At 40.7% G+C, this 520,615-nt stretch overlaps 25 protein-coding genes, 5 long non-coding RNA genes and 1 other non-coding gene across 47 annotated transcripts; 19 read left to right on the top strand and 12 right to left on the bottom strand.

Annotated features, from left to right (window-relative positions):
* The first annotated feature begins 25,069 nt into the window (after positions 1 to 25,069).
* On the top strand, positions 25,070 to 108,255 carry LOC108893744 (protocadherin-16). Its single transcript, XM_018692061.2, has 29 exons — positions 25,070 to 25,855; positions 39,306 to 40,151; positions 40,277 to 40,474; positions 40,713 to 41,486; positions 86,084 to 86,272; positions 88,061 to 88,292; positions 89,095 to 89,331; positions 90,232 to 91,293; positions 91,512 to 91,699; positions 91,781 to 91,877; positions 92,008 to 92,165; positions 94,290 to 94,730; positions 94,858 to 95,153; positions 95,265 to 95,380; positions 97,527 to 97,766; positions 98,373 to 98,498; positions 98,659 to 98,868; positions 99,429 to 99,685; positions 99,838 to 100,044; positions 100,157 to 100,553; positions 100,670 to 100,783; positions 100,918 to 101,129; positions 101,241 to 101,392; positions 101,914 to 102,044; positions 102,165 to 102,451; positions 103,116 to 103,257; positions 103,404 to 103,575; positions 103,663 to 104,072; positions 104,169 to 108,255. Exons 2-29 carry the CDS (start codon positions 39,324 to 39,326, stop codon positions 106,214 to 106,216), a joined length of 9,921 nt encoding a protein of 3,306 aa, XP_018547577.1. The 5' UTR covers positions 25,070 to 25,855; positions 39,306 to 39,323; the 3' UTR covers positions 106,217 to 108,255.
* A 7,703-nt stretch (positions 108,256 to 115,958) lies between these two features.
* LOC127143679 (uncharacterized) lies at positions 115,959 to 138,488 on the top strand. Its single transcript, XR_007815251.1, has 3 exons — positions 115,959 to 116,044; positions 118,063 to 118,159; positions 138,379 to 138,488. It is a non-coding gene; the product is annotated as an uncharacterized LOC127143679 (long non-coding RNA).
* Positions 138,489 to 140,425: 1,937 nt separating this feature from the next.
* On the top strand, positions 140,426 to 156,287 carry arfip2b (ADP-ribosylation factor interacting protein 2b). Of its 6 annotated transcripts, none has more exons than XM_018691514.2 (10): positions 140,426 to 140,749; positions 143,839 to 143,949; positions 147,066 to 147,098; positions 148,748 to 148,856; positions 149,894 to 149,950; positions 151,659 to 151,774; positions 152,007 to 152,228; positions 152,430 to 152,587; positions 153,163 to 153,337; positions 153,457 to 156,287. In XM_018691514.2, exons 2-10 carry the CDS (start codon positions 143,851 to 143,853, stop codon positions 153,610 to 153,612), a joined length of 1,125 nt encoding a protein of 374 aa, XP_018547030.1. In that variant the 5' UTR covers positions 140,426 to 140,749; positions 143,839 to 143,850; the 3' UTR covers positions 153,613 to 156,287. The 6 variants fall into 6 exon arrangements, with proteins under 6 accessions (XP_018547030.1, XP_018547028.1, XP_018547032.1 ...); XM_018691512.2 differs by having other exon boundaries at positions 147,066 to 147,122; XM_018691516.2 differs by lacking the exon at positions 147,066 to 147,098.
* Positions 156,288 to 156,391: 104 nt separating this feature from the next.
* Positions 156,392 to 163,210, top strand: fhdc3 (FH2 domain containing 3). The gene is made up of 12 exons (XM_018691502.2): positions 156,392 to 156,815; positions 157,758 to 158,311; positions 158,625 to 158,686; positions 159,924 to 160,026; positions 160,220 to 160,305; positions 160,455 to 160,555; positions 160,685 to 160,755; positions 160,882 to 160,989; positions 161,116 to 161,186; positions 161,294 to 161,411; positions 161,549 to 161,713; positions 161,909 to 163,210. Exons 2-12 carry the CDS (start codon positions 157,817 to 157,819, stop codon positions 162,971 to 162,973), a joined length of 2,445 nt encoding a protein of 814 aa, XP_018547018.1. The 5' UTR covers positions 156,392 to 156,815; positions 157,758 to 157,816; the 3' UTR covers positions 162,974 to 163,210.
* Positions 163,211 to 165,510: 2,300 nt separating this feature from the next.
* On the bottom strand, positions 165,511 to 165,582 carry trnaw-cca (transfer RNA tryptophan (anticodon CCA)). Its single transcript has one exon. It is a non-coding gene; the product is annotated as a tRNA-Trp (tRNA).
* Positions 165,583 to 178,537: 12,955 nt separating this feature from the next.
* trim3b (tripartite motif containing 3b) lies at positions 178,538 to 195,834 on the top strand. 3 transcript variants are annotated; one of them, XM_051078445.1, is made up of 17 exons: positions 178,538 to 178,809; positions 182,329 to 182,504; positions 184,869 to 184,998; positions 185,564 to 185,674; positions 185,834 to 185,985; positions 186,252 to 186,432; positions 186,607 to 186,708; positions 186,879 to 186,977; positions 187,219 to 187,371; positions 187,591 to 187,969; positions 188,629 to 188,732; positions 188,843 to 189,010; positions 189,159 to 189,327; positions 189,996 to 190,037; positions 190,729 to 190,799; positions 190,972 to 191,112; positions 191,201 to 191,344. In XM_051078445.1, the coding sequence occupies exons 2-17, from the start codon at positions 182,359 to 182,361 to the stop codon at positions 191,282 to 191,284; spliced, it is 2,232 nt and encodes a 743-aa protein (XP_050934402.1). In that variant the 5' UTR covers positions 178,538 to 178,809; positions 182,329 to 182,358; the 3' UTR covers positions 191,285 to 191,344. The 3 variants fall into 3 exon arrangements, with proteins under 3 accessions (XP_050934402.1, XP_050934401.1, XP_018547023.1); XM_018691507.2 differs by lacking the exon at positions 191,201 to 191,344 and adding an exon at positions 193,544 to 195,834 and having other exon boundaries at positions 178,543 to 178,809; XM_051078444.1 differs by lacking the exons at positions 189,996 to 190,037; positions 191,201 to 191,344 and adding an exon at positions 193,544 to 195,834 and having other exon boundaries at positions 178,542 to 178,809.
* Positions 195,835 to 197,665: 1,831 nt separating this feature from the next.
* On the bottom strand, positions 197,666 to 205,170 carry trim47 (tripartite motif containing 47). Its single transcript, XM_018691511.2, has 8 exons — positions 204,911 to 205,170; positions 204,329 to 204,540; positions 202,310 to 202,355; positions 202,074 to 202,169; positions 201,520 to 201,744; positions 201,129 to 201,151; positions 200,918 to 201,039; positions 197,666 to 200,170 (listed from the first exon to the last, which is right to left on the bottom strand). The coding sequence occupies exons 1-8, from the start codon at positions 205,091 to 205,093 to the stop codon at positions 199,641 to 199,643; spliced, it is 1,437 nt and encodes a 478-aa protein (XP_018547027.1). The 5' UTR covers positions 205,094 to 205,170; the 3' UTR covers positions 197,666 to 199,640.
* Positions 205,171 to 206,451: 1,281 nt separating this feature from the next.
* Positions 206,452 to 264,194, bottom strand: frem2a (FRAS1 related extracellular matrix 2a). The gene is made up of 24 exons (XM_018692539.2): positions 258,882 to 264,194; positions 256,111 to 256,200; positions 243,043 to 243,189; positions 233,431 to 233,661; positions 229,517 to 229,642; positions 227,938 to 228,189; positions 221,985 to 222,134; positions 221,663 to 221,872; positions 220,759 to 220,956; positions 220,212 to 220,376; positions 219,757 to 219,939; positions 218,447 to 218,577; positions 217,842 to 218,000; positions 216,706 to 217,009; positions 215,566 to 215,697; positions 214,839 to 215,170; positions 211,598 to 211,790; positions 211,349 to 211,474; positions 211,102 to 211,229; positions 210,854 to 210,988; positions 210,617 to 210,743; positions 209,906 to 210,093; positions 209,628 to 209,774; positions 206,452 to 209,335 (listed from the first exon to the last, which is right to left on the bottom strand). Exons 1-24 carry the CDS (start codon positions 263,854 to 263,856, stop codon positions 208,787 to 208,789), a joined length of 9,378 nt encoding a protein of 3,125 aa, XP_018548055.1. The 5' UTR covers positions 263,857 to 264,194; the 3' UTR covers positions 206,452 to 208,786.
* A 10,909-nt stretch (positions 264,195 to 275,103) lies between these two features.
* ufm1 (ubiquitin-fold modifier 1) lies at positions 275,104 to 285,002 on the bottom strand. The gene is made up of 6 exons (XM_018692350.2): positions 284,910 to 285,002; positions 284,751 to 284,807; positions 282,208 to 282,265; positions 280,547 to 280,586; positions 278,853 to 278,885; positions 275,104 to 276,049 (listed from the first exon to the last, which is right to left on the bottom strand). Coding segments are annotated over exons 1-6 (264 nt in total). The 5' UTR covers positions 284,912 to 285,002; the 3' UTR covers positions 275,104 to 275,975.
* Positions 285,003 to 285,175: 173 nt separating this feature from the next.
* Positions 285,176 to 345,048, top strand: LOC108893986 (short transient receptor potential channel 4). 2 transcript variants are annotated; one of them, XM_018692504.1, is made up of 16 exons: positions 285,176 to 285,261; positions 286,293 to 286,471; positions 322,907 to 323,136; positions 324,067 to 324,285; positions 328,087 to 328,227; positions 328,832 to 329,008; positions 329,601 to 329,801; positions 336,993 to 337,338; positions 338,256 to 338,395; positions 338,483 to 338,683; positions 338,796 to 338,917; positions 339,195 to 339,390; positions 339,498 to 339,692; positions 340,330 to 340,371; positions 340,756 to 340,845; positions 341,306 to 345,048. In XM_018692504.1, exons 3-16 carry the CDS (start codon positions 322,978 to 322,980, stop codon positions 342,017 to 342,019), a joined length of 2,943 nt encoding a protein of 980 aa, XP_018548020.1. In that variant the 5' UTR covers positions 285,176 to 285,261; positions 286,293 to 286,471; positions 322,907 to 322,977; the 3' UTR covers positions 342,020 to 345,048. The 2 variants fall into 2 exon arrangements, with proteins under 2 accessions (XP_018548020.1, XP_018548018.1); XM_018692502.2 differs by lacking the exons at positions 285,176 to 285,261; positions 286,293 to 286,471 and adding an exon at positions 318,077 to 318,901.
* Positions 345,049 to 345,329: 281 nt separating this feature from the next.
* Positions 345,330 to 345,816, top strand: LOC108893290 (uncharacterized). Its single transcript, XR_001962643.1, has 3 exons — positions 345,330 to 345,436; positions 345,599 to 345,628; positions 345,719 to 345,816. It is a non-coding gene; the product is annotated as an uncharacterized LOC108893290 (long non-coding RNA).
* A 1,364-nt stretch (positions 345,817 to 347,180) lies between these two features.
* Positions 347,181 to 365,145, top strand: LOC108893938 (periostin). 3 transcript variants are annotated; one of them, XM_018692420.2, is made up of 23 exons: positions 347,181 to 347,411; positions 348,105 to 348,203; positions 353,015 to 353,079; positions 353,224 to 353,381; positions 353,491 to 353,655; positions 353,753 to 353,899; positions 354,027 to 354,168; positions 355,441 to 355,653; positions 355,754 to 355,888; positions 356,114 to 356,262; positions 356,728 to 356,864; positions 357,991 to 358,121; positions 358,267 to 358,397; positions 359,516 to 359,618; positions 359,719 to 359,786; positions 359,891 to 359,936; positions 360,025 to 360,057; positions 361,676 to 361,933; positions 362,051 to 362,080; positions 363,723 to 363,767; positions 363,993 to 364,079; positions 364,191 to 364,226; positions 364,536 to 365,145. In XM_018692420.2, exons 1-23 carry the CDS (start codon positions 347,293 to 347,295, stop codon positions 364,586 to 364,588), a joined length of 2,550 nt encoding a protein of 849 aa, XP_018547936.1. In that variant the 5' UTR covers positions 347,181 to 347,292; the 3' UTR covers positions 364,589 to 365,145. The 3 variants fall into 3 exon arrangements, with proteins under 3 accessions (XP_018547936.1, XP_018547935.1, XP_018547937.1); XM_018692419.2 differs by having other exon boundaries at positions 347,182 to 347,411; positions 361,673 to 361,933; XM_018692421.2 differs by lacking the exon at positions 363,723 to 363,767 and having other exon boundaries at positions 347,182 to 347,411; positions 361,673 to 361,933.
* An 8,417-nt stretch (positions 365,146 to 373,562) lies between these two features.
* Positions 373,563 to 378,022, bottom strand: ugt5d1 (UDP glucuronosyltransferase 5 family, polypeptide D1). 2 transcript variants are annotated; one of them, XM_051078686.1, is made up of 6 exons: positions 377,867 to 378,011; positions 377,574 to 377,711; positions 376,409 to 376,583; positions 375,963 to 376,261; positions 375,158 to 375,871; positions 373,563 to 374,619 (listed from the first exon to the last, which is right to left on the bottom strand). In XM_051078686.1, exons 3-6 carry the CDS (start codon positions 376,410 to 376,412, stop codon positions 374,035 to 374,037), a joined length of 1,602 nt encoding a protein of 533 aa, XP_050934643.1. In that variant the 5' UTR covers positions 376,413 to 376,583; positions 377,574 to 377,711; positions 377,867 to 378,011; the 3' UTR covers positions 373,563 to 374,034. The 2 variants fall into 2 exon arrangements, with proteins under 2 accessions (XP_050934643.1, XP_018548022.1); XM_018692506.2 differs by lacking the exon at positions 377,574 to 377,711 and having other exon boundaries at positions 377,867 to 378,022.
* A 408-nt stretch (positions 378,023 to 378,430) lies between these two features.
* On the top strand, positions 378,431 to 407,359 carry LOC108893989 (uncharacterized). Its single transcript, XR_001962743.2, has 5 exons — positions 378,431 to 378,671; positions 378,748 to 378,794; positions 382,018 to 382,134; positions 404,117 to 404,263; positions 404,443 to 407,359. It is a non-coding gene; the product is annotated as an uncharacterized LOC108893989 (long non-coding RNA).
* Positions 407,360 to 408,343: 984 nt separating this feature from the next.
* On the top strand, positions 408,344 to 421,082 carry supt20 (SPT20 homolog, SAGA complex component). Of its 3 annotated transcripts, none has more exons than XM_018692315.2 (24): positions 408,344 to 408,482; positions 408,980 to 409,075; positions 409,255 to 409,290; positions 409,429 to 409,554; positions 410,213 to 410,339; positions 410,437 to 410,540; positions 410,869 to 410,985; positions 411,177 to 411,230; positions 411,462 to 411,601; positions 411,804 to 411,960; positions 412,200 to 412,256; positions 412,397 to 412,474; positions 413,166 to 413,335; positions 413,433 to 413,465; positions 413,576 to 413,687; positions 413,809 to 413,914; positions 414,436 to 414,591; positions 415,172 to 415,484; positions 415,572 to 415,684; positions 416,352 to 416,407; positions 417,056 to 417,166; positions 417,966 to 418,056; positions 418,773 to 418,861; positions 420,262 to 421,082. In XM_018692315.2, exons 2-24 carry the CDS (start codon positions 409,073 to 409,075, stop codon positions 420,406 to 420,408), a joined length of 2,496 nt encoding a protein of 831 aa, XP_018547831.1. In that variant the 5' UTR covers positions 408,344 to 408,482; positions 408,980 to 409,072; the 3' UTR covers positions 420,409 to 421,082. The 3 variants fall into 3 exon arrangements, with proteins under 3 accessions (XP_018547831.1, XP_018547830.1, XP_018547832.1); XM_018692314.2 differs by having other exon boundaries at positions 415,569 to 415,684; XM_018692316.2 differs by lacking the exon at positions 418,773 to 418,861 and having other exon boundaries at positions 415,569 to 415,684.
* A 139-nt stretch (positions 421,083 to 421,221) lies between these two features.
* exosc8 (exosome component 8) lies at positions 421,222 to 424,260 on the bottom strand. Its single transcript, XM_018692317.2, has 11 exons — positions 424,151 to 424,260; positions 423,717 to 423,753; positions 423,540 to 423,603; positions 423,371 to 423,444; positions 423,227 to 423,272; positions 422,965 to 423,070; positions 422,815 to 422,860; positions 422,627 to 422,723; positions 422,311 to 422,431; positions 422,114 to 422,220; positions 421,222 to 421,437 (listed from the first exon to the last, which is right to left on the bottom strand). The coding sequence occupies exons 1-11, from the start codon at positions 424,165 to 424,167 to the stop codon at positions 421,319 to 421,321; spliced, it is 834 nt and encodes a 277-aa protein (XP_018547833.1). The 5' UTR covers positions 424,168 to 424,260; the 3' UTR covers positions 421,222 to 421,318.
* A 391-nt stretch (positions 424,261 to 424,651) lies between these two features.
* alg5 (ALG5 dolichyl-phosphate beta-glucosyltransferase) lies at positions 424,652 to 429,567 on the top strand. The gene is made up of 10 exons (XM_018691990.2): positions 424,652 to 424,983; positions 425,718 to 425,886; positions 426,182 to 426,228; positions 426,496 to 426,564; positions 426,708 to 426,800; positions 426,911 to 427,024; positions 427,128 to 427,187; positions 427,273 to 427,424; positions 428,401 to 428,486; positions 428,931 to 429,567. The coding sequence occupies exons 1-10, from the start codon at positions 424,921 to 424,923 to the stop codon at positions 429,044 to 429,046; spliced, it is 969 nt and encodes a 322-aa protein (XP_018547506.1). The 5' UTR covers positions 424,652 to 424,920; the 3' UTR covers positions 429,047 to 429,567.
* A 127-nt stretch (positions 429,568 to 429,694) lies between these two features.
* smad9 (SMAD family member 9) lies at positions 429,695 to 439,998 on the top strand. 3 transcript variants are annotated; one of them, XM_051078821.1, is made up of 8 exons: positions 429,695 to 430,202; positions 435,461 to 436,023; positions 436,659 to 436,874; positions 437,146 to 437,409; positions 437,538 to 437,648; positions 437,798 to 438,019; positions 438,797 to 439,053; positions 439,358 to 439,998. In XM_051078821.1, exons 2-8 carry the CDS (start codon positions 435,828 to 435,830, stop codon positions 439,499 to 439,501), a joined length of 1,410 nt encoding a protein of 469 aa, XP_050934778.1. In that variant the 5' UTR covers positions 429,695 to 430,202; positions 435,461 to 435,827; the 3' UTR covers positions 439,502 to 439,998. The 3 variants fall into 3 exon arrangements, with proteins under 3 accessions (XP_050934778.1, XP_018547505.1, XP_050934779.1); XM_018691989.2 differs by lacking the exon at positions 429,695 to 430,202 and adding an exon at positions 433,419 to 433,565; XM_051078822.1 differs by lacking the exon at positions 429,695 to 430,202 and adding an exon at positions 433,431 to 433,565 and having other exon boundaries at positions 435,516 to 436,023.
* A 12-nt stretch (positions 439,999 to 440,010) lies between these two features.
* On the bottom strand, positions 440,011 to 442,937 carry rfxap (regulatory factor X-associated protein). The gene is made up of 4 exons (XM_018691987.2): positions 442,849 to 442,937; positions 442,190 to 442,754; positions 441,752 to 441,862; positions 440,011 to 441,531 (listed from the first exon to the last, which is right to left on the bottom strand). The coding sequence occupies exons 2-4, from the start codon at positions 442,616 to 442,618 to the stop codon at positions 441,421 to 441,423; spliced, it is 651 nt and encodes a 216-aa protein (XP_018547503.1). The 5' UTR covers positions 442,619 to 442,754; positions 442,849 to 442,937; the 3' UTR covers positions 440,011 to 441,420.
* Positions 442,938 to 443,130: 193 nt separating this feature from the next.
* On the top strand, positions 443,131 to 446,857 carry LOC108893717 (uncharacterized). Its single transcript, XR_001962712.2, has 5 exons — positions 443,131 to 443,630; positions 444,877 to 444,940; positions 445,668 to 445,729; positions 445,818 to 445,850; positions 446,412 to 446,857. It is a non-coding gene; the product is annotated as an uncharacterized LOC108893717 (long non-coding RNA).
* LOC108893718 (uncharacterized) lies at positions 446,099 to 450,180 on the bottom strand. The gene is made up of 4 exons (XR_001962713.2): positions 449,503 to 450,180; positions 448,310 to 448,372; positions 447,302 to 447,366; positions 446,099 to 446,452 (listed from the first exon to the last, which is right to left on the bottom strand). It is a non-coding gene; the product is annotated as an uncharacterized LOC108893718 (long non-coding RNA).
* A 1,124-nt stretch (positions 450,181 to 451,304) lies between these two features.
* bicdl2l (bicaudal-D-related protein 2-like) lies at positions 451,305 to 456,767 on the top strand. Its single transcript, XM_018692395.2, has 6 exons — positions 451,305 to 452,067; positions 452,770 to 452,889; positions 452,978 to 453,136; positions 454,059 to 454,144; positions 454,287 to 454,407; positions 455,783 to 456,767. The coding sequence occupies exons 1-6, from the start codon at positions 451,537 to 451,539 to the stop codon at positions 456,122 to 456,124; spliced, it is 1,359 nt and encodes a 452-aa protein (XP_018547911.1). The 5' UTR covers positions 451,305 to 451,536; the 3' UTR covers positions 456,125 to 456,767.
* Positions 456,768 to 456,983: 216 nt separating this feature from the next.
* Positions 456,984 to 464,003, bottom strand: abhd11 (abhydrolase domain containing 11). Its single transcript, XM_018692397.2, has 6 exons — positions 463,750 to 464,003; positions 461,720 to 461,855; positions 461,151 to 461,324; positions 460,742 to 460,912; positions 460,157 to 460,341; positions 456,984 to 459,060 (listed from the first exon to the last, which is right to left on the bottom strand). The coding sequence occupies exons 1-6, from the start codon at positions 463,851 to 463,853 to the stop codon at positions 458,925 to 458,927; spliced, it is 906 nt and encodes a 301-aa protein (XP_018547913.1). The 5' UTR covers positions 463,854 to 464,003; the 3' UTR covers positions 456,984 to 458,924.
* Positions 464,004 to 471,182: 7,179 nt separating this feature from the next.
* On the bottom strand, positions 471,183 to 477,052 carry LOC108894059 (claudin-3). Its single transcript, XM_018692623.2, has 2 exons — positions 476,275 to 477,052; positions 471,183 to 473,014 (listed from the first exon to the last, which is right to left on the bottom strand). The coding sequence occupies exons 1-2, from the start codon at positions 476,763 to 476,765 to the stop codon at positions 472,363 to 472,365; spliced, it is 1,143 nt and encodes a 380-aa protein (XP_018548139.2). The 5' UTR covers positions 476,766 to 477,052; the 3' UTR covers positions 471,183 to 472,362.
* Positions 477,053 to 482,630: 5,578 nt separating this feature from the next.
* LOC108894066 (claudin-4) lies at positions 482,631 to 485,859 on the top strand. Its single transcript, XM_018692179.2, has 2 exons — positions 482,631 to 483,352; positions 485,073 to 485,859. Exons 1-2 carry the CDS (start codon positions 482,877 to 482,879, stop codon positions 485,716 to 485,718), a joined length of 1,122 nt encoding a protein of 373 aa, XP_018547695.2. The 5' UTR covers positions 482,631 to 482,876; the 3' UTR covers positions 485,719 to 485,859.
* A 1,519-nt stretch (positions 485,860 to 487,378) lies between these two features.
* On the bottom strand, positions 487,379 to 488,537 carry cldn29 (claudin 29). Its single transcript, XM_018692182.2, has one exon. The coding sequence runs from the start codon at positions 488,465 to 488,467 to the stop codon at positions 487,835 to 487,837; it is 633 nt and encodes a 210-aa protein (XP_018547698.1). The 5' UTR covers positions 488,468 to 488,537; the 3' UTR covers positions 487,379 to 487,834.
* Positions 488,538 to 490,187: 1,650 nt separating this feature from the next.
* LOC108893807 (claudin-like protein ZF-A89) lies at positions 490,188 to 493,587 on the top strand. The gene is given in 2 exon segments (XM_018692181.2): positions 490,188 to 490,710; positions 492,567 to 493,587. Coding segments are annotated over 2 exon segments (1,089 nt in total). The 5' UTR covers positions 490,188 to 490,225; the 3' UTR covers positions 493,171 to 493,587.
* Positions 493,588 to 493,905: 318 nt separating this feature from the next.
* On the top strand, positions 493,906 to 497,595 carry LOC108893256 (claudin-4-like). The gene is made up of 3 exons (XM_018691138.2): positions 493,906 to 494,323; positions 494,624 to 494,866; positions 495,867 to 497,595. Exons 1-3 carry the CDS (start codon positions 494,189 to 494,191, stop codon positions 496,479 to 496,481), a joined length of 993 nt encoding a protein of 330 aa, XP_018546654.1. The 5' UTR covers positions 493,906 to 494,188; the 3' UTR covers positions 496,482 to 497,595.
* Positions 497,596 to 497,903: 308 nt separating this feature from the next.
* LOC108893651 (claudin-18) lies at positions 497,904 to 503,047 on the top strand. Its single transcript, XM_018691848.2, has 2 exons — positions 497,904 to 498,511; positions 501,362 to 503,047. Exons 1-2 carry the CDS (start codon positions 498,033 to 498,035, stop codon positions 502,314 to 502,316), a joined length of 1,434 nt encoding a protein of 477 aa, XP_018547364.2. The 5' UTR covers positions 497,904 to 498,032; the 3' UTR covers positions 502,317 to 503,047.
* A 2,155-nt stretch (positions 503,048 to 505,202) lies between these two features.
* nf2b (NF2, moesin-ezrin-radixin like (MERLIN) tumor suppressor b) lies at positions 505,203 to 516,030 on the bottom strand. The gene is made up of 17 exons (XM_018691847.2): positions 515,661 to 516,030; positions 515,296 to 515,411; positions 514,142 to 514,267; positions 513,545 to 513,667; positions 513,265 to 513,348; positions 512,359 to 512,427; positions 512,121 to 512,203; positions 511,914 to 511,989; positions 511,652 to 511,789; positions 511,287 to 511,361; positions 511,078 to 511,191; positions 510,842 to 510,964; positions 510,375 to 510,592; positions 509,206 to 509,308; positions 508,361 to 508,491; positions 508,101 to 508,269; positions 505,203 to 507,346 (listed from the first exon to the last, which is right to left on the bottom strand). Exons 2-17 carry the CDS (start codon positions 515,383 to 515,385, stop codon positions 507,299 to 507,301), a joined length of 1,770 nt encoding a protein of 589 aa, XP_018547363.1. The 5' UTR covers positions 515,386 to 515,411; positions 515,661 to 516,030; the 3' UTR covers positions 505,203 to 507,298.
* A 200-nt stretch (positions 516,031 to 516,230) lies between these two features.
* On the top strand, positions 516,231 to 519,556 carry mettl27 (methyltransferase like 27). Of its 2 annotated transcripts, none has more exons than XM_018691849.2 (6): positions 516,231 to 516,477; positions 517,271 to 517,401; positions 517,721 to 517,849; positions 518,291 to 518,426; positions 518,764 to 518,892; positions 519,029 to 519,556. In XM_018691849.2, exons 2-6 carry the CDS (start codon positions 517,282 to 517,284, stop codon positions 519,235 to 519,237), a joined length of 723 nt encoding a protein of 240 aa, XP_018547365.1. In that variant the 5' UTR covers positions 516,231 to 516,477; positions 517,271 to 517,281; the 3' UTR covers positions 519,238 to 519,556. The 2 variants fall into 2 exon arrangements, with proteins under 2 accessions (XP_018547365.1, XP_018547367.1); XM_018691851.2 differs by having other exon boundaries at positions 516,248 to 516,477; positions 518,797 to 518,892.
* The last annotated feature ends 1,059 nt before the right edge of the window (positions 519,557 to 520,615 follow it).

Here is a 520,615-nt window from a genome sequence, read left to right as displayed (position 1 = left end):
GGGACTATTGATGACTACATTCAACCATAGCAAACATTATTATGTTGCCAGTGCAGCTACAGTTTTATTCAATGGTCTGATAACCAGTTAAGAATTGTCTCCAGATAATGTTGTGGTTCCCAGTACAAGAAAAGGGTCATTTCTGAGCAGAATATAAATTGCCTAGTGCAACTAATGGTCCTGGAAATTATATTGGTGACCAATTAATGTTGATTAAAGTCAATCTGGAATAAATGTCTGCCTCTGTTTCCACTAATACATGCTCTTAACACTTCAGCACAGAGTTGTTTTATTTGATTTTCCTGTACTGAATTTTCCAAAGTTCCCACCTCCTGTCTTTGTCCTCTACATAGAGGCTTTGTGAATGTGAGTGTATGCATGCATGTGAACCCATTTTTCGAGACTTGCTGTGAGAAAAGTGAGATTCAAGGATAGTGTGTAAGCATGCAAACAATGTGTGTCGTATGGATGATGAATGGACATCTGAAATACTGGCGGGGATCCCATCAGATTGCATGGCTGCTTAGTTACTGGACCAGTGGGTTAGTGTGGAAACAGAGAAGCATGTAAACGATGCCTGCCACCACAAAAGATGTATGGGATGGCGGCAGTGCTGTACAATTCCCCCATGTGAGTCTGCACTGAACATGCCACATAAAATGAGATTAGACCTACACATGATGCATCACAGGGTATAGTTATCATCTCAACTTTAAATTGGGTTGTTTATTGCTGAGATGTTTTGTCTGCACGTGGATTCTATCTGTTAAATCATGTTGAGAGATTTAAGAGACTTTGGAGGATTGGAAACCTTCATGAGAATGGAATAAGGCAGCCATTTGCTCTGTAAAAGGCAAAAAAGCAAGACAAACAACTTAGATATGCTTGCTTAAGATGAGGACCATGTTGGTTCAGTGTGAAAACATGTGGCAGACTTTCTTGCACCTAAGAGAAATAAAATCTTGTTGCTTTTGAACATCATTGAAGTAGGAACATGCCAGTGAAAGTGTGTGTAATTTCCTTTTTCCCCCTTTTTTTAAAATTTACACATGGCATGTCAGTTTGAATTGGCTTCATGCACGGAAACCCAAATGACGTCTGATCATAATGTACAGTTATTTGATTTCCATCCTCAAGTCTTGAGAACCGTGACTGCAGCTTGATTGTAAGGTAACATTGACACTGTGTCTGAATTAAGCTCGGCGCTGGAGGTTACTCCGGGGATCATCTGAGGTTGGGCCCGCTTGGCACCAAACATGAGGTTTCTGGTTAAATTAGAGATGGAGGTGTGGTGAGCGGTGACGATAGTTTGCAAAGCGAGGAGACGGTTTTCCCAGGGGGTGAGGAGCTCAAAGGGAGGAGACAGTCGTGGTGGTGGCTCATGTGTGTGTCTGGCACACATGGGGTCGATGAGGATTAAAGGGAAGTTTGACAGATTATGGTTGAGCGAGGAGGCAGGGGGATCGAGGGTCTTTGGTTTCTGGTTTCCAAACTGGCTGAATCAGCAATACAATCATCTGCACCACACCACATCACATCACCAATAGTCTAATCTCTGATGTTGATCCAGTAAGTTGCTAACAGACCTCTCTTTATCTCAACCTTTTTTACAATATAAAAACCCATTTGAGGTGGTTTGTGTGACTCAAGCTGAGGGCGGATATGGCGGGGCTTCCCAGTCTGGAGTGATTAGATCATCAGAGGACAATTTGATCACACCAGGATCCACTACATATCTATATTCATTTTCAGTTTTCATACAATAAACAGACCCAATAGCACAAGGAATTAACTACACTATAAGACTGACAGTTAAAATGAACGTGGGTTGATTTTGATATGTAAGCAAATCATTTCCTCCTCTCTCTCTTTTTTTTTTTTTTTACCCAGGAGAGATTTTGCGTGCCATAGAAAAAATGCCTCTTAGGTGTTTTCTACACTTCAGTTTCTTTTACACATGGAAACTGCCTGATACAGATACATTTATACACAAGAACACTTCCCTAAAATGCTCTTTGACAGCAGTTTAGGTAGAGGAACACTGCATTTTTCCAGGCAGGTTATGAACTTCATTGTTGCGTGTCTGCTTCGCTGCACTCCTAATAAGCCAGGGGTTTACAGTTTACAATATCACAACAAGGAATGTACTAGTACTGGCACTGGTGTTTTCCAGTGTTTGTGTGTGTGTATGCATCATACAATAAACTTACAATCCCGGAGAGACACTCCTCCACCCCCTTTTTGCTTCTACAAAGGTCAGACACTGCTGTGTTGGTTTTCTCCTGCTGGCAGGCCTGCCATGTGCTGTGGGTGATGTGTGCGTTTTTTTCCTGAAGCTCTGAATACTGCTCCCCACATGCTATCTGGGTGTAGGTTTGTGTTGTCAGCTGTGTGATCTCGATTGTGTGTGCTCAGCAGGATGTTTGTCAGAGGTCCTGGAGATCTGGATTTCCAACTTTCTCTACGTTTCTGTTCTATGTTTGTCCCCCACTTTTATCACTGAGATCACACACATTTCCCTACCTGTTTCAGTCCCATCTGGATCGCATGTCTTCATGCGGTTATCCACTCCTTCCACAGATGTCTTTAACCAGTCCTAACTGCCAATAATGTCTATTCCCCTCCTACCTCCTTCCTCCACATCCTATTTATTTTCTCTCAACCACTTCACTTAAAGGAATCGACTGGCTTTTTATAATCTGCTTCAAATATAGATCTGCAACTGCCATTATTGGCACATGCCTCAACCACAGACCCCTCTCTTCTCCTCCTTTGCCATCTTCATCCGCCCTACCAGCCGTGCTTCAGACTACAGAAGTGGTTTCACAGTGAAATCTCCACCTCCCACACCCTGCGCAACTACTGTATGTGTCTCCTGCCACCGTCCTCACACACTCAGGCACATAAATGCAACCTCAGCCAAATGCCACTGTTATTATTTAGCTGCTTCATCCCCCTCTGAAGTGCTATCGCAATACACAGCATCACTTTCAGAGGGGTGTGGTGGCACAAACTGAAATGATAAGGGATCAAGAAGGATTCAGAGTCAAGAAGTGGATTTAAAACTACAGGATCAAAAGCTGCTATAGACTGATGAGATCACTGTATCATATATTTTTTTAAAATATTGATCTACTATTGCAGCCAAATGATCACACTATTGGAATTATGTCCTTAACACAACACACTGCTGCCTTTCATGACCATGAGCAGTCATTTACCAAGGTGAGTTATACTGATTATCATCCTGCCTCCACTTAGGGGGATGTTGGCTGAAGGTTGTTGTGTGATGGCGCCATCCCGCTGAGACCAGAATGATTACAGTTTAGTATGTGAAAGCTCATTTGTGCAAGAGCTAGTGTTCCCGTCTTTAGCTTCATTGGCTGCTTGTGAGCTAGAGTCTTAGAGAATGGCAACCCCCCACATTTCTGGAGCAGTGGCAAAGAAAAGGTCACTGTGACAATCAATACTCTGCTCTGTGTTCGCATGGTTCTGCTTCAGTGCATCAGACTAATCAGCTGGCTGCCTGGATTGGAAGAAAACGTCAGGACCTGATAATCAGAGGGGAATAGAAAGAAGAACGCTTGACTAACAGTGATATATGGGCAAAATTCATTGTGGACATTAGTGATCCTGCTGACACTGTTATTGCCATTATTGTGCCTGTCATCATTTCTTTGCAGTTGTCATTATATCATCACTACTAACAAGCTCAGAGTCTTCTTTGGTTTCCAGTGTCTTCTCTCTGGTCTCAGTTTTCCCTATGAGGATTTTATTGTCTCCTTGGGTATATTAACAGCCACGTGTGTCTTAAGTGGGCTCACACTAATTGCATTTGGTCGCTGAGTGCTCTTAAACACACACACAGACACGAGCACATAAACTGACTAAGAGGTATCTCTGGTCAAATCAGAAGCTCTCCAGTTTCAGTCTAACATTACAGGAACCACAGAGCCAGTAGACCTTCTTCTGTTTGCCACACTGGCAAACGGTAAGCCGGCGCACTGTAGAGTGATGTGAGCGCTCACAGTCACATCTGTATTTATCAGATTTTCTGTGACCCAACCCATGCCTCTGTTCTTTGCAATGAGCTCATTTTTATAGCCTGCAGTTGGCTATGTCTGGTTTTCACTGGTCTATTAATAGACATTTTCATTTCAGTTTGCATTAGCATGGTCTCTGCAGCACTCACAAGCATCAGGTTTCTGATTATGGCCTGGGAGTGGAAACTGTCTGCAAAAAAGTTCAAAATCAATGTAAGCAGCACAAGATATGTCAAACTATTTTCTTACAGACATCCAGAAATTCAATTGCACAGTCTCAGAACACATACATGGAAAAAATAATCCTACTTCAAAATGTAAATCTATATTTTTGTTATTAGGGCTCTCAGCCCCAAGCCCATTGGTTCCCACTAAAGATGTGGTCACAAGTATTTAGTTTCATGTCGTTAAGCTAAATAATTTTTTAGCAAATATCAAGCATTTCTATCAAGCTCAGTTTTGTGTCAAAACTTCCTCAACCAACAATCTCTGGCTGGAAACCCCCCTGTCGCTGACCCTTTAAATATTATTGTTTTGCTTTCATTTGTCTCAATTAGCAAATCCCTCGATGTTCAACAGTGGAGTCAAATGATACATCTGGACCAAGTTTTAATGAAGGCAGTTATATGAGATGGATTGTATTTTGTCTATCAGGCCTCTGCCATGAACCTAAACACAAGAGAGGAAGTCTCCATCACATTCGGTACAGTAGTACAGTAGTAGTAGATGAGTTGGGGTTGGGATGGAGGGGATACCGGGATATTATTGTGAATTTATTGTCCATGCAGTCCCATGGGCTTCCTCCCTCTCCCTCTCCTCCTTCCTTTCCCTCCAACAGTGAGAGATTTCTTGGAGGGAAATATGCAACGTCCTTGAGCTTTTCTTATTTCTGACTGTCATCTCCAGTAGGAAAGCACTGTGACAGAATCCTCCTGGAGTGTGTAAAGCATTGTAGCGGAGGCATTTGCAGAAACAGAAACTCCAGCAGGGAAAGTTTCAGGACACAGATAGTATCCCAAGGGCTGTTCTGCCCCTTTTAGAGGTCTCTTCTACCAGCTGTTAAGACTTATTTGTGTCTACTGGAACACTGCTAACATCTGTCCCGCGTCTGCCAGTGATTGATGTCAACCATGTGAATGATATCAGCAAAATCAACAACGCATACGAACATGAACATATGCATTTGTAGTACAGGGAACATATGCGCTCTTGTATATGACAACATATGCAGACAACCAGACATGTGCACACGATAGCTTTATTGGCTGTTACACACTTCAAGCTCTTATTTTGGCATATTTGCAATATTTGCAGCCTGAATTCCTGAAAATCTGTGTGTAATATCTACATTTTGCACACATTAACAGTGAGTAAGAATGCTCTGTCTTCACAAGGATCATTTAAAGGAAGAATGGTGACAAATGTTTGTTGTGTAATACATTATAAGCCTGGTGAAAAGCAAAGTTGCTGTGGTTGGTGGTGTGGGAACGTATTAAACATTTGCCAGTTTTTCCAATTTTACCCAAGACAAAAGCAAAGACTCTCAAATTTCTACTTGCTTCAAAAAATGTTTTACTGTTTTACGTGCATAAACAAACATGTAACCTTAATCCTAAACTTAAATAAAGTTGTTCAAGTTGCCTAATCACACTCTGCCACATAATTATTTTACTAGCAGTAATATAATCACTCGCTATTGACACAGCTATTCTCACCATTTTGGCTATTTCCTCCTCTGATATGTCTGGATCTGGACTGGTCTCCAGTTCATTCAGGATGTCATTCTGCTCCCGCTGGATGTATATATAGCGCTCAGTTTGTCTGGATGATACCAAACTAAAGAGATGACAGCTGGCGTTTCACTGAGAGGAAACCACTGGACAAATACCAATCTATGTCAGTCTTCCAGCTCTAAGTATGGTCAGAGAACCGTTTCAAGAATACGCTCTCAGACCACTGACACACACACAACACACACTCTGACACAGACATACATTCCTGCCTTACCAACAGTGAAATGTCCGGCTACCCTGAACAAGTGTGGACCACTATTTCAAGTCATTCTGAAAAACAAAACAAAAAATGTATTTTGTGTGGCGCCGAATCCCAACATACATAAACTCAAGGCACTTTAGAGAATGAGGTTGAATGAATACAATACAGAGAAACCTAACAGTTCCACCAGCGAGGAAGCACTTGACGTCAGTGGAGAGGAAAAACTCCCTTTTAACAGGAAGAAACTTCTAACAGAACCAGTCTTAGTGTGGGTGGCCAATACATACATATGTATTCTTTTTAAACAAAAAAACTGTGTTCAAGGCGACATGTTACTTCAGCATGTAGTCTGTTAAAGAGCTCCCACAAAGTCTAACAGCCTGCCTGGGGCTACAAGCCATTCACACTATGGAGTGTTTAAGTGAGTCATTTTATTTCCCTGCTCCAGCCTGCAGAGGCAGTGCTGAGTATGAACTTTGACACTCAAACACCTGCAAGTCTCCATTGAATAAAATTAAAATAACTTCATCAGAGGATTTTAGACACAATTATAGCATGATTTAAGGCATGACCATTAATGGACCTCTAAAATGCCCTCAGTTGGCTCACTCACAGCTTCACTACTTGTAAGCTTGCATGCAAACACGTACGCTCAGACTTTTCTGCAGCCTTCCTCAGTCGTTCCCATAGCCTTCAGTGTTGTAGCTGAAGACATTTTATTTCTTTTCTTTCCCTACAAGAAAAAAATTGGAGTTCTGTGTGCTTTTGACTTCCCTGCACCTGGAAATGTACAAACTCTGCCAAGATGTTTCCTGGATTTCAGCTGTTACATGCTAACTGCCACACTAGGGGGTAAAACCAGCTGCTTTAAACAGGAATTGAATCCTTTTCTTCCACCGTTCTCATTGATAAAATGGACATGACCTCTCTGGATAAAGTCAAGAGACTTTAATCATACACTAAATGTTAAAAAAAAAAGTAATAAATGCATGGGACCTGACCTTTTTTGGACTAACTGTTATTGTTTCAAACAGTCGTTTGGGGTTTCCTCCAATTACAGTGAAATATTTTGCCCGAAAAGAAGCTGGCTGCTTGTCAGTTTTAGACTTTACATGTGTTGCCATTTTAAAAAGTGAACTTATGTGACCCAAATTATCTGGCTGTGGACTCTATTATCTTACCACTACCAGATGCAGTTTTTGAGATACAGCTTGCACAGCGCTGACTGTGATGTTTAGCAGTGATGCAGAGAGGGACGCTTAACCTTCATTTGACCTTATTGATTATCCCTTAATCAGCCTGGCTCACTCATATTCACTGTTTAGTGTTGCTGTGCAGTAAAACAGGAAACAGAGATGGGTAATAAAATGCAGAATGCTGACATTTCAGCTAAACATGCAACACATTTAAGAGGAGAGAAATTCCATGTGAACACTGACCAGCACTTTTAATCATTCAATCTCTACATCGTGCCAATTCTTCAAGGGAGGGGAAGGTCAGTTGAGCTGTGATAGAAAAGAAAATGGTTTTACGTCGCTGGTTTTTCCATTCCCTCTGCTGCACAATGGTTATGGTTTCCTAAAACCAGCACTCCCAATCGTAAAAAAATTTTTAAAAAATCCCATGAAGTTTTCAGAGCCAAGCACCTTCTAGTCTCCAAGCCAGATCTACAGATGGACCACAACGCTATTGTTCTCTGTGATTTATGGGCAATATGTCATCAATAGCCCTGCTGAAATATTTCCTTCCACTTAGGGACTGTGCCTGGGTGACCTCTCTAACTGAGCTCAAGAAATGTCCACTAATCAGTGCTAAACATCTGGAGTCGAATGCAAATATTCCTTTAGTTTTTACCTTAAAGGAATTGTTTCATGTTTTGGTTAATATGCTTGTTGCCTTTTGTTGAAAGATGGATGAGAATGTAAGTAGCACTCTATTTATATTATATTTGTCCTTTAACCATAAAGCTGGATGCACAAGATGGTTAGCTTAGCAGAAAAGCAACAAAGGGGAAGATCCATTCTGGCTGTATCCAAAGGTATAAAAATCTAACCTACTAGCACCTATAATGCTAATTTATTAACATTGTATATTGTGTTGGTTTATTCTGTACAAAAACAAAATTTATTCAAATTTTCCAATCTCCATGCTTAGCCAGCTTAAGTCCAGCTTCGTAATGAAAAGATAAATATGAGAGTGTATAGCTTTAATACTATCTGAGTGAATTAAATATGGCAGTTAAAAACATTTTCCATTATCTCTATCTGTTGTGCATTGGTTTGTACTGTGTGCGTATGGATGTGACTTTGTAAGTGGGTGTTTATAAATGAGGTTTTGTGAATGGACGTGACCTTTGAAATACTCCAGGGAATAAGTTTAGCAGGCAGCAAGAGTTTTAAACAGTAGTCGAGCTTTGATGAGGTCTGCTACTGCCCTCTGTATTTTAAGAAGAAGAAGAGGAAGAAAAAAAAAACCTGTGCTGAGCAGCCAACCAGCTCCAAGCACACAACCCAAACACAGATTTTGTAAATTATAGCCTGCACATAGAGCTCTTTAAAAAGCGAACACTTTCTCTGATGCCGTTCAATGGAAAGCAGGCCACATGCCTACGCACATATGCATATGTGCAGAGGTCTACTGAGGTCAACAGCGTTGGTATAGGATGTCCTGTTGATGTCACTCTAAGGATGAGGATGGTGTTAAAGGAGGGAAGACACAGCTGGAGCGGCTAAGTGACACTTTGATCCTGATGTGTTTGTTGGAAACCCCTGGCAACACAAAAGTTACTCTTCACAAATGTCTCTCCAATGTCTTTATTACATTACAGTTTAAGGAGAAGTTGGAACTTTATGATGGCAAACAAATGAGAATAAAGGCAGCGTTTATTAAATGTCAGATTTCCTCAGTGCTCTCTCTGCAGTTCTAACAAAGGTAAGATGTGTCTTTAATCAGTTCAGATTGAAAACTCTGAAGTAAAATGAGTGAAAACTAAAAGCATAATAATTGCCTGAAACTGTGCCTTGATATACGGCCTAAAACCCAATGGAGCTTTTGTTGAGATAAGAAGTCCTTGATCCACTGACAAAGAAACGTTGACTCTGTGACTCTCTGACTTCACAGGGACCCCTGCTCGCTCCAACAATTCTCTTGTGTACTCCAATATGTTAGAAAACAGAAAACCAAAGCCTTGTGTTTTCCCTGATCATGTTTATTTAATTGTGTTGTAAATGGCTGTGAGCATGGATACTGGAATTGCTGCTAATTCAAACAGCCCCACCTATCTCCATATGGTGTCTGTATCTGGGCCATGAAGTTAGTTGCAGAGGATGAGCCTTTCCAGACTCCTTTAGTCCTGCACAAAATAAGGAAGTCATACAATTAGGTGTAGAAGAGAGAAGAAAAGAGAGGGAGAGTCTGTCAACATGCACCTCTAACTACTCCATGGATCAATATACTGAAATGTTATTAGGCTATACAAAGTTGGAACAATGCTTTTAATTGATCCTACTTTCCCAGCAAACTAGAGTCTGATTTAACAGTAACTGAGGAGGAGAAGTATCTGGAAGATTTGTGTGTGTTTTGGGATTGGGCTGGGATGTTTCCATATTTATATATGTTTCCGTATGTCAGACCAAATCACTTGGAAAGGCTACCTTGCAGGTGACACATAAAGCACTTTTAAACACAAATTCATCAGTCAACATAATTCTCTCCATAAATTTTTATGTAAAATTATCGTGAACAAAATGGGGCCGCAGCGGAGATGATTTGCAGCTTCTGTCCCACAACAGTGGCCGTTTACTGTGAGAGTTTCTAAAAATTATGACCACATTTTCCATAAACTGCTTCCTTTCTCAAAGAGCAGCTTTATTTCTTCTAGTTGACAGTTTTCATCTTTGCTTTACTGAAGAAGATAAACACGTTGGATAAACACTGAGATTTTGCTGAAGGCCTTTTGAAATCTTCCCATCTGCCAACGTAAGAAAGTATTGCTCTGTTTGCACTTGGAGAGCTCAGTCCTTCGCTTGATTTAAATCCTAAACTAAACCAGGAGGTTTACTAAATTCTCACCTGAAGGCACAAAATTTGACTCTACAGTAATTATAAAAGCGTTTAAAAAGTAAATCAGAATGTTTTGTTGACGTTAAAATTGGGCGACAAAGCTCTTGAATGTTTTTCTGTTTGAAATGACTCATGACGGTGCCTTCTTGATTCAGTGCAGCTTCGGAGACTTAGAGAAAAGATGGAGAAAACGTGAAGAAGTGGAGAAAAAACAGGAGTTTGAAAAGGGTAAGCAGGGACACAAGAGTTAGGTAACATAGAAAAACAGGGTGGGTCTGCGTGCAGAGGCCAGACAGCTAAAGAGGACAAGAATCTGAAGATGATACTGTCACTTAAATGAAAACCACCTGCAAATTACTAAAGCAATGGAATCTTCCCCTGTAGCCTGGGACTGATCACAGTGTCCTCAAGGGGGGGGCGTTACATTTTATCCACAGAATTAGCTCCAAATTACACTGTCTCACACTAACAGATAGATACACAGCAGAAATGAGAGGCTACATCCAAATAAAACTGCCACATATTAACATTCACATGCACACACACACATACAAAATGCAGGCACAGTAAACACAAGCAACGTGGTGTCGTTTGGTACATTACATTAGGATCTCTGGACTCACTGTTCACTTGCCTCCTATCAAGTACAATCTAAAAATCTTGTGGGCTCATTCCCCCACCCTCTCTGATCTCCCATTGCACCACAGTTAAAAATCACCCCTGGGGAACCGCCACATCAGAGGACGACATACCCTCAGCATTAGCCAGAGCTGAACAATGCTGGCATGTTCGGCGGTGTGACAGATGGACAGAATGAAAGAAAGAACAAGAGAAGCCACAAGCCATGTGAAGGAGCTCGTAAAAAACACAGCCCCCTGGCATCTTTATTGGGCCTCAATCATCACAGTGGCTAAATAAAAAGTATGGATGCCTGGTAAATCTTCACAGGGAATCCGTGGCACTCAGGGAAGTGTTTCATATTATTTAAATCCATAATATGGGCATAGTACAGAGTGAAATATTATTGCATTAACCTATTAGTATGAACAAGAACTGTGTTCTGTGTTCAGTGTCAAGAGTTTCTTTTATGGGCCCACTGAACACCTGGAGCACACAGTGAGGTGCCCCGACAGTCATCAAAGTAGTTTTAAGTGTGCGCCTATGGCAGCAGATCTAATGGTGTACAAATGAGAGGGCCTGTTAAGCTTCCTCTAACACCTTCAACCCCACATGGCACCCATATTTCCCTTCACACACATTCATGCGCACACAGAAAGAGTGCTTAGCGTAGCACAATAAGCTCATAACTATCAAAGCCCTCCATTTTTCAAACTCTTTCCTGTCTTTGTTGTCAGACCCACCCCAGCTCTCTGATGTTGAGGAAATTAAGGCTGCACTGGGCTTCTAAGGACGTAAGTTTGATACTTATGAGGCTCAATGAATTTTGAAGCCTGACACCCAAAGTTAAGATTGAGAGAAGCTACCAGTGCAGTTGGTGATGTAGCGGGGTGGTGGTGCAGCATCCTGTGCAGCTTGTGTGTCTGTGTTTTTGGTGCTTGGAGCATCACAACCAATCCAATTTCTGATGTGATTTGAAGCCCGATCAGTCCAAGATCTTGAGCTTGGTTTTCAGTGAAGGTTGCTTTCAAGTGTCAACATCCCACTTCATTCTGAAAGTTAATAAAGGAGACTTGAACATTGCATTTGATTTAGTCTAAAAAAAGCAGACAGAGTTTCTTTTGTTAATCCTGATATTAGATTTTATTCTGGAAGCTGATCAGTAAAAAAATGAAACAAACTCTGTGCATGACCTGCAGAGACTTAATCCATTGACTCCTCCGATACCCACCGATTGCTGCTGAGATAGAGCAAGAGCCAGATTCTTTCTCTTTGGCATGATTTACATTTCATCTGCATACTCTCTGAGTTTACCAGCACTCTGAATCTTTTGTCTCCTAAATGAGCTTTGACATGCCATGATATGAAGTTGAGAGCAAAATAGCCCACTTAATATATCCATCATGTAGTAGAATTTCATCACAACTTAGGGGAACATTCCACGTGAAAGTAGAAAAAGATGTGAGTCTTTTTCAATTGTTATTGTTTAAGTATTCTGCTGATGTGGCGAGATGTGTCCTATTTTGTTGCTGTGGTTGACAGGAAGCATCTGACAAAAGACGTGGCAATGTCAAGGAATACGTGCTGAGGTTTCGCCACTGAGCTTTTTTTTGCTTGTGTGTCTAAGCATGTTTTCATAGTTTATTTTCCTGATTTTCTGAAAGATGGTGCACATGCTATCTAAATCTTTCCATGCTGTGTGTATGCATATCTGGCTGACACATACTGTGCGCGTACGCCAATCTCTCAGCGGTCTGCCATTTGATGGGAGTCACATTTAATAAATACGTGATGGAGCGCTTAAGACCGGAGGGATTCTGACAGAGTTTTCATATTCTAATTCATTAAAGGTGCTAATTGTTGGGTTGAGCTGACTTTCATGACAGTTACGACCGCAAGCTCTGCAATGAATTCAACTTTGGGAAGACTTGGGACAAGTTTGTGGGTCTCCAACACATATGTGTGAGCTTGAGAATAAACATTTATGGCTATGTCAACTTGTCATTACACCCAACTGATTAATAGTCAATGAGGAAGAAGTCATCAGTTAGACATCCACAAATGGAGGTGATTAAGTGTGAGGGTGAAATTTAGAAAAAAGTTTATGTCTTTACTCAGCTCTTTAATGCTCTGTGCCATATAAAACCACCCTGTTCTCCACCTCATGCTTTTAAACAAACACGCACACAAATACACACTTCTCCAGCTGCCACCGCTCTCAGACCGTCACGTCTAATCTTAATCTAACTCTGTTTATTATTCCTTACAGGCAACTTCCACCCTCTCCATGGAAACGCTCAGTATCCCTGGCAATTTGCTGTCTAATCCATAGTCAGATTGCACCAAAATAGCCCTGTGTGCGGTGATTACAGAGCTCAGAAATCAGTGGTCACTATGATGTGGACAGCCGGTGGGTATCCTAAGCGGTGCAGCAGATTTTCTGGTCGCGGTTGCACACACACCACCTTGCTTTTCCATTTAGGGCTATCTGTGTGTGTGCAGAGAATGATGGGAAACACAGTGACCACTCTGTCCTCATGTAAGCCCTGCGCCCAACTGCCTCTATGGGCATGGGCATGTGCATGTGTACAGCGTGTTTGAGTGCAAGTGAGTGAAAGCTGCACTAGTTAAATAATAACCGCCTAATGCACGGAAAATTTGGGAATAAAACAGTGGTTGCCTGGACGAGAGACGAACACTACCCCCCACTCCTTTGCCACAACCTCAATATCCCCCCAAATCCCTGCACCCCCTCACCCGACACACTTCACCAACATGAAACACACTCCCTCTGCAAGGCACAGTGATATTTCAGAAGGAAGCATTAAGTTGTGCCTCTGAGGTAACCTCAGAAAGAAAAGCAGCAATTAGTTTGAGAATGGAGGGGAGCGGCAGAGAGGGAGAAGACGTCGAGAGCAAAACAAAATAAAAAAAGGAGAAGCGTGTGAGCTGAAGGCCACGTGGGTTGTAAAACAAATGTCAGCAGCCTCGAGCATCCAGGTTCACAGATTTCTCTCACTCTGACTGATTTTGAAAACCAGAGACCAGGCAAAATGAAGTAATGATGATGTCACCCTCGTACTCAAAGGTGCCTGGCAGCTCACTGTCTGCCTGATAGGCACCATTACTGCATCACAGGGACCGGGGAAATGAAGACTGCCTCATTAAGTTTCATGGAAAGGACTGAGGAATGGGTGGATTTCTCCCAGAGCACTCAAAATAAACAAAATGTGGTAGTTTTCTCACAATGTAAGCACACAAAGACACACACCCAGAGACACAGGCAAATGAAGCACAGCTCTACAGAGCCTTAGAGGATTGCATTTTACAAAATTAGCACTTTGTCTTTTTTCTATCAACTTCATATTGCGTGCCATCCGAGCTGGCAGCTTCACCCCCTTGTGCTCAGTAGTCACGGTGTAAGGTTATGCTGAACCCTCCACTAATCAAACACCATATAACCAAGCATTAGCATGCATTGTAGTGATATAAACAGATAAAGAACACACAGAGGTGGAACTAAAACCATTCTCCTTGTCCTACAACGCAAATTTGATCAAAGGGTTGTCCTGCCAAGACGTCAGAGCGATCTTTTAAAGCACTATTTTACTTTTGCTCAGCCATGTAACCACATGTATTATGTTCCAAACTCATCTGGAAGTAGGCATGCTGGGAAAAAAATGAAAAATTAGCTGCCAGTGTTGGCCTTCTTGTACATTCATAGTGATCTCACTCATTTACTCTTATTTAAATGAAATATTGTAAAAATAAATATGCAGACCATGTTTTTTTTTCAGGCTATGGTTGTAAAGAAATATTTGGAGCGTTGAAAACATCTATACTACAAGTTGGAAAGTTCACAGCTTTATGTTGTGGCCTGCTTGTTCATGAACTCATGGAGGTATGCATGCTGAAGAAACAAACATTCAATAAAAGAGAAATACGGCTGTAAATTGGAGAATACCTCCCTTGTGGTAGGTAATCACTGGTAGCTCATACAGTGGTCTTTGTAAAGCCAAAGGCCTCCTTCCAAGAAACACCTCACCACGCTGTCAGCTCCAAGCGCCGTACCTGGACCTTGAATCGTGCAAAAGTAGTGTTTATGATTTCCTCACCAGTCAAAATGGTTTACAGAGAGTATTTAACAAATGTCATACACACATCCAAAGTTTCTCTCGGTCTGTTTTGAATCAAAGCCACCGGGACCATACAGTTGTTGGTGGAAAAATGCTCGCAACTTGGCCGAGATCTGCAGTGCTCTTTTTGTCTCTGTGAATTGAAGCGTACAGTAATTGAATAAATATGTCATATAGAAAGGGTGTTTAGATGGCAGACAAGCCACTGTAAATATTTGGGTCTCACCGGCTGCCAAGCTGCCAGGGGACAAGAAAGTTAAATCATCTGGGGACAGACTCTCTGGTCAAAATCTGACCTGAGCTCAGTGTGGTCTGGTGTGACTACATTAAAACTGATGTAAAGCGCCATTAATCATTATTAGGGTGTTCATTACTGCATGTGCTATAGTCTTTGCTATCATTTATTCTCTCCCTATAATGGTCAATGCACAAGAGAAAAAAAAAATAAAATAAGAAAATAAGGACAATTAGTTTGAAATCAAGCTTAGTCAGTCAGTTTTGAGAAGAAACACGACTGTCATTAGAAATTTGAAAAACACACAAACACCACATCATCAATGGCTCCTGTCTGTCTCCAGCTCTTATCAGTGTGGAGTCTAGACTTAACCTTATTTACTATGTTTACTATGCACCCAGGACTGTCTAAACGTGTTTACAAAATTCCCCCTCTCTCTCTCACTATGTGTGTGTGTGTGTCTTTTATGAACCATTTAGTTAAGGGAGACTGTGGATGATGCGGTCTATGTGGTCCAGGTCACATGTCGATCGACACGCACAGGTCACATCTCTACATGGGCAGAGAAGTATTTGATGAAGCAGAGAAGAGAACCCTCCACCCGACCCATACCCCCTGTGTGGTGGTCGACACGCCTCGAATGCTCCGAAGTAGATCTAATAGAGACACTCTGCAGTGCTGAGGGGGTTTCAGAACCAAAAGTAAATCACTCTCAGCTTGTTATTTAGACCTTTGGAACAGTCTTTTATTTTGTCCTTCTCCTTTCCCTCCTCACGCAAACTCTGTTAATGGCTGCAACAGTTGAGAGAGCAGACAGGCCATTCTGTAACAGAGGTCCAGTCCAAAACAGATAAAATATGTTTTTGAACTGGCATCCAGTGATCAGTTCTCATGAAAATTTACAATACTCATGTACAGAACCTAAGCTGCACCGGTTTACCCTGTTTTTTTTCTTAAACTGTGGCCTTAACTTAACTCCACTGTTGCTCTCAATCTTTCTTCAAGTCTCTGTATACTTTTTGTCATTTTGCCAAACTAGCCCAAACATCCTTACGAACAAATATGAGCTTTGTTGGAGACTTTCCATCCCCTGGCCCTAATCCCTCTAAAAGCTCAGACAGCCCTTTCATAATGTAAACATATTGTGACCTGTGCTGTGTGTGGCAGGGGTTGGGAAACCAGCGTTACCTTATCTTGATTATTGTCTTTCTGTAGCAGGCAATTTATTGGAAAAGAAATCCTAAACTCTTCCAAAAAAACAAACAATCAAACAGTCAAAGCAGTGGGAGAAGACTGGACTCGACATAAATCACACTCTAGGAAGGACGAAGAAAATTCTCCAGCTTCTGCCCTGGCTCCAGCCACAGACAGCTGTGAGAGTTACAAAGCCGATTTTGGAGTTTTTCTTGTCCATTTTCCAGACTCAAAGTGGCCTTAAGTTCCTGCTCTCTGATTCCAGGAAGATAAGCAAAGTTTTCAGAACACTGTATCATAAAACTTTGAATATAATCTATCAACTCCTTTTGTCTCAGTGTAAATGTATACCCTCAGTTTTATTGAAAAAAAAAAAAAACAGATTGTGTTTAAAGGATAGATTTGTGCTTTGTATGTTAAAACCAGACTCTGTTGAGTTTTAGTCAATGTATCAGAAGTATTCGATCTTTTTGGATAAGAAACTGCACAAATTCAAATAGGCTGTGCTCATTTATTTCTTGATATTTAGGGATTTAATGTGTTACATGCTTTCAGTACTTTCTGGGAAAGAGTGCTGGATTTGTTACTTCTGCTTTTGAGAATTAAAAGTGGGTTCAGTGTGTTAGCTGCAGACTTACAAAGGGCACCATTTATCTAGAATCGAGATAATTATAATCCTGCCTGCATTCAAGCAAAGTTGGGCGACAATAATTACAGTTGAATCACTGATGGTGATGAATAATTATAGGAATAATAAAGTCAGGGTAAACACCTGTTTTGCAGAAAAGCCATTCGATCATTATGCTGCACTATGATCCAATATGACGTACAAACTGTCAAAATGGGAGCAGGCAGGGTCACAGCGGTTGTGTGATGAGTATGTGACAAGACGCTGAACAATATGGCATCCGTCGCAGGATGTGCTCCTGTTCCGCTGGAGTCAAAAGTCAAAGCCTTGTTATCTTCACAGGACAACACCTCTATGCAACAATAAACAGGAAGCAGCTGATCCAGGGGACCAATGTGAGGGATGGCCACCACCCCCACCCCCCCCAACCCAAACGCACTTGACCTTCTCATCTTCCTCTTCCTCTGAGGCCTCTGACACAACATTTTACAGGCTGAGCCAAGGTTAAGATGTCCCGTAACACACGCACCACACACGTACATACATAAACAAAAGAATAAGAGTTGTCACATAAATTTTTTATTTTGGGGGACAATAACAAAAGAGTGTGTGTGTGTGTATCATGTTTGTTCATCCGGTTTGGATCATTAACCCTTAGCATGCAAAGAAGATCAGATTAGTTCAAAATGTGCAGTGCAACAAAGCAAAATAACACCCTTTTTCATCTCTCTTTTTCAGGCCCCCTCCCACACATTGTTATGTTATCAATCTGTCATTTACTCTAAATATGGAAACACAGGCAGTCTGTGTGGCACATTAGTGGCACGGTGTCATAACAGTGCAACACGGCGACACATCTGGCTCACAACACCTACTAAATCTGTCCCCATCTCTGCTGCTTTATGTGTGTGCTGAGTGAGCGAGCGTGGTGTGCAGAGGTGAGACTCACTCTTTCCCACGATGCCTTGCATCAGGAGGCCGGGGGTAGGGAAGGAAGCAGAGGGGATGGAATGCTGAATGGCACACGCACGCACACACACACACACACACTACAGTCACACTACAGTCACATTCAGGAACCTCCTGTGCCCATAGTCCAGAAGCTGACCAGTAGATGGGCTTATACAGGAAGTTCTCAGCTTTGGCTACTTCCTGTTTGCTAGACGCCTGTATTAGAAGCACATTGTTAGGTAGAGAAGCCTTTTAGCAGCTATTCACTGAGTGTAATGAACCAGTATGAGAATACTGTAGAGTACAGTGAGTATTCTATAGCTTTTTACACAATTTTAGTAACGGTGACATTTCTCTTTTTACCATGATATACTGATCAACCACAACATTAAAACCCAAAACCTAATATTGTGCCGAAGCTGACCAGTAGATGGGCTAATACAGGAAGTAGATCTCCCTCATGATGCCAAAACAGCTCTGACCCATCAGGGCATGAACAGGGGACCTCCTGAGGTGTCCTGTGGTGTCTGGCACTGGGGTGGGGCCTCCGTGGATCTTGGGTGTTGCGGTGCATCCCACAGATGCTCAATCAGATTGGGATCTGGGGAGATTGGAGGCCGGGTAAGAACTCTTCCCTTTTTTTTTTTGACGTGGCAGGGCACAATGTCCTGCTGGGGGAGGCTGCTGGGGAGTGCTGTTGCCATGGGGGTGGGGTGCTTGGTCTGCGACAATGTTAAGGTGGGTGGTACTTGTCAAGTAACATCCAGATGAATGGCAGCAGGATGTTGTATTTGTAATGAGTTTTAGTATTGTAGCTGATCACTGACCTTGATCAACACTGACAAAACTGTTTGCTATAAGCACACAGCACTGTGGAGTTGATATAGCTGATCATACATGCAGGAGGTTTTGTAATTTCATCAGTGGAACACAGAAAATCAGCACAAAAACTGTTTTGCTATTACAAGTAGAACAAATATGTGGAAAAAGAGTCATGTTAGTTCATTCTTATCGACCCGTTAAGCCCACGTTTCATTGTCGCCAAGGTTTTACAGCCAGCAGCTAAATAGTTTTTTCGCAGCCTAAACAGTCTTGGTTGCTTGAGGCCATCTTGATTTAGTGTATCTGCCTGCTTAGTGCATTTGCTTTGTAACAATAAAACACTCTGATAGAGGGAGGAAGAAGGAGGCAGGGAGGTGTCACGGAGAGTTAAATTAGTGAGGCGAGGAGTGGTGTGACAAGAATACAGAAGAGGAGGATGCGGTCTGCAGGTACTGTGTTGATGTGATGTCCGGGTCACACACGGAAAGAGATCTGGATAATGACGAGAAGAGAAGAAAAGGAGATTTGTAAAAGGTGTCATTATAAACAAAAAAAAAGAGTTGTAAGTGAAGGGATGCACAGTGATCGCAGCCAAAAACACATTTTGGATCATAGATTACACATGCTGATATTTAAACCAGCTGCCATTGCCTCGGAAATGATGTCCTTAAAGATGGTCCCTGTGGCGAAATTAAGATTTGTGAGTCTTCTGCAAGAGCCAGTGGGATAACCAACAAGAAACAGAGAGAATGCCGGAAGCCCAGGATAACACCTTGTAAGTTATATTCACAAGAGAGATATGAGAGAAGTGTAGTGCAATGATATTCCCAACAGCATGAGAGAACCTCAGATGGATTGCAACCCATAAATTTCCTCTATCATACAAAACCTGGAAGCTCGTCAGAGGAACTGTTTAATCTCACATAAAGATACACAGAGAGTAAGGGGCATCACAACTGCAGCAAAAAACCTGCACTGCTGTTTTCCTGTTTTCACTCTTTACCTCAAGATCATTGCTTGATAAGAAAAAAAGTTATGACCTTCATGCTTGAACGTTTAAGATAAGTTTCTCGGCAAATGCTCTGCTAATGCTGGGAGGCCTTGCTCAGGAGAGGCTTGCCAAGTGGAAGTAGGCCAGCTTCTGATGTAGAGGCTCTGAAGTTATAACAGTTCAGTCAGAGAAAGACAAGTTTTAACATTTCTCTCAACTCTAAGCACATTATGGAGATGACGTAATTCAAGATAAGGCTGAAATATGAAGCTCAGAATTAGAGGAAATCTCAGCCGAGTGAAAAGAGGATTTAATGATGGATTTCGGAAAGTACTGTATCTTATATAGCAGGTATTTTAAGGGTGAGTAGCTGCCACGATGATATCATGACTTGAAACATTTTATTTCAGACATAATTTCCATATGGATGTGAGACATTTTGTGTGACTTCATTCTGCAAAGTTCTAGGGAAGCAATATTGCTCTGAGCTGCTAATAACAATGCCCCTTTCCTGATCTGTCATCCCCTGCCTTTTTTATCCTCACAGTCTCTTCCTAAAATAGTCCAAAAGCTGCACATGTCCACACAAACAATGCACATGTAAAAAATCACTGAAACGGCTAAAAAGGTCTGGAGGAAACCGCACATAACCAACAGGAAAGGTGATGCCAACACCCAACAAAAGGAAGGAAAACTTTTTTTCTTCTGTTGGCAAAACAAAATAACTTCTCCCATAGATTCACATCCAATACATCTTATTCCTATATACTTAAGTATTGGTCCCCTTTTTAGTGACATCTGCAGAAATGCACAATGTAGTAGCTTTGAAAGAACAGCCAAAGTCATTGAGCCAGTGTATGGTTGCATGGTAGGGAGATTGGCCTCAGAGTAAAGTAAGCTATAATAATCTCCCTAAGAATACCCTGCAGGCACAGATGAAGACAAATACAAGTCTATTTGTTACCAATGGCAAAGGAAGAAATAGGAGAAAGAGAAAAAACAGGCAATGCCCACTACCATGTTGTAGTGTGCTGGAGAGTTTTGTTTAGTTTTTCATTAGGAGCCCCACTTTTCCTCCTGGGGTCCATAAAACTGACTTTACATAGTCACAATGCAACTGTTAGCAAAGATAAACAGGACGAAGACTAGAACACATACACAGACAAGACAAGCTCCTAACAATTCAATAATCAGAATATTTTTCATGTCAGTGTCCCAACACATTTCAAATAGTAATAGAATCTGTTTCACACTGGTATTCAAAACAAGGAAACAGTCAATTACTCCAGTTATTCCAACTCATTAACTCATGCTACGGTCCTTTTACTTTAGTATTTAGTATGATAATCAAAAAATACATTGAATGAATTCCTTTCACTCCAGTAGTCAGTGCAATAGGACTGGTGATTGATAAACCTCAGAGAGCATGAAAAAACCAAAACCAACAATGCACTAGTCCATCTCTGAATACTTTCTGACTTCCCCACCCTGCCTGTGGCACTCAGCCCAAGCCCATTTGTTCCAGCTGAAAATGCCAGTGTTTAAAAATGAATCACAAATATGAAAGAACATGTGACATGTTCGGCAGTGTGGCTCAGTGATGTGTTTTTAGTAGTTTCTGGGCAACAGTGGAGGTCATTGTCACAGAGAAGTGATATCAGGCTATGGGTACACAGGGAACATTTATTAGTGGGAAAAAGTTGTTATCTGTTTTGTTTTTTTCACTGGATTTGTTTAAATGATGAAAGAAAAAGTCATAAACTAGACTTTCCATTTAAAAATTAACTGTGAATATAAGGTAACAAGCTGCCTTTGCCCACAAGAGTCACTGAGCTATTTTTTAAGAAACCCTAATTAATGACATGCAGTGATATTTTGGCCATGGGAAAGGAAGGTATGATTAAGCCACTGCTCTTTCCTTTCTTGGCAGAGAGAGTCACTGAGTGGAGCTGTGACCTCATCTCATCCTGTCGCACAGGAAAGGTGGATCAGATAGCGGGGGCCGACACCTGCATGGACACAGGGTCAAACTGCGCACATGGCTGACAGAGAGAGAGAGAGAGCGAGTTAAGTGACAGAAATAAGAAAGTGGATGTATGCACAGCACTGTATGATGTGGACTTGTGTGTCAGGAAAGGGACTGGATCCAAAGTGATGAAGTGATAACAGTTGAATGAAATAATACATAGTGGAAGTAGACACATTAAGCCCCTTTATGGATGGAGCTGCCAGGACACACGGAACTAGGATATTGTGTTGCCTGCCAGTCAAGGAATTGTTGCAGACACATTTTCCAGAGGATTCTGCTCAGAGAAGACGTTATAGTTATGTTACAGTATTCAACAGCTCCTCTTTTTTTTTAAAAGTGATGAAATCTAAAAATTAGTTTCAGTCCACTGCTCATGCAAACATGTCAATTTGGTTAATTTACTGCTTTGATTCACATCAGAGGCATCACATTCCTGCGGATAACTGTGTATGTGTGTGTGTTTGTATAGGAGAAAGAGAGAGGAGCCCAGCCAATGAGTCCAATCTGTACAGCCAATATAGACAGGCCCCTCCATTAGCTCCCAACGATGCATTTCCAAATGACCTTGCAGCAACAAGTTGTTAGTTAACCACCATGTCAGGCTGATTTCTTTGTTGTGTTCATGGTGACCATAAGCAGGGTCAGATCCAAGATGCAGAATATAAGACGATCATCTAGAGGCCAGATTAAGTCATTTCTAGATGTTCTCTGGGGATTTACAGCTCTGAGACTGCTGGTTTAATCAGTCTCGTTATGAATGTATGGAGTTGGAATAAATATATGGCTTATCTATGACTTGACAGTACATAAATCTTAGAGGTGTGCTAAAGGTTTGAAATGTGGACCAGGGTTATCATGGTCAGGCTGTGGATTTTGAGGTTAGAGGGAGGAAACGACAAACAGGATAGACACAGCTGCCAAATAAATCCTTTGATGGTGCTTCATGTTCATGATATACTGTTTGTATGTGTACATTTGAGTGTATGTGTGTGTATACGTGTGTGTTTGTATTAGAGAGAGAGCGAGACAGTGAGACATTTTGCATTTATGAATGTGTGCGGCAGCGATATAAATCTCCTCCATCGTGGGGAGCCCCACCAAAAGTGTCACTCCTCAGCCATCTGTTTCTGGTTAAAGCTGTGTAATTGCAACTCTGCGGCAAGTTTTGACACAACAAGTTCGATGCCGAATAAATTCACTCGCAAACACAAACATGTGCAACACATTTACACACACACAACCACACACGTGGACAAACGGTCACTCTCCAAGGACAAGGACACAGATGAAATTTGAGACATAAAGCCACACAAGGACTCTGGGGGCAGGAAAAGATTCATTTTTTGTTTTCCTATCTATTTTTCATTCACTCATTTTGGTTCTAGTGACTGTTGAGGCAAAGATATTTTCCAAACCTTAGAAGATTTGTGTTCATCTTAAATTTGACACAGGTTTTTAAGCTGTCAAGTCTTTTCCTACCAACCAGGCCTTTTAGCAAATATTTCCAGAGGCATGTACAATACAGTCCTCATAAATCACAGCCAGTAGGGGCAAGACACAATCAACCAGTGGATCATTCTCTATCTTGACCATAAATCGCATCTTTTCATGTTAACCCTTTGGTATGTTATCTTTGAAATGTATGCATATCTGGGGCCTTGGGTTCAGTCAGGAGGTGAGACACAAAGGGTGGGAACAGGAGCTGGATTTCACATTGTATCAAGTGGAACTCTTTTTAAAATGCATGCACTCATCCTGAAGAATAAGTTAAACTTGCTATGATGACAACAAAGAGCAGCATTATAATGAATAAGAACCTTGAATGCTGTTGAGAACTGTGTTCTTGGCAGAAATTTAAACAGAACCAGTGACAATGATGTCTTTATGTCTTCAAATAGATGAAAGGATGAAATAATAACGATAGTAGATTGGTTAAAGTGGAAAAAATGGAGACTAAACTTAAATTGCTATTCTCCACTACAACTGACCCCAATGTAACCTAGTTTATGACAAAACCAAGCATGTTCTCAGTAATGAAAGGGATTTCAATTATAGTTGAGCTACACAAAAATCTGCTCAGCAACATAAAAGGTAATAGTTATTAGTTATTTTATGTTAGCCTTTTCAATTTCAGGGAAGCAGTAACTGCCTGTCAGTCCTCCTTATCCTGCTTGTTGCTCCCCTGGGATTTGATGTTATACTTTGTTAGTTTTAAGAGCTAGCCCCTGACACTAATACTGCCATGACTGGTGGTTCAATCCCCAAGTGACCACTGTCACAATACAGGGAAACAGGGACACTATGATGTTTGTTTTTCATAGATAATTACTGTCTGCAGTAAAGAAAATCTAAATGCCAAATGGATCTCCTGTAGAGTTAAATGAGCCTGAGTCCATTGTGTCTGGTCACACTGTCACAGTCAGTGTGGGTGAATGTGTACACTTACAGGTAAAAGTGCAAATGTACCATTTCCCATCAGTGACTGCAGCACACACACTCACTGGGCACGAAGAGAGTAATGGATTAATCGCTGTCCTTTTTCACCATCACCCCCCTCACCCCTGCCTGTGTTCACACCATCTCTCCCTCCTCCACCTCTCCTCCCCCGCTCTGCCGCGATGCAGGTGGATGCTTGACCTAAAAATCTGGGGTGATGCATGACTCCCGTCTTGCTGATGCTAGCAGTCCAAAGGGTGTGTGTGTGTGTGTGTGTGTGTGTGTGTGAGTGTGTGTGTGTTTGAACCTCTGCCCAGCCTCCATTGCTGCTCCCTCTCTGAGGTTATATAGACTTAAGCTTTTACATCCAGACATTTATGATCTCATTGTAATCGAATACCTTGAATGCAACTTCAATACTAAGGTTACTTTAAACTACTCTAATATGCCTGTATTTCACATAAAAGCTGTCAATACATCATGACAACAAATCACCTATGGAAAAAAAGAAGAATTAGATGAGAATTAGAGGCTTGTGTTGTGAAATGTTCAGTTCACATTTTTCACTGTGTTATTCATCTCACACAATTGTGGCCATTTTCATACTAATTTCATGAAAGAGTATTTCATATGCTTTGATTATGTTGTTATGTCCAGATCTTTGTAAAAATCCATAGGAACAAAAAACAATACACACAAATTTTATGCTTAGAATTAGGATATGGGATTTTTTTTTTTAAGTAAATATAAAAGTATGAGATAAAATACTAAATTCCTTAAATGTTTACGGGGACTTTAGTGCTTCAGTGGGAAATGTGTGTGTGTCCTTCTACATCATATCATAGCTTTAAGAGTCCACGCTGAAGGAGAGAAATTATGTCGTTAATGAGTCACATATATGCATAATGTGCCATGCTGAGCTAAACTCCTCTTTGATCGCGCTCCTTTGTCTCAAAGTCTACTTCCACTGAACGGAGCTGGGGGGCACCAAAGTCTGTTCTCCGATCTCCTCCACTCCGCTCACTGCCTACTGTATTAGCCTCTCCTCTGTCCCCCCTCTTTTGTGTAGCTACCCGAATAAATTAGCAACCCAAGTCGGCGAAGGGGAGGAGGAGGAGGAGGAGGGTATGGAGAAGAGTAAGGGGGGCTGGGCCTTGTGACGGAGGAGTCGGCTTTCAGTCGGTGAGGTGCACGGTGCCCTGAAGCGGCTCTGGTTTAGCACATACACACACACACACAGTGTCTGAGTGACTGGATGCTGAGAGAAGGAAAGAGAGGAGAGAAAACGTTTAAGATCAGCGAGAGGCAGGGCAGAGCGCTGCGGGGCTACAGACGGATCCTTTCTCCCGCAGACTGCAAAGACACCGTAGAGCTTCCCCCAGCTGATCCAGACGCGCTCACCTGACACGGGAACGAAGACGCCAAAAGACCCCTCACTGAAGGAGTAACCCAACCAACCGGTCTACCGGATCAGAAAATCTGTGGAATTGGCTCAACTGTCATTTTTGTGGATATTATGTAAAAAAAAAAAAAAAAAAAACCTAAAAGACCCCTTGTCCAGCTGGCCAGCACGGCTCCATTCAAGATTTTGTCCTGGTGGATTGTCTGACGTTGAGAGAAGGGGGAATTGGAAAAACCGTTTGCATACTAATCAGGTTTTGGAGGGGGGGATATCTAGAGCGCACATCCAGAGCAGCGGAGTGGGTCAGATGAATGTAAGTGACAGCTCCTTTATTCTCATCCTCTTGTGTGTTCACGTTCACTGGTGCATCTGATCAGTAAAGCATTAACGTACGGAAACGAGCTCTTGTGAGGTGGAAGCTTCTGGGTTCTTCACATGGAGGGGTGCACCCTGCATCTGCACCTTGCATGCATGAGCTGGTAGCTGGTCAGGCTACTGTGGTACGAAGGGGGGAGAGAACATACTAGCGGGACTACAATAGTATTAGAAGATCAGTGTATCACGGCGATGCATATTGATTATTGATTACCATTCACACCCCAGCCAGCTAAACAGCCAGGTTGGATAAAGAGAAAAGAGTGGGCTCCCATTCAGATGACACGCTAAACATGAAAGGGATGTGAGTGTAACAGGCCAGAATATAGGCTTATTATGTCTTATGGAACTATTTAATAACAGTGAGTCAGTGATTTCTTCCCCAGGGTTGGCAACTTAGAGCAAATACACTTTGTTTTGGAGGGAGGACAGAACCACTTAATGGGAAACACCATGAAGTGCACGAAGTGGGCCAGCACATTTTGAACTATTTCCTGGAGAGACCAACTGATGTGACAGCACCAGGTTTTAGAGTGAGTGCAAGGCATCACTAAGCAGTGAAAATCTAAAGTGCTTTTTCCTTTGAGCAAGGCACTCAGGCCACTGGCTACAGCCGGGTCTGCTCTGCTGGTGGTTTAGGTTTCCTCTTTTCTGTGTGATTGAGAAAACAGAACAAGAAGATCGCAGAGGGACTATCTCAGTAGAAAGACTCTAAAATACCTTAAACATATAAAAACAAGACGTCCAAGAGGATTTAGGTAGTTATGTATGCAGCAAATAGATTGTGACACAGCTATATAGTTTTCTAACATGAGTCGTATTTATAGCAGCGAGTTCTGTCTGTATATGTTTACATGGCCAAAAGCTAAAAATGGGAACCCAGGGGCATTTTTAAGCACCTCACCACAATAGTTATTCTAGTCGTATCTGGTGTCTGCTGGCGTCCGCAGCTCCTGGTTTTCTGCTGTAAGGAGGGATACGGATCTTTGCATTATTACACTATCCACTTACATGGTCCCGTGTGCTCCACTGGCCTCAGCCTCAGCCTTTTGGTCTGCATACAACCAGTAAGAGTTTGGTTTCTCTCAGAGTGATGAGGCGTGCAGCAAGACATTCTCTAACTGGAACCATATGGATATCTTTTGGTGCGCCTGCAACCGAGCGGAGCTTATGTTTGTACAAACAACTTATAATTGCTCACATCAGCTGCTTATAGGAACAGGTTCTCCTTTACAGGAGCAGGACTGGAGCAATCCCAAGTTGTTTCATGCAGCAATTAAGACATTTTCTCATATTTAGATATTTAGTCATATCTTGGTTTGATTTATGAAGTCATGATGCAAATTTTTAGAGGATAAAAAAAGTGGAATTCCAGTTGATTGAGCCAAGACTGGAACTTCATCTGATCTTGGGATGGTTTGGTTGGAGTGTGGCAACAGAGGTGTCCACCATGACCTCTGACCTCCCAGTGAAAGATGTCTTCATTCATCTTCATTTAATTGTCAATAAGGACTGCAATGATAAATGTTACTATTGCCATTTCTACTCGAGTTTTTACCATTGTCAGTAACAAGCAAGTCAAGGCAGAGAGGACTATTCACTGAGTTCAGTGTCAAGTCATTTTGTCAGGCTTATCAACAAAGTAAACAGTGTGCTGTTTACCTTGCACTTCATGTGTCTCTGTGCAGCTGAATGTGTGAGCATGATACCGACTCTGCCAGGGTCAGGGGCTTTATTCCCATCAGGGCCTCACTCAAAACACATGCACTTCTTAGGGCAGCAGCATCTGCTGAATGACTTTATATTGCAGTTTTTGGGGGGAGGTGACTGAACAGCACTCATCACCCTCCAACCCCGACTCCCTCCTTTGTATATCGGCTTATTTGCTGTGTATGTTGGCAGCAACGTGGCATCAGATTTGGCTCGGTCTTTGCATCTCATTTTTGAATCATGATAACTTACACCAGAATGAAGATATAGATAATCTTAAATCTCTGCTTTAAGCCTCCATCAATTTTGTGTTTTCTCAACATGAAATATAATATCACCATCCACAGTCTTAAGGGACTTTTTTTAGTTTATTCTAATGGTATTTCGGTAGGGAATGTCCAAGTCAATGTTTTATTCCTTTGCAAATCTCAAGCAATCTTGGGAGCTTACTTTAAACTTTGTAGATACACAGCGTAATCAAATTGCGCATTCGCCACCCACATTGACACTGAAATTCTGCTTGTAGTGTATACACTGTTGTCCTCATTGTGGCTTCCACAAAACCCACATAAGAGAGAAAATTTGTCTTTTTCACTCAATTATGTGCATGATTTTATCCTCTGCCTTCTCACAAAGTCATATGTCTGACTCTGAATTGTTAATTGTGAACACAAAGGCACTACAAGTAAAATATGGAGTAGAGGCTTTTGTGTAATATCTGCTTCACCTCATCAACTCAGATCATGGAGCGCTGCCAACAGAGAACGAGGGTGAGGGGGAAAAAACAGAAAGCATCTTCCCACCCAAATGTTGCAGCTCAAACAAAAATCTCTCTAATTGTATCCCAGGACTGTTTTTTCCTGGGTTTTGTTTCTCGTGCATGGGAAATCAGCATCTGAGTACAAATATCGGAAAGTGACTCAGAGACTCCCTCTCACTCTCTCTCTCTCACACACTCACATACACATACAAGTGTATACACAACATACAGTCCTGCACAAGCCTAACCTCACCTCACTCGATTATATTCCTAATGTGACCTGTACCAACCAAAGGGTAAACACCTTAAAAATAAGAGAGGCAGACCATTTTTCCTTAAAAGTATAGAAATACAATGCACATGGATTGAATAGTTTGCAACTAAAAAACTGAAGTAACATAAATAAGATTGTTTTCCTCTTCCCTGACTCCACAAGTAGCCAGTGGAAATATTTACCCTAGCTCCATCCCTCACTCACTGCACGCTGTTTGTGTCTGGGATCTGTGTTGGTGTTTTTATTTACCCCTCAGACCACCATCTTAGACACAACACAAACCAAATACTCAGTCTTTAGGGGATTTCATTTTATTGTAGTTTATAAGTCAGCATGTAAATCACAACCAGTGCTATGGTGCAGCCGTGCGTGACGGGGGGTAGCTTCGGTTTCCTGGAGAGCCACTTGTATTTACATCATCCATCCACAGGAAGGCCAGGCGGTTATTAATAGCGTCAGTAGTAAAGTCGGAAAATAAGATTCCCATTGATAAGGAATCCCCCTTTTGCCGATTGCTCCGCATTTCATTAACTCAACCCTGAGGGCCTCTCGGTTGCCATGACAGCTACAATCACCAAGTCTGCCATCTTACTGTGATTATACTCGTGAAATTTAATTACACCATTGTAAAATATGAGTTGTGTGTGTGCGTACATGTGGGGGAAGTGGCACCTAAAATCACCCTGGAGTTAAAATGCAGCTGTATCAGGTTGGATTCAGTGACATAATGTATGTAGCAGAGCTTTAAGTGTAATGGTGCATCAGCGGAATCGTTTCACTAGGTATAAAATATTAAACAAAGATAAAAGCATCAGGTTGTAATTTCACAATTTCATCTTGGCTGGCCAGACATAACAAAAATCAATCACTTGTTTCTAAGCAGTCACCATTCTTGCTTGCTTTCATTCAGGAACCACATGAGGAAATAATGTTTGAATCATGAGGTACAGGTTCAATGTGTGGTCATAGAAACGTGTTTCTAGCAAAACCCTGATACATAATCCAAAGTAATACCTCATCTTTTAGCTTGGGCTGAAGCTCATTTTCTGACAGTGTACTCTAGTCTTTCCCTTGGGGTAATACAGATCTTAACTTCCTAAGTACATCTATCTGCTGCTCTGGAGAAGATATTACTGTAAGATTGACTCACCCAATCAAAGAAAATGACTGGACTGTCCTGTCAGATGCTGAGTGATTGACTGGCTGGAGCTTTGTGTCGGTGCAATTCCATTTTTGTTTGTTCTGAGGCCCAATTCTGAAGTAACTGCATTGTTATTCATAGTCTTTATCCAGACAACAGGGATCCTGTTAGTGTAATGATCAGGTCAGCTGAGTGGGAAGGACTATAGACACTGGCCAAATTTAAAAAAAGACATCTTCTAAGTGCATGACAGTAGGTACTGCCCGCAAGGCTATGGGGAGACTGCTCTTCAAAAATACCTAGTTTCAAATGGCTCTACAGTGCTACAATGTAATCTTCAAATTTGACAACAAATGTTGATCCAAACTGTCCTGTGCATAGCCAGACCAGGCCTTTAGCTTGCTTGTGATTAAGAACTGGGATAATGATGGCTGGGAATGGGTTGTTATATTCCTGGAGGAAGCTGCAGATGGAAGTCCTCTAAAGCCTGGTGTTGTCTCGAGTTTCCCCATCCTGTGCTTCTCCGCCGTGGGCTGGACCTGTGACACTCGCTCCCGGGTGCCAAAGTGTGGCTAGATCGTTGGAACTCTGGGTTTCTCGTTATTGCAGTAGATGGATGGAAGAAGTGTGTCTGTTTCTCTGCATGCATGTGTGTAGGCGAGCAAATGTGTGGCCTTAGGATTTATCTGTGTAGTTCACAGAGATATGTCACCAGGGCTGCAACTAATGACAATTTTCAACAGCGATCAATCTCTGTTATTGTTTTGACTAATAGATTAACCACTTATTTTTATTATAAAATGTCAAGAACCAATGAAAAATGCTCCCAAACCCAGTCCAAACATATTCCATGTACAGTCATATAAATAACAGTAAGTCTTCATATTTGCAAAGCTAGAACCAGCAGGTGTTTGCCATTTTGACTGGCACAGGCGTGTGCACCATATATGCTCATGTTTCTGAATGAAGTGATGTATTAATTTCATTACTCCAGTGAAGAGATAAATGTGGGAATGCCTCTGAGCAAAGATGAATGAAATGTGGTAACTGCTGCCCATCTGGGCACTTGATGGATGAGAAGTGTCTGAGCTCTGAAGGCGAGCAGGCCGAGCAGAGGAAGGAAGAGAGAGCCTGTCTGTGTAGCGTCTCATGTGTTTTTAATGAAGTAAGTGAGATGATCTGAGCTTCTGGTAACTTCAAACACTCACACAGAGCTGAGAGCTGCATGTAGGGCACCGCGGCTCAGGTAGAGCAACGTGTTATGCAAGTTAAGGGATTCAGAGACTGGATGTGTGTGGGTGGTGTGAGACAAAATGAGGGAAAGAAAAAGTTGGCAAGAGGAAAGTTTTTCTTCTTGATAACTCAGAGACTGAAAGGAGTGACCTTCACTCATATCTAAAGACGTTATTCTCAGGGAATCAAAGCTCTGTTAATCAGTTCAGAAGTAAATTTTTTATCTGGAGCCTCAAGCCCATCTATCACATCTCTCACATCAGTCTTTTTATCATGATTCCATTTGATCTTTATTAACCGACGAGTATTGACGTCTGTTTAACTCTGTAGAACAAATTAAAACAAAGACAGACAGACTTAATTCCCAGGCTTACCACAAGAAATATAACGGCGTAACACGATACAAAGGCATTCTCTTAGAGAACAGCTGTCGGCGCGCCGCTAACCCTGGAGTTGATGGAGAATTTAATAACTAATAAGCCAAGTCACTGTCCTTACATTCAGAGCTGAAGATGAGTAATTGCAGATTTTTGATCACTTCTCAAATCCATCAGCCAAAGAAAGACCAAAGTCCCAGTCTCTCCCAGTGAAATTAAGCCTGTAGTGTTTCTCTCAGGAAGATGCTGACCTCTTTTCACCCTAAGAGACTTGTTCTGTTCGCTGGCAAACTCTTCAACAACACATTTTAACACTTTGATTAATATTTATGTTTTTTTCTGTAAAAATAACACGACCTGATACGACTTTGTGCCTGGTTTGCTGTTAGGGCCATGTTGCTGTTATTTCATTGGGTGGAATGCAAAGAGATTAAAGTGTGTGCTTGCCTGTGTGTGTGTTAGTTAAAGTACAGGATGGATCTTTGGTTTCTTCTCTCCTGACCCTGTTTTGACTATCAGCTGAGTGTTTTGTCTTTGAACTTTTCCTCTTTTCCTCATCATTGATGAATGCTCTGACTCTTCTAGATCCTGTGTGTGTGTGTGTGTGTGTGTGCGCCTGTTGTGTAGTGATCAGATGTGGGGACTCACCTCACACTTAGGAACACTTCCTGTCCCCACAAAGTTGAATGTTTAAAATTTTAGAGTTTTAGGTGTGGAGTTATGACTGGGTTAAGGTCAGGGTAAAGGTTGGAGTTTAGTATTTAAGGTTAGAATAACCCTCCAGGGAATTAATGTGAGGCAATACACTGGGCTTACAAGTGTCTATACTACAAACTCATGCAGAAATCAAACAAGTAATTAGGTAAATATTGCTATTGAGATTTAAATTAATAATTTAATCATACTTATAAAGTTGATTATAATTGCAGTATAATGAACTCTAGAGTGGTTGGTGATTATTTGCCTTTGATTTGCATCACATTAACATCTGAATATAGCAAGCTCACCATAACTGATAAATGACCATAACTGTTAAGCATGCAACATGTTTTAGAACAATATGAGACCAACTGGACCCATTAAGTGCTTGTTTGTTTGTTTGTGCATTTTAATGTTTTCCACATGTAAGACTGACAGAAATATTTCCCGATGTTAAATTGCTTCCAGTTAATGTTCTGGTTTTTGCTGCAGAGGATTGCATGGATGTTCTTCTCAGATAGAGCACAAAATAAAATCATGAATAGAGAAATACTTGGTCTGAGCCACCATAAGGGTATTTATCTCAGTTTCACCCGTGAGGTAATAATGTTTGACAGAGAGGCATGGACATGGTTCAGCTCGACAACCTGCCCTTGTGGGATATTAAACATGCCCTGATGGGGAGGGGCGATGAGTGATGGAAGATGGCAGCTGCTGCTTCACCTTCAGGGATATTTCACCACTCCATCCCTTTTTTTCCTTCTGTTTTTTTGACTCTGATAGCCCTCCACCTTTAGTTTTTTTTATTACCTCACTATTTCTTGTCCTCATTTTCTTTGAATTCCACCCACTTTCTCCATGTTTCTCTTGAAAACATTTGTTCCTACACACACACACACGCAAACACACACGGTTATCAGAGAAACAAAACGCTCTTCACATCCACTTGGCAGCATGGCCTTGGAGGTTAAGAGGTCAGTGAATCACCTCCGGCTGTGTTTTCACTTGCCCTCTGATGTTCCAGAGGGTACATTATTTATGTTCATGTGTCAACACTCACTCACACCAAGTTTAACTTCTTTGTGTTTCTGTCTCTTGCCACTGTATCAATGTTTTGTTTTTTAAAAGGAAACCAGAATCAAACTTTTCTCCTGCATCTCTAGTTCCTCCTCTTCCTCTGCTCTTCCATCTCTCACTGTATTGTTCTCTGTCTCCTTCTGGCCTGTCGGGCAGTGAAATCTAGGACGTTTTGTCACAGGGGACTTGGTGCAGTTTGTAAGTGTGCGTGACTGTATTCCAGCTTGACATCCACTGTGTGGGTAAATAAACAAATCTGAGTCATAACACCAGCTTTGAATTGTCATGCTGCTGCAAAGTTTCAGAGTCTTATGCAGTTGTTTTTCCCCAGCTAATATCCCCATGGATTCAAGTAAGAAAGTTAGGAGAGAGATGCAAAAAATTGTGTTACATTCCTTTCATACAGTTCTGTCACAGAACTATACTGAAATGAGACTCGTGATAACTTTAAGCACTCGTGACTTGTAATAGTGCCACACTGCAGAATACATTAGTCAAATATAGCTCAATACTCAGATGAATTAAAATGCACAACAAGCTCTTGGAACCTGCTGGTGGTTTTCCTGCATGGCAGGAATAGGAAGTGACATACCAAAAATGATTTTACTGAGTAATATCTTAAATACCACTGACCCTAAAATGAGGACACATACTGTACAAGTAGGACTGGGCTTTTATGACTGAGAATAAAACAAACCTTAAACAACAAGTCAGCACTTGAACCTCATTTTCATTGCATCATTTCACATCCAAATGAGAGTGTGGAGCCAAACCATGAAAAAATATCTCACTTTCCAGATACCTTTGGATTGGAGCAAAAATCGCTCACATGCAATCAGCATTAACTTTATTGATCAGGGCTAGTGTCTTTTTGATTCTCCTCTGCAGAATAGAACAAGAGCTGTAATATGAAAGCAAAGTGTGGACTTGAGCTTCAGACTTTTGGTCTCAGTAGGCTCCTGGCACGGAGGCTCGCGCTCACTGTGAGCGATGACGTGGTCCCCCCCCCCTCCTGCTCTTCCTCTTCCCGCACCCTCTGCAGCCTCACTGATGTCACTGACATGGACGTTTATAGGAAATAGGTAATAAAATAAAACTCCAGAGCAGCATTTCATGGACAGAATTAAAAACAAGAGCTTTCACAGAGTTGAGGTAAACTGGGAAAAATGTTACAGCTTTGTTCCTCTTTAGAAGAGTTTAAAATGGTATGGTTCTGAATTAAATCAGAGAAAATAAAGGAGATATTTAAATATTCAAGTAATGATCATCCTCTTTTTCGGCCTGCCTTTTCATGTATTTGTGGCTCAGATTAACAACTCAGCAGCCGAGGAAGCGGTCCTCACTTCGTCATAATTAATTCAAACTCACTTATTTACTCTACCAGTCTCCACAACCCAGATAGGTTGGGTTTCCCGGGTTGTGAGAGCTTTTACGGCTGCAGGGTGACACAGTCATGAACTCTCTCTACATGTAGTAGTATTAATATTGATTGTGCTTTGGTGCAGCACATGCATGTATATTTCAGTGTGTATGTAAGTGTCCAGACAGTGGCCGTCTGGCTGTCTGAAGTGGATCAGGGCCGATTCTGTTTGAATGGAGTCAGTTAAGGAAACTGAAATTGATATCCATCTTTAGTGTAGACTCTTGTATGGGTGAAAAAGTAAAAGAGAAGCTGAGGAAACAGATGTATATGTGCATAGATGGGGACTCAAATATACACACATGGTCACTGTGTTGGTGACAGCTGTTGGTGACGTCTATATCCAGAGCTCCGGGGAAAGGCAACTCAAGTGGAGACAGGGGTCATAGTTGTCGTCCCCCTGAACGCACACAACCCAAACGACATGAAAACTGAGATGCTAAGCATTCCTCCGTTCTTTAACCCCCACCACACTCTCCTCCCTCCCTCCCTCTTCTCACAAAGCTTTTTTACCACTTGCAAACCACTGCAGCCTGTGTCACCACAACCTGCCCTAACCTTTCATTCTCAGTCATTTAAAGATTTGACATCGCTCCAGCCACTCTGTAATTGTACACTTGCTGAGAACGGTCGTAAAAATGACTTTTTTCACACTTTTCTGTGGCACCAAAACTGGTATGTTAACATCATATAGAGCACAGGCGTGACATAGACTGCAGCAAAGCTTTCACAAGATGTGAAAATTCCTCCAGAAATCTTGATTTTTTGCAGTTGGGGTTTTGAATATGCAAATGCAACGTTGCATCCAATGTCTGTCTTTGTGGTAGGCATATTTCTGGTGTTAACTTTGGTATTTCATTTTGACAACCTTACCCTTTATTATTTATTATTCTCCCCTGTCAGAATTTAGTGTCAATCACAGAGTCTGGCCAGTGTTTGCTCTGTTGGGTGACACAGAAGCAGTGGCAAGGCTGAATGAGTGGCTGCCAAATATGTACAGGCTTTGCCAAACCTCTCAACTGCAGAGGAACTAGCTGAATACAACCTTGTGCTGTTCCATCAAAACACAAGAAACCTAGCTCAGATAGAGGCGGTATGGAGTGGCCTTTTTTTTTTTTTTACTTGGAACTTTGTCACTTTGGGTCCTGTTTAGCTTGGCCACGGGTAGCTATGGCGTGCCCAGTTAGATCTGCTAAATCCATTAGAGGGGATGGACTGAAGGGGAGGTGGGAGGAGGGGACGGGGGAGATAGGGAGGCCTTTCAAGAATTGGCACCGCATGAGGAAAAGCTGTTCCTCACAACTGAGATACGACAGCAAAAAAACACACTCACACACATACTCTACTACTTTAAATGGTACATCCTATAGAAAACACTATGGTTTTCTATTATATGGTAACAGTACTTAAGAGTCGAGGCCCATGTATTTGAGGCTTTGAGGCTTGTGCACAGCAGAGGCAGATTATGGGGGTGCAATGCCAGATATAATGTGGCTGAGACTGCATGGAGCCCTCTGGGTCTGTCCTGCCTGTCAGTGTGGTCGCACAGAGATGATGTCACGTTTTGCATGCACATGTGTTGTGTTGTGCAGGGGTGCAAAGACACAGACATATTAAAATCCATAGAAGCAGAGAGACGAGTTGAAGCTGTTGTATTATACTTATCCCCTCTGCATTTTGCATTTTTAGGTGAAATTAGATACACTCTTGATTCAGTTAAACTACTCGGAACATAATTCATCATCATTAGCAGAGTGTTATAAAGAGAGCCACTAGAGGGAGTGAATCAGGTGGTTGTCTTTTACTCCACTGACCATCTGTTAAAGCCAGTATCCTTTCAGCATGAGCTACATTTTAGCCCCTGCTCTCTCTCCATTTCTCATCAGCTTGTGTTTTCCAGGACAAACACAAGTGTATTACAGCACACGTCAAAAGGGAGATGATGTCATGGGCCGACTACTCATTGACAGTGACAGATCGCAGCCGTGAGATCTGTTCATCAATATAACCTTTCACTGACACTCAGCTAAAGCAATGAGGGAGAGAGGACGAAAAAAAAAGACACATATGCACTCACACACTTTGGAATACACCCTTTCTAACTTTATTTTTCAATCATAAGGTTCACCTACGCAGCTCAGTGGTCCCTAAAGACAATAAGGCCTTCAAGCCAAATCAAACTGTAATCACGCCTCAGAATGTTACTTTTTCTATTGTGTCCTAAATCCACTCTTTCCATCTCTCTGCTTTGTTCTTTTTTTGTTCTCCCTTGTGTTGTCAATGTCTGCATTATGGCTCTGTACTCTGGCTTCATTTAGTCAGAACGGGGTCTCCAAAGGGCCTTGCTCTGACTCTGAATTTCCCTTTCAGCAGTATAGAAGGGCTTCTTTTTTATCATCTCACCCCCTAATTATCTCTACCAGACCTCTTCTTTTTAACTTCTCCCCCTCTTTTCTCATTTTTCCTCCAGCTCTGTTCACCACAGTCCCATAGACAAACACTCACAACTACTTTGGCACACAGCAAACACAACAAAAGAAGGGTGTGTACGCAGCCTGCGCTCAGTCTTAGCTCTGCTTCCTTCTTTGTGTAGGAGTGCAGCAACTGTCCAGAGCAGCCGTCTGGACCAGATGTAGAGGTCAGTGACTATACCAGAGGGCCCAGTATCCGTGTCCCTCTCTCTGTCCCAGCGGAGCTATAGACTTTATTAATCTCTCCTCCTCAGAGGCCCTGTAAACTACCGCAGGAGGCCAGGGTCAGTAAAAAGACCGGTGGATTGGATGATTACAGTAGGATTCCTTGGATATAAAATAATGTTTTTTTATTGACTTTGTGTTATGTACACTCTAAAAAGTCTTTCATGAGCCTTGTAAATCTAAAATTAATAATGGTGGTATTTGCTCAGTAGAACCAACGCATGTGAACAAGTGCTATCTAGTGGCAAGAAAATTTTCATCTTATTATTATATACCGGTAGTAGTCAGTTTTTCCATCAGTCTGCAAGAAGAAGGTCAGTCTATGATCTTCAATTCAACGTATGTGCACATGTTGCAGCCGGCAGCAGACTGGCTTTCTCTCTAGAGATGGAAGACATTCCTAAGGTTAACTGTCCAGATTATACATGCACTGTGGGAGTGATTGTCTGGGTGAATATGGCTGACCAGCAAGGGCCAACACCCTCCACTGACAATTAACCTCCTCTCTGCTACTGGCTTTTTGCCTGCATCACACATTTATATATTTTTTTGATAATTTGTCCCAAACATTAACTAATAGAAGCAGGATGTATTCACATACCACAGACATTGGATATGAATGCTCAGATCAATGTAGAAGATTGGTGTAAAGCAGCATCCTGCTGCTCTCAAAGTGTGATGAATGAGTTATGTCAGGGCTGGATGGTTCTCCTCATTGCAGGATGTTTTGAAGAGTTATACGCTCCATAAATCTCCTCCTTATAAATACTAGAGGAACATGCATAAACAATTGGTCTCATTTTGAACATAATGTAAATATTTGTAGACCTCATCAAGGGGTAAAATGTGCATCTATCTCGTGAGAGTTTAGTGCAGCCCTACAGGTTAACCTTGCCAGAACAGTTATGAGTGTATTTTCAGAATTTTATGGTAGTGTGCGAAAGTATGTGTGTCAAACCTGGGTCAAATACCATTTGCAAATAATTATTGGTGTTTGTTTTAACTTGCTGGAAGCACCAGATGGTGGTTTTGCTGCAGAATAACTCAAACAGTGTCAGGTGAATTTCAGATTGCCTTTTAAACTCTTGTGATCTTGCCATGCGATGAAGCATATCTGAGTGGCACACCAGGTTAAAGCAAACATCAACAATTTTTGGCATGAAGAATTTGACCCCGGACTGATGCACGAATTTGTGGACAGTTACAGAGTGTGTATCTGTTCATGATTAGATTCAACCTATGACTGATAAGATTGATTTAGCATTAGGATGAGGAGGATATTATCTTTATGGATTTCAGCATGATTTAGAGTTTGGGGAACATAGAGGCTAAGCTTACAGTCTTAAATGACTGCTTTTCCCCATGAAAGCAGCTATATACTTACTTTCCCATGCATTCCATTCATTTGTGAGTGTGTATGTGTGACAGCATTTGCTGTCTTGATCTGTGTTGGGTATAAAAATCTTACAAAGGATCTTCATGCTCATTTCAGTGTCTTTAATGTGTTTTCCCTCGAGATTTCAGTGTGTGACCACTCTGGACACTTTAAAATGTTCTCACCCAGTGAATATAATTTGTTATCCTTCAGATAAATATAGTTTATGATTCTGTCTTCAGTGTGGTTCAAGCCAATGTGGATCCTGGACAGTCTGAGATTTCCATTTTCATGCTTTTTCAGATCTTTTCTGATCCAGCTGAGGAGCTCTCTCCAAAATGTTATGTATATCCATTTTATGGGGAAAAAGCTGAAATTCATCAGGCAGTGTCTCTAATATAAGTTCTGGATTGTAAAAGTGTTAGCACATTGTCATGCAAGGATTTAAGATACAGGCTCCACCTAAAAAAAAAAAGGACAATTTGTTTTCATTTTGTGCTAACAGATCGAGTGACTTTTCAAGATGTTTTCAGGGAGAGAATGAAAAAAGTGGTTCAATTGCTCAATTCATATGTAATAAAACAGACCTCTTGTCCTTTCTCTTTCCCTCCTTTTCTTTCTACCAGGTGTAGCAGGACCCAGCCATGCCGGTAACAAGTAAAGGGTCAAGACGGAGGGCTTGGGTCAGTGGACCCTGCGTGTGTTCAAGTCCCTGGCGGCGAACGCCACTCTTCTATTTCTGCATCGTCCTTGTCCTTATTCAGTCTACAACTGTCCTTGGAGCACTGGAGCTCCAGCTGGATGAAGAGCAGCCCGCGGGGACCATTGTTGGGGATATCAGTGCCGGGTTACCGCCTGGTGTAACTGCTAGTTTTTACTTCATCTCAGACCATGAAGGCACAGGCGTCGGCAGCGATCTCAACATTGACGAAACCACGGGCATCATCACGACCGCACGCCGCCTGGACCGTGAGGAGAGGGACCACTATAGCTTCATCGCTGTAACAATGACGGGACTCACTATCGAGGTGTCAGTCACTGTCAATGACATCAATGACCACGCACCTGTGTTCCCCAAAAAGAAAGCTGTACTTAAGATCCCTGAGCACACAGAATTGGGGACAAGGTTTTCCCTGGAGCCTGCGACTGATGCAGACAAGGACCAGTTGACTACCCAAGGCTACGCTATAAGAGAGGGCAATGTGGGCCAGGCCTTCAGACTGGAGACCAAGAGAGCTGCAAACAAGGTGCTGTATCTGGACCTGATGGTCAATGGACTGCTGGACAGGGAGAAACGCTCATCGTACAACCTCGTCCTGGAGGCCTTTGATGGGGGCTCACCTAGAAGGATGGGATCCATGAGCCTGGAGGTGATCGTGACTGACATCAACGATCATGCGCCGGTCTTCAATCAGAGCAGATACCACGCTATTATCTCTGAAAGTCTTCCACAAGGAAGTAGCATCCTACAGGTTAGCCAAACATTTCTCAGTATTTGTGTAGTTTCTCATTACTTTAAATAATAGCTCCTGCCTCTGTAAATACAGATTCACTACGGTAATTTTAATTTCAGTGTTTGACCTCCCTGTCTTTGTAGGTGTTTGCAACAGATGAGGATGAGGGCGATAATGGTCTGGTGCTTTATGAAATCAACCGGCGTCAGAGTGACCCTGACCGCTACTTTGTCATGGATATGAAATCAGGGGTCATCACTTTAAATAGACCCCTAGATTATGAGCTAAAGAGGGTCCATGAACTGGTGGTCCAGGCCAGGGATAACGCCAGCCACCCTGAGGTAATTGCATCATGGCTACAGCCTTATTATTACAGTGCATTAAGCACAATGTGCAGTGCTTTTAATGATGATGCGTAATATATTGCTATGTAAAGCATGTAATCCTTAAGGTTCATTGTTTTCCCTTCTTTTGTGCTAATGAGCTGAATGAGAAAATAATGACATGTCATGGTAGTCCTGCAGTATAAAGTGACACAAATTAACATAACATGAATCACGCACCATTGTGTTTTTCCAGGTGACCAATGCGTTTGTGACCATCCATGTCCGTGACTACAATGACAACCAGCCCACCATGACCATCATCTTCCTCAGTGAGGACGGCTCTCCAAGGATCTCAGAAGGAGCCCAACCGGGCCAGTACGTAGCTCGAATATCTGTCACCGATCCAGACTATGGAGAGTACGCCAACGTGAATGTGTCCCTCGAGGGGGGTGATGGGAAGTTTGCTCTTACAACCAAGGACAGCATCATTTACCTGATATATGTAGACCAAGTCTTGGATAGAGAGGAACGGGATTCATATGACCTCAGGGTGATGGCCACTGACTCTGGCACGCCTCCCCTCAGGGCAGAGTCATCTTTCACCATCCAGGTGACTGATGTCAATGACAACCCCCCTCTGTTTGACCAGCAGGCCTACAGACAAACCATTCCCGAAGTTGTGTATCCTGGATCCTTTGTTCTTCAGGTCACCGCCAGGGACAAGGACCAGGGCCCCAATGGGGACGTTCGATATAGCCTCCTCAAGGGCAAAAACTCTCATTCTGATTGGTTTTCCATTGACCCAGTGACGGGGATCATTACCACTGCAGCCGCTCTGGATTTCGAATCAGAGCCAGCCCCTAGTGTGACTGTTGTTGCAATGGATAACGGCCGCCCGTCGCTGTCATCCACAGCAAAGGTGGACATTGTGCTGCAGGATGTTAACGATAACACACCTGTGTTCTCCAGCAGCTTCTACAATGCCTCGATCAAGGAGAACACCCCAGCTGGGACCTGCTTCTTAGAGGTAAGAAAAACCCAGAAAAAGTTTACTCTCTCCTCTCAGTCTTCTTTTATCTTCCTCTTTTTCTCCATCTCCGTCGTACTCGTCTTTATTTTGTAATGGAACTGTCGTTTTTAATTCTCATGGTGCTCAATCTTGCTGCGTGTTGGCCACAACACTATTGTCCTACTTATGCAGCCAAAACCAAGTATTCACCGTCTCCCTTGTGCGCTCATCTCTTTATTCACTCTCTCTTTTCACTCACACCCTCCCCTTAAGCCCTCTCTGATTACTCCCCTGGCAAAAGCCTGATTTATACATCAATATAAATGAGTCTGGAAATCAAAGTCATGTCTGAAATGAAAAGCAGTCTCAAAGTCCTATTTCATAAAAGGATGGTGCACTTGGAAGCGCTGACGCATTGTGATGTGATTCATAAAAAACTGAGCTGTAAGAGGAGAAAAGCAGTCATTCAGTGTGTTCATTTAGAAGGGAAAAGATTATAAAAGGTAGGAGAAAAAAGAAACAGAGAGAGATAGAGAGAGAGAGGCAGGGAGTGAGACTTCACCTGCATTCCTGAAGCTGCTGTGAGGAGATTTACTCTATGCTGGTATGTCCTCTCTCTCACCTCGTGAGGTTGCCATGGTAACCCAGCCAGCAGCGTAGGGTGAGCCCTCGGTATCTCGCGGCAGCTTGGCCGTCTCGCTTTTATCTTGATTCTTGCAGCTCTCATATATGAGGAGGACCTCTTCTGAGAAATGAAAAAAGGATGACTGGCTGTTTGTCTTGCAGCAAAGTCTCAACTTGGCATCATGCTCCGTTTAGACCAACTGTTTTTACAGGTTTGGTTTTACACCTCAGCTGTGAGGCGGGCGAGCTGAGAGAGCAGCGTTTCTGTTTCTAAGCATTTTTAAGAAAACCTTCTGCCTAAACTTAAAAGTGCAGTCTTCCTAATAAAAGGCTTTGGACCCCTAATCATGCCAACCAAACTGGAATTAGATAAATAGTTGAATTTCACATTCTTGCAGGTTCATTTAACATGCATTTGGAAAAGATGGCTGGCTGGTATTCTGTGGAAACTGGCATATGGGCCTGCTCCTTAGGGAAGATGATAGACGAGAGAAGTAAGAGAATGCAGTGAAAAGTAGTGATGTGAGATGCAAATGAAATAAAAACGATGAAGAGAGCTTGATTGAGCTGTGGAAGGAGCAAAAAAAGAAGAAAAGGGAGGCTCTAACATGATTTATTATTTCTTCTCTATAGATACAGCCTGTCCATTGCTGAATTATTGAACCCTGTAATTTGCTCCTAATTAGGCTGCTCTTTTGAATTATTACATCCCTCAACCAACTAAATAACCCCCCTGGACTTCGATTCCAGTTGTTGCAACAGTTGTAATCAAATGTTAGTCGTTTTTCTAATCCTAGCCAGCAGTTATTCTGGCACTAGGTGCAGGCGTAATCCCATGCCAGACATCACGGGTGGTTTTCCAGTATGTCAGAGTGAGTGAATAAGGCTTGATTTGCTCATTCCGGCACGTTCCTCGCAACGAGTCAAGATTCTCCAGGCGAGAGTCTCCCCACAGGCCCTGCGATTTGCAGGATAATGGTGGTTGGAGTAAACTTTTTTGGGGGGTTAATGGTGTACGTGGCCTCTCAGATAGGACACACACTTACACACACACACAGATATTATGTTAGGCCTGACATCATAGCCTAATGGATGTCATTCCAGATTTGCTCTGTATTTTCTCCACTTGCCTGCCAACCGACTGTCGAGATCACAGAGCATTTGGTATTTTTACTCTGTCAAGATAGTGACAAAGTGAAGAATTGGGTCAGCTGGTCCAGTAAGCCCAGTTTACATTTTTGTGTGACGCTATTTGGCACCGACGACTTGGTTGTGAGCTTTTGTCACGTTCCGAACAGAGTCGAGACGAAGAATGTTCTCAGAATTGTACTAATATTTACAATAGATAACAATCGCATTTGGGTTTTGGAATTATTACACTGGCCTGGCTGGCTGATTAGGATTTTGGACACTTTGTGTAAAATTGGAGGAAAATCAGCAAATGTTTAATATCTAAACAAGGAAATGTGTTATCAGAAGAACTGTATGAAGGAATGGGACATATACGCACACAAGGTAGGAGGTAATTATTCTCTCTTTTCTACCAAAAGCAGCCTTAGTCAAGTTCCAGGTTTTGCCTGTTCCTGTCTCCCTCTTTTCTTTCTCTTGCATTCATGTCTGTTTTTCTTCCATTTCTGTTTCTCTTTCTCTGTATCTTTCTCATCATGTCTCTCTCTCACCCTCCACTCACACATACAGTACACACACATATACATGCAGTGATAGTGTGTAGGAAGCTTCTTATCAGTTTGCCCGCTATAGTAATCTGTAATGTGCTGAACTGTTTATGTAGCCGCGACACAAAGGGGTTATTTATTTCTTGGTTTCCCTGCTTTCCTCTTCCCCCGCTTCCTTAAAGTATTTCCCAGGCAGGAGAGGTTATAGTGCCACTGTTTGTGCGTATGTGTGTGCACATCCATCTGATTCAAGTTCATATCCTGAGAAGGTAGAGGTCATGAGAACAGCGTGAATTGTGGCCGAATGAAAAGTGACAAGCATATTTAGAGTGGATCATGTTATTTGCTTGTAAAAACTCTTATTAGCATGTAAAGGTTGCTGAAATCTTCTGCTCGGAGTGGGGCCTGTCTGAATGAGTACTAATACCTCTGAGTTCGTGTAATTACTTTCAGATCTCTTGCTCCTTTTCTTGGGTATAATCTGTATTTTCAGAGTCTAAGCGTCTTTTCCTTTTCCTGTGTGGTTTGTGCCTTGCAGAGTTTCTGTCAAATCCAATGACATGCTCACTTCCAGCATGACCTGACCGCTGGGAAGCTACTGCTGATCTCACAAGCAGTGACATCCATGCTCTTGCCAGTCCTCAAATGCAGCACCAATACACATCGACAGATGAGATGCAAACTAGAAAAAAATCAGTTTGAGTAAAGGTAGAAAAAACAGAAGGGAAAAGTCTACATGTCTGCTTATACACACATGTACATGCCTGTATGTCATACTGTACATCTGTGTATGTGCACTTGTGTACACTGTCGAAGCCAAGAACTCACTTTGAGCAGGTGATGCATCTCCCCTGTGATGTTCAGCATGTGGTTTCCTGGTCAAGCCTGTTAAACAACACTCAATCATCTCGACAGACACGCAGATGTGCTCAGCTGGGAGATACACAAAGAGGTGGAGAACGGCTCGCTGGCATTGCAGCACAACAGTATAATAGTGATGCAATGTGCATTGGTAGAGTGCAGTTTGATACAGTGCTTTAAAAATTTTGATAATCAAAAAAGAAATAAGGGCGGGAGTTAAGTTGAAACATGAGTAAAGCCTGGAAGCTATGTTACAGGCCTGTATTTCTTTACACAGTACAAAATACTGGACAGAACGACATACATCCTAGCTAACATTGGGGATAAGATTGCTTAAGCTTGTTCTGAGAGAGGAACCATTAAACCAGTGGGTTTCTCCCCACAAGAACATGAATGTGGCACAGATTACAAAATAGCCTGCAAATGACGTTGACATTCTGACCTGAGACTGAGTGCAAGAGTGGTATCGGGAATATTCAGAATAGAAACTGAGCCATGCGGTTGAACCATGAAGAATTTAACATTTTGACGCTGATTGTTACTGAAAGTCTTCCAGCAGAAAGAGATGAAAACCAGAGAATAGATGCAGCCCATTCTTTTTAATCTGTGTGCAAATACTCAACTTTACACTTTCAAAATGCGTGCAGTATGCATATGCCAGAGTCCAATTTTTGCAAGTAGGAGATATGCCAATCCTTCCCATGTCCATGTGATGCATTTCAGATGACATGTGACTTTTTTTCATTTTATAAGATGATTCTTGGCTTATTAGGAGGAGGCAGGCTTTGGGTGGATAACTTTGGGACTTTTGGCATAAAGTAATTGCACGAACAGCAGGAGAGCACAGTTTGAGTTTAAGTGCTGTTAAACAGTATTTTGTTATTTCAACCCAAGCCACTTTCCCTAATCCTGAACAAGTGGTTTTTGTGCCTAAACCTAACCATTGGCATATGAACTGCAAGCAATTTGAAATAGCAAAGTTGTGTTATTTGTGCGCAGATTACACCAAGCTGCTGGTCAAGGGGAAATGTTTACCTGATGGTGGTGATTTCAATCCAGTCTCACCAGTTAAATGTGGTGAAATCATGATTCAGCTACTGAGCAGGCCTTGCTGGTAAAAAAAAAAAGAAGAAGAGAAAATCACACATGAACACGTGAGTGTGAGTGTGGTGTGCAGGTGACTGAAATAGAACAAAAACATATAGGTTTCTTTTGACAGGTGGAGTTAGTCCTCCTGAACTTCCCACAAAACCACTTAGATAAACAAAGCACGTCTGTCTGTCAGAGCAATCAGCCCCTTTTTGGTGTGAAGTTCAAAGCTGGGGACCCCGTGGCTAAAGCCTATACGGCTCTATAAGGAAAGACTAATCATATTTAAAACACACACCACATGCGTGCACATTGAGACTAATCACATTTGATAAACCAAATAGAGCCAGAGACATATGGTGACGCACTGAAAGCAGGAAGGTGTTCAGTTTAAGCTTCCTGTAACTCAGGACCAGGTTCCTGCTGGTGTTGCGCTGAATCCGCCCCCCGTGGAAACCAGAGCCAGACCAAACCACAGCTTCCACTTGGAGCTTGCACGCTCCCCTCCAGCCCAGACTCACAACACACACACTCTAGTTTTTATTAAGCTTGAAAATGTGTGTGTGTGTGAGGGAATTAAATTTATTGTCCGCTTGATGTCTTCGCTCCTGCTTGTTCTCGTACGGTAGCAACTGTGCTTTAATATGGCACTGCTCTGTTGAAACTTTGTCTTGCATGTTTTAATTAATCTGTCAGTATGTTTAATTTGCTAGGATCAATAGCTGAGTGGGTGCTGCAGGTCGGAACGATCACTGTCACCACATGCCTCAGTTGCATCTAACAGGTGACTAGCAATGACAAATGGCCGGGTTCACACACAAACAGACACCAGCGAGATCGAAAATTCGGTGAATCGCTTCATGCTGTTAACAGCTGGCCCCTGTTCTGACACGCTTACTCTCTCTCTCGTTGTTGTGTATTACCGTCCCTTTCCCCCTTCTCGCTCTCACCGACCCACACATCTCTCAGCTGCCAGCAATGTTGACAGAATGTGTGTGACGAGGGATCTGGATGGTGTGTCTGCTATGTGAACTATTCTCATAACATCCATCAACACTCTGTGTGAATTCATCACCTGTTTGCTACTGGAGGCTCCGGTGCCATGAACGAAATCCATCTCAGTTTCACGCCCAAGCCCTAAACTTTCTAGATAATGAGATGGGCTTTATTTGTTAACATCATGGCAGTAATGTCTTTTTTAAAAGAGCAGAGCATTTACACTCATGCAAGTGCTTCAGGCTATAATACAAAGGTTTTCATTGGTTGAACCCCTATTTTTTGCAATGCACACAACATTGCTTGTCAGTCCATTGCTTTAGTCCAGACTACATTCATTGTGCCTACAGAATAAAGCCTACTGACTCTGGAGATCCTCTGACTTTTCCTTTAGTGCCACCATGATGTTAACCATTTCTGAGTCTTAAGTGAAATGTCTCAATAAGTTTTGGATGGATTGCCAGGAAATTTAATGCTGCACATCCATGCCCCAGATGAAGGATGCATTGTAATAACTCTGGCAATATAATGACTTTTCATATAGTGACATTGGGTCATCGGGTCAAAGTTTTTGTTTTTTTTGTTTCCAATACCTGTGAACCAGGTGCTCCTATATCTGACTGAGTAGCCTCTCGAAGCGTGCTTGCTGCCCCCTGTGGTTGAGGGCATTATTATTACATGCTGCTACATGCAGTAGCCACAGGTTTGCCAGATCTGTCAAGACTGAAACTATACTATCTATAGTATTTTAAACTTTTTTTTGGTGGAGGCACCACTTCAGAGCCCAGATTCTCTGCTGATCCTGACAATATCTCTTTCTGTTGGAATATTTTCAGCAGCAATCAGCTTCAAAATGTTAAACTCTTATCAGACAGGTTTCTCTTTGCATTTTTCAGCTCTTTGGTGGCTGTTGGGTTGTGGCCCGGGTCTGGGTAATTCGTTCCTTTTTCTTTCCTTTTCCCTCAGAAGCAGTAGTTTGGTTCCATATCACTAGCTGCTGGCATATGCTGTGTTTTAAACCTATCAGAGTGTTCATTCATGTGTGATCTGACTGGCTGATGCCTCTGTGGAGAGGATGGCCTCACGCCTCATTAAGCCCAATACTCTGTACCATATGGCAGTGAGGGGTTTTCTTCTTTCACTCTCTTTCTGTCTGTCTCTCTTCAGTATGACTGGTTTCTATTCCATTTCTTCATCTCATCTGTTAGTGAGTATCTTGCGCTCCATTCTTTTTTCCCCCCTTTAGTTTTCACCTCATGTATCATGGGCTTTTACCCTTATGGCTGCTTTGCTGGTCTTGGCAACCTTATCTTTTCCTCTGCTATTTTAAAGGAATCAATCTCCCATCAGTTAGTGAGACTATCAAGTATGGAAAGTATTTCTGTCTTTATAGAGTGGAGTGTGTTGTTGTTGCACTGTTCCAAGCATCAGAGCTCTATAAACTTGAAAACATGCATAAATTTAACGATAATAAGTTTTATTTATAGAGGAATACCCAATGATACAAACAGTCCTAAAAAGGGGAGTTTTGGTTAATTTTTTGAACATAGATTGGTGCAGTCACAAATGTTTGGAGAGAGAGTTCCAGGGATACAGGGCGACTATGGACAAAGCCCAGTCACTCCATGTCTGGTACTTGGTCCTGGATGGTGGAGAGAAGAGGGGGCCTGGTTATGGAGGACTTTGTGAGTGAGGAAAAGAACCTTGAACCTTGAATCTGTCGTGGTCCAGGGAGCCAGTTGAGGTTCCTAAGGACAGGGGTGATATGGTCATGGGAGCGGGAGTGAGTGAGCAAGCAGGGAACAGGGAGTTCTAGATGTGCTGGAGTTCATTAAGGACTTTGGATGATGTGTCATACTGAAATCTATTGCGGTAGTCGAGCCTGGATGTGATGAAAGCATGGATCAGTGTTTCACCAGCGGGGAAGGAGAGTTATGGGTGGAGTCCAGTTATGTGTTTTATAGGGAAAAGGGCAGTTCTGGTAATTTGATTAACAAGATGTTCAAAAGAAAGGTTGCTATCCATTGCATATGAGTTTTTCACAGCTGAAGTCCAGAAAGGTGGCTTTTGCTTTTGATTTTATTCTCTGTCCCATATGCAGGGCCACAGAGGAGTTATCTAAATGTATTCACGCATCACTGACATACTAAATAGTTAGGCTGCAACTGACGATTACTTTCATTATTGATCAATACTTTAGTATCATAAATATCTAGTATTATAAAATGTCATAAAATTGTGAACAGCCCAAGGTGATGTCTTCAAATGATTACTTTTTAAAACCATCAGTGGATTGAGAAAATATACTTAATTCACAATGATATAAAACAAAGTAAAGCATTCTCAACACAATTAATCAATTATCAAACAGTTTCAGGACTACCGTAGATCAAACCAAGAAACACGACTGGGCTCCTCTTGTACATCTGAGCACATCAGCAGATTTATCTATTCGCTGACGGATGAATATATGGATGATGTGTATAGAAAAGACACTGGTGATTTGCAGAGCTTGTCTTTGGTGCACAGGGTTTCTTCCAACATCCTGAAGCTGACAAGGTGGACACATCCAACTTCAGCGAGAACACAGATGAGATAGCTCCTCTGGTCTGTGGAACACACAGATATGAAAAAGCTGCAGGCACAGGATCCTCCATACAGAGACACAGACAAGAGCGTAATCATACGCATGCATTCACACTTTTTCTATCTGTCTCTTCGGTCCTGCCTATCTCTCTGTTCCAGCTCTCCTGATGCTGCTTTTTGCATTGTGTCTCTTTTCAAACCTATCTACCGCCCAGACGTCCTCTCTATCTCTGTCTGGGCCTCCATTTATTCACTGTCTCATGTCTTATTGCTTAAATCCTCTTATTTCCTGCACCACAGTTAGAGAGTGAAAGGAACAAACCCACAGGTATATACACACACACAAAAAATGCACATACACACCACACATGAGCGGCAGGTGATCCTGAGGGCTCTCCACAGTTCATTAGGTCACACTAACCTAATTTCATGACACACAGAGTTAAGTTGGTGTAAATTAGTATGCTTCCTGTGTTTCTCTAGATATGTGTTTGCTTTGGGAGAGGGTTCTGCAGTTTGGGACAGCAGGTGGTCAACAAGTTAGGGGTGAAGGGTGGTACTAGAGCTTGTTTCCCAGTGTATCAGGTTCTGTCATTTTGGCTTTTACTCAGAGCTAAATGTTAGGTTTGAAGTCACAGTTGGATGCGACTGAAACGTTTCTCTCTGAGGGCTGAGTTTTGTGTAGTGTCCTGAAATATATGAATGATTGAAGTCATTTAATTCATTTTTCATCGTTGTCTTTTATTTTTCAATACTCTAGGGCATGACTTTCAGTTGTTGTTAGTGTGTCTGTGTGTGTGGGTGTTGTGGCAAGCAGCAGCCTCGGAGCTGTTATCTGGCTGACTCTGCTCCTCTGGTGTTGTGTCTGTGTCCCAGCTCGCTCCACACTATTTATTTTCCTCTCAGGGGTCAAAGACAGTGCAGCTACAGATATTTGTTTTCTCAAATGAATCATTCATTTAATCATCTCACTTGTCCTCTTCCTTCTCCTTCTCACCTCAGGAACTCGAACGTGGAGAGATGCTGGGAGAAGCAGGGAGACAGGGGGCAGAGAGGGACATGCATTAGTGTTCCAGATCTAGTGTTGCATTTATCATGCCAAAAGACACAATATTAAACAATACCGCTGGTCTCGCCTGGTCTATGTGAGATCACAGAAATGGCGCTGACCAAATAAAAAGCATTTTATATTCAATGTGGTCCACATCATGTCTCTCACTTTCTTTACATCTCCCAGATGCATTTCTGTCATGTGCGCACCTCATATTGTCTTTTCTTTGGATTTCAGCTTTTACAAGGATAGTTCTCACCATGAGATGTCTATTAAAGGTTAGACCAACATCAGAAAGAAAGTTTCCACTCCCATATAGTGGAATCTTTTACGAGAAAATCTCTTACTACTTCCCACCTGCCCACACTAACCTCTGCTTCTCTCCTTTTTTTCTAACTCCTTTTTGATCGCTCTCTAGAGTCCCTGAGTTGTACATGGGCTGAAAAGGGGCATCATGCTGTACATATGCATATTCTGCCCTATACACATTTGTTGATAGATGACACCAAATGTACAGTAGGTATTTAATTTCACATAAATGCATGCACAGAGGAGAAAAGAAGCACAGGATGAAACCATGGAGAATGGGGTTTTGGGATAAAAACCACAGAAAAGTCGGAGACTTATTTTCACTGTGGGCCTCGGTGCATGTGACTGTGCATGTGTGTTTGTGGTTGCTGGCTGTGGTCTGTCAGACAGGGTTGGAAGGACTACGGGAGTGGAAATAACTGTGCTGTTTGCATGGGCAACTTGCTGTGATTTGTCTCGATGAACTGTACAAATCTCGAACCGCGAGGGTGGCGGAACGGGAACGAATGAAGGAGCGATGACAATGAATGGAGAGGTGATCAGAAAGAGAGGGGGGTGAAAAGGGGTTGGAACAGAAAATCAATAGGCTCAAGAAAAATTGATTCACTGAGTTTGGTTATTAAGTTTTTCTCCATCATAAACTCCCGACTTTTTCCCCTCAGCAGAAGCAGTTCCATCCTCAGACATACTCTGGAGATTCCTCTGCACTGTAGCCTGGACTCAGTGAACCCGTACATGCAGGACAAGCAGAATATTAATTTAATAAGCAGTTTTGAGATGAAATTTTCCTTTAAACTCACAACCAGCTCATTGTGTGTTGGACTTTTTTTTTTTTAAGCTATCACTGTGTTTATTGCTGTCTCGTATATGCTTTCTCGAAATTTATACCTATCGTGCCAAGGTCTAATTTATCAGTCATTTCAGCACCAAATAGCTTTTATTTCCTTTTGAATGAACACTCGCTGTAACATTTGTAAGGCTCCACTGACATTAACACTAATAATATACCTATAAATACACTTTGCCATTCATCAATAATGGCTTTGATTATTTCTCTAAGCTCTCGAGTTTAAACAGTCTTGACAAGCCGTACTGGTTTCATTCTCTGGCCATTCAAGATTTTGCTTCAAGCCACTTTCAGCTACTTCAGGGTGGTCTATCCTTTTCTGACCAACCATACTGTAACTTGTTATTAAGAAAAAGAGATTCTTCATCTCTCCTGTCACCGTGCCTTACGGTATTCCCACCCTGCAATTTGGACAAAGCTCCTAAGTAAGGACTACGACACAAAGTTTTTAAAAAATTTTACAGGGGCATGTCTTGCAGTCAGATCTTGTATAAGGTGTTTGTTTTGGAGTCATGTAAGGACTCCAAGATGAATCTTTCTGACATGAAACAGTAGTCGCTATGTGTTGTTTTAACCTCACACTGAGTACATTTACAGGCATTTGGCCTGGGTGATAGGTGTTGGCTGAGACTAGGTAAATCATCAGATTTGGCCTGTGTTCTGTCTCACTGTTGTAAGTGATTTAACTTTTAGAGTAAGGATGTGTCAGATTTAATGTCAATTTAGGAGAACCAACATTTCTGGTGCATGTGGCCCAAATTCAGCTCTGTGGTTTTGGATCAGATTTACTGCGGCCAAACACACCCTGGTGTGCAGTTTAGGAAGTTCTTTATACTGCTTGGAATAAATCTCTTGGTTTTGAAATAACATGTCCATCTCGCAGAATTTAGCTGTAAAAGTGCTACTAGATGATGTTCTCAAGCCAAAGTGCACATCAGGCGAGAGGGAAAAAAGCAGGTGTACATTACTGTAAACAGAAAACACTCTGCTCAGACTTGTGACAGAGACACATCTCTGCAATCAAAAACTCCACAAGCTGTCACTGCTTGAAGATCTTCCTCTGTTCCTACCAAAGGGGATCAAAGGAACTGACAACAGGAAAAGTAGCGGGGAGTTGCGCGAGCCATCGGTAAATGTCAGCATCTGGTGTCCTCGCTGCTGTCGCTCACAGCTTTCACATCATGGCTCAGCAGACCGGGGCTGTTGCGGCGAGCAGGAGCAGTTGGTTGGTTGGAAGATTAAAAGAGATGAATTTTTTATTGAATCTGATATCCTACTCATTCATTTTCCAGCAGAGAGAATGAAGAATGATTTCAGTTCCTGGCCATGTTGTAATAAAGGAAGTGCAAGGAGGGGATTTGCCTCAGTCATTCCTCTCAGCCACCTGATAAACCTCACTTCTATATAGATGTAGACACAGATATTGATACAAATGAATTCACAAATTTAAGGCAGATCACTGTTGATGCACCTAAAACAACACTTATGAAACAGTGTACATACATACAATGCAATGAATAGATAATGCATCTGTGGGCATAAAATACCTTCTCAAACATTATGTGGAGGATCTGAGTGGGATTGCTAAAGTTTTTGATCATGGTCCACAGGTGATGCAAATGTTGTATCTTGTGTTTGAGTGGAAACAGTGAACACAGACTGTCTCTAATTGTACAAACCATTCCTCTAAGAAGAAGTGTCTGCCTCGATATCTACATGAGCTCTGTATCTCTAGTAGAGGCAGACACTGATGTCTTGGCCAGCGTCCAACTCTCTGCAGGGGAATAACAATTTAGAAAGCTGGAAGTGCTTTCTAAAATGCTTTCTAGACATACATATATGTGTATTCAGACACACACATACACATTTATGCATACTCATGCATAGACTGCATACCTTAAACCCCACAGACACATCCACATTGGTACACCCAGAACACTGGTGGGATGTTGAGATTATTTTGTGCCCTGCTCCGGGGGATGATTATAGAAGAGCTGCTTGATTGCACGAATCTTGGAGTGCCGGATCTGCCGCTCTAATACCGGATACAAGGTCTAATGTGAATCCATCGAAGGGTATTTTCTCCTTGCAACTCTTTTGTTTCTTATCTAAAGAATGGTTCTTTTCAAGTCATGCAGATGGAGAAAGTGAGATCACAGTCAGTGCAGAACAGATGATACTGCTTACTCTGAGTGATGTGTAATGCACTGTACACTATATTGTGTACTGTACGTTGTAATGAAGCGTGCAGTGGTGGTAAAAGTCTGATCTCGACTGATCAAATCATAGCTGTTTGGTACCTTACCATATACCGTGATTGTAATAAGTGCATTTAGTTTTAAGGAGATCGCTATGCATATGGGAGATTAAGAAACAAATTTAGGTTAGTGAGAAAAAAACCTATACATGTCCATATATCAAAGCTGAACATGTTACAGTGCTACATATATATATATATATATATATTAGATATTGTAATATGATTAATTAGGGAGTAAAAGGAGTAACAGCTCATATTAAAATCACTGAATATTGACTGGTGCTACAGCAGACAGAGGAAGTGAGGTCAGTGTGCCAAGATGCAGTTGAAGTGAGAAACAGCCAGTTTACATAGGGTTAGACCAAATGTGCATAATCATATTCAAAAACCACAGAAGATGTTTGAAGTTAATGGTGTAAAATGTGCAAGGAATTTAACGCTCTTGCTTGAACACCTTAATATTTCATAATGAAGAGCTGATGGTGCTGAATATATGGATGATTTATAGTAAAGAGATGAAGAGCTCCGGACTCAGCACATTTTAAACAGCGAGTGAGGGTACAACATAAAAAACGGAGAGGCAGTGATGAAAAGGATGGCTGCTTGTGGTGTGAAAGCCTGAATGTGGGATGCAGCAGAGGTGCTGATGGTTACCATGACAATGAGAGACGTAGACGGAGGACAGGGGAGGAGGTGGGGCCGAACCAATTCATCACCACTTACTCTTGTGTGTGTAAGCGTGTGCGTTTTGTGTGCATGACTTCACCTCTATCTGTCTGAGTACGCCCTTGAAACAGGCTATTTTGTCTCTTGCACACCTTGCTTGCACACACATTTGTTACCCAAAAAAAAAAAGAAAAGAAAAGTAGAGCAGTGCAGTGGAGACTTGGTTGAGAAGCAGACTGGTTGTGGGCAGACCAGCTGTGCAGCTCATCTAATACAGAATTTTCCAGTGAGAGAGAATAAGAGTGAAAGAAGACAAATAGTTCTTTTCTGTCTTCTTTGTCTGTAAGCAGCCTGCCATTCTCTCCATTGTTTACAAGACATTATCTTCTACAACATGCAGACTGAGAGTGGTATCACAAAATGCCACAAGGCTACACTAGAAATGCTATTGATTAGATGATAATGGCTGCAATGAGGGGACTCTATCTGTCTCTGCAAATTAGAACAACCAAATGAGCGCAGATTGGACTGTGTGTGTGTGTGTGTAAGGGAGGAATCTTCCTTCCAAAGGTATTTTTCTTTGCTGTCAGAGGGGAGAGTGGGGTCATGTTATTGTAACTGGGCACAGAGAGGAGCAGGCAGACAGTCCTCACATGAACACTCACCTACTTGAAGGATGACGACCATTACTTCATACAGATAGCACGTATGTGTGTGTGTGTGTGTGTATGCATGTGGTGTGGTGGAGTCGCGTTGGGGAGCGTGATGGTTTTTTCGAAGGGTTGGAGCCATCGCTCAGTGGTAACCATGGTAACCGGACTCTCAGGACCACAGGGAGGGAAAAGGGAGGAGGAGGTGGGAAAGGGGGTGGGGGGGTGGGGGTAGACAAGGGGAATTATGGGGAGCGGGTCTGGCGTCTGTATCTTATGATAAGCGATGATGGAAATCTGGGCCTCACTGAGCCAAAATGGAAAACGTTTTGGTTTTATTGGCCAAATGACAAGATTTAAAGCAAATTAGAATCAAAAATTAAAGCAGACTTCACAAGGACCAACTTAAAAATGTATCCAAATGAGAGAAATTACATTCACGAGTGTGAAATTATACAGAAAACTACAGCATACAGTCTGAATTGATGCTGGCTGGGTCATGTGTAACATACATAAAGATAAGGCAGTCACTCCAGATTAGTTTTTGCTAAGCAAAAACATTTGCTCAGAACTCTGCATAGAATTGCATGCAATTGTTATAGAAAAAGTTTAATTTCTTTTTAACAGTTCCCATAGTTCCCTTTAAGTGGGCTAAAGAAGTTGATTCTTTAGGCCAGAAAAACCTATAAACTTATTTATTTACCTCCTAGGTGGCAGGCTTTAATCCTGCATGGCTCTCCTTGTGAAGGAAATGTGCTATGTTTTGTGTGCATGTGTCTGCGATTTGCTTGTGTAGTATAATTTCATGCACATTTGCGAGACAGATAATGTGTGTGTGTGTACGTGCGGAAGCGCTCAGCTCGCTTTTCCAACACCTAAAGTGTGACTTAATGTGAGGTTAACGATCCTCAGCCAGCTGAAAAGAAACACCATGTGCGCATTTTATTTGCATCACCTTTACTGTAAATCCCTGTGGTCTGCTGCTGCTTTGAGGTAAACTGAGGTAATGCTAAAGCTGGCTTTTTAACCCTGCTTTCCACGACTGTAAATACTCCACGCATGAGCCAGATTGACTGGCACAGCAGTAGGTTCGGCCTAGTGGTTTGAATTAACAGGAAAGTAAATTCCCGTTTAAGTTTATTCTGCTCTTGCCTACTTTTACTCATGGCTTCTTTTCTCTTCCTGCTTATCTAAACCGACGGTTCAGGTTTGCTCCAGCTTTCTGGGCTTCTGCATCCACAATACTTCCCCTTCTGTCTCTCTCAGTTCAGTGGAGACTCCTGACGAGCACACACACTTACACAATATACACAGCCTCCAACTGTGGCTCTAAATGGAGCTCTTTGTTTTCTTAATTGTCAAATTAAACATGTCACTCTATTTGAATGGGACACACATATGCCAGCTGCCAGCTCGCCAATGGAGAAATGGGGGGTTTAGCTCTTATTCATTAAAGGCACGAGCCCCCTTCCCCCCTAAAAAACGACTTGAACATGCTTGTAAAATCTCCCTCCCTCTCTCACACACACATGTGCATGCACACACACAATGAGGAGAGGATGAAGAAAGGTCGGTGCAATCTTTTGTCTGTCACAGAGTGAGGCTGGATGGACGACCCCCCTCATCTGGTAACAATCACCTCACAAGCTGCCTCAGTCTCTTCTGTGTATGTGTGTGTGTAATCATGTGCAGTACTCCTGTAGATGTTAGGACAAGCATGTGTGTGTGTCTGTGTGTTTACTTGTGTGTTTCTAATTCCCGAGTGCCACTGGAGACCCCATTCATCCCGGCCCTGTCTGTGAAATATGAAGGGAAAGGAGGGGAGAGACCTGCTTCCAAAATGGAAAACTACAACATGGAATAGAGCGGGCACTTTCTTTCTTTCTTTTTTTTCCCCAAGGGTGATTATTCTTTTATATTTATTTGCCCAGCAGACGTCCTGTTCTCGGTCCAATCTCGCATCCTCCATTTTACACATTAGTCTGGCCTTTCCTCCAGCTGCCTCTCTTTCACAGTGGAGTGGATGTGAACCCTGTCGCGTTGTCCAGGCCGCCCCGCAGCGCAGCACAATGCACACCTATATTTCACGCCGTGGGAGCAATTCTCCTGCTTGTTCCTTGATGAATGCTGCGAGATGTTTTGTAGAAGAAGGATCATTTAGCTTAATTAATGTCCTCCTGCTGCACGGCCCCGAAGACACATAATTAAGGCCTAGAATTCAGAGCCGTCTTTATTGGTTTAAGATTCAAAAGAGCGAGGACTTGAACCTTGGCTTGAGGTCCAATCAGTGGCTCATTTTCTGAAGCAGGTGTAGGTTCTCCATTGGAACAGTTTCTGTGGCGAGTTAAAGAAAATCTTGAGCTAAAATAAGGAAAATAAATCATAGAATCTGGCAATGGTAATTTGTCAATGAGCGACTGAGTTTAAGCCATATCCTTCAGTTGGATTTACATTTATTCTAAAAACAAAACAGGTTCTCCTATTTTTGGACTAAAGCTTTTTATTTTCCTAACCGCCCGTTTTCACATCATCTCTTTTTGGTTTCAGTCATGGCTCCAATACCACTCAGCCAGTGCACTGTGTAATAAAGTGATTTGGCTGCTTCTTCCCTCTACCATTTCATCCAGTTGATTTAGAGGACTATAGTCAGGTCCACATTTTCACAAGGTTAGGTTTGATGAATAAGACTTCTTCTGGCGCAGCTCTCTGGGCGTATGAGAGTGAATGTAAGTTTGTGTGTGTGTGTGTGTGTGTGTGTGTGTGAGCTTTGCCTCCCTCCTTCGCTTCTTCTTCCTACTTACATCAGCGAGGTATGATATACACCAGAGAATATTTGGCTGAAATCCTAAATGAGATACACATTGAATCGCCAGGGTAACTGATAAATACTTTGAATCTCTTCGGGGGGAGTGTGTAAAAAGAGGATGCTGGATAAAAGATAAAATCCCGATCCACTCGGAGTAGAAAATCTTAAGTTTGAGGTTTTTAAATATTCAACCAGGATTTAAAAAAAAAAAAAAAAAGCCGACTACACACAAAGGAAAAGAAAGAGAAGAGGATTGAGAGACGAAAATGAGGCGGACAGGCGTGCAGGTGGACTGGCAAACAGGCTCATATTCGGCTATACACACAATTTCATGCTCTTTCCGTCTGAATATCTTGGTATACAGGGTTAATGCAATGCTGGTGGTCTGCGTGGAGGTAGCGTGCTGAGTGTTCCATTAATCCTGCTATGTTGCACATTGCCCACTCCAACATACACACACACATATACACGTGCGCACACACAAAGTGAACATCCAACAGAGATCTACAGCCAAGATAGAGGAGAGCTGTGGCAATTACACACTTAATAAATCAGTCATTCACTCATTTTTGTACGTATGTGCTCACTGTTCACCCTCCCCCCTCTACCTCAGTGCTGCTGACCTTTACACACACATTCATATACTTGCAGATGCACATATGCTGGCTCTCAAATATAGACTTGTATAATCATGTTCATTCAGAGGTCACCTTGGCTAGAGTGCACGCATATTAAAAACACATACACACACTCATTTCATGGCTGACAGCTGGCTTATGAAGTGACTTAACTGTGGTACCAAAAATGCCATGGTTCAGACTTCGTAGGTCGTCCCCAGGCCGAAACAGGCTCTGTTTGGATTCCACTGTTGGGTGGAGGAATAGAGGACTCGGTATCGGGAGACCTGGATCAGGGGCATAAACACACTGCCTGGTTAAGCCATCAGTCTCTCCCACTTTTGGAAACCTACAGTAGAGGAGGGGTGGGGCTCTTGTGTCCTATACACTAAGCCGGGGGTTGGGCTCAGCCTGGCAAAACAGGATGACTGTGTCAGATGTACTGGGGTTTCTCAGGTGTGAGACACAAAGGTACATTTACCTCCCGACTCATTTGACAGAATTACAGCTGACAGCTCCGTCCTCGAGGCGTAGCCGCAACTTCCACCAACTTCATATTCATGGTGAACAAACAGGGTCACGTATTTGAAAAGAAATATGCAAAAGAATGGAAAGCAAAGTTTTGACTGACGCGCAGGAGTTGCCAGCTTTAATGTCAACCCAAATTAATTTTTTTTTAATTTTTTTTTTTTTAAGTAAATGCTGATATCAGATAGTTCAGGTTCAGGTTCTGAAGTGTGGAAAACATTTGCAAGTTACAACTAGCAAGCTCGGTACAAGATATACAGTAAACAGAGGGAAACAGATGGGATTCAGTCATGTGCCACTGAGAATCACATGTATACAGTAGTTAATTATCCCAGTTAAACACTAGTGGGATTAGTTTCTCTGTTTACGAAGTAGTTAATTGCGAATTTTGCTTGTTCTCTTTTCATTCATCACAGTGAAAGTGGCTTATTGGGTGTATATGCAAAAACAGTTGTTCAGGCTTTTGCACTTTTTGGCCCATTGTCTATACTGTATACAACAAAAATGACTTTTTAAAGGTTTTTTAGGGTGTGATGGCTCAAATTTTGATGGTACAAAGAGTGATTTTCTTATTGTCTCACATTTTTCATGTTGCTTTACAGCTGTTTCTTTTCTAATTATTGTGTTAAGAAAAGAGTGTTTTGGTTACAAGTGCATCAAATGGCCTGTTATTCCAACTGCTGCAATTACTGTACACCAAAACTGGAAGTTTGGGAACCAGGTGTAGAAGTAATAGTACTGAGACCACCACAAAAACAACAGTTTGTTTTTTCTTATGTACCGTGTCACTGTTCTGACCAGGGACTGTTATTTTATTCCTCATTTTATTATGGACCCCTTAGTGGCCCCTTGTGGTGTCTGGACCCTGGTTTATCTAATGCTACCTTGAGGAGACATTTGAGCCAGGAGTCAGGTTTGGTTAGCCAGCAGACCACAGAGCCAGGACAGGGGTAATGTGAGATGCAGACTATAGCAGACCTATGGAAACAGGGAGACGTCCGTTTATAGTCCAGCTATAGAGATTTAATCTGTACTATTAAGCTGGCCGGCGGCGTTCCTCTGCTGCTCCTCTCTTATGGGAATTTTCAAAGAGAACTATTACTGTGATTTACTGTGGACAGGTTTCAAATAGTCCACACACTTGGTCTGCGTCTGTGGGTCTGTTCTTTATCCTTGCTTTGCTCCTCTCCCTCGGTTCGCCTGTCTTATTGTACCTGCGCACTGAGCCAGACGTACGCATGCCTGAGTACAATACTGAAACCATCATATACAGTATGTGGTGTGTTTATACATGCAGTAAACCTCAGAGTCTCTGTGTTCACACATGGGTCTGTGTAGTATTTCCCCACAGGGTTTCTGAGGTTAGGGTCAGAATCTCATGTAACCCACCACTCCCTGTTTTTCAGTGGCCCCCTTGACCTCACTCCAATGTCCTGATCAATTACAGCTACTATAATCACATGAGGCACCTCCCCTCTTCCTCAGCCCCCCTCCTCCACCTCCCTTTCTCACTCCGTCTCCTCAGACCGATTTGGTCATGGTAAAGTTGGCCGTGTAGCACAATTGCTCGCCTAATTTCTTTGTGATGAAGGACCTGGACAGGACTGTAGCTGAATTTTGGCTGCATATCAGCTAAGGGTGCTGCATATCTGTAGTGGCACCGGTTTTGCAATATCTGTATTTAACTATTCTGCTAATTATTTCCACACATGACCTCCATTTTTCCACTCGTCATGATTTGAATTAGTCATTTTCTGTCCATCAGTGGTTTATTTTTTCAATGAAAAGAAATTCCTTTTAAGTCAAAAACTAATTTGTGATAAGTAGCTGAATAGTTTGGCCATCTTTGCCCCATTTTCTCCTTTGCTATTTCACTTGCACACTTGGAAGCAATCACACACGCGGCCACGCTAACAGTCCCACATGTTCCATCACTCGGTGTTACTGTTCATGTATTGAATGGTGGGAAAAAGTGAATTATCAACAATGATCTCAGCAGTGTAGCACTGTATTCTCCATCTGGCATACAGTTTAATACTGACCGCCCCCAGGGTGAGTCAGCTGTGAGGAAATTAGTCTAATTATTGGTCTGAATTTGCCGCAACTAACTGCTGCAATGACCCGGAGGACAAAAGAGGGGACCAGGACGAGAAGAGGACTTTGATCAGGTTTTGGGATGGTAGAAAACTTAAGCGTGACAGTCCTCACAAATTAATATTCCCCCATTTTCTTTGGTCTTTGTTCCACCCTTCATGTCAATCCATTTGTCTGTCCGTCTCATCCTCTCAATCTTCTCTCCCTTAAGGGATAGATTTAGCAGATGTATGTAAATATCCACATGTGTGTCTGGTTTATCCATCTCTGTGATTGGGTTAAGTCCTGGGCCGGGGGCAGACTCTGGGCTGAGAGCTGGGTCTGAGGCCTGCTGCTCGCGTGAGGTGGTGAGTTGGGACCCTAAGCCATCTGTCAGCCCCGTCTCCCTCACATAACATACACACACAGATGCAAAAGGAGAGCGAGGGCGACTCGAACCTTGAGACAAAGCTTGTGTTACATAACGCTACCTTGCATTTACAGGAAAAAAGACTCGAGTTTGGTCTTTTTCTTGGATTGAAACATCACACGGTAATTTATGAGCTGATTATGTTTCATGGCCATAATGCCTGTGTAAACTCATTTTGTAGAGGATGTCATGCATTGGCATCAGTAAAATCTTTACTCTTTTAGGTCCTAGATGTAGGTTTAATGTAGAGATGAACGTGCATGTACACTGATGGCTGCTCTTGTGTGTTAATAAGAGGAAAAACAACACTTAAGAGTAAAAAAAAAAAAAAAAAGCACAAATGGTAAAAGAAATTCACAACTAGAACAGAGACTTGATAATTTGGATATGCTTTGAGAAGATGAACGTGCTTGTGTTTCATGTGACCCTGCTGGAGGTCATCACAGTGTCACACAGGTTAAGAAGCTTGCAGCAAAGGTCGTAAATTGGGAAATGGGGAATGCAGTTATGGTTAAAGAAATACTCTGGTTTATTATAACTTAATTATTGTCACAGTTGTATTGCTCACAGTAATTTTCTTTTAAAAATAAGTTTAGGAAACTTGGTTGATTGTTGATAACCTGTCATAACCAATAGAAATGAAATGATGACTGATATTAAGAAGAATTAAACCAGAATTTTCCTCCAAATAGTCAATTTTCAATCTTCTCATCTCCCACTGCCCAGCTTCCTGTTGAGCCGATATCAGTTTCCTTTGTCATAAACACAGCCTATCATGTTGCGCCTGTCATAAAGGTTGAGGCCCAACTTCCAGTCACCCCCAGTTGTCATTTAACACCCTCAGTAACCTGAGGTCACTAGTAACCTGAAGTACATACATGTACTGTGTGTGTGCAGCGCATACAGTAGGTATATGAGTAAGTCTGTTTGGGTTTGAGTTCATTTTGTGTATACAGATTCAAGTAAATCATGTGGAGCCGGAGCTGAGAGGAGTGTTTGTAAGTGTGTGGGAGGGTCAAGCAGGAGTGGTTAAAGGTAATCTCTCATGTCAGTCTGGGCTGTGTAATGGTTTATATGTAAACAAATATACATAATCTCCTTGAGTATGTTTGTGTGTGTTTCTGTGTGTAGTCGTGTGAGGACAGACAACTTAACATATGATTGCCCATAAGAAAGACAAGTGTTACTGATGAAATGGTGAAAGTAAAATACAATTTATCGACTTATCAGGATACCAATCACTTACCAACTTAAAGATCAATGTAAACTGGTGGAGAAAGAATTTTAGTGCTAAATTACTCTGACATTTACAGTCTCTCTTCCCTGTCTCTTTTTTCTCTCTTCATACAAACACTGGTGTAGAGTGACTGATAGGATACTCTATAATGCTGACTGGCTCTCTAGGGTTACCCTCTCCCCTTCACACACACACACTCACAATCCCTCCTGCATCCCGTGAGGTTGAGTTTCACTCTGTTGCTTCAATATTTTATGCCTCTTATAGCGCCAGTGCCTAAAACATTTACAGGCCTATTGATCATGTGTATGAAGGGTCAGTTTAGGAGACCGCCCTCCCAAAAAGCAGATGCAAGGCCTCAAAGTGCCGACCCTGGATGTTTATACTAAGTCTCCTCTTGCTGTGGCATCTGCCTGCGTTATTCACAGGGCATGTACATCACAGTGCGCAGTTCTAACCTTGGCAGTCAAGTGCCAGGATAATTCCCCATCTCTCTGAAGTGAACCACTCTGGAAATCGTTACCTGGAACGTGCCCTTGCTTCAAAGATTTCACTTGCTCCGAAAATGTGATGACAAGTCAACCTGTTCAGTTTCTCCTGGCTCTGATTGGAGGAGGCAAACTTTTGGTGTTTGAAGAGAGAGTTTTCTGGCAAGAAAGCTGCGCATCCTTGTTGTGCCCTGAGGGATTTATAGCTCAGAAAGAACCAGAGCTCAGTCTTTACCTGGGCAGGACTGTTTGTTCCAAAATGGTAAATCAAAGTCGTGTTGCATTTCTGTTTTTCATTTTCACTTGCAAGCCCCATGCTGAGGGAGGCTCTTTTGATTTGTAAGTTTCAAAACTGCACAGGATCAGTCCTCAAACAACCTTGTCGTTCTTTTGAATAAATGACCGAGGAGTCTAAGAATATAGCATGGTGAGAGAAGCTGTTGCATATTGTGCTGTGCCTTATCAACAGAACAATCAAATCATTTTCCCAAGAGGATCTGGAGCTCATAGGGAGGAAGTGGTTTCAAACAAATACCAGCCTTTGTTTATGTTGTCTACTACAACTGCACTTTCTTAGGATAATAAAACCAAAAGAGAGAAGGGAAAAATACCAGCATTGATTGAGAAAGAAAGATTCATTCACACACTGTGAAGATGGCCCCCCGTGGAGCCTTTGTGCATTCATAATAATACTGAAATACATGTTTATAGGAGTACAAAATTCACTGTTTGCATCGCAGTCATTTAATCACTGTTTGGATGTGTTTTCAATTGTGAGAATAGAGTTGAATCATGACTCATTCGATCTTTGTTTAAGCCCTTGTGGTACCTAAGTGAAACAAAAACAAATAACGAAGGAAATTAAATATATTTGCTAGTAGTATCTGACCCAGTTCTCTCCCATGGCTTTTGTGAGGGAATGGTTTCTCTGTGTGACTATCATGTTGCCATAGTAACAAACAAGGAGACGGCCACATCAGGGGGTCTCCTCTACCATCTCTAAGTTGATTTTCACTGTAATTGAAATATCGATTTTAACACAATTAGTCTCATTACATTATGAGACCATAACTGTAAGCAAGCACACACGCACCAACACTCACAGTGACACATATTAACCCTGTATTCTCCTTTTCAAACCAGTCAAACTCGCAGGCAGCTGTTTGATTAAGGCTAGATGAGTAATCCAGATGTGTTCTCCTGTGACTCGGCTCCCATAATGAACCAATGAAAGGTCCATTTCGTCTCAGCCTCTGTCTGCAAAGCTTTTCTTCTTTATTATTTCACAGGGCTTTGGTCATGGCTGGTTGAGATTGGTTTTCGTACCTAATCCCCGACGCCTCCTACGGTCCAGCTGTCACCGCCGGGCGCTCACTTACATGCATACATTTATCCAATTGCACACATGTGAGCATACATTCTCTCACACACAGTTTGTCTGTCGCTGTGGGCAGCATGCAAAAATCCAATGTAATCATGATTTGATTGACAAGCATCCTTTTTGTCCTTGTCCATAATGAGGTTTGCCTGGTGAATAGGAACGGCAGATGTTTTAGTAGTAGAGCCAAAGAGAACACACTCAATGCTGATAAACACCGGCTCGCTTGAAGCCATTTGGAGACTCCACCATGTGTACGCCAATTACCCAGTATCTTCTACATGTCTGTCTTTTTGTCTGTGTGAGAGAATTTGGGATGTTGATAAGGAGTTAAAGCGTAGCCTAGATGTGTAAATCAATGCTGTGTGACAGAGACTTGGATATAAGAGAAAAAAACACTTCTGTCACCAATCCTTTTATGTGTCACAAGAGGGATGGGAGGAGGGAGGGTTGTGTTGAAGAGCAGAGTGGAGGGATGTGCGTGTTTCTCCCGAGGCGATACTGTAAAAAGGTTTAATTGAATCTGTCGAGGAGAGGTGTGAAATGCGTGTCAGCAAACTGTAGCGATTGTTGAGTCAGACCAGAATAACCGCCCAGGTTGTCATCCTGAATCTGGAGGTTTTTAAATAGTGAACAAAGACATAATTGTTTGTCTGCATGTGTACTTCGAAGAATTAAATGTTTAAAAATTGCAGTTTGTCAGCAGACCTGCTCATCACCAGTTTGCTTCACAGTCACTGTTTACTGATTACTGATTCACTGATTAATATTTATTGTCCAGACACAGATAATTAAAAATAACAAACAAACTTTAAAAAAACTTTTCTAATAGCACTACAGTAGATAACTTGGTTATTCTTTAGTCATACTTTTTTTTTCAGACTTCATCAGAGCTTCATAGTGCTTTGACTTGTGTCACTGTGGTGATAAACTAATTGTTGTCATTGTTATGTTAAGTTATGACCTCAGTCTTTCCACTCTATTACATTACAAAGCTTGAGGAATGTTAGTCAAAAGCTCTGTTGTAGGTGTTGGCCTGCCATTTTAAAAAAGTTTTCTTTAGTCAAATTCATCTCAAGGCAGCTACAGACTTAGTAGAAGTATATTCAAATGTAAAAGATGAAGTTGGAAGAAGTTAATTAGAGGAAATAGCTTAATGTTGAGAGAGTGTGTGAAGGCGTGTGTGTTTTTTTATGCTCAGTGTCTCCATGCTTTCTTGTGTGATCTCTGTGTAGAGGTCCAGTTCCTGAGCATATCGTCCCGAGCAGAACTTCCGTTTGTGGTCCCAACAATAGTGGAAACTTCCTGGTTTATCGCATCATTTCCTGTCTTGGTTCTAATACCGTCTCACTCTGCAGTGTCTGGTCCAAGAGCCTGGAAATCCACCTTAACCTAGCAAGTACTCAAAGACAGGGTAAAAGTTGAGGGATCAGGCGAAGCTAATTTAATTTCAAAAATGAAATTAGTGATTTTATACTCCATAAATCATTTGTTTTATTTCCTCAGTAAACTGCAGGAAAACATGAACTCATGTCCTTGTTCCCATTAAACTAAGCCCTAGGAACATATCTGGTCATTTTCATGGAGTTAGCTTACCATAAAATTCAAATGTTACACTTACTCTGCAACAATTTGTGCTGTATCTTACATTTAAATGGTGTGTAGCAGTGTCGAATTGTGTTGTAACTCACTGATTTGGGTCAGCTATTTATGGCAAACGGATAAATAGGGAGAAGATGAAATAAAATTTCCAATACTTATCATACATACTAACCCCTGCAAGCTGCGAAATATATGCTTGAATACCTGAAAGTGTACATTTGGATTCATCTACACACACGACACAAGAGCGACTGATGTAATATTCTCACTCCACTCATGTCTGTGCTGTAACAGTTATCTCTGAGGTTATCTCTGACCAAAAAAGGTTTCTGTGATGTGTGATGTGCTTGCTTATGTATGTATGTGTGTGTAGAAGTGCTTTCACAGGGATTATCAGCCATCTTCATGTATTCTTGTGGAACAAAGCCACTGCTCGGGTGGTCTGGTGTACCTAGAAGAACGTGTCAGTTCTCTGGTCCAATTCTTTACAGCTCCTCTGTCTCTCATCTATGGTTTTATTTCAAAGCCCATGTTAGGCAAGCATTCAGTAATACTCAGCAATGACAAAACCATGGCGCTCCACTTAGCTGCGTTTCATCATTGTTGAATTAAGTCATGCCAGTAAGGCTGAATCCCTCTTTAGGTTTTCACTGGGAAGTCACCTGATATACCTGGCCCCAAGCCTTGTTTATAGCAGCTGCAGTGTGCGATGAAGCCTGCGCAGACTAGCCATGTGCTGCGGGACATGATGCAGACGGGTCAGAGTAGGACAACCCCTAACTAACACAACGCTGACAAGTTAATCTAGTCTCTGCCCTTCATCCAACGCTCACTACCATGCCAGGGATTTGGAAAGTACTGAACTCAGGGGTAATGACAAGGACTTATACACATTAAAACTTGAGCTGGAATGTTGCTCGCCTCTGACTTTATTTTTGTCATACATTTCATCCTGCCTGAGGACGCCGTCTAATGAAAACATTGTTGTAGTGCCATCTAGCAGTGATGCACTGATTGCGTGTAATCTTCCATCATATGTAATCATAAAGTTTGGCATAATGTAAGTGTAGAATTTATTTAGAACACTTGGCTTGATCGTGTATCAAGTGAAGGGCTTAGTACCAAAATGGATCATACAGTATGACAAAAGATACATGTGAATTAAATGGAATTACATTTATATTTTACTACGAAGCAGAACAGTTTAGTGAGTAAAGGCTCTCTTGACTGTAAGAGTTACATTACCAGGCTTCAATGTAAATGTGAAATTCAGCCAAATACATGATTTACATTCTGTTGTTGCAATGATTGTGGATAGAGAAGTTAATATCTGCACCACCTGTCTGCCAAAGAGAAAACTGGACCATCAAGACATGAATTGAGGAAGACTCCTTGTGTGTCCACTAGCACTGAAATAATGACTCATAGTGTGCTCATAGTTTCTGTTAGAGAAAATTTCATTTTGCTTCCACTTGTGGAAAATTTTTCCTCATATTCCAGTAACACCAGTGCAGTCATGGTGTCAGTGCAATTGTTCCATTATTCACACTAATATTAATATGTTTGTCAGCCAGGATATCAGTGTTTTCAAATGGTGGATAACTTATCTTGGAATTGAGGTTTTATATTCTTCTGTACAGGACAGTGCTGTTTAGTTCTGTGTAAATGTCCCATCTTATGTGATGGCCCAATCAGAAACAATGATGATGATGAGTAGGCAAAGTAATCAAGTGCATCTGGGTGTGTGTGTGTGTGTGTGTGTGTGTGTGTGTGTGTGTGTGACTCCACTCAGCCTTTCTTCTTTCTTTGTTTTCTGAACCTGACACTGCTCGCTCTGCTGTTCTGGCGAAACACTGAGTGAGGAGGGAAACCTAGTATCCACTGATGGAGCCAGTTCGTTAGTGGAAGGTGCACTGCAGCTGGTGTTCTGCTGTCGTAAGCCTAAATATGAGTTTTCAAAATGCATTATGCTGATGGAAAGATCGGATTTTACCTCACTGGTTTGTACAGGAATTATTCTGATGTGTTTAAGATTGCAGATGTCCATTTTAGAACTCTGTGTGTGGCTTTGTGATTGTGTTTACTCTTACTCTACATACTGTAGCCTGAATCAGTTTGTATCTTTTTGCTCATGGCAGTCGTGCTGTGTGTGCACAGGCCTGTGCCCACGTGTGGTGTCTGTGCAGCTCTGTGCCAGTATGTGCCATAGTGAGAGCTGGAGATTAGCGAGAGCGCCGAAGCAGTGAATCAGTGAAGCAGTGTGTTACAGCAACGCCTGAGTTTACTGCCCCCTAGCCTTCTGTCATCAGCCACACCTAGTGGAGAACAAAGGGAGCGGAGACTGGCACCGACTGGAGTACGGAGAGAATGAGGGAGGAGGAGAGTGGGAAGCAAAAGACAAGAGGAAAAACAGAGATTAAGAACTCTGGAGATAAAAAGACCTGGAAGGGGAAGGAGTGTGAAAGGAATGAAGGCTTAACAGGCTTTTTCCTGGTTTTAAGGGGTTCTTTGGCAGCTCTTTTGTCCGTTAGGGCCAGATGATATCACATGCAAATTTTCATATTAGCTTTGGCTTCAGTTGCACTAGTGTTGTGTGCTTCATAAAGGTAAATCTAAGACTTTTCACAACCTTGTTAATGTCATGTAGATTAAAGTATAATACCAGTGTCATCATGAAAATGAAATAAAAAGCTCAAATGATTCAAGGCCTTTTCTTTTTCTCAGATCCAACGAACAGGCTTCCAAAATAATGTGCTTGAAAAGCCATGAGCTATCAACTGTAATAGTAGTTAGACAGAGGCTACTGCAGAATGTTGGTCTAACCAGCATTTTGTGAAGAAGACATTCAAATTAAAGCTGAAATTTGTGGAAAATCCTGAACAAATCTGAACATTTCCATCTGCTCATCACTAAAAATCCATTGTTTACAGTATGTGTGTTTTCTCTTTTTGGAACAGAAGGGGTTGGAGCCAGTTTTAGCTTGCGGTCCACTTTCAAACCACATCACCATCTCCACTTTCAGAGCTGGTTGCCGTTCAGAAACATAACATATTTAGATGTTTATTAAGATAAAAGCACACGCAACAGTTCACAAAAAACACTCTTGCATGTTTCTAAGAGGACACTGACTCTGAAGATGATTTCTTTGAGTGTCATATTAGTCAAACTTACTTATCATTTGGGTTACCCTCCAGTGATGCAGTGCCACCGCTGCTGAATGAATGTACAGCAGAGGACACACAGTGCACCCTAAAGTTACTGAAGTAAAATAAAAAATCAACCACAAATATTTTGGGTTCTCTTCCTCGGTCAAAACCAAAATGAGTGTAGACTGAAGAAAAAACACATCCAGAAATGAATGCGACACACCCTGTCTGTGAAGTAACGGACAGTAAACTGTGACCAAAACTGCAAACAGGAAAAAGAAACGCAGATCAAAAAAAATTACATACCTGAAATGCAGAGGCATGTACGAGGATGGAGCGATGGAACGATGCAACCGTATCAGATAAAAGAAAAGAGAAAAAGGAAAATAAATCATTGCAGTTAAACGGGCAGTCACCCCAGGGTTTCCAGGATTTACTTTCAGCAAAGAATATTGCACATGTTGCATTAAAAGCTCAAGCCAGTGGGGACAAATTGTCAATACAGCTGTGTCAGGAGACAGGAGGGGTAAAGACAGAGAGAGGCCATGAAGATGAGACTGAGGGACATGGATCAAAAAAGGGACAGAAAGAGGAGAGGAGGAAGTGGTACGAGGAAGCTATAGAATTATAAAAAGGAAGCAGGATTTAAGGGAAATAGCCGGTCATTGCAGAGATGGGCCAACACAGGGGAACCTGGGGAGCATTTTGGTTGGCCCCAACACACAAGGCACCATTGTGCATCTATGGCTTGCTAACTGGGTTTGACAGGGCTGTTTTGACTGGCCCCTCTGGGAGCAATGTGTTTAAGATAGAAATTTACAGGGGCATGTTGTTTCTACATCGTCCAAGAAGCTGCAATCGCTCTCCTTTCATGCTTCACTCGTAAGAGACACAGGAGGGATATTTACCCTTTTGTCTCACAGAGGCATATCTCTGCATGCTAGAGGTTTGCTACCGAGTGGAACGTCCGGTCTACATTGATGTTCTGCTGCTGAAACAAGTACTTTTTGTTGTTTTTGCCACTATATATAAAAAAAAGCTAAATTACAGTGTATGATGTCAAAACAGAGGCAATGCACATACATTCTAATGCAAGTTTCAGTATGCATATGAGTTAGTGCTTGTGTGTGTGTGTGTGTGTGTGTGTGTATGTGTGGGTTAAGGCAAGCAATGTGCAGAGTCAACACAGTGTCTGTAATGAAAGAGAAAACCAATAAGACTTTAAAGACAACAGGCACCTCCTTTTCCTCTCCCTCCTCCAAGCTTTGCATCCCTCTTCTCCTCCGTCGTTCTCATCCCTCTATCCCGGTTTCCTCTCTGCTGCTGTATTTTGTCCCACTTTTTCTTTTTGCAGTTGTATCAGTTGTCCCTCTGTAACTCTCCCCTGTAAGTGCTGAGCTGAGCTAAATCTGACCCCCGGTGATGGTGGAGCTTTGCTGGCTAAGGTACGATACCGCTATCTGAGCCGGGGGTCTGGGGGGAGTTTTTGGGGGTGAGAAAAACATCATCATGTGGATGCCTCTTGGAGGTCAAGTAAATACATTAAAGGGTAAGCAAACAGAGAGGAAGCGTGGGCAGAAGCTGTTTTTGGCAGCCGTGCACTAAAGTGGGGGTGGGGAAAGAGGGGTGGCAGAGGGATGCAAATCTGTCATAGCAGGTGCATAATGAAAGAAATGGTGAATGCTCTGTGTTTTGGGGGTGTAGTTTTTAACTCAATAGTATGGGTAAGCTACTTTGACTTCCTTAAAATACTGTTCACTGTATCTTTAGATCTCTGCCCTCCCTTCATCTTGCACTCTGCCCCTGTTCTCCTCCCATTTCTGAAACCCAAATCCACTCAAATGTGGCTTTGATCTGAGTAATAATCTATGCCACCCCCAGTCCACTCCTCTCCCAGGCGGCCTTTGTGTGACCAGCCATGTGATAGTTGGGACTCCATCATTTCCCATTACAGTGTGGCTTAGTACATCTTAGTCAGCGCCTCCTACCTTGAACCCCTTGGCTTACTGTGTTGGAGGTCTGTTTACCCCGTGACTTTAAGCTAATCTCCCCTCTAACTCCCAGCTAAACCTTGCAACCTTCATTTGCCTGTCCTCCCCTCCTTTATGGGGGGAAAAATGATGTGAAAATCAGTGACCGACATTTGAAGAAGATTCAAACAAGTAGAATTCCTATTCTCTCTCATACACACTTAAAATAAAACCAGAAATACGATACTATTTTATCATCATCTTTATTGGGCAAAGTGTTAATTCTCCTCTGCTCCCTTTAGCTTTCCGTCTATACCCTCTGCTTTGTCTTTCTTAACCCTCTTTCCCATCTCCAACACACCACATTAGCACTGTTCCCGCTCCTCCTCAGTAGGCTCTTTTCCTCATACACAATTCTTATCCTAACAATTTCCACTCCTCCCCAGCACATACTATACCCGACACTGGACGTCACCACCTCATCTCTCAGCATCATACCCATTAGTGTAATCTCTCTTTCATCCCCTTAACTCCTGTCTTCTGTTAACACCTCCTTCTTTCTTACTGCGTGGGATGGAAATGACAGGTGCGTTATGATCTACACAGCAGAGCGCAGCTGATCATGTCCATTGAGATGTGGACTGGAAGTAGCATCCCTGTTGTTGCTGGCAGCTTTCCCCCTGTTTTTCATTCTGCCAGAGACATTGTAAAGTCTGTCCAACTTTCACCATTTTCTCCTTTTTTTTTTTTTTTTTTTTTTTTTTTTTTGGGAGTGCGACGACGACATCTCTCCCGTGGATGTAAATTAGCTAAAACTTTCTGCACGACAAATGAGGTAATCAGTGCTGCGTTCATTCCCCCCCTTTTGCTGTAATCACGTCAGAGATGCCACAGTAATGATTCAGCAGAGTGAATGAAAGCAGCAGAGATACAGATAGCAGGAAAGATGGAGTGATGAAGATAGAGAAGGCCCCTCAATTAATCAGTCACTGGAGTCTCATTAATTCTTTTCTTTGAAGCCAAAGTCTCTCCATTCAGCTTTAAATTAATCTTTATTCCCACTTATCTCTGCTTCTTCGCCTCTGTTTAAGCAATTAAGATTTTCAGTTTCCCAAGATTCAGATAAAGCAACTGTCTAAGTATTCAGCATTCTCGTGAATACCTGTGGTGTGCTGTAAGAGTTTTTTATTGGAGACAATAGAGTAATCTGTGGCTCGGGCCCTGTCTGCCCAGTTCACGTCTGCAGTGTTTGTGTTTGAACTTACTACTGTGCTGTACAGTGCTTGCAGCGGGTCTTTGTGTTGAGAAGTCATTTCCCAGCGATCTGACTGATGAAGTGCGGACGTGCAGCTGATTTAAGACTTCTTTCAGCACGTCTGGAGGTGTGCAACACTAACCCCCCCTCTCCCTCTTCTTTTTTTTTCACTCGCATCCTCTCTTTCCCCTTTTCTTCATCCCTGCCTGATTCGCTCCCTGCAGGAGTTGGCTGTGTCTCTGACCCCAGGGCTGCATCATGCATAGCCAACCTGTTTTTCTTGGAAATTCCACTTGGCTGAGCTAACCGTGGAGGATGGGATGATACTGGTGGGGGGGGGGGAGTACGCACATGTGTTGTGCTTGTATACCTCTGTGCACATGAATGTATCTTTAATAGATGCTCTACATCACTGACAACCTGGTTCATCAAGTGTGTTTTTGGTGGGGGTTTTATATGAGACCTCCAGCGTTCACTTTAATCTGGTAAGTTCCCTGCTGGTCTGCTGAGCCATCACTGTCTACACTGACTGTGTTTTTGTTAGAACCAAAATCAGAGGGACAGAGAAACAAATGAGAGAGAAAGTCGCCGACCCAAAAGAACAATTAACTTTAATCCTCTCTCTCGAGAAACTGATGAGAGCAGATGAAAAGCGTGAGGACCGAATGGAGGAAAAAAACAACAGAGAAAGACAAAGATGATTTAAGCAGCTAAAGTAGCTTGAGACAGAACAGTTTATCCTGAGAAAAACTTGGCTGCCTCTTCTGAGCATTGCCAAAATTCTGGGGATCAGGCTTTGGTCCTGCATGAACTCCTATTTAACAGGTGCTTTAGGAATCAGGCCTGTGTTTCCCAGCACTTCCTCATATTCACCTCATATGTGCAGAGTCAGGAAATTAATTTAATGAGGATAAGCTAGTTTTTCACCCCCTTAGGCTGTGTATGAATATGTAATCGCAGTGTCTAATATCCTTCCCCCACACATACACATGGAGGCTTCTTGTGTCTCTGTTGGTCAATTAAATGTGTGTGTGTGTGTGTGTGTGTGTGTTAAGAGTAGAAATAGATTTAGCTACTGAACCTTCAGCAGGATAAAGTTAATCAATATTACTCATTAAGATGTAATAGCTTTGACTGCAATCGGACCATTCAGCAGTTTGTGTGACAGTATGAGTGCCTAGGGTGCACGAGTGTGTGTCTTGTGTGGGTTAATGAGAATTATGCGTTTTAACAGTACCTATCAGCCTTTTAATTGTCGACACGCCTCGTGCATAGCAGCTGGAGTTTTTGACCTTTGGGGCCTTGCATGGGACCCAAATAGTTTAACCTTCTCAACATCAAATTTGCTAACTGTGTTAAGTTTCATTTCGTCGTCGACCCTGATGCTAATGAGTGTTAGCACGCACAGAGGAACCTCTTTATGTTTCTCTCAACAGTCACTGACTGAGTGACCCATCTCTGACTCTGGCTGTGGTTCAGGCCCCGGTCAATCAGAGGCTAATTCATTTATCATAGCTGCCTGTTTCTCTTAACTGCACAATCAGCTTAGCTGCATTGTCAGTCTAAGGTCTAATATTAGCAGCCGTTAAGTTCTGCTGCTCGTAGTTTGACCCTTATCGTCCACATGACTACAGAAATGCACAAGGTCAAGGTTATGTACAGTGATGTACTGTAAATTAGCTCAAACAGAAATGTTCAGATATGCACCTGTAATGCGCATGAGTTTTGGTTTTACAACATTACTAGAAACTGGCAGAGATCTTGTCCACCATTAACAGATGTCTGCATTCAGTCAGACTACAAACATCTGTAGGAAAGCAACAGTACTGTGGGATCAACAGCAGCAGGCAGAAACATCTTCAAAACATGTCAGAGAAACATTTGGTTCAGACTTAGTAGTGGCTGCAGCTAAAGAACATCCGGTTATATCCCACAGCATTGCCCAAAAAGCTGATCATTCGCTGATGGTTTCCAGGAGTGTGTTTAAGAGAGCTGAGAACGAGTGTCTTGCTTTTAGCAGTTGGTGACAACTTGTTATTTTTCATTTTATCCTAGGCGATGTTTTGAGAGGCTGTTGAAAGGTTGGTGAAGTTTCTCATATCATAGATGGTAATTTAATGTTAATATGAATGCCAGCAATTTTTTTTCCTGTAAAGTTGCCAACCAATTTAATTGTCTTATTTAAATATCCTTTATTAGTGCTTTATGTGTATGAAGTCCATTAAATCAACTGCAAGTTCAGTTTGTATGAAAATCAGTGTATTTGGGCCAAAATGGGGGATTGATGATTGCATGGGGGCACATATGTCTATATTGCTGTGTGCATATGTGAGACAGGCACAGAAAGATACACAGGTCATATACAGGCTTGTTAGTGTTTTTCCACTTTTCCCTGACCTGTGTTTCACTTTTGTCGGATAGGCTGACTTTTATACCGCTATACACAGTGTATATTCTCTCAGGAGAAGTGACTACTTTGATACACAGACACTGAAGGATTACAGATCCACATTGTTAGATGTTCTGCTTGACTATTTGAAGTGTGCAGGCTCGGTATAAAACTGTGCACTAACACAAATGCAAACACACACAAGGATCCTTGGTTTGGAGTCGCGGCTGAGTAACCCAACACCAGATGTAAGCTCAAAACTCAGGGGGTGCTCCTGCTATCTTTTACTATTATCACCTCCCTGAGGTGGAGGTCGCTAACTGCCTGACCTCAGGAAGAATGAGGGAAAGAGAGAGCGACATGGAGAAACTACAGACATAAATGAGGGAAGAAAGCAGAGACACAAGCGAGAGAAAACGCACATACACACAGCTGGTTAAATCTGCTCTGTGTGTTGATCTGCCATTCTTCAAAAGACAAGTGAAATTAACCCTGCTGTCACATCACACGGGGTTTTGATCACAAACCTCTTCTTTCGTTTCCTTTTTCTGGGTGAAAAAAGTATGAGAATAGATTTCCTATAATCAGGGCTGCCACACTTTTTTTCCTTTTGTACAAAGCTAACAGGTGCTCCCTCTTGTTTTTGTCAGTGACACATTCATTCATGGGTGACCTGTTACACACACACACACACACACACACACTCATCCCTCAGGGTCAAGGAAAGAGAGGCGCAGCTGGATGTTTGGCTCACCTTTGACCCTCAAGACTCACACTGATGTGATCACACATATGCAGACACACACATGCCACACACGTGTGCACAGACACACAGTTTGCAGCGACCCTCATCCCTGAAACTAATATTGTCAGATGACTATTGGCTCTTTGTGTGACCATTTCTGGAGGGCAAAAAAAGGTGGTTTAGTCTGTCCCCAGTAAAGCCGAGCTTACCTACAATGATAAACACACTCTGCTTTATTAGTGTGAACCTCCCACATAGCTGTGTGTTGGTTTACAGATCGAGAAATGAAATGACACTGAAACATAAATGTTTATCTGGGGAAAATCAGGCTTCAGCTAGCCTGGAAGCCTGTATACATCTCTGCTCCACAGAGGGGGACTTGGTTTCAATCAGATTTACTTTATAAACCCGTGATTTAGTTTGAATTGGAAACATGTCAGGGCAGAATCCTTTAACTCAAGTTTGGCTAGATTTATTGTATTCTTAGCCCCTGGGCAGAGATAATAATAGATAAATAATGTAATAAGTCATACATACATACAACATACGGCCATGCCCTAACTGAGGCAGTGCCGTAGGCGTTAAGATACAAGGAATCATTGTGGCAGTGACAAATGATTTTTGGAGTTTACCCCCGTGTTTGCATGAGGTCAGCCATTTTTATCTGCCATGTTTGAAGCTTTTCTTGGAGAGTTGGAAGTGGCGGCGAAACGTTTCTGTGGTTTTTTCAATGAGTCATGTTTGGGTTCTCCTCTCAAACAAGTCTGCACCTCACGAGAAACAAGACAATTTGTTTTAGAGTGACCACAATCGATTGATACATGCAAAAATTCCCAAGTTGGTTTGAAGTTTTATCAACTGCGTAAATTTTCAAAATAGGCCTGGGCAGAGTGTTTGAAAATCACAATGTTTTCAAAATAGGTATATTGTATGCAAAGTTCACATTAAACATAATAAAAGATTAATCATGTTTATTGCAACAAAATGTGTTCCAGTATTCCAGTTTGACATCAGATAAAACTCAATCAAAACTAAATCTAATTTATTTCTACTTTACTAACTAATTTTATTTTATTCTATCACATATATCTATCTTTTCTATCTATTTTTTAAAATTGTGGTTTACTTTGAATCATTGATTTGGTTAGAAAAAATAGTAAAACAATATGAACATATCATCAAAATATGAGTCAGTAAATGAAAGTATTGATTTATTGCCAAGTTCTAATGTCTGAATGGTTTTAGTCCCTCACCATTGTGACACATCCAAAATTCAGCATTATTTGGCTGGAGTCTGGTGTTAATTAACTTACCCCCCATCATTGTCCATAGCGTCAGAGCTCACTGTCGACACGGCGACTGACGAGACCATGATGAAACTGTCCCATGGCCTCGGGGATCACGTCCAGGAAGCACGACTAAATAGGTGGAGGGCTACAGAGGCTTAGAGACACTATTTTGGTTTAGTGGAGCGAAGCCGTGCAATCAGAAGGGATAAGCCTGAACCTTTGTGTAGCATGTTTAGAAAGTTTTGTGTGTATCTCTATTTGTGTATCAACTTGAACCATATTATTGAGAGGGCAGGAGTTTTCCCATTGGCCCCAGATTAGAAAAGTTTGTCTAAACATTTCAAACTAATATAGTGATGGTGGTAATAATGTTTATGTTAAGACTGTAAAACATCAGCTTTATCAGGAAAAACTCACCCACAGAATGTAAATATGGAGATAACAGATGGTCTTCTTAGCAGCACATATCTGATTTACTACCAGTTCAAAGATTTAACAGAACATCTTGCCTTCCCTTTGATAAGATTTTGAAGACTTGCTGATGGCAGAACCAAATTTAGAATATTTTAGCTTTGCGTAGGAAGCTGGCATTGACTCTCTCCGCTCCTTCAGCAGCTGTCTCCATGATAGATGTGTTTAAATCGCACCTATTGATTTCCTCTTTTCAGTGCTTTTTGCTCTCACAGATGGACTGATCAATATCCATAATCAGAAGTGCTCTCTGTGTCTGCTCATGACACAACATTTGCCAATCTGCAAAGTCCGCAGATGTTCCATAGAGTAGATGATGGAGTTTATTCTTGTTCTTCAGCATGAACCATCGTCTAGCTTCCTGTCTTTCCACGCAGACATGCTTTGAACATAAAACACAAATTGGAAACAATAACCGTCAACAAGATGCTAACCCTCAAATTCCGAGTGCCCACTCCCTATGATATACTTTAACGTTGGTCAAAGAGTCCCACACACTCCTCAAAGAGAAAATAAGAATCCTGTGGTGTCTCAGTGGAGGAAAAAAACAAAACAGATTCCACACTCCCTCCATCTCTTTGTCATGTTTTTATTGGATAAACCACTAAAATGCCCAAAATTTATATATACACACACACATGTCTGCTCTCATTCTTGGAGAAATGCTGCAGCAGAAACACAGATGCATCCTCCTAAAACACACACTGCTGTTTTAGCTCGTTAGAGGATTTGAAATTACCCTGAGTGGTGTCCCCAAGGCAACCGTGGGACACTCGCTCTCAATCATTCATCCTCTCATTCATCCAAAAACCCAGCAGCTCAGACAGTCCTAGACAACACCCCCCCCACCCCCCTTGTCTGAGGTCCAACTCCACTCCATCTTTGTGCTCTCTCCTTAATTACTGTTTTCTCTTCATCTCAGGAGCAAAATTACAACTGGAAGACAATAAGTGATAATCATCGCTCACTTTATATTACAGACCTCACTGTGTAAATCAAAGATGATGGGCCTAGAAAAAACTTTTCTGTCATGCGTTGTGCTCTCTCTTGTAGCAGCCTTTGCTTCACTTTTGCAGTGTTTTGACATTTTCAAAGTACAGAAAACAGAACTGTTGCACTGCTCATCAACAATGTAACAGCGTTGAGCCTCATTAAGCTCACAAATGTCTGAATTTGATTGCTGACCAAGGATCACTTACAGGGGCACAGCGTTGATTTCCTTAATTATGCTTTAAAAAAAACACAACTCTGCCTTTGCCTGAGCTGATGTTGAAGAGTCATGAAATTTGTCCGCCATGTTGCTTCTATTAATGCAGATTTAATGACCGCAATTTTGAATATATAGTGACAATTTTTATTCCTCTCTGTGGGTGGTGAACGTGCACGCTCATCCCTCAGCTTTGACATTTGACCTCAGGTTCCTCATTAGCTTCCCCGTTATCAGATAGCGACAGTAAAATCTCTGGTATTTTGCAGATATGCAGGTCTGTAGCTAGCAGCTGCCGCTCCAGCCAGAGCGAAGTCTCGCTGAGGCCTCGGACACAGACAGGGTTTAAATGGCTATAAATATTTAACAGTAAGTAAAAAATAGGGCTGATTTCCGCACTGATTAGGCCAGCTGTCAGTCACGGCCCACGGGATTCACTTTGAAAAGAATCTTTAAAGTGGGGACAGGGAGGCACCGACGCATACAGGCAGTAGACAGACACACACAGACACAACCGCACACTGGGGTTAAGAGTTGCCACATTGCAGGGCTTTGCACAAGATAGGATCACTGCCATCTAAATCCCCCACGTCTCTTATCACTCCTCAGAGTCCAGTAAGGTGATGTCATCCCTCATTGTGCTCCTCTATCCCTCTGTCCATCCCTGTAACCAGCTTTTAATCTCCGGCTGACCTCACTTTTAACCTCCATTCATAGTCAGCTCCCTCTCCTTTCTTTCTCTACCTGTTTTTAGGAAAGAGATGACAACTCGTTCTTGATCTACAGAGCTACTGGTGACAGTCTTGGTGTAATAGCTGAGTTGTAGTGCTGGAGAGTTCTAGTTTGGAACAAAATCACTGCTTTTATAGCTCTGTAAAGTGAATTCTTTTGAGTATCAACATAGTTCATGCTTGGTCTTTGGAAAGCAGGCCACAGAACTTGTGTTGATGTTAGGCGTAATCTTGATTCCACTTGACTTAGATTTGACCTCTTACTGACTTTGTTTTTTTGGTGTTGTCTTCACTACTAGATTATAGCAGAGTCCTAACGCTGTGGTGCATCAGTCCCATTTTTAGTTATGCTTTATTTCATCAAAGCAACATGCACGCTGTTCGGCTTGCTGCTGTGGGACTGGTGAAGCAAGTTGCCTGCAATCACAGTATCAGATTCATCTTTTGTTTGTTGCTAAGGCTTGAGTATAAGCAGGCACGGGGAGTGACAGCACATTGTTAAACCAACGTGGGTAAAACCATGCCTTGTGTTCTTTAACATGAGATGCAACCCAAAGATAAACTTCCTAACACACACCACATGTCTGCATGTTGAACCCCATGGGCTAAAGCTGTAACTCTATGATATAGTTTACTATTTAGCTTTGATTGTGGAGCATCTACAAATGTTCCCTGCCGTGTGTGTACGAGTGGCCAGCTATGCACATTTGTGTGAGACAGAAACAGAAAGAGAGTTCTAGTGGCCATCATCCCTTATTACGTTCATTAATAATATTAGCATTCTTTCTTCCAAATATAGAAGTCAGTCTCTCTCGCTCCGTCTCTTTCACCTCCCTCTCCTTCTCTTCCCTTCAGTGGTTTGATGTTCCTAATCATTTCCAGCCGTGAACTCCACATGAAAGACAACAAGCACTTGCCATAATAGGGTGCTGAAAGAACGAGCGAGGGAGAGGACAGAGAAGAGGGGAGACGCTAAAAAAGAAAAGGGGAGGTCAAGGGAGGAACGGAGATCGAATAAGAAGTGTTCCCATTTCAAGGTCTCGTGTTATCATTAGCCCTGCCTTTTGTTCCTTTGCCAAGCCCCCCTTCGTTCCCTCTCCCACCTTCCCCTCCCTTCTCTCCCTTCCTGCCATATATCTTAATTGTACCCATAGTGCCTCAACTCATTGGCAACAGTGAGGCAGAAATTGATTTGGAGACTTGAGAATGCCTAATATGAGGAATGCAACTCACTGGAGGAGGAAGGAATGTGTCAGTGGAAAAAGAGGAACAAAGTTAAATGAACGTTTTAGCTCTATACAACACCCCCAACACTAGTTATTACTTTTAAATCCAGACTCCGGTTTCAGTTTGTTGTAAATAACTTCAACTTGTGAGCAATCATCCAACAATGATGCATTCAGTTCACAAGCATCAGGTCTCTCATGCACTTTTATGGTCATCGCTGCTGCTTTAAAGGATAATTCAGGTTTATTACAGTTTCTGCCATTAGCCCTGCCTTTTTGTAAGTCAGTAGCAGCTCATGGTAAACAATGAACCAGGTTTAAATCACGCTTTCTAGATTTGCCAAACCTAAAACAGAAAATGAGGGCAAAGAGTACAAAAAATCATGATTTCAAAAAGGAAAGATCTGATCAAAGCGTTGGTAAACATGACTAAGATTCAGACTAAGTGTTCAGTATAATTTAAAATAGCACTAAACAATGGCAAAAACTACAATAAGTTGATTTGCATTAATACAGGCTTCTTCTTGGCCTATTTGTCCTCAGAGATGATGATTCCTTTATAAACACTCAGGCCTGGCCACAGTCAAGAAGGAGGAAATAGATTAGACCGGTATAACTCTTTGTGTTTTACAGGTTTTACTATGAAAGCCTATAGAATATCTCCCTCTCTTTCACGAGGAGCCATAAAAGTCCTGAACTGCGGCAGAACTGCAGCTGCCTCTGAGAAGCTGCGCGCAGACTCCCTCTGACACTAACTGATGTTTTACAGAGACAAACTGCAGAGAACAGCAGGATCCATCTGGACCAGCGCCCACATCTGGAGGAGATGAGTATAGAGGAGAGGAAAGGAGGGCAGAGATGCAGTACAGCAAAAGGATAAAGCCATGAGTGTAATGAAAAAGAGAGAGTAGAAAGAAAAGAGGTAAAAAATAATAATAAACAAGGATAAAATAGTATGGCGTAGTAAAAGCAAATAAAAGCTGAACAGCTGATGGTATACCTGTATCTCTTGAGGCACATGTATGCCAGATGTTGGCAGTACAATAAATTCAGGCCCACTGGTGTCATTAGACAATACCTGCTAATCTGCACAGACAGGAGACCACTCCTTCTGTGCAGCAGTAAATACCACTGACAGATGAGTGTGGGTGATGTGTGTGAGTGTTGAGTATCGGATAGGAAAGGGTTAGGTGTGTCTGAGATCCAAGTAGACCCTCTTAAAGATATCCTCTCTATCTGAAAGGACTGAGAAAGCCTAAGTGGAAAGGTAGAGAGAGAAAAAGACACAGAGAGAGAGAGAGAGAGTGTGTTTGCGAGGCAAATGAGTGATGAGGTCTGGATCTTTGCTAATGCTCCAGTGAGTGATCACTCCTCTTCTGTCCTGGCCAGGGACGAATGGCTCTCTATGGACGAAAAACTCCAGGCCTGAGTCCTGGCCGAATCCGATACTCGGCACGCTCTTCCTGACTGTTTTTCACATAGTCCTTACCAGGCTGACGTGTGCTGTGAGAGACTTTGTGAGGCTATGTCTTTTAACAGATATATAGTGGTTGGTCAGTGAACTAAACTGTGTGTAAATCATGGTACTGTATGAAAATCTTAAACTGAAGGCATGCCAGATCAATTTATGTTTCATGTATTACAGGTTCAGATGGCTGGCAGATGCTTGACTGAAGCAGTAGATTTTAAAAGTCGGTTTGTGTTTTGATGATTTTTCCACTGATAAAAGCTCTGCAAAGGCCAGTGCACAATATCAAAGTTCAAAAGGACACACAGCTGGTGCTTCAGATTTTACATAACAGACATGATTGTCAACTTTAAATGTATGGTCAGTTGTCATTAATATACAAGGGAAGAAACTTTTGAGCCGTGTTCTTGTGCTGAATGCACATGGCTCTTTGCTCACAGCATCACTGCTTGCAGAGCTTTTACTAGTTTTAATGCCCGCATTGGTTACAACAAACTGATATGGATATGACCTCACTTTTCAGAGGTACAGCTGATTGCACTGGAAAAAATTAACTGGACACAGTAACCTTAATCACCTTGTTACCCTGGTCTGCTCCATGCCATGCTTACTAAATGTTTTTTCCACACTTCTAAATTTAGTGGCGTCAGGTGAGATATCAGTGTTCTCATAGAAAAGAACCAAATTGGTGGTTTTTGCAAGTTTTTAGCCCATTAACCATAAATTGTGTGTACTTAGCATTACTGCAGACCATTTTCTGAAGTGAACCTTGCTCCAGACATTTGCCACCTTCCATGCAGCCATTAGTTTCAGTTCACTCCAATAATACATATAATATTGACCACGATAGGGATAAGAATTTCTTTTTATTCTCTGCAGCTCATATCTGTAAAATGCTGCGTCATCCAAGATAACTTACAATGGGTAATGAGGCACTTAAGAGGTTCAATACCTTGCTCAAGAGCATTACAAAACATGGGGATCAAACTTTTGACCTTTCACTTAAGAACAGACCTTTGAACAACCAGACCACCCTGCCATTGCCCTCATCCAAAAAATCTGTGTAAATGTGGGAGAGTCATATGATGTTATAGCCACAAATATCACTGAGACAAGCACTATGCAAGCATATACTTAAGAACAAGAGAGATTTAGATGTTGACAGGTATGGGCAGCTGTCTGTGTTTGTGTTGCTATGTAGTTGTATGTTTATCATGGCGGGACACCTCCAGAGAGCACGATGAGGAATAGGTGTGCAGCGCTGGGGGTTGGCTGGCTGGTCATGGATCAGAGAACAGGCTCCGGCGTGGGAGGAATTCCTCTCTGGCAAACACCCTCGCCTGGCCTACCAGATCTTTTGATTTAAGAAGACATTTTAAATGCGTATGTGTTTACTAGACTACCTTGTTGGCTTTAAAACTGTGCTACTTTTTTTGTTTGAGAAGTGCTGTAAAGGCAGAACAGGGCAACAAACTGGAAGAAGACTTTTTGGTATTGAATCGGCTTGTCAGCTTAATCCAACCTGCTGGCCTGTGTAGTGTAAGCTTAACATTGGTGCTGTGCTGTCAGATGGATTGACAGGAGGGAAATGTACTGATGACAGAGTTGATCCTTACAAGCTCCTGTCTTTTCAGGAGGGTTGATGTGATTTTCTTCTGTTCTGCTACACATTTCAAACTGTTTTGTGGTTTGACAAAACTGTCAGCCGTGCAGCTTTGTCTGTCTCTGTTTCGTCCTTCTGTATTTTTTCTCCTCCGTTTCACTTTGCCATTTCAAGTCTGGAACCACATAACCACTGTGCGGTGTGTGTAGTATAATGCAGCAGAAAAAACTCAAATCATTACATCTTTTATTTTATAGCTCCCAAGGTTTCCATGAAAGTGTGCTTGCATAGACCTTTTTTCTCACTGTAGTACCTCCTTGTGTTTGTATTGCATATGTTTTCCAGCATGAAGAATCCATACCATACTGTTGTGGGTTTTTAAATTTTAAAGTGTGTGGAGAATCAACGTCCTGTTCTTGGTCCTAGCCTCTATATGCAAGCCCTGTCCAGTCTAAGCCTCCATTCAAAAATGACCTACAAGTGCATTCATGTATTTCTGTATGTCTTTCACGGTAGAACAACCTTTCCCTCACCTTTGTTCATGATCTACAGATTGTTGTGGTGATGAAGTCACCCTATGACCAGGTGGGCGGTCATGGGTGTTTAAACCCCTTTAATTAGATTTAGTGCAAAAGATGGGGTCATCATATATGCAAGTGTGAGAGAGCATATATGTGTTCATCCAGTTCTCATCACCACAGGTGGCTAATCCATCACAGACAGTCAGAATGATATGAGGAACACCCAGACATGAGCCCTAGATCCCAAAGATAGTGTCAGTCTCAACACTGTACTCGATAGGAAATCCCAGCAATGATCTAAAACCCCCAGCTGTATATGCTGACCAAAGGAAGAGGTACAGTTTGACCTCTCCAAAACCACAACCGTCTAGCCATGGACATACTGCGGCTCAAAACCCCACAAGGTCCTGTTCTAATATTCCCATTTTAATATCCTATAGGAGTAACTGTCTGTCTATAGCCAGTAGGTAAGTGTAATGGTGAAGACATGTGTTGGTGGGACGGAAGGAAGGTTGTTGCCGGATGTCTGCTGTGGTGGTCTTGTGCTCTGTGGGGTTCAGGGCCAGGGCAAGTTCACATGTAGGATTCAGACGCATGATGAAATCATTTAACAAGAAGCATAGATGAGAGAAATGTGTCTTTTATTTCTGTCTTTTTCAATTTGAACCCTTTTTTAAGAAGTTGATTTGTGTGGAAAATACTACAAATATTCTTCCTTGCTCAGAAAATGTTCATCCATATTTGCACAAAAATAAAATGTCTTTTGTCATGGTTTAATTAAACACTTACTGTTGCCTTATGAGAGATGACTATATGACAGAGAGGGGGTGATATCATGAAGCCTCCTGGATCTTGGCTCGCCTTCAAGGCTTAGAGATCTGAGGGCGAATGCTACTTTGAACAAGCACCATAAATGCCACCAAACAATGTTATGGACCAGTGTAAAACTTCAGTCAGAGGCAGAATCCCAGATCACAGAGGACATTTCCTTTTTGTGTTTTGCAAGGAAATCTTTGTTGTATTATGGGATTTTGGAGTGTTTTAATAGATTTGGTTGGAGCATACCATGTATATTTGTGTGGGTGTGTTTTGTGTGTGTGTGTGCAGGAGAAAGAAATGGGTCGAATATTAGAGCAGGACCTCTGTCTGTTGTGTGTCTTTGTGTAAACAGTTTGAAGTCAGTTGAAGGAGGAAAAATGATGTAATGGTTAATGTCCCTCTCCCAGTAAGTCAGCCTGTATCTTATTTGAATATGAGTTGAAAACCAGTTCATGTCACTTGACCTTCCAACATTCATTTAAGTGCCTCTGTTGACCTCTGAACCAAACTCATGAGCTCTGTCAACACTGTCTGCTCCTCTCCTCTCTTTTACTGTAGGTTTCTTTTCAGTTCCCTCGCTCTGTATCCATGGATACACCCCACCACCTGTTCCTGTGCCAGTTTTCCAAACACACCACAGGGGAGATCTATCCATATTCTTGCACACCATATACCTGATCTAAAAAGTGAATTGCTCTCACAGATGCTTGTTTTTTTTCATAGTACTCTGGAAATCATAACAAGTAGTGCTATGGTGTGTGATATTTGGACAAGTGCAGATGTATGTGCTCATGAGGTGACTGTATTATGGGACATTACTGTGATAACAGAAAGGCCCTTAGCTCGTATATAATAATTATGACACATGTAGGTTTTCTTTCACGCAGATTTTGGGACCTGCTCACTGTGTTGGTGTGACGCTATTTGAAATTTCTATATCTCACAGGCTGTTTGATACTACTGGACCATCCATGACTTACCTCATGTCTCTTTCCCCTCAGGTGTCAGCCACAGATGAGGATCGTGGTTCGTTTGGTACCATATCCTACACTCTGGGCTCGGGCTCTGGAGCCGTGGTACCAACACACTTCACCCTGGACAAGGAGACAGGCCAGCTGTGCACCAGCACGGCTCTAGACCGGGATGAAGGATTGGACAAGTTTGACTTGACTGTTACTGCAATGGATGGAGTAAGAACACTTTTACCCTAAACTGTAAAGATTGTAGTGATTAGTAATTCTAATCTCTGTAACCTTTTAATATTCCCGTACAAATCAATCCGTAAAGAATAGTTCATCATTTTGAGAAATTTGTTTTGCCCTTTTGCCAAGAGTTATATGAAATGATCAGTGCCACTCTGTATGATAAATATGATGCAATAGCCAGAAGACTAGCTACAAAGACTGTAAGCATGAAAAAACAGCTAGGCCAGCAAAGGTAACAGTGCTCGTCCATAAAACCCAAGTAAAAATGCTTTTGTATTTGGGTTTTGTACAGATTAAACTAGCAAGATATGACATGTTAAGTTAGATTTCAGTACCTTCTGAGAGAGCCAGGCCAGCTGTTTCCCTCTGTTTCCAGTCTTCATGCTAAGCTAAGCTAAGCGACAGCTGGTGGTAGCTCCGTATTTATTGTACAGACATGTATCAGTCTTCTCTTGGCCACAAAGCAAATAAGAGCATTTCCCTCAAAAAATCATGAATTTAACCATTGCATCTTTTGTGCAATCAAAGCCTAATTAATTGTGAGTGAAATAAATGTCCAAAGGATACCAAAACTACACAAAAATCAAAGCATTAGTTCTTTGTGCTACTCTTGTAACTGAACATATTGCCAACTGAGTGTGTAGTGTTCCATCTGATCAAAGCTTCAGGCTGAAAGCAAATTAAAGACGTGTACAGCTGCAGGAAAATAAATCTGATCAAAGACACATTCAGAACATGTTTGAAGAAGACAGCATCCTGTCCCATACCCAGTGTCTTCAAAAAATGACAGGAGAGCCGCAAAACAGCATGGCAAAGCAATCAGAGGAAAACAGATGGAGTTCAGGGAGGAAAACAGTAAAGAAGTAGGGAAACAGATCCATTTTGACAGTGTATTTAAATTAATTTAAATTAAATATGTTGCCTTACCTGACCACATTTACGCTATCTTTGTTCTAGGACCATCCCAATAGACCCATGCACACTTACAGCATCAGTTAATCACAATGGATGCACTTAAATAGGTAGTGGAGGTGCAATAAAGCATTCATTCTCTTGTGGATAGTAGGGTTACATGAAGAAACAGATACATAGCCATTGCTATGCATGTATCATTATTAGACATAGTAGAGGTAGTGTTCTCATTTTCTTTATTTACCTCTGCTCAGGTAAAGGTTCTATAATTTACCACCCAGCCCCCACAATGCATCTTCCCTAGAAGAATGCGCTAGGGTGCACCAGCTCTATCCAGCTGGTGTCTGTTCCCTTCGTCTTGACTATCCCTGTTTTTAATGGCCCTGTAAAACTAAGCCCACAGCTACAGTGTAATGAGTGCAAACTATTCGACTCGCTGACAAATGCATACAGCGGTTGGCTGGCTCCATATTTCAGGGATCTGCTACAGAGAACTCATCTCTCTGTCTTCCTCTACAGCTGCTTTGTCTTTACAGTGTGACATAAATCTATTGTCACAGTTGCATGACATGAAAGTCCTGGACTGTCACCAAGGGATAGAAAACAAATTGAATGTTGTCTTTAGGGATATACTGTGGAGGAAGGGAGGAAGGATGTGATTTAAGAAAAATATCCATTCTTCTGATTTAGTCTCCCTTTATCTCAATAGACCAGTCAGTAAACGTCCATGATATAATTTCAGCATTGGTGCCAGTTCATGTAACCTTGTGTACTCTGCTGACATACAAACATATATATATATAATTTAACACAAAACTCTTTTATCAAATCTAGCTCATACAAAATGTGTCTCTTTTCCAGGGTGGTCTGAGCTCAGTAGCCCGTGTGCAGGTCTCAGTGGTGGACATTAATGACAACCGGCCCACCTTTTATCCAGTCCTCTACACAGTCAGTCTCAGTACCCATAGCGCCCCGGGAACCTCCGTTGTCAAGGTAACAGCCAATGACCCTGATGCTGGGGAAAATGGCAGGGTGACCTACCGCACAGTACCTGGAGGAGGCTCCACGTTCTTCACCCTCAACAAGGACACAGGTGTGTGTGTGTGTGTAGTATGTCATATATGGATGAGCTATTCTGCCCTACAAAGGCAAAACATAGTTTGTAGCCTACACACATTTGGTCAAAATTGTGTTAACGCTACAATCTACTTACCATAAAAAATATGCCATAGAAATGTGTCATCGTGAAAACCAGAAAACAGTTAAAAACCCACCTGCTGTTCAGCTAGTTAAGGCTAGCTGATGACACAGCTAGCTTTAACAAAACCCAATTAACCACATCTTTCATATTTCATGCAATTAAAAAATGAATTTTGCTGCATCCTAGTAAGCGAGTTTGTTATACCACATAAATAACACAGAAGATTAGGTCTTAAATAATACTGTAGAGAAAAAAGTGACAAAACTAGTTCTTCTAAATGCCCTCTAGCTAAATGCTAACTAGCTTAACTTAGCGTAGTAGCCTCTAACAAGAGTGGAAATCATGTGTGTTTAAATAGGAATACTTGAATTAAAGTGAAATACTTTAATTCATGCAATTCATCATTTATTTATAACACTAGCTTATTACAAATGAACAAGAGAGCTGAAGAAGAAACAAGAACGCATTTTGTTTGTAGTCTACTGTGTTTTAATGCATCAGGCACAAAGTGCAGTATCAAAATGTGTTTCAGATTTTCTGTAAGGTTTTATAGTCTGTATCTAAAGCCTTCAAACTTCAAATCCTTTCTCGGTAGTCAGTGCTCTCTTCCTTTTTTGAGCAGTACTGTGTCCACTTTGGAGTGTTTAAAATCAGTGGATATAGAGTAATTTTTCTTCTCTTTCTTCCTCTTCAGGTGTGATTTCCCTCTCTCGCTCGCTTCATGGCAAAGCGAACACAGTTATCTCCATAGTGATATCAGCTGAGGATGGTGGTGGTCTGACGGCTCCAGTCAATGCCAGGGTGAACGTGAGCGTGGTGGGAGGCTCAGTGGCGTCTCCCGTGTTTGAACAGGCGCAGTATTTCTTCACTGTGGCCGAGGACGTTCTCAGGGGGACAGCGGTGGGAGTAGTCCGTGCTGCTACCAAGACAGGTGAGGACCTGTATACTCATGTCCTCCGATGAAGTATTTTTTTCTCTTTACTGTATGTCTGTACTGTGTCTGTTCAGCTTTTAGTCATTGCAGCCTTGCTTTCATCAGTTTACTTCACATACCTCACCAATAGTAACCTGTTTTATCTGACGTAACTGTCTCCATCTCCCCGACAAGTGCCAGGACAGAAATGCACTAATGGGCTTGAGAGTGCATGATGCCTTACCTGTCTATCCAGCAGTTGTACAAATACGCAAGCAACAAGAGCATGCACTCCATTAAGAGCTCACATCCATCACACAGCATGTGCTTTACTGGGGATTATTTTCACTGTGGCTAGACTTTTATTTTTCTCCCACTATTAATGATGGAGAAATGGATTTGGACGGGGCTATAATTCTGAGTGGGAGTCAGAATGAAGTGTTCTCAGTGGTGCAGTGGACAGAAGCGCACTTATATATGTCTGTGTAGCCGTAGTAGGCTTTCAGTGAATCCAGACCTTTACCCACTTTGAGTGAACCCAGTCCTTCATTAACACTTACATGAGATATGAGCTGAAACAAACACACCTCATCCCTGTCTACTAAGTGGATGTGGATCTGTCTAGAATTTTTTATGTGCTGGGTATGTATTCACTTACCTAAAGTGGAATGGAAAGTCAGGTCTCTATAAATTCTTTCAGTACCTTTTTGTGAACTTTTAGTTGATTAGTCATTTTTAACAGTTACTTTAGTCATTAATCAAGCAAAAATACTGAAGATTTGCTGCTTCCAGCTTCTCGAATTTACTGGATTACTGTTTTATATCACTCTTAAGTTTAATACCTAGCATTCTGGAGATGTCACACTGGGCTCAGGGAAATTGTGACATGCTTTTTTTTTACTGTTGTCTTCCATTCAGGTGGTGCTGCTAAAGATATCTTCTACTCCATCTCTTCCGGAGACCCTGATGGTTTCTTCACAGTGGACAGTGCTTCTGGCACAATTCGCACAGCCCTTCCTTTGGATCATGAGACCTGCTCCAATCTTGACCTGGAAATCCAGGCACGCTCCGGCTCTCCTCCAGCTTATGGGACCAGCCGCGTACGAATAACCATTTCAGATGTCAATGACAACGCCCCCACCTTCCTTCCCTCATCATCAGAGTCCCTCCTTTTACCCGAAATCACCAAAATGGGGACTGTCATCTACCGCATTCAGGCCACAGACAAGGATTCTGGTCATAATGGTCAGCTCAGCTTCGACCTGGTCTCTGCTGGGGCTGCAGGCAGCAGTGGCCAGAGGACGTTTGGAGTTGACCGGGGAAGCGGGGAGGTACGTCTGATTGGGAGTCTGTCGTACGAAAACGTCCCACGCTATGACCTTCAGGTGGTTGCCAAGGATGGTGGAGCACCTCAGCTTAGTTCCACTTTCACCCTTGTGGTCCACATCCAAGCACAAGATGCACAAGGCCCCAACTTTGACACCCTGACCTACAGAGTGGAACTACGTGAAAACACACCCCTTAACACACGTTTCCTCCAGGTACGAGCACTCAACAGAGAGGCCTCTGGGAATGGTGGGAGCTCCTCCTCTTCCTCTTCCTCCTCTATTTCCTACCGCCTTAGGCCTGATGGTGATGCTGCCGGTTTTGGCATCATGCCAGATAGTGGTTGGCTTTTTGTCCGTAGCTCTCTGGACCGAGAGGTCAAAGACATGTACCTGCTGACTGTCCTGGCCACCTCGGGCCCAGGAGGGACGGGGAGAACTGGCAGTGCCACAGTCAGGGTGACCGTGACCGATGAGAATGACAATTCGCCCAGACTGAGCCAGGAGAGGGTGTTCCTGGCTGTCAGAGAGAACCTACTGGCTGGGACAGGCTTTGGAAGGGTGTCTGCGACAGACAGAGATGCGGGACTAAATGCTCGACTCACCTATAGGCTGCTGCACACTGACAGACACTTTCAGATCAACTCACAAACAGGTATAAACACCATGACTTAGCTTTAAGAGCACCAGTGTTACACTGGATAAATGTAATTAATGTAGTCACTCCATAAGCAGCACTAATACCAGCACGATTTCCCTTGAAGAATTAATGATTTGCCATTTGGCAATTACATTAACATGGTAATTGATTCTTTAGCTATTGCAAGTAATCCAGGCTAAAGCCTTTGCTCAATTTGTGTTCTTTTTCTTTAGGCGAGATCAGCACCCGTGTTGCCCTGGACAGAGAGCAGCAATCAAGTTACCAGCTCGTTGTGGTTGTACAGGATGGGGGTACGCCCCCTCGCAGCGCTACTGGCACAGCCCATATCACCGTGCTGGATGAAAATGATCACGCCCCAAGCTTCACTCATGCCAGGCCGGACAGAGAGCTGCTGCTTCAGGTCAGTATGAAGGGACATTAGGGACATTCTATGATGTCTGAACAACAGTTCACTGTGAATAACAATTGTTCTTCATTGTAGGTGATGGAGGGGCTTCCATCTGGGACAGTCTTGGGGACAGTGACAGCTAAAGACCCAGATGAGGGAGAGAATGGGACTGTGTACTATTCTTTATCAGGTGAGAGTTATATTTTAATCATTTCCTTCAACATACACATTACTATCCAAATCTTAAATTATGCTTATTTGGTGTTTCATCATCTTTACTCCTACTGAGCTGATATCTATATCTGTTGCATCACCTGAAGGCTCCAGAGTAGAGCGCTTCTCCCTTAATCCAACCAATGGCGAGCTGAGAACCGCTTCCCCTCTGAGATGGGCAGAGCGAGCCGAATATGCCTTCACTGTGACTGCTGCTGACCACGGCACACCAGGCCTCAGCTCCACCTGCCAGCTACGGATACAGGTAAACATAATCTATGCATTTTCCATCCTACAGCCACATGCACAAACACCTGCAGGTTTGTTGCAACATTCCAAAGGCACCCAGAAATTTTAAACAAAGGCCAATTAGATGACCAAGCCAAAAACTGTCACATCTACACATGACCTCAGTCCTTTTGCATTCCTTGCTACGAGTAATTTCCTCAAACTGTGCACAAAATGAACAGTATAACTGTCAAAGGAATTGGAAAAGGAGGTAAATATGAGAAGGAGAGAAACTGAACCCGGGCCTGTACAAACAAAATCATCTATCCAATCTAGTGTGTGTTTCCTGCTCAAAAGGTTAGTAGGGTAACCAAAACCCAAGGTGAGAAACCCCGAGCTGCAGGAGGGAGCTGGTCTTGACTGAATTATTGTTCTGAACTTTTTGTAGGAGGGTCAATCCCGCATATCAACATACAATATCAGGAATTCAACTGCAGGAAAGAAAATGGTCTGCCAGAGAAGGGTGGTGGTTTACTTGACTGTGGAGTTTTTAACTCAGTGTTTTTATGTGATGTGATTTCAAAAAGGAGAAGGATGCTAATTACAGCGGGAGTGCTTGCCTTAGATTTTTGCTTTGCGCCCACTTGTGCGACACTGAGATTAGACAGAGGGGAAACAGGCACCTCGGAATCAAATGCTCCCAGATGAGATTTGATGATAGCCAGCTGCATCGAATCACACAAAGAGAAAGGGAATACACCACCATACAGTAGCAGGCAGCGATACATACACGCATCCAGACACACTCACTCTAACGGCACATTCAAAAACACTCATAAGGTAACATTTCCAGATAATGATTTTGAGATAACGTTTCAAATAGCTGTGGGTGAAATCAGACACAGGGATATTGTTGTACACCACAAGTACAACAGTACACACGCTAGCTAGCTTGTATAGAATAATGCATCGGGGAGAGCCAAGGAAAAGTACAAGCAGTAGAGTACAGTTTCTCGCACTGTCCAGGAAAACAACACATTCAAATGAAATTACTTTAAATAAATTCAAGACTCTCTCCACCTGATGTCCTGTCATCTTGTGTGTAAATGTTTGCAGACGAAACATGCCACAAAAATTAGATGCGCTCAATTGTTGCTGAATTTTACTGGAATTTCAAAATCACTGCTCCATTTTGTTTTGTGGTGGATTGTGGCTTGTTTGCTGCATCACTACAATGAAACACAGAGGAAAAAGCAGAATAGGAACCAATAGCATCAACATGTGGTTTGTAACACATTTTAGCTGCAAATGTACACACTTAGGGTCAGTCTTTTAAGTCAGCACATGAGGATAAATTATGCACATTACCCACACCACTTCCCTCTTCTTCCAGGTTTATACTTGCTATTCATGCTCCATAAAGACACCAAAAAGATGCAATTCATTGCAAGAGATCTTAGTAACCAAAGCAAAGGATACTGTGTGTATGGATTTTTTTGATGATGAAACCAGAGCTTGTTAAAAACTGCATATGTTTGCTGTCTTTAGAGTTCTTTGATCTGTCCCAGAACAAGATCGAACCCTGAAACCGTTGCTGAAAGTGGCGAAAGCCCCCTGGCACATATTTAGTTTCCCATCTGACCAGACTGCTGCATATGGAGGCCGCACTTATTGCTCTGAATATTTACAGTTCTCCCTCCCATCACACCCTTCATTATTTTGTCACAGATCGCAAATCCCGACTCTCATCTCAAAGCCAGAATGCCGCGGTGTCAAGATATTTACTGGAAGAAATGAACATAATGTCTCCATGCACAATGAGAATGCCTGTGGGGGTTATTATAATAATAACAACAAAACAGTCACAGACTACATCCCAAGGATATGTTTAGGGATGGGCTCGGGTGAGAGCCGTATAGCTGCATTGTCTGCAGAATACCAAAGGAAATAAGATCCAGAAACTTTCACAGCACAGCACTCGCCTTGACACTTCTCTCCTGCATTTGGTTGAATTAATAATAGTATGTAGACAGAAATGTTTTCACTTGCGTTTTTTCACTCTGTTTTGGGAGAGATACATAGATGATAAAGAAAATCATTTCCAAGTCACTTCATTGTGTTCAAGTGCAAAAAATTCTGACCATAATTTCTTTTCCCCCAGGTTCTCAGCTCCTCCAGGTCCAACCCCAAGCCCAACATGCTCTCAATGACCCTGAACACAGTCGAAGGAGCTGCTCCAGGCTCCATCATTGGCTCCGTGCGCCCTCATGACAAGCATGAATCTGCTATTTTGGAAGGCCAGGTGACCTACCTGGTAGTCGGGGGGACAGACCGGGATGGGACTTTCATGGTGGACCGTTTAAAGGGCGACGTGTATCTGGTACGCGAGCTGGACTATGAGAGGGGGTCGAGGTACACTCTGCAAATTGAGGTGTCTGACTTCTCCCAAGTGTTTCCCAGCAGCTACCATGTGCAGCTGGATATCAATGTGCAGGATAGCAATGACCACACCCCACAGTTCACAGAGGACCCTGTTACCATTGTAATCCCAGAGAACATAGAGCCAGGGGCTTCCATATATACCTTCCAGGCTGTGGATCAGGTGGGAAACTGAAACTGTTTATCTTCTTTAGAAGTTATAATGTTTACCAGTGACTGATTCCCATCATCAATTCTTAGAACAAAATAAGGCCACAGCTTCACTAATTCATGTGCTTTCTCTTTTATAGGATGGGAGCGGACCCAACAGTGAGCTGCATTACTCCATTGAGCACTACTGGCCTGACACACCTGACCTCCTGACCCTTGACCCCTCCAGTGGAGTCCTGACCCTTGGACAGAAGTTAGATCGCGAATCCACACCCTCCCTCTACCTTGTGGTGCGGGCCACAGATCAGGCGGTGGACGCCTCTCAGAGACGCTGGGGTTCAGTTACTGCCCGTGTGTTTGTGACAGACGAAAATGACAACGCTCCCGTCTTCAGCTCTCCATCTGCAGTCAGTGTCATGGAGGACCAGCCTGTGGGGTGAGTGGCATGTTTAAGTGTTGTCTGTTTTTGCTATCCTCAATACCTGCCATTATCAAGTGGCTGATTGTTTGTGATAATCTGACATTTTGTTTGTACCTTTATTGACAGGTTTGTGATTTTATATGTGATGGCTCGAGATGAAGATGAAGGAGAAAATGGCCGGGTGTCATACAGAATCCAGACAGGCAACAGTGCTGGTCGCTTTAGTCTGAACCCCAACACTGGTAAGCTTTTTAAGGGTTCAACACAACCTCTAAAAATAATGTTGAAATCATATAACAGGAGACTGGGGATTTCCCATGAATATCCAATTTACACTCCATCATGGGATAATTAGAGTAAAATTCACCACATCATTTCTTGCATTTGCAATCCTGTTGTGAATGATTTAACACAGTAGGACTAGTATGTGTCCCCTTTTCTGTGGGATTTCATGATTGATAGATAATCAGCGTCCCACCCATGGAAGACCCCTGGATGAACAAAACTTTCCAGAAGATCGTAATTATCCGCTGAAGTGCTGCGTCTACAGGGTCTCAACTGCTAAAACACTCATAACCCTCATAATCCTCTTTACTAGACGATCTTTCAATGCTGTAGAGCAATATTTCACTTGAATAATGCTTTGGTGTTCTTTTCTTGATGGATTTGTTCATGGGAACAGATCTTTATTTGGGCTAGGGACGCGGATGGCCTTTGATATCTTATATATGTGTATGTGAAATCTCTTCATCATTGGAGCTGGGGTGGTGTGGGCGTGCTCAGCTCTGGCTGAGATGGGATTAGGAACCATAAAACAGACATTTAATGCAGCTTCCAGATGGAAGAAAGTCTTTACTTCATTACTGTCAAGTGTCTGGTGCATTAGCAGGGCTTGATTTCACTTCTGGTTTGTTTCTCAGACTGTGTGGTGTTAAAGCTTATGGTTAATAATAGCTGTAATAGCAGATTAGCTTTATATTCCGAAGACATTTACCAAACTGCCTGGCAAATGTGTGTGTGGGGGGGGTATCATTAGACTGATTACTCCTTATGAATTATATGTCTGCTCTGCCAATATTAACTTCCTGTTATTTCACATTACAGTTGCTTTACTGTTTTATCAGCCACTTGAAGGCTTATTATTCCTATGTCTCCTCATTTCTTCTCAAGTAGCTCCAAAAGTAGATAAAACATTTCAGTTCTGCTGTTTGAGAACATTGCATATATTCTTTATAAGCTTGTTCAAGCTATCATTAAGACTCTTGTCAGACTTAAAACTCAGTCCCTGTGCACCATTTTCATGGATGTCGCACTGCATTGATTAAAAAAATCCCGTCTTATGCATGATAATATGCACATAAAATTTAATGTGATTTTGAGCAAAGCTACTCCAGAGAGCACCTTTACTCTATGACTGATTGTGTATCAGTAACACTAAATTGACTACAGAGGCGGATGAAATAGTGCAGTCAGTGTTTTGCATCTGTTTGAGTTTTGCTAAAACATGGAAGCTAGCAGAACTTCACAGAAACATCAGAGCCACAACCTCACAGACCAGTCAACACACGATGTATGTGTTTGGCATATTGTGGTATTAGCACATTACACACATTTCTCAGGCACAGCGTGCCAGCTAAAGTTGTACACTGCTGTGAGCAACAGTACACACACATTTCATATTTCCTCTCATGCTGGCTGACCCTCCTTGTAGTCTGGGTGATGACAAGGGTGTGGGGTATAGACATTAAAGGTAGTAGAGTAACTGAAGCCAGAGTTTGAGCAGTGGAGGTCTGATTCACAGACTCTATCTGAACCAACTTGATTTACATAAAATACACACACCAGCTAATGCCTTGCAGATTTAAAGGATAGCAGATACTGTAACATTGTACAGAGAAACGGAAAATAGCAATAACCTAATTGTGGGGGAGGTTATAGGTTGATTTGAGTTGGCAGCTATGTAGTTCCAGGTTGTAGTCTGGATACTGCATGTGTTTGCTTACACTCCTGTGTTTGTCCATTGCATTAATCATACATGCTAACTGATAAAGCTCTGCAGACTCACATGTGAATGCATGTTCAAAGTGCCAGAGATGAATAGCTGGCATGAAGTAACTCTTGCTCACTGTGGAAACTCTCATAAAGCAAAGCTGTAAAGGGTTAGGGTTAGTGTTTTTGTTTTTACTAGTCCTTGAGGCATACAAATACTGCCTCTCTCAGGTACTCAAAATTATATGTTTACACAAACGATCTAAACACATTTAGACACAAACACACCTACACACACATTTCAAGACCAAAAGAATTCAAATGAGAATAGAGTTTTTAAATGAAGTAATCAAGGAAAGTTCTTATCTGCTGCTCACTGAATGTTTATGTCTTTTGCAGGCTCTCTCTCCATCCTCAAAACCTTAGACCGGGAAGAGCAGGAAGTCTTCAATCTTACCATTGTTGCAGAGGATCATGGGATACCTCAGCTATCCACCTCTCAGGTGCTGTGTGTGCAGGTGATTGATGTGAATGATGAAGCTCCGGTGTTCCAACGAGCAGAGTTTGAGACCCAGGTGATGGAAAACCAAGGACCAGGAACGACAGTGTTGACGGTGACTGCCACTGACAGGGATCAAGGTTGGTTTAAATGTGTTATTTTATATATATAAAGACTAAGTAGAGTCAGTGACCAGGAATCAGGGACATATTGTGGGTACCACAACACCCCAAGAGAATGGCTCAGGAAAAATGAACCGTAAACATATTTTACTCAGATTTTCTGCTTCATAATTCCATAAAATGCTAAAGTCTGTAGACTCCAGGAACACATTTGTTTTATGAATTTTGGATTATTCCAAGAAGGAATGATGTAGGACAAGATTGAGACAGGAAAGCATTAAAAGAAGAAATTCAAAATTTAATCATGACTTAAAGAGTACAGCTGATATACTGGTACAGTACATATGCCTCCAGGAGGAACGCCAGAGTACTAAACAAGAGAGAGACATAAATGGTTTTGAGAAACCACATGATTTTAAAACAAACCACAAGCTCATGCTAATGAAAATGTGTGGTTACAATCATCGTCCAGAGCCTTGTATTTCTGGAGCTTTCATTAGGAGTTTCTAACAGCTCTATGCAGCTTTGGATTCATCACTTCCTTATTACACTGCTTATTTTCGTAATTGCTTGTTTTGTAATGTGCCTTTTATTTTTTTTGGTCTGTCTTGTGTTTTAATATAGGCTCTAATGGCCAAGTGACGTATGGGGGTGTGACAGAGGAAGGCTTCATCATCAACCCTGTGACAGGAGTCATCACCACCACTAAGGAACTGGACACAGAGAAACAGGATCACTACACTCTCACTGGTACTAAAATATCTGTTGTCTTACCCAACACTTTTTGACATGGTCTATACAAATGGAGCTGAAGCTCATTTATATCCACAGAGCACCACAAGTGCATGAATTTAAACTTTTGTGTGGGATCCAGCATTTCATCAGCTTAACAATTTCCAACTCTTATCAGTGTATGCCAGGGACGGAGGGCTGCCTCCTAACTTTGCCAAGGCTGTGGTTCGTGTGGAGGTGCAGGATGTGAACGACAACGCTCCGGTCTTTGCAAAGCTATGGTATGGACTGGAGGTGCCAGAGAACCAGGCCCCTGTAGAGCTTTGCTTTCTCAAGGCCACAGACCCTGACTCAGGTCCTGGTGGAGAGCTGGAGTACAGGATTACTGGTGAGAAACAGTGTTGTGTGTCTATCCCAACTATTAGAATGTGATTCAGTTTACCACAATTACTCTAATTGCTGTTTCCGGGCGTGACTTCTGTGAAAATAACAATATCTTGTGAAAAACAGTAAATTTTTCTCATTTTTGGTGTTTTTCAGGCTGAACATGGTCACGTTTATATTTATAGATCGTTGACTGATTACTGCAGTTGACACATTTTTGGTGATATCTGAAGTTTTACTCAGAGTGTGCAGGATTTTCACTTAGTAGAGATGGGATACATGCAGCATTTGGACTAATGTATTGCTTTTTAACTGGGCTCTTTTCCTCCCATATAAAAGATCAGATCTGCACACAGCTAATCTAGGCTCACTCCTGACATGCTTCTGTCTTATTTCAAATATAGTGCATTCCATACAAACTGGAATACACTCAAACTTTAACTTAGGTGCAGATGGCACAGATGTTCTCCATTTTTGTCTCTTTTTTTAACACTCGTTCCCTATAAAACTCTTGAATTTTTAAAGATTTTTGTTTCTTCTGTAACATGAACTCCTTCCATGCAGCGGGAGACCCTCATGGAGATTTCCAACTTGGCACCAGCACAGGAGCCCTGTCTACCTCGCGCACCCTAGACAGGGAGACGAGGGCAGAGTATACTCTGGAGGTAGTGGCCACAGACCGGGGCAGCCCTGCCCTCAGCACTACTGTCACAGTGCAAGTCAAAGTGCTGGATGTCAATGACAACAGCCCCATCTTCAGCAGAAGTAGCTACTCTGTGGAAGTGTCAGAGGACGCTGCAGAGGGCACACAAGTTTTGGAGGTAAGCAGAAATGGGAATTAAGATGATTAGAGAATCAGAATACAATGCTTTAATAAAACATCTCACTGTCATACATTATATTTAGCTTTAGTAGCAAAGGTGTTCATGTGTCAGTAATACTAATTTAATCATATTTATTTGTCTATCTCCAGGTGACAGCCATAGATGCTGATGATGACCTGAATGGGAAGGTTCTGTATTTCCTTAGCCGAGAGACACACGGAGCTTTTACTGTGGATGAGAACACTGGTCGTATCACCACAGCAGCACCTCTGGACAGGGAAAAAATTGCATCATACAGCTTCCAGGTGTTTGCTGTTGACCTTTCACCTGCTGCACCAAGGAACAGCTCTGCTCAGGTAAATGAGGTTGATGAAAAAAGCCTTGAATTTAGGATACATGAGTATTTTTATGCTCATTGCATTAGCAATACATTTTCTACTTTACCCACATATGACCTCTTTCCTCTAGGTGACAGTCACCATCCTGGATGTCAACGACAACACTCCCTTCTTCATTCAAGATCCGCTGGTCATTGAAGTGTCCAGCAGGCGTTCCCAGCGGGTTCTAGCCACAATGAAGGCCGAGGACAAGGACTTTGGAGCCAACGGTTCTGTGTTTTACCGTTTCGCTATGCCGGTGAGGGGATTTAGCATCAACTCCCTGACTGGGGAGATCCAGGCAACTGAGCCACTGGGAGATCTGACCCAGGCTCAGAGGACATTGATTGTGGAGGCCATGGACCAAGGGAGCCCAGCTCAGTCTGCACAGGGTGTGGTGGTGATTTACGTGAAGGAGGTGGAGTACAGTGGCATTCGCTTCTCTAGGAATGCCAGAGATGTCAGCATACAGGAGAATGCTGCAAAAGGTTGGACATGAATGCATTCTTATTAGGGATCAGTTCATTTGTGGTTTTACACCCTTCACGATCTCTCTGCTGCCACAGTTAAAGAATATTTTCTCTGTTTATCTTCCAAAATCCAGGCACAGCTGTGGCTCAGGCTCAGGCTCAACACCCAGATGGCACACGTAAGGGTATCAGCTACAGCCTCTTCAGTGGGAACAGAAAGCAGGCCTTCAGCATCAGCTCCTCAACAGGTATAACTCACAATAAAAGTGTCTTTTTAAATAATAGACAGTGGATGTGGATTTGAAAAAATTGTACACACAACCATAAAATTATGACGACCTCCTGATCCTCCTTTTCCACTCCCATCTTCTCTTTCCTCCAGGTGAAATCTTGGTGCAAAGCTCCAAGGGTCTGGACTTTGAGGACACCCCCAGACTCCGTCTAGTCGTGAAAGCTGAAACCGTGTCCTCCACATCATTTATGGCTATTAACTTGATCCTGCAGGATGTTAATGACAACCTTCCTCGCTTTCAACTGCAGAATTATGTAGCCTACATGAGAGAGGCACAGGGATATGAAATGCCAATCATACAGGTACTTGAAAATGTAAAAACTGCACAGTAAAAAATATAATGTCAGACTGCTACTTGGTCTACCAGAGTACTCATTCTACCCTTTTCATTCCTCCCCTCCACCTTTTCCCAGGTGGTTGCTGAGGATGTGGATCAGGGCCAAAATGGTCAGGTGACCTATTCCATCCAGTCATCAGGCATGAGCGGCCTGTTCAAGATTGACCCGATGACAGGAAGCATCACCACAGCAGCCATCATGGACCGTGAGATCTTTACCCAGACCAAGTGAGAACAGACCTGTGGTTGAATAAACCAAGAACCATTCTATGTGCTCATTCTGAGGATGGATATATATTTTGCCAGTAATAACTGTCGCTGCATAGTGATGTACAGAAAAGGTCCATTCTATTTACACACAGGAAACATGTATAGAGGGAAAAAATTAGGCTTAGCATGTCATGAATCATACGTATTCACTCAACTAGTTTGTTTAGATAGCTGGTGAGGAGGTTGACATAGTCTGCCGAAGATATAAGCCATGCCAGATGTATCAAAGCTGCAATTTCAAACTCTGTAAATCAACTCCTGATGACTGTAGCTTTTCATAACTTTTTCTATGTTTCATAACAATGTAAGAATGTGTAACCAAAGGTAAAAATGTAAAATTAAGTACATACACACACTTTGATATTCCCTTTGCATTTTCTCTATCATCACCATCGTTAAAATTAAACTTTTAGGACTTCACATGTAATAAGAAACATAAGGAGGCTTTTTGGAAAACCTTTTTTTTTGCCCACCCACAGGCTAGTGGTTACAGCAACTGATAGAGGGAGTCCAAGACTGGCTGGTTCGGCCACATTGACTGTGATCATTATTGACCAGAATGACAACAGTCCCACTATTCCCTTGCCTCAGGAAGTCCGCATTCCAGAGAGTAAGTACTCAGCAAACTCTGTGCAGGCCTAAGGATGTGTAGTTGTGCATCATTGCTGTGCAGAATGGTAAATTGAATGCAACTAACCAGTTTTATGCTATTTCTTTCCCTGTCTATCAGATACGTTGATTGGCACAGAGATCACTCTTGTGACAGGTAATGATGTCGACTCCAGTCCTGCTCTCTCCTACTCCCTACATCTAGACCCAACAGCCTTAGGCAAGTTTGGGATTCACCGATACAGTGGAGGCGTGTCACTCACTGCCCCTCTGGACTTTGAGGAGAAGACATGGTACACCGTTACTGTCAGAGCCACAGACAGCCAGCACCAAACTGAGGCTAACATTACAATACTGGTGGAGGATATTAATGACAATGCACCTGCATTCACCCATGATCTTTACCAGGTAGGTGGACTTATAAATCAAACTAATGTTCTGTTTTCTTATGCAAGTACTTTGATTACATTCAGGGTGTATGTTAACAGACTGATTAACATCCTCCCCTGTTCCTAGTAAGTGTTTTGTCTGTGTATTTTTCTTTTAAAGTACATCATACAGTGTAGAGAGAAATCTGATGTGTTCACTGCATACCACTTGCTATCTGAGGAAATCCAAAGAGTATACTGTACATGTCTTAAAGTTTCTGATGTGTTCATGACTTATAAAACTTGATAGGGAGTTAAATTCACTTCAGAAACAGTTTCTACTTCATCAAGATGGAGAAAATTGCAGTGGTAGACATGTACGCACACTGTAAAAAACACACATGTGCATTCCCAACGTGCCTGCAGTGGGGGTGATAAAAGTTAACTGCCTAATACTGACTGGGGAAAGGTTGCAGAGATGAGCCTGTATAATATTTACTACTCTGTTGCAGGAAATGACCTCAACATGAACATAAGTTCGGGGAAAACAGGAACTACAATATAAAATGCAAAGTTTACAGCTTGGTGACCTCCTCACTATGAGTTCAGGAATTTTATTACAGTATTTATGTTTGCAGTTGTTTTTTTTTTTAAATTTTTTGCATAGATGCTTAAGTGTTGTTTTTCATCTTTTTGCACTCTAGGTAACTCTGCCAGAGCACACACCACCAGGAAGTGCGGTTGTCACAGTAACTGCAACTGATAGGGACTCTGGAGAGAACGGAAAGATCACCTACAGAGTGATGTCATCAACCCAGGAGGGTTTCTATATTGACCCCAACAACGGTAAACAACCTTTTGGCTCCCCTCCTCATGTTTTTTGGTTCACTAAATAAGTTTGCAGTTTTAATTGAAAGCAATATGTAATTCATTACATTTTGAAAGTAAAATAAAAGCTCATCTGACTTTCTCTCCTTGCCATCCATATCCAGGAACCCTGTTCATCAGTCACAGAGCTGAGTTTGACCCTGAACGTCCATCAGTCAGTATTGTCATTGAAGCTCGTGATGGAGGCTCGCCAGTGCTCTCGTCCCTGACTACAGTGCAGGTTCAAATCTCTGACGTCAATGACAACGCTCCTGTGTTCCATCAGTCTGAGTACAGGTCAGTCTACATTCATTACATGCTGGATGTTTTATGGTGTCACCTTCATCAGCTGTTCTTACATATATAGTATTCTTCTGTCTGCAGGGCTACAGTTGCTGAGGACACCATTCCAGGGTCAACAGTATTGACTTTTGAGGCCTTTGACAGCGACCTCTCTCGAGAAAACTGTGGCTTTGACTTTGCTATTGCCAATGGAAATGAAGGAAATGCGTTCCAGATCGAAAGCAGTGTGCGCTTCCTGGAGGGGCGGGGCTTTCAAACTGTTGGGACTCTGCTGTTGGCTGAGGGGCTCGACTTTGAAACCCAGCCACTTTACAACCTCACTGTGGTAGTGTCAGACCGCGGCGTGCCCCAGAGGAGCTCTAGTGTTGCTGCGGTGATAACCATTGGTGATGTGAATGATAACCCTCCAGTGTTCAGCAGAGCAGAATATACAGTGTCACTAAGTGAGGGAGCTACTGCTGGGACTGAGATCATACGACTGACTGCTACAGGTTTGAAAAAGTCTTCTCTTTCCTCCCTCTTTTTTGCTGTCCCTTCCTGACTTTCTCTTTCAGTGAATTTATTGTACTCTGTTGTCTTTTTTTCAGATCCTGACTCAACTCCCAATGCTGAGGTCCAGTATACTATCAGCTCTGGTGATGAGGTGAACTTATTTACCATGGACCAGTGGACTGGAGCTTTGAGGCTTCAGCGAGCACTCGATCGTGAGCACCAGTCCACACATGTTGTCATCATCCAGGCTACAGATGGACAGGGACACTTCGCGCTGGCTCCAGTCATTGTCGAGGTCAAAGACATTAATGACAATCATCCATTCTTCCCCGTGGAAGTCCTGACAGCAAGTATCAAAGAAAACCAACCAGCAAACTCAGCTGTGACTGTTCTCCATGCCATAGATCATGACACAGGGGTTTTTGGCCAGCTAAAGTACTACATGGTTGAACGGCCCAGGGTGGGAAAAGACAGCTTCACGGTGGACCAGAACTCAGGAGAAATCAGAAGCAAAATGCCCTTTGACTTTGAGAAGGTTAACTCCTTTAACTTTGTAGCAATTGCAGTGGATTCAGGCAACCACTCAGCCACTGTGACTGTGCAAGTGTTTGTCACTGGTGAGGATGAGTATGACCCAGTCTTCACATCCTCTGATTTCAACTTTGAAGTTCCAGAGGGAGCCAAGAAAGGTCAGAGCATCGGTCAGGTTCAAGCAAATGATGAGGATGGAGGGGTGGATGGTATTGTTCTCTATTCTCTTCCTGCCGCCTCTCCATACTTTGATGTAAACAAAACCACTGGGGCGATTTTCCTCAAGCTGGACAGCTCAAGCAGCAGTAGTAGTGGTGGGTCAGGACGTGGCAAAAGGGAAACCAGGCTGATGACTCTTGAAGTGAAAGCACACAGTCCTCTGGATACATCTCGCACCTCTACAGCCCAGGTCTCCATCGATGTCACAAATACCAACTTTGGCCTGGCTCCTGACGTCAACATTCTGTTGATTAGCATCATTGCCGTGTCCCTTGGTTTCATCATATTGCTTGTGATCATGGCCGTGGTGGTGTTCCTAGTCAAGTCACGCAGGAGAAAGAAAGGGCAGGATACAGGAAACAGAACCGCTGCCTCAGGAACTGCTCTGCAGAAACTAGATGAATGCAACTCAGGACCTGGAGGAGAAAGGATATACCATCAGGCCTTGCCAGGCTATGCTGGAGATCAGGGTGGTGCTGGTGGAGGTCCCTACACTAGAGGGGGCTCTCTGGATCCCTCTCACTCCAGTGGAAGAGGATCAGCTGAGGCAGCGGAGGATGATGAGATTAGGATGATAAACGAGTACCCCCGTGTCGCCTCCATCACCTCATCCATGCAGGAGCACATCTCGGCCAGAGGACCAGACTCTGGAATACAGCAGGACGCTGACCAGCTCTCTGATATCTCCTGTGAACCCGCAGCTTTGGAGGGCAGCACCTGGTTCAAAGGAAAGAAACTTGGAGGCAGTCTCAGTGGGACCTTGCTCTCTGGACAGCTCCCAGTCTACAGGGACGAGGGAGGTGGGTACCTGGGAGTAGGCCGTGGCCTCAATATTTCCCTGCCCAAGGATTATGCCTTCCCCGAGGACGGTAAACCTTCAGTGGATGGTTCCCTCACAGCTATCGTTGCCAGTGATGAGGAGCTCCGTGGAAGCTATAACTGGGATTACCTGCTTAACTGGTGCCCACAGTTCCAGCCTCTGGCCAACGTCTTCACAGAGATTGCCAGGCTGAAAGATGAAACTGCTCAGCAGAGCCAGAACCCTCGCCAACCCTTCCAGCCCAAGCCCAAAATGGATCCCAAACCTAGAATTGATCCTCCACCACTCATCACATCAGTGGCCCACCCAGGGGCCATGTCAGTCCCACCTAAGGTCCCTGTGATTGGAAGGACATTCCCACATTTGGCCTCACTCCGTAGGTCCCCTATCAGTCATGAGGGATCCATTTCATCAGCAGCAATGTCCCCCAGCTTCTCCCCATCTCTGTCCCCTCTGGCAGCTCGATCTCCAGCTGTTTCTCCCTTTGGAGTTACCCAAGGGCCCTCAGCATCAATGATCAGCACCAGGGAGCCCTCGCTGGACCAGAGTCCTGATCACGAGATGAGAATATGATGGAAAAATTAGAAAACTATTTAAGGAAGGACTTTAAGAGAGACAACCTGAACAAAGCCTGAGAGAGCATCCCTCTGGCTGTTCTATTCCATGGAACTTAAAGCAAGCAATGGTGTCAGTTGTACTGTCATTCTCAGAAATCATTGTTTTCGTCAGAAGAATGATGGTTTCACAAATGTCCAGTGTTCAAATGTCTGACCATATGGATTCTGGACAATAAACACACCCATAAAACATACTTAACTTTCTCCTGGTAGAATATTTGCATTCTTTGAAATACTTCCATTGGTCGGCAGTGTTACAGGAACACACAAAAGTGGAACATGTGCCTGGGTTGACAGGACCAGCCCACCCTTCCACAGTGACGCAGGTCTCCACAAACTGATAAGAGGTAAACTGACCTCTTCTTGGGAATGTGAGTTTACCATGCCCTGCCCCTGCAGTTGGAGATCCCTTAGTGTGTAGATAGATAAATGTGTAGTTTTCATGTTACCTCGCTGGCTGGCCAGAGAGTTAAGGACCTTGTTCCTCTCTTTGTGTCTGTGGACATTTTTACACTCCAGTATTAAACTCATCTAGTGGCTGCTTTTAAAATGGCTGCTGGACATGTGTGTGAATCCCATGGACAGACAAACGGCGTGTGTTCACTAAGAAACTGATTCATTGAGTTGCCAATGCATCACACAGTGGAAGAGCGACGGTGATTGTTGTTTTTCTCACCAATTCAGATGACACTTCTTTTAATTTTACTTTTATTTTTATATATTTTTATATGAAATTATGATTTCCAGAAATGCCATTATTCCGCATCGAGAGGTTATTGTTTTTGTGTATTTGCATATATGTATATTTGTATGTATGCAGGCTACATTATGTACTGTATGTGTCTCCTAGGTTTTTAGAGACTCTTGTGACAGTTTTGTTGTGAGTGAGAGGGAGACTTTTGTGTTTTTAGCATTATTTATATGAAAAGAAGACTTGCTGCCCCATTTCGACAGTAGGAAACCGAACGCAGCTCACACTATACAGTGTTGTTACCTTAAGACTTTTTCTTTTTTTTTTTTTGTCAAATTGTAGATCATTCAAAATCCAAAACAACAACTGGATGAAAACCTGTGTACCAATCTAAATGCCTGGTTCTCGAGCAGTTCAGCACTCTTGTTGTTGTGTGCAGTTATGCACAACAACTGATCCCCTTTGTTTTTCAGGGACAGGTCAATTTTGCTGATCACCTCTGTGTCTTTAAAAAAAAAGTGCTTCCTAAAGTCAATTACATCAGTCATTAATTTTAATGCATTTTACTGTGAAGTTGTTCATCTCAGCACAACGGAAATAACATGCAACGAACAGGCTGGGATTCTCGTCAAAGAAAAGTGGCATAACTTGGACAAATGTAGCACATGAGCCAGACAAGTGGGAAGCAGAAGCCTGAATGCATGAGCCCTGATGAATGTACAAGGATTTAGCAACCAGTACAGTATTTATTTCCATTTTAACTCTCTGTTCTGTGCATTTTATTTCCGTGATCCACACATCAAGACTGTCACCGACATGATGAGGTGTTTTCAGGTTCCATGTGTTTAACTCATCATCTGCACCTTCTCTCTTTTTTCCCATCATTCAGATCCAGTTTTAGTAATCTGCTAGTGTAGCAAGAGGCAAAAGGCTTTATGAATGTCTTTTTCATTCTTCCATGTGTACTTATGCTTCTGGCCTGTTTTTAATCTTTTTTGGGGTAATTGCAGATTGGATGTCCTCTTGTTTTCAAGAGATGACTTCTACCTCTGTTCTTTGTTCAACATAACCCTACAAATCGCCTCATGCAAAGCTGGCAGTGGTTCAGCTAAAAGCTACACAACTCCCGCACATGTTCTCAACTCATAATCATGCTGTCTCAGAAACATTTCTGTATTGGAGGACCTCCATTTGGAGTTCAGTTTGAGATGAATGCCAGTGACTGATCAGTGGAGCAATGGCAGAAAAAAGCTGTACATGTATTTAAAGCAAATAATAAATTCCTACTGATCTCTTTTGACAAACTGGAGTCAGACTTCATCTTTTTTTCAGAATTCAAACTAGGCTTTGAGGGAAGAACTGAAAAGTAATTTAAGTTTAACACAGTTCCAGTTATCTGGGCTGTGAGGGGGTAACTTTGAAGAGTTAAATCCAGCTATTTATGAGAAGACTGCTACCAAAGGGGGGGGCAGACTTGCCTTTGGGCAGAATCACAGCACAGCACAGCACAGACTGTATGAGGACAGCAGGCCAGGAGACCAGTATGGTCACCATCTGGTTTTGAAGAGCAGTAGATATTCACCTGACTGTAACTGAACAGTAGCCCATGGCTGCAAGGTGCTGGAAACCAAGACAGACAAAACAGTTTAACGTGAAATTGAAAAGACACAATAAAAATGCTGAAACCCAGAATCTGATGTTTGCAAACTGACAGTAAAATGAGTTGTATATAGAATCTAAAAACAATGACATAGGCCTATTTGATGACTAATAATGCAGGATTATACAACATTATATAACATTATATGTACACTGAACCCCAGTCTTGACAAAATGTGTATAGCTTGGTATCACATATACAGTTAATTGTACTTCTGAATTCAGATTTCTCATCCTGAAAAACTACCTCCTGTATTTGTTTCTCACTAACAAGTATCTAGGGTAAGGGATGAGACGATATAAGATTTTCATCGCGATAAAAAAAGACACTCACAGTAAGTTTTGAGTCGTGAGTTTCCGTCATCGGGATAATTGTGAATGGGAATAATCGTTAAAATCCTCTCAAGTGACTTAAAAAGCTGTCTAGCTTGCTCACATACAGTCCTGTGTTGATTGATTTTGAATTGCCACAAGGGGGAGCCTGCATCCTCCAGTGATTACAAAATGCGAAGTCTGTCATCATGGCGGAACGTCCGGTTTGCCCGTTGTATCCCCGCAAAACAAAGTTAAGTCGGATGTGTGGAAATACTATGGATTACAAAACTAAGAACTCCAGGTAAAATTAACTAACGTTACTGTCAGTTACCTAACGTAGCAAGTGTTGGTTCACTAACGCTGACGTTTATCTAAATGTTTGTTACGTTATGATGTTAACATGGCGTCGCTAACGTTACCTGGCTAGCTAACGTTAGCTATGTAGCTTAACAGCAAATAGCTATTCTGTCTCAGACCATAGACTGTATAGCTACTGTATACGGAGAACTGACTGCAATTTACTACAGTTTTTCCTCTAACGTTAACCGCAACATTAATTTGGCCACAGCCCATGAGAAACAGTTAAAATAAATTATTATTTATTTTATTTATATATTGATATTTTGAGTATAAAGTTGCTATTTTTATTTATTTTCCTTTACTTTTGCAGGGGAACATCATGATTTATAATTACCATCACTGAGAAGGATAATCACACAAAAAAATTTAGTCGTATCTATGAAGCAATACAAATATTTGTTTCTTACCAAAGTGTAATGTATAGGGATTTCAATGTGTTTTTGAGCATATTTTTCATGATTGTTGCAATAATATCGTTAATTGCAATTATTTTGGCCAGGATAATCGTGAAATGAAATTTTCATATGGTCCCATGCCTACCTTGGATGAAGTTATAGGAAATATATTTTTCTATCATAAGATACAGTAAAAGTCAGCCTTTTGTATCTGAGAAATCTGAGACCTAGCCAATATCCAGTCAACAGTAGATTCAGTTCTTCCAGCTCATATAAAGGCATATGATGTTGATATAGCTGAATAATTACAAAATGTTTATTTCATATGGAGCACAGACATGTTTGCGTAGCTGCTGGGGATTTCTGCCTCATTTGGTCATCACACAGAACTGTGCAGTGCTTCTCTGTTATTGTTATGTACAGAAGGAGCTGAACATAGATTTTGACAAGGTGTAAGAGAAAGAGCCAGAGACAGAAGCTCCTGTGGTAAATGTGAGCCACGCAAGACTTCTTGTGAAATGAGAGGTGATGATGAATTGCACATTTGAAATGCAAACCATATTTGAATGTTGACATGATTGCGTTATTTATATAGTGAATGATTACTTACATTGCTTGTCGGCCGGGGTACAACTGTACAGTTCATGGAATGATTAGACATGCATGTACATTCATTCGGTATTATACAATTATATTTCATCTGGCGAATTTAAAAACATAATAACTAAACTATAGTCTTGCCTGTGAGGGAATCAAAAAAAAAAAAAGCTTGCTGCCTTCATTTACGCCTTCACCTCAACACAGCTGTGTTTACAGCCTGCTGTCCCAAGACTGCTTTTGTAACCCACTCTTTCACTAACTTCACACAGCTCCAAATAATCACAAGCACACACATGCACATGCACACACTTACTTAGAGGCTGTTACACAGTCACACACATGCCCCACAACAGTCTCCCCAGCTGACTTTGGCCCTGATCCAGCTCCTACAGGCACATAGTTGGCAGGTTTGTTAGTCGCAAAATCTGGTCTGAAGCAGAAGTCTGTCCCATGAAGACTTACAGAGGATGTGAGCCAAATACAGTATGAAAATCTTGATACAGTACGATATTTGTGTATGTGCGTGTTTTGTGTAGTATATATGAGAGATTTTAATATTTCTGATTTTGTCTGTGCTTTACCCACTGGTTGGAAGTGGGCATGGTTTTAACAACATTTGAATCACAATCTGATGACAAGTGTAGGGTCATTTGCTTATGTTACCAGGACACATTTCTGATTAATTAATTAGCTGAATTAGTGAGTATTACGCTTCTTTTTAAAAAAAATTAATGTAAATGTTCGTAGGTACTTAATTAGTCATGAATGTGCAATATTATAGAAAAATACTTATGATTTGGAACCAAGTTTAAAGGGGCTTTAATAGGCTCAACATCTTTTATGAGGGTGTTGAGACCTCTGATAATATTACTATAAAATGTGAAATTTGGTGCAAATCTGGAATCAGATAGATTTACAGAATTGTTAAGTTTTAAGTGGTCTATAAAGACATTTTGCCTAAACAGAGATACTACTGTATACCATCAATCTGTCACTCAATATGTAGTGTTCACTGCTCAATTAGATGAGAGGTTTACTCTTACACCAGCACATAAGTAGCCCATGAGTTACATTTTAGTGGAGTACAAGATTTTCAATGTGACTTTAAATAGGTAAGAAAGCATCACTTTCATCGACAGCTTTTGGAATTTGTTTAATAGCCAGAAAAGTCATCTCAAGAGTTTGGAACAGAAGTGAAGGCTTTGGAGAAACACAATTACGTACACTGATAAATCTTATTCTCCTCAAATGTCAGCAAACTCTGTTAAAGACTGTGTTTTCTTTCCTGTGGGTCTGGGTAATCTGCAGCTGTGCTCTCTGGGAATCAGGCCTGTAAACATCACATTAAACTTGGCCCACGCTGTAGTTAGTATCCAGGTGCTCTTATATTCCGACTTTGATCACTTCAACTTTATTAGATGATGAATCAGAGCGCGTGCATAAATGTACAGTTACTACAAAACAAAATATGCAGGCTGCTCTCAAGTATGAAGTATTGTGCGTGGTATACTAGAGACAGTATTCATGAATGTAGGTCACTGCTCAGAAAGGGAGAGCAAAAGAGAAAAATGGGGAAAAAAAGAACGAAACATGAACAGCCACAATCTTTATTGTAACTTTTAACCAATGTTGAGGTACTGCAGGGATTTTTTGACCTGCTATTTGTCAGAGGAGGAGTAAAGTGAAGACATATTAATGAAAAAACTGTTGCTAAAATAAGTTCCAAATGTGATGTCTGTTGCGCAAGCGTAGCAATATTGTGTGTTTGATGTTATTTTGAAAGAAAAATCTGCAAACATCAGAAAAACATGAATCAATTTTCCAAGAGGATTCTCATCTTAATGCTTAAATTGAATTCACTCTGATGAAATACTAATGAAACAAAACTTTAAACTAAAGTCTGTTTTCGTTTTAAGTCTACTAGAACTTAATATAAACTAATTTCTATCCTCTAAAAAGTAAAGGACGTTAATTATGCTGATGGTAAGCTGCACTGATCATAGCAGTAGATTTCATTCCACCACAAGAATAGTTTGCATATGCGTAGCCCCCTTCTTTCTCTGTCTTACCCACAATCTTATTAATCGCACATCTAGAAAAAGTAAAAACTGAATAAATCTGGCATGCCTGAGGATATGGCCAATACTACTAGGGCCTTGTTTTCTCATAACTGTCAAAGCACATGTTTAGTGACCAAATATTTTAAGGGGAACTCCACTGCTTTACACAGGAAATTCAGTTTACTTGTCACTAGGATTATATGCAACACCAGTTGTAGAGGTATAATGTCTTCTGTGGCTCTGGAGGAATCTTCCAAAGCCTAAAGAAATATTATGTAATGTTAAATATTATGTTATCCCTGCTTGGACCTGAGATGTAAAAGTTTTGAGAGGGTGGGCATTTAGGAGGAAATATAGGATTCAGTTTCATTGTTGCTTGCCCAGTGCTAAGGATAAAAGTTATCATATCTCTGCCTCTGCTGTAATATGTATTCAGTGGGAAATCTAAAGTTAATTTAGTTTCTATTGACAAAGATCTCAGAAGCTTGTTCATCACTTTGCATTTCACTTTATTTGAGTCAACAATGTGATATTCCCATTATGGTTAGTTAAGAATATTTCAATTCTAAAATCTATTCATAGTGTCCTATTCACCCGGAAATCTCTTTGAACAGATTCCCAGAACTACAAACAAGACCTGTAGACGTTGGCTAAAGTAACTTCTGCTCCAAGGTCAGCAGGGCCCCAGTGAATCTGTTCCCCCTCTCTGGTATCTCAATCCCAGGAAATTACCATGAACACATACATCCTTACACAGTGACATTCAAAGGCTCACATCAGTACCTCTGGTGCCAAGATCCAGTTTCATGCTGTTTATCAGTTGTTATCTCTGCTGGCAAAGGAAAAGCTTCTCACTGCTTTCCATCGCTGGGTTGTTAGGGAGACGTGCACATGTGTGTGTAGAGTGTGTGATGTTGGTGCACAAGTTGATTTCCTGTTTGTGGTCTGTTTGCACATTGATACCATCATGTGGTCAAATTCTTAATATCAGTTTTGTTAAAAACAGCCTTGATTTACAGTTGATCACTGTTTCATTAACCCAAAGTGTTGCAGAGTTCTTTCCATCCACACTGCAAAGGCAAACTGTACATTTACCAAACTTAATGCAACTTAAACCAGTACAGAGTTAATATCTGCCTCCCTTTTGTGCACTGCCACTTGCGTGACTCACAGGATTCATGGAGGAAAAACAGTCACCGGGGCTCTTTGGCTCGTGGCCTTTGGATTGCTATTTTTAGTGAGCTTTCACTTTTTTTTCTGTGGCATCAAGCGGAGAAAAAATGACAGGAAAAAGGAGCCAGCTGAGTCAGAGTGAGCCTGGTTCTCATTTGTGCTGACCTTGTGTTACAGGACTCCTTCACTAGTGTCACTCACACTCTACACTGCAGGAGGGAGGAGGGAGGAGAGCGAGATGGAAGGGAGCACAGTAGAGATGTCAAGGGAGGCTGTCAAGGAAAAACAAAACGTAATTTAGCTCTGAACTTATCTGGACAATAAAATTGAGTCACATTCAATGTTAGAGAGCCAAAATAGCAGGTCGGTGTTTGAACTCTGCTATACAATGTTAGTTAGTGAGAACATAGAAGAATTGAAAGGAATAATTCCACCGAGAGTTTGGTGCGGTTTTAGCCTCTCTAATTGATATTTTGATGGAGTATTTAATGTACGCTGTTTGTACATTGTTTAAAAATAGGATCATTACGTTTTTCAGATTTAAAAAAAAAGTTCTTGGGATTGCAGCACAGAGCAAATCCGTCAGAAAACCAAAGTATAAATCTGTCTAAAATATAGCTCCTGGATGTTTCCGTGTGAGCGTGCAGGTGTCAAATACCCTGGTAAGAGCCCAAACATTTCAGTTTATGATCAGTCAATCAATCTGTTGGCTTTCAGAGGGATCGAAGTACCTCAGGCAAAACGTGAATTATGAGTTATGTCACATTGTTCCAAAAGCTCTTTACAAATGTACAAATGTTACAGCTATGTTGAGTCTCTGTAGCACTGGCATTAATGTTTGGAGCAGTATTTAGTTGCTTATAAATTGAACTTTCCATTCATATGATGATCAAATTAGTTTGGCCATCATCTTGCATGGTAGCTTGCTGCACTATGTTTATGAAAATCTGTATAAACGCAGGTTGTTTACTGTGATGATTTTCCCCTATGAGACTTTTTTTGTGGCAGTTACTTTCCTTGCTGTGTCAGTTATGGTTGTGCTCCCTGTCCTTGTGTGTTTTTCCCTCCAGTGTTTCATCCCCTCACCTGTTCCCAGTCACACCTGCACCTCATTCCATAATCAACCAGGACTCTCTCTCTCTCTCTCTCTCTCTCTCTCTCTCTCTCTCTATATATATATATATATATATATATATATATATATATATATATATATATATATGAATGCCCTTTCTTTGTTCCTTTGTCAGTCCATGTGTTCTGTTTCCTTGTGCTTCTGCTGTTAGGATTTTCCTGTGGGTTTTCCTAGTGTCTCTGACTCCTGACCCCCTGCGTGTGTTTTTGCCTACCAGTGTTCCTGCCATCTCACTCATCTGCTTGTAAGCCTGCTCCTTTTGTTATTCAATTATCATCATAAAATCTTTCTGCCTTTGTGTATGTCTGCATTTGGGTCCTGAAATCCTGAACCATTTTCAGTGAACAGTTTCACAGTTTCATGTGACAATTGGATTTACTCACAATAAGTTTTGATTTTGTGGGGCATTTATTTAGTCAGCCTGTAATGCTGGGGAAATAATAACAAACATTACGGTATCATTACAGTAACATGCATATGCTCTTTCACATATCTGCTATGTTCTCCTCAGGAATACCTTTAGTCTCTCTCGAAATGAAATGAAAAAGGACAATGAGTTTATTAAGATAAATTTGAGAACAATTTCTTATACAAGATGACAAGATAATTACTTTGTGGACTTGCACTAATGAACCTAATTAAATTATCAGCTATCACAGCCACTCAGCTTCCATGGTCTACTGATAATCTGACTTTTATTGCTTTCTTTCATCGCTAGCTTTTTAAATAGTCTTGTGTGCTGAGGAAAGTTTCCTTATTTTACAGTTAAAAATCAAGACTGTAAATGGAAATTCTTCTGGGTTTTCCACCTAATGTGTGAAATAAATGGAGCAACAAAACCAAGTACATGATCAGACAGCAGAACCCCCAAACAGATTTCACTTTTGACATCACAATCCTTCGTAGTCGCCTTCCATTGCCTTTACTGATTGTGAAGAATGAAGAGCTGTAACCCATTTAATCATGATCTCATGCTCTGAGGCTGAATGGGCCATTCAGCCCTGCACAGGTTGTGGTGCCGCCAGCCAACACATTATAGGGTGGGGTGCCTTTCTAGTTAGTAATTCTTTATGCATGAATTACGGGCTATGGTTACTAAGATGGGGTTCAAAGGTCATGTGGATGGCACCCAGTTGGAAAGTACAGAGGAAAAGGGAGGGACACTGAGTTAGTGTTGGCCGAGATTATTCAATCATCCCTGCTCTGCAAAACTCCTAATGGACTCCATACCTTTCTCTCCCTCATCTCTTCACTTTATTCACTCTTGTTTCTCTCTCTCTCTCTTCAACTTCACATTTCTACAGTAGGCAACTGCAGCAGGAGAGCTGGTCCTGGTCCGACTGCCTGTCAGCCTCTTAGTCAGTGAGGATTGTCAGAATGTCAGCAGCAGCTTAGTGTGAGTTCACAGTAAGGCTCAGAGTCCTTACTTGCCTTTTGTCTTTTATTTGATGGATGTTTTGTCTTCAGTTCCTTCTATGTCCATGTGTCAATTATGAAACCTCTCTATCTACTTTTCCTCTATCCATCCCACTGTCGCAATAACCATCCCCCTCTCCCGCTCTCTCCCGGCCTCAGCTCCTCCTCTGCCCTCTATATTTGTGTCCGAGATGTGAGCCAAAGGTCTGACAGAGATACTGAACTTAAGAAAACACTCTTGGCCCTCTATCAGGAAGGTTAAACCAACACCATAGGCAATGAAGGAAAGCGACAGGACAACAAAACCACTTCTTTTCAGTCCTGCAAACAAGAAAAGAGCTACACCAAGCCTTTAAAAGGGAAAAATTGACTGTGGTAGAGGCGAAATATGTTTCACATTACAAGCCATTATGCTGATTTATGATTGATAGATTGATAGACTGTGAGTTGAGCTTTTTCTTAAATGGAAAAATTCAATCTATAATGCTGCACCGAGCATTTTCAGCATTTTAAAACACCACAGTTGCCCATTTATTTCCCCAATGGCTCTCTGCGTATCACGTGTACGTGTTTTTCTGCCGTGTGTGGAGCGTATCCCAAAGCTCTGTAAGGAGGTGTAGGTCGCTGACCCCTCACTGTCAAGGAAACATTAGGCATTATCCGCTGCAGATTTTTCAAATAAAAACAATAACGGCGAGCTTAACTTGTGGGGTTACGACTGGCATTCCAACCAGATTATTTTTCTGCTACTCACTCCTGAGCAAAATCTCACGCATGTAAACCTTTGTAATAGATTCAATAAGAGCAGAACAAATCAGTGGGGACACCCGATCTCAGAGCATCCACTTATTGTTTTGCATTTTGGCCATACAGAGTGAAAACAACTGCAGAAAGTACTTGTTTTCCAAAGTCACAGAGTTCTCTGCAAGTTTTTTTAAAATTAATTTCCCATTTTATTCTCATCTCCCATGTTATCTGACAAGAATTTACTCAGAGAGACTCTAGCCGTACATAATTAGTTTCCAGTAGTGAACCAGCTTAAATTATTGTTTTGTGGAAACCTCTGTTCACTCAACTCTATTATGATTCTTCTCTAATTGTTTGACTTACTGTAAACAGCTTCTGTCGTTCTGAATATTTCAATTTTTTTGCCTGGCCGGGATGTGCCCGTCAGTCTCTCTGGGAGACTAGGAGAAGTGCAGCTGTTTTATGGCTTGGATAACAGTGCAAAGTGCTCAGATACAGAAGCAGTCAAAAGTTAGATAAACCAGAGACATAGCCAGTAGTTCACCCTGTTATCATCATAATTCATAAGTATAATAAATATTCCTTGATAACAGGCCATAATGTGCAGTAGGCAGTTATACAGCTACGCATGGTGCAATCACTGTATTGTTCTTATTTCTATTATTCTCCAATCCTTCAAAAACAGACCAGTCAGTGTTGCCATGGAGATGCTGCTTCACATCAAACTGCATGAATCTTGAAACTAGTGTATGTTTATGATGATTTGCTTTCAGATTTACTTTAAAAATTAAAGCTGTAACTTGCTCGGGTCTCTGTTGGAGCTGATGTTTTCTCTCATTCACTTTATTTTCTATACTCTGTCTCTCTTTCTCCCCATGTCTCCTGTGAATTACATTCATATGCAGCTATTCTGCAGCTGCTATTTGCATCCAGTGGCAGTTTCAGTGTCAGTGCAGAAAGTCGTGTGATGTTCATACAATGAAAAGTGAGAGAGTTTGGTAATCTGGGAGTACATTTTACAATACATTTCTTCATTTTGACTTCAGCAATAAATGAAACCAGGTCATTTGGAATGGATTAAAACTGAACAGATATGCAGTAATTACAGTTCAAACTGGTATCACACTGCTGACAAGTGTCTTTGTGATATGTAAACATGTAGAAATTTAACATCTTTTTCATATAACAAACTGAGAAACTGTTAATTTGACACACTTTACAGACTCCAAACTTTCTCTCCTTCCCTATCAGCAAACCCCCTGTGGCTGACTTGAAGAGAACCACTTCATCTCTGTGTCTTCAACATGGACGAGTCTTTGCTTCAGATGAGTCTGCCCGAAGTGGAGAGGTAAAACAGGGAATTAGGGAGTATTTACAGTAAGAGGGAGATCAGTTGCATGCGGCTTTTTGGCCAAGAAAAGACGTGGATCAGGCTTATCATTGAGACAAGCCAACTGCTTGTCATTTCAGCTTAAAGCGTTGGACTGCTTAAGTACTCTAGGCACAGAAAATTTTGCTCAACACTTTGTTTAGATTAAGTTGGAGAGGAAAAGTATTGCTAAGCAGCGTGGCTTATATCCACACTGTTCTCACTTTAATAAATTGACTCCACCTCTAGTGGGATCTTTGACACACACATTTACAAGCAGCAGCATCACGCTTCTTTGCAGAATGAGTCGACAATTGGGAAGACTGGTACTGATACAAAATGTACAAAATTTTACTTTTCTGTAAGTTGAATATTATGTTATTATTTAGTTATTATTTATTAGTTTTGTACACATTATATTGCACTATTCAAACCTACATAAATTATAATCACTGTGATGGCTTATCTTTCTAAAGTATATAACAAACACACAGCATTCAACACAATTAAAAATGAAAATAACTGAAATTAAAAGAACAACTTTTTTTCCCATGAATCACATTTGGCAGTATGTTTTACTAATATCATTGCTCACCCCAGTGGATTGGTCAGTATTAAACCAATCGCAGGTATTGGAAGTCTTAATAAGCGTTTTTAAACTGGCTAATAATTGCTCATTTCTAAATGTGCTATTGTTTTTACACGATTCCCTGATGTGACTTGCTATGTTGGCGGCATCTGTGGAACTGCTGACAGTTCAATCAGTCGTTTTGGACTTTCCACTTGGAAGGCTGGTCCACAATCCAGTAAATAGATGTGGCTACAATTCAACTGGACAAAACCCAGGCGAGGTCTGGTAATATCAAAGTACACAGTTGTTGAACACATGTCATCGTAGTTTTGATGCAGGTAAGACTAAAGGTACTGAAATGTGGCACCATCTTTGATAAAAATCAGCAGGGAAATGGAGTGGTCCAGGATGCTCATTATATAATAAATCATTACTGTAAATGACAGCTACAGGTTTCTTTGAAAATACTGAGTCACTGCAGCTGCCAGTAGTAGTAGTAGCTGAGTCAGGATGCTGTGGCTCCTGTGTTTGATTATAAGTGTCTCAGGGCTCCACATGTCTCCCAGGGTGTCTCTCACAGGCTTTTTCTGTGAGGAAAATAAGAAAAAAAGGACAATCTGTTTTGGCCCGCATGAGTAATGAAACCACATTTCTCCTCTCTTGCACGGAAAGGAGCGAGAGAGGGAGGGATTGCGGCACTGCAGGAACATAAAATCATATAAATTAGCAAGATCTGGGTTTTGCTACTTCCAAAAATTTTGTTTTCTGGCTGATAAAAACCTGGATTACTTTCACTGATTTATAACAGCGCTACAATTCGCATGGTGCTTATTCCGCAGCCATTTGTGTTTTTGAAAGGTCAGAAGATCTGAATGGATTGTCCCCAGTCTAAGTGGGTGGCGTTGCTGCAGATAAAACGAGTCACTTTTGAATGAGGTTGTTTTTGTTTTACTGTTATAATGAATGGCTGGACTCTGGAAGAATTGGTTTGGTTTCTTAACCGATGACAGCTGCCGACCACATAATAGAGATATCAGGCATAGTGAGCTGTGAATGATGAAGATTTATTGGGGCGCTGTGGATATCTGTGAGGTGTCCCCTGTGGCTCCCACATTTCCTGTCATGTCCAGAGACTAGACTCCCTTCCTAACCTCAGCATGAGAGTTCACACTCATCACTGCCACCTCCCCTACTGTGTCCTCTCCTGCTAACTCTCCTTTACTTCCCCTCTCCCCAGACTCTTATAGAGATTTAGACAGATGCATCAGGGTATTGCACCTTTCCAAAGCTCTTTTCTATCATACTTACAGTGCTCTGCCATTGTGAATTATATCTGGGGTGGAAAAACACAGGCTTAAACACTTGTTGATTGAGGAAAAACAAGCGTCGGGCCGAGCCTGGCGGCAGAGGAGGAGGGAAAGAATGTAGCGATAGATGTGATGGCATTTTTGTTACTTTGCTGCTGGTGTCTGATCCATCATTATCTCCTTCAGTCACTTGACACTGGTTGGTTCCTTCTCACCCATATTTAATTTTTAAGTCTTTACACAGTGAAACATGGCACTGGTCAGTGCTTCGTGGTTTGTATTCCAGTCCTGTCAGGATGAAAGATGGCTGCTCAGCAACTCTTTCCCCTGGAAAGACAGGGGAGATTTGGATGTGGGCTTTGTTGGCTAAATCATTAACGGTAAAGCATAAACATGACTTAGTGCCATAGGGAGTGGATACACAAAGCACAGAGGTCTATGTATCTGTTTTATACTTGATTAAACCATTTTGTAGGTCACCCTGACATGAAGAAAACTGGAAGAATATCTGTATTTACTCAGCTGACGAGCTAAATTCTAACTTGTACGAGGGGAGAAAAAAACATTCTTGAGAGCCCATTTCTTTCTCTGTAAGACTCCACCCAGTATTTTACTTAAGGATTTATCCAGGATATTGATATATTGTCATAGTCCTGTGCTTGGGTCAAGTGCAAGCTATGAGAATTTTAAAATCATAAAAACCTGACAGGTAGTAAAAAAGACTTCACAAATAACTTTTGCAGATTAAAATGGTCTGGTGTTAGTTGTTTTCTATGGGAACAAGTTGGCTCGTGTTCAGATTTGTCCAGACGAAGTTATGAAAATCCAAAGTGTTCGACAGAAGAGAAAGATTACGAACTGAAACATCTGCTCCTGAGCTGTGAGTTTTGAATCTTCTTTAGTTCACCATGGAAGGAGTGATCTGCCCTATATTCCACTGAAAAGTGAAGTCACATCATGTTCCTGTAAATGAATTGTCATGCCCAAGTCAGGACACTGTTTGTCTTTTGTATCGTTTAGTGTTCCCAGCTTTGGAAGGACATTCAATTTTCTTTGTGAGATTTGTGACTCTGTTAAGCGGCATTCAGAACGCCAACACTCAGCACATGCGGGTGCCATTTGTAGATATACTGTACTATTAAATGCAGAACACTATCTCCCCTCATATTTCAGAAGGACTGCAGGAAGGATTTTTGACAGGAGGCTAGTGTTAAACCTCCATCCGCCTCCTTCTCTCGCTTCTCTTGGCTCCTGCTGTGTCAGTTGTCCAGGTTGTAAAGGATACGGTTTGCGGTTGTACATAGCTCAGATGAACTGAATTCCTGGCAGCGTGGCATGTCACTCGGAGGAACAGTGAGATGTCAAGGCCAGAGAGCCATGAGGGAAGGAGGGAGAGGGAGGAGGGAAAAAATAGCCCATGAGATTGTGTGTTGGAATAAGATGGATGAGGTGAGAATTCCATTTCATTAGAGAAGCTGGTCAGAGTGAACCAGTTTTTTCTTTCCTTTTTTTTTTTTTCACATACAACGATTTTCTGCTTACTATGAATTCTTTTCCACATCTACAGGTGATAAATAGATGTAAAGTGGCTGTGTTTCACCATCAGCCATTGATATTCACATCCAGCCCACTTTTGGATATAGACTGCCTAAATTAAAAGAATTGTATTAATTTTGATCTTTGGACCCTGATATCTGCTGGATATGTAAATAGGCAACTGTTTGCAAAGTTCGTCATATTAATTGAGAACTCGATAATGTGTCTGTATGGTTTTCACAGCTTGTTTCCACTGCCCCAAATGGCCAAACTAAGTTATTGCTGGGTTAAGTTTGACGTACTGTACATTTTGTGTTTATACACATGTATCAGAAATGTATTCCTCTTCTACTTGTAGCCTATCTTGAGTTTGCTGTGGTCATATACCCCACACAAATTCACTGACTTATACGACCATGTAGGTCACTTGTCCCTACCCTCAGATAAGACCCCTAGGAGTGTACCAGTGGCAAGCGAATTGAACAATAGTTGTCATGGTAACAGTAATAAAAACCCAGTTAAAGTTTGAACACTCATCTTTTGGTTAGATTTATAGGCCCAAAAACTACTTGGTTAGGTTTATGAAAAAGGTCACAGTTTGTGTTAAAATAAGTACTTCCTTGAGGTTAGTCGTCATGGTTACAGTAATAAACATGTGGTTATGGTTGTGGAACAGTCATGGATCAAAGAAATCCATCCATCCAACCTAATCTCCTCCTAACATAGACTTTGTCACTCTTTATATCACACCTGAAGTCCTCCTATGTTCCCATCATAATTACTACAGCCACCAGAGGTCACCTGACAGTGAAACTGCTTCTATAGATAACCACTTGGCTTGTTTTTTTACAAGACAGTCTCACTCTACAAGTCATTAATGCGCCCAGATACAACTGAATATAATTTGTGTACAAGTATAGACATTCAATCAAAGTCGTATATTTAAGATGAACAAAAAAGTCCTGTACTATGGCAGGAAAGTAGTTTAAAGTATTCAAGTAATAGTTAAATTTTAATATTTAAACATAGCATACATGCAGTTTGGCTCAAATATCTGGCTCAAATATCTGAATGACTGGTCCAGATCTCCCCCGTGCTAACAAGCCACCTCCTCTACTCCACTTTTTAAAATGGCAGAGGAGAAGAGAACAGCCAAAACCAAGGCTGGCATCACACGCTTTAATTCTGGCCCTTGACATGGAAAAAATAAATGAGGGTGGAGGACAATGTAATCCTCAGAGCAGCAAACTCCTGGGTCCAGACTGTGAAAAATGCATACCGTGAGGTTGATGCTTAAACTAAATCCAAGTCGGCCGACCTCATGAATGGTATAGTGTGTGAAAAGAGAGTCATTGAGTATGAATCCAGACACACAGCAGCAGAAATCCTTTATATTTTTGCTGTTGTTTTTCATTGAACTAATAAACGAATGGGAGACAAAAGAAAAGCTTGTGCCATTAGTCACTGGCTAAAAATAAATCTTACACAAGCACAACTCTAAGTGATGGAGAAGGTGACCAAAACAGTGCTTCTCTAGAGAGTACAGCTAGAGATTTTGAAAACAGCTTAATAATTTTCTAGACTGTGTTTGTGTCTGCCTGTGCGTGCATGTCTATCTATACAATGCACATATAGTAAATGTGTTTCAAAGAGCCAAACTGTAGCACTATAAGTCATGGCCCAGCCTGTGTGTGTTTGGAGAACTTACCAGGCGTTGATTGCAACTTTATTTACATTTGGCTATAAATACATATAAGGATCTTTTTACAGTCAAATTAAAACTGAAGGCAGGTTCTGAGACACCCACACACTCATCACTCGCAGGCCTGTTGAATGAACGAGTGTAGCTCGCCTGTCAGATGGAGGATGCAGATGGAGGACATATAGATACTTGTTGTCTGCGCTCTGCGAGCTGAGATCACGCTATCGGCTTGCACACTTTGTGCAGCTTGATGCCAGAGCACATTGTGCATTTACACGAAGATAAATACTATGGTTGGTTATTTGCCTGACTTTTCTTCTCGGGGTCACATTACAGATGTGTATGTTGCAAACATCATTCTTGTCATCTGAAGGGGAAAGAAAGATAAAGTGCCTCACCATTGTGAGCCGTTACTAAGTTATTGTGCGCCAGTTCGGCAACTGTCAACTGACCCCTCATGAACCTCACACGGCATTGTTTAGCTGGAGTGCTCAGCCAGACATCTTATTGTTTTTGCTTTTGGGGTTTCTCTCACGCTCACCCTGTCACTGCGGACTGTCTTTCCAGTACTCAGCTGACCTCACACAGCCAGCTCAGGCTCGGTTATGGGGCTTTACGCTCCCTGCACGTCTTTGTACACATAGCAGAGAACGCTCAGATGTCTGTGTACAAGTGCGCATATCTACATTCATAAGCACAGGCAGGATTTGTATGTATGTTCCTATCTGTGGCTGAAAAACCTCTTGTTGAAGGCCCAGTACACAGGTTGAAGAAAACTGGAATGGGCTCAGAAACAGCGAGCAGAGCACACTCTAGTCCAAGACTTCAAGTGGAAACTATTCCAGACTGAAGTCCCATCTGCTTTCACTTTAGAGTCTGAGTCCTAAACTAAATAAAGATCCCTCCTGAACACTTTTATTGCCCTTCTCTTTCTATCCATCCTTCTTTCTTGTCCTAGTCTTTTCTCCGTATCACCATCCACAGCATAGATTTTCTTTATTGTTACTTTGTTTGAGCTTCAGAGAGTTGACTTGAATATAGACAGGCTACATATACTCCCCTCTTGCTCTCTGGTTGCGAATAAAACTGTCCTGTGGTGTTACGAGTCAAAATGTCCCCAGTAAAGGCCAGATCTGATCCTCCTCATATGCAACACTTGGGTTTGTTTTTTATTTGTGTATCGGAATAATTTTTACCTTCCTCTCATCTCGGATGTTGTCTCTGTCTTTTTATTGTTAAAGGCAAATATGTCTCTTTTTTTTATTTTTTGGAATTAAGTATAACTTGATTGTTGCCCAAATGGGTCACTGGTAGTGATCAACCCCCAGAGAATGGCAGCTCCCCTTGGCTTTTTTGAGTTTTATAGTGAGTTTCAGCTCACTGTTGTCAACTTTACTGTTTTAGTTCACTCTCACTGCTCTCATACTTTGTTGTTTTCAGCTGAAGCAGGCAGCTGTTTTCAGTGAAAAAGCTCTAAAAACCCAGTGTACACCACCTACTCTGCACCAACAGACATAGTCAGTGACTATCTGGTTATCATAGTGGAGCATTTAGAAGCTAAACAGCCAGATATTTCCCTCCAGGTTTGGCAGATGCCAAAAACAGAAAGTGAATGTTGGAGTTATACTCACCAGGTGGCCAGAAACATGACTCCAAATAAATGATGTTGTTGCTCTGTGATTGATAGATGTGTAAATAGGCAAGTTTTTGCTAAGATGTTAACCATATTAACTTAAAAGGTGATGATAATTCAGAAACATAAGTCAATGTTTCTGTTGACCCCAAGTGGCCAAAGAATCGGGTTTATCAAAAACGGAAAAAGTAATTTTGTTCAAAAATTCTGTCACATTTGTTGAATCTTTTTTTTTTTTGCCTTGCTGCCATTTCTGTCTTGCTGAAAGAATTACCATACTAGTGATTAAATAATCATCAAATATATAAAAGTCAGTACTCATGCATGTGGGTTTTACATTTGTAGTCTTGGCCACCTGCTCTGTCTTCTTACTGAACACTTATTGATAAATGGGATATGGGAAAAAGAGGGAGCAGTAAAGGAATACACTAACAGACAGATGCCAAAAAACAACTGAATGCTTAGTCTTCTATGCTTACGATATTTGAGTCATAGGGAACAAAGCAAACTTATTTTCCAAAGGCAAAGATTTACAATCCCCTCATTTAAGTGCCTTGAAGATCATCATTTGATTAAGTGAAGTACGATTCTCATTCCTGTTTCTGAGTTTGTCATAGAAATGCTTGTCTCTGAGGCCAAGGCGACATTTATCAAAGACATCTTTGTTTTTTAACTTTGTGCTCTTCCCAGCAGCGCAAACAACCACAGAGTAGCACAGCAGCATTTAATATTCCAATCAATTTAACAAACAGAATTGTTGAGTGTAGTCTGTTCTCACAGAGTCCCACCATAATGAATGGTTACCACACTAAACCGAGGCAGTCCGACTGAGTCAACACCACAACTTTGAGTCCTATTAAATTCTCACTGGGGTAAAAAAGCGCTGCAGCTCCAGTTCTGCTGGAGGTAGACCAAGAGCCGTTTGAATCCATGTTTAAGTGTCTGTGTGTTCAACATCGGCCGAGGGAGCTCCTGCACAGTGAATTATGTCCATCTGCTAATGTCTTTCCCGCATGCTGCCTTCCCCTGCCTCTCCCTGCATGGTATGGTTTGGATTGTCACACTCTGCAGCCAATGCAATCACTAGGCTAACTCCCAGGCATGCGCTGCAGCCCGTAGCCAACGGAGGCCATGTTTTTGTTTGTCTAAACAAACACTCTTCATTTTTGATGTTAGGTTTGTTTGAGTTTCAAATAACATACACCAGAGGGGGGGATTGGAGTTGTTGGGCACCGAACAAAGACTTCTTCATCCATACAAATAATTCATAAAATGAATGAAACACTCTTTAAGTCCGCGCAGATCCAGAGAGGCATCTGCTGAACAAAGAGATGATGATGAATCTGTGGCCGACCGCATATCCCAGAGAGACATTTACTGTATATTTATGGGGACGTAATTCTGTTTACTGACATGCAGTCTAACAGGCTGTCTCAGGCTTGGTATCTCAGGTCAGTGGAGGGCAGGCTGTTTCTACAGAGTATCTACCTACTGGCTGGGTCAAATGTGACCTCATACTTCTGACTGACTGAATGCACTGCCCTCCCATCTATCTAATTCTCCCCATGGGACTCTACCCAGCCACACAGGGAGCATGAATAAGTCATGAACTACAGCCATCTTTTTGTCTGAGGTGATGCTCCTCTCTCTCTTTGCCATCCCTGTCTTTCTCTCTGCTTCTTGCTTATTTATATTCAGTAAGAGAGCCTCTCTTCATTAAAGCGAACCTAGCCTGCGCCTTTTTGCTTTAGAACCTCTTTTAAGAGATGCACACTTGCCCTTCTCCTTCCCTCTCCTCTACTCCTCCTTTGGGTCCTCTTGTGGTGAAGAGGGCAATTTATTCATCTATTGATTTACTTGTTTGTATGTTAGCCCCATGCGAGAGAAGGATGATTTCTCTGTGGGATTCTCAGTTGGCTGCAGTGAGCCCAGATTTAGCCAACCAAGTCAGATCAAATAAAAGATAAGCCTCCGCTGAAAAACACACAGGCATTTAGAATGAAGTGACAAATGATGAGCATGAATCAATAATAACAAGCAGAGAAGAAGGTGAAAGATTTGTTGGCTTGTTTTTGTTCCAGTTGTATGTTCCATTGAACTGTCCGTTCCTTCTTGCTTGTTAGTTATTGTTTTATATTTTAGTCTGGGTCTTAGGCTGACCCCCCCCCCCGAACAAGATCTGGATGGTGCGGGTATAGAGGTCAAAGGTCAAAATATAAAGTGCTTAAGAGGGGTGAGAAAGGCTTCAACAATGATTGACTATGAGAGAAAAGAAAACAAACTAGAGTGGCAACCTGATGCTCCATGGAACTAATTTATGTAAAAATGTGCAGAGAGTCAGAAAAAAGCATTCACCACCTTAAAGTTCAGAATGCAGCATGACTGAAAAGAAGAAATACTGCCACACTATATCACATACCAGGAAAGGCCTCACACACCTGACTTTTCCTATCACATATGTTACCTCCATTTTGCAGGATAGTTTTTGTTTTCTTATTTTTTTACTCGTCTTGGCAAAAAGCAAATATCAGGACTGTGGAGAGTTTGTTAGATCAGTGTTGGCTCTAACATGCCTGTGTCATCTCTGAAACCATTAGTACATTTTGTCAAAGTTATAACAGATGCACAGTGCCATCTGAACTCCTGTCATTCAGCAGATCAAATTTTGCATATAATGACAAGCAGCAAAACACAATTTCAGTAAATTCAGTAGAATTTTAGAAAAAGCAAGAAAATATGGCAGGAAGAGATGAGAATGGCATAAGCAATCATGCAGACAGGCAGTAGTAAATCAGGGTTATAGTAAAACATGTGGCCTGTGCTTCTGGTGTGTGGTATGGGTGTGTGTATGTGCACTTGTGTGAACGCAAATGTAAGCTGGTCACAAATCTGCCCATCCTCAAATACTTTCATAGCAAAAAAGAAGACTCGGAGGCAACATGTGCATCTATTTTAGGTGGAAATTCTTTTGCCAAGTGTGACTCACAACAAGACTCAAAACACAACCTGCTTTTCAGATTTATGACATTAACTCAGCTGGGAAAATGAAAACTTGCACTGGCTGTTATTTGTATATCAAAAATGTTGTCTCTGTAACTAACAAATACGTCACTTAGTGTCTGTGCTTGCACTCCCAGATGATGCATTTATCAAACTCCAAAGGCAGGATTCAAAGAAATGAAAAAGATCACCAAAGTTCCCAGCTCAGAAATATCAGCTGATGGGTATTAACGTGAGGAAAGCCCCGAGATGCTCTGCAAGAAGCATGCATCCTGTCATTTAACAAGAAACATGACAGCACTCACAGACAAAAGGCTTGTCTACTGATAAAACTTTTCCACAGTTCACGGCCACTGGTCAAACACGTAATCGTATATATATTTCTCTTTTGGCCATTTGTACGAATGAGAAGAGGAGGGAGAGAGGGAGAGAGAGAGAGAGAGAGACAGGGTTTGAAAAGAAGACATTAAAGTTTACTTTGTACATCCTGGTTATAATTTAGGAAAAAAAAAACCTCTCTGCGATGGCTCAACACTGGATGTTAAACCCAGTTGAGCTTCAGGCAGTCAAAGGTATTAAACTCATTCCTAAGCTTCCACAGATGGATGTACAATAGTAAGACCCCTTTCTGGTTTACCCTAGATATACTGTACATACTCTTAGAGTAGGTGGATGTGACTGGGGGGACAATAAACATTGAGGCGAATATATTTCTCAGCTGTGAAGTACAGATGTCTCAGAAGCATCAGCAGCAATTGCAGGGCTAAGATGAGCAGCTTTCACAGTAAGCCACAATGAAAGGCTCTGAGACGCCAGGATGAGCCGTGCTATAAGCTGCACTCACCCAGAATAAAGTTGAGGCTGTTTTCTTGAACTTTCTTCTTCTCTGCTAGGATCAGGATTTGTAGGAGAATGCAGGGATCACTCTTCTTTTCTGATTAGTTTTGATTGGTTTAATCTCTGCAGTTGATCCAACGAACATACAATCTCTAGGGGGTTTCAGAGGATGCACAGGGAGAGGGAGAAATTCCAAAGTCACAAAATCACAAGCGAAGGTTGCTAATTATGGGTATTTGTGATCAGCTGCAAACGAGAGAGAAAAACTTATGAAAGGGCAACTCTGAAATCAACACTGGTTTGATCAGCTGTGCGTGAGTGTAATCCTGGCCTGAGCACAGTGAAAAAAAATCACTTGGAAGAGTTACTTTGGTGTCTTTTCCTTCTCTAAATCTTCTAACCCCAGTTCACAGGTTTTCATAAACTCTCTAGACACATGGAGATTTAGTCCAGCCAGCAGCACAGGAGAGAGAAATTGCACCATGACCATATAAGGACATTATTTCTTCTGATCTACAATCTCAAATGCAGCTCTCTTTGTGTGTATGTGTTTTTGTGTGTGTATGTACTTTGTAAGCACCACTTTGAGTTTTGAGACCTTGAGAGTGAGGATATTTTTGGAAAGTGAGGACATTTTTGCCTGACATACTTTTTTCTTCATGGGTCAGGTTTGGGTCTAAGACGAGTTAAGGTTAGAAAAAGAATTTTGTTTTCATTCAGGTCAGGTTGAGGGTCGGGGTTAGGTATTGTGATGGTTAATGTGACGATCCACTTTAGAGTTTGGGGCTCAGGAATGCAATATGCCAGTGAGTGTCTTTACAAATGTTGGTCAGAGGGTATTTTGTGATGCGTTGATTGTACCCTTTGAGCCACTTAACAGATTTCTGATAGTGAGAGTGAGATAAAAAGAGAAAGAGATGGAGAGTGAGATTATTCATGGAGCTGGCTGTTGTGCTTGTTTCAAATAAGCTCTATCCAAGCAATATGTTTCACCATGTATACCTAATAAAATATCAACTTTATTTCCATTTTTCTGACTTTCCTGACGATTTGTGATATCATGTAGCTGTCCCAAATAAAACATTGGGGTAAATCCTCAGTGTCTGCCTTAGTGCCCAAGAAGGAATCAATGAAAACCGACAGTGAGCTATAACTTCTCCATTTTACAATGTCACATGTGGTGCTCTCAATCCAAACATCATGTCAGAATCGTGCTGTAATGTTCCAAAAATGCAACCATTTCTCATCCGCTAGAAGCTTTTCTGGATTCTCTCTGCACGCTGGTTTCTTAAAGGAGTCCGGGGATAAAAACATGGAATGGATTTGGAGGGAATACAAGAATGAGAAGTCGAGAAAGTGTAAAATCTGCAAGTGGGAGAGAAAGCAGGTGGGCCGAGCGCTCATTTCTGACCTGTAAAACTTTCTTCAGGATAATGGCGGCACGCTGTGCCAAACCTGACTCACTTTCACTTCATGCTGAGCGAGCGAAAGGTCACCAATGTGCTCACCCTGAAATTCATCCAGGGAGGGAGATTCAAACTGATGCAGGCACGGTGACATAGATACGGAGGACGACATTTTGGAGGTGGAGGATCTCTGGAATGCAGGGTCAGTTTTTGTGACCTATCAGTCTGTGCTTTGTTGGGCCTTCTATTTTAATAGATTTGACAAGTAAGTTCATTTTGATGAGAGGTCTTATCCACGGGAGAGAAGCTTAGGATGTGGCTGTTTGGGTGGCTGTGGCCCCCTGCATAACTAAATCCTTATAAGCTCTATATAAATGAACTTCCTTGAGGAATTCACTTCCAGATGAGCTTGTGTACATCCTCCAGTTTCTTTAAAACAAATGCAAGGTCTTGCTGAGGTCTCACTATCCCATTGCGGGTATCTGATTGAGTTTCTATATGGTGTTGCACCACTTCCTCCAAATACCGGTATATTGTATTTGTAGTTTTTGGCCAGTGAAGTATCAGTGAGTGATTTTCTTCTTTTAAGATGGGTGATTTTAAAACACACAGCATCCTGTGTCTGCAGATGAACGCCAGCGCAGTCAGTTTCTCTCTTTGCAGTTTAAAGCCAGAGGTCAACAACTGGCTTTTACTTTCCATATTGTCATCTCCAAGATGTCGTAGCTGAAGTTAGGAGGAGGAACAGCAGAGGACGAAAAATGATGAAAATGAGGAAATCAGGGAAGGAGGGGAGAGATTATTTGCTTTTTTTTTCACAGAAGGGGAGATGGTCTTGTCATTTTAAAGGGTTTCGAGGGGATGTTTGCTCACCCTCTTAATGGCTTAAAAGGACTGGAGGCATCTATCTTTCTCTCTTCACGTTTCGGGGGGTGGGGGGGCCCAAGAGGAATGGACCAATTCTAGTCTGTGACCGATTGCATGAGCTCCGACAGATATGCCCCGGCACACATGGAAAAATACCATTATTAAAGTAAATATCACGATGGAATTTCCATTACTTTGACCATCAAGCAGGGGCTATACTCCATATTAGTAAAATCCCATGAAACCAGTTTACATTTTAATGCAGTCATCAGAGGGAGTATGGGTTTTTTGGTTTTTATAGAACTTAGCAAAACATATTTCAGTACTTGGCCTTTAGAACTACTTGTAGATAAACAATATATTCTTCTCTGTGAGTGTAGAAACTGTATTTTAATACAGCTACTTTACATTTATTTCTTGTGATTTTCCTTACATGTACACATAGATGAAAACTGCACACATGAAACTTCATTGCTGGTAAGACAGGAATGTCCGTGAGCATGTGTTGTGAGAGTGTGTGACAGAAATGCTGAAACAAGAGAAAAAATAGATAGAAATAGATAATAAAATAGATGCGGGGAGACCGTGCAAGAGCGCACTCATAAATCATCATCTAAATCATTTACGCTAGCCGCCACCGAGCATGATGAGTGACAGCAGTCTGTCTGCCAGGCCTCGTCACGTGGAGCCTGGCACTGGGGTTGACAGCCCGGTTTGAAACATGAGGACCAAATGGACCTGGGAATCTCTGGGGGGTGAGGGGGGAGCTGGATAGAATCTTTCTGCACCTCCATGTCCTGCACATCTGGCCTACTGCACTGCTGTTACGGCTGGGGGTACAGATGAGAGCTGAGAGAGGTGAGGGGAGGGTTAAACTGTGTGTTCTTGGGGTAAGAGATGATGTCTCACACATTATGGAGCCAGGCAGCTGTTCTGCGGTTTCGTGTTTTTTTTTTTCTTTTTTTTCTGTGCAGCTTTTCTAAAGACTTAATAAATTTGTGAAGATTTAGTTGCACATAATGTGTGGTTCATTCTGTCTGTCTGAGGAAAAGTAGGATTCCCAGTCATTATTTATGTATATATGCATCTATGCAGTCGTATCCTTGCTTGTTAATAGTTGTATCCTTGCCTGTAATCACATCGGGCCTGTCAGTGGTCTGTTTGACATAAACGTGGATATTATTCTTTAAGACAAATGCTCCAGCGAGGCTTGTATTGTGCTGTTCCCTGATAAACAGACACATTCTTGGCATCATGGGCACATTATTTAATGCAGCTTTGGATTTGACATTAAATGGCCACAGTGTATGAAGGAGTATGTCTTTTTGACTGCTTCTACAGGGGTAAATATTGACTTTACATTTGGTTGCCACCCCTTGTCCTTGCCAAATAATTGTGTACAATGTGTAATTAGTCGTCATCGTGATATAGCATCAGAGCTTCTCCCACTGGTGGTGAGGTCATGTATATTAATACGTCTTTGGTGTTTGAATGTATTCACACAGAACTCTGAGACCTAAAACCTCAAGTACCTACCTCATCTTTACCATTGTTCATCTGCTCCATTTCTGTCTTACACTGTTTTCTCTTTTTTCCCCTCTGCAAGCATCTCCCAACAGTTCCAGCTGACCAGCGTAATGGAAAGCTCCACACCAAACCAGACTGGGCTCGGTGCAGTACAGTCAGCTTAATGGGTCTCATAAGGCTGAATAATATAAGTGTCACCGAGCAGCTCAGACAGAAACCACAGACAAAACCAATTGGGTCAGTATCTGAGTGCATGCATTGAGGATCAAATCAGAAAAGAGATGTTGGTTCTGTGTTCAGAGGTGTAAAATTTATAGAAATATTTACTAATACATTCCTAATTTTCAGTCACCAATGAGGGAAGCATATGTGATGCTAGTCTGGGTAGCACTCTCATAACATGGCATCAACAGTAAAACGTGTTTTTAAAACAAAGCACAGCAAGGAATGTCTGTGAAAAAAAGGTGTTTCCTCTTTCATTGTTAGCGGTCGACTGGATGTGACTGCCTCATAAACCCAGTGAGATGCTTGGTGTTTCTGTGGCGGCCTGTTTGATTACAGTCCATTTCCCCTCTCCCACAGCCCCACCAGGTGGCTGCCCAGCTCCTCCTCTGTGGTCCAGCTGAGCTCAAACCTCCTGAAGGCGCTGAGGGTAGTTCAGGGGCTTTTGGGCTCACTGCAAAAATTATGGGTTCGTCAGAACTGTTTCAAAGAACACACAGACATACCCGAGAGATCAAAGACATGCCTTTAAGCTCCTCGATTTGAAAGAGGATTCCTCAGATATACACAATATGTTGGAGGTCCGCTAAGTTCCTAAACACTACATTGAAATATTGGTTTGAACAGAATTCCCAGATTCAAGTTTTCGAATGATCTTTTTCAACTGCTTTTGTTGATTAAACGGTGCACGTGTGCAGAAATGCAGATTATGCACATTTCTTTCAGAAGCCTCATTTTGTGATTATCCCTTGCTCATGTAAAAATTAATCACAACCAGGTATTCATATTTTTCTACGCTTGGAATATCAATTTAGATCCATTCATGCTTCGAATCTAATATACTATATAGTATATAGTATTTAATATACTGTATGCATGTCGGTTGTGATACAAAGCTAGTCTCAGTGGAGATGATTCTGGCATGAGCTCACTAATCCCGTAGGTATGACTGTCGAGGACAAATCACCTTAACAGTCTCTTAAGATGTCACCACAGGAAAAATAAAGTTTAAGAAAAGAATCTTTACACTCATTAACCACTGATTAACTACAGGTGGTGAAAATGTTTAGGAGATAGCTCTTGTATATTTTTATTTCATATGCATTTCTCTCTCCTTTCATGATTAGGCCTATGGAACCCCTGCTTCCTGGCTGGATTAGTGTGTTTGCTTTGATGTGGCTTGTGCCCTGCTTAGTGTGTGTGTGTGGGCAGGCCTCTCAGTCCTGTGTGTGTGTGTGTGTGTGTGTGTGTGTGTGTGTGGCAGGGTTGAGGTGAGGGGGTACATGCAAGCCCCCTTTTTACTCAGGCAGTGTTTAGATGTAGTGCGTGACCCTGAGTGCACCATAAACCAGAAGATTCAGGAACAAATACAGCTGTAAAACACCAATCTTGGCAACTAAGGCAAACACTTCTGATCACAGCTCGCTCATTTGGCCACATCTGTGTGTGTGTGTGTGTGTGTGTGTGAGTGAGTGCGAGTGCGTGCCCCATTATGCGAATGCATGTACATTGTGTGGTTTTTAACAAGCTGTGGTGTGTTCTGCCAAGTACAGGTAGCTGATTTCAAAAACAAAATAAACTCAGGAAGCATTAATAACATCTCTGGCACACATAGGAACATTGCATGCTTCCAACATTGCAAAAGTCTCCATATGAATTACTAATTCTTCAGTGGGAGAGACAAACTACAGCAATAACATGTGCAAAACACATCAATAATAATACTTATCACGTTTAATGTATCAGTCTTGATAAGAAACATTATTAACGGGCTGCCAGTTGACGTTTAAAAGTAAAATACAACTTTGGGTCTGGGCCTGAGGGCTGTGCTAATGGCTGCTAAGTGCTGGATGATATACTTAAGTATTAACTGTAAACGGTTAATACTACAGTAATTTGAGTACTAGAAGTGGATAATTAAGTGAAGTTAGACTAGTTAAAGTTGTTTGGCACTCCAAGTTGTGTTGTTTTTCATCAGTAATAGCTTGAAGGAGCAATTTGTATGTTTTGTTATTGCTACGTAGCCAATGTTAGCGTTGACAGCTGGTTATTTACCAGTCAGTTAGAAACATGACTTTGGCATTGAACTACTTTCCTTTTCTCACCAAGAGCTGTTTTGTTTCTAATTTTGTCACTTCTTCTTCTCTTCTACTAAAGTAAGCACAGTAACCACTGTCCCATCATTTTCCAATTTCAGAGCGTGTTTTCTAATCTCATGTATTGTAAACGCAACGATGGCTGAAGGTCTTGGCAATCATCACCTGCTCCTGGCAAGAAACCATGTTTGGTGGTAGAAAAAAACTTATAAAAAAAACCCTTTAAGACTGAGGAACAGCATTTATCCTAAAATGTAGAAACGTAGACAAAAGCAATCAACAAAAGTTCATTCCTAACCCTGCAACAGTGGATTGACCAAAAAAACAACAAAAAAAAAACAAACTCAAGATCCACTTTCTAGCTTTAATTGCCACAGCTTCCTGGCTATCCTCAGTGGATGGAGATTGCATAGGTTGTCATGGAGATAAAGCTCATTTCTCATTCAGAGGTCATGTGATGACAACTGAGCTCCTGCATCTTCATGACACCTGAGGATACTCCATCTGCTGAGGAAGACCATGTGATGTGGTTGAAAGCTCTGGACAAAACTGGAACGTGAACCTCAAGTTCAGATTTGTTTTTGAAGTATTTGTCAACTATGGTTAAACTATATTTATCCAAGAATCAAATGGGAAAATCAACACAATATGGGAGGTAATTCTGCTGGAAGCCTTTTTTTTTAACTGTTAGTGTTGGAATCAAAATGCTGTCACTTATCAAAGGAAACACAGGGAAAGGATTTACACTTCTACTGGGCTTCGAAAGCTCCTGAGCTAATATTATAGCTCACACAACACACACGCTTTACGAAAACAGCAGCACGACACCCTGCGAGGAAAAAGAAAAACCTTGAATGGCAATGACCTGCAATATTTACCCATGGTGACTCCTGAATGGCTCACTCACAGCTACAGAGGGCCCCGCACACCTCCGGGCAGAGGCCGATGTTTTTGTTGCTCCTGATGCAGAACAGATGAGAGTGACTTTTTTGGAAATTTTTGGGGGTTGCCGTTGAGGATTGGAAGGCCTTGCTTTCAGTAGCTTTATGGTCAGTCAAAATATTTTAACACTGATATGACTTTAAAATACATATGAGAAAAGCGCATGTGTGTTCACTTCACAGGGATTTGTCTACATTAGTGAAGTATCTCGGTGGTGTACAGCTTCGGTGTTAAACAACCACTGTGAGGTCAGACGCTCTTTGTTTGAAAAGAGGGTGGGGTGTCTCTCTACAGTGTAAACACTTCAAACAGGACATCAGTCTATTAGCAGCATTTCTGATTAGCTGATGAACAAAAGCAATCAAGGCCGGTGTGGTCTCTTTGGAGGATATACATCTGTGTCATTCTGCTCAGGGGCCCGGTTGTGATTGGCATGTTCATTAAGTGCCCTGTTTACAATGAGCTGAGAAGCCCACATGTGAAGTCAGCAGATGATTTCAAGTGGCTCTGGAGGGGCTGTTAGTCATCCAGTAGATTGTGAAAATGGTCATAAAAGCTGCTGCAGTCATCATGATGCAGCTACATATTTTTTTTCCCTCACACAGATGATATCCAAGCTGATTAAAGCTTCATCAGCTTTTGAACTGAGTTGGATGCTGAGATGTTTGTCTGCAGACACTTTACATGCTCTTTGTAAACATGATTCCTATTTGGCTGCATTTTAAGTTTGGGGTTTGGTGCCATCATGAGGGCATATCAGGTATAAAACCGACCAAAGATGTTTTATATTCAATATTTAGTGATTGTGTTGCAGAAATGATGGGAGATTGTAGACTAAATGTCTGCTGCACTGATAGATTTCAAATGTTCTGATCAGTTAAAAATGTGGAATGCATTGATTTCAAATTTGTTATGTTCAGGATTAGTGGAGAAATTGTCTTCACATGTGATTAATATTATTTGCATGGGACTTTTCCTAAATTTGTGTGAGTCTTCATATGAGTCAACAGGTGAGTCTGCACGCTAATGACTGACTAAGGAATAACATCCTCTGATTCCAGTAACTGGCCGTTCTGTGGCCAAACTCACGATCGGTGCGGTCGCTGACTAAACCCGAGATCAAAAACTTTCCCTGTAACTTTCTACAACCATTGACATTTAACAGAAAATATGTGCTTACCCCCTCTGTGCTTTACAATGCTTACTCTGCATTTTCCGCAGCAGCAATGAGTGACCACTCACAACTGTGTGTGTGTGTGTGGTTCTCTACAAACACTTTATGTTCATGTTAACCTTTAAGTGTTAATGCTCGTTACAAATAGGCACAGTTTCCTGTGACTTTACAGCAAGTGAGTTTAATTGATGTTTTTATTCTACATGAATATGCAATAAAATTCCTCCATATGAATCATAAAAGCAAAAGCACAGAAACTAAAAAGCAGCAATGAATTATGGTCTTTGATTTGAAGTTACAGCAGTGGAGTTTTTGGTAAAAGGAAAAATTTGAATATAAGCCTCTTACCATCCTGTTGGAGGGGTGAAATTCAGCAGTTTTTCATGTTTTTCCTCTTTATATTCTCTTTAATTTTTTTTGGCTAAATCTTTTTTTTTCATGATATGCACAACAAATATGGTGATTAATGTGTTGTCATCTCTCCTCTTACATGGATGGAATTAATGACACTGTAGCATAAGAAGAATCAATAAACACACTCAGTCCAGTAAATCAAGAATCACTACACTGTAAAAATGAATCATCAACATAATTAGAAGAAAGTGATGGTCACTGGCCAATCTGGAGTGGGAGCATGATGGCTGTAGGCTATAATTTGGGTGGACAGCACTGTACACACACATCTGCAGTAGCAGCAGCTGTGGCGAATTATGTTACATGTGATTATACTGTTCGCAAGTCTGCAAGCTGTAAAACATCTTTGTTGTTTCTAAGTTATTTAGGATAGAGAAGAAGAAGAAATTGCACAAAACAAAACACCACACCATGTTCACTGGGACAGGTAGTGACTCAGACTGGCATAAAAAAAACACACCAACAGCTGGAAAACTCACTTTGTATTCGAGCGCACTCCCATTAGTAAAATGTTCCCATATGGAATTTCACACCCCTTCCAAAAAAAGACCTAGAGAGTTTCTTTTGGCCGCACAGTTCTCCCAGTTTCCCATCTATTCATTAATAAAAACATTCACTGTTTCCCTCTATTTCACTTTCCACCTCCTTCCTCAGACTCTGATTGACTGCAGAAGCTGTTTGAAACTCCTCAGTCTGTCAGGGTTTGCAGGATATCGTCCATCACTGTTAACACTGTTCATTCATAGCTGACATACTTGAGTGCAAGAAGTACATGCTGCATGTGCCTGTGTTTTGCTCAAACATTTACTGTTCGTTTCACGTGTTGTATTCTCTTGGTCACACAACACAGTTATGTATCTGTGATCATTGGTTTTATCCCTCAGCTTCTGTGAAATGAAAAAATGGAGACGCTGGATTCACTGTGGGACAGACAGCAGCTGACATCACTTTTTTTCCTCTTCAGGATGGCCTCAGACCAACACTTACCCACAGAGGGCAGCACTATGTCCACGTTGCACTTTTGACGCAGCCTGAAGTTTGGACATAAGGAAGAGTTCCACACAACTGATGGAGATGACAAGTAAGCAACTGAGAATCTCAGTAGGGACAATTAGGGATAAAAAAAAAACAACAGACTTTCCAAGTGAATACAATATTTACAGGAGTCCTGAGTCTGCCTGTTTCATTAGAGCTTCACCAAAGTTAAGTCTAAGTAAAGTTAAATAATAATATGTAATACATGAAAGAGTGAGGGCATTTCTCTTGCATACTTCCACTACACTGGCTGTTCCATTGTATCAAGCCACTGTATATTAATGACAAGCTGACTGTTTGAGTGTTGGCCCGTTTACATGTTTGTTCCCATACAATAGGTATTCTCCTCTTCACACAACTAATTCTCCTTTGTCTGTGAGGTGGAGATAGTCTGGCTCTTTTCTGCTACAACAGACATGTAGGCCTGTTCCAGAAATCTGCTGACAGCCCAGAGGGCCAGAGCTCCTAAGTGGCAGTTTTGTATATCAAAAAATCATTTGGACTGAAAATCTCTGACTACACTTAACTATTTTAAAAGATTTCTTTCAGACAAGCTGTATGGTTTAGTGCAGGTCATTATGATCCAGTTGTGAATTTACAGTTGCATCCACAGGGGGCAGGGTTTCATGGACTAATGGAGTTTGTACCCGACCCTTGGATCCACAGTGGTCATAAGCACCAGCTTTTTTTGGGACACAATTATTGTTAATGTACAACCACAAGCAGCTTGCTGAAACCTGCACACGCTACCTGCAAGATGCTGCCAAAGATGGGTTATAGCCGAATAAAAGAAAAGTTAAGAATTCTCACTCTGCACCTATTTCCAGGCACAGTTCGGTGTCTGATGCGTCTGATGGGGAAATATTCTCAAAATCTGCCAATTATATATTTTGTTAAAAGCATCACTAGTTTGAAATTACTGAAGGTAGAATGTATACTTCATGTATATTACATTCATCGCAGTAAAGATTTAAGGAAACTGTTACAGTGAATTCTACACTATGTTTGAAACTGGTTTGTGAACTTAGTGGAACTGGTTTCAAACATAATATTTGTAGACTGTGCCTCATCAATTATCCCTCACCACAGAAATCACAGTGCGAAGGCAGAGCATCCGAACTATTCTGTAAAGACTGTATTGACATTATATCCTGTAAATCCACTTAGCACAATGGGCTAAATGAACTATAAAGTATTTGAAAGGAATGTGAGATAATACATAAAATAGGTTTAAAGGTTATAGGTTTCCAGGCCTTTTATGTTGGCCTTGAAAACAAAGCACCTGTATAAAGAACTTCCTGGTGTATGATTAGCCTTTGTGTATCTCCTTTTACATAGTACATGCTGGAGTTTTTCCAGATGTGACATTTACCTGTTAAGCCGCCACCCTGCTCTGCAATGTGGAAACTATGATAAGCATCTCCCATGTCTGTAGGCCTTCAAATTGGCCTTAATTATGCACCATCATCTCTGGCCTCTTCACACACACATACATGCAGTGCACACAGACCCCTTATTAGTGTTTGTGGAAATTAATTTATTAAGCTGTGAAATCATTATTCCAACCCAAGCCAAAAATGTGATTTTTTTTTTTTTTTTTTTTTTTTTTCATTTTTGCAAATGTAGCATATGTGGTTGTATAATGTTACTATGTGACTATGGGTAGTAGGCCAAATAAGTTTGATCAATTCCAATCCCTACGCAATATTGATGTAAACATTTTGACATCTCCTAATTAATTTAAAGAGTTAGTTCATTAAGCCACTGGAAAAAAAACAACTTAAAAGACTGATGTCAGATTATGTACTATATCAGCTATATTATAAAAGTAATACAGATACATTTCTAAAGATATAAAACCACTAGCTGCTCTGCAATAGTGAAGGTTAGCGCAGTAATACCATGACTGGTTTTGCCTTTGTAAGAGGAGTGATCCCTCTTTTCTCAATAGTCGATCTTTGAGTGGGAGCGCGTCTGCAAAATGAATCCTACGGTGTCGTCAGTTCCGTAAAGCGTTCCTCCTGGCTTCAGTTAAAAAAAGGGTAGAGGATTATTTACGAGGGGTCCCAAGACAAACGCAGCGAGAACAAGACTTTACCTTCTTATGTCATTTGAATATTTTTAAATAAGAGCGCTGCATTGTTTCCCGCAGGCAGTTTTTCTTTCTCCTTGGACTGGAAAAAGACACACCAGTTTCCTCTAAGCCGCGCATGAGCTGGGATGTACTGGTGTTAGCCTGTTATTAGCTTACTCGCTAGCTTCCCGAACAGCTCCGTATTAACGACGGGACCAAGCACACCGTAAGTCAGACCGTTTCTAATCGACGATATTGCTTTTTTTGTCTGGGGGATTTGAGATTGTTAATGTTTACCACCGCTAAGCAGGCGGCTCTGTGCACAGTGAACTCACTTGTTTACCATTTAAACCAGCTTCTTCTGAACAGCTGCATGTGTGAAGTGTGAGGAAGGCCTTTTTTTCTCGAGACCAAATTCATTTCCAGCCTGAAAAGCTGCTGCAATGTATTGCACATTCGTAACAAATAGCGATTTGACCTGATAATTGTTTTACCGCCTGAACAAACCCCCACTGTGTTGGACAGATTGAACCCACCGGAGGCTAAGCTAGCGTTACCTGATGGAGAATAACCATACACCTGTGCTGATGCACCTGTTCAGGCTCCCAGCCGTGTGTGGCAGGGTGTCCGAAAACGCTCATTCTTTACATAAGAAATTAAACATCAGTAATTTATTAGGATTGTTTTAATTGTGCAATTAATTTAAAATTAAACGTTTAAGTGTCGTACTCTAACAGTAAGCCATGACTCACATTATTTTTATGAAACGAAATAATGATAATGGTAAAGTGTATTGTCTCTGATGTATCCCGTTTTATGTTGCTAAATGGCTATCTTAAGTTCTTCTGTAAGCTACCAGGTATTAATAATAGACAGTCAATGACAAATATCCAAGTTCATGCCAGAGCTCGCCCTTATGTCACTTCACATTGATTCAGCCTGACTTGACCTAGAGACAAAACTGCAGTGGATTGAGGCTCTTATTACAGTAGCTAGGTCAGCGCCTATTCCAGATGCAGATGTTACACAAAGCAGCAAAAGCTAGGTGCTTAGTTTGTACAAATAAACAAACAACATAGACTATGAGCTCCTTGGTCCCCTCCTCACTCACTACCAACATGTATACCATTCATCTGTTGTATGTGGTGGTGTGTAATATGTATTGCTGTATTGGTCTGTAGTAATATGAGAAGTGTTTCCTGTTGTCCATGTATATATTGTGCTAAAACAATTTCCACTGGCCTTGGTTGTGCAGATAATAAATGATCCATCTATCTTTTGATCTATGAAGATCTATGAAGTCTCATAAAACCTATAGTCTGATAAAATAGCTTTGCTAAGTGTCTCATATTGTAATGTAGAATCTCTGATCAATAAGCAGACTTCTTTCCAGAATATAACACTACATGTCAAGTCAGTTTGGATGAATATGAACACCTGATATGAAGAAGATGTCAAGCAATTTATTTTTATCCCAAAGCTTTGATACAGATGCAGTAAGCTGTCTTAGATGTGTGTTTTTGTGTGTTTAATTTTGTTGGGCAAGAGAAGCATGTCTGTCTTGTGATGTCTAAAGTCAACAGAGATGTGTCATTCCTCAGGAAATGGGACTGGGCATGGCAAAGTGTGCATTTATAATGGAAAAAAACCTACTTAGGTGAGGTCAGAGCAAGTGTAAACAAGCCTTACTCATACCAATAAGCCCTCAATCAACATCTGTGATATTGGTGCCGGCAAGTGATCAAACTGCCATTAACCTGCCATATAGATATGATTAGGTTGCTGTCAACCTTGTGGTAGCAAGGGCACCAAGCTGTTTTTGTCTTAGTCATTTATCACACACTTGTTATTACAGGTATGCTGCATAGAAATCCTGTATATCCTGCTTTGCACAATGGCCTTAAATTAGCTATAAAGTATTTCATTGGCATGTGAGATTGCACATCAGATAGGTTTAAAAGAATAATATGCACTAGTTTTGTTTCAGGAAGGTCTGTTATCAGCATTTACCAATCAATTCAAAACAGAATATTCATAATTACATTGTGACACATCTGTAGATGACTGCATTTGTTTATGTGTCTAATAATCAGTAACTGGAAGTAAAGCACCAGTTTGTTACTGATGCATTTATGTCTGTGAGCTCCCAGACTGCCCACCACTCTGTTTTGTTTCCCCACAAGCAGTGGAGTGAACTGGTGCAAAGCCTGTACATACTGTTCAGCTGAGAGTCAGCCCAAGTCCTGTCTGAATAAGTGCAATGGTTTGATCTCTCACTGTCTACAATGGATCAGGGAACAAACTTTATTAACCAGTTGTCTCAGTTCTTTGATTCATCTTTCAGCTGTCACTTATATACATGTGCAAGCATATTACATTTTACTATAGCAGCTCATTGTTCTCCATCTGTAATTATATGAGAAAATCAGCATACTTTACCTACATCAGCAGGCCTCTTCTGTTGGCCTAAAGAACAAAAAGGGCTGCAAAACACTCACAGCTGCATAAAAAATTACCTGCTGCACTGTTAGCTTTTGTGTATCTCTCTTTTTGTAGAGCTACTGTACACACTGGACTTTTTTTCCCCAGGTGGAACCTTTACCTGTTAAACCACCACCCTGCTCTGCAATGTGGAAACCACGATAAGCATCTCCCACATTTTTAAGCCTTCAGATTGGCCTTGATTTTGCACTATCATCTGTGGCCTTGTCACACATACAGTACACTCCAACCGACCCTTGATTAACTTTTGTGTGAGTGAATTCATTAAGCTGTGAATTCATTACTCATTCCAAATCCATAAATATGAGCTATATTACTGCTTGTACTGCATTTTTGCAAATGTTATTATGTATATGTGGCTGTTCAACTTGAATGTATGATTATGTTTAGCAAGCCAAATCAGACTGAGTAGACAATATTGATGCAAACATTTTGTTGTCTTCCCTCTAGTTGAGGTTTTTAGGGAGTGGGTGCTGCTAACATACGGCTCTTTTAATTGAGTGGCCACTTCAACAAGACAGCTCATTGTAGCGGCGGCTCCTGTGCATGGGGGCTTTTATAGGTGTGTTGTTTTTATGCTGAGCGGTAGCCTTGCTCTTTGAAAACCACCTCCTCGCTTGTTTGTGGCAATTATATTCCCATCCGCCTAATGATTTGGCTGTTTTGACTACACTCTTTGGTCTCTCCTCTTCAAAGCAGCATTAAAGCCACACTGCTTTTCCATCCCTGCCTTTTTCGTGTTATTTACATACAGTAGTTTGTTTTATCCACACTTTTTATCTCTCTCTCTCTCCCTCTCCCCTTTTCTCTCAGAAATAGTGCATTATGACAGACAGCATTATGAGTAAAGCTGCCACAATGGAGATTCCTATCAACAGTAATGGTGACACAGGGACACTACCAGAGGACGACAGCCTTGAACAGGTGGGTCATAGCTACTGTGTCAGTTGAGTGAGTGTTAACATTTTGAGACCACCCTGCGTAGTTGTTATTTGGCTATTTAAAGCAATTACACAAGGAAGCAAATGTGCAAACTGTTTGTGTTTACCTACTTGAGATCCAAGGCCAACAAAAGATAATTTGCATACTCAAACTGCAGCAGAGCGGTCATCCCAGTAATTTATCTCATTTTTTACCATGGAAAAGAAAAGCTTTAAAAACTGCCCTTTTGCAGGTGTTTCTCGCCTGAAAGTGTTCCTCCAGCAGTGATGATGTAATGTTATATATTAGTTTATAGTTATAATTATTATTATTATTTTTTTAAGCTATTATTAGTTTTAAGGATTTGTTTATTGTCAGCTTTAGTGTAAATTTAACCAGATTATAAAATCTTCTAACTTTCAGTTCTTTCATCAGGCACCCAAATACTTTAGTTTTTCCTCCTTAGGGAATTCTAACAATAGCCATCAATTTATACTAATGAGAGCACCTGAAGAAAATCAAACCTAAGCCAGCCAGTTGTTTGAAGCTGACAGAATGGTTATGGCTATTGTTCTCAGCTATCACAAGATTAGCAAAGTGAGCTGACTCTTTTCATACCATTCACAACCTAGTACTATGCTGTGGTAAAATGTACAATAGAATTTAGGACTCATTCTTCTTGGTAAACACAGTTCTCAGTCCTGAGCACTGGCTGCATGAACGTGACCAGTCTCTTACTAGTTATTATCTCACTATGTCTTAATGTACCTGTGTTCAGCTGAGCAGAATGATCATTCTGAAGCTATATCTCAGTCTGTTGCAGTGAACTCAAGTGTTGTTCTTTGCTTGGATTTAACCTTTATTGTATTATGTATCGCCTGTCATACACTGCTACAGGTCCTTGTGTTCTTTAGCTTGCTAAGCTGTGACTGTGGAAAGAGATCTACTGGGAAATCAGGTGTTGGAGTCCAGATGTCTCCTTGGGAACCATTTGTTCCCATTAACAGCTTGTGTGGCCTCCTGTTTGGGGTTGAAGATACGTCTCCTGGGTATTTAGTTAAACTGAACTGAAGGTGTTGAATTGAAATGCTAAACTCTCTCTTGTAGTAGTTGTTGCTACCAGGTAGGAAGTGTTTATTTACAGAAGGAATAAGCACTTGTGGGCCTCATTTGAAGGCAAAAGACGCTATGCTCCAGCACAGGGTTTGAGCGCAAACATTTTTGTCTCCACCCTTTTCAGGAGTGTCTTAGTCAGAGCCGGTTAGAGTCAAACAACAGTGGAGTTGCAGAGTAAGTAACGTAGAACAAAGATGTTCGTTCTCCTGCATCCCAGGGCACACCTTGTTAGACAAACAGGCTGAAGATCCTGGTGGAAGCTCTGGCAGTTATATTTGTTATTTGCTCACCAAACTATGTGTAGCTCCACTTACGTAGTGAAAGAAAACCCTCCCTTTTTCACTAAGCTTACATAGTGAAGCAAGTATTCAACCATTTGGTGTGACTACTTCAGTTTAATGTGTTCATGTATGTGTTTAGCTTCACTGTTTAGTGCTGGATATTAACCAGTTGTCATAGCAACTCTGCAATTAATGTGAAACTGGCTGTGCTTTGTCCTTGGGTGAAAGCCCTGTGAAATCAGATTGATATCTGCTGTGCAGCACTCAGTTTGAAGCTGCAGCTGTTTGTGTTGCTCATGCACAAAGAGATGAAGATTGACAAGTTTAGGAAGAGCAGAAGTCTGGTCTCAGATGCTTGCTTGTGTCAGAGCATGGATGGTGGCTGGCAGCTTGACAGTGACAGATAAGATTGACTGCCAGCAGTGTTCTGCCAAAAGCATCACATGTATGGTGTCTATTCAGGAATTCAGCAGCATTTTAAGGTGTTAATACTGTTATACTCAATTTCTCACAGGTGATTACTTGTGCAATCAATTTACAGCTATTGCAGTTGTATTGTTATAATTGCAAAGTGTCTCAGTTATTTTCAACAAGTAGTTTAGTGGTTTGTGGTACTTTAAAGCAAAGCCTCTGCAATCCAGCGTATTTATCACGCTATAACATTCTGTTTTTGGTACAACATGTACAAAAACAGGCAAAGCATTTTCATAAACCCACCAAACCCCCCTGTTATATGACAACCAGATTATTTTATGATGACTTAAGGTAGCTGTAGTTTCCTTCGCCTTAGAGAACAGGCATTGTGTCAACAAAGTGTCCAGGGAGGGATCAGTGTCTGCGTCAATATTCTCCCACATTGAACAGATGCCACAACAGGAGGCAGATCTCTAAAAGAAGACATACACAGACTGAATGAAGGCGAATAGTGTAATAATATAAACAGGATTTGTCCTTCTTTTTAACATGTTTTTTGGTTGTTGGTTCAGTGTTTGTGTGGTTAAAAGATCCATCTTTTCATGAAGCTAAATGTTGAAACCATCATTGTAGGCTGCAGAAGTTGGCACTGTTGCTTTGATGAAGGCCAGTTGGCTGCTCCTGACATGACCCAATTTAAACTGGTAAAATAAAGAGTTCTCTGTCCTGGCAATCAAAGTGTGCTACCTGGACTTTGGGCACTCAATTTTAGTGATTGTGTGGATGTTTGTGTGTGTACACAGTTTCTTCTTTCTTGATTTTTTTTCACCTTTAATGTTAATGTCACTTTGAATGTCTGTAATTGTCTTGTAAATGAATATATTACTTTTTACAGTGTTGAATCAGAATCAGTATTTTCTTTGTTCAGACAGTGATGGAATAATATCATGGCAAAGCCGTGGTAACCAAGCAAATTATGTGCCCAGTGGACACGATGATCCACTTAAACTTTTGACAGATACCAGCTAAATGATGAATCCTGACCTGCTGTGATATCAGTCATCACTGCTCTCCATCTTACATCCCTGCTGTCTGTGAACATTACAATAATTTTTCTGAGATTTCTTTTACATCGTTCTATCTTGTTTCATGATTTCAGTCATGGATTTTTCTTTTTGTCTCCTTTTCTTTTTTTTTATTTGTTTCTCTTTTTTTTGTTGTGTTGTTCTTGTTGTGTTTGTTGATTCCCCCCCTACCCCACTCCCCGACCCCCTTCCCCGACCCCCTTCCTCCTCCATCTTTGTGCAGGCTGCAAAGCTGCAGTGGAGCTTAGATGAGAAGGTAGGGAGCTCCAGAGGCACCAGGGTGAGCAAGGCCATTCGTGTATTTGTGTGTGTGTATGTGTGTCTGCGTTAATGTTGGTGTGTGCAGCTCTGCTCAGTGGTTTGACTCTGCGTGGCATTAAATTGCCTCGCATCACTACAATGGTTTAATTCGCAAAATGTAAGATATTTCATTTTTATGGCAAACCACTGTGCAGCTTGAACTGTGCTGCCTGTTAACTCGGCTCCCACTAACTGTAGCTGGAAGGAGTCTCTCAAACTAGACATGCTTTGAGAGATATCCCTCAAAATGACTGGTGTTAACAAAGTAGCTAACACTTACAACATAAAAGTCTGTCTCCATTTGACTAGACTCAAAACTATCTAGCTTGTATTGTCTTGGGTGATCTAATATAGCCTAGATTCTGTGTGGGTGTGTGTTCACTTGGGTGACATGAGTGTGATGCCTTTAATTTTTTAGCGGGTGTTGGTTGACAAAACAAAACACGGTGGCTTACTAATAATCATAGTGTCATACTAATGCTGTAATGTTCATGTGATTTGGCCTCTCTTGTTCTGTTTTGATGCGTCAGTTGATGTTTCAGTTATAATAAGAAATGTAGTTGTTGTGCCAAGAAAGTCAAGTGAGGGTTCACCATTAGGTCTGTCTCAAGAAACAGATAAGGCCCTGAAGCAGAGAAAAGAATGAGGATAGCTTTCATCATGCTTGTTTTCCTCTTTGAGTGCTGGATTTTTACTTCCTTTTATCAAACATACTCTTTGTGCTTGTTTACAAGGAGGAAATAGCTACCTTCCCTCTAAAGGATTCCTCTGTAGATTCCTTTTCACAATCTTACTGTAGAGGTTTCCAAGGTTTCAGGAAGTATCCTATATATTTTTCTACCTTTTCATTTTCAGATGAATGATATGGGTCTTGAAGAGTTTGTAGCAAATGAAATAAGAGGCCCGCTTGCTCTAGCATGAGTAAAATTTAAACCTGTTTGTTGTAGGAACCAAGGCTCACATATGTTTTGCCAAAGTGAGAAATCTGTTGTTTTTTTTCACTAGCTGATACACAAGCAAGAAGGCAGACAAAAGAAAACAGCGAGTTTGATTAAAGAAAACACACAAGATGGATCATGTGGCTCGTAATACAGTCCCCCCTCATGATCCCAGAGCTACGCCGAAGCCTGTGATGGTGATTATTTTTGGAAGGAGAGAATAGTTTGCTTGAGCATTTCCTGCTGCATAGATCATTGAAGTCACTGCTCGGTCTGTCACAGCTGTGGTATATAAGTCTCCCTGCTTGCTCTCAGCAGCATCGCGGCAGGAGATTCAGCTCAAATCCTTAGTTAGGTTAATTATTGACTGTGCACTTTAGTGGTGCGCTCTCTGTCTTTCACACACTTAATAGTTTTCCCTGCTGGCTTCCGGATAAGTAATTGAAGTTAGACAACGCCTGAAGCTTGTGTGTACTGACTAACCTCCCTAACATAGCAGTGTTTGTCCCCCTCTAGTGAATAAGCCTTTAACTTACATTGTCTACACTGTCTGAATGTAACACTCAAGTCATAATCGCTTGTTTACATATCTCCACCCCAACCCATCCAAAACCCTTTCCTTTGTTCTTCTTTTTTTATTTTTTATTTCGCCGTTTAAACTTTGCAGGACCTACAGCAGGTGATGGTATCGGGTCCCAATCTAAATGAGACTAGCATTGTATCAGGGGGGTATGGAGGAACAGCGGAGGGTATCATCCCCACCAGCTCAATCAAAGGTAGAGTCCTACTTCACTCTTTGTCACTCATTCCTGACATCTTTTCAGTCTCCTCTCATCCTGTGCTTTATCTCTGACTTGGCTGTCTTCCTGTGAATTTATTCAGAGGATCATGTAGTGTTTGATTTCTCGGACCTCCCATCGGTCTTCCCATGAGATCATGCTGCAATTAATTTGCAGTAATTGGTGGTCAATTAGCGTTGATTCATCACCAGCATAGGCCTCCACTCTATCTGAAAATATGCCTCTGTGGTCTGTATTACTCAGATTACATGGCTCAGTGTGCAGCTGTGGGATAAAGCAGGATGGTACAGTGAATGATGAGATACTGTACATAGTGTCATAGTGCTCTAATAGTGATGTGTTGACTGGCTATAAACCCAAACTACATGTCAAAAAAAGATGAATTTTTATGATAACTACTTGAAAACTGACAGTAATCACCAAACTTGATGGAAATACCATATTAATATTTTCAAAACCCTTTAAATATGTTAGTCATCTGCCACTGCATTAAGATCAGGCAGCCCCCTCTCATTTTTCTTCAGTGGAGCTTGGTAATGACATAGAAGGCTCCTGTAAGAAAACACAGGCTTGTGCAGTAAAAGAAGGTGGCTCATTTTTTTGTGTTGACCAATCAGATATGTGCAAAGTGCACATTCCTTGTGGATTAGTTTTGTTTGTGCTGTTCACTTAGCAACTGTCGCAACCAAAGATAAAATTATTTAGCCATGATAACTTTTCAGAGTTTTCTGTGTGATGAATCCTCAAACTCTAGGATCTGTTACTGGCTTTTCTTTTAATTGTCTCACTGATAATGGAACCAGCTCTCCCCCACTACTAATAAACTTCATCATGAATGATAAACAGATCGGATACATTGTGTGATGCTGTATGTCTGCTGAGGGATTAACAAAAGTTTCTTGTCCAAGGCATTGACTTCAGCAGTGCATCTGTACACACAGATTCAGAGGGAATTAAAAACACTATCTTTCCTATTATTGATACTAATATTTGTCCCACTCTCTCTCTCTCAGGCCCTGCTGTGCGCTACAATGCAGAGTTTAACAAAAGGATCCCAGTTACAGGATTAGGTGGCTTCTTAGACCCAATTATTAACAATGGAGAGCTTATTTCCAAAATGCGATAGAACTATTTTTAGCAGTGTTGGATGTTAAGTCTGGAATATCCACTGTAAATTATCTGTAAACTACAATACACAAACTGTGACTAATGGACTAGCATTTCTTACATGATGATATCTCATTTTGGAAAGACGTTCTCTATGCACAGTGTGTCTTTTTTTTTTTTTTTTTTTTTTTAAGATTGCTACGATTCAGCTTCTCTGTCACTTTAAATCAAATTTTTCTGTTTTTTAGAGAGACGGGCTGTATACTTACTTCTGCCTGCTGCTCCTTTTCTTGTACATAATGTGGCTTTTTTCTGTCACAGGATTTTATTAACAAATTATTCCTCTATTTCCTGGTTGGTTTCTCTTGCGGTCATAAACTCACCCTTCAACTCACCCTTTTATATACTCTTCAACAGAGTATATAAATAAGTTGATCTCTGAACTTCCCTGTCATAGAACAGAAACCATTTTCATCTGTATTTGTATTAATACCTTGAATATCAATGGCAAAATATATTATTGTGAGAACTTTTAGTTTTTCAGAGCCTCCCATTTCTCTCATATTGATTTTTTAAATTCAGTTTGATAAAAGGCTGATCCAGTTTATTTAGTGTCACATTATTTAGCACTGCTGCAGTTCACACTTCCCCAGTCTTTACCATCGCTCATTTGTCTGCATTGTTCACTGATTGTCATGCACTAAACGCTGTCTTTTCATCTTTGTACTTGTCTGTCTTTGTCCTCCACCTCCTTTTCACAATTCCCTCCTACATGTTCCTCATCCTCCTCTTCTCCCCTTTGTTATCTTATTTTTCTGTCTTTTCTGCATCTCCCTGCTCCTCCCCACAAACTTCCTCCTGCGTTATCACTCCATTTGTGGCACACTTTGCTCAACCTCAATAATTACTTCTTGATTAAACCCTAAATATCATTTTAAATCCCGATCCTGAAAAAAAAAAAAAAAACATCCCCATAATTTGAAATGCAATTCCTACTCCCACACCCTCCCCTAATTCATACCCCCCCCGAACCATTCCTTCATCCATACCTTCCCCTTTTGACTACCCATTCACTGTCACAGACCTACGTACGAAGGCCAGGCGAAGTAGCATTCCCCCAAGCAGTTCTGTCATCTGCCATATAACAAGCCAATCACATGACTACCAAGGTACTGGAGAGGAAAACAAGGGTGGAGTTAAATACACAACAACATTCAACAGGCTTTTACATTAATTGACCAGATTGCCATTTTAGCAGTGTCCCAAAATATCCCTGCAGTCTGTGGTATTTTCTCTTTTTTTTTTTAACCTCCATTCAATAAAAGGAATTTGGTATCTACGATTCCAGTATTTCATGTTTCCAGTTTAATTCTCTGCATATTCCTGCTACTCACTCATTAACTCCATTTCGCTCCTGTGCATGTTTTACAGCGGTTTACGGGTTAGTGGTGATGGACATGGGTCGCAAGATAGCAGACAGATTTCAGAAAGCACCCTTAGTTTTGTCTTTGCTGAATGCAGCACAGTTTTCGTGCATTTTAAGTAGTTAAGGATTCTCTTTTTGGTCTATTCTTTGCTAATCTTGATCTACCTGAACGTGTTTGCTTGCTTGTATTTGTTGTTTACCATGTTCTTGTCTTTTTTTTTTTACATTTGGGTCTTCTTTCTCAGGTTCCAACATGCACCACAGCAGCAGCAGCTCGTCAGTGACAGCAGAAGAGATGACCCGCGGTGTGGCTGTGGAAAAACTAGAAACAATGAAGAAGTGGGGTCTCAACACTTACAAGGTATCAGTGATGTTGACTAACAAGTAAAACTGGGAAAAGATCATAAAGAGCTTGGTGGTTTTTATTTTTGTCTGTGCCTAGGGATCTTCTTGATCAAATAGTTTTCAGTTTACTGCGTTTCTAACCCAGATTCCCTCCTCCTCGCGTCTTTATGAATTATGTAAGTCACATCAAGGAACTGCCTTGTGTTACCTATGTGTGTTTGTGTGTGTGTCTTTTTCATTGTTGCTAGTGTACAAAGCAAATGATCTCAGAGCGTTTCGGTCGGGGTTCCCGGACTGTGGACCTGGAGCTGGAGGCCCAGATCGAGGTGTTGAGAGACACTAAGAGGAAATATGAGAATGTGCTGCGACTGGCCAGAGCACTGACCAACCACTTCTATAACATGGTGCAGACACAGCATGCGCTGGGTGATACCTTTGCTGACCTCAGTCAGAAATCTCCAGAGCTACGGGTGAGGCCTCAGAATTTATTTAGGTAGTTTTTATGTCACCTGTCTTAGCTTTTAGCAGCTTCTAAGTTTAATATCACTAGGTGAAGAGGGCGTATTGGTGAGCTACGTTATTGCCAGTATACATGTCCTAGCTTTATTGTGACAACATTTAAAAGCTTTAATACCATTTGTGTTCTGTTTTGTGTGTTCATTCCTGCACAGGATGAGTTTGGCTACAATGCAGAGACTCAGAAGCTGCTCTGTAAGAACGGGGAGACTCTACTTGGTGCCATTAACTTCTTTGTGTCCAGCATCAACACACTAGTCAACAAGACCATGGAGGACACCTTGATGACAATCAAGATGTATGAAAATGCAAGGTAAAGACAAGCATAATATTAGTTACTCTTTTCATCTAAGAGACTGGATTGAAGCCCTTTTTGTGGAAGATAAGTAAAGAGATTCAGACAAAACATGAACACAGAAACATTGATAGTGTCCTGTATCAAATGTCTGCGTTAAAACAATGTGACTGCATGAAGGTGATGAGACATCATCACCTGAATCTGCAGCTACACTCTGCTTTCCAGAGTTTTATAGAGTTTCAGCTCGTTTTTAGCTGGTCGATTTTTCAGCTAAAAAGCTCTAAAAACCTAAACAAGTTCACTCTATCAAGGTGATAGAAGGTGATGATGACAGTATTGTGCTCACAACTTGCTTCTACCTCCCTCTAGTGGCCAAAAAAAAGCTATTTCAGGTTTAATTTAAGTTTTTTTTTCGATTAGAATTAACAAGAATAAATCATATTAACATAAACCTCTCAAAACAAATATATGGACTAAGAATTATATTTATTAGTGTAAGAACCAGACAGAGTTTAGAGTTTCTTTTGGATCTTTGAATTGGATCCTATTTTTCTTGAAAACTATGTTGTCTCCTTTACTTTTCTTTATAGACTGGAGTTTGATGCCTACCGGTCAGACCTGGAGGAACTGAGTATGGGTCCGAGGGACGCTGTTGCCATGGCACGTATAGATGCTGCTCAGCAGCAATACCAAGTGCATAAGGACAAGTATGAACGTCTCCGTTCAGATGTCACCATTAAACTCAAGTTCCTGGAGGAGAATAAGGTTAGTGAAAGCCAGAGTTAAAAAAAAAAAAGTCGACATCCAGGTTGACTTGAAGTTTTCTCTTTGTTATAAAATACACACAAACTAAACTCCTAACCCCCCTTGTCTCTTTCTCTCAGGTGAAGGTGATGCATAAGCAGCTCCTGCTCTTTCATAATGCCATCTCAGCGTACTTTGCTGGCAACCAGCAGCAGCTGGAGCAAACGCTGAAGCAGTTCAACATAAAGTTGAGGCCTCCAGGGGCTGACAAGCCCTCCTGGTTAGAGGAGCAATGAGAGGGCCTGCTAGACCTCCTGCAGCCTCCTTCTTGACCACCTCCACCTGTTACCTGTTTAAACCCCCAACTTACAGAGGACCACTACAGAGGGAAACACTTACAGATAATTGGGTGGGTGAAGATATAAGACAAGCGTGTGGCTGGATGATTGGACAGATGAAGGACGATTAGACAGATGGATAGCAGGGTATTATTGATGAATGGGCTGAATGAAGCAAGAAACAACGTGGCCAGTTTCATGAACAGTCAGGGGGCTATTAGTGCCTCTCCTCTCAACTTCCCTTTTTTCACTCTAACCTTCTCCTTGTGCTTTGTTCCCAGAGAAACTGTTCATCTCCCCCTTCCCTTTCTCCCATTTAACTGAACCCCCTTCTATCTCAATACTGTTTTGCTGTGTGCGCTTGTGTTAGTCATTTTTATGGCCATTATTGTACTCCTTAAGTGCTCCCAGTGCTCTGAGTTAAGGTTAAACCCCACACCATCGTAGTAACAGAGACAGATGAATAAAGGAAAAATGGTTAAAAAAAACCACTGAAGCAAATTCAGACAATACACTACATCAAAACTCTTCCAAACCTTATCACTCTCCTAGTGTGCCTCCTTACATACGAGCTGATGTACTAAGTTCAGAAAAAAAATGTCAAACTATACATGAAGGGGATTTGTATGGTACACTGGAAAGGAATGTGCAGACATGTCAAATCAATGTACATTTCAAATTAAGTACTGTTTCGCTTTTGAAATAAGTGTTATACAGTTGTTTGTAGCTTATAAAAAAAGATAATGCCGTGTTTAGTTTTAGCGTTTGTTTAATTTGAATATCATGTCTTTATTTTATAATTATTGCAGTTCTAGTCAGCTGTATGTCTTATGCTTCAGAGCAAAAGACAGATATACTGTTAGGGCAATGTGTGCTGGTGTTTTAGACTGCAACTGCTGCAGTGCTTAGTCTGCAATTATCAGATATGCTACAGATTTCAATTGTAACCCGAAAATTCTGTGACTTCAAGTCATATATGCAACAATCATTTAAGGACCACTGCCACAGCTTCCCAAAGTTCTACTGGTTTGGGTCTTCACTAGTTATGTTTTATTTACCCAAAGAGAATTGAGAGAGATGTATATTGGATGATGAACCTTGCTATGTTTTCATTAGTTTGTACAGTCTCTCCATGGACTGAGGAGGATTTGAGGAACCAATGTAAGATGAGTATGTCCGTCTGGTAAGATCCAACAAACTTGAATGGATTCAATCCGTTATTTGATTGTCTAACAGATTATATTTAAAAAGGAATTCATTACATTTTGTTTGTTTTCATATCGATGCATGATTCATTGAAATATGTTTTTTGTTGAAAGTTTGTCTCTTTGAGGTTAACATCTATTTTGATATCTTTCAGTCATCCTAAAGCAAAATATATTTGTTGATGGTTACCTTTCTTCACACTGAAGATTACTGTATCTGACTGATATTACTAATTCTAATGTGTCAACATTAAATCTTTTAAGTTAGCAGTTAATGATCGGGAAAACACTAATGATTCATTTGTTTTATGCTGCTGTAAGTAAAACATTGTCTTAGTATAATGGAAGTAAACAATCATGAATTGTTGACAGTTAAGAGAAAGCATTGCCACAAAATATTGGCACAGCACAACAAATGTAACATTGAGTTTCTTAAGCATCACTGTATTTATTATGTTCATTGTATGTTTTAATCTGTTGTAATCAAAACATTGTACTCTGGAACCTCTGGTTTGTGCAAATTACTCAAGTTGTAAGTATTTCAGGCTAACCAAATCTGCAATTGATATACTCCAAAACAAAAACAAAAAATTCTAGACTAACTCATAGAAATGTATTTAATTTCCAAGTGTCAAAGTGACTCTGCGAAGTCAAATGAAGATAATCCAGTACAATGAATGTTTAACCATGCTGCATTTAACTCTAGAAACAGTCGGGAGAGCTCTATGAAACCTCCATCAGTTACAGTTAGTCCTTAGCTTCTTGTCTCCTCTGTATTTGCATGGCAGACAGCGATCCAAAGTATAGGTGCAAATATGTGTGAACGCACTGATGCTCTACTCTCGGCCTTCTGCGTGCTCTATCGCATGGACTGGCACAATGCCGGGCTTCTGGGTTTACTTTCAATGCTGCACTCGAAAGAACAGTTATGAAAGGAAGTGGGTTTGATTTTTGATGAAAAGCAAATATCAAGATTTTTTTTGGCTTGTCTTTTCTGAATTCTTACGTGTCAATGTGTCAACTGGGTATATTTTATTCTGGCTGAAAAAATAACTCAGTAAGACCTCAGCCTCACTCATGGCTAAGATTGCAGTTTCACTGGCCAACTCCTGGTCTGTTTGACCACCACACAGCAATATTAACAAAATGTGACTCCTCTTTTTCCAAACCTGCCCCTTTGAAATTCCTCCCCCTAGCACCAAGATGAAGATTTATAAGATGAGATATTTTATTTGTGTACAATCAATATTTTGTAGGCTGAGCTGGTGTATTGTACTGTACGAATGATTGCACGTAATGGTATTTAAGACGATAAATGAAGTTGTGTCATGGGTTGATGTGATACTCTGCCTTCATTCCTTACTCAGACCTGAAAAGTCCCAACCCCATCCCAAGGGAACAAAATTAAAAGTACACATTTTCAAATGAGCCGGCTGTATTTTCTGTCTGTTGTCTAATTTGTGTTGTACTGTAGGCTATAGTGAAAACACTGAAATCTCTTTTATCAAACTTCTCTCATGTAATTAAATTCTCCTGTTTGATAATGGCAACAACTGGAACCCTAACAGAAGTTCTCCATCCAATATTACTAATAGTTTTTGAATAAGCAGACATTTCACACAGTGTAGTTGTGTTGTTAAATTTGTACATATATAAATATATATCTAGTTCTTTGCCTTTATTTCTATCTATAGCAATAAAAGACATGGTAGCATTTGTATTCACATATATTCATACAACGCTACTCTCAATTTTACCTGAACTTATCCAGAATACCCATGTTTTTTCTTACCTCTCCCCAAAAGGGCGTTCCCGTACCTGTAAAGCTGAGTTTGATTGGTGGAGGCCTGTTCTGCACCTGTGACTGCTGTTTGTGAGGCAGGCTGACTACAGCAGTCTGTAGAAGCACGAGGCGACACCGGAGTGAGGATTTGACAGCTACAATTGAAAAACACGGTGAGTCAAATTAATGAGTAACTGTGCTTTTGTAACAGCTCGGAGTCTATTAAAACGCCATAGTACGTTTTATTGTGTATTTGTTAAGTCAGGAACATGTTTTGTTGTTTTCCAAGGATGTGATTGTATGTCAAGAACTGACAGCGAAATTGTCGCAACGAAAATGTCAAATTAACGATTGCTCGTTTGTCGGAAAAGGCACAGACATATTCTAACAACTTTGAGTATATTTTCAGAGTCTTCTGTGTCAACTTTAATATTCGGCATAAGAATATTCCACCAAATAGGGTGTTTTTAAGTATAATCACATTTAATTGCAGTTGGTTTGCCTGTTAAAACAGCTACCCTCCACGACAATAAACAGCGCAGCAAACGGTGTAAGACTCAATTTTAGAGTAACGCTGAAATGTGTGAGTATGTTGTTTGCTGGATGGCATCTGTGCCGAATACACCACTAGGCTCTAATAAGCAAAATAAGGTATAATTCAGTTTATGCAAGGCATTGTCCTGTGCTGTGAAGAGGGAAGCATTAAATAGTGAGATTTTCTCAATGACGTTCCGTGTTATACACTAAAGAACAACAAGGGGAGGGAATATAAATATGGAGCAAATGTTATTCTATTGTATAGAAGAAAAGGGGAAGGCAAAACAACAAAATGTCTTTCTGTGAGTGTGGTGAGTAAAGAAGTGGTGGCACAGTACTGACAAACTTCAGCATTTGCCATTTTTGACAGGTCACTCAATGTTGCTAAAATGCAATAGCCTCCACAGTGAAAAATATGACTCTTATTAACAATGAGAAAACTTTGCATTTGGAACAGATTGTTCCTGATGATTTTATAAAGAATAAATAGAATATCAGAGCACATAGTTTCATGTTCCACACTAATCACATTGTTTGTCAAAAACAGCAATTTATGGATTTATACTGTATTTCCTCAGATCTGAGTGGCCAGCAGTGGGATACTTCCATCCATCATCTTTGGATTTGAGAGATTCAGATGGAGGGAGTGCTGATTTTAAAATCTGCATCTCCTCCCAACTGTTCCTCTCAGGGCTTGTCTCCTCCTTTGCCTCTGGATGCTCAGGAAGATTCAGATCTCCAAGCATCCTCTGGTGGGTCTTCCCCCACCATGTGTGTTACGACTGCACCACCACCACCACCTCCTCCTCCTCCTCCTCCTCCTCCTCCTCCTCCTCCTCTTCCTCTTCCTCCTCCCCCCCCTCCTCCTCTTCTGACCGCCGCTCCTTTTGGCTCTCGTAATGTCCAGAGAAGATCCATGAAAAAACTGAACTGGGACACCATCCCCAGCCAGCGTGTCCTGGGAAAACTGAATGTTTGGACATCGAAGCGGCCTCAGAGGGACCTGGTGCTGGATATTCGGAGCATGGAGGAGCTGTTTAGTCACGTAGACAAACGGCCGTCGCTACGCAGTTCAAGGGTCATGGGTCTGAAGAAGTGTGACGGCATGGACCTGTTTCCGCAGGAGCCTCAGGTAAACTGGGGTTGCACTTCAGTCACATCTGGAACTTAGTTAGATAAAACAATAGCTGATTTCCAGAAACTGATGTCGTTTTTATGGACATGTAACCTCAAACAAAAGTCACATGCTAGGGAAGTAATGAACGCACAAATAGGAAGTGATTTTTAAAAGTTCCATACCAATTATATCATCAGTGAGGAACTGCTAAAGTAAAACAGTGTTCAGGAGTGTTTTTGCTTCCTCAAAGACAATGAGAATTACAATATTGAGTATGGACTTGTTTCATCAAAACAGTATGAATGCTTTTTGTTGCTTTTCTCTTCAGGTCACAATCCTTGACTCTAAAAAGAGCATGAATATTGGAATCTTCCTGAGACATTTCAAGAGGTAAGGTCAAAGCTGAAGTAAAATCTAAAAGAGGGAATGATATTGCAAATAAATCTCTAAAAATGAGTATGATCCATGCTATAGAGCAACCTACTGCATGGAGAAGAAAACACATAACAAGAACTAAGTGGACTCCAGTAGTCAGAGCAAGGTGCTTTCGTGTCAAACACAGAGGCAAAAATACGGATCTTGATGCGTGAACCACTTCCACTTTGCTAATCATTACCCAACCGACAGGCTCTTTATCTCAGTGGAACATATTCAAATACATGGAAATGCCCTTTTAAGCATCATTTGAGAGCATTTAGTAGCAACACATTTATTTTGACAATTATGACTCATTTACCACTGTTGTCATTGGGTTTACTTTCCACAGCTACTTCTTTCCAAGTAGTTGAGTCAGTGGCTTTGTGCTCACTGGAGCCCCAAGGGCAATGATGGGCTCTGTGTGGAGAGATTTTAGTGCCTAAATCAAACGGGATCTTTTCATCTAGTTTCAAGTTCAGTAGAAAGTTTCACATTCTGCACTGATAAATTGCCTCTTCAGCGCTGGAGCCAGTTTCTGCGTCTGACACTTATCAAGATGATGTCACTCTCAGTCCAAAGTTCACTCAGCTGTCACTTTGAATACCAAATGCACTCAGTGTGTGTCAGCAGCTACCTCCTGCAATAATGTTGCTTTAGCACCTTAGTCAAATCCAAATTGCGTCAGCCTCTGTGTGTAAGTGATGAAAGTGCTCTTGATGAGGTATTTGAAGTCATATGCTGGACACTGTGTGAATTGTTTTATGTAAAGTGTGATGTGCTGATTGATGTCAACAGGCATTCCAAGGAGTAGATGAGCACATTTATTTTTTCAGCTCCACAAATGTGCATGTCAAAAATGAAATCTGTAACTTAGCAGAAGATCTGAATGTAGGCTGCTGACTAAGAGCTTGCAATAAGCTACTAAATTAATATTACTATTTTCGTGGCATCTATATCATGCAGCCAGTGGTCTAAACTGTGGTCTGCAATGCAAAAGCCACATGAAATACAAAACTAAAACAGAGCATGATGCTCACTGTAATTAATAACCTCAAGCAGGTTTTAAATCTGAATGAATGAAATGAATAGAAACCAGCAGCAGCCTGGGAGGTAGGGAAGCAAATCATGTGATTTAGCAGGACTTATAGTGTCTGATAAGTTATGGTGAGTTATGGCATCTTTTATTGTTGTCTTTTGTCTCCATCTGCAGGCCAGTGACAGAAATGGTACAGGACATTTGTCAGGGGAACTGGCTCAGATTTGGAACAGGCAAACTAAAAGAGCTTTGTAAACTGCTACCAGAGGAAAATGAGGTAATAACAGCTCGACTCTTCTCATCTTTCTGCTTTGGTTGTTTATGCATGAAGTAAGCCTAAAGAACATGTAAATACCTTGGAATAAGAAATACTGTAAGACCAGGTATTATCCTGTGACATATTTAGAATTCATTCATTCATAGGGAATAATAACAAAAATGCATCACTGGTTGTTGCATCAAACTCACAGGTGAAGCAGCTGCTGTCCTTCAGTGGGAACCTCTCTGTGTTACCTGAGGCCGACCAGTTCATGGTGCAGCTGGTCAAAGTGCCGGGGTGAGACTGGAGTTTTCTAGATAGATTTTTTTTTTGGTAACTCAAACATTTATGAAATATTCAAAAATATTTGATTGCCTCTTAGTTAAAGAATTGTTCTTTTCCTGATCAGTAATGGTGCAGTAATCAGCAGTTTTCTTTGGCTTTAGCTACGAAGAACGCCTGAAAACGATGGTGCTGAGAGAGGAATTCTTTCCTCTTATGGAGGAGGTGAAGAACTGTGTTGCTGTCATGACCAAAGCAGCTAATGGTAAGATTTCACACACTTCCACCAAAGCTCCTGACAATATTAACTTGGTCTATTTTACACCATCTAGCTTCCATTTGATGTTTATATTAAGGTTCTTTGTCTCCATCTCATTTTCCTCTCTCCTCTTAGAGCTGTTGGACTGTGATGACCTCCACTCAGTCATTCGGCTGGTATTAAAAGCTGGGAATTACATGAACGCTGTTGGTATTTTTCTTTTCTTTTCAATTATGTTTTTATTTCCTACACTAATGCACTTAAGTTTGAAGACCTTTTACTCAGAATTTATTATACTGATGAATGGACACTTCAAATGACTTATTATTCAGGGTGGTTACAGTGCCAATGCCATTGGCTTCAGGATGACCTCTCTGCTCAAGCTGGCAGACACCAAGGCCAACAAGCCTGGCATGAACCTCATGCACTATGTTGCCAAGGTGAGGAATGCTGGGATGGACAGATGCTCACAGAAGAAAGTATTTGTGAAATTACAAAAAAGCATTCTGTCAATTCACTGAACAGTTATGTAACTGACTGTCTCCTCCTTTGTCTTCCACCCACAGCAAGCAGAGGACATTGATACTGAGTTGCTGACTTTTCCCAGCCAGCTTGAACACATCGGGATGGCAGCAAGGTGGCTATCTTTAATTTACTGATAATCTCTTTGGTCATTTAACAGTCAATTCAAATATTGTCACACATATTTCAATTAAAAACTAAAAATGTTACTCAATACCACAGAATTTGTAAAGAGGAGGTGGTCACAGACTTCGAGAGAGAGGTGAAGAAGATCAAGGAAGTGAAACTGTACAGCAGCAGACAGTCCGGCCTCTTACAACAGATGGAAACGTTCCTCATAGTAAGGTTTTCCCTTGTTGATTGACCTTAATTGTGCAAAAGCACCAAGATGTAGAACAACAGCACAAACCGAGCTTGTGAATATTTTCTTGCTTTGGATCCCTCATCTTTATACACTTTTATGTTTTACATTTTCAGCGGGCTGATGCCAAGCTGGCCGACATAGAAGCATCTCTCCAGGAGCTAAATTCTCTGAGCAATGCTGTTGCTGAGTACTTCTGTGAAGACCCAGCTACCTTCAAACTGGAAGAGTGCTGCTCCATCTTTAATTCATTTTGCAAGCGGTTTGATACAGCTGTACGGGTAAGAATAGAAAGAATTTATGGAATATACTGCGTCACTGGGAAAAATTTGTGTTTAAGGGATGCTCTCTAAGCATTATGAGCATTCCCAAGTTTTAAAGGAACCTTTAATTGTTGACTACTTTGACAAGCTCTGTCCTACCGTCCCTTTTTGTGAAATCTTCCTTGAATATATCCTCTTTGTACCTGGCTGTAGGAGAACCGAGAGCGAGAGGCAGCAGAGCAGAGGCGCAAGCGGAAGGAGAGCATGCGCATTGCAGCCAAACGACACTCCACAGTGTCGGGCCCAGGACCCGAGCCTGACCGGGACTCGTCCAGCTTGGAGTCAGCCTTACACAGCTTTCTGTCCACCGTTCCAGAGGGATTAGCCAGATGCAGGAGGAGCCTGTTGACCCCAATCGAAGGATCCCCCAGTGACCACGGCTCTCAGACTGCTCCATCAGCAGAAAAAAATGAGTCTTCGCCCTGTTCTACACAGGAGAGGCCTGACAAGAAACAAGCCAAACTGCAGACCGAGGATGAACAACCAGAAAACAAAGAGGAAGCTGAGAGGATGCGTGAGATAAGTCGGAAGGTATTTCGCTACCAAAACAGCAGAAGTAGCCTCGATGGGGACAGAGTTTCAGGCACTCCTCGCCGCTCAGAGAGAGCGCAAGACACTCCAGCTACTCCAAGCACCCCTCGGCCTAGAACCAGAGACTACTTCTTTGCCAACAACAATGGGGATGTGGGCTCTCCGTGGACAATCCTGAGCCCCTTTACCTGTTCCCAAAGAAACATCCCACATCGGAACAGACAAGCACACCAACAAAGACTTTCTACAACATCTGGTGGAGAAGACCTTGATGATGGAGTCTGGGAGAGTGATGAAGGCAATCATCCTCCCAATCTTGCCAACCGGGACAGTCTAACATCTCCATCTGGTGGTTCTGCGTCTCTTCCCGAGTGCACCCATCAGAGACCTCTGTCGCAGGGTCCTCCACCAATCCTCAGATCTGCTTCCATGGATGAAACTAGGCGATCTCCTGCTTCTGCCTTTCGGCTGGGAGACTTGTTCCAAAGGTCATACTCCTCTAGCTCAAGGACAGAAAATATGGGAGAAGAAGTCCCCGGAGTGTTTCCATTGCATCGCAGGAAGGCAAGGAATCACGTAGAGGGGCAAGTGAGCAGCTCTGGGTTGATATCCTTCTTCAGGCGCATTGGAGGCAGAAGTAAACCTGGTGATGTGGAAGAACAAAACTTCAAAGGCTCTAATAGTTGATTAAAAATTTTATTTAGAGACAGAAACCAAGCTTTGTCATTTTTTGTGTTTTAAATTGTTAAAATTAGTTTGTCTTTTTTTTTCACTGTCATGGTTTTACCCAAGGCAACTAAGGACTTGCTTTGAACTGTGAAGGCTTTGATTTTTGGAAGTCAAACCACGTTCAAAAATCCTAAGATATTTCTTTCTTTTTTTGTCTTTTTGTCCACAATAAAGGATAACATTCTACCTTTTTAATTACTTATATATGGAATATGCCCATAACGTAACCTTACATTTACTGTTATCTGCTGATGTTCAGGTTGAAATGTCTCCTCATCAACCCTTGTCATGAAATCCTTGGAAATCTGACTGGTGCAATGTCTCCTTAGTGACGCCTGCTCAGTTTCCAGTACTTGCCTTTCACTTCATCTATTATTTCTTCTCTCTGTCAGTCTGGCCTGAAGGCAGTTGTTCAGGTAGCAAAGAAGTTTGGCTTCTGACCTTGAGGCTTTCAGCACTGTAAGTATGTACACTGAGACAACCACAAAGACACATCCAGATTTGTAATTTACACCATAGGTGTAGGGACAAGTGCAGAAATGACAAGAAAATCTACTTTGAATAGGACACATTGTTGTTGATGAACCCACACTGGGTATTTCCAGCCCCCCCTTGGCTTCTAGATGGTCTGTCCACCACCACTGTGCCACCCTGGTGTCTCTGCTCGGGCAGTGGCTGAGATTTTGGACAGAAAGAGACATTTTGTTGTGTTACTTGGGCAACAGGGTTTGCTCATACCCATTTCATTTGAGCTCTTGCAGTGTAATAATACTCTCTTGAACAAGCTGTTCAATACAGGCTCCTTTCTGACTGTTCTGTTGTCCTCCCACATCCAACCCTCCCACTGGCGCATATTCAATGGGGACATTTGCAGTCGCCTGGCATTTCAAATCAGGGGGCAGAATGAACAGAATAGAAGAAGGAATTTGGGAAGTATAAGGGCAGGTTTTTAAGAAATGGAGCGACTACAAGACAATGAAGAATAAGCCTTTTCTCTTAGCTATATGTGGTTGCTCAAAGCAAGGCCTTGCAGACAACCACAGATAACAGTCTAGTACTTGGAGTGCTACGTTAGCGGCCACTGACCCGCTTGATGTCAAATGAGAGCTCAGGAGTACAATCAAGCCATTGTGGTATTATGTTGAGTGCTGCAGAGGACCATCTCATGTGAGTCAGCTCCTGAGGACATGAGGTGACCCGTTGTCCCCGCCAAGTTACACTCTCACCAGGGCTGTCCTAATCTACCGTGTACTCTGTGTGTGTGTGTGTGTGTGTGTGTGTTTGTGTAAGTGAAAGATGAGAAACTGGCATGAATAGAGAGGAGAAAAGGGGGTGGTGTGGGGGGGGGGGGGGGACTTGGACCAAATGACACAGAGGGAGTGAGACTTGCAAGTTGTATTGTGAGGGAGCATTTAAGCAGAGAAGAGCATGTGAGAGGACAGAGGAGGCCAGTATCTTAAAGACACAGAGAAAACACAAAAGGGAGACTGTACAGGACTTGGAGATGAAAAGGAACAAAGTGAAGCCTGAATAGTGACAATCTTGGATATTTTTTTAATGTGGGAACTGGCAACTGGACCAAAAAGGTACATTAATATTGAACACGTTTTCTCAAGGATGCATGAAATCAGTTCAGCTATGAAATATGTTTTATCAAGTAAAAGCATTGCTCTAAGTGATATACTTGCATGTTTTTACCTGTGCTTTTCCATCTACCTTTAACATGGAGGCCCAGAGCATAAAGCACTGAAGCAAACAGTCTTTTAGAAAAAGTCTTGTTTAAAAAAGTCCCTCCAAAATGAAATTCTCTGCTCTTTATTAACGTGACAAAAGATAACACTGCGCCACATCTGTGGTGGTTGCTTGTGCTGTAAAAGTTAATCCACCATAGCAGCTATGGGCATCAGACTGTTTACGAGTGTTGTAATCAGATTTGAGGTTGGAGAAGAAAAACCGTGAAGAATCCACTCGTGATGCGCTGAGATGTGTTTCCAGAGTTTCATTTTAAATCACATTGTAGGTTTTCAGCTCAGCCTACATTTTAACTTTATTAAAGTGTACACTCCTGTGAGGGGAATGTGAATGTTGACCTATAGACTACTCAGTGGGAGACACTGTCAGACATGATTCCTCAAACTGTGTGTGTGAGACTTTTTTTTTTTTTTAAGGTTTCACTGAACTATTGATTTGAACTTGCATTGATAGGTATTGGTTAAGTATATCTATCTATGCTCCTGTGAATGAATAATTACATTTCTAGGAATTGTAAATAAAAATGAGTGATCTGTGGTTTAAGGAAAAGGGCAAACCTTAATGTAATATGGACTATAATTTTAAAATTTAAGATATTGGTGTTCACAGCTGAGACGTGATACTGTAAATACACCAGACAGGTCGCTTTCACACGTTATTTTCTTATATAGTCAGTTCTGCATCACTGTATTATAAATTTCGCTTTTGTGGATAAATTCCAAATTTTCAGTTTTAGAAAGAAATGACCCCGACGTGATTTGAACACGCAACCTTCTGATCTGGAGTCAGACGCGCTACCGTTGCGCCACGAGGTCATCTGAAGAAGACAGAAGGGACCACTGATGATGTAGCGGCTTTGGTTATTTCTGTCCGTTTTCCGTGTAGTCCCGGATGTATGCATGTGCATGAAATGTTTGTCTTTTCCGTCGTCAGCTTTTGCGCGCACCAACCGTTTCTTTGTGTTTCTCGTCGCTGTCGCCTTATTTGGCTTTTACGCGCGGCTCCGTCTTAATTTTCACAGTAAAGAAGAGCAAGAGGTGAGAACACGGCGCTGCTTTGTCATTTTATCTGCACGGTATTTAAGTTTATATGTCCCTTAAGTCCCATCCAGTAAAACGTTTAGTGTTGTAGGTGAGTTTGTCCTCAACCAGCCACTAGATGGTGCAATTCAACAGAGATTTTTACACAGAGCAAAGAGCCATGGAGGCCCTCAAAAACTAATACTTTGTCCTCCAAAGATGTGAGTAAGTTAAGTAATAAGTTCAATTTCAACTAAAGTGATGTCATTTAAAGAAGAGTGTGTGACCTGTTTGTAGACAATTCAAGAGGACCTGACTGTAAATGAATCTGTGATAATGTGAAAAAACAAAAGATATTCCCTGCACATGTTATATATCCATGTTCTCAATTTGTAATTCAGTTGATTTAGGTTTGACAGGTCTGTGTGTTAATTCCAGCTTTTGTCTGTTTAGGAAAGAAGAGGAGCATCTGGAGAATCTAGGGCGTTTACCTGCTAACCTTCATTAGTGACCAGCCTGTTCATAGCAAAATGGATGGGTAAGTGCACACATCAGATGTAAAAGTCTGCGGTGTTTGTTTGCACACATTTTGCATTGTCTGTAGTTCCACCCTGGCTATATAAAATGGTAAAGATGAAGCTGAGTACCCTCTCTAACTGTTCCAGCACTCTGTAGCTCCCTCGCAGTCACAGGGTTGTTGTCATCGAGGTAACATAAAACAGTCATTATATTCATCAGTCACCTTTAAATAGGGTTGATGTTATTGTCCCTCCTGCCCCTGCTGTAGCTGATGTGATTAGGATGCATGCTGTTCTCTGTCTGCACTGATGAGATGGATTTAAACGTCAGGGAGTTGGAGCAGTTCGGGCCACACTGATTGGCCAGATTGGTGAACGTATAATATGAGAATGCTGTGTTATCATCCAGTTGTCTTTGTTTCATTGCTTCTATCGCACCAAAACCAGATTTCCTTTCTCTCAATCAGAATTATCCAGCAGATATTCATGGTATCTGGACAGTGAGGTGGAGGCATGAGGTTCAGTCTGATTTTTTACACATCTCTTAGACTATTTTGCAGGAAATCAGCTATTTGCTGTTGTTCCCAGAGTAATGCTTGTGCTTTATGGCCTGTGGTTGATTTGGTTAAGTTAGCTTGAGGCTAATTTATTTTTCACCCATCAGCAAGGTGTGTGCCTGTCAGTCTGCGTTTGTTTTGTTACTGGACAACACAAAGAAGATGTCACAGTTTCTATTCTTACTGTCAGGAAACAGAATAATAATACATCCAGCTCATACAGCCTCCCCCACACGCCTTGCTGCTGCTGCAGCAGCCAAAGCTCCATCACTGCTTGATTCTTAAGCGACTCTCCCACAACTAATACCCATCTGACCACATTCACAAGGGCTTAGCCCAATTTAAAAATCTATCTAAGATACAATCTACCAGTTAGTTGAAAGTCTGTCCTCAACACAGCTAATGAAAGATTTTTGAGCAGAGATTTTGTGACAAAAGGCATTCTGTTACCTTCACTGTAGCTGAGCAGGGACATATGATTATTAAAACTTTTTACCACCTCTTTAAAGAGGTAAACATTCATGTTTTAGTTTAGTTTTGTCTAGACGTCATATTTCTGCTTACCATTTTCCCAAAAGCATGCTAGATTAAGAAACTTATTCCTTACCTTCCAGATCCCCACTGTTTTCCAGTCATTTCAGTATGATAATCAACCTAGACAGACTTCCTTAAAACAGATATCACCATTAATACTGTGCTGTATATGTTTTTTCTTCTTAATGTCAAAGTGCATTAGATCTGGAGCCACTGTTTGTCATCTAGTTTTCAGATTAATGAATGCATTGACACAAAGCTAACTCTCAAATCCTGGTCCTGAATGTTTTATCAAATATGATTTGAATAGTCAATGTAAAACCTTCGCTAATTTCAAATTCTCTGCATATCAATTTTTATACCATTCACTGACAGTAGTGTCTGTCTGTGTGTTAGGAGGTCACTCGGATAACTTGGGGTATGTTTTAGAAAATGGTTATTGATTAAAACCACCTTTTCATTACAATAGTATCCCCACAGTGTGCTTCTGAATGCAGACCATGTAGATTCTGTATGGGCTGTAATCACAATGAGCATGAGAGGATCTGTTTTTCACACATTGGACATACTGTTGTATGTTTAAATATATAATATTATATTTGATGATTAATCTTCTTGCAGTATTTCCCATGCAGTTTCTTGGAGACATAGGAAATGAATAGACCTTTTCTCTCCTGTCAAAAAATAGTTTGTCTACTTGCTGAGTCAAAAGCTTGTCTATACCTGGAGGGTTTTCTAGACCTGCGCGGAGACCAGCTTTTATGATTTGCAGGTCAGGGATGAGAAGCTAACTGGACTGTTTCAAAGAGAGGGAGAGAGAGAGAGAGAGAGAGAGAGAGAGAGAGAGAGAGAGAGAGAGAGAGAGGAGAGGAGAGAGAGGAGAGAGAGAGAGAGGGAGAGAGAGAGAGAGAGGAGAGAGAGGAGAGAGAGGAGAGAGAGAGAGAGAGAGAGAGAGAGAGAGAGAGAGAGAGAGAGGAGAGAGAGAGAGAGAGGAGAGAGAGAGAGAGAGGAGAGAGAGAGGAGAGAGAAGGAGAGAGAGAGGGAGAGAGAGAGAGGGAGAGAGAGAGAGAGGGAGAGAGAGAGAGAGAGAGAAGGAGAGAGAAGCAGCCATCTGCGTGTTCTGCTGCACTGGATGCAGTCTCCATGGCAACATGGTGCTCCCGCAGCAAAATCCTGGGAAGATGGTTTGGTCGCCCCCACCACCACCACCTTCCCTTGCGCATGCACACAAGTGCTCCACACACACTTGAGACGAGGACGGTGCTCATGCCTCCACTGCCCATACACACACATACACACACAGATCCTTTAAACTCCATTACCACAGTTTTCCTGACAGTATATTTCACATCTCTACCACCATATGTTCTCCACAGCTGTAGTTATTAGACAAAAACAATAATCATATTGTCAGTTATCCTTGGGAAGAACTTGAAGTCCCTAAACATCCATTTACTTTCTCAATTCAGTCTCTGTCACTCAGTTCTCACTCTCTCTATCTGCCTTTTATATACCACTCCATCAACAACGGCATCGCCCCTTTTAAAGCTGAGCTCCACATTTGTCATTCTTTCCAGCCATGAATTCCCAGCAGGATTTGGTCATTTATCTCTCTTGTTCCTCGCCCTGCACCTCCACTCTGTTTGTGAGGAGGGTAGTAAAACAGTGACAGACTGGGCTGCCTTTTCTTTTTATCACTTCTCTCATATGAAGCATTGCCAGTTTTCAGTTTGATAGTTTGAGCATTTCACATTATCCTGACACACAGAATAAAAAAAGAGAGAGAGACAAGATAGGTGAGGGAGAGTGAGGGTAGCAGTTGAAAAAATGCTGTCTCTTTGTTGCCATATCCCCTCCGCTCTGCTCATGTCTCACACCATTGGACAATCCAGCCCCCTCCCATTTTCACACCAGCCAGTCAGCTTGTACAATCTCTCTGTATCTCTTGCCTCCTAAGCGCCTCTCTCTCCCTCTCCCTCTCCCTCTCTCTCTCGCTCTCCCTCCCTCAGTCACTTTCCCTCCCGCTAGCACACACATACATGCAGTTAAAGCCAGATCCTGATCACACACATACACACACACGCCCTGTTCCTGCCTGCCTCGCTAGACTCCCTGCATGAGGTGCTTTTCGCCTTGGCGATGTCTGGTTTTGTGGACAGATATCGCTCCCACTGGAGGAGAGCGCACTGAAACTTCCTTGTACCTCTCTTCTTTCATCTGTCAGGAATCTGCTGTAAGTAAATCTTTTCGCCACGACACTCGCTCTCATCCTTGCTCTTTCATGCCATCCCCACTACAGTACGTGCCAGCACTCATTCCTTCATCCTCCACTATTTCCATCCCACACCTTTCTCTCCTTGGTTAGCGAGGGTGCAAGCCTTCCCTCCTCTCATGTCTTCCCCTCCCTCTCTCTCCACTCCATCACTCTCTCCTGTTTCACCTCCCTCCCAGTGGTGGACGCATACACCCTATGTTGTCTGTATGCAAAATAATGCTGCAGGCCATTTGCTGGCCTCTGATGGGTTTGTGCTGTGCAGCATAACCTGAAAATATTTCCTGCTTGTGTATGTGAGGCCCCCTCTGTGAGGCTGACCTGACCGTGATAATAGATGAGCGGAGAGATGAGCTGCAGTTGTCTGTGCTGGATAGGTGGTTTGGTGATATTTTAATGTGACTGCAGACTCAAAACATAAATTTGAGGCTTGATGCAGTGTGTATTTAAAAAGCAGCGAGTTTGTATAGAGGATGTAATAATGCAGAGAAGATCTTGTTTTACTGAAGAAATTTAAATGTTAAACATTTTTTTTAAATACAAAAGGATGCACCAGTTTGATATTATTCACTACAATCTATATTATAAATTGTGCTATTTCTCACCATCACAGTCAGGTGACAACCTTGTGTCACCATGTTTTGTGATTTTTACAGTTTCAGATTACATGCATTAAGTAGATTTAGCAAACTCTTCAGAACTATTTGGATTATAATCATGCGTTGACATCAAGCTTAAAAAAGTGTCAGTAAAATGGATTTCAGCCCCTCACTTTGGTCTCATTATATCTGTTCTACTTGATGATGCTGGAAGCAGAACCTCACTTTGTCCTTAAGCATATGCTTCGAATGGAAGTCTAACAAGACAAGACACTGAGGGACTCGGTAGATGACCACAACAGAGGTGTGCTCTCTTGTACGTGCAAGTGTAGAAAGGCTGGGATGTTGGACAAGGACGTTTTTTAAAGGGTTGAAATGGTGATCCAGGGGCACCTCTGGTCGCTGTGGGGGAAGTGGAGGCTGGAATGTCCAGCTGGCATGGGAGGAATGTCACCGGAGCTGCATGGGAGGGGTGAGAGCTGAGAGGCGAGGAGGGATGCAAACTCAACGGTGAAAATACGCTGAATGATTAACTGAGTGGTTGCCAGTACTGTAACTACCGGATTTTCTGCCCCATTTCTGTCACAACTGTCAAATGCGCCCTCTGATGTGTTAATGTTGACGTGTTGATGCTGATATTGTCAGAGAGATGTCCTGGGGCTTAGATTATGAGCTCACTTGATGCAAATGCTGAACCAGGTATCCTTTAACAAACAGTGTAGCTTTCCATAAAAGGAAAGATGTGCAGCCATTTTTGTATTCTATTTATACATTAGAGTAGTTGAAATCATTACTCTTGCATCCAGCTGGCTTCTCTTGTCATGAGTCTTGATATACACACATACTGGATACTATACCTTTCTGTAAATTACTGAGAAATAATTGTCTGTACTTGGCCCCTCATACCTTACAGTTGCATCTAGCACCACGACAAGTGATAACCCTGTTAGTTGTGACAGTTGTAACCTGTGTGTGTGTGTTTCTGTGTGTATAAGTGTGTGTTAAAGGTGTGCTTCTCTAAGGTGATTCCGTTGCCATGGGAAACAGCAACAGATATCTCTCTCCCACTCCGCGCGGTCAAGCAAATGTTTATGCAAGTCCAAGTTTATGTAAATGTGCTTCTTTATGCTGCTTTGATATGAACCCATCAGAGAGGAGGAAAGGTCCTGATGCAAACTTGTACTTTGGCACAGAATCAAAGAAGTACAGCAAAAACTCATTAATTTTAAGTTTTAACTTTGTGAAGTCTGAGGAAGAGAAATGTTGTGAGCAAAGTCTTAAAGCTGGAGGGTTTCCTCTGAGAGATGTAACAACTTTAGCAGGGGAGTTCTGTAAGAATCTGGTCAGGTTAATTGTTGTTACCCTCTGCTGTAAAAACTGTGATGGCTAATATAGCTTTAATGACATTTTTATTTTAGTTTAGTTTTTTCCTGAAGTTAAAACTTCTGACAGCATGCAAGACTCAGCCATCACTTTGTCTGATGGATTATAGTCATGTGGAAGTGACATATGTTATTAGTGGGTTGTTTGCTCTATGCTGTGGTATCAGTGTCTATGTGCAATATATTTTATAGCACAACTTTTACCACAGACAATGTGTGCACTTTTATGTTAATTTTATGCCTCACTTGAATACACACTTTTTTCCTTTGGGACAAAAAATATGATGACTGTTAGTGAGTGGCATCAGAGTGAGTTCATGTTCTGGATGTGGGTATTTAGGTTTTCCAAAGCATATTCAACCGTATTTAGTTTGTACTGTTGGGGGGGGGGGGATGTGGTGAAAGCTTAGTGACTGAGCTGAGAGATGCACTCATGTCATGTGGGATATATTTAGACAGTTCCCCCAGGGGGTCTCAGTAATAGCACTGACCATATTATGCCTTTTCTTGAGCATTTCATATAACGTCAGTATATAAAACTGCAACAAATCCTTGTACCCTGTTTGTTACATTTCTAAATTCAGTCAAACATCAAACAAGAGATGGTTCCTTTTTTCAGAGTGATTTGACATTTACAACAACTATACATTTCAATACAATGCACCAAAAAGGACTAGATGCACACTTCTTATCCTTGTTACAAGCTCTGATTTCAGGGGCAAAAGAAGACGATGTTCAGCATAACAATTAGCATTGTATAGCACCGGCATTTTCGTGTTTCTAACAGTAGAAAGGAAAGGCTGTTGTTCTATATAAATACAACTGGAGGATAGATTAGTTACAGTCACTGATGTGTTAAAACAATGCTACTGATGCTCCTGTGGTCACTGTCCTGATAGTAATCCTTGAACCAGTCATGTGTTGGTTCATTACTTCTTGAAGGACAGACAGCCTCCCAGATATAGGCACTGTACGGTATGCATGCCAAGTGCTCGGTTTCTGTATATAAACAAATAATAATAACCATGAAACTGAATTCTCCCTGCTGAATACCACTCTGTCCAGCTGTGTGTTTAAGGCTAAAGCACAACATGAACGCAGTGCATTGAGAAGTACACAGGCAAATAAGGTTAGATGAACAAAAAGCTTGTAATTTAGCCATTTACTGTGGATTAATGATTTTGTAGTGCATTAGTGTCTGAATGCTATTCTGGGGTCAAATTAAAACCATAATACTGCTTGTAATCAGCTTTAATCAAACCTCTGTACTTGAAAATCACAAACACACCCCTTCACCGTTTTGTAAGTGCAGCCCCTCTTAACTAAATTCTGTCTGTGTACGGCAAAGTCCTGATGTCCTTGTTGTCCGTATGCTCTTTTTTTTCCACCAACATGCTTCTGTGGTAATGATGTGCCGGCTAGAGTTGTGTGCACCTGCGTGTCTGCGTGTGTTCATGTGTGCTGAAGTGCGAGCCGTGAGTTAATATGTTGATACAGGCGGTTCCTGTGACACATTCCTGCCCAGCTTGGCTCAGATCAGGCAAGCTGATAATTTTAGCTGTGCTTATGTCAGTCAGGCCCGCTGCCTGCAGGACAGTGAGGAGAAGGTTAGGTACCACTCCTTGACATTCGTCATCCAGTACATCATCATTCCCAGAGGACTATACATGATAAATGTGTGTGTTGTAATGTGTTAGTCAGCAGATAGGCCTCCCTTTTTTTCTGCCCTGCTGTCGTAGCAGCAGTCTGGTGTTTCACTGACTGCAAGGCAAACAGCAGTGAACTTGGCATCACAAAAGTGTGGACAATCCGATGAAAAAAAAAACATTTGTGAAGGCTTTGTTATTCAGTTTGTGTTGAGATGGTGTCAGAGAGGTGTTATTTTGTCCAACAGACAAAATCCTGGCTCTCCTGGTTCATGTGCAGAGGTTGACAGACTTGCAAATCGTAAATCCGCTGACCTATCAGCATGACAAATAAATGATGGAATTTCTAATCCCCTTAAGTAAATGAATTTCCACCCCGTTAGGACCCACAGGATTTTTTGTGGTGTCTGTTTAAAATGAGCAGCACCGGGGGGAAAAAAGCAAAGCTAGCAGACTTTCACAATGTGGTGCAACTATTCTGCTACTTATAACCAGAGAGTAAGAAAAACCAAAACTCCAGGTCATGTTACATAAAAAATAGATTTTATCTCTGACATCTTTTGCCGTGTTTGGCTCTGGTGTGTGTGTTTCTGCAATATGAAAGACATGGGAGCAAAATGCCCATGGCTAAGTGATTTTTTTCCCTCTGTTGTGATTGGTGTGCTTGTTTTCTGGATATTTGGCTCTTACATAAACCACATTTTGACCTTTTTTTTTCTAAAGGCTAAAAGCACCTCGAGTGATGACAAACATCTAAACTTCCCACACAACCAAACAGATAAACACTCTCACAAAGACATAGAAGGTCTGTTAAACTTCAACCCACCTGAAACATAACTGTGGTTCTGTTGAGCCATGTGACATGGAACTAACTGTTTATGTTAATATATGTTTAGCTCAGGGCGTCTATTCCCTCAGTTATTTAAAGAAACAAATTATTTCAGGATCAGCTCCTCTACCCCGTGGCACATGCTCTGCTTTCAGTGAAACAATTCTCTCTGCTGGGAGAGGAGAGGGAGAGGTTCGAGTAGAGGAAGAAAGGGGATGAAGAATATTTGAATATGCACTTTAAAATGTGGATTCTACTCTGTTTATTTCTCCTAATTACACTGATCTTCCACAGGCTTTTAACTGGCCACACAAACTCTGCTAATGTTCAGTGTAAAACACATGCAAGGATAATTAATGTCAATGTCAAGTGAGTTTGTTTGATATTCATAATTCAGTTCAAATTAGACCAGAGAGAAACTGCCTTTTTTTCCCCCCAGTTTTGGTCTGATATGAAAAGACAGGGATGTGATAGTATGTGATAGAGTGTGTGCACACACTGACTCTGCATCGTGTACTCCACGAGATGTAACGGAGCCTGTATCTCTCTGTATCTGAGCTGCTCTTGTATCTATATCTCAAGGCTCAGTGGAGTTGAGCTGCTGTTCTGATGTTTGCCTTGATGTTATTCATGTCAAGAGTCTCTTGATAAAGTTCGTTTTGCAACAGAGTGAATATGAGCGGAGATGTGATGCTTTTATGACTGCGGCGGTTGCAGTCACAGAAACTAATGTTGTTTTCGGTTAATTTCAGTGGTGTGAAGACTGGAATTGGCTCAACGAGTTTTATTATTTACTATTACACTATGTTCTTTGGGACACTTTCTTTGTACATTTTCATACTACTACATTTATTCGAAGGCTGTAGCTACTAATTACTTTGCAGGTTTTGCATGCAAAATATGATGTGATGTTCAAACTCAACAGTAATGTACAGCATGTACTGATACTTTGGCCAGGGCTACAATCACAAAAGATGCCTGCTCAGATACCATGTGCAGGTGTGAGAGTCTAACAATAAAAAGAATGTGAGTTATGTCTGTACACTTTCAGGACTTTGTGGAATTGTGGACTTTTAAGGGAACTTTTATTTTTGAATGATATTGACACTTGAGCGGGTGCTTTTTGCCTCCAGTGGTATGTTTTGCATGGATATTTGTGCGAAGTGTGTGAGCACTCGGCATACAATTCACGCTCACGCACCTGCTTTCCCTCAGGCCAGCTGTGGTGTAAAGACAGCTGGGTGGCTGCCACAGCATTTGAAAAGAAACGTCAGTAAAAAATTTTTCAACCCATCAATCAGTCTGTGATTTGTATGTACAGTAGACCTGTTTGTTTACTATGAGTTGCCAGTAACAAGCCTCCTACCTACAATAGTGTATGCACCAATGTCTTTATAGCCCTGTTGTGTGTGTATGATGCGTATGGGGTATTTGCATATTTATACAGAAAAGCAGAGACACTGCACACATGCTGATAATTCTCTTCTAAAGCATCAGCATAAGCATACATGAATGAATGTGAGTGTGCTCACAAATAAAAATCATATGTCTAATATGCACTACATGAATTGGAGAGTTATGGCACCGGGAACAGGGTTGTGTAAATGTTTAGCATGCGGATCCTTCTTGAGTGTTTCTGAGTCATTATTATGCTGGTCATCCGAGGATCCCTGCTCTTTTTCACAGCGTGTGCGCAGCGAGGAGCACGTGCCTGCCAGTGGTGTGAAGGGGATGAGAAGTGATAGCTCTATATATAGAAGTATATGTATGTGGAGGCTTAAGACTGGACTGTGCAGGAGAACGGGGGCTCACGAGCATACTAACGAGGGTTATACAGGCTGGTCCATGCACGCCATGTATTAGCTGTGGGTGTGTATGCTTATATTTATATCTTTATGAGGACCAGATTCAGGTTTAAACTGCTTGAGTGAGGTGTGTGTGTGTGTGTTTTTGTATGTGATTGGTGTAATGTGAGCAGCTAAGGAGGAAAGGGGGAGGTGGGCTATAGTGTGACTCAGACTGAAACAGCTGACTGTGTATATGTGTGTGTGAGAGAGAGAGAGAGGGGGAGGAAGGAATGGTGTCAGGCCTGGAGTTGTCAGGCTCTAACACCATTGTGGTAGCCTCAAGATCTCAGGATCATGCTCTGTTACACAAGAGCCTTCTCGATATGCTGTGTGTGTATGTGTGTGTGAATGTACTGTATATACAGTATCTGGGTGTCCCCTCTTCCTCTTCCTTTTTCTTGACTCCTTTTCCCAATCTTCTCATCCTCCCCCTTCCACATCTGCCTGAGTTGACTTTTTTGGTCATCATGAGGTTTCAGAGCAGCACAGCAGAGAGAGGCAGAGGGACACAACACTGTGTATGGAGAGCTCAAGCAAAAAAAAAACAAGGCATCAGGTGTGTAGCACTGAGTGTGGGCACATTATTGTCTGCGAGCTAGCACAGCAGCACCCTTAACCCCTGTTACTCGCTCTCTCTCTTACAGAAACTTTTCTTGTCACACGCATCTGTCACTATATGTGACTTCCACACATTGCTGAATAAAACAATTCTAACACCAGAGCACCTCAAAAAATCAAAGTACTGTACAACTGAAAAGCTATGTGATTCTGTGAAAGTATAATTCTTTATTCACTGCCTGAAGTGGGTGTGGATTTTCATGTTGGATTCCCTGAGGAACATCGCTATCATTACTGTTACTGTTCTGCCTCTTACTGACCCTGGGGCAGAACTGTTTCTTTTGGTTGTTGTTATTGCACAAGGCACAGAGTTAACTGCTGCAGCGTGTTTGTTTCTACCATTCAGCTCACAATTAAGTTCTCTCAAAGCCTTATATGAACTATATGTTTAGACAAAAACTGCAGTATTCATGAAGAGCTGTAAACCTTTTAACGTTTGACAATATGTGATGAAACACTTACAAATACTTCTTATTTCTATAGCCTTTTTGTGCATCCTCCCAGTCTATTATGTGTACTAGTTTCGGGAGACTCATTGTGGGTGCCACTGGTGGTTCACCTTCCTCCGGTTTAATAACTGCAGGAGTCGTATATTCAGATAAAACTGTTGTTTCAGCAGAAAGCGCAGCACTAAACCAATGATGCTGTCGAGTGCTGCACCGCAGAGATGACAGCAGTCTTTTTCCAAAAATGCTGCCCACGCTGGAGTGATGCATCTGGTGTACTGGTCATGTCAGATACCCTCTCTCTAATTACTTACTGAGGAGCATGAAAGCAAGACGTCCTATTAGATTGTTCTATCCAGCGGAGTTGATTGAGCCTCAGCTGTTGTAACTACTGTCAAGTCCAGCAAGCATTTGACTCATTTGTTTAAAGTTATAAAATCAGTCGTTCCTGCTAAAATCAATGCAAGTTCTTAATAGGCTGCAGCTACATAAAAACATGTCAAACAGTGCCACAGTAATCTGTATGGGGGAGTCAATAAACTTGCTGCAGACGGCTACTGATGTGTCATTCCCGGAGTGGCATTTTCATCCTCTTATCCTTTACTTCCTGTTAAACCCACCACAGCAGTCTGGCCTGTGAGTTTAGGCTGATGGGATTTTGGAAAGGTGTGCGCGTGGGCGTGGATGGAGGAAGCGGAGCCAGAAAGCGAGGGAGGACAGACGACTGGACTCAATCTGCACAGATTAACTGTAGATTGATGTTTTTGTTCAGAAAATCGTCACCTCTTGCTCCAGATTAAACCCTGACCACTTCATAAGGACAGGACGTTTAAGAGATTGGGAACAAAAATTATCCAGTGACAAGACATTTTACTTGAAATTCAGAATGATGATCCCCTTTTCAGCATTAAGGGTTTTTCTTAATCCCTGCATATGTGTAATTTGATACTATAATGCTAGACTTAGAGGCATGTGTTCCAAATTCTCATTTTAAGGTTTTAGAAAGGTGACATCATAAATTATATAACTCTGTGTTGTGTTTGGCTGCCCGGCGTGTGTGTGCATGTGTGTACTTGGCTGGGTAAATGATGACATATTTCTTCAGTAACTGGAGGCCAGATGATCCAAATGTTTTAGATGAGCGTTGCCTGTCAACTGCTGTTTCTGAGCAAGCTGCAGCCAAGACCCGAACCTGCTCCCGGGCCAGATCATCATAGTTTTTCAGAGCGCACAGCATTTCACAAATTAAATAATTACGCAGCAGATTAAGGCATTATGTACAATGTGCTCCTGGAGTCAAGTTGTTGCATTTCCAGCCTTGACAGTTGGACTTTCCCTCTTCTACTTCTTGTCTGTTTCAATCTCTACCTCTCTCTCCCTCTGGCCAGCATGAATTTTTGGCCTATGATGCAACCCCACTCCGCAGTTTAAGTTTCCCAGCCAATCAGAGCACGGCAGAAGGAGGGTATCCAGTCAGCTCGTGCTTGTAAACAGCACTGACGGTAGGAGGGACTTTCAATTTGCAGTCCCACCCTCTGTTTTCGTCCCTGCTCAGCCCTTTTCCAGCATGTGTGTGTGTTGTGTTGGAAAAGGGAAAAACGATAGAAGGAAAAGGGAAAAGGAAGAGTGGTCAGCAGGGTTGAAGTGTTGAAGGCAGAGACGAGAGGGGAAGTGGGTCTGAGTCAGGGCGTGTGCTGATTTCTTCAATGTTACACTGACTTAACAACATAGCTGCCATGGAACCTTCTAGACTGATCTACTCCACTCTACTGACAGTAGGTAGCCTTTCAACTCTGTGCATATTTGTCCTCATTTTGATGTGTGCACGTATGACTTTACATTATCAGCTCAGTTATCACCAGAGTAAACTGTGTGAGTTTGCTCAAGCTGTCAGCATGTATTCATTGGTGCTGTACAGGTGCATGACAGTGAGCAGGGAGCAGATGTGCTGATACTTTTACTGTTTTCACTCCCTTCTCTATTAAACTCTGTCCTTTTCCACTGCCCTGCTGTTGAACTGGGAAGATGACGTTTAATTTCCCATCTTGCTTCCTCCACATTTCTCCCTGCTTCATTTCCACGTGTGTTTTATAAGAGATACACATGAGCTGTTAGGATCCTATTGTACAGTGAAGCAACAGTAGAGGTTTTCAGCTGAATCAGACAAAGAAAGTGAGAGAAAGAATACTATTACTTTGTATCCTGTTAAGCCAGCAGTGAATGGACGCATTGTGTATTAACTCCGCGGGTGTTAGCTTGTTGTCACACACAAACCTGCTGCAGCCTTGCACTTTAACACACACACATAAACAGTTAGCTACACATGCGAATACTGTAATCCTGACAGTTGGGGGAATTACTCAGGCTAAGGTCACCAACAACATTACCGCTGTTATTACAGCATGTATAATTGCTTGGGAGAATTACAACACATTTCATTTTGATGGTATTAGCTGACAGTTCCCTGCAGGATGTGTCCTCTCGTACATCATTTTTGAAGCTTCCTGCTGTCTTGCCTGGGCTTGGCTTTATCCCACCCTGCTGGCTTCAAGTGCAGAATCTAAATTCTCAATCTGCACGTCTTCACTTACTTTTCTAACTTGCTGATCCTGTCAGTTAAACTGGTCATGGTTACTTCAAAGCTTCAAAACTAAGCATTGTGTTGTATTTAAGAGTTTAAGCGGGCATGGATGAAGCTGGGACCACGGTCTGCTGAATACATACACTGTACATAAAACATATGATGCTGGGCAAGAGTATCCACTCATGCATGCATGACTCTCATGTGTGTCTGTTGCTGCATGTATGCGTTTTACATTTCAGTCAACCTGATAGTAAAGCTGGAGCATAAGAGTAAAAGTCCCATGCCTTTCATGAATCAGTTAAACTGCAAGTTCAAAAGAAGTGTTAAATTAGGTTTAAGGGTTTGAATTTCCATTTTCCGTGACTGACACTAAGCAGATGGTTTTAGCATTTGTGCTGCTCTTTTTTTTTATTCTAGTGTGAAGAATTCTTATTTGTGATTTATTCTGATTGCAAATCTTATTTTACTGAGGCCACCCCCCCCCAAAAAAAGAAATGTCTTTTCAAATACAACAAGCAGTAAACAAATGGACACCAGCCACATCACTTTCCAGCAGTCCTAAGACCCCTGGTCTTATTTTAGTCTCACTGTCATTGCTTCCTCGCCTACCCTCTAATACACAGATCTAAATTTAGACAGTCGTCATTACAGAATGATGATATTAGTATCAGTGTGTTCTTGTACAGAGGGAGAATGGCAGAGGAGTGTGAGAACTTCACTGAAGTATACAGTGCATCCTGTGGTTGATCCCCGTTTCTATCAAGAGACATTCAAGCTTCTTTTCATCAGAGTACGACCACAGACAACCAGATACTCTTCAAGTGCCAGTTTTAAGCGCAGGATTTATACAGAACAATGCACATTTAGATTCAGACAGAACATAAGCTACTTAACCACTAATCATTTACATCAGACATCCTGTTTGTCCTCAACTGGAGTGTGAATGTGACACGTCATTCTCATGGTTGACAGCTTAAGACGTGACCTGTACCCTTCCAGTGTACAGACTGTGTGTCATTGGATCCTCTTTGCAAAGACTGGAAAGATACTGCCTAGCTTCTACCCACCCTGATTGTGTGTGTGTGTTGTGTGTGTGTGTATGAACTGTATGTGTGTGTGCAGCAGACAACAACTAACAATAGGACATGAGCAGAGATGGGACATAGGGGATTGAGTGTCGCATTAGATCCAGAAGTGACAGATGTGCAGACAGGGAGAGAGTCTGGTGGGGGATGATGATTATCAGTGTGTGTTATATGTGTTTTTGTGCATATGTTTGTACGTCCTTGTCACTGTTTGTATAAGTGTTTGTCTTTGTAAATTACATCTTAAGACCAGGCATGTTTGTTTGTTTGTTACACATGCTATTCACTCATTCCTGCATTTGTATGAACATATGTGTGCATGTCTGTGTCTGAAATATGAATAATACATGTGTTGACCTACTGAGAAAATGTAGTTGGACTACATTACTGGAGCCAGTTAGTAACGGAGAGATAAAAATGGCGTGCACTGTATTCATTAAATGTGCCAATTTAAGCCTTAGGTCGGGTCAAGTGAAACTGTTTTTGGACAGATACATGCTGTCATGGCCCTCTGTCACTTTCCTCACAAGAAAAATAATAATTGCTGCAAATGGCATGTGAACATTTTGAAAGGATGATTTTGCATAGTTAAAACCTAATCTCTCCATTTCCTTTACACACATAGATGCACACAAGCAATAGGAACATGCTGCGGTAGCATCTTTAACTTACCCCTGTAGTTGTTACGCCATATGTGTTGGGGCTTGCGCCGATGAATGTGAAAGTGGGCCACGTTGGCGTTGAGACGGCACTGGTGTGTGTGTTGCTGGGCAGAATATTCATACCTTGCAGCTGTAGCTCTATAATGGATGAGAGTCACAGAGTTTTGCTACTATTAATAATGAATAAAGATGCAGTTTGAATTAGTGCCAGCATGAAAAAATTTGGTAACATTTGATACACATACTAAACAATTTCATGCACCGGCATAATTATGTTTAAAGGCAACGTAATCCATTATCCAAACTTAAGCAGCAGTGAGCATAGCCACCAAAATTAAAATACAGGATTATAACCCACTGTCACTCACAAATTGATACACAGGTCTTTTAATACACAACAACAACGAAATAGAACAGCTAGTGTGTGTGCATGTGAAGTTAAAAGTGGATGCAACTGTCACAACAGGTCTAGTGCGTCACCAGTGTGTATTTTTAGTATGCTTTTGTATGCACGTGTGACCAGGAAACCCTGTTGTAATGTATTATTGTGGATTTGTAATAAAAAGCTGCTCTTTCACCACAGACTTCACTTATTGTTTAGTTACAAAGCCTTTAGTTTCCTTTCTTTTCCTGATTTGGTGTTAACTGAGATGTTCATCAAAGCCAGACACAGTCATTCTGGTTTGTCTACATCTGCTCCGGTCTGTACACTTCAGGACTGGTACATGTCTCTATTTCACACAGATCTCTTTCAGCTGGAATTTGTCTGGTATTAACCTAGAAATAACGCTATAACAATGGACACGTTTTTATACTAATCAAGGAATTAAACAGCTTTACTAAGTTTGGTTCCTGGTACCTCCTGTGGGAAGTTCACAGAGCATTAGCGTCTCCTGAAAGTGACACTCGTCAGAAAAGCTTTTACAGGCAAATACTTATGCATTTATCTTTGTTTCTCTGCAGGCTAACTGCTGTCATTGTCCGCAGCTGTAAATGTCCTCTGCCATGGCAAAGCGTGAAGCTGGGAGCACCAGCCCTGTGGTGCGTCAGATAGACAAGCAGTTCCTGGTCTGCAGCATCTGTCTGGATCACTACTGCAACCCCAAGGTCCTGCCCTGTCTGCACACCTTCTGTGAAAGGTAGCTAACGTTTATTCTCTCTCTCTTTCAATGAACACTGGCTAAGGTCCTAATTACTTACACCTCCCTCAAGCTAAACCTGTCACAAACCCAAGTCTCTGCTCACTGCTGTTCACGCCGTCTGCTACATGTAGCTTTTTCAGGCCAAGTGAAGAAGGTGGAAGAAAACTTTTTTTTTTTTTTTTTTTTACTGTGGCCATTTCTCTGCCAGTCCTTATCCTCCCATCCTATTACTGAAGAATTCCTGTCATATTTACATGTCCCCTAACAGAGGACCCTCATCTATTACAAATCCCTACCCACAATTAAACAGCTCAGAGCACTTCTCCTCACAGACTCCACTGGCATTCCTTAGCATCAGGGACCGCCAAAGACTGTGGTCTGACAAAAAGCCCCATTGTTGGGAGACACATTTACAGTACTTCAATTTGCAGCTCCTCAGAAAGACGACACCCCCCTCAGGCGATACTAACTGGGGCCCTTTCGTGAGGAGGCCTTTGGAAAGCTCGCTGCGGGTCAGGGTGGGAGGATGGAGAGTGAAGAGAGGGGCATGTTGTTAGGTACAGAGGATAACCGGGATTATGTTTCAAACTGGTTTACTTTACTTAAACCTATGATCAAACAAATATTTATGGAATAGTTTTGTATAGCCAAAGTATGGGATAAATCCTTTTTCCAAGCAGTGTGAGGGGCATTTACCCACCAGAGGGCAAGTTTAATCCCCGGTTTAACTGGATTGCATGTGATGTGAAGCCCTGCTGAGGTGAACAGATTTTTGTCTGGAACTATACATGATGTAGCCAGACAGATGTTTTAATACTGGATGGCTTGATGTAGTTTTAGGGGGTTTTAGGGCTGAGCTCACAACCCCTACTGGGTTTATTCTGTTTGGTATCACTTTTATTTTTGCTCCATTTTCCCCTTCTTGTGAGTATCTGTCATTAAACATGTAAAGTTACAGTACAATTGCTTTGCCATCTATAATTATGTGTTCACTATTTAGAGATCAGGATCAATTCGCCTTGGGTTATTCTACTGTGTCAAGTCATACCAAAATGATAAATGATATCCTCCTACAATAGGGGCATGTAGCTACTTGTACTCGTACTCATGACTGTAGGTTTTTACTTAACAAGGTGCACCAGCTCTACAAAAAAAAAAAAAAAAAGTCAATTGATCAGGCAATTGACTCAATTCAACTCAACTTGCTGCTTTTCTCTGTTTTATATAATTTTGAATAAAAAAATATATATTTATTACTTATTGGACAAAACATGCTATTAAAAAATGGAGAAATTTTAAAGGACATTTTCTAATGTTTTATAAACCAACATGTACTCAGGTAACTGCAATTTGACAGCTTAACTGATGATGAAAATAGCTGTTAGTTGTGGCCTCATCCCAGACCTTTTCACTACATAAATGTTTGAACTACCGGCTGTGTGTCACTTATCCAGGCTGCAGAGCTTTATGGTGCTGTTCACACAGCAATAGGAAGGTAGATAAGTGTTTTCAAACGCTTATGACTGCAGTTGACCAAAGCATGGTTGATATAAGCCCATGTGGTATCATAAATTAAACAGGAAGGTGTTAGTATGCAGCCCAGGCAGCTGCTAGACATCCTTGTGTACAACTGCAGAGACTTATCCTCGATACTGACCTCAGGTTTCTTGCAGCATTAACCACAGAATTTGTGAAAAAAAAACAAAAAACAGTCGTACATCATGTGCTGGATGGCAGGCTGCAGGACAGGAATGCGGTGTAATCTGCATATTGCAGCTGAATTTTGCTGACTGCAGGTTTGGCTTTGGCTTGAAGGTATCTGATGTTAAATAGATCGCCTCCTAAGGGCAACTGAACCTGAACATCCTCAGCATTTAGGGGCTGATGGGATGGAAGTGTGACTGCTGCCAGGATGAAGGCCCGGCCAGAATCCAACACCTTCTTGCACACACACAGACACACACATGCAAAAAGTTAAACATAATTATGTGTCACACAAGCCCATATTCTCCCTAATGTCTTCTGTCTCTTTGTATCTCTGTTAGGCAGATTGGTTTACCAGGAATTCACTTACTTAAAGACAAAGTGTGGCTGTTTTCTCCTGAGGCTGTGGGTTCTGGGTATTGACTCAGATTCACACTTTGCCTCTATTTGTTGTGACAGGAACACCACTTAGGCACTGTCTCTCAATTACGGTGATAAGGTGACAGCTCTGTCTCTAGTGTTTTCCTCTCATTCTCTCTCTGCTATATTGGTAAATTGACTGTGACTAATAATTACACACAGAACAATGGAAAAGAATTGCTCAGTACATTTTGCACTCTAACTCAAGCTTTCTTTGTTTGTTGACTCCCTCCTCAGTTGTCTCCAGAACTACATTCCCCCAGAGTCTCTGACGCTCTCGTGTCCAGTGTGTCGGCAGACGTCCATCTTGCCGGAGAAAGGAGTTTGTGCTCTACAGAACAACTTCTTCATCACAAATCTCATGGAGGTTTGACTCGTAATCTCTCTTTTTTTTTTTTTTTTGCTTCAAGCCACACACGTGTGTGTTAGCCCAACAGGATTTTCAAGTTCATTACATGGAACAAAGGAAAAAATGCGAATGAAACCAATTGTGAGATAAACAACAAAGCAAAGAATATTAAGACAGTATACAATTACAGACAGTACTCAAAGAAATGAGGCAGAGTGTTTGTGTGTGCTGCCAATGCTGTTTTTGTAAGAACCACTCCTTGTGTTGAACAGAGGGAGGACATTTTTATAGACTGAGGTCATTCTGGACAGTCCTTACTTCCTCGAGGGGCTCTCTTTAGCTTTTGTTTGTCCTCACTTCAGTTCTGGCTGGGGACTTTGTTGCATGTCCTCTCTCTCTCTCCACTTGTTTCCTGTCACCTGTCAACTGTCTACTGTCAAATAAAGGAAAAAATGCCTCCTAAAAATACTAAACAATGCCACAGCCCACACAGCACATTAGAACACAGATCAGTATCTTACAAGTCTACTGAAACTTGCTCATTAAAAAACAACATAATGAATTTAAAAATGTTGTTGACCAGGTCCTTCAACGAGACCCAGAGTGCTCGCGGCCGGAGGCCTGCAGTGTCCTGGAGTCGGTCAGTGCTGCAGCTGCAGGAAAGCCCCTCTGCTGCCCCAACCATGAGGGAAAGGTGAAGCTTAAGCTCAGTCATCACCTCACCAAAAATCACTTCTTTTGTTTTTAAGTATAATGTAAAACAACCTGAACTGAACTTAAATTGCCCTGCCTACCTGCAATGCCCAGCAAGAGTCAGTGAGCTTTTTTTAACCCAGTTTGTCTCCCTCTGCAGGTGATGGAGTTCTACTGCGAGTCATGTGAGACAGCCATGTGTCTGGACTGCACAGAGGGCGAGCACCGCGAGCATGTGACTGTTCCTCTGCGGGACGTCGTGGAGCAGCACAAGGCTGCACTGAAGACACAGCTGGATGCAATACACAGCAGGTGGGGAGCTGATACCTCGATAAAGCTTTCAGAGTACATCCTTCACATCAGGTGTTTAGAGGCTTAAGCATTTGGCCCAGATTTGGCATCTGCCATCAACTCTGCTGTGCTGTGCCTGGGATGTCAAAAGTTGGTACTGACTACAGTGACACAAAACCATGTTCATCAGATTTTATTTTAAGTTTTCATTTAATTTTAGAAAGGATTTATCATATAATCATATCTACAATATCTGAAGGAAAATTTCACGTTGTGTGATCTTGCAGGCTCCCTCAGCTAACAGCAGCCATCGAGCTGGTGACTGAGATCTCTCGCCAGCTGAATGAAAGGAAGAACGAGGCGGTAGCAGACATTACCAGTACGTTTGAAGAGCTGGAGCGGGCGCTGCATCAGCGCAAGACGGCCCTCATCACAGACCTGGAGAACATCTGCAGCACCAAACAGAAGGTCAGTATGTTCTGCACATACACATATACAGTCACACATACTTGCATCATTGTACACTCATAGTCACATAACCTGTCACATCTCTCAACTCATATTTTACTCTAACCTGTTCTTCTCATCCTCTCACTCTTTTTTGTCCCCCTTAATCCGTGTTGTCCACTTACCTGAGTGCAGGTCCTGCAGGCCCAGCTTTCATCTCTCCTGCAGGGGAAGGAACACATCCAGAGCAGTTGCAGCTTTACAGAGCAGGCTCTCAGCCACGGGAGTGCTACTGAGGTGGGCTGGCTGGCAGCTTGTAATTTGTACAAGCAAGCTAACAAATAGTCTACAACCCACATGGGAGTTAGCTATCAAATTTGAGCAGTGTAACAGGATGTGAGCTCTTGCAAAATAATCAAATATGTTTGTATTACTTAGAACACAGTTTGTGTTTCTTGTGAGTGTAGGTGCTGCTGGTTCAGAAGCAGATGAGTGAGCGGGTAACAGCGCTGGCCCGACACGACTTCCCAGAGAGACCACATCAGAATGCACACCTGGACTGTCAGGTATCAACTGCTGCTTATTCTGATTCAATTTCTCTCCTCTTGATTTTAATTACTGTGCTCTGACTGATCTTCCCACAGGGTTATATCATGCAATTTTAAGCAGTGGTTCAGTCTATAAGTCTGGTGTGGGGGTAGAGTACTTACAGGGGCAGGTTTTCTTTTCTTGTAAAATATAAACATACGAACAGAAAGAGATTCTTCAGTGGAAAATATTGTGCATTTTATGTGCTGTCTGCTCCAGGTGGAGACTGAAGGTCTGCGACGCTCCATCCAAAACCTGGGTGTTCTCCTCACCACAGCAGCTGTAGCTCACACCTCTGTCGCCACAGGAGAGGGCCTCCGCCACGCAGCGACCGGGCAGCACCACACCGTTACAGTGACAACAAAAGACAAAGTAATGCCCTCAAGTTGTTTTCTTTAGTCACTTGTGTGGATATTTTATAGTTTACTTTTTCATTTTAATTCACTTTTCAGGCCATTTTTCTCCTGTCAGTTATTTTATTGTAGCAAGCTTGTGAAGTGTCTGTAGTAAATGTTGCCATTGATGCTGCAACCATGTGCATACTGCAACAAGAGATTTTTTGTTCTGAAATTTAATCAATGACCTCTGCAGGATGGGGAGCTGGTGCGGACAGGAAATGCTGTTTTAAAAGCAGAGATAGTGTCTGCTGACGGGAGCCGGGCCGCAGAGACAGAGATAACGGACAATAAGAACGGAACATATGAGGTGGGCTACACGTTACGCTCTGAAGGAGAGTACTCCTTTTCTCTGTTGCTGTACGGCCAGCCGATACGCGGCAGTCCGTTCCGCCTGCGGGCAGTGAAGCCGTCGGACGTGCCACAATCTCCAGATGACGTGAAGAGGAGGGTGAAGTCTCCCAGCGGAACAGGGGGCCACATACGGCAGAAAGCAGTGCGACGGCCTTCCAGCATGTACAGCACCACCAAGAAGAAGGAGAACCCTATTGAAGATGAGCTAATCTACAGAGTGGGTAAGGCAGATGAGCATGGGTCATGTAGATTTATGTCATAACAAGAAAACACAAAATTTCCTTTGTTAAAAGGAAATTTCCTTCCATTAATTGCAGATCAAGAATGTAAAATTGCCACAAACTAGTTTCTAAACCATAAAACAAGTTTCTAGATTGACATCTTCTATCCCCGGAAGCTACTGTTTCCAATTAGTGCCAGTAGACTTGCTGAGACCTGACAGAAGAAGTGACATCCAGAGAAACACACTGCATTCACAAGCTATGTTGTCAGATAAACGCAGAAAACAAACAAGCAAACATGGATGTTGTGAAAAGGATTATAAGAATTTGGTGGTTGCTTACTTGCATTATAAATGTTGACTCAGGTTTTTGAGTAGTATCAGAGTATCCCTGCCATGCAAAGATAATGTAGCCTACCTTCCTCAAATAAATTAAAGTGTAATATTCTCACTGTGATGGAGCATCTGGCTCAAGCAGGTCTTTATGAGCTAAAAATCAAGTTATACTTTGCAAAATGTTCAACATCAATGTACAGTGTAAGCATTTTTTACTCCAAAACCACTGGTAAGAGCCCTTGAGGAAACACGTCACACACTGAGACCGAGGTAAAAATATCAAACGGCACATTTACTGAGTGTGTAATTATTTTTTTTTGTCAGGTTCCCGGGGCAGAGAGAAAGGGGAGTTCACCAATCTGCAGGGAATCTCAGCCTCTAGCAACGGCAGAGTGGTGGTGGCTGACAGCAACAACCAGTGCATACAGGTGAGACACACACGCAGAGGAAGATACATGTTAAGTGCACATATTTATTTGTGGTTATGAACAATAGGAAAATACATGTTGCTCACGCTCTGTGATGAAACTGGATACAGGTATTCTCCAATGACGGCCAGTTCAAGATGCGATTTGGAGTCAGGGGTCGGTCTCCGGGGCAACTGCAAAGACCAACAGGTGTCACCGTGGACATGAACGGTGACATTGTGGTGGCTGACTATGACAATCGATGGGTCAGCATCTTCTCCTCTGATGGCAAGTTTAAGGTGAGATCTGAGCTTACACTGACTAAGCATCGTTAAAGACACAGTATGCCTCTTTTGAGGTTTATTCGTGCATGATGTCCACTGAAAAATAAAAAGAAATTTCTAAAGGTTAAGCTGCTAAAATCCTCTTTGTCCTCCTGTCTGGCAGAATAAGATTGGTGCAGGCCGGCTCATGGGTCCTAAAGGTGTGGCTGTGGATAAGAACGGACACATCATCACTGTGGACAACAAGGCCTGCTGTGTCTTCATCTTTCAATCCAATGGGAAGCTTGTCACTAAGTTTGGAGGCAGGGGGACGTCTGACAGGCAGTTTGCAGGTGAGAGGGAAGCTTAATATGACGAAACAGGGAACTCACAAGCAAGGCCTTCTCCTTCAGTGATGCTATTTATCATTAATGCAGCTGTTGCCACCAGCTTTTTAAGTAAATCTGTCAGGTTAATGTATTTGATATAATATATGACAACAGAAAATATTATATAGATACTATATGTATTGTATGTACTATTTTGGATTTTGGAACATGTTTTGCAACTTGCATTTCTCCTCTGTTCAAGATTAAAACACTAACTAACTAAAGAGCAACTTAAAATGTCAGCTAGGGGGCAGCAAACATTTAGAGCTGCTTTCTCCCATGACTATTATAATGAGATATTAGCTGTGACTATCTGGGCACAACAAGCACGATGAATATCCAGAAGACTGGGGGCATTTTTGAGACTCCACTTAATTCTTTGGTTACACTCTCACTGCCAGATTGTGTTTTTACTGTATTAGATAGATGTTACATTGCATGTTACATTCTGTTTAAATATGTAAGCCTATATATACTTGCAGACAAAGCCCCAGACGACACAATGACTCCCCTGCTCCCCCCACAAACTGCCTGTGCTGACCGCCCTACTCTATTTTCTTCTTTGCTTATCCTTTATCTCTGACTACCTATTTTTTCTTTCTTTCTGTTCTTCCTCCTGTTTTCCAATTCAGAAAAACTTGGCCCAAACTTAAATAAATCTGGCTCAGTGTTCAGTAAGTACTAAGTGTGGCCTTGCTGCAACCTTAATCCCACAGTGCAGTGCCCTCTGTCTAACCCAACTCCCTGATTATGTGTCTCACCTCTTGCAAACTCAAGACTGTGTTGACAAATTGTTGAATCAAGCTGTGCCTGTACAATGATGATCAAACATGCAAGTACATGCCATTGTAATAATCACTTACTATTACAATAATGAACATTTTGTCACATGCATTGTGTTTTTTGTGTACATGACTATGAAAAGATCAATGTGAATGATTTTTCACTGCTCTGACTCCAATGCCATGAAACTAACAATGGTCCCTGTTTGCTAAAAGACAATCAGAGCTACAGAAATCAGCAAATATGTTTTCACTTCACATAAATACCTACCCATGATACATTTTTTGTAACTCTGTAAGTACAGTTTTTACATTCAGGAAAAAAACAGGAAAACAACTGTGCAATTCAACTTAAAGCATCTAATGCATGAAAAAATGCCAGCAGAATACTCCAGGCAAATCAAAACAACTAACTATTTGATTAAGCTAGGTAACATAATTGCAGCTGTAGGCACTATTAGTTAACATTTATTTAAAGAGCCTACTAACAGTAAAGGGAACAGTCCAAACTACATGAATCATTCACAAATGAGTTTTAACTACTGCAAACTCAGCAGTAATTTGCTTTTCTCTCTTCATCCAGGTCCACACTTTGTTGCAGTTAACAACAAGAATGAAATTATTGTGACCGATTTTCACAATCACTCTGTGAAGGTAAATGCTAAATTCAAAAGAAAAAATGTTCTCAGAGGTTTTTGAAAACCTAATGTTGTGGTCTTCACTTTCATTCATTTAGACACATGTACATTTTCTACATAGTTAAGTGATAATATGTATCAAAGTACACATGTAAACATGTTGTGTTTTTACTGACTTCCTGCTGCAGGTGTACAGTGCAGATGGAGAGTTCTTGTTCAAGTTTGGCTCTCATGGTGAAGGCAATGGCCAGTTCAATGCTCCCACTGGTGTGGCTGTTGATGCCAATGGAAACATCATTGTTGCTGACTGGGGTAACAGCAGAATACAGGTGAGACAGCCTTTATCAGCGTATGTACTCAGTCTGTTATCAATGTCATAACTTGAGGTGTGACAGTTAACTGCCATCTATGTTACAGCACCTTGAAACCTGCAGATGCAAGTATCTGAGTGTCCGTGGCTGGAGGCATTATGTTTTCGAGTTATCAAGCCCAATCTTGTAAATGCACTACACAAATGACTGTAAAAGAATCCATTCTGAGAACTACATTATTAAATTATTGATGATACAGCCATCCTCTGCCTATTGCTTTGAGACAGCAGTCTATCAGCTTACTGCTCTGAAACAGAGAGATTTGTGCAATGGTGTGACACTAACCACCTTGTGCTAAATGTGAGGAAGACTGAGAAGATGAACTGTGGCAATTATAATATCTTCTCCAAACAATTCATGAGCAGTCTATTATCAGACAGGCACAGAAATTAGTGTCTTATCAACTCATTCTCCACCCAGAGTTCCAGCTTTTACCTTCTAGTAAGTAAGTACCTTCTAGAAGTTTTGGTTTGATCCTCAGGGCAACATTGAAAATTCTGAAGCTATAGCTCAGCTGTAGCTCTCAGGGTAATGTGGCTTTAATAGTTTTTGAGATTGAGGGTTCAATCCTGACTCTATTTTGAAAGCTGATGTCCAAAGGGGAGACTAAAAAGCTCTCAGAAAAAAACAGCCTCAAATGACTGTTGTCTAGTAGCTCAAGCTGTTACACTTCATAAGTTTTACAGGTTGTCGGTTCAATCCTCAGCCAGCTTGTTGAAGTTTATAATCCAACAACAAAATGGCAGACTCAAAAGCTTTCAGAAATTGATCTCACATATCTTTGACCTAATAGCTCAATATCTTTAAGTGCTGCATAGAGCTGCTCTGAATTTTTGAGGCTGAGAGTTCAATCCTCAGGAGATGCAGTAAGTTCTGAAGCCCAGGACCCAGAGTAAACACTCAAAGGCATAAAGAAAGAGGATTCAAATGATAGCATGGGCTATTAAAACACTACTTTGCAGTTTTGAAGATGTGAGTTCAACCCTTATGAAACCCAATTTGTTTTTGAGGGCTGGTGTACAAAGGAGAGACTGAAAAGCCTTAAGGAAGAAAGCTCAACAGTCTAACCAAATGGCTCAACCTGGTAAAAGTATGACTGAGAGTCCTGAGATCGCTGGTTTGATTCCCATGAGGCTCACTTATATATTTTGGAAGATGGTGTGCAATGCAAAGACTTAAAAGTGCACTCTGAGAGAACTTACCAATGCGAAGGGTGCTTGATGGCGGAGTGGTTTCATTTGTGGTCGCAAGGTTGTGCTGGTCCTGGAGCGGCTGGTTCAAATCCGTTGTTGGTACTTGGAGTATGGTGTAGTAGGAAAGGGGGGGACAGGGTAGGGGCAGTAGGATAGGGAGAAGGGGGTTGAGGCAGAGTGTCTCCCCCCGGGACCTCCAGAGATTTCTGAAATAGGGGAGTAGAGATGTCTGGGTTGACCGAAGATCAAGATCAAATATTACTAAGTCAGAGGCAACCAGACGACTACCATCGATATGACAATCTAAAGCAAATTCAGTTGTCCTTGACTTAGCACTTCTAGATACACCGTGACCCAGATACCAAAATAAATTCGTTTCAACCAGATTCTTACTGCACCATATTTTAATTATGCCCCGACACAAGTGTTTTACTTAATTCTTCCATCACTGACGAACTAGAAGCAGGTGTAGCTAAGCTAGGTTTGGCTATGACGTTAGCTTAGCTTAAGCATAAAAATTAGCTGACAGTTAACAATGAAAAAGCGGCACTCATACACTAAAAACACAGAAAAGTAATGAATGTATTGATAATTTAAGCGGTAATTACCAAATGTTTGCTCCATGTGCTCCAGTCCTCAGTAGCTCCGCGTGGAAGGGCCGACTGGCAAACAAGAAATCCTACTTACGACCGGATATATACAGACTTTTGGGTGAGTGGGGAGGGTTGGTGGGGCATACTCTTCTTTGCAAGTTACATGGGGATCAGATAAGATCCACAGCAAGATGTTTGCATGTAGCATGTGTTGGTTAAGATTTAAAAAACATAATTTAATCGCCGATTTAAAGCACAACACAGCACATGAATCACGAAGCTGACATCCGGACGGACATGACAACACCCCTCCCCGCTTTTGATTTTAAACATTAATCATGATAACCCTCCCATGATTTGATGGTATAGAGTTGGGTTGTCAGTGACAACCAAGACGCAGTCCCGCGTGACGTGACGTGATGAGCGCGGCGGCGTTCCAAATCTTGCGCTACTTTCGTTCTGTTACGTCGTTCGCAGAGGATTGAACCAACAACCTCAACACTCTGAAGGTGGCTTCCAACATCCAGAGCCACCATGCTGACCATACCTTTGCTAACACTAGTTTGTTGTAACACTGAAAACCTTTGTGTTTTTCTGTTTCAGGTGTTTGACAGTACAGGTTCCTTCTTATCCTACATTAACACCTCAGCAGACCCACTGTATGGTCCCCAGGGCCTTGCCCTAACCTCAGATGGACACGTGGCTGTCGCTGACTCCGGGAACCACTGCTTTAAGGTTTACAGATATTTGCAGTAAGCTGAGGGAAGACACCACCGACACAACTCCTGTTCAGACCACTTAATGTCCCGTACTGCTTGTGGACACAGAGCTGCAATATGCCCGATACACTTAAAGGACAAATGAATTTCCTTTTCATTTTGTTTGTGCATTCTTAAGATCTAATATTCAGAGCTGAAAACAAAGAAATCCAAGAAAAATGTTTACCCAAGATCCAAACAGACAAACAAACAAACAAGTGTAATTAAAATGTTTTTAAAGACAAAACAAGCCGAATATGAGAAGGAAAATCTCAAAAAACCTTCTTGGTAGAACAAATGTTGAACGGTTTGACTGATCACTCATGGTTTGTCTACCTTACATTGTCAAAACATTTAGTGCTCTTAACCAAATGAGGGGAAATGAACTGGAAGTGAACCTCTGGAACAAGGCGTTTCAGCTCTGTGTCTTACAAGCATGACCTCACCAGTAGATAGCCTGACAGACTAAAGTTGGTGATACACTGCAATTTTTTGGGCAATGCAGATGGGCAACACTCCCAGCAACCAGCAAACTAAATTGAGACACAGAAGCAGAAGTCAACTGCCTGTTTCCTGGTGAGAAGATGATGCTTTGTGATTGAAGTAACAATGCTCAGGCCTTTTTTTCTTGAACACTGTTGCATGTCAGTGTGCTCCAAAAAATTACCCTGTGGTCACTGCCTTACAATTTCTCTCATCAATAAACACAACAGGATACATACAGACAGGAATGTGTTGTTTAAATAATTGTTTTTACTCTCAATCTGCACCTTATCACACTGACAAGATCCCTGCACATGAATATATATTTTTTGTTACATATATGCAAGTTTTTTGTTTTGTTTTGTTTTGGTACCCAAAGACAAGCATCAAGAAGCACAACAGTTAATAAAACAAAGGGGTTTTTTGGACACAACATCTGAACCAGCTCCACTTAAGCATCAAGTCCGGTCCCCTCTAGCTAGTCTCTCTATTCTATTAACCAAAACAAATGTCTTATATCTGACCCCACTAGTTCTTGCACTTTTGTGTATTCATATCTACAACCTAATGTAGTTGTACATACGCATATTTAGGTGTATATATGGATTTGGTGTCCATGTTATTTCGCTATATAACCTACTTATTCCAGCTCTTTATGAATCAATGATTTCAACACTGGAGTATATACAAATACAGTAGAAGGTCATGCCAAGTAGTAGCCAACTGAATGACTTGCAAACATCAATGGAACAGTTGTTGTATACACATTATTTGCTGTATTTTATTTTTTCAAAGGACTTAATTTATTTTTAATTTTCTTTTCTACATAATTTGTTCTACAAATTATTTTTCTAATTGGTGCATTTGAACTGTCTCCTCTTTGCCAAACATTGTTGTACATAGGCCTTGTCACTTGTAGCACTGAAGCTGTTCTCTCTTTTGCCTCCTCCCGAGCTCACATCCAGTTAAAACAGTTAAAACTTTTCCTTCTGCCAAAACGTATTGTCGTAAGTTGTTGTTGAACATTGCACAAAAATACAAATATTCTAAGAGTTATATAGTTTGCAAGAGTAATATATGCCTCTGTGTATAGTTATCATTTAACATAATCAGAAAGTGTACTGTATATTCCAATCATATTCTTGTTGTAGCTGACAAGCGCCTTTACCATGAGTTTTCCAGTAGTTGCATTTAATTTGCTTTGTAGTTTCAGCATTTTGAAGGTTTTCTGTGTGACTCCTAGAGAAATACAACACCAGCTGACACGCAGTGACAGAAAGATTTTCACCTGTGTTTTACAATTAAATTGTCTCCCCCTGATTACTCATCTGTAATATCATTCTGTCTCCATATGCATTTCTCATTTATTTGATTACCTCTCTGTTCTGACAGATTCTGACTTCCTCCCTCCATTAATTTAACTCCTGTGTTACTTTTTTTTTTTTTTTTTTACTGGTATGTCTTCTTTCACCTGTAAAGGTCACTGAGCTTCTCTTGTGTGTGTGAAATAAAGGAAGCACATATAAATTAAACACTACATCAGCCATCTTGTGTAGCCTACTGTATACTACAAGAGGCCAGTCTTACAAGAAGTAATCACTATGTAATCATGGCAAAGGTATGATTGTAAATATTAAATAATAACACTACAAACTGTTGTGCAAATGGCCTGTTTTGTATAACCAGATTTCAATTAATGACAATAGAATTAATGAAGGTTTAAGAGTGATATATTTTTTTAGGAGGGGGAGGGAAAAATCTATAAATTTGTTGGCAGATTAGAAATCAGCAGACAGTGTCTCCTCTTGTCAAGGCTAGCACCTAAATATTCAACTGCCTTCTAAAGGAGATTGGACTCCTCAAGCCTTTTTCCTTAAAATCGTCTGCCCTCTAGTGGCTATCTGAAAAATTGTCAAATTAGCTGCAAACATGACAAGTTACATGCTGTAGAAAATGGCAAGAAAAGTAATGGGAACTAGATTAAATCAGACTGTTATGCTGCATACTTTAAAAACGTTTCTCCTAAAATGTCATATATACAGAAGCCCTGAGAGGCCTGGCCACAAAAAACATTTCCACCTGTTCTTAAGTCAAATGTGGGAGAGAAAACACTCGTCTCTTAGGGCTTCTATTCAAAGATGAATGGACATTTCAACTTACTTGATTATATTGGTATTTTTGTAGGAAAAATGTCAAAATCACAATCTGATTTCAACATTTTTCAATCTGTAAACTGAATGAGTACTATTTATAATCTGTGGCACAAAGTCACAGAAACAGCCATTAAAATTTGTGCTGACAATACACTCAGCTGTTTGGGTCCTCTGTGGAGGAAGAGCCCAGGCGTTGCAGTGGAAACCAAGTTATCCCCTACAGTGTGGTTAACACCAGCATCATGTGGCATGTAAACAGAGTTTTAATCACCCTTATACGTAGACAAAAAATTTACATTCAAATTTACTTTCTGAGAGATTATACAACAAACTTTAGACGGAAATACTACCAGCTTCCTTAATAGAAAACAGTTGGGAAATAGCCACAGACAGTGAATAATTATCTTTCACCTGCAGTTATTGGTCAGTAAACTTAACTCTGAATAAACTGCTGCAAGATCCAGCTGACCCAACTTTCAGTGTCACGGTTTCATCACAGCTGTCAGGAAAAGGTTTACCAGCAATGCCTTTCAGTCAAGTGTAAAGTACCACCTCTGATTCTTGTTAATGAATTTGTAATCATGGTCAACTATCCATATGGCTCTTCATTGAAACCACATCTCTGTAAAGAGACAGGAAGAGTCACTACTGAGTCATTACCAAAAACAGGAGGAGATGAAGAGAACTCAGTTTTCTCACCTCCTCCTTAAATGTTCTAGCAGTATGAAAACTGACTCAACAACACCAAACTGTCCTGGAGGGTTAAATTAGGATGTTGGACCAGAATAGCAAAGATGAGGGTGAGAAAACAGGGAACCACGGCCCTTTTGAGAAACCTCTTGCTCTAGGCAGCAGTGTTGCCACTGCAGCCAGTTGTGGTATTTCTGACAGATTTCTGGTATAGTTTTGGGTGTAAAGAAAATAAACCTCACCACGAACTTGTGCATATCAAAGTTCAAGAATTTGGTTGGTGAATTTTAGAAGAAAATGGTCAAACAGCTTCAATACTTTGATACTGCAAAATGCCAAAACAGAGACCAAATGTTTTCCTAGTTTAAACGTTGAGGTTCTTTGAGAAGACTAATTTCAGTAATTCTAAGTGCTGAATCTCACAGAACTGGCTGACAGTGTCCTGATAACAGAAATAACTAATTTAGCAGAGCCACTATGGGAAAACATTAATTTTTAAAACAATATTACAGGCCAGTCATACATTTTAATGTACCCGTAACTAATATGCTGGCTGTCTCATGAAAAGATGGGTAATAACACTGAGCAATGTGGGTACAGTGAGTGAGAGAGTAAAGGTTTTAAAGAAAATTCAATTCAAGTCCTTTTTTTTCCCTCTTTTAATCTTAATGTAAACTCTGAGAGACAGTAAGCACATTAATAGCAGGTGAAAGGGCCACAAACAGGGATTACCAAGATTATCTCTTTTATGTCACATTTATCAAGATGGCCCCAAGAGGCCAATAAGATGAATACATTAATGAGATTCAGTAATGAAATGTATGTATAAGCATTAAATGACGTACACCATATTAGACAAAACATTTATCAGCAAATACTCTAAAGTTAAAGAGCACAGAGTTTTGCAGTTCTAACACAAGCGTTTTAGACGTCAGGAAAAAAAACCCTGAAAAATGGAGTATCTTGAGATTGACTCAAATATTATAACTGATCACGTTGTTAACTGTTTCCACTGTGCTCCTCAATAAGATCATTTGAAAAAGAAGGAAAGAAAACTCACTGTACAACCCTGTAAGATGGCAAATATCCCACTTGTAGGTCCATAGCACTGTGGGAAACAGCACAAGCAAAAATAAAAATCCATTAAGTATCTTCTCAAACAATAAAATGTTTAAATCATAAGTTCATGAAGGAAAATATTTATAGAATCGTCCAGATACATGTATTTGCACATTCAAAATTGATTAAAAGGGTACCAACTGAAAATAAAATGGACAAAAGTCACATTGGACAGAGCTGGATAATAGACCTAAAAACGTTAGGACCAACTCAACAACTAGCAAGTAATGATCTAAAGCAGAATATAATTAAATAAATGCTGTTGTAAAAAGCAAAACAAAAAACATGTAAGAACATGTAATAAAACATTCATTCAGCATTTCATAGGTTTTCATTGTAGCCAAGTCCAGCGGACTCTTAACAGTGTCCTGACAGTAATGGAATGTCTTTTGCAATAAAACTCATCTACAGGCTCACCCATTAACGTATTCAGAGATATTCATTAATGATAAAATTTATAATTCATCATTTGACTCTTTGAAAACTATTTGTTTCGACTAACACCTGCTCATTTTCAGGCAGACTAATAAAATGTATTTTGGATTTTAAAAAAATCTCCCAACAAAAGGTAAACATTCCATCAGTATCAGTGCTCACAAAAATAAGCTGCAAAATGCGACTCAGAGCAATATACAGAGAAAAAAGTCCAAAAAAAAAGTCAACAATGCAAGGAATAAAAACAAAAAACAAAGATGATTCTAAAAGGCTGATGATAAAATTATTATCTGTACTTATGTTAACATCCACAAAAACAAACAACCTGAGCCAAAAGTTCCTGGAAGTCTAATCATAGTCTGAGAGCCGACATCCCAGTACAAGCTGGCCAGTTTGAGTCAAATAATTCTGATAACTATCAGCACTCACTGACTGTTCTTCAGTCCAGAATTAATGAGGGAGTTAACTGTCAACAACTATCAATGTGATACAGTAACTATGTCATATTTCCTTCAAGTTCTACCCAACAAGGCGAGAGCGCTGACCTTGCCTAACAAAAACGTATCTAATTTGAGTTAATGTACAGTATTATAGCATAGCAGTTGCTAATAGGATAAGAGCTGTATATGCTCTAATCAACAAGAGCATCTGAGGCATCTGTATCCCAGCAGACACAGTGATATAGACAGCAAAGCACCTCTCCAAACACCCTGACACAGTAGTCAGGGGGTATAAGCCTACAGTGTGTGTCTATGTTGAAAAATACCAAATGTCAAACTTTCAACCTCAAAATATGAGAGAAATGAAGGTCTTCATTACAAGCAAAGTGTAATGAGACACCTGGTAATTCTTATTCAGTGTAATCTGTTTTTTGTTTTTAAACATCAGTAAGACCAACAAGTAACAGCTCAAATGCATACAACACATGGCTCCAAGAGTCAACATCACCCTGTCACTCCAGCATGGTCTATGTGACAAAACCTCGCTAACAGCAAATCTGAACACACTGGCATACATGAGTTCAGTCTTAGACAGCTAAATTAAACACTCATTGCAGCTCTCTCAGTAATAGTGGCATATCTGCAGCCTGCTGCCTGGATCATTTTTCCCTGGGCTGAAGAAAGGGTAGACAGGCTCTTCAAAGCAGGTGTCAAACATGTAAAGTCTCTTCATTGTGACGGCATCATAGAAACTAAGACGGCCGTTGTCATAGTCCAGATACACGCCAACCCGAGGAGAGTTCCAGTAGTCAGCGACTGGGATGCGCCCGTCCTCCCCGTTGGCGTACAGTCGGTCCTGCAGGCACAGACTCCAATAGCCTGCAGAGGGAGTGAGGCTGACGAAGCCCTTCCTGTTGCTGCACTCGGTGGTGACTCCCAGGTACCACACACCTTTGTCCTTCACATCCACTTCCCAGTAGTGTTGGCCACTAGCGTACTGGGCTGTGGCAAGGACGCCACAGAACCGGTTGAAGCGGGCTGGCAGGTCGGGCTCCTGGTTACGGACACGGCCCTCCTCCACTTTGGTGTCAAAGTCTGAGATAAGCAGGTTTGGGTGAGCAGTGTCTGGATCTAAGGTGAGATTCTGAGGCACTGCACAGAGAGACATAGTAAGAGATTAATTCATCCTGCTCCTACACTGGGCTGAAACTGGCAGTACATTTGGAAAAAAGAAAAAAAAAAAATCCAATTGGACATTTTGTCCAAGAAAACTGGAAGATTTGCAAACCAGAAAGAACTGCATTTGGTGTTCATTGCTACAGCGCGAGCACGCTGACTAGCCAACTTTGTCAAAATTTCACACTGCCTCCAAGTACAATGACATTTCCAACTAGCATCATGTGATAGTTACACTCTGAATAGACTTCCTTCCTCTATGTTTTTAGTTTACTTAAACGGCTGAATTATTCCTAGTATAACCAACAGCTGTACTAAAACTGCCATTCAAAGAATATACTACAATCTACATGTAAATGTGCTTACCACTAAAAATGTAGTACGGAATATACATTATGCAATATGCACAATAACCAGCTGACATCGGGTGGGAGGTGGGGTTCACCCTGGACACTTCACACTTTTCTCACAAGGCACATTCACACTGACATAGAGCTGCCAATTAACCTGCATGTTTATGGACTGTGGGAAGAAACTGAACATACAAACTCCACACTGGATCTTTCTGTGATGGGACAGTGTTAACCACTGCACCACCATGTTGCACACAACAAAATACATTTAGATAAATACACTGAAGTAATTTTTGTGTATACTGTCAGTCAGTCTATAGCAACATCTGCCTGGGTTTAATGTATGTCTCTGTGCATACAGTAAACTCACTGGTATGCAGCACATGCATCATCTTCTTCCACATGATAAGCTGGAAGGGACCTGAGAAGTCTGTAAATTCAGAAGGACAATTAACTGGCTCCAGAGATGTGAAAGGCTTGCAATGGATGACTCTGTGGGAAAACAAGAAATAAAATGATTATATGAAGAAATTTATGGAATTTTTATAGGTTCATATTAAAAAAAACTGTAAGCTACTTACTCATTGAATGTTTCAGCGAGGCTCTGTAGGAAAGAAAAAACACACATTTTGATTAACATTAAACACACCTGATATTGATCTCATAGTGGAAGAGAGTTTGTTCACATACATCAGTGTTTAATTTAACATGTAATTCAAACACTTTAACATGTTTTTGAATTGTTGGTTCGCGCAGAGTTTGGAAAAAAAAAATATAAACATGCTCCCCTCCACCATTTCAGGAATACGTTTGCACAAATAAATAAATTCAACGCAGTACCTCTGGTATATAACCCTAATAGCACACTGACAGAATCTGTTATTCATCTCTGATGTGAAGCGCTCGCAGACACGTGGTGATTTAAGAATTTAACTACCTGTGTGAATTTGGCAGCTGATAAGTTAGACTGACCTCAAAGCTTGTTTTCCCGCTGATGTGGCTGTGGATCTCAGCTATAGCTTTGTCCACAGCTGCTGCCTCCGTCTCCACAGTCTTCAAGTTGTCATCTATGACGGCCATGGTGGCCACCTCCTCAGCATCCAGGCTCTCAAGCAGGGAGTCCCTCTCATCCAGCAAGAACTGTACCAAAGCACCGACATCTGCCTCAATCTTCTCTTTGAGTCTCTGTTTCTTCAACTGGGGGACAGAGAGGTTCAGAGGATTAGGATGAAGGATTTGATGATGAGAAGTGCTAGTGGTGTATATGTTCACTGTTAAGTGTAATGTTTCATTGCAGTGTGTGCAATTTTTTTTCCTCCATCAAGCACTTCATGACTAATAATTACACCTCCAAGCTGGTTTGCACTTTTGCATTTCAGTTAACTGATGAAATAGGGTGAAACCGTGAAGTTAGAGAAAGTTGAAATCTTGAAAAATTCCTGAATCAAACATATACTGCAAGCTTGGCCCACAAATATATAAATGTCACCAGCAAAAAATGAGCTTAAAAATGGTTCATTCCTTACCCGCACTTCACTTTTGGTGCGCTCATCAGCTGCTATAACTTTTACACATTGAGACTTCTGCCAGTTGAGCTCCATCAGCCTCAGCTTCAACTCCATCTGTAACAAACAAGAACATCAAGACACATGCACACAGAAAAACAGGACATAATGTATCATATTGTGACAGGCTAAGAACAAAAGGTACAAATATTTAGATGTGGTGAATAAGATGATCGCTGATCTCTTTGTCAACTTACCTTCATATCATTCACAACTTCTGGCACTGGTGCCACCTCATGGTGTCTGAAACAACAACAAAGCCAAGCAGTTAGTGGTTTCCAGAGCAATTTGTATCACTCCCAAAACACCTGAGGTTCCCTGCTTTCTTGTTAACCAACAGTCACCCTAGGTATATCCTTGAACTCTAGTAAACGGTGGTGAGTGCATTTTACTCCTCATGAAACACTTGAAAAGCAGATTCTATTATTTACCTATATATTTATCTGTTTGTACTCTCCTTAATCACTGCCTCTGTGGGTGCAATGCTATGTTTGCTAGCGTCTTACCAGCTTCACCTCCTGATCAGTTTAGTTAGATTTATTTGTCAGTGACCATGTGTGAAAAACATCAATCTCATACAAGGACAAAAGAGCAAATTTCCATCTGCAGTCCCTAGGCAGGTAGATGCAACACTAATATTTTTAAAACGTGAAACCAGTGACAGTATGTGAATTGCACACGCATGCATGTGCATCCTTATGCACAATATTTAGAGAGAAAAAGAAGAAAACCCACATGTAAAAACATTGCTCTATAGCACAGGTAGTGGTCAAGAGAAGCATTTTAACAAACTGTGGGTGTATGCTATAGGAACATAATGTATTTCTCTTCTATCTATGTTGAAAAGATGTGAATACACATCACCCATGTGACCTGCAGCTTAGCCATTAATTCAACCTTGACAAACTTTCAACAGCCCTGACAATTACTAAAACTCCAACAATGAAGATAGTAATGTTATGTTCATGCTAAAGCTATGGCTTGGTGGGGGGACAACATCAGGAACAATGTGTATGTTCCAGCATTCGGTAGATCTATACTTAGACCTGAGAAATAAACAATTTCAGGTGTCAGAAGTCTGATTACTGTCAAACACTGGGAATATCTGCAGTTCATACTTTGACACGGGTAGCATCAGGCAGTGTTTCCACATGAAACTTACAAGCAAGCCCTAAAAAGCAACAGTTCATTGTAGGTCACTAGAATAGCTGTAGAATCCATCTGGTCCAATTCCCAATGGTAGCTGGCATAACAACCAATGTCATTAAGATATCATGGATGGAGACTCTGGGCTGGGGAGGGAACAGTCTTAACACAGGGGCCCTTCAGCTCAGAGACAGACTGTCCTCCCTTGAGATTCCTTAGAGAACATGACTTGGGTTAAGTTAATTCATTGTTTAAGATACTGGTACTCAATAGAGTCTTCACATGTGTACAGATAGGCAAGTGTTTATACTGGATTTAAATACACCCTGCAAGGAGGATGACCTTCAGAATATCTTTTCTCCTCAATGCATAAAGCTTAAATACGGGTTTCTGCTTAAGACATCTGGGTCTCCTGAAACTTCTTACAGTGGTTCAAAAGCTTTTTGTCACAACTGTGAGAAATGATTTGGCTTGGATTGAGGTATCTTACTCTCATTTAACTGTGGGACTTTACATGACAAACACACACCACAGATACAGATTATTACTTTGTTTGGCAGGGGTAAGGGAGAACCCGAATTACTGACTAATAAATATGTTTTTTTATTAGTAACATTTTTCACTTATCTTATGTCTCAAAATCTGAGCGGTTTGTTGTTGCTTAGAAATCTGTGTATGGATAAGTATTCATTTGATCAATATAACCGGAGAGAGAAACTGCGTTTCAAATATTTCACTGTCTCCATTGTTACTATCAAACAATAGGATTATGTGCAGCTCATAGTACATGTAAATGCAGCTAACATGTGCCATGTCATTGGTTTGGGCATTAAGTTGCTTATATGTACTTGTACAGATTCATCTAACTGGCATGGTCTACAATGGCAACCCAACCTGAGCTGAAAAAAAATCTCAGTGACTAAAAATTAGTCACAACTAATCTCGTCCCGATTCATAAGAAAGTGACAGTGATTAATTTGCAAGACACCAATATCTTTTTAAGATATTAGTTTACCATATGGGGGAATAGCTCTATAATTTTCAGAGACAGGTGTGAGAATATGACCAACCTGTGCGCTCTAGATTCCCTGCACACTACACAGATAGGCCTTTTATCGGTCTGGCAATACAGTTTCAGCTCTTCTCCGTGTTGGTCACACTTTCCATCTACTTTAACAGGCTTGGAGGGCGTAGGACAAGAGCCCAGACACTCCAGATCGTCTAGTTTGGCCACCAGGTTCTGCACAAGGTAGTTTTTAGTGAAGCTCCTCTTGTTAAACACCTGAAAGAACAAAGAGAGCAACTGAGAAAGACGTAGAAATATGCTTTTAACCAACCACAAAGTCAGCATTAATTTAACAGCGCGTGTTCATTTATTCTGCGTGATAGAATACAACTAAAACACAAAGTTTGTTCATTGTTGTTGGTTAACTTACCTGCTGATAAATTGTAGCTAGCTAAATCTAGTAAGCTAGCTAGCTATCATAGCAACGAAACGCAATACGTAGCTAATGTTATTTTTCAAGCACCACACGCCGGACACTCAGATTTCGATGATAAAAAAAAACTTGGAACTAATAATGTTACAACTGTAACAACATAATCTGTGAAGAAAGCACGGTGGAAAATGCGAATAACATGTATTAACTTACCGTTCTGCATTGAGGGCACTGATATCCGTAGTCTCCGCCATTTTCATCCCAGTGCATGCAGATGCAAAACCGACAGAAATTATGTCCGCATTTCAGTATAACGGGGTCTTTGAAGAAATCCAAACAAATCGCACATGTGAGCTCTTTCCTCAGGTCGTCTCCAGCTGCTCCGGCAGTTGCCATGTTTACAAGCCAACAGCAGTACAACACTGCCACTGCAGGAAGTGGAACAGGGAGGAGGGAGGGAAACGGGCATATTTGTGGTGCGTCATTTTCCGTCTTAACCAATCAGATTCCTCCTCCTCTCTCTCGCACTTTCACTCTCTGGCAAGAGAAAGCACAGTTTAGATGAAGTAAACCTGCATGTATGTTTAAATTTGGCTCAAATTATGGTCAGATCTCCATCTAAATCTCATTAGTTAGGAAACACAATCTATTTTAACAATTGTTCACACAAATTATCGTATTGTTTTTGTCCATATTGAAAGCATTAACCAAAATTCACAGTGTAGGCTGAAAATAGAAGCCTGTGAAGCCTTAGCCTAATTACATCAACAGTAACGAGCTGTCGTTAGGAGTTAGCAAACCCAGAGTCCAGTCACAGAAACCAAAGTGGAAATGAGGTTTAGAGCGACTGTGATTTCTAAACATCTCATATCATATCAAGAATCATCTGCTTGCACAAAAAAGAGATCTCAGAGGATAAAGTATTGTTGATATACATAAAGTTGGAAAGTATTACAAAGTCATCTAGAAGAGTTTAGATATTAATTAGATCACATACAGATAAATTGTCTACAAATGGAGATGATTTAATTCTTTGGCTATTCTCCCTAGAAGTAGGCTCCCATCTTAGACGACTCCAAAGGCACTTTGTAGATGCTCAGTGGGGTAAAAAAGAAACCCTGAGTAACAGCTAAAGGCTTACAAGAATCATTAGAGCCCTGTGTTCATGAGCCTGTAATATGCAAGTCATGGAGCATGCTGTGGACTTATGAAACTAAAGTTAAATTGTTAGGAACCAGAATATTGATGCTTGAAGAACATTATATCACCAATACTTTTGTGCTTTTACTGACATAACATTTTGAAAGCACGACTTTTACTATTTCTATAATGCTGTATTACTACTTTTACATAAGATCTAGACCTCCTCCACCACTGGTCGAGGTCAAGCCTAAAGTCTTAGCCAACCAAGTCAGGTCATCAAATGCTTGAGGACAATTTGCAAATCAGCAGCATGTTTTCCAGGTCTCTGAATGCTGACCCTTAAAATGTAAATACTGTTCTCTATAGCAGAGACCAATTTTGCCTGTTGCCTGCCTGTGCATTATTTTAATTTGTCCAAGAATATACCAGGTGAACACAAGAGATATTAATGTTTTTGCTTCCCAGTCTCCAGTCTTTAGTGAGTAATGTGTTAAGTATTCCAAATAAGCCTAAAAACAGTGATGTCCAGTCAAATCTTAAGTCTGGTATGGGTCCATATTTCAAGTCTCAACTCTAGCGCTCAGGATAAATACAGATTAAATCAACCAACCTACCAGTAAGCAACAATATTTATTCTTAAATACATATACATAAAAACCCATTCATAAAAAGACACAAAGTGAATATCAAGTTTGACTGTTTGTGCTAAAATTATCATATACATGTCATATACACTGGCTGTGGGTTATACATTACATTGCATAGCTTGGATTGGCATGTGAGGGATGTGACTCAAAAAGTGCATTTGATGTCAGATATGGTGTTATTTCCAAATTTTATCAGGGCCAAAAAAAAAAAAATAAAAAATCACACCCGGGTTTCTGCAGACTATTAGCTGTATTAACACTCACATCCCTCACTGATTCACACTTATTTCCGACTGATGTTCAACACATCAGCTAACCCTGATAAATATTGGAAATAAGTACACAATGATGACTCACAACACCATAATAAGACAAATATTTAGGAACACTGATCTCAGCATGTTGTATATCCATAGCAGAGTAAGACACAGGTTTAACAACACATGTAAACAAGAAGTTTCACCAGTGATATCAACAAAATAATGAGTTAGCAGATTATATTAAACGTCCTAAACGTAACATTTTTCATGGTGACATACTGATCTGTAAGCAGCTATTTTGTTTGCATCCTTTGTTCAAAAACATGAGTCAGAACACTGAAATCCCACACAGCACTAGTGACAAAAATAAAAGCTTACAGGAACATAATGTGAGAAGAACAGGGGTCAAATCATTGGATATGGATATAGTATTTGCATGTTCACAGCACCACACTTATTAGCAGTGTAACACAGAAGTGGAAAGTGGCTCCGTAGAGATTCTCTTCAGTCGGCGGTAGTAAATTGTGTTACAACACACAGTCCATTCTCTGTAAAATAAATAACTCCTGAGATGAGTGTCTTTATACATCTGTACCTTAACCAGTGTTATTTTAAAAGAAATGAAAACATTATGCCCAAAGTATTTTGAATAAATATGGCACACAGTGGAGAAACAACACTGCCCGGATGGATAGCAGTAAACATTGTGGTAACAGAGGCAGTGATGAACTGTAAATGAATGAAAGAGTACATAATTGAGTTTATAAAAATACACACAATATGAGAAAAAAAAAAAAAAACAGTGTGAACAACCCAATTCAGCAGCAACGGAAACGATACAATAATACATCCAGGAAAACATTCCTCATCATATGGTAAATAAAGAATAGTAGAGACAGTGAATGAATAAAATGTTCAGCTGGTTAATACACATAAATCCCAACAGCAGTGATTTTCATCTCTAGTAGTCTGATAAGAGAGCTACGCAGTTTTAGTTTGCAGATAAGAAACAAGTGGTGGCAGCTTGTGTTTATGTTTTTCATTACACACTGTGCAATCCAGAATGACTGTCCCAGCAAATATGTTAGGCCAAAATTGTACGCCTAAAGGCACAGCTCAGCCCAGAATGAATATTAATCTACTCATGCAGCACAGTTTTAAATGTTTTGTGGCCAAACATTTAGACCATGGGTTCAATATTTATAGTAAGTCCAATATCTATCTTTCAGTCCTCAGTACTTTCCTAAATGATATAATCCTTTGGCAATGGATGAATTTAAGAACAACTTTGAGGACAGTTAAGTGAGATTATTTTGTAAATACTGGACTGGCAATCATAAGATACTAAATACTTAGAAAATGATACACAATATGTGTGCAGAAACCTTTTGCTTAATTTGTAGAAAAGATGGTCTTGTTGTTACCATTAATATTTTAGGAGAGACACAGAGGTACCAAGGCTTACAAACTTCAGTGAAGTTTTGTCTGACACAAGGGCAGGTCGAGTGTTCTTTCTGAGATGAACTTCTCCTTTCAGTATGAACATTGACATCATCTAGTGCCCTTTACCCGAGGTACACCCGCAGCCCTAAATCTCTGACTGAGAGTCTGCGTGACACTAGGTTTATTAGAAAAGTGCTCTCTGTGACTGGGACTGTCCTGAAGGGATAGAGCTGCTTCAGGCACTTTGACACCATAAAGCCAGTAAGAGAGAATGGAAATACCATGCTACCAGCAGCACAAGTTGGAATGTTAAGTGAAGACAGTGTATAGGACTGTTGTGCTGTTTTTGTTGCAGTGATCAAGGTGTGTGATGGATCCAATACTGTAGAAATCCTCCCACTTACAGGCACACATACACACCCGATAACGCATATCATCAATCTCAGATTTTTGGTGTTATCAAAGTAATTCAATACCAGTTAAAAATGTAAAAAAAAAAAGAAGGAAAGAAAGAAAGCAAGCAAGAAAGAAAATCCAAAGTTTTATAAAAGCTCCCACATACTCCCCATCCCTTTGTCCATCCATGCATCCATTGCTCAGACCTCTGAGCTGTTGTGGCAGTCTTGCATCCTCACCACCAACATGGGCTCTGTGCTGACAGACCCTCTCACCACCTCCTGCACCCCCTCCCTCCATCCCTCCTTAACATCCTTCTGTCTGGACCTCAGCACAAGCACGACGGTGACAACGATGAGGACAGTCAGCAGCAGCCCCACCAGCGCACCCACCACAGTCACCAGACCCTCCTCTTCCTCCTCCGCGTTCAGCTCGCTAGGTTCCAGCCCATCTGCAAACACCTCACTCGATCCCCCTGCCCGCCGCTTGGTGCGGTCCAAAGCAATGTGCATGATGTTGGTACCACGGTTGTTTTCCGCTCCAATGTCCTCAGCGACCTCTGGGACTTCATCACCGGCCGACCTCCTGGAGCGATGACCATTGCCATTTGATGGGGCTAAGTTGAAATTGTTGCTTGTGGAAACAAAGGAGTGGTACTCTAGGCTGCGCTTTCCAATGCCTCTGTTAGCATTCTCTTTGGAGCGGACTGTGTAGATGGTGTGAATGTACCACTCACGGCCTGCAGCAACCTGAGGACAATACAAAATAATACAGAGAATCTTAGAATTATGTTCAATTTGCAAAATGACTGAAATTTGTTCAAAATGAGCCCATCTTGCAAAATTAATCATCAAGAGTAATGTTTGATAAGATGGGTCCTGCTGGTGCAAAATTGTCTGATTACACTTTCAATTTCTGTGCACTTCACCAGCCTTGAACTTAAGTTTTATACACTGAAGGGCAAAGTAGCTTACTACTCAAGCTGCTGGTTCACAATAAAAATAAGTCACTGGCTTTGAGGAGCAGTAAAATATGGGATACCTGGAACATGGCTGTAGAGTCCAGTCTGAAGCCATCAGACCCTGGCTGTCTGACAAGAGGCAGAGCTGATGGATCATCCACTGCCAGCACAGCTTTAAAACTGACATCACCAAAAACACGTGCCTGAGTCTCTGGCTGAGCTTTGTCCTGATGAGGCACATTGGATTGAGGAGGAAAAAAAGGAAGTAGGGAAATTATTTTTGTGTTGATTGTAAAATATTCTTTTGTATTCCTCTGTGTACTGAAACTGCAAAATTAAAAACCTGACATATACTCACAATAATCTTGAATCTATAAAGCAGTGATGGAGAATCAGCCAGGCAGCCAAATTCAAACTTGGTGGGATTGTACTTTGGCACGTATCCATCAGCACCAGTGCAGAGGAACACCTTCTCTATGCTACAGAAGAAAGAGTCTCCTAGGTTCTGTACAGGGTCCACCATCACACGGCCATAGATTGTATCACCTGAAATAAGGGATGAATCATATTTAGAAATAAAGAATACTGGTGGTTTTGCATGTTTTAATCAAAGAGCTACAAATCCATATACATTACTGCCAACCAACGCATCCCCAGTATTACATTGTTATTTTTTAAGATTTATTTTCTACCTGGTTTTAGTTCATGTCAAGCAGCCAGTAATCAATATAGTGATTAAACAAAAATGACCAAATTCTGTTTGTCTTTTCAGGTCTTACAGGTTTGGATTTCAGTCCACATATCTGTGAAATTGAATGCTTTTAAGCCCAAATCTCAGATGTCAGTTCCTTTCAATAGCATGTGACAATCTAACTGTGGCTGATATATTGGTCACTGTGCTGGTGTAAACTCCTGAAAGCTCTCTGAAAGGTAGAAAACGACACATTGCAAAATTGCAAAATTCTACTCCGAGATAATGGGATAAAAACATCTACAATTACCAGGATAGTTCTAGTAATCTTCACTGCACGGATGATGAAGTCTTTAGAGCTTGCAAAAGGATACTTACCCTCAGAAAAGGCTACGTCGCTCTCTTGACCGAAACCCATGGAGCCATCGGAGAGCCACAGACTCCTCTTGGACAACAAGAACATCTGGGTGTTCAAACTGAATTCCACTGCAACCGGGTCACTAACCTGAAGAAGGATGGAGAGGGTTAGCATGGGATAGCATAACATAAAGAAAATCCTCCTGAAACAAAGAATACCACTTTTGGATCTCAAAGTCTAGATGAAGAGTGCCTTACTTGCTGGAATCTGATGTCTAGGTCGAAGGTCACTGGTTCTCTGGGACTACAAACAGGTGGAACAGTATACTCCATATTCTGGGCTGTTGTACAGGGGATCAGCTTCACCGTGTAGGTCCCAGAGTAGTCTCTCACCTGTATGGCACAGAAAGGATATACACCAAGCATCAGCCTGTTTCTTTCCTTCTAGCTGGATGTTTCAGGTTGTGCACCAGGACTCGATAAAAATTTTATGCATTCATACTTACAGCAAAGTCAGAGGTGAATGCCCACTGCTGGACTGGCTGGTTGTAGGTGGGCTCACTCCTCACTAAGGTGAGGTTAAAGGTCAGGCCAGGGTGGTCCACACTCATCACCATGGATGACATGGAGGTTGCTTAGTAACAGATAATGAGAGGAGGAGAACTTAATAGTGGCAGACTGATTTACAATTGATAAAATCAAATGTGATGCGTAGTAAGTTAATCACATCAGCAATTTATCTGTCTGTCTCACCAGCTCTTTTTATTCTGCCTCCAGAATGAGACTCCACAAACAGACCCCTGAAACGAGCCTTGGTGCGGAAGTTTACTACCAAACGCCCCTGGTCATTGATACGCATGCTGGTCGGATACAATGCACCTGGAATAAAATACAAATACATATAAACATACTTAATTCTACATAAACTGCTCTTTTTTTCATGTGGCTGATACAGAGTCCAGAAACACAAACTATAGTGTTCTCACTGTCTTGGGATCTCACCCTGTAGTTCAGCCTGTGGGGGGCTGCCGATGCCGTCCTTCCAGAGAATGGCTGTGTCGTATACAAAGGTGAGGCGCAGCTCAGACTGCAGGTCAAAGTGTTGCCAGCCACCGGTTCCCACGGGGGAGTGGAAAACATACGACACATAGAGAGGTACACGCAGGGTCACGTAGGACTGGACTAGGTTCAGCACCTGTAAAGATATTTCCACCAGTGATCAGTGATGTACATGCTTTCAAAATGTCTTGGAAAACAAGCAAATCTAGTAAATACAACCATCCCTGAACATGTGTTTTGCTTCATCCTGAATCAAAAACATTTACAATTTTAGACTCATAATATTCTCAGGGAGTAAAATGCATTATTGACTGTGTAGGAAGTTCTCCTTCTTTAGGTCTTTATGTGGTATTAAGCAGTGTTTCCACTGGTCACTCAGCAGTAAACCCTAAAAGAAATAATTCAATGTTTGTCTCAAGGATAGCTGTGAAGACACTGATAGAGCCAAGCTGGCCCAGTACCCAAAAGCAGTTGCCATATCAACCAAGATGGTAAAGATATGATAAACCGAGCCTCCGGCCAAGGAAGCAAACATAACACAGGGGCCCTTCAGCTCCAGCTCTTCAGACTGTCTGCTCTTGAAAAAGTATTCCAAAAAATATACAACATGACTTTGGTGAATATGATTTATTGTTTAGGATGTAGTACCCAATGAAATCATACTACAAGGAGGACAACCTTCAGAATTACTGCTTAAGACATCTGGGTCTCTTGACTTCACACACATTAACAAGGCACACTGTTTATTAATTTGATATTATGACTGAAGCTACAAAGTAGAAATCCTCAGTAGGTACTATGTGGTTGTATTATCAGTTTAAATTAAGGGTGACTTTGGGTCGATCTGCTATAATAAGCACGGAGAAGATGTAACAGTTGAGCACACTGTTCTCCTCCACGAGGTGCTTGAACTCTTCCACTCCTACTCAGACGCACAAAAGTCTTCCTCCGTTGCACACAGTGGGCAGTGATGTGGGTTTGTATTGTTGTTTTCTATCTTGGTTTTCTTTTTTTTCCCCAAGTATTTAAAAACTTGATATTTCATTTGGACATAATTGGAGCATAAGCTCTAAAATATGATTGTAATTACACATACTTTGGAAAACAATCTAATCACATTAACTTTGATTTGAAAAAAACTGCTACAGATCTACCCAACATCTTTCTCAAAAAAAAAAAAAAAAAAAACTCAAAATGTTAACATGAAATTTAAGGTGTATTTACATCAAGTTGGCCACTAGATGTCTCTGCTCACCAGCATTATTTCAACAATTTTGCATGACTTGAAAGATTCGACCTATGTGCCTACACGAGTTTGACAAACCTGGAAATTGTCTTAGAAACCAACTGAAATTGCACTATTATTATTTTTGTTTGACTTGAAGTGAAAACATGTGTCAATTTGCATAGTCTATTACCAAAGTGAGAACTGGGCAGGAGATTAACTGGCAATTTGACAGCAAGCAATTTGACAGAAGATGTTTTCAGTACAAAAAAATCCCCTTTTGCCCTCCCTCCTCCGATCAACCCTTTTGCCCTCCCTCCTCCGATCAACCATTCTTCGAGACTTGAGTACATCTATAGTAACATCCAATCTTATTTCTAAAACAACATTTCTAACATAACAAAGTATCACTATAGTAAGAGACTGATATCTTCGCAAACAGAGAATCTCCACCAAAGACCTGTAATTCATTACCCAGTCTGCCCTGTATACACCACGGTATCTATAAAGTCTCAGTAGAGTAAGTTATAGCATCACTGAATCAGGAGCCAAATGAGAAATTAAATGACCATAAATTGAGAGACAAACTACTTCAGCCCTAGGGTTTCATATAGAAGCTGTTCACCTTGAGATTATAAATTACAATAGCTTTTTTTCAACTGTCCTGAAACATCATCATACTTTACTTTTCTTGTGTGTTCAAGCTTTGAAATATTGAAATGCATGTACTCCCAGGACAAAGAAAACAATTCAACTTATTATAGCCAAAATCTAATGTTTTTTTAAACATAATTTTTGTTTCGTTCTTCAGAGATAACTGAATTATCTAACTCTTTCTCTGCTCTTTGATTTGTGCACCCCAGTGGAGCTGGGTCTGCTTCTTTTTTCTTCTTTTGGCACTCTGGGAAAAAAAGCCCTTATCCAAGTGACAGTGTGACAGTGATCTCCCTTAATGAAGTGGACTTGTGGTCTTGTGGATGACGGGCATCATGTGTAACTATGTGTGCTAGCTGTTCTTGCTGTGAGTGACTGGGGACAAGTAAATTAATTTCTTATTTTTTCTCTATCTCCCTCTCTCTGGCACACGCACAAACCCACACATGCACTCAGCAGTCTGATCAGCAACGCCAAGCTCGCAGATCAAAGGCTGGTGGAACACAAAAGAGCAGCAGGACATGAGCAGGGGAGCAGGGGTCTGTTTCCTAATGCACAATAACAACAAGAAGCAGGAGAATACTGCAGCTCTGAACAGCATACAACACAGACAGCAATTGCAACATCTGCTGCAGTGATGCAACAGCAGCAAGCAGCTATTGGAAGTTTGTTTGGGTGTAATTGACAGCGAACAATAACGCCAAGATTTCACAGCAATGTCTGACTTTTCCGTTCAACTCTACTGCGATACCAGCAAGTCAGTAAAAGAAAAACTGAGCAAAGTTGCCTGATAGGTAAGTAAAATCTACACCCTTAACCTTGACAGGATGTTGGCGCACTCAAGATATCCACTACTCAGATTATGTTTTTTTTTCCCCTTCATGATTTCACAGATTTCCTGTGAGTCTAAGCCTTAATGCTCCATGTTGATAACAGTTTTAAGCATTAGGGGAAGTAACTGACAGGCTGCCAATACTTTGTTTGAGTGTGCATATTTCTGTGTATATATGTGTGCATGCACACTAAAAGTTGCCAATCACATGGTGGGATACAAGTTGGCAAACACACACACACACAAAGATGCACTGAATGAGCCGCAGGCAAACAGATACGGTGCCGTTCTGTCTGCATGTCCCTCTCACTCAGACGGCTGTAAATAAACTGAACATACAGACAAAAACACACACAGGTGGACACATACACACATAAAGGCTAACAGTCTAACAGATGTACATACAAACCCTAGATTGGAATTTTTACATTGTGGACATATGCACACAGAAACGCACAAAAACACACACGCACCTGTCCATCAGTCCCTATGGTGCCTCCGCAATCAGTGAGCAGCTCAGACATATGGTAGTAGCTGGTGAACTCCCAGAGACAGGCTTCCAGGTTGAGGTTTCTGTAGAAGCGCAGCGTGCTGTTCCCCCGCAGGGAGCTGCTGAACTGATAGGGCGCTGGGTCTCCCATGCTCTCGGGGCTGCGCGTCGAAGCAGTGATGAAGCCGTAACCAGTGGTGACCTCATTGTAGTCGAGCAAGTTGGAGCAGCGGTGGTTTCCGACGCGGGTTCCGTCGGGACTGAGAGTCAGGTCAAAGTTCATGAGAGGTCGAGTGGAGATTACTGGAAGCATGCCTGCGAGGCAGAGAGAGACGATGTGATCCTGAGCGCGTCCAACTATGTTTGGTATGTGAACTGAGAGAAATGATTATTTCAAAAACTCAGAGGAAAGAAATAGTCGAGAGAAGAAGGGGAGAAGAGTAATGAAAAGAAAAGCAGGGGAGCCACAGAAAAAAAGGAAGAAGGAAACCTGGAGGAGACGAGGCAGAAGGAAACTGATTAAAAATCAAGGAGGGAATGTTAAGTAGCGGGTGTGCTGGAGGGTTTTTGACAGTGGGGTTCGATGCAACCTTGCAAGATCTATATTCTGGCTGTCACGCTCCTGAGGATCCCTAGACGTGAATATTACACACACTACATTACACTTCACTTCATCTGTGGTACGAGTCCTGCCTCCAGCTCCTACCTACCATCTATGTGAGGCATGGTGACAGTCACTTTGATGAGGTTGGGATGTTTCGGGTCGTCTGCTCCAGTGTAGCGTAGCTTGGCAGAGAAAGGCTCGGCGCCAACAGTCCCCATCTTGCGTGGTTGACACATACCTTTATATGACAGAGTAGAAGAGAAGAGAGATTCTGAACACAAGGACAGACTGACGCACTTTGGAGGATGAACTGAATGGCTACAATTGTATCTACAGCTGATTACTTATGAAAAATAAATCCATGTTTTACTGAGTCAAGTAGTCATTTCCATATTTCTAAGAATACTTTGCGACGCTGTGTCTGTCTGTTCTACAAGATATTTATCACTTTTTAGTTTGCTAAATGATCACTCTAGGTCCATTAACTCAAGTACTGTACTTAAGTTCAAAAATATGAGATACTTGAGTATTTCCATTATGCCACATTATACCTCTACTCTTACATTTCAGAGTGAAATGCTGAATTTTTTACTCCACTACATTCATTTGACAGCTTTAGTTACTTTAGGTGATGGCATAGACAATCATACAAATTAGCTCCACCCTGACCAACGACAACAGTAAATGTCTACTTATGCATTAATGCATCAGAAAGTCAAAAGGCCGCAGTAAATCCTACACATCTGTCTAGCTCCATGCATTATTTCCAGAGAAACTGTGGAAAATGTCTAAATAACAAACAAACAAACCAACAAACAAACTCTAATAAGACAGGAAAATGATAATTAATCCTCTAACACTCGTTAGTTTTGCTGATACTTATGTGTTTCAATCTAGTAACATTTTAATGCAGGCATCTCCACTGAATACATCTCCACCACTGTTTATCATTTAATTCAGGAGTCTTCAATAGCTGAAAAACAAAGTGATAGCAACAACATGGGACCAAAAAGCTGCATTGTCAATTCTTGTTTCGCAGGTGTATCTCTCCTTAATGAGTTTGTTATGCAGCTGTACTCTACAGTGGGTGCTGTTCTTTAAAATGCTCTATTCCTGAACATTCATGATGCTTAGAGAGAACAAAGCCCTTTTGGTTATCCTTGCAACATGGGTCCAAATCCCTGTTTAATTCCCTCAAACTGGCAACATAAGACATAGAGACGGATGTTCATTGTTCTGTCCTCACCTTCCTCCTGGCTGATAGTGACAATGGGGCTGCTGAGCTCTAAACCTTCATCCCCATTAGAATTAACAGCCCTAGCAGCACACTGGACTCTGGAGCCTGCCTGGAAGTAGACTGAGTCCAGAGTGATCATCTTGGAGGAGGTAAAGAAGGTGTCAAAGTCCACCTCCCTCATGGGACTGGTGACGCCATCGGGGCCAGCTGGGGCGCTGATGAGCCAGCGGTAGCGGGTCAAGGTGTTGTTGATGTGCTCACTGACACAGATAGAGCCCGTCTTGTCGTAGTCTGGGTATTTTGTGTTGCAGGCCTGGGGGATGGATAAGCAACGTAGCAGGAGTGGGCGGGTGGGCAGGGACAACAGAGAGAGATGGGAAAGATACAGCAGATGCCGGAGGACAAAAGGAGAGAGAGGCACAGAATACAGACGAGTAAGTGACTGTTGCCAAGGAAATCCAGATGTTTCACTGTGCTATGTTTTCATATTTGAGTTCTTAAAAGTAGCTTTTTTATAATTAGAAAGAAAGAGATATGAGAAGGTGGTGCAAGCTTTGAAGTGTTTCTGTGGATATCCTTTTAAGACTGTCGACACTGTGCCTCCTCATGCTGCACTCAACACTTCAATTTTGACAAGACTACTTCATTTTGTCCTCCCAGGGAACCTCCTACGCAGCTGACCACAACACAGTGAAACAAACACACACAAACACATACAGAGCCACACATACTCTAGCAGTCACCTGAGAAGCAAATGACTTAACACATCAGGAAAATCCATTTAAGTGTCTCACTGAGCCTGTATTCAAGAGTGGAAGTGATTCTCCTGTGTATTATAGCACGAGGCCTGTGGCCTACTAAACTGTGTAATGTGTCTTTTGAGGACAGACTGGCAAACTCTGGAAGGACAGTTTAACTTTGGTCGAAGAAAAATATGGGCCCTGAGGGATAACAGTGTGCCCTTCACTCCCAAAGGATGTGGGTCCTGATTAGGTCCTGCTGCCCCATTACACAAAAAGCCAAAAACATGCTCTAAAGTTACAGTTTACCAGGTGTACTGCTCTTCAAGAGCCAGCAATTCAATTCAAATCCAAAGATGTCCAAAAGCTGCTTCTGTCCCTGAAAATGTTCTTAGTTTGACTCACCGTCACACAGATGACGGGGTAGCCGGCTGGTGGGTGGAGGTTGTCTGGTGTCCTGGCGACATTGTCGTAATGAATCAGAGACACCACATGAGGCAAGGAAGGGAAGGTGACATCAGCCATGCTGTTGGTCTCCTCGATGTAAACTATCACTTTGGTTACCTGTTCCAGAAAAAGAGATTCAAGACTAATGAGAACTACTTGACACCATGAATCACTATCAGTAGGATGACTGGGATCTGGATGTGTTTTCAATCTCACAGTCATGGTTGATTCTTGGCTTTTACTTTCTCATTTCTCTCTCTGCCTCTTTTCCTCTGATCCCTGCTCTGTTTTTCTTAGATAATCTATTATTTATTGTGAAATGTTTTCATCACTCTTTTGGCTGCAACTACAGTTAAGTGCTGCTGTTGTCTGGGCTGGGACACCCTTGTAAAAGATCTCCCTGATCTCAGGGGAACTGACCTGAATAAATATGGGTCAAATCATAAAAAAAGTAAAAGTTTTTTTTATCTCTTTACTTTTTCATCAAGCTGAAATTCCATAACTGTCTGTTTGGATTTTGTGTGATTGTTGTGTGGTGGTTAAGGCATGAATGCATTCCTGACCTGAATTTCAGCCACCATGTTTTCATCAGGCTTCAGGTGGAGAGTAAAGGCTTCCCTCATCTCTCTGACCCCGTCGAATAACACCTCCACCTCCACCATGTGTTCCTTTTCCCCCTGTTTGAACTCGATGTCTGGGCACACACAAACAGACACACACACGAACACCAGAGAAAAAGCAGTTTGGGATGTAGCTCATTAACTGCATACAAAACACACAATACAGCCCAAACAGATCATCATTAAGAGCAATGCATTCATTCTGATAAAATAGTCAGGTGACATCAAGGGCAAGTTTCTCTCTTTCTTCCTGTGCTTAGTTTTACACAAAAAAATGAAAAGCCCCACAGTTAAGCCCAATTGATGTTTTATTGCTTCAGAGGAATATATCACTTTGCTAAAAACCATTGCAGGTTTCTATTTGCATAGTGCCAAAGGTGGTCCATCTCCTTGCGAGGTAAGTAATAGAGCTTTGCATTAGAAATGTGCTGCACTGAGAAAATATTGTAGAAAATGAGAAATTCAACGCTGAATGATTCAAAACTGCTGGGAGATTTGCACTACTTGAACGGTGGGTAGGCAGGTATGATTTGAATAGACTGAATGTATTCACATAAATATTTCAAGCCTTGATTAAGCTATGAAAGGTTCACTGAACTGAAAGCTGAGTGGATAGAGAAGAAGATTTCACCCTGCTGACAAAGCATGAAGAATACAAATTCAATTAAAAATTACATGACCCTCCGCTGGACTATTGAAGAAATAACCTTTTCCCATTTGGGATGAAATTAGAAATCAATGACCCACGCCCAAATAAATCCCTACACCCATATTCATTAGCTTAACATCCATATAGGGAGCCTTGTTTCACACTTGTCAAAACTTCTCTTACAAGCTGCTGGAAATGCATAATGGCCAGTAAGAACAAAAGTAATGCATCTTGCAACGTTTTTGACCATTAGCGGTGCAGCATCATCAAATTATTTGCATCATAAAGCACTAACATGCCAATAAAAGAGAAGAAGAAGAAGACAGCAAGCCAATGTTTAACAAGGGCTACAGCTGTGTTTTTTGTACAAATCACCTTGACTTTTGCAAACATGCTGGTATTTTTGGACGCATTCCCTGGTTTCAGCTCTTTCCTGATCAGTTAGTAAATTCTTTAAAAAAATCTAATGCTGTTTATCTGCAACTTGATTTAAAATGCCTGCTCTGTCTTAGCCCTTTTCTATCCAATTTGAGCTTTTTAATATCGTAATGTCACACTATAGTTTTAAGCCTGAGAGCCATAAGACAATGTGCGTAAAGTTTACCTTGAGACACGGGGTAGTAATCCTCTCCTGAGACAGCTGACCCGTCTTTGGTGTGAACACGGACCACTGACACCTTTGATGTGTCACCCACTCGCACCACAGGGACCCTCACAGTTGCCACGGCACCTGCCTCTTTCGGTTCACTAACACTGAACTTGGTTTCCAAGAAGCGGATGATGGGTTCTAAGGTGCACAGTAAAGGACAAAGATATAATAAGATGCTAACACATTGTTTGATTATACAGGTTAACCTAATTACAACTGCTTTAATTATCACCGCTAATGACAATTATATGTTCAGGCGTCCTCTCCATTTACCATATGTTTCATATTTGTCAGCCAAACCTCTTCAACTATCCCGTTAAATAAAAGACTTGATTAACTACTTTTTACTTTACTATATATTTAATTTCTGACTTTCCTCCACCACCGACTCCCCTCTGCATCTCACTTACTGTCAGCTGTATCCTTGATTTTCACCAGGGTCTCATTCAGAGCCCCCACTGATGCACCAAACTGTGAGTTGCTCTTTGGGTTGCCTAGGACCAACCGCAGCTCCTCTCCTTCCTCGTACAGCGTGTCATCAACCAGTGACAGAATACAGGGCTTCTCCGCCTCGCCTAAAATATACAGCAAGATGGTGATGACGGGACATGTCAAAAACATTGAAATGGAAAAAAGGATAAGATTTTTTTTTTTTCTTTTTACAACATACAACATGTAACTATCCTCCGGTTTTCTCTGTTCTTCTAGAGTTTTTGGAAGCTGTTAAAATATATTTAGCAAATAAATAAATAAAAAATATAGACTGTGACAGCACAGTAGATAAGGTGTGGAGCATAGTAAAACTTGCAAACCCTTGCACAGCACTGTTGATTTAGCAAAAAAACTGTGACAAAAAATGGAAATGCAGCTGTTTATTAAATTAAAAGGGTGTAAAATTCTTGAGGCAAGATATTAAAAAAAAGGAAAGGAAACGCGCAGTGTACTTTTCTGATATACCTGGTAAGAATGTGATAATAGAAGCATCTGTGTTGGGCCGTTCATCAAAGTCAGAGGCGACCTGTGCAGAGCCCTGACGTGTGTAACAGCGAACAGTGGATTTGTGTCTGATGTCGCCACTTCGGTACACTGTCGCTGTGATCTGACCATCACTCTCCTCTCCAGTGTACAACGGCTCACGGAACTGGACCTTTGGCACTGTCAGTCAACAGGATAGATCATCACATGTGACAAAGGCAGCAATAATGTCCTCCACACTGTCTGGGCTGAATTTAAGTGACTGAGTTGATTTTAAAAAGCAAATCAAATAACATACCTGCCACAACAAGGTTTTTTTCTGACTGAACATAGGTTATGAATGTTGTGAAATTATGAAAACAGTAAAGTTTGACAAAATTACTGCTGTGTTTACAAAAGCAGCTAAACATGAGGTTGAAGAAGTTGTAATGACAAGCTTGAAAAAACATGGTTCTGAGACATTAGTACATTCTGAGTCTTTTATATATTTTTTTCAATACTTGGGGTAGTTACTTTCACTAATATCAGTTAACTTTGTTCATATAGCACATTTGAGATGAAAATATGCAATTAAAAAGAATCTACAGTCTGACTGAGGGCTCTGTGTAGCTGTACTTTGGCGCTCAGATGCTAGTGTCAATATGCTAACATGCTTAGTGTCTGAATTTTGCATTGTCACTGCCCAATCTGTACCAGAAACCCAGTTTATTCTACACATATGCAAACTGGGACTACTTACCGACACTGGAACTCTAACCCTAATCCTAACTCTTGCACATGTGTAGAACAAACACACACCCCCAGAGAGACGCTATTAGGATGGCTATAAAACAATTCATACTAGAGCTGAGACAGACTCTACGTAACAGAAAATCAAATCACGTACAGTCAGACACTGAGTCATTGATGAAGACTGTGGCCTTCTCAGGTTCTCCCAGGATGCCTTGCACTGGCATACGTAAGACCAGCTCAAACCTCTCTGTCCCCTCCAGCTCTGGTTGTCCAAGGTCGTCCAGGATGGTGACCCTGAACGTCTGCATGCTGACACCCGGGGCAAAATCCAGGTTACGACTGATGCCCACGTAGTCAATACCGGCTGGAGATAAGGGCAGAGAGGAGGATAAGATTAGACAAAATGTAAATGATAAGAAGTTGAGTAAACATAGAGAGTGCAGAGAGATGGTCTCATTGGTAAATTATGATCTTACCCTCTGCAGAGACGGGCTCGGCTTTGCGAGAGCGGACAGTGACTGTGCCGGTCTTGGACAGATCAGTTCCCGTCCTCCACACTTTGACCTCCACATATCCATCGCTCTCATCCACGTGGTACTCTAACTCTCCAAAGTAAAACACTGGGGCTGGGGAGCGAAGAAAGAAATACCTTTTTACTGGCCTTCAACTTCACACGACTGCAACTTTGTTACTTTACTTTTTGTTCAGTGTTTTCTTATGCATACACCTGCGGTAACATTAGACCTGTTAGCAGCCACCCACAGTCTGACATGATTCATTTGTAAAGCCAGCAGCTGAACACAGAGGTCAAACAGCGACAGCCCATTAGTCTGAAGTTAAACTGCAGGGGAGCCTGACCTTTCAACCTTTCTTGGCCTCTCATCCAACCTCATTGTTATCATCCTTCTGACAAAAACCGCTAAGTACTTTCAACAAAAAAGATGAAGTTAGCACAGAAAAACAAGGCTTATGTGTGTGTGTGTGTGTGTGTGTGTGTGTTCATATGTGTGTGTGTGTGTGTGTGTTTCTTTCTCTGAATGTGGTATAGTGAGATGGTGAGACAGAGAGAAAGCGGCCCCCTAGACTGCTCAAAGGCTTGTTTGAACTGGCATTGTTTCCTGAGGCAGCAAAGTGGAGGCAGTCCAATGTGTATTTGACAGCTTCATCTCTCACAAACCTCCCTGTCAAGTCCAAAAAACTGACAGAATAAAAGTTCTTCTCTCCGTTTTGAGCTGCCACTCTCTCTCACCCAGATCCTTTCTTACATTCTGGCATATAATCCAAAAATAGCACGTGTATTATCATTTTTTTGTGTCATGATCAAACACTTCAGCAGTCCAGAGGGTTTTTTCTTCCTGAATATTATTTAACTGATGTATGAACTTTCATATTTTATTTATATACTTTAACTGGGCCAGATAACAAAAGCTATGCATAGTGTATTTGATGAAGGGACAGAGACAAAATACTGAAGATACATTTTAACTCTCAACTTGACAATATCCAGTGAATATCACACATCAAATGCAGCCTTTCCATCTAAAGACTTGTTTCCTCAGTGCATCTGTCTCTCTCATATCTTTTCCTCCTACACAGTCAGCTTCACCTATATTTACACAGTGGCAGAGTAAAAGGCAAATTACAGATTGTGTAGGAGGTTTAAAAACATCTGACCACATACACAGGTAAACAGCGTGGGGGCCAGTAAAGGTGTTGCTTTTGGCTGATTATACTGTTTCATTAATGCTTCAGAAATAACACCGGAAACATGTTGCATATCTGTAAATACTATATGTAACCAATCTGGCACACATTCTTTTGACGCTCAGAAAGGAAACTTCTGCTCGAGCGCTAATACACATGCCTGCGTTCACACATGTCCCAACTACTCCCGGGACGACAAATACTTGACACATTGAGGGGGAGTTGAGTGATGACTGATGAGTGAGAACTGCATCCTCTCTTCCCTCCGGGGCCACGCCTGTGGTTTAGCACTCTGGAGCATGTGTGAGGGCTGGGGAAGGTGTAAAGCCAAATTGTGATAATTACTGTGTGTGGGTGTCTCTAGCTATTTGTGTGTCACTGCACCTTTAAATACAGTTTACAGAGCATTCTCAGCTTTCCTCTAAAGAAGGGCTTCTGCCTTTGGAGGGTGGTGACTAATAAGACCTTACAAATGTGTCTGTAAATATAACCCTGGAACCTCTGGGGATTTTATTGATGTTATACACTTCTCAGTGGTGCATGGGGTTAAAATTCATACATGTGAGGGATCATGCAATGATTAAGAAGGCAGGTAAAAAAAAATCACCATCAATCGTCAGTTTTGAGATTTTGGGCTAGACCTCTCTCAGAAAACATCCAAAATACACATTTAGGTGTTTGTTTTACTACACTTTGTCTATCTGCATCTGTAGATCTAAATAACAGTATATATTTTTAAAGGCCATTTTCTTAAAATTACTTTTTTCTCAAACTGAGCCCGAAATCTCCACTTCAATAGCACCTACATACACCCAACTTTCCAATTTTATTCCCACTGATATTCAGGTTTTCACAGGGGTGTTTGTTCATATATCATTCATAACCTGATTTATTTAACATTTTATTCCTAAAACATGGTGAAAATAGATTTTTATGGTTGTATGGCTTATTTTTATGGCAATATTTTCTGATTCATGGCGTGATAAAAAAGAGATATCCAAAATCCCCTCTGTAAAAACCTTTGACTCTAATATGTCAACAAAATAAAACAAGAATTTTGAACCTGGCTGTATCCAAAGTTCAGACTTTTGTCCTGGATTTTTTTTTATTTCTGATTATGCCTCATTTGCATATTTAAACATAAGTTTTCAGAAAACCTGTGATACAAAAATTATTATCATAATGTAAGAAAATAGCTGAGGAAGTTTCATGGTAATATCTATTAGTTATTTATTCATCTGTGCCGTCTGGACAGTTCTAACGTTTCAGGCTTTTAAAAACTTGGAAAATGAAACAAAACTCATTCCTTTTTTTCTTTTCATTTTAAAAATCAGTTTCATCAGTTTCAGAGAGAAAATGAAGGAATTGTGGAAGAAGGGGCTAGCCACAATTTGCTGCCCTGTATGCTAATCAAGGTGAACAATGGCATGAATGTAAAAATTATGTTATTGTAAGAATGGAATGTTGCTCTGTAATGACGATAGGTGAAACAAAATTGCTCTAATTCTAAGTCTGCTACAATCTACCACCTTAAAGTGGAAAATAGCCCTAGTATTTATTTATAGCAAGAGCATAACGTACAAACATTTGATCAATTCTGCTGCTTCGGGAGTGTGATCAACAGAAAAGCTGCCCTAATACTGAAATGAAGGACTGGGTTTCCAAGAAACACTCTTGGCTAATCTACAATTCTACAAACTCAGCTGTGGCCATATGTATCCGACTGAGAGAGCCTGAGTGTCCTCTCTCCTTGGCAGGGTACAAGGAGATGACAACACTCACTTTGAGTCAGTGTGCGCAGCCATGCGGAGCGTGACACTCAGGGAGACAGGTACTGTAGAGTTTAATCTGATAAAGTACTAAATCTAGCAGACACCCCTGGGCCTTTTTTTCAGCTAAAGTGAGAGAAAGGCTGCATGTGTGAGAGAGCAGAGAGAGAGAGAGAGAGAGAGAGAGAGAGAGAGAGAGAGAGAGAAAGTGGTGGTGGAGAAATAGATGGAAGGAGAACAGCAGACTGAACTTGACTTTGACCTGGGGGAAGGAAAAATGGGGCTAGAGAGAGCACCAGCAGTCACACTTAGAGTTGTTCAAGTGCTTTTTCTCACCACTTATCTTCGATGCAGAACTTCTAATGTTAACCTGGCGTGTGCAGGCATAGACACATACAAACACACACACGCAGAGTCGACGCAGGCAGCCATGTACACAAGTAAACACGGAGCGCTGTAGCTCTTGTTTCCTTGGCGAGCTGAGGCTGAGCAAAAGCGAAGGAGGCTGCGGTTTGACTGCTTGGGTGCAGGTATTAGAGCAGTGGCAGACGGTGTATTATCCTCTGGGAGGCTAAAAATGACACATCATCTCTCGCCGGAGTTGGGCTTTCACAAACACATTTCCATTCCTTTGAACTCAGCACCACGACTGAAGTCTTCTGACAATTTACTAACAATCAGACAGTGTGTCATGCTTTCTTGTTAACTAGCCCCCTGATGCCTCCGCACACACATATTCAATTTGGCACAATTGTTTGTATCCCTAAATGAGTTTCTAGTTGTAAGTCCTCATTGTTTTATTTATCCCAGTCTGCAGTCTGGCAATACCATGACAGGTCCTCTCTGACACTATTCTCTCTGATACTAACAGTGCCTGACAAAATGAAGGCGCTAACAAAGAGAAAGAGTGAGAGTTTTCTGAAAGGAAAACAGTCCTCAATAAATTTTTAGGCTGAGGAAACTGTAGTAATATGTTACATTATGCAATGCAAAATTCTGGTGTCTGTCTATTTAAAGCATGATTTAAACCCTGATGAAGAACCTGTGAGGTCAAAATGACATGGAATTTTAACCAATATGTCTAAGTAAAGGATTTTAAAATAACTCCTCTCCTTGCTCTGCCTCAGAACTGCCTGAAGAACATTTCCTTTTCATTCCTCTATACTTACAGTATTTAAGATGACAGCTAAATGTAGAAGCTAATTTCTTGCTCCAGAACATGGTGAATAATAAGGTCAGAGTCTACTTAACAAAGTAAGAGAACACTTGAACAGAAAGGATGAACAAGTATAATCAGGGCATATTCGTGTTTATACATCTGAAGCATTGTAGCCGGTGAGGAGAAGACATTTATACTTTGCTGAGTTAGATGTAACTCAATTAGACTTACTTATTCATCTGCTGATCAGAGTTCATCTTAAAATATTGGCTAGCACTGTGGTGCTGTGAGTCTTACTTGGACTAACAGTTTCCATTGGTCTAGTTAGATGCCAGATCAATAGACAAGCTTCTAAACCTTTTACATTGACAGCCACAGTTTGCATTAGGACAGGAGAAACTTTCCTCACACTATCTATGTGGCTTTGATGATGTAAAATCAAACCCTTCGCTTCATTGCTGGTATTTGACCCAAATTTCTTACGCCACTGCTCCGTCATGTCTAGTAGGAAAGTATGGCTTTTACTGTAACAATCTATAGCATGGCATTTAACAAAAAACCTTGAGGAGAGATATTCAATCTCTCTGAGTCTATAAAGTAAATCAATGCAGAATAGTGAGATGGTGGAGAGCGCCTGTAGATTGGAATAGGTATTTCCCAACAGGCTTGTCTGTCCCAAGATAAATCTCCTCCACATTTCTCTGCCTTTCAGAAGATGTAATCTGCTTTGTCCATACGATGCTGTAACACGAAAGCAGACCAGGGACATGTGTGATAATGTAGTCCCACCGGACTCCTGTGTGAGTCTCGACTGTAATTAAAAACAGTCTGAATGACAGTGAGATGGGAGTTTTAATCCACCTGTCTCCTGCAGGTGCAGGGTCTGTGTCAGGGTCTTTTCAGAACTCTTATCCTGCGTGTCTCAACACCCAGTTAGTTTGTAAACAGACTTAATTGAGAGAATCTCTGTCATATAAAGGCGCTGGCGAAGATCCAAAAAACCAGAACTTCTAGCGCTGCAAATTCAAACCCACAAACTGTGTTTATATGCAACTGTGCATCTACATATATGCATGTGTTGTTTAATCTTAATGGACAACTTCTGTATTGCCTTATTTTCCCATGCCATAATGGGCACTGGTCTGAATTAAAGTACGTCTGCTAAAGTGTTTGTTTTTGCCACTGACAGGCTCGGGTTGTTATTATATGTGTGTGACAACATAATGGATAGGTTTCCTACAGAGATAGACCTTTTGAGTTGTTTAATGAGAAAACGTCGCTATACATCACTACCAGACTCCATTGACAAAAACTGTTATTTTACCTCACAGAACACAGGGGTTCCTGGACCACTACTGCCTCGATCGGTTGGTTTGTTTGTGTTTTCGTGAGGTACTTTTATTCATGTCAAGGATGCACCGATTCCAAGGATTTTTGTCTCTATCAATCATTTACACCCAGAAACAGGGCCCGGGTTAAAAAAATACCACAGTTATCCTTTAAACCCAGACACATACACACTCTGAGCAGAAATAAATTGAATCTTCTCAGCCTCTCTTTGGAGACAAAATGCCTTTTGCAAAGTTCACTACGACCTCTCATCCGTGTGATTTGAGTACATCACATTCGAAGGGAAAAAGTGTTTAACCAGAGTTACCAGAACTGCAAAGTTTTCTTTATAAGGTTATTCTAACATTCACAGTAAGATCATTGGAAATAGAAACACGTTGGAAATAGGTCTAACTAATGACCTACTGACTGACAGACACACACATTATCACAATCAGCATGACTTACCATCATCCATGTCTTCCAAGATGTTGACTTTGGTGGTAGGGTAGTGTGTCCCCAGACGTCCCCCGACAGGCAGCGACAGTGTGACATTGAAGCTCTCTTCCCCCTCATACAGAGAGTCATCGATGATCATCACACGACACTGCTTCTCCTTCTCACCCTTGTCGAAGCGAAGGATGCTGCCATGCTCCTCCGGGCGGGAGATGTAGTCGGAGTAAGAAAGGACGGTGGTGGGAATTGTTCCCGAGGCAGATCCTTCAGAGGGATGAAGGGCGAGGAGAGGAGAGGAGGGGAGGAAGGAAGGGTTAAAAATGCCCCACTTTTAAAACATCTAAATGATTTAAGTTACATAATTAAAACATAGTGTTATTGTAACTGGAGCCCTCAGTACATGTAATAGTTTTTCAAATAGCATCTCTTATCTTATTTTAGGAATACTGAGTGATCAGCTTCAGACACATTTTATTCTATCATGGATTCACTGCATTTGAAGTAGTAATTTTCATATACATATTCATATTTAGCTGAATTTGATGTGAAAATTGTTGTGATGAAGTTTAGAAAGGTCATGGGGGTTGAGTACATCAAAATATGCAGGCAGACTTTGTGACAATCAGTAATAAGATGCATTTTTCCCTTTCAGTTAAATAAAATTCAGGCTGTTGTAAGTAGCCACCATGACTTGTGGAAGTTTGACCTTTAATTGCAGCACGCCAATCAGGTCAGTCAGTATATTAGCTTTAATATCAGAACAGAATAGGAACAGACCATGCCCACAGGTTTTCTCAAAATGAAACCGGTGGTGTTGCCTCTAAAGCCTTTTGACATTTAACAATAGCACCTTCATTAGTCTAACCAGTGAATGCATTATTGCTTAATGTTCATCTATTTCTCTGGATTTAAACGCATGAGGTGGACATACAGGCTGTAACTTTTTACACATTCTCACCCAAACCTGCAAATTAGTAATTGAAAGTCTTTTGAATTATCACAGTGGAGCTGCTGTGGAGTCTGTATGGAAGCACGCCATTGATCTGAATATATTGCTGTAAAAAAACTTGGAAAGGGCACTGGTTAACAGCTAATGTGATACTACTGAGCTTATGCTGCTACTTTTCATTTGTGAAAATGCAAATGTGGTGTGAACTGCCTCTCTCCCAGTGCACTGTTTTACTCACACTCCACCACTTAAATTGATATATTAACATTATATTATAACAATATATATAATGGCATTAAGTGGATCTAAACGGACTCTTCACAGATGTGAACAGAAAGGTAAGCTAACCAGGAAAGAGAAAAAAATGAAAGCTGTTATCATTCTCAAATAAACTGAAAGGTCTTTTAAATGCTTAAATTCCCTTAACAACAATTAAATCTGAGTTACGGCGTATTTGCATCAGTAATGTTTGCATATACATCGATTAAAATGGATTATGTTCACTTGTCCATCTATACCTCAAACACTTTAATTATGTATGTGAATATATGTGAGTCAGCCATTGAGCCAGCAGACAGGCAGGCAGACAAGGTAGGCTGAGGGTAAATGGGTTAGATGAGGTGAAAAAAGGCCAGTCCATACCCTGCTGTGTGTAGCAGACCACCATGAGCTCCTGGCTGATGTCTCCACTGCGGTGCACCGGGATGAAAAGCTCTCCAACATCTTCCTCCACTGAGTGGATCTGTTCAGGGAAGAATACAGTCGACTCTGTTTTGGAAGAGAGGAGGGAATAAGTGTGGGGAGTCAGATGGGAAAAAAGAAAAGGGTAATGATATGTATAACAATCAGCACAAAAAGTCCTCAGTACATTAGGCCGTCAAGGACTGGTGCAGGCTTTTGTTCTGGCTCTGCATTAGTGAGCCGCAGCTGACATTTTTTTTTCACGGATCTATTGAAGTGGTGGTCCTGCAGTGTGCTTATTCATATTCAAAAATAACTCTCCATCACAGTTTTCAGTTTGATGCAACCAGAGGTGCTCTTCAAAGAGACCCCTCCGGAAGTTTTTCTCACTACCTAGTGTGTCGCAGACAATTACACATGCAAGCCTCTCAGTTCATCCCACAGAGCGAATCAGCTGGGAGTTTCACACATCGACTGCTCTATACACAGAGGGGTCAGCCAAACCATCTCTCTTATTTTCCCTCTCTCTTTCCCCACTCCTCTCTCCATCTCTGAGAGGAGTTTGTGATTGAGAGAGAGACTTAGAGCCAGTGAAAGCATCATCTATCACAGCAAAGAACTTACTGGCATTATAGAAACAATAAATGTTGGAGCTATTTTCCACACAGACGCACGGGGACCAATAAAAATACAGAGTGGACTGAGCTTTGGCTCGTCCCAGATCTTCTTGTGAGCCCACCCCCCACACTCTCTTGTGTGAGAGAATGAATGAGTGAATGAGTAATGGGAACTATCAAGACACTTGTGGCTTGTTTGTGCAAAAAAAAAAACTTTAAAACTTGAAACTTTTGCATTAAAAGGCAAACGCTGCAACGTGAAAAATCTAGAAAAAAACAAACAAACAAAAGAAGAACAGATTTGAGTGTTTGATTCAACACCTAGCGTAAAAAGAGATCAAAACCTGACATGACTCTTAGGGGATGAAGTCATCAACATAAGACAATCTTGTGCACTGCAGGGGGTCAAACATTTCTCCTCTCTTATGGTAACTCTCTAAATCGTTCTCTCTGCTCTCAATCTTCTCTCCTCTCCACCATATCTCCTTTCTGTCTGTGCCCACAATTTGTCACTCCCCGGGGGGTACAGGGGCTCATAGCAGGGGATTAGGGTCCACTACTTACCTATTCTACACACACACACACACACTACACCCTGGTTTTCCCTCTCTCTCTCTCTCACTCCCTCACCACACTTAGACTGCACACCTCCTCTCCTCACAGTTCTTTCACATTTCACCTCACACTTCGTTCTTCTACTGCCCTTAAATCCACTCTAGATGTAGAAAAGCAAATTTTCAGGCAAGTGGGTCAAGTTCACGTCCTGGAGGAAAAAACTTTTTAAAAATTAATGAGGAGAAAAAACACACATGTTTTTACAGAGGGTGTTAAAATAGTTAAAATAGTGCACCTGATCCTGTTATTGTCGTTCCAAAAAAACAACACAACACATATCTCTTATTTCTACGCCTAGAGCTTCTCCATTATTGATAATTTCATGAATATTCTATGGATGTAAGAATATGTTGTTTCTACAGTTGGGTGTTGTTGTGATAGGTGCACAGTTTACTCATTACCAGTTTATGGTAATGGTGGTTATGCCCATCGGCTAAATACCTAAAATGTAACTGTAGGTGTAAAACAAATGAACCTCTAGAGGCCTAAAGTCGATACCGCTATGTACGTAAACAAAGCATAAAACCGTGTCACAGCAGCCTCACAAGGTGCAGTTCCTCGTTTTCTATGCCCTACATTAGTCAACAGATTTTACATCCTAACTGAGACAAAGCTCCCATCATTACAGAGGAACCGACTGCAGCTGCCCTCGTGGTGCCACACAGGAGTATTACAGCAGAGAGAGCAGTTCTTCATCATTTAGTGGGATGACCTTGATGTAAAACGCAGTGGAGTAACAGCTCTACTGATATATAGTGTCCTCGCTGTAGAGGAAGCAAGAAAGATATCACTGACAATGGCAAGATGCTACTGCTGCTTGCAGCAAACAGTCTAACAGCAGGCTACCACCTTCATCTTTAGTCAGCACTGTGCATGAATTATAAACACTATGAAAGAAAGCCATAAAGTTTTGGAGGAGGAAAGCCGGGCTGTCACACCCTGTAATTAAAAAAAGTTTGTTATTGCTGCAGCGCTGAGAGTGGGTGTACCATTGGCAAGCTCACTCCTCGTTATTAATCAAAGTTGCAACAGGCCAATACAGAAGAGTGGTGGAGAGTATGAATTCTTACAACTGAAAGAAAACGATATAGAAGAGCTCCAGGCATTTGTGCGCACAAACAAAAGACTCCATGCTGTTAGAACAAACTCTGCTTGTTATGGTCTCCTTAATTTTGGACCACTTTTGGTTAAATCTTAGCGATCCACTATCCTCCTATAAAGCTGATATTAGCCTGGCTGACTTGTCCTCTAGGGAGGCCTAACCAGAGGACCAGACAAAGCCAGTTTTCATCATTAGAGAAAGAAGCTGGAGAACAGCTAACGCCACAGGCATAGCTAAAGCTTCACTGGCCCATTAGAGTACAGAGTGGCACATCTCTGTCACATTAGACAATCCCCAGAGATGACAGGAAACAAACCAGCCCCTGCCCTCCACACACACCATAATTAACCCACAGGGGAGGGTAGATTGAAGAGGATGAATGTGAGGGGGCAGAGAGAGAGATATAGAGAGAGAGAGATCAAGATGTGGTGAAGAGAGAGAACAAGAAGATAAATGAGAGAGAGGGAGAGAGAGAGTGATGATGGCAGCTGTTGTGTGTCACCAAAATGGAAGCTTCAGTGTTTCCATCTTTGTTGCACATCTATTATTACTTAAAAGTTGTATTGAGGAGAGGAGTAATGCATACAGAAAACTTAATGTAAAAGCTTCAGAAGAGTAAATCTAGCCTTGATGGAGCACAGCAGCCAGGTTGTCGCACTACTCAATATTCCATTAACATTTCAATTTGCAGGCAAAGACACAAAGAAAAAGGACAGTGAAAATGGCAGGGAGAAAGACTTACATTTGTGTGTGTGTGTGTGTGTTAGTGTGAGACAATTTCTGCACACAACCATTAAAGCTTGACCAATGTTTGCACATAAACAGCAATGCAAGTACTTTAGAAGAGAGGTATCCATTGGTAATCTCTGACTAGGCTTGATGATAATAGTCAAAAACATAAACACATCAGTCTAATTATGCTGTTACTTGTATCATCAGGTTTTAAGAAGTACAAATTCTGCTGACAAAAAGATAAACATCACAACAAATCTCTTCTAGCTGTTGTCAAAAGTATATCTCCCCTCCTTGCCTGAGGGCAGATTTGACATGACACTATATCTACAGTAGGCAATGTTTATATTGCCAATTCTTTATTCTGTGTGCCGAGCTGACTGATGCCTCACACAACGAATGTGATATATGGTAAAGGGTTGTGTACTTTTCGTTGCTTTGTAGCAGGAATACCTGAGTGGCAGCTGGGATTCTGCTTGGTAGTGTGCATTATAAATGTCAGAATCTTCAGTGTGTCTGCACACACATCTGTCTGTTCAGGTGGGCAAAACAAACACCTCTGCTTTGGGTATATTTTATTAACTTGTGTTTTCAATCTTGCATATTGTCTGTCCATAGAGGCTGCGCTTGATTTTCATTTTTAATGATGGAACAGGGGGCAGAAAACTGAAAATATGTGTTTGTGGTGTAAAACAGAAGCAATAAATATAGACTACATCTCAGTTCTTTATAATCTCTTTGTTTTAGTCAAGCTGCCAATCAAGTTTAATAAATGAACCTGCACAGAAATCTGCATGAGCAGTACTGACCGTCATTAGGATCCAGGATCTCCACTGTCGCTGTGGCAGGGAACTCCATCACTGCCATCACCGGCTCTGACAGCAAAATCTGGAAGGTCTCTGCCTGTTCGTACTTCCCGTCAGTCAGGATTCGGACCCGCCATGTGGCTCTAGTCTGTCCCGGGTTGAACTGGACCTGTCGCTGGGACTTACCCTTGAAATCCTCCTCCTTCTTAGCGCTGCCATCCTGGGTGCCAATGCCTGAGAGATACAGACAGGTGAGGAAAAAATTAATAAATAAAAAAGACAAGAAGCAGTGGATACAAAGCAAAGAAAACGTCCACAATAAGGTGACAGGCAGGAGAGAGAAACAGATGAAAAACAGATTAGACATTCGCACCCTTTAATGTTGTTCAGAGGGTGGTGTGAAAATGAGCGGTGCGTCTATTTTTTTTCACTGATCATTTACAGAGCCTCAGAAATGTGTGAAATGAATTTGTGACTGAAGTGTTTAAATAAGTATATTCACCACTGAGATGGATTAACTACCATTGCTGTTTCCCAAGTGTTAGGTATCCATGTGAATGTGTGTGTCGCCTTCTTTTCTTTTCAAATGTCTGTTATTTCATTACAATGAGTCTTTCATGAGATTCCGCTTTACAGAGATCCATCTGACATTCACGTTCAATCGATACATCCTCTTCAAAGCCGGAGAGCTCACCGGTACCACTGGGTTCCAGATAAAACACACATCAAGGAAACCCCTGGTGGCATAAGACATACAATAATGTATAACATTTGGAAATATGCTGTTCATATCCCTTTGTCTACATTCATAGTGCCTTGTGAGAACAAAGTGAGCAGGTCCATGCCAGGTTGATGCATGTGTCTGTAAATAAAAAGGATGTGTTTTCTTTTTTTTCAGACACTCAAAAGCCAGCACAAACAGAGAATAAAGGAAGGTGACAATCACATGCAGATGAGACTGGATACATTAGATTGTGTACACACAGTAGGATCTGAGAGGTGAGTATTGTATGCAAATTTTGAGCTGAGAAAAAATGCCGGAAAACAAACTTTTACACAGTCGCTCTCACTGATGTTACTGTACCTGTGAGGACCTTAACAATAAACCCCAAAAATGGCTAGGAATATCATTATCAACACCTAAGATTTTATAAGTGGTTTTTGATGTTAAGCTTTGCATTTGTGGGTTTATTCTATTGCCAGTTTTATTTTGCTCAAGAGTATGTGGCCAAATAAGCTGCAGAGTGAATGGAGTAAATGGGTGGGGTTTGACCATGACAAATGCTTTATCAATTGTCCAGCAATTGCTTCTCTTGTGACTCACTATTTCAGACTGGTTTCTACAACCGCAGCACTTAGAGAAGGCCACAGAAACCAGTTTTTGCACCAATGGTCACCTCAGCCAACCACAATGCAATGCTGGACCGTCTCACATTTGACCTGAGCATCGAATCAAATAGAGAAAACCTGCTGGTTCTCTGCTTTTTCTCAACAAGAAAACTGAATGATGCTGCTGTTTCCTTCTGCAGCTGCACTAATACAACACACAATAATCTCTGAGGGCTGTTGAAAGTCTTTCTTTAAAATCTAAGACACGACTAATGGGGGTTCAGTCAGGACAACTCAAGGTTCACTTGATCAATTGCTGAGCTTTCCCATCAGCTTAACCTGGATCAAGTTTTCTGAGGTTAGAGTTATAGAAAGCTGGTTGGTACAAATACATGCATCAGAAGTGTGAATTAACAACATTTCACCATGAAATCGCTGCATACTTAATCAAAACTGATTTTAAGTAGAGTATCAATGTGTACTCAGGCAAATAAATGCTAAATAGACTTAAATTAGCACTTTTCTAATCTACTGACCACTCAAAGGGCTTTGCAGGGTATGCAGCCATTCACACACACATTCATAGGCACAGCACCTGGAGCAGTTAGGGGTTCTGATTACTTTACCTTCTGATTACTAGACGACATGACTAAGAACACATCCAAATTCTAATTCAAAGAATTCCTCCTCTTGAAAACAGTACATTTTGTGGAAATCTGCCAAAGGAGTTTGATATTTCTTTTGCAGAGATGACAATTTCTTTGTGGTTTAGGAGGCCCGTGACTATAAACAGCTAATTTCAGGGTAGTTTGTGCAGAGGTTGTTTTCTTTGGACCAGAGTTTGGTTGCACAGATAGTTTTAGTTTTTTTTAAGCAGCACAAAAAATAAAGCACCACCAAATGATTTCAGTCCTGGTTGATTGGGTACCTCTGTGGTTACTGGTGGTAATGGCATGCATCACATGATGCCTTGAGCAGTTACTCTGTCAGAAATGCACCATGTCTATCTGTTTGCACCACAGAACAAACTGTGAGCTGAGAAGATTCTTCAAATCAGCCTTGTTATAAGACTGAAGAAGAGAGTCAACAATGTTGTGTGGCATGTTAATACTGAAGTCATGATTGGCTGTCATCTTCATTATGAGGAATGTGTGCCTGTATTGGGTTAGGTCCTCTGCTTGGGAAATGATCCGCAGCAGGCATGGATCATTTCCTGTGGATCCCTTGTGCATGATTTGAATCCCATGCCAGAAAATCAGACTCCGCAACTAACAATGAAGACTACTTCTTTTTCATCATCTGCCTCTGCTGTCATTTACTTAGGAATGCTATTAAAACTATTTTACTGATCTAAGACCAATATTAAAAACATCGTAATAATGGGCAATAATCTCTTTCTGACACAACATCATTCCAGGTAACAAACCAGGGTCATTTGGTCTAACAGACATATTTAAGTAGAAATGAAAAAAAATACACGTACAGTGACCTACATGTATAAGAATATGTGCTCAAACTAAATTTACTTGTATTTTAAATTCATTTCCTTTCCTTACAAAAACTTTTTGCAGACAAATGTGTACAACCTGGTGGTTGGATATTGGCAAAGTATAAAGATGTGAAATTATTATAAATTAGTTACTTAAATAGAGTCTTTTAATATTTTTTCTAATTATTGTTGCTCTTAATAACAGAGAGAAAGGCAAATACATTGAATGTCTATTTCAGAAAAAATAGGGTTGAAAAGTGTCCTTGTAACAGCTGGTTCCTGTCTTATCTTTCTATCCTGACGATCAGTTGCTCCACATCAAATAATAAAACACATACACAAAATCCAGCCAACAGGGGAGAGGAAGTGTTGATCTTTAAAGGGTGGAGCCTCATTGTGCCACCTTTACTGGACTCCCTGGAGGGCAGAGACACGCCTTGCCTGGGGTTGCAGGGGGGTTCCTTCTCAGCAGGTAGAAATATACCCACCCAAGGGCTTTTGATCTCTATGGTGCTGTTCCTCAGTGCTGTGTCGCCGTAGCACACATGCACATACACAAACTCACAAAGAGTTGCTCCCAAACACACACAAATTCTGTTTATAGCTGCAAACTTTTCTTCCTTTTGTTCTGTACTATAGTTTATTTCACCATTGAAAGCAAATACTGCAGTAAGCTGAGTTTTGGCTGAATGTAAAATATACTATTCATCATAAAATTTATGATTGCAGGTACCTTCATGCTCATTATACCATAAAGGTCATTTCACATCGAGGCAGCTGAGGTGGAGATGTGTAGAAACGAGGTTCAGGGGGGCAACAGTTTCTATTCTCTGCCGCTGAAATAAAATTATCTCTCCATCCACCCTGCTTGGCAACAATAATGAGGCTGGAATATATAATCCCACAGGAGATCATATATCTTAACCTGGCAAAAGTACACCTTGTTAACAATCTTCCATTTATCTCTCAGAGCAAGGACAGACCAGAGAAGGATAGTGCAGGAGTGAAAAAAGAGCCTTCAAGGAGTGAGCTTTGACTTATGAGAGGAATAAAAAAGAAGAATGAGAATTCAATTCCATCTTGTTTCCCCATGGGGTTCCTCATATTACTCATACAGCAAAGAAGATAGGAAGAAGAGAAGAAGGGAATGAGGGAAAGGAAAGGAGAGGAAAGGAAAGGAAAGGAAAGGAGGAGGACTTGAAAGTCTGAGTAGGAAGACAAAGAGGGAAAGGAATCAGCAGAGGTTCACCGCATCTGGTAACAACCAAATACAGGATGCACACAAGGAAGTGAGACTCTAAAGACGGAGCAAGAACAAACTGCGAATGAGTGCTATTCCAGAGTGAGACAGAGAGGAAAACAGAAGAAGGCAGATAAAAGATGAATGACAAATGCAGAGTGGGTGGAGGAAGAATATAAGACATAGCTTATGGCACAGACCCAGGGCTACAAGGCTGTAAGCGAGCAGGAAGGAGAGAGGTGGTTGTCTTTGATGAGAAAAAAAGCAGGTTAGGTTGCAAAAGGACCAAGCGCTCTCCACAGTGAGATGAGGTGAGAAGAGATTCAGATGAAAGGAAGAGAAAGTGAGACGGGTTAAGTGGGTTGACAAGTCAGTGGGTCACAGGAAAGAAGAGAAAGTGACAGAACTCAATTAGAAGAACACAGCAGGTGAGGTGGAGATGCACACATGAAGAATTAAGCTGTGGGTTGATATCGTTGTCATGTTTGATTTTTTTTTTTCGTGAGTGGCAAGGAAGGAAGATATAAGCTTGAAAACAGTGGTAGAAGAATCCAATCTTGATCCCCATGCTCCTGTCCAGTCCCGTTCCGCCTGAGCTCTGCTTTGTGGGGGCATCTTTGAACCTTGATCTTATCTCTGTGCTGCTCCTTCACTGATCCTCTCAACATATACGTCCTGTTGTGATGGAGCATGTGTAACAGCTCTCCTTCACTGTTGCCTGGCACCACACCAGCTTTCATCAGCAAAGCTTCTGACAACATCGCTGGGTGTCCTTCTCCCTGCTTCTCCATCCTCGACACACTCCATGTCTAATCTATCTATACACACTTACACTATCTACCTTTGCGAGGAATTGCTATGTGGCTGTTTATTTTTTTCCTTTTCATTTCATTTTATATTTAAAGGATCTTCTTCTGTAATACATTTTCTCTTCATTTACTGGTCTGGTTTTGTTGTGATCTTTAATCTTTGTTACTAATCTCCCATTTTCCTCACACCACACACAGAGAAACAATCTGAGGTTTAAGCTCTGACTTTGAGCTTTAAGATTTGAGAGTGTGCAATAGTTTAAATCTTAAACAATTAATCAATTAGTCAATCAATTCAAAATTAATCATCAGAAATTGTGCTAATCTAATAGTCATTTTTATGCAAAAACAGTTGTTTTGCAAATGTTAGAATTCAATTCCTTTCTCTGCTTTATATTATTTTAAACTCAAAGCATTTGGATTTTTAAAATGTTGTTACAATCAGCTGACTTATGTCACCTTGGGTTCTAGGACACTGTGATGGCATTTTTCTTTCCTTTCTGAAGTTGTATTGACCAAACATCAGCCAATTTTTGGGACAATGCAGCAGATTCCTTAAGATCCAAACAAGGCCAAATGGTGGAATGTTTTTAACTGTCCAAACCAGACTGAAAACAGAAAACCCCCAAAACAGACATTAAATGAAAATGGCTGCAGGACTTTAGCAAGCAAGAAACCAAGTGTCTATATGATTCACTGATATACTGCTGATCTGTGCAAGACTTCAGACAGTCAGACGGTGACTTTGTCGGTGTTTGTTCAACTATTTTCTGTCCTGTAAAACTGGTGCTAATATGAGCAAAGAGGGTTGCAGTTCCCACACTGTGTAGTTAAAAACACAAACCCTTTAATATAAGCTGACAGTTGACATTTTAACCTCATAGTTGTGTAAACTCATGTTTATCCGTTTCGTCATTGATTTTTGAGACTTTTTTTGAGAGCTCTGAAGTTGCCCTTGTATCTTGTTCCTGTTGTTTTTTTCTGTCACCTGTAAATCAGAATTACAAAGGCAATGACACAAGTGAGTCACATTATAATTTGAGTACCATCAGCAGTAGGTGTCAGCTTTAATAACTTACTGACAATCACCAATGTCAAGGTAAAATGAGGCAACTCATGAAGAGGCCAGTTGAACACATCCATCAAAGATGCTGCAAAATTGTCCACATGGAGAAAACTCTCAAAGAACATTAAGGCTCGAGCCAAACACATGAAAGACATGAAAGCTAAATTAGCAAAGAGGAACACAAGTAGAGCCTCTGCAACACTGACTCTTAATGAGATATTTTCTTGACAACAACACAAACTACAGCCTTAAAACTGAGTTGAACTGACAGCAAACGTCAATCAAAGGTGCCATTACCGTGGCAGAATTGTATTGGATTGCATTACATTCAATGTTGTTCCCGCTATTTTGTCCATTTTGAGTGTGTCGACACTCTATTATTGGTTCATTGGCTCCATTCTTCTGTTCACCAGCCCAGCAAATTGAAATCTATGAAAGTTATTAGACTTTGATCAGTTTCTGTTTTTCATTCTGGGTTGCCCTAAACTGGACCATATTTCATCATCTGTGCCTGAACAGATCAACACCGAGCATATAGACACAAAAATGCATAGAAATATGTGCATGCAAGCATACATACAAATTTTATTTGGGTTATGAGACAAAATAGTGTTGTCAGAGTGATTAGTGATTTAGAGTGAGATAGGCCTTTTTTCTTGAGGTAAATATTTCTTCCCTTTAATCTTCCCCCAGATGAACTTATGCATAAAAACTCAACATGTTGTTCCTATGTCAGCCTAGATGAAGAGCACTTTCACACTGATGCTTTTTAGCACCTTGTTGACATACCATGTTAGATGTTCACTCAAAAGCAGGCTTGAATGTGAATGTGAACGTGACTGTGAATGTGAATGTGTGTGGATGCGTGTGTGTGTGTGTGTGGCCGGAGATAACCAGGTGCTAACACACCAACTGTGCAAAGAGATGAGAGTCAGAACGCAAGCTTTCATGTGTGCCCAAGAGATACACTCAAAACCTTCCCAAGAGGAATCACGCACACACGCCAGCACGCACGCAGGTAGACAAGTCTTAAAGCTCAAATAAACTGCTACACTGTGATGCTAACACCTGACCAAGCGATTAACAGGGATCAAAATGATGATGAGAGGTGGGAGAGAGCAAAAGCTGCTTACAGCCGCTGGGTCTCCCAGAGCAAACGAGCTGAAGCATGATAAAGTTAGGGCTAAGAGGAGCATTCAGGGACAACATCATCACTGTGCTTTTAACCTTCGTACCTGCACAAATACTCAGACATAAGCAGAAAAACATGCTGCGCTGTTGTTTCCAATGTCAAATCACCTCCATCTGCTGGTCAAAAAGCTTATTAAAAACTCTGGCATTGATGTGAGTGTAGCTGGCTGAATTTATATTTCAGAAGCACAAAGCCAGCAGTGTGTTCTCTGTATTTTGTGCACTGATGAGTGTTGAAACCAGGATGAAGCTCATTTTATTTTTAAGTTTGCTGAAGATTCACATATTGTCAGATTTGAGACAGCAAAATGTTCCTGGTATCACCGTTGACTGCTGTGACAGTTTACAGCCTAATATGGCTGAAAGGGGACCTAATGCGAGTGAACTACCTTAGATTGTCAGTTTTAGGAGAAAAACGGGTCTGATTTGGAACAGCAGCTATTTTCTTCTCAGTAATAGGAAGATTTACCCAAGAGCAAGCCAGTGATGAGCATGTTTCACAAAGCCAATAGTACACTAAGTCACATTACACAAAATTGTTAGAGTGTAGCTTTGTATTCTGTCTGATCTTAATGTCATCTCAGTCTCTTCCCTGCGTTTTCTTTTATGCAGCAGATTAGGGGGCTGACAGATCAAACCCACCTACATAAAATAACTTGACAAAGAGCAACTGACATATTGGCTCACACTGCTGCCTGTCTATAGCCTAAAGTTGCTTTACACCCTGCAAGCACTATACTTCTACTCTAGTCTAGTTCTACAAGTCTTGTGAAACATAAATTGAGAATATGCATGGCAAAAAAACTGTAGTTGGCTCCAAAAGTTCTGCTTTGTACTTAAGTTGTCAGTTTGTGCAAAGAAAACCAGGTAGAAACTGCAATGAAAGGCTGAATTCCCCAGATTGAACAACCAGTCAGACACTGAAGCCATTTCAATGTGCTCAGTTGGTCAAATGTGCACTTAAAAGTGCCAACAGTGCTGGACACACTGTGAAAACTAGAGGGTAGTTGGCCATACACCACAGAATGCCTGACTGCCAGCCTGGTGTATTAGAGCCCTAGGAACTAAGTCAAACAGATAAACAGATTAACATTCACTCATATCTAGTTTTTCTTCACTTAGAGACAGGGAGATAATGGGGTACAATTCTGTTAATTGTGGAGCTATTATGTGATGTTCATTGATTTGAACTAACATCAGTAATGTCACCATAATTCATGCTCTCAGTTTTTTCTTTGTGGATTTTGTCATATCAGTGCAGTGCAATTTTATTGCCTTTTGACATGTACTTGTTTTGATGCCTATTTCCTGACCTCACTGTGTGCTGAAAAATCACCTGTCTACATGGGACAAATGAAGTTGCTTCACAAGCAATCATGTAGCAAAAAATAATTTTTCTTGACATGGGTTTCCTGCATGTGCTGGTAAATGAAGAGTTACATCTCTGCACAGGGCACCACACTGTCCATCTCATCTAGTCTCCTTCATAACAAAAAAACTGTAAAATGACTCAAGGCCAAACAAAATTACTTTGGCTTAGAGGATAAATCTGGTTATACTGTGTGTTGAAAAGAAATGTTGCAATTGCTTTTTGGCTTCAACTTTGAGAGACAGGAGAGCAGCACTCCTGGTTATTGTGATGTACACAAAGCTCTGCAGTGGAGAAAACAGTGTACACTATCAACCATCACACAAACAATATGAAATGAGGTTCAGGTTTTGTGTTATTTCTTGAATTCCACAGCACTTTGACAGTATTTTTCTTTCATGTTTGTAACACACATAAAGTGAAAAGACTCAGAGCTAAGAAAAACTCAAAATCAGCAGTAATGTAAGGTGATGAAAGTTAAAAGAGGCAACAGCCATGCTAACAGCTTTATGAGGCTGTGCTCAGGCACAGTGGTGCTTGGAGCTAAATGCAAATGTCAGTATGCTAACATGCTCACAAAGAAATAATAATATGATGTTTAGCAGATATATTACTTACCACTTTTACCAATTTTGTTTCGCTAGTTAGCAAGCTATCATCTACAAATAAGCTAAATTAGCATAAAACACAAAGAATAGCTGAGGCTGATGAGATGCCATTAGTTTAACAAGTTTTTTTGTAAAAAGCAAAAAACAGGACAAATAAATTTTTTGAACTATTGATGGCATGATAAAATGTATTAATCTTGAGACAGGCCTAACTTCATGCTAAACCATCCAGCAAGCCTATTTGATGAGACATCTCACTCAAAATCAGTTGTGCTAGAAGAAAAGTCAGGGGTTCACAAAATATTTTGGATTCATCATCTGGGGACAATGAATGTCTGTACAATCCATCTGTCAGTCATTGTGATATTTCAGTCTAGACTGAGGTGGTGGACCTATAATTGACCAACCAACAGATTCATACTGTCAGCCCTAGAACCACCCTGCTAGCATGGCTAAAAACACAAGGCATATCCTCTTGGATCAGAGAGGAAGATAGACAGACAAACAGACTCACCAATGAAAGACGTCTCTCCCAGGTAGCCTCGCCGTCTGAGCACCACCTCCAGAAACTTGTCCTCCTCGTCCACCACATAGTACTCTCTCTCCAGAGAGATCCAAGCCCAGTCCAGACGGAACTGCTGTCCCTTTAGCTTGTTACCACCTGGACAAAATAAAAACACAAAGGCATGCCGTTACTCCTGACAAGAAACAAAGTCTCTAATCAGTGGTTTAGTATTCATCTACCTGAACTGACTGAATTTGTTGCTTCTTAAATAACTCAAGTGTGAAAGTGTGAACCTGTTGTTTATTATCTAAGATCTCTGTGGAAACACTGCACGTGCTTTGATGGGTCTGTGCCTATTTATTTCTGTAATTTAACAACCAAATACTGCATTCGGTTTTCTGTAAAAACTGGAATGGAAACTATGACAGGAGAATCTGCAACCCAAGGGGGCAATTACTGCAAAACTGTAATGAAGAAAAAGTGTTTTAATTATTTTTAATATGCAGTGTAAATATGCAGAACACATCTGCAGCAGAATATTTACAGATTCGTTAAAATAAACACACAATCCTAAACCTTTATATATGTAACAGTCAGTCTTTTCATGAGTCCTATAATTACATTCACATTCTCCTTTATTGAACTGTATTTTTTTTTCCTTCTCGCTTCTGCAAAAATAGCACACCATTCTGAGGATTTAAGTATGCCAGCCAATCAGTGACATAAAGGAAGGGTTTGCAGAGTAAATGCCTGTGTTAGTGTCGGCTAATTGTACTCAATAGCTGCCACTTCAACAAGCGGACAGAAAGGATGCTACTTGCAGGGATGCTTTGTGTGGCTAATTTACCTACCTACTGCTGGGGGAAAAGGATGAAGTTCGGCAATAATGAATGGAAGTAACAAGAAAACACTGTAAAACTTGAATAAAAGATGTGGAGAAGGGATCGTTCTCTTTCTTTCTGCTTTTGTGTAGTGATGAACAATGCTTAACTATGCACGGCATTCTCGCGAGTGCTAAACTAAATGTCTGAGAGAGTATGTTTTACAGATAGAGAGAGATGCAGAGGTGGAGGACTGTATCTGTAAATGTTATGTGTAGGCTGTCAGAAAAGAAATCTCATCATGTTCTATTGAGGACAATTTCAAAGCTATTTGTTCTTTCGAGTCATTTATGCCTCTTAAAGGCTGAAGCAATGAGGTTGTTAAAAGCACACACGCATAGCACTTTACCTCCATTATCACAGAGGTCATAAATGGCAGCAGGGCAGTATCGTTGTTCAAACTTCTGTGTGCAGAAAAAGGGGCTGCCACTGTGGCTAATCCTGCATTCTGACACTGTGATAACATAAAATATGTTCGATAAAGAAATTGATAATAGCATCATAAAGGTCATAGATCATTCTCTCCAACTGCACATCTAAGCCCATATACAGGTCCAGCCCTCTGGTAGAATATATTCCTGTCATGGTACACTAACACGGTGCTAAAACGCAAGAGAAGTGAAAAGTTCATCACTTTCCAGCTTGGCACACATAACTACAACATGCCGAGGTGAGGAGACAGGTAATACAATCAGAGCTCATGTATCCTGTAAAAAGCCTGTAGGCCAAGTTCAGGCTTCATTTATCGAGTGCAAATATAAAATTGCACACCCACGCAAACACGCACAACTCTCCTTCTCCAACTTGGCTGCACCCTTGACTTTCATCCCAGCTCCCTGATAGTAAATGCAGCATTAGCTTCTTGAAATCTTAGTGTGTGTGTGTGTGCATCTGTGTTTGTGTGTGCATGTTTGTGACTGTGTACCAGTTCCTCGGTGTGACCTCCCAGAGGAGGTGAGGAGCTGTGCACAGACAACAGGGATCTGAATCCATGGGCTTCAGACTGTCTCATTCCTCCAGCCTTTTGGAAGGATAAAAGACCTCTCACATGTGCTGACCATACAAAAAAGCAGCTTTGAAATCATCCTCAATAGAGCCAAATTCACTTTACACCCTCTTTCAAAGGCTTTTCTAACAAAAACTCACCACAAGGGTTTTTTTTTAACCAATTACGGATTATAGTTTCAGTGCAGCAAATTTTAAGGGCACTCTTAGAAATCCGCAGAGAAAAACTCTGAGGCTACAATCGTGATGCTTTGAGGCTTGTGATCTAGAATCTACTTTACAGAATAATCAGACAGCTGTCCAGAACTTTATGACCACAAATGGTTAAAATCAAAAGACATCAAACCTTAATGCATTGAGGTTGTAGGTCTGTGTGATGCTCTAAAAATTTATTCCAGGTGCTAGCTTTCACCATTCCCACCATTTTGTTAGTGAAAGGTCTTGTTTGACATAGCCTAGACTCTGGTCCTGACTTGGATAATGTAGTTAAGTCTATGGAGTCTCAGCTTTATGTTCAAATGTTAGAACATGGTAACTGAGCAAGATGGGCTTTGGAAAAACAGATTAAAATATCTTTAATATTAGATTTCTTGTGGCACATACTGTACATAAAGAAATCATATGTCTTCACCAGATTTTACATCACATTTCTGCTCACATTTTAATGTCATTTAAAACACAATACCACGCCAACAGACTAATAGTTTGGTTATTAAATGAACATTTGTCATAAAGTACTGAAGCAAATGGTTACATGTGATGAGAAACTGTGAATAGAGCTTTTTATAACATGACCCCCCTTCCTGAGAGACTCTTGCTTTTGGTTTTAGTTGGGACTTTGAACTTCTCTCATGTTTCCAGTGTCTTTTGTTATCATCCTCCTAGTGTGTGTTTGGTGTTTTCTGTTCTTATTTTGGTATTCTGTTCCTGTGTGTTTTACTTCCTGTTTTATTTTGGTAATTATTTCCTGGCATTTGTGCTGTTACTTCCTGCTCATGTGTCTGTCTCAACTGTGTCCCTGTGTGTATAAAGTCTTGTCTGTGCCTTCCTTACTTGCCAGAGTATTATGTTACCACCACTGTGTTATCTCCCTCATCCTCCTGTGTACTCCTGTGTCCAAGGTGTTTTCCCTGCGTTTTTCTATGGACTTAAATTTGTTGGATTTCCTGCTGCTTCTTTGAACAGTGAGTTCTTGGTTCATCTTTTGTACTTTTTGGTTTCAATAAATTACTGGACTGCAAGCTTCAGAGTCTGTCTATGCTCTCCTGTATTTTAGCTTGTCTGAACATAGGAATTGTCTCTTTTACTTTAAATTAAAATGTCTATGTTTATACAGACTATCAGTACAAGCTCTCATCACACAGTGACCCCCAACCTCTCTTTTCTCTCTAACCTTCTCTCTCTAGAGATTTGATCCTCAGCCTCTAAAAGAAACCTTCCATGAAGGTACAAGAATTCAAAAGCAAATCATCAAAACAAGTGTAACTGACCTTCAGCAAGGCCTGAGTGTCTGCTCTTTCTGAATATGCTGTGAAGCACCAGCCTAGATTCTCACACTTTGGGCTTAGGGAGAGTTTCGAGCCTTTCAAGTCATAAAACATGGGGCTATGCAAAGTCAAGACACAATAGTTTTAAAGTCAAAGTGGGGTTGAAAGTAATTTTGAATTTTTTTTTAAATAACAGAATCTGAAGTTTTGATCTGATTCAGACTCAGTTTTAAGATTTAAGTCCACGGAGCTGCCATGCATGTTCTATCGTTGTCAGCTTGAGAGGAGGTTGAAAAGTCAAGAGTTTAGAGAAAAAGAAACATTAAGTAAGGATCAGACAGCAAAAAAAAATCTGAACATCAGTAATACTGGGTGCTAAAAGTGCCAGTTTTTCATATAAAATGATACTTGTTCTGTACAATAGCCAAGCAAGTACCAATTCATGCTTTTCTCACCAGAAGGTCAAAACCACTGCAATTACACCAACCAACCAAATCACCTTTACAACCACTTCACTGGGATTTGTAGCTCTACTATGATTGTAGTCGACTATACACCACTAAGTGATGGGTGACAGTGTTTTACACATCTTGGTATAACCTCCGAGCCACAAAATTAAATTCCGTCCTGGAACCATAAAGAAATCGCCTGAAATCCTCACACAACAAATACATAAAACAGTCTGTGCAAATCTGGATAGAGCACTTATCCTGCACCCCGACAGAGGCTGTGATCTTAAAATTGCTACGTTAAATCTTCAGATCAGATTCCCTGAAGATGCTTTTCAAACTTTTCCAACACAGACTCATGTTTGTCATACGCATAACTCATATTTATGTGTAGCACACACACATAAAAGGTGGAACTATCATTCATAGGTTCGGGGGATGTGTTAAACATGAGTTTGTGTGTGTGTGTGTGTGTGTGTGTGGGGGTGGGGTGGGACATCCTTTCGGAGTACACCTCTCCTGCGCTCTTTGTGCTGTTTGTGCTGTTGATAACAGAGACTGTTGCAGCGTATACAGTAAGAGCCAACGCTGCATGTTAAAATGACATTTAGATTAGAGACATCACCATGAGATTAATTCACACAGATTTTTTGAAATTTGAAATTATAATTAAGCTTTTAGCTTCACTCTTTAAAAACTCAGGGCTGTCTTATCTTGAGTTTCAGCTGCGTGTGTGTGTGCATACATGTCTGAGACTTCACACCCAAAATCAAAGGAAATTTTTCACAGTGAGACGATGTCGTCTGCTGTTCAGTACATCTATTCTGCTGCTGGCCCTCCCTCACTGTCACGTCTCCATCTACCTTGCATACTCCTTTGTATCTGAGTCCCCAGCTCCCAGTGCAATTGGCAACCAAACAGCCATACACAACTAACAAACCCAACAATCTTTTCACAGCATGGAAAACCTTGAAGAAACATTGGACTGGGATGTAAATGCTAAATCTGCTATTTATCTGCTATTGGCAAAGTGTTCCTTTTTACAAAGTACATAGAACGTGAAGTGCCATGACACCCTCCCTGCTAAAATAGACCACCGGTAATATTTCAGTAGTAATAGGAGCCCACGCGCCATCTGACAGGAGTGGCACTCCACATAAATTTTGATGGTTGACAGAATAAGAAAAATCTCACTCCCACTCAGGATGTTTCAGTACCTTTTAGTTTTTCCTGACAGATGTGCAGCAGTCACTATACTAACGTTGGCAGGATTGGCATTTGTGCAACTAGTGGCAAAGAGGATCACAGAGACTGTGATGGGTACTGCACTCAGCGGTTTCTTTCTTCTGCAAGGTGTATGTGTGTGGCCATGCATATATCAGACTGAAAGCAGGTCATTTTATCAGCACCAAAATCAGGCGTCTGTGTATGTCTCCGTATGTGTGTATCCCACCACATTCACACTTTGCCCAAGGCAAACAGCATGATTTGGATATCTCCTGAGGTGTGGTGAGATATTAGTAGGCTGACCAGGAATTTGTGGCCCTGGGCAAACATATGTATTTAAAATTCTGCTCGACTCGACGGCAAATTGACGATAAAGTGCGCAAGGTTTCTTTGTTGTTAATTTATCAGGATCAAGTGTGTTTTGACGGTGTGGACTGCCACTTTACATATGTGTGGGTAATTATTTCCACTAGTCGCTGTGTTTGATCAATCACTTCACACGACTTCAAACCAAACTGAATGCAAGGATGAATCTGGTACTGCTGTTTATATCAGTGAGTATTATACAGTATACTATATATATGATTGTGTACGTACGTACTGTATGTGCGCCTGTTGGCAACAAAGGAAATGAGGTGCATATACAATTATCCCCTCATCCACACCACCCACCCACACATCTACCCTGAAGAGATAAAAGTTGCGTGCAACAGAATAATGCATTGTTTCCTTCCTACATGTAATAGCCATCAGGCACGACTGTGGTGAAGGAACACCTAAAGCAACCACAAGAATAAATGAAGCCATGAGGAACTGACAGCTCGGGCAGAGAAGCCTCACTCCTTTGAAGTTTTTGTGACACGCTTAATAACCATGAGGTTTTTCACTGATATCTACAAAGACAACCGTGTATGACCCTGGGCATAGCTTAAAGGGAAAAAGCTTGGGGACAAAGAAATGGCGGCTTCCTCAAGGTGCATGCGTGTGTGTGTCTGCTCTTGTACAGATGCGCTTGTGTGTGCGCATATGAATATATCTGTGTGTAAGCACCGACACAAACACAGATGAATAATAGCACCTAAAAGCATTTGTCCTCCTGCAGGATTTTTTTTTTTCTGTGCTCATGACAAAGGCAGAACTCCAGCACACCTATCACTCCAGCTTCAGCACAAGTCTCCCCATGCCACTAATATAATATTTAACAGAGGGATGGGTTTAATGTATCTCAGGATGGTTACTGGCACTCCTGAGAGCAAACTGTGCCGTGTGAGTACGGAGATGATAAACTAGGTACTGAAATCTCTGGTTTCTCCTCGCCACTAATTTTCTCTGCTCTCATTTCCCTCCATTATCTCCTTCAACTCTTTAGAACAAAATTTTATTTAGCCAGAGAATGTTCATTTTTACTTCAGTGGCATACCATACTTTTAGATATATGGTTTTTATTATTTCATAATAAAGCAGAGCTCAGAACAGCTCCCCAGTGCTGTGTACTGTTATACTGCAGTGAGAACAGAAAAGTGCTTTACATTGTAATGCCCTCTATGATTTAAATATAAATTAGAAGTCCATTAAGATCCATTAAAAATGAAATAGCAGGAAATAGAGACAGTAACGATGACACATGCAAAGACAGTAAAACAGAGAATGTGAGCTGGAATTGTCACTTTCCTACAGTTTTGTACGGAAGAACTGATATGCCAGTGCTGTAGTTTTCTAGTCAAGTGGTCGATTGGTTAGTCGATATGCTCTCGTCTGTCCAAAATCTCATTGGATGGACAATCGCCAGTGTTACTTTCGCAAAGGAGAAAGTGTTACATCAATAGCCTGCCAGGATTAATCCATTGTTTTCAGAGAAACAGACTACCTGCGAAAACACCCACGTTCACAACGTTTAGCTCGCCCAACCTGATGGAGACTGCTACGTCTAATGTATTTGACATTTACTGAACGTTTACTGGCACCATGTTGTGTGGCTGTTGTCGGTGTCAGTTGTCAGTGTGGCTGCATGAACAAAAAGTCAAGTGTAAACCTTGCAAATAGCATATATGACATATCTCAACAACCAACATGGAATGTCATCTACAAACAGTATACCTAACTTGTCTGTGTAGATGCACCATCTACTTCTATGTTTCATGTCTCAGTCTCAGTATATCAGAATTGGCACATTTCAGTATGTTTGGTCTAATAATCCTGCTGCAAACATAAACACTACTTTTTTTATGTTTATTTACTATTTATTTGGACTAATACATCTACCAGGTAGACTATTCATATATACAGAAATGTAATTCATAGCATTTTACTGGCAAAAGATGTATTTTTGGTTTATTCTAAAGATTAGATGCTGTTTGGTCATGTTTGTGTGGTAGATCAGTTGTCAAGCTTAGAGAAATACAGAATCAAAGCTGATTAACATGATGAAAAATCCCTTCACATCTCCCAACAAGTCTCACGCTCTCATCTCAATGCTCTAATGAGATGCAGATCATCGCAAGAAGCAGCATTCGCAACTGCAGAACGTGCTGTAATCCTACAACAGAGACATCCATCAGCACCAACGCTGACAGACAAACACAGCAGGCAGGGACAGACAGCGGGAAAAGACAGTGAGGGTGTGACAGTAAAACCAAATCCTGACGCAGGAAACAGAGTCGACACTCGGAACAATAAACCGCAACATACTTTGAGATTAAACTCGACGAGACGGGAGGGCAAAATACTAAGACTGTACCTCGAGAGGAAAAGAAGACATTGATAGGCGGCAAGACAGATAAAAATAACACTAAGGAACAAAATATATAATGAACACAGATGCTGAGCTGAGTAAAAGAATGGAAAATTAATAAAACACATCTAACGAGATCTAACATTGACAGTGTGAGGGGCGAGAGATTAAGAGGATAAAGATGGAAGAGTTGGGCCCTGGGAGAAGCAGATGACAGTAAATTCCTGAATGCAGACAGATAAAGAGAATCCTCTATTCAAGCCAAGGGACATGTTAGTGTGTGTGTCAGTCTGTGTTGCATGCTGATGTATTAGTCTCCGATTCTGTCCTGATCAGTCGGACAGGTCAACAACAAAAGAAGGTCAACGGATTAACCTGCTCCATTTGTGGCCATGGTGACAGCCAGTTTAAACCTGTAACTGTTTGTTTTTTAGGTGCTTTCACATGACAACTCAACTTCCAAAGAAGGTGGGGTATGTTAAAAGAAGGACTGGGGAAAGTGTAGTGTGTGTGTGACAACTTTGGAAAGGAATTAAATACAGCTTTTACAATGCAGGAAATCCAGAAATCTAAGACTGGATTATCCCATTTACATTCAGTTTCTTCATGGATGACTCCAAATTTCTGAGCCGAGATATAATCAGACACTGCATGACTCATTCCACTATTGAGTTGGAGAGTTTAAAAATTATTAGAGAAGCAGTTTAAAAGAAAAAGGGCACCCCGAGGAGGTCATTTCATCTGAAGTGGTGGCACCACTGTTATGGGGGAAAAAATGGCCTTTTGAAGAGAGAGGAAAAAGTCACTCAGATTTACACCCAATCAGAAATCATACGCAAACAAAATTAATGATAAAGAACTGGTGCCCTTGCAGTGTAGTCTGATTATTATTCTTCTAACACCAACAGGGGAAAAGTCTGCACTGTGAGTACTTTGCTTTATTCAAGAGAAATTTGGCGAGACAAGGAAATGCATGTGTACTGTGTGCGGAGAAGTGTGGATGAAATGGGGATATAGAAACTGCAGGGGGTCTTTACAGGAGGATATATTGTCGTTGTAACTCTAAGATAAAGCAGCGGTGTGTCGGAGTTGCTCGTGGGTAGGGTGGGGTGGGGATGGGATGAAAGGAATGTATTGTAACAATCGATCCCATGTGCAGCGGGGAGGAGAAACATACAGGGAAAAAAAAGACGGGATTAGAAGAAAGATCAAGGAGAAACATGCTGGTCTAATTCAGCAGGTACTTCCTGCGGACATGATCTGTCTGTGTGAGGATGTATTAAACATGACAAATCATTAATATCATCAATTGTATTTTTAAGTAGCAGGGTTATAGCCATTTAAGATAAAATTCCACTGCTCACTCTGAACAATCCAAAAGGTCTGACTGTCTTTACATTATACTTTTCTAGTTACATTGCTTACGGATCGACATAATGCTGCATTGTCTCATCCAGCGACACTGCATCATATCAGTGGCAGAGACATCACCTGGACAAATACAGCCAAACTAATGTATCTGCATGGCTAGATACCACTACACTTCAGTGACACCAATGTAATTTAGGTGAACCTACATTTTAAGTGGAACTGGCACAATTAGTTACTTAGTGAGTAACTGAGTCAATCCACTGAAAATAATCATTAACTACTGTGATAATTGGTGGATCAAACATTCTGCAGTTCAAGCTTCTCATATGAGGATTTGCTGCTGTGATTTTTTTCCACAAAATTACAATCTGTAGACATTTTTGACATTTAAAGACCTTTTATAGACCAAATGATCAAGATTGATCAAGAAAATACATGGAAGGTCAATCAGTAATGAAAATCATTGTTGCTGCATTGTTGTTGTTGCAGCTCTACTTTCATATTTTGTTTTCATGCTCTTCAAATTTGCTTCACTGTAATTGGTGTTGTTTACTGCTACTATGCTTTAATCCTCTGAAAATCCCACAGCCACAGAGAAGCCTGGGAAACAAGTCATATTCCAACCCATTACAGTCAACTACAGTGATTGCAGCTGGTCTTAACCTGGGACAGAAGGTGCTTCCTGCCACTCTTCCCCTGTAGATGAGCCTTTAATAGAGCCATGTAATTACCAGTGGCTGCCTCGGAGCTCTGCTCCGCTCAGACGCCCCAGGCTCTCATTACCCACAATGCTGCCTGGGCTCTTAAATATCAAACACCTCTTTTGTGCTGGAGGCCTGACCGCCCCTTAGCCGTTGGCTATCCCTCTGTGCTCTGCTGTGCATGCATGTGTGGGATTGTTTGCGTGAGTGTGTACCAGTGCACATGCAAATTAGTGCTTTAAAACATCCCTCCTATATATATATATATATATATATATATATATATATATATATATAGGTGTACCTACTCACATGTACATACATGTTTTACAAGAATATAATGCCCACATGCTGTAAAACTAAGGCTTACAGACATGGAGGAGTTGATTTGGGGAATTTTTGGGGAGGAGGGCACTGGGAAGGATGAGTTTGTTGCAAACTTATGGACTGACAAATGTGTATTTCAAGCACAGAGTTCTTTTTTAAAAGCCTCAGGTCTTTTATTCAAACCAGACTATTGCCAAGAGCTGAAAAAAGAAAAAAAATCTAAGAACTTTACAGGAGCATGGACAATCAATTAGTCAATGTTTCTCCTTTCATGTGCACAAAGAAACTGTTATTCTGCTGCACATTAGCATTTTCTTCTAAGTGCACTAGCACTACAGTACGAAAAACTCTTCTGAAAAATGTGTCCAGGGCCAATTTAGTTCATGTTTTCAGACAGAGAGTTTGCAATACAGGCTTTTCCTCTTGTGTAATTTGGAAAGCACGTTTAATCTTTGGACGCCAGTGGTTAAGATATCAAGTAGTTTTAAAGTGAAGGACAGAGTCACAATGTAAATAGGACTTTTATGTACAGTGTTGTATATCCCATTGTACCTAAAGAATACAGCCGGCCCTGGTGATGAACAAAATAACCTCAGACCCACATTTTAATTTGACACTCAGTGACACATAATCTTGTAATCCTATGAGTCACTAAGAAGCATTGTGTTATTAACTGAGTTTCTGAATGTGAGTCTGAGAATTTTTCTGCCAAGTCCATTTAATTCAAATGATGGGAGGCTTACATCGCTCTACATCAGTTGTTCTGTGCGTGCTTAGTCTTTAACACAGTAGCTTCATATTTTATCACTCAGGAGGAGAATGAACAGACTGAGAGAAATGAGAGTCTGCTGCATCCTGTTCCAAACGCATTCTGTACTTAAACACATGTGCTGTCACACACACACACACACTTCTTTTTACTGTGGCTATGTAATAAGTGTGACTGCACATTCTGTTGGATTTAGTCGTTTTCACACACACACAAAGAAGTAGTTGTGCGGTAAAGTTGCGGCAGAGCTGAGAAAATTTAATTAACCTGTATATTGTATCTCGGTGACGGCAGAAAAGTGGTGAGCACCAGTCAATTAGTTACAAAATAAGACAGAAAAACAGAGAAAAAACAGTTAAGGACTAAAGCAATAAAGCTGTTATCTGATTGTTTTAAAACAGAAGTGTGGACTGGGAGTTGTGGCTCTGAGGTCATTACATTAAAACTTGATCTTAAACCACAATGTGAAGGTTTTATGAACGCATTTATTACTTTTTATGTCATTCCATATGTTTGTTTATTTAATAACTTCTACCACTCTAACTTTCTATCAATAATGAGCTATTTTAATTGGTTACGGTGGCCCCTAAAGACAAAACACGAGGAAACAATAAGGAAATGTGCTTCCAAGAACAGTAAGACAAGACAATAAATAAGAGCAGCCTTTTGTGTATGTTTTGGTATTTGCATGCTATGCCCCACATGGAGGGCATTTCCCTTGTTTGTGCTTTCCCTCCTGTTTAGTTCTTATTGCCTACTGATATAAATCCTCAAATCATTTTCACAGTTTGAATTTGATTGCAGCCTTAGTAAATGCTTTGAAATGTTTCTGTTCAGTGTAACAACATTTGGTTTTCTCTGAAACAAATGCAACCATCTCTTGAGCTCTCTGTCAATCGCAGCAATTTCCTATATGAGACTCCCAGCCACTGATTGCTTAATTAGCTGCTGCCTTTGGTAAAAGGAAGCTAATTTATGCACATTGCAGGCACACATATGGAATGAAATGTACAAAATTTAAAGTGGCTGTTTCTTGTGCATAATTTAGGCTGCAAATGACAGTTATTATGCATCTCAAGTTGCTCATGACAAAAATAGAGAGGAAGACAAATTTGATACTGATTTTACACATAAAAATGAAAGTATGTTGTTTTTTTTCCCCTCTAAACTGAAAGTGCTCATTGCTCTGTATAGTGGAGTTGTCTTGACCTTCTAGAGGCCTGACAGAAGTACAGTTTAAGTCTTGTATAGCTTGTATTTTCCGAACATGTGGCTGAAATTCCCCTCTCTATGCTGACATAAAAAAAGCCCTGATAAATCAGCCTCACATCAAGACAGAACATACAGTAATACTGCTTGACATATCCTGCAGTCATATTCACAAATTACACAGGCGGTCTCATTAAATCATTGAACTGTGAAAATGATGCGAGTTAATCTCAGCGCCCACAAAAGGAGTTTTCTATCTTTAATGAAACTGGAAGCCTTATCAGTTCACCAGGAAGCTAATAAGATGTAGCATCATTTGTAGTGTACAGTTACAGACAGAAGGCCTCTGTTGGTCTATGCTAATTTTTCAGAAAGTGATATTCTGACCCACAACTCTGAATGGCAGATCACTTTATAGGCAAATCCCGAATCAAATGAAGTCAGTGCAAATATTTGTCACCTCGTGCATCCGAAGCTGACAGAGATGAGGCCTCAATTTAGCATGATGAATATGAATGAAAAGAACAGAAATAACAAAAATATATTTCACAAAACTGTTTAGAAAATCTGCTGGGAGCTAAATTAAACACACAATGAGCTGAGATATGATGCTTGACAGTCGTCTCGCAGGTCCACAACAATCATGAATTGTGGGTAATGAGTGGTTCCCTGAACCCTGACAACTACTGTAGAAAGAGGAGAGATACAAATTCACCAAGAGAAACGAGAAATCAGTGAGTCTAAAGGTTAGAGACCATAACCAAAAAGGGACAGGTTCTATCCTCACCTAAGCCAGTTTGTATCTATCGACATGTTGCTGAAATGCCATTTGATAACACACTCAGGATATTTCCACTCGTTCAGAGTAAAGTTTCTCTGGTTAAAAAATAGGTAGCTAAAGATAAACAGTGAAACCTTACCGTTATCCTCAACAGAGAAATGGAAGAGATCAGATGTGGCATTTTCTTCGTTCCGCAACACATAGCAGATGTTCAGGTCGTCAATATCAGCTGTAATAGAGAAGCAACTTTAGTTTAGGTTTGGGTTTTTTTGTTTTGTTTTGTTTTGAGTGTCAAAAGTCATGCAAGTGCAAAAACAGGTGTAAAAATCTGGGCAGGAAAAAGCACAAAAAAACTGAAATTTGTGCAAACATGATTAAAACCCTGTCACCTGAAAACCAACAAAGGAAGACAAAGTCACACAGAGATGACAAGCAAACAACGACAAAATGTTTTGATATAATTAATGACAGAATGCAAATGAGTGCCCTGGCCCTCATTTGCATTTTAAATTGAAGTGCTACACTGTCATGTCAATGTGAGATGACGCACCATTAAATTTTTAACAATCTCCTTGCTCTGACTTCAAGCAAGTTGAAGGCTAAGTTTTAAATTGTATATCAGAGAGATCTGCCCTTGCCAAGGTTAAAAAAAATATGAATTTATGAAACAATTTGCATTTTAAGATTAAAAAAACCTTCATGTGAAGTTTCATGCTGGCCGCAGAAATAGCCTCAAACATGCTTTGAAGTCATATTATGGCTTTCTGGATTGTTCAAACACTCTCTCTGTCAAATAATTGTTCAAAGATGGAAGCTGTCCTGCTTCAGCACCATATCAGCAGCAGTAACAGCAGGTCTTAAGTATCACACTGATTCAGTTCCTTATCAGCACTCAGCATGAACAATTTTCTACCAGAGAAAGCATTCTGAAAGTCATGCATCTGTAATCCAGGACGATAAGGCCACCACCTCAAAATCCCAGACAGCTCAAGCTAAACCAACAGAAAAGGGTTTAAATCCTGAACCTGTCAGTTCTCTGTGTCAACAGCCCTGAAAAAAACAGGTGATGGTGGATGTTTAATGACAGACGAGGGCAAGAATGTTAAAAACAGGATTGCAGCGGGCACCTACACTTCCACAGCTGTTTTCCCAAACTTGTCTGAATTACAGGGCTGTGTGTGCATTTTTTCCACCACTCTCCAGAAACATCTATTACAGTGCAGAAAAAATCATCAGGACTGTGAAAGGGCTTGGCCCCTGCGAACCACCTCCTTCAATAATAGATGTCAGAGGAAGGAGGTTCATAAAAGTATAAACCCCTGACTCCTGGCCGGGACGCATCTTAAGCCTCTTAGGTGGCTTCCTGTCATCTCTGCCTCTCTCGCTTCCTTTCGAAGACGGCGGCATGGACGTTTTACAGTTATGTAAATGACAATTGTTGACAATTGTTTTACTCTGGGATTACTGCTCATCTTTTTACATTAATGAGTATTGATCTGATTGTATAGGAGAGGCAGTGTTGTGAGAGTGTTGTGACGCAGCCCTGAACCCGGGGACCTTGCAAATATAAAGTCAACACTCTGAACCTGGGGCACACTGTTCATCAAATATTTAAAGAGAATGCCTCACGGGATGTGCCCTGGAAATAGGATGAGTAAATAAAGAGCGAGGGATTGTCTCTTTCACCTGACTGATTCTTCTGACGAGCCTGTTTGCTCTCACTCTCTCACGCCCCCCTCCCTCATTCTTTATTTCTCTCATGCCACCTACACCCCCATCCCCCCTGCCTCCTTTGCACTCTCTTCCACTTTACTTGCTCTCTCTGCCCCCTCTTCTGCCCCTTTGCCTCTCTCTCTTGCTGCACTCTCGTCTCATCTGTGCCCTTTTTTTTCTTTTCTTTTTTTTCCAAAGACTGCAGCCGCACAGTGGTTGTCAGAAGTGTCCGTCTCCTGCAGACTGAAGAGCTCTTTCCCCCCCTCTGTGTTCTCTGCCGCTGTCTGTGCCTATGCCAAGCTGAGAATTTTCTTACTTGTTTGTTTAATTGCCTCAGCACGACGTGAAATGCTGCATTGATTGCATCGCTTTAAACCTCAATCAGTGGCATTGTTGTCTTGATTCCTTCACCAATATCAATAAACAGACATGCACACATGCAAAAATGTTTACATAGTTCAGGTGGTCTTACTCTGCTTGTTGGTGGTGTATGGATATGTATTTTGCTGAGGGGTTTTAGCTTACCATATAATTTTTTAAGACGCACCCATTGCAATAAATTGTTTCAGATTACACTGACCTGGTGAAACCATCAAAATGTGCTGCAACTCAAATGCCATCCTGTCACTAAAAGGTCTGCACTGACCTTTTCACACGATCCTCTACTTTCTGTCCTGCTTCATTTAACAAACCGCTGTCGAGAACATCAGATGTGAACATTTCCCCAGAGATGCAGAAATAATAAATTATTCATCTCTAACCATCTACAAGACATTTGTGCGAAACATCAGCCCCTAACTTTGGTCTGCTAATTATGATTTGATGAGCGAGGCACATCTAAATCAGGCCCACAAATTAACTATTGAAATTCCCAAGCCAGCACTTGTCACACATATGAATAATTATTACCCCATAAATTAAACTCTTTGGTAGTCAGTGTGAAAAAAATTAATCAAAACTTGCAGGTTTTCAGGGATTTTTAACTTTAACGTTTTTTCTGAAGTTGAAGAATATCACATTACACATAAGACAGATTACATTTTTAAATTCTTTTGTTTTTTTTACTGGAGCCCACTATCAGTCAAGCACTATCAAGTGCTAACAACATAATTGTGATTTGATTATGACATCCACATGCAATATTCATGAAAAGTTCAATAGATTATAATGCTGATGAGAGTTTTCTTCAGAGCTTACCTTGACTAAATGTGTCGATGGAGTCATTTCCGTGTCCCAGGTTGATGATGTAACCATGTTTGGGCTGGGTGGTGATGTGGAACACCAGGGAGGCCGAGCTGCTGTCTCTGTCCTCTGCCCTCAGAACTTTGGAGCTAATGGGGAATCCCAGGTGACCTGTGGCCAAGGTCTTCAAAGAGGGGGCGCCTTTGTTCACCACGATCTGGGGGATGCCATTGTCTGTTGCCACAATAGTGATCTTCATGGTTTGAGGGCGACGTGTCTCGAAAACGGTGTCGGGGAAAACATAAAAGTCAGTGTGTGTGCCGTCAGTGACAGTAAATGAGAAGGAGTCCTCTGATGACTCTGTGCCATCATGTTTGTAGCTGATGAGGTTTTCATTTAGGTCTTGTTTTGTGAAGCTGGTGACAGGTGTGGATTGGTTATAGAGGAGTTTACCATGGACTGGCAGCTGGGTGATGGTGAATTTCAGCAGCCTCTCAGCTGTGTCCTGGTCCTCAGCTGTGAGCTCAAATGGTGTAATCAGCTTAACCTGCCCTTCTGTGACAACTAGACTATTTATAGTCACAACAGGTTTCTTGTTGTCAACATCTACAATAGAGATTCTGAATGTTCTGAAAATGGGATTGTAGCCATCAGTGACCTCAAACTCAAAACTGTCCATTTTCACCTCATCATCTGAGGTGTGGATGTAGTAAATCTTACTACCAGCCAGCTGCAGCTGAGTAAAGGACACAATGGGCATCCCAGGAGTATCTGTACACTCTAAGTGGCCCCTTACAGGAGCTCTTGTGACAGTAAAGACCAGGTTCTCATCAGGACTGTTGAGGTCGGTGGTGCTGAGGAGATCTGTGGTCAAAGTCACTCTGCCACCTTCTCTCAGAGACACGCCTTTACTGACAACATCAGGGAAAACCATGTCGATACTGCCCACGGTGATGTAGAAGTAACGATCAATTAGTGGGTTCATCCCATCTGTGACGTCAAATTTGACCAAGTCTCGGATGCCCTCCTGTCCATTGTGTGTGTAGACTAAAAGCCCTGCATCGAGTTCAGCTTGTGTGAAATTCATGCCCACAGTGATGTTCTCCAGAGACCCGGATGGAGTTTTCCTCTGAAGGAGACCTTGACCAGGCCCAAACCGGATGATATATGTGAGTGTACTGTCATCTGAATCTAAATCTGTCGCTTTGAGGACTTTGTTGTTGATCTCTTTGGTCTCTCCGATTTCAACCTCCAGGCCGTCGTTGATGAGCAGTCTGGGTGTCTCGTCATCTACAGCAATGATCATAACCATGGCTGTTTTCTGCACAGAGTACTTTCCGTCCGTCAGAATTACATCAAAGCTGTCCTCTGTTGTCTCTGAGTCATCATGCTCATAAATAATACTTGATGCCTCCCTGATCTGCTCTAAAGTGAAATTAGTCACCAGAACTGAGCCTGTGGATAGCTGGTTTAAAATGGCACCGTGTTTGGGAGGTTTGGAAATGATGAACATCAGCTCCTCGGGGGGAATATCAGCATCAGCCCCATTCAGAATCGGAGTGTCAATGACGATGTTCATCCCCTCCATCACAACTATTTCCCTCAAATAAAGCTCTGGCTTTTCATCATTTGCTGGGATGATGACTATTGGGAAGAAATGGTTTTCTGAGAAATTGATGCCATCAGAGCACCTAAATGTGAACCTATCCTCCACTGGCTCTACCTCTTTGTGAATGCTCTGCACATAGTAGATATTCCCCTCCCTGATGTTTCCAATGGTGAAAGCACTGATAGCTGTTCCTGACCTGGACTTTTCTGAGCCTGGGGCTGGTGATATATTTTCCACATAGCCAGCAGTAGGCTGGACAATAATCGTGCAAAGGATATCATCCGTTGGAGTGTCATTATCATCAGCATTCAAGTGCTGAGGGCCGATGGCATATTTTTCTCCTTCAATGACACTGAATTGAATCCCAACTCCGACCTCAGGGGCCTGGCTGTCAACAGGAAGGATAGTGACTCGAACATGGACTCCGTTGACCTTATTGCCACCGACTGTCCAATCATCAGACATATCTGTAAGAGTCAAATTGAAGCCGTCCTGCTGAGAGGTGAGACCTATCTCACCACCGGTGTGTGCGTACACAACCACACCGTTAATAATATCAGCCTGTGTAAACCTAGTGGCAGGCACTCCTTTAACCAATATTTCACCCATAACTGGAGGATCCTCCACAATAAAGGTCAGCTGGAGGTCATCTGTGTCATCATCATGGCCTTGAATGACATTAGTTGTGATTTCTGTGGCTCCGTTTTCCAGGACATCCATATGAGACCCGATCGTTCCCGCAGGCAGGCTGACTGTTGGAGTTTCATCGTCAACAGGCTTTACGTTAACTTTGACCGTCACAGTTACAACATGAATCCCATCACTCACATCCAGCAGAAATTCATCACTCACCGTCTCCTCCCCGCCATGAATGTATGATATCTTCCCCTCTGAGACATCCTCGAGTCTGAAAACCCCTTTTTTCTCTAGGTCAGTGAATTCAACCTGAACTTGGCCATGCTTAGGGGGCTGGCTTAGAGTAAAGGTAATCTGTTTACTCTCTGTGTCGAGGTCTGTGGCGTCAAGCTCAGCGATGGTGATGATGTGCATGCCACGCTCAAGCACAGTAAAGCCAGTGTTTGTAATCTGAGGGGGTTTATTGTTGACGGGCTGGAGGTAGATAGTGAAAGCCCCTTCCACACTGTTCCCTGCTGTATCTTCAACAGTGTAACGAAACTGCACGACGTGGGCTGTGATTCCAAGCTCAACGTCTGGGGGGCCGTAAGATATCTTATGATGGTTTATCTGAGCTTGTGTGAACTCTGTGACCTCAGTGTCTGGGCTGTCTGTCAGAACTAAAGAACCGAAGACGACTGGGTTATTTTCATCTGTGTCTGTCGGGGGTTGGATAACTGTGTATTTGAGGTCACGGTCCTCAGAGTCCAAATCAGTGTAGCGCAAAACTTCTTTGCTAAACTGAGTGACCTTGTACTCCTGAACTGTCATCTGCAGGGTGGTGCCAGGGAAAAGCTCGGGGGGTACGTCGTCGATGGGCAAAACCCGAATTATAAATGCACTCTCCCCTGACTCATTAGGGGGGTCGTTGTCATCTTGAACTGTGAACACAAACTGATCCATGATGGTATCGGTGTTGTGTGGGCCTGTGTGCTTGTAAAACAACTTTCCATCTGTGATATCTTTCTGAAGCCACTCTGTCACCTCCTTCTCATACACTTCATCTTCAGCGTTGAACTTCCAAGAGGAGGGGTCCTCAGGGGCATCTGACTGCCTTAGGAGAACTGTGCCAATTGTAGAAAAGGGAGGGACAATGGTGAATTTAATAGTTGAGTCCTCAGAGTCAATATCGGCAGCGCTGAGCATGAGGGGAGATACAGGCATCATCTGGTTTTTGAATAGCACGAGGCCAGTGTTGGCATTTATAATCGGTGGCTCGTCATCAGTGGGAACGATTGTGATAGGAAAAAGGAATTCTACTTCATTTTTCCCATCCATCATCTTGAAGATAATGTTGTCGCTGTATGTATCACTCCCATCATGCTGGTACACAACAACTCCTGTTGTAAGATCAGCTGGCGTGAAGAATTTCCTCTGAGAGCCCAGCACCATGAGGTCCCCATGTCGCAGCCCATCCACCACTGTGATGGTGACAGAGTCGAGGTTGTCTTCATCGCTGACCTCCAAGTTGTGGGCGCTGAAGAGAGGCCGAGACTGCCCCTCGTAGAGCAGCTGGCCTGTGTTACGTGTCACAACGGGGGCCAATGAATTCATGGGCTTCACAACAATCATGAAAGCGAAGGGGTCCGAGACGGCCCCATCCGTGTCTACTACCTCGAACTCAAGCTGGAAAATCCTCTCTGTGTCTGAGTCCAGGGAGGGGGGCTTGTAAGCTATTTTCAGATCACGCAGGTCTCTCTGGTAGAAGGATGTGATGGGGAGGTTTCTGTCATCAGTGCTGACTATGTAGCCCTCCTCATAAGACAAGGGAGAGGTGATGTTGAAAATAAGCTCATCTGGGTCTGACTCTGCATCCTCAGCAGCGAGCATGTCAGGGGTGAGGGCAGTCATTACAAACTGGCTGACCTCCATCATCATCATAGACACAAAGCTGGGTTTGGGAGGAGTGTTTTCCTCTCCCTCTTTGATGCGAATCATGAGATGGAAATACTCCTGTTTCACTACGTTGCCTTCCTTGTCATGCAGCTCCACAACCATGGGAACATAGTCCCTGTTGGGGGACGCTCGGTCAAACGTGTGCTCATAGCGGATGTCAGCTTGTGTTAATTCGTCACAATCCATCATTTTGGAAAGTTTGCCCCCATCAATAAGTCTTCCATATCTGGGCAGAGAGCTGCCGCTAGACAGGGATGCCACCTCACATTTATGAGAGTCTCTATCATAGGTGAACTCTAAAATCTTCTTATCAATAGGGTTACTGATCCCCTTGAGATTATCAACAGTGAGAGGCATGTTTTTGGTGAGTAACTCTAGCTGCGTAAAAACTACTTCAACCTCCATCATAAACGGGATGATAACGGTCTCGGTTTGCGCGTCATACCTGAGCTGCAGCCTCACTCTGTCTTTAGCTGGACTCCTGGAGCCGTAGTGGGAGTATGTCACATCGTTGGGACCGAAATCACACGGAAACTTTTTGGGAGAGAGGTGCCCCGGTCTCTGCGAGAGCGGATCGTTATCCAGGACTGTGATGCTACATCGATCCCCCGGCTGAGTCTGAATGACCAAATCGTTGATAGGGTCGATGAAGACCGATCTCCCGAAAGGCACGCGTATTCCGTTGTTGGCCACCAAGATTGCATCTTCTGACAGTTCTGATCTCAGTGCGTAAAATAATCCAGAGCTGTCAGGCTGAGCGGAAACAATACCTGTTACTAAAAAACACAGGAGAAGTCTGTGGAACAACATCTCGGCAGCGGATCTGATCCAAAGCGTCCGAAAGCAGCCACTCTGCCGAGGCGACGCTGCAAAACGCTCCGGACTGTTTTACTCGAAACGGTAAAAATTCCCAAAGTGTTGGGAGTCAGCTGGGTGCCTACTCGGTGACTCCCGTGCATCTGTCCGTCCGGACCCTCGACATGCTCGGCTAGAATAGCGCGCAGGAGTTTTAACTTCAGACACTTGAGAGCCTGCGTAAAAGTGCTACCGCCCATCTCTGCGCATATTGGAGGGTTTTTAGGGCTTGGTGCCTCAGCCTCGTTGGCTATAGGCAGTGCAGCTGTCATTCACAGGGAGGCGGGAACTAGAGGGTGAACCGAGTTACACAGATGTGATTCATTTCTCAGAGTTCAATTACTGAGTCCAGAATGTCAGGAGAGGCGAAGGGGACAATTCTCTGCTAGATATGATAAAAGCATTCAAAGATAATACTGTACTGAAGAAGCATAGCTATCATTAGTAGGACATAACACAGATCACACAGCCATGTCGTTTGTGGACATAAAGATGAATTTGAGAGATAACTTAGTTTTAAATTAACTGATCATTTTAACAATGCAAAAGAAATGTTATTACAGATTTTAAACAAATCGTTTGTTTCTTGCATATAAATTCATATGATTTATGCACTAGCAGGCTACTAAGTTCTAGTGTTCTTTTATAATTACTGCAATTATTCATTTTTACATCTTCAGAAAATGAAGCTTGGTAGGGTCCACTCTCTTTCTCTCTCTACCCAAATATTTCTGAATATCAAACTGTCCAGTGAAGCCCTAAAAGTTCATTTAAACATGTCCAGTAACTACAGAAGATTTTGCAGATTGTGGTATTTCTTGTGTATAATCAGTTTTACAAAAATCAACAGAGTCTGAAAGTGATTTTTACAGAAATTTTTACTATAAAACTATGAACAGGGAGTGCTAAAACAAAACAAAAAGGGGAGCAGTTATACAAGACATGGCCACAATACATGAGATACGAGACACGATACTGGTCAAACAAACTTGTACAAGCCTTAGAGCACTGTTAGTGTTGGCTTAACAGTCCTCCTCCACACCTCCTGCAAAAAGCTAAAGCGTTAATACGCCGATAAAACTGAAAGACTGGGCTGTTAATTCCATATCCATGAATACAATCATCCATTTTTTTGCTTGTTTTTGTAGTTAATTTTGTGGTGAATAAGTAGCTGTACATGGGCCTGGGAAACATCTTGACCTTCCCTCAAGCAAGAAAGGGGGGAAAAAAAACTGTAAAAGCCAGAATGAGAGAGACAGAATGACCCTGTCCTTGTCAGACTAGATCAGTAAACCACAGTATAATCCAAAAAAACAGAATCCAAGATATTGCCATAAGCAGCAGCGTTGGGATGTAAAATACACATTCAGTTGTCAGTGACAGACCACGGTGGTCCTTAGGGGGAATTTGTACAGCAAGTTGAAACATCTGTCAAGGCTAAGTCATGAGCGAATAAACCCTTCTCTCCTGCTGCTCTGCAAACAGGCTTTTTGATGTAATCGTTTAAAATTTTTTGCTCAATATCTTCTTTTTTTATTCTAATATTTAGCATTTGTGCAGAGGGATTTGGCAACAGTCTCAGTCAAATGAAAAGCATGGCTGCCATTGATCAAATACAAGTCAGCAAGAAGTTTGTGCAAAAAGTTGTACAGTGTCTGAGAAACATAGTGTACGTTTTAGGAGGCTCGTCAAGGATGGGCGGAGCAACTGCACTGTGAATATGTGACAATTCATGCAAATATATATAGACGCTATACGTCAATTGAAGAAATTTCCTGTTGCTATGAAACTGGCTATAAGTTTCAAGCATGAATATTTGAAAAGCTGCTCTCACAAACCTGACAGCCTTTAGTCTTTAAAATTCTCGTACATAAGCCTGAACGTCAGAAGTGCTGCTTGTGACTACATTTTGTTCTTGACTCTCCACCACCCACGTTTAAAATGCCAGGTGATTAGAGGGTTTCTAGTTCCTTGTTATTTCAAAGTACATGGCACCCCCAGCTTTTCCAGCTGTCATATTCTTTATATGTGCTGGAACATTCTTCTTGCAGGTTTACATGAGAGACACCACTCAGATGCATGTGTGTTAGATCTGCTCTGTGAGAAGTGAGCACATTTAGACAGATTATACTGAGTATTAAAGTCTGCTGAGAGACAGAGGGAGTGATGAGGAACAAAGGAGGGATGTAAAAATGATTGTTATTAGGCTGGCAAAATTAGAGAGTAGTGAACATTTTCACCTGGAACTTTAAGCTATAATGTTTGTTTCCCACAAAATCATTTTCCATGGAAAAACATATAAGGGAATCCACGTGATGGCACCTGTTTATAAGTGATGCTTATTATTCGGACTCCCTGGATGTCTAGCATTTCACAAACATTATGCTCTGTTCCCATCTGACTAATTAGCGCAGAAACTCTGGCTCATCCCTTGCAGCTCATCTCCATCGCCTACCAAGCACTTTGAAACTTTTGGAAAGTCCAGCCCCAGATTTATGACATATTCATAGAGTTTGGGATGTTGGGCTCCTTCTGCACAGCAGCTGCTCTGCCGTGATAAGGCCGCACGTGGAGATTCTGGGGTTTGAGCCTACATGGATGGGAATGAGAGAGACTCAAAACTGTCATGTAATGAGACAGTATGAGGGTTAGGAGCCCATCACATTGTTGAATTTGCATAAAATCTTGGCATGTGTGCCACAGATGACAAAAAACTTTCTTAAAATAAAAGCTAATTTGTTTGAAGTCATTTTGTGATGAGCTGGACCCAGATTCACCATTACAAGCCATGGCAAATGGCTTTATCTTGTTACCAGGAGATGTAACCATTAAAAAGCCGTCATAAAAGTCCAAAAATAACCTCTAGGAAAACAATGGAGATTCTCAGCAAGGCTGAGCCACTAAAATGCGACTGTGCCACACTATGGAAAACTTGGTTTGTTTGTTAGACACACACCACCCACACACCTCTGTCCCACCAGAATCAAGAGGTAGGAGTTTTAATCTTTGATGCTGTGACAAAGCTGAGTGCGGCAGCAGAAGAACACAGGATATTTTCCTGGGAACATTTTCTCCCTCTCATTTGTCTCTGATTAGGCAACATGCTTTTGCTGATGTCGAGCAGTGTTTCGAGTCCATGCACAAAATTAGTTTTTTGATCCAACGGGAAGTGAGTGCATGTTTTATATCTTGAGTACAGTGGTTAGATTTTTTAAAAATCACTTAAGGAGGACATCACTCCCGGTCGCACTTCAATAAATATTAAATAAGTCACCCCTGACCCCCAAAAATAATTCACTGTTTGAATTTATTTATACAGTGAATCTATTTAAGGCACAGACTTTGAACTTTACTTGAGTGTTATCACCTTCTGCTACTTCACACTTCTTCACTAAATTTCCTTTACTATATTTTAACAGGTCTACTTACTCTGCACACTTTATTCATAAAATATTTGATCAGTTTATAAAATATGATATGTTGCCATAGTTTAAACTGCACAGCAGTATGTGATGTAGCTCTTGTTCAACCAGCTAAAACATTAAAATGCTCTGTACATATCAATGTGTGCCATGAATAATAATTTAGTAATGTAATGTAACTCTCTTCTAGAAGGGGTCATTTAGCTTAATAAGCACCTTTGTTTTTGACAACACAGCTGTTACTCTCATGTTTTCAACACTACACATCAATGAAAGGAGTGGGCCTCCTGTCACTCACTGCTGCATCCTCACTATCTCCATAACTGCACAGAACCTGTCGCTTCTTGAGGAAGCCAACGCATAAAAGTGATGGCTCGACATGCAAAACCACTGTTTTTACCTCACTGTGGATCCAGCCTGCAATTACCTCTTGTCTGGGTCAGCTGAAAGTGTGATGGGAACCCCCCACCCCTTACCCCCTCACACCCCTCGCACACACATTCACACAAGGACGTACAAACACGTACAGATTCACATCTGGTCCGTCTTTGTTCCCATATTGCAGTCATGAAAATGCAGGCATTCAGAGGACACACCAGGAACTATTTTCTCTAAACAGGCATCTCAGTGCCTCCACTGCTCTGTAATCATGAGCACAATGACCATGTGAGTTTACACAAAGTGCCATTCTGGTAAACGTTTACCGTCTGGTGAAACTGCCAGTTTGCTCCTGCGTCTCACACACTCATTTACATTTACAGATGACAATGCTCCTGTGGTCTTTTGACTTTCAGTTACAGGAAAAAGGTTATTATCATAAATTAGAGGGAAATTGGGTAAATATCTGTTGTATCTGTGAATCTGTTTCCAGATGAATTGCCCTGAGAAAATGTAAGAAAAGTCATTCAGTGACAATCAAGACTTTCAATGAACTGCTTTGCCACTTTACAGCTTGTGAAAAAAAGACACTAGTTTTCATCCATTTCATTTCACCACTTTCAGGAATATCAGCCACTGTAGTTTTGCAAAATGTATTTCCCAGGTTGATATTCACCACTGCGTTTTGTACCTTAAACCTGGAGCAGCCCTCGATACTGAACGATTAGGCTTTAATGACTTGTTTACAGCTCGTGTGTGGAATTTATTTCCAGCTGGTTGGCTCTGTGACATGCCCCCTGCAGAGCATATTCTCTCTATTTCATGTGATTTCACAGAGGTGATGAGTCTAATAGGGGACAAGCCTGCCACACTCCATCATGCATCAGACAAAGCGCTCAGCCCTCAGCCCTGCAGGCAGTGTCAGTTTGCAATGGGTGTTGTCAGCTCTCGTGGCTTGTTGGAGGTGAACATTTGTTGCAGTACTTTTACAGCATTTTCTCGTTAGTGTGAATTGTAGTTTGGATGAAAGATGAATATGAGAAGAGAAGAGAAGACTTTTTAAACCAATGAAACATTCTGAGCTTCCTAGTACAGTATATTTTCAAGGCTTTCATTTTAATTGCTTTCTATTTTTATATAAACCTTTTTGAGTTTAAGCACAGATGAAAATACAAGGTCCACAGAGAAGAGCAAATTAAACTGTTTATATTCCTGAGACTAAATATTAATTACTTACTGCACACTGTAGTTATACTGTAGATGCAGCTAAGGCTGGTTAAATGCTCTCTTGCAGATGAACTTCCATCCTATGGCACCAACAAAAGATTCCAGTGTTGTGAGGAAAAGTAAAGAAACATCCACTGAATAATATGAATAAGCCAAATCAATAATTTCAATGCCGCCTCAATTAACATCTGAATAGTCAGGGGAAGTCATGGTGTTATTTTTTTAATCAACTACTGCTCTCTGGTGGTGAAGAGCAGCAGCAGCATTCCAGGAATCGGCTCATGAGTAAAGTGCTATAGGTTATCAGGCGGTGACATTTATCAAGCTGCACCGAGGGAAAAATGAGGGTAACGCAGCAATGGGTTAAGCATCAGAACTTATTTTCTCAGGCATCCCAGTGTTGTGTTAAACTGAATCATTTCCACTGATCATGACATGGATATTAAAGTTTTAGCTGGCTCAAGGCTGTGAGTGATAAACAGAATCAGCGGGTTAGCACATTTTATGCATGTAGGGTATTAAGAAAGTTGTAGAAGCACATCAAAGTCCTCAGCTGATACACACACACACACACACACAAATCCATGTTTAATTTGCATGCTTACTCCAGTGAGGATTTTCACCCTGACATTTGACATTACAGGCATTGATCTGCTCTCTCTGTCCACCTCACTGAGATAAATACAACATAGGAGCTGTGTGAAAGCAGCACTTTAAAGACAGGCGTAAAAGAAAAGAGAGAGAGAGTCTAAGTGCCTAATAACAAAGTTTCAGCTGTCACAGCTGAACTCAGACTCAGAACAGACAGTGCAGCTGGTTTGAAGGTTAACAGCATTCTGTGTGACACCCTTTCCCTTTACTCTTCCCTTTGTTCCAATGAATTATTCCTTGTCCTCTGACACTTGCTGTTCACACACACATACACAAACACAGACACAAAAATGCACACAGACTCCCTGACATTTAATATTGCTGCACCAGTGAGATCTCTGTCAGTGAAGGAAGACTGCTCAGGTGCTCAGACTGCTGCATTTATCTTATTAGATGTCACATAAGATTTCACAGAAACTGTGTGGCAGACTCACCTGTGTCAAAATTGTACCACTTGTGGTATGAACTTGTGCTTCTCATTTCTCACTATGCACTGCAGAGTGAGAGGAAGTGAAAGATGAGGAGCTGCTAATACAAAGAGAAACATATGAAATATATAATCAATAAAATGTGATGTCTAAATTATACAGTACTGCTTAAAGCCAACATTATCCTCAGACGCTCACTGAGAAAGGTTAACTCCCCACAGAGAGACTAAACTAACCAGGGATGATAATGAAGGAAAGCAGGATTTAGCCAGTAAACAATGAAAAAAGGATACTATAGTGATTTAGAAATACATTTCCATAACGTTGGGGGATTCACAAAAGACATATTTTAGAAAATAAAAGTGATATCCAGACTTTTTAGTCTCTCTAGTCCCCTCCCTCCTAAATACCAGCTTCTTTTAAATCCCACACCTCCAGTTTTTAATGCAGACTTTCTGTTAAAAATCTGTCTATATATGAGATCTTCATAAAACTGAATTTAAAATTGGCGCAATGCCCCTTTAACTGACCCAATCAGTGCTAGTAACTCTTAGTAATAAACAAAATTCTCAGAGAATATTTGGCTCCCATTGGATGAACACATATTCACGTGACGTTTATGCTGCCTGTTAAAGAAGAATCTCAGAGGATCACCAAAGAGATTCCGATTCATCCTGAGGGAAATATGAATGCATACCAAACTTCATTGCAATCCATCCAAGTTGTCAAGATTTTTCAATATAACCACAAATGTCAACTTGCTTGTAGTGATAGAGGGAAAGTCAGGAGATCACCAGTCCTGCTAGGATTTAGCATCATGGGAACCATGGATATCTGTACTAAATTTCATGCTCATTCAATCTCAAGTTTATTCTAGAGGAAATGTCACAGGAAATATCAGGGGGTCACCAGTGTCAGCAGAAATCACAGTTTGAGGACCACGAAGGTCCAATCCATCCAATTGTCTGGACAGAGACAGAGGGACATTGCCATCCACAGAGCTACACTGCTAGCATGGCAAAAAAGAGCAAAACAAGGCAGAGAAAGTAGCCGTGAAGCTCTAAATTATATCTCTGCACACACATGCAGCGTGCTATCACTGAGACTAAAAAGTAGAGGCTAAGATTTTGCTCTCTCTGTTTTGACGAAGCCTCATGGATATACCACGAACAAGCTAAAACTCGCCTGTGGCTGTTGTGTCCTTTAAAACACACTCGCCAAGCGGTTTATTAACACTCCCACAAGCCTTTTATACACATCGGTGCAGAAAGTTGGTGGAGAGAGAGAAAAGATACAAAGAAAGAGGGGATTATAAAAGATTAGCTCTTGGACTGCCTCAACAGATTTAGGAGACCACTTAACTTTAAGGAGCGAGGCAACTTTTAAATGCTTTTCATTCCCCTTTTGCATTTGAAAAACACTGCAGATGCTGTAAAATCACAGCACAATCTTGTCACTGGTTGTACATTTAATGAATTAGCATTTCAGTAGAGGATCATATGCTTATAACGTTGTCATACAACATGTCAGTGCTGCTTATTGCTAAATAAGTTTATGGTCTTATATCATAGATCATAACATACAATATATATTAGAAACGCTTACAAAGAAGAGGACCAGGTGCTCGTAACCAAGGTGAACAACCCCGTCACAGAAAGAATTCAATTCAAATCAACTCAGTTTTATTCATGTGCCAAATGACAACATACAAGCATTATAGAGAAAAGTCTAGCAATTCCCACAATCAGCAAGTACCTGCATGAAGTTCTGCACACTTACAAAAGAGGATCTTCAGATTCAAGGATGGAAGGATTGATTCACTTCATAGTGAGAAGGTGACATAGTGTTAAAATGTGAAAGCAGAGGGAACATTTTGATTGTGGGATCATCATCTTCAGCTTATGTGTGATTCTAGAGATTTAAACAGGCTATCAAATACAGCAATGGCCAAGAAGATGAGAGGTGGTAAGAGGCTGGAGGTATTTTCCATGAACTCATCAGATAGTAGGTTGATGAGTCATTTTTTTGGATGTGAAATAAATGGATCATTTTGCGTCTGAAGAGCATGTGTGTGGGCCTTTTCTCTACAAGATGTGTTATAAATGCTGACAGGTTTATTCTTAAAAACACATTGGTTGGATATCAAAATTTACATCAGTCACAAATCCATTTGCATTTGAGAATCGCACTGTGAACACTGAGTTGAATATTAACATCTTTAATTTCAAAAGACACAGGAAAGGGAAACCATGTACAGGATTTGTACACAAATATGTACAGCTGAGAATGATAAAACCTGGGTTTGGATGTGTTTTGATATAAACCAAGAGAGCACACATTATCTTACTTTAGCCCTGAGGATATCAGATATATGATAAAGAAGTATCTTCCTCTTGGCTGGGATATGTGGAGTGTTCCATCTCATTGCTGAATTAGAGAAAATTGCAGCATGTCGAAGTATGCTAGTTGCCTAAATATCTGTGCTCCATCAAGATTAATTAGCTGTCATTCTGCAGAGGAAGAAATACAAGAACATGAATCAGAGCAGCTTAACAATATCTATGCTCCTTTGTGGGATTTTCCTCCAGCTGCTGTACTCATTTTAAGACAGAAGGGGGCAGAATTAGGTCATTAATATAATTAAATAATCTTGATGTGGAACCTCAAATGGCTTTTTATCAATATCCCTGAAGTGTGATACCATCTGGCTGGTGGTGACTGAAGTTCCAGCTGATTTGGAACATTGTTCACACAGACGCACACGTGCTGCAGGTGTTTGAGTGACAGATGTGTGGGAATGAAGTGAAAATGAGCTGGATGGGCTGTCAGAGGGGGGCTGTTTCCACTCCCTAGTTCCCCATTTCTGTCTTGATATGGCTCACTGACCTGTGGCCACAGCACTGGTCTTATCTGTGCTGCGTATGTGGAGGACCACCAGATCTCATTTTAGATTGGCTGCCTTTAATGGGAGGCCAAGGGGCACGTTCAACATGTCGTTTATAAAACAGTGGGGGCACAAAGGATTGGGGCAAAGAAGATGGAGGTGTCAGTGGGAACACCCATCTTATAGCAAGTGGGTCTTGATTCCTGTATCTGTTCCTCACACACAATTACACACACACACACACACAGCTTCATGCACACATCAGTCAATACTAGTTTGTCATCCCTGCGTCAGCATCCTGTCCCCTGTTCCTCTGCATGTCTGCCATCTTCAGACTGAAACACAAAAAACACTCACTGCAGGAGGCTTCAAACCATTCATCATCTCACATCATGAGCTCTATTTGATTGCAAGACAGATCAATCAATCTATCAATCAGTGTGTTAAGTTTTGGTTATAAAATGGGTTATAAAATTTGTTTCAACAGGTGGTATTCATTCTGGAAAATGTGTTGCTTGACAGCTGTTGTGCAGTAGAGTTATTCTGTAGTTCTTTTTTACACATCTGTCTGACTTCATACAGGTGCAAGGGCAAGAGGCTGAGCAGGGGACACATTCCACCACCCACAATGCTGCACTCTGAGGAGAAACTGGTGTCTGATTATGTAGACAAAAACAGATGGGTGGAGAGCAGTGGAGGGCAGACCTGCTCACACCAATTGACCACCCACTAAAACTTCCTCTAATTTCTCCCATTTATCATCAAAAACGATGAATCAGCCCACAGCTACACACACGTTCCCTCCTCAGTTTCTCTTTGCATTGTCTCCTCTTAACTGGAGGACTCTCACAATCACAGTGACTCCAAGCCAGATCATCATCTGCCCAGAGGATCTGTTCCACCACAGGGCCTACAGACTGTGTTGTATCATTTGTCTTTATGGAGGCTGCCTGAGAAGATTTTTCCTGGGAGCCATGATGGGCTTGCTGGAGCCTGGAAAGGTGCTGGTGCCGATACAGAAGTGGATCAGAAGACAGTTCTCCTCTTGTGTAAGTCTGCACTTGAGCCAGGCAGCTACGTGAGCCATGGGCCTGTGTGTGCAGCAGTTCATCCTAAACTTGGCTCAGGACAGAGAGCTCAGCCTGAAATGTGATTATAGAGCATCTTTCTACTTCATTGCTCGTAAAGATTAAAGTGCGGCAGCTGTTTTGTTTAAGAGTGAAATTTTAATTTCATGCCTAAAAGAGCACAAAATCAGAGGATGTGATGAAATGAGCTGATATCTTACTTTATTAATTTGAATTAATCCATGTTATCTTTTGTCTTGTATTTAGTCAGTGTGTAAAAATATCAAGTATTGGGCCTGAAAACAGCCATCCACCCTGCCTAAAACATAAAGATTTTAACTGAAATTTTTACTAAGGTATATGTAATGCCTGTATGTGCATATTATTTTACAAACAACTGCAGTAATTAAGCATCTTATCAGAGCACCAAGGCCAGCACTCTGCTGCATCCAAGGCACTCTGTGATCTTTTTCCATTTCAGAAGTAAATTTCTGGTGAATGCACCCAGCAGTGACTTTGATTAAAATAAATGAGAAAATCCATTTGTGATGGCATTCCTGCTCCTCCCCCCATCTGAGTCTGCATCCTAATGGATGGTGAGACACGACGGTGTGCTGCTTCTTCTGTATTAAAGTACGCACGCTCCATTATTCTCTCTTGCCCATTTTTCTTTACCAAGCATGCATTTTTTGTTTTTTCAGGGTGGAAAAAAAAAGAGAGCCAATTCAGAAACAAATGATTCAGACCTTCTCAGATGATAATGATGAATGTGAAGGGGATAGTCAACTGCTCTCCCTCATTAATCAGTCAGAGGAACAATAAGCACAAACTCCTGGTCTACCTATTAGTCACGCTTTTGCTTTGTTTTGGATGTGAGCAATCTGGAGACTTTTGCAAGCAGATTCTGCCAAAAGCAAAGACACTGGACTAAAAACTGCAATCAAACACTTAATTTATTTCCCAGATGAAAACCAGTGTTTTAGATGTTGGACGAGCCCAACTTGTGTCATAGCTATTGTCACTTTCTCTGAGGCCTCTGCATTTCAGTCTGAGCTTTTTGGCTGTCTGCCCTGTTTTCTCACCACCTGCTCCTCAACTCCTAATTAAGCAAGCAGTGCATATCAAAAAGTGTAGATTACATGGGGTAATCTTTTTATATTTATTGTGTGAAGATGGGACATAAGACATGGTTTGGAATACAGAAGCAAGGCATTTATGGTGTATACAAACTGACGATAGAATATAACCTGACAGAGGGCAGCAAAGATCCACGTGCCTGCTCAGTGTAACATGTGAGAAAACACATTTCTTTACATTAGCCAAAATATTATTATCTGTAGATATCTTCTTCTAGTTGTGGAAGAATCTGGTCCACAATACAAGTTCAGTACAGATCCATGATGCAAGTCCAGTTAATACTACTCAAACAACAGGTGCCTGACAAAGAGATTTACAGTGAACAGACATTTTACCTGCATCAACAGCCACATAATATAATGATAAAGGTCCTTAAAATTAAACATATACTTAAAAAAAAACTTAATTTCTCACAATACCATATTACAATGCAACTAATAATAAAAGTAAACACTGCAAAATAGGCATGTACTGTTAGTTATACTGTTTGTTTATTGTCATTTACAAAGATACAAAAACTATAACTGTTGAGACATTGTTTCTTAATCTTAAACTAAACTCCTTCCCAGGGTGCAGCTGCTGTGTTTATGTATATTAAATACTCGGTATCTCTTGATCTGAAGCTGATGTCATTCTAATCTTTTGATGCAACTACACTTGCAGATGAAAAGAAAACTTGACTGAGAATGAAGATGCAGGGGGGCATGCAAGTGTGAGTGCATGTCATCATCAAGTTTAAACATACATATTCTCATGTGAGTCACTTGTCAGTTGTGGGCCAGAAAATAAATATGACACACGCTGAGGTGTTTCCTGGGTCTCAAGTGTTATATGATTCTGCTGGGGTGAGTCATTATGCCGTCAACGAGGAAAAGCAACATCAGTCTCCTTGTCCTCCCACTCTGTCTCTGGGAATGAGGCGAAGCTCTGAGCCGTGTTTTAGAAACACATTCCCTGCAACACAGCACAGAGCACCACATAAAGATCACAGTTTATAATCTGTGTGCTTTAATGGGGGGTTTTACAGTCACTATTGCTGCTACAGTGCAAACAACATGTCAGCTCCTGTGCTGGGAGAGAAACTTGGACTTTTCTCAGAGGATATGATTTCTACTCTTAGAGATGATTTGTTCAGAAACAGTGATGAACAGTTTGATTTTGTTAAAATAACTATCAAATTATCTTAATATAAAGATTATAGTAACTGCAATCTTTAATTCCTACTCATAGATTTGTTCACATAGTTGGACACAAATTGGGTAGTTACATATTTGGTTTAACTGTTAAACGAGATGTCTAAACTGAAAGATAAAATAATTTCCTAACCCCTAATTTTCAGCCTATCTGACTATCTATAGTAACTATTCATTCACAAATCATGTGTATTTTAGTGAGCACACACATAGTGATTTCATTTGAATAATTTCTAATACTGCAGTATGGAACCACAGATGGTAATTTCATTCATTAATTAGTTAATTCACCTGGAAATTGTGGCAAGATCATACGCACAACTCATTTCCCAGGACCATCAGCGTGAGTGCACCTCTGTGATGCTGCAGGAAATGTATGAAATTGGCCTTATAAAGATGTGTGAAGAGAAAAAGGTTGTAAAATTACATCGGATCAGTTTCCGCCGTGTACTCAATCCTGTGAACATGAGGTAGAGTGGCTGCAGTGGGTGAAAAAAGGCAATCTGACAGAGGTGTCTGAACTGAGGCTATTCTTGGCAGCACACAGCATGAATGTTGCACAGATAAAAAGCTGTTGTGAATGCTCATCGCTCATTTCCTTTCTTAGCAGAAAAGACCCAATCTTGCCTTTGGTCAAAGCAGATATTACCTTATCCTGTTCTATGCAGAAAACTCAGCCATCTGTTAACTTTCTTTGTTGAAAACGATGACTTACATAAGGAGAGGTGGGCTACACTTAAAGTATGAACCTCAAGGAAACACAACGGAGGCTGACACAGAGAAAAAGTGATTCACCAGGGCTCAGCAATAATGTGGGAATCTAAAGTCAAACGATTTCTGACTAAACAGCTAGTTAATTAATTTAACATTAAATACTGTATCTTGGGGCACTGCATCCATATTCATGACTGCGTAAACACCATTTCCATACTAACAACTCTGCGGCCTCCTAAAACACTGAGATAGTCAGTTAAGTTTGGATTATTTTGGTAATTCAGGCTTATTTTTGGGGAATTCAGTTCCACAAAACAGGTTTCATTAAACTCAAGTTACATTACCACAGAAACTTATCGTATCAGAGTAAACTCCTGGAAAGGCTTACTATCATGCATTACCTTTTTTGGTCATGTACAGATTGGGTGTGGTTAGTCCACAAAGATTTTCATACTCTAAGGGATCATCATTAGTTTGGACTCCCTGGCTCTTGTTTTAGTTTTTCAACTATTTTACAATTTAACTGGTATTCATTACTGCCCATCTCAGAGTTAGTGTATATCACTGCAATATTGTGCCAAGCTGGTATGGTTAGTGGTAGGGGTAGGCAATATATCAAATATACTCTACGTATTGCAGCTTATTTGGGAGGCAGTATAGAACGGTATCACGGACACTGAGTAAAAATTGTCTCGTAACTTTTTCAAGCTGCTGAAAAGAGACTCACTTACTCACTTCTCTCGCTCTCAAAAACACAGACACGCACAAAAAATAACTCGCACACATATGTCACTCACACTCGCCTGCCCATCCACACCACTCTCCTGGGCGACTGTGTTTTTATATCTGGAGGGAACAGGGAAAGAGCTCAGAGAGAGTGAAAGAAGTGAAGCGCCAAAGCGAGACTATACGTGTGGAGCTCTGAAACGGTAACAGTTTGGAAACACACTCACATGAACCACAAACACACACACTCACACTCCTCTAATGTGACTGTTATTACTCTGCAGGGCAGTTTGTCACAGTGACAACCTGGCCCTCCACCTCTGTGGTTCACACACTATTGCTATTTTTAGTTTGAGGTTTTTGAAACGACCTGTTGTCACACACACACAAACATCATGCACACGTTTATTTCTCAGGGTTTCTTGTTGAATGCACAATTTTGAATCTTTGTTGAGATTGAGCTCTACAGAACGAGACCATAGTATGTATTATTTAGTTTGATTTAACAGCTGCTGAAAGTCTGTGTGTCTGTGCAGTTACCTGGTTTAGATAAAGACAATTTTGTTAAATTTAATTGTTTGCATGTATCGAATTCTTCCAATAGAAACCATTAATGACCATAAACAATAATATTTTAACACAGACATATGCTCCTCTTTGGCCTGTCTTTTACATCCACTAATAGAAATTTAACTTGGCTGTTTAAACTTCAGACTTAAATAACCCTGATCATTATCCCTGATTGATTTATTACATTACCTCAAGAAAGGCTTTTCACATTAAGCCTTAACATTTCTTTGCTTTCTTTTGTGGAACCACCCACAGATGTTACTGCCTCTTGGGGCTTTATCAATGTAATCTTATTAATTTTATTATCAATGCCTTGCTACAAGCATTACCAAAGTGCATTATGAAACAGGCTTTATTTAAGTTCTATATTAACGCCTTTGGTTATTCATGCTTTGATGAAAGCACACTGACAAGTTGCAAAGAGCTTAAAAGAGAGCCCTGAGGTTGATTATGAAAAACAACATCTCACACCATCTAGAGTGGCTTTTGTGGGGACAGAAAACCTAAAATGTTTTTTTCTGAAGCATGAGCTCCAAAGCGATGTAATAACTCACCTGCTGTCTGGGCAGGGTTGATTCCTATTCCATCTGCACGGCAACAGTGACAGAAAAAAAAAACACAACACAATGTAAAATGAAAAGATTGTCATGCAAATGAGAAGCACAGAGATAAAAAAAAAAAAGAGACAATTTACAATATCACCAGTTTATCCATAATGATGTTGCACTAGGCAACAAAAATGAGACAGGGACTCAGCAGCAGGCAATTATATCTGGAATAATAACAGACCAGTCATTAATTCTGCACCGATAAAACAAAAAGTCATATTTAACATGGCAGTCATATCTCAGCCATTTCAACACAAATCTTATCTCAGTGCTCTCTGACAACACTCAAAAAGTATGTCCAATATGTTCCCACAGCCTTGTAAAAATGTCATGTATTTATGACTAACCCACAGTACGTGAGAAAATACATCAGGCACACTGGTTATGAACGGTCTCTAACCCCCCCCCCGGTCTCTCTCTCTGTCTCTCTCTCCTATAATACAGTCAGTACAGAGAAGAGGTAAACAAAAACATCATCAGCTTTTATGTGGTTTAATTGTGAGGAACAATGGTTAAGCTGACAATTTTCAGCCACAAAGACAATTTACTGTAATTTGTTCCATTGATTACTATGGCTGTGGGTACAACTGTTCTGTACCTGGATGAATCCTGCTGAATATTTTTTGCATTTTACAGGTTATAGACAACCATGTCCAGAAACTCTTTCCATTATTTTGGCAGCCAGTTCAAACTGCTTGAATTTCGTTTAATTTTAGCCTCAATACTTCATGTTCTAAATGAAATAATCAAGTCAAATCATCACCTCATCACCAGCTGAATTACAAAGTTATACTGATAGCAAGTAAGATATGTGATATATATTTTTAAATATCAGCATCTTGCATCTTTAATTTCTGTTTTTTCTAGGCTCTAATTTGCTAACTTACTTGTCTCTCATGTGTCTCTGGCAATTAGAAACGTGTGTTAGCGGGGTTTAGGAGAAGAGATAAGTGGCATCAGCATTTGGATACAGATCAATAAAGGTCATGCAGAATTAACAGCAGATACAGAGGCTGCCACTTCGTGAAGCTGCTGTAAATAATGACCAAAGAGAGCAATTTGTATTCCCCTGGAAGTCAAAAAAATAAAAACAAAAAAACAATTTCCTCCTTTAAAATGTCAGGAACTAGAGTCAAAATACATCACTGTATTCTGATGCACTGTGATGTTGTGGATGGCATCTCATATCCCCTCATTGTGACTATACAGAAGGAACCTGTCTATGTACAGTAGCAGGAAAGATAAGACTTGAATGATTTTCCCTTGGTTGAATAGATCTCACAAATAAAAGCTACTATATCTAGTATTTCAGACATACTATTAAGTAAATCATGAAGTGACAATTTGCAGGTTTGCAGGTAGAGTTATTATCCGACTCAACAGTATTTCATTCTTCACTTTATTTCCAGCATCACCCTGCAGTTCAGAGATTGCCGTAAACACCCTCTGATCCCCTCAAATCCTTCCAGCTTGGTGTTGAGCTTTTGATACTTATCTGTTTCCAAACAGAATGAGGGTCTTTCTGATGTGAGCTAGTACTTCTACCTGTCAAGCTGGTAAACATGTCACTTTTGCGCTTGGAGTAGTTTGCTAAACAAACAAAAAATCATTAAGCAAAAGACTTTTTCCCTCAGACTCACCATTTGTTATTATTGCGCTGGTTGCTGATGGCACTTTGAACTGTAAGAGAAAAAGAAGCAGAGAAAGATTATCACGCTGAAATCACCATTCATGAAATTCACTACAGAAGTTATTACTCGACATTTCAGGAATTTCAGAGACACTAAAATGTTTTGGTTAAATAATCAGGGACATGTTGCTACCCTATTTCACTTGGCCTGAAGACACAGTGTGAATAAATCATCAAGACAGAAAGTCTCATCCACTGAGTCAGCGCTCAGAGATGCACTGACTTTGTTGGGTGACAACTTCAAAACTGGAGCTGTAGTTATAATGTCTTCAGAAACAAACTTGGTGAAACAAGCGAAAAAAAAAATGCTGTATAGTGTGTTTTGTTTTCAGGCTTTCGTCTGCCAACTTTCACGCTCGTCAGACACGCGTTTGCGTTTTCACACAAATTCGGGCCTGTACACACACACACACACACACACACACACACACACACACACACACACACACACACACACACACACAGAGCCGGAGGGAAAGATAGCCACGCTTGAATTTCTGGAAGAAAATCACTCAGTGTGGTCACAATACATGTCCTACTTTAGTGTTCAGCAGAGGGGGATGTGGGCTGGTGGGATTTGCAGTCAAAGGATGGAGGAATCAGTCTGTCACTGCGGCGATAGGGTTAGCAAAGTGCTGCTCAACAAACTACTGCCAGGTAGCAGCACACACAAGATACAGTTTAGATCAAGAATGAATGGGCGTTAATGGAGCTGGGTTTGATGTAGCATGAAATTGGTGGATAAAATATAGTTCAATTCACCACATCACTGAGTTTGATTCACCCCGTTGATTACTATGTTTAGTCATTTAGTCTTTCAGCAAATAAAGTTTCTGTAATTTGTAACCATATAAGGCTTCCCTATCTCTTTGAACCCTATCACTGATTCTTTTAAAGACTTTGCTCTTTTACTAGTTAAATTGTTAAACAGTATCTGACTCCGAAGGCTCTCTTTGTTGTCTTGGAGTCAAAGCCAGACATCAAATATGGAAATGATATTCCATTAGTTTGCAGGTTTGTTAAAGAAGCATGTTAACGCTCTGTCTACACATCGTAAAAGCAGCATGCCAGCAGCAACAGCAGGAGCCACAGTCCTCTGACAGGATGTGTTCAGCCACAGTGCTGCAGCATGTTTATGTGTGTAAAATGGAAGAAAGTATAGACTTAATAAAATACACTGACAACATTAAGTCTTAATTTTGGTTTAGTAAAGGTCATGTATAATTACTATTAATATTTAGCAAGTTTTGTAGACCATACTGAGATTAGACCCTACTTGCACTAGACTACTTTCTTTAGAAGTCTCACACCAGCACATATGCACTTAGATTTGTGACGAAGTTATGTACTGAGCAGATGGAAAATAAATTTGTCAGTGCTGTGAGGGACAAACTGGTAAATGGTGACACTGCAATTGATCTCAAACCTGTTCACACATCTATCCATATTCATGTTCAGCATGTTAAGTCTAAATGCAGCTAGACAAGTGAAGTCCCATGTGATGTTGATAGCTAAGACTTGGACTGGTTATTTTCTCTACTAATGTCAAGTCTCACTACCTGTTGGTGAATACATATTTATAGTGTAGTGTAGAACAAACTGTAAATTTACCTCCTCAGCTGCAAACTTCAAAACTGCTGTGAATGGCGTGCTCTCTGGGACACTTAGGCTGTAATAAAACAGTGTATTAAAAAGGATTGTTAAAAAACAAAACAAAAAATCAAACATAAAAAGCCTTTACTTTAGGCCCCATTTTTTACAATGTACTTTTTAAAGCACATGACACATTGCCACATGACAAAATGTCATCTCTTGACCTATTGATCCAAGATTCAATCCATAAGCACCTGAGCTGCTTTAGTGTTGAAAGGCTGAACACTTGCACCTTAACAGCTCCAGAACAGCAACTCTGTAGCGGATCATTCATTGTGACTTCCACAGAAAAGAGGAGAAAACATAAGGAAAATGTTCTTGCAGGGCTCAATTGAGTGTAACATTACTTCTGTCAGAGTCATTTCTCTCAAAGGATATAAAACCATTTATGGCATAAATTACACACTTTCAATTGGATGCTTCTCTAATGAATCCTGCAGCACAGTTTTCAACAGGGAGTGAAACCCCCCCTTCCCCAAAGGACATACAAAAAATAAATCTACAGACTTATACACAATCACTACAGCAGCTAGTCACCCAGAGAGGAACAAAGGAACTGAAACTTCATTACTGTGAGTGACAGTAAAAGGTCAGATTACAAAGACCACCATACTGTCTTCACTAAGAGTGAGAGATCGCCTCTTTGAATGTGATCAGTGATTATGAAAATAGTCACTCAGTTCAGTCCTCTGCCAGATCTAATATGATGCTTCATTTACTATCATTATTATCCCTCTATTCATGCTAAGACATTAACCGCTGCAGTGGGGCCTTGCCCAGTTTCATTAAAAAATTGACTCCCTGTGCTCATTTTAAGAATAGAATACCCTGCATGGACTCTGTATTTTGCAATGTTTTTTGATAATTTATAAATCAAAATTCTAAGTGAAGCTCTGTTGGCAAATTTGAAATGCACTGCATGAAAAAAAGTCTATGGAGAAAAGGACACTCAAAAGTTTAAGTGACATTTTTTGTCTAATTTTTATCACTCTTGTCAATATTGTTTTGAATTATAGTAGATATGTGGTTTTCTGCAGCAACTGGGCTCCTTCCAGAGCTGTACTAATATCTGCAGGACAATAACAGAAACCAACTTATTTACTATCATATGGTCTGCTAAGTATATCACCTGGAAAACCTTTAATAATGTAGTGGGCCCTTTAAAGGTTAAAAAAAAAAAGAAAAAAAAGAGAGAGAGATCCAGTCCTGTCAGCCAAGTACAAAAATCCAGGCTGCAGTGGATACACGCTCAACAAAATTGGCCAGTTGCAGACTGGAAAAACATAGCCTGTTCTGATGACTCTTAAAATCTGCTGCAGCATAACGTCAGAATCCTGTATCAACAGCATGAACCCATGGACCCAACCGGACTTGTGTCAACACTCCAGGCTGGTGGTGGTGGTGTTATGATGTGGGGAATGTATTCTTGGCACACTCTGGGAAACTTCACACCAATCAATCATTTGAATGCAGCAGCCTCACTGAGTATTGTTGCTGACCACGTGCTTCCGTTTACTACCACAATTTACCAACTTCTAATGCTTCATCAATCTGCTTCCATTATGATAATACACCATGTCACAAAACATACTTGAGCGGCCTCCCCAGTCACAAGATCTGAATCCAATAGAACACCTTTGGGATGTGGTAAAATAAAAGACTGGCAGCATGAATGTGCAGCTGACAAATATGCAGGAATTATCTGATGCAGTCATGTCAACATGAACTAGAATCTCAAAGGAATGCTTTCAACATCTTTTGGTATACATGCTACAAACAACTGAAGCTGTTTTGAGAGCAAAGGGAAGCCCCACCCAGTATTAGTATGGTGTTCCTAATAAAGTGCTCTGTGAATGTATTTATATACATATGTGTATAAACAATTTGTTGTTCTACCTTTCTAATATTTTACAATTATATTTGTTCTGTGCTGCTATGTTACTTTATTACTTTATTTATTAGTTTTACGTTTGCCTCATTTTGATTTATTGCCTTTGTCACATTTGTATTGTACAAAACTAAAATGTAATATTATAATCTTTTGATGATGCAGAGTTGTAGTCGTTATTGTTATGTCACCGGACTCAAAGCTGTCACAGAGATAATTGAGCTCAACGACAAAGTGACATTATTTTCATTGATGACACCCTGTAAGTTAAGCTGTCAGGTCTATTTAATATGTAACAAGAAGTATGTAACAAGAAGTCAATAAAAATAAAATACTACAAAAGCGGGGAGTCAGTGTTACCGTTAGCTGGTGTATTCAGTGTCAGCATGTGAATCACAGCCTTACACTAACAGATGTTCTCTCATTGACCACAGTTTAAGTAGCTCTAGTCAAGTATATCAGCACAACTTCCACAATAGCAAAAATATCAGGATTTGTGTTTACGGTAAAATGAAACCAGTCTTCACTAAATTCTGTAAAATGAATAAATAAATACATAACTAAAATGTATTAAGGTGTAAAGCTGTGAATGCTGAGCTGTCAGTGTACTCACACTTTGTATGGCAGCCGGGGATCCGACGTCAGGGTGATTTTAAACGTTACTTTAGACCTAATGAAGAAAATGAAGTCAAAGTCATTAACACCGTCATGTTGGCTAATTCATATGAGATATACTTGAAGAAATTTTACTCAAAACACGGCTAAAACTCACATTTTTACGAGGCGACTCCGTTAGCAACCTGTTTATACACACCCGGAAGTCCGAAGGACCCATACATACACGTCATCCACCGAGAGGCATTTTTGGACAAATATTTATGTGTGTTTACTGTTTTCAGGGGTATTTTAGTATTTTTCGAAATCTGTAATTTTTTATAAGCCGAAATTATGTATTAAAATAAAAATTAAAGGCATAAATTGTACTAATAATTGACAGGCATTCATACTAAACGACTAACACTTGCCGTAAATGACAAGAGTAAGACGCACTCACATTTTCTTGAGCGCGTATTCAAATCATGAAAGGAATCCATGGAGGTGGATAATTGAGAGTCGTCTCCCTGGTAAAATAACTTGTTTTTTCCTGACAAAGGAGCTGCTTTCATGTTTTCCATTAAAACATATGCGTTCCTTCAAACTGCATTTTCTGTCAGTACAGACATTTGAAAGTTGCGAGTTATCTGAATATACCATTTCTTGTTTTGTTTGTTTTGAACGTACATTTTAATTCAAAAAGTGCTTATTCATATGCCGTGGTATAGACTGGAAAACTTTTCCTCACTAAGCTTATCACATCTGCCTTTTTAATGAAAGACATTATGAACTTCTCCATAGCGTACATATTTAAATATTGTTTATCTTACAGGTTTGATCTCAGCCTTTGCAGTGAGCAACACAATAATGTACATGCATGTTTATTACGACTAGATCATGCTGATATTAATGCAGCAGAATGTAAGATTATACCGCTGAAAAACCTGATATACTTGTCTATGTTTGCTTGGACTGTGAGTGCAACAAGCCAAACATGATTCCTGAACTAAGTATTTGAGCCTTGTTAATACTACACCAAGAGCAGCAGGTGTGTCAAATTATGTAATTATGGCTGGATTGTCTGGCCTCAGTGGGCAACATTTCAGTATTTCGCCATCTCAGCAGTGGTGTATTCAGAGGCACCATTTTCATCAAAGTGTGAAAATCCTGAATATCAAGGTCAGCCACGTCAAGCTGTTTACTGTTCTCATCAAACCAAACAGGAAACATGAACCAGGGCTAAGACTTATTCAGTTTTATTCTGAATCTGAATGATTACACATCTGAATAGCTGGTGATGGGTGAGCGTGAATGATTTCTGTACACCAAAGGAAGATCAGATGAGAGTTGGTGTAGCCAGTACAGATGTAGTTTGATTACGTTATTGTTCAGTGATATATTCAAATAGTCTCATCAGGTATAGCCTGATCAATCAGACCCACAAAGGAAAATATGTGTGTGATTTTTTTTTTTTACTCATATATACTGTGTTTGAAAGGAATACATATGTGAGAAACACATATATGATATATTTATTTGTTGTTGAACTATTTGTTTAAAGGAGAGGAAGATGAGAATCCTGCCTCAGCTTAAGACCAGGAAGACGAGGATGGATGCAGCCAACACTGATGGAGAAGAATCAAGGAAACCACTGAATGGGGTTCGTCATGTGATGACAACTGGGCCACCTCCATTCACTGGAGAAGAGGCAGTTGAGGCAGTTGAAACTTCTGAAAGCCAGTAAGTGGGCCTTTTATCTTAGATTATTTTGCTAATTACATCAGAAAATATGACCGATCATACATGAATATTTAAATGTGTATTGAAGACCACGTTTTTGAGATACTACCCATGTGAGTTCACCTCTTGGCACTGTACTGCCAATAGAGAGAGGGTGGTGGAAGGAGAGAGAGAGTGATGCAGTGTAGGCAGGGGAATGACAGCCGGCAAACAGAATGGGAGCAGACTTATTATGATGACTCAGAGTTACAACACAGACACTCAGGCATACACCTCAGGGATTACAGTGGTGGGTCTTCCCCACAAAGATGTGCAAATACAGGGGAAGATATGGTAAGACTGGAAAAAGAACAAAGGAAGACAACTTTTATGGCAGCATGTGAAATAAGGAGTTCAGAAGGCTGTGGCGTGTAAGCAAATGAGGAAATATATCTTGTAGAATCTCTAGGCATCATATTCAGTCTAGACAATGAAAATATCAAAAGCAGACAAGTTCCCCTGAGCATTTTTTTACATTTTACAATTGGCATGAAAATAGTGACTTAACTCGACATATTCAGGACACAACAGAACATGTTAATGAAGTAGTCGAATTGAGGTTTCTTGCCTGATCCTATTCTCCTTGATGATAAAGAGAATTACATAATTGGGAAGAGGTTCCATAAAGAAATGGACTGTCTGAATCCATCATTGTGGTATAGAGGAAGCATTTGCTTTGAAGCAGGAAGAACAGATGAAAATATGACAGCTCCGTCATCCTCTTGGAGGAGGTCTGAGAGTACATTCAAAATGCAAAACACAGCTACTGCATTCAGCGCACCGTGAAGCCTCCAATGAAAGAGTTCATTAACATACCAAAAGCAGGTCTCATGGGTAGAGAGAGGAATACCTGCAGGAATATAACAGTAATCAATACTAATACTGCTGCTTATGGAGACGAGCATGTGCACACACAGACAGACATGCACATACTGTATAGGTGTACAGTACATGCATAATGTACGTGGTTGAGTGCATGCAACAGCTTTTTTTTACTGGTCAAAAAGGCCACTGAGGAACCATCTGTGTTAGTTTTCACTGGATCAAAATTAATCTTGAAATAAATGTGTACTATCAACCTTAGGAAAAAGGCAGGGACATTATGCTGACCCAGTAATAAGAAACAAAGCCATATGAGTATCATTAGTAAGTAGTGCACAGTGTGGAAATGAAATTCATTGTCAACAGCCGCTGTTGAAAAACTCAAGTCACTTACAAACCCATATCAGTCTCTATTTATATGTAGGACAGTCTGTTGCTACAAATACTCTGCAACACCCCCTCAGTAATCCTTTGGAGCTCCAAGTTGTTTGATTTTTGCATGCCGCTTTTGAGGGGTTTTGCATTCCCATGTTTTGCATTTCTACTAGCCACGTAATGTTATCCAGCTTTAAACACTGTGTAGTTGCCCTGAGAGATATATCAGTGTTATATCAATACTCAAGATACAATGTAGATATCTTAAAAGCCCCAACACCCCTTTCATTCATTTCCTAACCTCACCTCTCTCCACACTGACTGCTGATATTGCCTGAAAATGAAAAACGGCCTTCTTGATAAACTTCACGTTGCCAGCTTGTGTTGCTTTGTGATAAACATTTGGTTCCTCAGTTATCTTCATCATCTGAAAAATATGCTTCTCCAGGCAGGGAGGTAGTTCATAATAAATGCCTTAATAAAAGAGCCCCTAACCTCTTAGCACCCTGCTATTTTTAATAGGAGAGTGCTGGAGTTAAGACTGGATTTAAAGCCCTGGCTTAGCTTATCGAACTGGAACAGAGGGTCATCAGGAGGGTAAACCACATCACAGTTTTGCAGACTTTTTTTTGCTGAGGGAGAAATCAGTGTCCTCCACAAATAAAGAAAAGGTACTATATGAATAGGATGAAAATCAAATACTGAAATGAACTAAACACTGTAAAGCTGCAGAGAATTCAAAGTGTCTCTGTCACTGCTTCTTTCCCCTGGCATACCTAATGGCTCTTAGCATTTACATTGCATACTGTATTACATGTTGACTAAACAAAGATAATCTGCACATACTCAATCTCACTCTCTGTGTTACTGCAATATTTGGCTATGAGTAGAAAATATGGCAAAGTCTCCCTGTTGCTCAATAATGAGCAACAGGGAGACTTGCCTTGTATTAGGCATTCTTTTCATTTTAACAGTGAACGGGATACTATATATGGACGGAAATGTTCTGTTAGTTGTTGTAGCCCAAATAATAATATAATTTAACCCAAATAATAGCATGAGTTTTCCACAACGACAGATGTTTCTGTCAATGAAAAGCAGTACAACAAGAGTACAACAAGATTTTAGGCTTATAAAATAAAAGACTTATATAACCACATCTAAAACGGATCATCTTCTCAGAGTTGTCATAATGCCAGTGTTTTTTTTTTTTTTTTTGTTTTTTTTTAATCCACATGCAGTTTGCATTTGTACTATCTGGTTGACTTTACACTAAAAAACATTTAATCCTCTAAAGTACCACTAAGTCAAACACCTCTGTGTCTGTAGCAGAAAATATTAAACTGTAAATATTGGCACCGAATTCTATTCTCATTTTCTTGTTCTTCTTTATTTACCAGTTACTGATTTTCTTATTGTGGCTGAATGATAAAGATATTGTTTGTCTAATGTAGTTATGTCATTTATGTACTGTATTCTATTGTTAAAGATCTGAGGTGTGTTTCATGTACAGTATTTTAGACTTTTAGCATATTTTGTTAATACATTTTTTTTTTGTAGAAAAACATGTTTATAGCACTGTATGGTATCCAAAAAGTATCACTGCTGATTACTGGGTGGTGAAAACAGTTGTGTTCCTTCAAACTAAACAGGTGACCGTGTTTGGTAAAGTTGATTCTTAATTCATTATAAAACATGATGATGAATACTCATCTGTGGCAACTATTGCAAAGAGACCTCAGGACACAACCCCTTGTGTCACTCTTCTAATGTTTACTTACTTTGCATAATCCCCAGCATACTGAGTTGTAATTAAATTTGAGCTGGGGAATAAGTTTCCTGGGCTGTGTTAACAAGGAGAGGGCATGATAAGCAAAGCAGCTTTTCCAAAATGTTCATATGTTACTCAGAGGCACATTGTGCAATGACACAGTTACATTATGTGTTGTTCATACGCTGTGAGTAACTGTCAGACACTACACACATCATACTGTTCCATAGTCTTGTAACACTATTAATGTTATTGGTAGACCTATTTAACCTTCCTGCTCTTAATGCATTCCTGAGATGCTCCTCTGGAGATAAGTCATTATCCTGGTGGTACACTGAGCCCAAACAAAATGAGTCACAGATGCAAGTGAGAGGCCAAATAAATATATTATCAAAACACAGAAATGCAAACAGACACACAGTTACCAAAATGTAATGATGCATGACAGAATAATTTAGTTAGATGCATGCACTGTGGGTTTAGGAAATGTAAAGCAACTGGGAAAAAAACATCCTTTTATATATCTAATAGCATTCAAACATCATTTTGCAAGTAATGTACTATATTCCTCTTGATGGTCGGCAATTCTTCAGTATAAAAAATGTATTTTTCTATCTCTCAGCATGACCACTACTTCTCATGCACAGTCCATATTTATAGTCTGCAGTCAACAGCGTATCATTTCTATCAACAGACTGGTGCTCAGGTAGCAGGCGAGTAAAAGGGTGTTAAAGTGATGTCAAGATAGGAGCACATTAAAGGGCAACAGGGAAGAGCAGACAAGCATCTATTTTAATTACATGCTTAATTCAGAATGAACTGGAGGTTTGCTTGTAAGAGCTCCCATAGGATGTGGAAAGGATGCATGAATACCTAAAAGTAACAAGAAGATTGATAGAGAACAATGTGAAGCCTATGCATGTTAAGTGTTAAGAGAGAAGATAGAAAAGATGAAACAGAAGCCAGCAGTCAGGAATTGAATGGTGGTGAAAAAATGGAAGGCTTGTGTGATGTGTGTGTGGTTAACACATCAGACATACTTAGCAGCAGCTTCTATTTCAGCTTCACTGCAGTATGTTTTTACACAATATGAAAAAAGGTGTTAAAGCCACAAAAGTGCTAAATATTTATATAGACTTTCATACAGTTTTTTGTTTCATGTTTAGCATGATAAGGTTGGACATTTTCATTGTAGATACCCCCCCCCCAACCTCTTTTGCTTTATCCTAACACATCTTCCCTCTTCGGCTGCTCTCCTCCTCTTGTCATGTGTCTTTTTAGAAATGTCCTCACTCATGCGCTGCCACAGCTTTCCACATTTAGCATCACTCTCCTCCGCTGTCTCTGTTCATCTTAAGCATTCTGCATCCAATTTGTTGTTGACTGTCTTTCTGTCACCCTTGTCCTTCCTCAAAGATGGGGACTGAATGTGCTGCTGACAGTTAAAGCAGCCTCCAATCGCAGTGAAATATAATACTATTAAGGTGGCTTTACTGGTGGCTTCCTCAAATTTTCCAAAAGGTCAACCCAAAGCACCAACAATTGCAGAATAAATAAAAAATAAAAACAATTGTATGTGGCAGATAGCTCTCAGAGGTTTGTAGAAGCAGTGGTAACTCATTAATTGATCATTATCGTTACCAACCTTTTAAACTATCACCTCTCCAGTATGTTTGTGCAGCTGCCTCCCCCTCACAGTTATTCCCCATAAAAATATGTTCATGGATAACATGTGCATTTGTGTTTGTAAGCATGAGCAGTGCATCTACTTGTGCCTCCGCTGCCTACACTAGTAAAGATGAAGCCTAAAGCACTAATTAGAGTGTCTACCATCACAGCTCAGTCCCCTTCTTCTATCATCACACACACACACTGAGATGCAGTGTGCATGCAGATGAAACACTATATATTATGCTCAAACAATGTAGTTGCTAAAGGTGAGAGAGCCTTGAAGGTCCTGCCAAATCTGCTTCCCACACCTATCTACAAGAGAGGAGGAAAAGTCTTCAGACCCACCACTGACGAATCCTGAAGGTCATTTATTGACATGCAACTTGTAAGTTTTGCTTCAGTTTTTCTGTTTTAATAAGGGTAGACCTTTGCACTGCTTGATATACTTGATAAATATGAAGGTAAGAAACCGATCTTAAATCAAAGGTATAAGCCTTGAGTAATGGCATTGTGCTCTCTGTCAGAATCTGAGTCCAGTTTGATTGTGATGGACTGTTGACAGTCTTATGGCTAAATAGCTGTGTTTAGCTCTAATCTGTCTGGCAGTAATACCTCTCCATCCCCTGCCATGTAAACACTAGCCAGTCACTGCAGATGGCCAGTGTCCTGTCTCACACACTGAAGTGAAAATATCTCCTGTTCTCACACACACACACACACACCATATATGCACATGCTTTTCCACTCATTAGCTCGAGAAATAATTTCCATGTCGTTGTCATGTTCATAATTAGTTTCATGGGTGTCATTCTGTTCAGTTGACCTGCCTGTTTCTCTTGGCTGTTCAAATTCTGCAGCCTTAGTCTCAGTCATAGTGCTTGAATGCACGTTGATATTGAATGATGAATGTATTTGGAATGAGTGCAGCATGCTGTTTATTATATATTTTCATTGCTGTATATTATTTCCTGCTGTCCTCTCTTTCAACATGTGTTGTGATGCCATGTGATTCATCAATATATTTCTGCACCAGTTAATTTGGTTCTTGTAGGACACTTTGCACCATATTGATAAATGGGGGAAAGAACTTGTCAGAGCCTGTCATCAAATGAAACTCATGACAGTAGTTAACATATGGCAGAGCTACAGATTTCCAGGTGAGGTAAGCTTAAATTGAAGTCCTGTCAGAGATAGTGTGATGCTGTAGATAGATGTGGCCCATGGAAGGGTGGGGGTGGGGTGGGGGACTCATCTCTATGGCTTTGCTTCCAACAGGCTATTTGCTTTCAGCTATGTGAATGACAGTTCAAGTGTTGCTAGGATGAATTTTAATTTAACAGACAGAAATAGAAAGGCCCTCTTTTCCAGCTAATATAGGGGATGAAACAGAGATGAAAGCCAGGGTCAAGCATGCAGCACAGTGGTGCAAAGTGCACATCAAAACACTGTGGTGTAAATCGTTCACAAATTCAAAGCATAATACATAATACAAAGCATAAAGAGCATCAAACTACAAACTGTTCCATGGCTGTACCTCACTCTCAAAAAGAAAAAAAAAATATGGGACCCTACTGTTGGACAAAATTTTAAAAAACATTTTATGCTTGAGATAGATTACACTCTTGAATGTATTTTCTGTGTTCATACTTTGATTAGCAAGGGAAAATTGAGTTTTTCTGTGTACAAAAGAAGGTAAAGGTCAGCATTACTATCCTGACAGTGGTACAGTAGTGATGTTATTGCAGTGCAACATTTCAGCTGCCTTTTTTTTAGCAGTATAGTAGATCTCTGCTTTCATTTTTCAGTATAGTTCCACTCAAAATCACTGGAATGCGATTAATGTATATTTTTTAAGATGCAGGAAGCATGCTTCCACCTTAGCTACTTGCTCTATTTCAAATACATCTTCACAGATAACACTTATGTAAATCACATTTCCTGTTCATTTTATACACAAAACACACAGTATTGATCCTTAAAACCACAGTTCCTTCTTAAACACAATGCTTCTTTTTCACCTTGTCAGTGTAATTGCTGATAAGTAAGCTTAAACAACAGTTTTCATGCATTGCACCTGCTTTGTGTGTCCCTTGGGTGTATACCAAGGCATGAGCTAATGCAGGAAGAATTGTATGCTACACCTTAACCATATTAGTGAGAGAGAGAAATGGTGAGAGAATGAAAAACAGTTAAAGCCATGAAGCTGGTGAAGATCTGCCTGCTGTTTTTGGCACCAGGGTGTCAGCACAGAGTGTACCTAGGGCCTCCTTCAGCAATCAGAGGCTTAATGGATGAATGGTGGGGAAACTGCAGGCACTACACTGAAGTGATAGAGGTGTGAGGATGTGCCTGTCTCACACACACTGGGACACTCTCACACACGTATGCAGATATACACACCGAGGGTAGTGGGATTTCAAAGGGCTTTGGTCACCAGAGGAAAATGTGATCTTTCAGAGACAGTTGGGCATTAGATTTTCACAGCACATGGTGCATGGCAGCATTTTGCACTGCAAGTGACATTTTGGTTGGATGCATGCATTTTACAGTCTACAATTTATACTTGCAACGCCCACCTTCTCATCAAGACACATGCCAGACGCAAAGCTATTTTCATGGCTTTAGCATATAAGGCATGTCTAACCAGATCCTATTCAACAGGTGTTGATGATACTGTATGTTACCTAATTTAAATCCAGTCATTCTGATTAGACATGGTTGTGTGAATAAATGTCAACTTCTGCACATCTTTATGCACCATGTTGTGTATATTGTATGGAGTGACAGCAGAGAAGGTGCCAGGATCCTGTAGTTGTAGAGGCTTATGGCAGAGGGACTATTCCTGGAGCAAATCTGTCACTGTGGTCCACCATTGCATCTGTTTGGCTGTAATATAAACAAACTATTTCTTACTCTGGGCAACTGTTCTCCTAGCAGCATAGTAACTCGGTACACAAATGTGTTACTTGATCTACCCCCAAAACTGATTTAATTTTGGATGTCATATATTAGCCTGTGGTGTTTTTGCTCATCTAGCAGAGGGATATCAGTTTCCTCTTGGGAGCAGCTTTTGTGGTAGGACCTTTCCTTTTAAATGCACCATAGTGAGGGAAAATAGGCAATTTGCTGATCATAATACAGACCCCTGACACATCTGATCATCCCAGCTCTGCCACAAAAGTGCCAAAACCCATGCAGTGCTTCTCTCCACCAAACCCATATAGTCTGTGAGGTATTATTAATAATGAATAGCATTTTCTTTATCAGCAAAAAGCATTTAAATTACGATTTGTCAATTCCCTGAAACAAAACCAGAATTTTGCTTCATAACGTTTGCACAATAGCTGCAGTCTCTGTTATTATATAATTTTCCAAACCTCGGTCCCCCCAGCTGGCTTATTAACAAACTCAGTCACTAAAAGCTACAGTCAGTTATTACAATAATGTGGCCTTAATGATGACAAATTCTTCCTCCTTTGCTTTATGCAGGCAGGCTGTGCTTACCTTGTTAAACCAATATACTGGATTAGATCATTAACTTTATCACACAGTAAAGACAAGAAGTGTTTTATTCTCAATGGGAAATTGTGGTGATCTAATTTTAGCTCTCAGGTCTGGAATGATGAGTCACATCGTTGTGCTCGTAAGAGATAAAACAGCCATCTGTGTGCTTCTTTTACAGCTAGTCAGTCACATTATTTACAAGTTTCCAATTGTTTGGCAAGTAGCTGCCACCTTGTGCACCTGTCTGTCAAGCTATCCGCCTGAATACTTGTTGATCATGAATTTTTCTTAAGATGCATATTCAGCACAGTGGTGGTGTATGTATGTTTGAGGCCACTGCTTGTTTGGTTTGATAGCAGTTCCTAGCTGGCTTGCTTTGTTAATATTCAGTTATACTAACGGTTTTCATCTTGTTGACAACTACTCTCTTTGTCTTTGTTTCAGTCCATTGTCTTTTTGAGGCCACTGACTATTTATTTTAATTCATTATTCTGCGTGTGTGCGCAATGCAATCCTCCTGCCTGTTTACCATATTTTTGTCTAAACGTGTTTTGATTTTTTGAAGAGCCACATGCAGTGTCTATGAAAACTTACAACAGCTTAAGAGATTCCCAGTGCCCTAAGGCCTTCTTGCTTTTGTAAACCATGTTTTGTTTGCATCGTCACAGTGGCTGAGTTCAGTGTTTGTCTCTTTTCCAATACACAAAAAGCTCTGATGGTGCAAAAATAATGAGCGCTCCAATATAATGTACTTCTATATGTTGTGTGCCCCGTGGGAAGACTAATACCCATTTGAGAGAAACCAGAGATCAGGGAGTGTGTACAGTATGTGTCTGTGTGTGTGCTTAAGGGCTGGAGTAGAGGTTAATGGATATTGCCGTAGATAATGTAGATATAGAGAGACAGGGGCTGTATAGATTGTGAATATAGCTCATTTACCATCCTTAATCCCTTATGGACAGACTCCCTTCATTTTCATCTCCACAAAGCAATAAATCATCATAAAACCGATACGCATGGTTACCGTACGGAGAGGTCAGACCTGGTCGATTCCACAATGTCTGCCATAATCTAACACGCTGAGCACCCATAAAACTGCACCCTATGTGCGTGGCTGAAGGCACAGTGAGACAGACAAAAAAGGGAGAGATTGCGCAATTAAGAAAGCCTAGAGATTAGACTCCAGCCAGCTATGACATTATCCGTTGCACACCTGGTAACCATGGAGACAAGTTTTGGCTCGTTGTCTTAGAATGAATAATGTTTCCTTATATTCAGTGGCCACCCCAGGAGATGAAAGAGAATATGATAGGAAGAGAGAGATAGTTTTGCAAACTCAGGCAGGATCAGCTTATCTGAAAATGTCTTAAATAATGGGTACAGTCAGAGAGTTTGACGACATCAACAAGATGTACCTGCACAGTTTATACTGCAATGCACTCACTATTCTGAACCTTTGAAGAATAGAGGTTTTGTATAATAATTAAAGATTCTGATGAGTTGGTAAAATCAAATATTAACCAGATGTTAAGTGTCATGTAAAAGTCCTCTGGATTGCTTTGCTTTTTTATCATATGTAGTTTAACTACATATGATAAATCACTAAGTCATTTTTGTAAAATCAAAAAAGAGAAACTGTTTTACTTTAAAAGGTAAAAATCTCAAGAAAATGTAATTTACTCTAAAAAGGTTGTTAGTTTTCATTATGTCTCCACATGGTCAATGATACACAGCTGAATGTTCTGACATTTTATACTCATAGAGGGATACATTAAACTAGAATGTATATTTAGTACCTGTATTATCACATTTCTAAGGCTGTCTAATAAAAAGTGACAAATAGCACTGTTATTAAAAAATAAATTGCATATACTGTATACAATATTTACAGTATTTCAGTATTACAGTTTTTTTGCTATGACATAAATGAATAGTCATTTGGAAGCTCAGTTGCTTCCTTTGTTTGTTGTTGCTGATGATTTTATTTGTGTGAGATTCTGATGCAAGCTTCTGTGGGCAAGAGTGTGAGACTGTCATGATGCCCTGTGCTGTCCAGACAGAAGGAAGATGTGTTAGAAATCAAATTATGTTGACACTTTGCTAATATTTATACTTCAGTGGCTTTGATTTAGTGAAAATAGTGGTGCAAGGTGCAGCAGTTACAGCGCAAATGAACTGGCTGTGCTTACAGACCGGGTAAGTTGGGTAGGCCTGATTCACACAGTGGAAATGGTGAAATTAAGGCAAAAACATTATATGAATTTGTGTTGTAGAGACCGATATATACTTCAGTGCTGTACAATATTATGGCCATGCAAATAAAGCAAATCTGAACTGGAAGTAGATTTGAATTAAATCACCAGTTTTGACCTCCCGTAGAGGCAATGCACTATAAACCATGAGGCAGCAGCCTCTGATTCAGCTTTGTGCAGAGGAAGCAGAATTAGAAGTGTATGTAAGCCACTTTGGGTGGAGGTGTTTACATTAACAGCTGATAAAAAGGCAGAATTATTATATAGGATATGTTAAAAGTGTGTCTGTACTTTCAGCCTGGATAGACCTCATCTGAAGATTTACTTTGACATTTCCATTTCCATAATGCAGAACTAAAAAAACGTTTCCAGAGAATCAAGAATCATTACCACCCATGTTCTACTGAAGCTACTTTTAAACAAAGAGAGTGTAGGTTGAAGGCAGTGCAGAGGTTCTGTGCTGTGTAACCATATCAGGCCACATCTTCTCACCCACTGGAATTGGTTACGTGTCCAGTGAGTCAGAAGTTTGTCAGGGAGATTAAGTAATGTGTTTTGACTGACCAAAGGTGTCTGATATGTGAACTGGGCAGTTTATAAAGCTCCAGGGTTCCCTATCCTGTCCCCTGTCTCAAAAAATAGGGCACCCCAGAGTCTAGTGAATAACGCTCCCACCTGTTTTGCAATAATATATAGTCTTGAATGCTATAAATACCACTTAAGATTTTTCAAATTTTCTTTCATAATCTAAAGGATCATTGTCCTGGCCCCACTCTACACACACACACAAAACCATTGCACCTCTTTTCTTTGTATTACCCTTTTCACCTTTCCTCTTCAGCGTACAATCTGATGGATCAAAGAGGATGTACAAAAGCGATGCTGCCAGTGATTGCTGCAGTGATTTTCATTTTCTGTTCTGCTAGAAATCATTACACCCATCATCTGCCCTTATCCTGGCACTAAATGTCTGAACTGCTTGATTACACTGACATTTACATTTGTGCAAAATGTTGAATTGAGGGGTGTGTTTGAATGTAATTTCCATCTAGTATATACTTACCACACACGCACACGCCCTGCCTATAAAAGGAAAGATTTAGAGTATGTCTATTGTTGGTCACGATCAGAGGCCCTGTTCAGTTTGACAACTATTAATTATTGCCCCATTGACATTATTAGTAATAATAATAATTTGGTAATTATTCTGTCATGAGTAGCAATGACAGGAAAGAAATGTGAAATGTATGCAGTAAAAAAATCAGTATAATGATTTAAGCAGCATGTCTGATTGAAGTAAATCATCCTTGATGTGGTCAAGCAGTAGCACGCAACAGAAGGTAACATTACAGGGTGCTTAGTTTCATTCTTTGCCTCAGGGATTTCACAGATAAATGTGATTAATACAGCTCACACCTGCTCACGTAGGTCCTTCAGAATAATACACCTGCTCCCTTCAGAATAAAAAATTAGCAAATTATGACTGTTTATAAAGTGAGTCACAATCTTTCCTCTGCAAAAATTGATGTTATTTTCCCTCTGTAATACACGCCTGTTGATGTTGTTGTTTGCAGAATTCTCCATATTTTGGGTCATCTGCATTAACTCACCTTGAGACTGAGCAATAATTTTTGTCCAGCCACACTGTTTTGGAGTCAGGCACATAATGTGATGAATTTTTGGGTGTCTGGCACCATCTATGAAATGTCAGCAGCTGAATATTTATCAGCAGGAGACATTTCCGAAACTCTATTCTCTCTTGAGTAAAACACCAAATAACATCAGTCTTCAACTGAGCTCAGTTGACGTTTAATAAAAAGACTTTATTAAAGGGCACCTTACTCATGTAGAGTCACAGCAGGATCTGATACCATCTTAATCTGGGGTCGTTTTATCAAATTGTCACACTTAAAATGAAATGCATCTGTTCTAGTCGGATATTGACATGCCATTTTATCTAACTACTCAGCCTTTTGAAATGTTGTTATGTGTAACAGTACTCTCACAATATAGTCTTTATGTTCATATTTGGTCTTTCAAAGGCTTTAACTGTGATCTTTTCCTTTTTTTCTAACTCGGTTATAAAGGAAATCGAATCTTTCCTCACAGCAAGATGAGCTTAAAACGATGATAAAAAATACTTTGATGTCCATATTTATTGACGTAAGATAAAATACATAGACAAACCCTAGCAGTACCTTTTAACCTTTAATGGACTTCCAACAGTTCAAATAGCCCTTTCATCATTTATCATAGACTTGCAGAGGAGTTCTAAAAAAGTATGAAAGGAGCTCCTTGAGGTCTTATTGTGTGATTTGAGGGGAGACACTGAACTCCCATGGACAGAATTGCTTGTTTAATGAAAGTCAATATCAACCAATGCTCACTTGGTAGAAAGTAAAAGCATAAAAAACTAAATGGAATTAAAACAACTCCTCTATGTAGTTAATTGAGAAACTTATAATTTTACAGAGTTTAGAGAGTTCGTCCTTCAAAGATTCATTATCACTTCTACGGGGAGTAAACCAATTAAATTCAGTGGCTCCTTGACACTTTTCCTGACATCACACTGCATGCCCTGTCAGATTGGCTCAGCTGAATGCATGCTCTGGAAATATTTTTTTTTTATTCCTGTGCATATTTAAAATTATGGGTATTTTTGAAAGCAGTTATAACCACTGGGAGTCATGTTTAAGTACTAAGACTCAGTATGTCAAAGGTTTCTGCTGCACTCTGTCGATGTAGCAGCACGATGTGATTAGTCCAAATGGAGAGAGATTTTCATGGATATCTCACAGCTAAAGCACTGACACACACACAAGTACACAACACAGAAAAAGATAATCATCTCTTGTAAAATTTAATGGTGACATTGATTTTCTGCTGTTTCGAACAATGGGCCTTAGTGGTGTTGAGTTAAAAGATGCTGCGGCCGGATGGAGAGCAAATCTAATTCAAGGCATTACTTCCTTGGGAGGTTTTTATTCTTCAGACCAAGAGGGGATGTTTTCCAAATGGCTGGACTCAAGTTACACGCAGCCAGTAATTTGTAATGCCATAATGATGTTAGAAAACAGAGGAGGGGAGATCAAGTGTGTCCAGCAAGTAGCTTATACCCTCATTTAGCTTTTTCAAAAACCAGAGCCCTGAACACATCAGCTTTAAAATCCTCCTGGACTGGAGTTTTTACTTTTCATATCCTTACTTCTTAAGTCTTTTTTATAGCCCAACTATATACTCAAACAGTGGCTGGTCTTTGGTGCATGAAAAGGGCTTTACTTTGATTTAAAATCCTCTCTTTACTTCAGGCAGATCTTTCACTCCACTGTGTTGACTTTGTTCCCACATATCTGCAAAGGCCCAATGAATCCTGGTCATACAGTGTCTCCTATAGAGAACTCCACTACAGCTTGAAGAAAAGTTATTTCATTTCAACTTAATGTTTCATAGATGGAATAACAAATACATTACTAATTTATGGATATATCAGTCTGCATGGCAAATTCTAACTGTGCAAAAGGAAGCAAGTGACCAGAATTATTGCTGTGAAACAGGAGTAATGCAGCCAAGCTAAGAGCCAGTGTACAGTATCCCATTTACACAAAACTGTAATGATCCACCAGTGTTGCAAGTTCTGGTAAATATCTGATCGTATTACAATTCTTAGTATGATTTCATTACAGCATTTGAAGAGATTATTGATTCATACAAGTAACAGCAAAAGAAAAGTGTGGATAGATATAACAAAAAAAAGGAATATTTATTTGATTCATTTTTCTTTGTTTTGTTTTTTGTTTTTCTTCAGTGTTGTTTTATTTAATGGAAAACATCTTTACGAACTGGAGGGAAACCATGATGGCTTCATCAAAAGCCTCTTGGTAGTCACACAAGTGCCTGAGGATGATAAATTAGGACCCTCCACCATCGATCAAATGTTAGGGAAACGAAGTAAAAATAAATAAATAAATGCAGAGAATGTGATGGATTACACTTATGTCAGAATCTCTAGATATATGACTGTGTGAACTGATAGTGGTTTATGCTGCTTAAGAGGGGATAGGTTGGTAAGACAGCGAGGCCAACCTATTAAATCACTAATATGAAGCTGTGGTTTACTAGAGTGGTCAGGGTCCTGTGGTGCCACCAGATCCTCTTTAAGAGTCTACTCTCCACCAGCTGACCTATTGATTATCTATTCTGAGAGAGGACTGTGCTGTCATGTAGACTGGAGAATGGTGAATCTTAATTTGAGTAACCAGTGCTTTTCTTCTTAATGTTCAGTTTCCTGTAAAATATTACTGTTACTGAGCAAAAACATTGGTATCCCATCAAGAAGATTTTTGGTCTGGATTCATTTTCACCATCATGCATGTAGATGAGTATTCTCACACATGTAGTTTTCAATCAAGGTTTAATGTCGACAAGCGCCCGAGGCTTGTTATTTTGTAGAGCACTAACTGTAATTAATTGTACCATCAGTATGATGCGGCAGATTGGCGCGCCATAGAGTCACAGTGTGCCTGTGCTGACACACAAACCAAATTTAAAGGCAGTTTGAAACATGGCCCTGCCAATTAGAGGGAAGTATTGTACAAGAGTCAGCTAATGTCGCTGTGCCATTAGCCTCACAGAGAGACTTCAGTGCCTGAGAAAAATGAGCAACTGGGCTTACTGAGCAAAATGTCAATAACAAGGACTCATTAACCCCGCCCTCTGCTGATGGCCACCAAAATATACTGATGCCCTTTACGAACCAAAATATGCAAATCATTTGTCATGGAAACATAGAAATAGTGGAGAATGTTCATGTTTATATTTATGAAAATCACAGACATGGCTTATGGATCTGGGTCATTTCTTTTTCAGACTTTCAGACTGTCGCATTTTCAGTATCGACTTGAACTGTTCAAAAACAGTTACAAACAATAGGTGAGTCAAAACAGTCTTGTCATTGAGCTAATGCCAAGTTGCAGTAGTGAGGTTTTGCCCATTGTTAGTATTCACAGTTGAAATGTGCCTAGTCCAATAAGCTAAGGATACAAACTTGAAGCTGTCATGTAAAATGCTGCAGAGAGCACGCATAGTGTCTGATGCCATATGCCACTAGATTCTCAAGCACATGAGGTACCTCTAGATTATTCAACAAAGCACAGCTCCTTAGCATGCTTCTGAAATAAACCCACCAGAGAATTAGCATCTACACATAATGTTTGAGCAGTGATGAGTGATTATAGTTTATAGTGTGGTATTCATCACAAACAAAAACATCACACGGATATCATCTATCATGAGTGTGATTGGGATAGTTCATTTTTTGGAGCTGAGCAGCATTCAGTTTAAGACCATAAGCTACTTGGCTGTCAGATTCTGTGCTGTGAAGCTCCAGTGTGATTCAAATATGTCTACTTAGTGACTGGAAGCATAAACATGTAATTCTGAATCCAGAAACCAGTCAAACAGTAAAATCATCTCTTCTCTCTGACATCTAAATTGACTGTGTGGAAGTTCCAATCAAACAGTCCCACGCTATTCATTTTTATTCTGGAGCAAAATGCTCAAGAGAATAAAATAACATTACTATTTTTGCATTTTTGAATTGCCATAATGCTGTTTTTCTGTGGTGTTTGTTTTTGTTGTTTCTTGTCTTCAGTATAGATTCCCTGTGGTGTTTTAGTTAATCACTTGATTGAAATGCTTTCAGCCTTAATGCATCTAACAAAGCTTTGAGCTTTCTCTCTCTATCCTTCTCTTTGTGCATATATCTATACATAACATAAATCTCTGAGTGTTATGTTTTTCTAAGATATTTCCCATCCTACTTATAGCAACAGAAAATCACTCTTTTTAGTTACGAGGTCATTTTAAGTAAACCAGTAGATAAGATAACAAACTCTCACTCTCTGACTATAATAGATAATTTTTTTCCCTTAGTACAACATTCACACAAGTAAGATTCATACCCTTATCTCGCTGTAATAATTTTAACTTCTTGTGAACACAGACTAATTGCCCTGTTATGCTGATGCATATTGTATCTGTTAAAATCCATTATGTTACTCAGTTAATCTGTTGTATTCCATTTAACTCGACCAGGTCCCAAATGGTTCAGTGAGCGCAGCGGGCACTCTCACACCCTCAGTACACTGAAGTAGCAAGAACAACACCACATGCTAATGTGGCAGATGAAGTGAAAGTATGCATATGAAGGAAAATGGAAACAGAAATTTGTTAACATTGGATAAGACAGAACAGATTGGATTATTGTAACATTACAATCCGCTTTGTTTTCTCTATACTGACTGAAATTTGTACTATGTTTTGCCTTTAGACACCAGACTGTTCACAGACTGTAAATAAAAAGACAGGGGATATTGAACAGTATGTGTGTGGATGTGTAGCTAAATGCTGTGACATTCACTGACTGAGCCCCCCGGGGCTTAAGAGTTCTTTTTCCCCTCTTAAAGCTGAAGAAATAAGAGCCTTGTAGACATTCAGTCTGACCTCACTCAGCTGCTGTCTTTTCACGGTTTCTTTTCCTTTGTCCCCTCTTCTCCCATTCCCCTTATTCTCCTCCAGGCAAGTCCATTAACCCGACATTAACAGCAGTTTGGAGTGACACTGCTTCTGCTGCTGCATCTTCCAGTTCAGCTTCTGAGACCAATAATCAGATCACTGTCACATCTTAATTACCCATTTTTCCTTCAGCATCATTTTCATCACATTTGTGGTCATTGTGATAAAGTGTTGGTTTCAGGATAGGTGAAAGATTATCCGCAGCATCGTCTGTTGATGTCATGAAATGAAAAACCATGTATATTTTCTTACTGGTCATTATAATTTCCTGAAAATATCAAATTATAGTTACATTCCATTTGAACTAGTTAACAGTCTAAACATGATGCTCCTGTAATCACCCTCATTTAGTTTGTATATGCAGGTAGAGAGTGACCTTTTAGCATTGTCTGAGGTGCTGACCATCTCTTTGGTTGATAATAAGAGTTAAGCCTCAGTGGTCCCTTTGGTCAGAATGGTTTTAAAGATGTACATACAGACAGTTAGTCAAAATCAGTATACAGCTTTATGGAAGTAGTGGACTGAAATCCACTGAGAGTAGGATTACTGATGTATTTTATTTGAATTCTTTAATTTCATTTAGTGGCCATAGTGATATGCTGTAAAAGGCAGGATGTACTGAGCCATCATCTGCAATTATAACATCAGTTTTCATTGTTATCCCGATGATTACTTCTTTTTTTGCCCATCAGACCAGATGATTTCACTGGTATCATCAGCATGGATGATTGTCATGAAATAAATAGGGATGAAATGGGGAAAATGGCTACTCAGGATACTGCTTGTTGTCCTGAAGAATTGAGGGAGTCCTGAGGACTTGCTGATCAGCTCTGGTCAATGGTGTTTTATGGCATATTTCTAGTAGATATTTTACATACATTTGGTGCCAGCACTTAGTAGTGCTGCTATTGTCTAGTGATCACTTCCTCAGTAGCTAAAGAAGAAAGGAGGACCCCTAATTACCACAGAAATTATGTAAACCAGAAGCATACAGGGCTTGGTGATTAATGAGGGCATAAATGTATAATTAATGCTACACTAACATATGAAGTTACATAAGATTCAAATGATAGGATATTATATCTGTCTTATTTTGTGCAAAAATACTTATCCTCAACAGATTATATTATTTTCCTTTGTCACTCATAAATGCAGAACCCTTACAAAGAGAAAACACACTGACAAATAAATTATGGAGCACATGTTTCTACACCTATAATTACAGTGCACTGATAATTTCTGTTATTTTCAGAGACTGGTCATTTCCATGGTGATGGTGTCCTTTGAGAGGCTTTAGAAAGCTCTCTCCTCCCAAGGTGCTAGATTATACTTTTTGAACATTTTGCTGTTGTTTTGTACCCATTTGTAGTAATTACACAGTAAAACCAGTTACCTGTCAGATGAGATGAAAAGTAAGTGGGTATTTTTTGTGGTGCCTGAACGGTCACTGACTCTCACAAAGAGAATTTCACAATAATGCACTTCTTCTTTGAAGTGAACTGTGCAGATGTGATATATTATGCTCTGTATCAGTTCTTCACACCAAAAAGGTTGAATCACTGGTACACAGTTGTTTCTGCTCTGACTTCAGCCATTTAAGGACTCCTGAACTCCCTCTCTGTTCTGTTTTTGATTTATTATTGTGTATCATTTTTCCTCCCATCTGCTCTTATGTAACCAGCAGTTGTGTGTTTTAATACTCACCCCTCCCTCAACAGTAATTGCAGCAGTGCTGTCAAGCAAGCCACTTAACCTCCCAACACAGTCTCATAAAAGTCTGTGTTGTGGACATGAATAATTTAAAGATTACATTCCTAAACCACATTATGGTGCAGTATTTCCACTTGTTTTCTATAAAAAATAAATAAGTCATGGATTACACTGATGTTCTGTGTCGGCTTAATTGTCAATTGTCCAATGTGGTATTTTAGTGCACTGTTGCATTCCAGTCAAAGCTCCACCACATGCAGTTTATTTGGTGAGGAAAAAGTTGTCAAGTATTTCTATTCTAGGACACAAAGTTCTTCGCATAAAATTTCAAGAGACCTGTAAAGTGCTACAAGCTGTTTTCAGAAGACAGGTGCAAATATGAGAGACAGAAATGTTTCTCCATAAGCAGAGCCTATAAATATATACGTTATTTAAAGGACGTTAAATACAATATCAAAGTGATGAAAATAGACGATAGACAAAAGGTGAAAGGCCGATGCATGAAGAGATGGATGATAATTTTTAATGACTGGTTCGTCATATTCTGTCAAACCTTTAGTGCAGACCTACAAGAACCAAAGCTGTTTTCACTTACGGGTCTTTTTTCCACTCACTTAGCCTGGAACCACAGTCTTTGCTGCATAATTCATAATGTTAAGAGGGGAACTTATAACTAGAAATGTTGTCAACCCTTGCATTCTGTTGCTCATAGTAGAGAAATTCATCATTTGGATTTGTCCTATCAGACTTATTTAAGAGAAGTGGGCAGTCATACTCCAGTATCAGGACCAGTGATAAACCAGCAAAAGATGGCTGTCTGTTTGACCACAATATACACTATATGTACAGTATGTGGACATACCTATCTCCTCCTCCTCACCCTCTCTCCCCTTCAGTCCTTTGCTGTATTTCTTTCCTCTTACCCAGTGTGCATACTCACACAGATGGATACATAGCAGGTGGTCATGGTTGAACTTATTGATATCTAGCTCACATGTGTAGCTGAACTTTTTCATTCATGCGCCTCTGATCTCTATACGAGGTGTGTGCTGTATGTGGGTGGTCCACATAGGGCTTGTTATCTTTGCACATGACCTATTAGTGAGTGCTTGCAGTGCCTACAAAACCTCATTTATGCTTTGCGTTGCTCATACTATAAGCAGCTGATTTACTGTGCAGACACAGTGTATGTGATTTGGCACAGGTGTAATTGCACAACTGGTTGAAATGCTGAATGATGATCAAAGGCGCAGATCCGCTGAAGCATTGGAGAATACAGAATGTCTATTTGATTAGATTGACAAAGCCTTCACTAGAGATGTGTTGTTACACGAAAGTCTTCCCCACTGCCTCCTCAGAACAGACTATTATTTTTGAGGCAGACACCATCTGCCTTTTCCCTGCGGTTTTTCTTAATACCCTATTAGGGCAGGACACAATCAATGCAGTTTGAGCTAATAATTGGATTTCTCTGTTTCTTTTTTCCTACCTAAGGCAAGAGCGCAAAGGAATAAAACATGTGACATGACTTCCATCATTCTGCTCAACTTACCTTTATTTGCATTGTGATTGGATTCCTTGTCTGATAACCCTTGACTCTGATACCTCTGGAGAGGTCGATAAGGGTAATTACCATGAGCTCCCCAATGCATTAAGCATGACTGAAGATGGCTTAAAGTTAATGTATGTGTGTGCGTGTCTGTCAGATAGGAAGATAGCAATCACATCCACAATCAAATTACTCAGGAACACCAGAGCCGGGCTTAATGTAGTTAAAGCTACAGGAACACTGACAAATGACGGACAATACAGCACTACACATTTTGATCATTGATCCATACACCAATGGAAATCAATATTTTGGCAAAACAAAGGGTAGAATGGGTGAACACAGGAGCATAACAGAAAAAAACCTCATGCTCAAGTCTTTCCTGCACTGTTGTCTAAAACGATTAGATGACTTTATTGCAGCTGACTGAGAGTGGACCTTGTGGCTGTAGTGCCAATGATGGAGTAGTATCCGTTTAAGCTGTTGGCTTTGTTATGACCTTCACCACATTAATTCTTTTAAGTCAGTTCCTTGGTTTATCATGCCTGGGAGAGAGATTCAGGTGTCATAGACACAACAGCAATATGTGTCCTTGTTGAGCCTCCACAAGGAAAAAAAAAAAAATCAATATTCGAGTCAGTCTTTCATATTTATAATCCATGTGTGCAGAGACTTCACTAACAGGGGAAAAATCCAGTACTTTCATAGGTATGTAAGTGAGGTTTAAAGGAGTCAAATGCAAAAATAACTTCAACTGAATCTCTGTGTATCAAGTAAAGATACAGATCCCCAATGTAAAAAGAGAGTTATGAGAAAACAGTGGTTTAGTTGTGACAAAAATGAAAAAGTACCCCAATACTGTTTTAATTACTGTACATGTTGTTTATTTAAAAATGTAGCTTTGTAGTTTTTTCACATTGACAAAGGACACAAGCCTGTTTTCAGATAGTTACAGTGATGATAACTTTGGATGATGGGGACAAAGGGCCAAGAGGTCCACAAGAACTAAAACCACCTCTACTGCATAATCCACATCTCTGTTGCTCAGTGGTACATTGGTATGCTCATTGTCCTCTGTTTCAAACACCCATAATTTGGCCAAAATATGGGTAATTAAGCAACATTTTGGGGAGCTTGATGGAGGGGCACAGCATAACAAGGAAGCAGAGTGTTGAGTCATATTTCATATCTGTCACTGACAGGAGCAGACAAATGCATTTGTATTTAGCGCTTGTTTGTGAAGTTTGTAGTGGCACAGTGAGAAAAGATCACATTTGCAGGCGAAGTGGGGGAAAATAGAAAACAAAAGAAAAACTTATTTAAATGTAGATTCCTTTCAGCTCTTCCATTTCTTTTCATCAAAGCTGAGCACAGTATGAAGAGTGCAGTAGTCACAGAAACCTTAGGAGAGTTTTTTGTTCATGAATATTGCACTGGTTTATATGTCCTTTAGCTTAATGATTCAAAAGCCTGTGTGTGTGTTAGGTAGGTGTTTTGGGTACTGAAATCTATGAAAATGATTCTGCTAGAATTACTGAGTACTGAGTTCAATAGGAGAATTGATGAAAGCAAGTAACCAAGTCATCTTTTAACTTTGAATATATCAGACATGAATATTTCAGTTTTGTCCAATTACCTCCCTGCCTTAAAAAGTTTGACAAAGTTGAGAACCTCTATCAGAAAGACCAGAATTCAAAGCAGTGTCTCTGTACAACTGCAATTAGGGCACTGTTTTTGCTTCTTCCATATGCCCCTTCTTAACCATGTGTAGCAGAAACTCTCTGTAACATCAATTATGAGAATGTTTTGGCAATGACTGCATAGTCACAGAGGAGTCACAGTAACCTATATGATTTGTTAGTTTGTCCGCCTGTTCTTAACTCGCCCCCACACACACGCAAACAAGGGATAGTTGAAAGCCTTTATTGATATAGTGTAAGAATATCTCAACGGCAAACTAGAGCCTGAATGAATGTTTGTGTTGTAAGCCAGTCAAACAGACGGAGATCTGTGAAAACACCTTGGGCAAGGACAGTTACAACATTTTGTATAAACACCATTATTTGCATTTTTGCAGTTTTGAGCTGTAATTGTGAGCAGCTAAAGAACTTCAGTAATTGGAACAAACTGATTTATATCCTCATTTCCTCCAAGGATAGTGCCTTCAGCCTAGTAGTGGCTGCTGACCACAGCAATAAAATGGCTTTGATACCTCATGTTCTTAAAGTAAACAAGTAAATCAACTTAAAAAGTGAAGAACTGCCATTTTGTCAAACAAACCTCATATCAGTTTTGAAGTAATTATTTCAACAAGCTTGATTCTCAAAAACCTTCTTTCCCTTTTGGCTCTTTGGTTCAGACTGAAATAATCAACTCAACAACTACTGGATAGATAGGGAGGAAAAATGTATACAGATGTTCATGTTCCTTAGAGGTTAAAGCCTAATTATGCTGCCTCATTTTTCCTATAGTGCCTCCAGCAGGTCAAAATTTTTCACTTATTATATAGTCAAATAACTACTGCTTGGAATGCACAAAATTCTATGCAGACATTAGTGATTCTCAGACCAGCTTAGTACAAACCTCATAATCAACAACCTGGCAGACAGCCAGCAAAGCCAGATAAAAAGCATGCGCTTAGACAACACAGTTCACTTAAATCACCTGCTTTGTGGGGTAAAATGGCATGTCATTTGGTCATCAAGGTCTGGGAATGGAGCAAATCAGTGGGTGTTAAAAGAGAAACTGATGTACTGTCTTAAAATTTGAGACTGAAAGGAAGGTGAGAAGAGGGCAAACACAAAAATCAATAATTGTAGTGTTAGTTAGAGGAAGGTGACAAGCTCCACAAAGAATGTCTGTCAGACACCACAAAAGCTAAAATCTCTGTGTCAAACTTGGTAAAAAAAAAGGCAGTGTGCAGTATGTATAGGTAAAGAGATGGAGAAAGAAAGACTAATGTACAGATACAGAGTGTGTTACACAAATCCCTCCTTTTTCACACTTTCATTTCAGACATGTCAACACCCTCACTCCTTGTCATCTCTGTTTGGCTCCAGGTCATCATTCAGTAGCATTTCTTCCACAAAAGGCTTTAAGTCTCCTCGTCTGGTCTAGCCCCTTGATGGAGGGGGTCAGTCATGGGGCAACACCTGGTCCTCCAAACACCCCCCCTGGGGTCACAGATTGATTCACTGAAGTGAGAGGATGCACACACACTGATGCTTAAAGCATACATACGAGCACACCCTCACAGCTCCACACATGGACACACTAAGCTGCATCTCGAGGGACAACAGTAGCCTTAGCAACAGGAGGTGTGCCAGCTATTTCTCCCCTTATTTTTACATTCTCTCTCCGTCGCTCTGCCCCTCGCTTATGAACACATGCACACAAATGACACTCAAAACAACTGAGGCAAAAAGTGTCTTTACAATATTTTCAGTGAATTAAACAAGATATACATTATTTTTGCACAGATAATGACATGGTTCACCATTATACTCTGCCAATTATTTCTTCTTATTATTGCTGATCTTGATTTTACAATATCTTCTGTGTGAGTTTACACAAGTTAAATAGTTCTTCTGAGAGTCTTTGGTGTGTTCTTATTCTTACGAGGTGCTTGTTTGAGTAATATCTATTTACAGACCCTTTCAGATCTGTAAGTGGTTGAAAAGAAAAAAAGTCCCTTTATGCGTTTTGTCCTTGAATCTCTGTCGCACTCTCTGTCCGTCAGTTAAAGGGATGACACACAGATAATTACAGAATGGGTGCCTTTCAAGCTTCCAGCCCCACTGATTTGCATGTGTTTGAGATGAGCCGGGGGGGGGGGATGATCAACAGTAGAAGAAAATAGAAAGCGCACCTGCACTCATGGTGTTATTTGACCAAAAATAGTATCGAAAAACGTGATGTGACGAAGGAGCCACAGAGTTGGTGTTGTTAGGTGCAGGCTGTTCGCCAACATGTAAACCAATACCAGGAATCAAGCCTCTGAGCTGCCTTCTCTGGGCTTTAGTTGTAGCATTAAATGCAGTTAATAAATCAGTTAAGGGAATATATCCCAACACTTGTCTTGTAGTGTAGTTGTTAAAGGTTGTTAAAGCATATTTCACTGGCTTGAGTCAAGTGTGTTTGATGCCGTCAGACATCTTGGTTCCCTGTGCATATATAGCTTTATTTGCTGCCCTTCGTGAGTTCTTCGTGCTACATTGTCTAGTGGTTCCTCAGTGGTTGTTCCCTTGTGTGGGCAATACACAATAGACTCACCTATAGAAATTGATGACAGAAAGAGGGACTAAGCCCAGTAAATTAGGTCTAATGGGGGCTTGATACCAGCAGAGACTAATGTGTGTGTCAGTGGCTATGTTTCTATTCAAAGTATCCTTGGGCAAAACCTTACACGGACCGTTCACTTAGTATAAATGGCTATTGATTATAGTACCATTTAAAGTGAGAGAGAAAATAGCACCTAAGTTTTGCTCAATAAGCAAAACAGCAGGATCTATGCAGGTTTACAAACAATACAATATGGCAAGCAACTTTGTTGTGAAGTGGCTCTGAATTGCAACAATTTTTGTAAGTAGTAAAGTGGAAAGTTGGACTGATGCTTATCATATAGTTGGGATGATTACATTGCCCCCGTGGTCACACAGCCTGCCATGCTGAATTGGTTGAATGCTGATGCTGCAGCACTGATATGAAAGCAACTCACACAAAAATTCAGGACACGACCAGAGCATTTGTGCCACGAGAGAAATAAATTTGATGTCAATTCCTGTTTCACCCAAACATTGGCACTGTCTGAAAGCTTTTCCAGCAATGAATTGTGCCAATGAAATGATGACAGTTTGCAAATAGGAAACTGCATGTGAACATTACATCAATTCAAACATAGTTGTTTTTTTTTAAGTTGGAGATAAGTGTGGAAAAAGTGAATTTGTCATGACCCTGTGAAAACAGTTGATGACGTATGATGAGTATGATGGCTCTGAGGGCACTCTGACAGCGATGTCAACACAGGTACCTTGGCTTGGGGTTGGAGACCTTAACACTTTAAGAAGTCTGTCTTAAAAATTGGTGGCGTGGATGTTTACTATCAAGTTGCATTATGGGACCTGTATATTACAATACAAAATTTGGATCATGACTCATCTTTGTGGCTAAACGTCAGGATGTCTCAGCCTCTGCTGCATCAGTTTTGACAATTTTGTCAAATCTGTTACTCATAAGTCCTGAAACATTAGAGAACTGTTATAAAACCATTAAAACCATTCCTTTTCTAGTGTTCGAAAAGCCTTGGTAGGTAGTCAGTGATGAGTTGCATACTGAAATAAAGAATACAGATTGACAACATACAGTCTAAGTACCAGTTCTTCATTGCTGTATGAATTTTCCGCTTAGTTAATCACTTGACACTTAGCAAGTGATGGAGTCAGCTGTTATGTAAACCATTTTTCTAAGTGTAGTGTTATATTGCTGAAGGACACTTAATTCACTGCAGTATATTATAGTATATATAGTACATTGGTTCTCTGCACTTAATCAGTAATAAGTAGTGTTTACAGTACAACAGATCTTTACCACATAATGCATGGTTTGTCCACTCACCCTGACCCTGACCTGAGGCTCTGTTACTCAATGATAACATCACTCAACTTCCACGTTTGCCACAGTCGTGATTACCACTAGAAGGCTTTGTCACTTGAATGTACGTTATACGAACAGGCATTTGCTAAAATGGCCGATGCTGCTGTTTTTCTTCAGAGGACATTCTCATTAGCAGTCATATTGTTCAAATGGAAATTTTGAATGACAACAGCGCATTGAATTGACTGTCTTAGTTATTAAGAGTAGAGACAATGAAAAGTATGACTTCACCAACTATGAGCCAAGTTATGCAAAATGAAAAAGCAGGCATTGTGTTTCATTTTCAACCTATTCCACTGGCTGCACCTTATTAAGCCTGTGATATGTTTGGCTTAAGCTACCATGAGTTTCACATGCAGATCTGGCCTTGTTTGCCCAGCATTTCCTCACTATGGATGATTGAAGTTTTCAAACTATTTTCATACATTTACTAATACAAAAAGAATTGATGGAAAACAGCAATTTAGTCAAACCTAGTTAACAGCTCCTTCCTCTTTTGTAGCCTTTGATGAGTACATGAGCCACAGAATGCTAGAGCTCTTAGGAAAATAAAGGGAAGGATGTAATGAATAAACATACAGGTTATCTTTGACACTCTATCATCTTCTATTAAAAAATCTTGTCTCTTGTACGTGTGAAGTGATGCACTCTGTTGCACTTCAGTGTGTGTGAAGGTATGCCAATTTCTTAGGAGTAAAGGCTGCTCTTTTAATATTCACCATTTGTAAGTTATTTTCCTGTCATGGGGAAAGGCTTGAAAACCGATTTGCTTTTGCAAATGCAAAGTTTAACCAATGTTAAAATTCAAGCCCTTTTATTTCTTTGGCAAATTAGCTTTAAAAGCAGACTGTGACATTCAATTTAGCAGCAGGCCGTTCCAGTCTGTCAAAGGTACAGCTGAGGGTGACAGATAAAGGGGAAAGTGGACATATAGATGTATTATGTTGTTTTGAAAACTACTGAGATTGCAAGGGTATCCACTGTCATTTGCATCCTAATGGTAATAGCACGGTTTCTGCAAAACAGAAAGAGCAGCCAAGTGAAATGAAAAGATAATCATTCATTGCCTTTGAAGGATTCAGACGTGAAACATTTCTTTGAATGGGCAACAATAACGATCAGATTGCCTTAATGCCCCTCGTCTATCACACTTTAATCACCCAAATAAAAGTCTTCAGTGGTGGTCTTTGAAAAGCATTATTAAAAGAAAGAATTAAAAAAAGGAATTGTGCAGCCCCCAGGAAACATTTTGTGCTATCACACAAGTAAAGGGAAAAAAAAGAAGCGTTGCACTGAATGTTACGTAAGCCAAAGATAACTGCAGATAACTGCCACGTCCTTGACAGATCACTGCAGTGGAGTCAAAGCTTTTCTTTCATAAGGGCCAGCTTTGGTGAGCATCCTGCACAGTAGCACAGAGCTTCAGGATACACTTACAGAGGATGTGTGTGTACTCTCAGACAATCTGTTTATTCTCTCTGGGGTCTGGACAGGGGTAGCTGAGCAGCGTGAGCCATTTCTGCTACTGCAACCTGTGGTTTCTCAGGAGGAACTGTTTACTCGCCCTGTGGCATCACTTATACAGTGAAACTCGTGTGAAATAACCAGTGGTTCAGTATTATACATGAAACGGCTCTCAAAAGTAACTGGAATATAATCTGTATTTGTATCTAAGAAGAAGTGTCCATTAGGAATAGGATATGTAGCTGGAGACTCCAGACTTAACAAAGGTGTGTTTTCACATTGAACTTAAGTATGACAAAGGGTTTACCCTGGTGTTAACCTATAACCTATTTAATTTAACTACAAAATGCACACTAACCTTTGGCTCAACTTTAACCTGCCCAAGATTTTATAAAATTATTGTTTTTGTAGGACATACTATAATATGAAATGGTGCTTTTTCAAGGAATTAATTGTGATATGCATTGAAATGTCAGTAGTGCATTTCCATTCAATGAAAGAATAAAAGCCTTGGCTGCTTTCCAATTAACATGTACATACTTATGTAAGATGACCAGATTAGTGTGTATATTATATGTTTACACTGAACATGCCTGCAAAATGTTCAGTGTGAACATCTGTCATTTGTATCCCCTACATTGTTCACCTTGGGCAACCAAACTAACCTTATATTTATTTTTAGGCAGATTGTTTAAGGTGAGGGGAAGGTCATTTAAGCAGTAACTCCATGTACAACACATTTTCAGTGTTTAACTGAAAAAGCCAGAAAAAAAAAACAAATCTCAAACAGTGTTTTTGTAGTCTAAAGCTACCAAACCATGTGCTTTTCAAGTCTATTCACACTATCTACCTGCAATTTCCAAGCAACCTACAGAAATACTCCAGTCTTTTGCAAATAGGAAGTGATAGGAGATAAAAATACATTGCAGGTATCCAGCAGTGACATCTCAACACCATTAAGAAATACAAAGCTAAATCATTTCCCTTCACAGTGCATTGTTGAGATAATGTTCTTCCTCTTTCTCACTTATGCTTACTGTAACAGATCTGAACTGGGTGTTTGGGAGCCAGGGTGGCAGTTTCAGCCTCGGTGCATCTCAAGGGAGGACAGAGACAGATCAATTTTAATTACCCTGTAGCCCCTCAGAGAGCATGAGAGTAATGGGGATTTAAACAGCTGAGATGGCCGCGCTAACCTCAGGAAACCCCACGAGCCACAGATACAGAATATAGCACAACTCCTACGGATGCACCCGGAATAAAAGAGGGGTTATGAAAATCTATGAGTTATATAATCATGATGTTGACCGGGGCGCTGCCGTTTTCAAAAACTGATTCTATACGTGGCGTGGTGTAACTTCATGAAAGGTTGACTGATTATTCTCAGAAGCTTGGGACAGGATGAGGATGGCACAGCGTTTCCATGGAGATAAAAGAAAAACTCTGAGTTAGAGCACAAGTTTAGATTTCAGGGAACAGATGCACACACACATATCTCTGTAACAGAGAGCAGTCCAACTCTTTTGTCAAGCTTTTGACAAATGTGGGTTTAACCTGAGGCTGTGTGAGAGAGTGTGAGGGAGAGACAGGAATGAGAAAAAGGGGGAAGGCTGAGGAAACAGGTGGACAGAGGGGATTCTGCAACGGGAGATGCCACTGCCAACTGGATGTTCATATTGGAATAGTGGGCATGTTACATTACACAGATGGCAAGGGTGCCTGTTTGCTTTGTAGCTGCACAAACAGCCTGCCGCATATTCTCTCGAGTCTCCTCTTACCTTGATGAGAACAGCACCATCTGTTAAAGCTGATGCGACTCTTAACTACAAGGCTGCGCACCAGTTGTTCATAAATGGGCATCTGCAAAAATATTCTTTTTGTGCGGAAAGTTACTGCACCACAAGGCAGCACTGAGAGAGAACTAAATCAACACAACACTCCAAAAGCTGAAAATGTGCTGCAGCAGCAGAATAGTTTGTAAGTAAAGTCTTATCAACAAGCACAGCAATAACACTGTCTTGTGCTCGCACTGCAATATGCTGTAACTTTTTCATTAACAAGTGAAACAACACTACATTTCTGATAAGGGGGAAGTCACCATCATCAGGCAACTGTTAAGTAAAAACAGAAAAGGAGCCCCCCTGCCTCTAAATACTCTTGCTGCAGGAATCATCCCGCTTCCCCTCTAGGTACAATGTTATCAACCAGAGCAAGAAATGCTACCTTCATTATAACAAAGGCCCAGTGCTGTCATGAAGCAGCTTGTAAAATGTGAATAAATCAATAGAAGTAAGGCAGCTATTTCCCCTCCACATTGCATCAGATGTTGTTTAAATGTTGGTTCCAATCAATCCTTTTTAAAGCCCCTTTTATGGGAGAAGAATTAGCTTCAGGACTAATTTTAGAATCAATAATATTTTCTGATCAGCCATGCAGACTCTGCTCCACAGTGGAAGGGAGCTAATTTTAATGTCACATACACACAAATCTAATTTAGCCTTTGTTTAAAAAACTTGCTTGCAAAGAGGGAGAGAGAGAGTTATTGATATTGTAGCGTACCTTATTGATTATGATGCCTTTGATTCACTGGTGCAGAAAGGTTACATTTATTTCAATATCATTCAGTTTCCTACCTTCTGGTTATGATTAATTATCTACTGCTTTGGATGTCTGTGAGTATGTGTGTTCTTAAACCAGTTGTGTAGTTTGTTCTAGTAATATACACCCATCAGCCACAACATTAAAACCAGTTACAGTTACTGGATCAGTATATAGTAGTTATTCTGAATGAACAAGATTAAGATATAAAAAAAGACTCAAGAGACATGGAGAGTTTCTCTACTCAAGAAAAGTCTCCATGTGGGATTTAGGCTGAGTTTCAGGGAACCCTGTTATCCCACGGGTGCAGCCATTTAATTTGACTCTATAGAGTACATCAAAGAAATTAGCAGCACCAGGGACATGACGCATTAAATTATTTTTAATTAAGAAATGCCTCAAGAGGCAGCCAAAAGTGCAAAGGCAGAGGGAGAGGTTCTTTCTTTTTTCTGTGATGACTAAATTTGTACAGTGTGTGTTTAAAGTCCTCTACAGTATTTATCAGCATGCATCACCCAAAAGAATTGATCATATACTATAGTCATGTAGTCTCATTGTGTAATGCTAAAGTGAATATAGCTCAGACTGATTATCTTGATCATGTGCAAATGAGAAAGAACAGACAGAACGACGATGGATAAGCAGTACAAAACCCATAAATCCATCTTCTGTCCAATACACACAAACAAATGCCCCAGTATCTCCATCCTGACAGACGCAAGCCCTGAGTAATCAAAGGCTCTGTGTATCCAAAAATGTGTCCCCAGTGACATTTCACTGGGACTGAACCTGCAGTTTAAATGTGAGTTTTGCCAACATAAACTCACACACAAACATATACACATGCACACACACACACAGGCAGACACAAGGAATGAGTCTGGCTTGGAGACACTATAAACATGTCAGTGGATATTCAACAGCATTACACACCATTAGGAAGAATTTACAACATCAACAGGGCCTATAAGTCAGCCAAACAGAGAGAGGAAGAAAGAAAGAAAGAGAGAGAGAGAGAGAGAGAGTGTGTTTGAACTATGATCAGTGAGCTGATAAGTTGTGAAATCAGAGTGGAACCTGTGATGTGTGACTTGACTCCAACACAAAGCATGTGCAGGGTGTCTGGTCCACAGACAAAGAAGTCAGAATGGCTGGGAGGAGCAGTCTTTGTCAAACCTCTTCCATATTCAGTATGCCTCTCATACACTGGTATTCACAGTGGCACAGTGGACTCGATTTAAGTCTTATCAAGTAATAAACACAATGCCTACATACAGTTTTTCTTTGTCAGGTGACAGCAGCAACATAATCTCATCTAAATGTATACCATGACATCCATCATGCCACAGGGCTGTTTGAGGGAGAGCAGCAGAGAATTAAAGCTGGTGTTTCAGGTTGTGAAACGCTGTCAGATTCTTACAGATTAATTAAAAACCTCATGAATATCCTACAGTACATTTGTCTTAATATGTTGTTCTTTCTCATCAGATCGAGGTAAAATATTTACATTATTTACATTGGCATGCATTGTGTCTTACTTTCTCACTACAGATGCTAATGTTAAAATGTCAAATCAAAAAGCTCGAGTCGTTTATGGTGGTATTAAAACGCACTGTAACGGCCTTTGTCATCCCGGATGTGTTTCTTGAGACAAGTAAAGCTGAATGGAGGACTGGAATTATATAATTACGTAAAGTGTGATGTTCGTTTGTTTGAGGAGAGGAGCAGGTCTGGCTGAGTTTCTTGTTTAGACGATTGTTTCCCCGCTCGCAGTGCCACAGCGTTCAATGCGTCTCCAAATGCGCACGACCAATCTGCAGCAGCGCTCCGCAGACCGCCTGCCAGGCATCTGGCTGCTACGCGTTAATTCCTGGAGGCGCCGCTTTTCGCTCAGTCACCCCCCAACAGGTGGATAAATCGAGTGGGCAAGAAAATATACCCTGGGGAAAACTGGACACGTTGCGGAACCAGGGGGGAAAAAAAATCTTCAGAGGAAACTTCGTTGCAGCTTATTTTTCGTCTCCTGGATTTGTTGCGCGGTGAATTGAATGCAGTGTGTGCGCCGGTCTGCTACGTTTTTTTTTTTTTTTTTTTTACCCAAATAAAGACCGGATGGAAGTCGTGATCAAAACTGACCGAATCTGGATCTACAGTAGGAGTACTGTCAAGTCTCCAAAAATGAGGAAGGAGAATGCAGGCTAGACTAAAAACCAAGAGAAAGACGGACTGGCATCTTAAGGCGCCAACACATTAACGAGCAGGGTCTTCATGCAGACCCACACTGCAGTTTTCACAACTGAAGGATGCTAAATTCAAGAAGTTTAGGCGAATGATTTTTTTCAACAGCCATATGCTTCTTGTTTTATTAGTCCTCATGTGGTCACTGGATATTTTCTAAAGGAAGAACACTGATCTCCCTGAGCGAAGTTCCAATGCTCAACATCCCAAAGGTTAGTTATTTGCACAATTATACTTGAGCATTCACATTTTTATGGCTTAGTAAAGGCTTTCCATGATAGAGGATGTAACTGGAGCCAAATGGGTCCCTGAGCATGTAACTGAGGAAGGATCCCGGCAGGTATAGAGGAGAGTCCTCTCTTATCTTCACAACCATTTTTATTTATATCCACGCTGTTCCATGGAACATTTCTGTCTCACAAACAGAAATAAAAATGTCACCTGAGAGTTTTTACAGGCGCCTTTCACCACAAATGACACAGAGCTGTTTTCTGGTAATTAGTGAATGCTGACAATTTTATGATTGTTTAACCCTCACTGTAAGCACAGGGCAGGCTTCTCTAACTGTGCTGCATGGTCTGCTGGAGAGACCATCTTTGCAGTGTGTGCTATCTAATCAATACAACTTTCAAAATAAAAGACTTTTTTTCTCAGCACATTCCCTGCTGTTGCACTTGTGTGGTGCTGCTCTCTTTGTGTAACGAAACAGCTCAGATTTTCTATGTCTAAATCATGTATTGATTCAAGGAAACAATGATTTCTGGAAGAAAGAGCCTTGCGCACAGTGTGTGTGTGTGTGTGTGTGTGTGTGCTTCAATAATAGCACACAGAGATATCAGCAGACCATCCACAAATACTATACTGGTGTTCCTGCTCTGTGGGTAGGCTTTTACCTAATTGCTGCTGTATTTTGTACCAATTTATGTCCCAAGTTTACAATCATCAACCCAGTGTTTGTTTTTCAAATCAGAGTGACACAACATTATAAACAAAGAACAGAGCAAGAGGTGGCAAAGGTGTTATAACCAATGTAATACAGCATGTGACGGCACCTAATGTCAAGGGCATCTGTCCAGTACACACTGTCACATACTTCTGTATAAACCTTTATATCCTCGGTGGAACAATGACTCACAGAATCCCAACTAAGATACCCATAAAAGTGAAACAGACTATTGAGACCGTAACTATATGTGGAAAACAACAAAAATGCATCCCTTTGAATCATGTTGAATTTAATATTTAAACAATTTATTCATAATTTTGCACTTTCTGAGCAGTATCATTTTGGTATCAGTTTAAAAATCCACTCCTGTATTGGCACCAAGCTCTACTTTTGCTGAGTCTTCGTTATGCACTTTCTCTGCACAGTGCGTGATTTTTGCTCTACCTTCTCGAGATTGAAGTTGTTCGGTGGCGCCGACTGCAGGGTCCCCATGTGGCCAGTTAAGAGGTATTTTTGATTCAAAGTCAAAATGTTCCACAAAGGGCCAATAGCAATATCAAACTAATGCCCAGGATCTTAAATGAGGTGTGAAAACCTGCTACTGAAGGGGCCCTCCAGGAGGAGGAAGTTCTCACCAGTGCAAATCTTTCTTTTCATGATGATTTTTGAAGTTCTTTTCTTTAGTGGAGGGAAATTAGAGGGCATGGAGAGCATTTCAGCAGTACAGTGGCACCTTGACTATAAGAGGAGATGACGAGTGACATCATTTGAAAGCAAAGTTGCTTAGGAACACCAGCTAACTGTGAATCATTGCTCTTTTAATATCCTCCACTTTGGTGTTATTATCTGCATTTCAGCTATCTTACTCTCCTGCTCCTGCAGGCTGTGGGAATAGTAAGCCTGAAATACTAACCTACAAATATTATGATCATTTAATTAAAGGAAGTTTGTCATTTTGAGATTTCTTGCTGATAGTTGGATGAAAAGTTTGACACCACTCTCAAATCTGTATGGTGAAATGAAGCTACTTTTGGCAGTCAAGCTAAACTTAGACCAAAGACTGGAAGCAGGAGGAAACAGCCAGCCTGGCTCTGTCCACACGTAAAGAAATCCACCTGCTCACTAATTAACAAGCTGTAATCTCATGTGCTGAATTTGTCCAAAGAGTGAAAATGATAGATTGTTCTTTTACTGCTGCTTGTGGCAAGCAGTGGAGACTGAGGGAAGTTACTATGCCGGCCAAGAAATTGCAGAACACTTTAAAACCACAACATTTCAGTTTTAAACTAACAAGATATAACATGTTAATTAGTGCACTTCAGAGGATTTTGTTTCCTTTCGATATAGCCAGTTTAGCAACTCTCAACAAGATAGCAAATAAGCTTATTTCCCCAAAAAAGTTGAATTATTATTCTAAATTGGCTGTTTTTAGGATTCAGTGCTCTAGGCATTAAACACATAGTTTTACACATATTTACAAAAGAAATGAATGTGTTTCGTCTTGTTCTTAGGAGATAATTGGGCTGCTGTGAGTCTGTTAATCCTCTCATTATTTCTTGGATAGAGACACAGAGCAGTAATGAGTCGTACTGAGATAGTGGTTAGAGACAGAGGAGAGCAGTAAGCAGTGGGTACTTGAGCTCTTTTCTTTTTTAATAATTAGAGACTTTTCAGCTTTATTTTGTTTGGTGTTTCTATTACACACCTGTTTTATTCTTCACCCTCTCCATCTCCTCCTCCCTGTCTTTTCTTGTTCTCTCAGTCTCAGAGGACAAGAAAACAGCAACAATCCCTTGTTTTTTGTTTGCGTCTGTTCAGTGGTGAAAGTCAACTTGCTGTTAACGCTGGTGTTGATTTTAGAATGAAGTCATAATTATGGTTGCATAGCCTGAGATACAGTTTACTAATACTACAGTTATGATTTTAAACACTACTCCCCCATTTTCTATTTAAGTTCAGTATTTTATTATTACAGTCTATTTAAACATTGAGTCTCCAGTTTAATCTAGCCTAAGATAGCAGTCTTTCAACAAATTCTGTCTTCATAAATAGGTATAATGTTCCATTTTAGTTCAAGATGCAGTGTAGTTAGAAGTTTGTGGTGCTGTTGATTTGTGCTGTTCCTGTTTGTCATTATGGAGAGAGATGTTTGTTTATTTATTTATTTAGTCTACTCTCATTGTTATAAATGGGGTGGACAAAATTAATTTAAGAGCACCATAAACTTCAACCCCAGAATGATCACACAGTTCAACCAACATTTCTCCAAAAGAGTTTCAACACAAACTGAACAGTGTAACCTTCGTGAAGAGAGGATTTACTGCAGGACTGTTGTATTAAACTGCATTAGTTTCAGCTGATAAGCAGCCAGCTGAGTGTAGATGTCACTGCTGCCATTTTCCAGAGAACCTAGAGATCTCGACCATTACCTTGTTAGGAGACAATCACAGCACAGTCTCAGTGTGTCACTGCAAAGGTTTTATTTTATTTATTAAAAGTGCTGGAAGCGTCATTTTGCCATCACCAGGCAACCACTAAGTCAGCTGCTGTCAGTCAATTAATAAGCATCACTAATGACATTAACTGAAGCTATTTGTAACTTGAATAAAAAAATCTTACTGTCCATCTCAGCTACAAAACTACAAAACTGGATCATGATGTCTCTTTAGTGAAATGGGCTGAGCTGGAGCAGCCACTAACAACTTTCCCTTTATTGCTCTGGTTTAGTGCAGTGCAGTGATGTTTCTCTGCTTACAATTTAATATTTTTCATCTTTTGGTGCTTTGATGTATTTGTCCAGAAAACACAAGACATGCAATTCTGAGAAATGTGAAGCGTGTGGAGATCAACAGCAATGGAATAAATGCTCCAACGTCACTAAAAGATGCATCTCACTGCAAAAAAAAAAAAAAACTGACACGAAAAATGTCACACTTCACATTCTTATCTGCAGTAAACATACAGTCAAGTAGACTTTATCCAATTTATAAAAGCTGAAAATTCCTATATATTTAAGACTTTCTACTCAAGTTGCAGGCATTATTTGAAAGCCAAAGGTAAAGACTTTACATTAGGTGATGATAGGATAAGTAAATCATGTTATGAATGGAAATGGGTAATGTACCTACTTCATCCCTCTCTGTCTATGTAATTATCTCACCTCTGGTCTCCTTTAGTCCTCCTCTCTTTCTTAGCTCTTCTTACTTGAAAGTCACCGGCAACGACAACGAGTGCCTCCCTCCTATAACACATTTGTCCCTGTCTCTTCTAGTGTGGACTCCCCCTGTCTGGCAGCAGCTGTAGCAGTGTTAGCAGGGTGCTGGTGAGCTGAAGCCCAGGGAGATGTCACAGCTTTACTATCGGCGGACTGACAGCTCCTCGTACCGGGACCGCATCCCGCTGAGAATTGTGCGGGCTGAGTCGGAGCTGTCGCCTTTGGAGAAGGCCTACCTCGGAGCTGTGGAGAAGGGGGACTATGCTAGTGTCAAACAGGCTCTGGAGGTGAGTGTGTGTATAGATATATGGATACGATAATTTGATTGGTGAATGGATGATTGAATACAGCCACTGAAACTCTAAATTATGGATGGATATTAAATCCTTAATCTAATTGGATTGATTTGAAATAGATTTATGGGTAACGTGCAGCCGTGATGATCCTCTGCTCATTTCCAATAACATCTGGGGCCTTTATTTATCTTGACAAGTGTCAGACCTTTAGTAGACACATAATATTGCTAGACACCAGCTGTTTGTTAGAACCACACTATCTGGGGTGCCCAAAATAATGGAAAAAAAGAGAGAAAAAAAACGAGTGTCTGTCATATTGCAATAAAGTTGACAACGCAATGCAGTAAGGCAAGAAAAAAGTAAGAAATAAACAATAAAAAAACAGCAGGAAAAAAAACAAACTTTAGCTGCATTGCATCGCAGTGTTCTCTGACAATGGCAGAAGACACTTTGTGAAAGTTGTTGGAATTTGCATACTTAGCTTGTCAGAGGGAGGATACACTTATCCCTGCTGCAAATAATATTCCACAGTTGCCTCCTCCTTATTTTTTCTTCAATACACAACTGAAGAAGACATTGTTTTGACATGTGCCAAACTAATGCCTGATATGACCACCAAAGCTCCTGCTTAAAAGTACTTAAAAAAAAAAAAAAAGAATAAAAATCAATGTGGCAGAAACTTGTAGTCTTCAGCCCCAAAGGAAAACACTTGATGCAATAGTGTTCCCTTAGACTCGTAGACTTTGAATATCAGTAGGTTACCAGGATGTGGTTATCAGTGTTACGAACAAAGCAAGGTTTGAAGAGTTTCCTCTCAGAAATCAATGTGTATTCTGTGTCCAATCAATGATATTTTAAACCAAGTCCCAGAGTAGCGCTTAAAAGAAACCCTGACTTTCAATCACAACCTTATTTCGTCAGGAGGCAGAGATCTATTTCAAGATCAACATCAACTGCATCGACCCTCTTGGACGCACGGCTCTGCTGATTGCCATCGAGAATGAGAACCTTGAGATCATTGAACTCTTGCTGAGCTTCAACGTCTACGTCGGCGATGCCCTGCTGCACGCAATCCGCAAGGAAGTGGTGGGAGCTGTGGAGCTGCTGCTAAATCACAAGAAACCCAGTGGCGGCATGCAGGTGAGGAAGGGACCAAGGGAAGTGGAAGTAGTTTCAAATTAAGAGTGCTTTATTCATGAGGCTGGAGACTGTCAGCGCACAGACAGAGAGCTGCTGACATAAAGGCTAGGGAAATACGAGGAGAGACTAGGATTGTTGACATTCACTCCAAAAGAAATGCATTCCTATTTTCACTTTTCCCTGCAGCCAAATTGTGTCATCGTGTTTGGGTACTTTTGGTATTGATTTATTTTTATTTTTTAGTTGATAAAGTATATGAATAACTGAAATCCCAGAAAACTATCATGATGATGAGGACAAAAATGTTCCCAGGTTATAACAACAAGATGTGCAGCAGCCACCGGCACAGTCACTCAAGTGCCAAAACACAGGGGGAATTTTGGATCTGACTGAAATGATAGGGTGCAGTGTCAGCCAGTAAAATACTGGTACTATTCTGTTGCTCATAAGCTGCGTGGAGTTGCCTGGAGCTTTTCATACCATCCAAAATAATTGACCCAGCATTGTTGGCAACAACAAAAGCTGACTCTTCAAAAAGCTGTCTTCATAAGCCTTTTTCTGTCTTTTGGAAAAGGAACAGGTCTTACAGAAAAAGATGTAATGAGCATGTTCACCAATAGAAAATATGATGTTTATTTTGTTTGGTGTTAGAGGGTATTCATATATATTTGTCTCTAATCTTGAAAGGATTCAGATTAGTTTCAGAATGTAACACTGCTGTTGGTAAACAAACTGCTCCTTCTGGTTGATGAGAACTGCTTGTTTATTGCTTTAATTACTGTAATCAAAAACAAATAGTCTAATTTATTTCAGATTGGTACTCTTTTGTACTGATTGCTCTCCACTCAAGGAGAATTTTCTTTTCATTTAGTTGTTCCTTTAGTTGTTTTTGTACTGTACACACTGGAACACACACATGCATGCTACCCATGCTTTCTTCCTCTCCTCTCTATCAGCTGAAATGCACCATAAACCACAAAGAAGCAAATGTTTCGGGCCCCATCGATCAACTGTAGGGGAGATTTTATTGCTCTTCCTGTTGTGTCCTGTTGGAAGCATTTGGTTTTGATAAAATAAAGTGAAATAGTGGGAAAAAAAGGGGGTGGGGGGGTGTAAAGAAAAAGGAAGAGCACATTAGGGAACAAAAGAGAGCACAAACACAAGAGATAGCTCAGGCTTGTTTGTTAAGTGGATGTGGGGGGACTGAAAGGCCCAAAATTTCCATTCCAACCCCTCAGCTGTGACATCTATCAGCTGCCACATTTCCTCTTTACCTTAATGTCTTCGTAAGATAGTGCTTCCTCCCATCACATGAGCAGATTGTGGAAATAGATCACTCTAGCGCTACCAAATTTCCCCAAGAGAAGCTCATTGATTATATTAAAAGTCTGTCTGGGAAAAAGCGCATTCTATCCATTGCCAGCGTCTTCTATGAGATTTATTAATAAGGAGATTCATTTTATGCTTTGCTGGAATTGTGCGTATTTATCTTTCTATTTTGCAGGCTGTCTGAATGATGTGTTTGTAACAATCTCGCATGTGGCTGCGGTTTATTTGTTTCCCACCAAGGAGTGCCTTGGATATCAGCGCTTTAAACAGCTTCATGCATTATCCTCTGAGCACAGATATGCATCTGTCGGTGGCACAAACACTGGAGCTCACAATGTTTCTCAATTAAAAGGGCCTTCGGGTGCTATTGTGTTTTGTTGTTTTTGTGTTTTTCTGTCAGCCTTTTCATAGACCACGTTGTTTTTTAGTTCACTGTGCAACCTACATACCATATGCACATACAGATTATGTAAGGGAATCCCTCTTCTTCCCACGTACAACACAGAGCAAAGACCAGAGCTTATTTTCTGCAGTGTCATTCAAAAACAAAACCGCTCAGTGTCCTATTTTGTACCAGCTTCATCTAAATGTTTGTGATGTTGTGCGGTGACAGGTGAAAACCATGGGGAGGCTTAAAAGAGCACAGTGAAAACAAAGGCAAAAGCACACAGCAAAGTCTCACACCAGGCAGATGCTATGTTGCATTTTTAATCAATATGCTGATGGTGGATGCCTCATTCTAATATGAGTAACAAACACACATTACACGGACAAGTGGGCTGTAATTTTGTTTCTTTTCTCCACTATTATCATAACTTCACATCTACAAGCCTGCACTGCTCCTGCTCAATGCTTGGGCACAGGCCAAAGCTGTTTGATGTAGATTATTTAATGTCCCTTTTCCTCCCACATGGAGACCAGAGTATGTAACTTATTAGATCACCCTCCTCTGCGAAATATGACGACTCGCAGACATTGCTCTGTGCCACTTTTTTGGAGTTGCTGCTGCATTGTGACTACTCTGTGAGTAAACTACACAAGTGATTAATGTCTACGTGATAAAACGACTTCAGGGTGCAATATAGCAGATATTAAATAATGTAGTGGTGAGTAGTGGTGATAGTTTCACTGATAGTATTTCTCTTTCTACTTATAATAGACTTTAAAGATAATCATTTTTAAAGCAACCTACAGTACAGTGTATCTCAGATCTAGTCTAAAATATGACTTATGCATTCACATATTTTGTCTTTTAGGCTTTCTTTCCATATAAAATGAATGAAATAAATAAAATGAAGTCTACATATTGAGCTTTGTAATATAAACATAAGCCAAAACAACAGCCAAGGTGGCTGTAGCCAGTAGCATGGATCTATTGCTGGCATTGTCAGTCTGTCAATCAGTCAGTCCACAACTACAGTCCAGGATAGAACATCTTAACAACTGTCAAACTAATGGATCAATTACCACAAATACATTTGTGGTCTTCAGAGGATGAACCGCAATGACTTTGGTGATCCCTTAATCCCAATGATTTTGGTCAGAACAAACCCTGAGTATTTATTGATTAGGAAGTATGAGAATTTTAGCATAATGTATATGTGTTTGCATTGCCCTACAACGTCCTACTTACATACAGTATCTGTTACACAGCCTCTGAGTAGCCCTCAAACTTCAAATTATTTTTTCTTAACTCTTCTGCCTGCTCTTTCAAGCTGCTGCTCTCATGTCTTTAACATTCACTGAACTATAGCTTCTTATTCCTATCTGTCCTCCCTCTGCATCTGGTTTCTAAATAGGCTCTTACCTATCTCATGTTTATCCTTCAACCCTCCTCTCGCCATCTCTCTCTCTCTCCTCCCCTGTTCCCTCATTGCAGAATCAGATAATAGGCTTTCAATTAAAAGCAGTGAAAAGGGCCAGCTTACTCCTCTGCAGCCCGCAGTCATGTATTCCCACTGAATGACACAGGAATAGCAAAAGGGCTTAGCTGGAGTAGGTGATAAGAGGGCTAGGTGGAATGAGTTTCTTTCTGAGCATAATGATTGCCTCTGAAATGTGTGAAATACCGATGCTTTTTACTACACTGGGTCTGTACCCTTTACAGCACTGTTGATATGGATGGCATTTTGTCTGCAACCTTGATAATTCTTTGCTGGTATGTGACCAGTTTTCACTGCCAAAACTCTATCAGCTGTGTTCTTGATCCTGCTTATTCCATTTAACATCATTGTAAAAACCTCTCAACTCTGCTCTTTCAGGTGAATAGAGGATCTTTCAGGCTCTGTGTTTAACCAAACTATTTACTTCCACTTTGCTCTGAGCATGTCATTTAAACCTGAAAGAATGGAAAAGAGACTCTGAGGTCTACAATTTGGCAATAAATTGCATAAAGCCAAGGCCAAATGTGGTGCTCCGAGAGCTTCATTCACTGTATGATTAAAGCTTTTTCTCTCTCCCCTCCCCTGACAGGTTCCTCCTATCTTATTGGACAAGCAGTTCTCCGACTTCACCCCTGACATCACTCCTATCATACTTGCTGCACACACCAACAACTATGAAATTATCAAGCTTCTGGTGCAGAAAGGCGTGTCTATGCCGCAGCCACATGAGGTTGGTAAACCATACGTTTCTAATTTGTGGTGCATATTGTATTTGTGTTTTGTTGTTATTAGCAGCTGAAAACCCCATATGTCCAAAATGTCAGCAGCTGTTCAGAAAATAATAAGTCTTGGTTCACTGTATCCAGAGTGGTATTAAAAAGTATTTTTTATGATAAGCCTAGAAAGTTGGAGTTCCACTGCATTTCTCAGTCAGTCAGATAATACAGAAGATAATGGATTTTCACTCAACAGCATATTCTATGCTAGGTATATTGGACAGTATAGCTCCTATAAAAGATATGACAGAGGATCCTGTTTATTAAACATATAATCAACTAATATCATAAGGTTTTCTGATGCAGTTAAAGGTTTGTTTAATTTTGTCATATTCTGTAATCATGTGAATTTGTTTTACATCTCTTGCCTGCAAGTCGACCTCTTCAACAATATGCATAAATATGTTGAAATTCACACACTGGGCCTTAAACATCTAAATAACATACCCTGGCATCATACTATACTTAGTTGACATAATGGATTCAGCACATGCATTGCTGTTACTAAACACAGGAAAGCTTCATTAAAATGTGCCCATGCTTTGTTTGATGTTGCAGGTGCGCTGTAACTGTGTGGAGTGTGTGTCTAGTTCAGACGTGGACAGCCTGCGACACTCGCGCTCTCGCCTCAACATCTACAAAGCGCTGTCCAGTCCCTCGCTAATTGCACTCTCCAGCGAGGACCCCTTCCTCACTGCGTTCAGGCTCAGCTGGGAGCTGCAGGAGCTCAGCAAGGTGAGGACAGGGGAGCCAGCTAATAATGGAGCTGCAACATCATGATTTGACATTTAAGTACTGAAATGTTGACTGTGTGTTGCATTAATTAACCTCTATTTGCCCTTTCATAATACCAGTATCTGCCATTCAGTGGTTTCCTTGCCTGCTACACTTCATGATATTTCCAGCTAGAAACAGAAATATTTCATGATAAATGTTCTCTAGATAAACACTGCATAACTCTCTCTGTTTTAGGTGTTACCTGACACTGATTAATATTTTACACAGATTTTAACATGTGTGCACTCATTCAGTTTTAGTTGATGAGATGAAAGAACCGATCCCCATAGAATAGAAGATGAAAAACATTTAAAAACACAGCTTATGGAGTTAGGGGATTCAATAAATATCTGTAAACAAGTTTGAAACAGCTTTATGACACAAAATAGCCAGAGGCAGGGTTCTGGTTAGAAACAACACTTTCTAGACATACCTGTACTCTTCGATTTTTCTTGATGTATTGATTTACACGTCAGCTACCAGGTTCTTTCAGGACTATTGGTGTTTTGAGAAACTTGTACTCTGTCCACACTCGACCTGTGTCTTTCAGGTGGAGAATGAGTTCAAATCAGAGTATGAGGAGCTGTCTCAGCAGTGTAAACAGTTCGCCAAGGACCTCCTTGACCAGACGAGGAGCTCTAGAGAGCTGGAGATGATCCTCAACTACAGAGATGATATCAACTTACTGGAGGAGGAGGGCAACAATGACCTGGCAAGACTCAAACTAGCCATCAAGTACCACCAAAAAGAGGTAAGCATGATGCGTGTTAGTGAATAAAGTTAGAGCTGATCATGCATCAGCCTTGCTTTCACGTTTATTATAGTTTAAAGTCTGTACTTTATTTTATACCAACCCTAATGTGTCAGTATATCACACATTAAAACACATGGTCTATGAAGGACAAAGCAAGAACTACACAGAAACTCTTCCTTCTTGGTTTTTCATTTTGGAGGCTGCAGTCATGGGAAGGAAGCAGAGAATATCATCCTTTCTCACTCAAACAGGAGTGTGAGATATCACAGTTGTGTTGTCATTATTTGTATAATATATAACAAATCACATCAGGCTTTTCTTGGTTCTCCTCTGGTTTTATTTTTTCCTTCTGCCCAGTAGTGTTTGCTGCATTATCTACTGTACAGCTTGTTGTTAGATTTCAGTGCCACTTGCTCCAGGCAACATTCACTGTATGTTGCCTGGGGAAGATTGCCAAGTTTTTCTACTCTAAGCCAATACTTTGTCTTCTCATAGGTGTCATTGCCAGCCAATACAAACCAGTGTAATGATGTTAGATTAGCATCAGGCTCTTTTCTAATCCTGCCAGAAGCTGATTTGGGTAGGATTTTATCTGTTTTTGCTTTGGCAGCTCACACAGATGACAGATAGGCAGGGGTAGCTTGAATTCCATTACCAAAGCATTCTAGCTTCAAGGTAATACTTGATTCAATATTAAGATTGTAGCTGTAGCTCTATATTTAGAATGTTGCATGAACTGCCTTAAAATAACATGTAAATAGCTACATAAAACGGTGAGCATTCATTCGGTTCAGGTCAGTTATTATGTCACTGAAAAGACAATAACCTATTGTAGGAATTTTTATATGCAGTACATCCTCTTAAACATGCATGCCATATAATGGTCTGTAATGTTTAATGCAGAACTTGTACAGTGCATCTCTTCTTACTGCACAGGAAAAACATTTGGGAATTAAGCACTGATTACTTTCAAAGACCAGTCTTAGTTTCCTGTGACTAAATTGGTCTTTTTTAATCAACAGCTTTGTACCTTGCATTTTAAGCATTAATGAATAATTATGAGGGTTGTGGTACAAACCTGATAACTCAAAAACAATGTTCAGTTTTGCAGTCCACTGATTTCATGCTTTTGTTTCTGGTGTGTGATAAACACCTTCTCAGTGGGTAGAGCCATGAACTATTAGTATGCAAATGAGCTCATTTACGTAAGGATAATTTCAGTTCCTATACAGTATATTGTCAAATATGTGCCCCTGTTATATGAACCTTCAGTACCTTATATGATTAATAGAGATGTATCTCTAAATTATCTAGAAATTTCTGCTTTATATGATAATTTTAACTGATTGGCAATAAAAGAGTGTTTCAGGTAATTCATCTGCACATACTTTTTACTTTTGTAAATACTTGGTTATGGCTGTATATTTGCTAACCTTACTGTATATTTACCTGTTGAAAGCTTAGATGTGGGTAAATAGGAGAGGTTACCAGAAAATCCTGTTACTAATGCATGAACTATGTTTTTCTGGGTCTAATGTAGGATGTGGGAAGCCTGGCTTTAATTGCCTTGCTAAGTTATGGGAAAGCTGAAGACTTCCTCGGACAAACAGAGAGGGGTTAAACAGGTATTACATCACACAATTGTTCTGCTGAATATAAAGGTGAGGCAGAAATGATGAGGAGGCAGACACATTACTCCCAGGAGCGACTTATATTTCATCCAGCTGTCTGTTGCAGGGAGCTCTGCCTGGTTGTCAGAGATGGATTTTTGCAGGAGTCTTGATTTGTGACGCTGCAGTTTCCTCTTCAATCCATTCAGCTGTTGCACGTGGAGCCATAGGCTGGCAGATGATTATGTTGAGTCACAAAAGCACAGCTGGGAGTAATGTGAGTGCACAGGTGGACACAATGATGGACAGTCCCCTGTCATCTTACCCAACCTCTCTGTCGTTGCCATTAAACCTTTAATTGCACACACTGTAAATGCCTCCTCCTTTTCCGCAACTATCTCTCCACACATCCCCTCTCCCCAGGAGTGATGTCCCAATATGCCCCTCTCCTGAATCCCATCTATATCACCCTTCAATTGCACTATATTTTGATGGAGGACAGTGTCTCATAATGTGGGTAACAATCCACCCAGCTGCCCTTTTCAAATGATAAATGTCCCAGCTCCATAGTCTGGTTAGCAGTCAATTCAAGGTAAAGTTATTCTGCTGGAAATGCTCATTCTGTTGTGTAGGACGTCTGTGGGTGTGTGTGTGTGTGTGCGTGCTGGGAAGAATTATTAGACGGTGCTGTAGTGTGATTGATGTAAAAATCTCTCTGTTACAAAGTCATTGCTCTCTGTAATTGAGTCCTATTTTCTGAAAACAAATGAAAAATCTGTTATTGCAGCAAAAGCTTTTTCAACTATCTTTTCCTGTTCCCAAATTAGTTTCAAGTATATTCTAAAATCAAGTTCCATTTTTTCCCCCTTTCTCGTGAAGCAGCCTGCCTTATTCTGCCTTGCTTCAAAACTCAAGAAGGTGATTTTCTAAATAAGTGTTTGTGATTGTTTGTCTTGCAAAAGCAGCTGCGTGAAACTAGATTTTATATAAATTCAACCACCTAAGAAAGTATTCCATTAACAGTTACTGCCAATGGTATTTTGTGGGATTTTTCTACAGTAAACTATTCATTGATTTGGAGAAAGAGTGAGAATTTGCATTGGAAAATACCAAGCTCATTGAGTCACTGGTGTTATTACAACATAGTTTGCTGCAGTCTCCCGAGAAGGAAAAATGACATCTTTTGCAGGGAGCTCCTCCTTGTTGTCAGAGTAGATTCCAGTAGAGTCCATGTACAGTGTAATTGGACATACACTGACACACATATAGAGGTGGTTAAAAGGATTGGTTTGTGCTTGTGACAAATGATCTTTACGCCAGACAGGGTTTTGCCCCCTGCGAGGCACCGAGGGTTAAGTGGACACTTAGTTGGACTCGTTTGACTGTTTTTGCAGAGAGCTGCTATTATGTTCAGGGCATTTTGTCTGTGGTGTGATTACCACTCATCTTTCACCGATTTTGCAGACAAACACTCAGGCTCTTATAATTGGTGTGACATTCAGCCTGAATGTGCGATTTTTTTTCATAGTGCTGGCTGTTGATGAGTATTCCAGTGAGTCACGAGGAGCCTGTTTTTGACCCTCAACTGAACAAAACGCAGGACAGTTCTCCTCTTAACCCTCTTACAGATGTAGTGTGTGGCGTGCAGTGTGTCATTTATGTTTTTTGTATTTATCCTTGCATCTGTGTGTGTCTTTCAGCTTTGCTGCTGCTGTGCTCCTGGGGTTTATAAAGGCAATTTGAAATGGTCTGAAGAGAAATCTCCACAGGCCTCCCGTCTAAAGAGCTTAGCTAACAGAGCAGTCTATGCTTTGATGCAGCGGGAGGTCAGATCAGATAAATATGATCAGTAACTCATACACATTAATGTGCAGATCATCCCCTCTACTACCCTGAGGGTTTCAACGGTGGATTACCCTCATTTGTACTGATACTCTTGCAAAAATGTAGGTGAGTGTATGGAAGATTCACAGTGAGAGCAAAAGCAGAAAGTCTCTTTTAATATTTGAAATTGTTAGAGGCGCCATGGGAAGCCTATCAATTTTACATGCTGTAGTTTGACGTTGCCCCCTTGTGATATCTTATAAAAACTGCAATTCAGTATTTCAGATGTTTTTAATGTCTCCATTAAATGGAGATTAAATTGCTCTAACAGGACTAAGTGTTATGTAGTGAGAGACCATGAGCACTCAGTTGTTTCAGCAATTCACTGCAACAAATATCTGTCTTCAACAGTGTGTCTCCAATGTTCAGCAACATTCAGCCTTCAATTCATAGTTTTCATAAAACAAGCGAAATAAATAACACTTCTTGCTCTCAGTGCAGTCTGAAACACACAAGTTTATCTGTAAAATAATCTCACACTGTTGCCTGACATTTTCACTCGTAAACTAAATGACCAGTTAGATCTCTTGCAGTATTGCTAGATTGTTTTTTTATACCCAGTTTCATATAATATAGTTGTACACTTGTCCAAGGTCACATTTACAAAGTGGACATTTTCAGAACCAGCTTACATGTTTGTGCAGTTTTGGTGGTGTCATGCACAGTCCTTCAACACCCTGTTTTTAAGCATGAGACAGTGTTATCATCACTGTGTGGGTTGATTCAGCAATCCTGTTTTTCATCTTGAGGCTCATGTACATCATGCAGAGGTCTAAGCATGTTTGTAGACTGATTCTAATTAACTTATAAGATATGACAGCTATACTGTAGAGGAAATATTTTTTATATGCATACCATGTAGGAATAACATCATAGCGTACAAGCAAAGGTGATCAGATAGATGATCTTGCCACATCTGACCACAAAAAACTTACATATCTATAAATTATTGACTTTTGAGGAGTAAAGTAAGTACAATTGTGTGGAGAGAGTTTTATTGTTCCTTTGAGAAATATTTGAAATAATCACTCTGTGGTCTTGGACTAAATCCATTTCAACTCTTACCAAAGCAAAAAGCAACTGAAACAAAACCAGCTGAGCTGCATGCTTGTCAGTGTTTGTCAGGGAAAGTGGAGGAGAAGAGTTTCAGCAGAATGTTTATGTTGGTAAAGCTTCAGGGGAACATGTCTTCATGGAGCTGCAGAGTAGACACACAGTGAGAAGCACTGGCATTTTTGGACAGTTGACAGTGGAGAGAGGCGGGAAAGGTTGAGAGACACTTTCTCAACTGGACTTGAGACCTGGAGGGATTCTCTTTGAGTTGTGTGAACAAGCCACCCTCAGGCTATATGACACTTTGCTACTGCTGTCTGCTGCTGAGTATTGTGAGTAATTGTGACAGACAAAGGGAGGTGTGTGACATGTTCGGACTTTCTCCCCCAGGACATAAGATTGGAAGAGAGGTTTTAGGATGGGAAAGTATTTTGTGTAATGAATGGAAGTTAAGATATGAAACAAAAGAATTAATCCAGGCAAATTATCCTCTCAGTTTCTTCTTCCATTGAGGCCAGTGTATGTTTTCTTGGAAACTGCTTAGCTGTTTTTTTCCTCACTCGCTCTACTTTAGTATCTAAAAGATGACACTGCATGTCACCAGCTGCTTGATGGAAAGATTTTATCTTGCTACAGTTTGTTAATGATTTTAAATCTGCTCTGTCTTTCTGTAAAATAAAACAATATGAACAAAATAACTGAATAAATACTTCTTACTGGAACCACATATTTCCCCCTTAAAGTAGTTAATCTGATTAGATTTTTGACAAGTGTATTAACATGGATACATTTCCTAATTATAACGTTAATTATCTTAAATTGTGACCTCATTAGCATCACTGTCAGTATTTAATGCATCATGCTGATTAAGGCAATACATTAGGCAGCTCAAGTGCCTCTTGTTTACTGTCATTAATTAGACATAATGTACTGACAAGCGGTGTAAGATGTAAACTAACAATGACCCTTTTTTGTTTATGAATGGACCTTTTATTTGTTCCCCCGAAAGTCCAAGTACCTGTGTGACACAACAGTTACAACCATTGATACAACCATCAAAGCTTTCTTTAAACAGTTCTATCTATAGCTGCTGCAGAGTTCAAAACAAAGGCTCATAATTTATTTATTTATTTTTTTTTTCATTATTTTTTTGGGCTGAAGTACTTCATTACAAGACTTAGCTGGCACCCACGGGTCTGCTTCAGACTTTGGGTGCAACACTTAATGAGGTTAGCCATCTTGTCTATAATAAGGCTCATGCTCAAAAGGAGCCTTATAAAAAGAGAAAATCAGCAGGGACTTTTTCCTTCTCCCTTTCCCCTTTATTATTCCATCATCCGAATATGCTGTTGATACAAAGAGTTGAAGCCGTATCATTGCTCATCCCTATTATTTTTATGCTCTCTCTCACACACTCTCTGCTTTTCTCTCATTTGGAAAGAGAAAAGGTATTCGTCTTCTTCTCCACTCAACCATAAAATTCATCCCCTGTACTCACCCCTTGCACTCAAGTTTTGTGGTAATACTGTGGTTGAAGTATGGAAATATGAGCCATTCTACTCCAGACCCCAACGCACATAGGGATCTCTGGTTCCCATGGTAACCAGGCTGCAGAGTTGGTGAATTGGCACCCACCGGTGCCGGTTGACACTTTGACTCTGATATAGAGGCTCTACATGATATTTCACAACATTTTGTGTGTGCTTGCGTAAGTGTTGTGCATGTGCATGCTGCCAGACTCATTTATACAATTTCAGTACAAGGTTTTTTTTTCTTTACAAGAATGTTGCAGAGTTACCAGAATGTAACACAGGTACCTTTAGATTATCACCAGGGGCTGTTGCCTCAGTCTGTTTGGCTGAGACTGTCTCACAGCACAGCTGCAGATTTGATGCATTGATATTTTGGCCTTGCTGATGATTTTAAATCTGTACTTAGTTACCAAGAGGAGCACAGCATTAACTTTACAAAATTTCCCATGTTTTTTTTTTTTTTTTTTTTACTTTTGTAGTCACATAAGGTATTGATCCCCTAGCAACACAAAACATCAAACAACAGAAAAGAAGACAAAATATTTCCCACATGTTGATGTATTTTCAATCAGTCCTGTTGCGGATAAGAGACAAAATATTGTCTGCTTTAGATGAAGTTCCAATCATATTCAGACATCTTGGGGAGGAATGTTATTATCTCAAGAAAATCAGCAAGAAATTCAGTGTGGTCATACTGTGGTTTCATGACAACATGTGGATTCCTTTGCACAGGCCTTGCTGCTTGTGTAAGGCTTCCTTTTCTTCCATTACCTGATTTCTTTCTAATGTATCAGTGTGTGTCAATGATTATCCTTCAGTTTTCTGACAACTACAACACATCCTACTCGTCCGTTTGTATGCTCTGAACTGGAACTAGCTGCAGGTGCTAATTCTGGCATGTGGTCGCTAGGGCATTATGTTCTGTGTAAAACCACTGCATAGCCTCAGGCTGAGGATGCTGTCTCCCAGCAGGCTTACATGCTGCAATGATACCTTAGATTAGTGTATGAGAAGCTCTTCTTCTGAGTCATTTTTTATCTCTGTAGATCAAACAGATGAAAAGTATAACTCTCCCCTTCCTTCTATGTTTTTCCTTCTATGTTTTTAAGTTTGTAGCTCAGCCAAACTGCCAGCAGCTTTTGGCATCCCGGTGGTACGATGAGTTCCCCGGCTGGAGGCGGCGACACTGGGCAGGGAAGTTCTTCACCTGTGTCTTCATCGGCCTCCTCTACCCCGTGTTTGCCTTCTGCTACCTCATCGCTCCAAAGAGTCGTTATGGCCTCTTCATCCGTAAGCCTTTCATCAAGTTCATCTGCCACACTGCGTCCTACTTGACCTTTCTGTTCCTGCTGCTCCTCGCCTCCCAGCACATTGTCACCACTGAGCAGGACAGGCAGGATAGACAAGGCCCCGCACCGACCACTGTGGAGTGGATGATCCTACCCTGGGTGCTGGGTGAGTAAAAGAGGGAGAGGGCTGAGGGCTCTAATTACCACGATACCCCTGAGCCTCAGTTGATGTTGCTATGGAGAAGACGAACCAGAAGTGCGAGTCAAAGATATAGAAATTCAGAACATTTCGAAGGGCTCAGATTAGGTCTGTAGTTGTAAATCAACCTTTGTAAACCTGAACTGGTATCAGTCATGAGTTTAAAGAAAGACACTGAAAAAGAAGTGCTTTTGGGAACATCTGTGCACAGATAGAAAGCAGAAAACTGCACCTACACTTTGCATGACGATGACGTTACAAGTATGAGTTTTGACCCTGTCTGCGATTGCACAGTGACCATCCAGAATCAGAGGACATGTTCCATTGCTGGTTACTGTGTATGTATTCAAACCTACCTGGGTGATGGAAAAGCTCCCACCCTCAGCCATCTTGACAGCAGAGACGAAGGCTCCACCTGAACTCTGATTGGACTCTGCTTTGTGATTGGATTGTCATACTTTAGTGCTAATCTGCTATACCCTGCAAATATGCTAAGCTAATTTGATAAGCATGGTAAGCATTATACCTGCTAAATATCAGCATGCCAGCTTTATCATTATGAGTTTGCTAGCATGCTGACTTTGGAATGTAACTCGTGTCTAAATTCAGCCTCACAGAGCGGCAGACTGTTTTTAATAAAATATCCAGGTATTTTCTGATGCAGTTTCTGATCTGTCATAGTGATGATTCAGTCAGGAGAGTTTCATGCCCATCCAAGCTTGAAGTACTCAAACTCCCACTCACCTAAAGTTGTCTATGCAGAAAATGAGCGGATTTGCACAACCCTGGAAGCCCAGAATAACTATACTATTTAAACTGATGCCTGCAGGAAACAGGTACTGTGCATGGCCCAAAATATGATCAGACAATTTCTGTAATCCTAGGTTTCATCTGGGCAGAGATCAAGCAAATGTGGGACGGTGGTTTCCAAGACTACGTCCACGACTGGTGGAACCTGATGGACTTTGTCATGAACTCTCTGTACCTGGCCACCATCTCCCTTAAGATTGTAGCCTACACTAAGGTAACCAATTATCTATGAATAGCAGTAAAATTATCAAGTGTAGTGTGCTCTAACTTTGCCTGTTCCTTACTCCTTTTCCCGGTTCAGTACAGTGGCAGTAAACCCAGGAACCAGTGGGAAATGTGGCACCCAACCTTAGTTGCTGAGGCAGTGTTTGCCATAGCAAACATTTTCAGTTCCCTGCGCCTGATCTCACTCTTCACAGCCAACTCTCATCTGGGGCCACTGCAGATCTCTCTTGGGAGAATGCTGCTGGACATCCTGAAGTTCCTCTTCATCTACTGTCTGGTAAACACACAAATGTTTCCACACATACGGGAACATCAACATGCAGTGTGTGACAGTAAACATGATAGGCTTGAATAATTGCATCCACTTTGCACACGCTGTCTCTCTCCAGGTTCTACTTGCTTTTGCTAACGGGCTGAACCAGCTGTACTTTTACTATGAGACCAAGGCTTCAGATGAGAGGGGAAAATGCAAGGGCATCCGATGTGTGGAGCAGAATAACGCTTTCTCCACGTGAGTTCACATGAATGTCAGCTAGCTTGCACGTGTAGAGTGGATGTGTGATGTTGTTAAATTGAGCGGCAAACAAAGAGAGAGTTGTGTGTCTGTGTACGTTGCTGTCACTGATTGCAAAACGTGTGAAAACCCACAAGAAGTTTTCAGAGCAGAATTTAATAAACAGGGGTAGTGGAATTTTTCTCAGCTTTATTTAAAAAATCCTTCAATTGATAAAATGTTCAACCCACAGTTGAAATGCATAATATTTATAACTTGTATCTTTCTCTTGCAGGTTATTTGAGACCCTGCAGTCTCTCTTCTGGTCAATCTTTGGCTTAATCAACCTGTATGTGACCAACGTGGACCCAGACCACCAGTTCACTGAGTTTGTTGGCGCCACCATGTTCGGCACCTACAATATCATTTCACTGGTGGTGCTCCTCAACATGCTCATAGCCATGATGAACAACTCCTACCAGCACATTGCTGTGAGCACAGAGACAAACATGCTGCAAACAAACAAGAAACGTGTGTTGAGTGAGTAGATAACACAATACAAAAATGCTTTTCAAATTTCCCCTGATCTTGATTTCAGGATCATGCAGACATCGAGTGGAAGTTTGCCAGGACGAAACTGTGGATGAGTTACTTTGAAGAAGGGGCCACTCTGCCGGCCCCGTTCAACATCGTCCCCAGCCCCAAATCATTCTGGTACCTCATGTGTTGGATTAAGAGGCAGGTGTGCAAGAGGACAAACTCCAAACGCCCTGAAACCTTTGGATCTCTTGGTGTAAGTTTGATGTCAAAAACACAGAAATGACTTTTCTTAATACACCATTATATGCCCTTATTTGTGCAGCCATTGTGTTAGAGTAGCAGAGGTGAAATAATTAGTTACAGAATAAGTTCAGTGACTACAACTAATCCATCCGTAACTAGACAGCCATTTTGACAATCAATTCATCTTTTCAGTCATTATTAAAGCATAAATTCCAAACATTCAGTACTTACCAAATGTCAGGGTTTACTACTTTTCTTTATCTTGTGTGATAACAAACTAAATATCTTTGGTTTTGGACCGATGGTGAGATAAAACAAGGAGTTTCATGATGCCATCTCGGGCATGTCTTAGTTTTCTAACATTTTATTAACAAAATGATTTATCAGTTAACAGAGAAAACAACAGACAAATTAATCATTTATGAAAATAATCTTTACTTGCGGCCTTGAAGAGAATCCATTAATTTTTCAGATGATTGAAATCGCACTTTAGAGCAGAAGTCTTTACTGTTGCATCTCACAGGGGCAATGTGTTGTGAGACACAGTTTTGTAAGTTTTGTAAGAAAAATGTAGTTTCTTTTTGTTCTTTCACTCATCTCCACCTCTCATTCTAACCCATTCTCTTTGGCATCTGGTGTCTGAGCAGAGGCGAGCAGCAGAGAATCTGAGGATAAACCATCAGTATCAGGTAAATGTTGCCTTTGTCTTTCAGAGCAAGTCGAAAGAAATGATGTCCGTGCATGTGTTCGTGCGTGTGTGCGTATATTCTGCTCTTCAACTGCCTTTCTCCACCTTCAATTTCAGTCTGTCAATAGAATGCTTATGCCACGTCTCACACAATACGCCTAACATTTACACTCAGTGGGATGTTCATCACCATTCTCTGTAGAGGATTTCTATTTCTCCACATCTGCAGGGGGTTATTGTATTATTTATAGAAGATGTTTTCTTTTGAGTGTATGTATTTGTAGTCTTTTCCAGACTGACTGACTGTGAGTTTTGTATTGAAACGACATTTCCATTCAGTATTAGAAGACGTTATTGTTTTCAAAGGATTTTTTCACTGTTATAGGAGGTTCTGAGGAACTTGGTGAAACGTTATGTTGCCGCCATGATCAGAGATGCCAAGACAGAGGAGGGCCTGACTGAAGAGAACTTCAAGGTGAGTTGAGGTTTTATGGGGCAAAAAAAAGGCTTAAAGCTGCTATAATCAATATTTCTGTATAAATAATAGATCACATAACTGCATGTATTCGCAGGGTCACTCATAGCAATATAAAACTTTCTATACACACACAAAAATCAGCCGTCATTTAGCAGTATTGACTCTTGTTGTTAAAGCGTATTGTCTGTTATTTGTCAGCTGTGATTTCAATCTTCCAATATGTGTTATTGCTTTAAAATAAGTGCCATGTTTAAATGTTCTTATTTTCTTTGTGAGAAAAACAAAGTGCTGCATCATTACTTTATGAATTACACTTTATCCACTTAGTATTGACTGCGTTGAAATCAATCAATACTCTTTGGAGTGTTCTGCAAACACCAATGACTTGGACTAATCGTGAAATGAAAAGCATTAGTTAATTCACCAGGGGAGCTTACTCTTTGCTTTGCATTCTCAGGAGCTGAAACAAGATATCTCCAGTTTTCGATATGAGGTGATGGGCATGATGAAAACAGGGAAGCCTGCTCTACAGGGGGCAAAGGCCAGCGGCAGCTCAGTGGAGTCCAGTCTTGCTTACCCCAATTCCTCACTCAAGGTCTCCCCTTGCCCTCAGAGCAGCCAGGTGAAAAGCAAACTCAACAGATTCAAGGTCATCACCTCTATCCTGAAGCAGGGCAGCTCTACAGCTTCACCCAGACCGCCTGAGGCCTCCAACGGTCTACCCAATGGACTCCTGTCGGTGGATTCTGATGAGAGCCCCAGCGAAAAGTCAAGTCAGAGGAGAAACTTCCCCAAAGATATCACTGACTTTGGCCTTTTCCAGAAACGCCACTGGGACAGCAACGAAGCCACGTCAGGCACAGGAGAGATTTCCAGAAACATGTACTCTTTATCAGAGGAGGCAGGTGAGTCTGGGGGCTCAGACGCAGATGAGCAGGACAAAGGGCATAGGTCTCGAGGTAAGGATGAGGAAGAGCTCTTAAAGGGAGAAAAGGCAGAAAAGGCTGCAGTGACTGAGGCAGCGAATGAGGATATCGAGGTCTCAAATACCAACCGCAGCTCGGAGGAAGATGGAGGAAAAGAAACTGAGGAAAAGGACAAAGAGACTTTATCCTGCAGTGGCCCAGTAGCTGACGGATGTTTGCCGGGGACATGCAGAGAAGAAGCTTAAGACATGGAGATGCATGAACACAACTACAGGCCACGTAATGCTGGACTGAAGACAGAGACTGACAATCAATGTGAGGAATGCCATTGCAGACATGTATGCATCATTGTTTGTTTTGCAAAGAGTCTAACTTTTCCAGTAATTACTAAACTAATGATCAGCTTTGATCTTTGGAGACTCAGGGAGGCCATTGGTTTAAGAGTTTTAAAATGTTGTTATATTAGCAGAGGAGATGCAGCAAAGGCAAGGTAAGGAGCTCTGTGTGAGCATCGCAAGGATTTAGATTTTAGGATAAAGTCATTTCAGCTTATCTTTTCCCTACAGATGATTGGAACGTAATTATTTCCTAAGACTGATAATTTCCTCTTTTTTTAATTACCCCCCTCCTTCTTTGCCGTTATCTGACATGTGCCCTTCTTTTCAAGTTATCCACAGTTAACCATATTCTCTCCTGTATCAATCTCTCTCTACCTCTTTTCCTTTCCTGTTTATGTGTACATTGCTTTATCTCTCCCTATCTTTACTCACTAGAGCAATAGATGTGTTCTGTTATAGACCTGACTCTCTGCCTTATTCTGTCTGTTTCTGCACTTTACACACTTTACACTGGCATACAGTATCTCAAAGATGTGTCAAGCTCTGATCATGCAACAGCAACTCTGTCAATGTTTTTCTATGCAAAAACCTGGGATTGCGATTCTCACCATTCTGATGAGAACCATGGCATATATTCAGCAGTGGCACTTCATATATTAGTATTCTCATACATATGAAGGTATATACAGAGATATACAGTATACCATACCATACCATTTAAAGCAACATATTATTCGTGTTATGTCACTCCTACAGAAAATGAACTTGTTATTTTGAAAAGATATACTGTTTTTAAGAGGTACCTTTAGACGTCATGTTAGTTTGTATGAATGATGATATAGAAATTAAAGCATAGATCAGAAATAAACCTAAAAATACACTCTTTAATTGGCCTTTTTTTTCTTTTGTTCAAGCATGAAGACAACACTCAAACACTATGATGCTGTCATGACGGGCCAACACGGTTGCACATTGCTCTTGAGGATTTTACTTTTATTTTATTCTAGATTGCTGCTAAGTAGTTAAACAATGATTGCTAAGGCTTTTGTAGTCTTTCATTCACACTCTCATAAATGTTTATTGATCCTAAAGAAGATCTGTGAGATACTCAAAAGAAGTCCTGTTTATATATATATAAACAGTTGTTTAAAAATTTTTTTTTTCTGTTTTCATGGATTTAGTCTGTCACGTTTATGACCTTGAAAAAGTTTTAAAACCATGGAAGCAAAACAAAATAGAACCAGGACCTGATGTTTTTCCATTGAAGATAATGTATGCAAACAAGGACTGTTAATGGTTTAATGGTTTTTCATGTAATTTACACATTTCTATGTGGTTGTCTAGTTGATAATCGATCAGACATGGTCTCTCAAAATAATGAATCACTTCTAATTTAAAAGACAGAGGTTCACTCCACTGCTGAGGCTTCAAAATAAAAGCACATACATTTTCATTTGCATTGAGCTTCTTGGTTAGTTTAGAGAAGACAAACAAGGTATAGGCCAAAGGTCATCAGAAAGTTAAAAGCACGTCATATTAAAAATCCCAAATGATAAATTCATACAAGAGTCTTTTCTCCAGCTATTTAACTTTTTATCTTGTAACTTTTCACTTTAAAAGTTTAAAAAGTTTAAAAGATGAAAGAACATTATAATGATTGCATTATTATGGAGTCACATGAAGTTCTGCACAGAATTACTAAATCCTTTCAAGAGGCTTTTTCCCTTCTCCTCCACCAGTAATCTGTCCATTAACAGCTGACACATCCTTCCATTAGTTCTAACAGTCAGTGTAGCAAAACCACAAAGAGAGGACACTGCAAATGTGTCCTTTATCTGCCAGCAATTTCCCACCACTTCAGCAGCTGCTCTTACACTGCCATGAGCTGCCATGAGCAGCAAGAGTTTGTTAATCGAAAGTGCACTACAGTCATTATATTATATTATATTATATTATATTAATCTCAGAGTCTTTCTCAATGATTGGAGGAGCAGGAGATTGAACCACCAACCCCTGTGATTATTAATTACCACAGACCAGACATTTTTGTTTTCTCTGCACTGATATTTTTCTGGCTGCTTTGCGTCACTGTCCTGTTTGTGTTAGTGGCCTGTAATTTCTATCAGTGAGCAAGTGACCAAGCAAGTGAAAAAGAGATGAAATATTCAACAGATGATGAAACTGCTCCATGTGTGATCAAAAGGCTGAGCTGAAATGCTCCTGGGGTTGTGATGGATCTTCCAGCAGCACTGAACCAGACTGTCACAGATTCAGAAACATGTGAATATAAAGTGCTCCAACTTACATATATACATGTTCATACTCATATGTTAAATGTTAGAATCATGTTTCATTTAGTCATATTTGTATTATGTAGTGCAGTGTTAGTTCAAAATACTGTTGTGTTACTCAGTTATGACTGAACTGATTCTGAACATCCACATTTCAGTTTATGAATTACATGAATTATGAATGTGACTGAAATTTCCCCCAGGAAAAAAGATCTGCTTAAGATCCATTTAAATTTACAGTGCATCTGATGGATCAGAATGTATTTGTAAATAAATATAATAGATAAAGATAAAATCTGATTCATTTCTCTAGTTTTTGGAGATCATCTTACTGCTCCTTCGCTGTCAAATATGACAAATATGATTCAAAATTTAGAGAATATTTAACAACATGAAGGACTCGTGGCCTTCAGGAGCTGTTACACCCTTTGTTCTACAGCAAAGGCCAAAAAAAAAAAGAATAACTTGTGCTTGAGGCTCAGCCAGCAGTGGTAACAAGCTTAAGCAAATGCCTGAACCAACACAACCACACACACACTCACAGTTGATACAATCACAGACTGTTAATCCAAACAAAACAAAACTGTCCACACACAAGGTTCACAATTCCAAACAGATTTATCCTATTAAAGTGTATAACATGGATATTTGCTGTCTTTTTTTGTGCCCAGAACACACAAAAATATGTAAATATAGACCTGTTATACAGATGTTGACTGGTAAATATTAACTGGTGCTTGTGAGACAAAAGTGACAAACAGAAATGTTTGCTTTTCTTGTTGTTTGATGTTTTAGTATTGCCATTTTGAAAAACGTAGTTATCCAAGGCCTCACACGTGACTGTACTAACAAGTCTTCTCCACTAGGGGGAGATGTCATTACAGGATGGAGTTCCTCAGCTCTACTTCCTCTCTGCCAACACAGTTTCTCTGCATGCTCTGAGATCCAAAATACACACCTGTGAGCTGGAGAGTCCTGTGGGCTGCAACAAGGTGACACACAAGGCTCAACAGGATTTCATTACCTTTTAAAGGTTTGTCTCAGAGGATGGAAAGCTAACACAACGGAAACAAATTAAAGAACTGCACTTTGTTTACAGTCAACTGTGATCAAAGTATTAATCCATCATGTACTGTAGGTGTTTGTGTGTCTGTTTTGAGTCTGAGAGTGTTTGTGTGTTTGTGTCTTGGTGCAGGGGAGGGCACAAAAAGGAAATCAATAGCTGGTGAGGTTTAAATTGCTGTAAATTGCAGACTAGGCTCATATGTGTGTTCTCTGTGTGTAAAGTATTTTTTTTCTTTCAATGCTAACATAGCATCATGTGCAGGAAGCTGTCTCCAAAGGGAGGAGGTCTTGTTGGAGAAGCCTCGGCCTCCTGCAGCATGCTGCTGTTCTCCGTGGGATCAGAGAGGTCATGCAAATTCACAATGAGTGAGTTCATCTGTGGTTTTCAGTTGACCAAGAACAAAACATGCTTATTTTATTCTGATGCTCACAAACCATTTGTTATTTTTGAAGAAGAAGCAGTCAGTGGAATCTCCCTCATCTCTCTTTTTACTATCCCAAATCCATATGCTGTAAAGAACACCAATTACTCACCTATACCTGGTTATTCTCTTATTCTCTATCTGTGGTCACATTTTTGAAGGATGTAGTTCTTAATTCAAGGACTTGATTTGACCAAGAGTCCTGACCTGCATGTCTTCAGTTTAGAAGTATTCATTTTCATGTCAAGACCATACATGAGGACGTCCGGGGGAGCCCATTTCATAATGAATTTTTCCTTTGAAGCTATATCAGGTCTGGCTTCAACCTGGGAGACAGAGAGAGACAGCTGTAGGGATGTACGGAAAAGTTGGGACCTGGGGTGGGGTGGGGGAGAGCTGAGCTGATGAGCGATGAACATGACAGCAGTGAGGATGAAGGGGAAAAGAGGAGTTACAGCACACAAATGGGAGTTCAGGGGAGGAAAGGCTGGTGGAAATGATGAATCCACATCATAAAAGTAATGAGGAGGAGAGCGGTGTCCTGGGGGACGGATGATAAAAATACAGTCGGGCTTCTGTCAAGCAAAGTGTAAACCTATCATACACAGATTCATCACCGTGGGTCTTTGGGTCTGATTTACAGCCTCATTTTCTAGCACATTAAAAACATCTAAATCAATTTTATATAAATATTTTGCTGCCAAATGTCCCGTGGACACATGTTAAAGGTGCGCTTACTGCCTGTGTGTGTGTGTATTTAGGTGTGAATGTGAAATACAGTGACTCTTTTATGAGTCTCTATATCTCTGTATTCCTTTATGTGTACTCACTTGTCCCTTTTTGTGCGTCTTTCAGCTGTGACGGGACTCCAAGTGTGTTCCCCTCTCAAAATACTCCATCAATCTTAAGTGCATGGGTCAAAACCCCTGTATTACATACAGTAGGCTAATAAACTTTTACTGGACAGTCCACAGTTGGAAGACAAGCTGTCATTACAGACTGCAGAGCAATGTAAAGTGTGAGCTGCAGGGTGTCCTCGGTGCTCTGGGATGTGACGGTGGTAAAGAAATTCATGTGAAACAACGTGAGAGAGGGGGAGACAATAAGCTTGAGTCAGAGCTGGAGGGAGGATTTTGACTGAGAAGAAGGGTGTGTGCGGGTGAGAGCAGGACGTAATGGTATGGAAAAGACAGTGAGGGAGTGCACCAAAAACAAAAAAAAAAGGGGGAGTGGGTGGGTACGGGTGTGTGTTAGAGAGGGAGAGACTTGTTGGTATAAAAGCTCCCTCACTCACACACACTCCCATATCTCCTGTGTGGTTTTTTAGGGTGGCACAGTCGTGTGCGTGTGTGTGAGTGTGTGTTTGTTCCCTTGCAGTACAGAGGACTGATAACTCCCCAGGATGCATCAGCTGCTAGTGGTGACCTTAGTGCTGGTGGCACTCTGCTCCTTAGGGAGTGTGGATTCTTCAGCTTATGACAAGATAGTCACCCACAGTCGCATACGGGCCAGGAATGAAGGGTAAGGAGATGGGACATGGGGGACAAGGGGGAGAAATAGAGAAATTAGAATTTGCCTGCAGATATAAGAGCAATAAACTGCATGATTACTAACAAGCTGACAGATGTGTGAAGTGCTGTGTGTGTCAGATTTTATATTTGTGCTGTGTTTTGAGGTGATTTTTATACCCAGAGAGATCATGATTTGAGAAACAGGTCAGCCACATTGATGCAAACATTGATTCAAGCCATGATGGAAAATTCAATATTGTCTCTCACATTCATTCATTCCTCTGCACTGAATAATGTGCCCAATTAAATGTTGGAAATTCTGAATGAAATGTTTTTATTTAACTTTGAGAAAGTCATCTTTTTGAGACAAACTTTTATTAAGAAACTTTGAGGAGACAAATTAAGGGTGAAAAGTTTAAGCTTCACATTACTGGTTCTTCAAACAAAGTTGTTAAGAAACACTGTATCTTAGTCTCGACATGTATAAATGACCCCTCCCATTTTCATACCCTCACACATCACCCCTCTTCCCCCCCTCTCCTCTCATCTCATCCCATCCTTCTTTCTTCTCCGCCCCCCCCCCCCCCCCCCCCCCACCCTTCCACTTTCACGTGCTCCCACATCCTGCCTCGCCTCCTCTTCCTCCTCCCCCTTTCTCACTTTTCCTTGTCACTCCCTCATCACCTCCTCCCTCCTCTTGCAGACCCAATGTGTGCGCTCTGCAGCAGGTCCTGGGGACCAAGAAGAAGTACTTCAGCACATGTAGGAACTGGTACAAAGGCTCCATCTGCGGCAAGAAGGCGTAAGTTTTTACCAAAGGATTGAATGGATGAAATAACTTGTCGACTGGGGGAACAACCCAAATGAAAACTAAACAATAACAAATTTCTGAATTTCAGAAAAACATCAATATTTAAAGTGTCTGTACATGTGGATGGATTTCACCCCTTGCACCTCCCCCCCGCCCAAAAAAACAAAACAAAAAACCTCAGACACACACCTGTTACCTGGTCACCATTTTTACCATGGTTCAAACAGCAGAGGTCAGCTCTGTATGACCCTAGCCATGTGGGTCCCCAGGCTTCTATTTGTCTCCATTCTGAACATGCAGCTGTCCCACTTTCCTCTCTGAACCCCCACAAAAAGGTACAGGTTTCATGATGGTTGATAACTGAATACTTCAATTTTCAACACTTTAAATATGTCTTTTTGGAATTTGAGAGATTTCTTAGGCATGGAAAGAGAGTGGGCCCAAGCATCTACAGCCTTCTAAACGCAGGGTCTCTTGTATATACAGTATAAGTCCCTCTCTCATTGTCTAAACCCATCCCTCCCCTCCTTACAAGCCTGGGCATGCTGAGTAGCCTGCGGGGCTGGTGGACTCAGTTGTAGGACTGCTGATGTTGTAAACTCTGCTCAACAGTGATTGACGTCCCACTTCCCCTCTTACACGTTTCAGGTGCTCAGGAAAAAAAAAAATCTGTCTGTATGCTTTTAAAGCATGTGTGCAGTTGGGCGAAACACAGGATAGACCACAGCTCCAGTTTCACCAGATTTGGGGGTCTTGGCAGGGGTAGCAGGTACTTGATATGTTCAGTATGTGTGTACCTGCAGAATACATGTGTCTCATCCAGAAGCTTGAAATGAAATTATTCTTTATTTATAGGCAAAGTATCTGAGCCATGAGAAACTTCTGCTGAGATCATTTTGATGGAGCTGGTTCAAGTGTAGTTTTGTGTCCCACAGTGGGAGTGACAGCTGTTTCAGAATTCAGTGATAAACTATAAAAGATTAGTTTTGGTGGATTTAAAAAAGTTTACAAATTACATGATCTCAATTACAAGCAGAAGAGTGGAGTGTGAACTGCACTCATGCAAGAAGGCATGTTTTGTGCATTGTTTAAGTCAGTTTATTATATTTTCTTGTGATATTATGTGCAGGTGAGCAGATGTTGGGGTAAAATACAGCTGCTGACGTGTTGATGGAGTGTAAGGCTCGGCTGGAGCTGTTCTTCCTCGTATGTGACTTAAGTGTAGAAGGAGATTGGAGGGAAAAAAAAAGCTAATTGTTTCTCACTTACTTTTAATCATCCACATATACGAGAACACACGCAGACACACACACACACACCCTCTCTTTGTCATGTACTCAGCTGCAACACTTGTTTTAGTATCAGCATGAAAATGAGAAGGAATAAAGGAGTGATTCAGCACCACCACGGTACAGTGATAGAGATAATACTAGATGGAGCCACCCGGCAATTACTGAAAAAGACAAGATAACATAATATGAGGGTATGCAGATGGAAGGTAATGAGGGTTTCCAGCAAACACTAATTGTTTTCTGGTTCTTGGGCTGCTAAGATACAGTAAAGTAAAAAAATCTGATCTTTGTGTGCGCCATATTAAACGTATTTAGAGAAGTTTGTAGTTAAAATAAAACTGATTAAAGTTAGGTTTAAAGCATTTTATTCAGCCAAACAATGTCATAAAAAAAACAAAAAAGGAAAGCATTTAAAACTCATTAAAAAAGCAAAACAACAAACATTCAACAAACTTGGACAAAACTTGAGCCAAGCCAGAAAAATCGTTCTTCCTCTCTGTCTGCGGTCACAGTGGGGACATTGTTCGGCAGCAGTGGAGGAAATCCACCCAGCTGCGGTTATGTCTGAGTTGGATTTGGTGTTGATGAGAGATTAGGAGACGGTGTTTGAGTTTACAGTACGACTGTTGGGTCGTGCCAGCATTCGCTGCAGGCTGGTGTGTGAACAAGCCTTTTTGAAGCATTTGAAGCAATACCTGGACTGAATCTCCTGGAAACCACTAATACAAAGCACAAATCATGTGGATGTGAATTCAACCTGCACTGTGTTCAACTAATTATCCACTCTGGAGTTAAATGATATCATGGGGATTTCTTAATGCCTTAATTTCCACTAAGAACTCCTGAAGTGAGCTGCTGGAGGTTCAGGTGGAAGCAATTTTCTCTGTGTTGTGATGCGCAGTAGATGACGGACACCACCTGCAGGGAGCAGAGGACACATGCTCAAACTTAGTTTATTTGTGGTTACAATAATAATGTCAGAGAAGTGGTAAAGCTATAGTATGGTAGCTTAATTTACAGTAAGTCAGTTGTCAAGTATAAAATAATTGTTGGCACGGTGTTCAGGAGATGAAAAAACTTGATGTGAAGCTGATGATTGTTACATAACAGGAAAGAGTTTTAATCTGATGCCAGACGACCCCACCTTGTGTTTCCGCGTGAGTGTACAGTACGCGTGTTTGTGCGCTCATGCCCCGTGTTTTGCACATCTGCTCATCTGGAAGCCACATTGAGCCAGTTCATGCAGTGACACTGCCAGAGGCCTGGTTGCAGAGTGCATTGGCTAGTTCTGTTCCTGGTCTATACTTCATCCATTATCCTGTCAGAGAGCAGCTGGGGAGCAGTGACCTCATACCCTTCCTGACAGCCAGCTGTGTGTGGATATTTATGTATTTTGCATTATATCAATTAGTGTCAAAGCATAGAATGATTGCTCTATAAGCAAAAATAGCAAATTCACAGTGTTTAGTATCATCACACACATTTCCATAAACACACAAATACTGATTAAAGTGGATTAGAGAGGTTCGCCAAAGCGTATGAGTCATTTTAGGGAGTTGACAGGAGAAAATGAGTGATGTTGCTTTTTTTTTAAAAAAAAAAAGTGTGTGCACTGTATGTCTGAAGTGGGCTGTGAAGGGAGTGATTTGTTCTTGTATAACATATCACTACTGTTCATTTCTGAGGGGAAAGCAAATAGTTATTTGTTTTGGATGCAAATTCTGTAGAGGAAACACGGAGCTCATATAGAAACACTGTATTTCCATGGGAAAACAGAGAACAGGAAACCTTAAAACTTTGCCCCAAATGCGGGGAATGTGTAATAAGCAAACCTCCTTCAGCAAACCCACTGAACGCTCCAACTGGATCCCTATGAAGTGCTTCAGGTTAAACCCCAATTAAATTTATTCCAGCGCTCAGGAACTCTGTGGCTCTGTCTCTGGTGAATCATTGTTGAGCGTCCAATGTTGACTCGCTGCTAGTTTGTTTGCATGCTGGAGGATGTGTGTGTTAACTTGGGATCAGTCCCAAACAAGTGTCTCCTTATGGTTGATTTTCTGTAAGAAGCTGCTTGAGAAAACATAATATATTCCTTCATTAAACCTAAATTTTATGACATATTGACTTGCGGCTCACAGTGTCGTCCTCTCACATCCCATTCTGTCATTCATAACACAGTGATAAAGTGCATCTTGGCTTGCTGTAAACCATATGGGGGATTAAGGAGGGTCAACTGTGCAGCTCCCTTGGTGAGCTTAGTGTTAGCAGGTCCTCTCAGCTTCCTGCCAGGATGTTTCTACTCCATTGAGCTTTGTTTTCACAAATTTTCATAAGCTGTTCATTCCACCCCAAAATCCAAATCTTTTAAATGCACACAAGAAGTCGACTGCGCGGTATAACGAGAGCTTGTTTTTCTTGGAGAGTTTCTTGGGAATTAGATTAATGGCTGAGAGAAAGTGCAGAAGGGCGGCAGACACCCCCGTCTGGTCTTCATGTTAACATACTTACAGTATCTAGATGAATATAAATTTTATAGTGTAAGGCTCTGATTTTCTCCACAATCTGGTGGCTGTGAGTTTGAGTTTTACTAATGTGACAGCCCACAGAAGTACTGCTTTACATGTTTTATTCAACAGTTATCCTGTCGAGAGAGAACAAAATAATTTGGAGCTGTTTAGCTAGTGGCTTGCTCCCTGATCTCTTCGTTCTTTGATGTATTGGTAATGCACAGTTTGTCAGTTATAAATATTCTTCCTCTCTTCTCAGGGTTTGTTTTGATCATATTGTTCCTACATTTCTCTGCTTCTGTAGCTTTTTTTCATTTTTTTTTTCCTTTTTCATTTGCTGGGTTTATTACTGTTGCATGAGATATTGGAAATGATGTTGGCTGGCTCACTTGAGTGAAGTGTCTTGGGCTAGTTTTTCTTACTGAGTCGTCTCCAGCTTTTTTTTCCTGTGATTGGCCCGCTGGGAGTCGTGCAATCTCTGCCAGTTTTCTCGTGGAAGCGTTTAATGAACCACTTTCATGTTAATGGTGTTTTTCTTGTCTTTTTTTTTTTTTTTTTTTTTTTAATTCCCCTTGACTTTTTTGGATGTCCTCTTACACCATCACTTCTTCTGCCCTAGCTTTCAAATGCACTTTGCCCAATTATGGATTTGTATTCTGGTGAGTAAGAGCCTCTCACACGTCTTCGCCGCTCTCAGTCCAAGCTTTCGTCATTCTCTCCCATCAGAGCTCCAGAGGGTTTTTTAGTTCTGTTCAGTTGACCTAAGGAATTTCTTTTGTTTTCTCAACAAGCACTACATTCATATTGTGTTCTGCTCTGTTATATTTGAATCATAAATTATTGAATCATTACAAAGAACTTTACAGCTCTCTGGCTGCATGTACTCCAACACCACAGAAGTAATTCTTTTTCACATTTTGCACCTGGGTAAAATGAAATGTTTTTTTCAGTGTATCAACTGAATCACTCACAAGTTTAACATGTATGTGCCTTTTTTTGGCAGTGTGGTCATATATGAGTGCTGTCCGGGGTACATGAAGTTGGAGGGCATGAGAGGATGCCCTGCAGGTAGGTGCCTCAAACCACAGGCCCCATTTGGTCTAATAATATGAATCTCTTTTACAACTATCCTACGTAGAGGTTAACTCAAAATTTCAATTCACTCACCAGCTTGTTTCTGAGCATGAAGTATTCATCTGCCTTTCCCCCTAGTGGCTCCCATTGACCATGTGTACGGCACACTGGGGCTTGTAAAGGCTACGACCACACAGCAGTACGCCGACATATCCAAACTGAGGGAGGAAATTGAAGGCAAAGGCTCCTTCACCATGTTTGCACCTAGCAATGACGCTTGGGATCAACTTGACACTGTGAGTAGAATGGAGGTCTAAAACCTTTTTACGGGAACTTTTTTTTTTTTTTTTTACAATAATTACTCACAGAGTTAGCGCCCTCTAATAAATGTTGTGATTTCCCCAGACTGCACGGTCTGCACTGGAGAGCAACGTGAACATCGAGCTGTACAACGCCCTTCACTTCCACATGGTGAACCGCCGCATTCTGACCAAAGACATGAAGAACGGCATGACTGAAACTTCCATGTACAATGACCTGGGACTCTACATCAACCACTACCCAAATGGGGTCAGTTTTTGCAAAACTGAATGAATACATGACTGAATAAATGACTGCTAACCCCGCTGATTGTCTTGGCTTAATATAAAATGTCCTCTCCCTGAAGATTGTGACAGTGAACTGTGCCAGGATCATCCACGGTAACCAGGTGGCCACAAACGGTGTGGTGCATGTGATCGATCGGGTCATCAGTGCAGTGGGCAACACTATCAAGAATGTCCTGGATGTCAGCGATGAACTCTCCTCCTTCAGCGTACGTCAAATGCACAGATCTTTAAACACACTGGGTTTCAATGCCAGCATTACATTTGTCAGTATCAGCCAGTATCAGCTGGTTTGCTCCAGTTACGTGAGACAAACTGTCCTCTCTTGTTTCCCAGGCTGCAGCGTTGGCCTCTGGTATGATGGACAAGCTGGACCAGCCTGGCCACTATACCCTGTTTGCTCCCACTAATGAAGCCTTTGACAAACTGAACGCAGGCTACCTGGAGCGTATCATGGGCAACAAGGCTGTTATTGCAGGTATATTGGACATGTGATAAACTAATGATGATATAAACTACTGGGATGTCATCATCTTGTTGATTTGGATGTGGAGAGGTTAAAAGCATTTAAGTATTTTTAGCCAAGCTGATTATTCAAGGGATGCCAATGTTAGTCCAGCACTTCGGTCCAGACTCAACAATTGTTCAGTTGATTACCGTGAAATTTTGTTCAGAAATTCATGGTTCCCAGAGTATGAATCCTGCTGACTTTGGTTTTTAATTATCAAGATTGGATTGGATTGACGAAAAACGTTGTGCAGACATTCATGGTTCCCACATTATGTAGCCTAATGAGTTCAGGGATCCCATGACTTCAATCTTAGTGCCAGTGTGAGGTTGACAATATTTGTTTTTAGTAAAATATCACATTGGATGCATTTCCAAGAAAACAATCATCTAACATCTACTATTCATTTGACCTGATGCGAACTTGAATCACTCTAATAAGTTAATGTCAATGTCAACTTAAAATAAACCACTGAAACCTTCGTCCAAACCAAATGCGTGTCTAAACTTAGATACCTGCCACATTCTCAGGAATAAAGAAGCAGACACCTACTCATACACACACACACACAAGCAAGTCCACAAATCACACAATGAAAGCAGGAAACTCATGTCTCCACAGTGGCAGCTTATCTGTTTATTTGCTGAGTCACTGGCCAGCCAGGAATGTCTATTAACATGAAGTCAATTTGCGGTGTCCTCAGTGAGTGGCTTCCTCTGGGAACACAATATAACCTCAGATACATTCTCAGACACTTGGCAAACAGGCTTTTCTGACCAACCATGTTAGAACAGCCACCAAAGTAAAGATGATATGGAGCCTTGTGCCTTGTTTCTGCAGGGGGAGGTTTGGGCCACAGAGTAATTTGGCCTGCAGTGTGACATTGATTGCATTTAAATTTTTGTGGGCTTGGAACAGTTTCCCGTGTTGTAATTGCAGCGCTCTTGCAGTCCAGTTTTGCTTGCTCAGTTTGACAGTTGGACTCAGTCCGAGGTGTAATCCCATATCTAAACATTGACAGAATTGCCTAAATATTTCTAGAAAGAGCTGAAAGAATAGATGTGTGTCTGTGTACATGTTTGTAGAACACAACTGTAAACCCTAGAGTGTGTAGCCAGATTACAAAAATAACTACAGGAAACCCACAAAGTCTATAAATGTATGTAATCTGATCAGCAACAAAATTCTCTACCTTCACTCTCTCTCATGCTTGCACCAACTTTGTTGTTTTTATCCCATCAGCCCTGGTGAACTACCACCTGTTGAACAGTGTCCAGTGTTCAGAGGCAATCATGGCGGGATCAGTGTATGAGACCGAAGAGGGCAGCACCATTGAGATCGGCTGTGACGGTGACAGTCTGACAGTCAACGGCATCAAGATGGTGCTGAAGAAGGACATTGTCACCACCAATGGCGTCATCCACCTCATCGACCAGGTGCTCATCCCTGACTCAGGTAAATTTTAAATCCAGCTTCTCCCTCAGCAAATTTGTTCAAATCATCTAGCTATATCATTTCTCTGTGATTATCACTGTTATTTTTATGTCATTATCAGCCAAGGAGGTGATGGAGCTGATGGGAGAATCTCAGAGTACCTTCACTGACATGGTGTCTGAACTGGGCTTGGCTGCTGCCATGGGTCCACAGACAGAGTACACACTTCTTGCTCCTCTCAACTCTGCCTTCACAAGTGAGTTGATCTCCAAGAACTTTTTTATGAACAACAAGGTGGTTTTCTGAAGTGACCTTGAGCAAGACGTTGAATTGCTACATTTTGAAATGCAAACTCGTTTCAGACTTTTCACCAGTTTTAACACTTTTTAAGAAGAACATGGGAAAAATAACAAGATCATTTATCAGAACTGGCATCTATTCTTACCTGTGTCATTTTAAATCTTGTCTCTGTGTTTGTCAGATGAGGTGATGTCCACAGACCAGAGCCTGCTGAGACTCATTTTAGAAAACCACATCTTGAAGCTGAAAGTCACACTGAGTGAGCTCTACAACGGACAGCTGCTGGAAACACTGGCTGGCAAACTGCTCCGAGTCTTCATTTACCGCACTGTGAGAACTATGTGTGTGTGTTGTGTGTGTGTGTGTGTGTGTGTCTGTGACATCAGAGTCAGACAATCAGTCAGTAAAGAATAGGGAAAAAAAGATAAATAAGAAGTGATGGAAAGACAGCGGAGAGAGTTGGCTTCCACACTGGAGGTCTGAAAGCCATTACAGGGCCTCTTACCACGTGTGAACATGATTTTGCCGTCTTTCAACTATAAACAAATACAATAAAACAGCCAATTAGTCCAACTCTTGGCAGATGAAGTGTGTTTCTGCTCTGCTAGTTCAGATATTACAATCAGCTGGGTTTCATTTCTTCACAGAATTTTGTTATACTGTTTGATTGATTGCGATCAAAGAGGACAGTGTGACAGTCGGCCGCCCCTGAGCTAAATCCTTACCAGACTTGTACACATGACTTTTAGACCTGTAACCCAACTCTCTGATTCTCTGATGTTTCTCATTTGTTAGGCCGTGTGCATAGAAAATTCATGTATGGTGCGCGGCAGTAAGGAGGGAAGCAATGGAGCCTTCCATCCCATCATGTCCCTCATCAAACCGGCTGAGAAAACTATCTACGAGCTCCTGATTGCTGACGGACGGTTCAAGTAAGAGCTACATCTTACTTTACATTATTTGATGCTGTACTTGTTTTTATGGTAATTATAATCAAAACCAATTCTAGTAATTGTTTATTTGTTGTTTTTTTTTATATATATTTGCTCTACTGACTTTCAAACAGAAAGAAATAACATCCTCTTACAACCGCAGCTACAGCTTTACTTGGTCTGGTATGACCAGTAGTTCATGTTAGCTAATGTCAGCAGCCATAACATTTGCCACATTGTAACTGACATTACTGAGTCAGTTTACTGACCTTTTGACCCTACTCGCTCTCAGTCAACCAATGATTAGCATTTTTAAGGCAACTGACAAAAAGAATGGGAAATGAAGGGAAATTCAATTTGCTATTATCCTGTAATTGCTACTTGAAGCCACAGTAGCCACTCTTTAGTAAAGGTTGCATGATTAATACTTTGTTTTTACATTATTGTCTCACTGGATCTTATTATGTGATTTTCCACAGTGTACTCACAAATTTGACAGAACACAAACTTCTAATTTTGAGGTTTTAAGTTGGAACTGGGGATGTCACTGGTGCAGTGAAATATTATGGGAAAAGTGAAAGAGTTGTGTTGTAAGAACATTACCCTCCTCACAATAAAATTTGCAAACATCAGTGGCAATGTCTTACTGCGCACATTTCACATCTTCTGGCTCTGTGACAGATACTGGCATTGATAGGGGCTGGTGATGAATAACTGAGGAAGCAGATGTGTGAATAAACGGGACCACACAAACACATCAGTCTCACACAAATCCCAACCTCAACTCCAACCCCTCGCATCGCCAAAACCATAATCCTCCTGTCTAAAATGAACAACACATGACTGGTTTTTTATCCAAACATGACATTTAATCTGGTCTCGTCACTGTGCAAAACTCATGCCGTTATAGCTGGAGCTTTTTCCTGGTGGAAAGAGTGTAGAGCTCAGTGTGATGAAAATGACAACAGAGCGGGTTTTAAAAACAAAAACAGACATCAGTGAACCCAAAAGTGTAAGTTAAAAGTTTAGGTTTAGGCTTCATGTCATATCTACAGTGCTTTATATTCATTGCATGAACTGATGACTTCCCTCTTTCCTTTATTTCACTTTATTTGAATGAATGTAGGATTTTCCTGTCACTGATGGAGACTGCAGGTCTGACTGATCTGCTGAGGCAGGAAGGCTCCTACACTATCTTTGCACCAACCGATGAAGCCTTTGATGGCCTCAGTAAAGAGGACTTTGCTCTGCTCAAAAGTGAGTTCTCCGCTGAAATGAACCTTGCTGTCAGGCTAGTTTGTTTCTGATATAAAGTTACATAGTCCAGTAATAAGGAGAGAAAAATATGCTACCTCTTCTGCACAAAATGTAAATCACATTTGCCTTGTGTTGTCACTCACAGGTGATCTGAACACTCTGAGAACCATTCTGCTGTACCATTTCAGTAATGGTATCTTCATCAATGGAGGACTGGAGGGAGGAGTCACCAATCTGCTCAAAACCCTCCAGGGCAACAACTTGCAAGTTATGTTTGTATGTACCAATAGTCAGCATTTGAGTGCGCATCTGTGTCCGTAGAATCAAAGAGACAGGGCTTATTTCCTGAATATTTCTCCATTTTGTGCAGTTATTGAGGCAAATGATAATTTCTGGCCCACCCCTGCCACCTTTAGATTGAAAAAAGGCATTCTGGGAATTTACTGTAGTAAAGTAAACAGATAAGTCATTATCCAAAGAGTATATTTGTATTTGTATTTTTCACATTTTCTCAGAGACTCCATCTTGAGACTTTAACCCAGTTTTTCCTTACTTTCTCATTTAAACAATAGCATCTAAGAGCCAGTAATAATCTATTACTTCAAAGCTGGATATCTCTGGAGAATGGCCAGAAGTAATAGAATCCAGCTTCCTGTCATTTTTGTCAACACCCACTCTTAGTATTTGCCCACCACTCCCACCTCCTATTCTGATGCTGACCACCTGCCAGGTTTCAGTTTCTGTCTTAGCCTTTATGTCGGCTTGGTCATAATTTCACCCATTACTTCAATTTTGCCTTCAGTTCCTTTCCTATCAGGTTATCAGTCGAGGTCTCGTGTCAGGCCTGCAGGATTTCCTTACTGCACACAAGCTTGTTTGGGATAATACACTGATAGGAGAGCGGGTTATTCAGGCCTCACAGTTAAAACAAAAAGAGGGGACGATGATTCGTGATAATGTCTCCTTTTAAGAACTGGACTGAGGCTGGAGGTGATGTGGCTCAGTTCAGTGGGTGAGAGGGAGAGAGAGGAAGCAGAGGGGAAGAGAAACCTTTCCCTCACTTACTCTGCACGTCCACCTTCAGTCACATCCTTGAAGACAATTAAATTGCAGGAAATTTATGTCAAATGGAACTCCCAGCTCTGTCACGTCCAACAATGAATCACACTGCCTGGGATTTCTATTAAGTCTCATCGGACCTCAAAACCTCTCATGTCAAACTATTTTGAAAAATGTGTAAACTTAGATATCTTTGGCAGTATAAAAATTGCATTAACTGTCTCAATACAGCAATTCTGTATGGCAGAAGTTGATGTAACTCACAAAATAAGACTCTACCTTATTGGTACTATTGGTGAACAGATATGCATTCAGTGTTTTTCTCTTTTTCCCAGGTCAACAACTCCATTCATGTCAACTCTGTGAATGTTCCAGACAGTGACCTGATGGCAACAAACGGAGTGATCCATGTGGTGAAGAATGTTCTCTATCCTGGGGGTGAGAGCAGCCTGCATTACCATACAATCATGCAGTGTGCACTCTGTCTGTGCCGGGATGCATTATTTTATGTTCTTTTGATGATGCATATTACTTACAGACCTTCCTGTGGGCCGCCAGGACCTCCTGGTCCTCCTGAAGAAGCTGATTAAGTACATCCAGATCAAGGTACAGAAAGAGAAAACACGTGTGAATATGTAACAGCTCAAATTTTCTACCTTGTGGATATTTTGCCTTTTACCTTCCATTCTGTTGTGCTTTTTGTCCTTTAGTTTGTTTCTGGATTTTCTTATACTGAGATCCCTCTCACCTTCATCAGTAAGTTTCCTTGGTGCTACCATTACTCTGTGACTTGTGAATATTATTGCATCTGCAACAAGCTGAAACTAATTGTGTTATTTCACAGAGAGGACCATCACAACTACTCATGTCATTGAAGGTAAGACCACTGATATTAACCACCGGGATTGAAAGTTTTGAATCAGTTTTGGTCAGAGAATTGATTTTTCAGCACTGATTATTAAAAGCATGACTGCCTTTAAAACTAACCGACGTTCTTTGGTCAAAAGTGAGCTTCTGCTCTACAGTGAAATCCAATCTGCAGCCACATGCATATTACACACAGTACATATCATTGCTCCATCCTGGCATCTTCCCCGCTCCCTCTCCTTTGTTCCTCCTGATTATCCACTCTCACTATTACTTAAGTCCACTTGGACCTCTTGGCATATTTAATCATCTCCTTTAGAGATGAGGTAATTAGACTGTCAGAGACCAGAGAGGACTCTTGGATGTTGTTCATTCAGCTGGGCTCAGTCTGGTGCACTTGCGTACAGATGGGAGAAAACCTTGATGTATTGGGTAACATAGGAGAGATGAAGTCTGATTCTTCAAAGGTGATTAGGCACATTACATGGGCTATAGACCTGGAGGTCTGGACTGGTGGGAGATTACATTTTTAGGGGCTGCAATTTTATGCTGTAAATTTATGGAAATTATAAAGCTATTATGATTTTCTACTACTATTTTTGGCAGAGGTTCTAAAAGAAAAGAAACTGTTGTGATCCTATTTGGTATCAAATTGCATTGTGGCTCCTAAGATTGAGATAACATAACATGACATAAGATTGAAGACTTAGTCCTCCTGAGTGAAAAGAGTGGTTCATCTTTGTAAAGCAAACTAACCATACCTTACATTGATATACTGTATTTGAAATTAAAATGCCACAGATAAATTCCAAGTTGTAGTTCTTTAAAATAGAATTAAGCCGTTGTAAGTATGATTAAGATACATATGTGTTTGTAAACCCATGCAGAGTATACACTCACCAACTCATATATATTCTCACAGAACAATACACTCTCAAAGTCTCTTAATTACTTTGACAGACAAACACACGTCTGACTGCGATTAACAGACCAGGCCACGTATCAAGGGACCTCAGGCCAAAGATTAGCCCTCTGATAGAAATACACACATCTGTCGGCTTTCATCTCTTTATGACTTATATAAATAATGTCACACAAAAGAAATCAGCACTCAGAAGCAGCAGATATAAAAAAAAAGTAAAAGAATGTTCCTGGCTGAAGTTTCTGTTGAAGCTGAACCAGAACAGGATTTGTAAGATTTTATAGAGATATCTATCCCCAGATGGAAATTTATTGACTGGATTCAGAAATCCTGTCGAGAGACATTCAGTGAAGGAATAAGTAAGATGTTGTATTTTCTTCCTTTGTGTCATTTTCAGACATATAGTCAAGATTTTTAAAACAAAAAAACTTGTAAATGTTGTATGGGGTGTGAACATGTCCATCAGAGTATAACATGATACTTCAAAATCAACAAAGAGGAGTACATTAAATCTGTCCATGGAGAACAGCTCACTGGACCATGAAGAGTGAAAGCAGCCTCTCTTTCTTCTGTGATACAATCTAATATCCTGCAGACATCCGCCTCTATTTGTTCTACATGCTTTGATAACTTCACATACTGTACCTCCAGCCTGCTTTATTAAAGGATGCTCATGTTACCTCTCCCTCTCCTTACTTACCAGCAGAACCATCTGTCACAAAGGTTACCAGGCCAATAATCACTAAGGAAACAAGAGTCAAAATGGAACCAGTGGTCACCGAGGTGGTCATCAAGGGGGAGCCGAAGATCACCAAGGTAACCAGGGTCATCGGGGTGGGAGAGTCCTCAGTGACAAAAGAAATCGACTCATCGGTCATCGAGGCAGGAGACCCCTCTGTCACAAGATTAACCAGAGTCATTCAGGGGCAGCCTACCATTACCAAGGTTACAAGAGTCATTGGGGGTAAGCTCATCGTTCATATTTTGAGTGCAAATGATAAAGTTACAGGATGAAATTTGGACTTCACAAAGGTTTTTGACACAGATTTAATGACACATTTATAATGATTATTTAATACAGGTGGAGATGAAGATGGAAAGAGAATTACAGGTCAGTTCTTCCTAACAAGTTGACAGTCTAGATCTAAGAAGTTTCTTGCTTCTTCTAACAAATGGCTTCTGTTGACCACAGTTAACTGAGCATTATCATCTAATGTTCTCATTACATTTCTTTGGTGATCATCAGTTATCAGATATGTTATGTTGTTGTCATGGTGTGCACCATTTTAGCCTTAAAGGAATATTCCCACTTTGTGAAATATATTCCTCAGAAATTATGACTACACAGACACAGACATCTTTGCAAATGTTGTGTTCTGTCCTGCTATTGTCAAAAGTGAAATCATGTCCACTAGTGAATAATTAGCATGCACTTAAACAGCATCTTGCTAGCGTTTGTATTTGCTTCTCACAAAAGCAAGCACCACTTACCACCACAAAGGGCGAGGTCATGTCCACTAAATACAGAAATAATGTGGAAGAACTTTCTACATTCACCTAACTGCCAGGGGCATCTTATCACATAAAGCCTCTTAAATAGCTGCATCAACAAACCACAAAAAAAGTAAAATCATATTTACCCAGAACTTCATGAGCCTGCATTTGTGACTTAATCTACTGAATAAAATCTAATGGTTCACAAGAGTACCATAAGACTTCCACTCTTTTTAAATCACCCTGAAGAAATAGTGTTCATTATGATTGCACTCACTGCTCCATTTTCTTTTTTCTGAACAATTACAATTTATTTCGCTTATATTTTCATCACAGTCAGGCTCATGTATCAGGCCAGGGACAGAAAAGCAGCACCAATGAATGTTTAATAGCAGGAGCGGTTATGTCGCTTCCTGTTGGGGCAGAATCACAAATCATCTATAATAACTCGCTGTGATAATGGGCAGCCGGATATGTTTTACACTCCATTGAACGCCCCTGCTCCATGCCCTTGTCACAATGTATTATGACAGGCTTTGGCCAGCCACCATTCAAAACATCCCAAGCTCATTCTGGTTTATGATGTTTATATAGGCTCAGTAATGATGCTACAGAGGAAGGAGGTTGATTTTTACAGTCTGTCTCGTGGTTGGGCACACGCAGCTACATAAAGATAAAGCCAAGTTTTTGTACATGTCCCTCTACACTTCCCATGGTGTACCATGATTTGGATGTCTGTCCATTTCATCTCTTATCCATCTGATTTCATCTCTCCGTCAGTGTTCTTTTCTCTCAACAAGAATCACATCATTACTAGTACTTACTCAGTCTGTCTACTATACCTGTGATATGTGTGTGTGAGCAGTGTGCAATTTATAACATGCCATTTTGGGGGCGTCCAACTCTAAAATGCCATTAATGTGTGTGTGGGTGCAGGGGCAGTGAGCTTTAAACTGCTTTCACCTACACCTGCATCTCTGGTGTCTTGCAGCTGAGTTTGTGGGCTAAGAAAAAGACTTTGCTCTTTTTTTTTTTAAGCTGAGCTCCCCACTGCACACCTTTACACTGCAACCTGTGTATTTGTGTGTGTGTGTGTGTGTCCATAAATACTACACATCTGTGCTTGACTTCATGTGTGGTAGCGGAGGAGGAGGTGTTTTACGGGCTGTATGTACCTGTCAGTCTGTCCGTCTGTCAGTCAGTACAGTTGCTAAGTCGTTAAATGACTTTCAACACCCTTCTCCGCTGCCGGTCTGAAGGTGGAGCCAGACACACCACGGCGAACGAGCCTCATATCATTGAGGGTAGGGGTCTTCTCACATGAACGCTTTATACCAAACAGGTCGCTTCAAATGTTTGTGTCCTTTTCCTCCTTGAAATAATCCATGCTTACAGATCTTTATTTCATCATCATTTGCCAGACAAGTGGTTACTTCAAGGTGGGAAAGAGAATGTGATGCATTTTTAAAGCTGTATCCCCGTATACGATCCTGCATTTGAGATCTAACGGCTTTGATTTTAAATGTCAGGCCCAGACTTCTCTAGAATCACCACCATCCATGGCAACCCAAATCTGATCGATGAGGAATCAGAGAGAATTACCAGAATCATTAAAGGTAAATACTCATTACTGCACATGTGCACAGTTTTTGTGTAGTACTTGCATGTGTATTTGTGTGCGTGTGCCCAGATGCAGTGATTGACTGTGTCCTCTCGTCATTTCACAGAGGGAGGTAGAAACGCAGCTGCCAGGAGAGCTCCAAGTAAGAGCAGTTAGCTGATGATGCACTGATCTACACCAAAGTTGGATGAGACCAAAAAAAAAGAGTTTGCCAAAAACCACATAATCAGTGCTGGAAAATATGCACAGCAAAAGTCTAACTACAAATTGTCATTGTTGGATTTTCCTTGTGCTCTGAAGAATTTTTTCCCCCTTTCCATTATCTACCTTTTCAGTCCTTCCACCTATTCTTCTCATCTCATATCTTTTCACCTTGACATGTTTTCTTTTTGTCTTTGTTTTCAGTCACACCTCTTATTCCCTCCATTAACTCTACCTCATCTTTTTACAGTTGGAGTGAGGAGATCAAGACTGGTCAGGCGTCACCACAAGCCAAGGCAGTGAAGAAACACCTTCTGGCTCACCGCAGAGACTGAATGCATCTCCATTGCTCCTGGTTGAGCGCTGGAGGATTGAAAAAACTGTGGACCAACAGGGAGAGATCAGATCAATCTAGCTTTGTCCAAACCACCAATAACAATGAGTGTTTACTATTCCATCTGGACCATACTGTATGTGATAGGCATGATGTGTAATAGCAATGCAATGACATTAGAATACCCTCCTTCATGTTAAGTGATGTAAGTGTGCATGGGAATTTTTTTGCCACGGGGTAGATGGTGTGTAAGGTGAGATATATTCTACCACAGAGATTTTTTTTTTTTTTTTTGCTTTGTTTGTTTTGTTTTTTTGTTTGTTTTTTTGTTTTTTTTAAATCATGTCACTTTGTTAACTTGGCTTGGGAAGATTTTTGTATGCTTTCTATGGTGCTTGCATTCTGTACAGTGGATGCATTTTAATGAATACAACAGTGACAAACAGTGTTTTGCTACCATTAGATGCTGTACTGTACCTCTGTAAATTATCACATGGTAATTAAAAAAACACAATGAATTTTTAAACAGTTTCCAGTAAATTCTTTACTCCTCAAAACCAAAAATATTTCATTCTTTCGATTGTGAGCTTGACTTGTGTGCGTCCATATGCAAGCGGGCTTCACAATCATATGTTTTTACCCCAGAAACTTCTCCTTTTTTATATTGATCATAAACCGAAGCTCAATACAGAACATAGAGAAAACAATATTGTGTATTTTGTGAGTCTACAGCCTCTGTTAAAATATGTATTTTACCCTTTTCTGACTTAAACATAAAAAAGGTGCATAGCTTTTCTAAAAACGTTCATGTTTTTCTGACCATAACGTGCAAATGACGGGAGCGTACGTAACACCCAAGGGTGTGTCAAGCAGAGAAGTTCTTTCTCCCAAGTACTTTCTGAGTACTTACACATTTAAACAGGTTCTCATTAGCTTCAGACCAACGCTCATGTGCATCGTATGGCTGATCTGCCATATGAATTCTATAAACTTCATCTGACAAAAGAGTTCAAATGATTTTGAAAGCTGGACATCACATACATACAGATAATACATATACATACAGATCTTCTGATGAATGTATTCATCAATGTATCTGCAAGGTGAGAATATGTAAATGTGCACTGTACGCAAAAACATACCAGATTTTAGGGATTACATAATGGTTATGCAATGCACTATTTTTGCTGAAGCACATGTACCAGTAATATTATACAAGTGTGCATCTATTGGACTCATATGTTCCTGCAAAATATTATATTTTCTCCTGAGAAGCAAACTAACATGGGACAGAGAGAGAGAAATTACAAAACAGTGCTCTACGTGTAGTGTAGCTCTTTTGCAACATCATTAAAATGATCCAGGGCAGCAGCAGCAGAGGGGAGTTGAAGTTTGCACAAGGACTGCAGGTTTAACGTCACAGAGTGCAGATAACAAGGTGACGAAAAGAGGTCCTGATAGTAAATGTTCGCTTATGAGTTGTGTTAATGCAGCACAGGGATATGATATGAGCTCAAGCTTCTCAACTGCACACACACTTGTGATGACGCTGCACTCCTGAGCCAATGGCTTGAAATGATGTGAATAATTAGTCTTGACAAAGACAATGTAATATAAGTTGTAATTGAGGAGCACGTATCCAAGTATTCGGAGGACACACTTCAGACTAACACAATTAGATAAACAGACACACATGTTCAAGCCATTAATTAAATCCACCACAGAATCTAAAGTCTTAAGTCAGTCTTAATTCATCCATTGTCTCCTTCAGAATGCAATAGTGATAATATAATGATGGAATTACTGTCAGTAATTTTATTGTTGGTGATCGTAGGCTCTATTCTTGTGCTTACATGCATCAGTGATTAAGTATTAAAGCTAAAGATTTGTTGACCAAAACATAAGCAGGTATTTTTTCAGCATTATATGGGTTTAGTACAGATCACTAGAGAAAGTGTCCACATTGTTTGGTGATTTGGGATTGACTGACCATCTGACTATTTTATGGTTCATTTAACCATTTGTCATATTTCACTGTAAATGACTTACAGTTGCTGACTCTTTTATTTTGTTGGCCAGCTAACTGTAGGCTATGACATTAAACAAATGAGCTCCAACTGGAGTAAAACGCTTTCAATCAGTCAATGACACGCAGCTTCGCCACATTCTTTCCAGAAACAAACATTTGACTTAAAATTCTCCAGACTTCTTGGCATGAGCTGCAAGTGACTGCACAAGATTGGATTTCTTCTGAAGTTTAGAAAATACTTCTGTAGCATTGAGGTAGATAAATATCCACATAAGAATATCTACAAAATACTAATCTATCATAGGTTAATGGCAGAAGTTAATTTCATTATATATATAATTAATTTTCAACCATTTCATTTTATTTTTGTTGAACTGGTGCCAGTGCAGGAAAACTGTGTCATGAAAATGAAATGATACGTGTCTCTTGAAAATATGTAGAGTGGGGACAAACAAACCTTAAACACATTATGCGCTGCAGACTCAATGAAATTACTCTTGGCCTCCACTGATTGCCTGGCAACTACTCAGAGCTAAGAAATAGTCGGACATTTAACAGCCCATGTCTCTCTTATCTACCCCCCTTGTTTATCAAGTTACAGTACGTATCTTTCAAAAAAAAAAAAAATGATATAGATTTTCATGTATTAATGTTGGTAGCTCTGACACAACAGCTTACGGCTGTCATTAATTATTTCACGAGTCCAGAAAAACACCTGGTTGTCATCCCACTTGAAACCTTGAGGCCTGACCAGGTGTCAGACTGGACAAACTTCAGCAGGTCATGGAGAGTGTCACGTCTAGAGTGGAATGAGTGATGGTTCACTTTTATTCTAGGTATTTTATGTAAAATATAGGATCTGTGTTACCAAAACTATAAGTATTAAGGCATTTTTCGAGTGATATCAACCTCACATGAACAGTGACTTGTTCATTGTCCTGCTCCAGGAGCATCAGTGTTGAAATCAATGGCTCTTCATAAATGTAGGCATGACAGAGCATTGTCTCACTCTGCCAACTGAAAAACTAAAACTGGTGGATGAATATCACAAAGACACATTTGATCCAGAATCATGGATATGATTTAGATCATGTCATCTTTTTCCAGAAATTACAACTGTCCAAGTATGAACTCACAGTCCTCCAGAATTATGAAATAACAAAGGGGTACAATAACCAAACATAAAAATAATAGAAATCAGCCTGTGGGAATAAATTATGTCGTTCTAACCGAAAATTAGGTTTTCAGCATAATTTAGTCCACATTTGTTAGAAAACTAAATGCTCCATCTGACACATCAATTTCTTCTGTGATGTGTTTTGTAGTTAAGTTATTTGATAATTTTAACAATTCACCACCAAACAAAATTTACCTTATAGTTGCTTAGCAGTTTACATGAGCAAGATTTTAAGATATAGAAGCAAAGATTTCAGTTCTTGTTTTGTATCAAAAATGTACAATCAGTACAACCTCTAAGTGATTTTAAGTTTCAGAATTAGAGGCCCTTTGAGAATATAGTTAAAAAAGAAACTAGAGTTACAACCTCACAGTTGCATGCCTCTGTCAAGGCTACAGTTTACATCTATGTCTGTACACTGACTTTGAAGGAATATAATAAAAGGTACTTTGTGTATTATATCACAAATAGCATATGAATTTTGACCAAAAATGTCTGAGGTCGCAGTGACTTTGACCCTTGACCTTTGACCACCACATTCTAATCAGTTCATCCTTGAGTCCAAGTGGACGTTCGTGCCTGATGTAATGAAATTCCCTCGACGTGTCAAATTCCCGAGAATGGGACGAACCCGAAACACAAAAACGTACTACTCTGAAACTGCATCATCTCCCCTCGCAGGGTTTGACCCAAAGGCTTAGTACACTCTTCCCCTCCAAGCCCACTGACAGCTCTGTTGTCTTTCCTCCAACTCTTGAGTGAAACCAGCTGACCATAGCTATGGATCTGAAATTTATGGTGCTTGCTTCAGTGTAGTCTGCAGAGACAAGAGCAAAGTGCCATCTATGATTCGTTTCATGATCGATGTACTGTGACAGAGAAGCATTAACAAACTGCTCCAAATGTGCCACTTTAACTGATCTCAGACAATGTGTTTGGATTGTGTGTGTGTTATAATGGATACAGTAAAAAGATAGATGTGCCACAGTAAACTACAGTGTTTGCAGGTGCCATCTTCATCCTTTTTGTATTGTATTTCTATTAATTAGTATTTGTATTTTTAAAAATTAGTGTTGCTATACCATACCTGAGTAGCAGGTGACTTAAAGTGCTATAAAATGAGATAATATATTAAGGGGTATGTTTGCGAGCTACATCCTTCCAATAGAACTGCTGGTAATAAGAATTAAAGACAAAGTGTGGACAAAGTGTGCAAAAGAGACTGAGGAGCAGCATTTTTGGGAGGTTTTCTTTTGGAAATATATAACCTGTCAAGGTTTTACTTGTTTTTAAAAATGAACTCGTACACAAGGCCTGAGTTTGTTCAAACTGTTGTGTTGTGAGGAGGGAAAAATGTGAGGCAAAAATAGGAAGTGAAGGGGACAGGTGCATGATGGTGTTAGAACAACAGGAAGTAGTAAATATAGTTTGGCCCACTGATCATTGGCTAAAGGCTTTAAAACCTTTAATGACTGGTTAGGGCTGCTTTGTCAAAAAATTTCATTTGTTCTCTTAAGAATCAGAACTCAAAGTCAGACGTCAAATCTGAACACACAGACATGATGCACATTATTAGATTCAGTGTGATTTTCACTTCCCTAATTTTCCTGCATCCATAAATTTGAGGAGAAATTGTAGAAAAGAAAATTGTCTTTTATGTAACTGCAGAACTTGCTAGAGAATCATCACATTCAGTATCGCAGTGATCCAGTGACAGTTGTCTGTATAGCTATTAAAACACTGCAAACTGCTAATCAATAACCTAGCTTCCTTTTAAATATGAGCTAAAAGAAAAAAACAGTCAGTGTCCTCTGCAGTAACTGTCTTAATATTACATAAAGTTTCAACTGTTATTTCGCTGCTACAAATGAGCTGCTGAAAACAAAAATCCAGCTGTAATTCTTTAAAGACATTAACAGTTAGAAGAAAACAGATGAAGACGTGTAGAGTCAGAAAAATGGCACGAACACTGCAGGTGCCACCATGTTTTCAGCCATACGATCCAACAGAATTTGAATAAATGGATGATGTGGTCTGACTGTCTGGGAGAATTTCACATTGCTCAAGTATGACTATGATTTCCAAGACTCAACGGCCAGCAACATGTGCGAACAGCCAAAGCAGAGCAGGATTTGCTGCGCAGATCAGTGGATCCATTTGCGCTTCTGGCCAGTAGTTCCTCCGTAGAGAGAGCAATTATTGTGATCTGTGTGTCTGTGGAGAGAATGATGTCACGCCTCTGCAGATGCCCTCTGGGAGCACAAGCCACAGAGGCTGAATTTGTGTGTGTGTGTGTGTGTGTGTTCTCTGTTCATCCACATTGGTAGTGATTGTTTTTTAGAGGGTTAAGACCTGGTTTTAGGGCTCAGGGTCAAGGTTAGACGTTTAGTTGTAATAACTGGGAATGCATTATGTCAATGATTGTCCCCGCAGGGATAGTATGTGTGTGTCTGTGTGTGTGTGTTGGTGTGTTGAGTGGTGAAAAAGAGTTTCATGAAACCAGCAAGTGCATGCCTGTTGCTTGAAGAGAAGACACACATGCAGTTTTGTAATATGTCAGCACTAAAATAGTGTTTGCTTTGTATCAACTAATTTATAAACATTTTACTTTTTCTCTTTTACATCTAATTTCTCCCTGAGAGCTAAGTGTGCAAGTGACCCCTTGATTTGCAGTAACTTAGGCTGCCAGATCAAATAATAACACCTCTTAACATCCTGGTCAATGATTTTCAGAACAGTGAGGTCAATGAATAAATGTGTCAGGTTAGTCCAAGATGTATTCTTTTATGCTAAAGTCTGAGGTTTGATGCAACCCAGAGTCCAAGCAAATGAAGGAAGTCTAGCTGGGTCACATATTGATTTTATTCTCTGTTTCCAGTTTTAGAATATCCATGTGCGGAGGAGCCACAGTAGATTTTAAAAGGTGCAGTAGAGATGTTTCCTCCTCAAAGAATTCAATAAAATCAGACAGATTTTTCTCTTTTTCCTTTAATGTAATTATTTGTAATTATTCTTTAATTATTTGGCTGTTGCTCAGTTCTTAGCGTTCTCAGAATGTAGCATTTAATCCCATGGAGGCATCTGCTTTCCCTGTGTTTACAGCACAGCCTTGACTGGTCTCTAACACAGAACATGCACAGTGACATCATCCAATACCAGCCATGATCACAGGAAGGATTTTCCAAGGAAACAGGGGGTGCAAAATCAGAGGGAGAAGGACAGGGAAAAGTTGAAAACAGATAGAGGGAGGGATATGAGGACACAGATGGAGGGAGGCTGCGAGCTCACTGCCACATTAACTGATACCAGTGATGAGACAGGAACATGCATAGCACCTGTTTTATGTATGTGTGGGCTGTTCCTATAGCAGATGTTTAGGTGTCTGACCTTGTGTCTGGACTATACTCAAGGCATCCCTCTGGGGGAAAACTAATGAGGAGAACTACATGTAAAGTAGAAAGTATAGGGCTGCAGTAAATGCTGACTTGTCTTGTCCTCCCTGAGAGAGACAATGCAGTTCATTTTCCGGGGTTTAGTGTGGCAACACAATAGAGATATGCAAGTTCAAGTATGGAAGCATATTGGTATGAGGATCAGTCCAGCAGGTTTATACTACTCAATGGTCACTGCATCATTATTATATGTACTGTTTGTGTGTGTGTGTTTTCCTCTATCTAAGTGCTAAGTATTTGCAAGTATACTGAGTAGAAATATAAAAAGCAGGAAAGAAGGAAAAAAGGAAGAGCGAAAAAGAAAAAACTTACATATAAAGTCAAAGCCTAATTTAGCATATTATTTTCAAGTGAGAAACTCAAGTTGTATGTGATTTGCCATCTTGTTTTGTGTATTTAATTTTCTTTCTTAAGTATGGAGGGGGAAACTGGCTTGTTTTCTCTACACAACAAAGGTGTCTTAACATAGACACAAAATAGGACTGTTAATGTCAACCTGAGTATGTTGGAGGACTGACTCAAATAGGATTAAGTTTTTGTTTAAATGAAACTGAATTATTTACATTCATCTGTTAGGACTGTTTCACCATGTCATTAAAATGCGATTTACACTCAAGAAACAATTGCGTCAACTCTTCCTCTTTATTTCTCAATTTGGTTTAAATTGTAATTTATTCACCCTTTTTACAGAGCAGTGTTTTTCTGTCTATGAACACATGAAATCTAGTAGTAATATGCCAGCCAAAATCCAAACTCTGTGTCAAACTCTCATCCTTCTTTGGAGTTGCTGTTAAAAGTTTTTCTTTACCGGCAGAGAATGGTAACTGCGGTAAGCTTGAATTCATGTTGCTTATTCATGGATTACAGTGGTCGTAAGTTAGAGAGGAAAGAAAAGAATTAAAAGGTTCAAAGAAGCCCATAAAATTACTCATGTAGCTTAATCCATCAAGTCTGAGCTGTGGGCAGCCGCAGTGTGTAAACGCAGTGCAGCTCCAAGCTGATTGTTACAAATTTATATGTAGTTGTATTAATTATTTGCCATTAAGATGTGGATTATTTATCTGCAAATCTATGCAATAATGCATCTGTTTTGTCAACTACTGTAAATGTTGGTAAGGTCACTATTTCTAATAATCACAACTGCATTAACTTTGACTTTCTTCTATTTATCTGATTCACAAAAGGTCACTTTTCAGATCACTGACACAACACTTGCACACACACTAGGTATGCAAACCTCCACACACACCCACACACTATTCTTTTTTCTTGGTCTATGTGTGTCTGTGTCTGTGTTTTGTTTTGTTTTTTTGTTTTTTTCATATTACACTTAATGTGCTTCCAGGCCTCATAAATCACCTCACTGTCTTCATACCTTGGAAATTTTTCACAGATTTGCTTTCCTCATCAGTACACTCAGAAGTCTCAAGCAGAGTATCACCGAATGATAAGTGAAATGTAGTTTAGCTTGTAGTTAGACTTACCAAGGCAACCTCACTCATCTTACAAATCAAAACCATATGAGCTTATGCTTTATCAAAGAGAGCTCTCCTTTCCAGCCTCTTGATTGTTTCAAGGCATCTGTTTTTGGACTTTCGGGGCAAAGGAAATGGTTTTAATACAGTCTATTTTCTGAAATTACAGGATTTTCCATAGTCATTTTTGAGATTTGTCTTCTCACTGGCGTTGATTTTGGTGTAGAAGATGATGTAATTTATATGATTCGATATAAATACAAAGAATAACAAGCAGGACATAATTGATCTCCAAGTTTTCCATAAAAACTGATTGCCTGTGGCGTTCTGGTAGTGATACTACATGTGTTCTTGATATTGTGGTTAACTGTACTCACACAGTCATATACCAGCAGCATCTCAGAGAAAACATGGCATTGTCTTTTGTAACAAATGACTGATTACTATATGGATCCCAGCTACATCTGCTTCTCTGATGTTTTTCAGTTTCTTCAACAAACACGTTAGATTCTTAACATTATTATATCTTCTTGAAAAGATGATAATGAACTCTGTTTTGCCCTCTAGTCCTGTGGAAATTTGGTCTCATAGCCTCACTAGAAAATGTCAGCTGTGATAGTCCTGCTTTCAGCATATCTAGCTTTGGTTTTACAAGTTTGGGATTTGGACAGAGGAATGTGGGCATGTGAGGCCAAGATGTCTGTGAAATAAACATAGAGCTACAAGAGGACCAAGTGCACAGTCAGTTCAGGAAATATGTAAGATTGTTTGTGCAGAATATTTGCTCTTTTAGGAGTGATAACAGAGACGTTTCTTTTTAATTCAAAATTTATTGATCATAATCAAAAATGAAATGGGTGCAAAATATCTTAAGAGAATTCATAAAACATCTGAGCTGGTTTTGGGGTTTGGCACATTGGAAATTGATGGTACAACTTAAACTCATGATAATGATCAATAAAAAATAAAACAGTGAGACAGTGATTGGTGTTTTTTTAATATTACAGTAAATGTAAAATTAGAGAATAATGTTGACTAGATGAGACTATTATAACCAGGATCTTAATCTGCCAAGATATATTTGACAACTGATTTTGAAACAAGAAAGAGATTTAACTATTAACTGTTACTTTAACTATATTTATATTTTTATGTCTAAATCACTGATTGACACTGATTCATAAATAATAAAGAGGAATAAATGAGATACCTTAAGATGTATATTTAATCTAAACACAGTGCTTTAGAAAACCCATTGTAGCTGTATATTTCTTAACCTCAGTTAGTGTTGTTTGGCTTTGGTCTTTCTTCTACTTCTGCAGCACAGAAACCTGAAAATTGCCAAAACAGAGAGCAGCATTACAGTTGCTGCAGTCAGCAACAGTAGCAGTACATCTACACAGTAGTATGAGTACCAGGGCATCTTATAAGCCTCTGTACGCAGGTGTGGAGCCCCTTTGTGGCGCATGACATATTCCACCCAGAAGATGGCCTGATCCATTGGTGTCATTGGCTGATCTCTGTGCAAACGTGATAGTCTTTGGATGTTCTGTCTGTAGCTGTCCTGATGGAGCACTTCGTTAAGACCTTGTTCAAAACTGCGGCCGTTAATGTCGCCTAGCTGGAGGATCTTTGCAGCTCCTCTTTCCTGCAAACGTAGGAGGTTGTCATATTGGTCAAAGAACAAGGGTATGCCAAGCACAGGGACCCCGTGGTAAATGGCCTCTTGGACTCCGTTGGTTCCACCGTGAGCTACAAAGACTTTGATCTGTGGGTGGCCCAGGAGGTCCTTCTGTGGCATCCAGTCCACTATCAGAGTATTGTTGCCCAGGGTGGAGGGACGCTCCCCTATGTGCCTCCATATCACCTGTTCAGAAAACAAAAGGGATCATGATGAATTTAAGACCGTTCCAAAACACTCAAAAATGTTTTACATGACAAATTATGTAGAAGAATGTAAAACTCAAACATAATACAAGCTCAGAATAACACAGGATATGAAAACAGGGTGAGTTTTGAGTAATGTCTTGAAAATTGTGTAGTGTGGTGTAAAATTATATGTAACATTAATCTATTTTCAATCCCTCTATAAATCAAATTTTCTCTACCTACTCATTATAATTCATTAGACACCCTTGGTGGGCTGCCAGTCTATCACAGGACTGCAGTATATCCCTTTTTAAATGTGATGTGTTCTTTGGAGAACTCATTTGTTTTTAGTCATTTATCAGTCTCTCTGTCTATTTCAGGACAAGTATTGCTTTGAATTGAATGTATTTAGTGATGGATTATGTGCTACCAAAGAATCTCCAGCTCTCTCCAGGTTGAAGAAATTGCATTTTGAATTGCACATTTGTAGCCTTTAACATTTCATATCTTTGCAAGAGGATCACAGAGTAAGTTACCTTCTGAGGCATCTTGGCAAAGACGCTGGCAATTTCATCTGCAACCTCTTTGGGCAAAGCGTTAACCAAAGTTCCCAGAGTCATGATGATCACTCCGTGCTCCCCAGCACTCTGTACAAACTCCTCCAGGTCTGCTGGCAGAGGCTGGGCCGGTTTGCACTGGAAACCTCCTATGTAGACAACATTTGGCATCGTGGGCCGAGGGAACTCGAACACAAAATCTGACCTGAACAGCCAAATGTCTGCCTCTTGAAGAAGCGAGATGATGTCACATCCACCCTCGATATATTTATCACAGATGGCATCATAGCTCGGCCCCACCAGGAATTTCTGCTGGAACAGTATAATGCTGTGGAAAAGTATGTTCTTGATCCTCTGCATGAAATTCATTTTATCAGTTAAGCCTGATCCTGGCACTGGGATGTAAGAGAGAGGTGATGGGGCAATTGCAAAGTGGCCCTCTCCGCTGGTGATCCAGCGAACATTGAGCACCATGGGCAGTTTGAGATACTTGGCTAGTACAACACCTGGTGCAATGGCTGGGTCAGTGAGAACAAGATCATATTGGGAATCCATTAAGCTTTTGACCATATTTTTATCATGAAAGATTTGAACCAGGGCCTCAGTCCACAATGAATGGGCCTCAGAAATCATAGAAAGGAAATCCTTGGTGAGTTTGAAGAAAGTAAGTGCTGAGGCTCCCTCTCTCTGTGCCTGAAATAAATGGTTAGAAAAAAAATGTTGAGAAGGACATCTGAATCACTAAACCAATGTGGGGCTAAATACATTATCCTTAATGACATACCCTCATATGCTCCTGCAGGTACACATCAAAAAAGTTCTCTAAGCCTTCCTCCATTTCAATTGTAATGGACGTGTAGAGAGGAGACTTTTCTGCGATGTACCAGCTGGTGGAGGCCCTGATCACAGTGAGGTTGTGTCCTCTGGCATGAAGCTCTTCCAGCAGGATCCTCATATTGACCCAGTGGCTGCCATCTACAGGGAACACCAGGATGTTCCCTCCATCGCAAGGCAGTGTAAAGGAAATCAGACAGACACTGAGGAATACTAATATTCCACTCACACGATGCAGTGGCATGGTGCCTAAAATGTAGAAGAGAGAAATTATGTTGTTTTAAAACAAGAAGTAAGTGCTTAACAGGTTTATTGCCTGTAGTCTAAATGAAATTCAAACACAGAAAATATACTATGATACTAACCACAGCATGATAATTCCTGAAAGGCACTTACCCATGCTTAGGAGTGACAACAGCAGTGCTACTTGCCAGCAGACTGACAGTCCATCCAAGGGATTCCTTACATATTTGAGTTCAAACTCCAGTTTCAGAGATGATCTGTCTTTTCACAGGTAAATGAGTTACATGTGGCACGTGTCATATGAAGCTATGCTGCTGCGGCGAATGCTCTGCAAATAACAACAACAAAAGTGATGATTTCTTCACATCAGCATAGTTTTATTTCTTCATTGAATCATGCTGTTAAACTACTGGTAGTCCACTGTATATTGTGTGTAGTTTTATGAATGTGTTTCTCTGTCAATACCAGAACAGTGCTTACACCATACAAACCCGTGACCTCTTTCATAAAGTTATTAGAGTAGGTTGTGTAATGTTAAACCACGTGAGAAGACAAGTTTCCTGGGTTAATGCTCTCAGCTTTTATTATGCAGTGATTTTCTCAGGGTTTTTGATCCTCCGGTTTGTTTACTACAACTCCCTGTTGGCAGAGATAGCTGCCAGTTGAATGAAGTACATCAAATTCTTACTGAAGGGCAGCACTTGAGTAAATGTACTTTGTTACTTTTGCAGCTGTGAAGCTCTTTTAAATCCTGGTTTTGAAATGTGCTGCACAAATAAAGTTCTATTAATTTACTTGATTGCAGCCAAAATATTAGGTGAACTGAGAGAGACAACCAAAAGAAAGGTTAGTCTCTTTGTGACAGGAAGTCCTGGTGGTGGTGTTCGTAGTACTGCTGAATGGGCAGATTTCTTTTAGTTGAAAAAAGCTGAAAGTCGTTCACCTTGTCTTTCTCCGTCTGACCTGGGTCTCATTCCTGTACAATTGTATACTGGGCTGTGAACACTCTTAAAATGCTTCTGAACAGCAGTAATCTGACCTGAATGGATGCAGTGTAAACGGAGAGCGGCAGCACCTGCTATTGTTTTTACTCATGTAGACAAGGAAGTCTGTGTTTAGAGTCTGTAACATAAAGCATCTCTGGGAAAGTGAATGCTTACATTTACTGAAGGAGGAAACAAATACAAAGTTAACAGAGTATAAAATGTGATGATTAAAATATATTCACTTTTGGTACAGAAGTATGTAAGGAGCTTATTTCTTCTTGTGGATGATTTGGGACAAGGAATTTTTGAATTGGCAAATGTTTATTACTTACCAGACTGTCCATGGCTTCCTCTTGGGGAATGTTTTGGAAATGTTTATGCATTTCATATCTCTCTACAGGGATATGGGGGTAATGTGATTAAACTAGTAAATCAGCTGCTGGTCTTAAGGAGCAGAACTTCTCTTGTGTCTAACAAGGAAAAACAAGGAAGCACTTTGATACCACACTGTAATAAATAGCAACACAGATCAAACCTCTGTTTTGGTAATCATGGGTGTTTCTGCCCCTCTGTTGATATATTTAAAAGATAACCTGCATAGTTTGTGTGTCAGTTTTCATAATACCGTTTCTTCTTCTTCCTGAGTCCACTCTCTGTCCTCTTTGGTTTCCCTGGTTTCCTCAGACTCAGGAGAAGAAAAACAATCATCCTTCTTTTCTTATCAGGACAAAAACAAGGCACACATTGTGTGCTCGCTGATGGGTCCTAATGCCTGCACTTTTCCTTCACCTTGTTAATGTGTTGGGACAACGCACTGATCAAACAGATAAAACAGGCATCTGTCAGGGTGCCCTCATGTCCGAATGGTTGGGGCACGTACCACATGGGCCTTAATACCCTGAACAGCTGGTCCCCAGATCAACTCCTGGTCTGGCAGGACCCTTACTGCATGTTATTCCTCTACTCTCTCTCCCTATTTCCTGTCTCCCTCTGCTGTTCTGTCCAAATAAAGGTGAAAAAGCCCCAAAATAATAATAATAAAAACAAAACAGGTGTCTGTTTTAATGTTGTGGCTGACCCTGTGTACGTGTGAAAGGGAAGGTAACAACAGTCTAGCACTAGGACCCAGAGGGCAGAGTCTATAAAAAGGGGTGGGAAGCTCAAGTGGGCCTTTCTTCCTGCAATGAGATACACCTGCGGGAGCAGCTGAAGCCACCTTTGTTTGGTGTTTGATTTGGTGGATTCCCTTTCACAAAACTGTTTAAAAGCATGTTTTTTAATAGTGACACTGTAGCACCATGAAGTATTTCTTTAAGCTCAGTGTTAAGTTAAAGATTTAGTAAATAATGATGAAAGTTTTTTTATTTACTTCGTGTTTGGGGAGCAGCTAAAGCTCAGTAACTGCTTAGGCACATCAGCCAAGAAAGAAGGTATGCTCAAACAGCACAGAGATGTTTGTAATGGGTCCCTTTACTACTATATTAACATGGTTCTTTACAAATATAGATTCTTGTCACCTGCTTGGGAAGGAGAATGTGTTCCAGCGTGGCAAGGTATATAATTTACTTTTCCATTACACGTTTTGTAAAATGTTTTTACTTTTGTATACTAATATACCTCTGTTGTTGTTTTTTTAGTTTTTAAACAGACACACTATTAGAACAGCGAGGCACTGTTTTTTCCCTGACCTGTCTTGAATGAGCCATTTTCTGCTTCATTTTGCTTGTGGGATTTTCCTGCTGTTTTCAAAGGGGCACTGAGTAGCCATCTTGCATGCATGCTGTATTGTGTGGTTTGAATCACCTTAGCTTGCTGTTATAACTTGTTGTAGAACAGCTTTGGTTCATGTGTAGTGGTGGTTTATTAGTAATTTTCTTGTATATTTTGTGACAGTTTTCTCTTTTCATGCATGACTCTAACCTAACCTCCCTGGTGGTGCAGTCTGGTCCCATATATTGTTGAATTTCTGGCCTTATTTGTTTAATGTTTTGGTATAGCAGTCTTTGGTTTAGTTTATTCTGGATCTAGTGTAGCGCAGAGGTAGAGAGAAAAGATAAGTCGCACTGTTACCCCCACCACAAAGCTGCAATATTGTTTCTGATAGTTTCAGACATTTTGATTGGAAAGTGGTTTCAAGGAGGGAACATTCAGAAGTTGTCTAGAAGCGTCAGTTGTCTGAAGCCACAAGCTTGTCACACACAATATGCATTTTTTTAATAATGCACTGACAAGAGAGATCACTCACATGTGAGATACTCATTTCCTCCATGCCCCCTCCGTTGCAATTACATAAGGCCTTTTTCAAGTCTCCATAGAAAATCAATTTCACCGCAGCTTACTAAAAATAACTGCTTTCCCCTTGTATGATATAAAAAGCGCTTGCAAGTCAGCAGGAGGATGAAATGTGACAATTTCTTCCATGACAAATTCTATCATCTTGTGGTTTACTGATGGAGGAAACAGTCTCAGACAGATCTCCCATACAGCAAGAGCTAAAGTGGGTAAAGATGTTGTGACTAAGCACACCCATGATGAGATTTATTACTTTACTTTAGCTGATTTGAAGGATTCATTATTGTGTTCAGGGACACTTATGCACAGGATGTTCAAGCGCTACAATATGAGGTAACCTGACAGATGCCATCAGCGCCTCTACCATTAGAAATTACATGCTTCACAAGCATAAAATGATAGCTCTGGAATCAGTTTGTGTACACTGGTGTTTAACTTGCACCCAAGGGCATTGAGCAGACATTACAGGAAACTGCTCCCCATCAGCGTTTATCGTTTGTGTTCCTTATTTTTCCAGGTGTTTCCCACATTTTGGTAGTCGCTGCTCTCCCGAGCTATACGAGGGAAGGCAAACACACCCTATGCACCAGATAATAATCTATTACATGGTTGGTTTGACAGACTTTGTTCATCATAAGCTGTCCAATCACTCACATGACATGACTACTTCAAAATGATTAACAGTAAAAAGTAAACAATCAAACTAACATTGAAGTACGAACCTACTCAGCCGTTCCTACAGAGGTACGCTGTGCCATATATCTTATGTAACAGCTTAAGACTGAATAAATAAAAGTTGCCATTACAGTATCAGAAGGGTTATTTTTGTTACAGTCTGCACAAGCCATTTTCATTTGTCAGCAGGGCTCTGGACAGGATAATGACCATGTGGAAACCCAGGGATATCTGACTCATACACCAGTGAGGGGTCTCTGCAGCCCTGTGCGTGATGAATGAGAAAAGGGTTCGAAACCACGGAGTACTTTGGTTATATCAGCAGATGGACAAATGAATGAGGAGAAGTTTTTCACCTGCAGTTTGTTTGTTTAGTGACCTCTGCTGTCCTGGGTTTATTGATTAATGATTAAATTAATATGTAGTCAAGGGACTTCAGAGAACATTTTACCTTTTGCTAAATCTTCCTCACAACAATGTACGGTAAATGAATCTGTAGTGATCCTCGTAGAAATAAATAAGGTTATTAAGTAAAATAAAGCTAAATGACAGCTACTCTGATTTTCAAATGTATAGTAAGCCTGGTAAATATATAAGTCCACTGAAATAAACATTAAATAAAACAAGTTTCTTTTTAGATGTGATTGGTTATTAGAGTTGCGAGAGGTCACAAATAAATAAACAGTGAGGCACTCCTCACATCACCTTAAAGTAGGCAAAGTGATTAGAATTTCAACTAAAGTAGTTTTAATTGAAATAATAAATCTTTGTGTCAGATGAGTTTGAAAGGTTCAAATGAGCTGAATTTCCACCTTATTAGTGTTAGTATGAATGGAGGGGATTAAAAAACACACACAAAAAAAAAATAGTAAAGAATGGAGAGCAACTTTTTTAGAATCCCCACCTGAAAAGAGCAAAGGTGCACAGAGGTCTTCCTGAGAGGGAGGAAACTCACCGGTAACAGCCAGTGGAAACGATGTGCAGCTTCAGCAAATGTTAAGCTGTGATTTTTACTAAACAATTAGCACTGTACATTTGTCAAATTCCATGGCTAAAGGCAAAAGCTAATACCAACACATGGAGTATTCAAGATGTGCCAAAAATGTCAGTCTAATCTACTGTATGTCTGCTACTATTACTTTGTAAGACCTGTAAGAATGACACTGTCAATCCAAAATAAATAACAAAAAAAAAGTTAGATACAGGGCAGTAGCTGGTGTCACAATTGTGCAGTTACCAGGGAGTCTTGGGTGAGGGCAAATATTTTTAGTTAGTTAAGAAGTGAGGATTATTGTTATTAGTTAACAGAAAGGAATTTGAAACCATTTTTAGAATAAATGGAAAACAATACAACCAGACAAAAGTTTAAGATCTCTGGCAGCAGAAAGTGATGTTGAATTGTGGTTTGGCCTTTTCAAGATGGAAAACTCTAAGAGAGAAGAATCACTTAGTGTCCTTTTTAAAATGCCTGATATGGATACATCATTCTGGTCATATAAATGAAACCTGGGTCAATGTTGCCTCTGTTCAACAGGCTCCCACACATTCCTCTGTTTACTTTTTCCATTCACACTGAGAGAGAGCAGGTATACACTTGCCAAATGACTCTCTCCAATTATGGTGACATTCTATGTGTGTGTGTGTGTGTGCGTGCGCACATTCGCATGGTGGACGTCCCTGTGGTTATATATTCACCAACAGTGGACTAATGAGCCAACACGGGTCATTTTAAAGGTTCACTGCCATTTATGAAATGATTTGTGTTTATTAATTAACAGTTAAATTAATGTGCAATGTCTTTCTGACCAGGAACTGCAGAAAAAAGCATTTGTTCCAGTGGTCCCCATGGCCAGTCTGACTATCGAGAGAGCTCTGGGACTTGAGAGGCTTCAAAACCAATCAGCACTATTTTTTCTACATCAACAAGTAAGAAAATATGTATTCTTATAAATACAACTGGGTGTTTTACTGCCTTTATCACAGCACTGAGATAAAGGTGTGTAGTTCAAATTGAGATTCTCACAGTTGTTTCTTGATTTGGACAGTGGCCATTCTGCATACTGCTACCAGCCGGAAACAAACTGTTGATTCCTTGTCCAGTTGATAATCTTTCCTTTTAATTTTGCATTTCTTGGAAAAGTTGTCCATACACATTACCCTTTTGGTAACGTGTGTGTGTGTGTGTGTTTGTGCATGTGTGTTTGGAGTAGAGCTGTTCAAGTTTCCTTGGGGTGGAGATGATGATGATCTCAGTGTGTTATATCAGGATCCCACAGCTGACAGATGAAGACCATAAAAAAAACAAACACCACTGCTAGATACACCCTGATGAAGTTTCTCGCTCGTGTGCCAACCTGCACGAGGAAGAAACGTACTGCACATGCAGGCTCAGTGTTTCAGTGATGGATAGCTTCTGAGAAAAAAAAGTCAAAGTCTTTGTCCTTTGTGAACAAAACCAAAAGTACTGAGTGAGTTTAGTGAATTTTGGTTTTGTTTCTCATACAGGGAGGCCTTAGTCTGTTATACATATGTGCCAATACAAATACAGATAAGCAAACTGACCCTTAATTTTTGTAGCTTTTTCAGTTTATACAGCCTGAATTAGAGGGCAGGTAAGTTCACTAAGACTTTATAAAGCTGATTACAGACCCCATCTTAGCCAGCTGCCTTTGATTTGTCCTTGCTTTGGTTTAGGTGCTTATTTTAGGCTAGCTTCAGTTAGATGCGACAAAGGAGCCTGTTTATATTTTAGAATTACACTGGATTATCGCAGATCACCACAAAGATGTTGACATCTGTCACTGTATAAAACAATTTAGAAACTGAATGTGTGCATCCTGATGAAGTGAAACAGCATTTGCATTTGTGATATGCAACTTATAATGTTAACTACAAGACACAAATGTTTTCCAAATGCTATTTGCTTCATCATATAGTATGCCCAAATAGCTGGAAAATAAACTTAACCTTTACATTAAAAAAAAAAAAAAAAAAATCAAACCCAGAAGGCAAACATGGACATCATGAAAAGGATCAAGTGTTTCTGGTCATTTCATGAAAGGTTATGTCTGACATCTGTCTCTCAAGTATCAGATGTCTGGGTTTCCTGAAAGCCATTAGTCATGCCAGCAATGAAGACTTGTCAAAACAGTTCCTGCTCACAAGTGTATTAGTAGTTACTTCTACTTTTACAAGTTTATAAGTTTTACAACTCTGCAGATTAACTGATAGCACTGAAAGAAATAGAAATCTAAAAACCTGTAGTACAATTTGGGAAATGGTCGCCTCTGAGTGATTTGTAGAACGGTAAAAAAAAAACATAGGTGTGCCTCTTTAATCTGCCCTTTAACATTGGGCAAGTTTTTCATTACAAAATGAACTTTCTTATAATTTCCAGCATATCTTGCCAAAGAATCATCTCATGAGGCTTTATTTTTTAGTCATTATTTATTATCCCAAGCAGATAACTTGATTACAAAACATGAATCTATTAAATAGAACAAAGGAAATTGCATGACATAGCTTGACGTCTTCACCTTCACCATTCATGTAGCCAACAGATGTAGCCAAATAACTTCACAAAGTCCATCTATTTACCTACATGAACACAAATTGTTACCAGGATCTCCTATTGTGTCCATCAGCTCAACAGTGACTGAAGACAGGTAAAAATAAACTTGTCTCACACTGTCAACAATCCATCACAAAGTCATAACACACACATAACACATAAACAACTGTAAACAGTAAGACCTTTAGGACCGTTTACATAAAGACCCCACATTGTAATGAAGCCTGTTGCATCATTTACAGTCTATAAAGTGATGGTGTTACTGATAAAAGGCAGTTAAAGATAGCCACAGAAACAACACTTCAATGTACAAGCAATATTAGAGTCAACTACATGCTGGTACAATGTAAAACATCCAATCTGTTCAAAACATGGTCCAAAGTTTAGTAGCTTTTTAGAACGTTAACCTCTGCTGTATTTTCTTCATGGTGGAATCAGATCAGTCATCTGGGAGAGATCAAAACCTCCTCAACATTTGTGATTTCATTCTATTTCGCCATCTTCATCATTGGACGTGATTCAGCTCGGGCCCCTTACTGACCCCTGCACGTGTCCACACAAATGCAAAGTCGCACGCACGTGAGAAGGCAGCAATTATTTTTCCACCCATAATGCTGGACATGGAGAACGTCAGTGTAGCACTGACAGCTCTCTGGAGGGGGCATGCAAATGCACATGTGTATATGTTCCACACACACACATATTTGCATGCACATAAAAACAAATTGGTTTGATGATTGGGATGATTAATTAGTGGTATCTGGTGCTTTCCTGTATCTGACATCTGATTCTTGTATTCAGATGGGTTCTTTGTTTTTGTTAAGAAGTTAGTGTGGCTGTAGTTCTTCAATGCAGGCTCAGGTCCTTAGCTGTACGCAGGGAAGCCCTGACCTCTGAGAATGTTAAGCAACAGAATAGTGTTCATATGAGGTTGCTAGTGTGACCACAGTTTATAAGACAGTAATTTGTGTTTAAACTTCATGTTGGCATGTTCAGCTGACCAGCTACTGTCAAACAACTGCAGGGCAGACTCAGAACGTGCTGGATGGATTACACATCCCATCTGCCGCAGGATACACCAGGAAGAAATGGCTCAGGAGAAGGATGTACCCGCTACTTTGTTTAGCCTGCTGCCAGCATTACCCAGACCCAGACAACTGGCTGAAAATGGATAGGCCTCATGTTGCAAATTAACAGCGTGCAATCACTGAATATTGTTTTTCACAGATTCAGTGTTTGCTCAGAGTAGTATGGCATTGTCTGACTCATATTTATGGAGCTTGGTAAAGCTGTAGAGGTGGATTAACACCTTTGTTAGAGAGTACTCTGTTCACCTCTTATTCCTATGAAAAAAAAATGTTTCTGGGTGTAGTATATGAGTCAAATGATCACTTTGACAAAACAACAGGCTTATTGTGTAACTGGAAAGTTAATCAGACACACAGCCCTCACAAGCCCATTCAAAGAAAGCACTGAGCAGGTTGCTATTTTGTATCCATAATCTTCACAGACAACACTGAAGTCTGTGGCCAACACTCACTGGCTAACAAAGTGCATACACGGGAAGAGGAAAGGGCATGTCTGCCGTGCGTCATTCCACATGGGAATAACTTTTCCTCTTTCTGGTGAAATTCCACTTTGTTGAAACACTTTAATCACTCAACTGTATCCTTTTAGAAAATAGTAAAGGCCAAATTTGAAACTCTGCAGCGCTCCAGCTGTCAAATCCGATCAAACCATAACCTTTGCTTTATGCGTTGCACACAACAGTAAGCTGTGTGCATTGTTATGCTGGACCTCTGCTGAGGTTTGAGTTTGGGGATCCTTGTGAAGTTATCCTCACATCTCTAATAAGCCAGTATACTATTCATGAGCTTTTTTATGTGCTGGATAAGCTGTCTGAATCAGTTTATTATGACATGTCAGACTTTGGTCTGTTCAGAGTTCAACCCAGAGTAAGTGAGAGGGCATGCATTCTTATCAAAGAGGGATACCTGATATCCATTTCCTGTGCTTACAGCCTGAAGATTGACTGACAGTATTTTATTTACTGTAAAAGAACAAGATATACACACATATGGAGATTTATAGCTCCATATACAGCCATTTAGCACATAAACTAAACAGGACTGGCAATGTCCTGTATCATGGGAATTTGTAACACTTTGAGCACAGGCTAAAAATCATGTATGTTCTGATGAGTGTGTGTTAAAGGGTCATAGGGTCAGGTCTGTTTACAACAGCCAAAGTTACAGTTAGAAGTGTTTTGTATGAGCCAAGGCTGTGTTTAGGCACAGGGACCTCATGCTGAAAACAGAATAGTTTAATCACACCTACTTCAAAGATCTCTGTAGCTTCCAAAGGCTCAACAGAGTCTTTTGTAAAGATCCATAAACAGTGAAAAGGTTAAGGCCACAGCATGATGTAAGCAGTGGAGAAATCAACCACACACACACATCAAAGCCACCACTGCCACCTCAAGCTAGGCAGCAAAGGCATATGCGTCATTGTGGTATTATAAAAAAAATGGAATAAACAAATGATTTAATCAAATAATGGGTAGCTGTGTAACCAATGACTTAGTGAAATGGACCAGTTGCCTTAACTACACTTAAGGTTAAAGTTGTTGAAGTTGACTGAAGTTGACTTTGAATAGCTACTGAAGGAGTAAGGTTTTTCTAAAGGTGTTAAAAAAATATTATTGTCACCACATGTAATGTAAGTTTTGCAAAATCATCAGGTTGCAGGGAAACCAAAAAAAACATTGACCCAACAGAAAGGAGTCAATGTATCATCTCTGCTCTTATTATTTAGCAAGAACTTAGAGGAACTGAATGTCATCACAAGCAATTCACTCCATTTGTATTCTGTTGTTAGTCTTACTGCAACTGTCCAGACATCTGGACAAGATTAAAGTATTTTTAATAGGTTTTTGAGTGTGCTGAGACTATTACAATTGAATATTTGCATCCTCTGAATCTAAAACAATGTCTCACTCTGATTGTATATGAAGTTATTTGGCACTTTGTGATTGTAAAGGCCTAAATGAATTTTTGAGAAATGTAGAACCCCTCCTCCAAAGACTCTCCTAATGCTGGCCTTATGAATTGCTGAGTAGTTTACCACAAAGCCAGTCTGAGAAATATAAACTACACTACCTGTCCTCTGTACTCACCCACCTCACAATCCCACTCAGGATCAGTTTAAGCTCTAATTACATCCCCAGGCCCCAGACTCAGAACTACTCCCACCCCCAGTGTTGTCCATAATGTCAAACGCCTTTTAACTTTCCAGCCCCAAGCTAAACCAATTATCTGTCTCCCTTTCAAAAGGAGTCTCAACTCCTGCCTCAGAGTGTTATAACGCCCTAACAGATCTAATACGTCACATGGAATGTATAAAAAAAGATATCAGTGCATTTGTTCTCAAATTGTTTTCCAGACACTTCACCTCCCACACTACACACATAACCTACACACACTCAGAAACTAGAAACCACTGTAGTTTTTTTTCATTATTATTATTCCTCTTGTACACGGTTTTCCCTGTATTTGGACTGTGCAGTAAGTCTGGGATTACACAACTTGGATATCAAACCTGGATTAGATATCAATTTTGTTGGAAGCTCTTATGTGTCCTGATATCATCAACATAGGAGTTAGGTATAAATACAGCAAGACAAGTCTGGGTAGCTCATGCTGCACTGCAGGACCGTTGCACACAGTTTGTCCCACACATTTCTTTAATGCACACACATACTGTAAAGTAGAACATACAGTCATTTTGGAATTTAAGGTTCAGATTTTAGACAGGGGAGTGTGCTGAGTCTCCATTTCCAGAGGGAAAAATGCTGTCTAAGGAGCAAAGACTGACACACTTGAATTTTTACTTAACACAGACCAGAGTGAGGAAGTGCCACCTTATCTTATCCACAGTAAGTTCAACCACTCTTACTCAATGTGAAACTTGCATCAACATTACTAATGAGGGAACAGATTTTTTCCTATCCTGACAGCACTATTATTGCTGTCAATAAATGTCCTTTTCTTTTAAACAAATCACCAGTCGCTAAGTGGAAAGTTTTCATCCTAAAGCGAACAACTCTCTCTCTCTCACACACACACATAAATACACACTCAAAGCTCTGACAGTATCTCAGCAGCTGTGTTAACCTCTGGCTGTCTCCTTTCACCAAGTGGTCACCCTTTCTTTGATTCTCTTCTGAATGTGAACCAGGCAGCAGACAGACCCATTGTTCTAATGCACTGGCCTCCATTAGTGCATGAACATATTGAGGTTTCTGGTCATCTATCAAATTACCAAGGGCGCTTTATGTGGTCAATCAGCCTGAATTTGCATCCAACAGACTGAAAAAAAGCATGAAATCCCCCTGATCTGCCTTTTCTGGAATATTATTCTGTCTGCAGAAGGAGTAATCAGACATCGACACACCGTTCAAACAGGCATCGCCAGTGATGTCATTGTACAGATGCGCACACACACACGATAATGTACAACCCTCCCCTTGTTCTGCCTTTTGTGACTTATGCACTCTCTCAGTTTTTCCAGCTTCCCATGTACTTGACAGTTTTGTTGAGAGGTTTAAAGGTAAGGAATTTGAAATTAATCCCCCTCACCAGTGTTGGGTTTTGCGATAAAAGTGATGGATTGACAGCTCTTGAGGTTTCTCCAAGAGGGCTTGTTTAAAATGTCTGACACACACTCAACATCCAAACCCGGCACTGGGAAATGAGAGTCAATTTACACCTACATTCACCATCATCCCCTTGGATAATACCAAAAGCAACAGGACCATGTGTCCCATTGCTGTTTTCCACCCTTACGAGATAACAGTGGAAAATGTAATTTAGAGGAAATCTGGTTAAAAGCCTTGAACTTTCAATAATCGCCCATAAAGTGTAACAACTGTAACATCCCTGATATTATAAGAGGTAGATAATGCCAGTGACAGCATTTTTCCACATTCAAATGTCTCTTAACTAAGCAAACATTTAACCACAATAGAGTTTATTCTCTCTGACCTTAACCAGAGTTTGTATTTAATCCAGATTTAATGGTATTCTTTCCCTTATGTTTAGTCTTTCAGATTCAATAGCATACCATGCATACTGGTCAGTGCTCTCTTAACACACCGCCTTGACCTTTTTCATCACTGCACCTTGTAACTGTCGGTCTAAGTCTGGTGAGGTGCCAACTGGCAATTGGCCAATACACTGTGCACCTCTACCTCCGCAGTGATGACAGACATGTTCGTATTTCCAGGACTGTGTTTAAAGAAGCACTGACAGAGAGAGCGAGCTTATTTTTCCTGTATAGGTTGGATGTTCTGCGATGCAGAATGAATCAAAACTATGGCCGCTGACATGGAGCACCTTAACAGGTGACCACTGTGTTTTTATTACTTTTCAAATGGTTCATACTTTCCTGCTGTTCAGGATTTTTCGGCTGACCGGAAAGTGTTTAACTGTTTGGATGCTTGAATCCATGCAGCACAGTGAGTTTGAAGTGCAGCACCTGCAGTCAGCCCTGACACAGCCCCACCAGCCCAGTCACTGGCCCCACTCCACTGGTAATTATGTAACACGTGTGAGCCACATACTGTATTTGTCTTTCAGCAGTCAGTGCAGGCTGACAAATCCCCACATGCAGTTTGTGTAATATAGAGATATGCTCAAAAAGGAAAACCTGATGTGCCTAATTTGCTGAATTAGATTGGTTGCCTTTTAAACCTCTGATGTACAGAGATGTTCTCTTACATGTTCTTGTCGAAGTCAGAGCTTTTGCTTCTTTTCTTTATGTCCATTGCTGTCCAGTGAAAACTTAGTTCAATTTTTTTCTATTAAACCCAATTACATGTTCCCTTACGGATTGAGACAATGTTCCTACTTCTTAAGCTAATTAAGCAATTTAAAAACCTATTGGATCATCTGAAACATGCACTGTTGCCAACTTAAAACAAGGCTGATTTTCTTACCTTATGAAAAATTGACATATGGTCGAAATACATGATATATTATATATTTTTAGAAAATGATTTTAATTACATCCAAAGAGCTTTATATTTCCATTAGAAATAGATTTGTGGTGGCTCCATACACAACACAATACGCACGCACACTTACACACACAAAAATCTTTGTGTCATTGAAATAACGAATTGTCTAACGCTAATATATTAAAACAAAATAATCTTAACAAGTTTAAAACAACTAAAATAACCATATATACCTCAATATCCGACAATGATTGTTCTAAATTTTAAAAGCTGCAGAAACATAGAGGGACTGTCTTAACTTCAGGAACAGAAATATTCAGTATCACTTGGATATACCCATGTTAATATAAATATATAGTGTGAATAAAAGATTTATCAAAGAAAAGGCTGTTTAGTTTCTCAAATCATCAACATATCAATTACTCACAGTATATTTAATAATAATGTATGCTACTACATGAGGAAATGAAGGCATTAATCATCAAACATAACATATGAGAAGTGCTGTTGGGTATTCTTAGGAATGTAATAAGGAGTTTTAGAGTCTGTGTTGACAGACAGATTGACAGATGATGTCTCCATAACAGACTGTGAACACAACATGTGATGTTTGGGGCTGAGTCACAGCTTCCATCAGACAGGCTATACAAGCTGTCTTTTTTTTAAGAGGTGGATACTGGCTTGTGCACCGGAGCAAGTTCCCAGTATGACAAACAGGGACCCTTAAACTCTAAAAACCAGATGGAAAGATAATGTGATATAGATCTTTTTTTAAAGCTGAGCGTCTGATAAAAACATCTGTATAGATACAGATGTTTGCCCTGGCTTCAATATTTTTAGGACAAATTACACATGTAAAAAAGTTCAGAGTTGTATATCTGCTGAAATATAATATATGAACAGCAAAGTCCACATCGGTACATGTAAAGAAGCAACAGACAAGTCCATGTATGTTGTTGAAATATTGTTCATTTCATAACTTTAAAGAAACTGTTTTTAAGTTTTGCTATCACTACATAGCCAGTGTTAGCATTAACAGCTTTTACTCACCAGTCTAGAGGAAACTTTGCAAATTCAGCATCAAACTTCATTCCTTTCCTCACCAACAGTGGTCTCCAGTGTTGGAAACCAACAGCAATGTTTTGCCTCTAGTTCTATCACCTCTTTCTACTGAAATTAGCTTGTTAACCAGCCAGCCCTGGCCCATCTCATCACTTTTCGATAGCGACTCACCATAGTGTCCAGACTGCCCTACTGAAAGTACTACTGAGGTAGCGCTGCTCAGACAGCATATTCCACCTTCTTGTATTATAAACGCAGCAATGGCAGAAGCTCTTGGCAAACAACCATCACCGCCACCTGCTCCCGGCAAGAAACCACATTCAGCAGCAGAGAAAACATGTACTCAGGAGGTTTAAAGTTTCCATATCACTATTGAGTAAGTTGCATATTGGACTACAACTGGCTTCCAAACTACACTGATATCGCAAAATCATGCATAATTGTACATAGATGTGTTAAACTCATATTTAAAGAAAGCACAGAAAAACTTTCCTCCTTCAGGAGATGGATGTGAGAACAGCATTCTCATGTCAAACTCTGCACATACAATACATCTTTCTGCACAATGAAGCTCAAACATCCAATTGAAGTAACAATAAACAAAACGCATTACACAAAACGTGTGGTTTCATTTGTGGTCAGTGGGAGACCACATAATAATATGTCAAACTGAGAGGCATCCAAAATTGATATAAAAACCAAGCCATGGTGGTGGCTCCCTGCTAATATCCCAGAATACACTCCATGACCTTCCTTGATTTTTTTTGTCTTTCCTGAGGATCTGTTGGACAATCACTTACTGCCCTCTCCGTGCAGTTTCCTGTCGTTTGTGGTAAAGTGTTTGTTCACTGGAAGTTAGACTCCCATTGGATACTGTTGTGGAAGGTTACGTAAGGCAAGGGGGCACACAAGGCCAAAACAGACTGGCCCAGAACAGGCTTCAGCTGCTGGGCCCGCTTCATCACTCTGAATGATGAAGTCGCAGGGGGAACCATAAGTCCACATCTGGAGAACAACCAATGCATGTAGCCAGGTCTGATGTTATATTCTCAGCTTTCAGATTACTGATTTAAGTTTTCAGTTTAAAAGCACAGTTATACAAAGATGGCAATTGTAAGGGAAAGTGACAAATGAGTTTTAAATGACTCACAAACTCTGTAAAGCCCTTTCTCAGTTTTACACAGTTTGAGTGATTTAGTGAAAGGTAATGTTTCTCAGTGTAAACACTAACCTAGGTGATGAATAATATGCACCAAAACACCAGCTCTGGTTTAACTGTGCTGACTAATTACTTTTAAATGAGTAATAAATGACAATTCTAGAGCCTCTAGGGTAATTAAGTAATATTATCCCAAACATGTAAAACTAAGTGAGGGTATTAAATGTTGATTAAAAGAATCATTTAACTGATATTATGAAGACGTTTTCTCACCCATGCCGGTTTCTAGCCACGTGTTAAGCTTCTGCAGCCAACCCAATATAGTGGATATTCATGGAGTCATTTTATTTTGTTTTGTTTTGTTTCATTTCTCTATGACTGACAGTGAGGTCTGGGGATTATCCAAAAACCATCGACATCATTTGTTAATAAAAACTAAAAAAAAAAAAAAAAACATTAGAAATAAGATGAAATTGGGTGGACTTACCCTGCTACAACTAAATATTTTTTGTTGTTAATCCATGTTGAAACATGATGTCCTGTTTATTAATTATGTTAATCGTTTGAAGGTGTAGTCTAACATTTTTGGAAATGTACTTATTTGCCCTGTGGCTGATAGTTTGATGAGAAGGTTCATACCATTCTCATATTAATCCATTAAATACAAGGCTCCAGCCAGCAACCAGTTAGCTTAGTGTAAAGACTGTAGAGGAGGGAAACAGTTAGCCTGGCTCATGCATATTTCACCGACCAGCCACTCTAAACTATGATAAACATGTTATATTTTCCTTATTTAATCTGTAGAAAGAACAATGTGTAAACAACAATTCGCTGTTTTACAGGAGGTTGTACCAGACTATAGACAGGGGGTCAGAAACCCCATTACAATAACTTATATATGGACTTGGTGAAGGTGAATTTGTACATGGCACTCATCCTCGTGTTTCCAAACCTGTTTTTTGTCCGCCCCTCCAAAATGTCAGATTTTTCTTTTAACATCGTATAACTTTTAACAAGTACAATACAAAGTTATATCATCCCTGTTTGAGGTTTGACATCATACCAGCTTTGACCAAACATAGAAAATGACAGACCATTTATATGCCTTACAAGCAAACATGCACATGCCAGAAATCATACTCCATCCATGTCACAGTAGGTATTATTGCTGGTGGTGTGGCAGTGGTCATGACATTTTTGCCCAGTGAGGTTATGTGACAGCAGAGGTGTATACAGTATGAGGGGTTCAAGGTTTATTTACTGTGCAAACAGAGCTTTCTCATTACTAAAGCATGTTTTCACTGCTTGATGTAGTGAGCACTGCGCCACACACCAAGTAAACAGATGTGGCACACACACATGCTCACACACATCCTTGTACACCTATATTTGTGGGGACTTGTGATTGACATACTGCATTCCCTAAGCCCCTTACCTCAACCTTAACCATCACAACTTATTGGCCTAACCCTAACTTTGTACTGAATCTAATTCTAACCCCAACCCTAAAACCAAGTCTTTATCTTCAAGCAGCCATTTAAACTTGTGGGGCCCAGTATTTTGGTCCCCACAAAGCTGTTGGACCCTACAAGTATAGTGGGTTTTCTGACCCCATGAATATAAGAATATGATCAAACAAATCCACACACACACACACACACACACACACACACAACACAGTAACTCTTCTGATTGTCATTAATGATTAGTTTACCACTTTTATTGCTTTCTTGAATTTTTTATTTTGTTTTTGCTTGGTTGTTTATTGCTTGGAGCTTTTCTATTCTCTTTCTGTGCCCATGAATGTTCCTTTTCTTCCTTAATGAAAAAGAGATTGCTGTTATGAAACTTGTTACGAAACTAATGTGTAAATAGTTCCACAAGTGCCCTGTGCAAAGTTATCTGAGGTCCTCACTCTGGCTGACCACAGTTATCCAAGGGTGACTTTAAAACAGGGTGATAGGCTCCCTGTCATAAACCCTAAAACACACACCAACACAGACACCTGCAGGTTAAATTTCATGTCTGAGCCAGTCCCCTCTCAAACACAAACCTGAGAGGATTTATGTTTGGCAGCAGTAAGACAGAGAAGGAGGAGGAATGCTAATGGAGTGTCACTGAGTTCAAATGTGAGAGGAGTGAAAGACATGGATGAGAACCTGACGATTTCTGTTATCTTTGAGACACCGGGGAGTTACCCCATTCAAACGTGTGTTTGTGTGACCGTACATGTATGCATGTGGTTGCATGTGTTTCTCAAATTAGCAAATAAGCTGTGTTTTATTACTTGAATGGCAATCAGTGGCACTATCAGCAGCATCTTAATTACTCCTTATAATTCATTTTTACACCCCACAGCACTACACAGGGTGTTTCTGGCTGCACTTTGTCTTCAAAATTCATTTCTTTTTTTAACTATAAACCATGACAGAAACTATTAAGTGTCAAACTGGTAAGAGGCAGGGTGAGGTGCTGACTATAGCCGCCTGAAAAGCCCTGACTTCAGCTCATTGTAATCTTGTGAGGCTGCAATTCCTGTTCAAACACCAGAGCTCTGGAGAAAATTAAACATGATATATCAGTACAGTCTGTGTTCGATAATAAAGGTTTTCTTGCCAGATTATCATTTCTTTTTTGTGGTTCACACAAGAATAATTCATATCTCAACTGTGGATTTTGCTCGCAGTTGAGATTCAGAGCCTATCAATCAGTGCAGCGTCTGGCTCAGCAAGAATTAGCTGCTCCACATTTTATGAGGACTCATCCAGACCAACAGCGGTTTTGTGAAACCATGTGGTCATTGTGACAGAAACCATTCATGCTGCCAAACTGTCCTTAAACAAGATAATCACTCTATCCAGCATTGTTCTGTATCTGACTCTGATCTCTGGGAAGGGAGGAACCAAAAAAAGACAACTCTCTCCTTAGCAGGGATTAGTGGAGCACCACAAAACTAAGCTCATGCAACAAACAGTGCCAAAGCTTTTCAATTTCAATTAGAAACTTTTTTTTTTTCATCAGGCTTTTGCATCCCTGCTGTCCCTTTCTTCCTCTGTATGGCACTTGTCCCACTGGATTCCGCTGTACAATGTTATGCAAGACAAGGGAGCAACATAAACATGTCAGCCCCAGAGAGCCAGGCCAGGACAGAGCAGGCCAACTGAGATTCTCTCACTGCTGAGTCTTCTTGATGCTATTACTCACAGGCTTTTTAAAATGAAACAGAAGGGAGGGAACCATAAGTCATTCCTCTGTCGGCTTGTTCACAGTGCCCCTGTCCATTCACATGTTCACTGCTTTTATTCTGTCTTTATCTAACAAGCCTTGATTAAGGATGTATAGATCTAACGCTCCCAGTCCTCACTGGTGTCAAAACTGGATTGGGTATCCGCTCTGATCTGACTGAGTTAATTTGTCTTTGTCATAATAAAATTCAGTCTTTTTCTTTATCAGTTACATTCAATAGGCCATGTGTCAGGGTTTTGGGGGGTTTTTTTGTACAAAAATTGTACAAATGTCAGTGAAGTTTAGAGATTTTAAAGTTGGGGGAAAAGAGAGCACTGGTGTCGGTTCCGTTCTCTGTACTGGCAGATACCAAGACTTGAGTTTTCAGAACTGGTACTGGGAGAGAGGAAATTGGACGCTGTGCATACCTTGTCTCCACTCTTTGCCTCTTGGCTTTGACCTTTATTCTGTCAGTGATGGATCAAGACTGTCCAGAGTTTAAAGGTTACTGTGAGCTCAGCAAGGTTTTACAGATCAGCTAATGTGACCTCAACATTCCTCACCACTGTGAAATGACACCTTATTCTTAAAATGAAGTAAAACTAGAAAATATTGGTAAAAAAATAAATAAATAATTGGTGCATTATTTTGGCCTCATTTTGTGAGCTTATTGAATGGTTTGAATGGAAACTTTTATTCTTCACTTGAGAGTAAATGTTCAGTATTTCCTTTTAAAGCATGTCGAAGTGAAACAGATTGCTAATGCAAGTATTAAACCATTACAGCTCATGGGTAAACGTAATAGTTATTTTCCAACTCTAAATAAGCTTTTGCCAAATTAAGACTCAGCTTGGAGCTACAGTTTTGTATAGAAATTTATTTTACCATGCATGAGCTGACACTTTTAGACTAACTTTGTCTTTATTTTCATCATCTCAGGAGGATAACCAAGCTTGAAAAAACGTGTGCATGTTAATAAGAGTGACATCTTGAGGTCATTGAAAGCCTCACACTGTGGTCAAAGGTTAAACTGTAACCAGTTAATTTACACGTGAAATTCAATCATAATCTGGGAGATCTCAGTGTAAGCTCTTTCCATTCTCCACTTTCTGAGTTTCTTTCCCACAAGTGATTAAAGGTAATTCACTGTTTACTCCAGTTAAATCACTCTTTCCATACAGGATAGCAGACAATCAATAGCTCTGCCTGTGTGTTTAATCTGCATGCATGCCTGTGTGAATGGGCCACGAGGACGCATTCATGCACGCATAAGTGTCATCCCATCATTTTAACACTTAAGTATCTGTTATTTTGATGAAAGGAGTCAGAAGGGGAACTATTGTAACACTAATTCCAAACACATTGAAATTCCTTACCAGCAATATGGCCTCCACCCCCGTCACCCAGGGAAAAGCACATCACAGCCAAGGCTATCAGAGAAATATTGGTAACATAAAATGGAAAAAAATAATATCACAGTATAACACAAAATGAGATAGAGTGTCATTGATTTATAGTCATGGTTAAGACTTGGCCCAATTTGGTTTGTCAGTGTGGATGTGTTTTTCCCCACATTAACCCTCAGGGGATTCATGGTGTGATTTTGTCTAGCATTGATTAGGAGTTATAGAGTTATAAAAGTAAGTAAAAAGAGAATCCAGTCTGAAATACAGACTCAGATAACATTTGGCCTGCTTCTAATAGTTTAAAGCTACCTTTCCCTCCAAATAAAATTTGTCATACTTGGACACCAGATACCATAACAATACTCTATATACCACTATAACTGTAATTCAGTACAATGCTGTCTAAACCTCCTTTACATCCTCAATCTGATCCCCATCAAAGAGCAGTTAATCTGCCAGTCAGCAGCAACAATCTTGCTACGAGGGGGGGTCAAAGCAGTGATTTCACAGAGCAGAGAGTTATGAAGTTTGGGTGGGAGGAGATGCCGGGTTTCCAGCAGCCGCAGGCAGCCGTACATCAGTCTCGCAACAAGATCTGACCTACATGTCTCAGGCAGGAAGACAGAGGAAACATCAAAAACTCCAGCTGCCTGGATGTTTGACAGACACATAAAGTTCCTGCAGTGTTATTATGGTGGACTTCTCCTTATATGACCTTAAAACTTTGACCCAGGTCACAAATACTAAGCCAAAAAAGCCTCTCTGCAACAATGGTAAATATTAACCCTAATACATTTTGGTTAAAATGCATTTTTTTTCAGCAGCAATAAAAAAATCGAATACTGGAGAGCAGCAGGAATAAGCGAGGACCTGAGGCGTGTTGCAGAGACTGCAAGAGAAAACATTTAATAGTAATTTAATGCTACATAGTCTCTGCACTGACTTCAGCAGATGATTTGTCTGTCTCATTATACTTGTCCTGCACCATGTGTGAATTTGTGGGCCAGAGTAGATGGAGACAAAAGTGAGTTACAGTTTGGTATTCAACGTGCTGAAACAGGATATTAAAAAAGTTGATGTTACCGTGAGTCACTTACTGTAAGACTGTGTCAGCTTTGTTTTTACACAAACAATGAAAACTGGCAGGTTCTGGACAGGGTATGAAAAGGGCAGGTCACAGAAGATCGAATACAGTTGAGTTCATATTAAATCAATTTAAAAACAGACTTTAAAGAAATTCAAAATATAAATTTGAGATTTTGTTTTTCAATGTCAATAAAGTGTTAACAGAATTTATTTGGATGTCTTGGGATTCCCCAAGACAGTGTTTATTGCAGAACCATCAGAAGATGGAATCATGTCAAATTTCAAGCAGCTTCATCTGCAACGAATTCAGCGGGCATTTCAGTGAACTCTTCAACCTGCAGGCAACCAAATCAAAAGAATCTAAATATTTCTCTGCTGCCAAATGTTCAAACATAAACTAAAATAAGTCTCAGAAACGCCTGAAGTCAGCGGGCTGAACCTATGTCAGCTGTTCTGACTTTATGGAGCTATTTAGTGTGTTTTGGCCAGTGTCACCACATTTTTGCCAGTAGCTTCAATTGTGAAAGACATTAGAAAAACATAACTCAACAATCTGTGCCATGATATAGTTGTGCAGAAATCTAACGGGCATGTTCTGCATGGGGATGTATGCAGTGTCTGCCAGGCAGCTGTTCAGCTAAACCACATTGTGTAATCAATACTTTTTTTTATTATTATTATTTGTCGTGTCTAAATGGAAGAAAACAGTAAATAGCTCATTCATCAACAGCTCTGAACCTGATGATGGTGATCTGAGTTTTCTGGACACATGTAATCACTATTTCGAGACTTTCTGTGCGGCTAATGGTCCCACACTCGTTGCCATTTAAGTTACATGACAGCACTTTCCATTTGCTGAATCCGAGAGCAGTTGTTGTGCGAGCATGTGCCCCGAATGTCCAGTTAATCCTCTCAGACAATTGTAGTAGGAAAGTGGGCAGAGTGGTAATGGAGTAAACTTGTCACTGCATTGGAAAATAGAGGACATGTGTTCACTCATTGGCTTGGTGTGTGTTTCCCTTGGCCAAGACCTCGTGCTGTGTTGTCCCATCAGGCCATTCCTGTCTGAAATGATTCCTGGCTCTTTCTCCTCTCTCTCGAACACACACACGTACACACAAACACACACACACACACACACACACAGGTCTACACTATCGCACACAGTCTTGGCTCTGTTTCCAGGTTAATGTGTGTGAAATGCTACAGTATGTTAATGCAAAGTCTCAGGCTTGGCCACAAAGAGATACGATCAGTTTTGGAGAAATTTCAAATCACCTTATAGGCTTTTACAATAAGCATAAAAGCATAAATTAAATATTGAGTAAAAACATATAAAGCAGAGGACATGCTCTGACAAACTGTGACCTGAGGGAGACAAAGAACAAACCTGAACTGCACTTTGTAATGAAAGCCAGTTCACACTTCAGAGTGACTCACTGATAACTTGCTGAGTCTGGCGTTCCCAGCTGTGTATTTTTGAAGGGCAAAAGCCTGCACGTCTGTTTAGCCGCAATCCATCACAATTCAAGTTATCAGAACCTGAAACCTTTAAGACCCATTCCAAACACCTTTCTCTGTGATAGGATTTCACAGGTCAGTCTTCCGTGGCTGAAATATCATCAGTGCCAGCTCTAACTACAAGATTGATTTTCATCTCCTAAGGTGAAGAAATACAGAGTTTGCCTAAACTTGTATTTCCAACTTTTACTGCATCTTTCTTTGTCAATTGGATGGCATTGCTTCCATCAATCACCTCAGACTATAATCTTAAAGGGAAATGTCAGACTGAAAGGTTTAATGAAGTGAATTTGTTTACAGTATTTGCCAATGTGTAATGTTGCCATCCTCCTTTAATACCAAACTTCACACTTCTCCTGATCACGTCTCCTCTGATCACTTTGACTTCTGTCATTTCCTCTCAGCCTTCCACAGAGTGCACACAAACATTCAAGCGATAGATTTGATGAGATTATGGAAATTGAAGCCTTCAGCAGAGGAGGTGATGATGAGCCACTGTTTTTGCGCTTCCCTTGCAGACTCACTACTTCCATTCCACTTAATTTCTTGCTCATGGTGTTATTTTGTGTCCATGACACTCAGGCAAATAAAGATGTTTCTGTAAATGGAAGTTATTAGTGGCAAACATCATGGCCACATGGCCACTAGAAGGGAGCAACACTTCAGAGCAGCCGTTGCTGTTTGCATCTACATCTGCTATAGCTTATTTTCTTGTAAGTGTGTGTTTAATGCTTCGTAATGAGAGGAAGGATTTTTTAGATTTTCTCATTACCCTGGTGAAACAGGTTGATTTCTTCTCTTTGTGATGGGTAAACTTTGTAAATGCAGTGGAGTACAGTTATCTTAGCTCCATTTTAATCAGGTCAAAAAATTTGAAGTTACTTATTAGATAGCTGAGACAATAAATGTGCAGAAGCTGATTTATAGTTGACTATGTGGGTTGCTTTCACCAGCTTCACCCCTCACACACTATCCCCTTGATATGCAGCCTGTATTGTGACATTTTTCAACATGTCAGCAACCGAAGAGATCTGTCAGTGCGATGTCAGTCGTACTGCAACATCCATTTATTTTTATAGTCGTCAGCTTCAATTATGGCTTTCCTGGCTTTCATGTTTGTGTGTATGAGTGTATGCATGTGTTCCCGCCAAGATGGATGCTTATGCATGCATGTGACCCTTGGCCCAGTGATGAGTTTCCAGTAAGCTGCTGGGCTGAGGCCTGCTCCATCCAGCTGCTTATCTGAGAGAAAAAGCAGGAGCTCCTTTTGTGTGTTTGTCCTTTCAAGTTTTATGCCGCTTAAAAAAAAAAAAAAGACAGAGAGAAAGAGTGAGTCATGCAGTTACAGAGAAAGATAGTGACTAGTAGCTCCCCGCCTGCATGCATTCACACATCCATGTGTCTGTACACAACATGTTGTCAATTAAAACTGAACTGTGCCTCTTGTGAAAAAAACAAAGAGTGAGAGCGGTGGTAAAATTTAGTAAAATTCACAGGTGTCCGCTGATTATTAACGCCTCAGTCTAGTGTTGCCGGCAGTAATGAGAGCAGAGGGAAAATGTATGTGCTTGTTTCCTGCTAATTTCTCTGTGGGCAGTTCACTTTCTCTCTCTTTCTGCAGGTTTAATTTCCAGTGGGTTCATTCTCAGATGAAGGGAGAGGAGCTGCTGACTTTACACAGAGACATTTCAACTTGTTGATTTGATAATTGGTACAACAGGAAAATGTAGGTAGACATGTAGTCAGTGCTGCCAGGTTAGGCCTTTTCAGCCCTATGTTTGCTGTTCCTTCTCTTTTTTCTTTATGTCGCACTGTGTGTTTGGATATTTATAATATATTTTATGTGCTTCTCATCTTTACTGAAGTTCTCTCTGATCAGAGATTAGGGAGTCCATAAAAAATTAAAACCATCAGAATGATATGTGGCGCTGTAAGACAGTTGTGTATTTCCCATGATTGCAAAAAAACAAAGGAAGTGAAATAAACAGGGGAAAACAAACGGCTGCTCCTTCAGTCCATGAAGACCTCATTACACAGTAAATCAATCAAGGCTGTTGTTTATTATGGCTCCACTGGGGAAATACATCCAAGACTAATAACTGCACCATGCTAACCCACTAAATTCAAACAGTGTTTGTTGGTTTGGACAGCACTATCCATTGCTCACCCTGTTCTCTCCTCACACCCCCATCCCCTTCCCCCCACATATCCCTTGGTTCTTCCTGCTGTTTCGGGATGGCGGCCAACATTGACGTTCGGTCTCACTCATCCAGCAGCTCTTGTGCCGCTTCCCTGGGAGTGAATCACCCCCGTTTTTTGGCACAGAAACTGTTGGACTCGGTTGGTATATGAAGCTGCCATTAACCACAGGGAATGCCAAAGAGTCACCAAAGGTCACATTATTGAAATGTAGACACACAGTCTGCTACCAAGCTATTACAAGTTAGAGGGGCAGCTGCCAGAGCTTCAAGTCTTAAAGTCAAGTTTCCTTCACTTTATAATTTTAACTGTTGCTCAGACTAATTCCATATGGTTCATTCCCAAAAGTTTAGAGGGGAAGCCCCCAGCCACTGCCTGTCTTCCAGCATCAGTAAAGGACCCAAACCCTCTTCTTGCCACAAATAAACAGACACACACAAAAACACACAGTAAGCATGGTAGAGGATAATTCCAGTTCAGATACTTTTATAGATATGTCCATTGTTTCTGTCAGATCTCATAACAATGGACTATTACCAAAGCAACAACTAAGATCTCATCATGTGCCTGTTGGTAGGGGCTGATTGCTTGCTTTCCATTAATCCAGTTTGCTCCTGGCACTGCAGTGTGTGTGGTCAGTCAGTCTTATTTGTAACTGCTGAGATCGGCTGCTCCACTCTGATAGGTTCTATGTGACAGTGTAGAAAGTGTTGTCACAGCTGACTTCTGCCTTTCTTAAAACCCTGGCATGTGCGTGCTGTAAATTGTCCAGGTGCTGCACTGCTGCTGTAGTGCAGTTCTACCTTTTCCTTTACATCAAGTAACACATATAAAGGAGATATTTGAGTGTTTCTCAAGAGGGGAGAAGTGTTTTTGGACAAATTGGACACAGAAACCAGTGATTTAAATTTCCTATAAACTGCTCACTTGACTCCAGAGGATTTTATCATCCTGATTTTGGTTGAAAAAATGGAGGATTGAGTACAAATGGGTCACAAGATAGATCCAGCTGTGATCTCAGAGGGACTAAAACCTGACCATGACACGTTTCCCCTTCCAAATATACAGATTTTACCCAGAACAAAAGACGTAATGCAGAGAATTCCTATGAACCTTTGGGGAGGTGTAAGACTGAAGTTGAGCAAATTACCAGAGAAATTTCTTCCTTTTTTTCTATTTCTTTCTTTCTTTTTCTCTCTCTCTCTCTCAGCACTGCCTCCTGCTTGTGATGGATGAGGTCAGCTTAGACCTCACAGAAAGAAAAGCTGCTGCTGCTGAAGAAAAACATAAAAAATCTAATTAATTTCTGGATGTTTTTAGTGAATGTCACAGGAACTGAGGCTTTTGAACCTAATATCAGTTGTATAATTGAAGACAGCTTTTAGAAAACCTACTCCTTTCTCCCTTCTGTTTCACCATATGGTTCATAATTATGACTTGGCAGCACACTACTTTCTCTGAGTCTTCAAACATAACAAGTGTATTCCCATACCTTACTCAATAAATACTCTAAAATCAAGTTGGACAATGACGCAAAACAAAAGTGCTGCTGTTTCGTTTTTCTAACCACAAATAAAAGATATACGCTAGATTTCAACCAGCTACTTAAAGAGAAAGCCTTTTGTCTCACTGCAGCTACTGGCCAACTCTCTGTAGGTCTGTTGCTCCTCTCCCTTGTGAAATCATGAGATTTTTCTTCAGCACTGTAATCCTATGCGACACGACAGAATAGCTCATTGTTTGGAACAATAGAGGAGTCACAAGATCATGGTGTGCTGAGTCCAGATTTGCAGCTATAATCCCCTCAGGACCACAACTGGACCCTGTAAACTAGTGAGTGGTGGCGCTCAGCACACAGAGTTGTTAGAGATCATTTCTAATCTGTGCTACTCACTTTTGCTCACACAATATTAAATTTCTCAGTGAGGACATTTTAGGTTCCCATTGAACTTTGTGAAGTATCTTAACACTGATTCTATTGGTTTATATGCATTGTGTGGGCTCTATGTGTTACATTTAAATTGTTTCTATGCTTCATTTCTACTTTCCCATATCCTAAACTCAAACTTATTCATGATAAGACCAAATGTATAAAACAGTCAGTAAATACAAAATGGAGGTATGCGTGTAACACATCATAAATTTTTAGCTCCTTTACTTTTGCACCATATACTTTGAAAGGTGGCATCCTCCAGAGAATTATTTCACCTGACCAGTCTGCTTTTGAATGTTTTGGATTTGGAAAATCGTGACATCCTTCCACTCGGGCCGAGGCTGATGTTGTAAACTCCCACACAGCTGCAGTCCTCATCTCTTCACTCGAGAGAATAAACAGACTGAGATGGAAAAGTCTTCTCTCCCACAGTTTCCAGGTCCCACGACCATCAAGGTGAGAGAGGCACAAAGAGGAGACAGACTACAGAGTGGAGGGAAGGAGAGTAAAAGTAGACGTAGGTGCGGTATATCTGTGATTACGCCAGCTGCTTGTCAACACAGTGTAAAGAATTTGTTTCTCCCGTTCCCACTGGCCATATATGTTTATCAGTCCCACACAGGCACTCACCCTGCTATACAGTATTTCATGATCCACTGGCACATCCTAATGTCTCATTTATGTCATCTCCCATCTCCCTCTCTCTCTCTCTCTCTCTCTCCCTCTGCAGTGTGTGTGCTTGTTTGTTTCACTCCTGGACTGGAAAACCGTGACCAGACCCCATAGCACAACAATATAATGACCACATCTGGATGAAGTCCCTCTGTACTCTGTAAACACAACAACATGGTTCTTATTGCAAAAGGCTTTTCCTATGGTGAGTGATCTATCACACCTCAGTGCTTTTTGGATTTGAAAGCCTCCAACAGCTTAGGCTAAAAATCCAGCCACATGTCGGGAATTTGGAAAGTCATCTGATTTCATTTTTTTATCGCCACATCCTTTTCATTACTAATCTATGATATTAAGAATTTCATTTTTTTTTCCTTTATTAAGTTTTTATTCACAGGTGTTATGACTCATCAGAAGCAAATCTTGGCGAATAGAGAAGTATGAAGAACCACTTCTCAACCTCTCTACTTACCAGTCCAGTAAAAATGACTGTAAGAGCACCTATTAAATGGATAAATAGTGAGAGTAGGTTTTGAACAATGCATTAGAGGAGGAGATTCACACACTGGTGGTGCAGCATCAGGTAGAGGTTCAGCATCTTGCTCAAGGACACTTTGACACGCTTTCTGGAGGAGCCAGAGATCGAAGCAGAAACCCCCTAATACTGGGCGGCCACGCTACCTCAACCTCTTGCACCAGTGTAAGTGAATGAAAGCCAGCTAACGAACGTCATCTTTCACTGTCACTTTGAGTTGTTCATGAAAAGGCAAGACAGAGAATATTAAATGGCCTTCATGTGACCTTTTCAGTATTCAGTTTAGGGGTACTCACTGTCAAGCTCATTTATGGCATCCACAGCAGATCACAGAGGAGACTACTACAAACAAGGCAATTTCAAAATGTAGGAAATACAAGAGATTTAGTTTGAAATAATGAACACAGACAGTAATTGGTGTACATTAAAAAAAAAAAAAAAAAACATGGAAAACTTACTTGAATGAGCTCTGCACAAACCTGCACTCTCTATCTACACACGCCCATACAAACCAAAATAGACAGTTCCTGTTCCCCTTGAGGACTCTGACTCTGGATGCACTTATGAAAGCCAAGAGCCGTTTACATTGCAATCAAAATGCTGTTTACATAAATGTCCCAGACAGTAAGTCATCAACACTGGACACTTGCCACCTCCACCTTGCCGTGATGCACCTCGGATGAACTGAATAATTGATTGCAGGTTCTACTTTGGAGGCAAGACTACTCAGAATCCTCCAATCCTGCACCTTTCTTCACATGGCTGCAATGCAGATATTAAGTTAAGGATATCCCAGCTGTCTTTTTTAATTTATCAGAAGAGGAGCATCAGGACATTCAATGGAATCAAAAGGGAAAAGTAAGATGCATTGAGCCAGCTTGTTGCACACCTAACAACCTGCCAAATACTTTCCCTCACAGGAGATAGAGTTTCATGAAGCACCTGGAGCCATAATCGTCACTGTCATCATTATCATCAAAATGGACCCGACTTCTAATATTGCGCTCATAATAAACCTACTCGCAGTAACTTTGACAGATTTATTTGACTCAGCTTATTGTGCAAACTATGAGGCTCAAAGACTATTGCATGGTCCAAATCCAGTATGGAAGATTTATCCACATGTCTGTGGAGATTCTCAGTCATCCAGGTCATGGTTATCAAAGAAGGATTGAATCAAGCACAGCTGGACGTCCAGTTGCCCTTGATTCAATTCTTCTTGGATAAGACTTCTCTACAGTAATGAATGCGGACACTATATTTCTCAGGAATACTGCCATGTGTTTTAGTCTCACATATACTTCTCATGTTTGTTTTTTCCATTTTGTTTCTGCTCTGCACAATGCCCAGCTGTTTAGTATTATATGCTTTTTCGTTCCAAGTTCCAACCAAGCACAGTCTTCACTGGTGAGGACATAAAGAATGAATTACTGTGAGGATGTATGTAAATTCAACACCACAGCCTCAGTCTTTGGTAATATCCTGGATGGAAGCCAGTCAGAGCGAAAGCAGCAGAGATGGTGCTGCCAGTATGAAACTGACCTTTCCTCACACATTTTATTTCATTGTTTCAGTCACCCATCAGTTTAACACTGGGAGTTTTTGTTTTTTTTTAAATAATGAACAAGTGGTGTTGTTATGATCAACACTGATTAAAGTCAGTGATGCCTCATTTCTGGTCAATTAGTCACTTAATAAATGCAGCTCTGGGATTTGAGTCAATGTAGAAACATTCATTATTGATGCAATCCAAACCATTTTAATTTGATCAGTACACCAGAAACAACATGTTGGCAGTATCAGCAACACATGTGGACTCCAAGTAACTTTGACTATATGAAATCATGTCCTTTGTGCAAAGAAGAAAAGCTTGAAAAATTTCAACATTTTGAAATGTGACTGACCCGAAGCAAGTCCTGTCATGTAGACTTTTAGCTCTTGAAAGAAAGGATGTCTGTATATGTGTGTGTTTGTGTGTGTGTGCGCACGCAGCAGGTGAGGACTTATCCTAACTGAGCCTCACCCAGAACCTTTCTGTCCTCATAAAGAAACTACTTACTCTGCTGAGACGTTGATGTTGAGAGAACAAGAAAAGAACAAGAGAAACAAAACTTCTCACTGATGCTTAAAACAATAATGGTTACAATACATTTATGTAACTTCTCTGTGAAATCCTCGAGCTTAAATAGCATTGCAAATGTTTCCATTGAGAAGTACCTAAATTAACTTGTTTTGTGTTTGGGGTAGTCACACTGAAATTAGCAGTTTTGGAGTAACATGTAGGAAAATACAACATGTAAAAAGCTGTTAAAGGTATATTCATACTTCTATGTTGTCTAAACCTGTAGACCTGATTCACTGTCTGCTCTCTGGACTTTTACTACAGACCTTTATGGAAACATTTAGATATTATGTTTTCAAAAACAGATGTAAATGTCTGTAGTATACATTACAGACACAGACTATTCTCATCTCTATATTTGCAAGAGGACATTTAAAATTCTTACAAATCTACTGAATCTACTTTTCCTTTATGTTGCTGCTGTTGGACTGCCCTGCTGTGGCATTAAGCCTAATGAATCTGCTGTCCTGTTCTTCCCCCTACTGTACATTTATGGGATTTCAGTCTACCAATATGTATACATCATAGTGTATGCTATGGATTTAAGTTACATGTAAATTGTTTTTAATATGTTTTTATTTGCTTTCAAATGCACAGTAACTTCAAAAATATCCCTCAAATTTAGAAGAATAAATTCCTTTCAACCTTGTGCAACAAACTCAAATAGACATATTATCTGTATCATGTTTTTTTTTGTTTTTTAATTTAGCAAACCTAACATCAAATACTGTCATCATTTAGGCTAACAGTAAATGATTTTTTCAACAACCACTTCAATTCAGTCACAAACAGTTGCTGAACAAACAGACATTTAAAATTACTTTCAAATGTTTATGCAATTTTGCTTTTAATTTTGTAAACTTAAAAAAACTGTAATTTGTGTGTAATGTATTTGGACACAAAACACATACTAAGTCAGAAGGATACTCAGTAATCCCTATTTGGCAGTTATCACAGCTTGCAAACACTTTTTTGTAGCCAGCTAAGACTCTTCCTGCAGATCACTTCAAGTTCTGAGATATTTTTAGGGCTGGCACAGATTTTTAATGATGTTCGCGAGATTGTGAGGGCCGTCCAAAAGCTTTAGCTTGTGTTTCTTGAAGCAGTTGATGGTGGATTTTGTTGTCTGCTTTGGATCATTGTCCTGTTGTAGAAGCCAGCCTCTTTTCAATTCCACTTTCTTGACTAACTGCAGGACATTTTCATCCAGACTTTGCTGATATGTTGGGGTATCTATACTTCCTCTAACCGTGCTGTGTCACTAGCTGCCACACAACCCCCACACAGAATATTTCTATATCCATGGTTAATGCAGTTTTGTATATGCCACAATGACTATTTTTCTAATTTATAAGTTGTTTAAATAAGAAGTAACTGCATTGTTCAACAGTTGAAGAATGGTTATTTTTCACTGTCTGTTTGCTGCAGAGGTTGTATTTATTTCTTTTCACTTCTCAAAACAACAAACTACGTAATTTGTCAAGGGGTGCCCAAACTTTTGCATTCAACTGTATCTCTCTCTCTCTGCGTGGAAGTGTGAGGAAACTTGTCTCCATTTATCAGGTATGGATCAAGCATCAGTTGTAAAGTAGTGGGCACTTATTGTGGCTCCGCCCACCGCTGCTCAAACCGGAAGTTTAGCTGTTGTTGTCACACTGGAAGAAAATGGCTGCTGCTCCGACTTTTTTTCAATGAAGACACCGATATTTCAATTTCATTTCGTTTTCTTGCATCGGAGCCACAGTCGACCGCTATGCAATCCAGAAGGCAAGTCCATCCTGTTCGTTGAGATTGACGTCGCTTCATTGGTTGGTGTCTCAGGCGGTGTAAACATCGTTAGCGTAGCGGGCAACTTACAGCTTGCCCACCAGGAACGGGCTAGCATGCTAACGTTAGCCGTGTTAGCCTCAACGGTCAGGCATCAACGAGCTTGTTGCTATTCAGCCACTCTCTTGACTGCGCCCTCAGTTGTCTGACTTCTCTAACCCTAGCTACCCTGTTTTATTGACTCTGAGATATGTTGTACGTGAATTTACTTTGCTGGAGCATTTAAAATGCAAGCAAAGGATGAAACAGTTTCGCTCGTCAGTCTTCTTAGCTGTTTGTGTGTGGCATCTGATTGAGTGCCAGCCAGGCTATTTGGCATCAATTCTGTCTTAACAACCTGCCAGCCACACCGAGTGTCTGCATCTGTGTTAATTTGTCCGTCATCTGCGTTTGTTTGGCCGTGCTGCGTGCCTTACGTCTGCTGTGTTGCTGTGCAGGGTGTGAATGGTCACTATAGGAAGGTGACAGTGTGGGGCAGAAAGGACAGCATCGTCTACCGTCACTCGCCTTGCAGCTGGCGGTGGACCACAATGGTAAGTTTCATCTCTCTGAGATTATCTATTTCCACACATCCAATGGAGATTTACAGCGATGTTTGATACTAGATGAAGTATTCCATCCCAATCCTGCACTAGGACTGTCCCAGTTTGTCTCCAACTATTTGTGAAGTGCCATTGTAATTCAGCTGTTTCTTTTCACTTATTCCCTTTAGCAACAAGTTTTGGAATATGCATTGGATCGAGCCGAGGTAAAAGCCGTCTTTTTTCAGGTTTATGTGTTTGTTTGTAAAAAGAGAAACGAATAGCATTCACCGTGTGTATCTTTGCACCATCTGAATGCACTGACCATGTTAAGTCCCTAATACAGTGTATTATCTGTTATTCAGTACATTGTTGAAAGTGCTCGACAACGACCAGCCAGAAGAAGAATTTCATCCGGCGGGAGGAAGAGTTTGTATCAGAAGCTCTATGAGCTGTACATAGAGGAATGTGAGAAAGAGCCAGAGTTAAAGGTTTGTATTATGCAACCTGACTTTCAGTTATGACTGGGTAATTATGGGTATGCGTTAAAACCTTGTTTATTACAATCTGTAGGGAATTAGTGGGACGTTTATGGGACATTAAACTGTGATAGTGGTTTCTAAACATGCAGACACAGGTTATCTATCAGTAGCATGAAGGAGAATTGAATTAAGAGAAGTGAGGAGTTACGTATCTCACTGGTTCAGAACAGAGTTTCAAAGTTGGCTCCTGTTTTGTTTACTATTTATTTAGCAAGACTGTTTATTGTTTATGTTTATGTTTATTTGCTAAGTATTTGTGGTTTAATAAACCTAGATTTTGTCCAAATCATAGTTGGCAAATACTTTGCATCAACAATAAAAATATAAAAATCACATCCAAGTATTACAATTAATCATCTCTTCTATTTAAGAATTTTCTACAAAACATCATACATATTTGTACAGTAGCACATACCTGTCCTATCTTAAATTTCATAAAATGCCATGGCCTTTTGTGTTAAGTTTTCTAAATCACTATTTAAGAGCTTTAACTCAAAGTAGATCTGGGTGGAAAATGATAACATTTTTCTCACATCAAGTTGGCATGGATATAACTGAGATTTTTGTTGTTTATCTTATGTGTGTTTTGTTTGTTGTCTTTCTGAAGAATTTGAGGAGAAATGTGAATCTACTGGAGAAGCTGGTGTCTCAGGAGTCTGTATCATGTCTGGTGGTCAACCTGTACCCTGGGAATGAAGGCTATTCTTTAATGCTCAGGGGCAAAAATGGATCTGGTAAGAGTGGCCAGTTAAGCAATTATCTAAGTCCATCCAGTTGTTTTTTTCTGATTGGTTTACTACAAACCTCTGCAACATTCCTACTGTTTTCTAGATTCTGAAACAATCCGTCTGCCATATGAAGAGGGAGAACTGCTGGAGTACCTAGATGCTGAGGAGCTGCCTCCTATTCTGGTGGATCTTTTGGAGAAATCACAGGTTGTACACATATGTGCACATATAGAAATGTGTAGCTGCATAAATTATGTAGTAGATTTTAAAATGTATTGACTGTAGATTTAAGTCAATTATTTAAGATTATGGTGATATGAGATTATGGTGATATGAGATTATGGTGATGTAAACATTGTGAAGCATATTTAAAGTGTACAGTACTGGTATACTCTATAGTACAAAATGTATCAAGAACAAGGCTATGCAGGTTTTCAGTTGGATATCTTAGTAGTTTCTTTTTGCTTAATGCTTAATAATTTCCCACTTTGTTTCCATTTGTTGTTTGACATCCATCATATGCATTGTGTCTCAGGTGAACATCTTCCACTGTGGCTGTGTAATAGTAGAGGTGAGAGACTACAGACAGTCTGGAAATACCAAGATGCCCACCTATCAGAGCAGGCACGTCCTGCTGCGGCCAACCATGCAGGTAAACCAGTAGAATACAAGGAAAACCTCTCTCATAGACTGAAACAAAACACAAAACACAAAACAAATTAACTAAAATACTGTTTGAGCAAGCTCCAGATTTTGACCTGAAATGAGTGAAAATGTATTAACCTGCAGTTGAACTCTAACATAAAAAGCTGACTTGTTTATATCTGTCTTTTTGCCCTGTAGACTCTTATCTGTGATGTCCATGCCATGACCAGTGACCACCACAAGTGGACACAGGTAAATTGTCCTGTTTACTATCTCAGCAAGACACAATGACCAAAGCCTGTCTCATCTGACCTTTCACTATCTTGATTTGCCCCTTTTCTGTCCCACTGATTTACCCACATCCTCCATTCAACACAGGCCAAAACAAAAAAGTAGACAATCCGCCTTTGTGTATCTTGAGTCTTTTTAGCATCAGCACATTGCACAGGTGTTTTCTGTAGCATCTGTTTCTCTTTGTTTTAGGATGACAAATTACAGCTGGAGAGTCAGTTGATTTTGGCCACAGCTGAACCTCTGTGCCTGGACCCTTCCATTTCTGTCACCTGCACAGCCAACCGCCTGCTTTACAACAAACAGAAAATGAACACTCGCTCCATGAAACGGTACAGAATACACTCAGCCACTCACCAGGTTTGGAGTGAGCTCGCTTTGAATTTGATCGTGCCAGGAAAAAAAAAGTTCATTTGTGAATTTTTTTTCAGTTTGCAGTGGAAGACCTGAAAAATGAAAGCCCTGTAATTGTGTTGGATAAAGCAAAGGGCCTTGATCATTTGAAGATGCAAAACTCGTTTGTTTTCATTGTAGGTGTTTCAAGAGGCATTCTCGAGCTGCACTAAACAGGCAGCAGGAGCTGTCCCATCTGCCCATGCCGCCGCAGCTAAGACTCTACGACTACCTGCAGAGGAGGAAGGAGAGGAAACCTGCTCCTGTCATAGACCTGAAGATCTCAAAGATCGGAAACGTAAGTAGTCAACGCACACACGATGGGACAAGCATCTGTACACTGTTTACATACTGTTGTTCATCTGTCACAGCACTAATATATTTGTGAAACTTGACAAGCTGATATTTTAGTACTGCCTCATTTCTGTTTGGTTCAATGTATGTTGTCATAGTGCTCTCTCACTTGTTTTTGCTCATACCTCTTGTGTTTTTTTCCTTCTGCTGTCATTCTGGCTTCTTGGCTGTCATCACTTATAGTGTGTTGACATGTGGAAGCAGAACAACTGCCAACTAACTGTACCAAGGGAGATTGATGTAAGTAGCTCAGGATTCGCCTATAGCACTGTCACTTATACGCTTGAACCAACGCCACTTAAAACCCACTCTACTCACAGTCTGACAGTTATAATGTAGAGCATACCAAACCAGATGGATTTGTTTTCGTGTTTCTCTAGGTGGAAAAGTATGCTGTGGTTGAGAGATCCCTGCAGTTGGAGGACACTCAGCCCACTACTGTGATCTGGCCTGCTGAGGTAAGCGTGACAGCAGCATTAACATTCTCTGAGGGTTTAGATCAATGATAGCTGCTTGCTGTCAGAAATAAGCAGGGAATGGTTGAGTGTAATCTGTAATACTCCATAGGAAATGAAGTAAAATTAACCCCTCTACCCCCAAAATTCACTTTGCTGACCCCTCTACATGATAAAAAATGACCACACAGCCTTTTAATGATGTACTAAATGTTAGTCTTATTATAAACAAAGAGAAAAGAAATCTTCTTAAAGGGTTTACCTACCTTAACCCAATTACTTTTCCACAATCAGCTGTGAAAACTGCAGTAAATGTGGAACGTTTCTGAATTTCACATATGCTTCAGCTATTCTGGAAAAGAGACCACACTGGACTGCAGATAGACCGTGTCAGGGACATGGCTTCTGTCCATAAATGGTGCTGGACTCTTTTTCGCATTTTTTAAAATACTTTATCCCTTATGAATGTCAGTGAGGCAAAGGGTAATATATTCTGTGTGCTGAGCCCAGAAACAGGTGTTGCCATGCACAGGAAAGGTCATGAGGCAAGGTTAATTGCTTAAGTGAACATAAATGTTTGTGACCACACATTAAACAGTATGCCACCTTTGCCTTTGCAGTTACAGTTTACCCATCCCTCTCTTTTATCTTCCTCCTCTGCCTTTTGTCTTTGTCCACTTTTTTTTTTACACAGGAAGTTGTAGATGACTACACTTTTGAGTGTGAGGTGGGGGGCCAAGCACAGAGGACCAAGGTGTCGATCTTCCAGTCGATGGGTGATCCACTGGTGTATGGGAAGATCTACTGTGCTAAAGAACCAAAAGCAGAGGAGGACAGCACAGACCTGAAGCTCATACATCCCCCGTAAGACCAGTCTGTGAGATAAATCCAAAACACATGACTGAATTTGAAACGCCAATCTAAATCCACTCATCCTTCATCTCTTTTGTCTCATTCACAGCTTCCTCATAGGCTCCAAGATAGATGCAGACCGGTGAGTCACCATGTTGTCTTTTGTCGAGAAGCTAATCCCATCAGATACACAGCTTTCAGGGATATGCTGTTGGAGAACATGATGTGAATTTTGTTGTATCTGTTTCTTAGATTTCTTACTCAGTACAAAGGAGTGTATGAGAGAGATGTGAAGTGTCAGGTCAAGATGTCCCATAACTCAGGCAACGTGGGACAGGGGCCTCCCTCCCCCAGCAAAGATGAGGTAAGTACTTCCTTACCTCCTTCCTTACTAAAGTCTTAAGTTAAGGACTGGCTATGCTGCCACTGGTACTGCTTTATGTGATTGGCAATGGCTGAAAAACTGGTTTAAATGTCATCTGCAGGGTGATGGTATTTCTCCACTGGTCCAGACGTCTGTTTTGGGAAAGGGAGTGAAGCACAGACCCCCTCCCATCAAACTGCCTTCAGGATCAGGCAGCAGCTCCTCAGGTACATCTACTACTGCTAAGATGAAGTAATGATTCCTGAGAGCGGTGTGGTAGAAAACATATGCACACGATAGGGGGAAATCTGTGGTACTCTTTCCTTCGTCAACAAATATTTTAAATTTTAAAGAACCAAATTCACACCCTTTGTCATGGTGTTAGTTGAAAGGAGTTGTCGTAATTGTAGAAAACTGGGAACCAAAGTAGATAAGACAGGTCGGTGGAAAAGGGGTGCAATCAAACCTTAAATGGCAACAAAAAAACTTCTGGAATGCATCAAATTTCATAGTGTGATTAACTCGCCTGAACCTGAAACATCCCTGGTGAAGGGGCAAACTGTATATAGCTCATACACCAACTTGCACAAGACTATAAAGTTCTTGAATATGAATTTATAAGGTCAGAGAGAAATGTTTCACAGAGCAGGCTCAGTGCAAGTTGCTTCTTAACAAGGGTTTAACCAGATCTGTTTTTATTCCTCCTGTTTATATGCAGTAAATATGTCAACTCTTATCTCTTCATTAGGTAATCCATATAGTTCACAAACCACCAGTGGTCTACTCAAGTGTCCTACGCCCCCTCCAGCCAAAAGCCAGTCTCTGAACAGGAAGCACTCCATGGAGCTGGGCCAGGTGGGCCTGCTGTCGCCTGCCTCCCTCTCCCCGATGGGCTCCACACAGAGTGAGTACAGTTGAGTCTGAGTAACTGCTGGGCCGCTTGCCTTCATCAGGCACAGCTACAGTTGTGAAAATTAGTCGTATTGGAATATGTTACATTAGCTACTAACTTTTCCAGATCTGGAAATTTGTTTTTGATGAAATGGTGAAAAATGACCTTGACAAGAGTCCAGGTCTTAAGAAATATGGAAGCATAAAACTACAGGGACGTGTCTGGAACTTGACAAGCACACAGGAAACTGCATCACCACAAGCACTTTTCTCTATAGGATTATGTATTTCAACTAAAGCCAGCTGGCATGTAGATTGTCAGAAAAATGGCATGGTTTTGACATGACTAGAGCCTCATAATTCAAACTTATTTCAGCTGTTACTTAGGATTATTAGCTTCCATTTAGCCAAGTAATCATTGTCATAAATTTGAAGTGCCAAAAACATTAATCAAGCACTGAACTGACAGAATGAGTTTGTATTTTTGTCATACTAAGCTCTTGCTTACAAAACTTTATAGGTACCACCTGCTGAAATGTACCCCTCTCTATCTTAATTGTTTTCTCTGTTTTACCCTCTTTCTCCTCCTTAAGGATCGGGAACACCCAAGCCATCCACCCCAACACCCACCAACACACCATGCTCTACTCCACACCCCACCGACTCCCTCTCTGCTCCCCTCTCTGTGACCCCCACCCCTTCAGACCCTCCCATGGTTCAGAGCCAGTCGCAGCCCGCCCTCCTCACGCCTTTTGCCCAGCAGCAGCTGGCTCTTAGTCAGCCGCTGCCCGTCATGACCATTCCCCTGCCCACCATGGGTACGTCCATCACCACAGGAACCACCTCATCGCAGGTCATGGCCAACCCTGCAGGGCTGAATTTCATCAATGTGGTCAGCTCCGTCTGGTAAGAAATTAAATAGTCTCTGATGCCATGCTGACACCTGCTAGTCTCGTCATTATTCATGACAGTCCTGTACTGTTTTTGTAGCAGTCCTCAGACCTTGATGAGTGGCTCCAACCCCATGCTGGGTCCAGGCCTTAACCTGAGTGGAATCCTGCCACCTGGAGGACTGATGCCCACCATGCAGTCTGCAGCACAGACGGGTAAGAGATTTCAATGAACTTCCCATGCTCTTTTGCATTCAACCTGCTGACATGTCCTTGAGTATAATAGCGAATTCCAGCTGCAGGGATGCTGATTCAGACCTCACTGTAGAGGATGAAACAATAAGACCCCACTTTACCAAACAGGATCTTACAGCACAATCTGCATTTTGCAACTGACCAGGAAGATATGAGGATTTACTGTATTGCTCAGGGACATTTTGTGAGAGTTGAAGACACATCGGCTGCTTCAGGATTCCAGGAAGTGACTCCATACTTAAACGGCAGTCTTTTTATTTTTTTTTAGCATTGTTGCGTACAGTGTGTCACACGCTTTTCAAGCCTACAATAACAAAAATTTCCAATCCATCCAAACCTCCCTAAGGAAAAACTTAATCCAAAAAGTCTGATTATGTAAAGGGAGAAATTGGAGGACATCTTAAGTGCATGAGTCACAGGTGTAAAAAGACAGTTACAGAAAATGAACTGAAAGTTTTAATAACAAATGGAAACAGCAACAGTGTAATTTTAGTAAAATCTAATACAAGTGTATGTTCAAATTCAAAGAAGTCTAGTTGGTCTAATGAAAAAGTCCAGAGATGAACTCATATAGTAAAGTAAATTCTCTGTTTGTCTGTGTGGTGAATGTAACTGATTTGTCTTGCAGGGAGCCATTTTGGCCTGAACAGCAGTACAGGGTTGAGACCACTGAACCTACTGCAGGTACGACTCTGTACCAGTTAGTCTGTAACACTATTAGTTGCATGCACTGTGTTGTATTTGTTTGGCATCCAGAAGAGTGATGAGCTGTGTGTGTGTGTGTGTGTGTGTGAATCAACTGTGCCACTTAATTTGTTCACACATCTTTTCCTGCAGCTCACTGCATATGTCATGTAGTGAGCACCTCTTATTGTGTTGTTCCAGTGCTACGGGGCATGAGTCTTTTGTATGTGGTACCCTGAATGAAACTGAACCATATCCTGTGCCGCCCTCTACCTCTTGAAATACACAGAGTCTCTTAGAGAAAGCTTGTGCTTGGGGAGGTCAAGGGATTTGGCAGAAGAAGTGAAGGGATAATCTGAGCACAGGCACTGCTTCCTTCAAGATCATTGCTTGTAACATCTCCTTTATGGTCCTTTATTGATATTGTGATAGCTGTGATGATCTAGTTACCCTGTGTACCTTGTTTGATTGCTTTGTTAATTCTCCAATTTTCCCTTGCTCTTGTCCCCCTTTGCTTACATGTGCATCATTCCTTCCCCCTCTGCCTCTCCTCTGCCCATCTCCAACCCTGTCCTTATCCTCCTCTGTCTGTTACTCCCCTACTTTTTGTTTGGCGGTGTGTGTGTGTTTTGTGTTTTGCATTCCCAGATCCCCACTGGTCCTCTCATCTTTAACTCTCTGCAGCAGCAGCAGCTGTCTCAGTTCTCCCCACAGCAGAGTCAGTCAGCCACTTCCAGTCCTCAACAGCAGGGCGAGACGGTGAGACACACAGTCACATCTGCACTCAAGCAATTACAGTCAATAGGATGCATATTAGGAAAATGAGCCAAGGAACACTCTGGGCTGTGTGTCAGAGGTGCCAGAAGGAAGAAGCCAGAGCTCCACGAGGAAGCTGGGGCAAGGATCTGTGATCCAGTCATATATATATATAAGAAATTGAAAGTGCCTGGGTGACCTAGCTGAACCCAGGCTTGTGTCACAGTGGAAAGTCTATGGAACGTCTTCATGACAGCTGTCAAGATGTTCTCAGTCATTCAAGAGCAAGTTTGAACAAATCTGTGGGGAGTAATGGGAGTAAAGCCCAGAATTCAACAGTGCCAAGCTGATACTGACGTATTCAAGCAAGCGCTGTAGGAGAGAAAAACACCTCATAACGGCCTAATGGCTGGACCCTTACTGTTCTGGGCTCACAGAGGAGAAGTAGTAAAATCATCTTTTAAAACCACTTTTAAAACGTAATTTTGATAGTGTTATTTATTTTTGACCTCATAATTTGTGCTTATCTCCATCTTCTTCATGTCTTTTACTTTTTTCCTTTTATGTTTCAATAATATCTTGCTTTGTAAGGTGCTTTGCAATTTTGCATCCAAAAAAAGAAAAAAAAAATAGTGTGCTCAAATGGTAGGCAAAGTGGTAGTTCAGATCTTCAAATATGTCAAAAAAGAATATTGTGGCAAGGCAACTCTCACATCACTGCTTGATTCTTTGTAGTTACACTTGTAAAAGTGTGTGGGTGGCAATTGTGTGTGATAATCTCTCTGTCTTGACTCTCGGACAGGGTGACCAGGGGTCAGATCAAAGTTTAGGAAACCAGCAAACAGCGGTCATCAACCTGGGAGTCGGAGGCTTCATGTCTCCACAGGCAGCAGGTATGAACCACCTCCCCTCAGTCACACACACAAATACACAATAAACCCACACAGATTTCTCTACAACATTTCCCTTCATTCGGTCCCTTAACCAGTTTCAAAACAAGTTGACCATGCCACTAACTAGTACTAATAAGATAAGATTTACTAATGTATTCATTATTGTAATTACTGTACAGTAGGACTCATAGTCTGTAACTAAACATGATCATTTTACTGAAGTTAGCCATTGTTCCTCTCAGTGGAGCATGTAACAACTGACAGGAGAGACTCAACTTCCCCTTCTTCTCTGCTACATTTTCTTTTTTTCTTTTTTCTCCGTTGTTTTTTGCCCCCACCCCTATGTCTCTCCCTCTTGCTCTGTCAACCTTCTCAACTTGCCCTGCTCACTCGCAATTTTCTGGCTCACCCCCTTCATGCTATCTGCTCATAATCTACTTAAAACTCTGTGCACATGGTCATGTACGTGTGCTGTCGGCCTCCCTGCAATGTTCCCTCTCTTTGTCTTCTCCTTCTTCCATTTCACTTCTTTCCTTGTGTGGTTGTGTATCACTGAAACCACCACCCCCCAATTCTCCCCCTCAACCTTGTCACTGCCCCCCCCCTTTTTTTGCTTGTTTCTCCCTTCATACTTTACCCCATTCCTTTGCTTCTCTCCCTCTTGCCGTCACATCCTCCCCTCTGGGGCTCCCTCTCTCCCTCCCTCCCCCCCGTAGTGCTGTCCCAGTTGGGCTGTGGGCTGGACGGGTCTGGGCCCCCGCTGCCTTCTCCAAGGCTTCAGCAGCAGCACCAGCCACAGATCCAAGTAATACAGCAACTTTAACATCTGTATACACATATACATTTTTTGTAGGAGCCAAACACTGAGACTAGATTCATCAGCCAACTCTCCATGCCTTCATTTAGCAGGCAGGTGTATGTTGTGCTTCATTACAAACCGTCAGGGATTTAAATAAGATTTAAGTATTGTGTATTAAAGTCAGACTAAGACTAGGATTTTTTAATCTTTCTTTTCACATAAGTTTTATATTTTCATCAGACCTGGGTAAAATTTTAATGGATTTAAAAAAGACTTTGTAAACAGTTGTGTTCAGAATAAAAAATACATTTAAGGCCCCTAAGAAGCTGGCTTTGACTTTGAACATTTGAAATGATTTGGTGTAACTAACCGTCTAAGACTAATGAAAACGTATTTTAGTCTAAATCTTTTCTGTATTTTTAAATTAGGTTTTTATGTACTTAATTCTTTGATTTTTAAATGTACTTCTATTTGAATAGTTGTAGTTAAAATTGTATTACCCCAGGTCTGATTTTCATCCAAATCCTCTTTTACCACTTGCCATGTGGATTTTTTTCTTTTCTTTTGTTGTAGATCCACACCATTCACTCCATCTTGTGTTGTATGTTTGGTTAATATGTTGTTTGACAAAGATCACAGCAGTGCCAGTACTCCCAGCAACCCACACACCAGAGCTTGTGGCACTTCCGATGGCAGCAACTAACAGCGTGTCGAAGTGGGAGGCATGTTCTTACAAAGCACATAAGAACAGGATCTGAAATATTGTTATCGTATACATACTGTTTAAATGTTGCTGACTGCATCATGACAGATTAGAGATGATAGTCTGTTACACTGTAAGCATGAAGCGTAAGGTGTTTAAAATTTCTTTTTTTTTTTTTTTTGCCCAGTTGAAGTTGCTGACTTACTCTGAGCAGAAAGCACGGTTGCTAAGCTGCATGTCTGTCGTTGCCAGGATCACAGCCAATAATTTGTGTCTCCAGAACGCCACTGGTGCTGCTTGACTGTATCCTGCCTTACTCCCCAACACACCCCGACCCGCCCCGACTCTGTATCTCTTCCTTCCTCTTCCCTCCCCTCTGCAACCCATTAACCACTCTTCTGTGTTTCTCCGCACACTCCTCTTGTATGTCAGGCTTCAGTTCAGCTTCACTAACCTGTGGCACTTCATTTAGATATCTTTGACACAGAGAATTCTGCTGGTAATTTAAGATATGATTTGATTCCAGTTTCAGTGAGGGAGTCTGCTCAACACTGGTGCCAGTGACTGTTTTTTTAACCATGCTGCAGATGCTTACACAAACCTTAGACCCACTGAGGAGAACATGCGTTATGTTGCTTGTAGTGACACACTGAAATCGCCTCTGATATTTTTTGTTTTTCATCTTTCTCTCTGCACTGGACAGTTGCAATTCTTGCAGCACCAAATGCAGCAGCAGCAAATGGCTATGGGAGCAGCAGCTCCTCAGGGGGGAGTGCCACGGCAACATACCGCCAGCCAACCAAGAAGTAAGAGGAAGAGGAGCACGCCACAGCCCCTCCCTAAGTCATGACAGACTAAAATCACACTAAAAGAAAAACCCTGTCCCCCAGCTACACAAGGACGTGAATGATCCATACTGTGCTCTTTGTCTGCCTCACTGTGGAAGACTGCAGACAAAAAGAAGACTTTTTTGCCGTTTCTGTTTGTCTTTTTCTAGCTGACAAATTTGTATGTAATGGTTGTCAGAGGTTTTGGAGAACCAAAACTGTGTCCACCACAGACGATGGGGTTTTTAGAACAGGTAGCCCTACGCTTAAAGAACCGTAGTGATATTTTTTTGAGAAGAAACAGAAAAAGATGGTTCTCGTAGGTAGTGGGCTTCCACAATAAGACATTTGCCCCTTCAGGAAGACTTTTTTTAATGGAGGCCCCTGTGGACTGAGAGGATCATGAATGCACATTCTCAGAGGATTCCTCATGAGCTTTCCTGATCCTCCCGCCTCTGCTTGGTTGACCACCCCACCCCCCACCCCCGGTAGAAACTGCCCTTTAAGCACGGATCCCAGCTGAGCTCATTGACACCAAATCCTCCATATAACCATTACATGTGAAAATGCAAATCTGATCTTGGAGTAGTGCCTGGGGGCAGCTCTCTACCTCTCAGTCTGTTTGGAAGTCTTTCTTCTGTTAGCAATTCCCGGCACAGGGCTCAACCGAGGACTCAAGATCAACATGCAAGACGGTGTACCTGCTTTTGTACAGCACATTTTGAAAAGGCATTTCCTTTTAATTAGTTCAGGAGCCATGAGCGTATTCTTACGAGACATCAACCGAGTGTGTGTGTGAGATGTTTCTGGACACTGAGAAATAATTTTTTAAGCAGTCTTTGTCAGCAGTTTTATTGTTATTAAAAAAAGAATATATATTGACAGTGGAAAATACAGCTTTTAGATAAAAAAAAAAGCATTGTCTGAGGCTCTTCATTGCGCTGTCTTCACGCTGTGTATGACTTTGTTAATGAGTTTCTGGATCTCTCTCTGTCGCGCTGTTGCTCGGCTGATGCACTCCTGCAGCTTCTGTCCTGAGAGTGACGTCCCACCTGAGCCGGAGGGAAAGGTTTTTAGTGGTGATGTTTTGTCTTTTCTTTTGTTTCTTTCCATTCAACCTCATAGAACAGTCAGTATGATGTGATTTAATGTCCACACACTGCAGGAGCTCCGGTTATACCATTTGTCAGGTTTACAGTTGTAACTGGGATGCAGTCCTCATTCTTCTAGTGAGAGCACCTGACATCGGAGCAGGACTTAACTCATCACACATAATTCAAAGCCAGGTTCATGCAGCATGTATGAGACCAGCCCCAAAAGAACTAACAACAAAAAAAGCCCCCTAAAAAATGTATTTCATAACAAATACATCCCCCTGAACAACAAAAATGTTAGAAAATGCCAATAACCAGCAAGAGAAAGAGGAAGTAGTTGGAGTCTAGTATGTAAAGGTATTCAATACATTTAATGCTTTATAGCAATCATTGCAAGTGGAGAATGATTTACACTTAAATAGCAACTTAGGCTTCCTAACCTGTATTGGCTGCAATGTAACCTCTGATTTGTTTGTCCAAAAGTAGTGCTGAACTGCGTAATATATCCCAGGACAGACTGGACTAAGTTTAGAGATCAAATGCAACTTTCAGAGCCCTGCATTTCTGATAACCGGTAGTTCCTCATGACTTTTCCTTTGTGCAATCATCATCATTACACACTGTGTATTCTGACCTGGTTTGTGTAGAGAGTAGAGCCGATCTTCCTCATCTGTCACCACAGTGAGCTGAGCTGTTGCCAGGCTCTCCTCCTCGGCTGTGGGGTCTACAATCAGTATGGAGCTGCAGCACAGAGCAGGTCAGGATCATACTCAACCAACACTGAATGCAGTTTTTATCCTGGTTAGACAAACTGAAAAATTATTCACTTACTCATCGAAGATACAAAAAGAGGTAGCGACCGGATGTTTGTTAATGCGCAGCCCGTGCCTCTTTTCTAAAGTCACCCCTGGTGTACATGTCTCTGTGTTGACAGTGACCTCTGGGAGTTGTGCTGTGGAGAAACAGGGAAGCTGTGGAGTTAATATACTGAGAATAAGCAGCATACAAACCAGAGATAGATCACTTTGTGGACAAGGTCATAAAGAATTAGTTCACTAAGAGTGAGAGGCAGGATAGTTGTGTGCATGAGTCTGAATATGTGCTGGAAAGGTGCTGCAGTGACACTTGAGGACAGACATAGACATACTGTTCTTCAGGGCAGCCAGCAGGGCAACAACACAGGCATCCAACACGTTCCCATCATAGTCGAGACACATCATGTCACAGTAGAGCACCCAGCAGAGCTGCAACCACAACCAACAGAATCAGCACCAATGATCCAGTGTTTACAACAATCTTACAGCAACAGTCTACGTGGCATGATTCTGGATTTACCTTTCCTCTTTCAATGCACAGGTCCTCTGTTTGTATCACTTCAGAGCTGCAGGATCCAAAGGAAGGGAAAAAATCTGGTTATTAAAAGCACTGTCAGACATTAAGAAGAGGTGATACACACCTGAGGAGGTGTGTTAGAATCTGTTGCACCTTTCGATTACATCAGCGATGAACTGGCTGGCAGCCTGGGCCTGTTCTCCTGGTGGGCCCGGTCGAAACCGAGATGAACACAGAGGCGGCAGGTCCACATTAGGGACTGACAAAGAAACAGAGAGAGCACTGCAGTCAGTGTTTGCTTGTTTGCTTATTTGGAACCCCAGAAGCTGCTGATAGAGCAGCACAGTGACACTACAATCCATATCCACCTGGTGTACCTTGCTTTCTATCAGCACTTGACACCCAGCGTACTTACCAATGTAACCTTTACCAGGTGCTTCCACTGTCGGGTTTGCCAACTCCTGCACATAAAGAAACAGGAGAGATAAGTAAACATCTATTTATCTGGTCCAAAATCATCTAAAAAATATTTTGAATGTCTGTGTTTGTGACCATTTACCGCTTTGATCCCACAGATGACTGTGGTGTTTCCAACCTTCACTAGGGCTGAGCCATCTGCTGTTGATATGGACCCTGAACAGAGAGAAAATGATCCCATGTAGACTTCCGAAAAAAACACAGTTAACACATCATTTATAGTGTGGACGAGAATCAGGTCTGTCTCTCACCTATGTTCAGTGTTGTGGTTCTGAACTCTGACAGCTCCCGCCCATCGGGTCGACAGTTTTCTTTCTGTAAAGTGACATTAACAACTGATATTAATAATGAATAGAAATCTGTGACCATTTACTCAGAGGAACAAGCTGAACGTGTTGGACATAAGTTATGTTTTTATATAAACTGACCAGAAAGCTCCTGTGGTACTCCAGAGGCTCAGCAGTCCTGAAGTGTAGGAGGAAGGAGGGAGAGACAGGTGATTGAGTTACACAGACTGAACCGATCATCAATACATTGATCTGCTTATTCGCCCATAATACAGAATTCGGTTATGTGTCGGACAACAGCTAAAGACAGTTACAGGACTGGCTTGTTGTTGCTTATATAATTTATTAACGAACTATTATGCAGTCAAATATATTATAAATTATAAATACGCGAACTGTATCGGCGATCAGTAGAACAAGACACAGCTCATTAACATCCGGATCCTTTATTTTTCTAACAGTAGTCAAAGAACACACGAAATACAGCGCTACTGATAAATTAGCTTTATAACTGAGAGTAACACACTTAAAAAATATTATTTTATGTCTAACAGTTACAGTCTGTTCAATCTTACTTGAAACCAGCCGCCATGATGTTTTGATTAACCACGTGGGTCTGGTGTCCGCACTACGGTAGCCGGTTAGGAGGAAGCACAAATGAGATTTTTATGTCAATGAACTCCCACTTCATTTATTTAATATTCACCGAGAAAACATTTTGTCTCACAAACATAATTTCCACATATTTATGTATTTGTTTATAACAAAATGTCCGTTTAAGAGTAAATCATTTTTTTATATGGGATCAATAAATAACTAAATAACATTCTTGTGTTCTGCTGGTGGTATCCTGCCATGTAGACTTTGATTCATCTGTCTGAAATTACACCAGAGCAATGGAGGTGTGGACAGTGCGTGAATATCATGGGTTACACCTCCCTCTCCACCTCCTCCTCCTCCTCCACCACCACCACCTCCTCTGTACAGTTCTTGTGGTCACTCCCACCCCTGTCCGCTAGGTGTCAGTGTAGAAATCACCGGGCCGCTCGGTGCTCTCTTGCCTCAAACTGATGATGTGTCGAGAAGAACTTGGCACTTCCTTGTCAGCGTTGTGTACAGTTGTGATTGGGAGTAGAGTTCAATGAACCACCCATGGAAGTATAAGAGCTCCTATTTTATTTTTCTGCCTTCTAAACAATCTCCTTAGCTTATATTTTCCTGTGAAGCCTGGGGAATCAGACAACAGGCTGCAGGACACGAAGCAAAGCTAGGGGAAGCCGAGCTAGCTTTATAGCTAAGCACTTGAGTGGTGGTCTGTCAGTGGCTGCAGGCTAACTAATGGAAAATGGATTTCCTCTGTGAAATAGTTCAAGCCTTGGTCGCATTAGCAGCCCTGGGTTTAATTGTGGTAAGTAGTTATAATAATGAGTTAACACTGTGTTGGCAGAGATCTGTGGCTTGTTTTAGGTGTTTGGTTTGTAATGGGAGGCAGAAACTGTCCACATTCATTTCCCGATTTTTGCACCCACTGAGTGGCAGTGTTGATGTCTATCTCTATGTCTATTCCCTTAATTTTATGACATTTCCTTTTCTCCCTGCGTCTGATTACAAACACTAAAATATAGTTCTTAATCCTGAAGAAATCATATTTTAAAATGCTCCAAATTGGCAGCAAGAGTTGTCCACTGTAAGAAAATTCTCAAATGTATTAAAACACAGACAAAAGACAAACATTTGAATTGATTTTATTCTGCAATACAACATATACATACACATACATACATATTAAAAAGAAGAAATCTGATATTCAAAAAGGATTTCAATCCAATATTTCTCATGGACCTGCAAAGGCGACAATTAAAAATAACAATAAAACTGTAAATTACATGTTACAAAAAGAAGCTGTAAGGCATAAAATTAAAGCAAATAAATCACTGAAAGTCGTGGTAACAACAAACACTGCTGTGCCTCTTCACCATTACACACTTAAGCTGTAGATATGACAGAAATGTAGTTATTATAGCTATTGCACTTGATACAATTGTTCTCTTCTTCTGTTCATCATGTCAAAAAATTATCTAACACCTTTGTTTAAAGATTCTAAAAGTAGCCAAAGGCAAAGTGTAACGAGTCTCTTTTCAGGTGCTCGTTGTAGCACACGTCACTGCCGGGATGGTGAACCTGACATGCCATGAGAAGGAGAAGTACTTCCTCACCGCCTCAGGAGAGAAGGAACCGTTCCCCAGCCTGCACGATCCCCACTCCAGGGAGCTCTCTGTGGTGATCCCGGCCTACAATGAGGAGCTCCGGAGTGAGTGAAGGGGTGAGGGGGGGTTTACATACAGGTGTCTTTCAGGAACTTCTGCATAGTTACTTGAGCAGTGACATATTATCCACTAGAGCCCCATCAGTATTTGTCTTGGTTGAATGCAGATACAGTGCACTCTCAATTTCATGTTAATAAATGCACAGTTTACTTTGTGTTTAATGATGAATTGTCTTGTAAAGCCTATAGTTAACATGCAGCTTGTTGCCATTTAAATTACACTGGTTACCATGCACCTGTAGTAGGTCATAGACACTAATATGTGTCTGTGTTGTTACAGTGCCTGTGATGTTGGAAGAAGCTATGGAGTACTTAGAAAACAGACAGGTAAGTGCTCAGCCTCATATGGGCAGTGTTACATTAAATCTTACAACAATAAAGTTATAGTTTAAAGGGACACAATTAAAAAAGCCTAAGAATTATTTTGTTTTTGTTATTTTAACTGATGTAAGAGATGCAGTTTTATCATCTGAAAGGTGAAACAAAGGTAACACTTATTGGCTGTTGTTCTCAAAAGAGGCCAGTAGGTGGCAGCACTCAGCTGAAAAACTGCCTGTTGTGAAACAAATCCCTCATCTTTTTTCCTCATTGCAGAAACAAAACCCCTCTTTTACCTATGAGGTCATTGTGGTTGACGATGGCAGCAAAGACAAAACCACAGAGGTAATAATTTAAAATCTTTTTAGGGAATATGTTACCAGGAATTTTATTTTTTGCTCAGCTCCTTTTGGCTTAGCTAAACATTTCAAAATGATACCAATAAGGGACTTGTTTTGTGAGTGGACACTGTCGTGATGTCTCGCCAGGTTGCTTTGGGGTACACCAAGAAGTATGGTGCAGATAAAGTGCGGGTCCTGACGCTGGTGAAGAACAGGGGGAAAGGAGGAGCTGTGCGGATGGTGAGACTGTCAAACTACAGTGTGTCCTAAATGCAGCACAAAAACAACAGTAAGAAGTTTATTTAGTTTTGATTTCCAAGCATTTTTTTCTGTCTCTGTGTCATTTAAAGGGAACCCTGAGCTCCAGAGGTAAAGTCATTCTGATGGCTGATGCTGACGGAGCCACAAAGTTTGCTGACATTGACAAAGTGGAGGCTGGACTTAATGATCTCAACCCTAAACCGGTGTGGCTGTGTTCAGTTATTACTGTTCTGTCTTATATATATGTATTAACAGAAGGCAGGTAGTGTGTGGCCAACCTTAAAACCCCTGTCCTTGTACGTTTAGGAGAACATGGCAATTTCCTGTGGTTCCAGAGCTCACCTGGAGAAAGAGTCTGTAGCTCAGGTAATTATCTGTCTTTTATCATCCAGAGTACTGTAGAGCATGTCTGTCTAACCACTAAGTAACCACTGTTGTGTCTCTGCCACAGCGATCAGTGTTTCGCACATTCCTTATGTTTGGCTTTCATTTCCTGGTGTGGTTCTTTTGTGTGAGAGGGATCAAGGACACACAGTGTGGCTTCAAGCTTTTCACACGTGAGGCTGCACTCAAGACTTTTTCCTCTCTCCATGTGGAGCGATGGTAAGGGCTTACACTTCATCATGGACACTTCGTGAATTTGCATAATGAAATTGACCATATGGGTTTATTGGTCACAGTAACAGCAACATGCTGCTAACAATCAACCTGTCACTTATTTTAGAAACAGTCCTCAGTGTGTATGAGGTTATCACACTGTCGACAAAGTGATGTTTGAAAATGCCTTCTTAATTTGATCAGCAGACAAACAGGTAAAAAAACAAATCATGTTTCTAAAAATGGAACCAGCAACCTCACACAGGTGTTTTAAATTAACCCAGCTAATTAGACCACTAGTCAGGTTGAAGCTAGGCAGAACTTTGCTTGGAAAGCCATGATGTCACCAAACTTCATAGACCAATAAGAATAAGAATAGGGTAAGTTCTCCTGTCCCCCAGAGAGGTCCAATCAGGCAACATGAGTGAAAACACCTGTTTTGCTGGAGTGTGGGTTTGTAGGGACTTTCATATTTTCTGATAAAGGTCAGTGTTGCTAGGAGGGCTGCATAATGTTTGAAATTAACAATACTAGTACGATGTCCCAGATTCAGAAACTGAAAATAGTATATTTTTTTCTCCATATCTTAGAGAAATAGGAACGTTTTCTTCTGAAAACTTATTTCATTGCACAAAAGAAACTTTCTTCTGAAATGTTTATTTTCTAAATACAAGCACCCGCACAATAATCTAAATAAAATAGTCTTTAAAAAAAACAAATAAGATTGCTTTGCCTAAATGTTGGGCATCATTTTTATTCAAGTCAAGAACTATCTGATCAATAATAAACAACAATAACACAACTCTGACCAGACATTTAATGCTAGTTTTCAGTACTTAACAGTTCTCAGCACTAAGTTCTGTGGACACATTTAAGTCAAAACCAAAAAAGTAATGAGGTTCCATGCCCAGGTTTTTTTTTTACTCTGCAGTGAACATCAATTTAATGCAGTTTCTGTACATTTGTATCTTTCTTCTGTCAGGGCTTTTGATGTGGAGCTGCTGTATATTGCTCAGTGTTTTAAAATCCCCATAGCAGAGGTGGCAGTCAACTGGACTGAAATAGAAGGTAGGTTTTTCATGGAATATGTGGACATGTGTCCTCCCACTGTCTCACCTATCTCTAGTTCTATAAATATCTCTGCTGGATGTGTTTGTAAGTCTGTGATTGGCTGATTTTTATATATTTTTGTGACTTCTCGTTATTCCTTGTTTAATGTTTTGTCAGTAATTACGTACTGTGGGTGTTTCTACTCGCTGATCTTTGTGGGTTTTACTCTTCTCAAAGATTTCATTCTTTTTTCCTTGTCTATTTTGTTTTACCATGTTTTTGACTGTGGCAAATTCACTGTTGCATTTCTAAGCCTGTGTAGTTCTGCTGTGATTAAGTCTTTGCTGATGGTGTTATTGCATGGCCTATCAGCATTAAATGTCAGCAAATTGGGATATTTCCATTATTTGCCCCATAAAAGCATCAGTTTAAAATTAAGTGCCTGTGTGTTTGCTCTGCCAGGATCCAAGCTGGTCCCGTTTTGGAGCTGGCTGCAGATGGGACGAGACCTGATTTTCATTCGCCTGCGCTATATCACCGGAGCCTGGAAACTGGAGTCATCGCATAAGTCTGACTAGCCAATCAGACGGGCCCCGGTATCCTAGAGACAGCCTATGATAGGGCCATCAAACCTTTGGATGAGGTGGGATTAACAACTGTGTCCATCACACACTGCAATCACAAGCGAAGAGCAAAGTACAGTATGCCTCATTCTCTTCCTCTCACTGGAGGTGAAGTAATGACACAGTTGTGGGTTCCTCATGGTCCTGCCTTTTTCTTTTTTTATTCGGATATTGGCTTGTGATGGCCACTGTTACACGTACATCTCTGTTGCTGCGGCCTACAGAATGTCTGTCTGACTGATCCGTTTACTAAGTTACTTAATGTTTATTTTGTGGCCAATCAATTTTAAGTGAGAAAGAATGACTTGTAGGAAATGTGAAGGATCTGCTCATCTGTGTGTCATGATTCTGACAGGTAGACTGAATGTTGTGAGATTTTCAAAAGGGAGGGATTGTACTTTTTTGAGGAAACATGGCGATGGGTTGATGGGCTGGATGATTTAAACCAAAATAAAAAATTAAAAAAAATTCAGTGATTTATGCTTTGAAAATCATTATTGACCAAACTAGTGCTGCAACAAGTAGTTGATTTAGTCAGTAGACAGTTAATTGTCATATTTTCCATAAAAAATACCAAATATTTAATGATTCAAGATTCTCTAATGTCAGAATTTGCTGATGTTCTCAATCTTTTGTCACTGTATTATTTGTTTTTTAGGGTTTGAGGTTGTCATCCTGTACTCCAGGATAACTTAATCAGCATTTTTGACTAATTTCCGGTGTTTTCTAGATCGAAAAATTAATTGACTAAGCAATAAAATTATGGTCAGATTAGTCGATAATGGCAATAACAGTTAGTTGCAGCCCTGCTATTAAAGTAAAAAAAAGGCTTTTAAAATAGTTTGCAAAAAGTGCACTTCTTTGGCTTCTCCGAGACTTTTGTGAGAGGATGTCTGAGAGTCAAAGACCAAAAAGGGCAAAAGAAATTCCTGTACAGAGGACCTGAAGCTCAGCTCATGACCAAGTAACACCTTGTATATCAGTCATAATGTGACGGAAGCAAATAGAGACAAGTTGAAACTGGTGAACTGTGTCATCTACATTTTGCATTTTCATAAACCTCACTGCAGAGCTGTGGACCAGACAGAGCCGAGGTAGAGAAGATCTGCGGGTAAGATCTGATGTCTTTATCTCAATCTTTAAACTTAAAGGACTTACTTGCTATGTTAACTATTTGTCATCAAAACAAGATAAAGACTATTGGTTGCTCATGGAGCTTAAAATTCACATCAAGATCAAATGTAATCCCATGAGTTTTTACGCCATTTGAGACTTTGGTAGGTTGTGTTCTTTGCACGGTCTGACACAAAGCCTCACCCTGCTAATGTAATCTTTTTTTGTAGTGCTTGATATCTTTCTGCAAAATCTAACAGATGCACTATCTTAACACAGAGGATGCACAGTGTGACAGTGCATGACCACTTTCATCTCAGGTCACTGGTTGTTGGTTCACAAATTGGGGGCTACTGGGTCTGTATCAGGCATTCTACAGAGAGTACCGGGATCAGGAAAATATCTGTTAAATATTATTAGTAGAAATCTGCAGGATCTGACTCTACTTACAGTTTATTTAATTTGGTATAAAATTAGATTTAACAGCTAAAATCCTGAAATGAAGTTAGCTGGTATCAGTAATATGAAGTTTTTTATGGGGAGGGAGGTCCACGAGGTTACATTATCATGAGTTTGGCTTTTCCTTGAAATGAAAGAGAGTGGGAAACCCTGGATTACATTATTTAAAGCCAAAGTCACCCCCCTTTCCTGTGTCTCCTAAGCCTCCAGTGAACATCTTCCTGGAAAACGTCCAACAAGCGTTTTTGCGGTCCCAGTAAATGAAGTTCTTCATAGAGCTGTTTTCTTATGCAAGCCTGAGGTCTACGGTTCGTGCTAATGCGGATGTCTCTGTGGCCTCTCGGAGCCCCGGGGAGAGCATCCTGTTTGTGCCCTGCCTGTCTGCCTGCCCCTCAGCAACCAGACAAGACACACAGGCGACGAATCATGGTCCGGTGGCGCTTCTCTGGTTTCCTGTCTCAGTGACAAGGTGTAAACATTTACATGAGGAGTGGATTTTATTGATCTGCCTCCGATTATTACCGATATTCTGTGGGAAATCAGTTAGACTTTAATCTCTATGTGATGCTAAAATATATCATTTTAAAATCTGAATTCAAAGAAACTTGTTTTTTGCAGGTGAGGTGGTTTTTATTTGGCAGATTTCTTGCTATACTTAATTCTAAAGAGTGACAAAAACCCACTTCGTTTATAGTGATTATCATTATGCCCTGAGTCCTAATTCTCGCGGCTTCCCCGAGGGCCCCCGGCCAAGATTTTGGAAATCTCTGGCTTTGATAGATACCTATTTGAGGTACACCGGCAGTTAATCCTGGTGGATGCATTTTGAGGACCCACCTGGTGGTTGGTGGAGGGAAAAAATTCATAAGGTTTTACACAGGATCCCCAGAGTGGTTTCACTTCAGTGTTGGGAGTATTGTTACGTTCCGCAGCAGTTGCTGTAAACTGTGAAAATGTCAAACTTGTAGACTCACTGTCGCCAGTCGGGCTTGCGTCATTAACTGGACCAGTCACGGCACTCCCAATAAAGGATCGTATCCATCCGCAATGAGAAAGACCTCTGTGTGGCTCCTAACAATAGATAATGAAACAACTGCGATTTTTAAAGAGGAAAAAAAACATGAAGCCAGATTTCATAACAGGAGTGAATTAGAGGAGGAAGACAACTGAGCAGTCTCTCGTCTGCGGGCGAGGTTTTACATTTATATTGTTACACTACAGGTGTAGTGTGTGTGCATGTGCGCGCATGCACGTCAAATAGAAGAAAGTGTTATTTAAGGGCAGTTGTTTGTTATTTATCGGACTTTACTGGCAGGTACTGATCGAAACTTCACATGTATAAACACTATTGTGGATCATAAACAAAGTAGACTTAAGGCACCTATAATGTAGACTACTACCATGTGAAAAAAAGCCAAAGCAAAGCAGCTGTACATTAATAAAAAAAATAATAGGGTGAAGGACTAGGTTCTACTAAAGAGCCCAACACAGACATTTAACCTAATGAATGACAAACAAGCACATTAAAAGAGCATTAGGCTCATGGTCGTAGGGCTACAACATTTTTACGGGAGGTCCGTTCACTAGAACAGTCTGGAAAAAGGAGGAACAGGTGGGATTGTTTTTTCTTCCTAGCCTGCGTTAGTTAGAGCCAACTATGCCTGAACTGGGAGACATAATTGGGCATGGCTCAGGTGGCACGCACGCACGCATGTACGCGCGCACATGCATGCTGCTGGTGCTGGTGCTGCTGCGGGGCCTGAATCTGAAATCCCTGAAATCCTGGGAAAGTTCCAGGATGGGGGTAGGAGGTGGGGAGGGGAGGCGGAGGGATCTCGCATGCAGGCGCTGCGGTTCCAGCCAAGCTGACGCCGCCGAGGCTGTGTGGCGCTCGGCTGGGGCTGCTGGAGGAGTGGAGGCTCCGGGCTCTGCAAACCTGCGTCAATGTAACCGCAGAGGAACAGGGCAATACCGGAAGGTACTGTTACTGTACCTTCACAATAAAGGCGGATGTTCGGTCGTTTGTATAGCAAAGCTATGAGCGGTGCGCGCACGACGATTGTTGGGCTGAGGTGTCATCAATACAGTCTATAATCATAAATGAAAATATATTGATTGTGTAACTTTTCATGTAACATTAATTTGTGTAAAATAAATACAAACATTTGGCTGCAAGACAAAAAAGTAAAAGTTTAAAAATAACTTTTTGATAAGTACCCTAACCATGATTTCATTTTCAATTATTAATATAAATTTAAGATAGAGTATTGAAACTGACTTATTATTGGAACTGTTGATGGTTATTTTAGTCTTTTTGCAAGAAATATGTTGAAAAATAGTAAGAATTCATTATAAATATAAACTTAATTAGGCTAATCAAAAACGTAAACTATTCTCTGGACTCGTAACCGTGTCGTTTCCCAAAACGCAGGATTGTCTCCCTATTATAAACTCAAAAACATGTTTTTTTTTAATTCACTGTATATAAAAAGTATTCAATAATGTAGAATTATAGATTAATATCTACCATCACTTTTGTTTTAGGTGATCTAGTAGCCTACAGTCTGTGTCACACTAGACTAAACTTTTTGTTTTTGTTTTTGTGAAGTAGCATCTGTTTGTCTTCCGCTGACCCCCTGCATTACACTTTGCTTTGTTAACACAGCGCTTGTATTTTGAAATCTGCAGCTGGATGCAACTTTTACTGCGGCTGACTTGACGCTTCAACGTCAACACACATGCTCGCAGACACGATCCGCACACACACACACACACACACACACACGCAAACAGTCACACACCTTCGCTGCCTCAGTGAGTGTGCTGGCCTGACCTACTACAGACAGGGAAGCCTTCACACGCACATCAGGCTGTCTGCGGTGCACTTGTTATCACAACAGAGGTGAGATAATAAACTGATTTTGTTTATTTCCAGAAACTGTGACTTTATTTCGTATGTTGTTGTGGGTTTGCTGCCATGTAAAATATTTTTAAATTGCTGTTAAATACTCGTGAAAAAGTTTCCACGGGCACTGTTGGGCAACTTTTTGGGGATTACATATTCTTTAATTGTTATCACGAAGGTTTATTGAGATGGCTGGGTTTACAAAGTATAATCTTATAGCTGAGTATTGATCAGAAATCAATAATCTATATAGGCTACTGCTTGAGCACGAATTCAAGAATAATCAAAAACATACTAAATCGATACATGTGCTTGACTGACTGGTTCAGCCGTTGTCTATAGTGATGTTGTGAGTTTTGATGCCAAGCGTCTGCTCCCTTATTCTACCTAGGTATAGGTAAAGGTGCGTTCAGAGGTCAGGGCACAACCCGGAGTCTGTAGCGGCAAAGTGACTCGCCGTAGTAGTAGTAGTTGTTGTAGTAGAGGAAGCTGGCGTGTTTACTTTTTTGGGAAGGGGGTGTCCTGGTGATAAAGCATTAGGTAATTAGCCTATCTGAGCCTGCAGACAGAGTGACGCCAGGCTCCATAAAGCAGCAGCAGCAGCGGCGGCGGCGGCGGTAGAAGACTGATGCAGCATTGAGCTCGGTGCGCTTTTGCTGTCATTGTAAACCCCCAGCTGTCTGTCTGTTTGTCTGCGGGAAACCATTGCTGGTCACACGCTTCTGTCAGCAAGCAGCTGTGCGTCGTGTGGTAACGCCGATTCACACCGCTTATTACCTGTGTGTCTTTTCTGAGATCCGTCTAAGTGAAAAGTCCCAGATTTGACACCAAACTCTAATCTGGCTGTGTTGTGTCTCTTCAGAGTGATAAGATGTGAAGGTTTAAAGAGCCTCCAGTTCACCTTTACTGTCTTTGCCTGCCAAGATGTTTTTTATCTGCATCAGTCATGCAGGCAGAGCAGAACGAGTGAAGAGCGACTATAATCTGACATGCAAGAATGCTTTACTACAATACTACTAAAAACTTGTTTGTGTTTTCGTGTTTTCTGCCACATGGATCAAATATGATACGCTCTGCTACAGGAGACATATTTACTTTACTGTGTGAATATTGGAGAAAGGTTAATTTATCAGTAAGATGGAGCTGCTGGAGTGAAAATGCTTTGGTGATGATTAAGACTCAAGTAAACAATCAAATATAGTGGAAAGAGTGAATACTTGTGTATTTATATACCTTACTGTTGGTATTTCTGTATTTTTCAATAGTTTTCAGACGGACAGAAAGACACAAACACAAAAACAGGGAGCTCTCTCTCCCTCTCTCTGTCTGTCTCCCTCCCTCTCTCCCTCTCCCCCTCCTGTCCTGTGATGTGTTCTGGCCAGACAGTATGGCTCCTGGGCGTCAGTGGCATGATCATAGAAACAGAGGCCAGAAAGGACATTCCTCATTGTTGGTGAATCTAGAAATGAGCTTGGCCATCTTTGCCCTGCCCCCCCCCCCCCCCCCCCCAAGAACAGTTTTGGTACGTGTTTCATTTTCTCCATAGAAAATAATAAGCTTGTTGTTCAGCATGTGGGGAGATCAGTTTTGATGCAGGCGTGCTCTCTGTAACAGTCCCCCGTTGATACAGCCTCCTTATCATGGACATCCTTCTCCAATGCCCAGATCATTAAATATGAGTAGATTTTTGATTATGTGGTGTTCAGTCTTTGATTTCACTCTGGCTATTGTCATCAGTCCAGATCAGCTTATCACCTTAGTTACTCTGGCTTAGCAACCCTACAATTAAATCCCAAGGTCTCTTTTCATCCTAACCTCTGAACTCTCTCTCCAGCCATGCATCTTTTTGTGCTAAATTAGCAGTTAATACTGTCTCTCACTTCTCTTGCCAGGTGATTGAAACTTGACCTGGATTTCTGGCCGTGTGAGGAATAACCTTTCCTACAGGAGGCTTCGAATCCGGAGCTGCCGGATCCCTTCTGTGCCAACCCAGGGAGGAGATTTAGGGTTTGTGCTGCACTGGCGGGAGTCCAACTCCTCCACCAGCACTGCTCGGAAGTAACAGCGGAATACAAAAAAAAAACAACAGACTCTATTTACACAGACTCATCTCGCTACCTCTTTTATCCCTACCTCTGTTTCTTATCTGTCCTGGCTACTCATTTGCCTCCTCGCTCCTGTCCTCGAGGGAACTTTTATCCCTTTAACATCGCCCATCAGCTCATCTCGCCTCACCCTCCCCCATTTATTCATCTCATAATGAACTCCTCAACCTCCATTACATCCCTATTCTCCTTCACCAGCCCGGCGGTGAAGCGCCTGCTCGGCTGGAAGCAAGGGGATGAGGAGGAGAAGTGGGCGGAGAAGGCTGTGGACTCTCTAGTGAAGAAACTGAAGAAGAAGAAGGGGGCGATGGAGGAGTTAGAGAGGGCTCTCAGCTGCCCTGGGCAGCCCAGTGAGTATCACTGTGTCACATACAGGAGTAGTTGAGTACAGTAGTTTCCGATCTGGAGGGCTGACCTCGTGCAGGGGGGTCGCAACTTAAACCTGAGGGGAATTTAGATGATTTAGAGCATAGGACTTTTGTGTGTGTGTGTACTGTACTCTAATATTTACTTGTTTCTGGTGAAAAACATAATACTTAATAATACATAATACTACCTATCTACTATTTGAGAGGGAAAAATCCATCTTTAGTGGACTCAACTAACTGACATATGCAAACATTGGTTTATATTATATGGGACATAAGGTCAAAAGGTTGGAAGCAGCTGGTAGTTAATCTTATAAACAGCTTGAAAATGTGAAATTATGCTAGTCTCATTATCAATAATGTTAAAAAAAACTTTTAATTTTTTTTCTCCAGAGTCTTTTAATTAGCTGAATACAGTTAGTAGTAAATAAACAGACAGCAGACTTTTTGAAAGTGCACTAGAAGTAGTAGCTGTATTAGAAATCATTTATCTAATCATGCAAATGTGTCTGCTGTTGTCATCATTAGTGAGGTTTCAAACAGCAGAAGTTTAAACAAACAACATAATCTGCCCATTGCTGTATTGACATCTGTGCTGTTTCACTTTAATCTTTCAGGCAAGTGTGTGACGATTCCTCGGTCGCTGGACGGGAGGCTGCAGGTGTCCCACAGGAAGGGTCTGCCCCATGTCATCTACTGCAGGGTGTGGCGCTGGCCTGACCTGCAGTCCCACCACGAGCTGAAAGCCCTGGAGTGCTGCGAGTTCCCCTTCGGCTCCAAGCAGAAGGACATTTGCGTCAACCCCTACCACTACAGGCGCGTGGAGACTCCAGGTACACACATTAGCAGAGGATATCCTCTAAATTAGCTTTGTGAAATAAGATCATTGTTAAATTTTAATTTTGTAACAGTAAAGCTTTTATGGGTTCCCAAACAGAGGCAGGACATCTGATCCAATACAGTGCTCGCAAGCCAAAAGGATTTACAGTAATACAATCTTTTATAACAGCATCTGGCTCTTGCTCTGTGTCTGTCTTTGTCTATGCTCGCTCCCTCTCTCTCTCTACCTTCTCCTTTCCTCTCCTCTCTCTCGTCTCCTCTCAGTGCTGCCTCCAGTTCTGGTCCCACGCCACAGCGAGTTCAACCCTCAGCACAGTTTACTGGCGAAGTTCAGGAACACCTCCCTGCACAACGAGCCCCTGATGCCCCAGAACGCCACTTACCCGGACTCCTTCCCCCCGCTGCCCTGCTCCTCCTTCTCCTCCTCCTCCCCCTCCTCTTCCTCCCTCGCCCAGTCTCCCACCTCACAGAGTTACCCCAACTCCCCCAACAGCTCTGCAGAGCCCGGCAGTCCTTATCACATCGCAGGTAGGGGATCAAAGCATGCACCATGGCTTTGGCAGATTCTGACCACAGCATCTCAAACTCAACTCAAATGTGCATCATTTACTTTTCCCACTTATCCTCTTTCTGTGATTTGTGACATGCTCTTCCAGCTGAGACTCCCCCACCTCCATACAGCATGATGGAGACGAGCCCTCAAGAGGATGTGAAGCCCAGCAACTCCACAGGAACCACGAAACTTACATTTTCAGCTCCACACACAGGTAACTTCAGTTCAAACAACATGGTCACACAACTGGATTTATAGAATTTTTATATCAATGTGATAAAATATCGAAAAAATAGCACAGGATAGAGTGTTTTCTCCACGTCTCCCACCGCTAAGTCAAACTTTCCTCATGCTCCTGTTTAGATTTACGGCCCGTGTGCTATGAGGAGCCGGAGTACTGGTGCTCCATAGCTTACTACGAGCTCAACAACCGGGTGGGGGAGACTTTTCACGCCTCGTCCCGCAGCGTCTTAGTGGATGGCTTCACGGACCCGTCCAACAACAAGAACCGCTTCTGCCTCGGCCTGCTGTCCAACGTCAACCGCAACTCCACCATCGAACACACACGCAGGCACATAGGCAAAGGTAGGCTGGACGTCTCACGCAGGTAATTCACATCAGAACACATTCTTTTTTGTAATTGTTAATGGGGTGGGTTTTTTTTTTTTGTGTGTGTGTGTGTGTGTGGACTGCACCCAACATACAGTAGGCCAGAACAAGAACTGACGGGAAGCTTGTTTGCAAAAATGAATCATACATGCTTATTTTTTTTTTTATAACTACCCATTTGTCTCTCCTTTTTTTTTCTTTTAACAAAAACATCACTCAACTTGTCTCCTTATGTTGAATCCTTCAGGCCAAATATTGTTTTTTTTCTCATGGTAAAAGTTAAGAAAGCCTGCCTTTGTTGGACAGACATCAAGAGCCTCTGTGGGTTACAGTAAACTGTACACTGTGAGGATGTGTGTGGTTTTGAATGATAGGGGTGACACAAAGGGTTGAGGGTAGTTTGTCCCCAGTGCACAGACACTGCTGACACTACTCAGACATTCCTCATTTACAAGCATAGATGCCCTTGTGGTTTTTTTCCTCTGGCAGAATATGAGAAAAACACAGCCTTTTCAGTTTGTATACAATGAAGTGTCTGAATGTTTATCTCTGATTATGTGTTTGGTGTACTTGTTTTATGGGATAAAAGTTTTGTTTTTATGCTCTGTGGACATTTGAAGTGTTGCATTTGCACCACAGCAAAGGGACAAGTCGTTTTTTGCAGCGTTCTAGATTCAAGTTGTTAACTCCATTTTTGACTTTATTTTTTACTTTATTTAAGACTATTTGATTTTCTCCTCCGTTCTCCTCCAGGTTTACACCTGTACTATGTAGGTGGCGAGGTGTACGCAGAGTGCCTGAGTGACAGCAGTATCTTTGTCCAGAGTCGTAACTGTAATTTCCAGCACGGCTTCCACGCCACCACCGTGTGTAAGATCCCCAGCGGCTGCAGCCTCAAGATCTTTAACAACCAGCTGTTCGCCCAGCTCCTCGCCCAGTCTGTTAACCACGGCTTCGAGGTCGTCTACGAGCTCACCAAGATGTGCACCATCCGAATGAGCTTCGTCAAGGTAAAGAACTGTCTTGTAAAAGTAAAGAATTAGGGATATGTGACATGTAGAGAAGGAAATACAGCTGATGATCATCCTTTTGCCCACATTTCTACTTGAAACCTTTATGGTTTAATAAGAAAGGTTGGATATCCACTCAGAGATGCTCACTGTAACTTAATATGCTGTTATTTTGATCTTGAAGAGCTGCTGAGCATCTCAAATCCCACTGTACACAAGGTGGGATTACGCCTGTTCACTTGGCACCCATTAATTTTAATGGTTAACTGAGCTGCTGAGATTTATGGCTGCGTCCTCTCTTCAGGGCTGGGGCGCCGAATACCACCGTCAAGATGTGACCAGCACCCCCTGCTGGATCGAGGTACATCTGCACGGGCCTCTGCAGTGGCTGGACAAGGTCCTCACGCAGATGGGCTCCCCGCACAACCCCATTTCCTCTGTGTCGTAACATGAACACATGCACACTTTTTAGTGTGCATTCTTGGTCCTTCACACAGGTAGTCGTAGATTCTGTATGCTCTTCTATGTCCAGGTTTTCTGTCCTATGGTTCCTCTTTCTTGTCATCTCACACAAAATTACAAAAATATCTGTTACAGCTTTGTCTCACCACGCATCAAAACTGAAAGACGTATAACTGAATTTCGTTTAGCTAATTTACATCTCATGTAGTTAAATGATCAAATGCTTTTTAATTTCAGTATGATAAAGCATTTATCTTCTCTCTATGTTTCTATTGGGACATGTTAACTGCACTCCAAGACCAGAAAAAAATGGGATGTATTTGTAGGTACTCAGACTTGTTATTTGTTTATAAATGTTATTACAGTAGTATGTATTGCATTTCCAAGTGTTGACTAATGTTTGACTTCATGTACTGGTTGCTTTTTCCTCGTTCCATTAAAGTTGTTTTTCTTTAAGAAGGGAGCATCACATTGCAGCATTAACACGCTGACAAATTTCTCAATGTTAGCATCATGATTTTATTCTCATCTTCACAACATGGGATATACATTTCAGCTTAGAAACAAAGGAACAACATACAGTACACGACTTCTCCCTGCCACACATGAAGACAACAGAGCTAACATTGCCAATACACATCACCACCAAACTTCATTTGAGTTTCTTTTTGTAATCGGTTAGAATTTACTGTTTGTGCAACAGTTTGATATTTTAAAATTTAAAAATGTTCAAGGATAACTCTGGTATTTTTGAACCACACCCATATTTTCCTATGTTTATGGGTATAAATGATCAATAGGGACAAATCTTTGGAATTGGAGCAGCATTGAGAAAGAACAGCGTACCTGGCAACTGCAAACAGCTACAGCAATGTAATGTAATGGACAACTGTATCTGTATGTGCTTGTTTTTACCACTGAGAGGCTCAGATTGTTATTATAAGAATCTGACAAAATATGGATAGGATTCCTACAGAGATAACTCTTTTTATTAAAGAGTAAAATCCCTTTAGTTTAACCAGAAAAATCGCTACATGTTGCTACCAGACTCCATGGACAAAAACAGTAATTTTACCTGGAGCTGCTGGAATACTGCTGCCAGCAACATTTGGTGATGTCTCTGGTTAAACAAAAGGGATCTTACTCTTAATAAAAAGGTCCATCTCTGTAGGAACCCTATCCTATCCATAATGTTATAAGACATTCACAATAACAATCTATTTACCATTCTTGCTCATTTCAAAGATTTTTGTCCCAGTCAAACATTTACACCCAAAAACAGGAGAAAATACAGCCCAGGTTCCAAAATGCTAGAGTTTTCCTTCAAGTCCTGAAAGTTCCAGTTGACTGAAAGAGGTTACGTACATGCATTACACAAAGTGATTGTCAGATGTAACACTTCAAGAGAAAACATTAAAAAACACTGGGGAGATTAATTCCTTAAGAGAGAACAGCTGGAAAAGTATTACACAAATGGCACTAAAACACAGGAGGATCAAACTGAGTTCAGGATTATTTTGTCAAGAACTACATCTTCAATGTCTGAACAACTTTGACTAGACAACTACAATCCAGTGCCTTCATTATTATTGCCAGATGAGAAAAGACAACTAACAGAAAGAGTGGGATGTGACAGTGTAACTAAAATGTAAAATAACAATAAGTTAATGTCAGAATATCAATGTCATGTATTTAGGAAATTATATTTCCTAAACAGCACCAGACATGATTTGATTACATGGTCAGTTTACCTATTTCAGTCCAACTGACTCACCACGCCTTCAGCCTGTCTGCCTGGCTGGGAAAGTTCATGTTAACAGTGTATGCTTGCCATCTATTTATGCATCAAATGCCAGTGCTCACTATGCAATACCAGTACTTAGGTAAAACATCAACCAGCCTGTGTCAGCAACCCTGGAACTGCTGCTGTGGCTGCTGTTGGCTGCGGCTCTGTGTGGCCAGGAGCTGCTGCTGCTGCTGCAGGAAACTTATCACCTCTGGACTCCTGAGCAGTGACTGAAAGATGAGAGAACACACACATTTGATTTTCAGTGCAAAATGCAGCAACAAATATTTCTGAAGAATTAGAAATATCTACAATTTCTTGTCTTGTGTGTGTGTGTCTGAGCCCATCTGCACACAAACACACACTTCATGTTGTTTTTTTCTATTAACTTGTCATCCTTGTGTAGTGGCATTATGGCACTAACAGTCAACTGGACCAGCTGTGACTTACCAGTCTCTTCTGGTTGAGGACCTGCTCTATCAGGGATGGTCTGGCCGGCCGGTCCCCCATGGCACCAAGACGTTGTTTGTTCACAGACACAGGCCGCTCCTCTGAGTTTTCCTGGTTACCACAAAAAAGGAGACAAAACAAATAATTAAACAGAGGAGTTTTGTTTTTACTGTGACTCAGTAAAGTCTGGAAAAACAGAGCCAGTGAGCCACATGCACCAATCAGCCCTGTTAGTATAAACTGCACTGTAAGATGAGGTTACACCCTTTAAATTCCTATCATCTCCAGTCATCTGTCATGGGTCGAGATAAAAGTCTACTCAAGGGTTTTTTTTTGTTGTTGTTTGTTTGTTTTTGTTTTTTTAATGTCTCCACCACATCATGATGGGTTCAAATGAATACCTCTAGCTAAGAGAGTATCCATGAAGCCATAACTTACATCAAGTTTTCCACTGGACATGGCCTGATCACTCTTCTTCTTCTTGTACTTGTCTTTGTACATCTTGTTGCGGTGTTTTTTGCACATCCACGGTTTCCTCTGCTTGGCTACCTGCGTTGTGGTCTCCGTGCATCCCTCATAGGTGCACTGTTTGGGGGCATTATCGCCCTCCGAGGTCTCCTCGTCGTTGAGCTCCTCCGGACTGGCGGCGCTGTCCCTGGGGTCTGAGGTGTCCAGGACGTCGCTCTCCTCGTCCGGATCGTCCATCTCGTAGGAGGAGACGTTGTTCTCCGGTTCGTGCGGCGTTATCACATTTCTGCTGTCCACCACTCCGCTCTTACTCACGTAGTACCGCTGCCCGTCTTTCGTGAGCAGGAGAGTGGAGTCTTTGTCTTTGTTTGTTGATGTTGAATTGTCATCTTCGCTCATGACTGCGGTAAAGTCTATGATTACAGTGCAGCAGCAGCAGCAGCAGCAAGCTAGCTAGTTAGCTAACTACCATTCCTTAGCAGTCAGCTCACGTTAGCTAATACAATTACTCGTTGACATGATTCCACCCAGGTTCCTGTAATAGTAGACGTTTAGCTGATTTGTAAATGTGGTATGTTAAAAATCCACTATGATTTGGGGAATAAATATTATGATTTCTAGCCGCCTACCGTGATTCTTCCTTAGGTTAGCTTGTCACTGTTCTCGGGGCATTTCGATTATTTTCTTCTTCGCTGCTTTGGTTACATGTGTTACACTGACCCCTGGTGGTCAAACCAGCAAACGCATGCTCCTTACAAGGTGTGTTTTTTGATGGTAACAAATGTTGGTGGAAAAAGTGACGAGATCTTTTACTCAAGTAAAAGCAGCAATGTCAGTACAAGCCTTGCTTTCAGAATTTAACTTCACTAAACATACAAAAGTTCTGCAACAAAATCCTCATAGGTGACAGAATGCCCCTACTATAGAGTTATGCCAGTGGATGATGATCATGATTTTATTATTATTCACACAAAAACATTTCAGATGACAGATGAAAATAGGGTGGGACAGCTTTTTGTTTGTGATTGAATAAAACCAAACGTACAACAAGCTCTACGCAATTGACAGAACAGCCCGTAGACTGGCCATGAACGCCGATCTCTGCTGACGCGACCAATCAGAGGCGGTTGCCAGCAGACAACCAATCAGCGTTTTGTCTGCCAACGTTGACTGGCGTGTGACATCATTGATCATGACTTGCAATGTGGAGAGAGAAACGACGGAGAAATCATGTCGAAAAGTTAGTGGAAATATGGAGTTAAAGCAGCGTTTGAGTCGTCGTTTTGTCGGGTCCGTTTGCTAGCACTGTGAGGAAATTGATTATTGAAGTCTGGATGCTGAAAACAAGCCCCGGAGCTGTTTTTGTCGAACAAGAGTGAGGCTGAACGCCGAGCACACCTGCAGCGCCAAGGTAAGGCTAACGAGCTAAATAATTAGCGGGCATCGCTAGCATTAGCCTTCTCTTCTAGTCATATCTTTTAGCCTCATTTCCTTTTTCACTCTGTTTTCTTCTTTGTGTTTGTGTTTCTGTGATTAAAATATTCTTGACATGAGTTGTGGGTCCCTAACGTGCACGGACGATAACACTATGGGCATCTATTGGTAGTGTGTTTGCATCTATGTGCGGTTTCTTTGTAATGAAGTGTCCCATCCTGATCATTTTACGTCCGTTTGTGGTGGTTTAACGTCTTATTGTCTTATTATTGTCGTTATGGCCAGTATAATGTTGCTTTGTTATCATTTTCCATCGTTTTAAGTCTGGCAAATTTGCGTCTTTGTGGTCGTTTTACAATGCCTGGCAGTTTTATATCTGTTAATGGCAACTTTTTTGTCTATTTGTTGCTGTATTGCGTCGTATTGTGTGTACTCGTTGTGTTTCTTAATCATTTTGTGTCCATCCTTGGTCATCCACGGTCGTTTTGCACTTCCTTGCAGTCAGTTTTTCGTTTATTTTCGGGATATATTGCAGGTGAAGGCCCCTCGGGCCTCTGCGTGGTGGTAATCTGTCCATGGCCATCCATTGATCCTTCGTTGTGTATATTAATGATCAGTGATTGAGCACAGTTTTGTGGCAAATAATGACTTGTAAACTAGATTGTTACCCCGGGCCCCTCCACAGTGTATGAGGTGAGCTTACTGATTCTGACGGTATGACAACCATAACCAAAAATATCATTGTTTTGCTGTACAGTTCTAAAATGAGTTATTTTGAAATGCCTGGAAAGAAAAACAAAGAGATACAGAGTAACATAACTTCACCAGCAGCTACCAAAATGAAAACATATGCAGACTCTTTCTTAAGTGAGCTTAAACATACAGTTCAACAATCTCTGCTCCTCGAAGTAACGTTAGTGGGGAAGCTAGCTGATGTTAGCTAGTTAATTGTTATCTGCCTCAGTACCCAGCCTATAGTATTTATTTGACCGATGCTAGACATGCTTACTCTCATAGATGTTGCATACGTTCATTTCAAGACGGCCTATGAATTTGGCAGTGATGAGTTGTGCTCCCCGAGACGCCTCCTGACCTGAAATAATCCCACACAGCCGACTTTTTCCGGGGGTGTCACCTTTTCCTTTGGTCTGCACACTGTGTGGTGGTGAAAAGTTGGAGTTGTTACTATTATTACTTGATTTGGTTGTGCCCGTGTTTTCCAGGTCTACTTCTTGGGTTTCAACAGCCCAGACAGAAATACCAGCTCTCACCTTACACACCGAAGAGGTATGTGTCCTAAAGATTTACCCAATTTTGATGAGATAAATTACTGATGTCAGCAACTGCTTTTAGTCATAATAAAAGTAATCCCTACAAATTGAAGGAATAATAAACGTAATCAATAAAAGTCATCTGTACCAATAAGTAATCAGTACTCATTGCTAATACAAGTAATCCTTATTAATACAAAAGTAATTATTCCTTGTGGGAAAAGTCGTGTATGTTTAAAACAAAGATTAAAGGTGCAACTCAAAAGGTTTCTGATTTTCTAGACGTCATCATCAAACCATAGCAAAGATAATGACAGAAGTTTGACCACTAGGAGGCACTTTGCCTCATTCAGTCATTTCTTATACAGAGTAATGTAGTTGTCCTCTTGTGCTCACAACTAGTTATGTTAGCATGGTCTGTTTAGAAAGGATTTCTCAACCTTGTAGTTGTAATTGGTTCCTACTGAAGATGTGAATGTTTGTCCCCTAAAAACAAACTGAAGCTTGTAACATCACTAAGATAGAAGAGCACAGCTTTCACCTTAAAAATAAATTCTTGAACCCATTCAGTTCCTGTCTGATTAGTCCACACACTGGTATCTTTGTGGAATTAGTGTCTTTTACCTTTACATATTTTGACAGTTCGGACTTAAGTTCCCAGAAACCCTCCTGTGCTTTCATGTAGATGGTTTAAAGAGTTGTTGTTTTATATTAATGTTTGTTGTTTCTGGGTTTCTCCACAGGACTTAAACTTCAACTAGGAAACACTTCAGCTCATGAAGGAGAGAGACATGAAGATTTACAGGTCAGTGTCTATATTTAGCAGCCATTTTCAATTAATGTCATGCATTTGGAAAAAGCCTAATTTTAAATAAATGTTCTGTGTTTTTCAGGTGCATTCACAGACACAACTGGATTCACTGAAGGTAGGAACATAATTTTATTTATTTTAAAACAGATCAGGGAACAAAATAGTCTGAAACTTTGTATAAATCATTTAAGAAAAAAAATTAACTTTGTCTCAAATTTGAGATAAACACAAGCCATATAGCCTAAGTAATAATGGAAGTAATTACAGTATAATTTGTAAGTTTATCTAAGTAACCTGTAACAACAAAAGTAATATACATTAAACTATAATTAATAATAGAAGTAGCCTGTAGGTATAGAAATAATATAATGTAACAGTAATTTCTAACAATAGAAGTAATTGTTTCTTCAAAATTAGTCTTAAATAATAACAGTAATGTAGTAATTTGCAAAAGTGATCTAAAACTAAGCTTTTACAATAGAATACATAATAGATATATAAAATTATAACAGGATCATACATGTAAACTAATAATGTAAATATAATCTTTGATCTGTATTAATAATAATCAGTAAATTAATTAAATGTAATCAAGAAGTAAATTGTAACTACAGAAGCAATCTATATTACTATCAAAAAATAAATAAGACCTAATTAACATGTTCTGTCTCTGCAGGAGAAGAGGAGGACATCAGCAGCACAAATGAAGGTCTGGACCTGAAGTGGAGGAAAGAGGAGAACAGAGTTGTGAAGCTGTTAATGGAACAGATAAACCTCCAGCATCCCCTGTCTCCTGTTGTTCAAATCAAGACACTTTGTTTTAGCTCCCCACCTGCTAAATAACAACACTATAATGTAGTTATGAGCACCTTTTCTGAGAGTATTGTGTCTCTATTAAGCATCTTTAAGAACTGTTAACTGTTGATGATAAAATTACTTCATATCAAACAGTTAAATGCTCTTAAACATGCTTAATAGAGACAATACTCTCAGAAAAGGTGCTCATAACTACATTGTAGTGTCAGGTGGGAGGATAACAAAGTGTATCCTAGTGGTCAAATATCTGTCATTACCTCAACTGCTTTGTTAAATGTCTGGAATAAAATCATTCTAAGTTTCTTACTCTGGGTTGAATTTCTCTATTTTACATAATTGTTAATAGAAGCATTTGTGAATTTGCATGCTTATATTATTCCAAATTACTTTAATTACTGCTATTATTGATAACTAATGTTACTTCTCTCACATTATTACAGATTACCACTATATTATTTCTGATAAAGTTAGTATTAGCATTTAAAGGTTTAGATTACTTCTATTACAGTTTACATCCAATATTAAATTATTAAAGATTACTTCTGTTATGACTTCTATTACTCATTTTTATTATTACAGTCTACTTATTACGAATTACTTAACAAAATAAGGTTTTACTTTTTTTTAATACTAATACTATTATATCATTTGGGTTTACAGCTATTATTGCTATTTTTTGCAACTATGCATATCTACATTAATGTTGCAGCTGAGATAATGACAGGCAGACTGAAAAGAATAAACACTGACCTTCTGTAGATGTCTTCATGTCTGTCTCTTCTTTACAAACTGAAGTATTTGCTGGCTTTTGAGTCCTGTGATGAAAAATCAGAAACAAACATCAGCAACTTTTACACCATCAAAATAAAAGCACAGAAGGTTTCTGGGTGGTTAAGTTAAAGGTTTCAAAAGATGGAAATGTGTGGACTAATTAGTATTAAATTTGAAGGTAAAAGCTGTATTCTTCTATCTTTGTGAGGACTGGTTTTTAGGGCAGAATCATTACTGTTAAAAAAATTTACATCTTCAATAGAAACCAATGAGAGCCACAGCAGTCCATCTAAACAAGTTTAACTAATGTTAACAGATTATTACTCAGCATCACGCTAAAGATATTAATTAGGCAAACAAATAAAAACTATATTACACTGTATTATTAATGGTTAATTTGGGTGAGACAGTAAGGCATAGCACCTCCTAGTGGTCTATTGTCACAATGTTTGCTGTGGTTTGTTTACTGTAAATGTCTGAAACAATATCATTAAACAGTTTCTCACTGAACTTTGCTGTAAACATACTTGTCTTTTCCATAAGGAATAATTGAATTCCTCTATCTCACATTAAGTATAATTTAAAAAAAAACAACAATTGCAATTTAATGTTATACAAATAATCATATTAAGCAAAAATGCCAGTATTCTACTATTCTCTAAATTTTATTCAATTAAATGTAATTGTTGCTGGAAGGCTTTCAGATTTACCATTAAATTAGACATGGATAATTTGGCAAATGTTGATAAAATCTTTGTGTGACAAATCCTACACAGGACTAACAGTATAATGACTTATTTGATACAAACAAGTTAACTATGCGCAACCTTGGAGTATATATATAACATATATATGTTATATATTTTGCAGCTACATTGCAGAAACTGAATTTGATTTTTGTTCAAGTCAACAGGTCTTAAAGTATCAAACTGCAGCTGAAATAATGACAGAGGCAGAACGACAGTACTGAAACAAATTAACACTGACCTTCTTTTAATCTTAATGTCAGTCTGCTCTCCCATCAAGTGTTTCCTGGTTAAAGCTTGAGTCCTGTGGAGAAAATAAAAAAACAACGAACATCAGCAACTTAATCGTAAGCAACTTTAAACCATCAAAATAAAAGGGTTTCTAGTTACTGAACTTCATTCTATCAAAAGAGGAAAAGTAATTTGGAATTAAATTAGAATCACAATGAGACACAGTATTTAAAGCAACCAGAAAGACATAAAGCTACCATTAACAACTAAGAGAAACAAACAAAAAACGCGACACAAAGCGATGCAAAGCGATGCAAAATGACCACCAACAGACACAAAACGATCAAAATTAGTTGCTAAATCGCTACAAATAAAATGAAGAGAATAGTAATAGAAAAGTAGTTTGGAATTAAATTAGAAGGCATCGATCTTTGAGCGTTCCAGTTTGTTTGTCGGTGAGCTAATAAGAGTTTCAAAATGTTACAGAACCAACGGGCTGAGAGCCACAGACAGAGCATGGATGGCAAAATAAGAAACAATAATTTTCACTTTAAAAATTCTGCTCAATCAAGTAAACAAAGCTCTGACCACTACTCAGCAAGGGATCGATGGATGGCCACGGACAGGCCCAGGGGGTCAGCATCCGCAATATATTCTGGAAAAAAACTGACTGCAAGGAGCCGCAAAACGAACATGGATGATCTGGACACACAAAAATGCTCAAAAAGAGACAAAATGGCCGCGAAGGAATGGGCTCAAAACTACAAAAACACAACGAGTCACAACATTTGGAGCAACCACAAAGGTATAAAGCTACCATTCACAACTCAGAGAGAGACACAAAAAACGCAACGCAAAACGATGCAAAATTACTACCGACAGACACAAAACGATCAAAAGTAGCTGCTAAATCGCTACAAATAAAATGAAGAGAATAGAACTCAAACGTTACAAAGAAACGCAAAATGTCTGCAAAAGTGACCGCAAAGAGATGCAAAACGACCACAAAAAGTTGCAAACAGACTAACAAAAGATACCTACAACTAAAGTCGGGATATCTTAGTCAATGAAACAAAAAACACACGGTTACCCACGCAATAAAAACGACTGCCAACTGAGGACTAAGATATCATTAAAAGAGAGGGCCAATGCTAATCCTAACGCTAAGGCTTAGCTGCTAATTAGCTAGCTCGTTAGCCTTACCTTCACGCTGCAGGTGTGTTCAGCGTCCACGCTCACTCGAGTTCGACAAAACAGGTCTTAAATTTGTTTTAGTGTCTAAACTTCTTCAGTAAGTAAGTCTCTAACAGTGCTTACAAACCAATACAACAAAGCGACCACTCAAACTTTGGTCTTATTCCATATTTTCACTCCTTTCTTTGACAGCATTTCTCCACCGCTCTGCTTTCCCACAGGAAGTCATGGTCAATGACGACCGTGACGACACACGCTAGCGAACGTTGGTAGGCAAACGCTGATTGGTCGCCTAGCAGCGTTCGCTTCTGATTGGTCGAAATATCTTAAGCACCGCAGAGATCGCACACAAGTAAGAAGCGTGGTACATCTCTATTTTAAGTGCATGGTCGTACCACCCTTTCCGTAATCTCTAATATTGTCCAAATGTAACAAAATAAGCCTACAACGCTGCAGCTTACTAATAGGAAATCTTTGTTGTTTAAACAAAAACTTAAATGTAAAAATGGCATTTTGATGTGTCAAAAGGGTTTAAGTGTTGCATTATTTCTTGGCTCTAAATACCTGCAGGAAATCACTGTTTACAGCCAAAAGAGTGAAAGAGTGAATTGCTATTTTTACGCCTCTATTTTTGTACAGATTTGATGATTAAAATAAACTGGAATAGTAGTTAATAACATAGTTTTTTGTTATTAGAAAAAAGCCTAGAGGGCTGAATATCAGACTAAATGACTTGATGAGACATGTTTGTTGTACTGAGAGTAATTATACAATAGCATCTGGTCTGTCAATACTGGAAAAGACCGAGTTTCCTACAAACTTAAATTAGGTTTGACCTATTTAGATTAAAAGGTAAAATCTGAAGGTGAAAATGGAGATCAGTGTAACAATCAGTAATCAGCAGTTTTACTGTAAAGACTGATTCCACCTACCTGAATGGTGTCTAATTAAGTGGTGACCTATTTCCTGCAAAAGCATGAATGAAGTATGCAAAGTGTTCAACACAAGACGTGTCATACGTGGCTTTTAGATGGACATGAAAAGAAAAACATTTTACACTGCATATCCACTTATCATAAGCATGAACCACTTCATGCTACATCATGCTCTATAATTATAGTTAATTAAACTGGATTACATGACAGTATGTGCACAGCCAAATGAAAAACGTGACATGAACATTTTTAAATGTGACATGACAATTTAAAACTGGCAGAGCATTGTGTGGCCCTTTGAAATGAGGAAATAAATATTCTGTTGAAATTCTGAAATAAATAATAATAATAAATAATAATTGCCAGTAAAATAACCCATCTGCCTGCAAATAATGATTTAAACCAGACATCAGTAAGTATTCAGTTATAGAAAAAGGATGTCTTAATGTGTCACTGACTCATCTCTGGTCACGTACGTAGGTTGTCACCAAAAATTACCCAACTACCAGGAATGACTATATCTGGTGTTTTCCCCAAAGCCTTTCAATTCCAAAAATAAATCGATGACTAGCTGTGGTTTTGACTTTGTACACGTTTTTTTTTTTATATGTTACAGGATTGAGAGCAAACTTGCTGCTGTTATATATTTAACATGGGTGTAAATAATGTCTTTTTTTTCTCTGGTTGCTATCTCCAGCCCTGTGCTCTGTTTATGTTTGCATTGCCTGATAAAAGCGTAGTTTAAATCAGGTATCATGCGTCAAGCCTGAATAATGTTGATTGTATCTGAAGATCAGAAGCCCTCCTCCCTTTGTTACCCTGCAGCTCTGGTATTTGCACGTCATGTGTTTGTGTAGCGACAGAAAAGGAGGAAGAAAAGCCAGACAGACCACATGAAGCCACAGCCTCCAGTGACATCACATCATGTCATGTTGTGCCCCTGTCAGGACGCACACAGTTCAGGACAAACGAGTTTGGAGACATTCTGTGTGTCATCCTCCCTCCTTCTTGTCTGCCTTTTGCTCCTCCTTGTTGATGTATATGCTGACAGTGTCTGCAGATGGTTTGATTGATTCTCTTTCTGCCTGTGACTTCTACCAAGCGGATCATGGATTACTCTCAGCCTTTCTCAGTCCTCAACGAGAGACTGAGACCTCGATTCACCAGCAGTGAGCAGCTCTACTCCTCTCTGAACAGACTGGAGGGCAGACAGTTGGGCTCGCTCCGGAGCAGATCCCCATCTTACCGACCAACGATTCTGCCAGCAGAACCAGAACCAAAAGTTTCTGTGACCATAACAGAACAAGATGGTCCAGAGGAACCTGAAGAGGATGCAGAGCAGGATTTGGTCTCTGATGGCCTAGGAGAAGGAGATCTGCTGCCCATTAACAGCTCATGCTTCATCACTGAGTTGAATTTAAAAGATGTGTGTGAGGAAGAGCTGGCTGAGGAGGACAGCAGCTCCTCACAGTCTGAGGAGAAAGACACACCAGGTGAGCTGGCCACAGTGTCAGCGTCCATGGCTGGTGAAGGTGGGAGCTCCTTGCAGGGCAGCTACGTAGATGGGACTTTACCAGACCTGATCAAGAGTGGCAGGCCACTCGGCAGACGCAGGACACTGGGACACGTCTCAGAAACGGTAGGATAACAGTCTTTTTAATGTTTGCACGTGTTTAAAATGAGAGAAAGATGTTATTTGTGTCCTGCAAAAAACAGAACTCTCCTAAGTTGAAAGTGACGCATTTAAATCTATCTACAGGCTTGTCAAACAACAATAAAACCTGTTATACAGGGAGGAGACAGTCACAACTGCCGTTCAAAGCTATATCAGACTTTTACAAAAAGCATGAAACCAAGAAATCTTGTCCTTCAACCTAAAGAGGCAGAATCAAAATGACTGTTGCCCTGAGATCCCAGACCAGTAAACTGCACTGAACGTTTTTATGATTTTACACAAGAACACTTTATCACCTGCTGATGACAGGACTTGATTTGTGATTATGAGTGGAAGCAGAGTTGGTGGAAAGTGTTTTGTGGCTCATGCTTTATGTTACTAACTTTTATTTCTCAGTTATTTTGGCATCTCTGAGTGTGTTTCTGCGAATGCCTTCACCTGTGCATATTTGCAGTGTTTGTTAGTGCTGAATAGCTTCTCAGCTGGTACAACTGGATTTCTTGTTCACAGTTTCACCCAGGAATCTAGATTAGCAGTTTCTATTTACATTGTGTAAAATGTCATGACGTAGTACTTTCTGTATGTGGGCCTGCAATCATCTGCACAGTAAAAAGTGGTGGCGTGCCTTGTTAACATGTGCTGATGTGATATGTTTATTGTGTGCAGCTAAATGAGGTGCGCAGAGAAGTGGAGCTGTCTCGGAGGCGAAGTATCAAGCTTAAGGCCCAGGTGGACAAACTACAGGAGAGCAGAGATGGACCAGGCTGGAGCCAACACAGAGAGAGGGTAAAGGTCACACACAGTGCCAGGTGTGTGTATATCTGCAGAACTATGCAGGAATGTTGTAATTTATTTCTGTTAATATCTGACCCAGGTCACAGAGGAGATCTTGTCCATTCTGCGACTGCTGCACCCACTAACAGAGCCAGAGTCCAGCCCACCTAAACCTGATAGTGGGAAAAACCGCCTGGATGCTGCCCTGGACGAGCTGCAGAACGTGGCCCGGAAACTGGCAATCAGCCACACCAAACAGGTGAAGGCAACACCTACATGCACTCAAATAAAGCTGCTCACCCTCACTATTCCCCTGCAATCTCAGTCTGAGCTGATTTTAGTGGGCATGTTACTCAGAGGAATGTTTGCTTTGTTTGTGCACATACTCATGGAACTAAATGGGGCAGGTGACAACAGTAAAACCCAACACATTTCGAGTCAAAGAGTTTTCATCAGCTAACAACACCTAAAAGTGGTGGTGTGACAAGGTAACATGGCATGTGAGACGTGCAGACTTAAACAGAAATACATACAAAACATGACTGTAAAAATAAGCAGAAACTTGTTCTGGCAAACATAAAACCTGTAAAAAACCTGTGTGATGGCAAAAAGGTTATGAGTCAATACTAAACAAATCTCTACATAGTATATAAAAAAGCTGGACACTACTTCAACATTACCAGCATTACTGTTTTTTGACCCAATTTCTCTGACTGCATTAACTTGATACAAGTAACTCTCTTGCTTTCACCATCAAATTATAAAAGATTCATTTATATATTTTTGGCACGACAACAAAGAATTTCTACTTTCAACAGGGTAGTTAAATTTTAGGAGGCCTGTATGTCATTGTTAATGCTCATGTGAGAGGCATGCGCCCTCCTGATGAAGCATCCTCCTCATTGTTTCCATGAAAAGACCATTGATTTCCCCACCCAGGTGTAAAAAGTAAGCTATGTGGTCTGACAAGTTCACAAGTGACAGTATCAGTAATTTGAGTCTTTCTGGTATTTACTGTATGTTAGTCAGGAGTTTAGAAAAAGTCACGAGGTGTGTGAATGACAGCGGGATTTAAACCCAGGCAGAAAGCCAGATAAGAGAGAGTGAAACCAGGGAGGATGAAGAATAACACAAGTAATAACAAGACATGACCTGCCTCCTCTGCTTCCTTGTCCAATCAGGAGTCCAAATCTGGACAGGGAAAAGGAGCAGAAGACAGTGCTGTTCTGCAGCAGGCTCTGCGGGACAGAGATGAGGCCATGGAGAAGTGAGTACACACACACTGACACACACAATGTACACTCACCTCCTTAAAATAACAGATAATTCAAGATAAAAGGAAACAAAAGGAAGTTAGAGGACGTGATCTATTTTGAGGAATGTGTCATTCTTTCTGTTCCGCTTTGCAGGAAGAAGGCGATGGAGGCCGAGCTGCTGCGGAGTAAGACAGAGATGATGATGCTGAACAACCAGCTGCTGGAGGCCGTGCAGAAACGTCTGGAGCTGTCGCTGGAGCTCGAGGCCTGGAAGGTAAACCTGAGTTTAATCTTTAACAGAGATGAAACAAAAAGTGAGCGAATTGAAAAGGGCAAACAGAACACTGTGCAAACTAGAGATGATGGGAAAATCTAAGCATATCAGCCAGAGAAGTCTAGAAAAGTAGGACACAAATGAAAAACATACACACATAATTAGTGTTAAGTACATGTTACTTTCAGAACCCAAAACGTGTTCAACCAGAAAACACTCACAGACACACTCAACACAAACTGCAATTAAAATTCACACACATTACATTCAGCACATGCAGTGTGCACACTTACTGCCAGCTGGTATCCTGCCACAGTGTTTTGGCCTCAGGCCCGTCTGTTCATCTGGTGAGAGCCTGTCTCCTTGCAGCGTTAAACTGAAACCACACTGCACCTTGCAAGTTCACTGGTTAGTGCAGCAGAGTCTGCTTCGAAATCCAAACCGATTTCACCTGAAAGTATCATAAAGAGTTATTATTTTAATGTTTCAGTGAGCCACGGTGCTCTAAATTATAGCTTCACAGATTTTTTTGTAATTGACAAAAAATACTCGGACTTTAAGACTTTAAGAAGAGTTTTGTATTTTTGGAGCTAAAATACGAAATGTTAATATCACCATTACAAAATTTATATTGTTTAAATCCTTCCCTGGATATGATTGTATACTGGAGTCAGAGAGACCTGAAAACTTTGTCTTTGTCTTTCTAGTTGATAGATCTCTCTACTTCATACCACTTACTTACGTACTTTAGTCATGCAGTTTCCTTTTCCCCTCTTTTATAGATCACTATATTGACAGGTTCAAACATAGGGACTGTTAAAGCAAGACTTCAGCTTTATTGACATTTTCTTTGAGCCCTCCCCTTTAAAAATAATAGGTACAACTTGATCCACCATTACTATCTAAAAGAGGGAAAGCATAAAGAATTTGATGGTGTAATCTAATATAAACCCAATGAACTACTGGAATAATAACTTTCACAATAGTTACCAAATGCACACTAGAAGTGGAATTTCCAAAATTATGGCAAACTATAAAACTATAAATATTCCAGCTACTCTCCCTTTTTAACTTTTTGAATTTTACAATTAAACTTTTTGTTATGATAAAACCTAAAATGAAAACATTTAATCACTATTATCACTGAAATATATATTTGGGTAATTTTTTTGAGTAAAAATTAAACAACCCTCATCCACTCCCTCCAAAACAGTCAGTCTTCCCTCCCCACAGCTGGTCTCCCATCCTTATTTACCATTAATACTTTTTGTCCTGTTCCTTATTCACCACAGATACCCAGTGTATATTGCTCTGTAAGCAGCCATGTAAAAGAGAAATGTAACATGGATCACTCTTTTTCCATGACTTGCCACAGGAGGACCTTCAGGTGATGGTCCAGCAGCAGGTGCGGAATCAGCAGCAGGCAGAGCAGACCCAGAAGAAGTCGTCCCGCCTGGGCATCCTGAGGAGAAACAACCGTCCGCCCATCCAGCGGCCACCCAGTTTCCCCGTGGCTGCGCCCACCCCTCCCACAACCAACTCTAATCAAATCTTTGTATCCAGAGCTGCTGCTCCAACTCCCAGTTCGCCTTCCCAACGCACCTGGAGGGACAAGCTGAGGAGGGGCAAGAGCAGTCGTTACGGAGAGGATGCACCGGGGCAGGAGTCAGAGTGGGGCCGGGAAGACGACGGCTTCCAGGTCGTATCACTCGATTGAAACAGCGATGACTCAGCACTCAGCGCTTTCATTGTGATGCACAACTCTCTGTTTAATCCCACTCCAGTCAGAAATATGTTTTGCTTAGTGGCTGTCCTTTCATTGAGCTTCACTGTGCAAAATGATGCATATGCAGTTTGATACTAGAGGACTGTTTTCACATTCATCTGCTGAAGGGGGAAAGTTTCCCTGTGCTCACTTTAAATCTGAGTTTAAGACGCTCACGTACGAGCAGGATTTTGTGACAATAACTAGTTTGGAGTTTGGATATTTAAAGGCTCCAGTGCAAAACACACACACTAACAGAGAATGGATTTCCAGTGAAGTAGGAGACATCTCGTGTTCAGTGGTACTTTTGAAATATTTGCATATTCATAGATTCTTTTGATTTTTCACTGAGGTAGGAGCATATAATTTTTAACGAGGTAACTGAACTTCAGTCACAAATTATTACAACAAGCAGAGTCTGGAGGGACTCTTTAATGTATTCCTGGGAATACAGGCTTTAATTTATGTAAATAATTGTAACTGATTATGAATGAGCCATATATTTGTTTAATACTGTCAACACTTGAATGCGTTACACTTAATCTCTACTTTTTCCTGTCGTGTTGTAAATAAATGAAATTATTATGCAAAACTCCTTCAACTCTCTTGCTGAATCAGATTACTGTTAAGTCCACCTTCATCAATGTTGCTTGTTGCATTTTCAAGATTCACAAGAAAAAGGATAAACTTTGTTGCAGTTTTTTGCCATTTTATTGTATAATATCATTATATACATTTTCAATAATATATAATCCACTCCTATATGCATCTTGCACACATTTAAAATTTATATATGCCATTATTTAGAATGAGTGTCACTATCGTGGGAACATGTTCAACAAACTGAGACGTATACAGCACAGCAAGGTCACACCTGATGACGAGAGTAAAGGCATGCTCACAGTGAAACAATATACAATCCTGAACAGATGATCACAGGCTTAAACGCTTTTCAATGTTACTGAATAAATTCACTTTTCTATTGTCAACTCAGACATTGTTCCCCTTTGAAATATTGTCGTCCCACTGTAACACCAAAGAAGCTGAAGCTGGACCTGCATTCATATGTCCGCACCACCCAATCCCTCCTAAACTATCTATTCATATTGTGCAGCAAGACACATCTGTCCTGTGATTGAGGACGACGAAGGGTTTGTTTCTCCACTAACTGGAGCTTCATGAAAAGAATTCGATAAGGGGAGTTTCACTCAACTTAATTCTGATCATTTAAAGCCTTTTAGACTTCCATATTCACATCAAACAAACAGAAAAACACTGACTGTGGTAAACATCTAGGTTCATGAGGGCATACACCCTCACGTGTTAAGCTCTCTTGTGAGAAAATTCACACAGAACTGGCAACCCAGCTGCCAATCTAGTCTGCTAGTAGTAGTATTATTGTAGAATAAAATGTTTTTTTTGTTTTTGTTTTTTATCAAGTTTTACAGAAATGGAAAAGGAGCTCTCCACAAAAGAGGCACATACAAATGTACAACACCCTGCTTATTCATACAGATGGCAGTTTCACTACTGGACTGTACTGTTCAAACCCATGGAAACAGAAATGACATTAACACTATTACGATTAGATAACAACATACATTGTTGCAGCATATATTTGTGAGATACCCATATAGCCTTGCGCCTTAGATGTAAAGATAAGTGAGATACAGATAATAAATCAGTAAAACATGTTTCATCATAATACTGATCGGACTGACCAAATACAAAGACACAACGACATTACCATGGCTTATTGCCAGACAGACAGACAGAGGAGGAGTATAAGTGTGTAATAACTAGCATGTCGAGTTGTAACCTGAGATATTCAGGAAACAGATTGTACTGAATACTGCATCTGAGCGTTTCACCTTGGTTTTCATTGACAAAAATATAACCAGTGCTCTCCATGAGCTAGAATTGTGACCTGTAAATCCTCACCTCTGACATACAGCAGATACACAGAGGAGAGGATGGGAGAAAATAAAGTTCCAGACCAAAATATTGAATATATCACTCATAATATACATATTGAGTATATTATCAAATTTCTACAACATACCATCTGTACACATAAAGTCTGTATTACAGCCTCTTTGCTGAGCTACAACCACCTGACACTTGATACCAAACTCCCATGGGCAAAGAAACTATTTTTGCTTTGCACATTCCTCACTTCTCTCCAAGACGAGCTTCTCAGATATACATTATTTGTTTCATTCCAGTGCTGTCAAAAGTTTCATATCTAACTGTCTTACTGCTGGTCCACTTCGGCGGTCCCAGATTGTACTTGGCCTAAATCCACTTTCTCTATTATACTGGCATAAATGTATCAACATAAAGAAAGCACTGTGCAAATGAGAGTTTCTTTGGATTAGTATATCACCTCCAAAACAGCCCCATTATGTTAAATTTGAGTAATTTTCCTTGCTATTGTCTACACATACTAAACTACTCTAAAAATCAATGAAAACACATCTAGAAACTAGCAAATCTAGTAACACTACCTGTCTGGCAGAGAGATTAAACAAAATAAAAGCCTACACTACACTACACTAAATTTGACACTGTTAAAAGGTAAGAACTGACTACTGTAAAAGGGCGAGTTTGGTCCAGTGTTTGCAAACATTAGCATCATTAATGACTCCACTCGCTCTTGCTGAAGCTGCTGAATTCTCACCTTCGTTTTCGGCGAGCGGGCGCTCAGGGCTGCAGAGCATAAAAACAGTTCTGAGGTGTAGACAGGAGGCAGCTAGGACTGAAGGAAGGAGATGATGGAGCTGATGAAATCTAAGGGTTTATCTGCGTGGATCCAGTGGCTCGCGTCTGGGATGTACTGGATGTCAGCATTAGGGAACAGCCTCTGGATTTCTGGGTAATCCTCTGAGCTGGATGACGAGTGAAGACACAGAGGAGGAGGAAAGTAAATATCAGGTAAAACGGAGCAGTGTAATGGTAAAGAGATGGGAGGAAAACAATAAATATAAAAAAGGACAGATCTGAAATACAGCTGGTGTACCACTGTATTAATGTAAATGAGGAGGGACTAAGCATGATATCAGAGGTGTTAAGGTGCTTTTTCTTGGGGTTTTATCCAGTTAAATGGTAAATTTATTTCATACGTATACAAACCATTCTTAATGGGGGTGTCCTGGTGACCTATGGGTTTTAGTTTGTATGTCATTTTAATGTCCTCTGATTGAGTCCAGTTGGGGGCTTCTGGTACTTCTGGTGTATTTTTTCCTATCATATGTATTTTTTATTTTCTTTTTCCCTTCTGCGGATTCAGTCTAACATCAATCTATTGTACTGTATTGTATTCCAGTTGCTGACACCTGTGATTGATGCTCACATCATTGTTTTCTGAAGACACGCATACGATTGCCTGAGGTTACAGCCAGTGGATTTCCTGTTTGGTCACCTGTTAACAGCCGTCACTTTGAGATATTTATATATGCAGTGTGATGCATTGTTAGTACTGTTTGTGCCTGAAGATCTGACTGTTCACATCGTTGCACAGCAACAGCAAATAATAAAATACATTATGGGAACAAAGAACAGTGTGTGGTTTTTGCTCTGATCATCAAGATATCAATCCAGAAGAACGACAGATTCACAGGTATGAACTGGCATGATGATGCATATGATGACGGTCAGGAAATAACTAATGCTTGTTTTGACTAATTTTGTTTTAAAAATATCCTTTTTGCTTCAGCCAGTATACAGAGCCAGTCTGTTTAAATTCAGGTGCCGTGGCCATAATCGAAGACAAGACATTTACACAACAATGTCCCAAGGGAATGGACATGTTTAACAGGAGATCAAGGTGATCAGTGTTGATATAGTATGATTCTTTCCAAAACCAAATCAGGGAAGAGCACTGCAAACACATTTAGGATATTAATTCTATAATATGAAGCATTTTCAGTGAATATTCTACACCTGTCCCAAAAAAATGAACTGGCTTTCTGTGGTGTTTTATACCTGATATAAGCAGAACTGGCTCCACCTAAAAACAGTGTAGGTCCCTCATAGACTGTGTTGGGGAAGTCGGGGAAACTCATGATGCTATCAAGGTGCGCTGAGATGGCCTCCAAGTTGACCCTCCAAGCATAGTGTCCGTTCAGCTCCACAAGATTCGTCAACAGGAACTGACGCACCGAGTGCTCCTGTAGAGAGGACAGTTTCTGATGTTTCAGGTTCAGGCTCTGACTTTAACGCTGCTATAATCAATGTTTTGATATTCAAAGTGGATCACATGACTACTTATGTGACGACTACTGTATGTCAAGGCAGTTGCTTATAGTGATTAATCCACAGAAATTACCATCTGACTTTGCACTGCGTTTCACAAATTTCAGCTCACTGTTTTGGTTTTACTGTTACTTATTTCTGCAGCTACCACAGGTTTGATATCAGATACAGGGACCTACTTGCCAAGAAAGATAAGGTGCACTCCTAACAAAATAAATATGGCTTTGTGGAAAAAAGGGAACTTATATCCCAGGATTAATTTATTGAAGAACAGCTGTCATGGGCCTAAATACTGAATCAAAAAGCAGTCCTGACCTTGACCAAACTGCGCAGCTGATCCTCAGCCATCCGCCTGGCGGTGGAGCGTGGGATGTCACTGGAGATCTTCACCTCCTGCATGGCCTGGATGTAATAACGGAAGTTGGTGCGTGTGGTGGTCTGGGCTGGACTGATGTCCACTACCACCAACCTCTCCACTAAACCAGCCTGCATAAAAAAAGACAGATTGGGGTAAACAGGTGAGAGATGAGGGATAAAAAATGATGTCATGTGGGGAAAATCGATGACAAAATGGAACCAGGACAACTAGGTGTGGTATGAAGACCAAAGGAGGATTATTAAGTTCAGAGAGGATGGGACTGTGCAGCGAGAAAGGTCAGGTGAAATCCAGCGAGGGGACTGTGGCGTCATGATAAATTCATGGTGACATTTCTCGACTGCTAACCTGTGTCAGAGCGGTCGTCATAGCCGTTTTCCCTCCCATGCTGTGGCCGATGAGGATGCACTTCTCAATGCGCAGCTGAGCGAGCAGGTGCTTCAAATCGCCGGTCATCGCTTCGTAGGTCAGCACGGGGCTGTGTGGGCTGTTGCCATGGTTACGGGCATCTACAGTCAGCACCTAACTGGTCAAAGGACGGTTAGGACACTTGGAATGGGGCTAAAGAGCCAACAGAGCGGACACAAAAAAAAACTTTTATGCCAGCTGTATCCTTTTCTTTTGGCCCTGGCTCAGGAAAGTGACAGCACAAACAAAAGCTGCACTGTGCGCGTGGTGGTGATGAGTTTGTTCAAGCGAGCCAAAGAACAGATTATCTATCAGTATTTATTTACAGCAGCACAGAGTGCTGAAGTGTTGTATCAAATAACTGGCAACACACTGGTTGATTGTGTATTCCCATGCCTGCTTTTGTAAGAGGGTTAGTGTCACACTGCTCAGAGCTAAATCTAACACATAAAGATGACTTGTTTTTACTGTAACAACAGACAGGCGTAATGTTTTCCCCACTGCATTACCTTTCGACCTGTGCGCTGCACCAACGACTTCGCTATTGAGTGGAAGTTGGATTTGCTGCCAAAAAGGCCATGAAGAAACACCAGGGGAGTGCTGTCTCCCTTCCCATCGAAGACATCATAGGTCAAGTTGACTGGGCTGTGGGAAAAAACATCCATGCTGATTAGTTAGACTCTCCCAGGCTGCGTCTGTGATGAGAATTATGTCACTACTTTAGACAGTAATAAATCTAAGTAATAAAGCTGTGCAAACTGATAAAATATTTAAAGAGAGGAAGGCAGTGGCAGCATTGTTCAAAGACTTCTGACTTATTTGGTTTGGAAATGTTTTGCTTCCACCTGCTGGTGTAACAATACAGGAGGTTGATGTAACCTTAAAAAACAGTACTGTTACTGTGTATGTAAATTGGTTTTAAATCTTGGCCACTGCAGATGTTAATGTAACAACATACAAGGAGAGGACACAATTACACAACCACCTGTACAGTTAAATAATGCAATACAACAGCCCCAATCAAAAACCATCTTTGTGAAGCTTTTGTTGTCCAGGTTCTGTTGAAATAATGTCAAAAATATGTTGAATTAAGTCCATTAGGGTTAAATCTAACAAATAAATTTTCATTACCTATTAATCTATTAGTTTTTTTTTTCATTAATCATTCATTTTTTCAGTCTATGAAATGGGACAAAATTGTGAAAAATGAATATCAAACAAGTCTCAGAACTAAAGTTGACATCTTAATTTTTTTTTTTTTTTTTTTTTTTTTTTTAGCAAAACCCAAAGATAATCAATTAAATATCATGTATGACTAAGAAAAGAAGCAAATTCACTAATTTAGGAAGCTGAAACCAGATGATATTTGCCATTTTTGCATGAAAAATCCAAAAAACTGTTGATTCATTTTCTGTTGATTGACTAACTGTTTACTCTATCTCTGTCTACATAATGTGAAGTATGATATACAACATCAACTATGACTGGTCCTCCACCCTCCATCTTGTGGCTGTGGTCTAGAAGAGTGACCCTGTTAAAATCTTAATTGATTTAGGTTTTATTGAACTCAATTGTTGCAAAGTTGTGTTTTGTAAAATTGCTTTAATTTTTGTCTGTATATTATGCAATAAACACAGGGTATTATTCCATCACAGGAAAACTGTAACGCTACAACCAAGTTATCATAGGTCTGCTTATAATTTTCTTTAATAATCAATTGATGTTCTGTATATAAAATGTCAGAACACAGTAAAATATGCCCATCATTATTCTCTGAAACCCAAGTAGCATACTCATCTCAAAACCCATATATATATATATATATATAACATTTTTTTCTTTTAAGAAATGCCAGAATTGGCCAGAATTAGTTCAGACTTATGGCTATGGGCCCAAAGTGTTTTTACACTACAGGTAAAAACCTCTGAGTACATTATGTTCAAGCTTATGTGCAAAACTGGGGATGTTCCCTATCATGTTAATTGATTACCTAAAATATTTTCCTGAGTATTGGCCGATAAACTGATCATTTCAGATATGGAGTACTGGCTGTTTTCTGGGTGCCTTAGCAAATAAGATCCTGCCATGTGTAGTGGAGGTGAAGAGGGGCCCAACAATTTTTTGACCACTGCCCCCCTATGAGGTTACTCCGGCCATATCTTACCTAATAACCTGGTAATTTAGCATACATGTAGCGTGGCATAGCATAGCACAAACTATCTACACACAACAGCAACGATCGCTTAATTCAGCTGCATATCAGAGAGCTCATAAAATCCTCTTTGTAACTGTGATAATAGCTCAGCTGCAGGTTAACCATCTTGCTAACCAGACGTCTGAATGTCATTTACGCAAACTCTGGAAAGTTAACGGTTAATCAAGACGCAGAGACAAGACACGGTGACAGATTCTCCACCGGTTAAACGACTGGCTGCATTTAAAGGGAAACGCCGGGCTGTCATGTCCACCCAGCACCGCCGCCGCGCAGCTCAGGCAGATAGAGGGCATCAGTTAGCCGGGGGAAGCTAGCGGGAAATACCTGGATGAGCTGGCGGTCCGGACATGCTGCTGTCCTGGGAATAAGCGACAGGACGGCCGGCCGCTCAGCAGTCCCCTCTGGATCAGGCGACACAAAGTACTCATGGCAGCATATGCTCCGTTACCGGGCGGTCGACAAACAGCATGTGCGTTTAAAAACGGCCGCGGTGGCGACAGAGACTCGGTGAGAGTACATCCACAGCGTCCCGGAGGTCGAGATTGAAGGAAGCTAAGCTTCAAGCTGTCAACAGCTGATGGTGCGTCATGACGTATGACGCACGTAGTGTTTAACGTCCATTTACCTGAGTTTTGTCTTTCAGGCTCTGTAAGAAAATCACCTTCTACTAAGCAGTACTCTCTCATTGAGTATTTAATTATTCAGAGACAACTGTGTTCAAGAAGCTCATGAACATAATACATATCTCTGCTGTGATTTACAGCGGTGGAAGAAGCTACCTTTTCTTAGGTAAAAATAGCGATACCACGGCGCAGAAATACTCGGTTACAAGTTCTGCATTCAAATTTTCAATCAAGTAACGAATGTGGTCCCAAAAGTAAATGTGATCATTATGCATAATGGTCTATTTCAGAAAATTTTATTTAAATAATAATAAATATGGTGGTCTGAGGCACCAGGTGGCGCCACAGTGTCACAATATGGGCCACACCTGCTCACAACCAATAAAATGATTTCCTTATTGGAATGCATAGAACTGCCCCTTGTGAGAACAGCTCATCATGTGAATTGTATTTTCTGTGCTCACTCATATTTTGCAGGTTGTGTAGTTTTATGAATTTGTCCACTATCAGCTCTGAAACTTTACAGATCTACTCATCTTCATGTACATCTACAAAGCCTACTGTGCAAATGTTTCAGACATTTAGGATTTTTAGATTCTTATCCGTCACACAGCACCAAGAGGAAGGAGTCTGATCAGTCTCACATTCATTCTGCAGCATGACAATGATCCCAAATGTACAGCCAGTGCACAAGTATACCAAGGTTAACTGGTGTATGAAGCTCACTGCTAAATTATTATTAATTATTAATGGCATTTTTTCACCCTATTTACTTTTCGTGGCCAAAACTTTTGCACAGTGCTATATAACTCTATTTTAACTTATCCAACTAATTATTTATAACATCTTGATGAATTTGAGGCACTCTTGAATCTTACAGGCAGAATAGTCCCAAAGGAGCTCAGCATGGTAACTGGCTACCAGGAAATTTATTTACAGGTTCTTGTCATCCTGCACTGTACACATCAGTGCTGTAAACTCCAGCCTATGTCTGTTTGTTGTCCTGCTTCAAGCCTCTCTCTCTGTCCTGCTCTACTCTTTCACCACCACTTGGGTTTTAGTTTGTGATCAGTGCAGTAGATGTTTTGCCCTCACGTCTGTGTCTCCTGTCATATACAGGAGCTTAAAAACAAACCCTCAGTCTGTGCAGCATGGACAACCTGGCCTCCCTCACTGCGTCTCCAAACATTCATTGCTATGGGAGACGTGTCTGCTGGGATAAAGCATGCAGCGAGCTGTCACCATAGTGATGGCATGAGACAGAGGCCCAGGGGAGCACATGGTACAGACCCAACTGAAAGAAGAAGAAGAGGGAACTGGTGGATGAGAGTGCATTTTTTGTTCTATTCAACATTGTGTCACATCTCAAGCTTTCCGTAAACTAAATATAAAACACTGCCAGCACAATATTTCTGGTGCCAATTTGCTTTTTTCAACAATATTCCTCATTTGTCATTTGTCTTTAGTGGAGAGATTATTTTATACTGTCACTATTTTACCATTTCAAATAACAGAAGTTATTTCAAATGATGGCAGCAAGATGGAAAATTGCAGTACAATAGCAGATTTATTCACTAATAATATATATTAGAGTAAAATGCAACTACAAAATATTCATTTAAAATTAAAGAGAGGAAGGAGGCCAACTGGTTTATATGAGACTCTCCCCAATATGAGAAGAATAGTAATAATGTCATGAGATTGGATACACATTGGTCAATGAGAGAAACAAGATTTAAAAGACTGAATATGGAACTACCATTATCAGCACAGACATAGATTGTCAGTGACAGTAGCAGTTTTAAAGTGTTTAAACAGTTCAACACTAGCACTTCTCCATGCTAAACAAAGCAAAGCAAATAAGTCTTTGTTCTCAACCTTCTCTTTTCAAAGTGACTGCACTCTATGAAGGAAGTAAATGGAAAGTTTTTATCCAGTTTGACTGATTTTTGTCAACTTCAACATGGTATATTGTCTATTTTGAATTGAGGTGTTACAGAAAACCTTAATTCTCACAGAGAGTGATTAATGCAATAATGATCTTATATTTGACATGTTTAAAAGGGAGGAAGGAGGAAACTCTGTGAAGATGAGTCACCGAACTGTCACATAAACCAAAATGTAATTAGCCTTCAGTGAGAGACTGGCTGCTGTCACAAATGTAAATTAGCATATTGTTTATATTTCAGGACTGTGTGGTCATGTGGTGTCATGTCAGACTTGTCATTCTGTGATGTGTTATTTGTAGACACTGACTCGTAATGTACTAAGTCAGGATGTGTTTCCTTCACGGACAAACGTTGGTGTGTGTGCAGTCTCAGAATCAAAGTAAAGACCACAGAGGTTGAAAAAGGAAGACAGAAATGTAATGCTGACCTCAGTGCATTTCTAGTAACATAATGGGGAAATGTTTTTAATTGGAGTATGTTGTTGACTTCTGTGTAACCTTAACTTCTGCTTCACTGCTTCACTCTGACAGTTTCAGTGTCACCTTCATAAACCTTTCTCCACCACATGTTTTCACAGAGAGGGATCTGGATAACAGAGGGTTTCAAAAGGCTCCTTATGATTATTCATGAAGAGAAATATTTAGATATGTATAATAAAAATCAGGCTCCATCATAGTTTATGATCCATGTGTGCAGAATATTTATACCCTGCTCTGCACAACATGAGCTTTGTCGTTATTGTTTTGCAACCTTTTTCACATTTAAAAATCAAAGACACATTTTCTTTTTTGTAATTATGCCTTTACTGTAGTGATACTGTCTGTATTTTGTCTTTTAAAAATTAAAAAAAGTAAGTATACACATGAATAAAAGTCAGACACATTCCTAGAAATCAAGTCAGACTGTATTTATTCTTTATCTACGGCATAAATAGTGATATGAAAATATTTCTCTCCAATTAGTCACTATTCTAATCTTTCACAACAGCTCTAATTTATCTGTATTTACAGATATAAATAGTTTGATGACTCATTAAGTCATAAAACCCAGCTCACACCTTCCTGATAAGAGTTGCAGAATTATCAGGAAACTGTTTGAGAGGAATGTTGTCCTTTCAAAGAAAACAGTGTCAAAAGTCAGAAAACAGAAGTCAGTGCACAAGGACCACAGAAACAAGTTCACATCATAGATATACTGTACTCCTCGCTGTCAATATCTGGGATCATGGAGCTGAAGTCTAGTTTATCTATAACCCCCAGCAAATCACTCTCAGAAGACCACTGCAGAGGGCACAGTCAAAAATTATTTTACTTTCTGTTGTCTGTGGAGGCTCGGGTCATGTTCATGTTTTTGGCTCCGGTGTTGAGATAAGTCTGATATTCACTGTGTATCCTGGATGTGGAAAGAACTAACTTTGATATTTTTTGTGGAATTTTTGGAGGTTGCCCAGAGCTACAAAATAAATGTCATATAAAAGACTGGATAATTTTGATTTTTGAGTTTCAATCAGAACAAACATCATATTCAAACAACATTATTAAAATTAACAGAGAGAAAAATAATGATCCTATTAATTTCGTTTTTTGAGGGGGTGGTGTTCACCTTTTATTTAGATAGGACAGTGGAGATAAGACAGGGAGAGAGAGCAGGGGAATGACACGCAGCAAAGGTCCGGCTGAACCGGGAGTTGATCGGGGGACCAGCTGCTTAGGGCACTTAAGCCTATGTGGTACGCGCCCCAAACATTTGGCTACAGGGACGCCTGGTCCTAGTCATTTATTTGTCTCACTTCATACATCTTGTGTGGTAGCACCTTGCTGTCCAATCACGTCTCCTCTGGGGCCTTTATACTTTGTAATGATTAATAGCATGTCTAAAACATACTTATTGACACTCGCCTGCTTAAGTGTTTGCAATAGATAGTTTATCTGCTTTAGTTTATCAACTTTGAAGTCCATCAATCAATGAGGTTAAAAAAATCAGCGATAACCTGGGATCATACTTTCTAGTGTCTCTATCAAGAACCCGTTGGACTTTGCTGTTTGGTCATCACCTTGTTTGTGAGAAATCTGCTACCTGTCAACCTCACGTGTTCCTTCTGGAAAGAGAAGCTGACATTCAGATGTGGTGTCGATGACATTTATGGACTCTATGAGAACAATGGACCAGATTCTGCCTGGTCATAACTGTCATGCTAGTTCAACCCTGTTGCCTAGAAATTATGTTTATATATGACTAATTTGCAACAACAAAAATGTTTTGTAGAAAATGTATTTGCAATTGGAGGATATGTTGTTAATTTACATATTTGGCAAGTTCAAAATATCATGATACTAAACATATCAGTAAAATGTTAACAATGTATTCAATCTTGTAGTTTAACATCCACTTGTTGTGGTGCTTTTGTTGCATTGTCTTAAAGATAGACCAGCCAGCGTGGATGTAAACACTGTACCATTTCAAATAGTTCCAAAAATTGGCTTTGTAACAATTTTATAAGGAAGGAAATGTTTGGTAGAGCTGAAAAATACACATTACACATCCTGGTAAGAAACAATGAATGTAAACAGAACTTTTGTTTGTTTATGACAAACTTCTACAGGGCAAGTTTCCCTCCAAATTTTAACAGAATTTTCAGAAAACTGGCAAAAAAAGCAAACTGATGTATCAAAATTACAAAACAGTGTGATGCAACTAAAAGAGTGCCAGTCAAACCTAAAACAGACAAATCTGATGTGGAAAACATGATGGAAATATGGCCTTAATGTTTGTTTCATGTATCTCTTAGAGCAGAGGCTTCAGTGGACATTTATGGCACGTGTTTTATGTACGTCATAATTAATTTCATTACACTTCACGTCACATTTTGCTTGTCTTAGGCCACTGATGCTATACTGCGGAAGGAAAAATGTGCATCTCTATCTCCACTATAATAACTAACACTGTGCCTGAAAAGAATGTCAGTCTCTGCGAGTGTGAGGAACAGGCATCAAAACATGATATTCACAAGCTACTGATGTAAATGAGGGACAGTTACACAAAGACAACATTACTGAAAGGATGCAAGGTGTGTGACCAGTGACTGTTTTCAAAGTATTGTAAAGTTTTAGGGTGGATTTTTCCTCTACTACATGATGCAAAGGAACATTCAACAGTGTCTTGTTATGAAAATATGACAATTTCCTGACACACGGTAAATTTAATTGTACTGCCATTCAATGCTCAGATGAAACTATGATGATTAACTCCACACTTATACTGCAATTATTTATAGTTAGTATCTTGTCTTGTCAAAAATATTATTCCCACAATTCACATATTCGTGGCAGAGATTTTTCCACTGAATAGGACAAATTCCACTCACTGACCCACCTCGATCATGGTCCTTTGAGATTACAGGGGTATGGCGAGGTGAGTGTAGGACTGATTGGTAAAACCTGGTGACGTGCAACGGTTCAGTGAGCAGTGAGTGTAGCAGGGGCGTTTCAAGGCTGATAAAGTACCTTTGGTGCTATTTTCTACTGATAAGGCTGTAAAATTTAGTGACTTAGTGGTTCAAAACTGTCATGTGATCCTCTGACATCTCCTTACTCTGCATTAATGAGAGTCATATTGACTAGTCAGCTCAACCTCATCTGTTTTCTCAGTACATGTAGTACTTACCCAGCAGAGGAGAAACAAAAAGATCCTTTAATGACCACTGAGTCACTGTTCTTCATGTAGCTTGTTGGAAAAGGTCACTGCTCAGGTGTCAACATAATGACTTTTAAATGCAGTTTAAAAGACCAAGAAATCTTCAGCACTACTGTTATTCATGTGAGATAAACACGTTGTTAATGTAAGCATTGGAGATCAAAATGTTTAAGGTTAGAAACTGAAGGGACAGACTGACTTTTATTTGCAGATAAATTACCGTGGAACCCATTACAACTGTGTGTTTATAACATGACTCATATTACTGATTGTAGACTGACTGTGGAGTTCTTGTTCTGGCTGTCAACATACTTAGTTGTTAGTGTTTAGATATAAACACCTGTTTGTGTAAATGATGTGTGTATGTTACGATGTAGGGTTCAGTTTAACTGAGTGTTGGTGTGTGCATGTTGATTCTTGGGAGACCTTGAGCTTTACGAGATCCAAAGAAACTGTTTGTTTCATCTGAGTGGAGGAAAATTTGTACAAAGATCTGTTTTGACTTAGGAAACGTCAGGAACAAGCTGAACGTGAAGTTTACATACAACGGGCTGCTTTTGTAAGCATTAGAAATGTACTATATGCATCTTTTCTAACTGACAGAGAGGACATCTCCTTATGTCCTAAAGCTGTCACCTGCTACAGAGCTGCTGTGTGACATAAAGCATTAAGAGGCCATGGAGTGGCTTGCTTCCGCTGCCGGGGACATGTGGTTGTGACCGGGCAAAAGGATGGACTGAGTACTGGAAATGCCAATAAGGCTGTACCAAGTGCAGCCTCAGAGGGGTATTAGATTATTAGATAGTTTGTGTATTTTATTAGACTTAAGTTTGGTATTTGGACACTTTTGGCTTTGATTAATAGGATGTTTATTTAAACTTATAGATTGACTGTACTATTTTGTTTCACCATTAGCGTGTGTCGATGTTTTATGTTATCCCCTTTGTGTGTGATTGGTCTGACCAGCCAGTACAGACAGTATGTCCTCTGTTGGTCTGTGTTTGTCAGGTCAGTTGAGTTTTGTTAAGTCATTTGGTTTTCTAAGGTGCTTTATTTTCACAGACTAGACAGTTTAGTTCTGTATGTTTGACTTATTTTATGAACTCAAAACTTTATTGCTTGATTTTTGTGAAATGATTTTTCTCATTTTCAGGTAAATAAAGCCATTATTTTCAAAATCCACCTGTGACTCCTCATGTCTTCCAGCTCGATCCCTCACAGCAGACCTAACAAAGTCTACGGTATACCTGCCACACCTAAGCATTATGGATAGCTCTATCTACACTAATAAATGAATTTAACTCAGCTGTATCACTGGCTCAATAAAGAAACCCAACTCCTAAAGCCCAACCCAACTTCCAGCTTTTAAGGCTATTTGATTTGGACTGATCCTTGTTTGTTTTAGTAGTGCAGGCTTTGTGATGTATAGCTTGTATTTTTTTAAGGGTTAAACAGTCAAACTTTTTAAAGGACGAAAACTCTCACATCATTCTCATAGCTTTTATTGAAATTTTCAACATATTTAGAATTTAAGCACAACTACAAAAACATTTAATTTCTCTTGGAACAAGTAAAAAACAGAAACAAACAAAAAAAAAAAAACATTTTTTCTCCACACATATCTCCACACAAGAGGTGGAGATAAAGAAATATTTCCTTGAAGTGCACAGAATACATCCTGCTGATCAGGAAACACACATCCTACAACAGCTGTAGGCATGTTCCCTCAGGGTATCCCGCACACACACACACACGCACACACATAGACTTAAAGGACATCCTTTGGTTCTTTGTTTGACAAACAGAGGACTGTACAGGCCGTTGCGTAAAATATACAAAAATGTTTATGTTTTATTAATTATGACATGACAATAGAAATCTATCTGACACAGAAACACACAGTGGAATAATATGATGCTAAAATACAATGCAAATTCAAACACACACATATGGACACCTAAATGGTCTTGCACGCCAACTGAAACTGTCTTTGTGTCCTAAGACAACAATTGTGAGGCAGAAGATAAAGTTGTTACCTGGGGCCTTATCATGGATCCATCTTTAGTTTCAGTGTCAGCAGAAACTCTCCTAAGCAAATATTACATGCAAAACACACACATACACACACTGCTGTCCACACACACACTCACACTCTGAACAATCACACAACCAAATCCATGTAAAATGAGAGCTGGCTCTTCCTCATCATTGTCTGTCAAGTGAGACACAGCATTTTAACCAAGAGTTTCAGTGAAACACAACACCGGCCAGTTAATGAGCAAGCCACAGACACAAAGGTAGTTTTTAAAATTCACATAATGCCACAGAGGTTTGGGTATAAATACAGGATGTGCTTAGAGGGACGCAGATGAAAATTTCCAAAGAACTAAGTCAGGATTTACTTTAAAACAGGCTCTCCTGTTCATAGGCTGAAAATAAAAACCACACCTGCTGGATTAAAACCATCTAAATAAACATGTCAGCCAAAAGCAAAGCAGAAAGATCAATATTTATATATACATCTTCATGTCGGAGTCTTTTTGTGGGATTCACCCTGTGGTTTCAGACAGCAAAAACCAACACACACACGCGCACAAAAATACTCATGTGCAACATACATTTTCATTGTATCCTACTTTGCAAATCAATCTGTCAGACGCTTCAGCAGCTGTTCAAACATAGTCTTTCCTGTCGTACCCTCCGCCTGCACTGGTGCTGCGTGGGGCGCTGTACGCCATCCGGGGTGGCTTGTACTTCTTCTCTTTTGGTGGGCAGCTGCTGCACAGCATCGCCCCGCCGATCAGGAGCAGGGCAGCCGTTCCCCAGCCAATGTAGAGGGATGCCCCGAGCTCCCTCCTCTGTGAGCTGATCAGGAGAGGGCTGTAGAAATCCCTGATGATGACGCTGGCGGTCCAGGACACGGGGATGAGGACCAAAAGGCCGGCGAGGATGAAGAAGATCCCAGAGATGATCATCACTTTGGCCTTGGACGCTTCGTCTTCGATGCAGTTTGTACACTTGGCGCCGACGATGGAGATCATGACCCCAAGGATCCCAAGGATGATGGAGATGATGGTCATGGCTCTGGAAGCCTGCAGCTCCTGAGGCAAGGCCAGCAGCGAGTCGTAGACCTTGCACTGCATCTGGCCCGTGCTCTGGGTGACACAGTTCATCCACAAACCCTCCCAGATGGTCTGAGCAGTGATGATGTTGGCTCCGACGAAGGCCGACACCCTCCACATTGGCAGGGCACATGTCACTATTGCTAGGATAAATCCTATGACTCCAAGGGCAATGCCCACAATCTCCATGCCCATCGACATGCTGCCTCTTTTTCTGGTAACAGGGCAAAACTCAAATAGTGAGTCCACAGATTGTCCAACAAACAAAGCCCTTCAGCTCGCAGCAGAGAGTCCCCTGCTCTGTTGTTCAGGTGTCCGTGAAAACTGCTAGCACCTGTAAGAGGGTGTGATGTAGAGATGCTGCTACGGAAACAGGAGATCCTTTATAGCTCAGGGGAGCGAGGAGGAGTACCATGGTGATGATGTCAGCAGGAGGCCGCCTTCACACACAAAGAAAAAAAAAAACACCTGTGCACATACAGTGGAGGAGGGGAGCTAGAGACAGGACGGGTGAGGAGGGATGGAGGGAGGGTGTGTCTTTGTGTGTGTGTGGTTGGTGGGGGTTGGTAAGGTGGCTGCCTCTTGACTTTCAAGAGAAGCCAACACTTCAAAAAACAGAGGTGTTGATCTACAGTAACTGTGATGAGTATAAAGTAAAGTGGTATAAAGTAAATAAGTCCATGAAATGAGATCTGACCAGGTGAGTCACTGATCATCTCAGGTGAGGGGGAAGGAGACGTTCTGTTGTGTATAAACTGAGTGAAGTAGTTAACCACAGTGGAGAACGGGGAGGAAGCTTGAGCCTCTGGCTACTTAGTAAGCTTTGTTGTGAGTAAGCATAGAGACATAAGCACACACACACAAACACACAATCATGCCCTGTGATACTATTGATCTTTCGTTACTTCCTGGTCCCAGTTGTGTGGGTTTCATCAACAGTCGGGATTTGGTGTTAGGATAACAATCCCAAAGATCTGCTGCTGGTGCAAACCGGAATAACTGCACCCAGAGTAAATATGAGCAGGGAGAAAGCATAATAGGCCGATTCTCCGACACCCTAAGCATACAGACAACGTGATCTTCTCAGTATCGGTTAAACTAAATTCTTTACCATGACCAAACAGCTCCTGGTTGAATATACCATATAAAAGAATAAATAAACTGATATTTAATCCCTCTTTAATTTTTTGAACCCCCAGTATTAGTTATTAGTCAAACAAGCCAGAAACTTTAAATTTTTACATTTTAAAAAATGAAAGAAGACTCACAATTACATTTTTTCAAGAATGTATATATATGTATATAAAGTAAATTAATTAATTATCCATGCCACAAATGGCAACTTCATTCTGCATATATGTTTTAATTTTATGCCTGCCTTAAAACAAAGACAAAAAGACTGCTCATGATTTGTCACCTATAGGTTTGAATAACAGACTGATCCAGTGTTTTGGTCATACACACAAATGTTGTCACATTAACAGCTTAAAGTCTCAAAATAGTCCTCACAAAACTACAAAAACATCAGCACACATAAACAAACCCCAGGGTCGAACAATCAGGAAGTGCTGTTTGTTGTTCTATCATCGAGCATCTTCATCTGTCAGTTCACTGTGTTGTATGTAACAACATCAGTTGATGCATGTATATTATGATAAGGACACATAGGCTGGTTGTTTCACCAAAAGTGAAGAAAATGTTCTTCTCAATTAGTAAAGATATATTTACATATTTAATCATGTGAGTTACTATTATTGTGAATATTGTACTTTTTTTATGATGTATTATTACATGTTAAGATACATGTTAAGACTTTATTGACTCTTGAGGTAGACAGGTTACCAGTAGTAAATATAATACTTAAAATTAGCCCCATCTTTAATTAAATGACTTGCTGTTAGTATTTGTTGAAACAGGTCATGTGCAGTAATGTGCAGAGTTAACAGGCTTCTCGGCCTGAGCACACCTGCCAGACACAGGGAAAATTTGAATATTCAAAACAGGAAATAGCCAGTATCTGTGGTTCAGAGGCTGCGTAAGATGCCAAACAGAAATGTAATGTCCTTCCCATTATATCTGGTTTCTGTGCAACTGAATCCGAAAGAAAATTAAGTCACACACAGCTCTGACATGTGGGACATGTGGGGAATTTCACACACATTCATCTCATTTCCTCATACCTCACACCCCTCATTTTTCAATGTGACTGTGTTAATTTGGATCTCCGTTTTTATTCATACAGCCTATAGACCAGCCTGTATTATAATCGCCGTCTCTCATTTAAACCTTTATGTCTTAAATCATCATTTATCAAGTCCAGCCAGAATAAGTTAGGCTCACGTAATGTTTCATACTCAAAATCTTTGTTAGAGTTAATTTAATAATTTCAAAAGATCTAAAACCAAATTATTTTCAGTCATAAAGTCACATTTTAATAAAAGACAAACACATACAATGTTAATACAACAAAAGACATGTCACATAAAAGTTTCAACCTTTGTAGAAAATGCCTAAACAACATAAAATGCTGTGAAATGTGACAGAGATGAAACAAGTGAAATTACATATCTCTCATATCACATGTTGATTTTAACTTCCCTCATTCTTTTTACAGTTTAATCCGCCATTTTGACCTTGCGTTTGGAGCCCAAAGTGGGCTCCATTTTGCTCAGTTCTATAATGTTTCACATCTGTGACTCAGCCAATGTCTGTATTTTGTAGGAACATATACAAGAACAATATTTTCCCCCCAGAAATAAATGCAGTTTAGAAACTTGTTATAGTCACAGGAATGCCCCTATTTGACAGTATGATACTTTACACATACACACTGATCAGTACGATGAGGAACATCTATGAGGAACAATGGATCTAAATGATATGACCACAAATAAATATATAAAATATTAGTTTTACTTTGGGATACAAAGTCTCCATGCTGAACTCTGACAATGGACAAAAATTCTCAAAAATCTTCTACCGTATTTGATCTTTTACTTTTTGAAATTTGATGATGATTTCCCTGGTTGCTTAGACCAATGGCTTTATGTAAACAGTATCATCAAACTACTGCAGAGTGCTTCTAAATCCATTGAGAAGAATCAAAAAATATCTGGTTCGGCTCTATTCAGCCCTTTTCTGGTGAACAGTTGGTTCTAGTTAAACCAGTGTAATGATTTATTATCTACATTTTTATGTACATTTCTTGAAAATGTACAAATAAGCAGGACACATATGAAAATAGTGTAATAAAAATCCCTCCTTAGTGATGTCCTTTTCCGTCACACATAATCCTTCCTGGTGTAGGAGCTCTGAGCCACTGACCGTGGTGCAGCTGAGTATGCTATGCGACTCTGGGGGTGCATGCTGTACCTTGTTGGTTTCTCTTCCCGTGGCGGACAACTGCAGCAGAGAATGGATCCTCCAATTACCAGCAGGGCTGCAGCGGCCCAGCCCAGATACAGAGCTGCCCCGATCTCCATCTTCTGTCCAGAGGGGATGAGTGGACTGTAGAACTCAATGACGATGGTGTGTGCTGACCAGGAAACAGGTACAAGCTGGGCCAGAGCCGCCACGATGAACGCCCCTCCAGAGGAGGCCATCACCCTGGCTTTGACGGCCTCGTCCTCGATGCAGTTGGTGCACTTTGCTCCCACCATGGAGATGAGGAGAGCCACCACGCTCACGATGATGGAGACGATGGTGAGCGCCCTGGCTGCCTGCAGGTCCTGAGGTAAGGCCAGCATGGAGTCGTAGACCTTGCACTGCATCTGCCCCGTGCTCTGGAACACACAGCTCATCCACAGGCCCTCCCAGTACACCTGAGCTGTGACGATGTTGGCACCAATGAAGGCAGAGACCCTCCACATTGGCAGAGCACAGCTGATCACACTCAGGACCAAGCCGAGCACTGACAGAGTGACACCGACCACTTCAAGTCCAAAAGACACCATTTTACACCCAGACAGACGTCTCCTGCGTTGATAAAAAATCCTATTTGTCCTTTCCCTCCTCTCAGTTCCTCTTTATTGAATTTTCTCTTTCTCAGTTTCCCTTGTGTCTCTTTCCCCCTTTGATTTTTCAGCAAATATCTTCTTGATTTTGCCCTTCGAGCTGCTCTTTGTCGACCCTTCTTTCAAGCAGGTGTGCCTCTTTCTCAGGTTGAATCTACTGCACCTGCTCCTGAATCCAGCGAAATGTTGATTTGTCACGTCGCGCTTCCTCCACAAACTCTCTGCTGCTGGGAGCCAATGACCCTTATCATTTCATTACTGAGTGGTCAGGCCCTCCTAAGACATGACATCACCCGTCAAACCAAGCCAATCAGGTGAGTCCTGGGCATTGGCCTCATTTACCACCTGGGTGTGTTGGTGCTGGTTTGCGTGCTTTTTCAGAAGAATATTTTTTATGGTTTAACCTTTTGCCCATGGTAGCTCCAGGTGTGTCTGCTTTATTGCTGTCAGTAGGTAATGAGTGGCCAGGGCAGAGCTTGTTATGTGGTTGATAGGCGACCACATGAGCCTGTAACGGATATACAAACATGTATTCTAACAGATGTGTGTGTAAATGTAAGTGAGATTCATTGTGAGAGTGTGTATGTTTGCACAGAGTGGGAGCGTGTTTCAGAGAGACAGAGGAAGAGAAAGAGAGGAATTCAGTAGGAATTAAATTTTACCAGGATTTCTCTGTTTATGTTCTGTTTTCAGTCTTTTGTGTCATGTTTTTATAGTCACAACTAAAACGTGATTTTACAGTTTTTATTGCAGAAAAACATGTACTACCTCTAGTGGGTCACACAGTTTATGGATAATTATACAGTAAAATCCAAGTTAATGGCAAACTAGAAATGCTAAAAATATGTTTTATAGACATGTTGCTCCTTTGAAACAGCTGCCCTTTTTAGCTTCAGAAATGTAGCTACAGCTGATTCAAAGTAGCAACTGTACAAGCATGAATACAAACTTTTCTGTTTGTATATTTGCACATTGTACTTTGTGTCATAAATTACACATAGAATAGTATACATGAACTTTCCAGTTACAATAGTGTAATAAATATGTAGAAGCTAAACTGAAACATGAAGTTCTCGTCTCTGACATTACTTTCTCTATACTTGTCTCCCATGTCTGTGGCACACAGCAGATATATATATATATATTCAGTATAAATCACTTTAAAAATGCTCCATAATTTGTTTTCAGTCACAGATTAATACACATTTTGTCTGCTACTGACCTATTTATGGCAGCACAGTAATGTATATGAGACTGACTCAAAATAAACTACAGTGCCCATGTTTATTGTAATGAAGGAACATGTCACCCATTGTGTAACATCTTAAAATGAGGCATGATAGACATAAAACCAGCCAACAACAACATTGCAAACTCAGTGTTGCTAAATTCTGCCTCACATAAACGAATGGCTCCTCTCAAGTTCTGATTGACTCTTGAAAACTGGATAATCTCAGCATTTGTTCTGGTTTGTTGTTTAAATCAGGTCTAATTGATTATATATGTGTCAGTGCATGTACTGTGTATCTACACAGGTGAGTCTAACAGATTCATCCAGGTGATCACTGCAGTACCTGCTGCCAATCACAATCAGACACACTTTTATCTTTTATACCTGTACACATTATCACACTTCAATATCAGTCAAACATGTCTGCTAAAGAATGGCTAACCCAGAAACCACGATAAGATAAAGCCCAGTGAATGGCAATTCATTGAGATTATCTCGGACTTAGGAAGGAAACAATCTACCAACAACTCAAATCATATTTGACTTGCAATGCTATCAAAGTCTCTGTTTGCTTGCTTAAACAAGAAATATTTGATAGTTCAGTTGTGGTTCGGTTGCTGTTGGACAGCATTAATACAGTGTATTCTCCAGCTAGATGCATGAAGTAACAATCAGGAATATTGTCCTATAAAAGCAAACAGTTCTTTATTTGCACTTAGCAAGGGTAGCATTCATTCAGAGTCATATACCTGGCCACCTGACAAATTTAAATCTGATGTTCTTCTTCTTTGTTTCATCAGCTAAAAGAGGTTACAATAGATAGCTCAATACATCAGCAGAGTTGAAAAAGACCTATTTCACATTATGTTGATACAAAACATTCTGATGATAGAAGCTGTAAATACTTACGTATCAGAAACGTTGCAAGTTCATCTTCTATTTTTATCACTTCTTTTCCTCTACTGAAGTTAGCATGCCAACTAGCTAGCCACGGCCCAGCTGCCCAGTCTCAGCACTTTCTGACAGCGACTCACTGGAGAGTCCAGACTGCACTGAAGATGTTGCACTGCTCAGAGGGCATTTTCTAACCTCTTTTTATTAATGCAACAGTGGGTAAAACACTTGGTAAATGACCATCAGCGCTACCTGTTTCCAGCAAGAAACTACATTAAACAGCAGAGAAAACTTGCAAATAGCCCCTTTAAGGTCCATTGGAGACACTTATAGAGTATAGCTGATGTAAAGCCCATACTGCTCAACTTACATGTGTAAACTGTTTTTAATTTTACATGATGAAAACTTTAATTTTAGCCAGGCAGTGATTATCAGGCTCAATAAGCATTATTTCCAAGCACTTTGCTGTAACAACTCCACAGATATTTTTCCACTGAAGTGGATTATCCATTTCCTTGTTGTTTACTCGTGTGTTGGTAGATTTGTGAGAGTGTGTTCTCTTCCTCCTCTCCAGCCGCAGAGAAAACACACAAACGATCTTTCATCAAATCCAGCTGGGTGTGTAAAGATGGTATCTCAGGGGGCATGCTGTATGAATAACACGTTTATCTATTTGGTTTACTGCCAAGGGAAATTCAGATAGCATAATGTACATAGGTCTGCAACTATTGCCCACACACTCATCATAGTAACCTAAATACAGGAGGTGCAACACTAATAAAATATTCTTCCAGGGTGGAAGTACTGATGATGTGGTCCTTGAGGAGTTGTAAGAATCTGAAGTAAAAGTACAGTACATGTCCACACAAGAATATCAAAATGTCTTACTATGACTTTATTCCTATATTTTCTTTATGTTAGAAGTGGTTTCTGTGCTGCAAATGTAAAGAGATCAAGCTTCAGAATGAGTTATTTAAAACCAGTCTGGATCTGACCTAGTAGACCCCTCACTCAAAAACATGAGCAGGGAACAAAATTCAGCTGGGAGTATGTGGTATTTACACAGCATCAATGTAAAATGATGTGGTTTTAAAGACTTTGTTGAAAGCTTTTATAACCTGTTTGTGAGAGGCATGCCATCATTCAATCTGTGATTCAAAGAAAAGGATCAGATTTTGCTGCTTCGTCTACAGCATTACTTATTAACTTTAGTGTTCTAGGTAATTGGACATTGTCTTGACTGGAATACGTCTTCCACAACTGGACTTAACTTTCAAATCATCATAACAATACTTTAATCAAAATGTATTTAAATAACAGTGAAATACCTGATACAAAATTTTACTTAGCAACTCCACCTCTTATTTTTCAATTACATACACTTTAGAAGAGTATGCTGAAAAACAGAGGAGGGAGGTTAAACAATGGTCGGAGCTGACAAGTATGAAACCCGTGCATATCTGCCATAGAAACTGAAACACCTCCTCATCGATCACATTAAAAGATAGCAAGCTTTCAAGCTGTCTGTCTATTGTCTATCAAGATGAGTTAGTGGCAGTATAATGTAATAGAAACTGTTTGCCTGAGTGAACCTCATAAACATGTTACACCCCATATTCAAATAATGAAAAAAGATATATGTGTTTGTATGTGTGTAGTTTTATACTGTGGTATATTTAAAGCCAGAATCATATTCATATGCCAGTGTGTGAGTTTCCAAACAGCTCTTAAACAATCACCAGTGTTTCATTTCAAATTGCCTGTTACAGAGAAGGATGGGGATTTCCACTGGCAGCCTTTATTAGGTCACTGGTCAGCAATGATACCGCTCTACAAATGGATGCTCTGTTACTAAGTAATGAGTCTTCTGAAAGAGGCAGGGAGCCTTGGATTTAACGGCTGCTTAGAGATTTATGGACGCATTAAAAACTGCAGTTAAAAGCTCTTTGTATGCTGGGTGATGCCACACTTTCACAGCCAACCAGACATCCTTCTTTCTCTTTTGTGTATAGAAATTCATGTGTTGAATTGCTGCATCATGAGCATATAAATGAAATGTACTTCATACTAAACTGCATGAGACGAAATATATTAACAACAACAAAAAAAAGAAGATAACATATATATGTTCATTCTGGTTTATCATTCTGTCTCTGCTTCCTGTGAGTCATAAATGAACCTCAAAGTGCCTCCACCAGTGAAATTCAGGACAGATTGTGGCACACACGGTTGCAGCTGCTGCCTCCCTTTGGCCAGAACAGAGAACAGCAGAGAGAAGAGCCTAAGTTCAGAGAGTTTTTTTTTTTTCTTTGATGTCAGGGTTACAACAGTTACACATTACAGACCTGTCAAATATGTCATACATCATATAATTTGCACTTACACTGAACCCTGTTTATTGCCCTGCTCCTCTCCGCCCACACCGATTTCACATAAAATGAAGTGCAAGCTCTTTTCCTGTGATCTTCTGTGAACAAAAACCCTTCTATATGTTCACAATCAGCCTTCAGTCTGATTTACGGAACACACACAGACTGAACATGACAGAGCTTCTCTCAAAGCTGACCTTCATTTTACATGATCTCTTTATTTTTCACTTAATCACGTTGTTCCCAATACTGTAAGTCCTGTTTGATCTTTTGAGAAATGTAACTGTATTTCATAAAGTAAAAAAATGATAAAGTTCACATTTCACAACTGTATGTGCTCCATTTCGTGGACCCTGTAATTACTTAACGTCAGTGTAACTTTGTGGAATCATGTTGGTGCGTCTGATTTCTTGTGGATGGACCTGTGTCATATCAGAGCTCGAGTCACACGGCTCGGACGTTGTGTGTCTCCTTATCAATACACTTTAATTGCACGTATGTGACTCACCTTCTGTGTACACACTAGTAGACGACAGACTGAGTGTAGAAGACCTGCTATACAACTATGAGCACAGCAACATTTAAGCATATGAATGTTTATATTTACGTATCTTTCTTTTTTTACTTTTGCACAGTAAAAACCACCAGACAGCTCTTTGAAACAAGACTGTGAGACATGTAGCCACAGTATAGATAATGAATGAATGAATATTTTAACATGTATGACTCAGGAACCCTGGTTAAAGTCTTGTGTTTTGTAAGCCCACCATCCACCATAGTTACCTGTCACAAAGTGAAATTGATTAGCAGGCACATTTCCCTCAAAATGTATTTGTCACTGCTAATTCATTTCATACAAAGGTCATTTCTAGGGAACCTGGTTGAATTAAGACAGTTGTGACGTCCATTTGAGTCCAGCAGAATGTCATCCATAGTTTTGGAAGGTGTAACACAACAACATCCTGAGTGTATGACCATATTTGGCCTGTCTATAGTTTTTGTCTGAGGTATTATCATTTAAAAAAGAGTGAGTCACCTCTCACACATGACAGGACTCCACCCCCAGCTGCTTATGGTGAAACTGGAGATGGGGGAGAGAAATGAGGAAGGAAGATGATCAAAAAAAGTTCTGTTATCGTCAACTTTTCTTCAATAAGATTTTTACTTTGTGTTGAAATTGTGTGTCTTCTTGTGAATGTAGAGCTACATGCAAAGCAGCTTCACAGGTTTTCTTTTGTCAAACCAAAGCAAATAGGTTGGTGGGGGGAGGGTAAACAGGCTTGTGGAGGTTGGGGGTGGATCTGAGGTAGTGATGACGGAGAGCTGTTTTCCTCCACGGCCCCTCCTCCTCCTCCTCCATTATGTACCTGCTCTCCTCTCAATCCTGTCTCATTCAGCAAAACTCACCTGAAAAGCAGAGGACTTGCCTCCATCACAGAGAGAGAGAGAAACAACCCACAGGCCTACGTCACTGCAACAGACACCCTTCAAGTAACGACTGCTAAAGAGGAAGAGGTTTCAGCTGAAGGAACTTGAAAAACAAATCTGCCATCCACAATGGTGTCTGGTGGGCTTCAAATACTGGGCACAGCTCTGGGGATCCTTGGCTGGATTGGTGCCATCATTGTGTGTGCCATTCCCATGTGGAAAGTCACTGCTTTTATTGGCAGCAACATTGTCACCGCGCAGACCTCCTGGGAAGGTATTTGGATGAGCTGCGTGATTCAGAGCACAGGCCAGATGCAGTGTAAGGTCTACGACTCCATGCTGGCTCTCAGCCAGGACCTCCAGGCCGCCAGGGCCCTGATCATCATCAGCATCATCGTGGGCGTCATGGCTATCCTGCTCGCTGTAGCCGGGGGGCAATGCACCAACTGCGTGGACGATCCCTCATCCAAGGCCAAGGTGGGCATTGCAGCTGGGGTTATGTTCATCGTGGCTGGGGTCCTTCTTCTCATCCCTGTCTGCTGGACGGCCCACTCCATCATCCGAGACTTCTACAACCCATTGCTGGTCAGTGCCCAGAAGAGAGAGCTGGGCGCAGCGCTCTACATCGGGTGGGGGGCAGGCGCTCTGATGCTGATTGGAGGTGGGATGCTCTGCTGCAAGTGCCCCAAAAAGGATGACGAGTCCTACAGTGCTAGGTACACAGCTGCCAGATCTGAGGCCTCAGCACCAGCATCTGGGAAAGGCTACGTCTGAAACAGATCAACATGTGGCTTCCACAAAGAACTGTTCACTGGGACAAATGCACTGGTGCTACTGGGCTGTGAGTGTTGATAATTCAGGATGTTGCTCGATCAAAAAGTCACTTCTCATGAGTGTGTTCGAGGGAAATAAACAGCAAGAGAGGAACCACACCCAAAGATTTTATATATAACCCAGTTTCTTGGCTGTTAATATGAATATTAGCCATTTCTAATTTTTTCTTATTGATATAAATATTCTGTAACCTCTGTCTTGCTTTGAAAATCCTCCTTTTTTGCCATGTATATGTGGGTTGTTTTTATGAACAATTTGTATGAGATTCATGATGTGCTGGTTATACTGTAAATAAATGTTTGTTTACGAATCAGAGATCACTTGTGCTTCCTTTTTATTCTCACAAAGCAGTTGCGTCCAACATAATTCATTCAATGGTCTTAAAGTGGGACAAATCAATATGTTATCACAAGTGTTACATCAAACTTCTCTGCATTGATTGTTTTTAATGTTAATTCAACTTTTTACACATGTAGTGATGCATAAATGTCCATTCAACTCTGGCATTGCGTTCAAAACAAGGATCCTCACCCAACGGCATTTGAGAAGCAGCTATTGTCTGACTTTCCAGTTGATCAGGTTTAGGTGTGGCAAAAAAAGAGGCAAGGTGGCTGCTCTTTGTTCAAACTGTGAGCCTACAGGCAAAGTATTTGTACTTTACACTGACACACAGGACCAATTTTTCATTTGTGAAGAGAAGAGTAAATGTTCAAATGCCATGAAATAGTCACATCCCCTTTGCTATTATCTTTGAGGTGTGAGGTTTTTACTTTTCAGAAGTTGTGCAGCTGTTTGACCTTGATTAAATCTCGTAAAAGACTCCTTTTGTGGTCTTGTATGATTGTCAGCTATATAATACACAAATTTAGAGTTAATACAATCAAGATTTTTGAGGTGATAAGTTTTAATTGTAACGCAAATGAAAAACCAATTCAAGGGTCAACTGGTTTAAGGAACTTTTCCATGTTGGCATTTTTTCCCCCAGAAAAATCCACTTCCTCATCCAGTTGAGCTGAAAGCACTGACCCACAGCTCGGAAATGTGGAGTTTTTGTTTGCTCAAGGCTTAACCTGTGTGTTTGTGTGTGTGTGTGCATGTGTGTTTGTGTGTGAGCACAGGTGGGATCTTGAGCCATTGTTCCCAAACTTGATGCCTTTTGCTTGAGGTAACAAAGCCTGTATGTGTGGGAACAATGAACAGAGAGAAAACAAGGATTATGGATATCGGGTCTCAGCCTTCCCCTTTTGTCTCAGAGCACAGAAACTCCACCCTGAAAGTTTGAAAGTTTCATCTTCTCACAGTGGGACCTCAGAGCATCAGAGCAAAGCAAACACTTCCTCAATCAGCGAGAGTGGAATATATGAGACCCAACAACCCATAAAGCCTGCAGTGTTTTTATGCAGACAGAATCGTACAATCCTCCAGGAGTGGACATTTCTCTAAAAGCAGCCTTTTCAGCTACCCTGTCTAGAAGTTGAGTTCTGTCTGGAGTGGCGTAACAATGGCTTCTCAAGGCCTCCAGATGATGGGTGTACTGCTGGCGTTTGTCGGCTGGCTGGGCACCATCATCACCTGCGCTCTGCCCATGTGGAGAGTCACCGCTTTCGTTGGAGCGAACATTGTCACGGCCCAGGTGATCTGGGAGGGTCTGTGGATGAACTGCGTGGTCCAGAGCACGGGCCAGATGCAGTGCAAGGTGTATGACTCCATGCTGGCCCTGCCCCAAGACCTGCAGGCCGCCAGGGCCATGGTGGTCATCTCTGTGATCGTTGGGGTGTTCGGCATCCTCATGGCCGTGGTGGGAGGAAAGTGCACCAACTGCATGGAGGACGAGGTGGCCAAAGCCAAAGCCTGCATCGTGTCCGGTGTGATCTTCATAATAGCCGCCTTGCTGATCATGATCCCGGTGTCGTGGTCAGCTCATGCAGTGATCAGGGACTTTTATAACCCCATGGTGATCGCGGCTCAGAGGAGGGAGCTCGGGGCTGCACTGTACATCGGCTGGGGCTCTGCTGGGCTGCTGCTGCTGGGAGGGGGCCTGCTCTGCAACAACTGCCCCCCAAAAGACGAGAGACCCTACATACCTGCCAAGTTTGCCCCTGCAAGAACCGCATCTCCAAACGTGGACTACGTGTGAGAATCAGCAGCTGAATAAGGTGTCTCTAGATTTTGATATAATTTTGATTAATTTTCTTGCAAAGCTATTTAATGTGCTGAAAAATGTTTTGCTAAAGCTGAAGAAAACATAATTACAATTCACTCTGTGTGTGTGGCTGATTAGGAACTATTTCTCCCTCAAGTTTCTGAATTTGTACCTTTTTTTTTTATACAGTAAATAATATATAGAACTTGAGAGAACATTAAACTGCATGTTATCACAATAAAAAGCCTTGATGATTGAATGATTGTGTGATGGCTTGGACTGTTCAGATGCTGTTTGTTGTAGATCAGTAGATCCTCTTTTTTCTTAAAACCTGCTCCTCAGATCCAACATTTTCCTTCTGATTAAAATTAAAGGGAGTCATTTTAATAATGCAGACTGAGACTGAAGGACTGATGCAATTCATCTGTAATGTAAACAGACATGTTCTTTATTAAATGATTCTGATTTATATCAACTGTTGCACAGGTTGCTCCCACAGAAGTTGTTAAAACCAAACTATTGAACTAAACAAATGAATTAATGCAGACTTTTAAAAAGCTCATTTTGATATTGGACAGTGCATACTTAAAATCAGTTGTGAAGTGTTTTTTAATCAACTCTGTAATGATATAATGATCAGTGCTGGTCTTCCATTTGTTTTTGAAATGTCAGAAATAAAGTGTCTTTGTTCATACCCCTTGTGATATCTTTCTTTCTCATGCTCACTCTGCACCTGCACAAAACTGAAACTGTACTCCTCAATAACCACTCGTGATAACGGCTCCCAGGAATTCAGGGGAGTAGACTCCTGGGAATTTACTGTATCTGGTTGAGATGTTTGCCGTGTTGTAATCAGCCGCCCTTGTATTAAGACAGTTATTTACAGTTTCTGTCTCGAGTAAAATGGACGTCACTACCAGAGACAACAGTGCCCTGTGTATGCTGGGATTCATGTTGCTAAGGAGTTGCTTTATATCTGCAAAGAATGGATATTTACACTTTGCCCAGTAAGAGCACATCTGCCAAGTCTTGTCAGGATGATATACGCTAAACCTCTTTAATGGGTTTCTTTTTGTTTACAGACATTTTCTATTTAAAACAGTCTGACAAGAAAAACAATACACCACTGTAATTTTTCCACCATTGAGTCTGTTGCCACATGAAGTTAGGCCAGTCACATCTTTTACTTTTGCTCACTTGAGGCAAAAGTACATGGATATTTCTAGAAAATGCACTTAAAGTATAAAATGTAAATGTTCTCATTTTGCAGAATGGTCACAGTCAATATTAAATATATTACAATATTGGATTGTGTGTTCTAATTCAAGCAACATTTTACTGTTTTAGCTGGTTAATATGGGGCTAAATGTAACTATTTTAAATAGTGAAATCAATTTTATTCATATAGTACATATCACAAATCACAGATTTCCCTCTAGGAGTTTTATCTGTAGCCTTAGAAGCTACTGTTAGGTGTTTGATCTGTAACAATGCATCATTTTATACAATGATCTTATGTTTGGTGAACACAATTTTAATCCTTGAAGTTATCGCAATTACTGCCATTAAATAAGAAATAAGTTAAGTCCAATATTTCAAGGGGAAATTACTTATTTTTTAAATTTTACTTATGTTCCACTGGATCAGGCATATCAAAAATGTTGCAGACAAAGAAAATACTGTTTATTACTTGAATGGAAAAAAAAGAAGAAAAGTTTTACATGGCAAATACATTTATTTATATAAACCCTTTGAGATGCACCATCTCGTTTTAAGGGGAAAACGGGGGAGCTCAGACCCAAATCACTGAAATACATGAGTCTTTCTGAAGGGCTTATGTTGCAAAAAACACAATAAAAACATGAATTAATATTGAAATCAAAACATAAAACAATGACTGAGTAAAAACAAAATGAATGAAACTCCAGTCCTAAATCAATGATGCATTCATCTAACATGGCACATACTGTGGAGTCTCTTGTATCTGTCAGAAACAAAAGACAATAGTGTGTTAGTTAAAGGAAGTTAGTCACAATGCAAATCACATTTTGATAAGCAACAGGTTTGTTCTGTATGTAAAGTCAGGCACTTTTCAAAAGGAGCTCCCAGTTCAGACAAATTCCTTCCCAGGTGTTGTGGATTTAGGTGGGGTGTACTTTGCTCCATTGTACCGGTCTCCTCTGGACGGGCACTGACAGCAGAGGAGAGCACCACCGATCAGCAACAGTCCTGATGCTCCCCAGCCCACGTACAAACATGCACCCAGCTCTCTCCTCTGGGCGTCAGGAACCAAGGGGTTGTAGAAGTCCTTTATGATAGTATTAGCAGGCAGAGACACAGTCACCAGACACAAAGCCCCACTCAGGACGAAGAAAACGCCTGCGGAGATGGCCACTCTGGCTTTTGCTGCTTTGTCCCCAATGCAGGTGGTGCATTTCCCTCCAACCACAGAGAGAAGCAGGCCGAACAGAGAGAACAAGATAGCAATGACCACCATGGCCCGGGCTGCCTGGAGGTCCGGAGGCAGGGCCAGCAGGGAGTCGTAGACCTTGCACTGCATCTGACCCGTGCTCTGCACCACACAGGTCATCCACAGTCCCTCCCAGATGGTCTGAGCCACAACGATGTTGTTCCCGATGAAAGCGGACACCTTCCACAGGGGCAGCATACAGATCAGTATATTTCCTATCCATCCAAGCACCGCCAGCCCTACGCCTAGAATCTGCAGCCCTAAAGATGCCATTGCTGATGGGTTTTTTTAATCGCTGTGTCCCAGTTCTTCACTGAGCTGCCAACTAAAACCTCTCCCACTGTGTGGAAGTTTTATATGACCCACAAATGCCCCCTGAGCAGCCCCCTCCTCTGGGTGGGCTTTGGCTCTATTGCTCAGATATAAACATCCATCATGCTGCCTTTAGAGTTCAGAGGTGTTTCTACCCTACAAAGAGGCCCTCTGGTGCCCCTCTGAGAAAGAGAAGAGGCTTTAACAGTGCAGCTCAGTTAAGAGCTTATGTATCCAAAACATGTGAAGAGGAAATAGGAAAATCTAACTTTAAGAATGGGAAGATAGACTGCAAAACACTGACTTTAAAGTCTTTTACAAACAAGACATGTCACACAATAATAAGTTGATAAACCTTTTTCAGGTGGTAGAGCAGTGGTTTCCAGTCAGGGGTAGACTTTTCCAGTTGGCAGTGGAAAGATTGTGGAGAAGCTTAGGAAGTATGAAAAAGTAGATGATGTTGAAAAATATATATCCACATATTTGCGTTGAGGAGGAAAATAAACACTTAGATAGGATTATAAATTGAAGTGATACTGATCTTTACTGTTGTCACAATAACTAGTAAACTAACAGCCAGGATAGACTGAATATAGAGAACACAGTTTTAACTCTATGTGCAGTTTGTGGAAACTTGTTAAGTTAAACTAGTCTGAAGTGAGATGAAAACTCAAAATAGTGCCATGGCACAGTTGATATATGTCATGTAAATTATTAATTTTACAGATCAATGTATATAATCCAGAGTGCTGTTTTTATTGTGTAAAACATAAAGCCATCTATACAGTCTGAATTAGGCCTGTTAGGCTTTTAACTTCTAAAACTGTAATATTTACAGCTCTGTGAATATCCTTCACATTTTCACTCCTGTCTCTGTTTGGAAACACATTCTTTGTTCATTTGTGGGTGGATGTTTGGAACATGTACAACAGTTCAGAAGAACATGAGTAAAAAACCTGATCCAGCAGCTCAGCTGGGATCGCTGGCTAATTAACACAGGTGGAGTCACTCAGCTTGATTACTGCACTGGTAGAAGAACATGACATGAGGTGGTAGGCAGGCAGTCATTGATACAGTGTCATGGTCTCCACAGACATGGAAAAATGTTTTGTTGCAGAATTCTGCACTCATACAGTGAAACTGAATCCTTCCATGCTTCATTTTCTCCCATGTTTCAAACCTCCAAACAAGCGCTCAGAGTAAAATCATCACCTGCTCTTTAAATACAAATCACATTGTCAGTAAAAAAGATACCTAAGACATCTCTGCATGCGTTATGTACATTTCATCTCCTGTTTTCAAATCACAATTTCACAAATTAACAGAAAATAAAAGAAAAATATTAAAAGAAATAAAATAATAATGAATAAAAAGACACAAAAAGGAAGGGAATGTGTGTGGTGTTTTTAAAAGAAAGGCAATAAATAACATAGAATATAATAGTTCAGACTGAGAGATAAAACATGGATGTGAATTGGTAGAGAAACTTGGAGAGAGTTGTTTTTTTTTTTTATTTGAAGCAAAACACTCTCCCCAAAAATCCTACACAACATCATATTTCAACTTCTACCAGTGTATGGTTGACAATAAGGGACTGACTTAACGACCACAGGTGTTCTCACTTCGGACAATTTTGAGCAGCCAATCAGGAGAAACCTCTGCCATGTGGGTATAAAGCTCCAGTGTGTTTCTTTTATTGCTGGTCACTGTGAGATAAACATGGCGTCTGCAGGTCTTCAGGTCTTTGGCATCTTCCTGGCAGCCATCGGCTTTCTGGGAGACATCATCATCTGCGCCCTGCCGATGTGGAAGGTGTCTGCTTTCATTGGGAACAACATTGTGACGGCGCAGATCTTCTGGGAGGGCCTGTGGATGAACTGTGTGAAGCAGAGCACTGGCCAGATGCAGTGCAAGGTCTACGACTCCATGCTGGCTCTGCCCCGAGACCTGCAGGCAGCCCGGGCCCTGGTCGTGATCTCCATCCTGGTTGTCTTCATGGGAATTCTCCTTGCGGTTGCAGGGGGGAAGTGCACCAACTGCATTGATGACGAGGTGGCCAAGAGCAAGGTAGCCATTGCTGCGGGGGTGTTCTTCATCATTGGTGGCATCCTCTGCTTGATCCCTGTGTCCTGGTCTGCTCACGAGGTCATCAGGAACTTCTACAACCCCATCGTGATTGACGCACAGAGGAGGGAGCTTGGGGCGTCGCTGTTCATTGGCTGGGGGTCAGCAGGACTCCTGTTCATTGGGGGTGCGCTTCTTTGCTGCCAGTGTCAGGAGCGGAAGGATAGCAGATACTCTGTCAAATATTCTGCCCCACGCTCTGCAGCGAGTGGAGGAGCCTATGTGTAAAATGCCTGCCAGCACTTTAAGAGTTGGTCTTACTGCAAGAAACTGAACTCTGTTATGTTTTTCATGGTCTTAACTTAATGTGTTTTACTGACTTTATTTTAATAAAAGTTCCACATTATCACAACGTTTCTTTGTGTGGGTGCATGGTTTGAAGACACGCTTAAGATGATCTGGTCTTGACAAAGCTGTAATCCTTCAACCTAACTGTGCCTTGCATCCAAATTGGACAATCCAACAGTAAAACTACTTTGCAGCTCATTGTCAACTAAGTCAACAATCTAAGGCCAAAATGTTTAGATGGTGACCATGTCTTCAAAACTCATGCCAGGGCTGTGTAAAGCTTTCTTCATGCAGTGTCTGCTGATGACTTTAGGAAAAGCACAGGTGTTCCTAATATACTACACTAGATACATATCTTAACACTCTGCTGTGAGGATAAGTTTCAATATTCTCAGCGGTCTTCTGTGGAAAAGCCCACATGTCATTGAGCTGAACACACATGTGTTTGTGGCTTTACTGAAGGTCTGACAGGGCTGCCTGGTGTAAAAGCGCTGGGTGAATCTCACTGGTTGCAAACCATGGCAAGATGGAGGAAATGAAAGTCATGACATATGCTATAATAAAAGGTGAACAGGACATCCTGTGTGAAACACATTTGCATAATGTGTCTCCTAAGCATCCTGTCCAGAGCATTTTCACTGCCAAAGACCTTTTTAATTTCTTTCCAGTTAATGTGGTTGTTTAAAGGCATTCAGATGTTATGTTCACCAGTGCTCTTATATTAAAATAAAGTCAACATTAGTGAAAAGTTTCAACCATGATTTTGTACTTTAGATCATGTTTGGACGGCATGTTGGTCAAATAATTTAGTCTTTTCTAGTATAACCTTAAACATGGGCACATCTTTATCATTTCTTTCAAGTAAACTAATATTTTAGCACTGATTTGAAATTAAAGGAATAGTTTAACATTTTGGTACATGGATTAAACAACATACATGTTAGTGAGCTTTAGAGGTGCTGATATGGGGACTTGTTCAAAGTCAGGCTAGCTGTTTTCCTCTGTTTCCAGTCTTTATGCTAAGCTAACCAGCTGCTGGCCCTGGCTTCAGACATGACATTTGAAACAGACAGTAGAGATGATTCATTTAATCAGCACTTGGTTTTAAATTGAATCACCCTGGTGAGCATTAATTGAACAGGTGTGTTGATATACTCTGCACTTTCCTCTCATGCAGCAGTGTGTGCTCTTCTTTCAGGTGTTTTTCTCTCTGCAGGTAAGACGCTTTCTTTACAAACTCAAACTTCAAGCACTCATGTAATGTGTCATATCAGGTTTAAATAGATTATGTGCGGACCTAGCATTTACATCTCTGGACAAGTTTAAAATTTGGGGACAAAAGCCTTTTGTCTAGGGCCACAGAGCAGTTTCTCATACATGCTTGCTTTTGTTGATAGCTTTCTCCTCCTACTCATTCATGGTGAGCAGGAATCAGGACAAGCAGGAAACCCGATCTGCAAACTAGCAGTCTCCTCCCTGTTTGTTCTTCCGTCTCATACCTGCAGTTTGATAACAGCAAAACACAACCAGCAGCGTTTACAGCCGAGGGAAAGTTTGCAGTCAAAATGATCTTTGGCTCAACTGAAGGTGGATTTTGGTGGCGTTTGAAAAACTTTTAGAAACTTGCCTTGGATTTATTTTTTGGCAGCATGCAGACTCAGCTTGTTGGTGTGTGTTTGGCAATCATTGGCTTTCTTGGCACCATCCTGATCTGCGGGCTGCCTATGTGGAAGGTGACAGCCTTCGTTGGGGCAAACATCGTCACGTCTCAGGTCTTCTGGGAAGGTTTATGGATGAATTGTGTGATTCAGAGCACGGGCCACTCACAGTGCAAAGCCTATGACTCCATTCTGGCTTTACCACAGGACCTGCAGGCATCCAGGGCTCTGATCTGCGTCTCCATTGGCGTCAGCGTGGTGGCCATCGGGCTCACTGTGGTCGGGGCCCGCAGCACCAACTTCTACCATGACGACAGGCTGACCAAAGCCAACGTTGGCCTGTCCGGAGGAGTGGTGTTCATTATAGCAGGGCTCCTGTGTATAATTCCTGTCAGCTGGTCAGCTCACAGCATCATCACAGGTTTCTACAACCCACTGCCCACCAGTGAGAGGAGGGGAGAGCTCGGTGCTTCCATATATGTGGGCTGGGCGTCTGGAGCTCTGCTCGTCATTGGAGGAGGGATACTGTGCAGCACCTACAGGTGCTGAGGCAGAGAAGAAGAGAGTGCACGATGCCATCCGTCAATTACTTAAACTACTAAAAAACGTAATGTGTTCACTGTGATGGACTTTATTTGATTATAGCTCGATTTTCAACATTTAATTGCACTGTTTTAACATTTTGCGATAAATCAGTTTCAAATCTGTGTAAAATATTAAAATGTGTAGCACGTTTAAAGTGTAGAATAAATTGTTTGCCCAGGGCAGGCAGTGTTTATTGCTCTTTTTAAAGTGAAGGATGAAAAAACGAAGTCTCGTTAAGCTAGTAGTTTTATAATGTGACACTTCAGGATGTTAACTGAATGAAGGATTCAGAAACATCAGTTTATGTGAGATGTTATATAGCACAAATTATGAATGCTGCAAGTATAATCACTTTTTAAGACCTGTAAAACACCTTTATTATCATGTTTGATAATGATCTTATACAGTATTTCTTAAAAAAAACAAGGAAGTTGAAAAAGAATATTGGTCAAATAAAGAACAAGTAATTGTTATTCTGTATCAAATGAGAGGTTGAATTGTACTGGAAACAGCTGTGAGGTGTCAGTTTACTGACAGAGTTTTTCACCCCTTTTTTGCATTGACCTACTGAGCTGTATGTTTGCTAAGTTGTCCAGTTGTTGGGTATGTTTTTCCATGCCAAGTGGACAAATATTCATGATTTCATCTTTGTATTTTCACAAGCCAATAAATTCACTTTGTATCTTTGTATTTTTGAGCAGACATCCCGCATTTTTTGTCTCTTTCATTATTTTATTGCATTTTTTTCTTAAACACACGGAGAGAAAAATGTGTTACTGTTGAGAATCATAAGCTGTTTATATAGAAGCCTGAAAAACCTGATTCGGATCTATAGGTCAGAGATGTACAGAAGCTCTGTCTCCTGCATGTTTGCATATCCCTGTTGATTTTTGTGTCATCTGACTGCTTAACAGAAAAACAACAGCTGACAAGAGCAACTTACTCTCTGTTTCAACTGGAGCTAGTCACGAGAACTGCAACCTTATTTTTTGTTTCAGTTTGCTGCTGTTTAACTGTAGATTTTAAAATGGGAGAACAGGGCAGGCTGATTGGGGGCCTGGTACTGTGTCTGATGGGGATTTTAGGAGTGTGTGTGGTTTGCGGACTGCCAATGTGGAGAGAGACATCTTTTGTGGGAGCAAATATTGTGACGGCACAATTGGTAAGTTGAGACTCGCAGAGAAATTCATTTTTACTTCATTTACTCTACATGTTAAATGTGAAGAACATAACCTGATAGTCATGTAAATGTATGTTAATCACAGATTAATACTGGATTACACTGAAATGGACAGTATCCTTAAATAAACTGAAATTGGATTACTGAGCATATAAGCTGCTTCTTGTCATAAAACAAGAACTCAGGGTTTATGGACCACCTTACCTGAATCAAAACTTCATTTGCATCTTTCTTTTTTCATCTTTTAAATCTCACTTAAGATTTAATTTGTTTCTGTCTTAGGTGTGGGATGGTCTTTGGTTACACTGTATCGTCCAGGCAACTGGCCAGATGCAGTGTAAGAGACACACATCTTCTGTCACTTTGACCGTTGATATCCAGGCTGGACGTGCCCTCACGCTGATCTCCATCATCGCCGGCCTCCTGGGCTTCATTGTCACCCTCCTTGGAGGAGGTGTAGTCAACTGTAGTGGAGATCCACCAGACCCTGTTGAGCCTCAGTCCACATCTTCATCCAAAAAGAAGGTGCTGGTTGTACTCTTTTTTTTTTTTTACATTAAATGACGTTACATTACCACAGAAAATCAAATATTTATTATTTATCTAATATTTGGACTGTGTAATGAAGTCACATCTGCTCTGTGTGTCTGCTACATGCCACTAAGTTACATACTGAAAAAGCTTTTATGTAACAAGCCAGGCATCTCCAGGTGAAGACTAATGGCTACAAAGACTTAATCTGGTCGCTGATGTATTGTCTTTGAGTTGTGGAAGTTCAAAAAAAAAGTTAAAGTTAAAGTTTTTGTTGCAGTGTTTCACGCCACATCCTGTATTGGTTGGCATTGAACAACTGCCAGGAAAACAAAACAAAACTGGAATATCACTCAGTATAGCACATAACTCTGCCAAGGCCAAACAATCGCACATGTCTGTCTAGGTCTTAACGCAGAAAAATAAAAAGAGAAAGGAAGTAGACTGATTTATTTATCATATCTGCCCCTTTGACTGGATTCATACAAAAATTTAATGGCTTCTTCCCTAGTCCATGCCTCATCCCTCCACCAAGTTTGGCACAAATCGGTTCAACACTTTTCATCTAATCCTGCCGACAAACAAACAAAGTAACAAATAGTCATGGGTGAAAAAATAACCTCCTTGACAGAGGTAACAAAACAAAGAAGTATTTTCTGAAAAGATGGCTAAGGTGTGTATAAAACCTTTAGTGTGAGTGTGTGAATGCCATATTAAAGCGTCTATAAGCGGGATTGAGCTCCTAGTTTAAGCCCCAAATAGACACTGACAGCAATTTCCACTGCTTTCACAGTGATGGTTTCACTTTTATTTCATACAGACAAAATTTAAGGCCACTGAAGGAGCTATTATCGGATATATTTAGGAGTATGGTTCTTCTTCTTAGCCTTGGTTCAGCTTCCTTACCTCTTTGTTTGTCCCTGTATGGTTTTTGTTGTTTAATGATTGATATGTGACAGATTTCTGATGAAGCCCATATCCTCTATCTTTCCAGGCGTGTCTGCTGGGTGGAGCTCTGTGCATCCTCTCTGGCATCCTGTGCCTGGTTTCAGTCACCTGGTCAGCAGGACTGACCATCTCGATCTACAACGACCCCTTTGTGGCTGCTCCCCTGAAGAGGGAGGTGGGCTCCTCCATCTACATAGGCTGGGTCTCCTCTGTGCTGCTCCTCCTCGGCGGTGCTCTGATCTGCTTTGTCTGCAGAAAGAAGGAGAGGTTGCAGCCTCCTTACTACCCATACGTCCCGTACAGCTCCAGCGCTGAATTCGGCAACAGTTCATCCCACATGGCCACTCTGAGGTCTGATGTCACAACATCAAACAGCTGGAGGACCTTTAATCGCACGCCAAGTGGGATGGTGGAGCATGTAGCCCAAGTGCACAACTATAACAGCATGAATAAAGCTCAGAGTGGGGTTGGGCCATATAATCGGCCTCAGGGGACCAAACCAGGATCTGAGCAGGGGACTTTAGGCCGTAATCCATCAAACAGATCAGGGACACCAGACAAGGCGAAGGGCTTATTCAAGGGAATGAATCCAAATTTGGTGCGTGACGCGCCCAGCAGAGCCTCAACAGGACCAAGTGAATATTATTACAATAGGCCCTAATCCATAGGGATGGACTTGCATGGATGATTGTTCCGAGAGCGTGTCAAGTGTCAAGTGTGGTCCCTATCTTTCCCCGCTATCGCAATATCTCAGTCAGACTGATCTATAAAGTTTGATATTGTCATCATTACTCTTGATATCATTACAAATAACATTGTTCAAACCCACATCATTTTATCTCTAACTCTAGTAAAAATCAAAAAGTATCCAAATATACTGAAGATGTCAGTATTTCTATTATTATATTATATTATTATTATTTATAGAGTGGTGCAATCATATGAATACAAAAACATCAGAAAGCTTCAATGAAGAGCTGAAAAAAGATGAAACACAACAGATAAAATGATTTTAACAACTTCAAAGTGACTGATCAGGAAATAAAATAAATGTAAATACAACTGTGTGTTAAGGAGTTAATCTAACACACATTTTATCACATAGAATCAACAGATTTTGTGGAACATGGACATATATTGAAGATGAATCTAACTTCCTGTGTTTGAATATTTTCGATACATTTTCCTCCTCCAGAGATATTGTTGTGATAAATGTGTTGACGAAACACAAACTGAGGATGGCAAGTTTAGCATGTTTGATAGGTTAAATTTGAAAAACAAGGAATATAGTTAACTTCTTTGACTTATACTATGAATATTTGCCTGAGGTAGACCTATACTTAGTCAAAATATTTGTAATAGAATTAAACAGAGCTGTGACTGTAAATACTCCACAGATTCTACTCATCTAATCCAAAGAAAAACATAGTAAAAAAAAGTACCTGCTGCATCCTTGAGCACCACAGTGACTACTGACAAATCCACAGGTGGTGCTGTGTAGCTGACTACTGATAGGAGAGGGACAGGAAGGAGATTCCCTGCAGGGATGTTGTAATGTATGTACTGAAACACCTACAGCCCATGTCATCACCACTGTGCATGCCACCAGTATTGATTAGCAGTGTGATTACTCTGTAAGTTATGCACTCTGTCTTTCAAATCTGCTGAAAGAGAAAAGTACCTGTGCTTTTACGTTCACTGTGGATGACTCTCACATACCTCAGTGATACTGTAAGAATTTAGATTTCCTAAGAGGAAATAAAGCTGATACTGAAATGGAGATTGTTTGAGTGTTGGTAAATTCCCACTTTACATATTAGTGTCCTCTGAACACTCTATGTCGTATTACTGCAAAAGATTTCGCTCTCTTTTTTCATATTTAAAGGAAAAAAAGGTGGTCTGAGAAATATTTTTTTTATTATTTGTGTGCCATTTAGTTCTTACTGGGGATTCTGTGTGCATCTCTGTGTGAAACTCCCCTGTCTTTTCCAGGGTGTTGTGAAGCAATCTGGTTAGGCGACATGTCTTCACAAACCAGTTTCAACTGAGAGGCTGCACCACAAAACTCCTCCTCTGACTTGACAACAAAACCCGAAAGCAAGTGGGCAATAAAAACCACTACCCGCTCCTTTGTCTCTCTCACAAGTGAATTACTCCGTCTCTGAGCGACACACAGTCTTACCTCTTTGACGAGATCAACAGAGCTTCAAGCATGGTGTCCGGTGGAAGACAGATTCTGGGTACGGCCCTGGCCCTCATCGGCTTTCTGGGGAGTATCATCATCTGCGCTCTTCCCACGTGGAAAGTCACAGCCTTCATTGGTGCCAACATTGTCACATCTCAGGTGATCTGGGAAGGCTTGTGGATGAACTGTGTGACACAGAGTACAGGCCAGATGCAGTGCAAGGTCTATGACTCTCTCCTGGCCTTACCTCAGGACCTGCAGGCTGCCAGGGCACTGGTCGTCATCGCCATCATCACTGGGGTCTTTGGGATCCTTCTCGCTGTGGTTGGGGGAAAGTGCACCAACTTCGTGGAGGACGAAAGGCAGAAGAGCAAAGTGGCCATCGCTGCTGGGATCGTCTTCATCGTCGCAGGCCTTTTGGTGCTCATCCCTGTCTGCTGGACCGCCAACACCATCATTCGTGATTTCTACAACCCTGTCCTGACCAACGCTCAGAGGAGGGAACTGGGGGCCTCGCTCTACATTGGCTGGGGTGCCGCAGGGCTGCTGTTCCTGGGCGGGGGCCTCCTTTGCAGCTCCTGTCCCCCCAGGGATGAAAACGACTATGATGTGAAGTATGCCAAGGCTCGTTCCGTGGAGAGCAGCAAGGCCTACGTTTAGATCATCTGTTGGAAAGAGATAAGACAAAGAGAATTTATGAATGTTTCACCTCCTGTTTGTCCCATTATGATAAAGCAACTCAATCTATAACGTTGTTAAAATAAGTGGGAAGTTAAGCTTGTGTTTTGGTCACATCGTTAAGAGTGATACATTTTGTAAAATGTGATGTTTTCTGATTTTCTATATGTAAACATACATTGCTTTTGTATTTACTTTCTTAAAGATTTCCTCATATTTTTGGTTCATGTGGGCCGGTTTATGTTGTTTATTAGTCCCACATAAACACGCCACATGCTCTCTGTGACGCATGTGAGATTCAGAGCATGTGTGTTAAAACTGACCATATATGAAACACATTGTATATTTATGTGAGATCTGCCAGTGCTGCAACTGTTTTGTGTGTAAGTCTAATAGTTTGGCTCCTCTTTCTCTATCAAACTAACTGATAATGATTAAGAGACTGACTCATGTTATCCGTTTTTTTCTTCATATTTTTTGTATTATTGTAAGGCATTACACATATTTGTGAGAATGTGAAGGCAGGATATCTCTTGAGTTTTTTTTCCCCCCGTCTTGTTGGCGCGGTTTTTATCTTTTTCAAATGGAGTAACAGTTACTCCACGCTGATGACAAATGCCAAAAATCTGGTTTTTCGAGCGCACAAGGAAGAATCTTCACAAACAGGCTGTGTCACACTGTGTTCTTCCTGCCAATGATAAATAAACCAAGAGACTGAATTATAACTATGTCATTGTGTAAACATAGTGTTCCCTCTTCAGGTCATACGACCGATCAGTTTATTAAACTTTTGCATAAGATGAGATGTCAAGAAAATGTTTTAAAAACTTTACTTTAAGTACCCATATATGGCATTCATAAGAAGTATATAAAAAAAGTGATAAATAATTTGTAACACTATAATATAGTTGTAAGCAGCTGTAAATGTTTATTAATGAGTAAGACACAGGGCAGCTCTAGTGGAAACCTATTTATGAAGGCTGGTGTATAAACAGATAGTGAATGACAATAGTTGTAATGATATAAGGTATGTTTTCATAGGAGGAGTTATAATTGTCCTTATATCTCTTTATAAGTACATTATAGGGCAGCTGTGTGTGTAAATAAGGGGATTCAACAAAAAAATAATAAAACATTATATAACACTGCCACACTTTACTGACTCTGTGTATGTTGTGTTTCCACTGACAATAATGATGTGATGATGACTTATTAGATAAATTAGAATTTCTTGTGTCCTTTAAAGATTTTAGTTTGTCAGAATGTGGAAAAGAAACAGACACAAAAATGATCCCTCTGAGCTTTACAAGGACAGAGATTAAAGATTATTTTGAGCCTGATTAAAAGGTTTGGTGGTGGTGGTGGTGGTGTGTGTGTGTGTGTGTGTGTGTGTATGTGTGAGCTGTGAGGACATTCACTGACAAAATGCATTCCCTATCCCCTTATCATAATCTTTACCATCACAAATAAATACCTGAATCTAACCTTAAGTGAGTCATAACCATCAAACAGTCCTTTGAAGTTGAGAGAACCAGCCAAAATGCCCTCACAGCAATGTCTCAAACCAAAATGGTTCACACAGGTATAGAGAGGTATGTACACACAGTCATGTAGTTGTGTGTATGAGTGCATGTGTTTTGCATGTTTGGAACAGGTTTTTCTGCTCTGTGGACGCTGTTAGAATGAAACTGGTTTAACTCCCAGGAGATTGTGTTCCACATTGCTCTCCTTTTGTTACACAAATACATTCTGCATACATGCACAAGTGCATTGCCAGAAGGTATGTATACGCACACAAACACACACACACACATTGAACACTAGGTTCACCGTGATCGTTTCTTATAACATGAGTAAATATGTTTTAAATCATGTCAGATTCCCTTTTCTTTCATTCTCATACTAATTTTCTTCCCAGTTCCTGCAGAGAGATGGCATATGACACAACAAAGACAACAATGCAGCCTCTCATGACAGTGCATCTTCTAAACATGTTTCATACTAACAGGCTGGTCAGTCTTCCTGCTTACTGCTCCTAAAATAAACATCAGATAAAGATAATAAGGGAAGGAATAGATGATGTCACAGTTTCACAGCTACCCCCCTCTCTCTCTCTTTTCTGTCAGCCTCCTCCCCTTTCTTTTTCCCTGTTGACTAGGTGTGGTGCATCTACACCTGTCCAGTAGCACACAGGCAGCCGCTCAGGTGACAGAAAAGAAAGAGCACTCTCAGTTAGGGAGATAAAGAGAGAAGGGACTGAGAGAGAGAGAGGAGGGAAGGAGAGGACAGTTTAGGGATACAAAGGGGGAGGGACTGAGTCATAGGAAAAGTAGGCTGTAAACAAATGAGACTGAGGCTGAACTGAAACACACCTGAAGTCAAGTAAAAGCTACTGGAGGCTGAACAGACCAGTGAAATAGTTAGAAAGGGCTCCGTGTGCTTGAGATAGATACTTTACACTGCAACTGTGGCAAGGAAAAAGCAAATGAAGAAATGCACAAAAATGGGAGCGTGTGAAAACTGCAACATCACAGACTGAGAAAGACTGACAAAGAAAAGCTCACAGAGAGAAACAAGAGAAGAGGAGAGTGACCAGAAAGACAAGGAGTGGAAGCAAAAGGAGCTCATTCCAGCACTTTTCAAAGGCTTGTGAGATTGTGAGGCTTCAGAGATCTCCACTACACCATGGCCTCGATGGGGATGCAGATGCTGGCCAGCGCCCTGTGCCTCCTGGGTTGGGCAGGGGTCATCATCAGTTGCATACTGCCCATGTGGAAGGTCACGGCCTTCGTGGGCAGCACCATCGTCACCTCCCAGACCATCTGGGAGGGCATCTGGATGACCTGTGTGGTCCAGAGCACGGGGCAGATGCAGTGCAAACCCTACGACTCCCTCCTCGCCCTCGGCGGTGACCTGCAGGCCGCCAGGGCTCTCACCGTCCTCGCCATCGCCACGGGTGGCATAGGCCTCATTCTGGCCTTTGTCGGAGGGAAGTGCACCCGTTTCTTGGATGAAAAAGGAGTCGGGGTTAAGGGCAAGGTGGCCGTAGCAGCGGGAGCAGTGTTGATTGTCACAGGGCTGCTGTGTTTGATCCCCACGTCTTGGGCAGCTGGGGCGGTGGTGAGGAAGTTCTACAGTGCCTCCATAGATGCTCAGCGGAGAGAGATCGGAGCCTGTCTCTACATTGGGTGGGGAGCATCCCTATTGCTCATCCTGGGAGGGGGTTTGTTCATCAGCTCTGCGTGCCCCATCAAAGCCCATGACACAGACAAGAACCCTTCCGTCCGCTACCTGGTGGTCCGCTCCTCCAACGGGTCCAGGCCGCCGTCAGCAAGGTCCCTGCCCGCCGGAGCAGGGTTTCCCCGCTCTCAAAGCGTGGGAGCGTCCACTAAGTCTCAGCTGTACACAAGCCCTCCCTGGGAGCACGAGCTGGATCAGAGCTTCAGGCAGGAGTCAGAAAACTCATGGGCACCGTCAACAAAGTCTCTGAAGAGGCCAGATTCCACAAAATCTGAAAAAAGTGAGGCGTTGTCTACAAAGTCTCAGCTGGAAAAAGCAGAAATGGAGAATTTATCGACAGTCAACAGTGATAATGAGGACGCATCCTCAAATCCAGCAAAGACATACCTATAACATGGGCACACAAACACACAAATGCAACACACATACTGTATATATGTACTTAACTTTACATGAAATAGAGCGGTTTTACGTACTAAGAGTTATTTAGAGGGAGTTGTTTACTTATTTTGTGGTTGCTTTCTGATGAAAAATAGTTGATGAGGTATAATTATCTTTCTAATCCATTATGTTATTTTGATTAAAGGAAAAAGAGGAAAAGGTTTGGACTACATTCATCAATATGGAGGAAAATTTAACATGTTATGTGTACTTGAAACCAACTCAGCAACAAGCTAATTCAAGGCTTAAGGTGCAGAGGTGTTATTCTTTAAAAAAGGAACTTACTGAATCATATTTTCGTGCTGTTTAAAAGCACTGAAAGAGGATGAATCCGTCCACATTAAGTATTTTAACTCAGACTTTCTAGCTTGTTTGTTTCTGATGGACATTCTACAACCTGAATGCAACAGGAGGTATGAAGCAACTTAAAGCCATGACATATTTAAGCCAACTTTCCATCATTACTTTATAGTGATAGTTTTTAATTCATGTGCTCATTTGATGAAGAACTCCACTTGTTACAAATAAAAAGTTACACAATTGTTACTGTTAACAGGGGTTTCTGTGAAGATTCACATTTTACTTTTTGTCACAACTGTGAATTTATGTATTATTTTATCTAGACAGATATTTACTGGCAGATATTTGTACATTTACTTTTCAATAAATGCAATATCAAACAAGTTACAGCCTTTTTGCTGTTGCTGTTATTTTGATGTTTTGATGATCAAACATGCACAAAATGTCAGACATTAGTTGAAAAGAGCCTTTCAGAATCCTCCTGGACTTTCAGTCCTCTTCCTGGCCACTAAACCACAGGACAAACTGGTTTGACAGAGAATGTGAGCAGTGTTAGAGGAGGGAGGGAACAATGTGTTTGTAAAGGATTCACAGTTAGTTTCAATGAATCATGTTGTTGGACATATGTTGTTTTGGTTTTGCTTATTCAAATGTGGGCATCATTATCTAGTCATAAGCTAACACTGCCAGAAATGCAAAACATGTATGTCTCATTTTCTTTTTTAAAAGACTTGTGTCATGGAAAAATGACATAAACCTGTACAACTGTATTTACTGAATACTCTAAATGTACTAAAAACTAATACTAAAAACAGTTAATCAAAAAATACAAAAAAAAAAAAAACAAACAAAAAAAAACAATGAGGCACACTGAGAATTTAGAAAACAAACAAACAAAAAACAACAACACACATTCAGTTTTGTCTGACGTCTGTCACTAACTACACTGGTGAGGCTGGTGAAATTTATTTTCAGTGTAGAAGTTAATATCACTGGATGAATGATGCCTCATCTAGAGTAGAGAAATTCACATACACATAAACATCACAGGATTCATCGTGACTCCTGTGATGTTTTGGATAACCTCTAAACATTAGTTAAGATTCCGTTCCCCCTTTTGTTTCCCATTAAGTGGCTTTGAGGTTGCTAAAATCATCTTACTCAACAATCTCCACTCCCTCAAATGTCAGCATGTTTTCCCTGAGACTCTGCTTCATGGTTTTGATATTGTTGCCATGTAGATTTAAAATGAAGTGGGGTCTGTGGGTCTGAACAACATTTGGCTGCACAGCATGTCTGACATGCTGGTCAACCTCACACAGCTTAAAAAGACAGACGCGCATGCTCATATTACACTCTTGTGAATCACTGCCATCTTGTGGTCAAAGGACCTGTTTCAACTGAACAAACTACATACTCAAACCCCTCAGAAACAGCATGTAGCATGGAGTTAGGATACAGCATTAATGTATCTAAATTTACTTCCTGACAATGAAGATAAAAGAATTTAAATACATCAGGAAAACATGCAATGAAAGAAAAACACCAGAGACTTACTATGTTCAGGACTGTATCAGTTGTACTAAATAATCTATTCTAAAATATCACAGTGTCCCTTGCTCACATTTGACTGGTACATTTGTGGGACTGTTGTAGCATCACATCCACACTGCAGCACATTGTGCTACACCTGCAGTTTCTTGTTGAGGTACACAGAAGCAGATATGTACCCATCCTCTGGCTCTGACACTGCTCTCTCCCACAGTGACACCTCAGTAACAGCTACACAACTCCAGAGCTCCTCTCCCTCCATTTGCTTCAGGTCACGCTCCGGGGCAGCTTTGTCTCCCTGACTGTCATGGCCATGTCCGTGCGTCACACACACGTAGCCACCTGGAAGGAACAATGCAGCACTGTTGCACTGTGGTAAAAATGTCAAGCGTGATGAAAGTTGTGTCCCAATGGAAAAGAAAAGTTTTTGTGGACATTGTTGAAAACTGTAATATTGCACACTACAGACGTCTCTAGGTTGGGTAGACGCCTCACACTGGTTGTCATGGTCTGCCCTCTTTACCTAGACTCATATTTATTACTTCCCGCTTTATTTTGAAATTACTTCCCCTGTTGTGTGCTTTATGATGTTGCCCCCTGTCCTTGTGTGTTTCATCCTCTCACCTGTTCCCACTTCCCCAATCAGCCCTGCAGTCACCTGGTCTCTAACCACCTGCATCTCATTCCATAATCAACCTGGACTGTATACACTTGCACCTTTCCTTCGTTCCTTTGGCAGTTCATCTGTTCAGTTTCCTTGAGTTACCTTGTGCTTCTGCTTTTGAGTTTTGTTCCTGAGTTCTTCTAATGTGTGTTTTTGCCCACCAGTGTTCCTGCCATCGCACTCATCTGCTTGTAAGCTGCTCTTCTTGTTATTGAAATATCATCACTATACCTGTCTGCCTTGAAGTCTGCATTTGTTCAGATAACATATTTAGAAGATGGCTTTGTTCACTCTAGTTGAGATGACTGATTTTTACTGACACATTAGAAAGCAAGAATGATTTTATGTTCATCTACGACACCACTGCTAATATTTGCACAAACAGAAACATTATTGTATGATCACTGTTGTAATGAAATGATATACACAAAATAACTTGAGGTTACAAATCACTGACAAAGCTTTTTTTTTTTTTTGCATGAATTTGCAACATTTTTGTCACTTCCAAGTTAAACCTAATCCCCTGATGTACACAACACAATCATCTCTTAACATTGGACTTGAATTTAGCAGGAAAATCTCATTATAGAAAAATAAAACAAACATTAAATTACAACAAAGTTCCCCACAATGACAGACCTCAAGAAAATGGTGTATGGCGATGTTATTTAAGGATTTTTATAGCACAAATAAATAAGATTAAAGATGAAAACTGAGCAGTTAAGCAATGTGGTGATGAAAAAACACAACATTTTCACTTGGACATCTGGCACAATACTGTTTACTAAAGTAAGCCTTACTCACTGATAACCCAGGCAATAATGATCCAATCAGTTATTGCTGTTCAGTCAATAACAAAGTCAGTCTAACAGGCCAGTCCAAATTAACAAACATGAGAATCTCTGGCTGTACATTTGGCATCAGCCCCTCCCTTTTTGACAACGTAATGAGGAGTGTAGGAGAGTGGAAGTCCACTCACATGACCCATCTCTATGTTTACACCCACTGCTGGCAAAAATATTAATCATATGAATTGTGGTTAAACTTATCCACGTTAAATGGAAAAAGCCTGTTCAGAAAAAGGTAAACATTAATGGATACCATACTGTGTATCTCAGGGAAAAACACAATGAGATTCTACCTGCAGTGATTGTCTCCAACACTAACCCTGAGCAAAGAAAAAAAAAAACAGGAAAGCCATCAATCTGCTATTCTGTCAATTAATTTGGGCATGAAATCAACCCCAAGCTTAAAGGAACCCTAATGCTAAGACACATGAGCACAATGATATCAAATGAAACCTTAGCAACTCAAATTATAATAGTAAAAAATAAAGTTCAAGGCACATCAACAGTCTAGGGTACAAAATATAAAAACTTGAAATGGCAGAGCTCAAGGCTGTAACTATAAACTACATTTATGTTTACTGCCATGATGAGGCACTAGAAACTGTAAAGGCACCTGTGTGCTGTGAAAAGTAAAGGCAGTTCATGAAGTTTGTAACAGAGACGGCAAGAAAGCAATTCAAAGACCGAAACAAAGCTCAACACTGAATTTGACATTTTTATGGAGTGTCACCTCTAGACACTGTCCCTGCACATCTGCTCCTCAAATCTGGACTTTACTTTGAGCTGCAATTACTACTTTCATAAATTACCTTTACGAGCAAGATCATAACGTTAGTTTTCACATTAGATATCACTGATAAAGAGTTATCTTTAGAGTGTATTTAGTGTCGACAGCTACATTCAACAAGAGCTTGGAGAAGGTATAATCCGAAATTTGGGCTTTTGGGTTTGAGAAACACTTTGCTGGTTTGAAAGAAAAATGACCAAAAGTTTATATATTCACAAAATCTTCAGGGGCACTAATAACTTTTTGAAGTTTCCCAAGCCTGAAAATGATCATTTACTTAATTACACATGCAGGAACTCTGCCTACAGCTGGTTTCAGAGAAACAAAACAAAACATAACTTAATCCCTGTCCCAAAATGCTGTTAAGGCATTAATGTATATCTTGTTATTGAGGCTTATTTCTATATCTGACCACCATACAGCTAAGTATCGCAGAAAACCACACAGAAAACATCAAACAAAAACTCATTCATACACCCATCTTCAGCACCATGTCCTGAATCAGTGTTAGATATATGGCACACATTTATGTGTTCATTATATATGAAAGAAATATGGAAGGTGCTGTGTATCAGGTGGTACAACCTAGCGTGGCAGCCAAACTAGTGGCTGTTTGTTGTTGAGGATAGATTTCAAAGTCTTTCCAAAGCACATAGTCATGACGTATGCATGTGTCTGTTTGTTAGTTTCAGCCAGGTAAAAAAAAATAAAATAACCAAACGTGTCAAGAAAATACTGCATCACAACAGCTGGTGTCCTCCTTCCTCATCTTGCAGGACTAAGATCACACTTCTTCAAAGAAGGCCATCTGAGACATGTACGCAGAGTTTCTCTGCAAAACAAGACAGAGGAAATCAGTGTGAAGAAATGTGCATTCATGGTGTACTTACAAACTAAAAGACAAGAAATATGTGCACAGCTATAGTATAGTTATATAGCACTATTGACACACTTTTTTTCCTTTATTTACAAGCCTACAAAACAGCTGAGTCATTACATGACTCAGCTACGTATGCTATATACTGTTATTTTCAGGTTATGAGGTTATTCATAAATACCATCACGTGGCACACAAAATGCTCTATGTTTAAAACTGTGTGGGTTTCCATCCATGATCTTATGTGTTCAAAGGTTTTTAACACAAAGCATTAAAGTATAGAGGATGAGGAAATGTACTGATAGCTGTGAAAGAATTTTTCCTCCTTTAGCTCTTTAGGTAGTATCAGGCAGTGTTTCTACAGGTCATTTACAAGTTAAGCCCTAAAAGCAACAGTTCATCTTTCTCATGGATAGTTTATCCAGTCCCCAAAGCAACCAAGGTCATAAAGTTATAATAAACCAAGCCTCCAGACAAGGAAGTCATATGAGAAAAATATAATAGTAGTTCAACTTTGGTCTTCACGTGAACCCGTTATTATGAAATGGTAGACAGAGGGAAAACTTTGAGTATTATTATTGGCCATAAGCTGGCTTCACTGGTTGAGTCATCAATTCTAATCATTTCTAAGTAAAACTAATAACATCCGTAATGATAAAATTAATATTAAGAAATGAAGAAGATAATCTGGTGACGCGATGATACACACATTGCTGTGAGGTATGTAGACAGGCTCCTGAACGTATCCCCTCGCCTCACTGCGGAGGCTGTAGAGGCCGGCCTGTTGCTGCTGCTCCTCCAGCTTCAGGGACTCGATCTCTGACTTGAGCTCCTTCAGCTGATCCTGGAGGTTTTTACTCTTCTCCATGTACTCCAGCCTGTGTAAGAGCGTGGCAAGATATCATAAACAAGCAGAGCCAAACTATCTCTCCATAAGTGTCGTTGCAGGGCATTTAAACTCCAGCTCACCTCTCTCTCTCTATCTCCATTGACAGCCTTTTCATGTCGGAGTCCTTGAAGTCCAGGCGTGAGGATGCTGATTCGTAGCCAAAGTCGGCTGCTTCGGGAGGAGCAGGTGGAGGAGAGTAAGCTGCTATGAGCTGGGAGACAGTCAAACAGATGTCAAGTAAGTAGATAAACTCATGGAGATAAAGGACAGTTTAACTTGAGTTTAACTTAACAGCAAAACATATATTTTAGTAATGTTGCTACTTCTTATTTCTCTTCTCTCTCCAAGTGACGACGTAAAATGAAAGCAAACTATTCCTATCTAAGTAAATCCCACCCTAAAACAAAACACTGAGAAACAGTTATTTTCCTGTTGGTTGTTCCAGTTCTCTGGCCAAACACTGTCTGTGGGGGAAAGTCTGTATGTAATGAAAACATAATTTGTCCTTCCTTACTTCCTTACTTGTTTGCAGTGGAGATCAATACAACAATATCCACCACGTATCAACATAAAGTTGGCCTTATCCCAGTCTCCTACAACCCACCCTTGCTCTGGCAGTTAAAGAAATTCTGGGAAACACAAAATCAGTAACTGAAACAGAAATAATGAGGCAATTTGTGAAAATGATCCTCTCTAAAAATAACTCTTGAAATGGAGATTCAAACTGTAGAAGTATCTAAGCTCATAAATTACCTCTAATCACAGCAGGTAATCATTGGGCTTATGCACTGTAATGAGATGGATTTGTATCTCAGAGAGTCAATAAAAACCCCTCTGTACAAAAAGAAGCCGCATTCCTCCAAAAAAAGAAATAAAAAAGGCATCACAGAGAGTTCACCAGCAGCAGCATCATTCATCACCGTACAGGGTATGTTGTTTTGGTGATCTCCAGCAGCTTCTGTTTGGCTCTCCGCTCAGCGTCCTTTGCCTCTGTCAGGTCCTGTTTCAGGTGGTCCGCCTCCTTCAACCTGGAACCAGAGGTTTGGTTAGTTCAAGGAATTCTTGAAAACAGTAACAGTGTTATTAATGTACAGTAAATACTTGGTCTCTGACTATATTACTGGTCTATCTGATTTTTATTTTAAACTGCAGAACAATTGCAGCCTGCCCCTCATCTCTGGATGAGGGTAGCAGTTTGAGGCTACTAGCGTCATACACCTGAATCTCTGACTAAACTGTTGAGTTGCATTGTGGGTGATGTAGGTGCCAGGTTTTGACCAGGAAGAGGAATACATGGAATAAAAAGGATATCTCTGGTTCTATTGCATCGATTTAGATCCTTCTGTCTGACTCGATTGTGAGTCTGGTGTACAGTCATTACATGTACTTAAGTGAACAGGTTACAGAGAGACACAAGGTTATGTGGGTAATCAGGGAAGGTGATTATATGCACTGTAGTAGCCTGGTTTCTGTAAATCTGTATATGCATGTATGCAGGAGTGATAGAGGATGTCTCAGTCCTGACTTTTTTGTATTGTTTTTTTGATGTGTGTGTCTGAGTTGGAGCAGCATGATGCAGTGAGAAGACAGGCAGACAGAGCAGAGCTTTCCCTCACAGTCTGAATTTAACAAATTGTCAGATTTTCACAGTGTTAGTTTCAGTTTCAGTCAAACTTTGGATGGAATTATTTCAGATAAAAAAGACACATTGCTCCTCATCCAGCTGCTCCACTGTTACTTTCCCTGTCTGCAGTCTTCTGTCAGGCACACATACTTAAAAATGTAGAAACTTGGTCACGCATTATCAGTGTTCCCCTGGGGAAATCTGCCTGGGGTTATCAGGTTTCTCTTATCCCCTACCCCGATTAAAGGAACAAGGTTTCTTGTTTACATCTTTTTGAAACACTACAACATTTACCCCTGCACTTTGCTGATTATGGTTGAGACCTTGCAGTGATGAACAATATTGCATTTATTCATTGCAAAGTAAGTGGATAACGTTGCTTCATTTGTGGAGAAATCATGAGAAAAATAAGATAAGTGTAAAGCACTAAGAAAAGCTATAAGAAAATTACAAACTAACTGATTCCATACCTCCTCTCTGACTGCTCCACCAGCTTGACAGCCAGCTGCTCTGCCTCTCTCATCTTCTGCTCCATCAGCCTTTTCTCCTCCTTGGTCTTCATGGCTGTGACCTCTAACCTCTGTCTCTCCTGTTCAGCTTCTGCAGCCTTGTGGGCCAGCAGCTTGGCCTCCTCCTCAGCAATCTGGGCCTTCTCTGCCAACAGGTCTGCTGTCTCCTCAGATCGCAGCTGTAGAAAATGCATTGCAATATTCAGATACATAAGATAAATGGTGGGAGTGTTTTGGGTTTAGCATGATGGACGAATCTGGCTCTGTGACGCAGAGAACATAATTTTATTACCACAATGTTTTGGTGTTTTTTTGGGACAATTCCTATCACCATTTCTGTCATGGGATTAACAACAGAAATGTAAATCTTGCTGCAAGTTCAGTAGAAAGTCTTGAATAATCAACACTTATTTCATGTCATCTCTCACCAATGCCTCGTTGGCCAGTCGTGCCTCGTCCTGCAGCTGGAAAAGTCTTCGTTCCATCTCTTCTTTAGCTCGTTCTGCTTCCTCCCTCATCTGCTTTTCCCGTGCCAGGATCTGACGCTCCATCTACACACAGGCCAAGAAACTCAATCAATCATGATCAAATGATTTTATACATTTTCCATATCGCAGAGTGTACACCCTGCTCATTGCTGCAGTGAAGCTCAGAGAGTGCTGACCTTCTTGCGGGCCTTCTCCTCTTTAGCCTGAGCTTTCATCTGCTGCACTTCAATCGAGTCCACCTTCCTCCTCCTCATGAATAAATCATGGTTACCGATGCACAACTGCAGGATCTGGACCGAAGCAATACAAACCATCTTAATTCCTATAACTTTCATGTAACTTTGTTCATAATTGAACATATTTATGGATAAACAGGTAAACCAACCAGCTTGTTGACACGCAGTTGAGATGAGTAGAACTTGAACACATCTTTCTTCTTGTCCAGGGGTTTGATTGTGAACTGCAACATGGGAGTTTAAGTTGAAATTTCAGTTCTTTTGCCCCACTGTTAGCATTGTTTTAACAGATGGCACAGCTTTGATGCCTTTACAATAGTACAGCTGACTGACCAGAGTGAAAAAATCTGATCTATTCAAACAAATTTTCTTAAAATGAAATTTTCATCATCTTAAACTAGAGAAAAAGTTCCTACAACAAGATGTTCCATTTTCTACTTCTTCCAAAGTGACTTGAAAGAAACATAAAATACAGACTCTTCACTATTTGTTGACAAAGACTGAATCCATTTACCTCCTTTTCACTGTAGGAGATATTTCGAATGTCGCTCCAAGGAAAGGACCTGTTGGGGTTGAGTTTGCTGCTGGGGCTGTAAATGTGAAGACCCTGAGCATCCACTCCAAGTAACAGGTCAGTGTCCCTCTTATTTTGCTGTTATTGTGATGTGTTAAACATGAATGTAAAGCAACACAAGAGTCATTTTTTAGGTTGCATTTTTCATAATACCATGTAAAATTTACCTACAGAACATCAAGGGGCAGTAATTCACACTCACAGTGATGGCAAAGTAGCTGACACCATACATCTCAAGGTCCTGAGCAATCTTTAGGTACTCCATCTCAGCCTCATCCCTGTATGGATAAAGTAAAAAATAAAGAAGAGAAGGCACATCAAACCACGAGACATTTATCACACTTTGACTAGAGAATCTAGAACTACACCTTTTGTGAAGGTGTTAATTCCCCTTCTGGGTCGGTCCTACCTGGCGATGCCTCTGTGCTCTGCGTACCAAGCTGTGATCTTCTCCTCCCACATGTCAGCTGTCATTTGATATTGCATCAGAACCTGGGATACACACACACACAGGATCACAGGAAAAAGCATTACATATACACACATACACAAGCACACAAACAACTGCTGTAACAATTAAGTAATTCCTACACATGGAAAACCTGTTAGAACCAGCTTTCATGGAAGGAAAGAGAATGTGTACTTACTCTTTTTGGCAAAAGTTCATCTTGTGCCAGGAAACCTGGCTTGTGAAAGTTTGGGTCATAGTCCCCATACTGTGGTTGAGATTGAGGGACAGACAGTGGAAAAGGAGAGAGAGACAGAAAAAAGAAAGAAATACGGCTGTTAATGTTGAATATTAGCAAAAGTTAAGACACATAAAAATCTAACTGAAAACAAAATATATTTCGTTCCTGTTGCTGCCACTCAGCAGAGCCAACGGCATATTAAACAGGGGTGGTCACAATGTTTTGGCTGATCAATGATTTGCTCTGTGACTAGGTTTACCCTGTGTCCACTGCTGAGGGCAGAAATCAGTACACAACAGATTGAGATTTATTGTTGTATTTGTTCTAATCTGTTCTATTATGTGTCCATACATGGAGAGGAGCAAAACATGGATTCTTAGCAATCAAAGCCAGTCACAACATCTTTAAAGCAGCTATAACTGCTGTGACCATGTGAAAGGGGTCCTGAATCTATAGAAAATTAGCACCTGAATTTACAGCTCCCTTCTGCTTCATCTCTCATACAGTTGTTTTCAGCCAGAGCAGGCAGCTGTTTTCTCCAAAAACCCACCCAGAGACCAGAACAGAGATAAAAGAGAGCAAATATGCGATTCACATTCGCAAGACGTACTCCAAACTAATAATGTTTCTCTGTACCTACTGAATGTGTTACATGTAAATAAGGAACTGTTTGTTTTCAACTTAAAAGGTGTAAGTCAGTGATGTGTTCATAACTTGTTTCTGCTGTCCCCAAGTGTCCAACTGGACTTAGATAGACTAAATGTTATGAGATACAGGTGGGAGAAACACCCTGCAGGTGCAGCAAGAATGTAAATGACAGTTAGGTACCATTAACCTTACATTAACCTTGCATAGCTTTCTTACCTTGGCTTGGACAGCATATGATGCCAGCAGAACAGATGCTTCAGGGGAACAGAATATCTCTTCATCTAATATCTGTTTTTTCACCTAAACAAGTGTAAGAAGACATGTATGAACAGGTGTTAAACAAAGTCAAAGTATTAAATTATGCTTTTCAAAACCTGGGGATGAAATCTACGAGCTACATGTAACAATAATATCACTGCCTGAATCTCCAAAAGTGTTTGTACACAGAAGATCAGACCAAATGTTATTTCACGAGAAATGTTATCTGCTCGATTACCTGTAAGAAGAAGAGGTGCTGAGTAATTTCTTGGACCAGTTCCTCTTCTACTTTCTCTGGGAAGAATTTTGCCAGGAAATGAAATGTTATGGGAGAGTCCTTGGGAACCTCCTGGTCCAAGACCTTGGTGAGCAAATAAACAACAGAGAAGAAGTGGGTCAAAAGTGCACTGTAATGTGTTTATTAGATTAAACTGTTACTAAAGCCAGAATGCCATGTCCTGATCAGTGTCTGTGCAATTATGTACTAAAATCACACTGAACAAATAGCTGATGATATTTTCTGTTTTATATCATTGTAAACTTTGGGCTTTGGAGCAAGCAATTTGATGTTATCACCTTGGGCTCAGGGAAAATGTGATGGACAATCAGTATTTAGTTAAAAAATAATCCATGGATTAACTGATTACAAAAAATATTGTCGGTTGCAGCTTTATAATCCAGATTTGCCTCACCTTTCAAATTTTAGGTTACATCTCCATTGTGCTAAATGTTTTCACAACATACCTCATGGTGTCTGAAATATCTCTCAAGTGATGCACTGCTCTTGAATCCTTGTTAGTCAGTTTAACCTCCAAAAGTTCACATGTCCACTCACCCGTTTCTCTGGTTTCAGCCAGGCGTAGGTGTCCTTTACTGTGTACCTCAGTCCAAAGAACCAGGTCTCCCTCAAACCAACAGTGCGACACACCAGGTCAAACAAGTCTTTACCTTTCCACTTCACCTGAAGAAAACCGTAAGTGACAGAGACCAGTGAGTTGAGATGCTGTAATGTGTTGGGCAGCAGTTTCTGTGTTGTACTCATCTGTACGTGTTCAGGTAACCCAAGTATAAACTAACAACTCAAACTGTCTTTGTATGAGATAAAACGTCACACTTTAGTTAACTATGGAATCTTCATGTGACTGATTTATTGGGTTTCCTGCAGAGTGTTAGTGTGATGAGTAAAGACCTCCTCCACTAACATCATGATGAGAGATACACTTATAAGATCAAATGTAAATAAAAAAATTAATTAAAAAAAAAAGATTGAATGTAAATCATATATCTAATGAGTGTGGCTATTGTTTAGACAGTCACCTACTATCTAAACTGGTCACAAGCCAAGATGCATCAGTATCTGGGAAGCTTATGACATCTGCTAGACAGTTTCCTGGGGAGAAACCCCGACTGATGCTTTTCCAAGGAAGTTGTGGAACGTCTGTCAGTAGTTACGTGTCTTAGCTTGCAACAATAATTGATTATGTATATGAGGAAACATGCTCAACTCTTTTCTCCTCCTTGTGGAGTGTGTGGTGTACAGGAAGAACAGTCCTGGCACAGACGGTCTGACCCCCCCACAGATTCCCTGATCTCATGTCCATAGGAGATTACATTAATACAGAAAACTCTGAGACAGACTACATCCACAGAGGAACTGTGGCAAGTTCTCTGAGATGCTTGGAAGAACCTACCTAACACATACTGTGAAAAACTGTGCCCAGGTGTAACCAAGGAGAACTGGTGATGTTTTATAGGTTTTTGTCTGCTTACAGTACTGAATGTGCAGAACAATTGCTGCACGTGCTTATCCACGAATCGAAGATAGCTAATAATGTGAGCCAATAATTGGTTATGTTATACATGCAAATGCACACACAGAGTATAAGGTTATACATTGACCTGGACATGGAAATGATTATTCATACTCATCCATACAGAGGCAGATATAGAATCCTTTCAGGCTCAAAGGTTGCCCAAATAAATCCATACCTCACAGCTGAACTCCATTTCAGCATCCATGGTGATAACTTTGACTTTGAAAGTCTTTGGCTGTTTCTTCTTTAAGCCTAGGATGGACATTTTGAGGGTGTTGCTGTCAAAGAAACCTGTGGAAAAAGAACAGAACTTTCAGGATAACAACATGACATTTTACAAGTGACAAGACTGAATTTCAATATTATTTACAATTTTAAACTTTTAGAGAGACTCAAGCCACAGCTCTGGCAGTTGACTGTTATTGGATCATGGTATCAGCCGTTACCAATTTAATGTCTCAAGTGGTTCTACAGAAGAAATACCTGTTGCTGCTACTTTAATAAACTGCATGCATTTGAAATACACATAAGGCCCATTACCAGGGAGTAAAGTCAGTGACTTCTGCCGTCCAACAAGGCTCAGATGAAGATGGGTTTTTTGTTGGGGGGGGGTTTAGAGACCAATGCTAAGCTAACTGATAATAACTAAATAGCGTTAGCTTTCCAGCTATGCCACGAAAACGGACCAAAACCAGTTGTAGAAAAGGCGGAACTTTTGATAATCCATGATGAAATTCACTTGAACGAACGGACTCTGTAGCTATTAAAGTTTTTACAGAGATACAAACAACTTTGCTAACGTTATCGGCAGCTGCGTGATTTAGCTGGTTAGCTAGCTGTTAAAAAGTCAGAGCGACTTTCCAGGAGATTTTTGTTTTGACTCCCACTCTACAGGTGGGAACATGAATAGCAGCTTGGGATACGGCTACTGCGCATGTGCATGAATTTGGAAGCCCGAATGCTGCCTTCAAGGTCGTCGGAAATAGTCGTGTTAAAGACGTTTAAGGCAGAGTGTATGGGTGGGCACGTAGATTGTACGGGTGGGTGTGAATGTATTGTCTGGCTACCGGTTATAAACAGTACACGAAGACAGAAAAACGCACAAGTAGTTACGATGTCAAAAAGAAGAGGATGAAGAAAATAAGTAGAAATGTTCCATGGTCGTTCGTCTCCCTGACAGTCTTCACTGAGGGAATTGGGAACAACAAACTACTCACTGATACAACTTCCTGCTTATAGAGTCCACAGCAAGTCTGTAATGTTGTGCCATTACATTTATGAAGCAGCTGGGGGAACCAAGGTGATATCCGATTGTGAAGACATTGCCAGAAAAAAACAGCCAGCGAGGCTACATTAGGTAACTCAGTCACTTCTATGTATGTTTTAGTTTTCCTTTATCTCATGTGTAATGTGAAGCACTGTAATGCTAATTCAAAGCTACATAATTTTAAACCACAGGACAGGACAGATAGTTTGGTTTAACAACATACATGGACATATTAAGAGACAACAGGCACCCGTACACAAACATGTAAAAGGCTCTTTCATTCCTCTTGCATAGGAGCAAGACACACAAATTGAGCGACCATGTCATTTGTAATCAGTTTGCCTTTTTCTTTTCTTTTCTTTTTTTCTTTTTCTTTTTTACCTGTTTTGCATCTGTTTGAGTTGTTTTTGTGCCTCTTTGTGGTTCTTTTAAATCTATTTATTCTCATCTTTTGTCTCTTTGTGGTTGTTTTGCATCTCCTTTAGTTGTTTTGTGTCTCTGTGGTCATATTTCTGTTTATTTTGAGTCTCTGTGGTTGTTCTGAGTATCTTTGTGTGTCTTTGTGGCCTATTTGCAACTATTTTTACTTGTTCTGTGTCTATTTGTAGTCAAATTGTGTCAAGTCATAACTCATTTCATGTCTTTGTGTCTCTTTGTGGTTATTTTGCATCTCTGTGCCCTTTCGGTCTGATCATAATCCACGTGACGCCCTCCAACAAATCATTATATGGTCAAATCAAAACGAAAAAAATCGGCTGTTAGAGGACAAAGGCTCACCAGTTAATATATAATCACACTGAACTGAACGAAGAACTTCAGTCTGTAATATCTGTTGTTTTATCAGTAGACTATACTGCCTCTGGCTCTTTCTGTCTTTGAACAGGTCTTTATACGATGTCAGCTGTAACTAACACATTTGAAAATGTGAAAGCAGTTATCTTATCATGTCATAAAGGCACTACACCAAAAGAAAAGGTGGACTTCTACGATACCTGGGCACAGAACTATGATCAGGTGAGATAAGTGAAGTTAATTATGTCCCATTAATTAAATCAACCACCTCTGGTTGAATAACAATGCTAAGAAAAAGAATGCAGTCCACAACACAGTATATATCATTACGTGGTTCTGTATCTGTGTGTTTTATAAAATGTAAAATGGCTCTTGTTTTCTTCAGCCAAATGTAGATGTGCAGGGCTCACAACAATCCTATCTGATAATAAGATTAATTATTTTTATTTTCAAGTACAAAATAAGCTCAGATATCTGTTCATGTTTGCCTTCCATTTGTGTGCTAACAGCCACATTTCTTTTTTAAAACTTGTTTGAGTAGGATGTGGCTGTTCTGGACTACCGTGCACCAAGTCTGGCAGCAAGCCGCATCTCCTCCCATTTCAGCGGTGACCGGGCAGCAGCTGCTGTGTTGGACGTGGCCTGTGGTACTGGACTGGTAGCCAAACAGGTAAAGATAAAAACACAAAGTCCTGCACTGATAGTCTAGCTAAAGGAAAATTTAACCAAGAAGAGCTGCTCAGTACTGGACAGTCTTGACAGAAATAGGTAATTTAATATTTGACAAAGGCCCTTTTTAAAAATGTTTCTCTGTTTTTCTTTTCGGAGTGGCACTAAAAATACTCTTTTCTATAAAATATGACTTCTGTGCCAATGGCTGGCCTGTTCCAGTTTAGAAGATAAAGCATTTCTGGTGAATGTCTAGAAATTTCTTGTGATTCTCTCTGTGCATATTTTACCTGTTTGGATGAAAACTTTTATCTCAGACCTTCTCTTTCTTGTTCCTGTGATTTAGAGCAGCACAGACCCTATTGCTATCAGTTTTGTGGTTTACTATATTGGATTGATTGGGCCAGTATGACTGATTAACAGCCAGTCTCTGTTGATACAGCTGAAGAGACATGGATTTGGACAGTTTGTGGGTATTGATGGAAGCGAGGCTATGCTGGAGTTGGCCAGAGAGAGCGGGTTGTACCGGGACCTGAAGCAGTCCATGCTGGGAGAGGAGCCACTGCCTGTCCAGTGGGGTAATTTAATGGTTCATTATTTCAGATGGGTCATTGATCACTGTGAATCAGTAGCTAATCATCAAGCAAGGTGGTTTTATCCAGTATTAGTGTGTCTGTGTTATGATAATTTCTTGTTCAGTCTGCTGCTGTTTCTGATTTATTACTTGTTTATTTTATAATTGAATTTTAATCACTGTTGAAAGCTGTTTTATTTTGTCTGTGATCAACTTTATAAACTTATTTTGAAAAAACTCCAGATATGGCAATTAAATATGATTTATCTTTAGTATTATTATCAGTAGAAGCAGTATTAGGAGACATTACATTTGGAACTGTGAATAATCTCATTCTGAAGTGAAGCTCTTCCGCTTCACTCTTCCTCTTCCAGCGGATTCTTTTGATGTGGTCTTGATCGTTGGAGCGCTGAGTGTTGGTCAGGTCCCGGTTGGTGTGGTCAGAGAGCTGTGCAAATCCGCTAAACCAGGTGAGAATTTTGTTTTTGGTTTGATGCTGCCTCAACTGCAGGTCAGAGATCTTTGTGAATCAGTATCTCATCACTACACAGCAGGTGAGTTTTAACCACTCAGCAACATCACTGCACTGTTACCTGTATCCACTAGGTGGCTACGTTTGCATGACAACCAGAGGTAACCGTGACAATCTGGAGTTCAAAGGCGCCCTGGAGCGTGAGCTGAAGCAGATGGAGGACGAGGGGCTTTGGAGTTGTGTAGAGGTCACTGAAGTGAAAGACTGGGAGAGGGCAGTGTCAGAGCAGGAGGATGGCTATATATCTGGCACTGTGTACCTCTACAAGAAACTACAACTATAGCACAGTGCCCAACAATCTCGATGTGACTTCACACCAGCCAAGGTACAAAACAAAATTATCCAAAAAGTTACAAAATATACAAATAACTCACTCAAAGAAAGTGTCAGGGATTTTTGACACTGTCAGTGTAAATTTAAAACTTGAAAGTTTCATGACTATATGTGTCAGTTTCATGTTTAACAATATCTATGTTAGATACATATGCATGTTGCTGTAAAATGGATCTGAAAAATGTGCTTGTAGATATGTAGTTAAGTCCTCTAAACAGAAACTGATTGAACAGACATAGAGACTGTAATAAATGAAGACGTAACTTTTATCTGTTTACTGTGTTTTTAGTGGATTAATATCTGCTGCATATTAATCAAACAAACAGGATGGATAATGAGTATGAAAACAGAATTATGCAGTTTGTAACTCAACACAAACAATCACATTACATGGTATCACTTAGCTCTTAGGCCACTCATTTTCTATTTAATGCCATTTACTCTAATGTTACTATAAGATTTTGTATGGAACATATTTTTTGTTCAGAACTGATCATGTTGTGGACAGTTGCCTGTAAAACACATGAAGTAAACACATAAAACACTGATGGGTTGACAGGTAAGATATATAGAATAGAATATAGGACAAAGATACTTTACAACATGAAGTCATAAGAGAGTCTGAAAGGGGAAATAACACTGTATTCTGATGAATTTAGATTGTCATTTCAATGGCATTTGTTTCTGTGTGTGCACATTAAGCCAAACACTGGTTTACAGATAATGTTGTTTCAGTTCTGGAGCTCTGGAGGTTGGAGAGGGTGATGGGGAGGTGTTCAGATTTGAATAGGGGTCTATGTGTGTTTTACACTGTAACAACAAAGATACTTGACTTTGCTCCTTCTGCCCTGGAGTTTCCTCCTCAACCTTCAACTGAGGAGGAATTGTAATTATAGGATATTTCAATAGCAGGCCTTGAGGGTAATTAAATGTCTCAAGAGGCATAAACCACATTATATTCATTAGAGGACTTTTGACAAATATAACAAGTTGTTATTTCCCTTTGGGACAGAGATTGCAGCTTTACTTTTATCTTTATTAATGGTTTTACTGCTTTTTACCTTTTGACGGCTTGGTATTTTGATGTTGTTTGACATTTTGATTGTATTCTAATTCACTCAACAAGTGCTTCTCCTAGTTGAGTATTTTCTGTTCCTTTTTGGTTACGTCATTTTAGAAGAACTACTAAAATACAGGTGTTGTGTGCACAAACTTATTATAACCTTGCAGTGAGTACAGCTAAAAGTGAATTGTAGGTAAATCTTCCACCCATCAAAAAGAGCACCAACAGGAGAAAAAGCCCTAGTCCTTTGGAAAGAGATCAGTCA

This window comes from Lates calcarifer, linkage group LG20 (genome assembly GCF_001640805.2).
Source record: "Lates calcarifer isolate ASB-BC8 linkage group LG20, TLL_Latcal_v3, whole genome shotgun sequence".
Classification (NCBI taxonomy): domain Eukaryota; kingdom Metazoa; phylum Chordata; class Actinopteri; family Centropomidae; genus Lates; species Lates calcarifer.
This window is presented reverse-complemented; position numbering and strand designations above follow the sequence as displayed.

What these genes read in the sequence shown, in the direction of transcription:
- LOC108893986 (XM_018692504.1), top strand. Translation starts at nt 322,978, where the DNA reads ATGTCACAGCTTTACTATCGGCGGACTGACAGCTCCTCGTACCGGGAC. An exon ending in AACCCAGTGGCGGCATGCAG is followed by an intron (nt 324,286 to 328,086) that starts GTGAGGAAGGGA and finishes CTCCCCTGACAG; the next exon opens with GTTCCTCCTATCTTATTGGA. An exon ending in ACTCCTACCAGCACATTGCT is followed by an intron (nt 339,391 to 339,497) that starts GTGAGCACAGAG and finishes TCTTGATTTCAG; the next exon opens with GATCATGCAGACATCGAGTG.
- bicdl2l (XM_018692395.2), top strand. Translation starts at nt 451,537, where the DNA reads ATGGATTACTCTCAGCCTTTCTCAGTCCTCAACGAGAGACTGAGACCT. An exon ending in TGGGACACGTCTCAGAAACG is followed by an intron (nt 452,068 to 452,769) that starts GTAGGATAACAG and finishes TATTGTGTGCAG; the next exon opens with CTAAATGAGGTGCGCAGAGA. An exon ending in CAATCAGCCACACCAAACAG is followed by an intron (nt 453,137 to 454,058) that starts GTGAAGGCAACA and finishes TTGTCCAATCAG; the next exon opens with GAGTCCAAATCTGGACAGGG.
- trim47 (XM_018691511.2), bottom strand. Translation starts at nt 205,093, where the DNA reads ATGGCAACTGCCGGAGCAGCTGGAGACGACCTGAGGAAAGAGCTCACA. An exon ending in AAGTTGTGAATGATATGAAG is followed by an intron (nt 202,170 to 202,309) that starts GTAAGTTGACAA and finishes TGTTTGTTACAG; the next exon opens with ATGGAGTTGAAGCTGAGGCT. An exon ending in CTCGCTGAAACATTCAATGA is followed by an intron (nt 201,040 to 201,128) that starts GTAAGTAGCTTA and finishes GTTTTCCCACAG; the next exon opens with AGTCATCCATTGCAAGCCTT.
- ufm1 (XM_018692350.2), bottom strand. An exon ending in TGAAGTTTGCAGCTGAGGAG is followed by an intron (nt 280,587 to 282,207) that starts GTAAATTTACAG and finishes TTTCTCTTACAG; the next exon opens with TTCAAAGTGCCATCAGCAAC. An exon ending in CAACCCTGCCCAGACAGCAG is followed by an intron (nt 276,050 to 278,852) that starts GTGAGTTATTAC and finishes GCTGTGTTGCAG; the next exon opens with GGAATGTGTTTCTAAAACAC.
- alg5 (XM_018691990.2), top strand. Translation starts at nt 424,921, where the DNA reads ATGGATTTCCTCTGTGAAATAGTTCAAGCCTTGGTCGCATTAGCAGCC. An exon ending in CTACAATGAGGAGCTCCGGA is followed by an intron (nt 425,887 to 426,181) that starts GTGAGTGAAGGG and finishes GTGTTGTTACAG; the next exon opens with TGCCTGTGATGTTGGAAGAA. An exon ending in CAACTGGACTGAAATAGAAG is followed by an intron (nt 428,487 to 428,930) that starts GTAGGTTTTTCA and finishes TTGCTCTGCCAG; the next exon opens with GATCCAAGCTGGTCCCGTTT.
- exosc8 (XM_018692317.2), bottom strand. An exon ending in AACCACAACACTGAACATAG is followed by an intron (nt 423,445 to 423,539) that starts GTGAGAGACAGA and finishes CTCTCTGTTCAG; the next exon opens with GGTCCATATCAACAGCAGAT. An exon ending in ATCGCTGATGTAATCGAAAG is followed by an intron (nt 422,861 to 422,964) that starts GTGCAACAGATT and finishes TGGATCCTGCAG; the next exon opens with CTCTGAAGTGATACAAACAG.
- arfip2b (XM_018691512.2), top strand. Translation starts at nt 143,851, where the DNA reads ATGACAGACAGCATTATGAGTAAAGCTGCCACAATGGAGATTCCTATC. An exon ending in GGAGCTCCAGAGGCACCAGG is followed by an intron (nt 147,123 to 148,747) that starts GTGAGCAAGGCC and finishes TAAACTTTGCAG; the next exon opens with GACCTACAGCAGGTGATGGT. An exon ending in AGTTCCTGGAGGAGAATAAG is followed by an intron (nt 153,338 to 153,456) that starts GTTAGTGAAAGC and finishes TCTTTCTCTCAG; the next exon opens with GTGAAGGTGATGCATAAGCA.
- nf2b (XM_018691847.2), bottom strand. Translation starts at nt 515,385, where the DNA reads ATGTCCATCCTAGGCTTAAAGAAGAAACAGCCAAAGACTTTCAAAGTC. An exon ending in AAATGGAGTTCAGCTGTGAG is followed by an intron (nt 514,268 to 515,295) that starts GTATGGATTTAT and finishes GGTTTTCTTCAG; the next exon opens with GTGAAGTGGAAAGGTAAAGA. An exon ending in TCAGCTACTTTGCCATCACT is followed by an intron (nt 511,790 to 511,913) that starts GTGAGTGTGAAT and finishes TCACAATAACAG; the next exon opens with CAAAATAAGAGGGACACTGA.
- trim3b (XM_018691507.2), top strand. Translation starts at nt 182,359, where the DNA reads ATGTCCTCTGCCATGGCAAAGCGTGAAGCTGGGAGCACCAGCCCTGTG. An exon ending in TCTGCAGCACCAAACAGAAG is followed by an intron (nt 186,433 to 186,606) that starts GTCAGTATGTTC and finishes ACCTGAGTGCAG; the next exon opens with GTCCTGCAGGCCCAGCTTTC. An exon ending in GCCACGGGAGTGCTACTGAG is followed by an intron (nt 186,709 to 186,878) that starts GTGGGCTGGCTG and finishes TTGTGAGTGTAG; the next exon opens with GTGCTGCTGGTTCAGAAGCA.
- LOC108893744 (XM_018692061.2), top strand. Translation starts at nt 39,324, where the DNA reads ATGCCGGTAACAAGTAAAGGGTCAAGACGGAGGGCTTGGGTCAGTGGA. An exon ending in CTGGGACCTGCTTCTTAGAG is followed by an intron (nt 41,487 to 86,083) that starts GTAAGAAAAACC and finishes CTTTCCCCTCAG; the next exon opens with GTGTCAGCCACAGATGAGGA. An exon ending in TAGTCTGAACCCCAACACTG is followed by an intron (nt 95,381 to 97,526) that starts GTAAGCTTTTTA and finishes TGTCTTTTGCAG; the next exon opens with GCTCTCTCTCCATCCTCAAA.
- LOC108893651 (XM_018691848.2), top strand. Translation starts at nt 498,033, where the DNA reads ATGGTGTCCGGTGGAAGACAGATTCTGGGTACGGCCCTGGCCCTCATC. An exon ending in AACGCTCAGAGGAGGGAACT is followed by an intron (nt 498,512 to 501,361) that starts GGGGGCCTCGCT and finishes CAGAGATCTCCA; the next exon opens with CTACACCATGGCCTCGATGG.
- supt20 (XM_018692314.2), top strand. An exon ending in AGAAAGAGCCAGAGTTAAAG is followed by an intron (nt 409,555 to 410,212) that starts GTTTGTATTATG and finishes GTCTTTCTGAAG; the next exon opens with AATTTGAGGAGAAATGTGAA. An exon ending in ACCACCACAAGTGGACACAG is followed by an intron (nt 411,231 to 411,461) that starts GTAAATTGTCCT and finishes TCTTTGTTTTAG; the next exon opens with GATGACAAATTACAGCTGGA.
- LOC108894059 (XM_018692623.2), bottom strand. Translation starts at nt 476,765, where the DNA reads ATGGTGTCTTTTGGACTTGAAGTGGTCGGTGTCACTCTGTCAGTGCTC. An exon ending in ATGGAGATCGGGGCAGCTCT is followed by an intron (nt 473,015 to 476,274) that starts GTATCTGGGCTG and finishes AAAAAGAGGCAG; the next exon opens with CATGTCGATGGGCATGGAGA.
- smad9 (XM_051078821.1), top strand. Translation starts at nt 435,828, where the DNA reads ATGAACTCCTCAACCTCCATTACATCCCTATTCTCCTTCACCAGCCCG. An exon ending in CAGCTGCCCTGGGCAGCCCA is followed by an intron (nt 436,024 to 436,658) that starts GTGAGTATCACT and finishes TTAATCTTTCAG; the next exon opens with GCAAGTGTGTGACGATTCCT. An exon ending in TCCGAATGAGCTTCGTCAAG is followed by an intron (nt 439,054 to 439,357) that starts GTAAAGAACTGT and finishes TCCTCTCTTCAG; the next exon opens with GGCTGGGGCGCCGAATACCA.
- abhd11 (XM_018692397.2), bottom strand. Translation starts at nt 463,853, where the DNA reads ATGAGTACTTTGTGTCGCCTGATCCAGAGGGGACTGCTGAGCGGCCGG. An exon ending in TGCAGCGCACAGGTCGAAAG is followed by an intron (nt 461,325 to 461,719) that starts GTAATGCAGTGG and finishes TTGACCAGTTAG; the next exon opens with GTGCTGACTGTAGATGCCCG. An exon ending in AGCTGCGCAGTTTGGTCAAG is followed by an intron (nt 460,342 to 460,741) that starts GTCAGGACTGCT and finishes TCCTCTCTACAG; the next exon opens with GAGCACTCGGTGCGTCAGTT.
- LOC108894066 (XM_018692179.2), top strand. Translation starts at nt 482,877, where the DNA reads ATGGTGTCTGGTGGGCTTCAAATACTGGGCACAGCTCTGGGGATCCTT. An exon ending in GTCAGTGCCCAGAAGAGAGA is followed by an intron (nt 483,353 to 485,072) that starts GCTGGGCGCAGC and finishes TTCTGTCTGGAG; the next exon opens with TGGCGTAACAATGGCTTCTC.
- fhdc3 (XM_018691502.2), top strand. Translation starts at nt 157,817, where the DNA reads ATGGAGGGAGTGCTGATTTTAAAATCTGCATCTCCTCCCAACTGTTCC. An exon ending in TGTTTCCGCAGGAGCCTCAG is followed by an intron (nt 158,312 to 158,624) that starts GTAAACTGGGGT and finishes TTTTCTCTTCAG; the next exon opens with GTCACAATCCTTGACTCTAA. An exon ending in CTGGGAATTACATGAACGCT is followed by an intron (nt 160,756 to 160,881) that starts GTTGGTATTTTT and finishes CTTATTATTCAG; the next exon opens with GGTGGTTACAGTGCCAATGC.
- LOC108893938 (XM_018692419.2), top strand. Translation starts at nt 347,293, where the DNA reads ATGCATCAGCTGCTAGTGGTGACCTTAGTGCTGGTGGCACTCTGCTCC. An exon ending in GGACTTTGCTCTGCTCAAAA is followed by an intron (nt 358,122 to 358,266) that starts GTGAGTTCTCCG and finishes TGTCACTCACAG; the next exon opens with GTGATCTGAACACTCTGAGA. An exon ending in CGAGCCTCATATCATTGAGG is followed by an intron (nt 363,768 to 363,992) that starts GTAGGGGTCTTC and finishes TTTAAATGTCAG; the next exon opens with GCCCAGACTTCTCTAGAATC.
- frem2a (XM_018692539.2), bottom strand. Translation starts at nt 263,856, where the DNA reads ATGTTGTTCCACAGACTTCTCCTGTGTTTTTTAGTAACAGGTATTGTT. An exon ending in CCATAGGGACTGATGGACAG is followed by an intron (nt 211,791 to 214,838) that starts GTGCGTGTGTGT and finishes ATATCTTTACAG; the next exon opens with GTGCTGAACCTAGTCCAGTC. An exon ending in CATTCACCTCTGACTTTGCT is followed by an intron (nt 210,989 to 211,101) that starts GTAAGTATGAAT and finishes TGTGCCATACAG; the next exon opens with GTGAGAGACTACTCTGGGAC.
- rfxap (XM_018691987.2), bottom strand. Translation starts at nt 442,618, where the DNA reads ATGAGCGAAGATGACAATTCAACATCAACAAACAAAGACAAAGACTCC. An exon ending in TGTCCAGTGGAAAACTTGAT is followed by an intron (nt 441,863 to 442,189) that starts GTAAGTTATGGC and finishes TGTGGTAACCAG; the next exon opens with GAAAACTCAGAGGAGCGGCC. An exon ending in TCCTCAACCAGAAGAGACTG is followed by an intron (nt 441,532 to 441,751) that starts GTAAGTCACAGC and finishes CTCATCTTTCAG; the next exon opens with TCACTGCTCAGGAGTCCAGA.
- cldn29 (XM_018692182.2), bottom strand. Translation starts at nt 488,467, where the DNA reads ATGGCATCTTTAGGGCTGCAGATTCTAGGCGTAGGGCTGGCGGTGCTT.
- LOC108893256 (XM_018691138.2), top strand. Translation starts at nt 494,189, where the DNA reads ATGGGAGAACAGGGCAGGCTGATTGGGGGCCTGGTACTGTGTCTGATG. An exon ending in ATATTGTGACGGCACAATTG is followed by an intron (nt 494,324 to 494,623) that starts GTAAGTTGAGAC and finishes TTTCTGTCTTAG; the next exon opens with GTGTGGGATGGTCTTTGGTT. An exon ending in CATCTTCATCCAAAAAGAAG is followed by an intron (nt 494,867 to 495,866) that starts GTGCTGGTTGTA and finishes CTATCTTTCCAG; the next exon opens with GCGTGTCTGCTGGGTGGAGC.
- ugt5d1 (XM_018692506.2), bottom strand. An exon ending in ACCTGCAGGAGCATATGAGG is followed by an intron (nt 375,872 to 375,962) that starts GTATGTCATTAA and finishes CATTTATTTCAG; the next exon opens with GCACAGAGAGAGGGAGCCTC. An exon ending in TTGCCAAGATGCCTCAGAAG is followed by an intron (nt 374,620 to 375,157) that starts GTAACTTACTCT and finishes TTTTCTGAACAG; the next exon opens with GTGATATGGAGGCACATAGG.
- mettl27 (XM_018691849.2), top strand. Translation starts at nt 517,282, where the DNA reads ATGTCAGCTGTAACTAACACATTTGAAAATGTGAAAGCAGTTATCTTA. An exon ending in GGGCACAGAACTATGATCAG is followed by an intron (nt 517,402 to 517,720) that starts GTGAGATAAGTG and finishes TTGTTTGAGTAG; the next exon opens with GATGTGGCTGTTCTGGACTA. An exon ending in GCCACTGCCTGTCCAGTGGG is followed by an intron (nt 518,427 to 518,763) that starts GTAATTTAATGG and finishes CTCATTCTGAAG; the next exon opens with TGAAGCTCTTCCGCTTCACT.